The 568,092-nt window shown below is 37.6% G+C and overlaps 15 protein-coding genes across 20 annotated transcripts; 11 read left to right on the top strand and 4 right to left on the bottom strand.

Moving 5' to 3' along the window:
- The first annotated feature begins 7,281 nt into the window (after nucleotides 1–7,281).
- pcsk5b (proprotein convertase subtilisin/kexin type 5b) lies at nucleotides 7,282–82,030 on the top strand. Of its 4 annotated transcripts, none has more exons than XM_079897138.1 (37): nucleotides 7,282–7,813; nucleotides 9,513–9,617; nucleotides 11,008–11,151; nucleotides 14,133–14,276; nucleotides 14,949–15,025; nucleotides 22,283–22,371; nucleotides 25,549–25,721; nucleotides 26,686–26,898; nucleotides 28,394–28,494; nucleotides 30,511–30,614; nucleotides 30,840–30,957; nucleotides 31,056–31,244; nucleotides 32,108–32,244; nucleotides 37,814–37,939; nucleotides 38,032–38,134; nucleotides 39,826–40,019; nucleotides 40,126–40,210; nucleotides 41,723–41,826; nucleotides 45,523–45,661; nucleotides 45,744–45,859; nucleotides 52,595–52,697; nucleotides 52,816–52,952; nucleotides 53,038–53,238; nucleotides 56,990–57,058; nucleotides 58,878–58,920; nucleotides 59,007–59,155; nucleotides 60,422–60,622; nucleotides 60,829–60,912; nucleotides 66,954–67,146; nucleotides 68,311–68,525; nucleotides 68,861–69,106; nucleotides 72,472–72,705; nucleotides 72,992–73,169; nucleotides 77,500–77,711; nucleotides 78,602–78,702; nucleotides 78,962–79,151; nucleotides 80,327–82,030. In XM_079897138.1, exons 1-37 carry the CDS (start codon nucleotides 7,643–7,645, stop codon nucleotides 80,743–80,745), a joined length of 5,607 nt encoding a protein of 1,868 aa, XP_079753264.1. In that variant the 5' UTR covers nucleotides 7,282–7,642; the 3' UTR covers nucleotides 80,746–82,030. The 4 variants fall into 4 exon arrangements, with proteins under 4 accessions (XP_079753264.1, XP_079753263.1, XP_079753266.1 ...); XM_079897137.1 differs by having other exon boundaries at nucleotides 78,599–78,702; XM_079897140.1 differs by lacking the exons at nucleotides 52,595–52,697; nucleotides 52,816–52,952; nucleotides 53,038–53,238; ... (12 more) ...; nucleotides 78,962–79,151; nucleotides 80,327–82,030 and adding an exon at nucleotides 47,593–50,210.
- rfk (riboflavin kinase) lies at nucleotides 81,924–85,253 on the bottom strand. The gene is made up of 4 exons (XM_079897141.1): nucleotides 84,883–85,253; nucleotides 83,820–83,971; nucleotides 83,561–83,663; nucleotides 81,924–83,434 (listed from the first exon to the last, which is right to left on the bottom strand). Exons 1-4 carry the CDS (start codon nucleotides 84,962–84,964, stop codon nucleotides 83,286–83,288), a joined length of 486 nt encoding a protein of 161 aa, XP_079753267.1. The 5' UTR covers nucleotides 84,965–85,253; the 3' UTR covers nucleotides 81,924–83,285.
- A 22,848-nt stretch (nucleotides 85,254–108,101) lies between these two features.
- foxb2 (forkhead box B2) lies at nucleotides 108,102–109,049 on the top strand (the record flags this gene model as incomplete). The annotated part of the gene is made up of 1 exon (XM_079898091.1): nucleotides 108,102–109,049. The coding sequence occupies one exon, from the start codon at nucleotides 108,102–108,104 to the stop codon at nucleotides 109,047–109,049; it is 948 nt and encodes a 315-aa protein (XP_079754217.1).
- Nucleotides 109,050–120,283: 11,234 nt separating this feature from the next.
- LOC307174208 (C2 calcium-dependent domain-containing protein 4C) lies at nucleotides 120,284–123,938 on the bottom strand. The gene is made up of 2 exons (XM_079897930.1): nucleotides 123,854–123,938; nucleotides 120,284–121,647 (listed from the first exon to the last, which is right to left on the bottom strand). The coding sequence occupies exon 2, from the start codon at nucleotides 121,631–121,633 to the stop codon at nucleotides 120,467–120,469; it is 1,167 nt and encodes a 388-aa protein (XP_079754056.1). The 5' UTR covers nucleotides 121,634–121,647; nucleotides 123,854–123,938; the 3' UTR covers nucleotides 120,284–120,466.
- A 3,544-nt stretch (nucleotides 123,939–127,482) lies between these two features.
- LOC307173148 (glycerol-3-phosphate acyltransferase 4-like) lies at nucleotides 127,483–185,889 on the top strand. Of its 2 annotated transcripts, XM_079896016.1 has the most exons (16): nucleotides 127,483–127,811; nucleotides 128,021–128,046; nucleotides 129,639–130,145; nucleotides 138,011–138,083; nucleotides 139,523–139,856; nucleotides 142,827–142,901; nucleotides 143,081–143,170; nucleotides 146,836–146,929; nucleotides 147,012–147,127; nucleotides 150,472–150,527; nucleotides 152,097–152,182; nucleotides 158,498–158,626; nucleotides 159,912–159,991; nucleotides 161,773–161,900; nucleotides 184,944–184,985; nucleotides 185,796–185,889. In XM_079896016.1, exons 3-14 carry the CDS (start codon nucleotides 129,978–129,980, stop codon nucleotides 161,879–161,881), a joined length of 1,410 nt encoding a protein of 469 aa, XP_079752142.1. In that variant the 5' UTR covers nucleotides 127,483–127,811; nucleotides 128,021–128,046; nucleotides 129,639–129,977; the 3' UTR covers nucleotides 161,882–161,900; nucleotides 184,944–184,985; nucleotides 185,796–185,889. The 2 variants fall into 2 exon arrangements, with proteins under 2 accessions (XP_079752142.1, XP_079752141.1); XM_079896015.1 differs by lacking the exon at nucleotides 128,021–128,046.
- On the top strand, nucleotides 170,792–202,682 carry inpp5l (inositol polyphosphate-5-phosphatase L). The gene is made up of 16 exons (XM_079896019.1): nucleotides 170,792–171,321; nucleotides 184,944–184,985; nucleotides 185,796–185,896; nucleotides 186,206–186,293; nucleotides 189,369–189,432; nucleotides 190,567–190,670; nucleotides 191,177–191,229; nucleotides 191,548–191,667; nucleotides 193,704–193,788; nucleotides 193,882–193,977; nucleotides 195,005–195,079; nucleotides 195,157–195,230; nucleotides 197,055–197,166; nucleotides 197,350–197,418; nucleotides 197,527–197,586; nucleotides 199,740–202,682. The coding sequence occupies exons 1-15, from the start codon at nucleotides 171,262–171,264 to the stop codon at nucleotides 197,566–197,568; spliced, it is 1,185 nt and encodes a 394-aa protein (XP_079752145.1). The 5' UTR covers nucleotides 170,792–171,261; the 3' UTR covers nucleotides 197,569–197,586; nucleotides 199,740–202,682.
- A 2,573-nt stretch (nucleotides 202,683–205,255) lies between these two features.
- On the bottom strand, nucleotides 205,256–208,167 carry nkx6.3 (NK6 homeobox 3; the record flags this gene model as incomplete). Its single annotated transcript, XM_079898002.1, has 3 exons — nucleotides 205,256–205,819; nucleotides 206,571–206,740; nucleotides 207,750–208,167. 3 exons carry the CDS (start codon nucleotides 208,165–208,167, stop codon nucleotides 205,589–205,591), a joined length of 819 nt encoding a protein of 272 aa, XP_079754128.1. The 3' UTR covers nucleotides 205,256–205,588.
- Nucleotides 208,168–212,833: 4,666 nt separating this feature from the next.
- On the top strand, nucleotides 212,834–219,588 carry LOC307174244 (uncharacterized protein). The gene is made up of 11 exons (XM_079897977.1): nucleotides 212,834–213,096; nucleotides 213,184–213,681; nucleotides 213,764–213,883; nucleotides 214,003–214,125; nucleotides 214,531–214,781; nucleotides 214,960–215,103; nucleotides 215,203–215,417; nucleotides 215,559–215,826; nucleotides 215,902–216,062; nucleotides 218,031–218,269; nucleotides 218,367–219,588. The coding sequence occupies exons 1-11, from the start codon at nucleotides 213,093–213,095 to the stop codon at nucleotides 218,624–218,626; spliced, it is 2,283 nt and encodes a 760-aa protein (XP_079754103.1). The 5' UTR covers nucleotides 212,834–213,092; the 3' UTR covers nucleotides 218,627–219,588.
- Nucleotides 219,589–226,968: 7,380 nt separating this feature from the next.
- Nucleotides 226,969–230,313, top strand: LOC307174111 (E3 ubiquitin-protein ligase NEURL3-like). Its single transcript, XM_079897805.1, has 4 exons — nucleotides 226,969–227,084; nucleotides 228,102–228,611; nucleotides 228,883–229,038; nucleotides 229,125–230,313. Exons 1-4 carry the CDS (start codon nucleotides 227,066–227,068, stop codon nucleotides 229,298–229,300), a joined length of 861 nt encoding a protein of 286 aa, XP_079753931.1. The 5' UTR covers nucleotides 226,969–227,065; the 3' UTR covers nucleotides 229,301–230,313.
- A 13,579-nt stretch (nucleotides 230,314–243,892) lies between these two features.
- LOC307173335 (E3 ubiquitin-protein ligase NEURL3) lies at nucleotides 243,893–246,465 on the top strand. Its single transcript, XM_079896363.1, has 4 exons — nucleotides 243,893–244,001; nucleotides 244,961–245,470; nucleotides 245,752–245,907; nucleotides 245,994–246,465. The coding sequence occupies exons 1-4, from the start codon at nucleotides 243,983–243,985 to the stop codon at nucleotides 246,167–246,169; spliced, it is 861 nt and encodes a 286-aa protein (XP_079752489.1). The 5' UTR covers nucleotides 243,893–243,982; the 3' UTR covers nucleotides 246,170–246,465.
- A 166-nt stretch (nucleotides 246,466–246,631) lies between these two features.
- Nucleotides 246,632–313,732, top strand: sorbs3 (sorbin and SH3 domain containing 3). Its single transcript, XM_079897903.1, has 22 exons — nucleotides 246,632–246,717; nucleotides 249,639–249,810; nucleotides 276,083–276,145; nucleotides 279,721–279,918; nucleotides 281,005–281,077; nucleotides 281,321–281,460; nucleotides 282,951–283,014; nucleotides 284,816–284,839; nucleotides 285,082–285,181; nucleotides 285,295–285,388; nucleotides 288,105–288,179; nucleotides 288,658–288,765; nucleotides 290,755–290,810; nucleotides 292,941–293,005; nucleotides 293,665–293,714; nucleotides 293,810–293,856; nucleotides 294,090–294,204; nucleotides 294,594–294,719; nucleotides 296,569–297,081; nucleotides 302,078–302,172; nucleotides 302,284–302,390; nucleotides 312,354–313,732. The coding sequence occupies exons 2-22, from the start codon at nucleotides 249,766–249,768 to the stop codon at nucleotides 312,413–312,415; spliced, it is 2,220 nt and encodes a 739-aa protein (XP_079754029.1). The 5' UTR covers nucleotides 246,632–246,717; nucleotides 249,639–249,765; the 3' UTR covers nucleotides 312,416–313,732.
- Nucleotides 313,733–315,853: 2,121 nt separating this feature from the next.
- Nucleotides 315,854–386,627, top strand: pdlim2 (PDZ and LIM domain 2 (mystique)). The gene is made up of 10 exons (XM_079896407.1): nucleotides 315,854–316,194; nucleotides 334,211–334,342; nucleotides 340,557–340,708; nucleotides 345,234–345,297; nucleotides 348,975–349,123; nucleotides 352,378–352,450; nucleotides 378,633–378,751; nucleotides 383,596–383,735; nucleotides 384,117–384,228; nucleotides 385,441–386,627. The coding sequence occupies exons 2-10, from the start codon at nucleotides 334,247–334,249 to the stop codon at nucleotides 385,631–385,633; spliced, it is 1,098 nt and encodes a 365-aa protein (XP_079752533.1). The 5' UTR covers nucleotides 315,854–316,194; nucleotides 334,211–334,246; the 3' UTR covers nucleotides 385,634–386,627.
- Nucleotides 386,628–406,038: 19,411 nt separating this feature from the next.
- On the top strand, nucleotides 406,039–490,418 carry adgra2 (adhesion G protein-coupled receptor A2). Its single transcript, XM_079897900.1, has 19 exons — nucleotides 406,039–406,894; nucleotides 442,768–442,839; nucleotides 468,294–468,365; nucleotides 469,545–469,616; nucleotides 469,817–469,888; nucleotides 470,484–470,647; nucleotides 472,748–472,961; nucleotides 473,874–474,038; nucleotides 474,121–474,319; nucleotides 475,414–475,563; nucleotides 475,647–475,808; nucleotides 476,886–477,086; nucleotides 478,680–478,869; nucleotides 479,069–479,277; nucleotides 481,138–481,265; nucleotides 481,450–481,573; nucleotides 482,766–482,914; nucleotides 486,373–486,462; nucleotides 487,132–490,418. Exons 1-19 carry the CDS (start codon nucleotides 406,665–406,667, stop codon nucleotides 488,567–488,569), a joined length of 4,101 nt encoding a protein of 1,366 aa, XP_079754026.1. The 5' UTR covers nucleotides 406,039–406,664; the 3' UTR covers nucleotides 488,570–490,418.
- Nucleotides 490,419–492,718: 2,300 nt separating this feature from the next.
- rab11fip1a (RAB11 family interacting protein 1 (class I) a) lies at nucleotides 492,719–515,884 on the top strand. Of its 2 annotated transcripts, XM_079897901.1 has the most exons (6): nucleotides 492,719–493,174; nucleotides 504,618–505,036; nucleotides 505,719–506,604; nucleotides 509,650–511,350; nucleotides 512,626–512,737; nucleotides 514,646–515,884. In XM_079897901.1, the coding sequence occupies exons 1-6, from the start codon at nucleotides 492,831–492,833 to the stop codon at nucleotides 514,832–514,834; spliced, it is 3,651 nt and encodes a 1,216-aa protein (XP_079754027.1). In that variant the 5' UTR covers nucleotides 492,719–492,830; the 3' UTR covers nucleotides 514,835–515,884. The 2 variants fall into 2 exon arrangements, with proteins under 2 accessions (XP_079754027.1, XP_079754028.1); XM_079897902.1 differs by lacking the exon at nucleotides 509,650–511,350.
- A 5,311-nt stretch (nucleotides 515,885–521,195) lies between these two features.
- prlhr2a (prolactin releasing hormone receptor 2a) lies at nucleotides 521,196–552,041 on the bottom strand. The gene is made up of 3 exons (XM_079896172.1): nucleotides 551,948–552,041; nucleotides 532,635–533,127; nucleotides 521,196–522,680 (listed from the first exon to the last, which is right to left on the bottom strand). Exons 2-3 carry the CDS (start codon nucleotides 533,102–533,104, stop codon nucleotides 522,038–522,040), a joined length of 1,113 nt encoding a protein of 370 aa, XP_079752298.1. The 5' UTR covers nucleotides 533,105–533,127; nucleotides 551,948–552,041; the 3' UTR covers nucleotides 521,196–522,037.
- Between the last annotated feature and the right edge of the window lie 16,051 nt (nucleotides 552,042–568,092).

Here is a 568,092-nt window from a genome sequence, read left to right as displayed (position 1 = left end):
TACAGTACAGATTTTTTTTCAAAGCAGCTTTACAGTGATAAACAGGAAAATGATGCAAACAGAGTTCAAGTAAAGCAGCTCTAAAAAGACGATAGTAAACTCATTATTCAGCTGAAATCGGTTCAGTTTTGATTCAGTTCGGTTCAATAACTGATTCAATAAAGTCCATCAATTATGGAATAAGTTCAATTCAGCTATCAAGCATCTCTGGAGAAAACAGTGATGTCATATAGGCTAGTGTCAGTGCAGCCAAATCAATAATATCGCAGAATATTAAGTGTCCCCAATGTAGCAAGCCAAAATACAACCGTGGCAAGGAACCCAAACTCTTATCAGGTGGCATAAATTGAAAAAAAAAGGAAAAACTTGGTTCAGTCAGTCATGCAAATGAATGCATATACGTGATTTGTCTTCCCATCAAGGTTAAAGTGAATTAGCACATCTCCTAAATAGATTAAGGCAAAGGCTACAGACTAGTAGCTTATAGGTGCTTTATCTCGTCTAAGCTGGTTCTGTAAACAACACTTATGCTCCATTGCATCTGCGCTGGAGACCATTTGCAACATAGACCAAAATCATTCAGTGTAACTACAGAATATGGTACGTCCAGAATATGGACGTCCCTCTATTGTCAAATACCATATTCATAGACACCTATATTGGCTAGAGATTTCCTCTGGTGTTTCTGCTGTAATTATGACTACTCTGCTTCTTGATATAGTAATTTAAATTGTTAAATTTTATTATCCTAAGATTCAAGATTCTAATTCTGCATGTTTTTCAATATATACAAAAATATAGGCTACACACACATAGTGGATCAAACCCTTTCATCAAAGTTAGACATGAATTTTGAATACCCGTTCTTTTCTTAAGGCCAACTTTGATGAACTTTTTTGATCCACTTCAAATATTGACTACTGTATTTGTTTAGTCCCTCAGCGCTTAGCGTGTGGTTAATAACACTAGAGGGCGCCAGCATCAGTGTTAGTGTTATGATGGGATGCTGGAAACTCTAACCTAGTTTTTAAATGTGCTTAAATGACACTTTCAGAGTGGGAGAAAGTAACACAGTATGGTTCACAACTATGTAAATACTATATATGTTTAAAACTTCTGTGAGGATATAGTTGAGCATATGCTATATTGCTATGGGTTATAGCCTACCTTGTGCTACAGTAATGGCTAAAGGTTGTTAGGCACAATGTGCAGCGGACTGACTACATTCACAATTAATTCTCAAATGCCTTATTGCTTTAAAAAAAAAAAAACCTTTTGCTGCAAAATATAAATATTAAGGACATGTTAATTTATGTTTTTTTGTAAAAATGTTAATTTAAACATCATTGTTAAGCAAATTTAGAAGATACAGTCCCTTACGCAACAGAACGTTACTAAGGAATACAAATAATAACAGTGATGTCATAGCATTTTATTGTGGAATATATCATGACTGGAAAGTATTGACCAATGAGAAACCAGGATTGGAACTATTCTATAGCATCCTCCATTTCATTTTGCATTATTATTGAAATTAGGTCATTATTTTTCAAGGTGATTTGTATTGTAAAATAAAATGTATGTGCTGTCAAATCGATTTAGATTTTTTTGTATAATATATGTGTATAAAAGCTTATATAAAAGTTTGTGTTTATATATGTGTGTATATATATATACATATATGTGCATTTATAGCATTAAGTTAACTGAGCTTGTCCCTTATAGCTTGTTACCTTAATAAAAATACTTTTAATAAGAAATTGTCATTGTAAGAATAAAAGACGAATAAGGAATAAAGTATTGTGTTACTTTTTTTTTACTCTATTTTTTTTTATATAAGAGAAATATATTTAATATCTTCTGTGAAACGCATACCAAAAAAAACCATAAAATAAATAAATAAATATATATATAAATTTATTGGGATCCAAACAACATTGACTTTCTTTTTATGGTCACAAAAAGGAGACATTTTTCAAAATATTTGTGTTCCACAGAGGAAAGAACGTCATACAGGTTTGGAACGTCATGTGAGCGAGTAAATGAAGACGGAATTGTAATCTTTTTCAATTTTGATGTTTCAACACCACAGGCTACAGCAATGAATTGTTGTCCTTCATCGTATCACACTGCTCCTGTGACCCTCAGATGATGATGCCGTCTTCATGGCTCACGCTATTGTGCATTTCCATCCACTTCAGCATATTTAGTGCCGGCCTGCAGGGTTAATTACTCTGATGCAGTGAGGCTTTGCATTAATTGATGCAGTGTTTGCATTCATTCATTTAATCATTTACTCTGCTATAGCATAAGAGTGTCTGTCAGCTGAATAGCTGGCTGGCTCAGATAATGTAGTCTCTGTGTGTGTGTGCATATAGAGGGAAAATGTTTCTAAGAATGAAGTTGTGTGTCATCCATGCTCTGATTTGCTGAGAATAACAATGATCTCCTGCCAGTGGGACCAGTGAGGGGCTCCCACATTGCCATCAGGGCCACAGAGCCCTTTTTGTGTTGCTGCTGTGTGTTTTCTGGCTGTCCCTCTCCCATATGCAGGTCAATGGGCCCAGCCTGTGTGATGTTTGACTACTGTCTCTTTCATTTCCATCAGCGTTTAGAACGTAAAGTCCTCCCAGCAAAAATTCAATTTAGAGAAGCCATCAAGTAATATAGTCTTGACTGCATCAACCAGTCAAATCATTTTACATGCTGCTGACCCACTTCTCTTATTGCATTTGGTGAGCAAGTGCACAAATGAATAAATGGGTTTTATGCATTAGCTACAGAACTCCTTGTTAGGTGAACTGAGGAGTTACACTGGCAGTGTAAAAATTATAATATGACATTAAATATAATTATAAATATAATTAAACAATAATTTTTGTCAGTACATTTCGGTTGAGGATTTTCTCACTCATGTTGGACAATAAAGGATATTCACTCATAATGAAAGCTCTGTCCTTGTTTACTCACGTTTTTGTTCAAAACTGCATGACATACTTATTAAAACTTACAAAACTGAATACATAATTCTAAGACCTTTTTGACAAATTCTCTCTTCTGCAGAACATAAAATAATATATTTTTCCAAATAACTTTTGTGTTCCAATAAAATAAATAAAGTCATACTGATTTGGAAGGACAAGTAAATGAAGACATCCATTCAAACATCCTAAGGGGGTGAACTTTTTGTTTAAAGTCCCCCTGTAGTCAATAATTGTATCCCTTAAAACTCACTTTGAGCATCAAAATGACATATTTAAACGTTTTTTCCTTGAAAAAAAATTCGTAATGCCTTAAAATAGTTTCAATGTACACCCTTGCCTCAGTTACTATAGGAGGTTCTCTGAATATGCAAATGAGCCCCGCCTCCACTCACTCACACCAGCTCAGCGATCCACTCGTTGACAATCACACGTTGACCTGATTGGTTACATGGTAGTTTGTGACGTCAGAAACACCGGCGATTTCAAACCGTGTTTTTCGAGACTGTATTTGGTTCAGTGCAGTTTTAAGGAGAAAATACTCAGATGGTTTGTCAAAAACATAGCCTATAAAAAAACACATATATAAACAACATTAAAAGCTTGATTTTCACCATAGGGGGACTTTTTATCTTAAATAAATCAAAAGGTTACCTAGTCACGTGACTCTGCTAAATCAGTCAACTCCAACTCAGTTAACCAACCAACCAAAAACTGCAGACTGTTTTAGACTTTCGGGAACTACCCTCAACTCGCCAGACTATATCGGGGCAAAAGTAGTGTAGTGTATTCCAGCCTTTGTAATCTAACTTTGTACAGGCCTACTGAAATGTTGATTAGGCTATTTGTAAAAATATATAAAATTAAACAGGCCTAAATACAAAAAATAATAATACATTAAACCCCTCAACTTTTGTTTTGAACGCCTTTACGAGTTCAAGCCTTAGGGGGGTCAGACCCCCCAAACCCCCATAATTCGCACCCTGGTATAATAATTATCCAGTGATTTCCGCACATTACGTTTGTTTACTCAGCTCTGAAGAGGTGATAAATAAAGGCTTAATTGCAGCAGAAGGAATGCACGCTGGTAACTGTTCTCAGAGAAAGACACTTGAAGGGGGGCGACTCGGGCTCGCAGGGTAATGGCTGTCAAGCGGAATTTGCGCCCCCCGGTAGAGAAGCGACGCGCTGAATGGGGTTGCCCGCAACCTCCGTGAGCTGGGTACTTGATTCCTCTCTAAAATCTCCGCATGTTCCCCCTTTTCTCCTCCTCCCTCGGTGCTTTAAATTGCAATCCTGCTCTCGCGCTCAATGGCGTGTTCATGGGGTGTTTTCGTCCCCCTTTCATCTCGTTTATAAGGACCGTGAGATATTCTTGTCCCTCGTCTGTTGTAGGATTTGACAGCGGCTCCATTCACGGAGAAATTGGCCGTAATTAGTGCAATTATGCTGATTCGCACTTGTACTGCAAACTGAACAGAGCGCGGAGGGATAACCAAAACAAAGATCAATCAATCATGACGTGAATGAGAGCGACGCGTAACGCTCGCCACATAATGATGCCATCAAAAGTATGTCTGGTGACGAGCGGATGCGACTGTGAGAGGAATAATTATAAGCAGCCCACCACCTTAGATCTGTAAGTCACACGTTTATGGACAGAATGTTATGGACTCGACGTAAACAACAAAGCAAACAGTGTGTTTACTCAAGAGCAAGTTGAATGCACAGAAAAACAACTTTTGACTGATGGATGATGCAGTCATATCTGACCAATAAATCAAAAATAAATATCAAACTTAATATGACTGGGCAGTGATTCAGCTGTAGGCAGTCATGCTGATATTCCGTGAATGTTGCTCTAAAATAAAATTAATAAAAGTTAAGTGGCAGTAGGCTATTTAATATTTCAGACCAAAATCTTGGCCAGTTGGTAGGCTATAATGTTTCTCCGCAAAGGAAAAGAGTCCCAAAATAAGCCAAAGCATCAAGCGTTGCGCATGTCACCAATGGCGAACGAACTGTAATAGGCCCATTTCAGAACGCTGACTGACAATAATTATTATAATCGCACTTCGGCTACGTGTCTGCAGCGCACAAGTCGGGTGGATTCTGATTGGCTGTCAATGAATTTATTGTTCATCAGCTGAAAAAAAAAGTCCAACAAAATTGTTCATTTGTGTCGTTATCGTTATTGTTGTGTTGTGAACTTCCCTATTCTTATAGAATTAGAACAATTAATAAAACTTTATAAATTGGTAATCATCTTTGGTAGGCTATCAAGAATGATAACTATAATGATTACTATTCAGATCAATAGATGATTCTATGGAAGCTTGTTTCCGCCACATAATGAAAAATAAAGAAGGTATAGGCCTAGTTGCGACTTTTAATCTCACAATTCTGACTTTTTTTCTCACAATTGCAAGTTTACATATAAAGTCGCAATTGCGAGTTATAAAGTCAGAATTGCGAGATATAAACTTGAAATTCTGACTTTTTTCCTCAGAATAGCATGTTTAGGCCTATATCGTGCAATTCTGACTTTAAAACACGCAATTATAAAGTCAGAATTCTGAGATATAATCTCGTAATTCTGAGAAAAAGTCATTTAATTGTACTTTATTACTTGCAATTGTTTTTATCTATAAAGTCAGAATTGCAAGATATAAACTCGCAATTGCATGTTAAAGTCAAAATTGTGTGATATAAAGTCGCAATTGCAAGAAAAAAAGTCGAGTTTATATCACAATTTTGACTTTATAACACAGATTGTGAGTTTATATCTTGCAATTCTTAGAAATAAAGTCAGAATTGCAAGATAAAAAGTCGCAATTATCTTTTTAAATGTTTTATTCTGTGAAGGAAACAAGCTTCCATTTGATTCTGTTGATTTAAAGTGTGCACTGTGGTTGTTTTTTGTCATTTTAAATGCTCAAGCTCTTTAAAGCAGGATAGATTCTGATTGGCTGTCAATGTTTTTATTGTTCATCAGTTGGAAAAAATCATCCTGAATGTGTTTCCAACTATATCGTTCCTCTGTCGTTATCGTTATCCACACCAACAGACGATAATATTCTGTTTATTTTATGCATGACTATTATATTGCAGAAATTATTGTCTTTGCAGAGGACCTTTGGGCCTTTCAAAATCCAAGTGCAAATGGGCCTTTCAAAATGAAGTGAAAACAAAAGCAGCAAAGCATTCTGTAATCATTCCGTGTTTTCCTACTCCAGGTTTTCTGCACAATGGCAAGAGAAATCGCTTAAATCGCTTAAAGGCTGCATCCTTCGAAGGACTCAGACTTCAAAGGCCACTTTATTCAAAGAGTATAAACTATATAACCGCATCTTAGTAAGATATAAGTCAACATTTGAACCGCTTTAAATCGCTTAAAGACTTAAATGTATTTAAGATGTTTGTACAGCAGATGCTTTCCAGATGAAGCGCTCTTTTATAGACATCTTGCAAATCCGGCCTCAAAATGCGTCCTTCGTTTCCCGTTAAATAAAGGATATACAACAGATGGATCTTTCGCAGCCTTGCCTATCCCAGAATTCATTGCGCGTCAGTGGCGACAGGATATTTTTTGAGAGAAATTGCCGAATTACACTTTTAAATGCAAGTATTGGACTAAATGTAAAAAAAAAAAAAAAAAAACTTTAAAGCGGTTCAGATGTTGTCTTATATCTTACTAAGATGCGGTTTTATAGTTTATACTCTTTATACAGAAATAAAGTGGCCTTTGAAGTCTGAGTCCTTCGAAGGATGCAGCGTTTGAATTGGGACACAGCCCAATTTTGGTTGGAAGGCGATTTCTATTCTTCGTCTGACAGGAAACGTCCTAGAGACGTATTGCAGATGAGCAAACACTCTAAAAAATAGGCTACGTCTTCCAGATGTAAACACGCACATCAATTAGACATCTCTGAGATTTACGCGCTATTTGTCGCGCCTCTGTGATGCAATTGGCCGTCAAATGTGCCCTTCGAAGGATGCAGCCTCTGAATTGGGACGCAGAATTTGTGAATCAATAGTGAAACAACCCAGTGCTGTTATATTAAATTTAAGCACCCCAGTCCATGGCCAATCAAATTTGAAGACTGGAACAAACTAATAAATGTAATACTTGTCATAAAACTACATTTCTGGCCATAATATACAGACAAACCAAAAACTGTATAATCTGTCACCATCTTCACAGAGGTCGCAGCCGGATCTGTGTTGATGGAACGCGGTGTGTCTTTAAGACCCTGCGGAGCCACGGTAACCCCACACGGCTCGTTGTCCGTACTCTCCCGACTCTCTCTGTAGTTATTTGAGGGAGGCGCTAGTACCATATCTCCACTTTACAAAAAAAAGGCAGAAGTAACGGCACTGTCTAGAGAGAACAAATCAAGCCAAAGCAGTGCAAACAGACTCTTGTCTCTCTCTCTCTCTCTCTCTCCGTGGCGTCGGAGTGTGTGCGGCCGATGCGCTGCAGGCTGAAGCGTTCGGAGGCTCGTATCCAGTTTAAATCCTGCGCTCAGCCTCTGTTGAGTATATGTGGAGCTCAAGCGACACTTCTATGAGAATCCCCACTGAACGGCGAGACGAAGTTTGGTTGTTTTCCTGAACCGGGGGTGCTGGGGAGAGTCGAGGCGAGAGAGAGAGGGCGAAAGATGGTTTTGAACAGCCTCCCGTGCGTCTTGGTTTCGCTGTGCTTGGTTTTTTTCTCGTCTTCTCCGTGCAAAGCTCGGATTTACACCAACCACTGGGCTGTTCGGATAGCCGGCGGACCTGAGCAAGCAGAGCATATCGCCAATAAATATGGGTATAGAAACCTGGGCCAGGTACGTGTGTCCTGCACAAATATGTTTTGAAGCATCTCACGTGTGTTATTTCATCGTATTTGCTGTCCAATGCTGTTTCCCATCAGTTCAAGTGTCTTGTCGCTTTGATTGAAGTTCACACGTCAAGGCTGGAAGCCTTTACACAAGTTTCACAGAGTTTTACATGTTGTGTTGTGATAGTTGAGAAAGCTGAATTTATGTTTTATAGATTTTAATCTTCATGGATGTGCATGAAGACTAGTTTTTAGCCCAATAATACCCAGTTTTCAGAGTAAAATCCAGTGAACAAACAGGTCTCTACTGACTGACTCCCAACAACAACAGGTGTTTTTGAAACTTTACTGCTTGGATTTACTATCTTGTATCTGTCTACTATTTTAAAAATCATTTTTAGGTGTACTTCTGTATTTTAAAGCAATAAGTTAGGAACTCAAGCCATGCATGACATGCAGCTTCAGCAGGATTCATGACATGTAACATTCACTGTAACATGCTGAAAATGTTACAAAGGCTGAAAGTGTTACACCTTAAACCTTTCATATGTTTTAATAAAGTGAAATACTTGGTAGTTAAATGTATACATAATGCAGTTGTTTACAGTCAGGTCTGGTTTTTAATTTGTCAAGCCAAGTTTAGTTGAAGTCAAGAACTGCATTATGTGGCATAAAATGCCTTGGCCTCAATCCAGCTTCATCTTCTTTCCGGGAAGCAAGAAAAAGTCTTCATAACAATTTAGTTTAATAATATGTTTCGTTATCCAGTTAGTACTTTGATGGTTAAAAAAAAAATGGCTGGTGCATTTAAATAAATAATAGGTTAATGCAAGTTTATGGTGGAGTCTTAAACTTTGCTCTTTACTGCAACAAGCCCGTATGCCAGATCTCAGATCTGCCATGCATCTAGAGATTTCACAGCAACCGTGTTCAATCTCTGATTTCACAATGTGCTATCTTATCGTTCATCAGCGCTTATTGTGCCAGCTAAGAGTTCCTTCCTCAACTGCGAGGTTGTCACATCCAAAGTAACTACTTATGAAAGCTTAAACACTCCTGAACTTTGCAACTCATCAGACTCATCATGCCCTCCTGTGGGAATCTGCTATAGGATCCTGGAATGTGAGTTTGCCTTTGGAGCCAGTTGTAGCCTATGTGTTTGTGAAATAAAAGAAAGTATAAGATGCTATTTATGAACTCAGAAGTTTGCCCTACATCGTTAATTTTGAAGCAATTGCTTCATAAGCCCATTTGACTGACTGTAAACTGGCAAGGCTTATCATTGGCTTCAAGACTCATTTTTTTTTTTATGGCAGACTTATGTATCCCTATGGAGTACAGTAGTCTGTGGAGAATGTGTCATGGCTGCCTGGTGTTTTCACACTTGTCAAATGAATCTGTTCAGTGGAAAGTGATACAGCCTCTTGAGTAACCAATCTTTCAGTCAATGACATTCTAAATAATTAATGACATAAGCCAGTTTCAACATGTCTGTGGTGAATATTGCTGTAGCTCTTGCCTTTTATTCATACCGATATTGTTACATATTAGATGTACCTGCCCCGATTTGCTCTTTTTAGTTACTAAGTATAGCAGCGTGTTTGGGTTCTTGCTTTGCTACCTGATATTTTGTAATTATTGTAGTTTTTATGTCATGCTTCTTTATTTGCTATGCACTAAATGGCAGTTTTGTGTTGTTCCTGTAGATTGGTGATCTGAAGGACTACTACCATTTCTTCCACAGCCGGACGATAAAAAGGTCGACGCTTTTCAGCAGAGGCTCACACAGCTTCATCTCCATGGAGCCAAAGGTCAGGCTGTCACTATGACAACCCCACACCTGTGTGTTCTATGGTCTATATGGACTCCTGATCTTCCTCATCTATGACTAGAACTCAGTGTATTCCAAACAACTGTTGCTCAACAATGCAAAGCGACTAAATGGTTCCACTCATAAACAATGCTTAGTGTATTCATCAATAATCTTGAAAAGGAGAGTTGGTTTAACACATTGCAAACCTCACGCTGTTGGTTTGTATTGCGTTTTATCCAGAAATGTAAATTGTAATTTGTTTTGAACACATTGTTGTTCAAAACACATTTGATTGTCTTTCTTTTGTGGAACACAAAAGGAGATACCTAGCTGTTTGTTCATGCTGCTCTTTTCCATACAATGAAAATGAATTGTGACCAGGGGTTCAAGAATGGACCAGTCTCCAAAAATGGCAAAAAGACAAAAAAAAAAAAAAAAAAAAAATTCTGCCTTGTAGATTTCAAATCTCATTCACATTTGTGTATTCATTGAAATATGGAGTGTCAAGACATGTCTCTTTAGGTTTGACATCACTGATTTCAACAACCATTTGTGACCCTGGACCACAAAACCAGTCACATGGGTCCATTTTTGGAAATTGAGATTTATACATCATCTGAAAGATGAAAAAATAAGCTAATTGTATATTAATAAACCTAATTGTTAGGAAAGGACAATATTTGGCTGAGATACAACCATTTGGAAATCTAGAATCTGAGGGTGCAAAAAAAAAAATCGAAATATTGAGAAAATCGCCTTTAAAATTGTCCATTTATGTTCGCAATTGTGCTGCATTCACTCACAAAAATAAAAGTTTTATATATTTACGGTAGGAAATTTACTAAATATCTTCATGGAGCATGATCTTTTAATTAATATCCTAATGATTTTTGGCAGAAAAGAGAAATCGATAATTTTGACCCATACAATGTATTTTTGGCTATTGCCACAAATATACCTGTGCTACTTGTGACTGATTTTGTGATCCAGGGTCACATTTGTGTCTCATAACTATTTGCAATAAGTTTTTTTTTTTTATTCAGCAGAGCTGAACATATTCGGTTTTGAAAAACAAAAGAAGGTCATATTTCACCTCAATATTGAAAGGAAAAATTAAGAAATGATTTTAATCCGTGAAGAATGTTGGTACTTTACATTATTAAGAATTTTTGCTTTGTGACATTTTCTTCATAAGTAAGCCTATTTGCCTAAAAAATTCTCATTACTTCAATGCAAAACAACAACAACACTGTTACTATATAGGATGTTTCTCATGATTGTATTCCAGTGTCTTTCACTGAATCAGAAGACTGTTACTGAGAGGGGATTTTGTGAAAAGATGTTGGTGTTTGTCAGTTCCTAAAGGATTTCTTCTCATTCTTTCTCAGGTGGAATGGGTGCAACAGCAGGTCGTGAAGAGGAGAATAAAGCGAGATTATAAACCCTCATATCCTGGTCCTCTACAATCCAGTATGGTCCAGTCCAACTCGATTTACTTCAATGATGCTAAATGGAGTAGTATGTGGTACATAGTGAGTATTCTCAACATGTTGTAAATCGTTCTTGTGAATTGGTTAGGTTGAAAAACACTGGCGAAGTCTTGATCATTGTCATGGTTTGTATCATTTCCCAGTCTACTGCAAAAGAATTGTTCAAGTCAAGTGCTTAACCAAGGTCTTACAGTGAATGATTCATCAAGCACATCTCATTCTGAAAGGAAAAATGTTGTTATTCATTAAAATGTATTTACTTTTTTTTTTTTTTTGCCTTAGAAACAACTTTTCTTTTCTGCTGATGTAAGAAAAGGCACAGGGACAGGGGGTTTTATTCTGTGCAATTTATTTGTGAAGCTTATTTCACAATACATATGATTCCTTCTTATAGCAGCAAGGTAAAACTCTTTGAGTTTGAAACTTTGGGATGAAGACTATTATATTATGATATCATTGTCCAGTCAAAGCATAGACTAACTTAAAATCCTGACCGATAAATTCAAGTCACGTCCTATGTTATTTGCCGCTGAATATTCTAGTCCGCAATACTGCCCATTACAGAATTCAAATGTGTTGCGAATGCTTTCATTAAAGACAATGTTGTGTTTAGTTAAGGGCCAAACCAAGCCAATCTTCTGTTGCTGAAGACGTCTTTTAGCTAAATCGTAATGGCAGGTTGTAAACCTTTGGTGTTTTTAACTAAAACTAATTTGTCAGTTTGAACGTTCAAAGGAAACGATGCCTGTCACACCAGATTAGCCGAGTTTCTACATGTGAAAACCACCCAGAGAGATACATTGAACTTTTCAGTGTAAGCTCTAACATAACTTCTAGCTGAGACAATTTCTGTGAGGTAATTGTATAAACAGGCTCTTGTTTTAAAGGGATAGTTCACCCAAAAATCATGCCGTTCCAAACACGTAAGACTTTCGTTCTTTTTTAGAACACAGATGAAGATATTTTTGATGAAATCTGAGAGCTTTCTGTCCCTTTGTTGACTGCTAAGCAACTATCATTTCGTAAAACTAGTCCATATGAATTGAGTGGTTTAGTCCAAAATTTCTGAAGAGACTCGATCGCTTTATATGATAAACCGATTGCATTTAGGCTTGTATTCACATATAAACACATCAGTTGTGGTAAATGGAAGCTTAAGCATGTTTGCTTATCGTGCGAGAACCAATGAGGTTCGTTCTCGTGTTACGCAGCACGTTTGAACTTCCGCAAGAACCAATGAGGTTCGTTCTCGTGTTACGCAGCACGTTTGAACTTCCGCAAGAACCAATGAGGTTCATTCTCGTGTTACGCAGCACGTTTGAACTTCCGCAAGAACCAATGAGGTTCATTCTGGTGTTACACAGCACGTTTGAGCTTCTTCAAGAACCAATGAGGTTCATTCTCGTGTTACGCAGCACGTTTGAGCTTCTTCAAGAACCAATGAGATTAATTTTCATGTTACACAACATATTTAAGCTTCCACAAGAGATTTGTTCTCGTCGCGTCAAGCAGATTCGGTTGAGCTTCTGTTTATGTTAGCTGATCAATGTTTAATTGTGATTAAAAGACTAATTTCAATCTGTTCATCATATAAAGCTACAGAGTCTCTTCAGAAATTTTTAACTAAAGCGACCAAAAGGTAGTTGCATAGCGGTCCATGGAGGGACAGAAAGCTCAAAAACATCTTCATTTGGGTTCCGAAGATAAACGAAAGTCTTACTGGTTTGGAACAACATGAGGGTGAGTAATTAATGACAGAATTTTTGGGTGAACTAACCCTTTATTAGCTGTCATGTTCCTCAGCTCACGAGAGTCAGTGGTTTGCACATAAACATAAACATTTTGCATGATAAACAGCCATTTAGATTTACCAGAATGTACCAAAGGTTGCACTTTGGCTGCTACCGAAACCTTGATGCGTAGCACACATTGCATCTGTTGTCATCACTTTCTGTCTACGAACGTATTTATAGCTTAGACCGAAACGGCGAGAGTGAACTAAGCGTTTGTTCTCTAATGGGTTTGTTACAGCTCTGTCAATGGTTAATATGGCTCAGATAACATTAATACTTTGACCTGAATGCATCCATTTGGCTCAGGTTTCTCTTGTTGACCCGCAAGTTGTACTTTGGGAGCAAATAAATTTGACTTTCCAGTATGGGGTCTAATTCCAACTCTAGGCCCAATGAAAGTTTACATTTGGTTCCATGTGACGCATGTAATTACAGTGTCTGAGATACGCAAGGAAAAGATGCAGTAATTTACAAAGATACGTTTTAAAAATAATGTTTGCTTTTTACCACATGCTTGGTAACCACATGCTTGATTTTCCAAAAATAGCCTGGATTTTATTCCGGCTGTGACATTGTATTTAGCATGCGTGCTTCAAACACATGGGTTTGAATCCACCCTGTGCTTTTAAAAAAAAATCTATAATAATATTGAAAAGCCTCATACTTAATTTACATTTGCAAACGCTAGCACTAAATTAAGGCAATCCTCCAAAAACACTTTCTATACTCTAATTCAAGAAGTTTGAGGTTTTAATCTTTATTCTAAATGTTCTTATGCTTACCAAGGCTGCATTTATTTGATCAAAAATACTTATCTATTTGAGTATATTTTAAAATGTAATTTATTCCTGTGATTTTCAGCATCATTACTCCAATCTTCAGTGTCACATGATCCTTCAGAAATCATTCTAATATGCTGATTTAGTGCTCAACAAACATTTTCTTATTATTATCAATATTGTAAACAGTTGTGCTGCTTAAATTTTTTTTTTTTTTGGAATCCGTGATGCATTTTTTGTCAGGATGCTTTCAAAAGAACAGCATTTACTTGATATAGAAATCTTTTGTAACATTATAAATGTCTTTACTGTTACCTTTGATGCATCCTTGCTGAATAAAAGTATTCATTTCTTACTCACCCCAAACTTTCAAACATTAGTGTAAGCATACACTATGCAACTCCTCACCTAATTAAACATTTCACGTCCTCATTTTTCTGTGTCTATGCAGCACTGTAATGATAACATCCATAACTGTCAGTCTGACATGAATATCGTGGGCGCGTGGAAGAGAGGCTACACGGGGAAGGATGTGGTGGTTACCATTCTGGATGACGGCATCGAGAGGAACCACCCAGATCTCATTCAGAACTATGTAAGTGTATCTCTGTGTATGTACGGCTGTTCTGCATGGAGTTCTTGCATATTGCATACTCTGCATACTGAATAGTGGTTGCTATTGTTTCCTAATAGTAACAGTTGAAAGTGAAAATAATACATATAAAAACATTCTAAATTGTTGTCACATGACCTCATTACATATGTGTTTAATTCAGCCAGTTAGAATATAATCTTGGAAATAAAAATTGTTTTGCTTGTAGGGATTGTTAATAGCATTTTTAAGTCAATTTTGAAAATATGTTCTGTGTGAACGCCTTGGTTACGGTTTTGACATAAACAATCCATTTTAATTTCATAGAGATATTTTTACTGATACACATTCATTTTTTTTTAAATCACATTCATTTTGTTTTATTAATGTTTCTCTCGGCTCCTCTGAACTATTGGATTTTTCCCCATTGATGGAAAACAATTGAGTCTGTTTGTATTATGACTGTTGTTTTTGTGTTTATATAAGCTCTGTCCTAGAAGCACATGTCCTCTTTACTCTATAAAGGACACACAAAAATTATGTTTTTTTTTTTTTTTTTTTTTCAATATTAGCATGTTTTGTGTGTCCTAACTGGTGCATGAACATAATGGATGGACAAATCCACATTTGAATATGTTCTCATGTGTCTTTTTGTTGCTTTTGATCTGTTTGTAGGATAATGAGGCCAGTTATGACGTGAACGGTAATGACATGGATCCCATGCCCCGATATGATGCCAGTAATGAGAACAAGTAAGAGTGAAGTTCATTACACATGCACACGCTCAATACTTTGTGCATTTCAGGTCATTAAATCCCTGGAAAGGCTTTGTTTGTACAGTCCCTCTCTGTGGTGTGTGCGAATGTGGGTATTTGGCTTCTGATCTGTGCGCTAGTAAGAGTGTTTGGCAAGTTTGTTTGGTGAATGTGGGTTTTTGGAGTTTGCTTTTTGTGTGCTTAAGGGTTTCATAGGTGTATGAGTAAATATGGCGCTTGGCTTGTGTGTGCAAGTAAGTGTGTTTGGCGAAAAGTGATTTTTGTAATTAGCATTCTTTGAGAGATTATGTGCGTGAGTGGAAATGTTGGCTCAAGATCAGTGTGTATTTTGAGGTGTTTGGTGAATGTTGATATTTGGTTTGTTGCATGTATATATGGGTGTGTTTGGTGAGTGGGTGGAGACCCCCATGTGTTTTTGTGGCTGCCACTCACTCTACCAGTGTGTGTGAGCCTGTGCCAGATGGCTCTACAGCTTTCTTGGACCGTTCAGACAGAAAGCTTGGCCTGGGCTCTAGTCCTCTGTGGTGTTGCTGTTTCTGCTTGGAGCTCCAGAGTCTGCAACTGATGATAGAATACCGTTCTGGGTGGTGCTTCCCGAATAACGACGAAACTCGCTTTATAGTACGATACATTATTAAAGAAATCAACTAGCTAGTCATGACTGTTTCCCATAACCGTATTGTTGCAAATTACTGGAGTAATAACTTCTTTTAGAACTTATACGTCTTTATGTTGATCTGTTTGAGTTTATAAAAGCTACTTAAATGTCCTAATTGAACTAAGGCCTAGTCTTGGCTTAATCTAAGCCCTGTCTGTGGAACCAGGCCAATAAGATGCAAATTAAATTTTTATATTTTAGAAATGAAAGATATAAATTGTACTGAATGTCAGCTTGCTTATTTCGCTCCAGATAAGGATTAAGTTCACATGTCATAAAAACAAGAAACTACGCTTCTAACCACAGGTCAAAAGCTTCGTTTCAACCACACAACATTGCAATACTCTTTGGGAATATTCATTGGAACTATAGTTTCGGGAAACACCAACTCTTTGAACTATGTTGATAATGACGGCACTTGCGACCATAAGTTGGCTAAACGCACCCCTAGGTAGTTCAGCCACAAGTGACAATTATTTACTCACTCATTCCTAATTTTATGCTGTTCCTTTTTTCTGGGAGCACAAAGAAGAAATTTTGAAGAATGTTCACAAAGCTCTTTTCCATAGAATGAGCTGCCTTTTCTTTTTTGTGTAAAAAGACAAAAAAGCATCATCATAATTTCTATAATTCAAAAGAAAGAAATTATGTTTTGTGCAGTGTTATTTAAGTATTATTTATTTATAGCTATATTATACAGGGTTCCCAATGGGTCCTTGAAATCCTTGAAAGTTTGTGAATCTTTTTGAAAAGAAGTTCTGAAGTTTTTGAAAATAAACATACATGGATACAGGTCCTTGAAAGTGCTTGAATTTATTTTGTGCTAGAAGTTTTCTGGAAAAAAATCTATATTTCGCCAACACTTCGTGACCTATACATACTAGCTTGCTTGAATTACGTTAGTTATGCGCATTTACGCGTTACGTTAAGTGTTTCCCACGTGAGGTCCCGGTGTTGTACGTTTCCATAAAGTTAACGTGCGGGAATAGGATGTACCGAATATTCTACAGTTTTATGCAAAACAGAAATACGACAAATAGAATATCAGATCTCTGTCAAATGGGCAAAAATAAATGCAAAAAAAAAGAAGCTTTTTTGCATAGTTGTTTGACACATGAAAACTGTAACAATGTATCTTACAAGCTAACACAATGTAACCTTGCTCTCACTTGAAATGTGTCCCCACATTATGTCCTTGAAAGGTCCTTAAATTTGAAGTTAACCAAGATGTGGGAACCCTGTTTTTATGAATATTTGATTTCATAATTTTAAATAAAATTTTAAGATTTTTTTTCTTTTCTTTTTTCTTTTAAGGTTAGATTAATTTTTAGTAATTTTGTTTTGTGCTTTTGTCATTTTAATTAGTTTTTTTATCTTATGATTTAGGTTTAAAACTTTTTTTTTTTTTTTCACTTTTAGTTTGTTCAATTTTAGTTTAGTTTTTTTATTCCAATTAATAATTGTAGTGCTTCATCTTAAAATTATATCAGCTATTTGTCAATATTAGTTTTTCATGTAATATTTCAGCTTTTGAGTTCAGGTTTTTATATTTTTAGCTAACGATAATAATCATTTTATGTGAATAAAGGACCATTTTTTTGGACCATTTTCACTTACAAACGGCACATATCCCACCAACCAATTCACGTTGCAGTAATGCAAAAATCACATTGTTATTTCTGTAATACAAAAACAGGTTTTTATGTAAATGGTAAAATATTATATCCCCAAGTCCACCCTCAATTCTCTATGTCCCTCCTCCAGTCTAAGTCTATAGGATTTCCCCCCCCCTTTATTATAGTCTTAAGAAAGCGATATCACACCTGAGGTAGAATTCATGCCCGTAACTCAAACAGTGTGAGACGAGTTATGTGCTGAAATGTAATACTTATTGCTATGTACAATAGAGTAGTGACTCTTGACTATATCAGCCACCGCTGAATGCTGTATTACAGAAATGCTCCTCAATCCCCCATCTGGAGGTCTCTGCATGTGAGTGCACGTATGCATGAGCGTTTAGCACAACTATTCCTCCTCTTAGTTTACACTTTTAGAAGCCCCATTAGAAGTATTTCCGTGGCCCGAGGAAGAGAGGAGTGTTTGAATCCGTCACTGCTGTCAGGAGGAAGTGTGTGTTGGAGACCAGAGAAGGGAGGTTTAGGTCTGCATGTATAGACACGATGTATAGAATACCATCCACCTCCTGTAGCAGCTTCTTCTGTCTCCGTGAGGATTCCAGCACAGAAAGTTCAAAAGTTCTCACCCAGACAGGAAGTATAGACAACATAACTATTTGGCAGTTAACTCCTTTGAATGAGGCATATTCTACTTTCGCAGCACGACATCTTTTCCTTAACGTCTGTTCATAGTTATTCGAGATTATTTGCAATAATCGACATTCAGTTTTATATAACTTCTTAGCGTGAATTAAAAAGGCTGTTTTTGCTACTGTAGCTTTAAAGAGTTACATATGCAACTGAACTCTTTTATGATTGGTTAACGTCTGAGTACTGCTGTAGGTCATAAGGCACATTTACACTGCCCAGACCATTAAAAAAAAAAAAAGTGTTTAAAGAATAAAAAAAAGTTTCCCCCTAATTTATTTAATAAACAATGGAATAATAAATAACAATAATATTAGTGGTAGTAGTAGTAATTAACACTAATAATAATAAGAGGTTTGTATCTAATAAAAGCTTTAAAAATATTTATTTTAATAAAAATGTGTTTTATTCTCTTATTTCTGATTTAAGATCATTAAAAATATATATATTTTTAAAACAATTTCTAATTTCTTATTGAATAATAATTGAATAAATATGATTCTTAATAATTTAATATATAAGGTAATAATAATAACAACAACAATAATTATAATAAATGTTATTATTTATTAAGTTAGAGCCTTTGAGAGCTTCCTTGCTCAAAGAAGAAATAAAATATGGGTCTCTTTTATGTTGCTGAATAATGGTTGTGACCATTTTCAAAAATATTTTTTCTTTATGCCCCCTTCTCCCTTCATACTAAAAAAAATATACTGGTCATTTAGTATTTTTGGTTTATTCAGTTCCCCTGTTGTTTGGCGTCTATCCTACACAAGCTGTTGATCTTTTATGTGCTGGAATGTTTTGTGTTGGTTCCTCCGCTGATAGTTTGTGTAATGTGAGTCTTTATTTCCCTGCGGTGGGTTTTGGCCGTGAGCTTCACCGCTGGAGGTCGTTCTGACTGATGCTGGACTTTTGAGCTCCAAACTGAGGGTGTATTGTAAATAGTGCAAGTTCATATATCTCACAGATGAAAATGGGCTTTGCACTAGACTTTCAGTGGAACTGCAGTTTATTGACCCAGTCTGACCTTTAAGCTGTATGTCAAATGTGCAGCACTTCCCTTGTGTGTGTGTGTGTGTGTGTGTGTGTGTGTGTGTGTGTGTGTGTGTGTGTGTGTGTGTGTGTGTGTGTGTGTGTGTGTGTGTGTGTGTGTGTGTGTGATTGTGTATTTTCTATATGCTTTATGGGTTTATGTATTACATATAATATGGTTAGCAGTTTTTTGTTCTTTGGTTTTGTAGGAAACGTTTCAGTGTCTTGAGCGGTTCTGAAAATGCTTGAATGCTCTGTTCAGGTGTGGTGTGTGTTTCTGGTTTTCTCATTGACATGTATTCTGCTAGCAGATGTGACTTAGTGTCACGTAGCAGGGTTTTGACAATTCGGCGTTTCACTCCTTTTTATTTAACTATTTTATCTTTAATATTAAAGATAAGAACATATTAGAGATAAGATACTTTTTTTCCGATACAGTTGATGTAATAGCATTCAAGTAAGAAAGGTGATAAACAAATGTAATAAAACAATATATAGACACTCACTGCATGAATTAAATATATTTTGATTCTTATTAAAGCTACTGAAGTTATTCTGTCGAGAGCAGCGAGTGATTTTCTCCTAGTCTTTTGTTGTTTGGCTAACATTAAGGGCACAAGCGGCAGCAGGTGTTTGAGGCTACTGTTACTTTAAGACCGTGTTCTCTAATCTAATATAGGGCCTGTTTACACCTTGTCACTTTATGCATTTTCTCTGATCGATATATAGCTATCTTATTGAGAAAAGACCAGGTCTAAATACGCTCCGAAATGCTTTTGGAGGTGGTTTGAGACTCATTCCAAATGAAACTGGATAAGTGTAAATGCATTTGGTTGTTGGAGCCACATATGTAAATTTTTAGCCTCCCAAAATGGTAAAAAAAATAAATGTGTGAGAGCGTTTTATAGGCTGTTTAACATGTTATATATAGCCAGATATGACAGGGTGATATGCAACTGAAATTTATCAAAAAGAGATCCAATAGTTGGCATAAATGGTTTCTCTTTTTGGCAGCTTTATTTTTCAGGTCAACTATTGTCTTGGCAGAGCAACAATGGCCTTGTTCCATCTACATATTGCATATTTACTATCAGGAAAAAAGCCTCCCATATGTACATATTTGATTGGATTGTGATATTTAAATTTAAATTTATTTTTAAGGAAAAACTTCTGGTTTTCAGCATGAAAACAGCCAAAGATGATGGCATGGCATTAAAAAATTAATAATCTACTTATTTTTGTGTCAATTTTGGGTTATTGAATAATGTGCTTTAAAAAAATGTATGTTTGATTGAGGTGGATGCAGTTTTTAATAAGAAGATAAGCATGTAGTAATAGAAACATTTCTAGAATAAATTCTTTGATATGCGTAAAAAAAAAAGACATATGAATGAATAATTCACTCCAATTATTAGTTAGTAAACAATCTCTTGCAAACATAAAAAGGCGCTTGTCTGCGTGCTCTAAAAAATCCTTCTAAATTTCAAATGTTTAATTGCAAATAATAATAAAAGAATCGCAGGTTTGGTAGTGGCTACGACGCTGCTTGTTCAAAAACTGTTTGAGAGAGATTTATTAATTCTGTAAATTAAATTATCTAAAACATGGCTAGTTTGAATAATCTTGTTAAGCAAGGTAGTTAAACTGTTGACATTTATAACTAGAGACCTGGCTCCCATGAGTATTGAGGCTTTTAAAGTAATGCAAGGATAGACATTATGTATGTATAACTGGCTCTATGGATGGAAACATAAAGTTGGGGTGAAATTTATTGAAGTTTTTTTTTTTTTGCCAGTAGCCTTTAGTTTACATTACAGTCATAAACCATGATTTGCTACTTCCTATTGTAAGTCACCGGCAGTTGGTATTTATAATTTAGGGGGAGAGGAAGTTTCAGTCTAGAGAACATTTTATTCAACATACATTGCTCATCCCTGCGAATTACATTTGTTTTGTATGTTAAATACTGTAGGCTAATTTTGTTAGTGTCTAGTAGTAGTGTATAGATGGTCTAAAATCCATAAAACTCCAATTTTGACATCATTGTGTTTTTTAATGTCTTTATACACTACCGTTCAAAAGTTAGGGATATGTTGTTTTTTTTTATAAACAAAGGAATTGTTTATTTTATTCAGCAAGGAAGCATTAAATTGATCAAAAGTGACAGTAGAGACATTTATAATGTTACAAAAGATTTTTGTTTCAAATAAATGCTGTTCTGAGACTGGAGTAATGATGCTAAAAATTCAGCTTTGGCATCACATGAGTAAAACAGTTACTTTAAATTGTAAAAAATATTTCACAATATTACTGTATTGTATTTTTGATCAAATTTCTACCGCCTTAATGAGCATAAGAGACGACTTTTCAAAAACGTTAGAAATCTTGCCGACCCCAAAACTTTGACTTGAAGAGAAGTGGTCATTCTTTGCGGATTTTATCACAGATTATTTCCTATTAAATGTCACATGACCTACATCAGAATTAGACAATCATTGGAATAGTTTTAGTCGGGAGTCATTGGATTGGCGTTGGGATCTGGCACACAGGCCACCTGGGAGTTCCTCTGGCCTTTTGACCTATTGACCTTGTAAATGTTTATGGTTGCGATGGTGACCGAACCCTGGTCTCATCCCAGAATCTGGTGCTGCTGTGGATCTTTACAATCTTTGTTTCTTTTTCTTTTTGTTTTCTTTTTTTAAATTGCTTAGATTGGAGACTGTGGTTACCATGGTAGCGTGAGTTTTTCAATGCAGCTGTTCACTGCTGGAGGTTCCATAGCCGAATCTCTCTCTGTCTCTCTCGCTCTCTCTCTCCATCTGTCTGTCTTTGTCTTTAGTGGATGTTTTAGTGCATTTTTTTGCTGATGATTTGTGTTAGGTTTATGTGGGTTTAGTTTGGGCCAGGAATGTATCCACGTTGCGTCTGAAGCAGAGGAACCGCTCAAATGTTTTCCTTCAATATCTCAAATATTTAGCCACTGTGTTTTAGCTTTGCTGGCTGTGGAAACACATGTTTAGTTTCAGCCCAGCTGTTTCAGTCTCTCTCTTCGGTTTCCTGTCCACTTTTTGCGTTCCTTCTGTAGTGAGTGTGTGTAATAGGTCAGCAACAGGGCCTGTGCTTGCGTAAGGGTCTCCAGTTTTAGTTTTTTTTGCAGTTAGTGAATGTGTGTATTGAGTGTGTTACTAACACTAACATCTTATGTGTTCTGTTCAGGCATGGCACGAGGTGCGCTGGCGAAGTAGCAGCGTCCGCCAACAACTCCCACTGCACGGTGGGCATTGCATACAACGCCAAGATTGGGGGTGAGTGTAGCTGGTGTCTGATTTAGACCCACTACTGTACCTGGGAATTCTGCCTTTTGTTCGTTCTCGCACAAAAACGTGTACATGCAGTACCACAGAATAGTTGAGTCACCAGAACTATGAAATTACACAAAATCAGAATGTGAATAGTTAGGGGTTAAACAGATCGTAGTTGATCTGTGATCCGCACGGACCAGGCCCCACGGTTCGGCACGCATGTGATTCGCGGATTAATTGCAAAGTTTAACTATCATAGAGTGAAAGTTGCCAGTTTACACATTCAAGTGATTTTAAACCATTCTAGCACAAGAAGAGGCGAAAGTGAATTCAATTCGGTACTCACAGCCGCACACACTGAGAGGCGTGTTTCAGATAGCTTGTGAACACAGAATTGATTCCTCTTTCACATCTCCTTGCACTTGAACGGACACGTACACAAAAAATGGTCAAAATGCCCAAGTATTCTCATAAACGCTGTCGTTAATGTGTTTTTCAGTAATAATGCGATTAAGGTGTTTACATGCCTGTTTATTTCAAATCGGCATTCATCTCATAGTTTAATGCGAATTTGGTTCTACGATTAGGAGCTTAATCGCATTAGTTTGATCGAGGTAAAGTTTAATTACAATATTGCCAAAATCCCATTACGCACTGATTGAGTAAGAAATCAGATGTGTATCATTATATTGGATCTTGCATTAGGTCTTAAAATGACAGAAGCCTATAAATACCTGCTGCTGTCTGTAATTAATAATAACTTTATTTTCTATAGCGGCTTTAAGGGAGCTTCTCAAATCGCTTTATAAGGTAAATGTACAAGGAAAATCAACAATAGTATATTGGTGTATTAAAACAAGAAGAAATCAACAATGTTACCACAATCAACAATAAGCTAACTTAAAAAAAATGTTTTCAAATATGTTTTAAAAATCTTAAGAGACTGTTCTTCCTGAATTTCAACTGGAAGTTGGTTCCACAACCTGGGAGCAGCTCTAGAAAAAGATCTGTCACCCATGGAACATAACTGTGTTTGATCGACAACCAAAAGACCATGCTAAGAAGAGAGAAGACTTTGATTTGGAATATATGGTGTGTTAAAAGCTGAGATAAATACTCCGTGGCCAGTCTGTTAAGTGCTTTGTGTGTGAGCATAAGAACTTTAAAATCAACTGGTTGCCAGTGCAATGATTTCAAAATAGGAGTAATATGATCTCTTGTGTTGGTCCTGGTTAAAATTCTAGATGCAGAATTTTGAACACACTGTAGCTAATTTAGAGTATTCTTAAAACTCTAATAAGAAGCGCATTACATTAATCAATGTGAGTAAAAACAAATATATGAATTAACTTTTCTGCAACTGAAAAGCATGGGACTCAATTTTGCAATACCTCTAAGATAAAAAAAAGAAGTTTTTACAACATTTTGTACATGAGGGTCAAATATCATCAAAGGATCAAAGATCTCTCCTAGATTCATAAATGTTTCCTGAAAGTCAAGTACAGAACCATCAATGATAAAAGGTGTTTGGCCAGCCTAGTGGAGCTGATGAGAAGAACCAATAAACATGACCTCATTTTTATCACCATTGAAACTTATTAACCTAAATTTACCACTAAAATTATTAGCCATCGATCATTTTTATCTCAGAAATACATTTAGTAAGCAATGAGACTCACTTTGTTCATGTTTACAATGAATATAGATCTGTGTGTCATTGCATAAAAGTGATACTTAATACCTAGAGTTCATAAAAGTTGGCCAAGCGGGAATAAATAAACACTAAAAAGGAAGGGTCCTAAAATTGAGCCCTGAGGCATGCCAGTTGAAACTGGTCCAAAATCAGACCTGTGTTCCACTAAATGGTGCCAAAACTACCAAAAACTGTTTCAAGGTGATGAAGTTTGATCCACAGTGTCAAATGCAGCACTAATGTCAAAGAGAATAAGAATAGTAGGAGATCCAGCATCAGAGGCCAAAAGTAAGTCAATAGTCATTTTAACCAGGGCCGTTCAGTGCTATGATATTTTCAAAAACCAGATTGAAACTGCTCAAAAAGATTACTAACAGAAAAGTGATTATGCAACTTTAAAGCAACTACACGTTCTAAAGTTTTTGCCCGGAAGGGAAGATTTGAGATAGGTCGATAGCTATTTAAATGATCCAAATCTAAGTTTCGCTTAAATTTTGGTCTGTGTCATTAATGTTAATCAAACAACAAAACACAGCTTTAACAGATATTAAACCATATTTAATTTATACAGTGAACTCTTTTGTTATTTTACTTTTAGGCCTAGTTATTACGTTTCTGTACCTGAATACTAGATTTAGACCTTACTTTGTTTCTTACTTTGTTATATTGTATTTATCTATGCTTGTAATTAGTGTTCTAATTAGTGTTATTTGTTCTTGTTTTTTTTTTACTGACTTTTCACTTGCCTTTAATAATGTTTGAATTTTATTAGTTAGGCTAGTAGTTTTTGATGTGGTATCAATGTTTTTAAAGTGTGCCTTAAGTAATAAATGGAAAGAAAAGTTATATTTGTGCCCCCATAATATTTATTTGTTTTCTTGCTGATCCGAACCCTGTTTTGTGGTTCGTTGACCACAAAATTATGTATTACATAAATGTATGTTAAATTATGTTTATATATCAATACATTTTGATATATTTAATGACAATGGAGTATCAATAGAATATTAACAATATTTGGGTTGTTGAAGTCAACTAAATTAATTTTGACCCATTTAAAAAAAATTTAAAGTTGGAACTTTAAATCAATTTTACAGCTCCATCTTTCACATTTAATCTTTAACATATTTTAACATATTTTTCAACTTTAGCATATTTTTCATCAATATTTTTTGGACATTAAGACATGTCCATTTAAAAATGTTACAGCTTTTATAAACTCACTACTGTTAAAAAGTTTGGGGTTTGTAAGATTTTTTTTTTATTAATTTTATACACAATGTGCTCACTATTTGATCAGATCTACAGGAAAAACAGTTATTATCTTCTTATTATCAGTGCTAATTAATTTTTTTCCCTTGCTTCTTTAATAAATGGAAAGTTCACAAGAACTGTAAATTTTGAGCAATTTAATGCATCATTGCTGAGAAAAAGTATTAATGATCTTCAGTGTTTTGTATAAGGTTAACTTTCGGCTTGTCCTGCAGGTGTCCGCATGTTGGACGGGGATGTGACCGACATGGTAGAGGCCAAATCACTGAGTCTACACCCTCAACACATAGATATTTACAGTGCCAGCTGGGGTCCAGATGATGATGGCAAAACCGTGGATGGGCCCGCTTCCCTCGCCAGACAGGCCTTTGAAAACGGCATCAGACTGGTAAAAACAATCACGGCATATACATAAAGTTCACGTAAAGTTCATATGAAAAGTGTGTTATGTTTTTCCTGCAAGTAAAAGTGTCTTTTTCCATATGGTGTGGAGTTCATAAATCAGGAAGTGTAATTTTCAGGTCATCAGTCACGTCTCTTCAGCAGTCTGGCCCACCTAGGGTGTTTTTCTTTCCTTGTCACACCCTACCACCTGCTATGGCAGTGAACTTTAGGACGTGATTTTAGTTTATCTTCCCCGAGCCATGAGTCACAGTCAGTAATTGGCATGTATCCTGTGCCAAAGGTGTGTTTGGAGTGGTTTAGGCGTGTTTCAGGTGTGCGAGACTCATAGACAATACTGGTGTCAATAATACTGGTCTCAGACTGGGCTGGGGGATATTAATGCCTGAAGATTATATCGTCCTGATCCCATTATCTGAATTCAATGAACATTTCAAATAAATTTTTTTAGTAGTATAACCAATATTGTTGTTGTTAACTAAAATTAAAAGTATTAAATATAATTTAAATTTAAATAAAACTTAAGTAATATATAAATATAAAAAATGATTAAAAACTTAAAAACAAATTTAGGCTTAATTTAAATTCATGCTAATTAAAATAAAAAATGACAAAAGCACATCACACAATTATTAAAACTTAGTAATATTAAAATAAAAGCATGAAAGCTGAAAATTAATAATAAACGCTTATTTGAAATAATAAGAAATGCTATAATAGTATATTATAATACAAAAAAATAACATTGAATATATATATATATATATAATTTTTTTTGTAAAATTTGATCCCCACAGCCATGCTCACCATTGTTCTCTTAAGCATAAAGCCCAGGTTGTTCCTGAAGCATGTTCCTGTAATAAGTGTACTGTAAATAATCTTTTTTTTTTTTTAAATAGCACCTATTTCACATTTAACACAACATGTTCACTTATGGTTTTTGCTCACAGGGCAGGAAGGGACGGGGCTCGATCTTTGTTTGGGCATCAGGAAATGGTGGTCGGAGTCGAGATCACTGTTCATGTGACGGCTACACCAACAGCATCTACACGATCTCCATCAGCAGCACGGCTGAGAGCGGCCGCAAGCCCTGGTATCTGGAAGAGTGTTCCTCAACCCTCACCACCACCTACAGCAGTGGAGAGAATTACGACCGTAAAATCGTAAGTTACCTAAATAATGCATAAAACTGCAACTAGATCTTATGCACTGAGTAGACCTGCTTTTTTAGAAAACAGGCCTGTTGCTGGATTAGCTTTAAAGTCACCATGTTTCTAGAATTGAACCGCATCCTAACCAGGGAGAATTATGTTGTGAAGACAAAATGATGTGTTTTAGTTGAGACTGCTCAATGATTCGTTCGAAAAAAATAAAAAATGCATATTTATTTTCACAGGCTTTTTTGTTCTTATTTAGCAAGGATGCCAATAATTCTGACGTCTAATGCATTTTGATGTATTTCTTTGGGCATGTGTTTGATCCGCTTTGTTGGTCACTTTGTCATGAGACTGTCCTGGTGTTAACTGCTGTGGTTTACACAGCCCACACACACTTATACACACTCCTCTGAGAGTTACAGACCGACAGTTCTTCCTTGTCTTTCAGCTTGTCTCAGAGTTACGTGTGAAATTCCACATTGACTTTCAAACTCCTTTCCCAATACATTTTTACTTTCTGAGGCCCAGTGTTACAGACATTAGCACTTCTCTTTGATGTCTTCTGCAGGTTTCAGGTCGTTTTAATTCACAGAATCTCAGTTTTCTCAACTTTGTCCATTTACTATAATATGCTTATGTGTAATCAGTCACTTTTCACATTTTCACAGAGGGCTTTCACTTTAAACACACCCGAGTCTAATTCATATCGTAAATCTTCCTAAGTCTTCTGATCTTAAACAAAATAAATACTAGATAAAAACTCCCCAGTTACTGACTAATTAGACAGTAAGGGTGACTTGTAAAACATCTAGCCACACTTTTTTTTTTTTGTACCTGTAACTGTTAAGAGCAGAATCAAATCTGAAATCGATCACACAGATGTCCCACAGCTGAAATTAGTCTCGTTTAGTTGATCCAAATAGCCTCAAACACAACTCTTGAATACATTTAAAAGATTTTATTACATGAATCTCACAAAATTCAAATTGATGCCGACAGAGGATCTGAGTGGATCCAGTCCATTCTGCTGAATCACAAATGTCTAAAAGTGATGGTAATTTACTGCTGAGTGTAGCACAATGGCACATTTATAGCACATTTCATTGTCAGTAAGTGCTGCAATATGTTGAAGTGCATTTAACTAATAAAAATTAAACTTTGGCAGGATTTCTTTTTTGAGGTTTTTGAGTGCATTGTGTGTCATTGAAGGAGCGGATTTGTTGGAAATGCAAGTGATATAAAAATTTACTGGCTCACTAAAGGTAACTAAACCCAAATAACAATGCAAAAAACAATGCAACAAAACTAGAACACACTTGTTGTAATCAGCAAAGCTGTCTATTGCATACTTGAAGTGTTTACCGTGTTGCTTATTGTGACAGGAGCGGTCAAGTATTGTTACTTCACATCATAAAGTGTACATGTTAACTTTTATTCACAGCTTTAACACGTGGTAACACAATACACAAGAATAATTATGTTTTTTTGTCTCCCCTGTTAGATCACGACAGATCTGAGGCAGCGCTGCACAGACAGTCACACTGGAACATCAGCATCAGCTCCGATGGCAGCAGGGATCATTGCTCTTGCTCTGGAAGCAAAGTAAGCCGCTAACTCCTCACCAAAACCTGTTGTATGCTCTCATTTCTCTAAAAGCTGTTGTTTGAAAGGGTCTGATATTCTCTCCAGGCCACGTCAGTAGAATTAGGATCTTAACCACTGTATGCTAGGTTAAAGAGATGGGTCTTTAATCTAATTGCTTCTATTGCTCTCCTTGTTTGTAAGTCCATTTGGATAAAAGCGTCTGCTAAATGATTAAATGTAAATGTAGTCACAAAGGGGTCATACTATACACTCCAGTTACCCTTATCCAGTTATCCAGTTTCACCCTTTCACTGACCTTCTGAATTTAACACTGTTTTATGTTTTTGTATCTACAGATATTTGTATGTCATTTTATGTAAATTATCTATGTTATCACCAACCACTTTACATGTAATATAAGAGGAAGCTGTTGAACAGCTTATATATCAACATGGGTGGTCATATGAATGTGAGCTCAATAAGTGATGCATAGAAATTTAGGCAACCGATAAGGTTAATGCCAAGAAAGTTTGCCAGAAAAGCATACAATAATTTTTGGTTTGGGGTGTAATGGTTTTGGATGGCCGATATCATTTACCGAAACAGGGATGGTTAATTAGCGCTTCTGACATGTTTTGAATATGTTAGTTTGTGCATTTAAGTCGTACTGAGAAGTTCATATTTACAAGTTGGGAAATTGTAATTATGATGTCAATTTAAAAAATTTTTTTTTACAATTATATATACTTACATGTACATGTATGTTACACCTTACATGTACAGTCATAACAGCAAATTCTACATAATTGCAAGCAAACCTACTCCTAACCCTAACCCTATAGTAAGTACATGTTAATTAATATTAATATTACTCCGTACTTTATTGTGTAATTACACTGCAACAAGGCCACCTAAAGTAAAGTTCAATCAAATAATTCCATGCATTTCAACAAATTTATCGTCAACTACAGACTTTGCATCCTTTGCGTCCACCATGTTTTCTGATTGACTTGCCCCAAACTCAGAAATCCAGAGTTTCCCACTCATAATTCTGAGATTTGTGGTGGCTCTCAACTATTCAACTCTTTCAAATTACTTAAACGCAACAAGTGTCTATTCTGTGCACAAAAGGTAAACATGTCAGCCATTATAATAAAAAGTTCAATTACCCAGTTTTTTAAAGTTATTTCCTCAAACTTTATTTTTGGTTTTATTTCAGTTTTCGGCTAAATTTTCAGTTTTGCAGATTAATTACGGTTAATCGTTAGTGTTCATGGCTTTGACGTCAGTACTATGACACATGGCTATATCACCAGTTTTTGCTGCTTAATTTCCGTAAAGGTTCTGGTGGACTGGTGAGAGAGCTTTGTATTTTCAATGATAAAGTATGTTTCCGTAGAACATCAATCCCTAATTTCAAAAGAGCAAGGAGCTTCCTGGCCACTTTAAAATGGTGTGATTCTGAATGCCGTGTAGCGTAAGTTTCAACTGTGTCTAATTTCACACAGGAAATTGAGGAAAACCTCGACATATGGCTGCCATGTGACTGTATATTCCTAGCACAATGGAGTTTGAATGTTTTAATAATTTGGGGGGATATTCAGGGACACATGGCATTCATCTCTCTTTGGTTTGATGTTTGATCTCACTGTGTATGGTAAATTATGGGAGCGAATGCTTCAACCAGACAGCCAAACGCTGAACTTTCTAACTGCAGCTGAAAATTGTGGCCAGTGCAAGTCTTTGGATTATAATAGAATGTTTTGAACTTTGTAGTTGTAAGGGTGCTTTCACACTATCACTTTTGGTGTTCTCCCTGGTTCACTTGACATCTAGTGAGTTTGAGTTTGGTTCTTTTGGATAATGTGAACTCTGTTTTCCGATTCAGGTGCGCACCGGTGAGCAATCGAACTCTGGTTCCGACCAAACAATGAAACCAAGTGTGAAAGCACCTTAAAAAAAAATCTAGTTTGGAGATATTCTTTAGTAATGCTTTTAATCACTTTTAATCTGATTTTTGACTCTCTGTTGCAGTCCTTACCTTTCGTGGCGAGATGTGCAACACATTATAGTGAAGACGTCTCGTGCTGGCCATCTCAGCGCTCCTGATTGGAAAACCAATGCAGCTGGTTATAATGGTAACAGGCTTTTCATTTCTTTAAGCGGGCCTGTCTTGTTTAAACCACTAAATAGGTACGATCAGTCTTGTAGGTTTTCCAGACTGTGCTGAACAATACATTTTCCCCTTTAAAACAGCAATCTGCATCATGATTGGTGGTAATTTTGGTTTTCATAACAACTCTAAATCTGTGTACATATTGTTATGTTTTTGTTGAACAGTTAAGTTGTACATATTCTTACAGTCAGTCACCTGTATGGCTTTGGGCTAATGGATGCGGAGGCCATGGTGAAAGAAGCAGAACGCTGGAAACAGGTTCCCCCACAGCACATCTGTGTGGAAAATGCTGACAAACAAATCAGGTATATTCAACAGCTCTTTAACATGAGGCATTAGGCCACATTGATAATGTTATACAAGTAATAATAAATGCTCAAACAAAACAATTTCCTTCTTGTAGAACCATCCGTCCAGAGCATGTCGTTCGTTCTGTGTACAAGGCAACAGGCTGCACGGATAATGCAAACCATCATGTTATTTATCTGGAGCATGTGGTTGTACGTATAACAATTACTCATCCGCGGCGAGGAGACCTGTCAATCAACCTAACCTCACCATCAGGGACAAAGTCACAGCTGCTTGCCAACAGGTACAGTACAGACTGCTCAGATATTGAGTACATAGGTACATTGATCAAGAATGACAGTGGAAGTGATCTAAGTTTCCACAAGGGGTGTTGAACGTCGATATTTATGTGATTAAAGTCGAGTCGACTAGTCGCTGATGACGTCATTAATAAACATATATAATCCTGAACCTCGAGCTGCGACTCGAACGCGGGTTGACTTGTGCACAGTTATGGAATATGCTCCTACATAACAGCTTATTTTTATTTTTATTCTTATTTGTCTTTGGGTCATTATAATTCTCTCAGATTTCTGCTTGGTCTAAATGCGATATAGATAAAGTAGCAAAGTAAAGATTACATTTGTATGAATTTATATGAGAGAGCGGTTGCGTATGAATTAATTCTACCTGGCAGCGTCTCTACTAATAGTGAAGCAGTGGGTTTTAGTTACTTAGAAATATATGCTAGAACTTTTCAGTTTCTAAGCTTTTTTTATTGATAAATCACAGAAGTGTTGACAATACAGTTCTGCGCTACTGAATGTTTCTGTGTGCGCGATCTGCACGTGACATGCGAGCTACTGTCTGTATGCATGTGCGTAACAATGCAGCAGCTCATTAGTTTAGAGTGCTGATTAACTTGCGTGTACAATAAGCTGTTTAATACGTGCATTTACCTGATACATTTTGAGCATTCAGATGGTATAATCAAATATATCGTGTAAAGAGTTCTCAGAGTATGTATTAATTTGTCATTTTAACTGTTGGAAACAGAGCGTAAGAGTGCTACAGGCCATGATCAGCGACTAGTCGACGTTAAGCTTGAAGTGTCATGGCAGAGTGCATTTTGTGCTGCGATGTAGCATCTATTTGTTGTTATTGCAGGCTGTTTGATCACTCAATGGAGGGCTTTAAGAACTGGGAATTCATGACAACTCACTGCTGGGGTGAGAAAGCTGCTGGAGACTGGGTACTAGAGATCTATGACTCTCCATCCCAACTCAGGAGCCAGAAGGCACCAGGTATTTTCTCGATACAAAACACACTACCCGTTACTTGAACCATTCTTTCACCCTTGAAAACACCATTTGGTCTTACACGGTGAGGATACAATAGATAAAAAATGTTTTATCACGATTAATCGCACCTTTTTGTGCGATTAATCGCGTACTTATTGTGAAATTAGACATGCTTGATTTATCTTGTTTAACATGTTTTTTTTGTTTGTTTTTTTTTTGTTATCATTTGCTATATCCAGCAAAGTAAACTATCCAATTGAAGGGTGATTCTCACAAAACTGTAGTTTCTGTAGTGTTGCATGATATTGAAGAAAAATGCGATATGCGTTAACATGTTAAATAATGCGATATGCAATACGATAATGCTTTGTGTAAAATAGAGCTTGAGTGATTGAATGGAATTCAGGCGTAGTTCACACTTGGCACAATGCAGTCAGTCAACTACCGTTCTACCATTCAGGCGTAGATCGCCAGCTGACGCTCAGCTGATTTGTTACTCCGCCTACTCTAATCAACTTTAGTATTTAAGCTCATTCAACGAATGCTCCGCAGTCTGTCACACAGACATTTACACCCACCTCCACCCCTTCACCTCCTAGCATCTTCATAATAGAGCAGTGGATTCTGTATAGAAACTCTATGTACGTAATCATTGTATCTCCTTCTGTAAACATATGCTAAGAAACATTTGGTTATTAAAAGGCTTGGGGATTTGTGTCTCAAGGATGTATTCTCAACTTAAGCTGTCTAGTATGGCAGCTCAAGCACCTTAGAGCCTAAGCCTGTCGCCAAATCCAAAGATTGTCAATAAATTTCATTCTCAAAGTGGTCCTGTCTGAAATAAATGTAAATTTTAATTAAATTATATTTAAAAACTAAAAATGATATAACCAACATGAATGTTTCACATTCTTTTTGTGAGAAGAAAGCATCCCTACAACGTTCAGTAGTGTTTTACAAGTGTCATTTTAACGTTAGGTTTATTTAACAGCAGAAATTGAATAATCAAATGTGAGCAATTTTCTCTTTGTCTATTGTTGTTTGATTGACATTACGCATACAGAAGGAAGCAGGTTTATTAGGCTGCTGTCATTTAAGAACTGCACGGATCCAATATATTGTTACATGCGCGCTTTCTGTTTACTCCACTCACTCACCAAGATTGCCATTTTGACATAAATTTGTGTGTATTTGGCAATATAAGCTGCGGAAGAGAAATTAAATCAGGATTCGAGAATTCGAGAATCCGAGAGGCAGCTTCCTCTGTGCGTGAGTACTTTGCTTATTGCGCCTAATAACATTAAGCATGTCACATGTATGTAACAGTCATGTCCAGACTATTCTATGCTGTCTGCGTCGACATAAAACTTCGTAAAAGCCACTTCGTAAACTTTTGAAGTATTAAAATCATTCAGTTATCGTAAGCCATTGCGATATTTTGAACATTTTGTTATATTGTGCAGCCCTAATTTTCCGCAAACTTAAATGTAGGTGTCTTTTCAAAAAAGGACACTTGAAGACTCCAAAAGGACACCTAATAGCCAAATGATATAAGGAGTCTATATAATTAATACATTTATGCACATTTATCCATTCAGAATTACTAAACACAGCAACATACACATGACAGATAAAAACATTATCTTGCATGTGTGTGGAAAACAACGTGACTGTACTGAAATGTGTCGGTGCATAAATACAGTGCAATCAGTGTGTCGAAAGCGCACATATGGTTTGTTTGCACATCAACATAACAGACTCACGTGTGCTTACTTGTGCTAGTCATTGCAATCGTCTATACCTTCATTATAATCCGCATCCATCAAAACTTTACTTGCGAGACGCTGCTTTGCTTTATTCAGCCGAGAAACGTAGTTTGCATATTATCTGGACATGCAGCGATGGGAAGTTTAGCGGTGATTGACCACTTAACGCGTTAATATTTACAGCCCTAATATATATATATGATTGTTGTTGACTTATGTGCCCTCCAGAAGCTTGCGTTCTGCAAGTGAACGGCGCCTTGTGGTGCCATCTCAAAGAGGCACAAAATCTCTTTCACGGACCTTTACCTTGACTGTTCCAAGCTGATGGAATGACCTGCCTAACTCAACCCGAGCTGCTGAGTCTTTAGCTATTTTCAAGAAACGGCTAAAGATGCACTTTGATCCATTTTTACTAACCATTAACCATTAATACTAACCTTACTATTCTATTCTATTTTATTTATTTATTAAAAAAAAAAAACGTTTGGGATAATAGCATATGCTAAATGATATACTGTGTGTGTGCATATATATTAAACACTATATTACCAAAAGTATTGGGACACCCCTCCAAATCATTGAATTCAGGTGTTCCAATCACTTCCATGGCCACAGTTGTGTAAAATCAAGCACGAGGGCATGCAGACTGCTTCTACAAACATTTGTGAAATAATGGGTCGCTTTCAGGAGCTCAGTGAATTCAAGCGATAGGTTACCACCTGTGCAATAAGTCCATTCGTGAAATTTACTCACTACAAAATATTCTACAGTCAACCGTTAGTGGTATTATAACAAAGTGGAAGCAATTGGGAACAACAGCAACTCAGCCACGTAAAATCACAGAGCGGGGTCAGCGCATGCTGAGGTGCACAGTGTGCTGAAGTCACCAATCTTCTGCAGAGTCAATTGCTACAGACCTCCAAACTTCTTGTGGCCTTCAGATTATCTCAAGAACTGTGCATAGAGCATACCATTTGGGTACCAAAATACGAGAGACCGGGGGGGGGGGGGGGGTCATTTTTGTATGATTTTGTCATCGCCAAATCATAAAAAAATTCAGTTAAGACAGTTGTATTCATCTTAACAAATCAATATACAGAAAAACAGATTTCTAAAATAAGGTATAGGCCACAAAGGCGATGTTGTGTAATATTCAGTTACTGTAAGAAACTGTTCCAGCGGGAACAAGTTTACTGGTAGGCTACTGGATATTACACATCTGAATATTAGCCTACTCCATTAACTGGAACAGATTTTCACTGGAACTGAATATTACATCCAAATATTGTTATGTAATCAATCAGCATATTGTTGTGTAACTTCACCTATTGGAACAGTATTTCACAATTTTTAACAGGAACTGAATAATACAAACAACTATTGCGAAAGGACGATTTACAAAACAACGATTGCGAAAGCGTGCACGGATTATGAATTTGTTCACCGTTACCGTTGTACATAGTTTTTTTTTTTCTGTATAGTTCTATTTTGTTAATAAATTTTGCATTCTATTTTGGCTTTCTCGTGTGTCCCTATTTTTGTTGTGTCCCTTTTGAGCCACGGGGCGAAACGGGTACGGATTGAAAAACCAAAGCAACTGTACGGTTTACAAATCTGAGCACAGCTGACACTTTTTCTCTGGTATAGCCTACTTTTGGCGTAGGATATTTATTTCCGTCAAGGTCAGGCTGCGATGTCAAATGTATTCCCAGGAGTGAGTGATGCGCTTTCCGCTTTTAAAGTTTTATAAAATAAGTAGCCTATATGGCTTGAATGGTTTAAAAGCATTAGCAAGAATAAAAGCGCATCATATAATGTAACGCCATGCAGCCAAAGGATGACAGAAAAAAACGGATGCTGTGTTAATTGCGTTAAATATTTACTAAGCACGGAGTCTTTTCCCATTTCTACCAGTAATGCTTATTCAACTTCCCGCGTCTACTACCTGCGCAGATATCGACGGCACAACTGGGTTGTAGGTTGCCAGGTTGAGCTCACAAATGGGTTGAAATTTGTATGATGTGTTGATTGCGTGAGTAGGATGGGTTTCATACAAGTTCTGGACAACTGGACAACCTTGGAATAATATATTGATGTAATTATTCATATAACAACGTTTGGGCCATACAAATAACGGGAGTTTCACGGGAGAAATAACAAAACGGGAGGGGGGCGGGAGATGGGTGTGAAATACGGGAGACTCCCGGGGAAAACGGGAGTGTTGACAGGTATGGCGTAGAGAGCTTCATAGAATGGGTTTCCATGGCCGAGCAGCTGCATCCAAGCTTTACATCACGCCGTAAAGCAGATGTAAAGCGCGCCGCCACTGGACTCTAGAGCAGTGGGGACATGTTCTCTGGTGTGACGGATCACGCTTCTCTGTCTGGCAATCCGATGGATGAGTCTGGGTTTGGTGGTTGCCAGGAGAACGGTAGTTGACTGACTGCATTGTGCCAAGTGTAAAGTTTGTTGGAGGGGGGATTATGGTGTGGGGTTGTTTTTCGGGGGTTGGGCTTGGCCCCTTAGTTCCAGTGAAAGGAACTCTTAATGCTTCAGCATACCAAGACATTTTGGACAATTTTGGGGATGGCCCCTTCCTGTTCCAACATGACTGTGCACTAGTGCACAAAGCAAGGTCCATAAAGACATGGATGAGCGAGTTTGGTGTGGAGGAACTTGACTGGTCTGCACAGAGTCCTGACCTCAACCCGATAAAACACCTTTGGGATAAAGTAGAGCGGAGACTGTGAGCCAGGCCTTCTCGTCCAACAGCAGTGCCTGACCTCACAAATGCGCTTCTAGAAGAATGGTCAAAAATTCCCATAAAAACACTCCTAAACCTTGTGGAAAACCTTCCCAGAAGAGTTGAAGCTGTTATAGCTGCAAAGGGTGGGCCAACTCCATATTAAACCCTACGGATTAAGAATGGGATGTCATTAAAGTTAATGTGCATGTAAAGGCAGACGTCCCAAAACTTTTGCCAATATAGTGTGTGTGTGTGTGTGTGTATGTGTATATATATATGTAAATGTAATGTAATGTAAATGTAAATTTCAGTAGTGAGACCTGAGACATAAAAGTTAATTAAGTTCAAGGATTAGTTCACTTTAAAATGAAAATTACTATATAATTTATTCACCCTCAAGCCATCCTAGGTGTATATAACTTTCTTCTTTCAGACGAATACAATTGGAGTTATATCAAAAAATGTCCTGGCTCTTCCAAGCTTGATAATGGCAGTGGATTGCAACCAACAGATTGAAGCTCAAAAAAGTGCATCCATCCATCATAAACAAACTCCAAATGTCTCCGGTGGGTTAATAAAGGCCTTCTGAAGCAAAGCGATGGACATTTATTAATATAACTCCAATTGTATTCGTCTGAAAGAAGAATGTCATATACACCTAGGATGGCTTGAGGGTGAGTCAATTATATGGTAATTTTCATTTTAAAGTGAACTAATCCTTTAATTCATGTTTGTAATGCATTTACCTATAGATCTAATGTTTAACGAAAGTTATATTACAGTTATTCTTTCCATAGCCAAATTTTATTACAACAGATTTAGTGCATTTTTGTTATAAATTGCCTATAGCTTACAACTCTCCACTGTTTCTTTAAAAAAAATTTTTTTTTAAACTATGAATGTATATTATATATATTATCACAGGGCGCTCTCTCTCTCTCTCTCTTTCTCTCTCACACACACAGAGACAAAGACACAGATGGTAGATATTAATTTAATAATAATATTAATGATAGATGATAGCTTAACTTCATTGCACACGGACTGTAATTTGTTCCAGGCAAGCTGAAAGAGTGGTCTCTGGTACTTTATGGTACCTCCGTGCATCCGTACTCATTCCGCAGTGACAAGCCTCGCTCAGTGGCGGAGACACAGTCTGATGACGAGTACAGTGAGGAGTATGTGGGTAAGTGCTTTTTTCTAATTATATTGTGCATCACTGAGTATCTGTGGAAGTTCTCAGAGCTCAACTGATCAGTTTGTGTTTTCTTACATAAGGCTCCTGCCACCCTGAGTGTGGTGACAATGGCTGTGAAGGGCCAGGCCCTCAGCAGTGCATCACCTGCCTCCACTACTTCCTCAAGTTCAAGAACAACACCAGGTATATTGCTTTTCACTACATTATTACACCTTAAAAACTATACTTGGTTGGTGTGTTGACATTGTTTGTTTTTGTCATTTAAACTCATTTTTACAACCAGTGTTGCTTGGGTCAGTGACATGACGTCCATAGTTTTTTTCCGGATACATTATATATAGAAACAAATTATTAAAATGCTTCTTGTGTGGTATAACCAACATGCAAACAAATGTGATCTTTTTATGACATGGCAAGATTAGTTTTGGTTGAACCTGATATTTATGAATTAATAATTCATGGTATTTGAAAAAAAAAATACTTTTTAACTTAAATGTTATTTTGAAAACAGTAGTATATTTACTTAATACATCTTGATCATGAAAATAAATGTTAAGACCTATTTAGAGTGAAAATATAAGTTGTTTTTAAACCACTACTATTCAAAAGTTGAGGGTCAGTACGATAAATAAATTAATACTTTTTTTCAGAAAGGGTGTATTAAATTGATCAAAAGTTACAACTTTTTAAATGTTCCAGGATATATATTCAAATAAATGCTGTTCTTTTGAAATTTCTATTAATACAAGAATCCAGATTTTTTTATTTTTTTATTATAGTTTCCACAAAAATATTAAGCAGCACAACTGTTATTAGCATTGATAATACTGTTTCTTGAGCACCAAATCAGCATATTAGAATGATTTCTGAATCAAGTAATGCTGAAGACTGAATAATAGATGCTGAATATTCTGGAATAAATTACATTTGAAACTATATTAAAATAGAAAACAGTTGTCGGCAGCGACAGCCTCATGGTCATGGCCGACATATATCGCCGTTGCGCTTCGGGGGACCCGAGTTCGAATCCCGGCTCGTGGACCTTTCCCGATCCCGTCCCCCGTCTCTCTCCCGCCTCGCTTCCTGTCCACTCTATACTATCCTATCACAATAAAGGCAAAAATATATATATAAAAAAAAAAAAAATATTAAACAGTTGAAATTATAATAATATTTTACAATATTACTGTTTTTGCTCTGTATTTCATCAAATAAATGCAGCGTTGGTGAGCCTATGAGAATCTTACCGACCTCAAACTTTTGAATGCTAGTGTATGAAATGTACATGAATACACATTTCTATACACATTACAGATATTAAGCACATTTCTAAGAACTTGGTACATATATTTTGAACTAGATTTTCCCTTTTCTCTTGTACACTCTTGTGTGTTATTGACCCATTTGGCAAAATTATTTTTCTGTTACCAATGCTGCTTTTTTAAAATTATTATTTAAACTGAAGTAAGTTTGGTGTGAAATAAGACCACAATGTGAAGCTTATATAACTAAAGAATTGGGAGTTTTTAACATGTTTTCTGAAAGGTTGTTTTACTGAAAATATTCCTTTTATTAGTGAAAAGATTAATTAACTCCTATAACACCATGCTGACAACAGCTGTGCGTCTGCTTCTATCTACGTGTGTGCACGTGTCTTGATTACATTTATAGATATTGTTATCTCCGGCATCCCGAGTTACACAAGCCGTGCTCACATCTGGAGCTGATGGCTTTCTCAGACCCTGACTTTTGCCTTTGTTTCCTGGTGAAAGTCTTTCCTCACGACTGCCAGATGTTGATTTTTCTGGTCTCATGTGGCTCTTCCTGTCTGTGTCTGTCTTTCCCTTTCCACCTCCGCCTCGTGTGTCTCTCAGGACGTGTGTTCCCGAGTGTCCGTCTGGGTTTTTCCGGGACGATAAGAAGCGCTGTAAGAAGTGCTCTCCGCTGTGCGAGTCTTGCGTCGGCAGTCGCAGCGATCAGTGTTCCACCTGTCGCCCGGGTCTGTACCTGGTGGAGGGAGCCAACAACTGCATCAGCTCCTGTCTCGACGGCTTCTACCTGGACCTTGGCAAGTCCATTCACACGCCATCTCACTCCAGAAAACATACTGTACATGCTGATTGGCTGAAGATGAATTGTTGAATTTGAGACCTTATGTGACTGTTCTCCCGCAGACTCCACCATGTGCCGGAAATGCAGCGACAACTGCAAGAAATGCACCTCGGCGAACATCTGCACAGAATGCCAAATTGGTCTCAGGTAATTCCCCACATTCAGCCTGTTGCAAATACAATATTCCACCTCGTAGGGATACATTTTTTTTTTACTAAGATTTGGACTGAAATATAGTCGGAATCTTGGACTCCCATATTTTCCTAGTTCTACGTTGAGAGCTGTCAAGGTAAAGCCGCGCTGGCTAGACACTAAATTATCACTGGAAACATCCTGTTACCGATGTCAAGCTCTTGAGTTCAGATGTATGTTGAAATACTGTCTCTAGTGAGCGATTTTTACTTGGGCTTTTCCTACTCCACTCTAGCGTTAGATAAAGAGAGAGAGAGAGAGAGAGAGAGAGAGAGAGATGTGGAAAATGGAGAGAGAAAAGAAAAAGGGGTCATGGCAGAAAATCTGGCGTAATACGCAGCAGCTGTTCTGTGAATTGTTTTGAAGTGTTCTGTGAATATACGTAAAGGTTTTTCACCCACTCATTTGGACTTTAATCCGTTGTTGTTGATCTATTCAGACTTGTTTAGGCTATAGTACGTATGAAACAGGATTGTAGAGCTGGAGCCCAGATGAGATACATTTTTCTGGCCTCGGTTTCTCAGTTTAAGGTTGCAATTACAGTCTTTGTAATTATTCATATGGCTAGTCATTCATTTTTTTTGTAGTCTACTATAATCTCACGCACGCACACACACACACACACACTTACTTTAAAAAAAATATTAAGAGTAAATGTAAAGAATAAAACCTTTGTTCTTCAATGCTGCATGCTGACCATTTTGAGAGATATTTCCTCACATATTACAGGTGCTGTTTTAGCAACATAATTTATATTTAAAATGTTAAAACTTAGGTGTGTTCATTAAGTGTGATTAATTAAAAAACATTATAAATGATTAAAAATGTTACTCACATGGAAATTCCATTAGTGATTTTTATTTTATTTTTATAATTTATTAAAAGTATTATAAATAATTCAAAAAATGTAATTACATAATTCCAGACATTTTAGTAGCTTCATGTTATTTAGGGTTTATTTACATAAATGTATGTGCATGACTTCTCTAGTTATTTGTGATTTAACAGTTTTTTTTTATTTATTTTTATTTTTACTCACAAATAGCAATTTCTATCCAATAACATATTTTAGAGGTTTTTTTCCTGGTCTAGAAATATTACATAATATTATTTTTCATGAATATTATATTTAGTTTATATATCATTATTTATACATTTGTATTATTGTTTATATTTTTATTATATTATATTATATTATATTATATTATATTATATTATATTATATTATATTATATTATATTATATTATATTATATTATATTATATTATATTATATTATATTATATTATATTATTGATTTTACTTGTAAATGTATTATCCTTCTCCTCTGATATGCTCTGGCGCCCCCTATGGAGATTTACTCCCTCAATAATTTTTATACAGTGACGTAAAGTGTAAGAAATAATTTGTGGCTCAGCCTCAGCGTTGAACCCCTTTTGAGTAATTCTCTCTTTCTTTCTGTCTACAGCCTACAGGGGAATAAGTGCCAACTGAGCTGTGAACCTGGCACCTATTATAATGGGCACCGACGGGCATGTGAAAAGTGCCACACGACTTGTGCCACCTGTGCAGGTAAACATTGCACATTTATGTAAAGGACTTTATTTTCCATTTAGATTTACAATAGAATTTGATTACAGCCTTTCACTTAAATGTAATTTATAAAATATTACTTTACAGTAGTCTTTGTTTTCCATAAACTGTGGGAGAGAACACTGATTGGCTATAATATGTTTTGTAATGCATATATGCCCCTTTAGGCGCTATTCATCGTGATGCACAGTATGATGTAATTTTGAAGTTCTAGACTTAACAAGACTGTGCCTTCTGAGACCATTATGTCTGTGCTGTTAACTCCAGTGTTCAGAAACGGCAGCTAATTACTAAGGCTTTGCAGAACAACCAGTGCTTAGCTTCTGAATATAGTTCATCCAGCACAATTACTGTTGTTAGCTCTTATTCTGCACCAGATTTTAAAAACAGTGCATATATATATATATATATATATATATATATATATATATATATATATGTGTATATGTGTATATGTGTATGTGTATATGTATATGTGTGTGTACAGTTATGATGCTCATCACGTTTCAAATTATCTTTAAGTATCTTTAAGAACATCGTCTTCATGGACCTTTTAGAGTCGAGACTATGAAGCCTATTTCTGCCACATAAGAAAAAAATATCATGCTTTGACAAATCATAAAAATGACAGTAATAATTATACTACAAAAAGTGTTACGATTTCCTGATTGATCTAGGGGAGGAAAGCAACAGCAAAAATGGATGGTGGTGAAATGAATGTGCAACAGCATGAAGCCACCCCGTCTCCAGACCCAGAGTTGTTTCACAATAACCACATAATTATCTCATGAAAGAAAAGTAGTTTTTATTTACAAATTAGGCAAAAGAAAAAGAGGGGTATCAGATTCAGAAGGGGGTATTGCCAAAACAACAAACATAATCAGTCGAACTCCTTATTAACCAAACTACTTAAACTAAAAGAAAAGAAAACAAGAGTACAGCAAAATAAGCTAACTCCCTTACTAACATAAACAGGAGAAAAATTCAAATCCAAAATAAATGGCACCCTCCTCCCTACTAACCCCACAAATAAAGAAATAAATGATTAACTAGCAAATTTCAAATAAACTAAGAGAAAAACAGATTAATTAACCATGAAATAAACAATCATTAAAGTTAACTCACTTCTGCATTTTAAGTCTCAATCATAGTGTGATCGAAAAGAGACTAATGAGAAAAAACTACTTCAATAAGTTGAACACAACATGAGGTAGAGATACACTATCAACTACTGGCTTCAACAGAACATCAGGTCTGGGGTTGAAGATGAGTCCTCAAAGCTGCTGCACACAGTCAAGCCACCACCAATCAAAATTATGAGATCAATTGAAATTGACAGTCATAAATGAGATAAAAGGTGAGATTAAAAGTTAAAATTGATATAAATTGGGATTCTGACATAATTTAGACTTAGGTTCTAATAATTTCATAATTGAGTTTTCATGTCAGTTTTGGCTTTTTAATTAGTATGTCAAAAAATTATGAAATTATGACAAAAACGTATAATTATGTCGTATATCACGGTTTTTCACGGCACCAAAATTTCATTACTCAGTATCAACACCAGTAACATTTAGCAATTCTCTGTACCAATTTCGGTACTATAGCAAAAACTGCAGAATTAAGTATTTTAAAAAATGTTGTCCAGTTTTGTCTCATCCATTGGTTTTCACTGTCAATCATCGCAGTTTCCGATTCAATCTCACATTTAAATACGGTTGTCAATCCAGAAACTTTGCAGTGTATTTAGCAGCATGAAAAACTAAACTTGTATTCAGAATGTGAATGAGTAATAAACAGAAAGCAAGAGAAAGAGCCTCCCTTTATAATCACTAAGGCTGTCGTTTTCTAAAGCGCAAGCTCACTGAATTCTGCACTCTCGTGAAAGCTTTATTTTATTATAACAGGAGTTATCTTAATTGTACAATGAAAATCGTATGTACATTGCGTTTACAATTTGTCGGTTATAATGAAAGGAATCCCAAGCCACACAAACAAAATTAAACCGTGTTTTTTCAGCGGATTTTGACTAACTTACTGATTAGCACCTCTGATAGTCTAAGTTGATTTGATTGTGATTGGCTAAAATGCTTAACGCTTGTAAAAACACACTGTAAAGAGAAACCTTTGACTCTCAGGCCCTGGAGGGGTGCATTTCCCAAAAGCATCGTTGGCCAACTATGTTCGCAAGTTCCATCGTTATCAGCATAGTTCAACAAGTCCGTGTTTCCCGAAGCCATCGTTCCAGCGAACATTCGCAAACAGCATCGCAAAGTTGTGTGGTTGGAACGACAGCAGTCTCGACCTGTGGTTAGAAGCATTCTAGTTTGCATGACGTGGACTTTGCTTCCTTATCTTGAGCAAAATAAGCAAGCTGACATGCAGTACAACCTGTGTCTTTAATTTAGAATACATAAAAATGTAATTTATGTCTTTTAGTTTGTCAAGAGATTTAAAGCACTGTTTTTGAAGAGTGCGCATGTGTGAACGTGCTCGACTATGTATGACTATGATTGAATCTAGAAATAAAGAAAAATGAGAAATAGTCCTCAAATGCCATGTCTGTAATTTATATCAAAACATCTAGCGTTAATTCGAACTCAAACAGTTTCATTAAAAGAAGGTAATTACTTATCCAACGTGGTTGAACGACCAATTTGCGACAATATGGTTTCGGGAAACAGTCGTGACTAGCTAGTTGATTTCTTCAACGATGCATCGCACTACGGTAGTTAAGCAGCGAGTTACGTCGTTGTTCGGGAAATGCAACCCTGATCACAAGTGGACGACACTAAATGTGGGTGTAAATGGGGTGTAAAACGTTTTGAGCTTGTCCACTTTTGACCACTTCCAGAGGTAGTCAAAAACCCATTCAACCAGATTGCTTTCGTAGTGTAAACGCTCATGTGGTCGAATGCGTAAACATTACAGGAAGCGCACTAGCCAGACAGGATTTAAACTTTGTCGGCTGAAGACCCAAGTTTGGTTTGAAGAAGAAAAACGTACCAAGCACAATGTTCTCTCACCATTCCTGATTTCCCACATGCAGCTATCAGAGCAGAAACGAAAGCTAACTCTGAATCAGCATGCATCAATGCTAAAGTTTCCTACATATCCTAAACATTAAATGTTAAATGTTAACAACATGTATTATTTACCTCAATGAGCTCATTGTTTCTGCCTTAAATTAATACATTGTTAAATGAATACATTTTTCGCTAACTGTGTGATTTGTATATGTACATTTCTGAAATGCATAACTTGGACACAGTCACCTCTAATAACAGATCACTCTAAAGTGTAATACATGCATTTTCTGTAAAGCTGCTTTGCTTTTTTAAATGTATTGTTAAAAGCACTATCAAAAAAAAAAAGTGAATTGAATTGAATTGGTGCTCTCCGTATATTTTTCCATTGTCTCCGGGCGCGTTCATATGTAAATTGCACGAGTTTATTTTGTCCACGCCTCTAAATCAGCGAATTAATTCTTTCTGAGATTAGCTTCCATCCTTAATGATATGTGAAGTCACAAGTTATTTGTGTTTTTGTAACTAATACACTATGGCCAATGGCCTTCTGAGCATTCTCAGAAGAAACCCTTTCAGGTTGTTTATTCCACATTATTTGCAGTCTGCTTTTTGTGGAACATGATGTTATTTCGTCCCATGTTCTCAGGAACTGGTATGGAAGCGTGTAATGAGTGCGCTCCGGGCTATTACTTCGAGGAGTGGCGTTGCGTCTCCAGCTGCAGCGTGGGATATTACTTGGCGGAACAAACGACAGACAACGGAGACGTCCAAAAGTCCTGTCAAAAGTCAGTAGTTCACTGAGAAAGTCTTTCGATTGAAAGCGGAAATGATGCGTTTGACACGTGGCGGGTGTGATTGTGCTTCCAGGTGTGATCCTACATGCTACGCCTGCACAGGCCCGGGGGAGAGGAACTGCAGCACTTGCGTCAACGGATATAACCTGGAAAATGGCGTGTGTGTCGTCAGCACCATCTGCAAAGATGGTGAGTACCGTAGATTCATCCGTGTTAGCTTTCGGCCAGCTTCTTCATTTTGTGTTTTCTTTCCTCTGAATCTTTTGTACAGCAAAATATTTGAGTTTTTGCATGGGGATTAATCATGGTTTGTTGATTTTTGTCTTTCTGATATTGCCTTTTTGGAAAAACTTGTCCAGGTCACATTTCACCCCAAAATAAAAATACAATTCTATTTCGCAAACAATGAATAGAACATTCAAAAGAACAGCATATATATCCATTTTTAATGTAAAAGTGTTTCCTTGCTGAGTGCATTAAGGATTAATTTCTTTCAAAAAATCTTACTGACCCCAAACTTTTGAAAAGTACTGTTATTTCCCATGATTCTCAATATTGATTCTCATTTTTGTAATGGGTTTTTAAATTTATATTCGCAGTACAACAAATATGATGCATAAATACTTTACAATAAAATAAAATTAATTCATATAAATTACTTAATTATAGATTTAAAATAGTTATAAGGCTAATTTAATGCAAAATATAATTTTTAACATCCTTTCTCCTGATTTTGAGGTGAAATATGTCTGGTTTCATGAGATGTGCCCAATATTTCAGGCCAATTTATTCTCAAATTTTTCTTGATGGGTAACAATTTACAATAAGGTTTCATTAGTTAACTACTTTAAAGTCTCTCTGTAGTCAATAGTTGTATCGCTTAAAACTCATCTTTGATCACCAAAGCGTGCCTTAAAATAGCTTGAATGTAACTCTACACCCTTGTCTCATTTATTATACGTGGTTCTATGAATATGCAAATTAGCCCCGCCTCCACTCACTCACACCAGCTCAGAGATCCACTCGTTGACGATCACATGTTGACATGATTGGTTACAGGGTAGTTTGTGACGTCAGAAACACCAGCGATTTCAAACTGCGTTGTTTAGACTGTCTTTGGTTCACTGCAGTTTTAAGGAGGAAATACTCAGCAATGGTGTTGACTTATGAATTTGCACACGGTTTGCCTTAAAGCATATTAAAAACACACCATTAAAAACTTGACTTTCACCACGGGGGACTTTAACATGAACTAAGAACGAACAATACTTCTACAGCATTTTTTAAATCTTAGTTAATATTTCAACATTTACTAATACATTATGGAAATCAGAATTTGTTTTTGTTAACATTAGTTAATGCACTATGAACTAACATGAACAAACAATGAACAGCTGGATTGTTATTAATTAACATGAACAAAGATAGTAATAAATACTGTAACAAATGTATTGCTCATTGTCAGTTCGTGTTAGTTAATATATTAACTGATGTTAACAAAAGAGACCTTATTGTAAAGTGTTACCTCTTGATGACCCAAGTGCATTTTGGGAACCTTGAGTTCAACATGGACTTCATTTTTACAGTGGAGCATAATGTGTGCTTTTTCTAGCAAAGGAAAATAAAGTTACTCTGTCAACCTGTGACACTGTAAAAATGATCACTTTCTAAATGTTTGTTCTCCTTTTCTTCCCGATGATCTTTCCTTCAAATCTTTTCATCCTGGATTCCAATCACACCCGGATATCCTCCGTCCGTCGAACAATCAACTGGATAAAAAACAAAACAAAAAAACCCCCAACAAAACAACATTTGCCTGTCATCTATCACCTTGCTACGATCTGCATCGCTTCCTCTCCGCTGCCCGATCGCGCGCTGTTTCTGCTCCTCTCCTCTTCCTGCTCTCTGGAAAGCAAATGAAGAATCGTGGGCTGAGGGAAGTTTCTGTGTGCTTGTGAAAAAGAACAATCTGTGCCAGAGGAAGGTTCTGCAGCAGCTGTGCTGTAGAACATGTTCTCTAAAGGGCTGAAGGAACTTTTCCGGCCCCACTTGCCGCTCACGTTCCGCTAATTTATATTCCAGTCGGGAACCTCGAATATGGGACTACATTGTGAGGTTTCTCGATGCCAGAACTACAACAAACCTACCTTTATCTGTGTGTGTGTGTGTGCACGCGTGTGTGTGCGTGCGTGTGTGTGTGTGTGTGCGCGTGCGTATCGACAGAAGCTGTCAGGGTGGTGCGACTGGGATCAGTAATAAACAGCAAATCATACATGTCGGTATTTTGTGACCAAAGCATGGATGCCAAAATTTTTGTACCTTTTTCTTCCCTTTGGGTCCAGAGAAGAATTTGGAGCGACATGCTGAGCGTTGAAGAGGCGGTTCTTTATTTTTCCGCTAGTTTCACACATTATGACAGCAGTGATCAAAGCCAGTTTGTGCATATTCTGAATAAAGCACACTCAGAGAACCTCTACAAGTTTCAGCAAGACCTCTGTGAGCAAAGGAACGACATAAACCATAGCGCAGGTTCATCCACTGATCTTCACGACCGCAGTAAAATCAATACAAGATACAATAAGAAGTACTTTCCTGAAGGGATGAGTATTGTACTAACACTAATGACCCGTTTAGCCAAGCATGAGCATCAAGATGAGACGAATGCCGTCATGTCAGGTGGTCTCACTGTTCAGAAATTCTTCACCTCAGGCTCAGATCTCTTACTTGTTTTTGTGTGTGTATGTGTGTGCGCGTGCGTGTTCGTGTGTTTCATTATCATTTCATAAGTGGAAAAATAGGTTTCGGGAAACCTAAGCGTAACCACAACCGGTTTTAGTGTAGCCATGAAGAAACATTGACTGGGCTGAAGTGCAGGTTTTAGACGTGTTAGCTGAAATGAGGTTTGAAACACTTTTAATTAACTATACCTTACCAGGCCATTCGTGATATGCCTTTAAAAAATGAAATAAATCCCTATACATGCATTTTTTTTGTATCTTGCCATTTCATCAAACAGCTCCACAATATTAATCCTAAATAATTCATGTGAAATGAATAGTGTGTCCGGGTAGATCAGGGTCAGCTATTTATATTTGATTGATTTATCATGCAAATGAAAAGTTAAACCGCTCCATTTTAATCAACTTTGAAATGGCCACTTAAAATAGTTCATTATTCTGTCTTTATGGGAGTAATAAGTCTTTTATTCACATAACTGGTGCTATTGACATAATGGAGTTGTTAGAGAGAGCTTTTTGAATTCACATTTGTGTCTTGGATTCATTGCGTCCAACAAATATTTGTGAATTCAAATTGATTTTTAGTTTAGATGTTTATTTACTGGCCATTTTTACTGTATGTCATTGCAGTATCCTGGGAAACGAAAAGAAAAATACTTGAGAGGAGTGCATTACATTTTAATAAAGGTCAGAAACGAGGTGAAATGTTTAGTTATACTAATAGTACTACACAACACAAATTAGACTTCTACATTCATTAAGGACATGTTCGACCAATCCACTTTTGCTCAATGTTAAGGGGATTTCTGTCTTTTATTTATGAATGCTGTGGTTTAAGATGACGTAGCCTTTTATTTATGAAAAAGATTTATAAATGGTCATAGTTCAAATGAGTTGTGTTTTGTGGATGGCGTTGCAGCCACTTAATGCTAATTGAGTATTCATGACGCAAAAAAAGTTGTAGTATGATGTACGTTTTCTGCGAACTCAATACATGCAACGTTACATACAGTAACTAATGTTATATAGAGAATCAGTCTATGTTCAAATGTGTTGCATTTACTCTGTTCTGGCAACGTTTTTTCTTAATGTATATATGTATTTTTATCTCTATTAACCTTAAAATATATTTTGCACCCACGTTCAATTGAAATAAGGGGGAAACGGATGATGAGTTTTCTAAAATTATTTTATAATTCTGTTTTTAGCCGGCTGCCATGAACAGTTAGTCTAGATGAAGATGTGTTTGTAGTCAGGGCCAAGAAAAAAAATGTTTTATCATGTAGAGAAGACTGGACGAAACAAATGGTTTACTGATCTTTTTATTAATGAACTTTAAAATAAAAACAAGACTCAGAGAGATTAAATGAGACTACTTTTGTTTGCTCATTTAAATGACATACTTGCTCAAATTACTGGTGCTCTTCGATAATTTTTGACCGTAAACGTTTTCGTTTTTTAGAATTTTTAACTTAATCGGAATGGTACGAAACTTTGTAAAAGGAAAAAACAAATCATGTACATGATTCGAAAAGGTTAAATGGCCCTGAAAAAAAAAAAAAAAAAAGTTCACTTGTAACCCTCACGGTCAAAAATGACCACATTGGAAACGAAATTCATCTAGTGGAAACTTTTGGTACTGCGTCCAACAAAATCTCACTGGTAATTTTTTAAAGATATATATACCGCAAATTTGGAACACAACTTGTTTAGATTTATGGTTTGGATTTTCTTGCAGTTTTAGAGTAATATTTTGAAACATGTTTTGAAAACTATATATTTCAAATAAAAATTGAAAATAGTATTTTTGTGCATTTTCCTCACAATAAACTTAAACTTCTACAACTTTGTTCACTTTTACTTTTCTCACTTAAGAAATAATCTGCCACGTGTCTTCTTTAAAAAGAGACCAATCTTACGGATGTGCTCTGAAGCATTCAAGATTAATGACAATTTTCATTGTTCAAATTTCATTTTAAGGTCTATGCTCAGGTCTACTTCATAATTTAATTGAAACTTCATTCATTTAATTGAAAAACATTTTTTGTCCGCCACGCAATCAGAGGGACAATCCGACTGAAATTTTTCATTTGGCTGTAAATGGGCGAAAACAAATCCATAGACTTGCATAGAAGTGACCCAAGCCATATATAGAGTTCAGAATGTCATTGAGACTTTTGACTTGGATCCATAAAAAACTACCCAGAACACAACGATATAGCAACACGGGAAGGCCCACTCAGAAAACCACATATACCGTAGTGTTTTGCTGTCAAGTTTTATTTTTATATCTGAAAAATCTAGTGTTCTTTGACTTCAAGAAATATTGTTTGGAGTTAAATTCTTGTGGTGAACTGGTGTGAGAATGATTCGACTTCTCCTTGTTTCCTCACAAAAGGCTCTTTTTTTTGAAGAGAACAATTCGGCATTTGACAGAGAGAAATTGAACTCAAATGTGCACTGGTCACAATGACTTTAACAGAGACAATGTATGCACAGCCCCTTGTTTTGACCTGTGGCCGTTTCCTTTAGAAGGAACATTTTTTAAATATTTGCAGCTCCCACTCAGCCATTGTCACTGGTGAATAAAATGATATAACCATTACTATTAACACTTTAGCTGTTTCAAATGTTAGAATCCTGTGTCGAATATCAAAGTAATTCTTAAGCATTTTAATATAAGCCGTTCTGAGTGAGAAAACTCCTTTAACTCAGGGATGACATTGGCTTTGGACCGTTTCTTTAAGTCCAGTGATTGACAACTCATTTACGGTCATGTGGGGTCGTGAGCGTTTGCATCAGGATTGTCAGATTTGAGTGAATAGAGTGTATCAGAGCGTAAGCTGAGGTCATCAGGAGGGTCAGTCGGCCATAGATGTCCCGCTCTCTCTAAAGGAAATCTCACAGATAGATTGCTCGGCCTGGGGGTTAAAGGTTAACTCAATGTCTTTAGCTTTCTTCAGTCCCATGACATCACTTTAGGATAGTTTTGTATCCATTCTGGCACCTTGAGAGTTATAAAATTGCATTATTTTTTAATCTGTAAGATTAATCTGTTGCCTTTATGACTTGACTTTGAGTTACTGTCATCTTTATTAATATAATCTTTTCTTGGATTTCTGAAAAATATTTTTTTTGTTTATGCTAACAAAGATATTGGGTGTAGTTCAATTGATTGATTGATCTTTTTACGCGGTCATTTATTGCAACTCACAAAATCACCTTTTTCGAAATATTCCGATTTTCACATTGTATGTGTGCGTCCTGCATGAGCTTGCTTTCTTCTTTTGAGAGTGTTCTGATTTATGAATCCTGCATTTGCATGGCCTTTTGAATTGTCTGAAATCAGCTGGTCAATCCTTCAACCAGAAGTCCTTTTCATTAATTAATACTAAATCCCAGAACAGGTAAGCACTCAGTTTTTCTCTTTTTGTATATATGCAAGTATGCTTATTTGATATTTGGTTTTGTTTGCTTGTTTGTATTTTCGTTTTATTGCTTGGTTTTGTTTGTTTTCGTCATTTGATTTGTTAATTTGTTTATTTATCATCTGGTTTTGTTTATTTGGTTTTGGTTGCTTTTATTTATCACTTGGTTTTGTTTGCTTGTTTTGTTTATTTTTCATTTGGTTTTGTTTATTTGTCATTTGCTTTAGTTTTTTGTTTGCTTATTTGTATTTGACTTTTTTTATGTATCATTTGGTTTGTTGTTTCTTTTTGTTTGTTTGTTTTTCATTTAATTTTGTTTATTTGTTTTCTTATTTGTCATTTGGGTTTTTGCTTGCTTGTTTGATTTTGTTTTTTTGTTTTGTTTATTTGTATTTTTCCATTTTGTTTTATGTGTAATTTTGTTTTTGTTTGTTTTATTTCTCATTTAATTTTGTTTGTTTTATTTGTTATTTGGGTTTTTACTTGCTTGTTTGATTTTGTTTTTGTTTGTTTTTTTCTATTTTTCGTATTGTGCCTTCCAGAAAAAAGTATCTCAAAAGTTATTTGTGATGCTACATAAATATACAAATATTATAATATAACAAGCATCATTTAAAGTTGGATTATTCACCAGCAAAGCATGGAGCAACTGCTAAATTAAATTCCCACTAGATAAAGTATAGGATGTTCTAGTTGGCTCATGCCATTATATAATGGATCTATATGTAGTTTATGTGTTGTCTGTATTTTATTTTCAGGGGAGTATTTTAACGAACATAAAAAATGTAAACTGTGTGACTCAACCTGCTACAAGTGCACTGGACCTGAGAGTAAAGACTGCATCAGCTGCTTGTCCACTCGGTGAGGCGTGAACAAGTCACTTGTTTCTTACAGCACGTCAGCATATCCAAACACAGCTGTAGTGAGACAGAATGTGCAGTGTGTGGGGAAAAGATTTCACTTTTGTATTCTTTGGCAGGTTGTTTGATAATGGGCAATGTGTGCTCGGCTGTGATCCTGGGAAGCACGAGAGGGATGGACAGTGTCATCTTTGCCACCACACATGCCTGGAATGTTCAGACGAGGGGCCTGATAAATGTACTCGTTGTGGAAAAGGTAAACTGAGTCATGACCGCCTCGCTTGGCAGAGAAAAATACAGGCTCTTAACATTGTTTCTATTCTGTTTCTGTTTTCACACAGATAAGTTCGGAGTGGAGCGGTACCTCTTTGAACGGGAGTGTCGTGAAAGCTGTCCAGGGGGTTATTTCCATTCTCCCAAGGGAACTTGTGATCCCTGCCCTCCAAATTGCACCGTGTGTACGTCCACAGGCCACTGTCTCCACTGCACCTCCTCCTACTACCCCAAAGACGGGATGTGTGCCAGACTGCTGTGTGGAGTGGGTCAGTTGCATCATAACTTTTCTAGAATGTTCCTAATGGCTTGCTTGACTTTTTCCTTTGTTTCTTTTTTTTGTGATTATTAAGGTTCTTGTTACTTCATTTTGGTGTGAGGGAGTTTATTATTAAAATTATTCAGAAAATCTAATTATCGGATGAACTGTAGGCCCAGTGTAAAAATAACTATGTTTTTGCTTTTTTGCCAGTATTTTTCTCTACAAAGTTTCCAAAATTTCTTGTTTTCATTTCCTTAATGCAAAAAGATCTCATTCTCCTTACTGTAATGTGAAAAATAATAATGTACAAAGTAAATTGCTACACTACTGTTCATTTTTTTGAATATATATATTTTAAAATGTAATTGGTAACACTATAATAACTTTGATTAATAAATCATTAACAAACATTATACAATGCTTAAAGGTACAATATGTAAGATTTTTGTAATAAAATATCCAAAAATCACTTGCACAGTGTGATATATTTCCTGCAGTTGTGTACTTACAATATCCCAAAAGTTCCCAAAAAAATTTTATTTGAGAAATTCCAATTTTAAATAATGGCTCGTCCCTGGTCATTGTCGCCTGTCAGTGACGTAATATCCGTGTTCTCCCTGGTTTCCGCTTGTACTGCCATAGTAACCATGGCGACAGACGTGGACAACTGCGTTACTTCAAGCGGCACATTCACGCTGTTGTTGTTTCGTTCAAACATTATGTACCATGGCAAGCAGACTTTGGAACAAAAGAAGAAACAAAACGAGGATCAATATCGACTTTGCGTTTTCGAGATGCCGAGAGCTTCACGTCCGCGACTAACTTCGACTTGACGAGACACCACTCTTGCATGTACTTAATTAGACAGGTGAGCAAATGTACATAAAACTAATCAATGTTATATAGCTCAACATGATGAAATGTTAGAATATGATCAGTATGTTATTCTTATGTTGATCTAGCTTACTGATAGTCTCATACAGCAAACAAACTAACACATAGAATAACATTATAACTTTCAACACACTCAAATGCAGTTTAGTGTGATAATGTAATGTTAGACCAAGTGAAACAGCACTACTTTACCTCACAAGTTTAATTCGTCAAATAAACTGACCTATGTGAGTAGTAATTCAGCACACTTTTATTTAGTCATTCTTTTCAGCGTGTAGTTCCGTAGAATGAAATGTCCTTATTCCTTTATATTCGCGGGACTCGCGTGTGGCGCTGATATCTGTCTCTCGTTAGCAATCTATCCATAATCATTATTAGATCCATTAGCATGACGACAAGTTCCATAATTCCGCTTATGCGTAATCAACCTACGCCTTTGTTATATTGTAAGAGGTTAGCGACCCCTAGCGGCGAAAAAAAATTACATATTGTAGCTTTAACGGAGTTCATATATATTCAAATAGCAGGAAATATGTGATAATGTTTACTAATGATGAACTTATTAAACATTACATAACAATTAACGGATCATTATTTAATGTAAATTAAAATGCTTATAAATTTCATTAAACTTTCATTAATATGATCAAGAACTTCTTGTAAATCTACAAATGTCATTAAACTTCAGTTTATTTATTACCTAACTTTTTTACATTTACAAATGTAGAAATGCAAAAAGGTGTTTGGTAGTTATGAGTGATCCGGATGCTCAACTGAAAAATGAACTATCACAATGACTGGTCCCACTTTATATTAGATGTCTTTAACTATGTACTTATGTTAAAAAAAAAAAAAAAATCCATTGTTGGGTATAATGCTCTTACTGTGTTGATGTTCTATTGCAAAACACTTTTGCTGCTATTGAGGTGTGATACGGGTAAGATTAGGGACAGGTTTGGTGGTACGGGTAGGTTTAAGGATTGGTTAAGGGTTCAACAGTGTACAGGGGTCAATTTCATTACTATAAGGGAACACTGTTCAAACTTTATATTACATTGTTTTGATAAATGAACAAGTATTTTCTCCTGTTGATTGTATGATTCAAGGAATATCCTGTTTAAGGATATAGTGTAGTGTTGAAGCAATAAAAGCGTGTTTTGCAGCTAAATTATAATGACAAAAACAATGTGTTGTTATGTCTTTAGCAAGCATTTAGTTAAACTTAACTACATTTATACAAACGTTATTACAGTAGCAAAATGTCCATTGCCCATAAAGGTGCTAAATGACTAGTAGTAAACATTTATAAACATTTACAAATGATAAATAGATTGGGTACTGCAAAAAGTTGTGTAAAAAGGGTGAATTCAGGTCATTTGGGACACTTTTTCATCGAGATGACTGCACATAAAGGCACTAAATGATTAGTAAACGTTTAGAAACATTTACAGATAATGAATAGTTTCAACTTTAGATTAGGTACTGCAGAAACATGAACAAATAATTAATAAGTGATTTGTAAATAGTAGAAGTCTGCATACACACCAGCAAAATCGAAAATCAAATTTATGACCTCTACAGACTGTTGTTTCAGTTAATGAACATGTTCAAATGAATAGTGTTTAAAATTACTAATTAAACCAATTTTTTTTACAACATTTGTAAATGTAAAAAAGTGCATTAGGCAATATATGCATTTAAGTTTAATGACATTTGTTAGCATTTTATTACATTATATAAGGATCTGTTAATCATTGTGTAATGTTTAAAAAGTCGATTTAAACATTAACACGCATATTATCTCATAGCTGTTTGAATATATATTAACTAATGATCCGTTAAGCATTATATAATGTTTGTTAATGATTTATGAATGATTCTTTTAATCATTGTAAACCATCTGTCAAAATCATTTGTAGATTTTCAAGAAGTGCATGATTGAAAAGTGTAATGACATTTGTTTTGTAAGCATTTCAATTTACATAAAATAATGATCAGTAAAGCATTATGTAATGTTTAAGTTCATTAGTAAACATTAACAAGCAATGATCTCATATTTCTAGCTTTGTGAATATAATTATCTTTTAAGCATTATATAATGTTTGTTAATAATTTATTAATGAAAGTTATTATAAAGTGTTACCATGTAAGGTATTCACATGTAAGGTGTCGCATGATCCTTCTGAATCATTCTAATATGCTGATTTGGCGCTTAATAAACATATTATTATCAGTGTTGAAAGCAGTTGTGCTTCACAAGATCACAAAATCTTAATGGCTCTAAAAATGTACTTTTTTATTTTTCGATTTTGCAGTACAATGTGACTAGGACATGTATTTGTTTGATTCTCCCCACTAGACAGAAGTTATTCTCTCTTATTTTGTGTGCTGTGCTGGATCACTTTAGCCTGCATATATCTGTAAATCTAACTCGCTGGATGTTGTTTGGCTTCTCACGACACCCACTGCTGTTTATCTAATCTTCTTCACAAATTTGTTATCACGGGCAAAGATGTGCTGAGCATGAGGGAAGAACTTGTCTGCAGAAGTCAGACTGAAATAGCAGCACAAATGAGAGAGTGGGGAAACAAAAATTCTTATCATTAGTGGCAGACATGTAAAAACGGGTCCTGCGTTATAGCCTCCAGGGCTACCACACACACACACACACACAGTCTCGTCTGCTTTTTCCTGTCTTTTCAAACTCAAACACACTCTTTAACTCTCTTTGTATACATGATAATACAGACACATGATCTAGTTTGATGTACATCTGTAACATGCATTTTTCTTTTTCCATGTTCTCAATACTACTTCTGAATATGAAAGTGCTGACTCTTGGTGTGATGCTTGTTCTTGTACAGGTGAAGAAGCCGATCCAGATCATGAAGACTGTGTGACCTGTGAGGAGGGCTGTCAGCATTGCCTCACTGGTCAGTATATCATTATTTGGATGGAAGTGTGAACAAGGTGCATCACATCTTCAGCAAAAAACAGGACCTCTTTAGTCAGCATTAAGTCTTGAAAACATCTGATTTATTATTCTGTTTATCATTCAGCAGGGAATAAAAATGTGAGACCAGCTTTAGTATTTCACATATTATTATTTTTTGCACTATTTCATCATTCTTATGTTATTAACCCTATAAAGTTTAATGTATCATATTTGATATGCAAAATTCTACGGCCTCTAAATCATCAGCATGATCAAAACTGTTATCATCTACTACATGCCTTCTGTCGTCTGATTTATAGTTTTATTTAATAAATGGCGTTTTAGTATTATTGTAAAAACATCTCCCTTTCAGGTTATATCACGTCTTTTTTGGTACGAAATCTTTAATGATTTTTATAAACTAAACATAATACATTTTTATATTGTTAGTAATATGAAATATTTTTGGAAAAGTCATGTTAAAATGTGTATATCAAATATAAAACATCAGGATTATGAGAAACAAATCTCTCATGATCTCTCAATCGTCATTACATATATTTTGCCCCCACAATAAAAATCACAGAGCTTTGATCATAAATGTATTATTGGGAGATATAAAGTGACTACTGATATTTATATAGTAGTAGATATTTATAGATATTTAAGTAGTCTGTTATAGTGCTATAAAGATCTCATTAATTTATATTTCAAGCTGTCAGAATGCCTTCTTATATTTTGGCCATATAAATATCAGCAACTGCACCAAATTGCGTTTTCGGCCTCTGAATTTTTTTTTTTTTTTAGCTTTTTCCTCCTCGAGTTTGAGCTACATATTCTCACTATATCATACTGTATGAGCCATAAAAGCCTGATGTGTCGAATACGATACTCAATAAATATGTATATATATACATATACATTGAAAAAAAATTATTCTAAATTAGAAAATAATACAAAATAGAAGCATTTTCACTAGGGGTCTCAGACTTTTGGACCCCTTTTGCTGTAGATGCACCATGTCACTTACTAGATGCGTGTGTAGTGCACAAATGATAGGGGTTGTGCCTGTCTCACAGCTTCCCGTATCTCTTTTCATCTGTTGAAGTTGTTAAACTTATGAGTTTGTCTGGTCTGTGTCTCCACGTGCCTCCTGCATAGTCTACACTTCAAGGTCTAGGTCAGTCTGCTCACCAGGTTGTGAGACATAGCATGTCAGTGTGTCAGAAGATCAAGGTGGTAAAAACACAGATAAGCATCTAACATCAGCTTTTCGGCTCATTTAAATTGGATGAAACGATAAGGTAGGAGAGATACTTAACATCTTTCTTTCCAAAAAAAAAAAAAAAAAAAGATGTGGTATACCGCCTGACACTAGAAACCCAAAAACCTCACGCTGGGAGTAGTTTAGTAAAATACCATTCAGCGTCAAGCCACGATCTGCCCCCCTCTGCTGGTCTGCTGGTATTATTTCAAGAATAATGTTTTTTTGGAACTGAGAAGCACTAAAAGACATGTTTGAACTAAAAGATGTTCATTTCTTTTTCTGCAGCAGCTCAGTTAGATAAACAATGTTTTGGCGCACCTCCTATACGGTTTTATAGCTCATCTTACCCAGGGCTGAAACATTTCGAAACACTGTTCTGTATAAATTATTAAGACAATGAACATGTCGCAGTATTACGTTCTTGCATCGTGAACTGAATTGCATTTCCAGTCAAAGCTCTTAAATCACCTTGTCATTTCAGTAATCGCTGTCTTTGAAATATATTCCCGTTTCCGTGAAGAGTGCATTAACAGTATGACTTTTCCCTCAGTGGATCCACAGCATTGCATGTCTTGTTTACCGGACTATTACCAGTAAGTTTGCCTCTTACTTTTTGACTTCTTGAGTGTTTTGGTGTGTTAATATTTTAGAGAGTAAAAACAATTGTGTTTTTCTGCAGGTTGAGATCGAGCTGTCTCAAAACCTGCCCTGAGAGGACGTTTGAGAACAAGGAAGGGGATTCGAGGAAGTGTGCTCGATGTGATGATCACTGTCTGACCTGTGATGCGTCTGAATGTTTCCTGTGTGAGGAAGGAATCTTCCTGTCAGGTCTGTGTTGGTGTTCAGGTTTCATGTCTGTACTGTATGTGAGCGACATGTGTTTGAAAGAGAACTTACCAGTCATGATGAAAAAGGACACCCAGAGATGAAAATGTATTTTTATTTTCAATTTAATTTAGGTTAGGTTAGTTTTCACTGCGTTATTGTTAGTTTTAATCTAGCCCCCAAACCTCCAGTTTTCTAATTTAATTCATTTAGGGGTTTTCCCCCCCATTTTTTTTTTTTTTTATTTATTTTTTTTTTATTTTGAGTTTTTATTATTTATAATGAGCAAACATTTTTATAATATACCATCAAATAAAAAATAAAAAAAGTATTTTAGAGCAATGAAAATGTATTTGTTTCAGTTTTTTCAGTTAGTTTGTTTTTGTTTTCTTCTTGTTTTCTTTTCCTTTCTCACTTTTTGTTATTTTGTTTTGTCTTGTATCCTTTCTGTTTGTTTTATTTTTTATTTTTTTTCAACTTTCAGTTAGATTGTTTTTTTGTTTGTTTTTGGCTGCCAAAGTTAATCAGCAAGCAGATATCGTTTAAAAATGTTTAACTGCATTAAATGTCATTGTTATTGCTGTCTAAGTGGCATTTTAAGAGCATTTACTAAATTATATTTATGGAATAATTATGATCCATTTATTACCTGTTTTTGAGCATGGGCCTGAAAATGAAATTTCCAACTTAAACTGTCGTAAATCTTGAATGCTTTTGAGCACAGACTTGAGTTTGGTCTCTTTTTAAAGAAGATACTAAACAGATTATTGTTGAAGTGAGAAAAGTGAAGAAAAAGAAGTTATGTAAGTTTAATCTTAATACTATTTTTAAATTTTTAATCAAATATATAATTTTCAAAACATGTTTTACTCTAAAAGCCATACATCTAAACAAGTTTTGTTCCAAATTTGAGGTTGATAGCTAAAAAAAAAGAGCTTTCAGTAAGACTTTGTTGGGCGCAGTACCAAACGTTTCCACTAGATGAAATTTGCTTCCCATTTGTTTCCAATGTGGTGATTTTTGACCGTGAAAAGTACGAGTTTGACTGTTTTTTTAGGACAATTTAACCTTTTCGAATCATATCCATGATGGGTTGTGTGTGTGTGTGTGTGTTCACATTACAAGTTTCGTACCATTCTGATGAAGTAAAAAATTCTAAAAGAACAAAACTGAAAAGGTTTCTGTCAAAAATGACCAAACAGCACAAGAGGGTTAAGCCTTCATCTGCCCAAATACTTGTGTGTTCACTGAAATTCTGTCTGCCTGCAGATGGCACGTGCGTAGCAACATGTAAGGAGGGTTTCTATGGTGACGAGAAACAGGAGTGCGAGCCGTGTCACCACATGTGTCGGACGTGCGGTGGTCCGGAATATGACGACTGTGATTCCTGTGAAGATGACATGTTTCTGGAAAAGGGTCAATGCATCAACAAGAGCAAGATCAAGTGTCCTGACGGAAGATTCATAAACAGTATGAAAGCAGTTCATTCTAAAAATTAATTTAAAGTATTCATTATTTAAATAAAAGTAAACTTATATTATATTATATTAATTTCATTATAAATCTTTTAAAATAAGCATGAGTCTTTATTATGTATTTTAATTTATTGTGTGTGTGTGTGTGTGTGTGTGTGTGTGTGTGTGTGTGTGTGTGTGTGTGTGTGTGTGTGTGTGCAGGTCAGGGTGAGTGTGAGCAATGTGATTCCTCCTGTAGGACGTGTTCAGGGCACGGCAAAGAGCAATGTGATTCCTGTGAGAAAGGTGAGCGAAACAATAATGTGCTATAAAATCTTCTTCTCCTGGTGCTCTTTGGATAAGAGATAATTTATTCCATGAAAAAAAAAACAAAAAAAACATTTAAAGCCAAGGCATTCAGGTTTAAGATTGCACTGAGAGTTCATTTATAATATGATAAATGTGTGTTATGTGACATGATCACCTGATTTCTAAACATCACAATATATTTAAATAGAACAAAATACAGTTTGGCCAAAATAGACAACAATTCAAGAAACAATCAAGTCAATTAGAAAAAAATCGAATTCTCCATTTAAAGTGATAGCTCACCTAAACATGAAAATTTTGTCATCATTTACTCACCCTCATGTCCCGTAAGAAAAGTTCATAAAAATCGTAAAACTAATCCATATGAATTGAGCGGTTTAGTCTAAATTTTCTGAAGAGCCTCGATCGCTTTATATGATGAACAGGTTTAATTTAGGCTTTTATTTACATATAATCATCAACTCACACATTAATTGTGGTTGGTCAAGCATGTTTGCTTGACGTGCGAGAACCAATGAGGTTCATTCTTGTGTGTGACACAGCACGTTTGAGCTTTAGCAAGAACCAATGAGGTTCATTCTTGTGTTAGGCAGCACGTTTGAGCTTCCGCAAGAACCAGTGAGGTTCATTCTCGTGTTACGCAGCACATTTGAGCTTCCGCAAGAACCAATGAGGTTCATTCTTGTTACGCAGCTTGTTTGAGCTTCCACAAGAACCAATGAGGTTCATTCTCATGTTACGCAGCACGTTTGAGCTTCCACAAGAACCAATGAGGTTCATTCTCATGTTACGCAGCACGTTTGAGCTTCCACAAGAACCAATGAGGTTCATTCTCGTGTTACGCAGCACGTTTGAGCTTCAGCAAGAACCAATGAGGTTCATTCTCATGTTACGCAGCACGTTTGAGCTTCCACAAGAACCAATGAGGTTCATTCTCATGTTACGCAGCACGTTTGAGCTTCCACAAGAACCAATGAGGTTCATTCTCGTGTTACGCAGCACGTTTGAGCTTCAGCAAGAACCAATGAGGTTCATTCTCATGTTACGCAGCACGTTTGAGCTTCAGCAAGAACCAATGAGGTTCATTCTCATGTTACGCAGCACGTTTGAGCTTCAGTAAGAACCAATGAGGTTCATTCTCATGTTACGCAGCACGTTTGAGCTTCAGCAAGAACCAATGAGGTTCATTCTCGTGTTACGCAGCACGTTTGAGCTTCCGCAAGAGCCAATGAGGTTCATTCTCGTGTTACGCAGCACGTTTGAGCTTCAGTAAGAACCAATGAGGTTCATTCTCATGTTACACAGCACGTTTGAGCTTCAGTAAGAACCAATGAGGTTCATTCTCATGTTACGCAGCATGTTTGAGCTTCAGTAAGAACCAATGAGGTTCATTCTCGTGTTACACAGCACTATGGAAGCCCGTTTCCGCCACGTTGAGTAAAAAAAAAAAGATTCTTTAAGTCATAATAATGAGAAACTTTCTCATAATAATGACTTAACATCTCATAATAATGAGAAACTTTCTCATAATAATGAGAAACTTTCTCGTAATAATGACTTAACATCTCATAATAATGAGAAACTTTCTCGTAATTATGACTTAAACATCTCGTAATAATGAGAAACTTTCTCATAATAATGACTTAACATCTCGTAATAATGAGAAACTTTCTCATAATAATGAGAAACTTTCTCGTAATAATGACTTAACATCTCGTAATAATGAGAAACTTTCTCGTAATAATGAGAAACTTTCTCGTAATAATGACTTAACATCTCGTAATAATGAGAAACTTTCTCATAATAATGACTTAACATCTCGTAATAATGAGAAACTTTCTCGAAATAATGACTTAACATCTCGTAATAATGAGAAACTTTCTCGTAATAATGACTTAACATCTCGTAATAATGAGAAACTTTCTCGAAATAATGACTTAACATCTCGTAATAATGAGAAACTTTCTCGTAATAATGACTTAACATCTCGTAATAATGAGAAACTTTCTCGTAATAATGACTTAACATCTCATAATAATGAGAAACTTTCTCGTAATAATGACTTATTTTCTCGCACTTCTACGCATGCGCAAAGCAGCGGAGCAGAAGGGCGTGCCACACTAGCGACATCCGCTGGTCAAAGCCGTGTAAATGCATCACAGCAAACTTGGCACGCTCTGCAAAACAGTTGTTTTCATTAAAGTCAGTTTGATCTACTAAGTGCAATCTGTAGTATCATTAAATAACATCATCAGTAGGCCTATCTTCCATACTTTTCCATGCGCACGATAAGGTGTAAAAGTGGAATGCAGAAGCAGGACGGTTACCATGGTAACGAAGGACGCCTGCTTGTGCACACCGATGGAAATTGTAAACATGAATTTACAAAACTATCAGATTAAAGTTGGAATATTACATTTATTCGTCAAGTTTAAGTGTAACACATATGTGTGTTAATATAACACGTATTTTGCAGATGCTTCTAGGATATTTGATGTGCAGGTTCATCTGGAAGATATCAATACAGAAATCACCTTTAAGATGTTTATGACTTTGGGGACATTTAAACATAAGTGGGCAGTGGAATGGGGGAAAACGCAAGGTCGAGACGTGTTTTTAAAAGCTGAACTTCTTTTCAATTTAGAACGCCGTGTCATGCGCAAGATTGCTGCAGAAGAGCGAGCGCAACGTCCGTCTAGTGCGCGTTTGCCTAGAAAAGCAATGAAAAAGCGCGTTCTGTATGAACGGACCCTTACACAGATTTCCAGATGAAGTGTTCTTAAACAGATTTGGAAAGGCGTGCTGTCATCCCTCCGTCTATTTGAAATCCATGGATCACCCTTGTATTGCTGCTTGTTCATACACAAAAATACAAATGAATATTACAAATGAATAAAAGACTATCTAGTATGGAAGCCTGTCTCATATACTGATCATTTATCTTTAATGTTATTCACTGCAGAGCGTGCCAAGTTTGCTGTGATGCATTTACACGGCTTTGACCAGCGGATGTCGCTAGTGTGGCACGCCCTTCTGCTCCGCTGCTTTGCGCATGCGTAGAAGTGCGAGAAAATAAGTCATTATTATGAGAAAGTTTCTCATTATTACGAGAAAGTTTCTCATTATTACGAGATGTTAAGTCATTATTATGAGAAAGTTTCTCATTATTACGAGATGTTAAGTCATTATTACGAGAAAGTTTCTCATTATTACGAGAAAGTTTCTCATTATTACGAGATGTTAAGTCATTATTACGAGAAAGTTTCTCATTATTACGAGAAAGTTTCTCATTATTACGAGATGTTAAGTCATTATTACGAGAAAGTTTCTCATTATTATGAGAAAGTTTCTCATTATTACGAGATGTTAAGTCATTATTACGAGAAAGTTTCTCATTATTACGAGAAAGTTTCTCATTATTACGAGATGTTAAGTCATTATTACGAGATGTTAAGTCATTATTACGAGAAAGTTTCTCATTATTACGAGATGTTAAGTCATTATTACGAGAAAGTTTCTCATTATTATGAGAAAGTTTCTCATTATTACGAGATGTTAAGTCATTATTACGAGAAAGTTTCTCATTATTACGAGAAAATTTCTCATTATTACGAGATGTTAAGTCATAATTATGAGAAAGTTTCTCATTATTATGACTTAAAGAATCTTTATTTTTTTACTCAATGTGGCGGAAACGGGCTTCCATACGTTTGAGCTTCAGCAAGAACCAATGAGGTTCATTCTCATGTTACACAGCACGTTTGAGCTTCAGTAAAAACCAATGAGGTTCATTCTCGTGTTACGCAGCACGTTTGAGCTTCAGCAAGAACCAATGAGGTTCATTCTCATGTTACACAGCACGTTTGAGCTTCAGTAAGAACCAATGAGGTTCATTCTCATGTTACGCAGCATGTTTGAGCTTCAGCAAGAACCAATGAGGTTCATTCTCATGTTACACAGCATGTTTGAGCTTCAGTAAGAACCAATGAGGTTCATTCTCGTGTTACGCAGCATGTTTGAGCTTCAGTAAGAACCAATGAGGTTCATTCTCATGTTACGCAGCATGTTTGAGCTTCAGTAAGAACCAATGAGGTTCATTCTCATGTTACGCAGCACGTTTGAGCTTCAGTAAGAACCAATGAGGTTCATTCTCGTGTTACGCAGCATGTTTGAGCTTCAGTAAGAACCAATGAGGTTCATTCTCATGTTACGCAGCATGTTTGAGCTTCAGTAAGAACCAATGAGGTTCATTCTCGTGTTACGCAGCACGTTTGAGCTTCAGCAAGAACCAATGAGGTTCATTCTCATGTTACGCAGCACGTTTGAGCTTCAGTAAGAACCAATGAGGTTCATTCTCGTGTTACGCAGCATGTTTGAGCTTCCGCAAGAACCAATGAGGTTCATTCTCATGTTACGCAGCATGTTTGAGCTTCAGTAAGAACCAATGAGGTTCATTCTCATGTTACGCAGCATGTTTGAGCTTCCACAAGAACCAATGAGGTTCATTCTCGTGTTACGCAGCACGTTTGAGCTTCAGTAAGAACCAATGAGGTTCATTCTCATGTTACGCAGCATGTTTGAGCTTCAGTAAGAACCAATGAGGTTCATTCTCATGTTACGCAGCATGTTTGAGCTTCCACAAGAACCAATGAGGTTCATTCTCGTGTTACGCAGCACGTTTGAGCTTCAGTAAGAACCAATGAGGTTCATTCTTGTGTTACGCAGCATGTTTGAGCTTCAGTAAGAACCAATGAGGTTCATTCTTGTGTTACGCAGCACGTTTGAGCTTCAGTAAGAACCAATGAGGTTCATTCTTGTGTTACGCAGCATGTTTGAGCTTCCGCAAGAACCAATGAGGTTCATTCTCGTGTTACGCAGCATGTTTGAGCTTCAGTAAGAACCAATGAGGTTCATTCTTGTGTTACGCAGCATGTTTGAGCTTCCACAAGAACCAATGAGGTTCATTCTCGTGTTACGCAGCACGTTTGAGCTTCAGTAAGAACCAATGAGGTTCATTCTCATGTTACGCAGCATGTTTGAGCTTCAGTAAGAACCAATGAGGTTCATTCTCATGTTACGCAGCATGTTTGAGCTTCCGCAAGAACCAATGAGGTTCATTCTCGTGTTACGCAGCATGTTTGAGCTTCAGTAAGAACCAATGAGGTTCATTCTCATGTTACGCAGCATGTTTGAGCTTCCGCAAGAACCAGTGAGGTTCATTCTCATGTTACGCAGCACGTTTGAGCTTCAGTAAGAACCAATGAGGTTCATTCTCATGTTACGCAGCATGTTTGAGCTTCCGCAAGAACCAATGAGGTTCATTCTCGTGTTACGCAGCACGTTTGAGCTTCCGCAAGAACCAATGAGGTTCATTCTCATGTTACGCAGCTTGTTTGAGCTTCAGTAAGAACCAATGAGGTTCATTCTTGTTACGCAGCTTGTTTGAGCTTCCACAAGAACCAATGAGGTTCATTCTCGTGTTACGCAGCACATTTGAGCTTCCACAAGAACCAATGAGGTTCATTCTTGTGTTACGCAGCATGTTTGAGCTTCAGTAAGAACCAATGAGGTTCATTCTCGTGTTACGCACAGCACGTTTGAGCTTCCACAAGAACCAATGAGGTTTGTTCTCACGCGTCAAGCAGGTTCGGTTGAGCTTCTGTTCATGTTCGCTGATCAATGTTTAAATGTGAATAAAAGCCTAAATGTAATCTGTTCATCAAATAAAGTGATTGAGTCTCTTCAGAAAATTTTGACTAAACCGCTCAATTCATATGGATTAGTTTTACGATCTCTTTATGAATCTTCGTGGCTGAAGATGAATTAGTCTTACGGATTTGGAACGACATGAGGGTGAATAAATTATGACAATTTTTTAATTTTTTGGGTGAACTAACCCTTTAAACTTCAATAGCTCCTCCAGTGTACATATTTATCAGTATGGATGTGCAGAAAAACATTATGGATATACTAGTAATCTATATGTCATCTACATGGGTGTTTGTCTGTCTCTACAGGCATGTTTCTTACCAACAGCCAGATGTGCGTGTCCGTTTGTCCACTTGAGACTCATGGGAACCAGACGAGTGGGCGCTGTGAAGATTGTTCAGCAGGCTGTTTGACGTGTCAGGACGCCCATAAGTGTTTGAAATGCAAAGGTGTTCCTCCGCTCTATCTGCAGGATGGAAAATGTGTCCCTGAATGTAAAAGGTAAAAACGTTCCTTCAAAACTCATAAAATGCTACATATTCACACACATAGTCTCATGCACAAACAGTTTGCACTTTTCTGTCGTGAATAGTATGCAAGTACATTGCGATAAATCCTAAAGAAGTATTTTTTATATTATTTTTAGTCTTTCAACCATTTTTTTAGTTGTAGAGAAAACAGTTTTATTTTATTCAGTTGTAGAGAAAATTCAGTTATATTTATTTTTATTTCTTTTAAACTTTAAACCTTGTTAATTGTAAAAAAAAATGTAAAAATTATTGAATGACATTTATTGTTACTCCCATTCCCTTTAAAAACCAGTTGCGCTTGCGCCGTGTGCGGATTGCTACTTAAATGATGAAATTTGCAAGTGGAAAGAGGAAACGGATCTGCTCGTGCACAAGGTTAAAGTGCGCAAGCAGATCATCTACGGGACAAGCCGGATTCCACCATGTTTTATGTACACAATAATAATCTTTTACATTGTAATCCTTTTATTTTTAATATTTGGCTAGTTTGTGTGCTGCTGCGCGTCCCTGTGTGTGTAATAAGCAATGTGTACGCACGTTGTGCACCCGCCTATAGGCGAATAGCCTATTACTAATGTGCCCTTTAAATAACAAAAAAATAATAATAATTCTGCTCCATTGACTTTAGACCGGGTTTGTGTTGGTCAATGGCGCAATCTATTTCAGTTGCCTCAAAATAGCAACGCGCCAACAATGCGCCTGAACACACCTCTTTTTTAGACCAGCATCCACATGGGCGCACAAATGGGTGCAAATGCATTTGCTATTTAAACAGCGTGGTGCAGGAAGTGAAAATGATAACTGCGTCAGGCTGAAACTAGCAAAAAACACTTAGGTCGCGCCTACCACTGCATTGCACCGGGTGTATGAAAGGGCCCTTAAAGTAGTGCATTTAGCTAATAGTACATGACAAATGGTTTTGCGAATCAAGATTCAATTTTATTGTCTAGTACTATTACTACTATTATTACTGTACTACCTGTGCAGCATCTTACTTCATATTCAAAAGTATGTACAGTACCATACGTTCCCATTACCGGCGAGGTGTATGTTGAAGTATGTGAACTGGAACACAGCCACACATTAACATACTTTTTCAATCACTGGTCATATAATATCTGTGGCTTCCTCGCAGAGGTTACCCAGAGTCTGATGAATGTCACAGCTGTGCTGCGGGATGTGCTACATGTCACGGGGAAGCCAGTTATTGTCTGAGCTGTGAGGAAGACTACCTGCGTCTCAAACACACCTGTGTGCGTCACTGCCCTTCCAGGCACTTTGTAAAGGATGGAGTATGTGAGCTCTGCCCGAACAGTTGTGCCGAGTGTGACCAAACGGGCAAATGCAGTGGTGAGGTTCTCAACATTATTTATCAAAGATTGATTTATTTGATTTTATAATAATAACCACTGAACTGTAGAGTTTACTGTTGTCCAAGGCAAGTCATTTCCTACACAGCTACACTACTTGTCAACAGTTTGGAATTACGATTTTTAAAAGAAGTTTCTTTTTATGATTGATACATAATGTTACTGTTTTACTATATTATTGATTAAAAAAAATGCAGCCGTGGTGAGCATAAGAGACTATATATTCTAGACGTTCCTTTTTCTTCTCTTTTTCAAACAATGAAGTGTGGCACTACCTCTCTCAAACTTAGTTCTTTATCTTTCTCTTGCTTTCAGGGTGTGAAGAGTTCTTCTTCCTGCATGAGGATCAGTGTATTGTTGACTGTCCTAAGGGGTACTTTACAGATGTAGAGCAGAAGAAGTGTAAGTCTTGTCACAGTGATTGTGCAACATGTGACGGGCCTGATGATGATGACTGCATCTCCTGCGAGGCTGGGTATGTGACGACTTATGTACGTTACAACGGAAAGTGCCTGTTCCGCTGCCCATCAGAAACATACCTGGAAGGAGCAGAGTGTCGAGGTATAATACTTATTCTCCTTTATTTATGGGTTTATTGCCTCAAATTGATAAGATAGTGTTGGCCAGGAAGGAGATGCATGTGCCATGCTGTGAAACCAGTTTCGAAATGGTCTTAAAAGGTATAAGGTCTAAAGAAAATTTAATTGTTGTTATATTTTGACTCAACTTCAACTGATCAACTTGTGATCAGTTGATCTTTTGTGTGTGTAAGAAGAGAACATTGAAAAATGTTATGTAATTATGTGATGCAATAGTGTATGTAATTTAATAATATAGAAAATGCATAACAAAAATATAAAATAAATATAAAAAATTATACAAAATTATATTATATAACAATATCTCTGGTCCTTAAAATAGCATTCATGCAAAAAAAAAAAAAATTGTATTTTGAGTGTGTGAGTTGTCGAGGGCGGGCGATTGTGAGCGAGGGCGGGCGATTGTGAGCGAGGGCGGGCGATTGTGAGCGAGGGCGGGCGAGGGTGGGTAAATGAGTGAGTGAGTGAGGGAGTGAGTGAGGGCGTGAGTGAGTGAGTGAGTGAGGGCGTGAGTGAGTGAGGGCGTGAGTGAGTGAGGGCGTGAGTGAGTGAGGGTGTGAGTGAGTGAGGGCGTGAGTGAGTGAGAGCGATTATGGGCGAGAGTGAGTGATTGTAGGCGAGAGAGAGATTGTGAGTGAGTGAGCGACAGTGAGTGCGACAGTGAGTGTGAGGGTGAGTGATTGTGTGAGTGAGTGTGACTGTGGGCGAGAGTGAGTAAGAGCGACTGTGGGCGAGAGTGAGTGAGAGCGACTGGGTGAGAGTGAGTGAGAGCGATTGTGGGCGAGAATGAGTGATTGTAGGCGAGAGAGAGATTGTGAGTCAGTGAGTGCGACAGTGAGTGCGACAGTGAGTGCGACAGTGAGTGCGACAGTGAGTGCGACAGTGAGTGCGACAGTGAGTGCGACAGTGAGTGATTGTGTGAGTGAGTGTGACTGTGGGCGAGAGTGAGTAAGAGCGACTGTGGGCGAGAGTGAGTGAGAGCGATTGTGGGTGAGAGTGAGTGATTGTAGGCGAGAGAGAGATTGTGCGACAGTGAGTGCGACAGTGAGTGCGACAGTGAGTGCGACAGTGAGTGCGACAGTGAGTGTGGGTGAGTGATTGTGTGAGTGAGTGTGTGAGTGAGTGTGACTGTGGGCGAGAGTGAGTGAGAGCGACTGTGGGCGAGAGTGAGTGAGAGCGATTGTGGGTGAGAGTGAGTGATTGTAGGCGAGAGAGAGATTGTGCGACAGTGAGTGCGACAGTGAGTGCGACAGTGAGTGCGACAGTGAGTGTGGGTGAGGGTGAGTGATTGTGTGAGTGAGTGTGACTGTGGGCGAGAGTGAGTAAGAGCGACTGTGGGTGAGAGTGAGTGATTGTAGGCGAGAGAGAGATTGTGAGTCAGTGAGTGCGACAGTGAGTGCGACAGTGAGTGAGGGTGAGTGATTGTGTGAGTGAGTGTGACTGTGGGCGAGAGTGAGTGAGAGCGATTGTGGGTGAGAGTGAGTGATTGTAGGCGAGAGAGAGATTGTGAGTCAGTGAGTGCGACAGTGAGTGCGACAGTGAGTGAGGGTGAGTGATTGTGTGAGTGAGTGTGACTGTGGGCGAGAGTGAGTAAGAGCGACTGTGGGCGAGAGTGAGTGAGAGCGATTGTGAGCGAGAGTGAGTGATTGTAGGCGAGAAAGAGATTGTGAGTCAGTGAGTGCGACAGTGAGTGCGACAGTGAGTGCGACAGTGAGTGCGACAGTGAGTGCGACAGTGAGTGCGACAGTGAGTGCGACAGTGAGTGCGACAGTGAGTGCGACAGTGAGTGATTGTGGGCGAGAGTGAGTGATTGTAGGCGAGAGAGAGATTGTGAGTGAGTGAGTGAGTGCGACAGTGAGTGCGACAGTGAGTGATTGTGGGCGAGAGAGAGATTGTGAGTCAGTGAGTGCGACAGTGAGTGATTGTGGGCGAGAGAGAGATTGTGAGTCAGTGAGTGCGACAGTGAGTGCGACAGTGAGTGCGACAGTGAGTGCGACAGTGAGTGCGACAGTGAGTGCGACAGTGAGTGCGACAGTGAGTGCGACAGTGAGTGCGACAGTGAGTGATTGTGGGCGAGAGAGAGATTGTGAGTGAGTGAGTGAGTGCGACAGTGAGTGCGACAGTGAGTGATTGTGGGCGAGAGAGAGATTGTGAGTCAGTGAGTGCGACAGTGAGTGCGACAGTGAGTGCGACAGTGAGTGCGACAGTGAGTGCGACAGTGAGTGCGACAGTGTGGGCGAGAGTGAGTGATTGTAGGCGAGAGAGAGATTGTGAGTGAGTGAGTGAGTGCGACAGTGAGTGCGACAGTGAGTGATTGTGGGCGAGAGAGAGATTGTGAGTCAGTGAGTGCGACAGTGAGTGCGACAGTGAGTGCGACAGTGAGTGCGACAGTGAGTGCGACAGTGAGTGCGACAGTGAGTGCGACAGTGAGTGCGACAGTGAGTGAGGGTGAGTGATTGTGTGAGTGAGTGTGACTGTGGGCGAGAGTGAGTAAGAGCGACTGTGGGTGAGAGTGAGTGATTGTAGGCGAGAGAGAGATTGTGAGTCAGTGAGTGCGACAGTGAGTGCGACAGTGAGTGAGGGTGAGTGATTGTGTGAGTGAGTGTGACTGTGGGCGAGAGTGAGTGAGAGCGATTGTGGGTGAGAGTGAGTGATTGTAGGCGAGAGAGAGATTGTGAGTCAGTGAGTGCGACAGTGAGTGCGACAGTGAGTGAGGGTGAGTGATTGTGTGAGTGAGTGTGACTGTGGGCGAGAGTGAGTAAGAGCGACTGTGGGCGAGAGTGAGTGAGAGCGATTGTGAGCGAGAGTGAGTGATTGTAGGCGAGAAAGAGATTGTGAGTCAGTGAGTGCGACAGTGAGTGCGACAGTGAGTGCGACAGTGAGTGCGACAGTGAGTGCGACAGTGAGTGCGACAGTGAGTGCGACAGTGAGTGATTGTGGGCGAGAGTGAGTGATTGTAGGCGAGAGAGAGATTGTGAGTGCGTGAGTGCAACATTGAGTGCGACAGTGAGTGATTGTGGGCGAGGGTGAGTGAGTGAGTGAGTGAGAGCGATTGTAGGCGAGAGAGATTGTGAGTGAGTGCGACAGTGAGTGCGACAATGAGTGCGACAGTGAGTGATTGTGGGCGACAGTGAGTGAGTGAGTGAGCGAGCGAGCGAGCGAGTGAGTGAGTGAGTGGGCAAGAGTGAGTGAGTGAGTGAGTGAGCGAGCGAGTGCGTGAAGGAAAGAAATGTCACCTGGACATGTTTTGGTAACATTCAATCTATCATGCTATCATGATAGTCACACCATAACTGTTTGCTGACATCAAATATGTCTGTTTTTTAGAATGTGACAAGTCCTGCCTGACGTGCTCAGGTCCTCACCCGTCCTCGTGCCTCACCTGCAGAGCGGACATGAGGATAGATGTTAACGGGCACTGTGAGTTCTTCAGCGACTGCTCTCTGAGCACATTCATGGGTGAGGACGGGCAGTGCCAGTCGTGCCACAAGAGCTGTCTCCGCTGTTCGGGCGCGAGCAAAGAGCAGTGCCTCAGCTGCAGCCCCAATACCTTCCTGCTCAGTAAGAACTCACTTAAACACCAGACTTCATTTTCCAGTGTGGGAACACAGACAATGAAATTTAAACTTCTCTAAAATAATAAATCTGAGTAACAAAAACTAAACTGAAATGTGAAATGAGTTTTAATAAAAGCCTTAAGATAAATAAGCTTTACAAATGCTGTCACTTACAAGTTCAAAATACAAGATGTCTGAAGAGCTGCACTGAGTAATATTTATAGAAATGCAAAGTTTACCATTATACATGTTCAATGAAATATGTTGTACACATTTTTGTCATTTTACAGATCAAACGTGTGTGTCCACATGTCCCAGTGGTTACTATGTAGATGAGGACAAGCAAGAGTGCGTTCAGTGCCACGTGAACTGTGCGTCATGCCGTGGACATCACAGTAATGACTGTGTAACCTGTAAACCAGACCTGCTTCTGCTCGGACACAGCTGCTTCACCTCCTGTCCTGCAAAGTATGATATCAATATTTATTGATTTTTATTTATTAAGAAAAAATCAAGCTAGGTTTTATTTAAAGTGCCACTACTATGCTATTTTAAAGGTTCCTTATTTTGTTTTGAAGGTCTCCTAAAATAGATTTACATGCATCTAAGTTAAAAAAACACTTATAATATACATTGTGTATCACCTCATTTCTTAAAGAGTCTGAAAACGGTTTGTTTGAAGATTCAGTCTCTCTAAACCCCTCCTTTCTGAGAGCCTGCTCTGCTCTGATTGGTCAGACGGTCGAGTCTGTTGTGATTGGTCTGCTGCTTACAGCATGTGTCGGAAATTAAACGCCTATTACCATATCTGAATTTCAGCTCCAAAGGCTTCCACACACAGCACTTGATACACAGTGATACAAGCAGTAACTATGTAGCTGGTTTTTCCATATCAATTCCAGCGTGAGTCCTCATCGTTTTGAAATGCGTGCAAAATGGATTCCCAGCACTGAAAACAGCTTCTTCTGGACATTTCAACAACACGAACCAAACTCTTCCAGGCCTCAGCTACAACTACAACGTGTCTGAGGGCGGGTCAAAGTAGAAGAATTAAGAGCATTGGCTGGCATTATGCAAATTTGTTACATTGTTATATAGGTATGTTACAGGAATCGAGACTGGAATTGCTGATGACTCATTTCATGCAAAAGCAACAATTGGGGTGTTCCAGGATCTGCTATCATTACAGTCCTGCACTCATGTCATTGTGCACTTGAGTAACGCAGTCTCTGTTTTGGGAGGACTGTCTCTCTAATTAGTATGCTGTATGTCACTTCGGATGAAAAGCTCAAGCTAAATGACAAGTTACTGACATTCCTTCCAATTCCTTCCTTCCTAAATGAGCCATTAGGAGTTGAAGTACTAGGCATTTATAATCTTACAAAAGATTTCTATTTCAAGTAAATGCTGTTATTTTGAGCTTTCTATTCATCAAATAATCATGAAAATATATATTACTGTTTCCACAATGTTAAGCAGCAACTGTTTTTAACAATGATAATAATATCTATATGTACGTGTATGTATGTGTATATATACATATGCATATACATCTAGTTGTTCTCAAAATTATTCCACCCCCATTGCAAATTAGTTTATTGGCAAAATTTACAGACTTTCAGTTGTTTGCAATGAACAAATCATACAAATCATCAAGTGCTTTCCCCAAATTCAACTGAAAATGCAACTTTTAATGACTTCTGATGTCTCAAAATTATTCAACCCCTTCATGGCAATCTTCTTTAGTACTTTATTACCCTTTTGCTGTTATGACCTGCTGCAAATGAGATGTATAACCAGACACCAGCTTCTGGCAGCGTTTCTGAGGAATCTTAGCCCATTCCTCATGAGTAATGGCTTCCAGTTCAGTAATATTCTTTGGTTTGTGTGCTGCAACCACCTTCAAATCCCACCAGAGATTTTCTATGGGGTTCAAGTCAGGTGACTGTGGTGGCCACTATAGAATCTTCCTGGACATCTTCTCCAACCAAGCCAGAATTTGAGGTATGCTTGGGATCAATGTCCTGTTAGAAGGTCCAATGACGCCCAAGCTTCAGCTTCATTGACGGCATGACGTTTTCTCCTAGGATTTCCTGATATACAAAATGAATCCATCTTGCCTTCCACACGCTGCAGGTTTCCAGTTCCAGAGGATGCAAAGCAGCCCCAGAGCATCACAGAGCACCACCATGCTTAACTTTAGACATTATTCTTTTCTGCAAGAGCCAACTTTTCTTGTGCTTTTGGGTCAGTAGTGGTGTACGTCTTGGAGTTCTGGCATGGAAACCGCATGTGTTTAGCATGCACCTTACTGTGCAAGCTGAAACATCAGTGCATGTTGCCACCAAGTCTCGCTGCATGTATTTCAGTCACTCAAGAGTATTTCTGAACCTGCCTTCTCAGAAATCTGGTTGCAGCCGTTGATAGCTTCCTTTTTCTGCCCCGTCCAGGTAGTGTAACCACTGTTCCTTTAACTTTGAACTTGAGAACTATGCTTTTTTAATGGTGTCTCTATGAACATTTTGTGCCTTCGCTATCTTTTTGTATCATGTTCCTTGTTTGTGAAGGGCGAAAATATGTAAGGAATAATTGACGACAGGCCGTTGAATTATTAGAAAAATAATGCACACCCGAGGTGGTAATGCGGTCACAACGCGAAGCGGAGTGGCCGTTACACCTCGGTGTGCATTATTTTTCTAATAATTCAACGGCCTGAAGTCAATTATTCCGCTTATACTACAGTTACCACACCTCGAAACATTGTTCAGATTATGTATTTCAAGACGTTTGTAAAGTTATTGTCATTAAAACGCTCTTGTATGTAGGACTAATTTCTTACGCATGTAATACCATGCCTCCGTTGCTAATTCCAAAACGTCATTTTAGAGTTAGTAACGGAGGTTTGAGCCACTGATAGCAGACTAATGCTGGGGACACACGACTAGCTGACACATTCTCTGACTGTTTTCATCGAAAGAATTTTAAACACCGACTTTGAACACAGACTGAACGCGCTGAACACGCCTTTGGGCATGATCAGTCATACATATCAAATTACATTCATAACCGGCCTTAAAGTGTGTCCCCGGCTTTATGCAGTTATTAATGCAGTTATTAGAGAGAGATGTTGCAATAATGAGACAGAAAAGCATGTGCGTCAATATTATTATTTATTTATTAATTCAATTCGTTATAATTAATTTGTTCATTCTTTTTTATATTATTGACAGATGACAGTAGACTAGCCAAATAAATGAAACACAAAGCCATTTTTAACAAGTAGGCCTATCAATAATTATTTATTTGTTATATATTATCTGCAATAAAAATCCGTGCCGCAGGACTATCCATTTATTTAGCCTATTATTCAGTTTCATTTTCTATTGATTATAGATAGGAATATACTTTATTTATTAAAATTAAACTGCATGTTTCCATTGATTGTGAAGCTAGACGTTGAAAATTGCAGATCAAGCGCATGCGGCTAAATGTTTTTTCTTGTTATGAATTGTATCCTATTTTCCGTTATTACAGTTAACTAGGTGAAGTGATATGGAACTGTAATGCGGTCAAGACCTGCCTGGAACTACTTTAGCCGTGCGTTTCCCTGAAAATAATGCACACCTTAGAACGTTCTTCAACCAATCAGATTCAAGCATTCAACAGCCCTGTAGTATAAATTCTCTTAACTTTTTGGACCATTATTTTGAGCCATATTTCTAACATGCTGTCAAACGTGACACTCAACAAACCTACCCAGTTTAGGTATTTTGGCTCAAGCACACCTGGTGCAACTAATGAAGCCCTTGATTATTTAAATCATGTGTGCTTGAGACAACACCAGATTTGCAGATTTGTGCTGTTGTAAAGGATTTTATTCAGGGGGTTGAATCATTTTGAGACTGCAGAAGTCATTAAAAGGGGTTGAACAATTTAGATTACAACGGTGTATGTGTATGTATACACTTACAGGCGCCAACATTTTTAAATGTAAATAACAAAATGACAATAGCATTAGCATAAATAAACATTTACTTCACCCACAATAGACCTTATTCACAGCAGTGCCATCTTTAATTTTTAACAGGAATGAAAGCGAGGCTCTGAGGGATAGTCATACATCTCTTCAATGGGTTGTACTGCTATTTAGTGTGTTTTTGGATTGTTCTGCTGATGAAACAATTCTGAATTTCATTCAGAAATTCAATTTTCAACTACTTAAACAATATAATAGAGAGTAGATTGTTGAAAGGCCATAAATGGACATTGTGGATCCTCTGAGGGGTTTTCCATGTGTCATAAGACTCACATTAACAGACAGTGCTGTTATCACTATCACTGCTCACCAGAGCATGTAATCCTGTTCTAGCTGGAACAAATATTTTACTATTTCAGTTTGCATCCATTTTGTGCAGCAAGATGTCCCATAACTGCCAGAGAGGTTTTTCTACTCCACCTTCTGGAGGATTTTAATAGATGCTTTTTTATTTGCAAGATGGTGACATTATCCTATTCTAATGTGCGTTGATGGGAAAAGAGAGAAACTGCAAAGTAATACTTGAAACACGAAGGTAGCAAAAGTAGATATTTTGCATAGGCAAAGGTGAAATATATAGTTTAGGATTCATTATACTGAAACTTTTGCCACATTGATCAGAATCAGTCCAAAATGCCGTGTAATAATAATGATAACCGAATTGCTTTTGATGCAACTAAAAATGTACACATTTTGTGCTTTTATTAATTCCCAAAATAAAAAAGCATTATTCTTTAACCCATATATGTATTTCCCCTGCAGTTTCTTTGTAAATGCCAGCAGAGCATGTCAGCCGTGTGACCACACATGTGAGGAATGCCTAGGAAGCAGCGGTTTCTGTCTCAGTTGTAGAGAAGGATACTCTTTGTTGAGAAAGTCCGGACAGTGTCTTCATACTTGCCCCTCGAATTATTTCGTTCACTCTTTGGACAGAGAGTGCAAAAGATGCCACTCCACCTGTAAAACATGCAAGGGTAAGACTCATCACATGACTACAACCCTCTGACACATTACCATTGTTTTTCGCAGTGTTGTTCTTATATTCATCAGTTTCAGTAAAGTGAGTACATATCAAACGATCTGAAATAGACAGAGCAATAATAACACATGGTAAAAACATTGTTACTCACACTATGGGCCCTATTATACACCCGGCGCAATGCAGCGACAGGCAAGTGTTTTTTGCTAGTTTCAGCCCGACGCAGTTATCATTTTCAGTTATCATAACATTTGTGTGCCCATGGGCGTGCTGGTCTGAAAACGAGGTGTGTTCAGGCGCATTGTTGGCGCATTGCTGTTTTGAGGCAACTGAATCACTGCACCTTTTGACCAACTGAAACCTGGTATAAAGTCAATGGCACACATTTTTTTGTTATTTAAAGAGCGCGTTATTTAAAGGGAGCTTAGTTTCAATAAAAGCTGTTTTGGACTAAAGAGGAAGTTTTGGGTTCTGAAACTTGGTCAATGACATATGCCAAAAGATCCACAGATTGATTTCTCCTTTAAAATACTCACTGTTTCAATAGTATAACCATAAAGATGTTAACAAAATGATGTTAATTTCTTTGCACTTGTTTTTAGTGTAAAACAATCACTTACTAGCATTTTCTGTGTAAAGTTTAATTAATTGTACAACTTCATTGTCATGGCAAGATAATGGCTAGCTTTACATTCTGCTTTCTACATTTAAAGCCTCCAAAAAGCCTCCCAAATTTGGCCCTATTCCAATCCATTGCAAGTCCCCAACCATAACCTTGATTTTTGCTTCTTTACAAAAAAACAAGGGACAAAATAATTGTTTGTATCATGATTTGAATACCTCGACATGATTAAACTAGTCTGTGGTGTCATGTGTGATCAGCAGGCTCTGGGGCGATCTTCTGTACATCATGTTATGACGGTTATAAAATGTTTGGAGGAATCTGCTCATCTACATGTCTAACCGGAGATTATCCCATTCCTGTGGTAAATGTTTTTTAAAATACATATTTAGCAAATCAGTCATGTACTAATCTGATTATACTGTGTGTACACTTGGCACCAACACCTTTCGAAATGTAATTTTCTCTTTGTTTGTTTATCTTTTATTCACTTCCAGAATTCTTAGTCATTAAAAAGTACACTTAATAGTTAATAGTTGAGTGTGTGGAGACACCTCATTCTCATTAATCAGAATTTATTCTAGACTAATTTTCTTTCTAACATTTCTTTGTGTTTTGCACAGAGTAACACATGTGGAACATGTGACCCATCCTGCACTGAATGTAAAGGCCCGGGACCCTACAACTGCACCTGGTGCCCTGTTCTTCAGCGCCTCTCAGAGGATGGGAGGTGTCTTCCCTGCTGTGGAGAGAAAACATTCATGGATTCCTCAAGAATCCACTCGGAATGCTGCCAGTGCCACGAACTGAATGGTACAAGCTCTAAATGAATTCATTATTGATTATATGCTTCATAGTGATTTAGTTTTTACTGACATTTATAATGTTAAAAAAATTATTATATAAATAAACGATTATTTTTGTTCATTTTTGATCATTTTGTTTATTTTTCCATTTTAATTATAGTTTAGGTTTTAGTTATTTTATGTGCTTTTGTCTTTTGTTTTTCAATATTTCTATTTAGCTTTAATTTTTATGTCAGTTTTAGTTCTTAGTTTTAGCACTTCAACTTTAGCTTATTTCATTTTGATGACAAGACAACATTCCAATTGCTATTTTATTTAAATTAACATTTGAATAGTTTTAGTTAACAATATCAACACTGATATTTAAACTGCTTTACGGAAAAGGTAATGATTTTATATTTATATTAATATTTACTGAATAACTCATGAAATTGACAACAAAAATACAAGCTCACACTTCTGCTCATAAACCCAGACACAATCAACTCATGAACTTCTATTGTAAGTGCTTTTTTTTTTTTTTTTCGAGTTTAAAAACTGAGGTGCAAATTGAAATGTAATTTCTGTGGTAATGACAGCATACCATCAGTGTTGGGTAAGTTACTAAAAAAGTCATTAATATTTACTACTTCAACAGTATAGATTACTGTACTAATTACTCTTTCTAAAAAGTAGTGCATTACTAACTACTTTCTAAATCCCATATCAACCTCGACCAGTTGAACAGTACAAGGTAGAAATGAAACTGATTCTTTCAAATAAATGATAATATAAAATTGCATAAATTATTCATCAACTGACTAAAGTATTCAAAGGGAGGAGGAGGTTACATTAAAAACATACATTTTAACATTAGACATAAAAAATCCACTATTGATTTATTAAGAATTGTTTTAGTCTACACAGTATTTACATCAGAAGTAACTGTAAATAAATTACAGAAACATTAAGAGTAATCCGTTACTTTACTTTTCATGGTAATTTGTTACTTATTAATACATTATACCCAACACTGCATGCCATTGATGAGCCATCAATATCAATCTGTACGATTCACATAATATTCTTTAGCTACTGTATCGTTTGATAGCACTACTGTAACTCAAAGTGGCAGATATCACTAAATTATGCTTGAACAATTGAATACTCCTAAATGTGACCTTTAACTTTTCTCATTCTCAGATGAATGCATTGTCGCGCTGAACTACAACCTTTTCACCAACGATCCAGCGACTTTGGGTTATCCTGGCCTTGTTGTTTTCACTTTCATATTTGTGTTGGTGAGCTTGTGGCTTGCCATTTTTCTCTTCCTGCATTTTCGGACGAGGTTCACCATAAAGCCCGTCATCAAATCAAATGGCTATGCCAAAATCCCAGACGGCCCGTTCACCTCTAAAACCCTCAAGGACAGCATACAGGCGGAGTATTGCGATCGAAACGAAGGCCAGGAGGATGAAGAGGAGGAGGACGAGGATATCGTTTACATGGGGAGGGACGGGATAGTGTATCGGAAGTTTAAATACAGCATGTTGGAGGGGGAAGAGGAGGAGGAGGAGGAGGTGGAGCTGGAATATGATGATGAGATGTATATTATCACATAAAACATCAAAAGTGTGCTTACTTTCTTTGAAATGTGCATAACAATACTTTATTTATTAATATTTTGACATGCAGAAACCCACTAAGTTTCATCAATCAACCATTACAGAAATTGTTTACACAAATATCACAATTTTGTCATTTATTCACCACGATGTTGTTCTAAAAAACACTTGTGACAATTTCTTCTGTTCTGTGGAACACAAAGGAAGATATTTGGTAGAATGTACAAGCTCTTCCTAGCTAACTCATCTACTCTTATGGAAGATAGCCACTTGGATGGTGCAAATGCAAATATAAGTTAGCCTATATTAAATATAATGTGGTGGTGTCATCAGTATATGCTCAAGTCATGCCTGTTGCTTTATGATTGTAATTAAGACCTTGTGAATGATTTATAGTGTAATGATGGCAGTCCTTTTCAAACAATAGCTGATTATTCAGCCTGTTATCTACATGATGAATTGGGCAATATGGCTCGTTGTTGTGGTTTATGTCAGTTAAGTTTGATTACTTGATTAAATTAACAGTGCTGATAACATATGTAGAACTGATCTTCAGACTGCTGTTGCAAACCAGAAAGTCTTTATATTTCACATTCATTTTTATGAATTTAGCACAGTAAACCATAAACTAACCTTTCAAACCCTTGAAATTTGTGTACATAACCATTCAAAAGTTGGGTTCAGTATAGGATTAGACGACTTCGTACTTTCGAAAAAATTCGTATTTTGAACCCTAGTGTACTTGTGACCAAGGATTAACAGTCTTTTGATTGCATGGGAAACCCTTACTGAAATGTCCGCTGATATTATAGGCATTGTGTGCAATGAACAAAATTAAATCAGAGCCAGTTCACTTAGCCTTGAGGATATCTAAAGCTGTTTTCAGAACATTGTCTTTACAGCAACCTCTCACCCTGAAAATGAACAAATATTTAGCTACAGTATGGGAAATGATGCCAGAAATCAAACTGAGTCTAATCACAGGATTGTTTGTGAAAGTTATTATATTACTTATTACCGTACTTGCGTAACCAGATGAGGAAGACTGACAAGATCATTTAAAAATAGATCTATTACCACAGAACTAGAAATGATTCAATTCTGGTTCACATTTCCCATCTCTATCATTCATGTGATCATGAAAGAGTTACATAACAGACAACAGTAAAACAACACATAAGGCATTTTTGTTTAATGCTTACAAGTAGGTATTAACATTGAAGGAATGCTTGGTTGTGCACTGTATGATAGTATGTTACATATCTAAGGCACTGCCCTGACCAAAAAAAAAAAACAAAAAAAAAAAACATGCACACAGTACCAGTTTAACATATAATGTCTAGATGAGTGCCTAAACATATTTGTGAAGATTACAGCATTCACATTCTGTGCCTATATTAAGATGTGGTCACATATGGCGAAATCAAGTCATTTCAATAGGAATCCACGTGATCTGAATTTCGCGCGAGGACGGAAAATTTCCTCAGATTTCACAACGGGTTCAAGTCGGTCACGGGGATTCCCTTGCTTGCTTTGACCAACAGAAATCTGATTGGTTTGAAAGTTGTGTGAGCTGAGCTTCATCCATTGCTACACCATTGACAATTAACACGAAATTTCACTAATGTGACCACACCTTTACAGAGGATTGCTGTAACGTTTCAAGCATGCATTATACCAGAAAACAACATGGAGAAAAGGGTAAATCAAAAAGACATTTGTAAACCTTATGATCTAACTTGACTCTTACTGTTTGTTGAGTGTCTTTACAAATGTAAATGTAAAACTCCATTAAATGTTTAACCAAAGGAAAAGAAAAAAGGCAGCCGTTATTTTATGTGAAGGTTTAGTACTAGTGCATATGTACATAGTCAAAACATATGTACTGTACAGAACTTCTGTCCACACCAATATGTAAGACCACTGGAATCATTTCAGTACTTATGTACATCCAGATAACATCTTCATTCACTGTTTGTTCTGTCTATACACTCATCGTACAACAACCTAGGCTTTAACTCTATCTCAACCTTGGACTTCCACCTCTACTCACAGTTCTCTGAGAACCATAAAAAAACATTAATTTCACCTCAAAGAGGAGGACCGCCGATTTTGACTATTGTTAAAGCGTTTTATTGATGTAAAGAGTCTTTCTTAAACAATAATGAAATTAAACTGAAGGTGGAGACAAAATGATCAAACTAAAGAGGAATATATTTTGACCCTCCCTGACTTAGTATCCACACAGTATCATTGCGAGAGGTCTGTGGTAAACATGGAATTCTGGGAAGGGCTCTGTGACGTTTAACCTGTGAACTGCATTGATAATACCTCAGTCATTCTAGTAACTGAAATCCTTCTTTTATCTATATATACACAGAAACAAAAGCTGAACAACTATATGAACATACATACACACACATATAGTGCCTACATTTGACCAAAGCATCACTTGGGGACAGACAGATATTTTTTCATAAATAACAAATTGAATATGGAATAAACAGGCTTTAAATATGCGCTCATGAAAGTGAGTGTTACAGTCGATGACCGTTCAAGATCTGATTGGCTGTTGTTGATACTGACGTCTTGAAGAAGTTATCCTCTTTCAGTTTCAAGTGCTCAGGCAGGTCCAGCTTTGTCTTCGCCTCTTCAATGTCACCATGAATTGCTGCTATCAACTCATCTGTGAGGAAGACACAGCAGTGAGTTCATTTAACCGTGTGAACAAGTTTGTTTGGGTGGGTGAACAGGGTCAAAGAGATCATGTGATGTGGGAGTGATTTCAAGAGAGCAGCTCAGTGCGTCTTACCAAGCGATGTGAATCCTCTCTCAGGGCGAATGTAGCCAACCATGGCCACACTCAATATCTGATCGTAGAAATCTTCCTTAAACGTGTGGATCACATGCGTTTCCTGTCACACAGAGCGATAAATACATGATATTTGATATCAGACTCGGGTATAATGTACTAATTATTTACGTCACTGTTAACATTTAATGAATGCAAAGATATCAACTCTTCAGCTTGTAGATGTTTGCACACTCTAGAAAGGTTTTTATGGAAGTACCATAGACTTCTTTGTGTTTTTGTAGTAAGGGTTCCAGCCGATGCTCATCACCATCTTGTGAATGTCTCCGTTATCCACACGAGCCCATCCGTAGTAGATGCCGGTGCTGATGTCAGCGGGGAGATTGTCCACAACCGACTCTGGGAAGTTTGCTGAGATCGGAATGGGAAGAAAACGTTTTATTAGGATGTGCATTTACAAAATATATGCCAAATATGCATATACACACAAGTATTTAAGAAGTATTATGACAGAGACTGTTTTTATTATGTAATTTGAGCCGCAAGTCTCTGATTGTGAAATGTTCTTTGATGAATCATGGGTAATGTAGTTTTTCCATCCCGCTGTTAAATATAATTTAAGAAAATGGTTTAAATAATGCAATCTGATGGCTTCAACATACCATCGATTAACCTCAGAGCTCACAGTAAGTCTGTAAAGGTTTATAAGGTATGATTAAACAAAAAAATCAATTTCCATTTTGAGAAAATGAATGGATTTTTTTTTTTTTTTTTTTTTACCTCTGAACCTCTGAACTGTTGCTCTATTATGCAAAAATAATTGACTGTTCAATGTGGTGGCTCATAATCAAGCATTTTACAGATTCACGTTATAGATTAATTTGGGCAGAACTTTATCTGAAAGATCACATTCATTACAACAAGTAAGTTAGCCTATTTATTAGCATAGTTTTTTTTTTACAACTGAACTGCATATCAAATTGTGGCGGTTTAATTCCGCGTGACATATCAACTTTAAGTTTTAACTCATAGCCTAAAGCGCAGACAATATCAAATGATTATAACATCTTGTGTTTAAAATACTACTTTACCAATTTTTTTCACCCAAAAATGATTTACTCGTATCGTCATTTTAAGCCGAAAGTTAGCCATTGACTTCACCACCGTACACTTTTATTGTACCTTTTCCCATTCAACAAAAGTAACACTCACTTCTGTGTCTCACGGAAGAAAGTCAGACAGGTGAGAAACGACATAAGAGTGCGGAAATTATATCAGAAGTTTTATTATTTGGATGAAATGTTTCTTTGTGTTATTCTCACCTGTTGGGATGCCCAGGTCTTTGCTTCCCCGTCCGAATCCGTGGATAACCTTCCCCCGGCAAAAATACGGCAAACTCCTCATGTCAACGCGTTTAAGTGATTCAGAGATCCAGACAGGTGTCCGCTTCGGTGAGGACAGTGACCCTTCTTCTAGACTCTTCTCTCTTATCTAATGCCCGTTTTTTTATATATATAGGAAATGTCAGTTTTAAAATGAAGAGGCTTGATGTCTCAGTCCCAGCTGTTGTGAATCTTGAGACTAAATGAAGAAGTGAATGAAGAAGAATATCCTCTGAGATACCGCAGGTCAGTAAACTGCTCCTTACATTATGTGACCGGTCGGCCAACTGTGAGTGTCGCACGTCATACTAGCAGGGTTTTTTTCCCCCAACGACCTTGCTACGTATTTCCTTTAGGATTAATTCAAAATAAAAGTCCTGTAATTTTACTTCGACAAATACTTTTTCCAATAGTTTTTTTGTGTATAAATTATTTAATTCAGTTCGTGCGACTTTAATTAATTGACTACACTATTATAATAAATAAATTATAATTTGTAGATATTTTTGTCCGTTCACAAACGATGGCAGGAATATAAAGTAGGCTACACATTATCAAACTAACCAACCTCAGAGACCTTCCCAACTCGTACTGCATGTCATCATGACACAATCTGTACAAAAGGTCTGATATCATATGATTATTCGAGACCTTTGCATTAGTCATATATATATCGTTAGATTTAATTACCTCACCGTATAAATAGCTTCAGTATGAATTTGAATTGTGAATTAATTTTATGTGAACGTTTATATATATATATATATATATATATATATATATATATATATATATATATATACACTACCGTTCAAAAGTTTGGGGTCAGTAAGATTTTTAATGTTTTTAAAAGAAGTATCTTCTGCTCACCGAGGCTGCATTTATTTGATTAAAAATACAAACAAAAACAGTAATATTGTGAAATATTATTCCAATTTAAAACAGCTGTTCTCTATGTAAATATACAGAATAGAATATACTTCTTTTAAAAACATTAAAAAAAAATCTTACTGACCCAAAACCTTTGAACGGTAGTGTATATTTATATAACAAATTACTATATATACAATTTCTCAGTAAATTGCTACTATTCGTTTGCATTTGAGTTTCCGATAGCCATGCATGTAAATTAGTTTACTTTAATCCAACCCATAGTCTCTTATTCTTACTCTTGTTCCCTAAAAGAAGTCAGTGACCAGAAGGTGTCGCCATTTATCTGGAGATGTGAGGTAGCGTGCTGTGACGTTCTCTCAATCATTCTTCCATCATTTGAGTATGTAACACAAGATTCCTCTCATACTCTTTTAAATAATAGCTTTTTCATGCATTAGCCATGTCGTTAAATTAAGATTATTAATTTATCAATTCATTTAATTTCAAATAAAAACATATACGCAATCTCATACAAAAATACATTTGCGTTCCATTTTCAAAGTCCTTAATCCACTGTTTTAACACTAATAGCCTACTGTTGCTACCAAAAAAACAAAGAAATAATGAAAAAGAAAAAATGACGAAAAAAAATTAAGGAAAGAATCTTCAAATATTAACACAATTAATATTCATCAATATTATAATATCGTCACGGGGTTATGTCAATTATTTTGGGGCAAATTAACATGTACAGATTAAAACCTAAATAAAAATATTTTTCACAACTCATTACCACGAGAGCAGTGTCATCACTAGTTTAGAAGGTCTTTAGCCCCCTAAATTTACACCCAGCCCCCCTAAAATTTGCGAATAACTAAAATGTACACTAATTGTGATCGCCTCAGTCCCCTTTAAAACTTATATGAAACTGCATCGGCTCATCCCCGTATTATGGTCTGCTTTATTCAGCGTCTTCTTCAATCCGTAGCAGCGCAGTGCCAGCAAAAGCAGAGGTGAGTGTGTGCATTTATTGATATATTGTTATGATGTCTGCATCTGTGTTGTTCTTGGTCATAAATGCAGTTTACATAATATGATGAGGGATATTACATAATATCATGAAGGTGGCAAATGAGCTACTGAGTGGTCCTCTGCAGCCATCTACTGGTTATAGTGGTCATTTTCAAAGTGGGAAACTTTTTCATATTAAAAGTGTGTTTGTTTTCCACCAGGTGACAGGAATCCTCCACTAAATATTCAGGGATTGACTTGATAGGTAGTGTAGAACTAACTGTATTGTTCTGCCTATACTAGTATGCAAATAGTATATTCAATCATTTTTTTAAGTCATATCCTCATTGGACATCCTAATATCCTAGAATCGCCCCTGCGTGGGAGATTTATCATATAATTTGTATTATGTTGGATATAACTCTTTAACTTTTAAGGTTAAATTAAATTTTATATTTTCGTACAATCTCAATCTCACAATTGGCTACATCCTGTGAATAACCATGCACACATAACAGTAATGCTCCATATGACCCTGTGCATACAACCCATACCTGAGTGCTAGTTCATCCAAAAATACACAATTCTGTCATCGTTTACTCACCCTGAAGTTGTTCCAAACCTGTATGAATTTCTTTCTTCTGCTGAACACAAAAGAAGATATTTTGAAGAATGTCGGTAACCAAACAGTTGAGGGGCCCCGTTTACTATGGAAGTCAATGGGGCCCATCAACTGTTTGGTTACCGACATTCTTCAAAATATCTTCTTTTGTGTTAGCCTATAAAGCCTGTACAGAATGTTATTGTGTGTTGGTGTGGATGCTAATATAGATATTGTTAGTTCTTGGTGTGAATGAAGCTTAACGCAGATATTTTGCTGTGAATTTTACAAGTAACAAACTACTTTACAGTCAAAACAGGCACCATTTTCCACTATAAAATCACAATGAAACAAACAGCATTTTTTTTCCAGTATTGCGATATATTGTGAATAAAATGTTCTATCTGTCATTCATTTGTTGATTCGATTTTGAAATTTCAGTTTAGCACTCAAAAAATTTAAGTTAGGGTTAGGTTTAGGCCAAACGATTGGAAAAGTCTGACATAAGTGACCATAAATCAATGTATATACGTTAATATATAATTAATATATGCAAAATCTGTCATTATTTACCCACCCTCATGCTACCTTCAACACTACACAAGTGAAACTAAAGCAAGAAAAAGCTCAGGAAAAAAAGCAAGTCCCTAAGGAGTCAGCTGGTGTGGCAGTGTATCCCGTCAGGCCCAGGTCAGTCTCTGAAAGCGATGAACTTCCACACACCCACACTCGGAGCATGAGCCTCACTAGCTGTGGTTGCAACACAGCAGTAATGAAGCAGGTAATGCATGCTTAATGAAGCATAAACGCATTTAAACACAGCTACACAGGAGAGATTAACAGCTTGTATACTCACATTATACACCCACTCCAACATTATTACAGAAGCAGTCTCTCTCTAGCTCTCTATAGTTTCCCCTCATACACACACGCACTCCTCAAACACACCTGTGAATAAACATTCAACTGCTATGATAGTCTCTTGCCATCTGTTCATCTCTGCCCCGCTCTCCTCTTTCTGCAGCTACAGCGCTCACAGACGATTGATCGGGCTGATAATAGACAGGGCAAACGTCCTCAGTAGATTTGTTTAATCTTTTCACTACTATGAGCTTTTGCCTCTTTTATTAGATAGAGATCATGGAGAGAAAGGCGAATGGGAGTGAAAACAGGTTGCAGGCTAGATTCAAACCTGCATCACTCGTGTGAGCCCCACAGCTCAACACTTCTGGCATACGCCTTGGGTTAGTTTACCCAAAAATGAAAACTATTCCAAATTTACTAAGCCATCCTTGGTGTATATGACTTTCTTCTTTCAGCTGAACACAATCGGAGTCATATTAAACAATCCCCTGCATGGCTCTTCCCAGCTTTATAATGGGAGTGAATGGTACCTTGGTTTTTGAAGCCCAAAAAAGCACACCCATCCATCATAAAAGTAATCCATACAACTCATGTGGGTTAATAAATTCCTTCTTAAGCGAAGCGATGGGTTTTTGTAAGGAAAATATCCATATTTAAAACTTTATAAACTATAATCACATGGCTGGGCACTTGTAATGACACATCAAGGATGTTAAGAGGCTAAAAGCAGGTTTAGTACTTGCCCCATTGAAGTCAACAGGGTGCAAATTTTAAAAAGAGGATAACACGGTGTAGGCAACACCGATTTTTGTAGTTGTTCTCTGTACTGACAGCACTCCAAATTTACAAAAAAATGAGCTCAATGTTAAAATTGACCGGAGTTCTCCTTTAAATGCGTTCACGAGAGAGTCGAGTTGTGAATCAAGGGTGACCTCTGACCCCGCCTAGCTCCTCTTCTTTTCTATTGAAAACCTCTGACATTTTTCTTTAAAACTTCTCGTTTTAGACTTCTAATTCATGACTGGCATTTTGTTTTGCTCTGCACTTCCGCTTTCGTCAATTCTCACCTAAGCGTGCGCTCCTCCCACGTCAAACGTCGGATCAGAGTTCTCTCTTCCGCAGGAACTCGACTCTCTTGGTAACGTGCGACGGCCGTTGCCGGAAGCCAGTGATTATAACGTTTTAAATATGGATATTTTTTCTTACAAAAACCCATCACTTCACTTCAGAAGGCATTTATTAACCCACTGGAGTACCAGAACCAGGATATTATTTAATATACACAAGTCATATACACTTAGGATGGCTTGAGGGTGTGTAAATTATGGGATAATTTTCATTTTAGGGTGTTCTATTCCTTTAATGACACTGTAGTGGAAAAAACAGCCTAGATACCTTAGGTTTAACTTGCGTTATCTGTACATCGTGAGTGCTAAATAAAAAATATATCCATTTATGAAAATATTGTGTTTTTAAAATATATTGGATGTCATCCCAAAACATAGTGAATGCTTGTCTCAGGATTAAACCTTCCAGTAATACTGAAGGTAATCAGGGTCTCATGAAAATTGCCATGGCGTCCTTTAAGCACACGTGTGAAAAAGTGCAATAAAAGTTGCCCCCACTCTGTGCAAAGTGTGCTAGATGAAAAAGTACAAGTGCCACAGCACAGAGGGGGTACAGAAAGCCAGACTTTTTGATTAATACTCCTCTAAATTAACTGTTTACTCTACAGACTCTTAACATTCCCAGATTATGATAATTTTGTGACAGGCAGAGAGATTGATGTTTGAGAGCTTGTTTTAATTAATGGTTTTGTTTGTCTCCGGAGAATGGATTTTTTTTTGTTTTGTTCTTTTCATGGTTGCTTTTGAACCCTTTTTTTTAAAGAAGCTTTACAGCGATGTAATGGGACCCCCATGTGTGTTTTGAATAGAAGTGAAAAAGTGTCTACAACGATTATTTCGTGTTTGAAGGAGAGGCTAATCACACATGCCGTCATGTTTGCTTTTTTTAACTTTAATGCTGCAGTGTTTATTGCATTTTTATGACTTTTGAAATGATCGAAAACAAAATTTGATTGTTTTTGAGTGTGTGCGTATGGCGCAATTGTTAAAATCTCTTATTTATGTGTTTATCGTCGAATGTACCATATTCCCTCAAAGTTTTAAGTAACTTTGTTTGAAATGCACTTAAAGTAACATTATTTCAAATCTTGTTTATGTTCTCATAATCATAATGACGGCTTGTTATGTCATTTCTTTATTAAAATGCACTTACATGTAGATTTCAAAATGAACAAGCATTGTTTAGTCTTTAATCTAAAAGGTACCTTTTAGAGATGACTTTTGGTTTGATCATTTTTTTAAATGATATGGGTCAAACAGGATACAAAATGCTTTCTTATTGTGACATTATCATTTCAGTTTGTTCACTTCAGATGTAGATTCTGCTGATGTTTTGTGAGGTTAAGTATTTCAGAAGCTCAATTAAACAATGAATTTTGAAAAGTGACGGCAGATTTAAAAAAATAAAAAAAATGTGAAGGACAAAGATGTTGTCACCTAAATATCTTTTTTTTTTTTTTTTGGTAATAGTTAACACATTTGAAGTTGCGTTGTGAAACATTACAAAAGTTTATTGTGTGGTGAATGACACTCAAAAATAGCACATTTCATGCTGAGAGTGAGAACCCACCAAAAAGTGCATATGTTCTCCATACACTCTGAGAGATGTTGAAGAAATAACTTTATTAAGTTGTATGTCCTTGTAGGTCATTCCACAGGAAACACTGACAGACACAGATAAATGGAGAGGTTGCGGGGAAGGCAGGGAGTGAGGAAGAGAGTAAGGGGGGAAAAGTAAAGCTGACAGGAAAACTGTGTGCAGCCATTGCATTATTACCATCTCTAGGACAGGATCGTTTTTCACCACAGATACCCTGATGAGAGCTCTGACAATATCTGGTCTTGATACCCGTCTTAGTAACACTCTTCTAAACACACGCGCACACACACTTATGTTATGTAAATCTCTCTGCCAGTTCTAGTAATGGTGATACCTAAACACAGGGCCTTTGTCAAGGAGAGTCAGTAATGATAGAACCCTGTGGTATCACCTATATATTTGGCCTGAGGGTCAAGACGACCACCCATTAAACAATATGAGTGATAAATCTTTATTATCCGACAAAAATTGATTTTTGCCAGGAACAACATTTTTATTCTGCCTTATAACCTTTCTAAATATGTAATGTTTTGTTTTGTTGCGGTTGTACATTCTCTCTCTGCGGGCCCTCCACAGGTAACGGCTGTTAAACAGTGAATTTCGGCTTCTCCGACCTGCCATCATTATGTAGAATCGCCTAAGGTCCAAACTCCTGCTCGATAACTCATGCCCCGTGCAAATTCCCATGCAAACACAGTCAATGCAAAACACATTTCCTGCTGTCAACAACATCGCTGGCGAGAATCAATCAACCGTTCATCCATTTACACTCTTTGCATACCCTTATGTCAAAGAAAAAAGCGCTCCGAGACTCCGCAGCTCTTCTGAGGCGATCGTTCCATCGTTCTGAAGAATCCATCAAGCCGCGTTTGATTGATAAGTCTGTCTGCGCGCACAGCAGTACAGCTACAGCAAATGGGGTGGCAAAGCGCGAGCTGACATAATGCAAGTCTGCGCAAGTTTGGGAGACAGACTGAGCACGTCCGTGGGGGGTAAAAGTTTGATGCGACATGCTACAAGACACACACAGCACTCGTGATGGCACACACACAAGCTTGCCCCCCTGTCCAACCCCTCCGCGAACACGGAGTTCAGCATGTCTCTGGAAAAGTATTTTAGCGCTTGACACCAATTGTGGATTTTACGTCGGGATTTATTTTCAGATTTTACAGAGTATGTTTTATCAGTTGTGGCGCAGTTGTTTTTGGAATAAACTTTTGATGCATCCAGCTGTCAAATACTTAAAACGTGGACAATTGTAAAAAAAAAAAAAAAAAAAAAAAAAAAAAAAAAAAAAAAAAGTGGTTACTGCAGTGAAAAACAAACAATAGAAAGGTCTGTTTACAGTAGGCTACACCATAGGACGACTGACATTTTAATAATCGTTCTAATTCTATGAGTGCATAAAACGGAACTAAATGTGCTTTTCACTACTCCAGTGTGATTGATCGCAGAAAAAAAATATATTGAAGATTGAGGGAGCTATAGATTTAAAAAATCTTATAAATGAGGTGGCAAGGTGGGCACACATTATTTATACAAATACTTTAAGTAAAATAATATTTACATTTTTAAAAAAAATGTTTAAGTTAGGCTAATATTTGTTCAAAACAATCACTTTAGCAAAAGTTTGTACAATTTTCTGTTTATTTTGATAAATAAAATAATTAATTGTTGTTCAATAAATATACTGTCATTAAAATATAGTAATAGAAAAATATATTTTAAAAATACAGAAACAAAATTATATAAAAAAAAGAAAGATTCTGAAAGCATTGGAGATCCCATAATAGTTTAATAGGCTATAGATTTACAGTAGCAGGCTAACAATAAATTATATTTTATTATATGATATGATTAATATCATATTTTTAAATAATGGTTTCATTATAAATATGGTGATTATCTCTAAGGTGCATCTTGAAAAGCGGATATTTTGGAAAGTTTTTGTGCAATCTAGTGGTTTAGAGGAAACTAAAATCAAAGGCGTCTTTTACCCTGGTGTCCCTTTAGCCCCCTTGTAATATGGAAACTTGTTTTCGCCACTGAATAAAAAATAAAAAAGGTAATTGCGACTTTATATCTCACAATTCTGACTTGTTTTCTCACGATTGCGAGTCACATCTTGACTTTTTTCTTATGTTATAAAGTTAGAATTGCGAGACATAAACTCGCAATTGCGAGACATAAACTCGCAATTGCGAGTTATAAAGTCAGAGTTGCAAGATATAAATTGTGAGTTTATATCACAGTTGTGAGATAAAAAGTCGCAATGACCTTTATTATTTTTTATTCAGTGGCAGAAACAAGCTTACATAGAATAATGATATCATTGAACTCACTTTCAGAATTTTTTTCAGAACAACTTATGAATGATTACGACATTGACAGCCAATCAGAGTTGAGCTTGAGCATTTAAAGTGGCAAGCGACAGAACTTCACTGTACGCATAAACACAACGTTGTACTCTGTGGGTGTGGATTAGTTATTATCGTCTTAAATTTGGCATGAAATGAATATGCATCCTATCATTCTTACATTTTAAAAATTTTAATCAAAATGTCGTAACTGGATCTTCTATAGACTTCTCTATAATGACATATGCAGGACTTCTCCAATCATTCAGACGTTAAACTCCGCCCTTAAAGCGCACATTCATGACAGACACAGATGAATGGAGAGGTTTGCTTAGTTGGGGACACACAATATTCAACAATATTATTGATTTGACTGCACTGGCTCTTTTTGATGAGAACTGAACTGAGCTGAACGATCACTGTTTTTCTGCAGAACTGCTTTATAGATGAAATTAACCAATTTGATAATTGATGATCTTTAAAACTGAACAACGGAATCAACACTAACTGACTTCAGCTGAACAATGAAAGTTTTCTTTTAGAGCTTTTAGACCTAAATGAACTCTGTTTGCATCATTGAATCATTTTCCTGTTGTCACTGTAAAGCTGCTTTGAAACAATCTTTAAATAAAGTTGACTTGACTAGACATTGATCTGCCTCCATTTTTTAATGGAACACCCATTTCTCATAGGTGAGAATTCATCAACTCCAAAGGCGACCTTTGCAATTTGGAAGCACGTTTCAAAGAAACAAAGTCATATTTCACTCTTAACAGTATATTTATATACCACTATCCACACATCACAATGTGTAATTTCGATTTTGACGTTTAGAACTTGCAAAAGCTCTGACAAGTTTATCATTATTTTCCAGAGATCTCATAACATCGTGTTCAATTGACATCTGGGCAAGTGCGGCCAGTCTTTCTTGCAACATGGTGGACCGCAGGTATGATTTTATTAGCCACAGGCATGAGATAGAAATATAGAAAAATGAAATTATGGGAAAAAGATTGTAATGAAACTAAAACTGCCAGTGGCCCAGTAAGCAAAAGTTGTAATTTCACCGTCTAGGTTGACTATAGACCCGATATAGTCCGGCTATGAGTAACCCACTTCTAGCCAAAATAACCTTGAATTTGGTTACATGTCGTTTTTGCCAAAATAACTTGCGAGATGTATGATATTCCATCATGTAGGCAAAGTAAACAGTGATTACAAGGTGTTTGGTATAATTTCTTCACTCATTTCATTTCTTTATCTAATGACTAGTCTATTCTTGGGCTATGGTTTAGACGTCTATTAAATTTTCAAATTTTGCCTTGTTTTAGCCTTGACGTCTGGGCTGGGTTGGACGGCTATTAGACGTCTTTTAAACACAAAATTGCTTGCTGGGTGGGTGCTGGCAAATCATTGTCTTACCGAGTGAGTCATTGAATCATTCAGTCAAACGATTTGTTTAAAACGGCTGATTCTTTCAGGGACAAAGCAACTAACCGCATTTATAAATGAGTGGTTGAGTCATTCATTAGACCATTGTTCAAAACCGCGGATTGATTCAGTAACGAAACAGCACTCTATATCTCTATATTTATAAATAATAAAAACAAGAACTCATACAGGAAATTTTTTTGCCCTATATATCTTGAATTTTGGGGGCATTTTTATTCATTTTGGTGCCGTTTTGGCTCTGAGCCCCCGTTCATTTTCCGACCCTGGTGTGTGTGCATAGGAGGCTGGGCTCTTTACTGTCAAAATCCAATCAACAGTTGATAGCCTAAATAAAGCCAAGTTCCCACCCTACTTTTATTTCTGTTGCTACTTCTGGTTCATCACGACTTTAATTGGAAGAATACTTGGTGTGAATGGGCCACACCTGATTACGGAAAAATAATGACTCATAAAGTTGACATTAAATGGAAGTTGCGATAGTCCTTTCTTTCCATATTGTAATGTATGAATAATTGAAACTGCTTCTCGAACAAGAAAAAATGTAGGGTAGGACTTGATTTAATCCATTGGCAATTGATTAGATCATTGTCGTTTGCTATTGCTGCGATCTCATGTGAGTGACAGGTCTCCCGCCCTCGCACCAGTAAACAGAAGAAAAGAGATGTCACTGCAAATGGAAGGGGAAGTTATTTTAATTAAAGATTATGAGGGCACATGATTTTTTTTTTTAGATAAAGCACAGTATAATAAATACTACAATATTCCATTAAAAATGGTCAATTTTGATTTTACTGTGACTGAAGAGCCTGTTATTTTTGAATTAGTCTGAAATACCACCATGTTTAATTTACAGCATTAGCAGAGAGAGAATTCATTTCTGTAAGCAGAATGGTAATTTTCAGTGAAGTACACCCAAATGAATCATAATCTGAATCTAACCAGTCTGAATTACATTGGAATCAAATTTAATCAAATCTATTCACCCTCCACAGAAGTTACTATTAAAATGTCAAATAATAAAAAATCATACAAAATTAATAATAAAACAATAACTGGCTGTCAGGTTCAGTTGCATGATTCCCCTGATTATCACCACAAGGACTTTGGATTAGATGACATTTTTTCCAGTGAATTTCACCACTTCATTTTGATTTCTATCAGCAAGACACATCTTAATGACAAAGGTCCTTAAAAACAAGGCGATCTTAAGGCCAGCGTAATGGATCTCACACTAGGGGCAAGCTGCACACAATGTTACGCCCCCTGTGTGGAGAACCGCCCCCCTGTGTAAAACACATTATTCTTCGGGGGGTATGTGGAAGCGACACGACCCATTCGCCTGTGGGACCCGAGGGAGGAATATGGGCCCCCTCTTCAATCTGAGTCCCTAGGAGGGCCACCCAGCACCTGCTAACCCAGGGCAGTACTCATCAGAAAAGCATTTAGCGCGCTTGCTAACTCCAGGCCATAATTAGGGTGGGTAATTATTTACAGGCAGCACTGGGCAGAACTGGCCTAGCATAAACAAACAGGCGGCTTGGAGACACATGACAAACATCGTTAGCTCTTCGCTCATTTTCGCCCAAACGGCAAAAACACTAGCAGCATGTAGACTCACTCCCGGGGAAAAGAATACCCAAAAACTTCTGGTCTGAAAAGCAATCGTTTCCCAAATAGCTATAGCACATTTGAGACACACAAGTAGGCTTATTGTAACATCTGTAATGTGCTACGCACACACACAAACACACAGATACACACTCAGACTCACACGCTCATGAATATGATAACGTGTGAAATGACAGATTTATTTGTGTGTGGCTCCAGGGTTTTATCTCTAGCACAGTTCATCAACTCCTCAGCACGAGGACTGCTAACCAACGCAGCGCCTGCACATGCTAATTACTGGACCATGGTTAGCTTCAAACCTCAGATCTGCTCCCATCATAATATGTGCCCTGCTTTTTGCTTTTATGAGATTTTTATCTATCTGTAAGAATGTGGGAAAAAGAGTAAAGGTTTAAAAGTTTCAATTACTGAGAGTTTCTGTAGCCTGGAGTTTATGCTAAAATGCTAATGAGCTAATCACATTGCCACCAATCTGAATTTGCTCTTTTTACACACAAACTTACACTATTATTCATGTTTAATTGCAATTACCAGATGAAAATGAATTTGAATTTTCATAAAGGTGAATGTTTATTTCATAATAATCATTAATCATTAATCTAGTGATTCAGGCTAAGGCCAATATGTTGTGAACATTTTCCTCAGACAGGAAGGATGACTGTGTACAGGAAAAAAAACAAATCGTTGGTTAATCACCCCCGTTACACACTGACGCAATAATCGTTTCAAGGACTGTATAGTTATCAATTACACAGTGTGTGCTGTGTACATAGTGATAGTTTGACTGTAACTAATCAGCTACAATGAAAGGATTTCATTGAGTGTTTTAGTAGGCCTGGTTGTTTCAAAATCGCTGGTTAATTCTATTTGAAAGTGCAACACTATTCACTAAGCTGTTTCTCTTGTGCATATTTAATTTCACATAAGATGGAGAGAAACGAGAGGGGCTGCGAGAGCTCCAGATGGCTCCAAAGCTCCGCAGAGAACTAGGCCTCATTGTTTGATTTTTTTTCTTAAGTTTTAATTAGCTGCAAGAACAAGAAAGGAAAAACTTGTATGTTTTCTATAAAGAGTGGGTGACTGACTGTTGTCAAGTAGAATTTGTGTTCTCATTACCAAGTAAAAAAGTTAATAGACGGTGAAGATTTGTCTTATGGATGCGCAATATTGGTTATGGCCGTTCAGTTTTGGTTGTTTGATACTGGATATTGTTCATGCTTATTTATCCTTTTTTTACTTTTAGATTGCTTTTATATTCATGTAATGCTAACTTAAATTTAAAGGGATAGTTCACCACAAAAAAAAAAAAAAAGTCCTCTTTTACTCACCCTCATATCATTCCAGACCCTCAAAATATTTGGGTAACACTTTATTTGGTGACATGAAGTAGTTACACATTACTACATGTACTTACTATAGTGATAACTGTAAATTATGCATAATTACAAGTAACTAACCCTAAACCAAACCCTAACCGTAACTCTAAAGGGATTTGTATTTAAAGGGTGTTCACCCAAAAATGAACATTTTGTTCTTATTTACTCACCCTAAACTGGTCCCAAACCTGTTTCTTTCTTCTGTTGAACAAAAAAGAAGATATTTTGAAGAATGTTGACCAGACAGTTGATGGTATAGCCATTGACTTCCATAGTAGAAAAAAATACTATGGAAGTCAATGAGATCAACTGTTTGGTTACCAACATTCTTCAAAATATCTTCTTTTGTGTTCAGCTGAAGAAAGAAACTCATACAGGTTTCGAACAACTTGAGGGTGATTAAATTCGTTTTTGGGTGAACAATCCCTTTAATTAATATTACTCAGTACTTATTTGAGTAAATACAATGTAACTATGTCACCTTAAAATGAAGTGTAACCTACTTTTTTTCATCTTCGAAACACAAATGAAGATATTTTTAATATTCTCTCATCATTTTATGTATTCATTCCATTGAAAATCAACAGACATCACATGCACTTTTGAGCTTCCATTTACTATATCTGATGTGCGTTGATTAATGTTTCTATATGAATAAATGCCTGCTAAATCTGTTCATCATATAAAGCGATTGGGTCTTCATATAGATTACATTTACAATATCTTTATGAAGTTTTTGAAGCTTGAAAATGTTGATTGCATGAATAGATTCAATGGATAGAGAAAAATGATGAGCGAATATCAAAAAGATCTTCATTTGTTTTTCAAAGATTAACAAAAGTTGAATGGGTTTGGAATGACATGAGGGTGCCTAAATGATGACATTTAAATTTTTTGCATGAACTAACCATTTAATCTTTACAAACACTAATAATTTGACACTGTTAAAGTGTCTTTAGCAGATCTCAATTTGATTTTCCATTTTCATAAAGATATTTTAATGTTGTGTTGCCTAAATTGACTTGTTAAGAAAGATTGATTTTATATTTGAGTTTATTTTTTTATGTATTTAGACAAAACACTATCAATAATTTATCAGTTATCAACATGAAAATATATATCAGCTTACCGGTATCAGTGAATCCTACAGTGAAAGAAACAAAATACTGTCTCAGCTTAGCGTGTTTTATGGCCTTCTAAAAGTACTGCGATCTTGAGTCAGACTTCCATGGTTATTGTCACACTTGACTGAGCAAGTATCATTCTGCACAAACACACATGGACACACACACACACATTCATGCACTAATCAAAGCAAGCTTATTTAGTCCTTTGTAAAGCATTTACGGCCTGATCCTAAATGCTGCGCTCGTGGCTTTGTTCTCTTCTCAAACACAATTAGAAGATAATATATAAATATATACATACTGCAAATGACATGCATATGACGGCTTCATTTGAAGCCCGCTCAGGTCATTAGTAACCCAACAGGGCGCTACAGAGCCGCCGGTCCCTTTCTGCCAGTCGACCAGTGGAGATTTATTTGATATTAACTCCCTAATGGCCTAGCTCCTTTTCTGGTAAAATATGCACAAAAAGTCCAACACGAACACTGCCATTCAGTTGAATGCTTATTTATTCACTAAACGAGGATCTAATGTTCAATGTTCCCTGGACGCTAAGGTAGTTCTGGGGGAGGAAGGCTTCCCCCTACAGCTATATACATCATTTATTTTACACATATCCCGGTATCACACACTGGGCAGCTTAGAGGAGAAGAACGACTTTATGAAAATCAGAACAGTGAGTGTTACGGGGGACATTAGGAGTTGGAGGGGGAGAGCTGTGAATGGAAGCGAGCGAGAACATCGTCGCTGGAGAGAGACGATGTCTCTCGCCCGCCACCCACAAGCATAGCGGGGCCGTGCTCGACACCCCTCGGATAGGAAGCGGGCTTTCGCTTACCGTCTCTCTTGAACTCTGAGGCCCTCGCAGCCCCGACAAATGGTCGTTATCGCACAGTTCTGTTTCCACATGAACTTCTTTCACGCATTAAGAAGGACGTCTATCTTTCGCGTTGTTAAACACATTGTTAATTTAGTTGTGGTGCTCGTGGTCGTGAGGCTGGGGGGAGATTGTGTTAAGTTGTCTCTGTTTTCTTGTGTTTACCCAAGTCTTGTTGGATTCAACATGTATGATCAGATACTGACCTAGTGGTGGTCACTGAAATTAAAAACTCTCATCGGCTCTCGTTTGTTTCTCACAACCTGCTAATGCAACACTTTCCATCAATGAATTGGATACAATTCATATCAAATATAGCCTCTACAAAAATAGCCTGAATTTTTTTCCTCAAACAATAACCATATCACCTATTGAAGCTCCACAAGCTTTGAATACTAGTATTACTACTGATATTCATTTTGATTATATTATCCCAGACAGCAACATAGTGTCAGCCCAGATCCGGCCCACATCTAGTACACGTGTGATGTGGGCCGGATCTGGGCCGGCACTGGATATTTAGTGTCCTTGCTACACGTTACATGTAGTTGCTACAATTACTATAAATTGTGCATAATCACATTGCAACTAACCTTAACCACAACCTACTCCTAACCCTATAGTAAGTACATTGTTAATTATTATTAATCAGTACTTAAATGTATAATTACACTGTAACATGATACCGGATAAAGTGTAACCTAATATAATATTAAATAATGCATTATTATTTTTATTAAAATAGTTTTATTTTTATTAAGGGGTTACACATTATTTTAAGGTGCCTTTGTTAATTATACATTTAAGTACTGAGTAACATTAAGTAACTACATGTACTTACCATAGGGTTAGGGTAGGATTAGGATTTGGTTGAGGGTTAGTTGCATGTAATAATTTACTGTTATTACAATGGTAAGTACATGTAACATAAGTAACAAGGACACTGTAAAATAAAATGTGACATATTAATATATTATTACTATTATTATTATTATTATCATTATTAAATATATATATATATTGATTCACTACATCACATGCAACTTATACATATACCAACATTTCTTGGTGCAAATCCTGCCAAAGACATTTTGAGCTGGAGAAGGGTCTGACAGATTTTACTTTGGGTCTGGACGCCAAAGTTTCACTACGGTGTGTTTAGCTCATAAAGAATCAAATAGATTTTTGAAGGTCTGTTGGGAATGAATTACAGCAAGTATGGAAATAGCAGGATTATGTTGATGCAGGTACGAAATAAGCATAGTTAATGAATTGTGGAAGGTAAGGAATGGATTGCTAAAGGGAAAGGGTTGTGGTAGGTAAGGGCCACTGACTGTGGGCCCCTGTGTCTCTGTGTGTGTGTGTGCGTGTGTGTGTGTGTCTGTGTGTGTGGCGGGTGAGACAGACTCTGCCAACTGCACGATTCACTAAGCTCTCACCAGGGGAGAGAGATAGATAGTTTTAATGTGTATGTGTGAGTGAGAGAGAAGCGAGCGAAAGAGAGAAAAAAATACAAATACAGAAAACCAAAATGTATATTCCATATTAAGTATGTGAATGGGTTTTATACTCAATTGTGTATGTCGGCCTGATCTGCAGGTAGGAAGATGAATGAGTTTGTCTGTTATAAATATATAGACCAGAGGCAATGGAAAGGAAGGACAATTATCTAAATCTACTTCAAGTGCGGCATCTTGAAGATATCGTGAGTTTATGGACAGATAAAGCATATTAAAACTTTGCTTTAGGGTTGATTCTTGAAATATCTCTTATAGCATTTCACATGTAACTTTTACTTTGAGAACTCGGCATATGCCCTGATGCAATTGATCTAGAATCTATCAAGTTTGAAATGCAGCACCATCTTAAAATGAAGACATTAAACAGATCACCTTAACTTATGGGAGGACTTCCTCGTCACACTTAAAGCGATCATATGTTAATCGGCATCAATAAATCATTTGGTGGCCATGAAGTCCTCTTGCTGGTGCCAAAGTCTCATTTCCCAATAGGACCACTCTAATTGATTTAAATGCTTCGTCCTTGCGGCAACGCTATATACGCTCACTTAGTAAGGGGTCTTTAACATTATTATTATTACTACCGTGATTGCGGGTTTCTCCATTTCCTATTGTACGACGAGAGTCAGAGTCTCTCGCCCAAAGCTGAAAAAATAATTATTAGCATCTTGGAACAAACAGACGAAACACCCCCTCGACCCCCCACCCTCGCCTCGCGGCCCTTAGCCGACCCCCTCCTCGCGCGCTCATCTCCCCGTCTCCGTTTTTGCCACGTTCAGCCCTTAATTTATGCAAAATTAATTGATATATCTTTTATAATTGATGTGCTGTAAAATTAATGAGTAATTTATGTAATTAGTCAATTAAGGCTAATTCCAGCATATGTTCAATATGCCCAGAAGGTGCACTTTACAAGTTGTTATTTGTCCAGGAGTTGAATGCAGCGAAAACCCGTCTAATTAATTTCTTATGCATATCAGCGTGTTGTCTACTTAACACCGCGCTTTGTGGGAGCAGGTTTAATATTGATCTAAACAACACGGTGAGGAGGAACGCGCGCGCTCCCGCTGCAGCCTCGCGCAGGGGCCTTCCGGTGCCAAGCGCTCCGCATGATTCGCGTCGTGTCAAAGGCGCGTATAAACACACGTTATTCGTCAGCGGTCCGGAGCTCAAGTTGCATTTCAAAAGACATTAAGCCTGGGGGATAATGGCGCCGGGTGTGAAATATGCATGCGCCTCGCTCGCCGGTGACCCTTTAAACTAGAGAAACACCGGAGCTCTTCAGGAACAAAATGAGAAAGATCTGTTGGCTAATTAATTGACACGGTTTTGAATATTCATCGCTAATATAACCACTACGCCTTTAATTATATTGTTGGACATCTCTCTCAGGAAGGTAAATCACTGAAGGCTTAATTAATGTAATGTATTCGCGACCCGCCGGGAACCCGAGGAAGAAGGCGCCTGGTGGGATCGTGCCGTGACACCTGGCCGCACAAGAGCGCCGGAGCTTTTGTTATTCTGTTTACCGGAGTACCTGTTCTCGGGGGTTGTGGGGAAGTGTTTATCCTTGTGAAATACGAGCAAAGAGCAAACAGCTTGACAGGTTGATTCTGACTCCGCTCAGCTTGGTGAAAAACTGGCGCGCGCTTGGCGCGTGCAAACGCGTGCGCCTTCAGCTTTTGAATGATTTGTCATAAATGTTTTACCTGAAATTACTCAAGAGAAAGGAGTTAAATAGTATATAATTATGTTAGCAACGTTTTTGTGCTGGTGTCAAGTTATGACCAGGTTAAATATTATGCAGATATGATGGATCATATTCAGGGAAGAAAAATTATGGATTGTTTTAAAAAAAAAAATATATATATTATTTTTCTGGGTAGGCCTATTTGGTTGTCTTGTTGTTTTCCCTTTCTCTCTCTGCTATCTCTCTCCTCATTTCACAGTACTGGACCAATCTTGATTGATCCTGGTTGAATTATGTTATGACAAATATTTTACTTTTTATTTTTAAAACCGTTTATTTGTAGCTTCAGGGGTGAGAAAAGGCCAGAAAAAAAAAAAAAGGAAAAAAGCTTTATTTGATAAGCTATAGCAATCAAGAGCTATAGTTATACAGAACTGTGTCAGTTGAAAGACTTTAAAAGTTGCCTGTAATATTAACAAACTAACAGTTAATGAACAAAATACTCATCTCTTTCTGAAGCTACTTATCTGTATATTAATATTATGAATTTCATAAGAATAATGTTATTTCAACTTACAATTAATATTAGGTTGCATGACCGAATTGAAATAGATTAAACTTAACAAACTGAAGTTTGTGCAATCGTAAGATATGCTGGAAAAAGTGTGTGAAGAAAAATGTAAAAAATAATAATAATAAATTAAAGCTGCAAGCAGCGATGAAAGGGCCCTCGCACCCGTGCCATCAACACTCGGTGGCTTTAGGAAGGCAGAGCATGGTTGGGAAATGTACATTTAAGGAGGTATATATAGTAAGAGTATGTCAAAGTCAGTTACAAAATGTTTTGTATAATGGTGATAATAGCATGCTTCATGACTCAGCTAAGTGTTGCTAGCATGTTCAGTCTGTTTCTAGCATGCTTAGTACACAATAATTATGTGGTTAGTACTGCATTACTGTGTTAACCATGTCAGTTTCTGTTGCCAGTAGGTGGCGTTATGACTATAACTGAATATGAGCATGGATGTGTGTTCAGGACAGAACTCTTATCAAACATGTGAAGTTTGGTGCAAATTGGACATTGCCTTCTTGAGTAACAACAAAGTCATGTTTCATTGAATTAGCATTCTTTAGAACTTAGCTAAGCATTGTTAGCATGTTTTAACATGTTGCTAGAACGGCATCAACGTGTTAAACATGTCACTTCCTGTTGCCAGTTGGTGGCGCTATTACTATAACTGAACATTCTCATGTAGATGTGTTCAGGCCATGACTCTTATCAAAAGTGTGAAGTTTGGGGCAGATTGGACATTCCATGCCTGAGTTACAGCAAATTCCTATTTAATTGCAATAATAGCATGCTTTAGCACTTGGCTAAGAGTTTGCTAGCATGTTTTAGCATGTTTCTAGTATGTTGTTAGCATGTTTAACACTTGCTGGCACTTTTTTATATGTTATTAGGAGTCCACAACAGTGTTAAACATGTCACTTCCTGTTGCCAGCAGGTGGCGCTATGACTGTAACTGAATATAAGCATGGTCATGTGTTCAGGACAGAACGCTTATCAAAAGTGTGAAGTTTGGGGCAGATTGGACATTCCATGCCTGAGTTACAGCAAATTCATATTTAATTGCAGTAATATCATTCTTTAGCACTTAGCTAAGTGTTTGCTATTATGTTTTAGCATGTCTCTAGTATGTTGGTAGGATGTTTAGCACCTACTGGCATTTTTTTATATGTTATTAGGAGTCAAGAACAGTGTTAAACGTCACTTCCTGTTGCCAGCAGGTGGCGCTATGACTATAACTAAATATGAGCATGGACATGTGTTCAAGAGATAACTCTTATCAAACGTGTGACGTTTGGGGTAGATTGTACATTGCCTTCTTGAGTAACAACAAAGTCCTGTTTCATTGAATTAGCATGCTTTAGCACTTAGCTAAGTATTGCTAGCATGTTTTAATATGTTTCTAGCATGTTTAGAACTCAATGGCATTTTTAACATGTTGCTAGAACGGCATCAACGTGTTAAACATGTCACTTCCTGTTGCCAGTAGGTGGCGCTATTACTATAACTGAATTTGAGCATAGGCATGCGTTCAGGCCATGATTCTTATCAAACATGTGAAGTTTGGGGCAGATTGGACGTTCCATGCCTGAGTTACAGCAAATTCCTATTTAATTGCAGTAATAGCATGCTTTATCACTTAGCTAAGTGTTTGCTAGCATGTTTCTAGTATGTTGCTAACCTGTTTAGCACTTGCTGGCTCTTTTATATATGTTATTAGGAGACCACAACAGTGTTAAACATGTCACTTCCTGTTGACAGCAGGTGGCGCTATTACTATAACTGAATATTCTCATGTAGATGTGTTCAGGCCATGACTCTTATCAAACGTGTGAAGTTTGGGGCAGATTGGACATTCCATGCCTGTGTTACAGCAAATTCCTATTTAATTGCAGCAATAGCATGCTTTAGCACTTAGCTAAGTGTTTGCTAGCATGTTTTAGCATGTCTCTAGTATGTTGTTAGCATGTTTAGCACTTGCTGGCACTTTTTTTATATGTTTTTATATGTCCACAACAGTGTTTAACATGTCACTTCCTGTTGCCAGCAGGTGGCACTATGACTGTAACTGAATATGAGCATGGTCATGTGTTCAGGACAGAACGTTTATTAAAAGTGTGAAGTTTGGCGCATATTGGACATTGCCTTCTTGAGTAACAACAACATCCTGTTTCATTGAATTAGCATGCTTTAGCACTTAGCTAAGTATTGCTAGCATGTTTTAACATGTTTCTAGCATGTTTAGACCTCAATGGCATTTTTAACATGTTGCTAGAATGGCATCAACGTGTTAAACATGACACTTCCTGTTGCCAGTAGGTGGCGCTATTACTATAACTGAATATTATCATGTAGATGTGTTCAGGACAGAACGCTTATCAAAAGTGTGAAGTTTGGGGCAGATTGGACATTCCATGCCTGAGTTACAGCAAATTCCTATTTAATTGCAATAATAGCATGCTTTAGCACTTAGCTAAGAGTTTGCTAGCATGTTTTAGCATGCTTCTAGTATGTTGTTAGCATGTTTCGCACTTGCTGGCACTTTTTTATATGTTATTAGGAGTCCATAACAGTGTTAAACATGTCACTTCCTGTTGCCAGCAGGTGGCGCTATGACTATAACTGAATATGAGCATGGCCATGTGTTCAGGACAGAACTCTTATCAAACGTGTGAAGTTTGGGGGAGATTGGACATTCCATGCCTGAGTTACAGCAACTTCCTGTTTCATGGCGAAACATCGAAATTTGTAAGGCCGCCGAGGACCCGCCCTTCGACGAAAACTCAAGATCTTCGCAATTTAACGTCGCAAAGGCCTTAAGATTACACTCACCAAATTTGAAGATGATCAGATTAAAACTGTAGGAGGAGTTCGTTAAAGTACGAGGCCTGAAAATGGCAAAAACTGCACAAAAATCTGAGAGGAAGTTCAAAATGGCTGACTTCCTGTTGTGTTTAGGGCTATGCTCCAAGAGACTTTTTTGTAGGTATTAGGTCATTACACGTATGTACCGAATTTCGTGCACGTACGTGGAACGTTGCAGGAGGCGCACTCCGTTGAACTTTTATAGGTGGCGCTATCGAGCCATTTTGCCCCGTCCAATTCTGAAACCTATATCAGATGTAAATTTTCGCCAGTTCTGACGCGTGTGCAAAGTTTCGTGAGTTTTCGCGCATGTTTAGGCCCTCAAAAATGCAATTCAATGCGGAGAAGAATAATAATAATAATAATAAACAGAGCAATTCCAAGAGGGTCCTCACACCATCGGTGCTCGGGCCCTAAAAATAAAAAAAATCTAAATGAGCATATTCTTCTTGTCTGGTTCATTTTTATGTTAAAACACCTTTAGAACAAATAATAATGAGAAACCCTCACTGTCAATTTTTGTCTTATCTATAACAGAAAAAAAATATTAAATGGAATTTTTGTGACTTTACATTTCATAATCCTACTGTAATAACACAGGTGGTATAATAAAAGTTTATCAGCATCTCTTCAGCAACTGTGTTGCAATGAAACAACTCACAAAAACACAGATCCCCATCAGGGTTCATATACATTAAAATAATGCTGTACAATAACCAAACAGTGTTATATGCAAAATAAAACACTTCAATGTAGGAAAAAGAAGAAACGATTTTTTTTAAAATAGTATAAATAATGTGGTTTGCACAGGAAATAGAATGTCCCTTTGTTCATAATATTTGTACTTTACACACTTTTTTACTTGTTTTTTGTACGTTGAAATTAGCTCAATATTTTAAGGTGAATTGTACATTGAAAACAGTTTGACATTGCATTGACAGCGAACAACACACGTTAAATATTAAAGGCTATTCTTGTTTAAGTAAACTTCCAAAAAGTTCCGGGACGTTTAAAACAATTCTAATAACTCTCCATAAACAGTGTATGGATATTTCACATTCACATCATTAGTCTTGCAGTGTGTGTTATCATTATCAGACTCATTAGTGCGCGCGCTGCTCTTTGCCTCTGATTGGTACAGATGAATAGGACTAAACGCATATGAAGTCAGACCCTCCCACTATTTACCCCTTATTCGTCCTAAAGTCAGTGTCATCATAATAAAACGCAACTAGCGGGGGGTCTGGACCTCTGCCATTCTTACAAAAGCGTCGCGGATCTTCTGCGAGTCAAAGCCGAGTGCGCGCATCCTCCGGGAGAACTTCTCGCGCTCTGAGAGAACGCAGGTGTCGCGCGCGCGTGTGCGGAGTATCATTTAGAGAGGTAACTTTCAAAACGGTCCCGTTTTCTTTGACATACTTTGGCTTTGCCTTAATCCTGTGGATTTTGACTTTTAAGCTGTTTCCATGACTTTCGTGTTATAAAGCAGATGTAAACGTTCAAAACAAACAGATGAAGTAAATCAAAGCAATAGCACGTTGAATGATTTTCTCTTTTAATTGAAATGGACGATATGCTGGCTTGCTTCTGAGTGTTATAGCACATCATTTTTAAAAAAAGCCATGCCTCGGCCAGGCAAAAACTCCTACAGTGACCAGAAGCCTCCGTACTCGTACATCTCTCTGACTGCCATGGCCATCCAGAGCTCCTCGGAGAAGATGCTCCCCCTCAGCGACATCTACAAATTCATCATGGACCGCTTCCCGTATTACCGTGAGAACACTCAGCGCTGGCAGAACTCACTCCGGCACAACCTTTCCTTCAACGACTGCTTCATCAAGATCCCCCGGCGCCCCGACCAACCGGGCAAGGGCAGCTTCTGGGCCTTGCACCCAGACTGTGGAGACATGTTCGAGAACGGCAGCTTCCTCCGCCGCCGCAAGCGCTTCAAGCTCCTGCGGGTGGAGCATTCGGCTTGCAAGAGTGGCCCCGTGCTGCACTCCTACCACTCTCACCATTCCCAGCACCCCTTGCATCAATCCCACCACCATTCAAGCAAGCTGGGCGTGGGACATCCGGAGTACCTGGGCACCATGGGCCGCCTCTCTCACTTCCAGAGCTACACGCTTGGCGGCGGGCAGAGCGGCGGCTTCAAGCACCCGTTCGCCATCGAGAGCCTGATTGGCAGAGACTATAAAGGAGTGATGGCCAGTGGTTTGCCCATTGCGTCGGTCATGCATCACCTCGGCTATCCCGTGCCCGTGGGCGGCATGGTCAACTCCGTGTGGCCGCACGTTGGCATGCTGTCCGAGCCGGTGTCGTCAGACTACCCACCGTTCAGTGTGGCGGTGAAGGGGCTGTACCATCACCACCCGGGAACCCAGAGCATGCCCGCCGTGCCAGTGCCCATCAAACCCACGCCGACCCTGGGCACGGTCCCCTCCTTGACTGGCATGACGCCGGGAGTAACGCAGCTGTGCCCGAGAAGCGCATCACTGATGGAGAGAGACGCAACAACTCTTGTTGAGGAGAAAAGCGGGTCTCTCCATCATGCTCTCCTGCAGTCCTGAGCCAAAAAAAAAGGAGCGGTGGGTACGTAAAGCATGCTTTTGGGGACGGCTGTGGACTGATTTGAGATGCCGAGTCTTTTCCAGAAGATCTGCCACTGTCCTTTTAAAAAGTGTTAAATAAGCTTTTATGGCTGTGTATTTCAGACTATAGTTTATGTTATGCAGAATGCAGACTCTGCGCTGTTCTGCTTTGTTGAATGATGAGGTATGTGTACATGTTTGAACTTCTTTTAAAAACTGTGTACTGTACAAAGGACTGTATAAACTGGTATAAGGAAAAACATGTAAAAATGAAGCCTTATACGACATTAAAGATACACAGACTGTAAAATGAATTTAAAAATTGTGTGTTTGCACACGACTATGGCTTGCATGCTTGAATGACACTGGTGAAACAGTGAAGAGGATTTCTGTCTGAGAGAGAGTCGTGAAAAAACCCAAAGTGAATTTTGCTAAATTATTGTATTTGTGTAAAAGAGAAAATACATTTATGTTAAAATGTTCTTATATATTACCATAAATGTTATACATGTAAATATGTGTAGAATATAATCAATTTCAGCTTTTGAATTGCACTCGTGGCATTTACTAACACGACATCTAAATATTTTATGAAAATGAAACAATCAAATGGACAATTATAGTGACCAAAAGCAGGCCTGGTTTAAGTGTGCTGTTTTAAGGTGGCATGTGAGTTTCAAAAAAACAGTATAATTGTATAAGATTTGTAAATGAAGTATTTTTAGAGTAAAATCACACTTCAATCCAGTTTCTGTGCAGTGGAATGTCTTTTTTTCTATGTGACTTTTTCTCATTTGTCAGTTCTCCAAGCTGTATTTACTCTTATATACAGTATATTTATATGTACGCTTATATATGTAAAATTATATGCGACGCATATGTGTAAGGTAGTAGCTAATAGATAACATTCTTTAAAATATACTTAAATTAATGTATCTGTAAATTCATTTTGTTTAATACAAAATAGATTTTTTTACGAATAGGATTTTTTAAAAATATTATTTAGTACAATATGCGCTTTCACAGAATATTTACAATATTGTGTTCCACTTTGTGAATTCTTTCACCAAATCCACATTTTGAACGGTGAATCCTGACAGACAGTGGCTGAACATCCACAAGCGTAAAGAGCTTAATAGTAATGGATTCGCTTCCTCGCCATTTTGGAACATTAAGACAATTGTTGCTCCAAGGCACAGAGACGAAAGAGTCTGTTTGCCAAACTACAGAAAACATGGTGCCGTCCAGCAGAGGAGCATTTTCCTCATAATCCAATCTGATGTTGAGTGTTGCTTTATACGTTTAGTCCTGTGTTCACATGTCTGATCTTCTTTTAGAGTCAATTCATTCTCTGAGATCAGTTTTTTTTAATGCAACTTTCTAATTTGGCCAGGTATATATTTTAGGAGCTCCACAATGATCAATAAGTTGTGACAACATATGTTTTAACATTGCTTTAACTCATCAAAATAATTCAACTTTTTTTTTATAAGTTATACAGTCAATTTAATATAATTTAAGTTGAAATGACTTAAACATCCAAGTTGATTGTACTTAAAAATTTAAGGCAGCAATTTTTTTACAGTAAAGAAGACCTAACCTGATATTAAAAAGTAAAGCATATGCAGAAATGTTTTTTTTTTTCCCCACTGCATAAAAATGTTCAGCGCAATATTTCCTGCACTTAAAGTATCAAACATTAATCTAAAATTAATATGTGCCGGAGATTTTAGAGAATTAAGTCAAATGAACTTTCAAGAAGCAAACATTTGTTTTGTGTACAAGCAAAATTCCATTTCAGTCTGTTCATGTAACCGTGGCCTGTTTTTTGATAGAAGATTTTGATAATATTATATATCATGAAAATAACACTGACCACGAATTGGGATGACCATAGATTTCTTTGCCGAAAGGTTATTCTATGTGTGTGTGTGTGTGTGTGTGTCTGTGCTTCACATAAAGCGCCGGAGGAGACGGCCGCACGACTTCAAAAGCAGCCGTTTGATAAAGTTGTTTTGTCCTGCTCGTCTTGACATAAATTTCACCTTTGAAGTTGAGAAGCTGGTCCTCTTCACAACACAAAAGCTGCCAGTTGGGAGGCCATTTAGAGTGTCACTGTTTAGCATGGCAAAGGCTCTTTTATACGTCTTCATCCGCGCGCTGCAACACACACTCACACCAGGAGTGAGCTGAACCTGCCCTCTGAACAAATAAGATGCACAAGTGGCAGCCTGATGTGAAAACTACACCCACATCATATCTAGTCAATGAAAATGATCCATCTCTCTTTCTTGCACTTGCTTTCCTCTCTCTTCATTACTCTCAGGATTCATTACAGTCTGACGGTTGACATCTGAATTTCTTGGCATCTTAAAAGACATCAGATTCATCTTTTACCATAAGCAGCAGTGTAAATTTCAAACAAAATGGGACATTTTGCATATGTAAGCGGCTGTTGAAAATCTAACACGCCAAGTGATTCAGTGCACAAGAAAATCCTCCCGTTTAAAGCAAATATGTGACCATTTCTTATCGCGATTATGACTGTGCTATGAGAAAGATATGCAGATTTTTTTTTTCAACTCTTGAGTCTTTAATATGGATTATATGGAAAGTATGATGAATAGGAATGAGGTCATCGTGAAGTTGCTGGTCTGCGGCTTGTTGAGGAGCAGAATTTGATATGAGGTATTATTGTTAATTACTCTGACTTCAACAGGGGTGGAGGTGACACATTCATGCCCGTCTTAATGACTGCAAAGACCTAGCCTTCATAATGAACCGTTTAATTCATGAAGCTACTCGCCACCATGAGCCCCGGCAACCGCACAGCAACTTAGTACAACTGTATAATTCTTTATAAATGATAGAATTCTGGCCACAAATCAAGTGTGGATTGATAATATTATAATTGATATATTTTCTTAATTCTTCATAACACATAATTGAACCGACAGATTCAGTGTTTAATCTGTCTGTCTCTAAATCTTTATATCAGGGGATTTTTTTTTTTTTTTACTGTTAAGTTGCTTTAGTGTGAAGGCTGTTTGTTATAGTGATGGAGAACGTACTCGCTCAACAACAGATAACACACACCATTAAATTTACACTGTTTGGAGTCAGGAAGATTAAAAATAAATCAGCAAAAAATTATCAAAAGGGACAGTAAGGACCCGTGTTGAGGGTAATGTATTACAAGTTACGTAATCAGATTACTTTTTTGAAGTAACAAGTAAAAGTAACATGTTACTTTTATGTTTTCAACAAAATATCTGAGTCACTTTTTCATATAAGTTACGCAGGATTTTTTTTCTCCCAGTTTTTTATTGACTGACAGCTCTTCTGTCCTCATGTTGAGAGAAATTGTGCAGAGGCGTTGTGTGTGTAAACATGATGGTTATTGTAGTTCTGCTAATGTGAACATGCATTTACTCTTCTCACTTGCACAAACACTGATTCAGTATTCCTCAAAATGAATAAAAGCAGTGAAATGCAAACTCAGAATATTACGCGAAGCTGCAATTTATAAATATGTTCAAAATTCAAATACACAAATATACTTTATGTATTTAATCTCACTTTATTAATAATTGTCTTTGCCGCTGACCTTCGATAATCCAATTCAACCATACTAACAAGCAAAATTATTTTTTATCTTTTTTATTGCTGTAGTCCAGCCCAGGTGAGAAAAGGTTACTCAAAAGTAACTTAATTACTTTCCATAAAAAGTAACTAAGTATTGGCATTAGTTACTTTTTCAGGGAGTAACCCAATATTGTAACGCATTACTTTTAAAAGTAACTTTCCACAACATTGGTAAAGACGTTTATAATGTTACAAAATATCTTAACTTTATTCATCAAAGAATCTTGCATCTTTCGTATAAAAATATATCATGGTTTCCACAAAAATATTAAGCGGCACAACTGTTTTCAATACATAATAAGAACTGTATCTTGCACCAAATCAGCATAAGGATCCTGTGATACTGAAGACTGGAGTAACAGGAAACGTTCTCAGAACTTTGGCTAATAAAACATTATTACGCATATAAGCATACAAGGTTCTCTCAAAGTTATGAAAATATGTTCTTCTAGTGACATTAATAGAATGTTTGTACACAGTCTTTAATAACATTATCAAAACGTTATTTATACATATTAGTTCACGACAAGTTTTGTTGCACGTTTGTCCAGCGTTTTTTACTTACTACTCGTTTTAAAAATGTCCATGCAGCATTAAAAAAGCTACGATCCCACAATGTTTGTAAAATGTTAAAATGGAACGTTCCCTTAATATTTTGTTGACCTTCGCATAAAAACGAAAAAATATTTTTAAATTAAAAAAAAGAAAGAATTTTTTTACATTCTGAGAACATTTAAAAATAATGTTTTCATTACTTAATGGAAATGTTATCATAGAACATATTTGTCATGGCTGCTAAAAATTCAATTTGATATCACATGAATACAAGACAGCAACATAGTGTCAGCCCAGATCCGGCCCACATCTGGTACACGTGGATTGCACACATAACACATGTGGACCGGATCTGGGCCGACACTATGTTGCTGTCAGGGTAAATTACTTTTTAAAATATATATTTTTTCAAATTGTAATATTTCACAATGTTACTGTTTTTACTGTTTGTTTTCATCAAATAAATGCAGCCTTGTTGAGCATAAGTGACCTTTCAAAAACATAAAAAATTCTTACCAATCCCACACTTTTGAATAGTACTTGTTTTAACATTTTTATGCATTTTCCAAGGGGGTAATTTTTGCTAAATCTTACAAACTTCAACATGTTTACTTTTATTACATTGACCGTCTTTTTACTATGCCTTCATCCTTTATTTTTGGCCATTTTCAGATATCTTTATGTATAGATTTACTTGCTTTTTTAAAATTTATTTTCATTTTTAGAATGATTATTTTTAATTTTTAAACTAAAAAACAGTGAGCGGAATAAATTGTCTTTAAAAGTATTTCTAAAAAAGATTTTAAACGAGCTGTTCATTCATAAATACGCAAGATCACTGTGAAAATACAGACTGGAAGACAAAAGACAACGAGCGCAGCGCTGAAAAGGGGAGGGGCTACATAAGATCTATAGCGTACATCAATTACCCATAGCAGGTCTATACAGGTGGAGCTGGGGAAGGTGGAGGGTTTCTGAATGCGCGCTTCACTGCTAGTGCTAAGGCAAATGCTACAGATGTATTTGAAGGTTGAGCACGTGAGCTCATTGGCTACCGATAAAGCAGGAACCAATCAGCTGTGCCCTATAGATAATGATGTGATTACGAGCATAAAGGTTAAGGACCTATTAGCCTGCGCCATCTAGAGTTTCATGACAGAACTTTGTATTTACTGTGTTTTTTCCCTCAAATTTCAACAATCCCTTAGTTTGAGACATCATTATACTGCAACCAATATTACTACTAATTTAGCTTTAAAGGGGTCATTGGATGCAAAATTCACTTTTATATGGTGTTTGCATATATATGTATCTTTGCAGTGTGTGGACACAACCACCATACAATAAAAAAAATCCATGTCTTGTCTAACATGTCCCATGGAAGAGAGGGGTGGGGTGAGCAGTTGCTCATTATCATTTAAGGAGACGGGTCACTGTGAAAAGAGCTGTTTTTGAGGAGGTAAAAAGGGTGATGTTTTACACAACCATTGAGGAATTTTAACCAAAGTATGTTACAAACTTTACATGAATACCCTAAAGAATCATACCAACTTGTGGAAAATGGGCATCCGATGACCCCTGTAACACAAGAGCTTGTATTGTCTGAAATAGTAAAAATGACAGGTATTCAGATTTAGAAACTATATTGGTAGACTGATTAAAACTGAGTTCTTCAAGTATCTGGAAGTGATCTTAAAGACATTATACAGTATAGTTTCTTGTTCTGTAGCTTTTAATTCATGGCAGCTCTCAGGTGCTGGAGCTCAATGAAATCACATTGATTTGTTCTTTCAGGGCTGAGCTTCATTACTTGGCATGTGCCTTCTGCCTTTCCCCTTCAACACACCTCGAGCCATAAGTCACCGACTCATAATAAAAAGCTCATCTGCCATGCATTAACAAAAGATGAGTAGAGGTCACCAGAGCTGTAGTGCTGATCACTAAATCTCTCTCGTTCTTAGTGATTCACGAATAAAAGACAGCCACGTTCGAACTGCCCTCTGGGCTAATTGAAATGGTTGGAGGTTGTCCTTTTAACAAGGATTGTTAGATGCAGCCAAGTCCCGTGTTAATGGTGCTCAATATAGCAGATTGTCTGGGGCTTGACTACTTCCTCTGATTACTTCCATGAATTCTGAAGCCATAGTGTCAGTGTTTTTAAGGCCTTTATGAAGTTTTGAAAGTTTTTCACAACTTTCAGGTGTCCTAAAAAACTGTATAGGGAGACAAGGACTAGTTGTCTTACTACAGTAATTAAAAAATCTTTTTTTTTTTTTTTTTACTACAGTAAATATTTTTTAAAGGGGACATATCATGAAAATCAGACTTTTTCCGTGTTTAAGTGCTATAATCGGGTCCCCGGTGCATATACCAACCCAGAAATGTGAAAAGTGTAGCAGCAGCTCATTTGCATTTAAAGGGATGCACACAAAAACGGCGCGTTTTTGCTCTCACCCAAAAAGGGGCAAATTTTACAAGCTATAATAAATGATCTGGGGGGTATTTTGAGCTGAAATTTCACAGACACATTCTGGGGACACCATGTTTTTAAATGTTTTTAAATTATTTTTTATTATTATTGCTTTTTTAATTAATTTTTAATTCAATGTTTAAGTTATTATTATTAATTCTGTATAGACACGCACAATACATATATATTCCATTAAACAACCTATAAATGGCCTTTAAACAATATATGAAAATCAGTTATGAGACACACACACACACACACACACACACACACACACACACACACACACACACACACACACACACACACACACACACACACACACACACACACACATATTTTGAACTTAATTATATTTTGAAAAATTATAAAATTAAATTATATATTATTAATAAATCATATTTTATAACATTTAAACCATCCCTGGCCTGACATTTATGAAAAATATCTTTAAGCATACAGTTCAACCTTTTAGTTAACATCTGCCTTCAATTATTCACTGACCTTTTGTCTAAATGTATCTCAGTGTGGTTTTTATTATTTTGATTTATCAACAGCTACAGCAAAAAATATGATGATATTATAAATTTGTTACCTTTTACAAAAAAAAAAAAAACTTAAGAGAGTTTTAAACTAAATGTTTGAAAGCACAAAACCACTGCTAGAAAACATGCATTTAAGAATTAATTGGACTTTTGTCTCAAAACCTCATAGTTCCTGAGATAAACCTTGTGACAACTTGCCCCATTCTCCCTTGACTGGTTGCAGTGTGATGTTCAAGTTTACCATTTGTAATAAGAAACTGTAAAAAAAAAAAAAAAAAAAAAAAACTCCTTTTGGGAAGACAACAAAGTAAATATTTGTTCTTTATTTGTGAAAGGACCATTTATTTGTTGCAGTACTTAAATATATACAGTAACTAGCTACCAGTAGAAGTCTATGTAATGTTCCCGTTTATATAAGTGAACGTGCTTATGTGTGTGTTTGAGTGTGTGTGTCCATGCGTGCAGTCTCATTTTTTAAGCCAGTGTCTGATGAGTGTTCAGAGATGCACACACTGCTCATTTAGAGTTAATTGGCTGTTGACAGCAGTTAAAGGAAAGGTCCTGTGCTGCCTCCCTGCACATTTATCTTTCTATTAGAGCAGGCACTTGGGTTTTTATTGGACTAATTAGGACTCTCTTTCTATCTGCTTAACACTGGCCCTACAACATGTGCACTCCTGCAACGTGTGTGTTTGTGTGTGAGAGAGGAAAAGAAAGTTCATACACTGTACACCTTTGTGATAATCATCTCAATTAGTCAAACACTTTGTAAAGATCGCAGTCAGAGTGCTTGAGGAAGTCAAAGCTGAGATGTGACACAGAAACTCACACTCGCCCTCTTGTGTTCAGAGATTGTATTCAGTTAATGAACAAGGGCAAATTGTCACATTGATATTGGGGCAGTTTGTCACATCTTATTTCCACATTTGTTTTACTGTGTAGTTTTACCTGAAAAGCCATGAAATAATTTTTTTTTCTCCCAGTTTACATATTAAATATATATGTTTGTCTGTAATAAAAGTCTGTAATGTAGTATTTGTCTGACAAAGTAGTACAAATAAAAAGTTATCTAGTATTTTTCTGACACTCAAATCGGTGTCAAACAGGTTCTTAGTGTGACAACATGCCCCACCAAGGTAATTTAGACTTTTCGTTTGTTATGAACTAACAATATTATCCAATAAGAGTGGAGTAGCCTATGAAAGAAATGATTGGAATCCATTCATCGGTGAGTGAATCTTTGAATGTGACAGACATCTAATGAATAAACCAGTGTTGTTATTGTTAACTAAAATGTTTACAAATCTTTAAATTATAAAAACAAAAATGAAAGTGAAAGCTGAAAATATATTTGAAAAAAGATTACGGAACAGAGACTAGACAGAGATAAAATCAAGAGTTGTTTCTTTATTTAATAAAGATGAGCTACAGGTAATGCAGGTGAGTATTTGCGGACAGATATGGTAGTTTGGTGTTGAATAATTGAAAGACAATGACAGTCTTGGTATTGCAGGTGGATTGGAGATCGTGGATGGATGAACGAGTGGATGACTGAGAACACACCTCGACGAGGTGTAAAGTCAGTAACACTGCAATAACACTGCAACGAGACCAAACAATGAGACTGTGTGGGGTGTGTGCTTAAATGCAGAGGGAGATGATGAGGGAATGTGAAGCAGGTGCGGGTGATCAGTACTCTGATAATTGTGACCTCTGTGATTGGCTGATGGTGAGCCTGACAGTCCCCCCCCCCCCCCCCCCCAACTCCTGAGAGCCATGGACCCCTACGTCTCGGTGTCCAGTCTCTTCCTCAAGATGCTGGACGATCTGGGTGAGTCTCACGGAAGGTGGTAAGGAGGGCTGGATCTAGGATGTCATCCCTGGAGACCCATGAATGTTCTTCTGGCCCCTAGCACTCCCAGTCCTCCAGATACTCTAAACGGCCACCACGGCGTCGGGAGTCCAAGATCCTATAGACTGTGTAAACTGCTCCATCCTCCAGAATCAATGGAATCCGCTGTGGAGGAAACAGACACAGGTGAGTGGTAGGGTTTCAACAGGGAGACATGAAATGAAGGGTGAATTCTGTAGTGCAAAGTTAACTTTAACTGGTAGGAGACTGGGAGGTGATCTGACAGGTGATGGTGAAAGGGCCAACGTATCTGGGACTCAATTTCTTGCAGGGCAGGTTCATTTTGATGTCACAGGTAGAGAGCCAAACCTTCTGTCCCTGTTGGAATGTTGGTGTTTCGCCTCCCCAGACTTCTGCTTAGGTCCTTTGTCTGCACACTGCTCTCTGCAGATGGTGATGTGCAGCGTCCCAGACCCTCTCACTCTCTCGGAACCAATGATCGACTGATGGGACATCAGGTGGTTCCCCGGACCATGGGAACAGTGGAGGCTGGTAGCTGAGTATGCACTTGAAGGGATTGAGTCCAGTGATGGTGGCAGGCTGACAAATAGAGTTCTGCCTGTATTAGGCCCAGCCTAGGAATTGGTTCCAAGAGTTCTGGAGGCCATGGCAAAAGGTTCTCAGGAAGTGCCCAATCTCCTGGATCTTCCTCTCATCTTGCCCGTTCAACTGAGGATGGAAACCTGACGAGAGACTTACGGTCACACCTAGGAGTTTAAAAAGGCCTTCCATACCTGGGAGATGAACTGTGGACCTCTGTCTGATACAATGTCTTCTGGGATTCGATAGTACCGGAACACATGGATAAACAAGAGTTCAGCTGTGACCTGAATTTGACGGTCATCTTGTTGAGAGCTCTGTAGTTAATACTGTAGTTAATACAAAAAGGATTTCCATCCTTTTTTGCCACAAAGAAGAAGCCTCTTCTATGTACTCCTCCATCTGTTATGGAAGTGATATAGGGAAGATTTTGCCATGGGGCACTGGCTCACCAATATAAATGTCAATGGTACAGTCCCATGGCCAGTGTGGAGGCAACAGCGATGCTTTTTTGGGACAGAATACGTCACTGAAAGGGGCATAGCAGACTGGAATATCCACAGATTGCTGTTCCACAGGGCTGTCAATGGACGTCGAGTTCCCCGGAAGTGGCTGTACTGGTCGAGGAAGTTGATGGAAACATCCTGGGACTCATTTCAGGACTGGTCCAGGATAGGTCTGGGTCGTGTTGCACTAGCCACGGGTGCCTTGATATAATACCAATGGTGGAATTCTCCAGAACCATAAAGGGGATTGACTCACTGTAAAAAAAACAAAGTTTGCAACTTTTGAGTAGCAACTTTTGCAATTTGCAACTAGAGGGGTCCAACTGTCTATCTCTACATGGGTTCTGCAGATGGGTTTTCCGGTTATCGACTGAACTTGGTAATGGGTTTCGCTGTGCCTCTTCTTGAGGTTAAGGTGGCAGCAGAGGCTCCCAGAGATGAAGTTTCCGGCTGTGTGATCATGTGTGCCTTGATAACCAATCACATTACAACCTTGACATCACTGAATTTCATTCAGAGATGTTTTACAGCCAATCACTGTTTGCGGATACCAGAAATGAATGAGAAGTGCCGTAAACTGAATCATACCTGTTAAGCAATTGTCTGTGACTTCTCTTATAAAACAGCACTTTTTTCAGTGTAAACTCTAAAAATAGATAAATCCAAAATGAATGATTAAGCGCAAACATGTTGAAGATTAGCCGATGGGCAGATGATTCATTAAATGATAAGCCGTTTCCCCCAAAAAACTATTTATTCAGCGTAGTGAAGCCTCTCCTCCATTGACATCCATTCAAAAAAAAACCCTGCAGCGTCAGCAGGCATTAGCTTTTTATGCTAACCCTGTAGGCTTGCCTTTAAGTGGCTTTGGGGACATGGTGATGTGAGGAAATGCGTTTCAATGCGTTTGTGTTCTCTCACAGAAGTCTCTTGGGTTAATGCAAACACTTAAAGCCGCTTTGGAACAATCTACATTGTTAAAAGCGCTATATATAAATGAAGATGACTTAACTAGCAAATGCAAAGTTTCTTAGGGGAACGCAACATGTTTGCGATATCAATAAACCAGATCATTTTTGATCATGATGTCAGTACATCATAGAATTTCTTAATGGCTCAAACACACTAATACTTGCTAATTTAGAACTACAAACTGGGATCTATTACAGTCAAAATGACACTTTTTTTGGGGGAAAACTGCAAATATGGAGCATGCTTGTGTCTCACAGTGGCAGTAGCTGACAGAGAGGTTTGATGACAATTCCCAGCACCACTCCTCTGCCCAATCCTGAGGCCTTATCCAGCACCTTCAGTCTGAGGGCCAGATCTCCCAGAATGCCCTGCTGCTCCTCTGGTTCCTGAAAGAAGAAGTCTTCATTGAACACAGGGTTGCGGCAGTTCCTGATGTTGGCGCTGTGTTGCCTCTGCAGCTTGCCTGGGGTGAGGCTTAGGGTCAAGCTGCAGGACAAAGGTCGAGGGTCACCAGGATCTCTTAAGCCTTCCACCGAGACTACGCGGATGCGAATTGTCATAGAGCACCTGGCCGCACTGGACCTGAAGGCGGAAATGCGCACTCGGCCTCTCTGAGGAAGAGGAAGCACGTGTTCCTGATGGAAGCGTTCCTGGCAGTGCAGCATGTCCAATGGGAACTGGATGGGCGGGGCTAGTTTGGTGCAATGGGATGTTTGAATAACTTTAGCCTGGTGATGCACTTTTGACATGGACTTTTTGTCAGGAGTGGAGTGAACTTTATTTTTCTCATTTTTAGAGGCTTGAATATCTTCCTGAACTGGATCTTCAGACAATGGCTGTTCGCTGGTGAAATCCTCTCTTCTGATTGGTGGAGGAGTGGAATAAGGGGAGGAGTCGGCAGAGGGCGTGTCACTCTCAGTGCTGGCCGCTTTCAGCACTGCTCGACAGGAAAATTTGGGTGTTTTGATCATTCGTTCTAGTGTGTAACTGGTAAGTGTCGAATGGAACAAAGACTCTTTGCGACGCGTGTTCGGACTCTCGAATAAACCGTACTCGTAGCATTTCAGCGAATATGGAATGGGTTTGAGTTTGTTCAAGGCTGCTGTAGATTTGTTTAGACTCGCTCTCAGTGGCTGGGCAGTACCAGGTCTTGACAATGATGTTTTTGCTGAGCTGAGAAGTTTTTTTTCTTCGTTCAGACATTGCACAATTTTTTCAGCGTCTGCCACGAGGCTGTGCTTGGTCAGCTTGGGCGGCAGAAAAAAGTCAGGAATTTTATCAGGTGTGAGGACGTTGCAGTGCAGTTTATTGAGGATGCTGGTCTTGGCTGAAATCTCCTCTTTATGTTTGCTGATGAGATGATTAATCTGCATCGGAAGACTTTCTGCTCCCGCCTGTACTTTCTGAAGGATCCACATTGTGATTGATAATGCTGAAAAACAGTTTTAAAAAGTTAATACACGTTTAATTCTATTTAACGTGTATTAACTAACGCACTATACACTTATACTAAGTTTATTAGGTAACACTTTGGAATACAGTTCTGTCATTAATGAATAATTACACAGGAGGAAATGAGTAACACACTATTAACATTCTTGTAACTACTATTAACTAACAAGAAACTCTGATTAATGAATTAGTAAGTAATAGCACTCAATTGAATGCGGTAGTTCACTATTACAGTAGCTAACCAATAACTACTATATCAGAGAACTACTACAGGTTCATAATTAACATCAATAATGCATAATGTAATTAATTCTAAAGTGAAGGTAATGGTTATCCTAGTAATGACTCAAGTATTACCAAATCCTTCAGAAGGAATTACTAATGATTTGGATCAGTATTCTAAAGTTAAAAGCATGATTACTCTCTAATATTGACTGAAGTCATTGAATACATTTTGAGGTTTTTGTAAGGTTTTAAATAGTAATGACTTGTGTTACTACATCTTTCAGAAGGAGCTACTAATTATTTTGATCAGTATTCTAAAGTGAAGGTCATTGTAACCCATTAATCATGGTAACCAATTCATTTTCAGACACACTACTTGCACTATTTGTACTACTAAATGGTATAAAATACAGTAGTTCATAAATACATGAATAAGGATGCACCTATTATAGAAAATATGAATCAACAATATTCTCATCACATTTTACACCAACATGACCATTTCTATAATCCTCATTTGAACAAATATATTTTATCTTGTGCAAATTATTATAACCAGCTTTACTTATAAAATTGAGTTAAGTTTTGCATTTTCCTTTATAAGTCATACACTAAAACAAATCTAAGAAACATTTATATGTGCCAACAGTAATATTAATGTATTTATATTGAGAAAGACCGGATCATTATATTGAATTTAATACAAGAAGTATTATTACAGTTGACCCCATTAAAGGAGTTGAAGGCAATTAAAAAAATTATATTAAGTCACTGTATCTCAAATAAGAAAGCCTACAATTATTGAAAAGTACTAGTGACATAATAGTTTTAATACATGCTATTTTTATGGTACCAAATGTTCTTGACTTATCAGTTGATAAATACAGTATTTATGTTACAGTATTTACAGTATTTAAGTAAAAATGTATTATTCAAATAGTGAATGCTTGCTTTAAAATTAAGCATTATTTGAATGATAGGCCTACATTTTTACTAAAATACTGTATTTATCAACTTAAAAGTCAAGAACAATCTTCAACTGGACACTTCAATAAAATAATGTTCATAACTTATTTAAAAAAATCAAAACACAATTCTTATTTCATATTATAATCATAATTTACTGTTGCAGTTCTCCTAACCTCACAGTCAAGATAAAATCTTGAACAAGTGACAGCTTGTTGTCTGTTGTTCATACATTTTCTATAAACTTTTAATCAACAACTCAGCAATAAAATGCATATTTAAGTATAGAAGTAAAAATGTAAACCTATTACAGTACTTATTAATCTACCATTCAAAAGTTTTTTAATTAATATTTTTAATATTTTACATTTTTTAAATGAATAATAAATATATTTTCAGCAAGGATTCATTAAATTGATCAAAACTGTGAGTAAAGGCGTTTATGTTACAAAAGATTTCTATTTCTAAATAAATAAATGCAGTTTCTAAACTTTCTATTCATCAAACAATACAGAAAAATGCATTGGTTTCCACAAAAAATATTAAAACAACTGTTTTCAACATTGATAATAAAAAATGTTTCTTGTCAAATCAGCATATTAGATTGATTTCTGAAGGATCATGTGACACTGAAGACTGGAGTAATGATGCTGAAAATTCAGCTTTGCCATCACAGACATAGCCTATATTACATTGTAAAATATATTTAAATAGAAAACCATTATTATAAACTGTAATGATATTTCAAATAAATGCAGCCTTGGTGACATAAGAGACTTTTTTCATAATACTATTTTTCATTGTTAATTCATGTTTGCTCATAATACATTTGTGTTAATTTATACAACAGTGTGTTACATGTAGAAATTCATATTAACCTCTATTAATAAAAGCTGTGAAAGTATTGTTGATCTCTAATGCATTAATAATAATTAATGTTAACAAATTATAGTGAACTGTTACCAAACTGTATTGTGATGATTTTTTGCCCTCACCTGTTTGGATGATCTGTGGTAGAGTTGCTCATCTGTGATTAACTGAATGTGTAAGTTTTCGGTTTGGTCTGTTCATCATTTCTTTCAATGCACAGTGGCCAATCACAGCACATTTAATGTCCTATAAGCCACCTCTCTCTCTCCTCTGTGTGTAGCGTAATAAGAATGGTTTCCTTTTGATCTAAACTCCCCACAACTGGTTTCAGACAAGCTCTCACACCCACTTACCTACCCCAAAACAGTTATATCACAGAGCTCCACCCCCCCCCCCCCCCCCCTAACATTTAAAGGTCAACAGTGGCATCATTTGTGTCACTTCAAAGATGAACCTTTCCTTAGAAAACAGTGTGGCCAGGCTCTGTTCTCCGGTTTAGCCTTCATGTAGAGGTCAGAAGTCCCGCTTCCCAGCTGACCAGTCTAGTGTCCTGATTAAAGGTTGACGTCAGGATTTGGGTGGGTGGAATTATCCACAAAATTTGCTTTCTTGTATGCCAGTCTGTCTGTAATGAAAATTTCAATACGATTTTTATTTTATTTTATTTTTTACAACCAATCAAAGTTTTAAATGAAATTAATACTTTTTTCAGCAAGGACACATCATACAGTTTCCACAAAAATATTAAGCAGCAAACTTTTTTCAACATTGATAATAATAAGAAATATTTCTAGAGTACCAAACCAGCATTTTAAAATGGTCATGTGACACTTAAGACTGAAATAATTGCAGTTGAAAATTCAACTTTGCCATCACAGGAATACATATTTTAATATTAAAATAGAAAAGTTATTTTTATATTGTAATAATATTTCACAATATTACTGTTTTTACTGTAATTTCGATCAAATAAATGCAGCATTGATGAGCATAAGAGACTTCTTTCAAAAACATTTAAAACATGGACAGTAGTGTATATTATTATTTCTGCAATACTTTTGTGCAGAAATACAAAGTTCTGTCATGAAACATGGCGCAGGCTGAGAGGTCCTTAACTCAATCCGCTGATTGGTTCCTGCTGTATCAGTACAGCCAATGAGCTCGCTGCTCAACCTTCAAACACTTAGTCAGCATTTGCTGTTGCAGTTGCATCGCACTTTCAGAAGCCCTCCACCTTCCCCAGCTCCACCTGTACAGATCTGCTACAGGTAATTAATGTATTGTAAAGCTGCATGTCTTGCTCACAGCAGTGTCTCATGTATTGGCAGTAGCAAGTCCCGTACTTGCTCTGCAGCAGCAGTAATAACCAACAGCAGCAATTAGTCACGTGAAGTCTTGCTTATAGGAGGGCAAAACAAGTTTTTCCTCTGCTGCCTGCCAGTCTTTTTTACCAGGTTTGTAGTAATGTAGTAAGACAAAATATTATATTCAATATACACCTTTTTGATGATGCATAGGCTATTTTACCCATCGAAAACCATTATAAAGAAAATGCGTTGCCTTAATTTTCCGGGCTCATCTTCTCGCCTGTATAGTATTCATCATCAAAAAGGTATAAACTGAATTTGATCTTTTAATATCACTGGACATTAAGGCACTTTAAGGGTGGGTTGCACCAATATGGTTTAAGCAGCTTAGCCTGGCATCGGTTCACCCTCCATGTATGCTGCTTGATCAGCCCTTTAAAGTCTCCCTGTGGTGAAAATCAAGATTTTAATGTTGTTTGTTTATGTGTTTTTAATATGCTTTAAGACAAACCATGTGCAAATTCATGTCAACACTATTGCTGAGTATTTTCTCCTTTAAACCGCAGTGAACCAAAAACGCAGCTTAAAATCGCTGGTGTTTCTGACGTCACAAACTACCTTGTAACCAATCAGGTCAACGTGTGATCGTCAACGAGAGGATCTCTGAGCTGGTGTGAGTGAGTGGAGGCGGGGCTAATTTGCATATTTATAGAACTGCGTATACTAAATGAGGCAAGGGTGTAGTTCTTTTTTCCAAGAACAAAACTTTTAAATATGTCATTTTGGTGTTCAAAGGTGAGATTTAAGGGATAAAATGATTGACTTCAGGGGGACTTTAATTCTAACAGCCTTTCTACGTAAATTCCATAAAAATAGGGCAAAACGATACGTTTTAGAACACTGGTTTTAGTGATTGAAATACTGCAGCCGCAGCAGTTGCTGCATGGATCACAAGTGCCCAACACTTGCATTTTGTTCACATATTTTTGTTTTTAAGATGAAAAATTGACATGCTTGTGCTGCAAGTTCTATGGCTATTTTGCCCTCCAGGACTCCACGACAGTCATGTGACTGTAAACTATGAATAACAGCAGCAGCAGATCTGTTCCAAAAATACATTAACATTGCCATATCCATTACCACACCAAACACGAGAGTTGTCATGAGTTGCCAAGAGTTGTCATGACAGAATTATGTTTATTATTAGTGTTTTTCACTGGTTCATATTATATGGCACATTGGTTTACATACCTTACACATATGTGTTTAGCTATGATAATCACATGCATTAGGCCTATTGTAGTTCATTTGGAGGTTGTTTTATTTCTATCATTGTGAAACTGGATATGATTTCACAATAAAGTGACGTCAAGTCAAAACACATACACATATGAATACAGTTTCACACAACAAACATTTGGTTTATATGATTTGAGTATTTTTTTCTTTCTTTTTACTGATGAGTTGAAACATTTTCAGTGAATCGTGGAGTGTTACCAAAAGGTATTATGTTATTTAGCTAACATTATGATTATTAGGACATAATCATGTCTGTGGGGCAATTATAATGGCAATTGTACTGCAATTGGCATCGAATACAGTCCTGCAGCACCACCAGGTGGATTTCTCAACTGAACTGTTTTCAAATAAATAATAAGACTATCTCTGGTAGGGGGTGAGGCTTGGAATTTGCCTGTAATTGGTAAGAAAATAAATAATGAATCCATTTAATTTATTCAATGTTCATTTTACATGAAATACTATTGGAGTTTCTCGGTGTCATTGTTCAGATGTGAATTAGTTTCCAACCTGTAGAGGAAGCAGCACAGAGACAGCGTGATCACATATAACCTATTACTTGTCTTTTACCAGCGCTAACACATATGTTTGTGATTAGGCTAAGTAGCAACATTTAAAAAAATCTAGGGCCATTGAGTGTTCTGAACATCGATGCCATATATGAAGAGTTCAGATGCAAAAGCCTCTGTGCCATCTGAAATTTTCTTCTAGAATGATCATTTTTATCAAGCTCGAGTAAATTCACTTAAATGGCAATGAAAATGACCTATTAATTGTCATTTAAGTGAAATTACTGAACTTAAATCATATATATATATATACACACACACACACACACACACACACACACACACACACACACACACACATAGATACCTCATTAGAGGTTGTTTTATCCGCCATATCGAAACGGCCGCTCCGTGAATACTCGAGAGCAAGTTGACTGAGCGTCTGAAAACGTAATTAGACACATCATGCATATCAGATGACTTTGCTAAATTAACAAGATGAAGACGTCAGGTAACACAACATTAAAACGTTACCATAGTAAACGTAAAACCTTAAAAAGTACCGTAGTAAAAACCTGTAATATTGAGTTAATACATATAAAACACACAAAACAACACACTCTCTCCAGTGAAAGGTTATCCCTCGGCGGTTTCACAACTTGACGACACGCTGACCGTTCCAACATGGCGGGCTCGCCGACGTGTGGTCTTGAGCGGTCGAATGTTGAAATCTACATATACATATCTATGCTTTAATCGCCCCCTGGTGGAAAGTATCCGTCTGCCGCATGTAAATCCGTTACTCCTTACTGGTGTGGTCACGGACACGCGTCAGTTTGTACGTCACTCACGACATGCGGATCTTCTGTTTTGCATCCTTTCCGTGACAGTCTGTTCTGCCGGTGTCGGGTGAGCCCGATAAAAACGCGCCTTCAGCTTGAGAACGAAGCAGCTCCTTAAAGCGCAGAGTAAGTGTTTCTATAGATACCAGCACACGTGATGCTAGGATGAGCGGCATGTCTGTGTAAAATGATAGGCAAAAAATATATATATATATATCAGACCATCCGCCTCTGTTCATCAACCAACTAGCTGAAAGCTTAGCTGGCAGAGATTAACTTACCTGATCATAAAGTCATCTAGTCAAGTGGATCAAGTATTTCTATTTTTTTAACAGCGACACAACAGATTATAACATGATGCGTAAGTACTTGTCATGAGTAATTGTACTTCATTACTAGGCTACTGCTGCTAGTCGAGTACTGTTGAAACTGATCAGTTTTACTCTACGTTTCTAAGAATTGTTTTTAACTAATGAAAATTATATTTGAGGTTTATAATATGGATAGTTTCGTCTGTCATATTTAGCTGACAAGTCAAATGAATTTCCCCCATTCATTTTTCTAAAGTTGTTTTTTTAAACAGCCAGTGAAATTGTTTTTTTGAAATTCACACACACACACACACACACACACACACATATATATATATATATATATATATATATATATATATATATATATATATATAAATAATTTCTTTTAACCTAAAGCAATGCATTTTAACATGTAATTTAATCAAATTAACAGCATGCATTTTCTAAAAAATGAAATTAAAAATAAGTCAAGACTTAAAAAAAAGTGATTACCGGTAATCAGGTTACTTTGCATAGTTTAGTAGTGCTTCAAATTTACTTCAGTGAAACTCTTCATTGTATCAGTTTTCTTCAGACAGTGTTAGTATTATTTATATACTAGTATAGTGTTTATTTTATTTATTAGTATAATATTTTAATTTATCTTTTATATTTTCGTTTGTTTAATTTTGTTATGTGCTTTTGTTGTTTTTAATATATATATTTTGAAATGTTTCTATATAGCTTTAATGAAGTTTATTCCCATTTTATTAAGTCAGTAAAGTCATTAAATTTATTTCAGTCAGTTCCCAAGGCAGCATTTCTAAGTTTTGTTCAAGTTTTAAGCAACATTTAAAACTTTTCAGTTTTTCATCTAATATTTCTTTCATCTATATATTTAATTTAATAATTTATTTCAGCTTTATTTCGATTACCAAAAATAAATAAATTGTTTTAGGGTACATTAATGTTTACACATCGATGATGTACTAAATGTGTACAAGTTTTTCCTTCACGTTTTTTTTTTTTTGCGTACAGGCGACAACTTGTCAAAAAGAACCCGATTCACACATGGATCTGCGAAAACAACTGAAAACGGTGTATGCTGTATGTCACTTTGTAAAGAAACACTACGCGTCTATAGACTGAACACGCATGCGCATGAGGTCACTGTTCACAAGTTCACGTTTTTGTAGTTTACACGGAGACAATAATAACAGTATCATTTTCAAAAACTTGCACTTTGAATCTTGTTTTCAAAAGTTTGCGATTACTTGTATATTTTTGGCTGGATACGTTCACCTATTAGAGTAAAATTTTGACATTAGTTGCATTAGTCTCTTCTCTTCTCTTCTCTTCTCTTCTCTTCTCTTCTCTTCTCTTCTCTTCTCTTCTCTTCTCTTCTCTTCTCTTCTCTGTTATGTAAGTGTGTCTCCCACCACTGTACTCGTGGGAGCTCTATGAGCTCAAATATCTCCTTGTTTGAGATCCCAGTGTAGCTTTTACTGAATGCAGGCCACTTTGTTTGGCTTTGTGATCAACCAGTTGCGTTTACTTTGGTGGGTGCGTCACTATCTGTTTGATATAGGTATTTGAATAAGGTTGTACTTGAGTGAACTGTAATCCTTTACCTGTATGTGTTTTCTTTCACACTCTCCAGGTTTCTTCATTTCGGAGCTCTGAGGGAAGAGCTGTCATGTTCTGTGAGTCTACAGGGATCTGAAGTTGCAAAGTTGCCAATGTATAATTCATTAAAAGCGAAGTAAATCGCCTCTGGGCAGTGCCACACATCGAAAGATGTGTTTGCGTCATCCAGTTGTACACCAATGGATATAAAAGACTTTATAATGTCACCAGTCTTCTTTACGGACTCATTCCACATCATGCTCTGGAGACTTTGACCCTAAAAGTGCTTGAGAAAGTTGGCTTGTGCGAAGTCCACTTCCCTTTCCCAATTTATTTATTTTCTTCCTGAAAGAAACTTAAAAAAAAAAAAAAAATGGGCCCTTTTATTTCTCCTTTTAGTAATCTGCTATGCATGCTCTTGGGCATTTCTTTCACTTTGTGGGTCACACTGCTTTTGGTCTTCATCATTGTTCCTGCCATCTTTGGTCTGTCTTTTGGCATCCGTGGACTCTACATGAAGACACTGCTCAAGGTTTTTAAGGTGAGTTGGAAGATCATCTTGTTCCATTTCAGGATGGTTAAAGGGATAGTTCACCCAAAAATGACAAGTCTGTCATTAATTACATTGACAGCTCCGCAACTACCACTTTGACGCTTCAAAAAGTTCATAAAGAGATTGTAAAAATAATCCATATAAATTGAGTGGTTTAGCCCACATTTTCTGAAGAGACTCTATTGCTGATATGATGAACAGATTTAATTTAGCCTTCTATTCACATATAAACATTGATCAGCAAACATAAACTGAAGCCAAACCGAACATGCTTGACGCACTAGAACAAACCTCATTGGTTCTTACAGAAGCTGAAACGTGATGCGTAACACGAGAATGAACCTCATTGGTTCTTACAGAAGCTCAAATATGATGCGTAACACGAGAATGAACCTCATTGGTTCTTATAAAGCTCAAACGTGATGCGTAACACAAGAATGAACCTCATTGGTTCTTATAAAGCTCAAACGTGATGCGTAACACAAGAATTAACCTCATTAGTTCTCGCACATCAAGCGAACATACTTGAGCTTCCGTTTAACACTACTGATTTGTGAGCTGATTAATGTTTATGTGAATAAAAGCCTAAATTCAATCTGTTTATCATATAAAGTGATCAAGTCTCTTTAGAAAAATTGGAATAAACCGCTTATTTCACATGGATCAGCTCTACAATCTCTTTATGAACTTTTTGAAGTGTCAAAGTGGTAATTGCATAGCTGTCAATAGAGGAACATAAAGCTCTCAGATTTCATCAAAAGATCTTCATTTGTGTTCCGAAGATGAGAGTAATAGGTTTGGAGTGACATGAGGGTGAGTAATTAATGACTCACTCAATGAATCAATGAAATTTCATTGTTGGGTGAACTATCCCTTTAAGAAAATTGTTCTTCAGACTGATTTATTTGTGTTTTTTTGTTTTGCATTTGTTTACCGGATACTATAGAGTTGACAGTAAAGTTGGGGTGAGAGATCTTTTGTGATATTTGCTAAAGATTACATATAACAGTGTTATTAAATTATGCAAGTTTTTAAATATCAACTTTCGTCTGATAACCGATATGATATTACACCTCAATTTGATATATACACTGCGAAATTATCCCGCTTATGCTACTTATGGCTACTTGCCACATAAGTAAATAATTGAACACAAAGTATTAATTTGACATATTTTATTACCTCAAGATGACTCTCAGTACCTGCTTGAGCGCACTGCTATCAGTTGTAGCGGTTTTTCTCATGCAAAAACAGACCACAAAATTGAGTATTGCAGAGAATTGTGTAATAATATAAATGAATGATGAAGGGTTCCAAAGCATGGGCAAGTTTGTTAAAAAGGACTGCCAGTGCCAAGTAGACGTAAGCAGACGATGAATCTACTTCACAACTACTGAAACAACTTGTCTACACCCGACTCGAGTGGCGGGACCCGAAAAAAGCAAATAGAACCCATTATAATCAGTGATGCGGTCTACACTGGATGCGGCAAATCCAAGTTGGTGGGGGGGCTTGAAAATATTTTACTCTACAAAAGGGGGGCTTGGCAGAAAAAGTTTGGGAACCACTGCTCTAAGGTATATAAAATATAAGGTATATAAAATAATATTATTATGGTACTACCATCATACATGCCCAAAAACTGTGGTACTAACATGATCTTTTTTGAAACTCTTTTATTTATGGAGTGCATTTGGTAGTGTGAACTTCTCATGTGCTTCCAGAACACAATGATATTTATATTTAGTCATTTAGCAGACGCATTTATCCACAGTGGCTTACAAATGAGGAGAGCAATATAAGCAATCAAACTAACAATAGGGCTGCAATATGCAAATGCTGTGACCAGTCCCAGTTAGTCTAGCACAATACACGCAAGGTTTGTGTATGTTTTTTTTTTGTTTTTTTTAAATAGATATACTGTAGAATAGTAAGTGTTAGTATTAATGGGTCAAGTGTTGATGAAAGAGATGTCTTCAGCAGTTTCTTGAAAATGGCTAAAGACTCAGCAGGATGGTTTGAGTTAGGCATTCCACCAGCTTGGAACAGTCCAGGTAAATGTCCGTGAAAGTGATTTTGTGCCTCTTTGAGATGGCACCACAAGGCACCGTTCACTTGCAGAACGCAAGCTTCAGGAGGGAACATAGGTCTGAAGTAGTGAGTTTAAGTATAGGGGTGCAGAGCCAGTGGTTGTTTTGTAGGTAAACATCAGTGCCTTGAATTTGATGCGAACAGCAATTGGCAACCAGTGCAAGTTTATGAGGTGAGGTGTGACATGGGCTCTCTTCGGCTCATTAAAGACCACTCTTGCTGCAGCATTCTGGATAAGTTGCAGAGGTTTAACAGTGCATGCTGGAAGTCCTGCAAAGAGAGCATTACAATAGTCCAGTCTGGATAGTACAAGAGCTTGGACAAGGAGTTGTGTAGCATGCTCTGATAGGAAGGACCTGCTTCTCTTAATGTTGTATAGGGCAAATCTGCAGGACCAGGCAAGTTCAAGCAATGTAGTCTGTGAAGTTCAACTGATCATCAGTCACAACTCCAACGTTCCTGGCTGTCCTGGATGGAGTTATGGTTGACGAACTGAATGGAGAAGTTGTGATGTAGAGTTGGGTTGGCCGGGACCACAAGCAGCTCTGTCTTTGCAGGGTTTAGTTGAAGGTGGTTGTCCTTCATCCAGCAAGAAATGTATTTCAGGCAGGCTGAGATGCGAGCAGCTAACGTCGGATACTGTGTCATCAGCATAGCAGGGATAGAAAAGAATATGTTTCTGAATGACAGATCCTAGTGATGACATGTAAATGGAGAAGAGAAGTGGTCCAAGCACTGAGCCCTGAGGCACCCCAGTAGCTAGATGTTGCGACTTAGACAACTCACTTCTCCACGACACCCTGAAGGACCTACATGAGAGGTAAGACTTGAACCATTAGGGTGCGGTTCCTGAGATGCCCTTTGTCTTGAGGCTTGACAGGAGGATCTGGTGGTTAATTGTGTCAAAAGAAGTAGACAGATCCAGCAAGTTGATTACTGAGGATTTGGAAGCTGCTTTTGCCAGTCTCAGAGCTTTAATAACTGAGAGCAGGGCAGTCTCAGTTGAGTGTTCGCTTTTGAAACCAGACTGGTTGTTGTCCAGGAGGTTGTTCTGTGCAAGAACGGTAGAGACTTGGTTGAAGTGTTTTAGCAATGAATGGAGGAAGGGATATCAGACTGTAATTTAAAGGGATACTTCACCTCTGGAAAGATGAATGTGTATTTAAAATTGGTCATTTATGTAGAAGAAATGTGAAATTATTTTTGAATTTGGAGCTTTCTAGACTGAGAAAAGCCAGAAAATGTATTTTTGGCTTATGTGGATGAAAGACAACAACTCCCAGAATGCACTTGCTTCGCTGCCCTAGGAGGCCACTCCCAAGCCATGCCTACCGGTAAGAGAGCGCAGTTTAAAATAACAAGGCTAGGCTACTAGTGAGTCTCCGCGATGAGTCTGATTTCGAGATTGCCCAAAATGTCCGGGATTAGGCTTTTGCGTTCTACAGTCGCCATTCATTATGTTTAATAATGGCCGGTGCCGTGATTACTGAGACGCACCGGTCTCGTATCTCTCACGGAGGAGCGGGAATTTTCTTAGCAATGTTAAAACGCACATCAACCGATCACTTGTTTAGCGTTCATGTAAACACTACATTCAGATTCACCAATCGGAATGAATTCAGTTAGATTGAAACAAAAGGTGTGCATGTAAACAATGAATGGCGACTGCAGAAAGCAAAAGCCGAATCCCGGACATTTTGGACGATCTCGACGGCCGGACATGTCCGGGAAAAAGAGGATGGTAACTCCTACTACTCAGCTTTCTCCACAGAACAAGAGCCTGCTAGCTTAGCTTCCAAAAAATTCTGTGAGTGAGATCCCACCCTCTATGGGCGGGTTGAAAACATGCGGGACAGCCCCTACTACTGGCTGTAGTCTTTAGCCTCTGGCCAAAAAATCATCCGATGATGCAAAATGACGATTTTTGCGTCATCGGAGGATTTTTTCCAGACAAAAAATACATAAATCTCTCATCTCAGGGGGATGTGAGTGTGGAAAGCACGGTAATTCGAAAATACTACAGGTTTTCTACTAATACAAAGCTTAATGCTAAATCCTGAAGTATCCCTTTAATAGATGTGCTGGATTTAGAGTGGGTTTAGTTGAGGTAGTAAGTCTTTTTAGCAGTAGGGACATTAGCAGAGAAGGAAGAGAGGAGGAATTTATATGTTTTGCATATTCATAGTCTTATTCTATTCTGGCTATCTTGATGTAAATGGAGTTGGGAGTTCACTGAATTTTTTTTTATTGGTCCTGAACCTACAGGAAGTATGAACACCATTTCTGTGTAAGTTAGAGGCCAGGTACAAGAAATGAGATCTGGATGATGAGGACATGTTGCTCAAGTACACATCTGGTTAATGTTTCTAAAAAATGCCTGATTTGTTTTTCTTTTGCTGACACTTACTATATATCATACTCATAAAGAAGTTTAGAGACAGGCGTGGAGTGAAGTGAAGAGCTGAGGGGCTGCTTCACTCCAGCTGTGGTTGATTTATTTCAACATTACCTCACATCCGTCTGAAGCTGTTATGTAACTGGTGTGCAATCTCACTGCGTGTGGCTTCCTTTTTTCTGCCTGCCACTATGGCTCTTCTGCAAACGAGTGACTTCCCACAATCCTTCAGTAAACGGGTTCAGTGACGCAGAGATATTCTTGAAAGGGCACCTATTATGCCCCTTTTCACAAGATGTAAAATAAATCTCTGATGTCCCCAGAGTGTGTATGTGAAGTTGTAGCTCAAAATACCCCAAATCATTTTTTACAGCATGTTTAAATTGTCACTTTTTGAGGCTTAGAAAAACGCACCGTTTTAGTATGTATCCCTTTAAATGCAAATGAGCTGCTGCTGCCGGCACAGGGGGCGGAGCCTCACGAGCTCGTGCTCAGTGTCAGGACAATCTCATCTCAAGCAATGATAATATCAAAACAGAAACTCCCAGTAGCGGTGTTCATTTCGACCCGGAGTCGGACAATAATGCCCACAGAGAATAAATGTTGTATGGAGATAGAACAGGTATAGTTTAGTTTAATTACGGTTATAACTTATTTTTCATCTTGCTTTTATCCACTATAAGTACAAGCCTGTTGTAGCGGACCGCGTCCGAATGATGGTCAAAAATGTACTGATGATTTTTATGAAGTTTATTGTACATCACACATAAGATGAAGCGTCAGTTTTACTCCAGAAAATCACTGCAAGGGCTGAATAAACACAGTATAAGAAGTGCTCATTAAAGTCTTATCCATAAACTCTCTCTCTCCCTTTCATTATCATCAACATACACAGCGAATTAAACAGAAACACTTGTTACAACTAACAGTAAACAAATATATACACAGCTTTTCAGTGGGCGCTTAATAAACTGGTAAACTTTATATCCGTAAAACGACTCAGATGAACTGTAATAAAGTGTGCACTCTCCATTCCATTACTGCCGTGTCCAGTAACGTTAGGCCTATCGCTCCGGATATGTTATGCTATGTTCATTCTTACATCCAACAACAAAACACCTCAATCGCATAGGAGACATTCTTGACTACAGCTGCTCCAGCATCGAAACAATGGCGGCCTAGCCTATGTGTGTACGTACTCAGGGCGGGTCTATGCTAAAACTGCAGTGTCAGTCAACAGTCGTGGGAGGGGCTTGTGCAAAAGTACGTCACACTGCCCTGAACTTTCATTTAAAAAAAAAAAAAGCACTGGGTGGATTTTTATCATTATAGGGTGGTTGTGTACACACACTGCGAACACACAATTATGTTCAAACGTGTACAAGTGAATTTTGCATAATAGGTGCCCTTTAAACAGCATTCAGCTATTAAAAGCTATTAAATTTGTCACATTTACATATCAGTGATGCAACTTGGCCAACCTAGTAACGGTGAAGTACGATAGATACTATTGTTGGACGCCAGATACAAATTAATAATAATTAAGCGTAGCGTCAGTTCTGCCAGGTCACATTAGACAAGCTCGCATCAGCTGACTCTCAGCTGATACACGTCTACTTAAAGGAATACAACGCCTATCACCTATGTTCCCTCTAATTTTTTTTCTTGCTGAGCAAAACTTTTGGGCGGATGTTTTTTGCCCCCTGAGCAAAAATATTCTTTATACCTGACCTGTACAGCATAAGTAGAAGCACAATGGTTTCAACATGCAGTTGTAACTTTTAACTTGAATGTGCCATTTCTATGTTATTTGATCCTTGATGTAACTTAATGGTATTAAATCAGATTTTTGAAAAACAATCAGTTAATTAAGAAGTCACTAAATGAAGCACATTTTAAGTTACCTGAGAATTTTTACATCACACATAAGATGAAGCGTTAATTTTACTCCAGAAAATCACTGTATAATTACACTGCAATTATTTCTCACTTAAACTACAATCAAATGGATTTCCCCACACATTTCTTATCCATGCTAGGCTGCATGGATGCGCAGGGAGTTCTTGCCCAGAACAGAACCATACCACCAATCCTAACTGTATGCTAATTGTCAATCGTATTTGACGATAGTGGTCCTGACAGAAAGAGTCATATTTAATTTGAATGCTTAAAAAGTGCTATTCCTTGCTGTGTGTACTGTGTAGCACCTACGGCTCTGCAGGATCTGAAGCATCCCAGCTTTAGAAACAAACATCTAAACAGTTTGAGCTGCACATTTAGGGGCCGTTTACACAACACCATTTTCAACTTAAAACTTTGGATGCATTTTGGCCGTTCATTTACAGGGGGTTTGAAAATGCAAACTTTTGAAAAGGGGTTTCAAAGTGCAAGTTTTTGAAATTGATACCGTTATCGTCTCTGTATAAACTACAAAAACGTGTATAACATGTGTATAACTATTCAGTCTATAGGCGCGTGTTTCTTTACAAAGTGACATCGCCAACTACTGGCCTGGCATGCATAAAGCGTTTTTAGTCATTTTCGCGGATCTGTGTGATCGGGGATCGTTTTGACAATATTGTCGTCTGTATGCAAAAAAACACTAAAGAAAAACGTTTCCGTTTTTAGTACATCATTGTTGTTGAAACAAACGTACCCTTAGGATTGCAAAGTTTTACTGTCCCTTGAGCACCAGGAACAACATTATGACAATTGTGACGTGTACATTCTGTCCTTAACCTCAAAGTATTACATATTAGAAGAATATGACATTGAAGCATTGAAGTTCAAGCAAAACCTGTGGTAAATTTGGCAAGATATCAATACCAGCCCCTCAGTGTTTACTGATTCACAGTGCAAGTCAGTTGTGTGTATTGTGTGCTCCACATGCCTGAATTAACATGCTGACATTATTCCTCCTCCCACAGCTTTTCAATAAAGTGCTTGTTGTTCCTTGGGGGAACATTCAGTGTGTATTTGTGTGTGTCTGTGCTGCAGTCCACCTCAATGTGTTTTCAAATCACGAAATAGGCAGTTTTATTTTAAGGGCCATTATGATGTAATCCACAGAGGAAGTATAACTGATTTATTTTTGCGGTTTATTATTTATTAATAACTGGCTGACTGCACATTATCTGCTATATTACATACTAGATATTTTCCCCCATAATTAGATTTTTCATGCATGATCAAAGAGTTAAATATGAATATAAATATTTTAAATAATAGCTGTATTTGTATACAATTAAATATTTAGATCACCCCTAATTCTTTACTAATTCTTAACTAATTAAGATAATTCTTAACTAAATAGTATGTTGCAGTGCTAACATTAAATTGAGCTTGTTTCTCTTTCTTTGTTTTCCAGTGGGCCACAGTGAGGATGGAAAGAGGAGCCAAGGAGAAAAACCATCTTCTGTACAAGCCTTACAGTCTTAATAGTAAGTATGTCAGTGTCTGTGTAAGCACTGTGTACAATTACACCTATGGGAAAATGATCTATTGCTCCTGTGTGCTCATCTGCTTATTAATGTGAGTGACATTGCTTGTTTTGGTGTGTCTCCTGTGCTTGGTTGATCTCACAGGACTTGTACCGTGGTTGTTTTTGTCAGTTGACCTATCCACAGAAAGATCAGACAACAATTAATTGCGGTCACACTACATTTGTGTCCCATTTGCTTGTGTTTGCATTTGCTTGAGTTGTTGCATGTCATTATATAATGGTTTAACTTTTTTTCTTTTCTTTTTTGATTCAAAGAATTTATTCATTTACAAATTGTTCAGGAATTTACAGTTAAAGACCCAAGGACCAGATATGATTAATTAAGACCAGGAGTTAGAAATGCAGTCAGATTTATAATAAATGAAAGAAAAAGTTTGACTGAAGATAGTTTGCAGTTTCATCAGGTAGAAGTCAGCTTCAAGACTTACAAGGAGTTCATAGACTGCCCTGTTACAGTTACTAAGATCAGAGCAATTATACCCTTCACCAAGGTCTAAGCTACGTCATTGCTTCAGTTTGAATGATTCTGATTGGCTAAGAAACAGATCAACATAGTAAATTTCCACACATGGACTGATAGGAAGTAGCACATCTCCATAGTCTGTACGGCTGCCACCAGGACCCTATGTTAGGTATGAATGGCCCTCCGAGGTCACAAGACTGTGTCTAGGCGTCAACATGTCGAAGAAAACAAGTCAGTCAATATCCAATAATGCCACTTGTTCCTTGGCCTGTAACCAAGAATACTAACACACACATAGACACACAGCTTCTTCAAGGTTGGATTTGGTCGTGCTCTAACTATAAACAGGAGACTCTTCCCAAAACATCAAGAAAACGTGTTCTTTCTCTCAATGAGAGGACACTTTAATATAGAACAGGAAAGTAAATGCTAAGAAACGGTCACTTAAACTATTGGTTCCAATGACCCTTGTGACCTATAGTCGTCATGGTGAGCTAGAAGAACAGATATATGTTTTAACACATGTTGAAGACCTTTCTCAAACAAAACGAATCCATATTTCATTTCTGGAAGCTGGGCTAAATGAGCGAACACTGTTACTGCGTTCCTGGCATGGGCTCAGATATTTAATACAGACATTAAAGAATACATGAAAAGAACATTTCAGTAAAATCTCATAAGCTTAGAGAAGTCATTCAACTCATTTGATATTTAGAAGGAAAAATATTGATTAATACCTTGATTATAATCACACATTAGATATACATCGAAGCAGCAGTGGATTCCAGAATCCACTCTTTTCAAAATTGACTTAATTACACCCTAGACTGTGATATTATGTGCTCTGTTATATCATTTTCTGAATTTTGCTCTTCGTAAAGACACTGTATGTTTGCATTATCATTTTATCTCAGGCATTATCGCTAAAGAACCCACGTCACTGGAAGATGAGCTCAAAGAGATTCGGCGAAACGGGAGCAGTCGAGAGTTGGATGGCTCCGCCTCCGCCGCCACAGGCCCCTCCCCTTCCTCATCAGAGTTTGAAATGTCAGACACCTTCTACTTTTGCCGCCGCGGCATTGAAAGCATCGTAGATGACGAGGTTACCAAATGTTTCTCGGCAGAAGAACTTGAGTCGTGGAACCTGTTGACCAGGAGCAACTATAACTTCCAGCACATTAGCACCAGACTGACCGTGCTGTGGGGTTTTGGCGTCATCATCCGTTATGGGTTCCTGTTGCCCCTCAGGTGAGCAAGAAGAAAAATGGGGCTCGATAAAAGTCAGAGATATTAAAATTCAGGCTAAAGCGTTTTATTAATTTCGTTTTATGGCCAATAACCCATAAATGGCTGATATTATAATTTTATGGTGTTTTGTCTAACTAAATTAAAAATAAAATACTAAAGTTAAAGTAATCACTAATTTTTGCATCACTTCATTTTAATGTACAGTAAGAAAAATGGATTTTCATTTTGAGGCTTACCAAAGATTACATTTGATAATGTTATGAAATTACATTTAGTGAGTCCAATCTCTCATTTTGATGATAATAATGGATGTGATACCAATATATTGTGCATCCCTTTTAAAATAATACAAATAAACCCTTATTTATGGAATAATCAAATGTGAATATTAGCGAGAAGAATTCTAAAATAATAAAAATGAGGCCAATGCTAACAACAAGTGGTATTACCATTGTTTTTTGACACGTGTACCATGCTAATATTATGTATTTCTGTACATGTACCATGGTAGTGCCTTGGTTATCTTTGAAGTACCTTGGCGTGCAAAGTAACACCATGGTATGCAACAAATTATTATGTTATTGCCCTGACTGAGCGCTAACTGCCACAGTATGTTTACACAGTATGAATACCAAAAAAAAGTATTCAAATTAGAAACGGCTGCTTCATGAAGAAAGGAGCAGAGGGCACTGCTGTTACTCTCATTTACATGTCTATGGAAAATACATAAAAGATATGGTATTGTTGGGTACATTAACTATTTTTGAGATCCACTGTATGTAATATAGCAAAAAAGAAAAGAAAAAAATTCTGCAGCACTTGTAAACTGTTAATGGCTTTGTAAAGTGCTGTCAGAATAAATATTAAATATTAGTTTTGATTGGCTGATGTTATAATTTGACATCATTCTAATTGGTCCATTCTGAGACGTTTGCTCTGCTTTGGCACACAAGTCTGAATTTAGTGTCTTAAAATACAGGCTAATTCTGCTGCCCCTCAGGGCCATATGGAGCTTCTGTAGGATTAATGTCAGTCAGGGCAATGGCCTTAACCCACATCCCTTAATAGAAACACTTCACCATCCTGTGCGCACATTTGAGATGAGGAAGAGTGCCTGATATCTGAGCTCTGTTTAATCAGATGTGCCCACCCGGGTACTGTGCGATTAATTGCACAACTGCATCCATTAGGTCAAAGTTATGGTGGAGTGGGTAGTGCATGTGCTCCTGGAGTTATGATCATATAACTAATGTAGGATGTAGGTTTGAATTCGACCTGTGACAAATTCCAGAAGGGATGGGTATTGTTTGAAAATTAATCAATTCCGATTCTACTTATCAATTCCAATTTTAATACCGGTAGACGCGATTAACTGGTTGAAATTTGTCAACCGGTAGAGATTTTGGAGTATCACCTCTATCGCGGTTACGGTCATGTGGTGTTGCCTTCACAAAAATGTATCATATGAATGTGTTTTTAAGCCTTGCGGTTTTAAAACAAGTAGTAATGAAACCGTTTAAGCGCAGTAAGCAGCAAAAGAGGAATGTTTGCTATCGGTATATGCGCGGGCTTGTCTGAACACACACCTGAAACACGCGCACATGAAGCCCCTGCTCATACAGCGCTGAGTACTGAACTCTTTGGGCTTAAACGGTCCAATACACACACACACTAATGTTTCAAAATGCTCCTGTTTGCAAGTGTCCTCATAAACACAGTCTTTATGCATTAAGTGAACAATTGCGAAAGAATGCGCATATCAGTATATTAGATCTGCGCATTCGGTCTTAAAGTGGCAGTGCCGTTAATGTTAATCAAAAAATCTCATTACTCGGGTCTTTACTGAATTACTTTTGTTACTTTAATAAGAATATATAATATGATGTATTTATGCCTTTTTCTATAGTCCTATCTAGTGCTTGTAGTTTTTCAGGTTGGTCTATTTAATTTGTGTCTGTTCTATTGTAGCTTTTTTGTCCTATTGCTTGTAATTAGTTTCTTTGTTCCTATTTTATCACTGATTGTTTACCTATCTTCAGTAAGCATGAGTTTTATTTTTTTATGTTGGTTTGGCTAGTATTAGTTTTTTTGTGAAATTGAAATTAGTGATGAGATTTATGAAATTTCAGTGGCATCAAAAAGTGTGATATAACTTTATTTAAAGCAAAAATAATTATATTGTGATATTTATCATTATCGTGAAATAAAATGACACATATTGTGATATAAGATTTTGGTTATATCGCCCACCCCTAATTCCCAGTTTCGACTAAAAACATTGAATCAAACATTTATATATCAAACATATTTATTCTATCTTTTGGCATAACATTTTGTTGCAGCTGATTACCCTGAATAAAAATCAGCAGCCTAAAGAACACCAGCACTTTTTTATGGTTTAAACGAAAATACCAGAGAAAAACTAATATAAATTTCCAACATTATTAAAAATTAGTAAACAGTAATAAAATAAGAACTAAGAAACAAATTAGCAATAGCACAACTGGTACTGAAATTGTAATCAAATGTAAAATTACACTACATACTTTTCTTTTTTTAAATAAAATATAGATGAATCCTTATTAAAGTTACAAAAGTTATTCATTCATTGTTTTGTTCTATAATTAACGTTAATGACAGCTTGCAGCAGGTATATTAGGCTGCTGTCACTTTAAGACCTCATGCTGGATCCAATACTCTGACGCACATGCGTTTTCTTTCTCAAGTGTTTACATTTACTGAAGACAACCTGCTGTGTTTACGATAATATTTGGCATTATTTTGTGTGTACGAGAACTCAATTCAGTATTGCGCACTATACAAGAGGCTTTTTTTATTCTACATGGAGCATGTCATACCTTCTTACATTTCACAAATCCAGAGAAATGCAAACAAAAAGGTTTAAAGGGTACATTTTGTAATGATTGTTCCAATGTTTGAGTTGAAATGTCTTGTTTTTTGGTTTATCAGGCTAACATTAGCAATCACAGGAATAAGCCTATTGGTTGTCTTCACCACCATTATTGGTCTTCTGCCCAATGGGAGGTAAGAAACTTGATTTTATATTAAAAAAAGCCTTTTTTGTCATTTGTTTTGCTTTCTTATACTAGTGCTGGACCAGTCTGTGAGACCAATAAATTGTCAGATATTTTGAAGTTAGTTATAAGTTTGTTCAGGAGTGTGATTTAATATGGATGTTAACGTGTCCCTGTGTGTGTTTGCAGGTTGAAAAACTTTCTCAGTGAAACAGTGCACCTGATGTGTTACCGTATCTGTGTGAGAGCGCTGACTGCTATCATCACATACCATCACAGGTAAAACGCCACAGATCATTCACATGCTTTCTGGAAATCAACCATCAGGAGCCTTGGCATTATGGGTCAATGTGCAATCTGACAGTCACATGTTTGCAATCACACACAATCATGTACAATCAAACAAACACTCACAAACATGCACAATAACACACCCACAATCACTCTCGCAATCAGACACTAACTATAGTTATATACAGTATATACATATAGTTATGTTAACTATAGCTTTTCCACCATCAGGCCAAACCGTTCGCGTTGCTTAACCGTTCCACTCCGTGCCAACCCAGCACAGATATGTTTTCATTTTTCACTGTGGGGCTGATAACAGCGCTCTTTTGGAATGTACTGTAATACAAATGCGTCAGTCACTGCCTTGGTAATGCAAAAGTTTACAGACGTATATGTAAATAGCAACTGCGTTATGGAGGATGATCAGATATTTCACAAAAATATAACACACACACACACACACACACACACACACACACACTCACACACACACAATTAACCCTTTCAGAACTTCTTTCTCAAATACACACATGCTCACAATTAATCTTGCAATCAGACACTATCAATCAGCCTATAAGACACACATACACACACACACACACACACACACACACACACACACACACACACACACACACACACAATTAACCCTTTCAGAACTTCTTTCTCAAATACACACATGTTCACAATTACTCTTGCAATCAGACACTATCAATCAGCCTATAAGACACACACACATATATACACACACACACACACACACACACACACACACACACACACACACACACACACACACCCACACACACACACAATTAACCCTTTCAGAACTTCTTTCTCAAATACACACAAATACATACTCTCTCCATTGCATAGCATCTGTCAATCACACACACATGCTCACAATCAGACACCCATAATCAAACACTCTCATACATCACACTCATACTATCACAATCACATAGAAGCTCGCAAACACTCAGAGGGTCGCAATAAGGGGCTGTTTACATGACACCGTTTCAAATAAAAACTTTTTATCCGTTTTGGGTGCCTGAAAATGCTAACTTTTGAAAACGTGTTTCAAAGTGCAAGTTTTTGAAAACAGTCTCCATGTAAATAACAAAAACGCGAATCTCTGAGGGCGATGACGTCATGCACGTGCGTATTACGTTTTCAGTCTATAGTGTTTCATCGCCATCTAATGGCCTGGCAGCAGAATAGAGCATTTTGAAGCGTTTTTTGAAGATACGTGTGAATGGGCATTGTTTTGACAATGGTGTCGTCTGTATGCGGAAAACTCAAAGGAAAAACTTCTCTGTTTTAAGCATATCGTTGTCGTGTCAACGTGCCCTGAAACACACAGAAAATACACATTCCCAATCTCACAAATACTCAAAATCACATGCTCACAATTATTCTTGCAGTCAGACACTATCAATCAGCCCATAACACACACACACACACACACACACACACATACACAATTAACCCTTTCAGAACTTCTATCTCAAATACACAAAAATACACACATTCACCATTGCATAGCGTCCGTCAATCACACACACATCTTCAAAATCAGTAAACTTGCATTCAAACACATACTTGCACAAACACACACACACACACACACACACACACACACACACACACACACACACACACACACACACACAATTAACCCTTTCAGAACTTCTTTCTCAAATACACACAAATACAAACTCTCTCCATTGCATAGCATCTGTCAATCACACTCATACTATCACAATCACATAGACGCTCGCAAACACTCAGAGGGTCGCAATAAGGGGATTTTTACATGACACCGTTTCAAATAAAAACTTTTTATCCGTTTTGGGTGCCTGAAAATGCAAACTTTTGAAACCGTGTTTCAAAGTGCAAGTTTTTGAAAACAGTCTCCATGTAAATAACAAAAACGCGAATCTCTGAAGGCGATGACGTCATGCACGTGCGTATTATGTTTTCAGTCTATAGTGTTTCATCGCCATCTAATGGCCTGGCAGCAGAATAGAGCATTTTGAAGCGTTTTTTGAAGATACGTGTGAATGGGCATTGTTTTGACAATGCTGTCGTCTGTATGCGGAAAACTCAAAGGAAAAACTTCTCTGTTTTAAGCATATCGTTGTCGTGTCAACGTGCCCTGAAACACACAGAAAATACACATTCCCAATCTCACAAATACTCAAAATCACATGCTCACAATTATTCTTGCAGTCAGACACTATCAATCAGCCCATAGCAGACACACACACACACACACACACACACACACACACACACACACACAGACACAATTAACCCTTTCAGAACTTCTATCTCAAATACACACAAATACACACATTCACCATTGCATAGCGTCCGTCAATCACACACACATCTTCAAAATCAGTAAACTTGCATTCAAACACATACTTGCACACACACACACACACACACACACACACACACACACACACACACACACACACACACACACACACACACACACACACACACACACACACTCACTCACTCACTCACACACACACACACACACACACACACACACACACACACACACACACACACACACACACACACACACACACACACACACACACTCTCTCTCTCAAAAGCACATTTTCATTATCACTCTCACAATCAGATATTCACAATCAAACACTCAATAAATGCGCACACACACTCACAATCAGAGGCTCACCATCACACACACATACACTTACAATCACATGCTAACAATCATTCTCACTATCAGGCATTAACAATCAATCAAATACACCCATATTCACAATCACACAAATGCTCGCAATCACACAGATGCACACTCGAAATCAAATGCTCACAATCAGACGCTCACAAACACTCACACACACTGTCACAATCAAACACTCAAAATCACTTCCACAGTCAGACACATGCATCCCACTTATACTCTCTCAACCAGGCACTCACAATTACACAAACACATACAGTATATGCTCACAATCATTCACTCTAACAGTCACTCAATCACACGTTTACAATGCTACAACACCCTCACAATCATGCACTCAAATGACACTCCCAATTGCACACCCAGTCATGCATTCTAAATAACACGCTCACAGTTATCTCTGTTCTTCAAACCTGTCTGACTATCCTACTTGGGACACAAAAGGAAACATTTTGGAGGATGTCCTATTCACTCTTTTCCATGCAATTACAGCAAATGAGAACTGGTTCTTGAGAATGTTAACTCCTCTAGCATGTTCTGTATAGATGGTTCAGATTTTGATGTTATCTGACACACAAACAGCGTGGGGTCAGAGTTCATGACACCGGAAGGTAACAGTGAGTTAACAGGGGCTTTGTGTCTTAGTTACAGGTCAGGTAAACTTGATTCATTAGATTTTGAACTTCTCCAGTGCTCTCTTTGTCATTATCTCAGCCTGTCATTCCTGTCATGCTTTCTCTCAGGACCTCTCCCTTGACCAGTCAAACTGGTTCCTTTAATATGAAGATGCTACTAAACTATTGGTTGCCAATACAAACTCTTAACCTGTTTACCTTACCATAAAAATTGCTCTCCATGTTTCTCCTGTAACTATTTACACTCTCTGCCCACAATCTCCTATCTGTGTCTTTCTCTGGAACAGTGAAAATAAACCCAAGAATGGAGGCATCTGTGTTGCCAACCACACTTCACCCATTGATGTCATTATACTGGCCAGTGATGGATGCTATGCAATGGTGAGTGTGTGTGTATTCATGTGTATTTGAGAAAGAAGGTCAGAGGAAAAATAAATTGTGTCTATGTGTGTGTGTGTTAAAGGTGGGCCAGATCCATGGGGGGCTGATGGGGCTCATTCAGAGGTCTATGGTGAAAGCTTGTCCACACATTTGGTTTGAGCGATTAGAAGTCAAAGATCGCCATCTAGTGGCTAAAAGGTAACTCAGCATCAACACTGGTCTCATTTCTTTCTCTGGATTTTAAACAAAAGTGCTGTGGCCAGTTGCATAAACTGCTAAGACAAGTCTTATTTTTTTCTTCAAGGCCGGTCATAACTTTTTAGAGTCAGTTACATAAAAAGGTAGATCAGTATCATTTGAATTGGAAAAGTAAGACTGATTTAACCCCTTGGTTAAAGGGGAAATCAAATTTACTTTAATCTTTTGACAAATCTTTTGAAAAATGGTCATTGTACTATACAAATATCCTGTAAGTTTCTGAACACAAAACTTCCTTGTTAGTCCAAAAGCAGCTTTTATTGAAGCCAAGCTCAGAAAACGACTCGTTTCGTATTTTGTCACATTATTACGCCATAGTGCAACGAAAGACCGCCTATGTAGAAGAAGATCTACATCACTGCCTCTTTAGCCCCCCCCACTGAGAGACGCAAACACAGGATTACTCCAGCTACAATACGATAGAGATCCCTGTGAGGATTACAAGACGTTTTAAAGCAACACCAAAGATTCTTTTGTACCTTAAAATAATGTTTCCAAAATTGTTTCAGTGGTTCATCAACTCGTAACAGGGTGAACGGCACTTCTGCATTCGCTTTGCGACCCTATATCGGCTATAACCGCACTAAGTTTGCCAGATTGGGTAGCGGATCTATAGTTCGAATGAGACATAAGAAACTACACATTTGACTTGCTTTACGGCAAGCGTTACAATAGCCGATAGGTGGAGCAAGGCTCTGGGTGGAGCGTACTCGACAGGTAGCCTACATATAAATGGAAGATACCTAGCTATAAAAGTCTGCAAATAAAAGGAAGGGTATGATGTCGGAGGAGGCGAAGAAAAGAAAACGGGAGCATGATAGAGAAAGAGCTCGAACTAGAGTGAACATTGAACTAAAACGGTGTCACCTGTCTCTGCAACTTTTTTCCAATAAAATGCTCAAGATTTTCACAGCAATGCAAATGGCTATCACATGCTAAACTGTTAGGCAATAAGTTTTTCTTTTTCGTCCTTGTGAAAACCTATCTTGCTATTGCTAGACCGTTTCAAATGTACCATTTCACACAATTAAAAAAAAAATAGCAAGCAATGTCATTTAGTTTTTCTTCGTTTCTGATGTCGCAATACATCATACTTTCATAAAATCATGCAACATACTCTACCTTGTCTGTGGACATCGTTATTTCCAAAGCCGGTGCTGGATAAACAAATAGTGTGCGTGCGACGGTAGGCTAAATTATTTACGACAGCGGTAATGGACAATTCTGCTTCCAACTTGTAGGGCGACCGCAGAGGAAAAGTGCTTTGGTGTTGCTTTAATGCTTTAATGTGCCAAGTTATGGAAAAACACCATCTTGTAATCCTAACAAAAAGGAAAGCTTGGATGAACTTTATTTCTTTATTGAACTTTATTATAATTATTTTTTTTGAGTTCCAGCCAGATTGCGTCAGTAAGACACTGTTCGTTTATTCACTTCATTTTACTACAGATTCCTTTTTAAACAAGACACGGTTATACGCAGGCTTTTCAGAGAGATTGAAATTAAAAGATGATGCAGTGACGACTACATTGGATATGACTGTAATGTTGCAATACTCAAGTGTAACAGTGTTTTCACCATGTGTCACTATTGCTTTGTCTGATACAGATCGTTTGATGTATCGAGTATTTATACTGTAGCGCCGCAGTCAGACTGAACAGTTGTGATTCGCTGTTCTTTCCTTTGCTATGGCATTTATGAGGTTAGTGCGTTGGTTTATAGGACACGGAAGAAAGCACGTTAGAGAACTCTTTTGTTATTGTTCTGATCTAAGCCATTCACTGTAATTATGAATAAAAGTGACGGTGAGCAACATTTGTTTTGTCATCAGTAAGACATTACAACACGGTTCATTTTTATGTATCAACGGTACATTCATTCATAATTCTATTTACCCGAAACACAGAAAGTCATCCTTTTAATTCCAAATACTTATGCTTTATAAGTCTTGGTTGTGGCAAATAAAGTTTATGTCATAATATGCATAAATGTTTCACATGGTTGGCAGATGTTTCAACTATGTAACAGTATATTTTTCAAAATCTGAAGTTTTCAAAACAATTCCACATATGTAATGACAGGGACGTTTAAAATATTTTAATATGCAAAACTGCTACCCAATCATAGCAGTGAGTGTTTACTTCCAAGTCTTGAATGCGGCACGCCTATCACAACTGAGTGCTTGAAAGAGAGGGTCGAAACAGGATAGAAAAAAACTTATTACTACTAAATTAGGATGTTTTTTGATGACCTCTTTAAATGACCCAGAGTCTAAAAAATTACACGACTTTTTTTTTCTTTCAAAAATCATATATCAGTCTATTATGATAAAATGTTATCTTTAAATGTATGCTTTTTCTATTTACAAATGTTTTGGTGATTATTTTATCTAGATTCTCTAGATCCTCTAGAATCAATAATCCTCTAGAATCAAGAATCCTCTAGAATCAAGAATCAAGAATCCTCTAGATTCTTGAATTGTACTATTTTAATTGAAAATAAGCATTTTTTTTTTACATTGTTTCACAATAAATACCTCATTCCAGTCCAGTTCTAGTGAAAACATCAATAATAAATCATGCATTCATTCATTGAGTGTATCGCGGACCTCTTGTGGAAAAAAATTACATTAATGTGCATTTTATGAATACTGCCGCTAGAGGAGAGGGGCCTAAAGTTTCTCTTTGGATATTTTATATAAAGCAAATACACTGGAATATGGGAACAAAACTCCAATTTGAAACTTAAATTAGCTTTTTATGCATTCATAGATATATTTAGACATTTAAAAATAAATCTTTTGTAAAAAATATATATATACATATTTTATTATGTATTTTTTATATGTGAGTGGTTTACATCTGTGTGTTTGTGTTTTTGAGTGTGTTCTGCATTGGGGATATTCTATAGTCTCATCCCTTTATTTGAGCGTGTGTGTGGTGGGGGTATGGGGGTCAAATTGACCCATGAGGGAAGGATATGTTACTATTTTCATTACAACCACAAAAACTCTTAGAATCCAGTCAATTGTTTTTGTGTATTCCCATTTCAAATCTGAAAGTTTAAAGCAAACTCTTAGACCACTTAGATCGTCTAAAAATCGTCAAAAGATCGGAGAGGAGTAGGGTTAATATAGTGGTTAAGTTTCTGCAACTGGTCCCTCGATTCTTCTTCTAAAAAATGCAAATTAACATTAGTAGTTCATATATCACACTGAAACTGGTTCTTTTATAACACTCTCACAGTTATCGTTGTTGTCATTAATCAAATGCGTTTTATTTCAGGTTGAGTGATCATGTAAAAGACAAAAGCAAACTGCCTATCCTCATATTCCCTGAAGGTAAGCTGAACTCATTCTCAGAAAGGATTATTGATGTGAAAGGGAAACTAGGGGAGACTACACTTTTTTTTTTTTTTACATACACACACTACCATTCAAAACTTTTAGGGTTGGTAAGATCTTATGCTTAAGATGTATCTTATTCTGCATTTATTTGAAAAAAAAAATACTGTAAGATAGTTATTATATCATCTATAATATATAATATTATAGCAATTCAAAATAATATTTTTTTTTTGTTTGAATATATGTAAAAAAAAAAAATATATATTTTTAAAATACATATTTGTTTAACTTTACTAACCCCAAACTTTTGAATGGTTGTGTATATAATGTAAAAAAAAGGCGTCATAACTTGACGGCAAGAAACAAATACTGGACATCCAAACATCCAAAACTCAAAATTATTGTTTGTTGAACATTTCTTACAAAGTGAACTGGGGCCAGTTGCATAAACACAGCCACTATGTTGAGACTGTGTCTTAAGAACTAGTTGGACCAACTAGAAATTAGTTAGGGCTAATCAGTCTACCTTTTTTTGTAAGACATTTATGCAACCGACATTGATCACTCTTGATTGATCAGAGAAAGAATGTAATGGAAAAACATTACAATTGCCCCGTTACAGTTTCTCTTCTAATAAGTGTTTTACATTATGTAAGCTTATAGTGACTGCCATCACAAGTGACTTGGGTAGGGTTGCACCAGCCGTTCGCAAGTTCTTTCTTAAATTGGAACGTAAAGTCCACACTAGAGGCTTAGTAACTACTAGCTAGTTTGTAACTAACTCTGTACTTTATTCCATTGCACCATTTGTTCATAAGGCAGAACGTTGCTAGTAGGTCGTAAGCTCTCCGTAAAGTAATGCATAGTCGCATATCATGGCGTTTAGCCTCGATGATCCAATAGCAGCCTTCAAATACGTGAGCAGAAGTTGTGTTGAAAATCCCGTGAATTTTAGTTTATCCTTAATTCTAACTTCTTTTGCCTCACGTTACAATGGTAAAAATAAGTTTCCATTAAATACGATAGCCTACGTGATCATGACATAAGTGTTTTTATATGTAAATAACATTCAGAAACTGTATTTGAGGATCAATAAATAAAAATTGATACAAAACACATAAGAAATTACGTTTATTGATTATGTCTGATATTTGACATGCACAACATGGACCGATGCACACAGCGGTGCGCTGTTTAGGACGGGTTTGTGTTGAAGTAATCTTTTCACATAATGTTCGCTCTCTTAAAATGTAAGCGAGGGTAAATGTCAGCATTATCATATGTCTAAAGAATTGAAGTCTGTCAGATGAAAGATGAGCTAATTGATGCAGTTCAGTCTGTCTGCTATTTTATTCCAACTGTTACTCCTGATCGGAGACTGCCGTAAATATTTAGTTTATACGTAGAGTTACGCTTCAACTAAGTTTAATGGTGCAACGCAAAAATATTTAGAAGCGTCCATTTACGTCAAAACTAGGCTAAGTTGTAACTTAAGCACAGCTGGTGCAACCAGACCCTGATCTTCTGTTTGTTTCATGTGTTCATCATATAATTTGTGTCCAGGTACCTGCATTAATAACACATCAGTAATGATGTTCAAGAAAGGAAGCTTTGAAATTGGCTCGACTGTCTACCCCGTCGCCATAAAGGTCAGAAAATATCACTTCACTAATGAAGATTTCGGGTTAGAGATGTGAACAGACCTTGATCCTTAAATATTAAACTTTGGTGCATAGCTCGTCCTGTGTTTGTGCAGGGTTTTACTGCATTGATAGTATTTTGGCGGCCGCCAAAATGAAACTTTGTTTTGCCAAAAATGTATTTGATAATTTAATGTGAAGATGATTTAAACTGCTCCCCTGAGTGTTTGTGTAAGCACTGTGTGAAAGGTTTCTATTTACTAGGAGTGGGAATCACAGGGTACTTCATGATACGATACAATACGATACACGATACATGTCTCACGATACCGATAATATCACGGTACAGCAATTCTGCGATAATCGATGTATTCCTAGACAATCATATACATATACATCACAATATCTGTCTAACCATGAAAACAAAATGCCCGTGAAAAGGTTAAGTGCAGGTTTTCTCTCTTTATTCAAGTCCAAACTGTTAGAAAACAGCACAAAACGTTTTTCAGTCTGTAAATTAAATTGAACATTTCAAAGTAAATTAAACATTTTATGCTTATACTTTTTTAAAAGCTTAAACTGTTCTTTGTGTAAACTGACACATTTACCTACTTATCAACTTATTTTATAAACATGGTACATTTCAAATTTCACAAGTTTTCTCTTCCTTAAAATAAACTTGTGAATAGTGTTGTCAAAGGTACCGACTTGGGTATTTTAAAATGTAGAAAATGTGACGATACCAGCATTTCCGCCTAGCATTTTGAGTGCTGTTGAACGGATTCTTAAACACTTCTGATTGGCCGTTGTGTTCTGGCTCGCAACATATATGTCTGTGATTGGCTTCAATGATCAACGCTTCCAAAACATGTTGTAAATAGGCATAGACATACAAAGTACCCATGTGAACTGAGAGTGTTGATGACCCTGTTCATCCACCACCACTGAAAACCATTTTTGACCCAGGAAAAACCCTTTTGTGCAATGATCATAAACGATATCTGAATTATACACACGGTAGTCTGAGACCACTAATAGATAGATAGATAGAGAGGTACTTTATTAATCTTTCTCAGGAAATTAGTTACAATAGCAGCAACCACATTCAGTCCTCGCACACAAACAACATCAATCTATCTACTTAACTACATTCATAAAACAAAACTTTCACTAAAGCATTCTATACCCTATAATATATTAAAGGAGTCATAACCTGCAATTTTCACTTTTCCACGAGAATCAATGTATGTTATGATTGCCTAACGATTATACACTGGCCGGGAAGCCGATATTTAAAAGTGAAGCGTTTGTTTACCTCAGGGTAAATAAACCAGCGTGCGTGCACGCGCACTCAAATACGAGATTTTGATTTCAGCCCCGTCTTGACGTCATGACGGGGCAGGATATACCATATATGGACACCGCAAACCTATGCCGCGGGAAGCCCGCCCCTCTCCCCCTCATATTCAGTTCAGTCGAGAAAGATGGAGAAACGAGTACACACCTGAGTTGCTCTGTGGTTGACTGCCACAAACAACATGTAAATGTGTTTTCTCTACCAAAAACGGACCAAACTATCAGGGACCAGTGGATGAAATTCATTTTTAATGACGCTGTCCCAACAACCCTTTCAACTGGCTTATCGTTAGGAGTCTGCGCTAAACATTTCACACAGGAATCATACACAAATTTGGGGCAATATCAGGCGAAGTTGGCCTCGAAGCTCTGTTTGGAAAAAGGTGCAATTCCAACCATCAGAGACTTGCCTGAAATTGAAACCGTAAGACTGAGTTTTTATTGCTCTACTGTGTGTAACAAACAGCAGCTAACTGCTAATGCGGCTAACGTTACTTTGCAAACAACAAATGACTGAGATCATCATGAATTCGGCTATTGTATATTGCCGGTCGCGGCCAGGGGTGCGTTTCCCGAAAGCATCGTTGGCCAACTATGGTCGCAAGTTCATCGCAATGTCCATTGAACTCTATTGGTAACGACGGAACTTGCGACCATAGTTGGCCAACGATGCTTTCGGGAAACGCACCCCTGGTCGGGTTCATTCATAACTTGCGCCATGATGTCATTTTGGAATGATATGCTAAAGCGTTACCTGCGTTGTCAACCCCCCTCCTTCCTGCCACCAATCAACGCGCCCCTCATTTGCATTATTAAAATGACCGTCCACGACAGCCAAAATATCGCATCAGATCTCGCGAGACAATAATGCCTTCAGAAATAAGGGTCTGAGGAGCTCTGTGTTTATTTTTTTCCACTTTTCTTTTTTAGAAGGGCCTGAAAGACTATAATACAGCAGTAGGTATCCAAGGTAATACTAGGTTATGACTCCTTTAACTAAAACATGCTATACCCGATACTGATAATACTAAAAACAAATACGCAAACAAAATGAACTAAATCATACAAGCCCTATTTTAATAATACCAAGAACTTAAAATATTACAAACAAATGAATAAATATAAATTAGACATCAGACTCAGTTATTAGTTATTTTTCATGCCACATTAGTTAGTTAAATTAGTTAACAGTTTGACAAGTTTAACAAGTTGAACTGAAAAATGACCACAAGTTTTTGATAGCAGCAGTCAAGCTGCATGAATTCCACAAGTTTGTGTGAAACTGATGATCATGTATTACAGTTTTTCTCGATTGCTTAAACACATTTCTTGAAACTATGCCTCATATTCTCAAAACTACAAACACAAATCCATAACGTCTCACCCAATTCCCCAAACATCCTATTTTCAGGTCAAAATGAAGCTCTACACTCAAAACCATTCACTCTTGCTGAAAAACCAAACTTTGCCCTCAAACAGGACACACAAGCCCTCAAAATCACACACACTACAACATAGTCTAAAGCCGCTTGTCCACCAGCGTCTCGATTTCTGACGCGACGCCAAAGCCCATTCATTTCCTATGGAACTACGTCAGGCAGCAAAAACGCCCCCGCAAAGCATGATGGGTCGCGTCGCGTCGATTTGGTCAACAGCGGCGCTGCAAAAAAGTATCTCGGTGGATACTTTATGCAAATGAGAGCGTCAAAACGCGGGGCAGCAGCCAATGGAAACTCGGCGGCGAAAATTTGTGTATGGGCGTTGCTATGGTTTCATATTTAAAGTACGTGTCGGGACAAAAATTGATCGGACGCTGGTGGACAAGCGGCTGAGACACTGGTGCAATAAATTCAAAACAACATTTCCAAAACTGGTAAGTTATGTTGCTTGTGGTTCCCCCATCACAAACCTTTTCACATGATGAACACAAAAGACACAACCAGTGGATACATTGGCAACATTTTTTGTGTTGCACACACACACAAAACAAAACTTTTTTTTTTTTTTTCCTGTTTTACTCTTTTTTTTGTTTTTTTTACTCTCCTCTAATTTTTTTTTATATTTATTTACAGTAAGATGTGTGACCAACATATTACAGTAAAAGAGCACACACAAACCATATTCTAATATGGAATTCGAATTGTATTGGAATGGTAAAGAGTGTTGGGACGTAACAGGAGGGCCTCCACTCAAGGATACAATATGATGGACACGTCTAAGAATGTTCCACATATGGTTGAAATACCATCATTTGCCTAGAAAGATAACATTCTGGGAGTCAAGACTATAAAGGAGAAAGGATGCCCTCCCTTCACTGTCACACTCTGCAGCCACTCTGTGTGACTGTACGACTGCTGGCCTTTTCTTGCAAGAAAATAAACCTCATCAAAGACTATTGGAAATGTTTGTCTCTTATTCAGTGATAGAATTTTGTTTGCCACCACACCTCCCTGAAGGCTCTAGAGGCGACGGTAAAGCGACTCAAATTTGGCCTTACTCGTAGCCCAGCCTCCCTCATAGTCATACCATTGACTAAGACATGGGCAACTAGAGTGGCTTGAATTTCATCTGAGACTGCTTGTCTTCTTGTCCTTGCCCTTCCTCCTCCTCATTCTTATCCCTCTTCCTTCATGTCTTTCTGGATCCATTGTTCCAAAACGCAATAAATTGATTTGGGCCCTTTTATATATCTATTGAAGTTTCTGATTGATGTGTGTTAAATTTTGACTCTTAGTGTTTCCACTTGGGTAATTGTGTGCTAACTGAGCTGAAGCTGTGCTGACTTGAGTGAACAATATTGAATGCTAGTGCTTTCTAAATGACAACATGGTCTAAGCAAAGAGAAATGAAGGGATTTGTGTGTAGAGTTTTGCAGTGACAGTTCAACAAATCTGACTCATGTGTCAAAACAGGGAATAGTGTTTATAGTTTAGTGAAATGGGTGTGCTTTTTGATAAATGGCGTTATGGTTTTGAAATTGTAGTTCAAAAGCCTGGTTATAGTATTTAAGCAATCGAGAAAAACTGTAAAAATGAACCAAAGAACATCTTGTGGAAATGTGACCTTTTGAATAAAGGAGTTCACATGATTCATGTCACTAATTTGCTTATCAAATCTGTGACCTAGAAATACAGCATAATCTTTTTTCTGCTCAAAATCTTTAAAAGAAGAAATATTCATTGTTGTGGAGTTTTAAGGCACGTTTTTGAATTTACATTTTTTCTTTCACTGATCATTTACATAAGCAAATGTGCCCAATGCCCATTCATGTGCCTTTTACACTTGAAGCATAATGGATATATTTATTAATCCAAACTTAAAGATTTTTTTCAACTAGGGGTAATGTTCTAGAGAAATGCCTGAACTGACCAGAATGAATGAATTTGTGTTTTTAATGCTGCAGCTGGTAGACTGTAAGATTTCACTCTCATGTTTTGATCTGTGAAGCTACTTTCAAAGGTTCCTCCTCGTTTACATCCTCTCGTACTTTATGAGCTTTTATGGTAAGAAAAATTATGAAGTGGGATGTTGATGTCCTAATCAGTATTTGTTAATAATAACTTTACTAAACCAAGATAACCCTAACCATAACCCCAAAAGAGGGTTTGGATGGAGCAAGCTGTAAATCTGGCTCTAAGACATGTTTTCAGAGAAAAGATTTTATTTTTTTTAATGTGTGTGTGTGTGTGTTTTATTGTTTTACCTTATTGGTGTTTTTTAAGCAGAAACATCACTTAATTTCCCCATTAAAACAGTTTAAAAGTTCCCGTGGCCAGTTAGTAGAGCATGGCACTAGCAACAGCAAGGAGTTTGATTTGTATACAAATGTATATGAAATATTGTATATAAAAATAATTTTTATACTATGGGGCTGTTGAATTCTTGAATCGGATTGGTTGACAAATGTTCTAAGGTGTGCAATTATTTTCAGGGAAACGCACGGCTAAAGTAGTTCCAGGCAGATCTTGAACGCATTACATGTCCATATCACTTTGCCAAATGATTTCAGTTATTTTAAAGTTATATTTGCAGCCTACAACAGCAAAAGAACCAAAACCCACAACGACACAGACCAAGCAAATAAATATAGTAAACGATAGGATAAAAACATCAAATTATTTCCGTGTTTTTTGCCACAAAATTACGTTTTATTATGTACGGAAACACATACAGTCTTTCTCCCGCACTCTCTCCACTTATACGCACACACACATTCAGTACGGACACACACACAGAAATGTGTTGTCAACGTTGCTCTGACGATTGTATCAATAAAATGGTTTAGCAACTTAAAAGCTACATGAGATTTCTCTCTAACGAGGTAATAAAAATGCTGTTCTTGAAGCAGATATACTTACAGTTTCACTATTTGTAGAGACGCTGCTGCCGAACACTGTTGAGAGATGCACAGACTCATGTAACTGTATTAGTTCGCTATCAATGGCTTAAGCCTTTGTTACTAGCTCTAAAATTACATCTTGGAATTAGCAACGGAGGCATGGGATGAGATGCGCAAGAAATTAGTCCACACTAGAACGTTTTTAGTACAAAAACCTGACAAATGTCTTGAAATACATCATTTGAACAATGTCTTGGGGTGTGGTAACCATAGTATAAGCAGAATAATTGACTCCGATCTGTTGAATTATTAGAAAATAATGCACACCCGAGGTGTAACGGCCACACATAATTATTCCGAACGGCCCTTCGTCAATTATTCCTTACATAAAACATATATTTGTAACTAGCGAAAACAATTCACAACGAAAGCAAAACTTTATTCAGGAAATATAATGTGAAAACAAGTGCTATTGTCTACAGTTTGTTGTCTTGTATGGATTTTATCTTGTTTTAAGCATGTTTAGATATGTTTGGCAAAAAAATCATTAGGAAATTATGTTTTTATCTTTCATCAGCATTGTGATGGGGATTGCACTGTATTTTATTTGTGTCTTTGTGCTTCTGCAGTATGACCCTCGGTTTGGGGACGCCTTCTGGAACAGCAGTAAGTTTGGGATGGTGAATTATCTGCTCAGAATGATGAGTAGCTGGGCCATCGTCTGCAGTGTGTGGTACCTGCCTCCGATGAGCCGCCAGGTAAGGCCCGGCATGCACGCAAACTCACCATCTCTTTGAATGCAGTAAAATCTCTGTGGTATGAATGACCTATTTTTGCGTTGGTCCATTTAATACACAAATCAAACACAAATGAGCCTGAGTGGGTTTGGACAGCCTGTCTGAAGTTTTGTCCGCCCACCACAGATTGGAAATAGACATCTGTTTTTGCATGTGGGCATGCAAATAAACAAATAGACCATTGTTTTTGATGCATGTGTAAGCTCTCGGCTCTCCAAAAAAACGGAAATGGTCACCATAGGTAAATCATTGTGCTAATGTGTTCCGCCCCACCTTGAATGTTACAGAAGTTCTCTGGAAAATCACTGGAATAATTTTGAAGCCCTTCCTTGGTATATTTATTGCTTGTTTTAAAGTGCTCCTATAATGCGTTTTCGAATATTACTTTTCATGCAGTGTGTAATATATAGCTGTTTGCAAATGCAAAAGGTCTGCACGTCCCCCTGTAGTCATTAATTTGATCCCTTAGTCTCATCTTTCATCACCAAAATGACATATTTAATTTTTTTTTTCCTTGAAAAAACCTTGCCCTCATTTAGTATACGCGGTTCTAAGAATATGCAAATTAGCCCCGCCTCCAGTCACTCACACCAGCTCAGAGATCCACTCGTTGACGATCACACGTTGACCTGATTGGTTAGTTTGTGACGTCAGAAACACCAGTGATTTTTGAGACTGTCTTTGGTTCACTGCAGTTTTAAGGAGAAAATACTCAGCAATGGTGTTGACTTATGAATTTGTACATGGTTTGTCTTAAAGCATTTCTGACACGTGCTGTAAGCGGCAGACCAATCAGAACAGACTGGACCGTTTGACCAATCAGAGCAGAGATTAGAGAGACTGAATCTTTACACAAACTGTTTTCAGACTCTTTAAGAAATATGGTTATGTGTCATGTGTATTAAGTGTGTTTTGACCTTGGATGTATGTAAACCTATCGTAAGAGACTTTAATATTTAAGCAACATTACTGTTGCTTTAGATAAACCTGCTATTAAAGGGATAGTTCCCCAAATATGAAAATTTACAACGCACTTACATACATTTTTTGTTTGTGTCTGTTTGTTTATGAAAGTCATACACATCAGGGATGACATGAGGGTGAGTAAATGATGAGAGAATTTTGGGTGAACTATCCCTTTAATAGAATGTGCTGAAAATAATTGTAACAAGTATGAAAAAATCAATTTCAAACTCTTAAAGCACAAGATCAAGGTTTTTGTCAAGGTCTGTTTTGTCTCCCTCAGGAAGATGAGGATGCCGTGCAGTTTGCTAACAGAGTAAAGGCAGCCATTGCCAGACAGGGTGGTCTGGTGGACCTGCTGTGGTAAGTCGGACTTAGCTATGTTAAGGCCAAAGAGAAGTAATACAAATACTAATATAAGCCGTAGATGGAGAGATATGTGACAGCTGGCTGTCTTAAACCAGAAAATGTCTGGTCTTGGCTGGTTTAAGCTGGTCTCGTAGCCTGACAAATCCCTTCTACAGACTAAAGCACAAAGTACACTTCTTCTGTCCATGTGAGGTGTTGTGGCAAAAACAATAATTAAACAGTCATCATCACTGCATAAGAGACACCAAGAATCAAATTGTTATTTAAAAGATATTCATTCTCTTGCAAGAGGCTTAGTCACAAAATCACAGCAGCTACCCCGTGACGTGAGCAAGACCTGACACCCAGCCCAGGAAATTCCCTTCTTATACTCCTCCTTCAAGGTCTTTCCTCTGTAGTTTTCCACTCACCCAGCATGGCCACATCCAGCTGATTTAGAATAGAATGACCCCTCTAACCCCCCCTTGGCTAAATTATCTTCCATACCTAAAGAGTTAAAGGTTCTTAACCATTTGTCTTACTGTGTGTGTCTTGCTTACGCCAGGTGCACAAACATACATAAATTCCAGAAGAGAAACGAATGCTTAAAACCACACAATGTCTAAGAAAGTTAATGAAAAAAAAGTAAAATATAAATTTTTCTACAACAGAGGTGATTTTTGGGTGATTTTTCCATCACTTTTCGTCATCAGAAGCATCCGCAGACGTCCACGCCAAAGTCCCTTTAATACAAGTCATTTCACTCGGCGGCCATCTTTGAAATGCCTCTCGGGCATGCGAGTGCAGCTCCTATCTCTTTAAATGGGGAAACATAAAATTCTCCCAAAATGTTCGCCAAGCTTACGATTAAATTTCATATGTGAAATCACCAATGAAATCTGACAACAACTGTCTCATAAATTTTGTTTCTAACCGCTCGAATCATGACAGAAAATGACATATTTCAGGCTGGATCAAGCTAATGCGCACGCGTCTGACTTTCTATAGGAGCCAGAGATTCTAACTGCCGCTGCAGTGACCTGATGACTTTACCAATCAGCGATTGGCTCTTATTTAGAAGGCGGGACTTATTCCGCCATATTGAGCATTGCAATTTTCCCCATTCAAAATAATACGGGTGACTCATCTTGTGTTATTCTATAGTCTTTGTCCACACACACCGTCCGCATGCAGCCCAATTTTTGTGTCCACACGGACAACAGCACATGTGCGAGTGACTGCGTGATAACAAAGTCATCTAGATAAATCCACTAGATCAGAGGTCTTCAATCCTGCTCCTGGAGGGCCACTGTCCTGCAGAGTTTAGTTCCAACCTGCTTCAGCACACCTGCCTTTGAATATTCAAGCGATTCTGAAGAGTTTGATGAGCTGATTCAGGTGTGTTTGATTAGGGTTGGAACTAAACTCTGCAGGACAGTGGCCCTCCAGGAGCAGGATTGAAGACCTCTGCACTAGATAGTGCACATGCGCCGAACGTGTCTTTCCACGCTTGAGGCCAAAGGAGTATACTTTGAAAGGCTCGCACTCTCAACTTTGCACGAGACAAAGTGGAACGCGGAAAATAAAGTAAACCCGGGGCTTGAGAGACCAGAAAACCAGCTTGGCCATATTCAATTCAATTCAATTCACATTTGTATAACGTTTTTCACAAAACACATTGTTCGCACATCGAAAAATGTAGCATTGGTGCATGTTGATTCGGACATTAGATATTAAAGCTGGTTTTCTCAGATAAATGTCCTTTTCGTTGAAACTGGGTTTGTGTTTTTCTTTAGGGATGGTGGTTTGAAACGAGGGAAAGTGAAAGACGCTTTTAAAGAGGAGCAACAAAAAATCTACAGCAAGATTTTGGTTGGAACGCAAGCGGACCGCAGTCGTTCTTGAGGAGAGGATGATGATTCAGGTGAGGACCTGGAGGGCAAGAGACGGTTCACAGACCCGGACAACGGCGTTATGGATTTGTTTCACTTCAAATCACAAGAGCTGTCCTTGTTTAATTATTCCTCTTTGTGAAAAGGATCAAAGCTTGTCGAGTGTTAGGTCAGGTCGTGATCAAAACAGTCCACGAGATGCGTTTTGATGCGTAATGTTCCTTTGACCGAAGCCAGTGTAGCGTGTGAGTCAGTCAATAGTGGCCGGGTGGCTCACGAGGAGTCACAAGGATGCAATGTGATAGTTTAATGGTTTCTTTCTCTTTTTTTGTTTATTACTTGGTTCATTTTTCTTTCTTTTTTTTATTAACTTTTTTTTTTCTTTCTTTCTTTTTCTCTTATTATCATTTACTCTTAACGTATCATTAGGATGCAATAAACTATTAAATCTGATGGCCATGAATGGTTCAAGGAAACGCCTCATCAGGCTGCACGTAGGTGTCCGAGAGTTTTCCGTTATGCACTTCCATCTCTCTGCTATACTTCTGCTGCGCAAGTCACTTTAATCCTGGATTTTAACTGGAGAAAACTGCAGAAATATGCATGGCAAACCTGCAATTTAATTTGAAGATGACCTTTGCAGACATGTAATCTGCATTGACCTTTCAAAATACGTCCATGAAAACAATCAAGCCTGTGTGAAGGGTTTGAGAAGAATTGGTTATATATTGTTCGATTTTTTTTCTTTCTCGTCCTTGTGTGCCAGATCCGGAAGTCTTTGCCATTTCCATTCACATATGGAAGTCAAACCTTAAGAGTCTTAATGATATTGGCCAAGTTACAGCCAATTGAAAACTCAATGAACTTTTCATGTTCTTCAGGTACTGCATAAATTCAGATTAAAAACATTATTTGTGATGTTTAAACAACACTATGCTGCATGTACTGTATACATGTTTCCTAAAGGATTTATTTTTATTTTCAGATCAACCAACCGTAAAATTGGGACAACTTGTTAAGCAATAGCAAGACTATTTTAACATACTTTTTTTTATTAAAGGGATAGTTCACTTTGAAATAAAATTTTGGTATGTTTTAGCTTACCTCAAGGGCATCCAAGATGTAGGTGTCTTTGTTTCCGCAGTAGTTTCAATTTTGATATTTTTAGGTCAAACCGTTCTTGTCTGTCAGTCATATAATGCAGGTCTATGGTCACCACCTTAAAGAGCATGCACAGAGAAGTCCAAATTAAACAATTCCCCATCGTAAGTACACACTGATGGCCTAAAACACGAAACGAGCGGTTTGTGTGAGAAAACGAACAGTATTTATATCGTTTTTACCTCTACACAACCACGTCCAAGTGATCTGAGGGCGCGCGCGCTTCCTGGTGTGTGACGTGTGCGCGCGTTCTGGCTTAGTTTGCGCAAGCGCCGGAAAGTGTACAAGAGGTAAAAACGATATAAATACTGTTCGTTTTCTCACACAAACCGCTCGTTTCGTGTTTTAGGCCATCAATGTGTACTTACGATGGGGAATTGTTTTAATTTCGACTCTGTGCATGCTCTTTGAGGTGGTGACCATAGACCTGCATTAAATGACTGACAGACAAGAACGGTTTGACCTAAAAATATCAAAATTGAAACTACTGCGGAAACAAAGACACTTACATCTTGGATGCCCTTGAGGTAAGCTAAAACATACCAAAATTTTATTTCAAAGTGAACTATCCCTTTAAAATACATTTTAGCACAACAAAACTCAGAAACTCTGTTGCAAGATTGGATCTATTACATTGCTTTTAAAAAGTGCACACAACACAGTTATTGGATCTCTTCTCATTTTAAATAATCTGATCTGGTTCAGTAAGTTATCTGACTGATTCAGACGATAACTGATGACTCATTGATGACTGTTTGTCGGTAACTAAAAACAATGTTACACTATTGACCACAATTTTATCAGATTTTCGTGTGATTATTTTTTTTCGTTTTCTGTTTAGACCAATGTGTAAAAAAGGCAGACAGGCTGAATGAACATGTAAAGTGATGGAAGGAACAGTATTTACATGTTTTCACCAAATACAAGTGTTCAGAGACGAGACCTATGCTGCATCCCAATTTGCCTACGTATACTACGCCCTAAAAGTATGTACTCTTTTTGTGAAGAGAAAGTTCATACTTTTGACTGTGTCGCAGAAGAGTAGACACGCTTTGGGATATACTATCACCTCATTAAATTGCGTCTTTTAACAATGTCAATGTCACTTTATTCATAAAGCACTATTTAAAACAACAACTGTTGACCAATATGATGTACATAGCATAAACATTAATACACAATGAAATAAAACGGATAACATGACACTTTATCATCAATTAAAAGCTATTTCAAACAAATAAGTTTAACAGTCACTTTGTCGCATAGTTACGCGCATCTTATCACTGCAAACTGGCCTGCCAATCATCTTGTCACAGTTAACACATTTCATTTCATTTCCTTCTGTATTGGAGAGAAAAGAAGTAGCACGTTGATCTGTGGGTCTTTCATGTGGAGAAACTAATATTTTTGCACAATGATGCATTTAAAAGTTATTAGCCAAATGGATCTTTATAAAAGTTTAGTGTGGTTGGAGTTGAAAGATAACACGGATACCATTAAATCATATTTTTTATCAGGTTAAATGTTTATTAGTCTCTCAAACCCCTTCATCTAAACCTCTCTGCTTAACCATCGGTTGCGCACATCCACCATATTTGTGGTTTTTAACACTTTATTTGTGTTTGTAGTTCTGAACTGAATTCTCCTCCAAAGCACAATGGATTGTGGGTAATATTGGCCGTTAAGAGTGTGCGCGGATCCACACTTCGAAAATATACCAGAAATAGTAGACCATCTGGGGATTTGTGGCGTACTCTTTTCAATAGACTATGCTTTGGTACACACTTATTCTAGTTAGGATTGATTTGGGAGGCAGAGCCACTTCCGGTTTCCTCTTCGGTCTCTTAGCAAAACAATCTTTTTGTGAACGTCACCAAGTCATAGTTTTATGTAACAGCAGCGGCTTTGGGCATGTGACCAAAGATGCAAATCTTATTGGTTGGCCAATTATATTTTCAGTGTGATGGAGATTAGAGATTAGAAAAGTGTTGGATTTACGGCATGCTAATGTTTGTGGTGTTCAAATTTAAATATTTATCGTGCCGAATTTTCGCACAGAACATTAAGGCCTTAACTCAGCTAAGAAATTGCCATGTCGTTACAAAAAAACATTGGCATAACAGCTAAATACTGTGCTGGAGAAAACACTGTATGCAACTACTATCTAGCTCTAAAACTAAAGCACTTAAGGGCTCGTAATGAACGCTAGCAGTTTCACAACGTGAACCCTTTTTACTCTCTAAAAAGAAAATGTACCACAGGTCTTGTTTCAGGACTATGTTTGGTTACAACCACTAACAAACAAGATGTTGCTTGTTTAGCTTATCGTGTTAAAGCTTGAGTGGCATGAGCCACATGTGTAAAGCGGTTTCTCAGACACTTTTTGGCTTCTAGTGAATATGATTAGTTTGTATTGAATGATATCTCATTCTAAAAAAAATCACTCAAGCTGTGAAGTTCTGAATATTAACCTTCATATGTGTGTGTGCAGCCATCTTGCACCAACCTAGATGGTTATTATTAGGATTTCTCATTCAACCATCATCATAATCATGTCATTAGTCGTTTGTAAGAGCAGCGTGTCTCACAGAGCCTGGATATTAGCTCAAGGAGGCATGTACAGTACAATGGAGTTTTGATTCAAGAAAGTGTGACAAGTATTTAAATATAATTATCCCTCATCTACAAGCTTGAAAGTGGAATTGAATTGGCCCCATGTTGTGTTACTCCACAAAATTACATCTTTAAAGACAAGTCTGCCTGTAATAAAGTTTGATTGAGTAATTAAAGCTTTAGATCTCTACTGTGATCTGAAATGGTACGACCGCATACCAGCGTGTGAAGCAATTCGGCTGCTGGGCTCAATATGTGGGAATGACTCTTTTCTCTACGCTTTTAAACCAGTTACTGAGCGCATATAAATGGCTCTGTCAGTGGAAACGTCGTGAGTTTGTATAAACATGTCAAGGATTGTACCATATACAGCTGCTCATGTTTTCAAGTACTCTGGTTCTCAGCTTTACGTGGAGGTTCAACTGGAGATTTCACTGAAGCTCAGCGTTGTGGGAGCCATTGATAATATAGGACTTATTCCAATTCACTGACATTGTGCTTTTTTTCTCATATATGTTTAGCAATTCATCAGTTCAGTATCCTTCTGGGATCCAGCAATTCAGTCTTCTCTTTAAAACTTAAAATTAACAGGCTTTTCCGAGATACAAAATTGAATGACAACTTCCTTTTGTTGTTTTTAGAAATTTCTGACATTTATAAAAACATCTGCTTCTGCAAAACAATGATTGTATTGAAATATTACTGTATTTCAAAAAACTTTATTGAAAAAGCAGCAGTTGTACTATTTTATTTTGTAATTCACTAGCATTCAAAGGTTTTTGAAACAAGTCTGTTATGCCACATTTATTATTATATATAAACATACAGTAAAACAGTAATATTGTGAAATATAATATATTTTTAGGTAACTATCCTATTTTATTGTATTTTAAAGTTATTTTTTAGCAGCCATTACTCCAGTGTCCAGAGTCACATGATCGTTAAGATATGTTTCTTGAGCAACAAATCAGCATATTACAATGATTTTTGATTATTATAAATGTTGAAAACAGTTGTGCTGCTTAATATATTTGTGAAAACCATGATCCATGATGATGATTTTGTAACATTATAAATGTCTTTACTTTTAGGTTTAATCAATTGAATGCATCCTCATATCATCCTTGAGTGATAAGTGTATTATTATTTATAGTTTAGTGATTTATTAATTTTGGAAGTTGTCAAAACCTGTAGGGAGACATTACAGGTCAATAGGGTAAAAAAACAAACACATTCTCATTGGTTTAGACATTCTCACAGCTTTTTTTGTATTAAAAGTTCTAAAACATTTGTTAATATAAACTTGCCTTTATTTTTTAATAAATAGATCCTGATGTCCAGTATGGAAGAACAATAATGTTTTATGTTTCAAACATGTCATTGTAGGATTTAAAACATGACCATTTTTGATGCAAACAAACACACCCACAAACTCGTTTTGCTGGCTCTCATGAGGATTTGTATCATTTACTGTGTCTTTGACATTTTCTTTGATATTGTATTAAACAATGCTACTTTTATGCACAGTAGACACTACAAAAAATCGTAATATCCTTTAAATTAGTCCATCCTACAAGAAGAAAGTGTGAGATTTGTACATTGTCATTAAATTGGATTAATGTCACCATCCACATTAGGTGAGTGGGTGTTGCCAGTGATTTGACTGCTGCCACGCTCTAAACCAGCACCTGCCAATCATCCACCTGTTTGTCACTGTTCGTTAAAAATGTTCTAATGTGATACAGTCATGTACAACTATAAATAATATGTCATACAAGAAAATAAAAGAACTTCAACACAACATTCTGTCAGTTTCAAGTTTATGACGAGAAGCGTTTCTAGTATCCTTTGCTTTTGTGGCTCACCCATAAAAAGCCTGTCCCTGAGTAGGGATCAATCATGAACGATTCGTTCATTTTGAACATGTCTCGGGAACAACGAGTTTTCTCTCTGATTTGTTCATTTTGCGAACATCCCAAAGGTTCTGTACAGGAAACAGAAATGATTCGTTCATCATCGATCATTCGTTCTTTGTGACAGCCGAATTGGATTTGGAAATTAGTTAATAATTCCCAACCTTCCTTACAAGTAAGCGCGTAGTTATTTTTTTTTTTACTCTTACAGTTACGTGATGCGTCTCTGGTCTCAAATTTCTTACACTTTATAATTTTTTGAATTTCTGTCATGATGGTTCTTTTCCATAACTCATGATAAAACGAAGGACTCGGACCTAAAGATTCGAGAGGTGTACTAATCATTTCTGTTTCCTGTACAGACTGCAAAGCTTCAGACTATGGGACTGCGACGTGACAAAAGAACGAATGACGTGGATAGGGAGGTGAGGTGAACTAACAAGACTGCATAGCCTGAAGAATGAATCATTTTCTTTTCCTAAGTAAAGAATGAATCATTGCTGTTTCTCATCATTTGGCTATGGCTGCATAATAGTTCTTTACAGTAAGTAAGTTAATGTGTTAGGGGATTTGGCTATAACCATGTGTCATTTAAATTATATTCTGCTGAAATGAACAAAATGACTTCAAAAAAAAGATTCATTAATTTTTCTGAACGAGACTCAAAGATCCGAGTCAGTAAAATTATCCGAACGTCCCATCGCTACTGCGGAGGTGGAGCAGGCTGTAAAAACAAACGGAGAACTTGACATTGGTTTTAGGCTCTATATTGACGTATTTCTGGAGAACTGTGTCAAACATTGAACCAAAGGGACAAGTTGTTCTGCCAGAGTCCTTTCACTTAACATGAATTATAAACATCCATTCAGCCTGCTGTTGCTGGGCTGGAGTCTGACCTGAGAAACAGAGAATTTCCTTCATGGTGACATTTCACTTGAAGAGTGCCAACTCTTAGGTAACACCCTGTAGACCAAGAGGGGATACAATGACTTCACCCAGCCAAAGAGCTGATGGATAGATCACAACACACACACAAAAAAAAAAACTGCAGTAAATCGCATACTTATTGTTTTCACATGTTCGGCACAGAGGATTAGATTTAGATGTTAACAGACCTTTAAAATAGCCAATAGTTTTCATCCGGTGAATGTCACTCTTGCATTACCATGTGATGAGTTCCAGATCTCCAAATCAGTTTTGATGGAACATTCAAAATGACAAACTGACTCCAATTAAGTGTCTGCCAGGGCACACCGAGCATGTGAACACATCTTCACAATTACCTTACCTTTACCAGCTGTGAATCCATCAAATTAACTAGATTATGAACTGATGTCTTTATCTAATTTGTTGTTCTGCAACAGCACAGATGCAGAACAGAAACTATTGACATCCGTTTTTGTTGCTAGTGGGACTTTTTACATAATATAAATGCCATGATGCAATAAATATTGCATGAGATGTTATAAATACCATGAATATTGCATATGGCATCGTTATTAAACAATAACACATATTGTAGTATTGAACAGAAACTATTGAACATATTGAACAGAAACTATTGACATCCGTTTTTGTTGCTAGTGGGACTTTTTACATAATATAAATGCCATGATGCAATAAATATTGCATGATATGCTATAAATACCATGAATATCGCATATGGCATCGTTATTAAACAATAACACATATTGTAGTTTAAGCTGAGACGCAGAAATTTGCTTTCAAATGCTTTCTGTTGTTTGCACTCCACATAAGTTTTTGTAAAACCTGATTATCATGTTCTCCAGCCTGATGCGAGAACGATCCAAATAGCAATATTTTGCTTCAATGGAAGGAAATCTGACCTTTTGAACAAAAGAGTTCACATGATTCATGTTACAAAATTACTTATTGGATTAGTGACCTAAAATCTCCAAACTCCAAAAACAGATTTAAATGTGGTTGCAGACATTTTACTTTAATGCTCTTACTCTCCCTCTCTCTCGAAATGTATATATATATATATGTAAATATGTATATATATTTATTTATCAGGGGTGTTTCCTCCGAGGAGGCAAGGAAGGCAGTGCCTCTTCAAAAAATTGTATGAGAATATAATCCATATTTGAAAAATAAAACAATGCGAATATTACAAAATGTGATATTAAAAAGTGTATAAATCATGATATTAAAAAGTGTATAAATCACTTTTTTTTTTTTTTTAAGTAACACTGCGACACCCGCAAATAAAGTTACAGTGGGAGTCTGTGTCTGTCTTACCTCCCCAGAGCCCATTGACTTTTAACAGACCCCCTAAAGCATGCGCTGGGTTTTATGGGGGGTAATTGAGAATGAATGGGGAAAATCGCATGAGACCCATTGCGCTATGATTGATTATGGTTAAATATGATTGGTTTGTGCGATAAATCCCACCCATTGTTTTCATGTGCTTTCGTGAATCGGTCTGAATGAACAAAATGATGCCATTTAATGGGAAGACTAATTAAAAACTAATTAAACAACTCAGCCATTTAAATATCATCGTTTTGTCATGTCATAATCTAATTTGAAATGGACTAAAAACATGATGACTGTATGGATTTTTTAGTGAGCAATGGTGAGATTAAAGGTACATCTTCGTCTGTGATCAGTGTTTCCGAGCTTGATAACTGATGAAAATAAGTTGACTATTAAAAAGAACAGCTGAACATCAGTTCACAAATAAAATATATTGTTTAAATTTGTTCCTTTAGTTATTATTTTGGAATAAATGTAAAAATGCCTTAAAAAAAAACTAACTTGATGGGATTTATACTTGGTTTTAATGAATTAATTACATAGTTAATGTAAAAATACAAAATATAATTGTATTTGGTTTCTCTTATATATATTTATATTATGGGGTTATTATACATTATGGGGACAGAATGTATGTTATACTTTATGGGGACAAAATGTCCACACAAAGATGGCAATATCTGAAATCCTTGTCCTTGTGGGGGAACAAGGAAAACAGCTTATAAAAGGTGTATTTTTATTTATTAAAAAACCTAAGTTTTTTGAAAATGTAAAAATGCAGAAAGTTTTCTGTGATGGGTAGGTTTACAGTATACAAATCATTGTCTGTGGAAAGTCCCCAGAAAACATAACGTGTGTGTGTGCATTTGTGTATAATACAAATTATATGCAACACTTTTGTGTGTGTACGTGACCTGACATGAATTCAGTAAGTACAGAAGGCCTAGATACCTCACTTCAGTCAGGTCTGAATGACAAACGGAAACTTTGACGCTTCTCATTTGTACAGTAGCTCTCAGTACTACATGTGTAGGGCGGAGCTTCGCCTGCAACATAACATTGACAGCGCAACTAGTTTGGTTAAGTCTGAAACGGCAGGAACTCCGAGGCTACAGATGCTTCGACGCTGGGTTAATTCAGCTTAAAATAAGAACCTAGTCCGATTACCATGAAGACAGGAGGAGAAATCCCTCCGTGTCAACCGCTGAGCAACTGAAGAAGAGAAACGCCGTGAATGTGAATGTTTCCTCATGACAGCAGGAGTAACGTTAGAGATGCGAGCGTTGCTCTCTTGGGCTCTGTCTTCAGGGCGAGATTGCTAGACTTTTATAATCTTATCTTTAAGCCGTTTGTTATTCCTCGAATAAAGACCTGAGAGTGGGATTTCCGTCGTAAGATTAGACTTGTCTCCAGCTTGCTTCTTATCATGGAGATGTACACGGACGTCTTACTAGTCACTGCAAACGTTGGATCACTGTTTGACAATGTAAGTCGCCTCTGTTTACATTCCTTATTATTTTCCAGGTGGAATATTGCTCAACATCATAAATGAGTTACGCAACAAATTATGTTTTACTTTTGTTATTTAAACTGGTCCCTTTGCAGCTGCACGCATTTGACTAGTAACCTGCTGTTCAACGCTATCTGCGTTTGCTTAGGTAACGTTAATCTTAAAAACAGTCGTTATATAAATATAGGTAGGCCAAATCACCCTCCTAGATAGCTGCGTTTTAAACGGCTCTGAAATGCGCTATATTTAAGTCTGTATAATTTTATAACTCAACCGTTGTAATATTAAGGGGCCGTTCACAAGGGACACCGCCATGCGTCATTCTGCGCTGTTAATTTTTTTTTTAATGTAAACACTTTGTAAACACTGCATCTTTGACCGTTTCATTTTCAGCTTTGTGCGTCTCGTTTTAAGTCGCCGTATCTAGTTAAAAGAAGTTGAACTTTTAAAACGCTTCTCGAGACGCCAGCGTTTTGTAGCGCTGCGTCTCGCTGTGTTTGAACGCAAGAACGCGTCCTGCGCGAGTGGCTCCGACGCCTCTCTCTCATCAGTGATCAGTGGACGTTCTCATGCGGCTCCTCCATAACGCAGGGACTGCTGTGAACCCACTTCAGGTTTCCTTCGCTCCACTGGGCCTTTAGCGCACGAGTCCCCAGTCTAGAGTGATATCCTCTCCCATTCACTGTGTGCTGTCTGACAGCACCTCCCCACAGGTCTAACGACCTATCACACACCGCGCGACCGGCCTTGTGTGTATTCAAATAAAACAGGAAACTGACAGCGAGTTGTGAGAATTCAAAGCGCTACCGCGAAACTGGGGAGTTGAGCAGTTGCAACACTACTACAAACTCTGGCCTGCAGTTATGAACTAGAATAAGACGGGATAATGTCAGTCTATACTGAAGAAAAAAATAATATAGAGAAGAGAAGAGATTTCTTTGGAAGTTACTTTGAATAAAGTCCCACTTTAGTCAATAATGTTATGTTGGCATTACTGCGTGTGATGCAGTAATGCAGTAGTTTATTGCAAGTTTTTTTTTTTCACATTTCTTAAAAAAAAATGGCAGACCATTTTTATTATTAGTTTTACTAGTACTTGTTTTCAGTTTCACTAGTACTTGTTTACTAGTCCTTATTCGAGTGATTTGTATGTGATGATTTAAAGTCACCATGGAATCAAAATTTGCAAATCTTTTTTGTGCTTGTGTGTGGAATGTTGCAGTATTTATTATAAATGATTGATCCGTGCACATCGTATTTTTTTTAAGTAATGTGTTCTTGTAATATTTAAAGACCCATCGTGGTGAAAATCACATTTTTAATGTTTATATGTGGTGTTGTAATATACTTTAAGACAAACCATATGCAAATTCATCAGTCAACTATCCAAAGACAGTTTCAAAAACGCAGTTTGAAATCAAGTATAGGTCTCTGCAGGAGAGTATTAGGAGTTACCAGATCAGTAGATGAGGCCATAAACGGAGGGGCGTTTTGATTTGTCACCTGATTTGCCCACATCACAGTGAGGGTATAGGTTTAGGGGCGGGGGCGGGGTCGAGTCGGGTGAAGGGCATCATTTTCATTGGATGATTTATAAACACCAACCAGTTGGGAAACAACCACAAATTTAGAAACATGCAATTTTGTTCTGCGAAATCGCCTTGTTCTCTACGTCACAAATATGTTGTAACCAATCCTGTCAAGATGTGGCCGGGCTTTAGCATATCATTTACTATACTGTGAAGCAGGGGTTTGTCAAGAGAAGTCATGTCCTGGTACATTTTCTGTTGATATGAAACATTTGGTACGTTTGCCGATTATGTATAGGATTTATATTACAATGTTATGATGAACTATATGCCTTTCTCCACTGACGTTCTAAGTTGTCAAAGCGTCTCTAAGGATACTGATTGTTAGAAGGCAGACTGAAATGGTGAACGGGAACATGGTTTGTTTAACATTAGCAAAACATTATTAGCTGTTTGATAACATAGTCAAGCAAAAAGCTAATCATATTAATTACCATTATGTGTCCGACGTTGTAGAGAGCAATAACGCATTAGGCCTACATATGTTCAAACATATATGGCTGAATAAACCAGTATTTCCTCTTGTCATTGTGTAGCATTTATTACAGTAAAATTGACTGAGTGTTGACAGGTATTCTGGGCTTGTGTGATTGAGCGGAGGCGGGGGTAATTTGCAAATTCATGGGTCCGCATATGTTAAATGAAGCAAGGGTGTAGAGTTACATTGAAGGTATTTTAATGCATGAAGAAATTATTTTCACAGGAAAAAAAACATTTAAGTATGTCATTGTAGTGATCAAAGATGAGTTTTGAGGGATAACATTATTGACTGCAGTGGGACTTTAATCAAAGTAACTTCCAAAGAAATCGCTTCTCTTCTCTGGTGAGTTTTTTTAATGCGAGGAAGAATAACCGGTCTCTCATGAGATCAGAGCAGTAGTAAACCAGAACGATCCAATCAATTCCCGAAAGACAAAAACAAGTCCCAACCTACAGTTTTTCTTGCTCACAATGTCACAATAGTGAAGAAAAGACTATGACAACTTCCAAATCATTCCGATTTCTCTCTTCTCCCCAATCACTGTCTTGCCTAAACTGTCCTCTCTTATAAAGGCCAGAAAATGTTGCTTGATAATATTAGTATAAAACAGATTCTAGATAGTTTTAAAGAATAAAGGTTGAAGCCTGACACAGTGTGCTCAGTCGACTTTTAGGGAAACCATGATACCTTAAAACATGAAAATGTCCATACATTATGGTGGACAGTGGATATTTTGGTGAAAAACAATGGTTAAATAGACTGTATATGTTTAATTCCAGCACCAGGTGATATCATATTGTGAAACCATAGACAGTAGATTAGTCTCACATGCAACAGTAAGACACTTTTAACTCTTTCCCCAGCACCGCAGCATTTTTGATCATTTGTACAAAACTTTAATCGCCCCCATAATATTTTGTTGTACGAATATCTGAACAAAGAACAGAGCCTCTGCTCTGAAAAAAAAACAAAAACATTTTATTCTATCTATATGCATTTTTTTTTTTTAATCAACAAAAACAACATTTTAAACAAAATACTGAGAAAATCATGTTTTTGTCAAAGAACCACGTCTGGGTCAGATTCAGAACGATGGTCAAAACATAGATGGAGTAGATTGAGTCCATCAACACAGTGCTACACCTCATTTATATGCTTTTTAATGTTTTATGATTGTGTTAGCTTACATGTGCGTAAGCAATGCTTCTTTCGATTGTTTCTGCTTCTTCGCTTGTTCTTGGATCCGGAGATACTGTACTATTTCAGAAGATTTGTAATAGCATCCCCCCACCATTTAACAGTAAAAAAATGGATTGCTGTAAAATTCTGTATGGTAAGTATGGTAAAAGAGTTAAACTGGATAGAACTTTTAGCTCAATTGCTTCATCAAGTTTTTAACGTAAGTAGTTTGTCCACTGCTTGCGCTAAAGGCATGATTTATACCATGTCAAATCATGAGGCTTGATGAGGTGAATAATTATCTAAATAATTCGATAAAACTGGATAGAAAACTACACACTTACACTTAAGGAGGGCCCAAGCATTGCCTGAAAGCCAGGCAATGCCCACGGGCCGTTGGCTAAACGTCTGATGCATATGGCACACTTATCTGGAAACACTTCAGGAGTTTCAAAGTCGTCATCTGATTGGTTGAATTCTACTGGATGTCCAGGAGACGTGTGTGTTGTGTTTATTTAACGGTCCGCCTGGAAACAAATGCCGTGACGCCAAACTCCCTCGTGGAGGAAGAACGCCGTTGTGTTTACAATTGTGTCAGTGAACGCTTACCAGGATCAACTAAACACTGGATTTTCAAAAGTATGTGAAATTCGTGGCTCCATTGTTGCGGTAAATTTGCACAACGTTCTGGAATGAATAATTTATAGATGCACGCCGGCCTGTTATTGAAGGGATCACGACTTTACATTTTCACGCACCTAAACCTTTTGCGGAAGAAAACGAACTGTGATTGGTTGCGTTACGTGTCAATCAAACGTCCTCTTGGGCGGTCCTAGGCCAATGAAAACTGTGATAGAGTCCAGACCTTCTGCTGTCAGTCTGAATGTCCAACAACCCCCTATAGCATTGTTGCTTTATTTTTGTTGTTTAGAAAATGTTAAAATCTTGTTGAAGAGATAATTTTGCCTCAAACTATGTATGTTCAGCCCAGTCTTTCCGGAGTTGTGTTTTAGTTGTATTTGTTAGAGCATTGGCTTCATTGTGTGTATGGAGGACTGAGGCTACAAGTGGAAATTTGGCCCGGTACCCAGTTTCCTCCGGCCATGTTTGGCTGAGAAAAAGCACATGTCACAGCCCATTGTGACTGTAAACAGATGAATATCTTTTCCCAAAGTACTTCAACCCTTCGTCGCTTCTTTTTTGAATAGGTCAGTAGAAATGTTGCAGCAGACTTCCAAAAATGGTTAAATTTTTCTTATCCACAAGAAGGGTTTACCAGGCCTTTTAAGTTTTGCAAGATCCTTGAGTTTGATGTATTTAGCTGCGATTCATCATGTCTAATGAGGTGATAACATTTAGTGAAAGGCCGAATCTCACAGAAAATGCTTAATGTCATCATTTCCTAAAAGCATTGAGCCTACAGTAGCTACTTAGTGCTAATGGTTTCCAGGATTCACTTAGACTTACAATGCTTTTGATAAAATCAGCCCTGGTGGTTCACCTCAAAGTCTAAATAAATACGAAAATATAAAAGTAATAAGTGATTAAGATTTTCATGACAATGACCAAATTTTTTTCAGCATAAATAAAATTTTGGTCAGCAAATATCACCATGATGTCTACTAAAAATTGTACTTTATACAATATGAATTAACTACATGTACTTACTAGAGTTAGGGTTAAGGTTTGGTTTAGGGTTAGTTACTTGTAATTATGCATCATTTACAGTCATTACTATAGTAAGTACATGTTGTAATGTGTAAGTACGTCACCTTAAAATGAAGTGTTACCAAATGTTGAAATATTTACAAATTTGATCTTCATTACCGTAAAATGATAATGTCACAGTGCTAAACAAACCCTTCATGTTCCTAAAAATAAACCTCATGTCGTATATTCTCATACAGAATATAAATTCTTATTTAATACATACATTTTTTTCTTAATAATCCAAACATTTCTTAATGTTTTATTACAAAATTTGCACAAAAATAGTCTTTTAGTTGTTCCAACACTATATCAGATCTCATAACCAGTTATCACTTTTGTCAAAAATGTATCAGAAAATGTATGACCGCGAGGCACATTAAGGATTCTAGCGTGTTTTCATAAACTATCTTCTTGTATTTCTTGTGCTGTCATTGCAGAGCAACAGTTTGCAGAGAATTTTGCTAAACAAGTTAAAGGAAAAACATTTATGGCAACAATTACTTACTTGAATAACAACAATTTAGTTTTTGCATACTTGCGTGAAGTATGCTTCTGGCTGAAGACTCTTTTGTCAATGCCCTTTTGTTATGCAATGAGCGTTTCAGCAATGAGTGATCGTTTTTTGAAAACTGATGGCTTCTTTTGTAGAGTTGAACATGTACGTATATCAGATAAAATCATACAGTCATGATGGAATAACCGAACGCACAGTTGCAACTATATCTGATGAACTCTTTATCAACACTTCATCAGAGCTGTTTAAAGCTTTCTTGTCCCTCTGCTAGTGTCCCCTATAGATACTGCAGTGTTTACCTGACATTTAAAAGTACGCTAACTCAATGTAATTAGTTCTATGCTATTTTAAGTCAACTGTAAGGAGCAGGCAACAGGAAATGATGCATTGCAAATTTGGGAAATCCTCTTGAGAGTTGAAATGAAGGAAGTTTCCATTGGCCTCCCCACCCTTTCAAATTCAGTGGAGCTAAGAAAACAAAGATAGTGAACGACAGTCCATAAAAGGTCTTTATAAGATCAAAGTAACATTGTAAATTGCATCAGATGCAATTCTATTCTGAGCCCTGTCAAATTCACTACAGTCAGGGTCTGCTGTTTCCATCCATTCTTTCACGGCTGTGCAGTCAAATTCTCGTGACCTGGTTTCACTGCATGCTTGACAAGTCTGAGGAAGGGAGTGGTCTGTGTTTTCACTTTTTTTAGTGGTCATTGCGTCAAAGACACGCAAAAGCAAATGAAACTGCAAAATGTTAAGCAGACACCTGTGTTTTAGATATAGGTCTAGTAGTCCTGTACTTTACTATTCTGCGTTGAGTTAACAGGAATTTCACACTTGTGGTTATATAGCAGACCACGGGGGGCACATATCTGTGACACTGATAAAACTGGTCTGTTTTGTAGCAGCCAGTGTTATTAGGAAGTAGATACAGATATTTTTGAATATGTTGCGTATCATTCAGTCATCTGTGGCTGTGCTTTTTTTAAACTACTTATTTTACTAAATCCATGAGCAGGGGTGTGAAGTAACGAATTAACGAAATTGTACTTTTTAAGTAGAAAATGGTTCAAGCCCAAAATGGCAAAACACTAAACTTTGAATAGTCTTAACCACAAATGATTGGTCAGGAAATGAGCTAAATTTTTATGCACTTCTTAAAAAGCCATTGCTGTCTCAGGAAAACATCGAAGACAAAATGAAGTTTTTGGCTGAATATGGGAAGTTTGATTCAGAGTGGTTCTAAAGAGTTGTGTGAAGTGATGAATCGCAATGAACCTCGAGTTTATGTCGGTTTACTAACTTGGAGACATTTTTCAAAAACTCATGAACTGTTTGAAGCCATCAACATTGGGTGGAACAACACTCACTGTTCTTGTAAATAGCTGTCTGCAAGTTTACCCACATGGCTTAAACATTTAAAGAAAACAGAGGGGAAGGCACTATGTTAAGTTATTTTATCTACAGTATAGATAAATTGATAGTTACTTTATCTACAGTATTTGTGTAATTCTTGCTAATTTCCTGACTAGGGATTTTTTTATTATTAAAATGGTTAAGACCATTAAAAAACCACTAAATATTTTGCCATTTTTGGCCCATTTTGGCTTGACCCATTTGTTGTTTTAATTTTATTTTTATCCACATCTGTCTTGTGACTTCAATCGAGATCAGCTTCTTCCTCTAATTTGAAGTATCATGTTTCAGATTTCTGCTTACTAAACTAAGTATATGGCTATCCTTTTGGTGCGAGGTTTCGGGTATTCCGTAAAAGTGCCATGTTCAAAATACGGGAAATTCCTACACCCATTTATTAACTTCAGCATATCCACTTTTTTCCTATGCCCCATTATGCTTTGCGTGAATTAAGGGAGTAATGAAAGGGAGAAAAAAATATGTACATTGTACAATGAAGTGACATTATTCTACTCATCCTTCAACCATCAAACATTAAAAGGAAATTGAATTGTGTAAAAGCATTATCAAATTACTACAACACACCATGAGTAACCCCAAAAGCGTGATATTTCTGCAGCTTTGTTATGGACGTGTTAAATATCACTTTAGTAATATTTGTCTATATTATGTAACTTATGTTGCCTTAATCAAAAATGTTCATTGAGTGATAATATTTCAAAGTGTTTTCTGTCATTTTGACAGATAACAAATACTGTAGTTACCTGCTTTAGAAATGTCCTGCTAATAGGGATTAGAGGTACAAATTGGAGAGAATTACATTTTAAAGCATCTGTGTGAAAACGAACTTGGAAAGAGACGTGAGGATTTGGAGAGAAAACGAGAGATTCTTAGTGCATTCCAGTGAATCATTCATGAGCTGTATCGTACAGTAAACCAGGAGAGCAGACCACAAATGCAACGTATGTTGTCATTCTGTTACAGTGAAATACAAAGTAAAAGAGAAAATAATAATGAGGAAAAGAATGCAGAAGACTGAAAAGAGCTCTTACCACAGATATGCTTGTGATACCATCACATTTAAATACCAAGCATTACATTCTTCTGACATTTAAAATAAAATACATTTGAACTACAGATCACTTTTCTGAAGGCCAAACAAAGGGGTTTTGCTTTCACATCAAATTCAGTGTCTCCTTGACATGAAGACAACACTACAATTTACTGAAGGCTCATCTTTTATTCTTTGCATATGCCTTTGGCCGGACATTATGTTAATATATCACATAATATTTCATATCTGGACTTCAATCGAGGTGTTTTAGGCAGGTTAGGATCAGTGTTCTCTGTTAGATAGAATACATACTTTTGTGGGAGACTATGAGCTTTGTAACTTTGCCGATATTATACATGCACAAACAGATATATTATGCACTAAAGGAAAAGTAAGACATTAAAAAGCATCATATGACCCCTTTAAAACGAGTGCACTTTCATGATTGTTTCTTAACACTTAAGTAAACGTTTAAAGTTTACTTTGAAATGATGTCAAATTAAAAGTTTTACGTTAAAGTGTTTTAAACTTTTTCTTTAAATGTTTGAAAAAGAAGTTGACTTTCTTGTTGACTAAAATACTTTAGTTTAAAGTACTTGGTTATTATTTTTACTGTAGTGTGTTATTAAATATTGCATTTATAATCATATCAAATAGGTCAAAAAAGCAAGTTCAGCTAATTAGATTTCATATAAATGTAAACTATAATAAATCATTTTTCATTTACACAATTAACATGTAATTGAGTGTCCAGAAACATGACATTCCCAGTTCTTAGCAGTATTTTAAAATGTACTTCTTTTTCACAAGGGTGTGCTTGAAATGCCTGAAGTGCTTACAAATATCACACGTTTGATGTCATTGAACCTAGTTACCTCAATATCAACCTTCATAACTGAAATATCTAAGCTCCTTCCTGAAACCATTTCATGTTTTAGAGCTATATGGCTGCTGGCTTTATCAAGTCGATCCTAATTCCTTTGCCTTCTCTCAAATACAAGGCATTTCTGCTATGCATGACCTGCCGCGGCAGGTCACAGATCTTCAGATTCAAGTATATGCATATTGAATGCACTGCTTCATTCCCTAGAGACTTCCTCAAACCACTGTATAGTCTTGCATAGTTCGTGTTTTTTTTTCACTGGCAAAGTAATTTAACACATTTTATTACGAGCACGAATTTACACAGCAAAATCCCCAGAGTTAAATTAACTCTGCTCAGAGAACATTTGGTCCCTCTCTACAGAGAGTTAAAATAACTCTGAATCAGAGTTAAAGTTAAGGAGATACTTAAGTGATTAATTAAGTGATGTTTGGGCATTAATGATGAACACCTGCTGTCAACAAGCAGAATCACTGAATAAAAGAGAAACAGTAAGAACAGAGAAAAAGAGAAACACAAGAACTAAAACTGACTTCCAGCCACAGCCTTAGATGAAATCAAATGAAGATAAAGGAAGACGTTAAATCTCTCAAGATCTCAGCAGAGGAGGATTAAACAACTCCACAAACAGCATTACCAGCTTCACTTATTACTAACCAGACTGACTTTATTTCTGTCAGACGTCTTCAGAAGTTTTTATTGAGAATTAACAGAGGTTTAGATGTTGACGATTTATTGAAAATGTTTGGTTACCATTGTGGTGATCAGTGTTTCCTTTAGTTGGGCAGTTTGACACTTAACAGTTGCAGTAACAGTTTGTAACAGTTTTTACCATAACACATAATTTGTTGCAAAGAAAATGAAGAAGCAAAAATGATCAGGTGATATAGTATAGTGATATCAGGTGATATCTCTCTTGCCACAGACTTTCTGAATTTTGGTTTTTAAAAAAACATTATGGGGATTTTTTTTTTTTGTAAAAGACACAGACATCAAGAATCAGCATATGAATCTCAACAATGGTGACATGTTTCATGCTGCAATGCTTCCTGGGAACCATGAGTTTTATACTATTGTGGCTCCCAGCATGCATTGTGGCATGAAGCATGTCACCATTGTTGAGATTCATATGCTGATTCTTGATGTCTGTGTCTTTTACAAAAAAAAAATTCCCTATAATGTTTTTTAAAAACCAAAATTCAGAAAGTACGATCTGTGGCAAGAGAGAATTGTTAGTGAATATAATCTATTAACATCAAATAACCACTTTTGGACAGTGATGAGATAAGTGCCTTATTCTACTTTTTGTTGTTGAAAACTGTATCACCTGCTCATCTTTGTTTCTAGCTTTCTTTGTAACAAATTACGTGTTTTGGTAAAAAACTGTTACAAAAACCACAAACTCGCAAAAAAAGGCCAAGAGTCAAACTGCCCAACTAAATGAAACACTGATCACCATAATGGTGATCAGTGGTCAATGGTGAACATTTTCAATAAATCGTCAACATCTAAACCTCAATAAGACCTTCTGTAGACGTATGACACCAATTAAGTCAATCTGGTTAGTAATAGGTGAAGCTGGTAATGCTGTTTGTGAAATTGTTTAATCCTCCTCAGCTGAGATCTTGAGAGATTTAATGTCTTTTGTCTTCATTTGATTTCATCTAAGGCTGTGGCTGGAAGTCAGTTTTAGTTCTTGTGTTTCTCTTTTTTCTGTTCTTGTTGTTTCTCTTTCCTTCAGTGATGCTTGTTGACAGCAGGTGTTCATCATTAATGCCCAATCATCACTTAATTAATCACTTAAGTATCTCCTTAACTTTAACTCTGATTCAGAGTTATTTTAACTCTTTGTAGAGAGGGACCAAATGTTCTCTGAGCAGAGTTCATTTAGGTTATAATCCCAATTGATTATTGGTCATTTGTTTAATAGTTTAGCTACGTATTCGATTATTCTATTTAACTCTTTAACTCTATTGAAATCACAATCATTCATCCAGATTCCTATAATACTTCTCGCACCGGCCGGGTATACGACCTCATAATCACAAACTCGTCAGTATTGGTCATTAACAGAGGCGATTTACTACTACTTTTTAGATAACTGCACCATGCTTGTTAATTACCAAAAGTATATTATGTAGTCCCCATAGGTCTGTACACACTAAATTAAGGCAAGACTATATTTAACCATTACCATAGAACCAAGCTGACCAACTTAAAGGTTGTCTAAGCGATCCCGGGAGACGTTTCTTCTTGTTGACATTCGAATTATTGTCAAACAAAACGGAGGCTAGCTAGACCCTCCCTCCTCCTCATCCGCACACTAACCCCCGAACCCCACCCCCACATCATTCTTGTCGGTTATTGGCTGGAACAGTTTGTTATGTTTCGTGCTGCGGGTCGCTCTGTTTGTTGCTCAGTTTGTTTTTGTTGCAGTTTGTGGAGCCTGTGGTGTCTACAGAGACCGCGTTTTTTTACAGTGTGTTCAGGGGACAGGCAGCTAGCGGATAGTGAGGAGATACATTTTACATTTTTACATTTTATTCATTTAGCTGACGCTTTTATCCAAAGCGACTTACAATTGCTATATATGTCAGAGGTCGCACGCCTCTGGAGCAACTAGGGGTTAAGTGTCTTGCTCAGGGACACATTGGTGTCTCACAGTGGATTCGAACCCGGGTCTCTCACACCAAAGGCATGTGTCTTATCCATTGCGCCACCACCACCCCGAGATGTTTGCGGTATGTGACAAAAAATGTTTTGGCCTAAAAAACGCATGACATGACTTAGAGCACCTTTAACTTTCTCTAATGGTCCCACGTACACTTAGTTAGAATAATACTATTCAATAATCAGAGGTTGAGGCTCCTCCCTATTTAGATTGGTCTAACAACACTCTGTTGTTCTAAATGGAAAACCCCATTATTAGCCTCTACATTCTAAATATACATGACTAATGCCAATGTGTTAGTCGGAGCTCTAAAACTTCAGCTGAGCTGTATTTTAGTCCATTATTAACCTGAGTGTAGACTTGTGGTGTTATGGACTTAACGTAATCTACTTGAGTCAATCATTTCAGAGTAAGTCAGAATAAATCCAAATGTAAAAATATTTTATTAGTCAGGTAAATGTATCATGTCAATTACATAATCAATTAAAAGATAATGCTCTGGAATAATGAGTAAAAGATGCATACCTGACAAAAATAGTATACATATTGCAGAGTGTCTGAAAGACTTTTTCAGCATTTCTTTAAATACCTAAAGACAAAACAACCCCCCAATGTAGTGCATGAACTTACAACAGGAATTTGCATTGACTAGGGTTATAGACCTTGAGGGGTTTGCACCTTGTCAGGGAACAGGAGTTAGTTTGGATGAAGGACTCTGGGAAAGGGGCACACCCAACATAGTAAGCAAAGTATCTCTAAACTCTTGAAATCTTTATTACCTTTTGGTTTACTTCTATGGAGACGTGACCATTGTACCAGTCACACTGAGACATTTTAAATGATACCAAACGTGACGTTTAATTCACTTGCATTGACATAGAACATTATAATAATTGATATAATCTTTCTAAGTGAAGTGAGTGAAGAGAAGAATGTGTAAAGGGAAGGAAGTGGGGGAGAAGTAACAAATGTGAAGGGAGGATAGAAGGGAAAGAAGATTTCTCACAACTTCACTCTAAGGGGTGTGGAGACAAATGACTGTATGTGTTTGTGTTGTCCATATCTCAGGAGATTAAAGTATCTGAGGTTCTGTTTGTCTTACAAGGCCATTCATAGGTTGATTTTTCTGAAAGGTTTAACACTGTTTAACACTTATCTAAACATTTGCTCTGTTTGTTTGTGCATCTCAACCAGGTCCATATGTGTTTATAATTCAAGCTAATCTCTTGCACTTTATAATTACATGCTAAGTTTTTGTCTTAAAATTGAGCCTGCGACATATTGTTTATGATATTGAAACAGTACCTTTACTTTTCATATATTTATGTCGAAAGTATCAGACTTAACCGTATTTGAAACCTGCTTCTCAAAGCCTTCAGATAACGGTTTAACATTTTTTAAACAAAATTTTCCGCCAGTACACACACACACACTCACTTTTAAATGTCTTTTGCTTTCAGTTCTTAAATTATTCATGCAGTTTTTTTTTTATGTTAATGTTTTTCTTTGTTCAAAATTTTTGTGTTTCCTTTCTAACACACAATAGCTTCATTCTTCGAGTTTTAGATCTGTTCTGTCAGCAGCATATGCTGCATATACGATCATCTTTGTAATATTATATTTGTTATTATATGCATTTATTCTTGTCTAGTTTGGTAAAGAGGTTAGAGTAACTCGATAATCTAATGGGAGGGATGTACTGTACTTTCACCCCATGGATGGGTGACAACATTCAGACTCCTCATGATATATATCGCTTCACAGCTGCTTTATTGTTTTATTATCATTTCAAATTCAGCTGTGAAATACAAAGTAAATGTGCAAAGTGCATAACACACCTCAAGTCTATATGTCTGTCTGTCTAGAGAACTAAAATAGCACTTGTTATTACTGGACTGGTTTGATAAAGACCTTCAGTGGCACATTTACCTGTAATGACACAATCAAAGCACTCAAACTTAATATCTCTGAATGGAAATGAGATCCATTTCCCAGTAAATGTAATCCACAATGCAGTTCAAAGCTTACAGCAGTGGTTATAACCTGACCATGTTATTAGTATTATTAAAGTGCCCTAACAGGGAAATCTGGTTCTTTTTCTCAGGTGGGTGAAATTGAGGAAGACTGGCTGCGAGAGTTCTTCGCGGTGAGTTTGATGTCTTTAACGTTTCTCCCATTCAAACACTCACATCTGATGTTGCTCTATGTAGCATAGTAGAAAAACTAAAAGCTTCTTCTTCTTTTTTTTTTACATGCTCTTTACTGTTCTAATATTCACACGTACATTTCTTTGTCTAAGCTCTCCATCTGTTCAAACCTGCTGTAAACACACACCTTTGCAGAGTGAACTTTACTCGGCCATTGTAAACCTAAAGGTGTTTTTCTCATTTATACAACCTGTCTTTGGAACACCATTAAATCATGTTATATTATCTGCTGTTGTCACGTTGTGAGCAAAACTAAGTTGAATCACAGATTTAATGATTTTCCTGCTGGGAAATCTCTGCATCTAATGCATACAAAATCTGTTACCTTGTATTTGAATAGTCTGTGGTTGTCTTTTTGCCTGGTAACATTATTTGTGCAACTTTCTCAAAGATAGCAATAACGTTTTTTTGGAAGTTGCTTTTAAAATATATATATTTATATGTATTTTTCTATAAAAATGTAAAAAAAAAAAAAAAATCAGCAATTTTGACTTTCTCCAAATCTTACTCTACTAATGGTTAGTTTTTCTGGGGTTAGGAATTATATTATCCCTTCTACATCTATGTGACTGGAGAAGTTACAGTACAGTACTAGCTACAGTATGTTTGTTTATAAAAAAACAAACAAAAAAAACGTCATTATTATATTATTCTCATGATTTGATCCCTTTAATGAATTCTGTGATTCAACAGCTGATAAACACAATAGTGAATTAATTGTATGTCTAATGTAAATCTTATCATTTTAGACGGTCCACATGTACAAGCCACGCTTCATCGCCCTGCACTTTCAGGAAGTTGGTGGAAAGGACTATATGATAAACATGGGCCACGCAGAGAACTTTTTCTGGTGAGGATATGGCAGATTGTGTGATATAAATGAGTCACCTTATTAAAAAGTACTGTGGCAGTATCGTCAGAATCAGATAGTACCAGACCACTGATTACCGTGTTTATATACCATGGTATTTACATGGTATTCTGATGTATTGTTGCATGTCCAGAAATAGCCAAATAATGTGATAATAGCATTATTATTTTTCAGCCATTTTTGAATGATGTGATAGCAGTGTATTAAACAGATTACAAAGGATTTATTGTTTCTATTTTGATATATAGAATTATATAATTTTCATCCTTTCCTTTCTTCTGATTATAGGACCATAGAGTCCAGCTCTGAGATGGCAGACTTCGACAGAGTCTGTGTCTATGTAGACAGTCATTTCAAGGCTGTGGACAGTTTCACGGTGAGTGTTACAGTTGTTGCAATATCTGGTATCTTCACTTGTTTCCCTAGTGATTCAGTTCAAGGGAAACTTACTTAATGTGTTGTCTTTTGCAACATCAGTGCTGTGGTTGGTTTGTATGTCCACTAGATAGAGCCCTACAACCATTTTTAGATTGTTCTTCCAATACTCACCTTACTGTGATTCTAGTGCTATTCTTTCCTACACTTACAGCAGTGCTTCAAAGTCAAAGTGATAGTCCACTTAAAATATAAATTCTGTCATCATTTATTAATGCCATTATAAACCAATTCATATATATATATATATATATGTATATTGTATATATATATACAAGTAAATAGTGGATGTGTATCCTGGCCACTATTCACTTTAATGACAGGGGGCTTTTTTAAGGTGCAAAATAAAACAAAAACAAAAAAAAACAACATTAATAGTAATCTATCCACCTTATGTTTAATGTAACAGCAGCTTTGGCCTTTGTAAGTTGATTGTGCGAAGCTTGCATTGTCATTCGCTTCCATTATGCTGCTGGATATTGCAAGATCGTATTTGTTATCATATAATTTTTATGTATTATCGCAAACATAAAAACGCATAGTGCAAATAGTTTTACTGTTTACTGCACTTTGTTTTTCTTCTAGATATTTATCTGTAGTGGCTAATGAATTGGGAGTCTTGCACATTCACAGAAAATAGCTTACTTACGTGTTGCAAAATAATTAATAAATAGTATTCTGAAGCCATCCAATAGTTTTTCATGAAGAACAGACTGATATTTTATTTTGTTTTTAACTGATAATTGTTCAGTTTGCTGTTAGCGACTGCGACCAGATCATTGAGTCAGTAAATTGAACTCAAAAACAAGATTCATAATTTCAACACCCTTGAATTTATTGTAACTGTTCAAAGTGCTACAACAGATTTAAAAATTTTAAGTTATTCAAAATGGAACATACAGTGGGAGACCGTTTTAAAATATAAATTACAAAGACCTCTTAAGTAAATTATTGGCCAGCTACTATCTAAAAACAGTGATGGACCAAAGATAGAGCCCAGGGGCACCCCTTTCATTACTCAAAGTAACTTAGTAAAATCTGTGAATAGAGATAAGTTGCTGGTGTTTGGCAGGGTATTAACCCTCAGCCCACCCAGGTGAGAGGTGCTGTCTGTGTGTTTGTACACAATGTGTATGGTCTGTACCTTGATGGACTGGGTTAATGTGCGGGAGTGGCCAGGCAGCAGACCGAGTCAATACGTTTAACTCCAGATTAAAACTATTGATTAGGCCCCTCTCATCTGAACATGATAAATAAACTGAATGTCTACGTGTGTGAGTGAGTCAGTGAGTGAGTGAGTGAGTGTGTATTTGTTTTGTTGATGCAGGAGGGTTAGTGAGTTTTTCTGTACGTGGGCCCTTGGCCACACCTGCTTCAGTTTTTGTTCCCAAATTATAAATTTATGTCAAATATAGAAATGTCATAGATGCACACAAATCATCTCTGTCAAAAAATTGGCTCATCACATCATGAGCCTGTTTCAACGGGACCCACAGCCCCACACACACATTCACACTTAAAGAGAGATCAGCACACTTACACCTATCTTCATCAATCAGGCCAGTGCAGGGTTTAATAAAAATGTATTGACTTAAAAGTGATTTTTTTATCTAAACACCATTTGTACGATGTGTGCCAGACGCTCTCTGCATTTACACACACACTCTCTTCCCAGTCAAGCGATGATTCACAACCCTCAGAAAACTAATTACAAATCAATACAGATGATGTGAGACAAATGAGAATGAAGGTGGGTGTTAACACAGCCGATGGCTGTGTGTGTGAGTTCATGCACTGCAATGAGGACCTTCATTATAAAAAGCTGGAAAATTTTAGCAAGATTTGATTCTTTTTTGCCAACACACAATTATTTGTTTATCAAACAGACCCAAATTTTCCCCATGGCCCAGTGGTATTTCAAATACAGTCGATCCTTGTCAACAGTATTTAATGATATTGGCTTTTAGTTCTTTAGCCTTAAAGTATTAAAGAATTGAAATCTGGAAGTATGTAAGTTGAAGTCATGGCTAACAAAACAAATACACTACTGGTCAAATGTTCTGTGGTTTGTAAGATTTTTAATGTTTTCAAAAGAAGTCTCTTATAATATAGCATTCTCAACAGACAAACCCAAAAAAGGTTAATCCAGTCTGTGTCATTTCCCAGTCCAATTTCCCATCTCTCTCTCCCCAATCATTTCTGGTCCCTGCCGGAGCTGTTGTGCTTGAGTTGCACATGTGCCTGTTGTAATGTCCAGTCTCTCAAGACTGGTCATCTAGAAAGCACTATCATATTAAAAAAGTATAATTTCTCTCACAAGATTTCTTTCTTTCTCCTGGGATGGATATTTTGAAGAAAACCTGACTCTCTGTGTGTGTGTGTGTGTGTGTGTGTGTGTGTGTGTGTGTGTGTGTGTGTGTGTGTGTGTGTGTGTTTACGGTGTGGTGTGCTTCGTGTCAAAACATCCCTCAATGGCAGGTCATTTTTCTCTGCCATCCATGCGGCTCGTGTTAGGCCAACAGGAGGGCCCTGTGTTTAATCCCTGTGTGATTGTTTTAATTTTCTGTCCGTATTGATCTCTGCGGAGCTGGATTGATGTGCGCTCACCAGAGCAAGCAGCTAGTACATTAAATTCATTCAGCGTGCTGTCAGAAAACGCAGGGAGTGTGCGTGTGTGAGGTTTGTGAGTAGAGTATTGCATGGGCATATCTAGGTGTTTTTTGGGGTACCAAAACTATGGGCAAGTTTATGATTGGATAAGGAAATCGACTGCAACAGAGTCTTGAAAGTTAGGGTTTAATGATTATGATGCGAGTACATCATCAACATCATCTAAAATCAAAGCAGCTCTTCAGACATTGGAGATCTCCATTAACCCCTTATTGTGCATGGCTTTAAGCTGTCAGGTCATTAGCCCTGTATCCACTCGGGATATTATTAGGGCTTCGATTAGAAGATCACACAAAATAATGTATGATTGTTTGCTTGACTGATTGATTTATTTATTTGATTTTAGGCTCTGGGAAGCATGTATTTCATCCACAAGTCACTGAAAAATATCCAGCAATATGACTTCAATGGTAAGAGTAATATATGTACTATAAAATATTATGGTTGAATTTCACAAAACCTTTCAAGAACAAGTCCTGGTCATATTACAAAATCCCGATCACCACGTTGGGGGTTATTTTGCAATAATGACTAGCTGATTGTGCATCATCCTGCTTATTACATGGCTTTTTAGCAAATAAATCAATAAATAAAATATTTTAGCAGTTATGGAGTGGTCAGTTGGTCATACATTGTTACCTGTGGATGAGGGCGATTTATTCCGAAATATTTGACAGCATTCAGCATTCAGGAGAGCTGTATAATAGGAAATTATATTTTTCTTTTTTAGGACCATTAAGATTTTTGCATTGTGACATTATTTTCATGACAATTAAGTACATCCCAAACATTTTAATTGTTGTAATATAATATAAAAACAAATATGGTATAACATAAAGAAAAAAATATGTTTGTATCTGTATCTAAATTGTATCTATATGGTATGTATACATAATTTGAACTGGCTTTAATTTATGCTTATAAAAAAACAATGAGAATCAATCTCCATTGGAAAAAAAAACATAAAGATGCTTTCCATTAAAAAGAATTCAAAAGTTAAAAATTCAGGTGAATACATATAAAACAGTGTTGCTTCTCAGAATGTTTTAGTCAATATTAAAGATTAAGATCAAGATTAAATATTTTGTGGAAATTGTGTAATTAAGTGGGTTAAATGGTACAAGGATTTTCCCAATTCGTACAAAAAACAAAACAAAAAAAATCGTACTGGCCGAAACACAAGATATTTACTGCTATTAGCAGAGAGATGAATTTCCAACCAACACAACAGAAATAAATGTTCTCCTTTGACTCGTTTGGTTAGTGTCTCTGATAGAACAGGATTTAACCTCATAAGCTTTTTTTCTCGAGCCTTCATCTGTTCTAGTCACAGCATCTCATGAATAAGCTCTCAAGAAGAGGACTAATAGAAGAGCCATTTAGATCAGTGGACCAATGAATTTGGTGCCCTATCAAATCAGTGTCTCATAGATCCTGCTCTCACAGGCTACAGCTGCACGACAACTCCAACATTAGTATATTGATTTTGCATTTGCATGTTTTTCTTACAATATGTCTTGTTTGTTTATTCCTCCTCCTTGTAGTGAAGGAGTTTAAAGCTGTCTCAGGCCATAACAAGTACGTGGGCTCTCTGGAAGGAGTGACTACCATGCAAAAAGAGAAATTCCCCAAGAACTTTTGGCCTGATGTAAGTGTGTGTGAAGTGTTCTTCTTTTTTTTTTTTAACAATTGTAGTGAATTTCTTTGTCTACATTTTTGGGGATACACCAGGTTAATTTACTTATACTGGTTAAATGCTCTCATATAGAGCATTCGTTACATAAACCTTGAAACACAAAGAAACTGGAATCAGAACAAACTATCAACGTATAAATATTGTGGAATATTTTTACCTATCTTCCCATCATGCTGTACAAATTGTCCAAATTATGTTATTTTTTTAGTTGTCACAATTTTAATGAATGCTACATATTTTATAATGAGGGGGAAATCATGCAGTAACAAGGTTGTAGGCAAAATTCAAATGTTTGGTCATTTAAATGAAATAGTAAACATGCAGTTATTACTAAAATATACTTAATTTTTTTAATACTGTCATTGACTTGATCATTGATTACTCGAACTCTGTCTATAAAATGATATGGATGCCTCCTTAATTTTATTATGCATATGTGTGTGTGCATTTCATTACAGTTCAAGTGGTCCAGAAAAGGCTACATGAGGACACGATGGATCATTCACAACCAGTATGTTTTCACTCACACTCTTCTTCACCTTTTGAGATGTCCCCCTTAATTTTCTTTACAGTCTATTGTGTAAATGTTTTTTGGCTTCAGCTCAAAGAAAACACTTTGTGTTAGCTGTGTGTTAGTGGAATAGTATGTCATCAAAAACGCATTAATAGCAGACACATGGCAGCAGTATAATAGAGCAGTACAGGAACCTGAAGACTGAGTGATAAATGAACGGAGCCTGTGAACTCCATCCTATCAGCTAATGTCCCACATCAGTCACAGAGACCCCCATATATAATATATCTTGTGTTTATCTGTGTGTGTGTGCAGGGGTTTAGACCTGGTGAATGTTCACCTGTTTCACGACGCCTCCAACCTCATAGCCTGCAACGCTAGCCCATCAGTGTATTCCGCAAACCGCAAGAAAGCTCTCCGATATGTCATCAACAGGTTTGTGCTTCTGAATTATTTGTGTAAATACTTTCAAGTAATACAAATGTGACCCTGGATCACAAAACCAGTCATAAGTGGCACGGGTATATTTGTGGCAATAGCCAACAATACATTGTATGGGTCAAAATTTTCGATTTTTCTTTTATGCCAAAAATCATTTGGCTATTAAGTAAGGATCATGTTCCATGAAGATATTTAGTAAATTTCCTACTATAAAACATTTATTTTTGTGAGTGATTGCAGCATAATTGTGACCATAAATGGACTACTTTAAAAGGCGATTTTCTCACTGTTTTGATTTTTTTGCACCCTCAGATTCCAGATCTTCAAATAGTTGTATATTGGCCACATATTGTCCTATCCTAACAAACCATACATATATTGAAAGCTTATTTATTCAGCTTATTTATTCAGATGTATAAATCTCAATTTCATAAAATTGCTCCATGTGGCTGGTTTTGTGGTCCAGGGTCACAAATGACAGTGGATGCAAAGACAACATGAAATTAGAATTAAATAACATGCATTAGTGCACGTTATCCCTACATTCATTAAAGGGTTAGTTCACCCACAAATTTATCTCATATATTTATATAAAATATCTCATACTTTACTCACCGCCAAGCCATCCTAGGTGTATATGACTTTCTTCTTTCAGCCAAACACAATTGTCCAAAAATATCCTGGCTCTTCCCAGCTTTGTAATAAGAGAGTGAATGGTACCCTAGATTTTGAAGCCCAAAAAAGCACATTCATTCATCATAAAAGTAATCCATACGGCTCCAGGGGGTTAAAGGGATGGTTCAGAGTAATTTCAACCTAGGGTCCTTTGCACCATGACCTCGAGCCAACCCCCACCACCCCCAAAGTTTTTTTTACCTTTGTCGAACATTATTAAAGTTTATTTAGAGAAATCAGCCGAATGGCTTAGTGTAGGCGCTAACGGATCCAAGGATGTATCTCGTAAATTACCCCACTAATAATGCCCAGAATGGTACCAAACTTCTACAGTAGTACAAATAGGTTCTGTACTCATAAAACGAGGCATTGGAAAGTTTGTAAGTACATCAGGAGTTTATTTAAATAACACTTGCCTGACGGCTCATGCTACTGCTAACCCGGATGTCAAGGTCACTTCTGTAATTTGGGAAAAGCCCATAAAAGTCCTTTGCAAAACTCACAAGTGTAAGGGGAAAGTGGAAAACTTTTCCGAAGTGTTGACAACTTAGTGTTAACTAATAATTATTGCAAACTGGTGCTACCAACAAAATATTAGTGCATTCCTGTAACTGGGTGTCATTACACTACATCCTAAAGGCCCTTGCACACTGAGTCCGAAATTCGCATCCGAAATTTTCGCACGTTAAAAAATAAATACGACCTCACGTTATGTCAATCACGCTTGCACACTACCTCAGAAACTTTCGTCTGTCAAAAAAAATTCGGATCAGGTTCGATTTTCTGCATTTTTCGCATCCGTAGCAAGCATTTTGAATGGTGTTTTGACAATTTAGAGCCGCCGAATCACGAATATTCACGAATACGAAAAAATTTCGGACTCAGTGTGCAAGGACCTTTATTCATCGCTTTCTGCCAGGACTTTTACAGGGGGGTTTGGCTCGAGGTCATAGTGCAAAGGAGCCTTGGTTGAAATTACTCCAAACCATCCCTTTAATAAAGGCCTTCTGAAGTGAAGCTATGCGTAATTGTAAGAAAAATATCCATATTTATAACTTTATAAACTATAATCACTGGCTTCCGATAATAACGGCCATATGCAAGTCTAGTTCCGGTGGAAGAGTGACCTCTGAACTGACGTATAATAATATTAACCTATAATATCATAGTTCACTCATGATCAAATCAAAGCCTGGATAGAATCGAGTCCAGGTCAACATTATTTCCAGTTGAATTTTCTCCTACACACAGAAATGCATCAGTTAAATGCTGTGTTATGTTGCCTTTGAGCAGAAAAGACATTGAGTTGTAAAGTGGTTTGTGGTCCATATCAAATTCTTTCTCTTGTCTTGCAGGATGGAAGATAACAGCTACAGTTCTCTTCCCTTCTTTCTGTTTGGGGATTTCAATTTCCGCCTTGACACACTCAGTCTAGTACAGGTAAATCTGACTGATATACTCCACACACACACCAAAGAGACCATACACACATAAATTATATAACGATTAATATGTGTATTTGTTTGTGTTCAGAACCTCTCCATGTCGGCTGATATCCAGACGGTAAAAAAAGACAGTAGCAACGAGGTAGAAAAAATCATTTGTGAAGGGAAAGACAATGACCACCAGGTGATTATTTATTTTTAAAGCTGTTTTGATGAAAAGAGATATTGAATTAGGTATATTATATGCTGATTACTTAATCAAATTAACCACAAACATTTGCATGTATCAATTATTTCTGAGAAAAGCCTACAAATTAAGATCCAGTCATTCAGTAGACATTGCAAAAGTTAACCTGAGGTAAATTTACGGACTATTTACACATTCCATTAATTGTTGGTTTTTGTACATAAACAAAAACTTAGGAGTCAGTAAGATTTTTTTTTTTAATTCACCAAGGACGCATTAAATCGAGCGAAATTGACAAAAATCCTCTGTAAAAATGTTCATGTCTTTTCTGTTTCAAATAAATGCTGACACAGATCAATTAAATAAGACACTTTCACTATGCTGATGCTGAAAATTCAGTTATTTCAAATTACACTTTTTTTGATCAAATAAATTCAGCCTTCGTGAGCATATGAAAATTGTTTTGTTTTTATAAACATAAAAAAATCTTACCGACCAAAAACTTTTGAATGGTTGTGTATAATTTACTTAATATATATATATATATATATATATATATATATATATAAAATCTGAATTCACCAATATGCAGAATTACAGAGCCACCACCAAATCTGCCGAGACACTTGCTTTCCTGAGGTTTTGTAAACATAGATGTTAAAGGCTCTGACTTAGCATCCAGGAGATGATTAATTTTTTCTTTTTGTGTGCGCTCAGACATATCCAGTACACTGTCCAGCCAGATTTATGGTTCTTGGACGGTTGATATTGACTTCTTGCCAGTCCTGGAAATGCGAGCTTGCATTTAGATCACTCCTGCAGACCTGTGCTTCATTTTTTTTTTTTTTTTGCCAGCAAAGTTGGAGTTACTCTCCGTTCTTTGCTAGTTTTTTATGCCCTGCATTAACCTCTGTCCTTCTCTTTTCACCTTTGTCTTTACTCTTTGTCTTTCCTTGTGTTTATTTTTTCATTTCAATACTTCATTCTTTTTTTTTCGTCCTTCTTTTTATCACTCCATCACTAGGTTCTCCTTCATATAGAGACCAAGTTATTTGCTTACTTGAACCAGGCCGTGTTCAGAGAAAACAACGGAAAAGAGGTTTGAACTTTGAAATTAGACATTGATTATAATTGAATCAAAAGAGTGTATCACTAGAAATGAGTTCTGTCTTTCAGCTGCTGAAGTATGATAAGGAGATCTCCGAGTTTCACGACGTCATCACAGAGGAGGATATCCACTTTCCTCCTAGGTGAGCAACTTTAAAAAGTCTCATTAAACACCTGAGAATGTAAAATAGTATACAATATTAAATAGTGCACAATATTCCAACTGTAAAAATCAAAGTAATATCAGATTCTGGCGTTGCAGAAAAGAAACGTCTTTCAGAAGCAGAACAAAGTATATCATTTAAATAATATATATTATAATAATATTAGCTGTACTTTTCATGAACCAATCAAATCTGTATGGACACTGTAAAATCAGGTCCTACATCACATAATTTCCTGATTAATATTTTATCATTATTAATTTACAGAAATACATTACTTTTGAATACTATCATTCAAAAGTTTGGGCCGGCAAGGTTTTTTTTTTTTTTTTTTTTTTTTGGAAGAAATTAATACTTTTATTCAACAAGGACACATTAAATTGATCAAAAGTGGCATTTATAATGTTAGAAAATATACAAATTTCTTATTCATCAATAACTTTCTTATTCATCAAATAATCCTGAAAAAAATAATGGTTTCCACAGAAATATTAAGCAGCACAACTGTTTTCAACATTGATAAAAATAAGTAATGTTTCCTGTGAACCAAATCACCATATTATAATAATTTCTGAAGGATCATGAGACACTGAAGACCAGTATTTTGAAAAGTTAGTTTTAAACATATTGCGTTACAATATTGCGTTACTCCCTAAAAAAGTAACTAATTGCGTTACTTATTTGCTTTTTAAGGAAAATAATGCATTACATTACTTTTTCTCGCCTGGGCTGGACTAAACAACAAACTGAACAAAAGTTCTATTTTTGGCAAATGCAAAGGCCCTTTCACACCAAATGTGAGATGACCCACGAGAAGAAAGTTCAACACTCTCATTTCAGCAAAAAAAAAAAGAAAAGAAAAAGAAACACAAATGTGTTGTTTAACTAAAGTCATGTTTGCTTATTTGTATGGTTGAATTCCATCGAAAGTCAACAGCAAAGACACTGGTTGATAAAGTGAAATTAAATACATAAATAGTATATTATTCAACATTATTGCAGGTTTGCTTAATGGTTAGCATTTCACTGTTTTTATTCATTTTGAGGAATGCTGAATCAGTGTTTGTGCAAGTGAGAAGAGTAAATGCATGTTCACATTAGCAGAACTACAGTAACCATCATGTTCACACACAACGCCTCTGCACTTACTCCTGATTTCTCTCAACATGAGGAAAGGAGAGCTGTCAGTCAATAAATGTGAAAACAATGTATCTTGTGTTCCTTATTTGAAAAAGTAAGTCAGATATTTTGGTGTACATTTAAAAGTAATTTGTTACTTTACTCGTTACTTAGTAAAAGTAATCTGATTACGTAACTCATGTTACTTGTAATACATTACCCCCAACACTGCTGAAGACTGGAGTCATGGTTGCTAAAAATTCAGCTTTGACATTTCAGGAATTCATTTTTTTTATATATATATATATATATATACATTAAAATAGTTTTTTTTTTTTTTTTTATTGTAATAATATTTCACAGTATTATAGTTTGGACTGTATTTTTGATCAAATGAATGCAGCCATGGTCAACATAAGAAAAAAAAAAAATCTTTCCGGACCCAAACCTTTGAACGGTAGTGTTTCATCATGATATTACAGTAGTTAAATATGTTGTGGGTCAATTTTACCCATTCAAATTTTTGAAAATTCCGGTTAACTTATGATTTTTTTTTCTTAACATTTTGTGACTTTTTCTTAACGTGCCTGCAAAGTGAGGCGTTAAATAATGAGTTGTAATTGTCAGTCCAAAACAGTGTAATGTTCATGTCTGAGTTCTGCTTGTATCGTTTTAATGTTTCAGTTACCCATACAGTGAAGACTACACTAAACCTACACAGTACATGAACACACGATGCCCGGCATGGTGTGACCGCATCCTAATGTCCCACAGCGCGGGAGACATCATTCACCGGGTAGGTTTGCATTTAGAACGTTTATTGTGATCTTAATGAACTTTTCTTACATATTCTTTTACTAAATATGTTTATCTGTATTACACATCCATGTGTTAAATCTGGTACCAAAGGATATGCAATATGCGTGTTTGAGATGAATGAACAGCGACTTGTTGTTGATTTAGTGTTTGTTGTCTGCAGAGGGAAGAGGGTGAGAGTGGTGTTTTTTATAACACACTGGGCTCCACCATCTGCATGGGAGACCACAAGGTGATCAGATCTCTCAAACATCCCATCCAAATCAAAATGTTTCAACGAATGCTAATGGATGATTCAATCAATGACTATTTTATTGGTTATTTTTTATCTTTTCTCCAGCCTGTTTTCCTGTTTTTTCCACTGAAGACAACTGCACATTGACACTAGGAGAGTCAAAGGGTGAGGCATTTCATTTGTTTGTGTTGTGTTTGCTGCTTTTGTAGCTTGACCTGAAACAACAAAGATTTTGTTTATAAGTATAAAATCTGATTTTCAGGGTTTTTCCCCCCCAATATATTCTTAGAATATGGACAATGCCTTATACTGGTATAATGTAAAGAAATACAATAAAACTATATTGGCATTTAATTCAGTTCTATTTTTATATATATCATTTCTTGAATTACCTCAAATTGTAAAAATGTCACCAATAAAATTAATTTTATTTGTTATGTTGAAGATTAACTGCAGTGTGACACGAACTTCAACTAAAACTATATTAAATTGCATAGTTGTAATTTTGTAATAATTATGATGCATCTAATTTTATATTATGCATGTCTTTATTCATTGAGTAAACATGGAATGTTTGTACTTTTACACATATATTCGTCACACAAGTGAAATAACAAAGACAAAAAGGTGATTAAATTGGTTTTGACAGGTAACAAAAGCTACAATATTCCTAATTTAAATAATTTCCACCCAAGGCATACGCAAAAAAGGGGGGTGAGGCCTGGTTGAGTTGTGTTAGTAGTGTTTTGAACACTAACATTTAGTGGTAAGGGCGTGACATTTCCAAAACACGTTTGAAGCGGTTGACCAATCACAACACACTGGTCCAATCAGAGCACATTGTGTTTTTTAGAAGGAGGGGCTTTATAGAAACCAGAACTAAACAGAGCGTTGCTGGCAGTCTGGGAAAAGAGGTGCTGCAACAATGTAAAATATGTGAAAAAATAATGTTTTTTGTACATTCAAACATGAAATCCTACTAGACCCCAAAAACATAATCAAGACTTTGAAAAAGGGCATAACATCTTGATGTTGAAAAAAGGTTTATGTCCACGTTATTTGTCAACCACCCAAGTACACCTCTCCCATTTCCAATTTGAATCGCAGAATGTCCGTCAGTCCACTTAAGCGTTCTGTTCTGATCTTCCCCGAGGAGCCGTTAGCCGCCCCTCGGCCCTCATTTACTGTGACGCTGAGCCGAGATGATGGAAGACGGGTCCCGCTGCTCGTCTCCTGATCTATGTCTGTTGGATTCCCTGGCTCTCAAGCCTACGCAAGCAGTTCCACCGCTCTGGACCATAAACGCACCAGTGTTCATTAATTACAGATACACAGAACACAGATCTATCCTGCATTGTTGTCCCATATTGGCATTTTTAGGGCAGTGATTTTGTTTTGCTGCCAGTTTTATGTGTGTTCTATAGGTTACGCTTGTCTAGTGTTTAGATGGGTTTACTACTGAAGCTGGTAATAGCCTTAAATTATGGACATTAGTATTCTTTGGTGCTTAAATTGAGGAATTGGGGTCTAAAGTGGATTCTGCAGGTTTCATTTTTTTGTTTGTTTGTTTAATATTATGTGCAAGACAATGCAATGTACATTGTGAAACATTTCAGTCTACGAAAAACGTTAAATGGCTGGAAACAAAGATGTTGATATAAACATTTTTGTACATTCAGTACAGTACTGTACAAAAGCAATGTCAATACCAGACAATATATGTATATATTTAACAGTCATTGGTAATCCAAAGTTTTAAAAAATAAAAAAGAATTAAAAAAAAATGCAAACATTATAAAAGGCCATTTTAAATTAGAAAGATAAAAGAACAGTTTTATTTCAAATGGACAAAACTAAAATGGAATGAAATTTTCAAAAGACACAATGACACATTCCCATTTAAAACAAACTTCTCAGCAATATTATACATTTCAATATACATTTTCTGTTTTATTCTTATACATTCATAAACCCATTTCAGTCCATTCATAAACCCACTTTAATTCTTTCTATTTGCACTGTTTACATTTTTTCTACAATTACTAAAAATAACACATTTCCACTAGATGAACAAAACCATTGAATGGTTTTTATCAAGATTTCGGGTTAAAATGATTTCATATTTAATGGGAAGTGTATGTCTTAGGACAAATAACTGGTCACATGCCATTTTTTAATCACCTTTTAAAGAAATTTCATTTGAAATACCCATAAACCAAACAAATATTAATTTACAAAGTTGTCATGTGCAAGATTAATATGTTTTCATAAATACGTTTTCTTTTCAAGTTGATTAACACTCCTTCTCTCTTTATCAGGACTTCCTGTGTTGTTGACGTGTTCCTAGAGGTTATTCTGTGGTCATCTCTTCCGATCATACCAGGGCTCTACAACAAGTACACACTCACTCTCACACACCGAGACAATGAGAAAACCCCTACAGGACCCCCTGAAATCTCCTGGCAAACTCAAGTGGGCACACAATGCAAAGGACAAGAACTGTTCATTTTCTGATATGTTCTCTTAGTTTTACTTCCATCATAATGCACATTTAACAAAGACTCCAGGTATGTTCAGTCAGCGTGACTTCAGAAATTTCTGAACAGAGAAAAATAGGACAAAATCAAAAAAGGACCAAGAGAAAGAACACAAAGACTTCTCAAAGCTCTCAACTCCCGACTTTTCACAAACAACTAAGCTTAAGACTTTGCATAGAGTGGGTATTACAACTCCATTCGTTTGCTTTTTACTCATTGAATGCGAATGCAAGTACAAGTATGCTGAAAATAGCACACCGTATCCAAACGCGAGCTGCTGCGACACGCACAAGCTTTGTTTGCTGTTTCACTCCGGAATCTCTTTGCATCGACGTTCATCATTCGTGTGCATGTGCATGGAGTAAAGTGCGGCCCGACACTTTAGCTTTTACCTAGTTGCTTTTCAGTTCTTATGCATGTGTGAGTATGGATTCATAACCGTATATGTTTTTGCATTTACACTCGCCTCAGCACTTATGGCTGTCAGCGTGTTCTTCAGCTTCAGTCATTGTCTCTGCGGGGTTGTTAGTCAAGACTCTCGGATCAATAGAATATGTACAGGACACCAAGGGACAAGTTATAAAGCCATTAGCACTTGTGAATTATGGAAATCCCACCCAGAGTGCCCTGGCCTGGAAGCCCCCAGACTTTTAATTAGAGCACTAGTGCAATGTGGAATGCTAATGTGGAGCATAGCGTTCGCAGATCTGTTTGTTGTTTTATTTGCGTTGGATCTTGGGTATTTCGTATTGTTTAGTAAAGTTTAACCACTCTATATAGGTTTTCAATGGTGTTGGTCCAGCGTTAAATGTGTTTAAAGCTAGTTTTAATTACCACGTTTCATATAGTAGGATTCTTTGTGGTAAATTACCTTATGTGTTGCTTTATGTAATGACTTTAAATTGTAAATACGTAGGGCTACGTAACTGTTATTGAATCACTTTGTTAGTCACTGATGCTCAGAAATGTATTAATAATCAAACCCGACAATATGCAAGATTTAAGTTGACACACTTTTACAGTAAAATATCCCTTTAAATGTCCTCAGCAACATGTTTCTCATTTCAAAACCCAAATCAAACAAATGATCTCTACAAGGGATTATATCCAGATATGATAGGGCCGTGATTTCTTAACCAAACCGGAATTTATTGATTAAATCAATATAATCTGAACACCCCCCACGCATAATTTACGCGTGAGGGTTAAATCGTACAGCCCACCTGTCAATAATGGACTTGTTGAAGTTGATTCATGGTATGGTCAACATAATTTACTGTTCTCTGGGGCATCGCTTCAAACCGTGGTTCAATAGGAGGCCACGGAGTCGCTGTAGGAACGGCATCGATGTCGTTTAGCATTTGAGATTTTACAGATAAACACAAACACTACAGTCTCTTGAGATTTATGTGCACTGTTATTAGCATGCTAAGTTACACGTGTATGTAGCCATTCATGTTTGCACTGGTTTTGGGGAAGTATTTTACTTAGCAGTGATGTGAGCATTCATAGTTCGTAATAAAAGGGATCTTTCTTTCATAGCAATTGTGAAATCAGTCACATTGCTTATTGTATGTTAACCTTTAAGTTATTTCTACTTTCTGTGACTCTGACTTTTCTTCTTCTTTAAAAAAAAAAAAGAACTCCTGGGCGAACATATTTTGTTGATCCTGGAACAACATTTCTAACCATATCCCTACCCCTAAACCTGACCCTATCCATAAGTTATCTCTAAAATCAGAGGGAAATAATCTGTGAATAACACTGATGTAGAAACACCTAACCATGGTTGCAAGCCTAAACTTGACATACACTTGTCCCTCAAATCTTACTGGTTAGAATGTGGTTCCAGGATCAACAAAGATGTTGATCCAGGATTCAGGAACATTTTGTACTTGGTGAAATCAGGTTCTGCCATGGAGCCACCCTAGAAACATTGAAAAATATATTGTTATATAGTGTCTATCAAGAAAATGGGCAAGTGGTATTGTGAAAAGTTTAAAATAAATGGTGACTGCTGGGCCAGGAGGAAACTTGTCGATAAGATCAGAACATTTGCCATTATGAAATTATAGGTTGTTCGGAGTAAACAAAGGGAAAGTTAACCTACAAATTTGAATTCTGTCATCGTTTACTCACCCTCGAGTTGTTCTAAAATTGAATGTTTCTTTCTTCTGTAGAACACAAAAGCAGATATTGTATTTTTTTCACACTATGGAAGTCATTGGGGACCAGCAACAGTTTGGTTACCCACATTCTTCAAAATATCTTCTTGTATGTTCAACAGAACAAAAAAACTAAACTCATACCGGTTTAGAACAACTTGAGGGTGAATAAACGATGACAGAATGTTTATTTTTGGGCAAACTATCCCTTTAAACAGTCATATTCATACCTAAAAACTGCAGGAGAAAAAACTTTCTTGTGATTAAAGATGTACATGATGCTTGATAATGTGCCAAATATAGGTTTTTCCTTTTTTTTTCTCTCCATTTTATGATTTTTGACAGACCTTGTGTTTGGCAGATCGGTTGTAACAGACATAAGATGCAGTAAAACAGTAGCAGTGCATCTAGGGTATCTAATGTGCTGTCGAATGTTAGACTGGCCTGAAACGGTCTAAAGACCCTCTTACTGTACTATACCTTCTGCAGCACAAATGAATGTTTTTCTCAAATATTTTATGTCTTATTTCCTAATAAAATGTATATATTCATCAACTGATCAGTCGAATTGTGTTTTTTTTTTTTAGCCTAATAGATATATATATAACAGAATATTTTAATTGAGTAAATAGATAGATTGAAAAATGTAAATTGCTATTAAATATATGAACACATACACTAATGTTCAAAAGTTTGGGGTCGGTAAGATTTTTTTGTATTTTTGAATGAAGTCTCTAATGCTCACCGAGGCATTTATTTGTTAAAAGCTACTTAAATATCCTAATTGAACCAAGTCCTAAACCTGGCTTAATCTAAGCCTTGTCTGTGAAACCAGGACAATAAATGTTTTTCTTTTCTTTTAGAAACAAAAAAAAACCTTATTGACCGACTAGGGTCAGGAAAATTGAATGCGGGATTAGAATTGAGCCTTTTTTATTATTCAAAAACATTGATGATAATGAATCCAGCTGACTTGCCTCACTGCCTTGACTTTGTAGGCGGTGTTTGCGCATGGCAACTTGGTGACAACTAAGTGAATATTTATTTACTACAATAGGAATTTCTCGCTAGAAATCAAAAGTGCGGAAAAGTATACATTTACACACAAACTCACCAACTGCAATTTTCAGACGCCATTTTTATTTTTATCAAAGGCTGCGAAGGATACATCTAGGATACAAAAATCCATTAGATAGAGATAGAGATAGGATGTGACACGATCATTGGATCCGGTTGTGCCTTGTTAACTTCCTATGCTGCCTGCGGAGGCAGCATTGTTCAGCTTTCAGATGCAGCCGTTGAGTTTCTACGAGTTTTAAATATTGCAACTGGTGCTAAAATTAGCATCACTGAGAAGATCCATTGATGCCTGTTTGGTCAATTGTTTCACATTGACCCCATTCACATTAATTGATCAATCCAGAGTCATTATCATTATAAGACCCTTTAATTGAGGTGTGCAGTTAAGGCGTCCATAACAAGCAGATGCCAAACAAGACACACAGACACACACACACACACACACACACACACACACACACACACACACACACACACACACACACTCTCCCACCATCTGCTCTCTCATTTAGATTAAAGGATCTGAGATCTGACTAATGCTTCCCTGTAGACAACTGGTCTCAAAGGAGCCATTAGTTAAATGACATTCATCAAACTGACAATGACCACTTTATATCCAGTGCCTGCTGATTTGCTGTAGAATTATCAGAGTAAGTTTTACATTTATTGACAGTTCAAACTGCCTTTTTTCCCCAACAGGTTAAACTCAGGCATTAACTTAAAATGTAACTTAATATTCTCAAGATTTCATTCCTCATAATGTTCACTTATCTAGTATGCTGGTTTTTGATTTACCTCTTTAAAATGTTAAAAGACTAAACAGATTTTCAAAATAACAGGACAAACTCAACATTCAAAACAGCAATTTATTGTTATAATTAATAATTAATTTACAGATCATATACATTAGATTATATGCATTTTAGATGTTAAACATTTGAGTGTTATTTATGGTTTCATTTATTTATTATTGGGGGGAATATCTATCTACCCTGTCTTCAAGAGTTTTTAAAAATCAATAAATAATAGTATCTCTACAGTGCTTGAATGGCATTATTGAAAACATGCTGTCTTATTACTAAACATCCCTGTCTGAACTTGACTTGATTTATGGACTTGAGAGGGTTGCAGTCGCAGGTTAGTTCAATTTCACTGGCACAACATGAAATGCTTGTAACTTTTGGAAGAAAGGGAAGAATATACATCTACAGTCAGTGACGTAATGATATAAAGAGAGTGAGAATACAGTTCATTCGGTATTGATTTATGTATCTGATTGCATTTGACCATATCTCCTTGTTATCCCTGTTTCATGAGCATTTATAATGCATTTTATCTCTGAATAAGTTTGAGAAATATTTAATACAGAATTCAAAGACAACTGGGTACACTGTAACAAGTGATCAGTTGACAACTTAAAAAAGTGAAGAAACCCGTTGCCATAAAATTAAGTAGGTAAGCTTTATGCGTAATTGAAAAAATTAAGTTATGGGAACTTGACATTTTTTATTTCAAGCATGAAATTTAATTTTATGGCAACAGGTTTCCTCACTTTTTTTTTAAGTTAAGTCAACTGATCACTTTTTATAGTGTAACACTTTCTTTGAAGCTTTTATAATGCAACATAAATGTATTCTCAATGCCTTAAAATTGATTCCTAAGGCCTTGTAAATTTTGTCAATTGTATGTTCTCGTAAATAATTGTCTTTAGTTACAATAGCCTATAATAAATTATAACGGTTTATTCATGGCTATATATTTAGAGAATACATTGTATTATAACACAATAATCAATAACAATGGTATGTATAAAATGTTATAATGCATCATCAAATGAATAGCCATGAATAGTTAAATATTAAAATTATTAAAATAATTTGTTATACAGAGTGTTAGGCCTAGCTGTCCCGCAAGAAAGATCAATATGCCAATAACTATAGCCTAATCTTTTTATTAAAAATTCTAGTCCACAAAATGTGTTTTTTTCCATTACAATAGGCCTACATACAATGAATTAATTAGGCTACACACTTCCCAAAACATTTAGTCGTCTTTTACATTTTATTTAGACATTTCTTTAATAGTTTTATAGGCCTATATAATAATTGTTTTACTGTTTAAACTTGTACCGCTGAAAAGCCTAATAGGCTGTTTAATAGCAAGTTCCATTTTAATCACCCCATATCATTTCTGTATCTTTTTTTTTCCTTGGCAAAACAAATAGAGGTCATTTTCATAGAAAGTGTCACAGAGAACGGTTATATATTACTGTGTATTAGTATAATTTGAGACCCCTTGTTGTTGTTGTTTTTGAGTGTATGAAAATGCGTGTTTGTTTGTATGTTGGTGTAATGGTACAGCGGCCTGTTGAACGCGCGTTCGCCTTCAGAGGTGATGCGGTCCCAGGCGAAGTACTGAGAAAGCTCTGCGGTGTTTTCGCAGCAGCTGTCGGATCTTCTCGTCGTCCGTGTCGGGGTCCAGCGGTTTGTTGTACTCCTCGTCCTCCACCTCGTTCTCTGAGCAGTCTCCCCCACTCTCCACCCGCGAGGCCTGTGTGGAGCTGGGCTCCGTCGCGCTCTTCTTCCGCCATTTAGTGCGCCGGTTCTGGAACCACACCTGAGAGGAATCACATTATCGTGTCAGATTCACGTAGGTGCTGTTAAAACTACAAACTATAAAAATGTTACAAATAAATAAACTCACAACAAACCTTTAAGAATGTCAGTTAAGTTAGACAGAACCTACTTAGCTGTTTGCTTCTCAACAACTTTACCAACTTTAATCCACAAACAATTTTGGCGATTTTATATCGAATAACGCACGAATGCAGGACTATTAAACTATTATTGTAGGTTTAACTTATAAAATAACCTGGTTGTTTATTGAAATGACAAATGTGAGAATGAAGGAGATTGGTTTAATCAACAGAAACTCAAAATATGTTATCTATTCTGAACCTCATTAAAGGGATAGTTCACCCAAAAATGATAAGATTCTGTCATCATTTTCTTACCCTCATGTTGTTCCAAACCTGTATGAGTTTCTCTCTTCGGTTGAACACAAAAGAATATATTTTGAAGAATGCCGGTCACTAATGACTGTACCCATTGACTTTTATAGTAGCCTATGTTTGTCCTACTATGGAAGTCAACCATCAACTGTTTGATTACCAACATTCTTTAAAATATCTTCTTTTGTGTTCAACAGAAGAAACAAACTCATACAGGTTTGGAACAACATGAGGGTGAGTAAATGATGACAGATTTTTTTGGGTGAACTATCCCTTTAATTATCGAAGTTGATTTGACAAAAAGTTGATAACAAATCATGAAAATATTTTTTACAGTGTAGTATTATGTTATCTTACTTTAACTTGTGACTCAGTCATGCCTAGGGAGTATGCCAGTCTGGCTCTCTCTGGTCCTGCCAGGTACTTGGTCTGCTCGAAGGTTTTCTCCAGAGCGAAGATCTGGTGCCCGCTGAAAGTGGGTCTTGTGTGCTTCTTTTTCCCCGCCGTCTCAGTGTGATGCCCACCGTCTGCAGAGAAAACACAAGATTGTGTATCCCAACTAAATCTACATGTGCTGACTTAATATTTATTTTATTTAACCTCCGTGACTTCAAAGCAGGAATCGGTGAAATGAAAAAAAAAAAATTATTTTATGTTAGAAACATTCATAGTTATCTGAAACTTAAGAGATCTTGGAATGAATAGAATAACCTTAAATAAAAAAAATAAAAGAAACATCTGGTATTATAGAAGACGTTTTATATTTTATAGACAACAAATGTCTATGAAAATGTCAAATGTTTGATAGAATTATGTTATAATGTTTATTATATTGTACAAATAATTATTTTAATATAATATTAATATAATAATATTTTGATATTTTATATTTCAATTTTTTTTGTTTTACATTTCCACTTAAAAGATTAAAATAATGAACTGTTTAAAATGATTGGCCTACAGTTATTTAAAGTAAACAATTATTCTTTATATCTTGTTTACTGAAAAAAGTCATTTGAAATATTTTCCACAACCTTTCATTTAAATTGAATTTACATCATACAGTCAATATTATAAACACGGATAATATCACGCTGATTTGTTAAATCTTGTAACTTGTAATCTTAAAATAATGAACTGTTTAAGTTTAAATATTTTTCATTAAAAACTTTTTTTTATCTTGTTTACTGAAAAAAGTCATTTAAAATATTGTCCACAACCTTTCATTTAAATATAATGTACATCATATACAGTAGTCAATTTTATAAACACTGATTTGTTAAATCTTATAACATTTCCACTGAAATTTAAAAATATTAATATTAAATAATATCGCACTAACTGGACTCACATTTAACCTGATCTCATCAAGTCAAGTCCTTAAATATAGTCTAATTGGGATTTTTCTTTATTCTTCTGTATGATATCCAAACAATTTACAAAACTGTACTAAACCGTAAATAAGGTAAATTAGTATTAGTAAATGTCACATTGTTGGTCTGACATCACACATGCTACTCTTTTCAGATGACTTACTGTTGGCACACTGCTGTCTCGCTCCTCTCCACTCGTACCCTCCATCCACCCAGCAGCTGCTGCCTTTGCCCTTCATACCCGAACACTCAACGCCGGCTTTAGGGAAAGCGCTCAGTCCCGATGGGGCGTAATCCCGATTATAATACACCCCTGGACTGGGCACAGCTGTCCCAAAGCCACCCATGGTGGGGTACCCGGACAATAGCGCGGGGGTTCCCGGGCCGCCCATCAAGGATCGACTCAGGATGTCACTGATGCCATGCGGAGTGCCAGCCTGGAGCTGAGCGTTGATATTGGCGGGGCTGAGCTTGTAGAAGGAGTTGGGAATGGAGTACTGGCACACCGGGGCCTTGATGTCTGAGGAGAACTGGTTCAAGCTGTTGTTGAAGAGGAAAGACCCTGAAATATTGGACTCCATGGAAACTAGTGTGCGCTCTTCTTCTGTTTCCAATGACGAGGATGAGGATGATGATTACCAAGGTCCTGACATCCAGTACTCCGAAGGGTCTAGTCCAGTTCTAATCTGAGTTCTGATTTAATAATCTGGAGTATTTCCAGCGCTCAGTGTGGTCCTCACATCACACCAGGTTCAAAATGTCTGAAAGTTCAGGTAAGAGTCTGTTTTTATTTCCTCTTCTCAACTCTTTTAACTAGTCCATAATGGATGCTGGAACTCCAAAGTGAACACTCTCTCAGTTGCACAGACAAATGTCCCGCTGGCTCTCTGGTTGCAGGTCATAAATAAGATGCACCTTACACAGTCCAACATAATGATGGACAGAATTAGAATGCCCTGTCTTGATTGGTTAAGCGCTCAACGTGCCTGATCTCTTCATTGGTCTGTTTTCGCAGTGGGACAGCCTTTGATTGGTTGTCAACAGATTAATAGTTTTTTAAAAAGTCTGGGTGAGAATAAGTAGCTTTTTAATGGGGCGTCTGCCGTGGCTGTGGAGGAGCAGCTTGGAAGCGTAACACAAGGAAATGGGATTTTTGTCGTCTTCAATGGTCACTGGGAATATATTTGACATAGTCATTTTCTTCATAATGATTGTGGCATTGTGGAAGATGAATAAGATGTTTGGTGACTATGTCTGACAGATTTTTTTTTTCTTACTAATATCAGCTGCAAAATCTTCTTCTCTCTGCTTGCGTAATTTCTCAAAATATATGCATTTGCATCTAAATTGTATTTCTGGGATTGTAGAGCAATTTACAATTTTAATCAAAAGACTTTTGATTCATATGTAGTCAACAAATGGAAAAAGTCAAATGTTTAATGTGTTTATTCAAAGATGTAATGCAATTGCAAGATGCAATTGTTTGTAGGCAATTGTTTATATGTACACTTAAATGTAACAAGCGCACAAAGGTATAAATAACAAAAACAAAATGATGTTATATAATGAAATAAGTGTAATCTACAGCAACATACACCCATTTTCTGAGAGCAAAAGTTAAATCGTCAGTCTGACCTTTAACTAGGCATTGTCCTTGACTTTCTGGTCTTAGACTGTTTGATATTCTGTCCAGCTCAAGAAGGGTTTTACAATTACAGTTTGTACTGAGATATTGATTGTGTAAGTTCATGCATAAATTCTTAAATTTCTTGACACAAGCATTCACAAGTGGTGTAGTGTCAGTGGCAGTTTTTGAGGTATAAAAAAGGTGCGTGTGTGTGTGTATGTATATATATATATATATATATATATATACCTTAGATATAATAACAGTAATTAAAGAAAATAATTAAAGAAAGACAAGAAGGAAGGAAGAAAGCAAGAATGGAAATAAGAAAGGAGAAAGAAAGAAAGAAAATATGGAAGGAAGGAAGAAAGGAAATAAGGAAGGAGAAAGGAAGGAAAAAGAATGGACATAAGGAAGGAAGGAGAAAGAAAGAAAGAAAATATGGAAGGAAGGAAGGAAGGAAAGAACATAAGGAAGGAAAAAATAAAGAAAGGCAATAAGGATAGAAGAAATAATGGAAATGAGAGAAAGGAAGGAAGGAAGAAAGAATGGAAATAAGTAAGGAAGAAGAAAGAAAGGAAATAAGGACGAAAGGAATTAAGAAAGAAAGAAAGGAAATAAAGAAGGGAGGAAGGAAGAAAGAAAGGAAATAAGGGAGGAAGAAAGAAAGAAAATAAGAGAGGAAGAAAGAAAGAAAGGAAATAAGGAAGGAAGGAGGAAGAAAGAAAGAAAGAAAGGTAAAATCTGTTAGTTTTAATTAAAATAAACCCCTAAGACAAAAATAAACACACCAATGCTTTATGCTCACAGTTTGGTCACCATATTTTATTTTAATTTTTATTTATTTTTTTATGCGGGGATTCCCAGACATTTATTAAAAAACCTCTTTCACTGACTTTAGGTTTTATAATGAAAAATTCCCTATCTGTATTTAATTGTGTGGGCTGCTTTAACTTGTTTTCCTCTGTAGAGGGCGATAGATGTCAGACATCAACAATCTCCACATAGAGACCTTTGACAATCCCTCAGTCAGTGCATGAAGACAAGAGGAACACACACTAGTGCTGGAAGCATATAATCAACCAATCAGCACATTTATAAAGTAATGTGTCCTCATACCAACACGGCCATATATGTGCATACGTACTTTAATACTGTACTGTTTCATCACTGGGAAATACAATATATAAAGCCATCTCTAGCACAGGGTTGTCAATACTTTAAAAACAACTGGCAATCTGTGATCAGTGGGAGAATTAAGCTGATGAACTTGTCTCAACTTGAACTTGGCTTTGTATTAAGACATTTAGTACAAAGAGATTTAATAGAAAACTTTAGTTAATGCTCTGAGAACTGACATGAACAAACAATGGACGACTGTATTTTATTAACTAACTTTAACAAAGATTAATAAATACTGTAACAAATGTATTGCTCATTGTTAGTTAATTCATCAACTAATGTTAACAAATGAGACCTCATTGTAAAGTGTTTTCATTATATGATGTATTATATTAACTTTAGAGAAAAGGGATGTTTTAGGACAAACAATTACATGGAATTTTTGTTTACACGTGACACTATATCTTGTTTCATTTGATCAGGGCTTCTTCATCTGTTCATCTCGGCTCTCTAAGGGTATTTATAGGTTTGGAAAGGTCTGTTTTTTTTTTTTTTTTTTTCAACACACACTACCAAATGTTTGCAGAAAGCTCTTGCAAGTTCTTCATAATTGGAAGTAACATGCCTGTAAAATCTGGACTTGTGTGTGAAATTTTCCATTATTCTCCAGAATGGATTGAAATAAATACAGTATGTTAAACAGAGATGATAATTATACACTTTTTGACAACTGATATCATTGGCAAATTGTGGATGTGCAGTTTTCTGCAGCCAGTCACTGCGACAAGTGACTTCTGCATACAACAACAACAACAAGATGTTAAAGATTATGACTGATAAACGCGACACATCCGTCAAGCTAGAAATGGAAGGTCAGACGCTCACTGCACATGTAGTTGTGTATATATTTGAACAAATGTAGTAGGTCGTCTGTGTATTCATGTGCATTGAAGGGTCAAATCTGAAATCTAAAGTCCACAGCAAATATGTATTCATTATAAATAAACTCCTGAAGTCATTTGCTGCGTTTACAGATCTCTAACCCTCATGTCAGGCAAGTTTCATCATTATTTACTTGTTATGTTTCCGCATGTTTTTACAAACCACTGCATTGCTTCACAGAATGATGAAAGATAAAAAATGATATGATGAAAGAAAGATTAAAATGGAAACATTCTACAGAACTGGACAATTCTACTAAACATGGTTTAGTTTCACATTTCAGATTTTATTTTATTTATGAATTATTTGATTCGAGTTTTTATTGTTTCTATTTTCATTATTGTTTCTGGCGATTTATATTATTGTGTTAAAAACCAAACCCATGCCAAAACAAACAGATATTTTTAGAAGTCATGTGAGTCATACTTTTGCTTTCGTTTAATGACGGTATCTTGCCACATACATGTTTATGCAGAAAAGGAAAGTGGGATGGTCCTAATCCCTGGATTTTCCAGGTATGTTTTGATTTCAGAGAAATGTCCTGCTGTAAAAGGTTTTACCTCAATCAGTAATTGATTTTTACATGAATGTTCAAACCCATCTGAACTATTTACTGTATGATACATGAATATAATTAGGTAAGTCTTAAAAAAAAGCAAAAAAAAAAAACATATTTCGCGTTGGTAGTCTACATTAAAATTACATGCAGGGCCCTCCTCACTTTGGCGACTTCAAATAATGTGAAATCCCTGCATTAATCTCAGCATCAGATTCATATTTCTTGTTTGAAACCCTAAACATAATTAAGAATAATACAGTGTGTACGTGTTTCTTTTCTTAAAAACCTGTCATGAAACTATTCACCACGTCTTGTTTCACCAGTATTTCAAACGACAACTTAAACGTTCTAACGTAGCTTGGATTATATGTATTCAAAACAGAAATAAACTCACTGGTCAAGATTGTTGTTCTCTGGATTTTTCTTATTCACCAAAGAACTCATCTGAAATATTCCATATGTGAAAGTTTAAACCGTAACACTTTAATTTACAATAAGGTTCCATTTGTTAATATTAGTTAACTACATTAGTTAACATGAACTAACAATGAAAAATACTGGTAAAGAATTTATTAATCTTAGTGTTCATTTCAACAGTTCCTAATACATTATTAGATCAATTAGATATTACATTATTAAATCAAAAGTTGTCTCTGTGAATATTATTGAATTGACCTGAGCTGAACTAACAATGAACAGTAGATAATGTTAACAAAGATTAATAAATACTGTTACAAACATATTGCTTATTGTTAGTTTAGCTAATGCATTCAATTGATGAGAATTTATGAGATTCTCATCTATGCCATTGTTTAAATGACATGATATATACAGTATATTCAGGAGTAAAATGTGATCTCAACATGTTTTTATGAGATTCACCTTTCAGCTCCACCTAATTTCTCAAACATTTCTAAGGGAATGAAACAGACAAAATGACATACTTTATTTGAATCAGGAGTTGCCTAACAACCAATTTAAAAAGATATCTTGTGATTACAATGTAATTACAAAACCAAATTACAAACTGTAAGCTAGTAATTTCCCTCACTGTGCCTCACCTGCAAATACTGTAAGCCCGTCCCCTTCTTCTTTTCTTTTCTTTTCTTCATTCAGCCAGCGTAACTAGTAAAACAGGCTCTGTGCTCATGGGACTCACAACGACTTGGACAGTAAAAGCAGTCACAAATAGTTGTTTGATTGAGTTAACCATCTTGAACATCTGGACCTTTTCATGAGGCAAAGACAAACCAACAATGAGTGAGTATAACTGGTCAAAATACATAAAGTGATTCTAGGTTCATTGGTTTGTCAATCTGACTGTAAGATTCATCTGTATTATTTTAGGGCACGATCGCATGTGTGGAAGTCGATGTCTGGGTCCCATGACTTTCAATGTGGATCAGACAGGTCAATATGTGTCCCTCAGCCAAGGAGGGAGACTCGCATCCAGAGACGCCTCCACCTTTATGAACGGTTTGGCGTTTCTTAGCCGCACTGTAAAGGTGGACGAAAAGCTGTGTATATGTATTGAGGACTGCACTTCATCATGGGATGGAGCTCTCCGTGTGGGTTTCACCAACATCTGCCCACAAAGAAACAATATACCACCTGCCTCTATACCAGACCTCAGGGACGCACAGGGATACTGCGTTGTGCCGGTGCCAGAGGACTTGTGTAGGAGAGGTGTAGAGCTTCAGTTTTGGATGAACTATGCAAGCATAGTTATTATCCAAGAGAAAGGTGGGGGGAAATATTACCTCAAAACAAAAGGACTGAACCTGAATAATCCACTGTGGGTTTTCATTGATTTGTACGGGAGCACAAGTGCCGTCCGCCTTTTGGGTAAGTACCGAATGCAAAAAAGACTTTTCTTTGCAGTTCAGTCAGACTTGATTATAAAATCTTTTGTAATAATGTGCTGTAGGCTCAAGGAGGGGGAGTCGAACATCTTGCCCGGTTTGTCCCGTTGACGGTGGCATCGACTGGTTGACGAGACAGTTTGAGAGACAAATGTCAGAGGAAGAGCATAGTTATCATAAAACAGGTGAAAAGATTTTCTTAAGACGCCAACATCAATAATAATTAACCATTCATCAAGCATATTTTTTAGTTTTAGAACCCAGCGTACTGATTCCATTGATTTTTTTTTAAAATCCTGCTTAGACACCAGAACGGTCCAGAAAACATCATCATACTGGAAACCGAGTCTCTTCCTTGTACAGTTTGCCAACCAGACGACATCCCCAAGCCCCAAAGAACGTTCAGATCTCACAAGAGCTGGTTTAGGTACATTATATGGCTACTTTCAGCATATAGGGATAGTTCACCCAAAAATGAACATTTTGTCATTACTTACTCAACCTCAAGTTGTTCATAAACCTGTTTGAGTTTCTTTCTCCTGTTGAACTCACAAGAAGATATTTTGAAGAATGTTGGCCTCTGTCAACTGTCTGGTGGTTACCAACATTCTTTAAAATATTTTCTTTTGTGTTCCACAGAAGCAAGAAACTCATACAGGTTTGGAACAACATGAGGGTGAGTAAATGATGACAGAACTTACATTTTTGGGTGAACTATCCTTTTAAAAACATCACCAGCATCGACAGTTCTCATAGTGCGCATAACGTTTACAATTAACACCAGTTTGAAACATTAAGAATCTTACAGTATGTCCTATGTGATGCTTTCTAGGCATACCTGTCCAGAGGAGGAGTCAGGAGTCAAGAGGAGTAGATCTAAACTGGACTTGGAGAGAGCTGAATTGCTTCATTTGCTCCAGATATCCATTGGTCAATCTGGATTTGATTGGTTTCCATTTAGCAAAGGCTGATAAACGTGGAAGACTTTGCAGATTACATGCAGCCACTCTGAAGAAAATGAAAAAGGAGCTTGGTGATAGCGAACTTTATATAATTCCTGAGACGGACATAGTTTTAAATGAGGTATAGTAGGAAATTGTTATTTATTTTTTCATTTAATCAGTTCTGAAATACTGTAATAAGTGCCACAGTACTAAGGTAAATGTTTAAGCACTGGAGTTCTTTGAAGGCACTTTTTTTTGCTCCTCAACCTACTAGTTAACAATTACTTGACAATACTATACAACTACTTTTTCCACAGATGACTGCGCAAACACTATCGTCAGTCATGAATGCAGATGCTTTCTCACCATCACGCTCTCCTCCACCTGTTCCTGCACAACAGAGGAACCGGCTGACTTCTTCCAACAGTTACCTTTCAGATTCAAGCCGAAACTCATCAGTGGTAATTATCTTTATTATGACACACACACACCTTACATACACCTTTGACATTGACATTGCAGAAAGGCAGCATAAGGCAATGTTCACATCTCTTCAACAGGAGGACATGGACGTTAGCTCTTTGCTCAGAGAGTTTCAGCACATGCATCTCAGTGCCAGTGAACAAGTTTCAGTATTGGTTTCTCGTAAGAAGTTGCTGCAGAGTGCTAAAAATGCACTTTCCAACTGCAATTTCCCTTGGACCAAAATTCCCCTCATTACATTTGTTGGTGAGCAAGCACTTGACTGTGGAGGTCCACGGAGAGAGTTTTTTAGGTATGTCACTTACAATCATTTTTTTTATTCATTAAAGAGTAAAAAACTCATTCTTACACAGGAACCATGCACTAGTGAGATTACAGTTTTGTTTGACTTTGACATGAATGGCATCTCGTTTCATCTTTACCCTGGCCTCAGAATCCTGATGATGGAGGTGCAAAGCTCACTGGGGATCTTTGAGGGACCGTCTGGACACTTGTTCTTCACCTATGACCAGATGGCCTTGGAGGAACACAAGTATGAGTTGGCAGGGAAGCTGATTGCGTGGTCTGTGGCTCATGGCGGACCAGGACTCAAAGCTTTTGACCCTTGCCTGTACCAGCTGATGTGCACCCAAGAATGTCAACTGGAAGACTTTGACTGGCACCTGATACCAGATGCTGACATTCAGGACAAACTGAAAAAGGTTTCTATCCCTTTCTCCATCAATCTATTCCCTTCTTTAGCTACAAGATCTCTAACCATTTCATCTTGCGTTCAGATTTTGTCATGTAAAACAATGAAAGACCTCTATAGGCTTCAGAGAGAGCATGGCGACTGGATCTGTGACTGTGGATTCCCTGGAATATACAGACCTGGAATTTCCATCCAAGATGTACCAAAGATTTACTCCTATGCAGTTCGACATTACATATATCTTAGGTATGTATCTATTATTAAAATTTGATCACTCATATAATAAACATTTACTCTTGCTTTTATCAAATTAAAGGGCTTTTTACACTGAGTATGATTAAGTGACGCAAATGTACGTCGCGAGGACACGCTTGAATCGAAACAATAGGTCCCTATGGAACTATTCACACCTTGCGTGATCAATCGCAACGTGACAAAGCGAGATTTTTTATGGCTAGTGTGTCAACAATGAAACGAGCCGTCCAATAGATTTGAGCTTACCTGAGCCACAGCTGTTTTGAAAACCTGCGTAAACACTGAAGAAAAGTATTCCAGAAGAGAATGGAATGGATGTTGAGTTCTTGTATCATTGGTGTCTGAGAATAGATTTATTCTTACATGTTCTTTATACAGATTTGTATTCATTTTCCACTGAATTATGCGATCTGAAGAGCTTGAAAAAGCATACAAAATTCTCAGTCAGCGCCACCTATCATTCAGGCGTGAATTAGCTGAAGGCAATCAATCGTTTCACTTTCAGAAAGCTCCGTTCGTAGGCGATTTGCTTAACTTTATCACGGCACACTCAATGTGAAAGAGCCTTAACACTCATTTATACGACAGTTAGTTCCGGTCCTCTAATTTGACTAGTCGTTCCAAGAGCACTGTTTAGGATATTTATACAAATAATTATCTACTTAGTAATATTTGTGGTGTGATACTGCTTAAAGGGTCATGAAACCCCCCTCTTTCAGCTCAAGTCTAGCTCACAATCTTTTTGAAAAATGCAACTTAAATGGGCGTGGTGGCTGTGAGAAGAAGGGAGGGGAGTGGGTGTGGTACGGCAGGGGAGAGGGGAGAGGGGGAAACTGTCATCGCAATGGCCCATGCTAAAAATCAGTGGTAAAACGTGAGGAAATGCTAAAAAAAAAATGTTTTATAGCTGGCAAAGTTAAAGTCTAATGAAATACACTGATGCCTTATTTTTGTCCTTTCAAAAGTAACTGAATGCCCTGCTACATATATTTGCCTACATTAAGTATAATTGTATTTAAAACATATAACGTTTATGTATAATTATGTCATTATAAAATACATATTTGTTTATATACACACTATAAATGCATATATTTGAAAATAATACATTTTCCGCTTAAAAAAAAAAGTTCCGTACATAGCCTAGATCTACGCGCCCCCTAAACCCACATAGTAAAGATGGACAGTGACATAGAAATTTGCACGCATACGTTCCATACAATTGAGGTATTATCGAAATATCTAAATTTTAATAACGAGTGATTATTTAACACAAGGCATGAAAAACGGTCAGGGTTTAATTTTAGACACACACACGCACACACACACACACACACACACACACACACGACACACCTCTGAAGTGATAGAAAAGTCCTCGGAACCGCATCACTCGCAAGACGAAACCTGCATTGGTGTACAAGGCCGAAGTCCACCATTCTCCAGTTGAATGGTTGCTACACACACATATTTAGATGTGTCCGTGGGTGATGGCCGGAGTCCAGCTCGGGCAGCATCGCGGGGAAAGATGCACTGGAACTTTTGCACCACGAAAAACGCGCGTCCCATCATTGCCTCTCTCATCAGCTACGCGATATCACAGTTTGATATGTCTTGTCTGTCATTGTAAAGTTCCCCGTGGTGTCATGAATAAGAGAAAGTGTCTTCTCATTGGATAAGAAAACTCAGCACATGAATAATTATAAGACACCGATGAGTCATCAAAGTACTATAGTGCTCTGACACGATGAAGATTTTAAAACCGGAAGACGAAAATAGCGGAAAAAAACTAAAATTTAACCATTTTCCCCCTACTATTAAATCTAACAGATGCTAACATTGTCTTCAATGGTGTTCAACACACATACCTGTGTTAAAATCTCAGAAAATTTGGTTTAGGGTTTCATGACCCTTTAAATATAAGAACAGTCATTTAACAGTCTCTGCAAATTTTCACAGAACATCAAATATGATTCACCAGTTCACAAAGGGACTGAATGCTTATGGACAGTTCTGGGATATGGTAAGAACTCACTGGGTTGAGTTTCTGCCCATCTTTACCAACATGAATGAGCCCCTTTCCAGAAGCACATTCACAGCCCTGTTCCAAATCCACTGGAGTAAAGCAGGGACCAAGAAGAGAGCGGCTGAAGAGGACACTTTAAATTACTGGGAACTGGTGCTTCAGATGATTGAGGGTGAGTTTCCTAGTCAGAAAGTGAACTGTGAAATTGCATACTTGTGCTTGTAATTGGCAATTTGTTAAGACTTGAGCTTGTAATTTTCCCTCAACAGATAAAAAAGCTCCACAAAATGAGTTGCGTTTTGAGGAGATTTTGGCCTTCATAACTGGAGCGGATGAAGTCCCACCGCTTGGGTTCTCCCAGAAGCCCAGCATTCATTTCTACCAGCCAGAGGAGCGTGGATGCCGTCTGCCATATGCTAACACATGCATGATGGGATTGTTCCTGCCCAGGGTGGTAAAAGATGAAGTGGAACTTTACAGAATGCTTCTGAGAGCAATCCGAGACTCGGCTGAATTTGGGAGAACATAAACGTATATAGTTCAATATTCTAATGGAAACATTCACATCTTAAAGCTGCTGTCGGCAACCCTGGAAGATTGAGTGGACTTAGCCAAAATTTTGAACGTTTACAACTCTCGTGCCCCTCCCCCACTATCAACTAATACCCTCCCATCGAGTTCGTGAGGGTCAGTGCGTGTGCACCAGATTTTCTGTGAACGCGCCCGTCTCATCAGCATCGATCAACACCATGGAGTACTCATAAAGTAAATGGTTGATAAAGCACAATTACCTGTCGAGAAGAAATGTTGCAAGCTCTGACCTCCTAGCTCTTGAGGTTAACCGAGGAATTGGAATCTTTTCCGCCATCACTCTTCGTTACTGCGCGAACTTCAGGCGTGTGCATGTGATTGTAACGTGCGCGAGGGGGGGAGTGGGATCTGTGGCGTGTGCACGACCTGTGATTGACAGTCAGATCTCACACCCCCCTGTGCTGATTGGACCCGATGATCAGGGAGCAGTGGATTTTTGCAAAACAAATAATATGCTCCAGGTGGAGTTAGAAGCTCTGTTTTTTTTCCTAAAACTACCACCTTATTTATGTTGTTCTGTCGGATTATAGTGTCGATTTCACTGAATATGATCAAAAAAATGGTGCCGACGGCAGCTTTAAATATATGATTACTGTATAATAACTACTTCAAAAGAAAGCGCTTATGTACATTATTATTTTATTTGTAAATGCTGTATATTTTTGACATGTGTACATTTATTTTACAGCCCTGTTCCCCCTGTACTGTAATTACAATAACTGGGTAATAACTAGGTACTAACCCTGAACCTACCCCTAAACCTAACCTTAACCCCTGTAGTACCTTATATATTTATATATATTTATATGTATTCACTTAAGTAGGCTAAATACATATGTAAGTATATGCACTGTTAAATAAAGTGCAACTCAAATATCCGTCATGCCTCTATAAACTGTTAAAAAAGAAACAAATTGAGTGTTTATTTCTCTGGTTCGGTGGTAGGGTTGCCACCTTTGATTTGTGAAAAACCGGGACACTGATTTTTTTTTGGGGGGGGGGGGGGGGGGGTGTTTTTGCATGATTTTCCAGCGCTGTTTTTCCTTCATATTTAACTGAAATTTTTAACTGTAAAAAAAATAATAATTCTTGCAAATAAGTGTATTGTGATTGTCAAAACATTTTAGTAACTAAACTGAATTGTATTAGGTTTAGTGACAACATGTTACAATGTTTATATGGTACAATTTCTGGTAAGCTACGTTTTTTATTATTGCTTGAAACAAATATCAGGATTTCAATTCAGTTCAATTCTTGTAATTTGATTTAATTGACTGATTTGTATAAATAAAAAAACACTATAAATATTAAGGTACACAAGATAGGCATTAATTTTTCTCAAGAAAAAAACCTCACCTATAATGCTGTAAACATACAGAGAGCCCTATCAGCTGCCTGGTAGTATAATTTAAGGTTAAAAATAACTTTATTTAACAAATTAAATATAATGCGTTTTTTTATTATAATAACTTTATTTAATGATAACTAAGTAAATATAATAAATATGTAATATAGTAGCCTACACATGTTTAGCAAAATACTCTCTATAGCTCTTTTTTTCCTAGCCAACTAACGTGCTATAGTATGGTCATCAAATGGCTTTCCTCGAGGTAGCCTAAATGTTATGTGACAATTGTTCTCCAGCTGTTTTATTGACCCTTTCCGCGGTTGAAAAACACTGATTGATCGATATTATGTATGATGAATACATTTCGGTAAGTTGTACTGTTTCTTCTAACATTGTTCATTCGTGTTTATTTACTATTAGCTAGAGATGAGATGTTCACGTGCCGCTAGGGATCTTTCACGTCACATTTACAAACGCCAAAACGGTGTTTATTGTTTGAATTTCGTAATAAAATTGACAGAATCTGAGAGCTGAGATTTTTTTTTATATCATAAATATAACCTGCTCTGTCTAGTCTGTCGGTCTCCGCGTCCTCTTTGCTTCGCGAGAGCGTGTGAAAGTGTCAATTGCGTGTGGCAGCTCTGCAGTAACAGTAGAAGGAAACGGTTTAATTTGAAACCAGGAAATTCTACTTTAGAAGTACATTTTCACACAAAAAACGGGACAATTCGTGTCCCGGGAAAGAATATAAATTTTCCGGGACTGTCGCTCAAAAAAGAGAACAATCGCTGGAAAACCGGGACGGCAACGCTATTTGGTGGGGAGGAGTGTTAAACAACAGCAATTCAGCGAATCAACTGTGATTTCATATAGTGTCGACTAGGAACTATTAGGTTAAATATTTCAAAAAAATACAAATATTTCAAGTAAACAATGAATACCTGTACACATCAAAACATATTCTTCTTTAATATTTATTTTAATCTTCTATAGCTTTCTTTTAATTCACTGCATACTTATGCCGCGTTCCAGGCAACCTGTAACCCGTGTTTTTCCAACTCGTAACTGGGAGTACATCGATCTAGTTCGAGTTCACGGGTGGGAAGTCACGGGATTGACTGCCGTTCCAGTGCACTTTCACAGCAGTCACGTGATAGCCTATCTGGCGGGCAACAAACGCGGTTAGTGCATCCAATCGCACAACAACTATCTGGCATGTCGTGTACACCTCAAAACACCAACTTTTCTATATTAAAACTGGCAACGTCCTGGCAAGATCCTTGATTAGATTACTGGTTTTCGTTGCTAGAGAATGACGTTCTTGCCCGCCAGCCAGTACAACTGACGTCACTTGCAAAGTATCAATAAGGTTGGAAAAACACGGGTTACAGGTTGCCTGGAACGCGGCATTAAAGTAAACTGTTTGCAGATTGAAGAGAATAGGATCTGCCAATCATCATTCTGTAAACCAGTTTTAGATGCCAAACCTGTGTAGTAACCGTAACACTGTCTACCAGGAGTGCGTTTCACAAAAGCATCGTTACCCAACTATGGTTACAAGTTCGGTTGAATTGTGTTGATATCGATGGAACTTGCGATCATATTTGGCTTCAGGAAAAGCCCCCCATGTGGTCTTTGAGGATTCAATACGCTAAATCAGGGGCGGATACCGGGGTGGCAACTGCCTCACCCCAGAATTATTATAAAATATAAAGGTATTGTTTCCGCTTCAATGTGAGGGCTTCAAATAAGAAGAATGGCAACTGGCAAGAATAGAATTTAGGCTACAGTGTATTTTCCCCCAGTTATAGCCTAATAATCCCCATTTGATCCAAAACAACGGCAACATAGCCTACTGTAGTATCCGCGTACAGTGATTTACTGTCATAGCTATAATGTGGTTGGTTTACCAGGCACACGTGAACCAAGTTGTCAATTGCAGATTCTCCTCCTCCAGGCCACGACCACTCCAGCTCCTCAGAAGCGCCAAACCCACTGTAGCTCATGCTGTAGGAAAAATACTGGATACGTTGGATTTCCTCCCAGAGGACCGTTTCCGCTCTTTCACTCTGCTCACATGATAAAAGTCTAACAAATAAGATAACTGTCATGTGATTTCCCTGAAATGCCTAGTAGTGACATCATCTTTTGAGCTCGTTGTAAACTTGTTCCTTGGTTAAACCCATGGAAATAAAATACTTAGTGACTTGACATTATTAAGGAATTAAATGAGATTCAAACGGGCGGTTGATAATAAATAAGTAAAGTTTAATAAAAAAAATATATTGTTTAACATACTAAAACACATTCTGAAAATGTAAATATAAGAGACCCGTAATATAGAATATAGATGTAGAGGGCAACTTAAAAGAGTCAGGGACCAACTGACATGGTCAAAGCATCGTTAGCCAAATATGGTCGTTATCCGTTTAATTGTATTGGTAACGACGGAACTTGCAACCATAGTTGGTTTCAGGGAACGCACCCCTGTAGCCTACAGGTGTCCTTTAATTTTCCAACAGGATGAAACATATAGACATGAGTCATGACCATCTTCAGAACTGCATCCTGTGAAATTCCCAGAAGGTGATGAATTCTGAATCCGTTCACTTAGCCTACATGGACTCCATATAGCTACACTCTTGCATGTTTGATTATGGACAGTCCCATAATTTAAGTACAAAATCCTAGATAGGCTATTAATATTAAGATATTTTGATATTTTATTTGCAGGGTAGCCTACTTACAACTTAAGAAACCATTGCAGTTATACAGTAGGCTATGTCTAATAAAATAAGGTCATAATTCAAAGTCTATTTAAGACTTTTATAACTTGAGAAGCTTGAGAATGGTTCTCTTCAACATGTATGATATTTTATTACTGGTTGAAGTTCATTTAAAACTGTTATGACAGGAAATAAAACACATTTATTTGGAATAAACATATCACACAGCTGGAAGGATATTGGACCTATGCAGACCTCATCTACATCAAGTGGGATACAACAATAGCTTTTTTTCTGGCAACATATTTTAAACCAGAGCATTTATAACTGACCTCATGTCAGGTCCAGTTCTAGACTGTTTGAGAATAGGGTTAGTCATATTAATATGATCACTATAAAAATGAAAATATTTCAATATTTCAATACAGCACATACTCATTCTGTATGACAATTAATTTGTAAATGAAAACAATATCCTGTCCAACTGCAGAATACAACCTGACACACACACACACACACACACACACACACACACACACACACACACACACACACACACACACACACACACTTCTCTGAGCGTCTTTTAGTAGTACGCTTATTTACTTTATCTATGAAGATAAGCTTTACACCATATGAACAGCCTGTATTTATGGACAACATCATTAAATTTATTAGGTTATTTTCACAACATTGCTCCCTTCCTCTACGAAGTGAAATGAAAACATTATGGCATTGTAATGATAAACTTATCAACGCATCCATTCACACATTCACAGTAGTTTTATTGACAGCCGTACCCTTGACCTGAAAGTAAGCTCTAAGTAAGTTCAGTTCACAATGCGCTAAATCAATAATGTTTTAAGGGGAAAAGATGTGGCCAAAAGTAAAATTTTTGACATTTCCTTTAACATTTCATTTAAAAAAAACAATGGACATTAACAGTCATAAGATCATCAAGGGGTCTGATTTTGGGTGATGTCACTCAAGCATCCCAGACAGCAACATAGTGTCGGACTCAGCCCAGATCCGGGCCACATCTGGTACATGTGGATTCAACGCGTACCAGATGTGGATCGGATCTGGGCCGACACTTGCTGTCTGGTATATCAAGATGCACTCTACTTTACATGTATGTTCATGTGCATAACTCTGGACGCTTGGTTTTATGCACCTGATAGAAAAGGGCATAGCTAGAATAAGACTATGGCCATGTACTTTATCAAAGTGTGGTGGTTTAAATGTCCCTGCCTGAGGAAATTGATTCCGCAGGATGATTAGGTGCATTAACCAAGACTGAAAATGGCAATCGTAGAGATTAAAAAACACTAAAGTAGAAAGGTGTGTCATTAACCCTTAAAAGGTAGAAGTAGAGAAAGAACACGGTTGTGTATATTGGATCCGTGCATTAGCTCTTAAAGTGACAGCAGCCTAATATGTCTGCTGGAGTCAGTGTTTTTAATGATAATCAAACAACAAAAGGCAATGAAAAAAAATATTTGTAACTTTAATAAGGATTAATCTGTTAATTCATAAAGCGAAGACTATCCAGTATTATTTATTTTGTTTAAAGTAATCAAATTTGATTAGGCTACTTTATTCAGTTTCTGAAAACTATACTGTTAATTGTCTTTAATAATGTTTTAAATTTATATTAGTTAGGTTAGTTTTAGATGTGCTATTGAAATTGTGAACTTTTACTGCAGGGTTAGGTTTTGGTCATAACTGCATGTTTTTGCCAAAACACTCCTTTGAAGCAATTATAAACATACCAAATGGTGGTTATCATGAGATAACTGAATGATTGAACGAGTAAATGATATTGTAAACTTGACTCAGACACTCAAAGTGAAAGTTCAATAATTCTGTTTTCTGAATATGTTGTTGACTACTTTGCAAAGCAGAGCAACCGCTTTAAACCGACCAAAGAGCAAACACAAATGAAAGTGCCTTTGATCCAGGGCATATTCTGTTGACAAGTATTTCCCCAACCATCCCCATTACATATTAATTTTAGGTTAGACTGACAAAATGCCCACAGAAAATTTAAAATCATGTGACCCACATATACTCAAAACAGACTCAACTATGAGAATGAGAACAGTATTGGGTGAGTAATTCTTTCTCATGCCTCCTTCACTGGACTAAAGAGTATATCTTGTGGTGCACGTTGCCTGTTTAATAGCATGCTACGGTCACTGTTAATGATTACACTAGCTTAATTAATCATGCTTTTTATGAGCGTGCAGAGAATGTTCCTATCCATTCTCACCACTATATTTAGGTTTCTTTTTGACTGGTCAAGTAAGGTGTGGCTCCTTAAACATCCAACTTGCTGCATACACAATGAAGTAACACTTACACCCTTCGTGGTGTGAAACAAGACATGAAGGGAATTTTCTTTTCATTTAGTTAAGCTAAGTTTTACACACACATACAGAAAATACATTTCTAGATTTAATAAATCTCCACATTTACTCCTTTGAATTGTGCACTCTAAAAACTGCTGGGTTGTGTTGACCCAAAATTGGGTTATTTAAATTGCATAGCATTTAAATATGGACTAACCCAACGTTGGGTTAAAAAATGCAATTTTAAAATGGACAAATTGCATTTTGGACAAAATCAAAAATGGACAAAAATGCAATTTAAAAATGGACAAATTGCATTGGTTACATTTAAAATGTAAACCAACGGCTGGGTTTGTCCATTTTTAAATTGAATTTTTAACCCAACGTTGGGTTAGTCCATATTTGACCCAACATTGGGTTAACACAACCCAGCATTTTTTAGAGTGTGTATAAATAAATATTCACTTTGTGGTGTAAAACAAGACAGCAAGGGACTTTTCTTTTCTTTTAGTTAAGCTAAGTTTCACACACACACACACACACACACACACACACACACACACACACACATATATATATATACATGCTTGAAAAGAAAATACATTTAATTCATTTCCACATTTACCCCTTTCAAAGAATTATAAACTAAACAAATGATTGTTGTCATGAGATGATTTATGAGATGAAGTCATAAATATAGTACCCTTGACCCAGACACTCAAAGTGAAAGTTAAAATTATACTGTGTTTTCTGAATATGTTGTTGAAGCTGTATAATTCTTCTTCTTCTTTGACGTTTTGTGGCGGTTGGCAAACCAGCTTTCGGTCCATATTCCGCCACCTACTGGGATGGAGTGTGCAGCATTGACTTTGAGGGAAAACTACATAATAAATAAATAAATAATTAAAAAAGGAACCAACAAATTACTGTACACATACATCTTAAATCATATCCATTAACTGAGATATTTAAATAGAATATTCAACACTCTTACAGTTGTATCTTTGTTTAACAGATTCTGCAGTATAAGCTGATTAACTCTGATATCTCTGAAGTGCTTAATAAGTTGTATTCTTTCATTGCCATAACCTTTACACTTTATTAAAACATGCTCGACTCAGGAAGATCTCATCTGATAAACATCTTGCCTAGTTGATGATTTTCCACTCTTTAAACTTGAAAATGCTGCAAAAGAGTCTGAAAAATATGACCACTTCAGGTATTTTGGTCCACCCTGAAGAGCAAGTAACATTGCAAGCATTTCTGTTGTATTGACTGATATATAATTAGTTTCTCTTTTTGCTATTTTGTTCCTAAACCTTGGTACACTGCTGATGCTGTATAACATCAGGATCTTTAGATCCGTCTGTATATAACTGAATTACTGATACATATTTCTGATCCAAATATTTATGTATTGTATCTTTTAGGTATAATCTTTAAAGTTGAAAGTCAACTGCATTGGGAATAACCATAGAGGTGTCGCATGGCAATACTACAGTAGGGCAAACAGCACAGTTACTTATTCCAATATGATGAGCCTCTTTATTTGCTTTCCATCCAAAGCTATTCAGATTTATACACTCATGTTCCCTGCAAAGCTGTATAATTTAGTAAAATTATGACTAAAAAGCCAATTTATGTTATGCATTAGCCTACTATAAGACAAAATCGATAAACTACCCAAATACTTTCTTTTGCTTACCAGTTTATACGTACAAAAAACGAATAGATTACAAAATATCTAAAAGTTTCCCAACAGTTATTGCTGTCAGAGTCATTCTCAAAGGAAACTTTCCAGGGCCCCGCCCCTAGTCCCTCCATCCAATCGTACCCTCGTGTTTAGGTGCAAACCACAACACATGCATTTAAAGAGCAACAAATCCCCCTTACTTAGATATAGAAACGAATGTAGCCTGCAGAAGATACCAAGAGCTGCTTAAGAAAACAGGATGACAGAGAAAAAGAAAGGTAAGAAGATGACACTAAAGCCAAATTGTAACTTTTCAGCAATATCACTTAATGAAAAAGCAATATGTCAAGCTTAAAAATAGTTTAATTAGCAAGTTTCTAAATGTAAATTATTTATTTTTGTTTTAAGATCGTTAACCAACCAATTCATTTACAGTAATTTATACAATAAACTTGTCAATAAATAAATATATTATATTATGCGTCAATAATATGAAATTATTATTTTTCGTGCAACATTGCAGAATCTGAGTTTGATAATAATGTGCGTAACGTGATGCTTGAAACGAAACTGTCCAAAACAGTGATTTTGACAGTTGAACTGCCTCTAGTGGCTATAAAGCGCTGTTGCCATCAGTGAGTTGAACAGCTGGAACGACTAAGTTCGCGAATCGGTTCTTTTGAACCGAACAAATAACCAGTTAAATTCTTATGCAAATTATATTTATTCCGGAGTGACTTTTTTGATGCTGTACTGTAGCCTATATGTATTTCGTTTTAAGCTTCAATTAGGGTGTTTATTTTCATTTCATGTGTCCCACTTCAGGTTGTTGCATATACATGATTCATGTTAATTAGAACCTTAATATAATTTGCATTTACATTAAACAATAGGCCTACTGAATTTAAATGTAATCTCCCTGCGAAGATTAAGCCCTTATTGCAGGTGTGTGTTGTTGATAGATAAAACTGTCTCGTCGTCATTGAGATTGCCATTGAGATGACTGGGAAAAGTGTCCCAATCGACCTGAATTATTTCAAATAAATTCTCGGTTCAGTGAGAATTGACTCGAGAAACGCTCGAGTCCGATCTTTGGACGAGTCGTTCGAACCTTTTCTCAGCCGGTTGATTCTTCTCAAAAGAATTGATTCGCGAATCGGACATTCTGGGAAGTCCCGAGCAAACGCAAGTTGCAAAAATGACAGATGAATCATAACAGAATCATAACAGAAATGTCCACAACACACCGCGTGGTCACTTCATTTCTAATGACAAACCCTTTATTTCTTTTCCAGAGAAAGTGAAGTGCGTGTGTCACGCGCACGGGAGCATGAGAGCGATTTGTTTCGACTCAGAAGTGAAGGGTCCTCTGATAACGCTGAGTGACGGGGGTCGTCGCGTGACCAGGGACGGTTCGTCATTCTGCCACGGACTGACGTTCAGCGGGCGACAGGTGAAGATACAGGAGAAAGTTTGCCTGAGAGTCGAGCACTGCGTGCGGGGTTGGCACGGAGCACTGCGGGTCGGATTCACGCATGTTTTACCCGAGGAGACAACTTTACCCCCTCTGGCCATCCCAGACTTGACCCACTCTCCACTGTTCGCGGCGGCGGTGGTTCCCGTGGACATTTGTCGCCCTGCCTCAGAGATTCAGTTCTGGTTGAAGAAGAACGGCTGTCTGCGCATACGGTGTTCTGATGGCAGAACAGTGAGAACACACACAGAGCAAACCGCTCTGAACGCCAAGTGGCCCGTCTGGGCGATGGTGGACGTCTATGGACAGACCACGTCAGTGATGATGCTTGGTGAGGCTTCTGATGTATTTGTGTTCTGAGGGCATAAAAAAAAAGTGTTTTTTTTTTGGTTTGTTGTTGAAAAAAGCAACAATTATATATAATCTCATTAGTATCTTAAGTGTACGTGTTAGTTTGACCGTTCTAAACATACATTTTGTAAAATCTTTTTTCTTTCTTTAAAGATTTCACAGAACCCTTGTGGCCCTGAGGCTTAAGCAAACCAGGGACATAAATATATGCCTAGTTCTTTAACAGTGTGATCTGTGTATCCACGTTATAGGCTCCAAAAAGAGATGTTGCATCTTCACCAGGAGGTCCTGTCCTGCTCTCACACACATCAAACACACTGAAGATAAAGAAATGCTACAAATAAAGAAGGAAAAAATGAGCACGCTGGAGCAGAGAAACCTGAGAAACCCTAATCTCGTCGACACAGGTAAGAATCTCATAAGTGCATGACAGTCATTGTATGATCGAGCACATGTAGTTTCAGCATTTAATCTCTTCTCTTTTCCCCCTCAGATCATGAAACTCCTGACTGTGAGGAATGTGTAGTGTGTTACAGTGATGTGGCAAACATTCGTTTGAGCTGTGGTCATAAATGTGTTTGTACTCCGTGTGCCATGAGGGTGTTCATGACGTTTGGGACCTGTCCTCTGTGTCGTCATCCCATGGGTTCCTTACAACCATATGACTAGTTTTATCCCATTTAAACTGGTGGCCTATGGCCTGTTTGTTGAATGTATTTTGTACAATTCATTTCAGAATTGCTTTAATGTACAAATCTATCACTGCACTGTGCAAATGTGTTTTATTTTTATTCTCTCTAGTTGCACTATTTCTCATTTGTAAATAATTTTACATTCTGATTATTTATGGATATATTTGCGAAAGTATCAGATTATGTTCTTAATCTATTATGTAAATATGTATGTAATATGATTTAAATATGTATGTATTGTAAATATGTATGTATGTAATATAAAGAATGTTTTTAATTTTGTATTAAATGCATTTTATGTAAGCAGTTTGTAGGACTGACTTTTTATGCTCAGTTATTCGTCATCTCTTTTACGACGCTCATGTTCAACAATGTGACTTTCAGTGCTGCAGAAGAAGTCTACATTTAAAAGTGGGTGAGCTTTTTTCTTTAAAATACTAGTTGAAAATAGTCAGGAAGGGTGATGGCGAAGAGGAATTACGGATTTGGGCGTGAGAAATACAGTGTGTATAGGCAGAGAACGTGCTATATTTGGTTTCGTTTGTTTGCATGTTTGCTGGCTGTTAGATATTAAAGTTAAGAAAATTAAGATAAGAAATTAACACTATTGTTTTCTTTTAATTTAAAGTTAATCTTTAAATTTAAATAGATTACGTTGTCAACATTGTGATGCATGACATTTCAACCAATCAAAATATGGTAGTACGGGGGGTGGTTGACACAGGGAAGTATGCAAAAGTCTTATTCGACAAACGTGTGCTTCTATAGTTGGTTTATTGTTTTCAAACATCTAGTTCAAAATGCTCTTAAATTAGAATAATATTTGTGAATGATGTCCTACGAACTAAAATTCCAGTATCATATTTTTCTTTTAGCTGCTGGGTTAAAAGTGAACTTAATAAAACCACACTGGCCTGTGTAATACCTAAAAAATTGTTATTGTCAAAGTTAAAGATTAAAAGTGTGTTCTCAGGACAAGACTTTTCCCACAAATTAAAGGTTTATGTGTTTTAATTGCATATACAATTTTCATTCATTTGGTTAAAAGGTTTTAATAAATGTTGGTAAATTCTCAGCACTGAATGAGAGCAACCCACAAGCCTTGCCATTTTAAAGATAGCAAATAGATTGGGGTTATAAGGCTATAATGTGGTTGGTTTACCAGGCACACGTAAACCAAGTTGTCCATTGCAGACTCTCCTCCTCCAGGCTACCGCCAAACCCACTGTAGCTCATGCTGTAGGAAAAATACTGGATACGTTGCAAACTATTTCCTTCCAGAAGACCGTTTCCGCTTTTCACTCTCCTCACATGATAAAAGTCAAACAAAATAATAAGATAACTGACATGTGATTTCCTTGAAATGCTTAGTGACATCATCTTTTGAGCTCGTTGTAAACTTGTTCCTCGGTTAAACCCATAGAATAAACCAATAAAATACTTAGTGACTTGTCATTATTAAGGAATTGAATCAGATTCAAACGAGCGGTTGATAATAAATAAGTCAAGTTTAATTAAAAATATATTGTTTAACATACTAAAACACATTCTGAAACCCATAATATAGAATATAGATGTAGAGGGCAACTAAAAGAGTCAGGGACCAACTGACATGGTCAGGTGTGCGTTTCCCAAAAGCATCGTTAGCCAAATATGGTCGCAGAGTTAATCACCTGTAACATTCTGGGAATTTCACAGGATGCAGTTCAGAAGATGGTTATGTCTGCTATGTTTCATCCAGGTGGAAATTTACAAGGCTAAAGGACACCTGTACAGGGATGCGCTCCCTGAAACCAACTATGGTTGCAAGTTCCGTCGTTACCAACACAATTAAACGGAACTTGCAACCATAGTTGGTTTCAGGGAGCGCATCCCTGTACAGGTGTCCTTTAGCCTTGTAAATTTCCACCAGGATGAAACTGCATCCTGTGAAATTCCCAGAATGTTACAGGTGATTAACGCTGAATCCGTTCACCTACATGGACTAATATGGGCTTACATATAGCTACACTTTGGAGTCCCATAATTTAAGTACAAAAAGATAGTCTATTATTATTAAAATATTATGATATTTTATTTGCAGGGTAGCCTACTTACAACTTAAGAAAATGTTGCAGTTCCATATGTCTGATAAAATAAGGTCATAAATGAAACAAATTGCACAAGGCTTACAAGTCTATTTAAGACTTTTATCATTTGAGAAGATTGAGAATGGTTCTCTTCAACATGATATTTTATTCCAGGTTGAACTTCATCAAAAACTGTCATGGCAGGAAAGAAAACGCATTTAATAGGAATAAACATATCACACAGCTGGAAGGATATTGGACCTATGCAGACTTATTTACTTTAATACTTTATCTATGAAGCTTATCTTAAGATAAGCTTTACACCATGTATGAACAGCCTGTATTTATGGACAATATCAATAAATTTTGAAAACATTATCGCATTATAATAAAAAACTTATCATTAACTTAAGAACGCATCCATTCATCTACAGTAGTTTTATTGACAGCCGTACCCTTAACCTGAAGTAAGCTCTTAGTCAGTTCAGTTCAGAAATGTTTTTAGGGAAATAGATGTGGCCAAATAGCCTGGGATTCCCCATGCTGCCTTGTGCGCAGCGCGATTTTATTCACGCTGCTAGGCAGAGAAAGAGGTCTGACGTTAGCCAGGCTAGTTATCTATAGTGTGGGCCAAAACAATGACAAAATTCGCATTTAGAAGACCAAACCCAACGGTGAAAATGAAAATGAGGTTGATGTCAGAAACCAACATCAGTCGGGTTCTGACGTCAACTCGATTTTCATTTCCAACCAAAAATCCAATGTCTGTCCGACGTCGGATGCTGACGTCAAACCGACTTTCATCTCCAACCAAAATGCAACCCCTGCAACCAAAATCATCCCCTTAGTGACGTTACTACTTTCTACTCAAGGACCATGACAGAATTGTAGTGGAGTAAAAATGACGATATTTGTCTTTCAAATGTAGTGAAGATAAAGTAAAAAGTTTCCAGAAAAATGATACTCAAGTAAAGTACAGATACTCAAAAAGTGTACTTAAGTACAGTACTCAAGTAAATGTACAGTACTCATTTAATTTAAAAACAATGGATGTTAATAGGGAGCTGGTCTTCTCTTCTGCTGTTCAGCTTCTACTCTTCTGTAAGGCTGCAGAGATTTGATCCCATTCAGACACAAGAGCATCAGTGATGTCTGATTTTGGGTGATGTCCCTCAAGCATATCAAAATGCACTCTACTTTACATTTTACATGTATGTGCATACTGTACTTGGTTTTATGCACCTGTTAGAAAAGGGTGTATCTGGAATAAGGTTTTGGTATCTACACTTTTGGCCATGTAATTTATGTGTCCCTGCCTGAGGAAATTGATTCCGCAGGATGATTCCTATGTGCATTAACAAGACTGAAAATGGCAATCGTAGAGCTTAAAAAACACTAAAGTAGAAAGTGTTATGGAATATGCACATTTTTCTATTATAAATATGCCTTTTTGTGTATGAAGCAATTATGTATTGGAGTCAACCATAATGGTAACCTTATATAATGGAAGTGTTTTTATAAAGCAAGACACCAGAAGTTGTTGTTGCAAAATCATTTATTGAGAAAATTGTTTATGAAGAAAAACACTGCAATTGTTTTTGTAAAATCATTTATCGAGACAATGGTTTATAAAGAAAAACATACCACACTGAATGTTGTAAGCATTTATTAAGCATATGGCAGAGTAGAGAGAAATTGAAAATGTATTAGAAAGAGCTTTGACAAAGAAAGAAGAAAAATGCAAGCAATACCGTCTACATGTTGCGGACGATATACAGAATGCGTCGAAGAAAAGGTCCAGAAGAAGGAGGACGAAGAGGCAAAAGCTTTAATGACCAAGCCCTAGGGGGTTTTCAGGAGGGGATTAACAACGAACAAGTTTTTGGGAGTTTCCAGGAGGGAATTTCTGAAGATGTCAAAAAGTTGATGGATTTTAAAAAGAGTTGGAATGCCATGTCCAGTCAGACGCTGATTCACCAAGGATGGCCTCTCCGGTGTTAGATGCCTTGCCATTATGCCTCATAACGTTAAAAGCTTGTAAATTATTTGGTTTTGATTTACTTTTATTTTTATTTTATATATTCGTACCGTACCGGTACTATACGGTTATCCGGACCACACCTGACCACACGTGACCACAACCGCTCTTGGTTGGTCGTAACCCCAGTGACGGGTAGGTTTAGGGGCGGGGTTGGGGTAGGTCATCACATGTGGTCCGGATAACCGTATAGTACCTTTTATGTAAACTAGTTAACCTGTATTTAATAAAAAATATATATAATTGAAATTAAGAAGCTCGCCTGCCATAAGTCTCTGTTTTACAAAAGATTGAGCTGAACTAACCACGGAGATGTCTTCTGTGATCTAAATATCGTAAGTATGGAAATTCAAATGCTTATTATTTAGGACAGATTTGACTTACTTTACCTAACCTGAGAATAATTAAAATGAGGTAAAAGGTGTTTAAAATTACGCATCATAAAACAAAAGGTGTGTCATTAACCCTTAAAAAGTAGAAGAAACAGTAGAGAAAGAACACGCTTGTGTATATTGAATCGTGCATTAAGTCTTAAAGTGACAGCAGCCTAATATTTCTGCTTCAGTCTGTGTTTTTAATGTTAAAGGGGCATTCCACCCATTTGAACATTGTTTTTTATTTAAAGTGGGTCATATATGTAGTCGAAATGTAAAATAAATTTTGAATTTGGTGCCTTCGTGACCGAGGAAAGACAAAAAATAACTTCAGGACGCATTTGTATGAAAGACAACAACTCCCACAATGCACCACATTGCACAGCTCCGCAAGCCACTCCCACTAATCCAGAAAGCGCATATCTGCCTATAAGAGAAATCACTCTTCTGTCTACAAGGCTAGCTACCACCAGAGTTTGAAATTCATTTCACACAAAATGTCTAGTTAGTTGGCGAACTCATTAGTGCATTACTCCTCGTTTGTATTTCTTTTGAAAAGGTGAATTATTGCATGGTACCTGGATGTTCAGTCAGAACATATGCGGTGCGAAACTAGGATAGTTCACAACACAAACGTCCGTGTCCTCGTCTGATTCAGAGATTTTGTCCAGGAGAAATTGTCATCGTTGAAATTCTTTGCCGCAGACGGACTCTATCTCTGTGTTCGTAGCGGTTCGTAGTTGCATAGTGAGATCACCGGCGCCACCAGTCCGCCCTAACTCGAGCCAGTCGGGGCTCCTCGTCCGCGGCAGGCAGGTCTTCTGCCTCGGCTGCTCTTCGCTATAATGCGGTTTGTAAATGTAGCCACAAACACCTGACTCAAGCATCAGACTTCCGAAATCCTCTTCTTCTATATCATATTGAGCACTCTCCTCCGCTATTGTCATAACTTTACATCTGTCTCCACAGCGCCTGTTAGCTTAGCTTCAAACAAGATGGAGGATATTGCTTTCAGTTTCAGAGAGTAAAGTCCCACCCACTGATCTGTAATAGGTCTGTAGCGTGAGCGGGTCCCGCCCCCTGGGAAAGATGAGGAACTAGTGCTTGTAGTCTCAACAGAAATCCCCCCCTCTTACACTTCCTCCTACAATGACGCAAAATGACGATTTTTGCGTCATTGTAGGAGGAAGTGTAAGAGGTAAATAACGGATTTCTCCCGTCTCAGGGGAAAATGAGAGAGTGTTGCACGACCATTCAATAGTATGACTGGGTTTCTAACAATGCAAAGCTTAATGCAAATGGGTGGAGTGTCCCTTTAATCAAACAACAAAAGACAATGAAAAAAAAATCACTCACTGCTCTTGACTGAAAAAACTTTTGTAACTTTAATATGGATTGATCTGTTAATTCATACAGTGAAGACTATCCAGTATGATTTATTTTGTATTTAATTACTTTATTCAATGTCTACCTGAAAACTACTGTTAATTGTCTTTAATAATGTTTTAAATTTATATAAGTTAAGTTAGGTTCGGTTTAGATGTGCTATTGAAATTGTGAATTTTCACTGCAGTGTTAGGTTTTGGTGTCATAACCAGTGTTGGGGCTAGTTACTCAAAAAAGTAATATATTACATATTACATATTACTCTCAAAAATAGTAATGCCTTACTTTACTTTATTACTCCCTGGAGAAAGTAACTAGTTATATTATAGTTATATTACTAGTTACATTTTTTTTTCTTAATTACTCTATAATTGCCTGAGATTCATCAGATGGAGGGAGAACATACAAAGGAGGAGTGTTCTTTAGGGTCTTTATTACGCCAACAACAGACTGGCACTGTCTAGCACAAATAACTACAAACAACTGTACTTGTACTTGCCGTTGTTGACGCTTCCATTTTTCCCCATCTGTCCCAATAATATCTGTCTGCAGAGCCGCAGAGCCACAGTTTCACCCCAGCAGTTTCACCACAGCAGTTTTACCCGCTCATGCGCAGTTTCAGGTTGTAATTCAAGCCCTATAAATAGTCATTTATATGCAAAATTGTCTATAAAACACAACCGGTCTTCCGACCTTTTACTATATGCGCGAGGGAGAGAGAGCAATACAGCGCTCGTGTTGTTTGAAGGCGGTGAGAGTGAACGGGCTGCGCGCGCGCGTCCGGGGCGCTATATTTTTTTTTTCCCAGGATGGTAGGGGAAGACTCATGAATATTCATTAGGGAAGTCATCCCTGATTGGCCTTAACTGCCGCGTGTCGACCAATCGGTGATGGTAAATGATACCTCGTGCCAAACCCAGACCAATCACTGTTCCATTCACGCCCTCCTCCCCTTCCCTTCTGTTCTCTGTGTTGCGTGCCTTGTGTGATGAAGGTGCTACTGGCAAATGTAACGCAAGTAACTAGCTCGGGAAAACTGTAATAATATTACCATTTTCAGACGAGTAATGCCTTACACTACTAGTTACTGAAAAAAGTTTACAAAAAAACTTTGTAACGCGTTACACCCAACACTGGTCATAACTGCCTGTTTTTGCCAAAACAGTTTCATGGCCGGTAAAAAATATTATATATATATAATATAAAATCACCGGCCATTGGCAGGTGTGGCAAAAAGATAGTTTGAGGCCCTATATGTCACGTTTCTGTTCGGACTTTCTCTGTGTTCATTGTTCAGTTTCTAGCCACTCCTCCTTCATTAGTTTATTTGGTTCAGCTGTGTCCTGTTAGTTTCTATGGTTACTGTTGAGTTCATTTGCCCCAGCTTTTCTCTGTGTTTTAAAGCCCTCTGTTTCTCCCTGTTCCTTGTCTTGTATTATTTGAGTTCTATGTGGTTGTACCATTTCATGTTTATTTCTGGATTAAAGTCTTCCTTAGTATCCCTGTTGTTGTGCGCTTGATAGTGGTGGGCAAATCGAGGCTTCGTGAAGCAATGAAACAGTTGAACCAAATGGGCCATATTGTTTCGAGGCTTCAAATCAATCCGACACCCGTCTCAACGGTGACACCTAGTGGTCACTTGCAGGTGTTGATCTGAAAAAAAACGTGACGAGCCATTAAAAAAAATGTTTTTTTAATTTTATTATTGTATTTTTCTAATATGTGAAGCTTGTAACCTATAGGCTCCTCACTGTGCATAATGTTATTTTGGTCCTGCAAAATGAATATTAATAAAAGAAATCAAGCCACAATGTCTCACTTTTTTAGAGATTTTTATTCAAAAATATTAATTTCTCTGCTGTGGAAGGACTTACGGCTGATTCACACCGGACGCCGAAGCGACGCGGAAGCGGCGCGGAACGGAGGCCGCTTCCTTTCGGCGCCCATGTTAACCTATGGTGTCGTTCACACCAGACGCGGAGCGCCGCGGCTCGCCGTGAAGCGCCAGTTTCGGCGTCTGGTCTATTTTTTGCGCGACCGCGAGTGATCCGCGTCCATTCCGGCAGGAAGTCACACCAACAAACACGAGACATCCGGTCAATTGTCAAAATATAAGCAATTTTCAAATTAAAATACCGCGAGTGACAAATGCAATCATATTTGTGTATCTAACAGACTAGAAAGATGAAAACAAACAAAGAAAAAACACAACAAAATAGATTTAATAAATTTGAAGAGAGGATGTATATTTCAACGGTATATCTACACTACTGTCTACCATATTCTCTGTCTGCGTGTGTGTCTCGACAACGGATTAATAAAAGAAGTGTACAAACTTCTTGCTTACAGAAACATGGTGTATTCATTTTATGAGGTTATTTACTTACCCATGATGTAAAAAATAGCTCTGAATAAACAACAACTGAGCAGAAGCGCTTGTCGACCGCCACGGAGAATACGCGTCTGGTGTGAACAGGCAGGCGCCGGACCGCGCGTGATTTTCCGTTCCGCGTCGCTTCGGCGTCCGGTGTGAACCAGGCGTTAGCCTACTATGTCACTATCACCAAAAATCCGCTATCTCAAAATCAATCTCCTCTCACAAAAACCCACGAGGTAAATATGCGTTGATTTAACTTTTATACATATGTGCGATTGTGTGGTTTGTTCCCGACCGTGTCAAACGCTGATTCGGCGGACCACACCTGATGAAACACTTAGTGAAACACTTCGAGGCTTCGTTTGGCCATAGTCACGTGACATGGGTGTTTTGAATCACGCTTCGGATCAGTGTTTTGAAGCATCTGCGCTTCGGGATCTCGCAAAGCTTCGGAACGCCTGTTTCGCGTCAGCCATCCAGCGCTTGATTACAGCCACTCCAACCGTGACTACATTTGTTATTTCCACATTTACTCCTTTGAAACAATTATAAACATAACAAATGGTGGTTATCATGAGATTAGTGAATGATTGAATGAGTAAATGATATCATAAATGTAGTAAACACTCAAAATGAAAGTGAAATACAACTGTTTTCTGAATATGTTGTTGACTGCTTTGCAGAGCTCTTGAGCTTTAAACCCACCAAAGAGCAAAACACAAGTTGTCAGGTTTTGGGAAGGTGAAAGGAGTGAGGAGTGAGGAGTGAGGAGTGAGAGAGGGGGGAGGACAGGTGGGGCAAATGAATCAATAATCAGGTAACAAGATTGGTGGGGTTAGACAATGGCAGGAGAACAGATGGCACAAGGAAACATGACAAATACATGAGCACACGCAGCAAGTGAAAAACACAAGCTGCATGCAACACAACACAAGACAAAACATGACATGAAAGCACAGGAAACAAGGCACACAGACAAGACAAAACAGGAGTGTCAGGGCTCTGTTTTCCTGAAAAAAAAAATGCCCTTGATCCAGGATATAGCCCTACTTTTAGAAAAATTTGAATTACACAAATGGCTCATTGAAATGTCTGAATGGCAAAGTGAATAATAATTTATCGAGTTATACACATTGCTTGTCCAGTGTATTTGTTAATTTCTGCATTCACAGTCAAGAAATGACAAACGTTTATTGAATTACAAAAATATATGACAAGAATGAAACACAAAAGCAAACGAGTAAAAGTGAAAGTAAACTGGTGCAACAATAGTCAGCAACACATCTATCTATCTATTCCCATTTCAGTCGTATCCGACTCTTGGTCATTCAATGGCCATGCCATACGTGAGGGACTGACCATGAATGTTCTTGGCAATGATTTTTCCAGGTATTTCCCCAATCATCCCCATTACAACCCCCCACCCAGTGACCAATAATGCAATAAACTGTACAGGGGTCAAGTTATTAGCGATGCCACTGATTGTTAACTTTTTTTTTTTACCCTAATCTGGCAACGTATATCCGGGGATACAGACTATGCAGAATGTGGCACACAACAGCCTGAACAATATATAACTTCATTTTCTTTTTCAGCATCTTAAGACAATGTTCACATATTAGCAGTTGTAGCCTATTGCTTTACTTGCTTTACTAAAGAAAAGTAAGATTAATATGTAACTACTTTCCGCAAAGTCAGAATGTTCAGGTCCATGGGTGGACATGGGTCAGACTGACAAAATGCCCACAGAAAAATTTACAATTTTTAAGTCATGTGACCCAGATACTCAAAACAGACTCTCAACTATGAGAATGATAAGAGTGTTGTATGAAACATTCTTTCTCATGCCTCCTTCAAATTAAAGAGTATATATCTTGTGGTGCACGTTGCCTGTTTGCTAACGCCACTGTTAATGATTACACTATAGCCAACTAAATACAGGTAATCATGCTTTTTATAAGTGTGTAATGAATATGCTTATCTATTCTCACCACAATATTTAGGTTTCTTTTTGACTGGTCAAGTAAGGTGTGGCTCCTCCATCCATGCAATGCATTTTAGAACAAGACATGAAGGGAATTTTCTTTTCTTTTAGTTAAGCTAAGTTTTACACACACATACAGAAAATACATTTCTAGATTTAATAAATCTCCACATTTACTCCTTTGAAATAATTATACATGTAACAAATGGTTGTTATCATGAGATGAATTAATGATTTAATGAGTAGCCCAAATGACAGGCTATCATACATATAGTAACCTTGACTCAAACACTTAAAGTGAAAGTGAAATACTGCTGTGTGATAAGAATATGTTGACGACTTCTTTGCAAAGATATTTGGCCCACCAAAGAGCAAAACCCAAATTAAAGTGCCCTTGATCCAGTACATTTTAGGAAACTGCTTGAATTATACACAAATGGCTCATTGAAATGGATGAATGGCAAAGTGAATAATTTACACTAATTTATCGAGTTATACCATTTAAACATAAAATTAATAAAATGTGAGACGTGATGTGTGGAGAAAACAGACAAATAAATATCACTTTATAGAATGTATTTCCAATCGAGCTGCATAATTCTTCTTTGACGTTTTGTGGCGGTTGGCAAACCAGCTTTTGGTCAATCATCTGTTATGCACATGATTCTCAGTTTTATATTCCAGTAAGACTTGACACCACTGCTTCATTTGATGTGTTATTGGAATGTGTAGACGATATCAAGAGGTGGATGACAAATCATTTTCTGCAGTTAAATGAGGATAAAACAGAGGTTTTAATTCTGGGTTGTCCAATTCTGGAAGCCCAGTTAGGTCCTCTTTCAACAAATGTGCGCAAACAAATCAAAAACCTTGGAGTGATCTTTGACTCGTCACTATTTTTTGATAAACAAATTAGTGCTGTTATTAGAGGAAGCTTTTCCCATCTAAAGTTGAAGAACATTCTTTCAAGCAAAGATTTAGAAGTTGCGATTCATGCATTTGTAACATCACGATTAGATTATTGCAAATCTCTTTATTCTGGTCTCCCTCAATCTTCACTATCTCGATTGCAAGTTGTTCAGAATGCGGCTGCAAGACTTTTGACTGGGTCTAAAAAGAGGGATCATATTTCCCCTGTTTTAGCATCCCTTCACTGGCTTCCCATTAAATTCAGAGTTGATTGATCCTTATGTTTGTATATAAGGTGTTGTCTGGCCGTGCACCAAGGTACATGAGTGATCTTATTGTGCCATATTGTGCCACTTATCTTCCAATCACTTCCTCTTAAATGTGTCTCGGTGTCGCTACAAATCAAAGGGTGATCGGGCCTTTTCTGTGGCTGGGCCCAAGCCCTTATCATGTGAAGTCTGCTCCTTCAAAGGACATTTTTAAATGTACTCATAAAACACAGTTTTATTCTTTAGCTTTTGGAAACCTGTAATTATTGTTGTTGTTGTTGTGTTTTAGATGATATAAAAAATTGGATGACTCGTAATTTCCTATTTCTAAATTCTGAAAAAACAGAGATTCTAATTATTGGACAAAAAACTTCCTCACGTAATAATCTAGAATACTGTCTAACACTTGATGGCTCCTCTGTTAAGTCTTCGTCGTCGGTTAGGAACCTGGGTGTGCTCTTTGATACCAATCTTTCATTAGAAAGTCACGTGTCTAGTATCTGTAAAACTGCATTTTTCCATCTTAAAAATATATCTAAATTACGCCATATGCTCTCAGTGACAAATGCGGAACAGTTAGTTCATGCGTTCATGGCATCAAGGCTAGATTATTGTAATGCTCTACTGGGTGGTTGCCCTGCACGCTTAATAAACAAACTACAGCTAGTTCAAAACGCAGCAGCTCGAGTTCTTACCAGAACCAGGAAGTATGACCATATTAGCCCAGTTCTGTCAAAACTGCACTGGCTCCCTATTAAACATCGCATAAATTTTAAAATATTGCTGATCACTTATAAAGCACTAAATGGTTTAGCTCCACAGTACTTGAGCGAGCTCTTAACGCATTATAGTCCTTCACGTCTATTGCGATCTCAAAATTCCGGCCAGTTGATAATACCTAGAATATCAAAATCGACTGCTGGCGGTAGATCCTTCTCCTATTTAGCACCAAAACTTTGGAACAGTCTTCCTAACATTGTCCGGGAAGCAGACACACTCTGTCAGTTCAAAGCTTGATTAAAGACACATCTCTTTGACCTAGCATTCACATAATACATTATAGACTTCTATAATTCAGTGTTAGGCTGCATAGATTAGGTCAGCTGGAACCGGGAACACTTCCTATAAATCCTGATGTACTCGTTACATCATAAGAAAAATGGCATCTACGCTAATTTTAGTGTCTTGTTTATCCCGAGGTCTTCCCGCAGCCTGCCGGATCCAGGCTGTATCCAGATCTGACGAAGGACCTTCGCCTGGACCGATGACAACGCAGTGCTGAAGTGCCAACTAGTCTCTCCCTATGGAGGATCCCTTTACCACTCTACAGATAAAGCGTCGTCGGGAAACTCAATTCGCGTATCTACCCCGAATTGATAAGATAAAATAAAATTCTGTATAAAAAATTATAAGGAAACACCAGTACTTTGTTTAGGCTTGGTTTGTAGGGAATTACAAACCTGCGCACATATATTCAAACGCACATAACTATAGAACCAATTCTTAATGCGCATGTGAACGCCATCAGCGTTTATCACAGGTTCGCGTTTAAAGTCTGTGTAGAGAGAATGGTGTCATCTTAGCGGCCCCTAATTTAATAACAAATGATCGTTGCGACGGAAGCGAATCAATCAAAACTAACTTTAGATGGAAAATAACTTTATTAAAGAACCGCTATAAAGCCAAAACAATCTCTGTTACCTTAAATTATACGTTTATCTCTGTAAAGCTGCTTTGAAACAATCTACATTGTTAAAAGCGCTATATAAATGAAGATGACTTGACTTGACTTGACTTGACTTTTTTTTTTGTTGCTTTTTGATAGTGTAGACCTGCTTTGTACTATGTACAGCACTTTGGATCAATCTATATTGTGTTTAAATGTGCTTTATATATAAATGTTGTTGTTGTTGTTGTTTTGGTGCATATTCCGCCACCTACTGTGGTATTGACTTTGAGGGAAAACTACAAAATAAAAAAATAAAAAGAGAGAAAAAGAAAGAAAAAGGAACCAACAAACATGTACAGTACATCTTAAATCCTGTGTCTTTGAGATATTTAAATGCAATATTAAACACTACAGTTATCTTTGTTTTCCAAATTCTGCAGTGAACGCTAATTAACTTCTATATCTCTAAGTGCTTCTATAAGTTGTATTCTTTCATTGTCATAACTTTTACGCTTTATCAAAACATGCTCGACTGTTTCAGGAAGATCACGTCTGACGCAACATCCAGATTCATGTTTTCCAGTCATATAGTGACTGGTTAAGAGCAGAGTGCCCAATTTCTGAGATGTGATATTATGCTATCTTCCCTTCTATTCCCAAAACTTCTCCTCTCGTTCCCAACTTTTCTCTGAATATTATATAGATGTCGTCCTTTATTTTCACTGTCCCGTTTTCTTTGCCACATATCCTTTACAAGTCCTTTAATTAGCACTTTTATTTCCAGTTTACTCATTAGAACATTCAACTCTAAGTTTGAGTGTTTTAATGCTTGTTTTGCTTTTTGGTCCACCACTTCATTTCCTTCTACCCCTATATGAGCGGGTATTCTTACAAATAAAACAACTGTTCTTGTTTGATGTATTCTGAACAAAAGTTGTAAAATCTGATAATCTATCTCCCACTCTTTAAACTTGAAAATGCTGCAAAAGAGTCTGAACATATGACCAGGTATTTTGATCTCTTCCACCCACTGAAGAGCCAGTAATATTGCAAGCATTTCTGTTGAATAGACTGATATTAGTTGTTCTTTTTGCTATTTTGTTCCTAAACCATGGTATATACACTGCTGATACTGTATATAACTGAATTACTGATACATATTTCTGATCCAAATATCTATGTACTATTGTATCTTTAGGTTATTATTTGTTTTTAGCATTAGAAGTTGAAAGTCAACTACAGGCATTGGGTATAGCATAGCAATCTTGCATTACTATTAGACAAAAATAAATAAAATACCCAAATACTTTCTTTTGCTTACCAGTTTATACGTACAAAAAACGAATGGATTACTAAATATCTAAAATTCTCCGAGCAGTTATTGCTGTCATTTTAGTGCCAAGGAATAGTCATCCTCAAATAAAACTTTCCAGGGCCCCGCCCCTAGTCACACCTTCCAATAGTATCCTCGTGTTTAGGTGCAAACCACAACACATGCATTTAAAGAGCAACAAATCCCCCTTACTTAGATATAGAAACGAATTTAGCCTGCAGAAGATACCAAGAGCTGCTTAAGAAAACAGGATGACAGAGAAAAAGAAAGGTAAGAAGATGACACTAAAGCCAAATTGTAACTTTTCAGCAATATCACTTAATGAAAAAGCAATATGTCAAGCTTAAAAATAGTTCTGTTGGTAGGCTATTTAATTTTTTTAATTAGCAAGTTTCTAAATGTAAATTATTTTTAAGAACGTTAACCAACCAATTAGTTTACAGTAATTTATACAATAAAACTGTCAATAAATAAACAGATTATGCGTCAATGATATTAAATTATTATTTACCGTGCAACATTGTAGAATCTCAGCTCAATATTATCAATGTGCGTAACGTGATTCTTGAAACGAAACTGTTCAAAAACAGTGATTTTGACAGTTGAGCAGCGGCTGCCTCTAGTGGCTATAAAGCGCTATTGCCGTCAGTGAGTTGAACAAGCCGGAACGACTAAGTTCGCGAATCGGTTCTTTTGAACCGAACAAAGAACTAGTTAAATTATTTAGCAAATTACTGTACAGTGGCCTACATGTATTGCGTTTTTAAGCTTCAGGTTGTTGCAGACATGATTCATGTTAATTAGAACCTTAATATAATTTGCATTTACATTAAACAATAGGCCTACTGAATTTAAGTTTAATCTCTCTGCGAATATTTCATGTGTGTGTTGATTGATAAAACGGTCTCGTCGTCGTAAATATTTTGCCATTGAGATGACTGGGAAAAGTGTCCCAATCGACTTGAATTATTTCAAATAAATTCTCGGTTCATTGAGAATTGACTCGAGAAACGCTCGAGTCCGATCTTTGGACGAGTCGTTCGAACCTTTTCTCAACCGGTTGATTCTTCTCAAAATAATTGATTCGCGAATCGGACATTCTGGGAAGTCCCGAGCAAACACAAGTTGCAAAAAAGACAAATTAATCAAACACAATATTAACAGAAATATCCACAACACACCGCGTGGTCACTTCATTTCTAATGACAAACCCTTTATTTCTTTTCCAGAGAAAGTGAAGTGCGTGTGTCACGCGCACGGGAGCATGAGAGCGATTTGTTTCGACTCAGAAGTGAAGGGTCCTCTGATAACGCTGAGTGACGGGGGTCGTCGCGTGACCAGGGACGGTTCGTCATTCTGCCACGGACTGACGTTCAGCGGGCGACAGGTGAAGATACAGGAGAAAGTTTGCCTGAGAGTCGAGCACTGCGTGCGGGGTTGGCACGGAGCACTGCGGGTCGGATTCACGCATGTTTTACCCGAGGAGACAACTTTACCCCCTCTGGCCATCCCAGACTTGACCCACTCTCCACTGTTCGCGGCGGCGGTGGTTCCCGTGGACATTTGTCGCCCTGCCTCAGAGATTCAGTTCTGGTTGAAGAAGAACGGCTGTCTGCGCATACGGTGTTCTGATGGCAGAACAGTGAGAACACACACAGAGCAAACCGCTCTGAACGCCAAGTGGCCCGTCTGGGCGATGGTGGACGTCTATGGACAGACCACGTCAGTGATGATGCTTGGTGAGGCTTCTGATGTAGGCTATCATATTTGTGTTCTGAGGGCATAAAAAAAAAGTGGTTTTTTTTTGGTTTGTTGTTGAAAAAAGCAACAATTATAATCTCATTAGTATCTTAAGTGTACGTGTTAGTTTGACCGTTCTAAACATACATTTTGTAAAATCTTTTTTCTTTCTTTAAAGATTTCACAGAACCCTTGTGGCCCTGAGGCTTAAGCAAACCAGGGACATAAATATATGCCTAGTTCTTTAACAGTGTATGTGATCTGTGTATCCGCGTTATAGGCTCCAAAAAGAGATGTTGCATCTTCACCAGGAGGTCCTGTCCTGCTCTCACACACATCAAACACACTGAAGATAAAGAAATGCTACAAATAAAGAAGGAAAAAATGAGCACGCTGGAGCAGAGAAACCTGAGAAACCCTAATCTCGTCGACACAGGTAAGAATCTCATAAGTGCATGACAGTCATTGTATGGTCGAGCACATGTAGTTTCAGCATCTAATCTCTTCTCTTTTCCCCCTCAGATCATGAAACTCCTGACTGTGAGGAATGTGTAGTGTGTTACAGTGATGTGGCAAACATTCGTTTGAGCTGTGGTCATAAATGTGTTTGTACTCCGTGCGCCATGAGGGTGTTCATGACGTTTGGGACCTGTCCTCTGTGTCGTCATCCCATGGGTTCCTTACAACCATATGACTAGTTTTATCCCATTTAAACTGGTGGCCTATGGCCTGTTTGTTGAATGTATTTTGTACAATTCATTTCAGAATTGCTTTAATGTACAAATCTATCACTGCACTGTGCAAATGTGTTTTATTTTTGTTCTCTCTAGTTGCACTATTTCTCATTTGTAAATAATTTATGAATATATTTGCGAAAATAAATAAATATGTAAATATGTATGTAATATGATTTAAATATATATGTATGTATTGTAAATATGTATGTATGTAATATGAACAATGTTTTTAATTTTGTATTAAATGCATTTTATATAAACAGTTTGTAGGACTGACTTTTTATGCTCAGTTATTCGTCACCTCACAAAGTGAAATGTCTTGCACTATTGAACTATTTCCGCCAGGTGTCAGTATTGTGTAGGAAAACAAAAACTCCCAACAACACAGAAGAAAGAAACAGACAAAAGTTTGATTAGCCGTTATTCTAATCCTAATTCTTAACAACGCTCATGTTCAACATTTAATATGTAAGGCTAAGTGCAGGAGAAGTCGTCTACATATAAACTGGGTGAGCTTTTTCCTTTAAAATAGTAGTTGAAAATAGTCAGGAAGGGTGGGGAAGAGGAATTACGGATTTGGGCGTGAGAAATGCAGTGTGTGCTAATAAGAGAAAGTGCTATATTTGGTTTCGTTTGTTTGCATGTTGGCTGGCTGTTAGATATTAAAGTCTAATAGTTAACACTATAGTTTTCTTTTAAATTTACTGAATATGGAGAAATACTGAATAAATGAGGAATTTGATAATATAAATCTACATTGTCAACATTGTGATACATGACATTTCAACCTTAAAATATCAAAATACGGTAGTACCGAGGCTGGTTGACACACATGGAAGTTTAAACAAGGTCTAGGTTTTGAGTTTTTATTTGCACTATAGCAGTTGGTTTACTATTTTCAAACATCTAGTTCAAAACCCTCTTAAATTAGAATAATATTTGTGAATCATGTCCTACAAACTAAAATTCCAGTATCATATTTTTCTTTTAGCTGTTGGGTTAAAAGTGAACTTAATAAAACCACACTGACCTTCACACAACAGTCAGTTATACCTGAAATTTTTTAATTTTCAAAATTAAAGATTAAAAGTGCGTTTTCAGGGCAAGACTTTTCCCACAAATGTTTAGGCCTAGTATTAAAGGTATATGTATTTTAATTGCATATACAATTTTCATTCATCTGGTCAAATGGTTTTAATATAAACTGATAAACTGGTGCATATATTTGTCAGAAATATAACCAAATTTATAGAGTTTAACGAATTATATCTTGCTTATGTAGAACATGTTCACACTTTTTAAGTGTCCGTAAGTGTTTTAGAATCTGTATTGTTATTTTTTAAAATATTTGCATTAACAAGCAGTTGAACAGACAGCATTAAAGTGGCCGGTTATATGATGAACCAAAACATTATGACCACCTACTGTACCTAATATGCTGTTTGTGCTCCACCTGCTGCTAAAACAGCTCCGCCCCACCGAGGCATGGACTATGGACCCTGTAGGTGTCTTGTGGTATCTGGTACCAAGACCTAAGCAAGCAGAACCTTCAAGTCCTGTAGGTTGCGATGTGCAGCCGTTGTGGGTTGAACTTGTTGGTCCAGCACATCCCACAGATGCTTAATTGGATTGAGATCTGGGGAATTTGAAGGCCAGGACAATACTTTGAACTCTTCATCATGTTCCGCAAACCATTCCTGAACATTGTTTGGCGGGGTGCATTATCATACTGAAAGAGGCCACTTCCACGAGGGAACACCAGTGTCATGACGGGGTGTACCGTGTACTTGGTCTGGAAAAATGTTTAGATAGGTGGCATGTGTCAAATTTCCTTCCACATGAATGGCCAGACCCAGGGTTTCCAAGCGGAACATTGGCCAGAGCATCACACTCCCTCCATTGGCTCCACAGTGCATCCTAGTGCCATCACTTCCCCAGGTAAATGGCACGCACATACATGGCCCTCCACGTGATGTAAATGAAAATGGGACTCATTGGACCATATGACCTTCTTCCACTGCTCCAAGGTGTAGTTCTGTGTGCCCATTGTAGGCACTTTTGATGGTGGTTTGTGGTTTGTCCCTTCTCAGACCACTGTTGGTAAATTCTCAGCACTGACTGAGAGCAACCCACAAGCCTTGCCATTTCAGAGACAGTCTGACCCAGTCGCCTTGCCATAACAATTCGGCCCTTGTCAAAGTCGCCCACGTCTTTATTTCTGCCCATTTCTCCTGCATCCAACGCATTGATTTCGAGAACTAATTGTATGTTTACCATCTACCCAGACATTGACATGTGAGGAGGTGATCAACCATATTCGCTTGACCTGTGACTGGTCATAATATTTTGGCTCATCAATTGTTACCGTTTAACCATTTGTTACCTTGGAATATTTTTGTGTTTCCATTTTTACTGCGCAAGTATAGCAGAAAAAGCTTCAAAATAGGTTGTTTAATGGCCATTGTGCCATCGTGACAACTTGCATAGTGTCACAGCAACATGCCCCACAATTGGAGAATGTTTTTGCTAAATTAAAATATAAGCATATGTTCAATGAACTATGTTTCTTTACTGGGCAATAATGGCAGAAGTGTTCAATAGCTTTTTTGCAGTCAAGATTTTTTATGTCAAGAAATGCAGTTGTGACAGAAGTGTTCTACGGTTTGTCCAAGTGTTGGGTACATCAGATCATCAGAATGAATCTGAAATTCACAGAGGGTCATTAGTACAGTGGCCTTAAATGAAGCGAATTGTTTACTTAATTCTAATGGAAATCTTTTGTACGTTTTCTTGTATAGAGTGGTGCAGGCATGACGTCAGAACCTGGAAGACTAATTAATTTGCTGCTGATTCCTTTGAGATTTTCCTATTGGGTTTTATAATGTTTTTTTTTTTTTTTTTTTTTTTAATGTATGAGTAAAATAAAGCCTGTGGTAAACATAACTTGATGATACTTTTACGTTTTGTTCTACAACACTGCACACACTCACTCCCCAAGCTGTCTTATCTGGTTACTTATTAAAAAAGTATGTTTTCAAAAATGCATCAAAATTGCATTTTCACGATGGGAGTGTGTGAATTTACATTGTAGAACAAAATGTTTGTTTACCACAGGCTTTATTTTACACATAAACCGAAAAACCCCATTATGAAACCCCATAGGAAAATCTCAAAGGAGCCATTGGCGAATTAGCCTTCCGGGTTCTGATGTCATGCATGCACCCCTCTATAACTTGTTCCAGTTGGCTTGAGTGGGCATTGAGTCCAATGAGTTGGTTATCAGCATTAAATTACATTTACAGTAACACCTAATTATACGAGTGGGAAATTCATAATAAATTAGGGGGAGGAGAATGGCGTAGTGAGCAGTATGTGACCTTTGATTGTTGATCACGTTGTCTGACTGTTAAATATTTATTTTGGATGGCAGAACAGAGCTTGAGGAAGAAGAAAAGAAGTGAGGAAGGGCTTACTAAGCCATTGAGCCAAAGCCGAGTGGGGGGATAGAGAATGTCTCTGAGTGAACTGAAGATTGCTCTTAAAGGCTGCTCAGCTTGATGAAGAAAACAAACATTCCTCATCATCAGCAGACGTGCAGCACGGTAGGTGTCCTTGGCTCACTACTAAACAGTTCCTCCAGTAATTTTGGTCTGAATGTCTTACAATGGTTGATTTACCCTAAACTACCATTCAAAAGTGCAACTATATAGTTGCAGTAATTTGCCATCTTGAATGACTCTTCATTCATTTGAATGACAGTCTTTTTGTGACTCATTCAACCACTCATTACATATTGTTGTGAGATATCAGAGATATAAGGAAAGGAAGGTGGTTTAGGTAAATAGGGATGAATGATCTCATCCACGTCAAACCGCCTTTACTTGAAATAAGACTGTGATAAAGGGTTCTTCGGAAGTGTGCATTACAAAACATTACTTTTAATGAGTCACTGTGTGCAATAATTAGTTTCCAAAGAATTCTTTCCAACAAGTTCTCAGAATAAAAAGCAAAGCTGTCATTGTTTTACAGTTTATGCTCAATTTTACAGTTAACCTCAGCTCTATCCACATTTGTACAAAACTCATCAAAAGAGGCATGTTTTAACATCACCATATGCTGATTACTCATCAGTGCTGGTTTAAACAGTATTTCTAGTGGAATATTTTTACAACCTAAAAGGAATTGTTCAACAACAACAAAAAAAAATCCATCATTGTTTACCTTCATAAGTAAATGAATAACACTTAAGATCTTTACTGATAATCTTCCAACTGCGAATGCAGGTATGGATTTCTTCCATATCGCCACAGATTATTGAGTCATTGAACATTGCCACTTCAAAGAAAGCAGGCGGATGTCAAGATTTTCTCTTTATGCTACCATAGACAGTAATTTGAAATGTGTTTTTTAGGTTGATGTTAATATAGAGTGTCTCATTTTAGCCGGTCAGCCCGGTAGTTTAAGTATCCTCTAATTTAATGGACATAAGTGGTCACTAAACCTCATTGCCTGTGGAAATAGTCTGAAAGCATGTTGCGTGGCTGAACTGGAAGGACATTGTGTTGTGATGTTATTTGATTGTCTCATTTCATCCTCTAGCAGAGGGCACATCTTCAATTCAATTGACATGTTTTGCGTTATTAGTATTACTCAGGCACTGACAGTATGACTGGAATAAAGGAAGCCCCAAGGCTGTGTTCGGTTGAATGACAGAAAAGACATGAAGGCATGAGATAATTGTATGTCAGAGAGAGAGAGAGAAAGTGATGATCTGTCCTCAAGTGAACAATGAGCTGATGTATTTGCAGATCAAACATGCCGTCTGTGTGTGTGGGAAGGGAAATGCACTCATTTGTTCTTTTGATTTTAACACACAAGAGGGTGTTTCTCCTCAGCCTGCATGGGACTTTCTATTATTTCCAGCTGTGCATGTGTGTGTATATGTATGTGAGTATGGGATGGAAACTATTACGGAGCTTTGGGCTCGTTAGACACAGAGAGTTTCATGTATGATCCTGGCTTGCCCATAATAGTGTATTACACACACACACACACACACACACACATACACACACACAAAGGCTGAGTCACAGAATCGGAGTAAATTGCAAACGCCCTCCCAGCAAAAACAGAGCTGGCTGTAATCTGTTCCCTCTCTCTGCTTCTTTCTGTGCTACTCATTCCAGGGAAACATCTCCTCACGGTAAATACGCCTCTTTCAATTCTCTTCAAACTTCATGACTCTCTTTTACTCAACAGTATGCTTCTGTTCTGTTTTGGAGTAAATATTAAGGTGATCTTGAACATGAAACCCCTATAAACTTTTCTGTCACTTTCCTTCTTGCTGTAACATTTGTGGAGACGCATGCTTGACGGTTTACACCCAGGGAGTGAAATTCACACCCACCAGCCATCAAATGTTTTTACTTTGTGTGAATTGGCTGGTAATTTCGCTTAGTAGCCTGCAAGACATCTTATTCTGCTAAAGTGATTGGTACTAATGTTGACCAAAAACTGATCCACTTGAGTCAGCGACAATGTGAATGCAAAGAGAACATCCAGTTCTCTGAAGTTGTAATATTATAATTTGCTGTCCGAGGTGTTGTCCCATGAGAAGCTGTTGAGCCTGATCTGCTAGATTCCTGTCAGACTGTGTTTCCTGTCATAGGCTACGTGACAGTTTGACAACGGTCATTTATTCATAAGGTACATACAGTTGGCAAGGAGGCCTTGTCCACAATGTGGGGGAAAACAAATTTACTCATGTAAGGAAAAATGACCAGATATTTTCAATATTTCTGTTTTAAAAAACAATTTCTGTTTTTTTTTTTTGTACGTCAAAATTCAGAAATTATTTTTTGCCAAAGAATTGGATGCTAAAAGGAGAAAGTCAGTGACAGGATCTCAACATGTGCATGTCAGAAGCTGGTTTGACTTTTTTTAAAGATAAAAGTGAAAAGTAATTAAATGGGAAATAGATAATGCCAGAAAATGACTTTTTATAGCGAAACCCTTGTTACTGTTAATTAAAACTAAAACTTTTAAAAATTGTTTTCATTTAAAAATAAAATAAATATATGAATATTATAAAAAAAAATGTCATGACAACTATCAGAGTGTTTGGCATGATAATGGATATGACAATGTTGATATGTTTGGTCTTGGCGGAATAGATCTGCTATGCCGCTGCTGTTGGTTATTGCTGCTGCTGCAGAGCAAGTACGGGACTTGCTACTGCCATTAAATACACAACACACTGCTGTGAGCAAGCATGACATGCTGCTGCTGTGAAATAGCATACATGACTTACCCGTAGCAGATCTATACAGGTGGAGCTGGGGAAGGTGGGGGGCTTCTAAAAGGGCGTTGCAAACTTCTATGGGCAGTTGCTGACCAAGTACTTGAAAGTTGAGCAGCAAGCAGCTCATTGGCTACTGATACAGCAGAAACCAATCAGCGGTGCCCTACAGAGAACAATGTGGATTTCAAGTATATTGAGTTAATCACCTCTCAGCCTGCAGCATCTAGAGTTTAATGACAAAACTTTGTATAAATATTAGATACAAAACTTAAATGAAAATTCAAAATGTTGGCAACGGAGTTAAAAAATATATATTTAATTGCTCAAATTAATAAAACCAAATCTGAAATAAAATAAACCAAAGCTAAATCTTTAGCTGTAACTATTGTTAATTATTATTATTTTTTACTTTTAAATTTTTTTTTTAATGTGTTATTCTAATTATTTTTGATTTGTGTGCTTGATTTCAATTTTTTGTTGGACGTTTTTTTGTTGTTGTTGCATAAATAAAAAAAAAATAAAAAAAATAGAATTACGTATAAAAAAACTAAACTAAAAAGCACAACAAAAATATGAATTATTTGCCTAAAATTAAAATGACAACTGAAATCTGAAAGCTAATTTTAAATATTAATAAATTATAGTATACTGTACAGTGAATAATACTAAAATAACACTGAGCAGAACACCAAACATGATAATTTTGCCAGGGATGATCATCTCCTGTGGTGTCATTTTATAAACATAATTGTCAATTATCACACAATCATGTAATTATCATACATAATTCATCTGTTGAAAAAAAGTTTTTTATTTCTTTTATTTTTTAGATAGAATAGCATATACAGTATGTTGGACAGGAGGTGAAATGGGAGAGAGAGGACCATGAGCTTGGATTTGAACTGTGGTCGCCTGAGGTGCGATTATGCTACAGTACATGTCCAAAAGCTGCTGATATTTCTCTTCTTTTTCCTCATAGAAATGGGGTAACTATAACCGTGATTTGTTTTCCCTACGCTAAACCAGTCCATGTCTCCACTGAAGTCTGTGTCTATTGAAGCATCAGATGGACGTGCTATCTGGAGCATTGTCTGTTGCTGTTGTCGTTTCATAGATTTGAGGCTGCTTGAATTTGATTGGTATAGGCTGTAGTTCTTGCACTTGTTTTAGTATCTTGCACATTTTATTCACAGTAGCCACCCCTTGTTCCAGAACATTCAAATGTTGAGGTCAAAAAGCAATCAATCCATTTTAATTGAGTGTTATATTTCAGCAGTGCGGTCTGAGACTTGTCAAGAGTAAATATTTACCATTGTGGTGAACTTAGTTTCCTCTTACGCAACACTGAGTCATGCCAGTCATGCTGAAAATCAGCAGGGGTTAGCTGCCATTCACAGTATCTCTTAAGCCCTTGGTTATATTTTGTCAGTATTGGTGCAACATGTTTACTCTATAATTTAGTGTTGAAGTAGTTGACAAATCATAGCCATTTCAGAGTGTAGTTTCATTATAGAGAAGGATTTGTGCTTGTTTGGGATGTTGTTTAAAGTAGGCGCTGACAATCTTTTTTAAGCCAAGGACCCATCAGAGACATAGCAGAAGACCCCCTGTTATATTATATAAAATGTATTGTATAAGTCTGTAATAACGTGTATAGTACTATATTAATGCATTTACTTTACTGTTAAAAGATTTGTAATGTTTTTGAAAGAAGAATCTTATATTCACAAAGGGTGAGGTTATTTGATCAAAGATACAGTAAATAAAACAGTAATGTTGTGAAATATTATTACAACTTAAAATAACAGTTTTTTTATTGAAATATATATGAAAATATATTTTATTTGTGTAATGGCACAGCTGAATTTGCTCATTTGGTGCTCAAGAAACATTTTTAATGTCATTAATGTTGAAAACGGTTGTGCGGCGTAATATTTTTTGTGGAAACCATGATGCATTTTTTTCAGGATTCTTTTGATAAACAGCATTTATTTGAAATATAAATATTTTGTAATATTAAATGTCTCTGCTGGCACTTTTAATCAATTTAAAGCATCCTTGCTGAATAAAAGTATTAATAAAAAAATCGTACCGACCGCAAACTTTTGAACGGTAGCGGTAGTGTACATATAACTTTTCAGCCGTATTATCATTATTGATCTACAAAGCCATGTACTTTACTGTAATGCACATTACAGTTTAATTTTTCTTGATACATTTAAATGTAGGAGGGACTCTGAAACATTAAGCTGAACTTTAGCTGCTTAACACTGGCTTTGGTTGAAGTATTGTGCTTTTTTAATGCAAATGAAAATTTTTCACAAATGCAGTAGACCCCTGGTTTAAAGAAGGCCCTTTATGTGCTTTCTTTCTTTAAATGAGGTTTATCTGTACGTTTAGTACAGAACTGAAAAAGAATGGTAGATTGTTTATCAGGTTATGATGAGGTTTCTTTCGGTCCAGTGATCACCATACTGGCAGACAAAAATATCTGCTCGCTGCAGGAGACTGGCCATTAATAACATGCCTCTCATTTATTAAGCCCTCTCTCCTCTCCTCTATAGTTCATCACTCACTCTTCTCTGCCCTCTCAATGGTTTATTTCTCTTTCCTCAGTCTCACGCTGAACTTTCATTCCAGTATAAGACCTCTGTATTCTCCTTTCCTCTCGTCTAGTCTCACCTCATGCATTCTCCTGTTTAAACTGTCAGTTGTGAAATGTATTTTCTTCTCTCCTCTGTTTTGCAATAGTCTGGTTGGTGCACACACACACACACACACACACACACACACACACACACACACACACACACACACACACACACACACACACACACACACACACACACACACACACACACACTGTAAGACTATACCATTTAAGACTGGTTTGCCCTACTGAGCCAAACCAATGAATTATTAAGAATGAGCTGGCTTCCCAAGATCCAGTGGAAAAAAGCCAGCAATGGAAAATGCCACACATGCATAAACGAGTTCAGGTAATCAAGAATTCACTCTTTAAAATTCATAAAAAACCACACACAGAACTAAGGCAGTTGTGCCCGATAAATTTTATTATTGTTTTGTTGCTTTTTATGATGGTGGTGTGGCTTAGTGGTTAAAGACCTGATTGTAGGTTTGAACTCCACAAAGGGGGATTGAAGAACAATCACCGTTGGGCTCTTGAAACTTCAAGTTGCTCCCCTGAGACTGTATTGATCTGAAGTAGTGTTGTCAGTGACAACACTACTTCAAATCAATACGATAAATTACTACTTATGAATGATGATATGATAACGTAAAAACATCTCGTTACGACTGTAACCCTGAGAAGGGAACTCAGCACTGCATCAGTATGTTGATGCTATGGGAACACTTCTGCCTAACTACATCTGAAGCATGTGTGAAATCACTCCAATCTCATTGGCGAGACATCGTCCTGGGACGGATGATGGTGCACCGTTGAAGCTATAAAGTATTGGCTGAAGTAGATCACTCTCAGGTATGCAGGAAGTTATGGAAAAACGACACAGTTTCTCGTTCCCTTCTACAATTGTTACTGAGACGTTCCCTTTTGAGGGAAGTCAATGCTGCATCAGAATGTTGGCGCAAAGGGAATGTTCATACCCACTATGCCATACTGAACAAATGCCTGTCCAAGAGTGAATCATAATGAGCACAAACTTAAGTCACAAGAATTTGAGATCCTTCCGTGGACTCTATATCCTGGCTATAAAATCTGATGAAGGCATGTGGAGAGGACCAGCCTACTGCATCACAAACCTCTTGAAGGGAAACCCCTGATGATAATGCTGTAGAGGGAGCCATACTTCTCCTAGAGTGCGCTCTTATGACTACACACCGCACGCCTAAAAGCCAGAGAGATAGCATCTACAATCCACTTGCTTATTCTTTGCTTAGATGCCAAGGAGCCCTGTCTGGGTGAACCAAATCAGACCAACAATTGATCATATTTACATCACTGAGATGAGCAGTGGATGTAACAATTAAGTGCAAAGCAAATTGAGCTTCTCTTGGTCCTCCATCTGAAAAGGAGGAGGATAAAAAGCCTGCAAAACATAAGTGTGTTACATTTGTAGGCACTTTAGGCACATAACCCGGTCTAGGGTAAAGAAAAGCTTTTACCATGCCGGGAGCAAACTCTAGGCAGCAGGAAGCAACAGACAGGGCCTGCAGATCTCCTACCCTTTTCAGTCAAGTAATTGCAAGTAAGAACGCCATATTAAGAGGAGTCAGACATTTCTCTGAAGCTGACTCAAAAGGCTCAAATGGTGCCATAGACAAACCCTCCAATACAATGGACAAATGTCTGGTTGAAACTGACTCCACTTCAATGCATACAGTTTCCTCATGGAGGGGAGGTAGAGGGCTGTAGAGTTTAGAATGGTCTCAACAACCTTGGTTGAGAGACCAGAGTTCAAGATTTGGTCCCTTCAGGGGCAAACACACAGATGGAGATCTATATCTCCAGTCAGAGGTGATAAATGGGGTACCCCAATGGGGCACCATCAGCTTGAGACAGAAGATCCCTCCTGAGGGAAATCTCCCATGGAGAGCCATCCAGGAGAGACATCAGGTCTGAGAACAATACTTGGGCTGGCTTGACCGGGGGAATAGTAGCAGATGAACCTCGTCCTGGCAAACTCTCTCCTGAACTCCCGGGAGCAGAGCAACCGGGGGAAATGTGTACATGTTAACAAGATATTTTGGATTCAAATATCCAAAAACCACTAAAAAACTTATATATATTTGTTGTCTTGTTGTCTACATTATCCCAAATGTTTCTAACAATGTTTAAATCCAGAGAAATCAGCGATTTTAAACAGTGTAACGGACCCTGTCATTGCATCGCCTGTCAATGACGTCATATCCGTGCTACCCTTGATTTCCTTCTTCCGTAGAAACCACAGAAACACCAAAGATGCTTTAATATATTATGTATTATTAGGCAGGTGAGCAGCTGTTTGGAGACCTTTATCAACAGAATACTAAACATTGTTATATAGTTCAACACGGTTAGTCTTATTGTTTGAATCTCTTGTTTTCTTGATTTAACGCGAGTAACATGTTTGTACCATGCCTCACGACGATGCTATTTTGTCAAATGGCTTACATTGCAAAATCTAAAAAAAGCTTTATTTGTAAAAGTAAACAGAATTTTCCCCACCATATAATTGCATGCCATTTAGCAACGCAAGTCATCCAATGCGAACGCACAGAGTAACGTTATAACCACTTTCAACATACTCAAACATATTTAGTATGATTGTTTTGACCAAGTAAAACAGCGCTGCATTACCCCACAATTTTAATTTGTCAAATGAAGTGACCTGTAAGAGTAGTTCTAGACCGTGTCTGTCGTCTCAGCCCCCTAAAACTATAATCACCTATCTGAAAGATCAGGCCAGTTTTGCTTCAAGAAAGTTTATAATTTTCACATGTTTTTAAGTCTTATCAGTTTGAACATTCAAGCGATTTTAAGCCATTCATGCGTGAGATGACGTGAAAGTAACTTCATTTGGTATTCGCACGCTGTGATAAATTGTTTCTGTGCGCACATACCGAAAGCCACCTCTGAGACATGTGAGTACACACAAAATTATGTCAAAATGCCTGTCTTGAGGAGTATCCACGTAAACACAGTCGGTTATGTCTTAAGTGAACGAAAACGGTTAAGGAAATATCGGATGTGTGTCAATATAACGGATCCATGCATTAGGTCTTAAAGTGAAAGCAGCCTCATAATATAAGCTAACTACATGGGTTACGGTTAGGTTTAGGGATAGGTTCAGGGTTAGTACCTAATTATAACCCAGTTATTGTAACTGCTATATTAAGTACATAGTATGTACATGGGGAACAGGACTGTAAAATAAAGTGCTACAGTTTTCTTATATTTACTTGTGCTATTGAATTTGTTATTATTTTATTATTGTCTTTTATGTTTATTATTGTCGTTATATTAGTTAGGCTTGTGCTAGTTTTTGCTTGATCTGACCTGGCCAGAAGAAAAAAGCCTCAAAGAGTCCATATTTTTGTTTTTTAGCTAGTTAACAGAAATACTTGTTAATAATAATGATATGATGACAATCATATTCTGTAAGTCAAACCTAAACGTACCGATTTGAACTATATTGCAGAAAGATTGGTGTCATTATATCATTTATAAAGTTTTTGTATTGACTTACTGGTAGGGTACTTTTGACTTACTATAAAGTAAAATAGTAAAATCATACTTTGTACCTGTACTGTGATAATCCACAATTACCCTCAGTATCTTTTAGCACAGTTCCTAAGAAGATGACAGGACATGTCTATGTACAATGTCTAAGTCATTTGATAAGGTTAACATCTATAAAATATGTTTCTTGAGAACCATATCAGCATATTAGAATGGTTTCTGAAGGATCATGTGACAATGAAGACTGGAATAATGGCTACTAAAAAGCTTTCCCATTACAGGAATTAATTACGTTTACGTTTAATACATAATATATTAAAGTAGAAATCATTTGTTTTGAATTGTAATAATATTTCACAATATTACTGTTTTTATGTGTGCTATGGTGTGCTAAAGTACACCATAAGTGTACTCAATACATTTCAGTGTAGGCCTACTTTTTTCACAAGTTAGGTTTTCCCGTAGTTTGAGACCATTCCACTAAATCTTACACTTTCTTGACATATTGAATTGGGCATGTAAGAATTGGGCATGTTTCTCAATTCAAGCCCTCTGCCTCAGTTTATTTGTCAATTATCTGTTCAAAAATTTCTCAAGCATAAATTCACTTTTCACTTAGTCACTTCTGTCCTCCTCTGGTTGGCCATGTATGGCCAGACACACATAAGCAGTGGCTCATAGAAAAATAGTGGGGTGGGAGCACAGGAAGGACAGAACAGAGCGAAATGAGAGGAGAAACGTCAGGAGGTGGATGTGGTTTGGTCTTTGAATTCTCCAGTCTTTAACCCCGTGCTGTGAAATATCACCTTATGGCCACAAAAGGCTGACTGCCTATTCAAATGCTCGTTAGTGAAGGCAGCCAAAAGTGAGCCAGGCCTCTGCACACAGTCTGTATGTTACCATAGTAACCCTTGTCAACCAGGAAGTCCTGTAGTGGTGGAGTGAGAGAGAGAGAGAGCGAGAGAGCAAGAGATCGAGAGCATGTGTGTGTCAGTATGTGAGAGGGACTTAACAGAGGTTAAGTAGACGGGAGCAAAAACCAGTGAGGGAGAGAGAGAAAGAACTGACCTTAAAGCAGACAAAAAGAGAGAAAAAGTACAGAAAGAGCAGGCTGCTTCTACAAAGCAGACCAACCAGCACGTAGGGAATTGTGTGTGTCATCCTGGGAAATCTGTGCGTGTCACACACATACACACCCACACAAACCGGTGAGTTGATTTTTTCCATCTGACAGCCATCAGCCTGTTAGCGTGTGTATTGTAAAACACAGTAAAATGATAATGTAAACCAACTCATTAATTCATGCAGTTCTTTTTGGCCCAGTTTTGGCAGGGTTGTGTTGAACTGGTGGACCGCTTTACTTTTGAAGTTGATTCTTAACTCTCTTTGAAGGATTAAGGGTCTTTGGTGCGAGTTTTCAAAGCAGTGGAAAAGAGCATAAATGTTGTAGAAAAGCCAAAATGTGAAGTCCTGTATGGTGTTCTGTGTTTACACTGATATTTCTATGTAGCCTATATGTTGGAAATAATTTGGTTTCAAGTGGCTGGACCTTATTGAGACAGTTGTTCCTGCTTAGAGTGGTGTGATTTGATTGACATGTACAGAGTTTGTTGTATTTACGATTTAAAATGAAAAACTTTTGTAAATTTATTCTGTTTGATATCATGATTTAATGTTATTAAATCATGCAATCATTTTGGATGCACAAAATGCAATTGGTTTATGTTATCCAATATTGAAAGACTGGACGATGCGGATAAACCATTAAAAAAGGTTTTAAAATTCTATACTATTTTATATAAATTAAAAATAAAACACTGAAAACTAAAATTGTAATGAATTTAAGTGAACTTAAGCATCACAATAGCGTATTATAATGTACAGTATGAAAACTTCTCAAGATTACATTTAACAGTAGGCTATATTATAATGATCAGTGTTTTAAAGATTATTTTTAAAGTTGGCATGAAATGGAAACATATATTCACCTAAATGTTCATATCTAATAAAAAAAAAAAAAAAAAAAAAGATATAGATTATAAACAATTATAAAATGTCGATCTTCAGTGAAATGACAGACTTTTTTATTTAGTCCGCTTAAACCCTTCCCTTTCTTACAATAGACTTCAACCTCGCTTTTATATTTGTCTCCATCCAATCAAGTCCCTGCCCTAAATTTTCTTTTTCGATAACCTGTTACTTGGATGTAAATCACAATACAGAAAAAACTATACATTGTGTTACATTGCAACTTTAAGTGAGCATTAGATGACATTTTTTATAAATGTAAAAAGGGGGAAATGATAATGTGCAATATCAACTGATATTGATAAATTAAAAAACAAACAAACAAGATCTCAGATAACCAACATATTGTGGTGCAAATATATTGTGCATCCATAGTATTGGCCTTAGAGATATATAATATAAAATAATACATCAAGATATCAAGCTAATATTAAGACTGAAATAAATGTATAATTAGTATAATCAGACTGCTTTTCTCAACCTCACATATTCCCATGCTATAATTAATGCTAGTTAAAGATATTTTCCCAGAGTGCTCCTCAAGTCAGTGACTGACAGCTTAATCTCATTGAATATGTCCTGCATTTTTACACGTCTGTCTGGGTGTTTCTCACTGTTGTAAGGCAAATGAGTGCAAACTTCAGTGTCAGCTCCATTAGTGCGTGTTCCAGTGACAAAAGCATGGAGGGAAGGGTCTCCTTTCTCCCCTCTGAACCTGTCAGGTCCATGAGAACGACCTAAGCAACACACACTGATCTCTCTGAGAATATTCTCACATTGTATGTGTGTGCGTGAGTGTGTGCACGTGTGCTTTACATAAGCATGACATTCTATGGGGACCCTCATAGTATGGGGCATCTCCCAGCCTTTGATCAACAAATACATAAGGGTACAAAAAATGCCATTTTCTTTACGTAGAGACGTCTTGCTGATTTGAATCATCTTCAACAGGTCCAAACAGGGGTTTCACAGTCTCCACACTTTAGAGTGTAGTTGATTTTGGATGGTGCACAGAGTCCATGTGGAGGAGCCCATGTTGACTCATCGCTATCAAATTGTTTGTGGGATCCATCCCTCCTGAGTCGAGCGATGGACGACCATACATGGTGATCAGACGGACCTGCTGCTGATTAATGTGTGTATCATGTAATAACAGGAGATTGTAAACAGACGCACAGCAAAGCCTTGTATGGTGTCCGCTTGCATTCATCAAGAAGTCGAGAGCAACAGACCTGTAAAAGAGAAAGAGGAGAAAAGTTAGCAATGAAACATATGAGGGGGTCGTTTGCTTTGTTCTGCTGTTTTTGTTATTTTTAATTTTAGAAAGCTTTCCCTTATTTCAGCATGCAGAGACCATTTGTTGGCTGACTCCCTTGAAAAGTGTAACTTAAAGTCTTAAATAGTCAATAATTGTATCCTTTTAAAACTCATCTTTGATCACCAAAATGAATTTTTAAAAATGTTTCCGGTGAAAAAAATGCATCATGCCTTAACATAGCTTGAATGCAACTCTACACCCTTGCTTCATTTAGTATACACGGATCTATGAATATGCTAATTAGCCCAGCCTCCACCCACGCCAGCTCACAGATTCACTCGGCCAACTTACTGAGGTAAACGCTGCACAATGGTATCGCTCTTTACAACGTCGGACACATAACGGTAAATCATATGATTAGCCTTTTGCTTGACTGTGTTATCAAACAGCTAATAATGTGTTGCTAATGTTACACAAACTATGTTCCCATTCACCATTTCAGTCTGCCTTCTAACAATCATCAGAAACACTTTGAACAACTTTACAGTTTACAGTATACTGTAGTTCATCATAACATTGTGAATTAATATACATCATACACCCGCTATATTGCTAAATCCACCCGATTTTTCATATCAACAAAAAAATATACCGGGATAACCTGGCATCTCTCAAGACTCCCCTGCTAGTTCGCTGTTAATGATATGCTAAAGCCCGCCGGCACATTGACGTGATTGGTTACGTCAGAAGTTTGTGATGTCAGAAACACTAGCGATTTCAAGCCGCGTTTTTGAGACTGTCTTTTTTTCACTGCAGTTTTAAAGAGAAAAAATTCAGGAATGGTGCTGACTTTTGAATTTGCACATGGTTTGTCTTAAAGCACGTTAAAAACCACCACATAGACATATTAACAACATTAAAAACTTGATTTTCACCAGAGGGGGACTTTATCTTCTTACAATATCCCTCATCTGTGGCATGGGTTGTCTTCGTTTCATTAGGGACTGTTTGTTTGGACATTTCTGTGTTATCTAAACATTGTTTGCTTGAACATCCAAACAGCCTAGCACAGCAACAGCTTGTCCAATGAAGTGTTTGGGGTGGAGCAACCTGTTTTTTCAACCAATGGCAGAAGTGAGGAGTTTAAAAAAAAACCTGTCTGAAAACAATCATTATTTTTGCAATTATGTTATGCACTGAAATGACACTTTTCCACTTTAAGTGTGTGTCTTTAGAATTCGTCTCTGTCTGTGTTCTTGCCTTAGTTTCTAAAGCCCAAACCGTACTTAAAGGTCCCGTTTTTCGTGTGTTTTTGAAGCTTTGATTGTGTTTACAGTGTGCAGTATAACATGTGTTCTTGTTTCGCGTGCACACAATTTACTTATCTGTATACCGCTGTTTTCACTGTCCTAAGAACGGGCTGATGACTTCCTTGTTCTATGAAGTCCCTCCTTCAGAAATACGTAACGAGTTCTGATTGTGCCAGCGGTTCCTGTGTTGTGATTCGACAGCAGCTTAGCGCACGTTGCCCGGAAAGGTCACGCCTCTTACCATAACGTGGAGATGCATGCGCTCAGTGTTATTGTAAACATGTCTTTAATATTACCCTATCAATTTGAGCCGGAATCAGACCCGGAGAACATTGATGAAGAGGATCGAGTAGAACCTGTGCAAACAAGACCACGCCCCCTTTTTTTGTGTATTCCTGTGGGCGGAGGTTAGTCAAAAAACTGTTCTAGTGACGTCATTAAAGAAGGAAGTAGAGGGATGTAGTCCAAACCGGCCGTTCGATGTAGGCGACTTCTGTTAAATAAAATATCTCACTTGGCATTGAACTTTGAGCTTTATAATTTTACAGATATTATTTATACTCTAACAACTACATTACACACTAACTAAAGTTTGAAACATGGGATCACGAAGAACGGGACCTTTAAGGTTTGACAGAAATGCTAGTAAATGCTTTCAATACTTTAGTTTAATGGTGTTCACAAACACACACACTAGAAAGTTTCATCTTTGTCCAGTTTTTGTGCTATTTCTTTCCAGAAGTCATGAGCAACAAAAAATCTCTATGTACACACATTTAAACTAGAGTTGCGAGTAACTCTTAACCACTCTGCAACATGGTCATTTAATGTTGTTGCGTCTCCAGTAGTTTGTTGTTGTCGTTCGATCTCATCCGTTTCTTTTTCAACATCAACCCAAGGATTGGGGACTAAAGTTTTGCCTACGATGTGTTCAGTTTGACCTAAGTGGTTGTTGATGTCGTACAATGTGCCATTGATTTTACCCAAGATCTCACTCATATCGTCTAGTCAGATTCGATTAAGTGATATGATCTAATCATGATGTTGAATCTTTTGGCTCAATCTCACCCCATACTATGCTTTGTCTGTCTACTCTCTTTTATCTCTATAACCTTCACGCACACATAACATCTCTACAGAAAAGCTCTCTCAGACATTTACCCTCATTTGATAAACAAAGTAGCAAAAGATTGATGTGACTCATTCAGATTTTATCAGACAATGAACTATATATGAGGATTAATACAAAATACATGAATTACTTGCAATGAAATAAGTTTGTCTATATGTTGCTATAGCCTATTCTGTATAGAGTGGCCACCAAAAACTATTTGAATACTTAAGCCACAAGTAAAATGTATGAATTCCATTGTGTTGCATACAAAATATGATCTGCAAATTCTTTCAGAGCTTTCTATAGTGTTTTCTTATATAATGCAAAGACAGTGATAGATTTGTATATTCTGAGCGTCCAGATCGTTTTTGGGGTCACTGAATGTAGGATGTAGATGTGTATAGTATAAAATATTAATTAAATAATAGATGTGAATCTAGGGTAAATGTGTTCACCGAATTGAAAGGCACAGTTAATTACTCATCATGAAAGTATGCTACATACTGTATCTGCTGATATATTTATATAAACTACATGATTGAAAAGTCATTTTCCCCATTGCAACAAACAAACCCGCCTACGCTCGGGACATTTTCCAGATGCCGTTGTGAAAATAAATGGAGATGCAGGGTAGAGTTCATTTGATCACTCGCTGGGGAATGGTGTGCAAGCGCTCTTATTTGGACAGTTGGGATTCACAAAAATGGCCAAAAATGTACTGAGCTGAGAGACAGTTCTTAGTTAAACAAAATTGTAATTTCATGCTGACTATAAACTGTAGTTAAACACATGGTTCCAATGACTCACATTAATCAAGTGACTGAGTCTGTTAATGATTGAATGGACACTTTTAAAGGCTCTGAAGAAGTAATAAATGTCTGCATACTCCGTATGACCCCTTACTTTGGTACCTTTCCAATAAGAACAATAAGGTGTGGTCAGTCAGTTTAATTCTTGAATCAAAGCTATTTTTAGTCATTTTCAGTGTGCATTACCCCCACATGTAAGTCATTTCCAGTAAGGGGTTTTCTCACACCAAAGAATGAACTTGCTATTGTTATCAAGGTCAACCAGACAAATTTGACAAGTTTTTCCATAGAAACATTTTGACATAGAAACAATGAAATCTTGTCAGTACAGTTCTATCTTTGGCTTGTCTATTATGGCTTTTGATAAAAAGGTCTGTGCATAAATTAAACCTGTCCTGAAAAGCAGAATGTTTAGCCTCAAACTGACCTGTGTCTCTTGTGACCTTTGATCTTTAGACAATGATGTAAAGATCCAAACTGCTGCCAACAAGACAAATGAATCACCATTCCATTCCCTCACTGATAATAATGCTTGCATGTTCAACGTGCTTCACTGCAATATAAGCATTTTAAGTTTTAGTTTAAGTGTACATTCTTAAGTGGCCTTTAATTTAATTAATATTATATTATCTGCTGTCAGCATGATTGAGGCAGCAAAGAGGAAAATAAAGAGCTGGATCTAATTACATATTTTCTTTAATAAAACAAACTTAGGGTAACATAAAACCAAAACACAATACGATTTCAGACTAGACTAACTAAGGCCTTGTTCACACTTTCGTTTGAAAACACATCTTTTTCTCTCCGTTTTGGCCTTCAGTCCACACTGAAACAGCGTTTTTATTAACGAAAACTACGCTTTTTAAAAACGCTCTCAAACTTGAATAAATTTGTGTAGTGTGGACTGTGAAAACAGAGGTATTTGAAACCAATGCACGTTTAGTCAAGTGACACATATTGTACAGATAGATATTCATGTTTATACCAGTATTGCGCCTGTTATGTGCTATTTACTTTCACACAGTTGCTAAAATGTTACTTTACACTCTTCATATCACAGTCCTGCAAAGATGACAGAATTTACTCGCATTTGCTGTCCAGCGGTAAAACATGAAAGCAGTTGCGGTTTAGACCAAACAAGTGACTGAGTGCAACCTGGTGAATGGTGAAATATTTTTAATAATGGTGAGATCAGTGAATGGTGAAATATTTTTAATAATGGTGAGATCAGTGAATGGTGAGATATTTTTCTAAATGAAATGATCCTGCCAGAAGAATTGCGTGATAACTTGATTGTCTTGTTCTGTCTGTATCATCTCAGTGAGCTTCTCAGTGAGGGTTTAAGTATGCGCAGAATTTAGCATTTTTTGACGATTCAGTGTGAGCGAGAAACTTTTGGAAAACGCTAGTGTGGACTGAGAGCGTTTTGAAACGAAAATGGCGTTTTCAAATGTATCCAGATTAATGTAGACGTAGCCTAAGTGGCTGTTTACACGACACCATTTTCAACTAAAAACGTAAAACTTTTTATGCGTTTTGGCCATTCGTTTACACAACAGAGTTTTGGGTGCCTGAAAACGCAAGTTTTTGAAAACGGTGTAAATAACGGTCTCGGTGTAAATAACAAAAAAGCTATCTCTAAAGATGATGACGTCATGCATGTGTATTACGTGTTCAGTCTATAGTGTTTAATTGCCATTCATTCTGGCAGAAGAATATAGCGTTTTTAGTATTTTTCGCGGATCCATGTGAATGGGGATCGTTTTGAGAATGGTGTCGTCTGTACACGGAAAAATGTAAGTATTAATTTTAAGTATATCGTTGTTGTATAAACATACCCTAAAACTGAGGGAAGGTAATTAAATAAACACAGGTTTGACACATAAGGGTAAATCAAAACCATGGTAACAAATGACACAGACAAAGAAAGGAAACAGTGAAAACCAACTCAAACACAAGCCAAACATGACATCTGCAAGTTATAGTTTTTAAATATGTTTACATACATATATATATATATATACATATTTAATATATATATATATTTAATATATTTAATATACATATATATATATATAGGATTTGAAGTATAATACAATTAATCAGAATGTCACACTTTTTCACAAATGGATATTTATGTTTAGAAATATAGATAACTGGAAAACAAAATAAAAATGAATATAAAGATTTCTTTAAGGATCAGACCCTTTGTTGACCACTCAAAATTAAAGTATTATCAGATATTCTGGTTCGTTGAAACAAGTAGCTTTAAACACGTAGGCCTTGATCACTACACGAATTACAGATTGTCTTTATCTTATCAAATGCAATCATGTGTAAATGTGCTTGTGCATGCTAAAACAAACTGTCACGTCGCTGGCAGGAGCTAGCAGTCATTATCTTTGAGGAATGATGTGTCTCTTACAATATATTCAGTTTACACTCACCAAAATGTCATGCTGTCTAGAATAAATAATAGATAAATTGATAAACACTGGCCAAAAAGCATCTGTAAAAGCGTATCATACCCGGTGTAAAACATGTGACTCAGTGTTATGTAAGAGCTGTTCACATGTGTTTAAACTGTAGTGCACTCCTTCCCCACTGAAGTCAGTGGATCTGCTGAGTAGACGGGTGGAGCTCGTTCATAAATGTTCCATAGGTCACTCCCTCATATCAGAGAACTACGAATACCAGGACACTGGTGACGTTGCCTTTAAAGGATTATTCAACCAGAAATGTCATCATTTACTCATCCTCATCATGTTGTTCCAAGGTTTCTGTCTCCTGAAAAGGAAAAATGTACTTCAACATGCAGTTACAATTAAGGGGGACCAAAACCTTAAAAGCTTCAAAAAGGACCCAAAAGCTCTATAAAAGCATCATAAATGTGGTCCAGATGACTCATGCACTGGTTTCCAAGTCAAAGGTATAGTTTTGCATAATAATCTTCCATTGTGTTGTTAAATTTGAAAAGATCCAACTCAAAAGAATTTGAATCTGACGTCGCTACTTCTCCCAGAAATCATATTCCATCAGGAGACTTGATGTATAGAGCAAAAGCCATATGAACTACTTTTATGGCCATTTTGAAGCTTGACGGCCCCCATCCTCATTTACTTTTATTATATTGAAAAAAAGAATGCCTCCAGGATTTCCTTCATAAATTCACTTTTTGTGTTTCACGGAAGAAAGAAATTCATATGCTTTGGAACGACATGCGGATGAGTAAATGATGACATAACTTTTTATTTTTGTGTGAACTATCCCTATAAAGTTTCCTGTGGAAAACATGATTTCACTTTTCTACCTATTTCCTAAAAGTCTTGGATTCCCACAGAGTTTGAGCATGTGGATAGTTTTCAATGCTATTTAAAAAGATATAAAAGAAAGGCCATAAAAGAAAGATGTAATAAGATTGGGTTTTCAATTGTTTTCTCGAAAATAAAACAACCTGAAGGCCAATGTTCCAGCCATGATGTCATTGGGAGTATGTGCTCTAGAATTGACTACAGACAGGAGAATGCGAACGGATACTGTTCTGTCAGAGCTTGTCATGGGTCACTATGAACATCTTGAATTTGTTGCTTAATATAACACAGCGTAGATGAATCAATATAACATTGCATTGCAGGCCTAATGCAGGCTATGGGTTTAAGCAGACCATCTCATTGATGAAAACTAGTTAGAATGCAATTATACAATGAATGGAGTTTGTGCTTTATAAGGTTTTATTAAAAACAGTCTGACTAAAGCAACACACGCCTGCATAGAGCATCACTGAAGCTTGATTTATCATCAACATGTGCAAGTGATTTGACCGCAGTAATTAACTTACTGACCCCTGCAGTCTACCAGACATTCATTAAGCAGACTTTGTGTCCTAATCAAACTTGTTTCTCCTCACAGATGGTATGCATGTTCGCTGCTTGGAGCAAAGGGCCGTAATACTTAATAATGTTGGTGCCGGAACTCTTAGTGGATCGTAAAAAGCAGAACCCTGATTAAATGTTAATGATTTTTCATTTACGTGTCACAGATTTCCTGCATGTCTGTTCCTATAAAACAAGATGAAACGCAGATAAGAACTAAGTTCAGAGCAGAGTAACAGTGTTTTGACAGATTGAAAACACTTAAATTGCTCTTTTCCCATGAAACAGGCCAGACTTTAACCTTAGAGCAAAACTTTGGTTTATCCTTGAGTGGTCGTAGCCCAAAAGAGATATTTACTCACCTTCATGTCAAAGGTTCTTTTTTTCTGCAGAACACAAAAGAAGATATTTTGAAGAATGTTTCAGCTGTTTTTGTACATTTAATGAAAGTCAATAAGGTCCATTACAAAATTGGACCCCATTGACTTTCATTGGATGGACAAAAAAGAGACATTCATTCTTTTTTCTTTTTTTCTTTTGTGTTCCACAGAAGAAAGAAAGTCATATGGTTTTGGAATGAAATTAGGGTGAGTAAAAGATGACACAATTTAAATATTTGGGTGAACTATCCCTTTAATTGGACATTCACAGACTGTCTGATGCATATTGCACACTTCAAGCTTTTCTAAAATCAGGAACTCTATTGTAACAGGCTGGCTCATGTACAGTTTTCCTAAAAGTCAGGATGCACTGGTGTTTATGGTAAACCAGGATCCAACTGTGTATTGCAATATGACGGTCCCTTCCTGTCTAAGTGGGCGATTGTCAATTTTTTAAATCTATTTTATCTATCTAAACCATATAAAGGTTTTTAAGACTTTGAATGCCCAAACTTTGTTTAGATCATCCCTAGTAAATATCGTGCAGGTGACAAACACATGGTGCAATGTGGAGCTTCAAAGACTTTTCAGATCATTTCTCAGAGGACAGGCCAGTGGTCCCGTCTTGTGCCAGTGACCTCAAAGTTGTGGGAAGCGTGTGTGATGTCATTGCCAAGTCCTCCGCAGGGACATTCCTCATCCCACTTCTCCACATCATCCCAATACCTCCCCCCCTTTTCAGTCCGTACTGGCTGTTCCAAGCAAAACTCAGAATTGTGTGTTGTATACAATTATACATCACTGTTCAAAAGTTTGGGGTCAATATAATTTCTTAAGAAATGAATGCTTTTATTCAGCAAGTATGTATTAATTAGATCATTATCGACAGTAAAGACATTGATAATGACAAAAGATTTCTATTTCAAATAAAATAGATGCAGTTCCATTCATCAAAGAATCATGTTCATCAATTGCTGTTGTACATTTCTGATCAAAAAATCGTACCAACCCCAAAGTTTTGATCGGTAGTGTTTAGTACATGTACAAGTAGCTCTGATCTACTGAACTGATATCTAAAATCAGATTTTTTTCAATATTGATGAAGATGAATATTGTGGGAAAGCTAGTCCCTTACACAATCCAGCGCAGTGTGTCCCAGATGAAAACAAAGGATAAATCAGGCCTGTTAGTCTGCAGTCAGAAGAATGTAGCATTTATGCATTACAGATGCTTGTTTAAATTTTGTAATCTGAAAAAATTGCTTGGAGCGTAAAACAAACAACTTTAATGCTCAACGTGTTCTTAGGAGGAATCTGAACATATTTTACCAACGGATATCTGAGAGACGTGACCGTATTAGGTTGTGTTTCAGGAGTCCTCTAACTATTCCAGAGAGAATGTTGTTGGGTGCTGTGCTCTCTCTCTCTCTCTCTCTCTCTCTCTCTCTCTCTCTCTCTCTCTCTCTCTCTCTCTCTCTCTCTCTCTCTCTCTCTCTCTCTCTCTCTCTCTCTCTCTCTCTCTCTCTCTCTCTCTCTCAGAGTGCTCATTTAGGTAATAATGGTCTAAAGAGCCAACAGCATAGTTGTCCAGTATACAGTCTCTTCACTCGCATGTCAAGGTGTAAAGTAAACTGTTTTGATTTAGACTTTTTGTTTAAGAATTTCACATTTACTTACCTTTAACTTACTAGTCAGTAAGTTTACTTAACAACTATTTGACTAATGGGTCTTCAGGAAGCCCGCATAATTAGTCTGATTGTGGGTTTACCTGAACATGATCGGTTGTTTGTCTTTGGGGAAGCTTATATTAGACACGTTATTGTGTTAAGAAACAGCTAACCTTCCAAAAACGCCTCTTCCATGCATGGGGGCCCTCAATAAGTCTTAAAATAATTGAGTTGTACACTACCATCCAAAAGTTTGCGGTCTTTTTTTTGTGTGAAAGAATTCTTTTAAAAGAATACTTTTATTCAACAATGATGGATCTAATTGATCAAAAGTGATAGTAAAGACATTTATAATATTTTAATATTTATTATTCTTTTTTTAATATTTAAATGATTTATTATATACATTTTTTAAAATCTAAACGACCCCAAACTTTGAGTGTTAGTGTGTATGGCTGCAGCAAGAGGGTTTTAGAGTGCAAACTAATTAAAAACCTCTAAAAATATAAATAATAATAATAAAATCATAAAATAATAAAATATAAACTAGTCAAACTCAATAATGACCACCATGACCCATCCCTAGTTTAGTGTGGTATTTATGTGCAGGATGTAGCTCACTGACAGGTTCATACACATGTATAATTACACACACACACACCCCCACATACACAAATCTCTTTGTTTCCTCCATACATGTGGAGACATACAGTGCAATAAATCAACACTCCTTCACTCTCTGTTGTACCGTTTCTGAATTGGCTATTGAGTGTCATGATTCTTTCTTTTATCTTGACTAAATAACTCTTGATATATGACTTCCCAAAGCACGCCAGTCTGCAACAAAAGCTTTTCATATTTTTCAATGCAAAAACAGGCAATAGGTTGGGTGTCCTCATCTTTATTCTAAAACGTGCTCTATGAATGAATGGCCTTAGTGTTTAATTCAATGAACTGAAATATTTTACCCTTTTACAAACTGGATTAAATTGACTTCTGAAGAGAATGAACATGAATACTTTGTTTGTAACATTTTGACATGTCAAATACAGCTGTGATCCTTGCGTGTGTCACATGACCTCATAAAAGGAAAATAGACACACTGGCATACAGGGTATTTGGCGTCTGCTATGCTAATTTATTTGGTTTTTCAAATGTTTTTGTAATGTTTTATGTTCACCCTCACATTCCAAACCCACATTCCTTTTACTGTGCAACAAATGCATTAAGTTAAACTAAAATTGAATAAGTTCAACTTAATGCATTTTCCAGCATCAGTTGTGTGCAACCTCTTACCATAATTTTTTTTATTAAATTCAACAAACCATTTTTTTCAGTATATACAATGAAAGTGAATGTGGATGGATGCAACCAAACTCCAAAAATGCTTTAGAAAAGTCTTCTGAAGTCATATGATAGCTTTGTGTGAGAAACAGTAAAAAAAAAAAAAAAAAAAAAAAATGCCTTTGCGTTCTCTCAGAAAAGTGTTGTGTTCCCTCGCGAAAACCTTTGCGTTTCCCATAGAAACTTTGCATTCGCAAAGAATTCAAAAGGTTTGCAAGTGAACACAAAGTTTCTTGGGGGAACACAAAACATTTGAGAGAGAGCGTAAGGTTTTTTGGTTGGAACGCAGAACATTTGTGAGAGAATGCAAATTCTTTGGGGGAACGTAAAAAATTTGCAAGAGAACGCAAAGTTCCTTGGGGGAATGCAACTCATTTGCAAGAGAATGCAAAATTTCTCGGGGGAACGCAAAACATTTGTGAGAGAACGCGACTTTTTTTTGGTGGAACGCAGAACATTTATGAGAGAATGCAAAGTTTCTCGAGGAAACGCAAAACGTTTGAGAGAGAACGCAAAGTTTTTCAGGGGAACGTAATACATTTGTGAGAATGAAAAAGCAAAACATTTGCAAGAGAAGGCAAAGTTTTTTGGGGGAACGCAAACCATTTGAGATTGAACGCAATTTTTTTTGGAGAACGCAAAACATTTGTGAGAGAACGGAATTTTTTGGGGGGGAACGCAAAACATTTGAGAGAGAACGCAAAGTTTTTTGGGGGAACGCAAAACATTTGTGAGAGAAAAGCATTCCTTAGTGAAAAATAAATATACCAATATAAATATTTTATGCAATGTATACTACAAATATATTTACATATTTATGTACTTAATATAAATACACTGCAATTGTACTTTTGGCATACTAAATTAATTTACTTAAAGTCTGCATTAATATACTTAAAGTCTATTAGAACAACTAATTTTGTACTTAGCTATGCAGAAGAAGTAATGCTGAGGTCCAAAGATACTTAAGTATGGTTGTAAGGTTGACTTGTTATTTTTCCTCCCATCTCATATTTTTTTCCACCACCATGAACCTTTAGGGGCTCTGTATGATGGAAGTAAAATGAGACTGAAGGAAAACGTTATTTTAACGCAAAGTTTGTTGGGGGAATGCAAAAGTTTTGTGTGATCTTTGCGAGTGATCGCAAAGTTTCTTTGGGGAATGCAGTATTTTTGGAAGAAAATAAGTTCCTTGAGGGAACGCAAAACTTTCACGACCAAATGCAAAAGCAGTGCAATATCTTTTTCCTTTTTTTTCAATCAGATGAGGGTGAATAAATGACAATGTAATTTTTAGTGAACTCTTTCTATAAAGTTTAATGTATTTCACTTATGTCCCAGATTTCACTATCACTAACTGATACAAGACATAACTATCTGTGTTAATAAGCAAATAAACACACCCACATTGTGGGACCCTCACATACTGAGAGATCATTGTGAAGCACACATACATAAACCCACACTCAATTGTTGTTTTCTCTGTTATGTAATGGAGCTCATTCAAGACTGGTGAGTCATCTGGGCCAAGAGAACGAGAGACCAAGAGAGAGAAAGAGAATAACCCAACATATAATCCCCTGTGTGAAAAGCCCAGTGTTAGCAGTGGATACAACATTCTGGAAACTGATGGCAATCATTATGGTCTCCTGTTCATAGTTAATCATCTCACATGGAAAACACATCTCTAGGAGTGCTAGGTTTAGGGTTTTGCTCTCAGAGCGGGAAACGTTGATGTCAAATGGAAAAGTCATGTGAAATATGACAACTCACCGGTTGCTATGATGACTACATTTTTTTTGTGGTTTAGAAACACCACTTTTTGTAGAGCAGCAAATTTTCTTTTTTGAAATCATTTTGCTTGTTTTAAACATTTTTGGTTCAGTTGTTTGTGAGGATTTTTACACCAGTTATTTTGATGGGTCTTCTCGTTGTGGTTTTCACACGGTTATGGCTTGTTGGAAAGTTTGACCCCTGGTCATTGTTTAGTTATTCAATTGCCACAGCAACAGGGCAGGAATGTCCACATCGTTGGTTTCAAAGTCCTGGGGTTTTTGTAGTTGTTTCTGATTTTTCACAATTAATTATTATCAGACAAAAAATACTAAAAAAGGGTTGAAGCAGTGAAACAAAGACATCCACGCCACAGATTGAGGTCGAATGGTGGTACATTGAGCACAGAGTGTAAATATAACAAAATCATCACAAAAAGCCTCCGTCCAACCAAATGCTCAACCTCTTTAAAGCTTGGATTTATTCATCAGCTGGGAACATTTTTCTGAAAGTGATTCCCACAATATCATTTCACTGTGCCATTTTTTATGGTTATAGTTGTGGTGAAGACTCTCAGACTCTATTCTTTTATATTTAGAACGATTTGTAGAGCTATTTTAGAACTCTTTATTGTTATCGCTATAGTTCACACATCCTTGGTGTGAATGAGCCTTAAGAGTGCAAAACATGCAAACGTTATTTTCATTGAATTCATGAATGTAATCAATGTGTGTGATGAGAGAGAAACATACTGTAATGGTTTATTAATCCACTTAACTGTCCTCTGTTGCTCAAAACGATGAATAGCACATATCAAACTGCAGAGTCTCAATACAGCTGGTTTTGGTTCTGCAACTGATTATTCAGGCACATTTTATTTTATTTTCATTTTAAAATGGTCCAAATCATTACGTTTTTAATTTGTCGCTGTATTTGCACTAAAATATGTAAATTAAATAAAACACAAATTCATAAATAACATAAACATAACATAAATTCATTTAATAGTGACCCAGTCTTTTGAATATTATTTCATTGGCAAGTTTAAGTTGAGCTTCATATATAAATTCCGATCTTAATTTCTTTTTTAATAAACTTTATAACTATATGTTTTATAATAAAGAACTCTGCAATGGGGTTTGTGCTTTCTCAGGGCAACAATGTTTTAATGTGAAAATTAATTGGGCTCTGATAAAGAGCTTAATTTTTTTTTTTAATAAATTAATAAAATATCTATAAAAATTTTAGTGCTGTCAAAACGATTAATTGAATCTAACATAATATATATATATTAGGGGTGACCCCGAATAGTCGAAGATTCGATGCTTCGATATGAGGAGCCTGATTCGACTACCGATCTCATGGTCGAATCTTCACATATATATATATATGTGTGTGTGTGTGTTAATATATATTTATAAACTTTTCTGTTAGATGCAATTAATCACGATTAATTGATCTGACAGAAAGCAAATACAACACAATGACATGGCATATACTAAGTATTGCATGACGTCATCTATAGCAACTTTTCGAGCAGACTTTAGCTACTTTCCATTGAATGTAGTAAGCAATAGTGGTAGTGGTTTAATTATTTTATGTTAATAACAGGACAGTTTGAAAATTACCCCAAATATTGCTGTTGTCAATCACTGATTTAAATCAAATAGAAATAAAAAAGAAAAGTCCTCATGATTTATTATTGAATGTTTTCCCTCCCTAAACGGTGCTTCATCACTGCATTGTCTACATGATGGCTGCATTGTCAAGGAATAACAGTATTTTTAATGCATTGTGATGTACTGTGTGTTTTTTAGGCAGCAAGTCTAAGATCTGAGAGATTACTGACTAGAATCCCTGCTGATGACATGCAGTCTCAGGTAAGACAAACTTTCAAAGCATCTGTTGAAAATCAGAGCTTGTTCTCTGCATTTCTCTAACTGCTTAACATATGTTAATGTGAAGTACTTTGCACTTGTACCTACTTATGATCCTTGGCAGCTCCTGGGCCGTTCAGCATCACCTCGAAAGATGCCCAGGAAACACAGAAAGAAAGAAACGTTACAAACAACCCATTACACAATGACAGGAGGAGAGAAAGAGAGAGCTATTTATGGACTAGACTTGGATTTCCATGAAAAAGCCCCAGTCCCTGTTCCCCCAGCTCACAAAGGCATCTCCATGATTTAACAATATACAGTTTCACCATCTGTGAGAACACGGGGATCTTCCCATGACCCCTAGAGTTCAAACAGAGAACAGGAGCATTATTCAGGTCACAGAGAGAGCAGAAAGTGAGGTATGGTGGGGATTGAGTCAAGAGGGAGTGGAAAGAAGGTCAGGCAGACATTTGGGAATGCAAAATATATCCAGAAACGCTAACCTAACCTGTTATCACCACTCTGGCGACCTCTTCATGACCGTGTTGGTCTAGAATCATTCTTTAGTGAGATTGAATGAGGGACCTCACTTAAACAGGGCATTATAATGAGGTAGTAATGATTTGGTATGATAAAGGGCCCGTTTCTGTAAGAAGGTGGAACATGGTCTTAAATCTAAAATGGACTAGGATGATAATTTCATTTTGATACTTAGAAAAGGTAACAAACTGACAGGAGAGGATTTTTTTATCATTGCTAAAGTTTGGCCAAAATCTCAAAGCCCTTCTAATTGGTCACAGGAAAAAACATAATAATAAATATTACATAACACAACATAGCACAACATGCACCAATGCAAAATTTTTCTATATATCCTAATCATTTGTTAACAAACCTGTATTCATTACTTCAATGAGCTAATTGTTTCTGCCTTAAATTAATACATTGTTAAATAAATACATTATTAGCTAACCATCTGATTTGTATGTACATTTCTGAAATACATAACTAAGACAGTTACCGCTGATAACAGATCACTCTAAATTGTAATGTAGACATGCATTTTCTGCAAAGCTGCTTTGAAAAAATATGTTTTGGGGAAAGCGCTATACAAATAAATGTGAATTGAATAACATAGCATAGCATAGCATAGCATAGCATAACATCACTTAACATTTAAATAGCTGTCAATAGTAGTGATGCACAGAAATGCCGAAAACTGAAATCGAAATTAAAGTTTCACTAATTAAATTGGGGTAATTAGGTAACTTGGGTGATAAATTAAACCAGTTCTTCAGCAACAAACAACTTCAATATTCCAGTCAAACATATTTTACTATTGCTACTGTAGCATTATTTTAACAGCACAGTGAATTGCGTCCACACTGCTGACATGTTTACCTGTTGTAGCATTTCCACATTGTGTGCATAAAATAGACACTGAATGTAATGCTTTCGGACACTTAGGGTGGCTTAACACTTGTAGTTCAGTTCTCTTGGTTGGTTATTTTGATCCAGACCAAAAAAGAAAGAGATACATTTAGTCCATTTAGTTCGCTTAGCGTAAACACCGTCATTGTTAAAACCAAACTTAAAAATACAAAACAAACAAGGAAAAACAAAAGGCGTATATTTTTTACGACAGAACATCCAAAACAATGCTGTGTGCTGGGCTAAATGCCCTTGTTGTATGTGCGTACAAGTGATGATATTTTTTACAAGCTGAGAACTCATGAAGTAAAACCCAGGTATGCTTGAGCATTCTGTCCTCTTTAGGGTTGCATCATGTTTTTGGTTTGTTTAGATGTTTTTGGTCCATGCTGCATTCATATTTCAGTCGATCCGTAACATAGTTCGTTTGGAAGTGGACTGAGACCAACCTTTTCTCAGTCCGGTTGTTTTGGATGTTAGGAAGGTTTGGATGGCAGCGTTCACACTTATTAAAATGAACCGCACTAACAGAGCAATCATACCAGAGTTTGCTGTACTTGAACCAAACCTGTCAAGTCTGAACACACTCTTAATTGCATGTTAAGTACATTTAAATTTAAATGAATTATGGTTTAAATTATATTAAATGCAATTAGTTCAAGTAAAGCTTGCTTCTTTGATCCATTTAGAACAGGATTTAAGTACATAATTTCATAATTACTCCCATTGATTTTGAAACATGGTTAAAGTGTACTGCCGAATGTACTAACAAGCACTAAAATATACTTTATTGTTATTTCTTTTGAAACTTGTATGTCATGTATTTAAATATATATTTAATTGCACGTTTGTAACGATTAAGTAATTTAGTACAATTGAAATAGTTTAATTGTAATATTGAATAACATTTATAATCTATTATAATCAAGTATTTACATGTGCACTTATCAAAATAAGTGTGCTGCTTTAAAACATGACAAAGGATTATTAAAGCATAATGTTTTAAAATGTACTTTCAAAATAAAACTTTTAATTTGACATTATTACTTTTTTAAAAGTACTTAAGTGTGTTAAGAAACTAACTTAACTTAATTCTTATATTGTAATATCTGGTATAAAGTAACATATTTGAAAAATATACTTTTAAGATTTGATAAACTACATGCGCATATTAAGTGCACTTCTTTTCCACAAGTGTAGTCAACAGAGGAATAAACAATTAGCCCAGAGAGTGGTGTAGTTACAGTATCTACCAGTAACTGCTGAAGATAACCAGCTAAACCTTCACTTCATGTTTTTGACAAAAAGACTGAGGGCCCTATCTTACACCCAGCACAATGCAGTGCCAGGCACTACACAAGCGTGTTTTTCTAGTTTCAGCCCGACGCAGTTATCATTTCCACAATGCATTTGCGCCAATTTGTGCAACCATGTGCGTGCTGGTCTGAAAACGAGATGTGTTCTGGTGCATTGTTGGCACATTGCTATTTTGAGGCAACAGAAATAGACTGCGCCATTGACCAACTGAAACCTGGTATAAAGTCAATGGCGCAATATTTCTTTTGTTATTTAAAGAGCGCGTTAGTAATATGAGCCTATAGGCGGGTCCACAACGCATGTACTTATTACACACACAGGGTCACGCAGCAGCACACAAACTAGCAAAATATACAAAATATTACAATGTAAAAGATTATTATTGTGTACCGTCCCGTTGATGGTCTGCTTGCGCACTTAAACCTCGCGCACCAGCAGTTCCGTTTGCGCTCTGGAGAAGCGTTCAGTCTTTCCACTATCAAATTCCACCATGTAAATAGCGAATGCAACTGGCATTTAAAGGGAATGGGAGATGAGACTCTGATTGGTTTATTGCACGTAAAGCCCAAAACACACCCATTACTCATTAAGAGAATAGGGGCAACCCTTTTAGATCATGCGCCGGGCGCGCCAACCATTTTTCCCGTCGTTAAACTAAGCAAAAGTGGATTCGGACACGCCCTAAATGAACTTGCGCCGTGCGCTTTAGACCCTGCTCTTAGATCGTTAAAACAGGGCCCTGAATGTCTCATGCATTATTTAATTTCACGGAAATTGTGATTCTAGGTCTCTGAAAAAAATTCTAAAAATCTCTGTTTTTCTCTCAGAAAAGTGTGGAGGTATATGATCATCTAAATGGCTCGCGGATCATCTTCTCAGATGAGGCTCTTCCCAGCAGTGGATCAAGACAGCACTTCATGACTCCGGATATGAGCCAGGAAGTAGTAGTAATCTCTCCTGGTCTTCCTACACCTCCGTTAAGTCCGTTCCACAACAGTTCAGCCTCTTCGTCTTCATATCACAAGGCAAGAGCACATCCGTAACACATTACTGTTGCAGACATTATTACATATGTGTGTTTTGAACTATTCATATACACTGAGATGTATTGAAAATCTAGGATTCAAAACATTGATCATAGATTGGGTTTATAGATTTTCTTGTTTCCATCGAAGCACAAGATGCTCTTTAGAACATTCTCAAATTATTCTGGAGAACATGATCAGGTTTTACTCTAACATGTGTTCATGCAGCTTGAGAGCTGCTGTCATTAAAGCAGAAAAGAGACATACCACATAATAATACTTTCTTACACTAAACTTTTTTGTTGTTAATTGAAATAAAATATAAATACTACATGGAAAAATGTAACTTAAAAACCTTAAATGAAAATAAAAAATAATCATGTATAAATAATCAATGTAAAAAATGACAAAGCACATAGCAAAAATAAACAAAAATGAAAACTGAAATTAAATAATTTATTAAATAAATACTATAATAGTAAATAAACAATACCAAAAAATCACTGCTTTGACTGTTACACGCTGACTTGGACTGAAGGTTTTCAGGCACATCATTTGTATTGTTCTGCCCCCTTGTGGCATTAATTAAAAAAGGACTCTTAAGATACAGAATTCATCCTTTTTACAGTTTTAAAGACAAGCATTTCTTTGCACATGCCACTTGGATTGATATTTTATAATGCAATGAAATTCAGACATTTATAAGTGCAACTTAAGTTTCCAAATGTGTTATGATAACACATTAAGTGTTACTGATTTAAAGGGATACTCCACTTTTTTTGGAAATAGGCTCATTTTACAACTCCCCCAGAGTTAAACAGTTGAGTTTTACCGTTTTCGAATCCATTCAGCCGAGTTTCTGATATTTAGAAGAATATCAGTAACCGGACAGTTTCTGGTCTCATTGACTTCCATAGTATATTTTTTTTCCTACTGTTTAACTCTGGGGGAGTTGTAAAATGAGCCTATTTCCAAAAAAAGTGGAGTATCCCTTTAATGTTTCCTATTTACCTGGATTCTGTTTAATTCACTGTTAATTCACTGTAATTTTAATATATCCCTGACTGTGAACTAATGTTTCATCAGGTCTCAGATGTCAATGGAGGTGGATTCCCGTCACACAGTTTCGGATCCTACTATGGAACGGCTCAGACAAATGGTAAATAATCTACTTGATTACAAGACTCAATCTGTCATGTTAAGTGCATCAAAACATCTGATTAGTGTTGGTGTTACTTGACTGAATTTAAATAATTATTATGTGCATCTTATCTGTGGTGATAAGTAAATATAAGAATAGGTTTCTGTCCTACAATCAGAGTTGTAAAATTAGAATTTAGAAATAAAATAGGTACAATGCAATTCCATACGTGTTTAATTCATCATCTCTCGTCCCTTTCAGTTGGATTGTCCAATGGTGGAATACAGAGTGGAGGTTCTGTCACATTGCCCAGGACTTCTGCTACCCGAGAGGAGCGCTTAATAAAGTTCTCTGGAATCGGTCCTGTAGATGAGACGGGCATGCCAATCGCATCCCGATCTGTGAGTCTCACCCAACATACTCTCTCTGAACCACTGCAATCCCAGAATGCATTCATGCTTCACACCTTCAGTGACCTGACAATCACAATGAAACACATGGCCATTTTATCCTGTTGTACTCTATGGCTGTATAAACCAGCCATGCATGCATGCATACTAGTTATCACATCCTTAAACCAAGACTAATGTACTTGAGAAGCATAACTGTGTAAGATAATCTAAGGTAATCTTTATCTGTAGGTGTAGATATTAAGAACATCTCTTGTATATTGTTTATTTTTCTTAACCCAGTAGCAAATTGTTTGTCTTGTTTTAAATAGAAATCTTACTGACAAGACATATTTAAGATATAAAATATTATACAGAAAAATATAGTATTCTGAAGATGAATGGTAATATTTTATGCAGTTTTGCTTCTTAAAGAGGCTATATGTAGAATTCAGAAGGCTTTGTTATTAGCGACACCGGTGGCCGTTAAGTGAACTGCAGACAGCAAATAATTGCTCGTGCACGTGTACAAGAGACTGAACATGATTCAGTGTCACGATATACTCACAGCGACGTTCCTTTTCATTCTTTGCTGAAGTAAAAAGAATTTGGAAATACATTTGCAGCGTTATACTGTTAACAAACATCCAGACGCCATCCATGCTGCTGAGAGCGACGTTTCAGATGAATAAGTAACGTAAATGTGACCCTGGACCACAAAACCAGTCACATGGGTTAATTTTTGAGATCTATACATCATCCGGAAGCTGAATAATGTATGATGTATTGGTTTGTTAGGATTGGACAATATTTGTCCGAGATACAACTATTTGAAAATCTGGAATCTGCATGCAAAAAAATCGAAACATTGAGAAAATCGCCTTTAAATTTGTCCGTTTATGTTCGCGATTGTGCTGCATCCACTCACAAAAATAAATGTTTTATACAGACCATAGACTATATAGATCTGGCTGTGTGAGATTGAATCCCTTTACTTTGCATGACACATTGATATTAGCCTAAGCCTACAGTACAGAAGGTATCTTTCGGTATTATCCTGAACATTGACAGTAAGCATTAGTTTCATGTGTCAGAACGAAAGTGAGAGCGTGCGTAATCATGTCCTTATGATTTTTCCGGCAAAAATGTCCCGAGTTCTTCACATGAAAATCAGTCTACAGGCATTTATAGACAACCTAAGAAATCGGGGAAGGTCTCTTTTCTTGTGATTAATACATTAAAATTCTTACATATGGGCCCTTTAAATGAATTAATTTTGTTTTAAAAACAATAGAACATTGTTAAAAGAACATTGTCTTTATTTTAATACTCAAGTATTTGTATATTAGAATGCATTGTTGAGCTTTTTTTAATTCTGTTGAGACATTTGACTTGTAAACAATACAAAAATGTTAATCACAAATATTTTGTACAGAGTTTGTCATTTATATGTTATATTTTGAACAATGCATTTTTTTTGTCTTTCCCATCTCTTTCACCAGAGTGTAAACAAGCCTAAGGACTGGTATAAGAGCATGTTCAAACAAATCCACAAGAAACCAGAGGGTATGTGCTCTCACTCTCGCTCTCTCAGAAACAATGAGGAAATTCCTCTCTGTTATTGTCTGTCACATTTTACATGGTCCAGAAAGAATAAAGCCAAACTCTGGCTTAGAAATGTTAGACCTCATTTCTCGAACATTGTTAAACCTTTCACCACATGTGGAACTCAATGAGAAAGTGCACAATCGACCCCTTTGAAAGTGGAACCAGATAGGCTTTACTGAGCATGATGGGATTTAGGATATACCACACTGTGCCTTTCCTTCATCAGTGAACATTCTGAGTTAGAAGATACCGATTTCAAACTCTTAAAAATGTAAAGAGCACAAACTATAATTGTAAATAACAAATAAAACAGGACAACAGCAAAAGAACAGCATCAGAAATGTGGAGTGTTGCTGTAACACAAACTCCAGCTGAAATTTATACTGTGCTTTACCACTAATTACTGTTACAAAACTTCACAAAAACCCTCTAGGATATTTGGCCAGAGTCCTGAGCTTGATTAATGTTCAGAGGTTTGCTGTTGCAGTTTAATAACTGGAAAAGCACCTGATGTAGTTGAGTAATTATGAACGGCATAATGCAGTGTAACACAGCTTTCTCAATGTATTTCCAAAGACACGTTGTTTGACTCAGACTTATTGAGCTTATAGAGAGAAAGAGGTTAAGAGCTGGCTGTCATATGATAAGCTTATGGTATCTGGTCTTTAAATAGTACAGTAAGTAGTTCATTGAAATGTCACTTTTATCCAAAGAGACTTACACTACAATGATTACACAGACAATCTGCCTTGTTGTGATAGTGGAAATAAATCATGGATTGCTCTGTGCTAACCAGTAACCTATTGCTTAAAGCTTATTTCACTACACCACATCTAACCTTAGATATTGATATTATTTTAGCTAATAACTATAAAGATGCAGCCAAATTTTATTTTAATTTTATTTGATATAATGCATTTATTTTATAATGCTGCATTTATTTAATCACATTTAGTTAAATATTATTTGATTAAAATTGTTTTCTATTTTATAGTTTTCTATTTATAACTTTTATATTTAAAAATATAAATGATTCCTGTGATGGCAAAGCTGAATTTTCAGCATCATTACTCTTCAGTGTGATCCTTTAGAAATCATTTTAATATGCTGATTTGGTGCTCAAAAACATTTCTTATTATTATCAGTGTTGCAAGCAGTTGTGCTACTTAATATTTCATATATTTGTAATTGTTTTCAGGATTCTTTGATGAATAGGAAGTTAAAAAGAACAGCATTTATTTGAATTTTATAAATTATAAATACTCAGTTTTGATAGATTTTCAGTGTCCCTTTTATACATGTTGCATGTACTAACTATAGTAATAACAGTAAATTATGCATAATTAAATACAACTAACCCAACTACAACTAACTAAATTAAACCAAACCCATAGTAAGACCAAGTTGTTAATTAATATTATTACTTAATTATATACCAGCTTAAATAGAGGTTAACCCAAAAATTCCCAATGTTTTTAACAGTAGTGTATACAATTCTATACTATTTTGTCTAAATAAATGTAAAATAAGTTTAAAGCTAAATATTGATATTAATTCATTAGTGTTTTGTATAGATTAACTTTGAGTGTTAAAAGACAGCAACGCTAACTTAAATGTAGAAATAGGAAAAATTAGCCTTTACTATTTAATATCAAATTTAATACAATATAATACTACTACATTTTAAAAATTCAAATATCTGCTCATAACCATAGTGTCATTTCTTCTAATTTCATTTTGTATGTTTTTACTCCTGTAGAGCCTGAGCTTGACTGGAGAGAAAGTAAGTAGCAAAATAGTTATATTTTATATGAAAACATTATCCTTATTTCCTGGGCTCTGTATTCTGTAACTCAGCCAGACCGAAGCCTGAATTGTGCTGCAGTGTTTTACAGTTATTTGTGTCTAATGAAAATGTTAAAGCGTTCTGTTTGATGTATTCGGATAAAGACAGTATTCTCAAATTGAATAAAAGTGTGAAACATCTATAAGCTCTCATTGATATGCAATTTTTAATGCCTGCAGGGAAACTGTCATCATCATCATCGCCTCCCCCAGATTCTGCCCAGCAGGACAGGCGCTCAGACCCCTTCACTCTCACCCCTCACGGAGCCCTGCCTGACTGGTGAGAGAGAGATAGAGAGAGAGATAGAGAAGTTACAGAGACACTGGGCAGGTTAGAATCTGTTGCTGCAAGAACCAACAATGATTGTGTGTGTGTATGGGGTTTTGTTACAGGGCTGATCTGGGTGATACAGGGAAGCATCCAGAACCAAAGAGTATTTTTGACTTTGAGCCTGGAAAGGGAGAAGCGGTAGAAGATCGTAACAAGGTAAGAGACAGCTGTCATCCACCATCACTTGAGCATTAATGCAGTTTAACAAGAAATATTGTCATTTAAACGTGCAAAAAGACTGGTGGGGTCTGTGTATTATAATGATTTCTTGGAAAAAGTATCCTGATTTTTTTAGTTTGCCAGTTCGTCCAAAGCATTATTGTGTCTGTTGAATGCCTTTTTGTCACTGTCCATTGGTATTTGTGAGTGGGTTTGACTGAACACTAGAAGTGGGAAAAAGGGCGAGAAGGTGCTGGGGAAAGTACAGTAGTTGTGACTGTTTTGCTGGGCAGAATCTGGATGACAGCTTCCCCATAGGCATTAAAAAAGACAAACTGTACCAATTGCCCCTTTCAAGAAGCAATCCTGGTATATTACCGTAAAAATGACCAGAATTACTTTCCCGGTAAATACACGCGCTGTTCACACAAGCCTTCCGTCTTGTTACAGGTAAGAGTCCATTCACACATCAGTGCCAAAATACCAGTGTTGTGGGTGATAAAGTAACCCCGAAGCATTGTTAGAGTTAGTTAGGTACTTGATGATTGTTTGATTATTGAAGACACCTGATGATAATGAGCAGAATCACACAATTAAAGTTGCCAATTTATTGCACTTTCTATAACAGTGCTATCCATGTGTTCCCCTTGCACAAAAATATATAGATTTGTTGTATATGTTGTATATCAAAATGCATAAACACAATAAATGAAATCAAGTCAAGTCACCTTTATTTATATAGCGCTTTATAAAATACGGATTGTTTCAAAGCAGCTTTACAGTGACAACAGGAAAATGATTAAATGATGCAAACAGAGTTCATTTCGGTCTAAAAGAAAATAGTGTCATTGTTCAGCTGAAGTCAGTTCGTGTTGATTCCTTTCTGTTGTAAATATCATCAATTATTAAATTAGTTCATTTAATCTATTGTAAAGGATCCACTGGAGGCAAGTGTAAATGAGAACCCAAGTGCAGTTTATTATAACTAAAACAAAACATGAAACAAAAACATGGCATGAAATCAAAAACCAAAACATGAACTTACACTACAGCAGACTACAGGAAACAATACTTGACAAAGACACATGGCAAACATGAGGGCTTAAATACACAGACTAATGACAAGACAAGGGACACCTGTGAACAATGATCAGGCAATTAACCAATGACAAGACACATGGCAGGATCACATGACAAACAGGGAATCACATGACTGACATGGAACCATGACGAGACACAGAAACATGACAAGAACAAACCCAAAATTGTGACAGAATCCCCCCCTCTAAGGGCTTCTCCCGACGCCCAACAAAATCAAAACACAACATAATACCAGGAGGGTGGTGGAGCAGAGGAGGTCTTGGGGGAGGGATGGTGGGCCATGGCAAGGTGTGGGCGGACCTGGGCCGTGGCATGGCGTGGGCGGACCTGGGCCGTGGCAAGGTGTGGGCGGACCTGGGCCGTGGCATGGCGTGGGCGGACCTGGGCCGTGGCAAGGTGTGGGCGGACCTGGGCCGTGGCAAGGTGTGGGCGGACCTGGGCCGTGGCATGGCGTGGGCGGACCTGGGCCGTGGCAAGGTGTGGGCGGACCTGGGTCATGGCATGGCGTGGGCGGTCAAATATTTAATTTGAATGCTAGTTATAAATGTACAATGTATAACTCCTTTTTAATGTCAGGATAATATAACACTATAGCCGGTTACAAAGTAATTTGTTACTGTAAACAAATGACCTTTTTAGTAGTGTATTGTAGTAGTGTACATTTTAAATATCTGGAGACTTCAGTCTTGATTACATTCACTCTAAAGACTTCTCACTGAGGTCTATAAAGTGGTGTCATTCAGGGGCCATGAGAGAATTGGGATTATTAAATTCTCCAGAAATTCTCAGATTAAGATGTTTGTCAGGACTCCTGATTGTTTATGACTGACTTTATGTCTGGCTTTGTGTGAATAAGAGAATGAAAGAATCTATTGTTTCATCTCCAGTTGTGGAGCTGTGTGAAGGAGGGCTGTCTTGTGATTCGTATTAAACCTGTTAACCGCTTGTGTGATTTAAAAGCACCAAGTGCTGTTTCTTCTTTTCATTTTCCCTCATTTGCCTTAATGTGACAGCTATCATCTCATTTACTAAAGACAGCTTTGCTTTGTGAAAGTCCCCCTGTGTTGAAAATCCAACCATGTTTAAATGTCTATGTTGTGTTTTTAATATGCTTTAAGACAAACCATGTGCAATTCATAAGTCAACTCCATTGCTGAGTATTTTCTCCTTAAAACTGCAGTGAACCAAAGACAGCCTCAAAAACGCGGTTTGAAATCGCTGGTGTTTCTGATGTCACAAACTACCTTGTAACCAATCATGTCAAGGTGTTATGTGAGTGAGTGGAGGCAGGGCTAATTTGCATATCCATTGAACCACATATACTAAATGAGGCAAGGGTGTAGAGTTACATTCAAGCTATTTTCAAGGATTTTTTTTTTTTTTTAATAAGTCATTTTGGTGATCAAATATTTGTTTTAAGGGGGACTTTAACATATTTGAAAGATGCATTACTTATCATGTCTTACGGTGTTCTGGATGCCTGACTTGGCTTTAGTAAGGTTGTTAGCTGCCATTCAATTCTGCTCTTTAGGTAACAATTAAATGTGTCTAAATGTGGCTTAATTACATTGTAAGATGTTGTAGTCTCAGTTGGTATTTGATTTGTTTTTAGTCTCTGAGGTCTGTGTCACAACTGCCTTTATATCACACCCCGGTTAAACCTCAACCCAGATCTCCATCTATAGAGGTGAGTGTCTGCACTTCTACATCAGACATCAATCTGAACACATCTCGCTTTCTGTTATTATTATATTAATAATGAATCTATTACAAATAAATGTAATACTGTTAATATGGTCATTTTTAGAGGTACATTTGTTACAATATACAAACATGCCCATCATTTTCTGATTAAAGGTCCATGATCTGGTTAAGTCTTTATTCTGAAGAAAATATTTTCATGCTGTTGGACTATTCCTCTGTACTCAGCATAATCTGAATAAATGAAGGCTATTCTTTTTCTTATCTCTTTTCTTTATCGCCAAATACCTTGTGATTTTTACACTGTCAAAAGTTCAATTACCATGAAATCACATGAAGTCCCAGATTACATTTAGATTTGTGTGTTACACCAATAGTTTTACATAAAATATAAATACCACACCAATAGTTTTACATAAAAATGCATATGTTGTGTGTGAACTGGTTGTCATGCTGTTGTCTAGGCGACACTGGTGTCGGAGCTGAACCGCTTTGAGGCCGAGCTGGACTCAGACATTCGTGGTCTGGAGAGGAAACTGTCACAGAAGCAGCAGCGGCGAGGCAGGGGTGAGGTACTGACTCTCCATTCTACGCATTTATATATATATACACTTCAAAAAAGTACAGCCAAACAATTTTCCTGTCATTCCAATTTAAATTTCAGTTCAACTTCTTGTGGTTTGTGGCCTGTTCATTTCAATACAAAACAAATACTTTTCTCAAAGGTTTAGAGAGTGAGCGTCAAAGGAAAACAGACACTGCTGTTAGATAAGACACGGAAATCATTTGAGAAGTTGTATTTGGCGTGCTGTATCAATCGCTCTAAATGGTTTTTAAATCTTTTGGACTTCTAGTCAGACTTTAGTCATCCATTATGACCTCACCGATTTCTTAAAAATTCCTCCACCCTTCAGACAAGGTATTAGTCTTAAGCTTGTACTTGTTGTGCCAAAAAACCCACAAAAAAGTCAAAGGCTTTTTCTGTGTTTCTGGCCACTGCTGTTACGTTCCTGCCAGCGTGCTTCAGGTCGCTGGATCGGCCCTACTCTGACAGCTGTGCATGCTGATCCTCTCTATCACTTCCTGTCATGTTGAACAGACAAAGTCTGCAGCCGCCCACCGCTGATCTTGCCTTTGAATCACGCCAGCCTGCACAATGTCTGCTCTTTAAATCCCAGCCGTGTTTATTTGATCCTTTTCTTGCCATGACTCTCTTTCTGTGATTCTTAAAGAGACAGTGCACCCAAAAAGGAAAATTCTGTCATCAGCTGTCCTTCATTTCTTTCCACACACACACACCTATAAATAATATAAAAATTAGTGCTGGGCAACGATTAATCGCATCCAAAATAAAAGTTTGTGTTTACATAATATATGTGTGTGTACTGTGTATTACTGTGTACTTTGTATATATAAAATACACACACATGCATGTATATATTTCAGAAAAATGTGTTATTTATATATAAAATATTTATATTTACATATAATATACATTATGTATAAATATATATACAGTATATATTTCTTAAATATATACATGCATATGTGTGTATTTATATGTTCAAAATAATTATACACAGCGCTCACACACACATATATTATGTAAACACTAACTTTTATTTTGGATGCGATTAATCGTTGCCCAGCACTAATAAAAAACTAACAAAGACACATATTAGACAATATTAATAGACATAAGTTCTCTATATCATACAATAAAAATTAAACAACAGTGAATCAGTTACAGCTTCAAAAATAACAATATATAAATCCATAGATTTTATGTGAAGACATGCTGATATTTAAATTGCTATTCGCTAAAATTTGAACAATTCCTTTAATCTAAAAGGATCTTTTGGCTCAACAAATTCTGCATCTTTAATTGTTTAAGGCTTTATGATTCCCCATGTGCTTGTGAATTACAACGTGTGGAAACTTAGCTGATGACCTCACATCACCAGTTCCATCTGATTCAGATTTACAATAGAGGTCTGCACGGGCTTTAAACTGAAACTCGAATCCGGCCCTTGGCCGAGAGCGTTTATCCCCACCCGACCGGACCGGTACGGTTACATTTTGAGCTTGAAACCGAAGTCCGTTTCTCACAGCAAATACCTTTTTATAATATGCTGTATTTTAGGATTGCATGCAACGATTAGTAAACAAATACATGTAAACAAACACAGTTTCATTAAGACACAGTGGCCCCCTCAGCAGTCAGCACACACAAATAAATACAGGTATATGTATTTATCTATATACACACACACATATATAAATTGATAGATAGAAAGACAGATAGATAAAGTTTTTCTTTAGTCACAAACCCGAACCCGAAGCTATTTATGAAATATTAACCCGAACCCAGACCTCTAATTTACAATTGCAGCCTAAATATATGGAGTATAGGACCCAGGGGAGCAGTGCAGCTCTCTGTTCAGGAATGGTCACCGCCTCTTGAGATTGCTTTCGAGCTACTCCCAAATACTCCTGTTGAACTGTCTTTAGGAGAGTTCATGTGTTTTAGAGGTGAATGAAATAGTGATTTCTATTTTCAGGGAGCTAAAGCCAACACAGCAGCCACAAGAACAGAAGAGAACAGACAAGAAAACAGGTAAGTCTCTGAGTTTACTTAATTATACTTTGGGGAAAATCTGGTCCGAAAAGTCAACAAAATGTAAGAAAACCTCATAAATAAACTTTTTTTAAAAATTGTTTTTAATAGAAAATTCACTCTTAGGAGATAGGGTCAGTCTTAATCTATAGTAATAGTATAGTTTTATATATGTTATATAGCCATAAATGGCTTTTAAGTCATGGAAATACAAGTAATGTTTGAAGTTTTAATATAATATAATATAATATAATATAATATAATATAATATAATATAATATAATATAATATAACATAATTTTCCTGCATCATAATTTCTCTGTATCTGTCTTGTATATTATATTACAATATTATGTGAACAGGTGGAATGAAGTAGTTTAATCTTTTGACGAGGCCAGAGTTACAAGTTTCGTCTTTGGAATGTTTTGTAGAAATAATATCTGATAATGTGTCTGTCTAATTAATTATAATACAGTGTGACAAATGCAGCAGATTTCCCTGTTGTTTTCACTCTCTTATTAAGGTCATATGACATGCCCGGCCTGTCTCCTCGTCTGATTGGTTAATTGTTGACTCTTTGGCCGTCGGCCCACATACCCGACCCCATGCTGAGCTCTTTGTGTGCCTGTTCATGTGTTTGTGTATTTGTGAGAGTGTCTAAGTGTGTGTGGCATTACATTGAGGATGTCTCAGAATTCACTCACATGCTTGACCTTGTTCATCCTGTTAATAAAGTGGTACAGTATTGGTTCTTAAACTGTATTAGACAGTTTTTCTGCCCGCATCGTTGCTCCACAAGCAGTTATCCCCCTCTTTATGTGCTTTGACACAGCAGAGCTATAAAAGGCAAAGTTAGCTCCCTCCAGGCCTATACTTCAGATGTTCATGCCCATTCTGACACCTTAAGGTTCAGTATTTGCTCGCCAGGGGCCCATATCTCACTGGATCTGACACATTCTTGAGTTCTCCCTCTGTTTTTCTGTGGCATGTTGATGTTTTCTGCCCCCTTCAGCCCCCTGCTGACTACCCCCCCCCCCCCACCCTCAAAATGCCATAAATGCTACAAAACGGATACAGAGTGAGGACAGTTTTACAGCTTCCCTCTTTCTGGAATGATTATCAACCCTGGGGCTGAAAACCTGTTAACTGGTTGTTGGGTTCAAAAATTTGTTATGCTGCCATTCATCAACATCATTTTTTTTATAGACCGCATTATACAGACATTGTCAAACATTCATCCCCACAAGAGAAAAACAAATCATCAGTAATATGTAGAAATATTGTTAAAAAGGCACATTTACTTGAGGAAAAGTATGATGTTTATGCTTAAAATGAGTAAAACTATTTGGGATACATGGGATAAAAACTACTTAATTTAAGAGATATTTTATATATACAGTGATATCTTGCACCGTATTATATTTTAAAGATGTTTAGAGCAGCAGAAACCTCTACCATTAGTTAAATCTCTCAGGTCTGTCACATATTCATAAATATTCCCATAATTCTGGGTCCTCATAGCTGAGACAGACCATCTGTTGTGTTTTATGGAATTCTTCCTGTCTTCCTTGAGTCTTCTATGTAACTCAGAGGAAGGTTTTTTTTCAAAGCTCAGGAGACTTAGATCTGTGTTGTTCATTTGTGTATCAGTGTACCCATTTAAAATAGGAATAAATATGAAATTGTTGAATATAGTGCTGTAAAATGAGCATGAATAGCTTAAATTGTTTGGTCTTGAGAGTTTTGATGACAAATGTTGGAGTTCATGTTCATTGCAGATTTAGGTGTCTTGCATGACAAATTTGTTGCACATTTTGAGACATTGTTGAGATTTCATTTGAAGTCACACCTGAGATTATTGGTTTGTTTCTTTGGGGGAAAAACATGAGGAAACTCTAGAAAAGTCTCTAATTAATCTCCATTGAATCTCTGCTGTCCAGGCAAAACATCTGAGACGTGAAATAGATCTTGTTATTTTTCTTACAGTACATATTAATAACTAATAATTGTAAAAAAAGGAATGATGTCAGTGTATTAGATGTGAACTTTCACCTCACTGTTTTTGACTTCAGTGTTCTTCATTTATATGATATAGATGTGTCACATGATAATTTTGTTTTTCTTTTCCAGCTATCCCATAATCCCCTGCTCAGCTGTAAAGCAGGGCACAACAGCAAGCTTCATGCATGCTGATGGTAAGATACAGTCATCTTCCTATCCCCTCCTGTCCTCTATTTCCTATTTCCTTGAACTTCTCGCCAATCTTCTCCTCTCCTCTCATTCCCCAAGGCACAATTTGCACAATTAATACAAAGTAAACACGTTTCTGTGAAATGAGGAAAACAAATGAAGTCAATCACTATTCATCAGGACAGGAAATGTGTAACAAGGAGCAGGATGGAGGTCTTGATTGCAGATTAGATTTTTCCAGTTGTTTTTCCTGGAGATTAATGCAGAAAGAGTCTGCCACTCTAAACACATTAACGTGTGCAGAGCTGGAGGCCCACTGAAATGGTCCTGAGCAAAAAAAAAAAGTTCATTTTGATTAAAAAGAAGGCCCTGTCCCAAATGGAACCCTAAGCCCTCATGATCTTCCTCTGAGTCCGCACTTTCGTGATGTAATTGCGCTTTGACTGTTAGTTAAGTCTGTTGTGGAGCTCAAAAGTGCTCATCCAGGGCGCTTATCAGCCGCAAATACTTCACATGATCACTACATTCTTCACCCTGGGATGTAAAAGTGCTTAAAGTTGAAGAAGCAACCGATAATTGAAAACAAACATGGACAATAGAGACAATTCTGCTATTGATTTTGGTATATGATGGGCTGATATCTGTTCTTCTCTTCCCTCTACAGGTCGCACGTCCTCAGACATGGATTTCCCACCTAAGAAAGAAGAGAGAAAGGTACAGCATTTGATCTTTTTCCTTGAAATTTGGATGGAAAGTACATATTTGACACAGACTTTGAGAAAGAACGGCTGTTTTTTTTTTCTACACAGATGAAAGCAGCCCGAGCCAAATTTAGTTTCCAAGCACAGTCACCAAAGTAAGTAGAAACAAAAGACACAACACAGATTTCATTATTCAAAATTTTCAGAACTGGATAGAGTAGAAGGTTACGGGGAAGACGTAAAAAAAAAAAAAAAAAAAAAAAAAAGGCAAATGCTAAATTTGTTATTCAGTATTATTAATTTAATAAATTTTTACCACATTTACAGTATAATCACACACCCTATCTTCCCTAATCCATTATTATTGTCTCTGACCTGTCATCCATAGGGAGCTGACCATACAAAAAGGTGATGTTGTGTACATTCACCGACAGGTGGATGCCAACTGGTATGAAGGAGAGCATCATGGGAGAGTGGGAATCTTTCCCACCAGCTATGTGGAGGTTTGTCAAGTCAAGTCACCTTTATTTATATAGTGCTTTATACAGTAAAGATTCTTTCAAACCAGCTTTACATGGGATAAACAGGAAAATAATGATCAATGATGTAAAGCAGCTCAAAAAAGACAATAGTGTCATTTTTCAGATGAAGTCAGTTCAGTATTGATTAAGTTCAGTTCAATAACTGTGTAAACTTCATCACTAATGAAATGAGTTCAATTCAGCTATAAAGCAGCTCTGTAGAAAACAGTGATGTCATCCAGCTCGATTCAGTTCAAGCTTCACTTTCGGTAGTGTCAGTGCAGTCAAATCAATGTCCATGAGTATGCAAATGAAACACTGCGTCTCGTCGTCTTTTGTCATTAACATCCCTTCCTATCTTTTCTTTCCAGATTATTCCTCCAACGGAGAAGCCCACTCCAATAAAGTCTCCTACCATCCAGGTGTTGGAGTATGGAGAGGCTGTTGCCCTGTTCAACTTCAATGCCGACCTGCCTGTGGAACTGTCCTTCAGAAAGGTGCCATACATATCACACACTCTACCATACACTACAACTAATTTATCATGTACAGTTCATTATCATAAAATATTTTACTACAGACTAATTTTCTCGGTTCTTAAATGAGCCGTGGAAGCCTTATTAATACCATTTGCAGCTGGTTTGAAATGTATAAACAGTTTGTGACCTTTCATTGCCTTTAATCATGCTCTTGTGTTCACTTACTTCACAAGTTGTGTGTAGTTTGTAGCTACCATCCATTTATGGTATTTCAATCATGAACAAATCTGTATTTAAAACATATGTAATCAACTTGAATCACTGTAATGAATCAAAATCACCATTGCTAGATGTTAAAGGGATAGTTCGCCCTGCCCGTACAGGGTTGGAGACATGAGGGTGAGTAAATGGTGACAATTTTCATTACAGTGAATATCCCTTTAAGGCAGTGTTTCTTAACCCTCTGGTGCTCTTCACATGTCAGTCAAAAATGACAGAATTTTTTTTTTTTTTTCAATGAAATTAATCTACTATATTTTAGTTCGATAATATTTTGTATTTTAATATTTTGTATTTTTGGGGGATTTTGTGGTACTAAATTATATTTACGCTGTATTTATAATCTATTTATTCGCTTTTTGAGCATAGTCCTGAAAATTTTATTTCCAACTTAAATTGTCGTAAATCTTGAACGCTTTAGAGCACAGACTCGAGTTTGATCTCTTTTTAAAGACGACACTTGACAAATTATTGCTGGTGAAAAAAGTTTAATAACGTGAACTTAAGAAAAGTTCGAATTTTATGTTTATTATAAAAATATAAAAATGCACAAAAATACTATTTTCAATTTTTATATGAAATATAATATACTGTATATGAATATAATATGAATATATATTTTCAAAAACACATTTCACTCTAAATCTGCACTGAAAATAAAAGCCATAAATCTAAACAAGTTGTGTTCCAAATTTTGAAGTTGATATCTCAAAAAAATTTGCTTTCAGTAAGATTTTGTTGGGCGCAGTACCAAAAGTTTTCACTAGATGAAATTCATATCCCATTCTTTTCCAATGCGGTCATTTTTGACTGTAAGGAGTAGGTGTGACTATTTTTTTTCAGGACCATTTAACCTTTTTGAATCATGTCCATGATTTTTTTGTGTGTTCACATAGCAAGTGCCAAAACCTACAGTATACAAAGTTTCATACCATTCTGATGAAGTAAAAAAATAATAATAATTTGGTCAAAAATGACCGAAAAGAGTCACAAACAGTGGTCCGAGGCCCACTAGGGGTCTCAGCAACATTCGAAGGTGACCTCAAGATGACAAAATGAACATTAAAAAAATTAAATATTTCTTTCTCAACCAGTGTTTTTTCTTTGAAGAACCAGGATTCCCACTGTCTTGAAAAACTGAATATATGAAATAGCCTGATTATTAGCCTAATACATATAAAACATCAATCAAATTTAAATATTAAAATCCCTTTCCAGTAAATCATGAACCGCTTGGGGAGCCTTGGAGTCAAGAAGGCTGAGAACCACTGCTTTAAGGCTTAAGTTTGGTAACTGGGGTAATGAATCTTAATCATGTCATGTTCAGACATGTAAATGAAGTCTTTGTGATCGACTTCCAGCAGTAACTAGCACAGCTATGTAGAGAAAATGGTTGCTTGGAACAATTATAGTCAATTATAGTAAATTATACAGTTTCACCATTATACACAAATATCCAACCACAGAACCCTGCAAATGACCAATCAGAGTCAAGAATTCCAAAGAACCGTGTATTAAGCGATGATATTTCACATCCAAACAGCTTCAACAGCTTTCTTCTCTCTTCTGTTCGGTGTCTCTGTCTCAGGGCGAGATTATCTCAATCGTCAGGCGTGTTGATGATCACTGGCTGGAGGGTCGTATCGCCGGAACCACCCGAAGTGGAATCTTCCCCATCAGCTACGTCCAGGTCAACAAAATGCCCCGCACTAAAAGCAGTGATGACTTTCCATCTTCTCCCACTCCTACCCCAGAGCCTCTCAGTCCCGGCCGGCCACAGCACTCCCCCCTGTCTCCCCTGTCACGCTCCCCCGAACCCCAGCTTTCACCTCACAAACACTCCAGCCAATCACGCTCTCCTCTGTCACATGCACAGCCCATCTCTCCAAAACCATCAAACCACTTTTTGTTCTCGCCTGGCCCCACTTCATCCACCCCACCCAGCAACAACTGGACGGGATCGCTGCACCCTCACAACCCACTGGAAAAGGACACCAGATCTCCTGTGTCACCCTCCAATCATGTGCTGACATCTCCGCAGGGCCCGGGACTGCCAGCGAACACCGGCGCAATGCCAGCGCACCCTTCGTACATCACACAGGTTTGTGCAGAGAAACAATACTATACTGTATATTTACATGTATGAACTTCTGTATCAGCCAGGCAGATGTTTTGGTAACAGTTTACAATAAGGTTCATTAGTTAACAGTAGTTAACTACCTTAGTTAACATGAACTAAGAATGAACAATACTTCTACAGCATTTATTAATTTAAGTTAATATTAATTTCAACATTTACTATTACATTATTACAATCAAATGTTGTATTTGTTAACATTAGTTAATGCACTGTGAACTAACATGAACAAACAATGAACAGCTGGATTTTTATTAACTAAGAAGATTATCTAATACAGTAACATTATTCATTGTTAGTTCATGTTAGTGAATACATAATGTTAACTAATTAACCTTATTGTGAAGTGTTACTGATGTTTTTTTAGTAAATACTTTGTATTGTGGTAAATAATGTGGCCAATATACAATACATTGGTATACAACCGTTCAAAGGTTTGGGGTCAATACGATTTTTTAAGAAATTAATATTTTATTCAGCAAGTATGCATGAAATTGATCAAAAGCGTCAGTAAAGACACTTATGTTACATCAAAAAATGTAATGTAAAACCTAAAAAAAAGTTATTAATCCAATAAAAAATATTAAAGGTGCAGTAAGCGTTTTCTGAGAAACACTGTTGATATATGAAACTGACACCCAAACAAACCCCTCTCTTCATTTCTCCACGCCCAAAATAAGAAACACACCATGCAACAACAGCAGACTAACATCAGACATCTCACGCAAATATGCTGTGATTCAAGAACAACAAAAGCATAACTTGGTTCTGTGAAACAGCTAAATAACCAATAGCTGTTTCTCAATTCCAAGAAAGCAAAAAATGGACTTGTGTTAACCTTGAAAGAACGAACTCGGGAGGACGCGAGGACACAGAACGCATCTTTGTGAGAATTGAGATGTGCTGCGATCTTGCTGCTCAACTGACCGTCCCAGCTAATGCACAATAAATACAACATAACATCACAAACAAGCATCATAACCTAATAAAACATTTTTTTCATATTACTATAGACATTGTTTGCATATAATTGTATATCTTTTTTTATTTTACCACGTGTATTTATGAAAATAAGTAGTCTACCTATGCTTCGTCAGATTCTTTTTTTATACTGCAGGCTTTCTAATGGTTTGATTCTCTCAAGTCTGTGTTCGATGCATCCTCGATATCAAGAACACATCTGGGCACTTTCATGCATCCTCTGTACTTGCGTTCTTGAGAACTGGAATTGAACTTCGACGGTTGTTGATGACATAGTATGAGAACGCATAATTAGAAACAGCCAATGTTACTCTAGTATCGAGCAGAAACAAGCAACCTTTCTGCTCTCTAATGTCGCTCCAGCGCTGGAAAGCTTTTCCAATATCGTAACCCTTCCTTTCCCAATTATATTCCTCTCACATTGTCTTCTCATCTCAGCCATCTCTCTTTCCACAAATATCCCGCTCTCTCACTTTCTCTCCATCATGAGCAGATAGGCGCCTTATATATTTTTTTCAGCACACACAGAACAGACATCTAGCAAATAGTCACAAAATGGTTTGTTTGGGTGTTGATTTACAGTGTTTCTCAGCAATCACTCACTGCTTTGCTCTAGAATGTCAAAATATGATGTCTTTTTAGCAAAATATGATGTGCATTTCATATCATTTTTGCTTTCGACAACAGTTTGTAAGGTGAAGGACTCTTGTATTATCCCTTAATTACAAAAACATGATTCCTGTCTTCCACTGAGACAGGTCACATCTGTTTGTTCAATTCTCAGCCGATTTTCACATTTAGGCTATGACATTATTTTATGCCTAATCCTGATCTCAAGGTTTAGAATTATGGCCATTGACAGAATAAAACGCAATCATGTCCCAGAAATGTTCTGCTACATCTCTGGGTATTTTACTACATCCAAACAGTAACAGAAAAAAAAATCTTATTTATAAACTTGGGTTTATGTAAAGTTCTTTGCCATTAAATGGGTATTTGAGCTTATTTTTCCCTTTAAGTCCCTCTGTAGTCAATAATTGTACCTCTTAAAATTCATCTTTGATCACCAAAATGACACATTTAAGGTTTTTTTCCTTGAAAAAAAAAATTATTCATGCCTTAAAATAGCTTAACCCTCTGGGGTCTGAGCTGTTTTCTGGGCCCTGGAGGTGTTCTGACATGCTCTGACATTTGTGCTTATTTCTGTTATTTGTGACATTTTCATGGCTAAAGTCTAATTACACTGTATTCAGCACAAACTCTGCTACAATAATATATCAGCAGCATGTGTGTAAAAGTTTGTAGTTTTGAGATAATGACATTTATGCGTGGTTTGTGAAAATACAAAAAAAAATTCTCACTGAAATAAGGTCATGAAACCCATACTGATTATTTCTTCACAAGACTTTTGAAAATTGTATGACGTAGCCTAGAATATTTGCTCTAAAACTATGTGAAAATCACCAATATATTGATTTAAAAATTTTACGACGTGTTTTGTGCCACAAAGCTTTATGTATCATTAATATGTAAGCTTTTCACACCTGAGAAAGACAAAGACCCTCCCCTAACGGCCCTATTAGGAGCTATCAGGCCCTGTCATTCTGAGCAACCTTGCACAAAGAATGAGGAGATTTTAAAAAGAATGGGTTTTAGATTGTTTGATTTATTTACAACTCAACATAATCCAAAGATACACAACAAATGACAAAAAAGCACTCATTGAAACCAATGATCCAAAGACCGAGACCTTTGTGCCATTCCTAAAAACATTGTACATACCTTTCATTTCCAAGGTGTTTGATTTTCACTTTACCATGTTCATGTACAGAGACTCATGTGAATGTTGAAGTCAGCAGGACTCAGTGGCATCTGGTCCCTGAAAAAAAAAAAAAGTGAACATACTGATATCAAGAGAAAGGCCTGCACGATTTTTGGAATACATTTTAGATTTTTCTGGTTAAAATTGCTTTTAAAAATTCACAGAATACACACACACACACACACACACAAATGTTTCCAACAATATATAATATAATGAAAACCAGGTTTGTTGTGCCTTGTAGGCATAGGCTATGCGCAGTGCTGCATAAAATAATAATAACAATAACCATAGCAGCCTATAAATCTTCCAAAATATTTCAGTAACAACTAAGCTAGAGAAAAATATATTGATTATCATGTTACTTCAAATGTTTCCATTCGTTATGAGGATATGAAATGAGATAATAGTAAAAACATGAAGCCGTTTGCAAACGCGATCACGATCCAAAATATGATACATTCAAACGCGATCGCACTCAAATATAAAACATTATGGTTACCATATACATATCTACGTTTGAGCAGATATCCACAAACACAGTAACAGTAAACACGGGTCTAAATATTATAATATTCACCATATATCTAGCAACAGTTCAACTGCAATGTGAAATTTATGCAACAATAACAAACTAATATGTAAGAATTTCTTACCTTACATCTTTCTTGTCTTCAAATCGCGTTCTTCTTCTTCTGAGGTAGCCTAAATCCAATGTAAGCTCACGGTGCGCCTTTCAAACTCGACGAAAAGCAGAGACTTGTGAAGTGTTTTGGTGTTTTGTTGTTGAGGTAACGAGCGAGTTCGCGTTCCATGTGGAGATTTGCATGTGAATATCTTTTGCGCGAGTGGGCGTGTTCAAATTAAAAATAATTAGGAAGCGTTTGAGAAGCTGGACATCTTGTTGGTTTTATACAAATTACTTAAACAGATAATATTTGTTTTCAGTTTGAATCCGATCATTTAAAAGTACACACTTAAATGTTTATAAAGGTATATGGCTCATAAATGTGTGACAAGTATTCGCTGAGTTTTGTTTCAGTTTATAGACGTGCTCAAGAAAAAAAAGTTCACTGCGACGGAGAGGCAGAACGCACACCCTGTTTATTTTCTTTATTTTACAAAAGCACAGTGTTTTGATTTGATTGTAAGTGGACATACAAAAGTAGAAATATCACAGATTCTTTTTTTATATTTCTTTTTTCTGTATGACCATAAATGACGGAGTAATTTAAGTTTATAGTTCTACAATGTGAAGAAAATCCAGCAAAACGCGCGGGCGCGTTTGCCGACCTCAGAGGGTTAAATGTAACTCTACACCCTTGCCTCATTATATGAATATGCAAATTAGCCCCGCCTCCACTCACTCACACCAGCTCAGAGATCCACTTGTTGACGATCACACGTTGACATGATTGGTTACAAGGTCGTTTGTGACGTCAGAAACACCAGCGATTTCAAACGGCGTTTTTGAGACTGTCTTTGGTTCTGAGGAGAAAATATTCAGCAATGGTGTTGACTTATGAATTTGCTCATGGTTTGTCTTAAAGCATATTAAAAACACCACATAGACATATAAACAACATTAAAAGCTTGATTTTCACCACATACACACTTAAAAACATTTTGGATAGCCTACTTTTTGTCATGAAACTTTTTAAACTTTGTCACGGTTTGGATTTTTTTATTCTGTTTTTAGTTTCTGTTTCTCTGCTCCATTCAGTTTATTGATTATCTCCTCGTTTGTTTCTATGATTATGTATAATTATCACCTTTCAGTTATTGTTCGTCTTGTATGTAAGCCCCCTGTTTTGTTCAGTCCCTTGTCGGTTCTCGTTTCAGTTTATGTTGTTTGTGTTTTTACCTGTGTTTCTCTGGATATCTCCTGCGTATTTATTACTTGGAATAAAGACTTTGTTTGTTAACTCGGCGTTATCGCTGTGCGTGCTGCATAACATTACCAATTACAGGCTGTATAATAAGAAGAAATGTTTCTTAAGCACCAAATCAGCATATTAGAAGGAAGGATCATGTGACACTGAAGAGTTGAAAATTCAGCTTTTCTATCAGAGGAATCAATATGTTTTCAGAATATATTAAAATAGAAAACAGATATTTTATAGTAAAACAAAACTAAATTTTAACAATCATTTTTAGGATGGGACCAGAACACAATATTCACAGCCCAACGCACAGGTTAAGATTCCCTCCACATCACGATCTCCTGTGAACAAGGGTCATTCACAACAACTGTGAGTACATTATTCACTACTTCTGACCTAATTCAAAGGCATCTGTACACAAATCCAGCTATATTGTACTGATATCATTCTTTTTCATTCACTCTTTCTCTTTGCATTCAGGTATAAAGCGGTTTACAACTATAACCCCCAGAATAAAGATGAGCTGGAGTTGAGAGAAGGAGACCTGGTTCAGGTCATAGAGAAGTGTGATGACGGCTGGTTTGTAGGTAATCGTCCTTTAAGAAAACTCTACTTGCACTATTAGCATAAAGTCTGCTCCACTTTACAGCTTATTCTGGCTACTGTTTTACAGGTAAAGAGACTAATCATAGTTTCTAGGGATGCATGATACATTTGTATCATATCAACTATCGCTTGTATTATAGATCAATTATATTTGATAGTTATATATTGATTATGTAAGGGTTAATGCCCGACGAGGTGTCCATTGTCAGGTATTAATGGACGACGGCGAGGCGTGAACCGTCCGACGCGCAGCGGAGTCTATAATTGCCTCCGCCGAAGTCCATTAATACCTGACAATGGACACCTCGAAGGGCATTAAATAACACATTTTTAAAACATTAGTTTATATTTTAATTAGTTTTACAATCGAAATCTAAAGTTTTTACAAACAATAACTTGGTTTCCCTGGTTATGCCTGACGGTTTGTCCTCTATCACTTTTTAATGGACACCCTGCAGCCAATCAGAATCGAGTTTTCACCCAGACCATGGTATCAGATTTTGCAATGCGATGCCTAAATTGAGTTCTAGCATTTTAAACTATTGATATTATTTTTGTGTAGTAGAAGATAATTGTAGGTGCTTTTTAATTTGAAATTGCCAATAATAGAATATTATACAGTATTATAGAATTTTATTATGAAGAATATAAATATAAATATGTGTCAGAATTTACAGTCCAGAATTATTACAAACACTACCGTTCAAAAGTTTGGGGTCAGTAAGATTTTGTAATGTTTTCGCTGACTCTCTTATGCTCACTAAGGCAGCTTTTATTTGATTAAAAGCCACATGATCTTCTGAAATCATTCTAATATGCTGATTTGGTGCATTTCTTATAATTATCAATGCTGAGCAGTTGTGCTGCTTAATATGCTCATGGAACCGTGATACAATTTTTCAGGATTCTTTGATGAATAGAAATTTCAAAAGAACAGCATTTATTTTAAATATGTATTTTTTGTAACATTATGGGCCCTATCACACACCTGGTGCAATGCAGCGTCAAGCGTGACGCAAGTGTTTTTTGCTAGTTTCAGCCCGACGCAGTTATCATTTTCACGTCCTGTGCCACATTGTTTAAATAGCAAATGCATTTGCGCCCATGGGCGTGCTGGTCTGAAAACCAGGTGTGTTCAGGCGCATTGTTGGTGCGTTGCTATTTTGCGGCAACTGAAATAGACTGCACCATTGACCAACACAGACCTGGTCTTAAGTCAATGGTGCAATATTTTCTTTTATTTAAAGAGCACGTTAGTAATAAGCGCCTATATAGGTGGGTCCACAACGTGCATAGTACTGCGTACACTCTTGTCGTAGATTTTTCCCTAAACCTAACTAAGTCCTATCTCATCTGACCTAAGTCTACCTGGGCCTATAATATTTATACTCTAGCGCGTCTACACTTCGACGTCGGCTGAGTCTAATCCTATACTCTAGCGCGTCTACACATAGACGTCGACTGAGTCTAATCCTATACTCTAGCGCGTCTACACATCGACTAATCCTATACTCTAGCGCGTCTACACATCGACGTCGACTGAGTCTAATCCTATACTCTAGCGCGTCTACACATCGACGTCGGCTGAGTCTAATCCTATACCCTAGCGCGTCTACACATCGACGTCGGCTGAGTCTAATCCTATACCCTAGCGCGTCTACACATCGACGTCGGCTGAGTCTAATCCTATACTCTAGTGCGTCTACACATCGACGTCGGCTGAGTCTAATCCTATACTCTAGTGCGTCTACACATCGACGTCGGCTGAGTCTAATCCTATACTCTAGCGCGTCTACACATCGACGTCGGCTGAGTCTAATCCTATACTCTAGTGCGTCTACACTTCGACGTCGGCTGAGTCTAATCCTATACTCTAGCGCGTCTACACATCGACGTCGACTGAGTCTAATCCTATACTCTAGCGCGTCTACACTTCGACGTCGGCTGAGTCTAATCCTATACTCTAGTGCGTCTACACTTCGACGTCGGCTGAGTCTAATCCTATACTCTAGCGCGTCTACACTTCGACGTCGGCTGAGTCTAATCCTATACTCTAGCGCGTCTACACATCGACGTCGACTGAGTCTAATCCTATACTCTAGCGCGTCTACACATCGACGTCGGCTGAGTCTAATCCTATACTCTAGCGCGTCTACACTTCGACGTCGGCTGAGTCTAATCCTATACTCTAGCGCGTCTACACTTCGACGTCGGCTGAGTCTAATCCTATACTCTAGCGCGTCTACACATCGACGTCGGCTGAGTCTAATCCTATACTCTAGCGCGTCTACACATCGACGTCGACTGAGTCTAATCCTATACTCTAGCGCGTCTACACTTCGACGTCGGCTGAGTCTAATCCTATACTCTAGTGCGTCTACACTTCGACGTCGGCTGAGTCTAATCCTATACTCTAGCGCGTCTACACATCGACGTCGGCTGAGTCTAATCCTATACTCTAGCGCGTCTACACTTCGACGTCGGCTGAGTCTAATCCTATACTCTAGCGCGTCTACACATCGACGTCGACTGAGTCTAATCCTATACTCTAGCGCGTCTACACATCGACGTCGGCTGAGTCTAATCCTATACTCTAGCGCGTCTACACTTCGACGTCGGCTGAGTCTAATCCTATACTCTAGCGCGTCTACACTTCGACGTCGGCTGAGTCTAATCCTATACTCTAGCGCGTCTACACATCGACGTCGGCTGAGTCTAATCCTATACTCTAGCGCGTCTACACATCGACGTCGACTGAGTCTAATCCTATACTCTAGCGCGTCTACACATCGACGTCGGCGGAGTCTAATCCTATACTCTAGCGCGTCTACACATCGACGTCGGCTGAGTCTAATCCTATACTCTAGCGCGTCTACACTTCGACGTCGGCTGAGTCTAATCCTATACTCTAGCGCGTCTACACATCGACGTCGACTGAGTCTAATCCTATACTCTAGCGCGTCTACACATCGACGTCGGCGGAGTCTAATCCTATACTCTAGTGCGTCTACACATCGACGTCGGCGGAGTCTAATCCTATACTCTAGCGCGTCTACACATCGACGTCGGCGGAGTCTAATCCTATACTCTAGCGCGTCTACACATCGACGTCGGCGGAGTCTAATCCTATACTCTAGCGCGTCTACACATCGACGTCGGCGGAGTCTAATCCTATACTCTAGCGCGTCTACACATCGACGTCGGCTGAGTCTAATCCTATACTCTAGCGCGTCTACACATTGACGTCGGCTGAGTCTAATCCTATACTCTAGCGCGTCTACACATCGACGTCGACTGAGTCTAATCCTATACTCTAGCGCGTCTACACATCGACGTCGGCGGAGTCTAATCCTATACTCTAGCGCGTCTACACATCGACGTCGGCGGAGTCTAATCCTATACTCTAGCGCGTCTACACATCGACGTCGGCTGAGTCTAATCCTATACTCTAGCGCGTCTACACATCGACGTCGGCTGAGTCTAATCCTATACTCTAGCGCGTCTACACATTGACGTCGGCTGAGTCTAATCCTATACTCTAGCGCGTCTACACATCGACGTCGACTGAGTCTAATCCTATACTCTAGCGCGTCTACACATCGACGTCGGCTGAGTCTAATCCTATACTCTAGCGCGTCTACACATCGACGTCGGCGGAGTCTAATCCTATACTCTAGCGCGTCTACACTTCGACGTCGGCTGAGTCTAATCCTATACTCTAGCGCGTCTACACATCGACGTCGGCGGAGTCTAATCCTATACTCTAGCGCGTCTACACATCGACGTCGGCTGAGTCTAATCCTATACTCTAGCGCGTCTACACATCGACGTCGACTGAGTCTAATCCTATACTCTAGCGCGTCTACACTTCGACGTCGGCTGAGTCTAATCCTATACTCTAGCGCGTCTACACATCGACGTCGGCTGAGTCTAATCCTATACTCTAGCGCGTCTACACATCGACGTCGACTGAGTCTAATCCTATACTCTAGCGCGTCTACACATCGACGTCGGCGGAGTCTAATCCTATACTCTAGCGCGTCTACACTTCGACGTCGACTGAGTCTAATCCTATACTCTAGCGCGTCTACACTTCGACGTCGGCTGAGTCTAATCCTATACTCTAGCGCGTCTACACTTCGACGTCGGCTGAGTCTAATCCTATACTCTAGCGCGTCTACACATCGACGTCGACTGAGTCTAATCCTATACTCTAGCGCGTCTACACATCGACGTCGGCTGAGTCTAATCCTATACTCTAGCGCGTCTACACATCGACGTCGGCTAGGTGCTAATCCTATACTCTAGCGCGTCTACACATCGACGTCGGCTGAGTCTAATCCTATACTCTAGCGCGTCTACACATCGACGTCGGCTGAGTCTAATCCTATACTCTAGCGCGTCTACACATCGACGTCGGCTGAGTACAACCCTATACCCTAGCGCGTCTACACATCGACGTCGGCTGAGTCTAATCCTATACCCTAGCGCGTCTACACATCGACGTCGACTGAGTCTAATCCTATACTCTAGCGCGTCTACACATCGACGTCGGCTGAGTCTAATCCTATACTCTAGCGCGTCTACACATCGACGTCGGCTAGGTGCTAATCCTATACTCTAGCGCGTCTACACATCGACGTCGGCTGAGTCTAATCCTATACCCTAGCGCGTCTACACATCGACGTCGGCTGAGTCTAATCCTATACTCTAGCGCGTCTACACATCGACGTCGGCTGAGTCTAATCCTATACTCTAGCGTGTCTACACTTTGACGTCGGCTGAGTACAACCCTATACCCTAGCGCGTCTACACATCGACGTCGGCTGAGTCTAATCCTATACCCTAGCGCGTCTACACATCGACGTCGGCTGAGTCTAATCCTATACTCTAGCGCGTCTACACTTCGACGTCGGCTGAGTCTAATCCTATACTCTAGCGCGTCTACACATCGACGTCGACTGAGTCTAATCCTATACTCTAGCGCGTCTACACATCGACGTCGGCTGAGTCTAATCCTATACTCTAGCGCGTCTTCACACCGACGTCGGCTGAGTCTAATCCTATACTCTAGCGCGTCTACACATCGATGTCGGCTGAGTCTAATCCTATACTCTAGCGCGTCTACACATCGACGTCGGCTGAGTCTAATCCTATACTCTAGCGCGTCTTCACATCGACGTCGGCTGAGTCTAATCCTATACTCTAGCGCGTCTACACATCGACGTCGGCTGAGTCTAATCCTATACTCTAGCGCGTCTACACATCGACGTCGGCTGAGTCTAATCCTATACTCTAGCGCGTCTACACATCGACTAATCCTATACTCTAGCGCGTCTACACTTCGACGTCGGCTGAGTCTAATCCTATACTCTAGCGCGTCTACACATCGACGTCGGCTGAGTCTAATCCTATACTCTAGCGCGTCTACACATCGACGTCGGCTGAGTCTAATCCTATACTCTAGCGCGTCTACACATCGACTAATCCTATACTCTAGCGCGTCTACACATCGATGTCGGCTGAGTCTAATCCTATACTCTAGCGCGTCTACACATCGACGTCGGCTGAGTCTAATCCTATACTCTAGTCCGTCTACACATCGACGTCGGCTGAGTCTAATCCTATACCCTAGCGCGTCTACACATCGACGTCGGCTGAGTCTAATCCTATACTCTAGCGCGTCTACACATCGACGTCGGCTGAGTCTAATCCTATACTCTAGCGCGTCTACACATCGACGTCGGCTGAGTCTAATCCTATACTCTAGCGCGTCTACACATCGACGTCGACTGAGTCTAATCCTATACTCTAGCGCGTCTTCACATCGACGTCGGCTGAGTCTAATCCTATACTCTAGCGCGTCTACACTTCGACGTCGGCTGAGTCTAATCCTATACTCTAGCGCGTCTACACATCGACGTCGGCTGAGTCTAATCCTATACTCTAGCGCGTCTACACATCGACGTCGGCTGAGTCTAATCCTATACTCTAGCGCGTCTACACATCGACGTCGGCTGAGTCTAATCCTATACTCTAGCGCGTCTACACATCGACGTCGGCTGAGTCTAATCCTATACTCTAGCGCGTCTACACTTCGACGTCGGCTGAGTCTAATCCTATACTCTAGTGCGTCTACACATCGACGTCGGCTGAGTCTAATCCTATACCCTAGCGCGTCTACACATCGACGTCGGCTGAGTCTAATCCTATACTCTAGCGCGTCTACATATCGACGTCGGCGGAGTCTAATCCTATACCCTAGCGCGTCTACACATCGACGTCGGCTGAGTCTAATCCTATACTCTAGCGCGTCTACACATCGACGTCGGCTGAGTCTAATCCTATACTCTAGCGCGTCTACACATCGATGTCGGCTGAGTCTAATCCTATACCCTAGCGCGTCTACACATCGACGTCGGCTGAGTCTAATCCTATACTCTAGCGCGTCTACACTTCGACGCCGGCTGAGTCTAATCCTATACTCTAGCGCGTCTACACTTCGACGTCGGCTGAGTCTAATCCTATACTCTAGCGCGTCTTCACATCGACGTCGGCTGAGTCTAATCCTATACTCTAGCGCGTTGATGTGTAGACGTCGGCTGAGTCTAATCCTATACTCTAGCGCGTCTACACATCGACGTCGGCTGAGTCTAATCCTATACTCTAGCGCGTCTACACATCGACGTCGGCTGAATCTAATCCTACACATCGATGTCGGCTGAGTCTAATCCTATACTCTAGCGCATCTACACATCAACGTCGGCTGAGTCTAATCCTATACTCTAGCGCGTCTACACATCGACGTCGGCTGAGTCTAATCCTATACTCTAGCGCGTCTACACTTCGACGTCGGCTGAGTCTAATCCTATACTCTAGCGCGTCTACACATCGACGCCGGCTGAGTCTAATCCTATACTCTAGCGCGTCTACACATCGACGTCGACTGAGTCTAATCCTATACTCTAGCGCGTCTACACATCGACGTCGACTGAGTCTAATCCTATACTCTAGCGCGTCTACACATCGACGTCGGCTGAGTCTAATCCTATACTCTAGCGCGTCTACACTTCGACGTCGGCTGAGTCTAATCCTATACTCTAGCGCGTCTACACTTCGACGTCGGCTGAGTCTAATCCTATACTCTAGCGCGTCTACACATCGACGTCGACTGAGTCTAATCCTATACTCTAGCGCGTCTACACTTCGACGTCGGCTGAGTCTAATCCTATACTCTAGCGCGTCTACACATCGACGTCGACTGAGTCTAATCCTATACTCTAGCGCGTCTACACATCGACGTCGGCTAGGTGCTAATCCTATACTCTAGCGCGTCTACACATCGACGTCGACTGAGTCTAATCCTATACTCTAGCGCGTCTACACATCGACGTCGGCTGAGTCTAATCCTATACTCTAGCGCGTCTACACTTCGACGTCGGCTGAGTCTAATCCTATACTCTAGCGCGTCTACACTTCGACGTCGGCTGAGTCTAATCCTATACTCTAGCGCGTCTACACATCGACGCCGGCTGAGTCTAATCCTATACCCTAGCGCGTCTACACATCGACGTCGACTGAGTCTAATCCTATACTCTAGCGCGTCTACACATCGACGTCGACTGAGTCTAATCCTATACTCTAGCGCGTCTACACATCGACGTCGGCTGAGTCTAATCCTATACTCTAGCGCGTCTACACATCGACGTCGGCTGAGTCTAATCCTATACTCTAGCGCGTCTACACTTCGACGTCGGCTGAGTCTAATCCTATACTCTAGCGCGTCTACACATCGACGTCGACTGAGTCTAATCCTATACTCTAGCGCGTCTACACATCGACGTCGGCTGAGTCTAATCCTATACTCTAGTGCGTCTACACTTCGACGTCGGCTGAGTCTAATCCTATACTCTAGCGCGTCTACACTTCGACGTCGGCTGAGTCTAATCCTATACTCTAGCGCGTCTACACATCGACGTCGACTGAGTCTAATCCTATACTCTAGCGCGTCTACACATCGACGTCGGCTGAGTCTAATCCTATACTCTAGCGCGTCTACACATCGACGTCGGCTGAGTCTAATCCTATACTCTAGCGCGTCTACACTTCGACGTCGGCTGAGTCTAATCCTATACTCTAGCGCGTCTACACATCGACGTCGGCTGAGTCTAATCCTATACTCTAGCGCGTCTACACTTCGACGTCGGCTGAGTCTAATCCTATACTCTAGCGCGTCTACACATCGACGTCGGCTGAGTCTAATCCTATACTCTAGCGCGTCTACATATCGACGTCGGCTAGGTGCTAATCCTATACTCTAGCGCGTCTACACATCGACATCGGCGGAGTCTAATCCTATACTCTAGCGCGTCTACATATCGACATCGGCTGGGTGCTAATCCTATACTCTAGCGCGTCTACACATCAACATCGGCTGAGTCTAATCCTATACTCTAGTCTAGCGCGTGAGTCTAATTCTGTACCCTAGCGCGTCTACACATCGACGTCGGCTGGGTGCTAATACCTGTTCCCATAACTAGCTTACTTCCTGCGCAGGAATAATCAACAAACAGACCTCAGCAAATGTCCTTTAAATGCTTTAATCACGGCCGGAGGATCTCTCGAGCAGTTCTCAGAGAATCTCCCCCAAGAAGAAGTAAGGCCGGAGGATCTCTTAACAAATTCCATTGAGAATCCCACCAGTTAACTTGAATACAACAGTTTTTATAGAATAGGGAGGTATGGCAAAATTATACTGTATGAATTTGACTGGTTCTTCACATGCAAACCCTTCTGTTACTAGGTAAAGCAAACTTTGTTTTAATGATTACTTCATTGTTAATCACAAGGTTCAAATTTAGTCATCTGTCTAGCTTCAATTTCCAAATTATTTATACACTCACACAACCAAAGTAAAAGGGGTATGGCAACACAACATACAGCATTCAAAAACACAGGACAGAACGTTTTAGTACAGTTTTAGTTTCAAAGTGTTATCATGTTAGGCCTGAAAAAGGAAGTAAGGTTAGATGTTAGAGACATGGTTAGTTTGATATACAGTTTACTATTTTATCTATTAAAAATCCACCACACTCTGCTTATTACAGACACAGGGCACGCAGCAGCACACAAACTAGCAAAATATTAAAAATAAAAGGATTACAATGTAAAAGATTATTATTGTGTACATAAAGATATGGTGGAATCCGGCTTGTCCCGTAGATGGTCTGCTTGCACTTTAACCTCGCGCACGAGCAGATCCGTTTGCGCTCTGGAGACCCGTTCGGTCTTTCCACTATCAAATTCCGCCATGTAAATAGCGAATCTGCCATGGCGCCAGCGCAACTGGCATTTAAAGGGAATGGGAGATGAGACTCTGATTGGTTTATTGCACGTAAAGCCCAAAACACACCCATTACTCATTAAGAGAATAGGGACAACCCTTTTAGATCATGCGCCGGGCGCGCCGACCATTTTTCCCGTCGTTAAACTAGCAAAAGTGGATTCAGACACGCCCTAAATGAACTTGTACCGTACGCTTTAGACAATGCGCTTAGATCATTAAAATAGAGCCCTATAAATGTCTTTACTGTCACTTTTGTTTAATATACCGCTTCCTTGATAAATAAAAGTTTTAATTTCTTTCAACAACAAAAAATCTGAACCCAAACGTTTGAATTGTAGTGTATATAAATTGTTGCAGATAATAACACAGCGGAATATACAGTTCTGCTCATAAACAGCATGTAACAAAACTGAAATATGTATCTTTTAAAGACTTTCCCTGTACTGCCCTCTATTGGCCGATTGTGACGTTACAGTAACTTCCACCATCGGTGCATCTCATAATCAACAGAAAATTTTTTGTATGTATTAGCAGAGCGGTAGTTATTTGTGCCATCTGTTTTCTTGCTTAAATGACATTTATTTTCTCTTCCTGTCAGGTACGTCTGGAAGGACCAAAGCTTTTGGAACATTCCCTGGCAACTATGTGGCACCAGTTTAAGAGCTTCCACCAATTCTTCCTGGCAGATTCTATTTCACTGACACTACAGGCTCAACCACTAATCAATGCAATATACATTCTGTCTGTACTGTCACTGTACACTATTTACAAAACTACTGCCCCTCTTCACACACAAATATATACTTACAAATTCTTCCTTCACATCATCCACCAAGCATGTGCACTCCTCACCTTATTACTATGGTGCCCATGTTTCCCATAGTAACTACTCTTACAGATGTTGGACACAGATGGGTTTGTCACAGTATGATCACTCACATGTGTGTATTTGTGATGAATCCACCAACACTATTGACGTTATCTTAGCTTACTTACCCAATGTCTTTGTAAAGTTTACCTCCATTTTGGTTTCAGATTTGCTATGAACACTACATATCCTGAGGATCTGGATCTAAGACATGGTTAAAAAAACATCAATGTTTTTTTTTTTTTTTTTAAACGATCATCACAGTTGTCATTTACCTGCTGGCTTAGCTGACCACCACATCATATTATAAACACCGCCGCAGCCTTTGCAATCATTATCAAGTGTATGTAAACGCTTAATGCAATTGCCTCCAAATGTTTAAACTGGTTCACGTTTATTGTGTAACAAACCCAGCATGCAACATTATCTTAATCTTTAGGACAGGGTGAAAGTGTTGAGTCAGTGCTGTTTCAAACTCTTTTGTATGGATAAGTCTCCTGCTCAGTGAAAAATCAGTGGTGGGTTCCACCCAAACTAGATTAAACATGGTTTCTGACTATATAAACTATTTTAATCCATAGGCCTATCTAAAACCATATTCAATTGAACATACATTAATGCAATTGAGGGCAATTCACACCAATGACGAAAACTATAAAGGCCCGTTCACACCAAGGATGAAAACTGTAAAGATAACGATAAAGATAGTTCTGTCACTTTAAATGCTCGAGCTTGTTACAGCAGGATGGATTCTGATTGGCTGTCAGTGTTTTTATCGTTTATCAGCTGGATAAAATCGTTCTGAAAGTGATTCCAACCTTTTCTCTGCTGCTATCATTATAGCGTTGGTGTGAACTCTGCTATTCTTTAATACTGAGAACGATTTTTAGAACTATATCGTCATCTTTATGGTTATCGTCCTTGGTGTTAACAGGCCTTAACGATAGAGATACAGTTAGTTATAAAAATCGTTATAAATATAAAAGAATAGCAGAGTCCACAATCCACATCACAACAAAAATGGTGACGGGACGGCACAGTGAAACGATATTGTTGGGATCACTTTTTGAATTTCTTTTCCAGCTGATGAACGATAAAAACATTGACATCCAATCAGAATCCATCCGGCTTTAAAGCAACACTAAGGAAAATTTTTTACCTTAAAATAATGTTTCCAAAATCGTATCAGCGGTTCATCAAGTCGTACCAGGGTGAAAGGCACTTCTGGATTTGCTTTGCAGCCCTATATCTACTATAACCACACTATGCAAGTTTGCCAAACCGGGTCGCGTTTGTGTAGTTCGAATGAGACATAAGAAAACTACAAATTTGACTTGCTTTACGTCAAGCGTTACAATAGTCATTATTTAGTTTTCCTTCGTTTCTGATGTCGCAATACATCATACTTTCATGAAATCATGCAACATACTCTACCTTGTCTGTGGACATTGTTCATTCCAAAGCCGGTGCTAGATAAACAGCGACTGTGCGTGCGACAGTAGGCTGTGGGCGGCGAAATTATTTACGACAGTGGTAATGGACAATTCCGCTTCCAACCTGTAGGGCGACCGGAGAGGAAAAGTTCGGTCATTTAAAGTGTTTAAAAGCATTTAAAGTGACAGACGACAGAACTGCAGTGCGCGCATAGAATAAACAGACCGCTATCGTTTGCTGGCGTGGACGCTAATAAAGTTATCATTGTCGTTATCTTTATAGTTATCGTTCTTAGTGTGAACGGGACTTTAAGTCTTGATCAAACAAACATCATGATTTGCAGTTAGTCATTCACAGTGCAAAAAAAAAACGATGTTCATTCTATTCATTTGAATTCCATCATTAACTCCTTTTGTCTTCTGTTTTAATTTTTCTGGGAACTGAAGTAGCTGATTGCATTTTGTTGTACAGATTGTTGAATCGTTATCGCACAGTTATCGAATAATGGGAAAAAAAGATAATATATTTTTATTGACACACAATGTATTGTAGTATGTAAGGTACTCACAGATTTTGATAATGATCAAATAAATAATGAAAAAACCTTGGTTGCTTGTTCCTTTCATTAAGAGTCTAATTCGAATCATTGCAATTATTTACACTGTCCAATCTGAATACATTTCAGTGCCTGGTCTACAGTAAATGGTTCTGCTGTAATTCATAAGCTGTCTTTCATTAGTCAACACACCTACGGAACAAATGAAATCATTAGCCTTGAGAACAAGATGACATGATCTTTCAGCGAAAGGCAATTGTCATTTTCCAAAACACATACGTAGATGAAAAAGTGTGTTTTGAGATTGTACTGATTGATTTAGACTGATTTTGTGAGATCTGTAATGCTGAATGACACATAAAGCCTGTTTATGTTACAAAACAGACAAATAATAATAGATCTTTTAAAAACTTGGTAGATTTGTGACGCTGCACTGATAAAAGCTTTATACTCAGCCCTTTTTATGATGCCATAACCAACTAATTCTAGACTTGTGAAAAAGTTATATAAATGTATATGAAACAGGTTTTAGTACCTTAGATTTTTATAAATAATTATCAAATTTTTTTAATTAAATTACTAACATATAGTATATATTATATATCATCAAGACTGCATTTATTTGATTAAAAATACAGAAAAAAATTATCTAATTATAATTAATTGATTAATGATTATCTATCTGTCTGTCTGTCTGTCTGTCTGTCTGTCTATCTATCTATCTATCTATCTATCTATCTATCTATCTATCTATCTATCTATCTATCTATCTATCTATCTATCTATCTATCTATCTATCTATCTATCTATCTATCTATCTATCTATCTATCTATCTATCTATCAAAATTAAGAAATAAATGTTTTTCTCCAAAACACATTTTTTATAACCTGTGATACTTTTTTTTAATTCTTTGATGAATAAAAAGTTAGAAAAAGAATAGCATGTATTTAAAATATAGATATTTTTTAATATATATATATATATATATATATATATATATATATATATTCTGCATATAGTATAACTATAAGGAGACTTTATAATCTTAATTCTAAATGTTTATAAGAGATTAAATCATTGTATTTTAAACAGAGAATAAAGCACATTTCCCTTTAGTTACCATCGTCAGCAGGTGGCGCACTAGCACTGAGTCTCATAATAATTTCTTTTAAAATCATATTTCTGTTTCATCCCACCTACTCGACTCGACCCGCCCCGCGTGCCACCCTCGCGTGCCCACCCCCAGCCTTTATTTTGACAGCAACACGTGGCATGTGAGTGAGGACCGCGCGCATGATGCTTCATCATCTCTACAGCGGAAACATTCTTGGGAAAAGTTTGAAAAAAACCTGGGCGGTGTGGGAATTTGGTCACATGGAGTGCACAGCCTAAAAACTGACGCGCTGAAAGTGTCTCAATCAGTTCTGCATTAGGAAACTGACAGAGTGAGACTGTGCAAGAAGAGCGGCGATTCTCCGCGCTCACACAGAACGCGTGCGTGTTTTTGACGTCATCCGCGCACAGGTGTCAAACCCAGCGTTGTGATTACACTCTTCACCGCGCGCCAACTCTTTACCAGGTAAGCGCATTTTCCCCTTAGGTTCTACAAGTTTATGAGACATATACCGGTATTATGTTGTATTTTTAATATTTAGAAGTGCTACCTATGTTCATACTGTGCATTTGCGTACTTCAGGTGAGAGAAACATGGCATCAGTTCAGCATCCTTTAGTCTTTCACTGTTACCACTGCAGCAACGCAACTGTTAATGCATCCGGAGTTTTTTTCTTGACAAGTCTAACTATCCTACGCAGAAACTGTCGAAAAACTGAGTGTTTCAGCTTGTTTAAGTGATGAATTGCGTCTAATGTGCCATGTAAATCGACACAACAGCTGTAACACTGCAGCTTGATTCAGAGGAGTATGAGCATGTAGTTCTCCATCACTCAAAAGCCCAGTTTTCAATGGGATTCTTTACGGTTTGTATACATTTTTTAAAGCAGATTTTTAAAAACTTCAAAATTAGACCAAACTACTGTAGCCTACATTTAATGAGATAAAACTAGATAAATATATAAATTCATAAACAGATACAAATAGTAAATGGTTCAAAGGTTTCTTTTGTTTTGCACACTATGCTCTCACAAAGACCAAAGAGAACAAATGAGACTATGTGGATTTTAAACTAGCTGATGGAGGTGGAGGTCCTAATGGATTGTGAAAAACCTTGGGACACCCTTACACTTTGAACATGACTAAGGAGTTGAGTTTAGAATATAACCAGATGTTACTCCATCTAAAGCTTTAAAACGTGTGGCGTTATAATGGACTCGGATTTTGAAACAGTAGTAAAGAGAGACAATATATATACTTTTTTTTTTTTTTTTTTTGGCGTGATAAACATTGAGATTCTGTATGTCAGTGTGCACTGCATTTGCTAAGAACATTTCATTTGTTCTGCCTATGATGCCCCAAAAATGTTGTCAGGCAGCTCATTTGGTTTTGAGACATACAGTAATTTCTTCAATTGACAGCGATGGGAAAGTGTATACACACAGTTGTATTTACTTTTTGAGGGTATGGAATTTCTTGTATTCTGGTTGAGGTTTTACCCCAGGACAGACTGGAATAATTTGGATTCAGTTATGCAGAATAATGTGAAGGGTTACAGCTTAACACGTCAGGCATCAACACTATCCAAAGGCGTATGGTAGCCTCAGAAATGAATAGATGTCTGGCTTATCGGAGGTTGTATTAAAAAAAAATCACCAGTTTCTACCAGCTGCTGCTGTATTGTTGCTATAACACAGCTCTCTGTAGGTTTAAAGTGAGCAGAAAGCAGTTTTGAGGCTGGGCACTGAATGCGAATGATGACTGAGCAGTGCTTTTGAATGGATGGGGGGGAAAAGCCAGACATGTTTCTGTATTCACATGACCAAACCCATTGGAAGTGCTTTTGTACCTCTCTATTGTCTCCACCTGTGCAATTCTTCTCTGTCATCCCTCGATTTTACCTTCTCTGTTACTCTACCCAATTTCCATCACCTCAAAACACACATTCTTCTTATTCATTTGTTTTGTTTACGTTTCAATTCAGTGTACTTTTTTTGGCGTGGCAATTAATTGGCACTGCAAACAATAGAGTAAATTTCAGTCTCAGGATTATCGTTAACTACTACATTTTTCTTAAAGTAAAAATCTGGGTATTTTTTGCCTTCTCTTTTATGAGTACTGTGAATTCGGACATACTACTTTTGTCACATACTGTTTTCCCTCTACTATACAGTAGATTTCGGATGCAGCCCATGTCTCTAAACCCCTCCCTTTCGTGAACCTACTCTGCTCTGATTGGTCAGACGGTCCAGTTAGTTGTGATTGGTCTACCACTTACAGCGCATATCAGAAACGAAACATCCATTACCAAACCTGAATTTCTGCTCCGGAGGCTTTCATAGTGAATGAAACACAGTGATATGAACAGGAACAATGGCGTTGTTTTTTTTCCGTATCAATTCCAGCGTCGATCTTTATCCTTTTAAAATGCGTGGAAAGTGGATTCGCAGCGCTGAAAACAGCGATTTCTTGACATTTCGACAACATGAAACCAAACTCTTTCAGGCCTCAGCTACAACTAGTGCATTAGGGTGGGTCAAAGTAAACGTTCACCAGCAGCCAATGAAGAGCCATTGGCTGGCATTATGCAAATTTGTCACATTGTTACGTAGGTATGTAACAGGAACTAAGACTGGAACTTTCGACAGTTCAGAATCGGTTCTTTCTTTTAGGAGACAATAACTTTATGTTGTGTTCTTTGGTCTTTAAAACTTTGCTGACCCTTTATATTCATAAACCGCTATATGCTGCATGAAAGGTAATAATTGGGCCAAAAACCATAATTGGGCACTTTAAAAGTAACAAATTAAAACAAATAAAAATGATGAACTAAAAAATAAACTAAAGAATGTAAAATATAAAAATACTAGCTAATTCAAAATATCAATACAACTGGTGATGCATAAATGCTAAACTAGCTCAGTCAGTAGTGCTAAAATAAAATGAAAAGTAACCATACAGAGTAAACTTAAAATAGCAACTGGCATATTTCTACCAATACGACTTCATTAGAGGTAATATAAATAATATTTCTTATACATTTCATCTGGTGGGTCAGACCTAGACTTGGGACTCGATTCCCACCCAGTGAGCTTGTTTTTCTTTGAGAATGATGCCTCCTGGCTCTTGCTCTCTATGCAGATATACTCAGTGCTAACAGGCTGTGGAAGACATAACATCCACAAACATGTCTTATAATTGCACTCAGCCTCTGCGCTAAAACCCTGTCAGCTGTACAATAAATCAGCCGTGTACAGAGACCACTAAGGCAAGTATACAGTACCGCTTATGGTTTTGATAGTCAAATGGACCACAAAATAGCATCCCATGCAAAACAACAATTCCCATACAGTTCCATATTCAGATGGTTATTTCATAGTGGGCAGCAAACGGAGCGTTTTTTCTTCGAAAACGGCGGTTCTTGGATGTTTTCAGCATGCAGTATGCAAAATTTCGTGTCTCTCTTTGGTTTAGCAAGAATTTGCACCATGTGTTCAAATAGAAAGGAAATTGCACACTGACACTGATATGATCCGTTATCTGCTGTTGATGATGAAAAACCTTTTTCAATTCATAATCGTCTTTTCTTTTATGTGCAGACTCAGAAAAGTTTCTCACACAAGGAGGTGCACAGGCACAAATTTGTCTTTAAACCTTGTTCTAAAGGTGAATAATCCAGATTATACAAAGGTGCGTTCACACGTAGGCCTATGCTTTGAGCAAATGAAGGGATATTTTGTAATAAATCACAAATAATAAATTACAAATGTGAACATATACCATCTACTTTCCCTTTAATCAAACAGGGTAAATGTTTGAGATTTAGATTCTCATTGACTAAACATCATCTTGCTGTGTGAATTTGCAAGTCGCAATTGCAACATACTTTGGAAGACGAGACACTTCTTTGCATGCCTTGCATTTCCTCTTAACTGTGAAGTTAAGTACGAGTGACTGCATCTTTAATGAGGGTGCACAGTTATTAGCATAATATACGCCCAAACAATCTCCGTACAAGGGCAAAAAAAAGATGCACTCTCACCGAAAATCACACTCTGCATGATGGAGAGCAGTTGTTTCTCGTTTCTAGTACTTTCAGTTGTTTGTGCGCACAATGTGGTATCTTGTTGCTGGTTGTCTGTGTCTCTTACCACATTTCCTGTGTGATGTGTCTCTGTTTTGTAGCAGTTAAAAGGCTGTCTATGTTCTTATTTAAAGTCTGTGAACAGGATAATATGGTAGTCGTAATGATGGCGTGTCTGTCTGCACCACCACAGTTTCTCTCTTCAGGGAAAAATCTACCCTGTGTTTTCTGTAATTGAACTTGTGCTCTATTCCAGCCATACTTTACCAAAAACTTCTCCTCTTACCACTTCCTCTGCAAAAAGAGTCACGACAGTTTAACCACTGCCTATCATTGCTATTGAGACCGTTCGGATGATCTGAACTCATGACTGTGTCTGCATATATAAATCATTGCAATCCCCAATCTTAAAGGAGAATCCTGCACACTGCATCTGGATTGAGATTTGATCTATATTGTGGTGAGCTCAGTAGTCACTATTGTTTTAAGTTTTAACTTCTAACCCTCGGTATTCAACTTTAAATGTAACTTAATTTGAATTAAATTGAACTTTTAATGTAGTTTAATTTGATTTAAATTAGTACAATTACCGTTTTAGTCATTATACAGTAGCATTTTTATATATATATATATATATATATGAAATGTTGTAACAAGAAGTGTGCAATTTAACTGTAGTATTGGTATAATATTTAGGCTACTTGTTGGTATATAGGTTTTGGTATAAACTACTGAAACTTTGCTGTCGTGACAGTCTTACATTATGCTATGTCTTGTAAAGCAAAGGACCACCATTGTAGCCTATTAACTAATTTTCTTTTCTTTTTTTAAAGCTTTTTGTGACTTTGTGGCCTGTGGGGAAGAATGTATCATACTTGTCAGAACGTAGAGCTTGTGAATACCTCCTGCTCTTGAGTCATGTTCATAATATCTTTCTTGTTCTGTTTCTATGACAGTCACAGCCAAACAAAACATAACAGCCGAGGAGTGAATCCTTTAAGCAACCAAAAATCGAAAACTCACGGTAATTAGCCGCTACTGGAATGTGGAATTGTAATGATTCATTAGGTGAAATTTTCAAATACCAACACACAGTCCATTATTCAGACTTAGGTCATGGCTTCTATTGTTCGTCCCCACCCAACGCCCTTTGCGTTCTTTTCTTGTCTACGGTGTTGTTTGATGTTTCTACATTAAGATGCAAGGTAGCAGAGTTGACTCACTGACATTGAATGTGATAAGAATGTGAGGAATGTTTTATTTTGGCTTTTTTTTAACCAGAATGGGGAGGTGTTGATGTTGCTGTGGCATTAGTGCGCTGCTGTACTGACTGGGTGTGTGTTGGGCAGGTGTGACTGTTAAGCTCACTCATGGGAGTGGATCATGTGAGATAAAGCACAGTATGTTCAGTAGGTTTGGTGTGTGCTGCAAGACTAGAATCACTGTATGGATTTGCTACTGTACTGCTCATTCTTTAAATCTTTTTAATTGTAATACTAAATATGTCGTACGTCTGTAGAGTAATTTCAAACTCAGAACACACCCTGGTCACATTGTTTAAAGGTGCCAGCAATGCAAGGTCATGAACTTGAATGCAGTGTACAGTATGTTGCTCTGGATAAAAGCATTTGCCAAATGTTTAAATGCATTTAGCTGACACACTTTGAAAAGTCACAAATTAGTCTGTGGTGATGGGAGGGGAGTGTGTAGTTTCACACTATTTCACAATTCTTGATACCAGTTTCACATCAATAGCAAGAGCTAATAGTATTAAGTTAAATATTAATAAATAATGGCTTGTACTTGTAACATCTAATAATTCAAGCTATAGAACAAATCCTCTATTATCACAAAAACATAGTTTTTCAACATAGCAAATCAACATTTAGGAATTGAAAGATTTAATCAAATGCAAAATAAAACTACTTATTGACGTAGTCTCCATTCCCCATTGCATGACTGTCAAATGTAATAAATTACAGAACGTTGTTGAAGTTGGAGTGAGAAGCAGGTCTGGAACTAAAATAATTTGTAAAGTAATTTTTCTTAATTGAATTTAATGCTAAACTTTGTGTTCATGTTCAGTTGTAAGGGACTTATTAAAGTCTTTGAAGTTTTTCTGCTAACAGCAATGTTTTTAATATTGTTAAAATAAAAACTGTCCACTTCCTGAGATGGTCTGAATATGATTTCTTCTAAAGTTAATTTAAAAGCCAAAATGTATGCAAACTGCTCTCAGTCCCAGTGAAATGAACCAAATTAATAGTGATATCAGTTTGAGTCAAGTGTAAACGAAAAATCCTGGCTATTTTAGAGCTGTTGGAGGACTTTGAGTTGTGAGACAGACAGACAGACAGACAGACAGACAGACAGACAGACAGACAGACAGACAGACAGACAGACAGACAGACAGACAGACAGACAGACAGACAGACAGACAGACAGACAGACAGACAGACAGACAGACAGACAGACAGACAGACAGACAGACAGACAGACACTATATGCTAATACACCATGCCATATCTAATTTTGATCATCTCATGTGGTATTGTTATACTGGAATTCTTTCACATCTTCCACCAGAGTTGTTTAATTGTAATCCAAAACAACTCCAGTCAAATGAGGGCAAAGTTTAGGAATAGTGCTTTGCACAGGCACTCAAGCACCCACTGAAGACATTCACTTCATTGAATCAAAACTGTTATATAACTGCTTCCGATTTAATAACTTTCCCACAGATCCGAATACTGAAATTGGCATCTTTTCCCGTTACTCTTGGAGAACAGCTTTTTAGCCCATGATGAGTCACTCAAGGTGTTTACTGTGTGAAAATAAAATAATAATTATGCTTTATTTACCATGTCACAACTTTTTTTTTTTTTTGTGATTAAATGCCAGAGATGTACCTCAGGGTAAATGTGTGCAAATTGCAATGCACAACAATTGCCTTGGCTGAGCTCAACACTAATTTAACTTGTTTTAACAGGATGCTATGCTTTGATTTGGGAGAGCATTATGATGATAACATGAGGTGAAAAACACTTTTTGCAAAAGTATCTTGGATAGTTTCTGATGACTTTAGGCCATAAAGAAGTTTCAGTTGGAGCGGTTGCAGGAGCAGTAATTACTGCAGAACTAGGCGTTCAGACTTAAAGGGCACCTATTATGCCCCTTTTCACAAGATGTAAAATAAGTCTCTGTCCCCAGAGTGTGTATGTGAAGTTGTAGCTCAAAATACCCCAAATCATTTTTTTTACTGCATGTTTAAAGTGTCACTTTTTGGGGCTCAGAAAAACGCACTGTTTTAGTGTGTATGCCTTTAAATGCAAATGAGCTGCTGCTGCCGGCACAGGGGGCGGAGCCTCACAAGACCCCGCTAAGTGTCAGGACAATCTCATCTCACGCAATGATAATATTAAAACATAAATTCCGGGTGTTCATTTCGACCCGGATCGGACAATAATGCCCACAGAGCCAGAGAATAAATGCTGTATGGAGATAGAACAGGTATAGTTTAGTTTAATTACGGTTATAACTTCCAAATGATGGCCAAAAATATACTGTTCAATGAAGTGCATTGTACATCTCTCAAAAGATGAAGCGTCAGTTTTACTCCAGAAAATCACTGCAAGTGCTGAATAAACACAGTATAAGAAGTGCTCATTAAAGTCTTATCCATAAACTCTCTCTCTCCCTTTCATTATCATCAACATACACAGCGAATTAAACAGAAACACTCATTTATATCCGTAAAACGACTCGATGAACTGTAATAAACTGCGCGCTCTCCATTCCAATACTGCCGTGTCCAGTAACGTTAGGCCTATCGCTCCGGAGACTGTAAGCTGGATCACGAACAGTTGGTACAGATCCATCCTCGATTAACAATGAGAGTAAATGAAGGCTGCCATGTTCATTCTTACATCTTATAACAAAACACCTTAATCGCTTAGGAAGCATTCTTGTCTACAGCTGCTCCAGCATCGAAACAATGGCGGACTGTGTGTGTACTTACTCAGGGCGGGTCTATGCTAAACCTGCAGTGTCAGTCAACAGTCGTGGGAGGGGCTTGTGCAAAAGTACGTCACACTGCCCAGAATCTGAGAATGGGTTGTTCTGAGACAGTGCTTTTGATTTATTGGGATTTTAAAAAAAGTACTGGGTGGATTTTTATCATTATAGGGTGGTTGTGTACACACACACTCCCAACACACATTCATGTTCAAACGCCATGTAAAAGTGAATTTTGCATAATAGGTGCCCTTTAAAGCACTAGATATGATACAGTGAATATATATATATATATATATATATATATATATATATATATATATATATATATATATATATATATATATATATATATATATATATATATATATATATATATATATATATATATATATATTAGTTCATTTCAGTTTCAGCCTTATTTGTTTCTTTTTAGAGTCTTGAGAGCTTCCTGGCTGACCTTACTGTCTGGTCACTTAGTTTTTACTGTAAATGAAGCAGAGTAGGATTTCTATAAGCATTTCTGAGCAGCATCTGAGAAGACTGATTTGCACCAGGGTGGGAAAGAATTAAAGCTTGACAAGGTTTTAATTTAGAACTAAATGACAAAAAACAGTAGATGGGGAAATCAAGATAATCTGGATTAATTTCACAGAATTTGTATTTTCAAAAAATTATATTTTGCTTAAAGAAAAGATTATTATGCATGGTACCATTACTTTCATGACAGTTATGTAAAATTAGCAACATTTCCTATCCAAATCTCATTTAATTCATGCAAAATAGCATTTGAGTTTTTTCGTTCCTTCTCACAGTTGCCTTTGGCTTGCATGCTAGTGGACAATAGAAGTTACTGTTACTGAACGATGCACAGTGTTTTTATTATAATTATGCCATGGCAATAAATAATCTCCTCAGTTACTTAGAGGGTTGTGATATTATTGAAATTTTAACCATATCATTTATATGCATTATTTAACCATGGTAGTGATATAAACAAATAGCAATTAGGCTTGTCACTACACCAGAAAAAAACTTCCAAGTTTCATAACCCTCAACATTACCACATAACAAACTAATACTTCCAACCTACCACTATAAGCAGATAACTTTACCAGTATACATACTGTACTGTATCACAAAGCGATATAATGTACTTTACAGAATATCTCAGCTGCTTGATTGTGAACCATATAATTGCAGTTGTAATCTGCTAAATGCGACTAACCATTGTTCTAACCAGACGCAACACGACAAAGCAACACATGATAAGTTATCTTTTCCATGTCAATCAGATTTTTAGTCCTAAACAGCCGTGACTGCGATATGCAAAAATAGGCCTATTCTGCAATGTTGTGGGAACAACACGCAAAGTATGACATTGATAATACTAGGTACTGTTTATGTGATTTATTTCATGTTAAAACCGTCTAATGTGAGTTTAAATATCATTTTGTGTGACCTTTATGGTGGAAGCAACAACGGAAATTCCACCTCATATCTTGAAAATAAATGGAAGGAAAGAAGAACGTTCAATCTGTAAACCTAGTGTGAACAAACAAGTCTATTCTATGACAGATTGTTTGTCACTTAGTATTTATTTTAGTCTATTTGTTCTGAGAATTTCACAATGCAAAACATCATTAGTACTAAAATAGGCTTAAGTTTATTTTATTCTTTTGCTTTTGGGGTGAAATATGACTCCTTAAGAACCTTGACAGGTTTTGTGAGATTCTACCCTTTCTCCATCCTCAATCTAACTTATGATAGGTGCTAAAAACTAACGTTTGCTATATAATGTTTCACTAGCTCTTTAGCCTTTCCTCAGAAATCCTCTGACCTTCTCAAGTTTAAACTGAGTGCCAACGTACCATACAAAAAAGGCAGCTTTATGGGTTCCAACACCCCCTCACTTGGATGTGAAAGGGTTGTAACTACGCAAATGTTTTTGACTTATGTCCTGTAAGATTCAAACTTTCAGCCTTGGCCAGTTCCTGCTCAGAATGTTTTCTTTCTTCATGGTGTAGTTCAGAATACAGACCTCCAGGCTCTGGTTGATACTTAGAGCTTGATGATGATTTTGATTTAGGGATGCACTGAAATTTCAGCTATTGTAATTTAGGTTTAAAAAAATGCCTTAACTCTCTACTTTGAGTTTTTAAATTGGATTACAAAAAAGGTTGAAAATATGAGCAGAAAAATACTCTGTAACAGAAACTTTGAGTTTGAGGAGACGGTGTCTATTCTATTCTAGATGTCTATTCCTCACTATTTCTTTACTTGGGTCTGACATACCGTACTACCTTAACATGGTGTAAGATAAATATTTTTTGTAAACTTGAACTTTTGTTTAAATTTTTTTTTATCAGAGCTGTCAACCCTCACGCATTCACTGTGAGACTCACGCAATTGACACTTTTCACACGCTCTCACACCACACATCCATTTGAAATTCAAACAATAAATACCGTTTTGGCGCTTGTAAATGTTACGTGACAGAACTCTAGCGGCACGTGACCCGATCATCTCTACTAGCTAGGCCTAATAGTAAATAAACACGAATGAACACTGTTGAAAGATACAGTACAACTTACCGAAATGTATATTCCTCATACATACTATCGACCAATCAATCAAACAAAGGGGTCAATAAAACAGCTGGAGAACAATCATGTCACATAACATTTACCTCAGGAAAGCCATTTAATGACCATAATAGGCTATAGCACATTAGTTGGCTAGAAAAAAAGAGATATGGAGAGTATTTTGCTAAATATGTGTACTATATTACATATTTATTATATTTTTACTTAAATCATTAAATAAAGGTGTTATATAAAAAAAACGCATTATATTTAATTTCAATTATTTTTAACCTTTAATAATACTGCCAGCTGATAGGGCTCTCTGTATGTTTACAGCATTAGGTGAGTTGTTTTTTTCTTGAGAAAAATGAACGCCTATCTTGTGTACCTAATATTTATCCAAATGAGTCAATATTAAATCAAATCACAATAATTGAATTGAATTGAAATAATAAAAAAGCGCATCTTACCAGAAATTGTACCATGTAAACATGTTGTCACTAAACCTAATAAAATTCAGTTTAGTTACTAAAATGTTAGTGACAATCACAATACACTTATTGTGATGCAATTTTTTTTTACATATGACAATCATAGCTTGCTTATAGGCTTGTTATACTACCAGTTGTAAGGGAAAATAGCCTGATGATATACAATGTTATACCAATTTAAAGGGGAACCATTGTGAATGAAACTTACTTTACAACAACAGCCATGTGTACAGGTGTTTTTCATACACTTTCAAACCTGGATGCGCTAACGGTGGTAACGAACAACAATACCTTGATGTACCTTGACTGACTAACTTTTATTTGAGGCATCCTGTTCATAATAAGCTATTAAGTTTTGTATTAATTTGTCCTGCATTGATTCAGTTGATTTTAGTTGACCAAGTGAACACTTAAGTTTAATGTATAATAATCATAATGCAAGGAAACATAATGCCAATGAAAAATATATGTTGACTGTTTGATTTCATAGATTAAGTAGACCAATTCAAATGGATTGCATATTTTAGTTTTGATGTTCATTTTAAGAATTAAATTTATAGACTGAAAATGGAATTTATTTCAGAGCATCATTTGAAATTGTCAAAATATCGCATATATATATATATATATATATATATATATATATATATATATATATATATATATATATATATATATATATATATATATATATATATATATATATATATATATATATATATATATAATTTAATTCTTATAGTAAAAACTAAGCAGTGTTTTATTTTTACATTTGATTATTCAATGTTTCTGTTGTTAAATAAACCTAATGTAGGCCTACCTGAAACCCTAAACCCTGTGGTTTTACACTGATGTTAAAATAACACTTCTTATGCTACAGTAAAACAGTGCAGCAAAAATAATGTGAAACATGTAGGTTATGTCATTTTAAATATATTTGAAAGATCATTTATTTTACATTATCATATCGCATATTGAATTTCGCATTATTTAATGAGATATCACACTTTTCTTCAATATCGTGCAACCCTTGTTCAACAACGTTCTAAAGCCGTGATTCATCCACATCACCATTCCATTCTGATCCTCTCACTAGCTTTTTAAATGGAAACAAATACCTGCTAATAGTTTATAAACATACTTGATGTAGTTCTGAGGTATTTTGATTTATCCCTGTATTACCATAGCATTATGCCTCACTAATAAAAATGTCATAACACTGGCCACTGTGAGTAGTCTGTGAAAACATGAAAGATGTGGGAAAGTTGGTGGTGTCATTTGGCCAGTTTGAACCAGTAATACCAGTCTCTGATGGCCCTAACCTGTGATCTTTTGTTTGTGTTGGAATGTGTCGTATTGTCTGCTAGTTTACATGGGCTCATGCTGACATGAGCAAAATCAGACGTGTTGTTAGGAAACAGCTACTCAATACTCAAAAATTTGCCCCAAGATGACACAATTTCCTTTCACAGTTAAAGAATAAGAACAGCAAGAGGATCATCTTAAATCCAATGTGCCGTTACTATGTATTTAAATGGCACAACTGCACATTACAGGTTCGTTTGCCAGTTTTCCGTGCTCACATCTCCTTAAATTTCCTCCCGCTGAAAAGCCAAAGAAACTTAAACTAATGGACTTTCGGCAAATGCCAAAAGGGAAAAATGGAAACATGGACTCCCGTAAACTTGCCATTTATTTTTGAGATGCAATTGCTTTCACTTTCCCTGTCAGCTGAACAATGTCTATTTTTATCTTGCATAGTTACTCTCCCTCCCTGCCTTTCCTTCCCTTTGTGATTGAAAATGACTGATTTGAAAAATGTAACAGAAAAAAAGTTCAAAACCAGGTACAAAATCATGGTTGTTGTGGATCCCCCCCCCCCCCCCCCCCCCCCCCCTAAAAGTGCTAAAATCCATTTGGCAACAGCTGTCAGACTAACTTTTGTGCATTTCTTTGTTTACATACCATTTTAATGCATAGAACATACTGATTATTCATATGTGGGAAAATTTCTAATGGTCGGCTCAAATGTACAACCACTCGTGTCAGGTTGGTAAGATTTTGTAATGTTTTTTACATAAATGCATAAGTATTTTATGTATTTTAAGACTGTTTGATTAAAAATAATAGTTTATTAATGTAAATATTATTAATTTAAAACTGATGCCTTTCTACTTAATTGCCATTCTCAGATCAGTCCAGAAGAATTTGTCTTCTACATTCAGTGCAAAAAACACAACAACATAAGTGCACTGAACATGATAAAAGAGCATCTAGTAATGTTCTGTTCTGTTCCGCTGGTGCTAATGAGCAGCCGAGGATCCACACTAACATGTTGGATTAATTGAGGTTCTGAAGGGAGGGAAATGTGGCTGCTGCCTCCTCTGTGATTACATAAAAACTCAATAGCTACGCAGAGCAGCCCAAGTCTCTGGAGCCCACAGTAATTAAGAGAGATCCTCCCGAACAGAGGCCTCGTTAAGGCTGCTAATTGCCTGGAGAGCTAATGATGGGGTAGATTTGCATTCCCTCAGACCAAACTCTCCAAGAATGCAGCGACATCCGTAGCCTCAACTGGGTCATCATGGTGGTAGGGGAGACTGCACTTGGTGTGGGTTTATGTTTGTCCCGTGAATGGAGCCAATTTCAAGCTTTCACACACTTTCTCCTGTTGATATTAAATTCAGGACAGTGTGACACAGACGGTGACCTATCTACGGTGTTTACATGTCCAAATTCTTTAAATTCCTCCTTTTAATTACATCATTATAAGGGTTGAATGAACCATGTGGTCCTTTCAAAACCCAGTAAATGCAATAAGGTCTGGTTGTATGACACCATATGCCGTGTAACTTTACAAAGGTGTCAGCTGGTAGAGATTATGCTTATATTACAGCTGAATATACTGGATTTGCTGTATGCTATTAGTAGTCATCATAACTACTTTACACGTAAGAGTTAGTAAAAACAATACAAAGGTGTGTTTCAAATGTTTTAGAGTAGTTATATTGTCTCTTAGTTTGTAACCATTCTTTTTAAAGTATTACATTCAGGGATGCGCTGATATTTAAAGGGTCATGATATGTATATATATATTTTTTTACTTTTTTTTTTTTTCTTACTAAGAGTTTTTTAAAACTCTTTAAATTATTTTGACATGTTCTTTGAGGTTCACTTATAATGTTATTTTTTTTCACAAAATATATGAAACATATACATGTGGAAAATATCTTTATGAAATATATATTTATTTCACTTTTGGTTTTAAATTCACAATCACACGTACTCTGTGTATATATAGGCCTATATTTTGCGGGCATCAGGGAGCCGCTCTCAGTATGAGTGGTATTAAAATGCGTGCTCACTTTTTACTTAATTTTTTTCCGAATTTGCGAACAAGTGTCAGCTTCTTTGTGTGTAGGCTGAAACAACAACAACACATGCTAATGTAATGTGAAACATTTGCTGTGGAATTTCCAGATAATTATGATGTATAAGATAAAAGTGCTCAAATATTTGTCATAGCTCTCCTAATGTACAATATCAGATGAAACAATATCAGATCAGAACAAATGGCCGGTTTAAAATATGACTTTGTAGTGCATACAAGAGTATGATGGACCGGCCCTTTAATGACTGGAGACTTTTGAGACTTTTTCGGAGTTGCATAAGAATATCAAAACTATCAAAGGTCAAATCAGGGTGAGTAAGCGGACAAACAGGGAGAGATAAAGGCTGTAAACCTTAGTTAAGTATCAAAGAAACAATCTGCCCACCCCTTAAAACAGTAGTTTTACAGCGTATTCCTAATCTGAGATATTTACAATAGCTAACTACCTTATTTTGCAACACAGAAGATATTTTCTCTGCTGCACTTCTGAGTCATTAGCTGCTATAGGTAAGTAACTAGAGGAATAACAAAGTGCAGTACAAGTTATTTGCAATACAAACCAGTACGTTTTATAATTATAACAAGACATTAAACCTGAAGCCTCGCACATTTAAGTTACAAATGGCTGCATCTGCTATTGCATTAAAAACAAGGTTGATAAAACGATTATAGATAACATTTCAGAGCCAATGTGCAAATAACAAATCCGATTCTCATACAGTACGTCACTTGTCTTGGTTTTTGAAGCGTCCAGGCATGTTTTAGCTGTAAGGTAAATAGTTCAACACCTTGGTGAGATCTTGTACAAGGCTGCTGCAGGCCAGTGCTTCACTAAGTCTTCAGTATTCTTTAAGGGATCATACAAAATTCTTAGAATATTTCTTAAAACAGTGTTTTTCTAATGTGGGCCCTGGGTCCCTAGTGCCAGGATTGAAAACCATTGCCTTAAACATCATTTAATTCTGTATTAAAGCTACAATGCACTCGACATTAAGCCTTATGTGCTTTTTATTTGGTGTAAAAAAATTAAGCAATATTCTTATCAGTAATCTCTATCAGCTCTTACTTGCCCCCTTGAATTGATTTCCAAAGCATCTTTAATCTTTTAAAGGAGGGCTTTTTCCCTAAATGTTATCATTCATGTCAAATTCTTAAATTTTATTATTAAATTCAATTAGAATAAGATGACACTATTGGGCTGTTTCCAATGAAATCAGTACTGAAATCAGCATCTTTCTACTTTAGAGGAAACAGAAGCTGCATTTGAAGCGGCGTTTAGATGCATTTAGATAGACTGTTTAATGAAGCTCAAGAGACTCCATAATGTTTTGAGATTTAATGTTTTATATATTTATTTTCAGAATACACAAATATGAAATATTGGAAAAAATGCAATGATACTTTTAAATGAAGTTCTCGTCACAAAGCTCAGTGCAAGTAGTCCATTGCATATTGAAGAGCGACCGGACGCAGTCTTGGCCGATCATGGAATTTAATTGATCCTTTTATGTTCTATGGAAGAAGGAAAGTTTTGTGGTTTTGGAACGACATGAGGCTGTGTAAATGAAAAGAATATGCTTTGGTCCCAATGGCATTCAAGTGGGAACTATGAACCATCATGTCTCCAAAGAGCTCATCGTTGAATGTTCAAGAATGTTCAAAGATGTTCAAGATCAACACTAGAGCTGGCTGAATTTTTTATATGAATGTTTGCTTTAGCTGCAATATTATTTTGTTGATATAACATTGCCAACATTGCGAAGAGTATGGTTTAATGCTCTTTTATTTTGCCATGAAGTTTTCTTGATTGTGTAGCTTTGTAGACATTCATGTCTGTGAATAAGTAAATTTAAAACGGATTTCATCTATTTACCTGTTTAAAACAAACTCTAAAATGAATTTATTTTAACATTTTAAATCTACTTTGAGCTGTGTCAGACTACTTGATGATGATGGCTCATCAGTGGAAAAAAGGCTAATAAATTAATTAATACACATTTTAACACTCAATTGATCGGTTTATTTGCGTTTGATCCTTGATGCCACTTAAACTGAGGCGCTGATCTGTCACACCATATTAAAGATCGCCAAAAAGACATTTGTTTGAATTTCATAAAATCGTCAATTTTAATTGACTACTTTCAATCGACTACTTATTGGATGGCAGGCTCGCTACAAATGTTTAGTGAAGTTTTGTTCACGCATCAACAGAAAACAGAACAGACTAAAAGGTTTTCGATATAAGAAACCATATCATTACAGATTAAAATCAAGAAATTAATATTGTCATATTGACTTTGATCTTTTTGTGAGTGGCAAAATGAGACAAAGCGTGGATATAATGGTTTAATAAACGAAACTACGGTAGGCTACACACACAACTAAACTAAGCAAAGATTGTATACAGAATCAAGAAGTAAAGAAAAGTGAAGAAATAGAGAGAGAAGAAAAGAGAATGGCAAGATTACAATCAGTTAACCACAACCTACAAGAAACATCAAAGAATCAGGGTCACCTTAAAGGGGCACAATAACTTAGAAACGCATCTAAAGGCTGCGAACGGGTACTTGCATTGTCTTCGGTTGCTGAACAAGTCCAGATGCAGGAGGTTCTTGAGATCCTTAATGATTTTGCCAGGAGTGCGCTGAAGCGTTCGTTTGGGTTCTTGGGGTGGTCCACGTTGAATCCAAAGAAGTTAACTTGAAGTTGCCGGAAGGAGACAATGTTGTCTCAAAGAGATTGAGCAAAGATCTGAACTAATCGGACACTATTAAAAGTCCAATCAGTTCACACCCATTTGGTGAGGTGACCAATCAAAGATGACTGGGAGAAAGTTCCAGTTCCTTTGGAGTCTTTGGAGAATCTGTGCAGTCTTTACACAAACGTATGGTAAAAATACACATTATATTATGAAATGTATCATAACACATTGTACACCAATGATTATAAAATCAAAAGAGGATTCTTTTCATACCAAGAAAGAGGGGAGTTAAAGACATTAAAGCAGTGATTCATCATTTTTGGATATCAACATTTGAAGTTACCCTAACATAACTAAAGAACCATAACTAGGCTATAAAACGGGGACATGCATAAAACACAGGAGAAATACTATAAACATTTGGGAAAGTTTGTGGGTAAGAATGGAGTAAATATCCTTGTTGTGTGTTGGAAGGTTATCTCAATGGCTAGTGCCGTCTGGTCTCCTGTGCTGTCTTTGTGGGTTGCAGACACAGTCTCTTGCTGAGATCGTTCAGGGAAGCAGAGGTAATAATGGTCTTTGAAGAGAACTGGTTTGAGGGCCGATGACAACGGAAGAGGGGAAGGTTAATGATGTCTAGAGCATTTTGATTAAGTCCATTCATTACACAGCTGACTGTTGAAGCTTATCCATGAACAGTCAAAATATGCCATCGGAGAAGCGCTAATTAAACATCCGTTTCGGTCATTGATTTTGGCAATCAAACCATTTCAGTTGGCCGAAATTTCAGTGTATCCCTAGTTAAAATGACTTTTTTTAATTTTTTATCATTAATAATGAAGACAATATTACATTTTTGGGTTAAACGCAAACTGAATCTAGAGTGCTTTCACATTCTCCTTATGGGTGCTACATCTTTAACAACACACTCCAGGAATGTCAGTCATGTGGCACCTTTCTATGATTCTTGGTTGCTACAGTGTCGGTGGATTTGAGCTGCAGTCATGTGGAATGGGATGAAAGGTGTTCTGAAGAACAGGTGAAAGCAGTTTACCTTTCAACAGCAGCCAGTTGCTCAGAGTTGTGGAAACTATGAGACACATCTGTGGCATTTCAGCTTGATGTCAAATTAAACTTGACTGAGTCTGCATCTGTTGGTTTTTTCCACCTTTTTTTTTGCCCCTCTTCTCACACTCATTTTTTTATCATCCCACAGCACTCCTGAGAGCATTGGGTAGCAGCCTGTCATCACATGATGCCATTTACAGTGAATTTGATTGGCCCGTCTCCCTGGGGATTCAGAATATCCGGAGGGCGAGACTTCAAGAAGGCCATAACTGTTTCCAAGGTAATTTTCATCCCTGTTTACCAAAGTTAACCAGTCAAGAACATGGTTCATCTCCTGTTTTTTTTTGTTGCTTTAGTGATCAAGGCAATAAACCTTCATACCTAAATGCTTAATATAACATCTTACTTTGAGTTATTAACTGGTGTCTTACTGTTTTGCATTCTGTCTCCTTGACTGCTTCAACCAAACAAGAACTGGATAATTAAAGAGGAAGTTCCTGGTTATTGTATTACATTGCGGATGGTCAAGCTATTGTTTTCCCCTTCTTTTTCCTTGCCGGTATTCTCCATTCTCTTTTTAGAATAATAGAAAATATTTTGAACTTAAGCTACAGTTAGGTTTAGCCACAGTATGAATCATTAGGTTCACACTTTTACGTAAATCTGAGTCTCTCACAATTGGTTTATCAATCCACTTTTTTGCGTTCAAGCTTTTAAGACTCTGGCATTTTTGAAAGACTGTTTTTCATTTGAGAAGTTTAGAATCTGCTATACTTCTGCCACCTAGTCTGGAACCCATTTATTTTTGTTTTTCATGGGCTTTGGGACAGTTTTCCAATTAAATTAAAACAGTTCCTCTCAACTAAATTTTTTTTCTCTCAGTTTTTACAAAACTAATTCCATGTTGTGATCCAAAAATACACCACAGTGTTTCTAATTTAAGGCAGCTAATGGAACCTTTCATTTCATATCCTGGTCACATCTGCACTGTAATCCAGAATACGATTGGATTTAAACTTAAACCACTTAAAACATTGAGACTTTAAAATTTTTTGCCTCTTCAAGTCATCATAAAAGGTCTTCTGGAGAGACATGATCGCTCCAGAAAGGTCTTCTGGAGAGACATGATCGCTTTAAATGATGTACAGATTTAATTTAGACTTATATTCACACATAAACATTGATCAATGCACATCTCTCTCTCTCTCTCTCTCTCTCTCTCTCTCTCTCTCTCTCTCTCTCTCTCTCTCTCTCTCTCTCTCTCTCTCTCTCTCTCTCTCTCTCTCTCTCTCTCTCTCTCTCTCTCTCTCTCTCTCTCTCTCTCTCTCTCTCTCTCTCTCTCTCTCTCTCTCTCTCTCCCTAATCACATGATGCTTGCTTGATGCAATTTTCCCTTTTAGGTGAACTATCCCAAGTCAGAGTGTAGTGGCAGGAGTTTGGCATGGGCACAAATATTGTGCTCCCCTCCTTGCATTGTTTTTGTCTGAACTAACCCTTCCTGACCCTTCCTGATTCCTCAAGTTTTTCACGCTTTAACACTGTTGTGATTTGGGTTGCGTGAGACAAACCTCAGAAACTGCCTCCTGAAAACTACCAATTGACTTATATTCCTATAAAAAAATACTTGACACCACTGACAGTCATTGCATAGTTAAGTATGAGGGTAATCTGTTTCTCAGGTCATTTTTACCATCATACACTGAGGGTAAGTATATTCCAGAGGTATAGAGTACCTGAAAACCATACTTGAGTAAAAGTACAGATACAGCGAAAATGACAAGTCACTAATTCCAGTAATTCAAGTATGACAGTATGACATTAGGAATTATCGGGAGGAGCAAGATGGCAGCTGGCAAGTTTGGTGTGCTTGTGATGTTTTTAGTTTACATAATTATAAGAAATGTTTTAGACAATGGCCCTAGAAATGGCATGGATGAGTGCTTACAAAGCAACTGTGTCCACCCAAACAATTTTTTAGTTACTAAGCAGTTGGACTATGGAAAGAAAACTCTGTTGGAAATGTTCCTGTATCCCGGCTGGTACTCAGCCAGGCGTAAATCAAATGCTGGAGTTAAGCGGCAAATTAACGGCGGGGCTTTAATCATCTGTATGTGCCTGATATTGTCTGGGGATATACACCAATGTCCCGGTCCGATGCCCGACTTTGGACCTAGGAATACGATGGAAAGTGCAACAGGTGTGATGGTATGTAGGCCTTCCAGTCGACGCAGTGATGGTGATTTGTCCATGAGTGTAGCTGAACTGGGTGGAGGAGTGCATGGAGTCATTGAGATAACAGAGCTGGGCTTGGGAAACACAACGGTATCCCTTGATGAGTGCAAACAACCCAGGAATTCAGACCCACAGCTCCGTTCAGTTCAGTCACCCTATGTGGTTTTGGAGGATGCCTGCAAGGTTAAGCCAAATGTGGATTCATTCCTTTCAATGAGGAGACTTCACTTGCTTCATCTTAACATCAGAAGCCTTCTCTCTAAAATCACTGAGATACGTTTCCTCAGTAACCGCAATAAGGTGTTTTACCGAGACATGGCTGGACGACACCATTAAGGACGCCGAAATTGAAATAGAGAACTATTTTTTAATCAGGAGAGACCGAAACCGTAAAGGTGGAGGTGTGTGTCTATGTGAGAAGGTGGAGGTGTGTGTCTATGTGAGATCGGACATTGGTTTTAATCAGAGAACAGACTTGAATAATGACCAAATTGAAGCGGTCTGGTTAAACATTCTGTTGCCGAAGAGCAAGCCTATCTTAGTTGGAGAATGCTACAGGCCACCCAACCAGACAATGTTTTATGAAATTCTAGAAGAAGTCTGCTCAAAGTGTGTGGACTTTGTCAAATCGGAAGTTATCATGATAGGAGATTGATACTCGAAAGACTGACCTTTCCGGCTATAAGGCGTTAATTAATTTTTGTCTCTCATTTAGTTTACAATAGCTGACCAAGGAACCAACGCGTGTCTGTTCTTCCACTCAAACTATTATTGACCTTGTTCTAGTGTCAGAAAAGTCTAGGATAGCAGAAAGTGGGGTAATTAATTATGGACTGAGTGATCATTTTATTGTTTTCTGCTCTCGAAAAATAAAGCAGTGCTTAATTGTCAAAGCTCTATAAGAATCAGGTTGCTGAAAAGGTTTAGCAAAGAAGCACTTGATGACTGCTTGAATTTAATAAACTGGTCTGCTGTGTTGCAATGTAAGGATGTTGATAAAGCATTGTGCTCTTTTAAATGTATGTTTTAGACATTGTAGACAAATTAGCCCCATTTAAAGTAGTAAGAGTTAAACAGAGGACAGAACCCTGATATTCTCGAGGCAATTAGGATGAGAAATAAGAAGTATGACACATTCAAGAGAAACAAGGATGATCAGAATTGGGCAGAGTACAAAAAGGTGAGAAATGAAGTGAGCAGATTAGTAGTCAATGCTAAAAAGGCCTATTTTAATTAGAAAATTGTGGAATATAGAAATGATTCAAGTAAGTTATGGAAGTCCCTCAAGCATCTTGGCCACAGTAACAGGTTGAAAACAAAAACTAGTAACATAACTCTTGATTTGGGGAATAATGTCACAGCAGAAAAGGTGACAGTGGCAGATAGTTTTAACAACTACTTTTCATCAGTTGCTAGTAAACTGGTGGAAAAACTACCTGACCGGTCAGGGCAGTACGGTGAAAGTCACACCTTTGACTTTTATTCTCAGCAAGAGGTCAAAGCCAGATAGCTTCTCTTTTGAAAAGGTGTAAGAGGCAGTTGTACTTGAGAAGCTTAAAAACCTAAATAGCTCCAAAGCCACTGGTTTTGACAATATCCAATCTAGATTCATAAGAGATGCTGCTGAGGTTATCACCCACATCATAAACATGTCTATTGAGCAAGGGCATTTCCCCAATGATTTCAAGCTTGCCAGAGTAATTCCACTTTACAAGAAAGGGAGTAAATTAGACCATGGAAACTACAGACCTGTTTCTATTCTGTGTAGTCTGTCAAATATAATTGAAAAGATTAGGCTATTTTTTAACAGATTGACAAATATTTAGCATCACACAATCTACTCTGAGTTCCTGTCTGGCTTTCGTAAATCACATTCCACTGACACCTGTTTATTGTATCTAACTGACCACATTTGAAGGGAGGTAGATAAAGGTCATTTTTGTGATATGGTCATGTTAGACCTACAGAAAGCCTTTGATACCGTTGACCATGGTATTTTGGTACGCAAATTAAAAGCCATTGGTTTTAATGACTTAGCAGTCAGATGGGTGAGTTCTTATCTGAAGGATAGGAAGCAGGTGGTGGATATTGGAGGAACAATGTCTCAGCCACAATGTATAGAATGTGGGGTCCCTCAAGGGAGTGTCTTGGGTCCACTTTTTTTCTTTCTATATATAAATGACCTTAAGTCTGTATGTTCATGTGAACTTTTTTTATATGCAGATGATTCTGCGTTATTGGTTTCACATAAAGATAAGAACATAGTTGAAAGGACTCTCAGTGTAGAACTATCGAATGTCAGCAGGTGGATGTCAGACAATAGGCTATCTCTTCACTTAGGGAAAACGGAAGCCATAATGTTTGGGTCAAAATATATATATATATATATATATATATATATATATATATATATATATATATATATATATATATATATATATATATATATATATATATATATATATATATATATATATATATATATATATATATATATATATATATATATATATATATATATATATGGATGTGATGATTGATACTTGATTTGCTGCCACTTGCTCTGTATATTCTTCAAAAAGTTCTCTTCAATTTAGCAGATTAAAAATAAAATAATGTTTAGTCAAATTAAATAATTAAAGCCTACATTACTGGAAGGTTTAGCCTCATTTGTCCTCATCTCGTATATAAGGGTGCTTTCACACTTGCTTTAATTCCCCCATTGGATTGTGTTCACATTATATTATTTGGGTCCGAACCGCAGTTCATTTGCGTCATCAAAGCAGCAGCTTTTTACCCCTGTTGCTTGGTAACGACAAGGCAGAAGGCGGCAAAATGCATAGCGTTGCTCATCACTTTTATATTTAGTTTTTTTAATCTTTGGTTTTGTTTTCAAAGCATCAGTGCTGTCTCTATCTGCCTTGAATGTACTGCAAATAGTCTTAAGAATGTGGGAGTCTATTTCTGATAAGGGCAAGCATAAATGAGATATACATTCTCTCTGTTTGTAGTGCATCAGTCACGCTCCTAAGGAAAGTGAGATGCACACAAACACACAAGGAATAATTTTTTTTTTTTTTTTTTTTTTGACCGTAGGTGGACTGAGAAGTAAACTTCACAGAGTATTCCGAAATACTAAAGTGAGATTAAATACTTAAGTGAGATTCCAATCTGAAGGGAGCGAACATGTTCAGTTCGGAAGGCATAGGGAATTAGGGAACATCGATGCATCACTTCACAGGAAGTGGAGAGTGAAAATCAATCAACTGTTTTTGCTCCATTGTTAGTGTTTGTTCAGACTGGTGACGCGAGCTGTTGAAACTGATGAGCAAGGGCAAACTGCACAAGATAGAGTATCAAAGAGTTCTGTTTTGCGCAAAAAGGTGCCATGCAAAATGTAACGAGTAATTGCACTACTCATCACAAATGTATTGAAGTAAAGAGTGTATTTATACTCATTCAAAAATGTAGTCCAGTAGAGAGTAAGTTGATAATATCTTTGATTCTCAGTAAAACAAAGTAGCCAAAAAGATTCTCAAGTACAGTAACTAATTACATCTGCTCAAATACTTTACACCACTGGTATATTGACGCTCTGCGTGAAGCGAGGCGTACTCTGATTACATAAGGCGTGCTCTGTGCGTCTCTGTAGCAACAGTTAATTGGCACTCAAGCAGGTCCTCAGACATGGCACCTCTGCCCTACTGCTTTCAGCTAACATCAACAGCTGACTGGCAGTCCTCAAGAACTCTGTGCCATGCTGTTTGAGTGTTTTGAGTCAGGCTGCTTTCCTTTTCTGCTACTAATGAGGTTGTGGCCCTATTGACTGAGTCTTGAGGGAATTCTAAGCTTTGCTCAACTGACAGCAGTCCTTGTAGAGTTGTTTTTAAGATTATGCCAACTACTGTATAACACCACTATAAGTAAGCCCATTGGTAGGTTGATATTGTAAAAGTAAAAAGTCTGTGGCGCTAAAACTAAATTTGCACACTGTAAAACAATTTTTTACATATTTATAATTTTTATAAATATGCACAATAAAAAACATTACTAATAATTCAACCCACGTGTTGGTAAGTTACATATTGTTACCTTAGTATAAGCAGAATTGGCAAAAATAATTGCATATATTATGGATACCTTATTGACACTATTTCAATAGCTTTCTTCTTGGGCCACATACTTTGAAGGTCTGTTAGCTATTTAGACTAAAGAGTCTGAGTTCTAATTGGTTGAATGTTTTTTTTTTTTTTTGTCCCAAGGTGAACGCTGGCAGTAAGGCAGAGATGGCCTGTCTTCAGCCCAGTGACATCATCATGGAGATTAATGGAGTCAATACTGGCGAGATGCTGAATGTAGAGGCACAAAACAAAATCAAGAGCTGCACGACACAACTGCAACTGCTCGTAGAAAGGTAAGGGTCCCTTTTTTCTTTATTTCCATTGCTTTATTTACATTACTTTTCTTTCAATACTTTCTCAGGTGGTCAGTAATGTGTATAAGTGCATTAGTACTGGACTGAAATGACAGCGATGGTTGTATTTTGAAATATCAAAATCAAAATCTTTTCATTCAAAAGTGACTTCAGTACATTCAGTGGTCATATTGTCAATTCCTCCAGGCAGCTCTTTTGGACATGCAAAACTCCTCTATACTTGTATTGTGGAATACTGAAGTCTCAAAAATGGCTTGCCAAACTCGCATTTAAACAATGTTTTAATTAACTAATCGCACATTTTTCATGTGTGATTAATCGTACAACGGTTCAAAGCGCACTTGATTTGACCCTTGTAAACAGTGCTTTAAGATACTCTAACAGGTAGATATACAGAAATTGAATAATCAAACATTGCACAGTCTTTACTGCACAAATTCTAAATTGAGTATAGATTAATCCTTATTAAAGCAAGAGCAGTGAGCTATTTTCTGTCTTTTGTTCTTTGATCAATATATGACTGACAGCAGCAGGTTTATTTGGCTGCTGTCACTTTAACACCCAAGCGCACATCTTAGGATACTGACTTTTCGATTGGCAACCAGAGCTTCTAATAGCAGCTGCAGTGCTGTTAAGACTTTAACAATTGGCTCTTTTATTTAGGAGGCAAGACTTATTCTGCTGTATTGCACTTTCTTCCATTTATAGTAATCCGTCTTGGTATATACTGTCTTTGTCAAAATTCAGTAAAAACTGTTTGAAGGAGCTAGAAATTTGTTCCATATGATTAAACTGCTCCTAAACACCAGTCCATAAACACCCCCTAAAACACATTGGGGTCAGATGAACCCAAAGCCAGTCTTATTATGCAGGACTTTCTTAAGATCAATTAGCCGACTAGTTTTTCAGTAATCTTACTGACTTACGGTAGTTGAAGTCTGCAATTTTGCTCAACTTTAGATGCCAGCACCAGTAAACAAAGTTCTGGCCTCAATTGTACCTTTGCTCTCTTACACACATGCACTTTGTCCATGTGAGTACATTTTTCCCTTCTGACCTCATGTCTCTGACCAGGCCAGAAACAACACTGGGCCGACAATGGCACTCTAGCTGTGTGTGTGTGTGTGTGTGTGTGTGTATCTCCTGTAGCCCACAGTATTGGAGGAAGAGGGTGTGTGTCTGCCCTCTAAGTTCAAATTAGTATACTTGGATACAGAGTTATGGAAGTTTCCTGCTCTACTTGTTCCTTTAGTTTTCTGAAAAATCCATCCTACCAAAAAACTTGCCTACATTATGTAATAGTGGAGGGACATTGACTCGTGTCTTGAATTCAGTTTGAAGAATTTGAAGAATTGTTGGCATGAATGAGAGTTTCCTTAAGCTGTTTTTAGAGTTTCCTCTTGCATATCAGACTGCAACAAATCAGTTAATAGCACACCTACTGAAACTCGCACAAAACATTGGCCTGAACACCATTAAACCTTTTACTGCAAAAGCTACTGTACACTGTTTTGAAAGTATCTGAGCTACTTTCACACTACTGAAAAAACGTAGTTGGTATTGCTGTTAGAGTTGGTTTGTTACTCCCAACACTGGTCAGGTCTTCATCTCTTTATTGTCACGAATAACTCTTGGCTTTGGGTTACAGAGTCTAGTATTAATGGCTCCTGTGCTAACTCTCCTGCTGGTGAAGACCCTTTGATGTCTGTGTCATGTGGTTTTACAGGTTTTTTTTCTTTCCTTTTCTTATTTTATCTTACATTTTTCTGTGACATTCTTATGTAGATTCTATGTAATGATTTCATTTCTAGTGAGTTGACAGTATGACCAGAATGCTGCAGTACATGTAGCACATTAAGACGCTCTGATGCAACGCTTTCCAAAGAATAAATGTCTAGCAAGAAGTTGCTTCAGAAACCATGTTGCAATATGGAAGAATTTGCTAAGAATTTTTCTGGGAATTTATGCATGATTTCAGCCATGCTGCTGCATTTGTCTTTCAAAGTGTAGATCTTTGCACAGGAGCATCAGAAGACAAACTGTTTTAGTCCTCTTCAGCAATATCATGCTAAACTTTAGTCTGAGGCTCATATGTTGACACTCAATCCTTGCTGAGGACTGAACAAGGCACACAAGTGAATGTTGTCAGTGTAAAAATGCCTTGCTGTTCCAACAGCGTTTTCTCAAATTCTTTGAGTGAGGTGTTGAGAATCGACCAGAGTGAAAGCAGTTGGAACAGGATTGTTGTTTTCTGATTTGTTCTTATGTCAGCTCAACAGTATTGAGCTTTCACAGAATTATAGGGCTGGTATCGCTGTATGTATCTGTACAGTGTTGATTAGGGGTGTAATGTTTCAAATTACTCATGGTTCGGTTTTTATCACGGTTTTAGGGTCACAGTTTCAGTACTGTTAGGTTTGTGCCATGTCAAATAAAAATAATGAAAATAAAAACAAGTAATCAAACTACAAGTACAAACAGCACAAATAAATACAATAAAGCAAAAAGATATAAATAAAATAGTGCTTTTCAGCTTTTTTTAAGGTATCTAATAGTAGTTTTCAGGTGCAGAAATTGAATAAAGTAATCAAATGTAAAATAACATTGCGTATAATCTTCACTATAAATTAAAGATTAATTTAAGTTACAAAAGCTATTCAGTCAAGAACAGTGTGTGATTTTCTTGTCTTTTGTTGTTTGATTAACATTAAAACACAAGGAATATTAGGCTGCGGTCACATTAAGACATAATGCATGGATCCAGTACACTGATACTGAACACAAGCGCTGCCTTTCTCGACTGTTTGCGTTCACTTAAGAACGTGTTTTTTCGCATACTCTCCAAGATGGGCATGTTGAGAGAATTTCAGTTAATTTTTCCGTTCAAGTGCAACGGTCTCTTCTCAGAATATCTCTTCTCCTGTCTCTGAAAATGTCTTTTTAATGAGGACATATTATGCAAAATTCACTTTTACATGGTGTTTGAACACAAATGTGTGTCAGTAGTGTGATTTTTAACAAATCAGAAACCATGGACAATAGTGTAGATTAGATAGACTGTGCTGTTATAATAGAAACCATTTAGTTTTGTAGTTTGATGTGCAGTCATGCGAAGAAAGATTTGTGTGCATCAGCACAGTTCAGTATTTTACAAGAGCTTCAGTCATGTTTATAATGTTTTCCCGTACTGTTTTGAGTCTCTTTTTAAAAAATACCTCCACACGGATCAACACTATTTCTGCATTTAGATGCTTCCAAAGCTCAGCTACAGACCACCTCAGCTTTGAGCCATAGACAGAAGAAACTGTGAAAGGGGAAAACGGAATATCCAATAGGAGGAAAGAATAAATCAAAGGGAGTATGACATTAGGGTGAAATGGAGTGAGACAAAGTAAGAGAGATAAAGCAATTGGAAGTAGAAGCAGCAAAAGGTAGAGGCTGAGTCAAATGTATGTGTCCGCCAGGGCTGTTCACGTCTTGTTTTTGCTGGCATCACTAGGAGGATGTTCTCCCTTAGCCTCGCAGTAAAACATCTCATTAACAGGAATGGAAACATTCCATTTCTTTAGTTCAGGATTAAATCTGACTGTTTAAAGCACTCTTAATGAAGTGTGGTTTTCAGGAGTGTCAAGCATCTTCATTTGACCAAAGCTTTTAGTTTAGTTTGAAGCGGAAATAGTTAACAAATAAACCAGATTTGTGGCCTGAGGGAGTCCATTTTCTTAATTGATGAACTTAACTGGCGGAGTGAAGGAATACAAGTGCAGTGGGTGTTTATATAGCAGAATTTTCAAGAAATAAAATGATACTTTCCCAAAACAGATCTTGGCTTCATGAGAAATAAAGCCTTCCTGGGTTTGACTGGTTTCTGAAGATGCAGAGCACCAGCTCTGAATCAGGCCCTTGTGGCATTCCTTGCTCATGAAGCTATAAAGAGCTTTCTGTAGCGAACATATGCCAGGGATTAATTTTAAGATAAATAAACGTTTTCAGACATGTGCTGCTTCCTGGTCACGAGTTCTGCTAATGTATTTAAACAAGTCTGTCTTTTCTCTGTTGAATTTCATCAACTTGTATTCACGCTCATTATCATTCTGCATTTTGTTAAATATACCAGTATCTGCACTTCCAGATGAGAAGGAAAATGTCACTACCTTTAGTTCCTGAAGAAAGGCAGTGGGGATTCCAATGTGGTTCTTTCTGTCAGTCTGTGTCAGATTTACTTGGTAGCCGAATAAGTCTCAGGATAACATGAGATTTTCTTTCCTTTTGAAGGAAGTTTTAAGTTTATCCAGCTACTTTATCACAGGATCGTACTGTTTCTGACTTATAAAATATGATTGCTGGTTGTCAAATTTGTCCAGAAATGTAATCATAAAACTATGTTTAGAAAGTGACCCAGATTAACCGTGCACTAAAGTTACAGATTTTGGTTTTAAACACACTGATCTTTTTAATACTAAAATAAAATGCCTTGTATTAATGTTTGAATCTTTCCACACAGACCTGCTCCTCCTACTCCTGGTCAGACAAATGGAATCACAGAACAACTGGTTGGCCGCTTCCAGGTCAGTAAAAAAGCAAATATCAAAGGGTTTGTTTACCCAAAAATGTGAATTTTAAGAGGTGTGTGTGTGTGTGTGTCCATACAATGGAAGTCGAAGGGGACCAAAAAAATTCAAATGGTTACCAACATTCTTCAGAAAAAAGTCAGCAGAAGGAAGTCATACAAGTTTGAAACAACATGATTATGAGTAAATGACAGAATCATTTACATTGGTCCTTTTTGGGTGAACTATACCTTTTTAATTGTTGATATTTGACTCATGCAAAGGGGCTGTGCTTATGATCAGAGGTTATAAGAAGGAGAGGAGTGGCTAAAATAATAAATTGTATTATTATTATTTAAATGTAGTTGTTCTTCAGTCACAGATTTGGTGTTCGCTCTTTGTAGTTTTTAAATTTTTTAATTTGTTCAAGTTAATCTTGAATATTTGTTTATGCCCTTGTGTCTGTATAATTATATGCTGGATTTAATATTTTAAATGGCACGAAACACTGTTACTCTTCATCACCCACTGTTGTACTGGTGAATCAGAGGGTGATATCCTGCGTTATATGTTCTTGTCTTGAGGCCGTCTACACTAGACACAACAAAGCGAACGTTCCAAATCCATTTGTGCTTTGTCCTGTCAGAAGTTGTGCGAGTGCTTGGAGTTCATCAGAATTGGAACGGGGGGCATCAGTTTACTGTCGGAAATTTGTCATGTCACCTCGCGCTGCATCCAGTAGACGTGCAGGGTTTTATCTGCTTTGGTTGCATCGTACCGCTCAATTCTGATGTTTTTTTGGTAGTTGTGACGTTTGGAGTAGTTTCATTGTCTGCTTTGTTTACCTGGCATTGACATTCCTTTTACAAAATTGTTCATGCATCGTTCAAAAGCGTGCCGCACAAGGCCTGAAAAGTGAAGCCAAAATGTCTCGATCGCCCCCCGGTGACTGGTCTTAGTATAGGTCATAAGCCCCGCCTCCCCGTGTTATTCATCGGGACGTGAGACCAACTAAACAATTAAATTACACTTCAAATATCTTTTTTCCAAAGGTGGTTTCTTTCATTTCATTTGCTGTCGTTTTTATCACGCTGATGTAAGTTCAAGTGTCTGTTTCAAAAATAAGTTGGTTTTTAGTTAGTTACGTGATGCGGTGGTGTAACGTCATGATGGACAGCTGTGATTGACAGGTTCTCTGAGCGAAGTAGTCACTGAAGCACCAACGGACATTTTTTCGGGATCTTCGGAGGACTGAGTGTATTTACTTTATTTTAACAAGCCTCTTGTCGTACTGCAATCAATTTTTAAAAAAGTGTGCAGAATCCACTCTCCCTGAGTGCATTCTGCGAGAGTGAGGGCGGAGCGTTGATTTCGCGGCTTTACTTCCTGCTCTCTACTGCGCAGGTCTGGTCCCGAGATCGCTACTGCGCAGACTCAAGTTCCAAGATGTTAGCGCCATATCGGGACCAAGCCCCCAATGTTTCGGAAAACATTGAAGCTTCCACGGGCGCCGCCATTGATTAGCAGACCATCACCTGCTGTTAGCATTCCATTGACTCCCATTCATTTTGGCGTCACTTTGACAGCGAATAACTTTACATCTGAGGCGTTTAAAGACTCCATTTGTCCATTATTTATTTCTAAAGAAACACGAAAATGTATAAAAGGCTCCATTACCTTGTATCTTACGTTATGGCCCCGTAGAAGCCGTAGGCTAACGATTGCGTCATAACCACGCGACTCTCTGTCGCACAGTAGAGAGATTACCGTATGGACAGGAGGGGAAGCTCACGGGCAATCGGGTGGATGTGGAGGCAAAATGACAAAATTATTAATCAGAATACTTAGCAAAAGTTTCTCCTGCTCCTAGCTCATGGACAGCTCCTACTCACGCTCTCCGTCTCTGCAAGTTTCGGAAGGGAAGGATTCAGATTTCTCTTGGCACAGCTACTAGAAGACAGACAGGTTGCTCACTCACATCTACGTCGTCAAGCTCAGTTTGAGTCTGCGCAGTACGCTCAGCCATCAGGAAGTGAGTGCTTCTAATTGACTTCACTTTTCTCCGTTGAATCCAATGGGGTCGCTGTGTCCATTTCTTTTACTGTCTATGATCGGGACACTGGCGGCTTCAGTTCTCATCAATGGAAGAGAGCGAAGGGGCGTCGTCCATCTTTTTTTACAGTCTATGATCGTGCAGAACCATGCATCGGTCTTTGGTGTTTTATGCCCCCAACGTCGCCTTCCAGGCAGCGAGGGGATGGGTAGGTTTAAGGTTGAGGGTAGGGTTAGCTGCCTCTAAGGAGCCATTGGGGGCATAAAACACCATCGAGCCCATGCATCATTCATTTATATTCTGATTCCTCTATCACGCCATCTAGTGGTCCATTCCATGACAACCAGCAATACAACTGATAATAAACTGCTCAAGCTGGTACTACGAGTCATCTTGAGATAATAAAATGTCAAGATGATGTAAAATGTCAAATTTTGTGCCACATAAGCAGCATAATTTCGCAGTGGGCTCTTAAGTTTCTTTTCTATAGCAATCTGGTGACTGTACACCATCCCTTAGCCTTGTCACGCCCCCCTTTTTATAACTCTGCATGCACCGCATAGTTTGGAACCACTGATTTATACAATATTTTACAGTTCAAAAGGTTGGGGTCCATATGATGTATTTTTTTAAGGAAACTTATAAATTAAATGTATCAAGTTGCAGTAAAAAACATTTATAATATTGCACAAAAATTCAATTTAAACCAAATGCTGTTCTTTTGAACTTTCTATTAATCAAAGAATCCTGAAAAACATTATTACGGTTTCCACAGGAATATTAAGCAGCACAAATGTTTTCAACATTGCTAAAAATAAAATAATATGTTAGAGTGATTTGTGAAGGATCACTAAAGATTGGATTAATGTCTGCTAAAAATTTCAGCTTTGCCATCACAGGAATAAATTATGTAAAAAACAAAAAAATGTAGCTTTGGTGAGAACGGTAGTGTATACTATATTGAAGTAGCATATCCTTTTCTTTTTTCAAAATGTTGCTTTGAGTGCAAGAAGCAACAAAACAACAGTCCATCGCTGCCACAGTCCTGTCGTGAGTGTGCCACTCTACTAAACCACTGACACAAGGCTTAGTGTTTGGATCTCTCAGATTTGAAGCATGCCTGGTATCTATTAAGAGAAGGTGGACCACTATCTGCTTATCAAAGATTTATAGTTTGTCAGGTTGAGCTCAAATAAGACACTTTTTCTTTCATTTTTTTTCTAGAATAATTTTTCTTTTTTGTACGGCAATAATTCTGCATGTCTGCATCTGTGACGTGAGAAAGGAACTTGGGAATGTTATAAATCAGACAGAGTTCCTGTCTTTTAAATGCTAAAGGGGCTGCTGACGGGTCTCGGTTGTAACAGATACTATGATCGGAAGGATTGGGAGCCCCATAAGTCTCGTAGTCCTTCCGTACGATCATGAGAACTTGTGAAGAAAGAACATTGTGAAGGCACACATGAGGGTTTAACAATAAGCAAGACCTGAAGGCCCAGGGCTAGAGATGGAATGGTCATAATAGTCGTCACCACATCATGTTCACATTTGATCAACATATCCCGTGTTTACCAGTCAGAACTATGTGATTCAAAGAGGAGGATCTGTTACTGATCTGTGTTTTTTCCCTTTGGATGTGCAGGAGGCTGTGCAGGTGAGTCGAGATGAGAACCAGAACTACAGAGAGTACACCATCTCCAGCCCAGCGTCTCTGTCTCCTGGCCCATATTCACCTGAGCCTCCATCCAGCCCCGACCGCAAAGGGGGAAGGATCACACCCACCAATAAGAGGTACAATTGAACAACTTTAGTAGAGTGCTGAGGTTTGCTACTATAGTAGTAACACAATAAGATGGATTTACGTTTATACAGGATTGCTTGCTGGCAGTGCTTTTAGATTCAGAGTTTTAGTATTGTACCTTGACCCACTAATGGACATTTAAATAAGCATGCTTTTTTTCTCTTTGTGGTCCTTCAGTATTATTGATAATGTAATGGACAGCACTGTAGAAGCATGCGTAATGCAGTAATGAAATGCGTAATGAAACTCCATTAGGATTAATGTTCCATGAAGATTCTAGGGAATCATGTTCTAGCACTCGGCTGATGTTTTCATGACTGATGCTTTATACCGTGCTTTTAATTACTTAATTACATCGAATGTTCAGCTGTACAAACAGAGAGAGTATTTCTGTAACAGAAATGTTTGCTAAGAGAATACAATCCATTAATTAAGAGTAGATTGGATGACTGAAATTAGTTGATATTAAGACTTTCAGCAAATGTTTTTTTTTTCTTCTGTTGAAAACAGAGATATTTAGAAGAATGTATAAGGTGCTTTATTACATGCATTGGAAGTGGATTGTAACTACGGCTTTCAAGCTCCAGGAACACTAGAAAAGTGTGCCAAATGACTCGTGTGCTGTATTCCAAGTCTTCTGAAGGTATATGTTAAATTTGAGTGAGGGATTGACTAGAGGTCTGCACGGGCTTTAAAATGAAGCCTGAACTCAGCCCGTACCTGAGATTGGTTAATCTGACTTGACCAGTACAGTTACATTTAAAGCCTGACACAAACCCGAAGTCCGTTTCTCACAGCAAATATCTTTTTGCAATAAGCTGTATTTTAGGATTGCATGCACCGATCAGTAAACAAACACATCAAGTTTCATCAAGACACAGTCAGCACACTGCAAAAGAGCAACTGCAAAAGAGAAAAAGCACATACTTACCAATTATGAAACTTTGATGGATAAACAGGTGTAAAAGTGACATAAATTCCTCTCGAACTCACTTCAAAATGAATTTTGTTGACAGCAACGGTAAAACAGCAGTTGTTTTTCCACCAACCCATACGATATTTTCTCTTTAGTTACAGACCCGAAGCTATTTATGAAACATTAAACTGAAAATGGAACTAATCTAGAATAGACTGAAATTTAAGTCATTATTGACTAAAGGCCCCAGTATACTTAGAATCAAAGAACAAACTGGTCTGATGTCATTTTGAACAAAATCAGTCCAAAACAGTTTGTTTGTAGTTTTTCTAGAGTTCGAAACTGCCTGCCAAAGCACACTTTCCAGAAAAGTTCACTATCGCTGGTAAACACCTTCAAACTACCATTGGTCTGTGATTACGTAACGGGGCTCCTCATTTGATGTGGAAACCTTCTCTGGTTTAATTCTCCTGTTCAGTCCATCAAGGTCAGATGTGATTAAAAACATGAACACACTGGAGAGCTGCTTTATAGTTGTAAATCTACTTGACAGCGACACTGGTACTGTTTTTTTTTCATGTTTAATACTGTAAAGCTGCTTGCTATAAAGCAATCGGTTGTATAAAGTGCTATCGTGGTAACAATAACATCACGTGACTTGACTGGATAGTGCCGAATTGCAGAGCTGGTGCAAACATATCGCTATGATCAGATGCTTTCTTAACAGTTGTTTTCTCACTGCTGTGATTTTTTTTTTTTTTTTTTTTTTTACTGAGAGGAAAGTGCGCCGCACATATTTACTTATCTAAATGTTGCTCCGCAGCATCGGGATATTTGCTAACAGTGTACCGCTGCTCGGTTATTTTTTTAGCCCAAAGAGAAGAGAGAAAAATAACTTTGTAGTGAGTATAGTGGGATTTAATAATATTGCCTTTGACAACCTCTTTCATCATTCTCTTCCATTGTATGGAAAAGAGCAGCTTGGACATTCTCAGTCATATGGGTTTGGAATGGTATGAGGGCATGCAATTTGCTATTTTCACTTTTGGGTGAACAAAATAGATGCAGTTTTAGACAGTGCAGTTTTAAATTCAACTGACAAAGGGAACTTTATGATTAGAGTGTAAAGTTATTCTACAGTAGACATGTTAAGACTCTGCTTCCTCAAGAGGTTCATTGTGGAGATTTTCTTTTTTTGTACCAGGTTTCCAGTAGTCGGCACATGGTTGATGAATGGGTCATAGCTCAGTGCTTGACTGCAGGTGAAATGTTCGCTTGTCTGTTTCCTGATGGTCCCACCCCCCACCCCCACCCCCCACACACACACACGCTGACAGACTGCAGCACATTCCACATGTCACTGCTGATGAAGCTCATTTAATTAGATTTAGCGACGGATTATGAACTAGATTAATGAATTTTGGATTAAGCAGGCAAATGCATTATAGCACAGCATGGTGTTGAGACAGTAACATGTTGCTTTTGATATCGCCCAGCCAATAAGATCATTGTTGTACATTACAATTAACGCTGTATGATTTTTTAAATTTTTTTATTCTATCATTTCAAGGCTAAAGGGATAGTCACCCATTCTGTCATTTGCTCACCCTCGTGATGCTTTTTTAAGTGTGTATTACTTATTTTCTTCTGTGTAACACAAAAGGTACATTTTACTTAATGTACTTAATTTGCAAGTGCACTGGTACTAGAGCAGGCTCCAAAATGAGAAAAAAAAAACCCCAGTAAAAGTATGACTAAAGTAATATTTATGACAAATGAGCTTGATGATCTCATACTCTTATTATTATCAATGTTGAAAATGGTTGTGCCTGCATTTTTTTTTTAAAGAATTCTCTAATAGAAATAAAATAAAATGCACACATTTGAAATAGAAATATTTTATAACATTATTTGTCACTTTTGGTCAGTTTAATACATTGCTGAATAGAATATAATTTTAAATGAAAATATTTTTAGAATTATTATTATTATTATAAAAAAAAAAATTTGACCTCAAACTTTTGAATGGTTGTGTATATTATACAATAATTATGGTAGAGGTAAGTGGGGTAGAGGTAACTCATGATTTTTCTCTAACACGTCTGTGTAGTTTCACATTATTGTTTACTTCTCTTGAGTTTCTTGGTCCAGTTTCTGCCTTCTGAATTGTTTAAAAAACTTAAACTATATGGCTCAAGTTCATGTAACTGCAACCCATTTCATGTCAACTGTAGTTTGCTTCAAAGTGTTCTTGGATACAATACCAGTTCAGAAATGCCCCATGTTCTTTGTAGGGTGTACTTTTGCTAAATTCTGTTTGTTTTTCAGCCTGCAGCTCTATTCCTGGTCCTCAGAAGAGAAGAACGTACAGAGTCACAGACTGTCCCGACCCCTCTCTCAGGTACAATCACTCTCTGAACTCTTTTATATAAACCCCAAGAACAAATGACAGATGAACTGACAAATTAACCAATAATGTTTCCATGAAATGGTTTGACAAGTATTCTTTTGTGTTGATGTATGTGCTATTGAAACAGAAAGTCAGGGCAGGACATTCTGAAGGGCTTGTTCTTTTTTTAAATAGCCGGTAGCCTTCACACAAGTGAGGAGAGATCTGGAGCACTGATTGCAGGATGTCTTAGGTTGTGAAAAACTGAGGGTTCTGCTTGTACCAGTTTCAATCAGACGTGAAAAAGACAACAACACAGTGACCTAAACAAACACAAACACAACACATATACATTTAGGAGGATGTGACATTCTCATTTAGAAGACTATTTTATTGAATAAAATGTGCATATATACACTTATGAACAAGATGAGTCATCAATATATCAATATACATCAATATAATTCATTTATATTACTACTCGTGAATCAGTACATATAAGTTGTCAGAATCGAGCAAGTGAAGTTGGTAAGATGAGGTCTGATTAGTCTCAATGTTGATGGGATCTGCGGCGGAAAATTGATGTTAGTTCTGCCTAATGCTTCTGAGGGGCTTCCATGTGTGTTCATGTTCGTAGTACATGGTACATTGAGTCTTCTCACGGAATGGAATTGCTTTGCTCTGCTCCTGAAATGTGGCCCATAAATCCCTTTAGTCGCTGCCTATATATGACTTCATGGGAAAAGCAGGGTTTCAGTGGTACAATTTAACTGGGATGCCTCTTCACAACAAGCTCCAGGATCGCACACTCAGGAAATGAGATTACGATTTCCATCCGTAAAAAACGTTTGCAATAAAAGGGTTAGCATTTCCAATATTTTCATAGGGGGCGGTGAGTACATAAACTCAAAAAGGTCACCTCACTATGCTGATGTTCATGGGAGCGCAACCTGGAAATGGTTAATCTAGAACATCATTGAAACAATGTGGTTGACCTTTCTTGTAGCTTCTTTTAACCTCAGGTTTATTAGCATCATAAGTAGTGCAGTGCCCATGAGATCTTTATTGAACTTATTAGTGCTGCTCCACTATTCTCTGCTACACTGATTCTGCAGCATCTTGCGGGATATATAAAAAATGGGATGGGAGAACGGGCAATAATCTGAAGGGAAAGCGTTCCAGAGCCTGTCCCAAAAACTGAAATTGAGTAAATAAAGTTTGTGGGAAAGTTATTGCGAGATATGTCAGCTATTTAGTAAAAGGCTCAGTCCCACAGATGTTTCTACAAGGCAGATGTCAGAGCAGGAAAAAACAGCCAGGACCTTTGATGGTTGAAGACATTCCAGTCATTTTATCATTGCTGTAGATGTTAAATAAACACACATTCATGACACAGCTTATTAAACTCAAAAACATCCCAATTCCCCTGTCAGAAATGTTTGGTCCTTCTAAAGATGACCGTTTGAATGCTTCTAAACGAAACTCATGGGAGGTCTGGGAGAAGCCAGCATGATGATAGTGACACTGAGCACTGGCCTTTGTCAACAAAACGTCTCAATATAGATGCGTTATGCTGTGAAAATATCCGTGCAAAACTAGTCAGGGAGAAAGAATGAGAATTAAAGGAATAGTTTGTCCAAAAATGATAAAGCTGTAACTTACCTGTTCTCATGTAGTTCAGAGGGGATTGCCATCTCATTTGGATTTATACAGTCCTGCATGCGTGTGTTGCCAAGATGTCTAATCTATTCATCTGGACTCAAGACACTGAACAGATTTAGCAGTGTAGACATAACATGGAGACACCATTGCAATGGAAGTGGACCAAAAAAGATTTGTTCATTTTAAGGTCCAGGTACATGTGAACAGTGAGTCCAAGATCATATTTTTGTATGACTAGTCAATACATCTAATTCGAGTCTGAGTCCAGGACGATGCTCCTGAAAATATGGTCTTGGACTCAGACTTGAGATGGACTTAAGTCTGACGATGCTTCCCAAATGGCATATCCACCATGTTGTCATTGTAACCTACTGCGTCAGTTGTGTCGCTTTACCGCCATTCACAAATCCACTCCTGTGACCTAATGGGATATTTAAGTGTCCATTGAAAGCGCACTTCAGAATCTGAAGCCATCCAGGTACTTTTCGCCTACTGTTTTCTAACTGTATTTGGACATCTACTCTGTAGTTGTCTTGTCTGAACTTGTGTACTACAACACTGAATGCAAGGAGAACTGGTAGCCTATGTCTTGATGTGGTAGGCGTGAACACCTGTAAAGAGTAACTTTTTTTTTTGTTGTTGATTTTGAAAAAAGGCATTTCTTTTTTTTTATTTAGGTTTTGCACATCTTATTTCAATTTAGGTTTTTTTTTTTTATTCTATTTTTCCAGGATTTTTAGACATCAGCAATATGAGAGGTTTATCATATTGCAATTCAAGCCACATTATATGACAAAATAATTGCAATAGGATTTTTGTTGGCACAATAGCGCAGCCCTAATCATACATTCTCTCACAGACATCCCACCAGTGGACATGTGCTTACTGGGAGAGTGTGGTGTAGACGGAGCCTTAACCATCATGTTCAAGACACCCTACTTGCATGCCACTGTTGAAGTATGAAATATCTCAGCTATTATTTTGACCCACAGACATCCAAACTTTGGGCCTCCCGATAAATCTAAGCCAGCCATCCAGTTAACCCTACTAATTTACTGCCGAAACAAATCCAGTCCAAATTAGGGTCATCACCTTCTGCTCATAGCCCTCAATCTCTCTCTGCACAATCAAAACATTTTTCTCATTCTTCTTTCTCATGCTCTCTCATAACATGTATGATACAGGGTACAGCAGCATCTGTTGTTTAGATTGTTTTGCTATAGAGCAGGCAGTTTTAGTGGAGGGATGAAAGGCTAGAGTTAGCCATGCCAAACAATGGATTAGATGTGGGAAATTCTGTATTAAATGATGCTGAAAAGCAGGAACAAGGAAGCAGCCAATGAGGTGTAGCAGCAGGGTTGATTTGCTGCCACGTCTGTGGTCAGATACACTGGACACACAAACATGCACATAAACAGTCGGCTTGCTCTTTACTATCAGTGGGCTCAGAGTCTTTTATGTTCGTCTGTCATGAAGGTCTGTTGTGGGGGACTCTAGTATAATTGTGGTATTTGTTAGATCCCAAAAGGCACTTTGATGCCAGAGAGGGTTAGGATCTTTGCCTCACATATTTCTACTGGAATTTTAAGATCGGTTCAAGCTCTCTCCTCGTTTTTCATCCTCAGACTGGAACCCCTTCAGTCCTACTCCTTCCTCTCTTCTTCTTCAGGGAAAACTTGCATTCTTCTAGTCTTGGGTTGCTCCAGCATTTAACACTGAGAGTCTTGGCATAATGTCTGTGTAAGGATGTGCTTTGAGTGTGTGGGTGTGTGTGGTGATCTTTTCGACATCTTACACACATTATTTTGAAAATGTGTGGCATGATTGGTGCAGAGAGTTCCTTCGTTTTGTGTGGTTTGGCTGTAGAAATGAATGGAAAGCACATTGTGCACCAAATGAGTTTTCTTTCTCTGTACTTACAAGTACATGTTTTTAGCAGCATAGGAGGCGTTTCCTCCAAGGAGGCAAAAAAATTGGATGAGAAAATACATATGGCAAAATTAAAACACAATTATTACAAAATGTGATATTAAAAAGTGTATAAATCACATTTCATTTTAGGAGATCATTTTATTGGCAACAATCTATAGTGTTCTGATTGATTGAGTTAATTAAATGAATACTATAATTTAATTATAAAACAACATGGATATATTAAATAAGGAAATTCTAAAAATTGCCCCTGCAAATCAAATATTGCCCCTTGATGGAAAAGTTCATTTCTGACCTTGCCACCATCTATCGGTCACTTAGTTAATCTTTAAAAAACAAATGTTTTCTGTACTTTTTTTGTATTTTAATGTGATGCCTAAATTCACTTTGAAAAACATTGTTTTTAGTTTTTAAACAACTTAAATACTGTCACGCTACTGAAATACTTGGTAGCGTCTCCACTTTTAGTTACTCCACAACACTGTCTGTTACATTCATACTCATGTATACACACATCTGTACACCAGTTGTGCCTGGCGCAGGGGGTCTTTTTCCTCTAATGGTCCTTTGTGATCTTTAAGTGTGGTTCAGGTAGAGGTATAATCTCCAGAGAGTGAGCTAAGGGAGGAAAAGATAGCAGGAATATCCATTAGTCCTGCTTCGGGGGGTGTAGGGTATCCTGGGAAAAGTGGCGTGTACAATAAGGGCTCTGATGCAGATCGTTCGAGGTGTGTGGTGTTGGTTTTCTCGCCCTTCTGAGGCACAGGCTTGTCCTTGTCCGGCTGAGCCTGGTGGAGATGGGCTGAGGAGGCCTTATTCATCCCGTCTGCTTGCTGTCTCTCATTTTCACTTTCTCTCTCTCTCTCTCTCTCTCTCTCTCTCTCCCTCTCTCCCGCCTTTCGACACTGCTCGTTTTGGTCAGACCCTCCGCTCCTCCCTCCTCTCCTCACGTTCAGGCGGCTGTACAGGCACAGAGGCGGCCATTGTACCACTCTCCTCTTTTCCACATCTCTCTCTGTTGCTCCCTTTTCGTCCTCCATCATTCTGTGAGAGTGATAGACGATGAGACATGAGTGAGACTAGAAGGGTTGTAAGGAAGGAGGAAGACTGATCATGTTTCTGTTGAAAGACTGCACAAAGTGCCTTTGAATCTACTTCCTGTTCTAGCAGAAAAAAAAAGTTTTCCAGAAGCTTGAACATAATGGCTACATCACTCTTAGGCCTGTTTTGTGTATTTATTCTGGCAACCATATTACCAGGTTACAGTATTCATGCTACCCGTATGAGCAGAGCGGCGCTGCGTAGCTGGAGCATGTTTCAGCTGACTATTGAAAATTATTAACCTATTTTATTAACAATCTTTTGCAGCTTAAGCTTTTAAAAAGCATCTAAAAATTCTGGAGTGAACTACTCATTGTTTAGAAAAGATGTCTGTCGGGTGCAATACAAGTGACAGCCACACAAACATAAGTTTCTGTTCAATAAATCTGACGGAACGAAATAAACTGCTTTAATTATTTGGATTCAATGTAAATTAAAAGTTACTTTCTTCATGAAAATTTGGTTTTATAATGATCAACTTTGTAACAATTCTTAGTGGCAAACGGATAATTATTTTATCCTTTATGGCTTTATAATAATTATAGTAGTAACCTATAGAAATCACTTATTCATCTTTTTATATTTATCCAGAGCTCTGTTATGCCTCATAAATGTGTAGCTATGTTTACATAAAACCAAATAGCAACTGGACTGATGACTCAATCTGACTTCATATCCTTCATGTACACGTGATCTGTCTGAGCTCAATCCAGATAACATTTTGATAGTATCGGAAGGGGTGGTGTAGACCTGACCTGAAGCAAATGTGATCAATAGGGGAAAAAAACATGTAAACACTGGAATCCAACTATTTTTTAAAACAGATGCACACATGCACAGTGCATATAGCACTGCAAAAACACATGCATAGCACATTTCATACACAACGGTAATTAAAATAGTCATAAAATATTCACAACAGATGCATAAGACATAAAAATATCAAAAGCAGAGAATCCTGAATCACTAAATTCCTGGTGCCCGTCTGAATGAAAGAGTCCGAGAGTTTCGGTTTACAATGCATCAAAAAATATCCTAATTTAAAGTAATAAGCTAAATAAGAAGTAATTTTCTTTTTTTTGTGCAAACATTTTAATGGGCGTGACGCATTCAAGACGTGGTTAGTAAACACCCATATGATTGTGTAATAGTTTAAAAAAAAAAAGTACTTAAAAAAAAAAAAAAAGTACCCGTTATAATTGACCAAGATGTCTTACGGTGTTTAATGTAAACAGATTTATGACCATTGTTGTTCTTTTAGGCTATTTATTGTTCATCCTTTTTGATTAAGTGAAAAAAGTATACATTATCATTTGCTGTCATGTTTTAAATTAAAATTAAGTGTTGTAATGTCTTACTGCTGACAAAACAGATGTTGCTCACTGAATCTTTTATTCAGGATAACAGCAAATGGCTTAGATCAGAACAACAAAAGCAGAATTCTCTACATGCTTTTTATTCAGTATCTGATAATCCAATGCATTAACCCCATAAATGGCGAAACAAAGGAAAGAACAGCGAAGTTTGACTGTGGCGCTACAGTATAAATACTCAGTACATCAAATTATCTGTATCAGACAAAGCAATAGTGTTAAACTACACATGGTAAAAACAGTTACACTTGAGTATTACGACATTACTGTCTGATCCAATTTAGTCGTCACTGCATCTTTTATTTTCAGTCTCTCTGTAAAGCCTGTATCGAACTGTCTTGTTTAAAAAAACGAATCCACACTAAAATGTAGTAAATAAACGGACAATGCCTTAATGTAATCTGACTGGGAACTTCGTTAAAAATAAAGTTCTGTTTTGCAAAGAACTTTTTTCCACACTTAGCACTTCAAAAGGTCTTGTAATCCTCACAGGCATCTCTATGGTTTTGTTGCTCGAGCAATCCTGTGTACTTGCATCTCTTTAGTATTTACTACTACATGTGTGAATCAGTGTGCGGGGCTAAAGAGGCAGTGATGAAGTAGGCATTGATCTTCTGCAGAGGCAGTTTTTCATCGCACGTTTCAATAAAAAGCTGTTTTGGACTAACAAGAAAGTTTTGAGTTCTGAAGCTAACGGGTTATTTTATAGTACAATGACCTTTTATATGTCAAAAGATCAACGATTCTCAATTCATGACCCCTATAATTGAAACATACCTACTGTGAAAGCCTATGTCGAGCCTGCTGTTGTAGAAATGCTTTTACTTTGTAACTGTGAGAAAAAAGCTTTCACCATTTGCAAGGTAGCATGACCGTTCACTCGGTTTTGGAACATAGCTAAAGTTTGCTCAACTTTGCTGATTATTTTGGCTGAGATTGTCTTTTTATGTAACATCTTGTGGAAAAATTAGACATGCACTTACTGAGAACAAGCAAAGCATATAGTTGCGCTTAAGGATGTCTGGTTCAATTTCTACTGTAGAAATGAACCTAGAGTCAATGAAACTTGTAAACTTTGTCAAATCTAGGAACACATTTTTCTTTTTTCTTTTTGGAAATGACCAAACTGATGATTTCAACCAGCTCTTGCCATATTTATGAATCATACGGTCAATAAACTGTTTGCTGATATGTCGAGTACTTTCCATCTACCATCTCTCCTCAGCCTTCCACTCATCCTTCCGAGGGCTGTCATTTGGGAATATTCCTGTTTACAGCACACTCACCTTGAGGAGGAAAACAGTGGGTGGAGAGAAGTGTTCAGTCCATCAGGATATGCCCATGCTGATTATGGTACTCTTGGGAGGGAGATGTGCAGCCAAACCTAGAGTGGCTTTGGCAACGGATCACTCCCTGTTCCATTGCTATTAGTGCCCGATCACCCAGCTGGGTTGCCTGCGGTGACTGTTTTGTGGTTGCTGTGGGTTGCCATAGTGGCAGGCCTCATCCTGTGAAAGGGCTTAAGGGTTCAGATAAAAATAAGCAATGCACCAAGCTGGTTTAGGCTGGGCATGCACTGTGCGATTTTCGTCCGATTTGGAGCCAAATTCTGACTTGTGCAACTCGTGGTTTTTTTTTTTTTTGAGTCAGGCCGATTTTGACGTTTGTCGTGCAGTGTACAGGGGGAAGCGAGAGGCAATTAACCTCTGCCAACCAGCAATCGGATGGTCAGATGAATTTCTGGCATGTCCAGAATAAATTTTGGTCTCCCTTCATGAGGGTATCGCACAGTTGAAGCAGAGCTGCGAAACTGTGTTTTTCCCTCACTGCACCTGCGAGAAAACGGAAGTTACACCATTTCATCTTTAATGCAGCAAGAAAGAAAATTTAAAAGAGGGAGATCTATAAACTAGCTATCAAACTAGCTGCAATTTACCTCCGGTTCATGTTGCAAAATAGACAAACCATTACCCACGTCTTCCAAGTCAACTGCGTGTACACTGGCGCCTTTTTTATTCATTTACTTGATCAGTAATTTACTTGTTTAACCTTCAATTTTATTTACTTTATTTAATTTTATTATCACTGGAAATGTGAACTGTTGTTTATCATTTTGCAATTGGTGATAAAGAAAAATGCTATGTGGCAATAATGGAAATTGTTCCATTTAAGCCATGAAGGCGAGTCAGTGGATATCACACAAGCAATGTGCAAACTTTGCGCGAGAGTTATCCTGGTGAAGAAGTCTCTAACCCCAGTCAATTATTCACTACAGAAAGTGAAAGTAAAAACTGATGAGCTTTCGGCGCATATTCTCTCATAGACAACGAGAGAGATAAATCCTACTTCAACATATGCTGATAATGGTATATAACTGTCTTAATTTATTTTCTTAATATTTCTCTTGTGGCCCATATAGGCCTACGTAGTGAAAAAAATTTAGAAGATTATTTTGTTTAACAAGTTGTTTTTGAAATAAAGCTGCTCTTAATTCTCATTGATGATTGATTATTGCAGTGTTCGGACATATTATAGACTGATAATAATTTTGATTATTGGCCTATTCATTGTATAACCAATCTAAATGTTTTTAAATCATTTTTAAAGAGGAGTAATCTAATCCATCTAAACTTTTATCATCCTTGCAGCACGTCGGTTATGTGCTATGAATTATTGCGGGGCAAATTAATTGTAATAGCAATTTAATAATAATAATAATAATAATAATAATAATAATAATTCATAAATTGGAATTGCTAAATCCTCTTGATATCGATAGCTGATGCTTTTGACGATATCTCTGGACACTCAATATCATGGTCTATCAGTGCAACCGGTCACGGTTATCGCACATATTTCACACATTATAGTGTGAGCAGCTCGACGATCGGGCTCTATAGTTGTGAGCACATAAATCGTGAGGTTTGGCTTTACATCGTATGTGATCTACTTGTACAGTGTGAGATGGTAACCTTAGAGTTTATGCCTGCTTTCACCCAAAGTAAAAACTGTGCACGGACAGTGTTGACAAAGGTCTGAAACTGCTTTCAAAAGTTGTTAGCTAAATTAATGTAGTTAAAAATAGATACAATAGTCATGTTCAAAGATAGCTGCAATATAAGCTACTGTTTAAAGAAAGGCATTGTACTGTACACCATTGAAGTCATCTAACCATAATATATTTTTAAGTATATATGCACTTACAATCTAAGCAGTTTCTACAGAGCAGTATTTATCTGGAAAGAGAACATTTAAGGTGACAGCACTACACAAACTGAGAACATCATACTAAATACAACTGATACAACTAACATTCATTCTTAAACACTGTCGTCACCTCCTTTCGACGCCTGTTAATGATTGTTTAACTAAATATTTTGCACAAAAATACAATCTTAAAGCTCACTTGGTGACCATATTGCCTGCATATATACTATATGTACGCTTCGTCTGAAATCAAATACTTCCCTACTATATAGAATGCGAAAAACAGTACGCCAGAAAAGTAGCATGTCCAAATACATAGTATTCGAAAAACAGTAGGCGAAAAGTCCCCGGGTGACCAACTACTTCTGCCGAGATTCTGAAGTGCACATTCGATGGACACTTTACTATCCCATGAGGCCACGGGAGAGGATTTATGAATGGAAGTGAACTGATGCTGGTAGGTCACATGACCGTAACAGCATAGCGGATATAGTTTGTCCAGATTATATGCATACTACCGATATTCAGACTATAACGTACGTTTTTAGCGGTCACAGAGTAAATATCAAATGTAGGACCTACTCAGATAGCACGTGATTTCGGACACAGATGCGATTTTGAGCCGGTGCCAATTATTTTACAGAAAATCCGGTACTTACAATCCATCACGGGTGCAAACGCTCTTAGCTCCAGTCGCTCTTAGCCATATATAATAAAAATATCAGAAGTATCATATGCAAATGTGATATTTATATTCTCTTTACCAAAGTTCCTCTCTTAAATATTTTTCTCTCATTTATGTCCATTCAGTGTGGCAGAATACTGGCATGCTGTATCTCCTCTCTCAATCAGTTCAGCTGGGTGAAGTGGCCCTACTCTTATAAAGATATTTTGTGTTTGATGGCAGACCATCCAGTGTGTGTGTGTGTGTGTGTGTATGCGTGTTTGTGCATGCTGGAGCACACTCATTCGGGGGGTGTGGCTCACTGGAGCGCTCGCTTGCGGTCTCTGCCTCAGAACACAAATAAAGGCTTGGCCCACAGCAGACGGTCGATCAGTTGCTGTCCCAGCCTCAAAACAAGTCTCTTACCCGTCAGCTTCCTTTCTTCCTTAGACTGTTTCTCTGGGAAGATTTAATAAGATTTGCGCTTCCAGGGTACAGACTAAAATCATTTTTGGCTTGGTCTGTCTTCCTCCTCCCACCTCTCTTCCTTTTTCTCGCTTCCTGAGATGGGACAAAGTACTATTTCAGGTTGGACTTGAAAACATGGGGGCTCTGTGTTGAACTATGCAAGTGTGTTAGACACTAATAGTATGCTGTTGATAAATCTAGAGGTTTCTTACCATATCAGTGTCACCATACCGTCCCATGGCAACTGATCTGAAAGACCTAAACCTGCTGGGGTTTATGGGGCAGTTTTTGCTCGTGCAGTTTTACTGAATAGACCTGGATGGACTGGCAACATTCCATACATTGTCGAGGTAACCAAGAATCTTTCTCTTGCTCTGCAACATCAGGCTCCAAATATTGTTCCAAAAATTACACTTTAAAGAGAAATCATAAAAAAGAATTAAACATGCAGATTTGAAACAACATGAGTTTGATATTTTTAATTTATAATTGTCATACCCTCTCTATGATGTTGTTTCAAACCTGTAAGACTCTTGTTTTTCCAATAACACACAAAAAAAAACTTAGTCATTTCTAAAGCCGTATATCAGTATATGATAGTATTTCTTATACTGTTCAAGATATAAGTATATTTCTCTTGTCTGCATTCTGCTTCTGCTCAAATTTTCATCATAAGAGCAGTACAAAATTTTGGCGCGCACCGTGCATATGCAGCTTACTTTTTGAAAACAACGGACCAGGTTCAGGGCCTAAAGAAAAGTATTTGTGACGTTAACCCCTAAAGCCTGCATGACAACATCCTTAGAAACAGTTACTATGACTGACTTTCTGTAGTAAAGAGGTGGAGAGACACAAACAGCAAATTAAACAGAAGGCAGACAGACAAAGTGATACTGAGACCAGTAGCAGAGAAGGAGACACGGTTCATCCAGGTGGCTCCTATCAAGCAGTGGTTTATAAAGCTCACTAATTACTCCATAAACTCCATCAACTGTCAGGCATGGTTTAGATGGAGATCATTATCTCTATTAGCATGAGTGATGCAGAGCCGCCGGGCCAGACTTTAAGCTTTAATTCAATAACTTGTTGTTTTTCTTTTGTCGTCTCTTTCCTGTTCATTCTTCATACTGTAGACCGTACAACAGATCATGCCTGTGTTTGGACGCATACCCTCTTTTCATTGGAATAAAAGCATGGTTACGGTGAATTACTATTTGTATCGCTTAAAATGTGTATTATTTCAACCTTTAGAACCGTTTAATGGTACATAGATTCTGAATGTACACACTTTGATGTCACGACTTGATCTGACATTTAACGTGGTTCAAGCTCGACTTACTATGATTTAGCTATGACTTACATGTGAAGCATTTCATTTATGAAAGAGTCCTAAAAACAGGAAAAATGGATGGAAAAAAAGATTAACTACCTTCCATTTAAGGACAATCAGACATGGTAACTAGTGGTGACAGAGTCTGTCTCTGTCTCTGTTTTTGTCACTCAGTTTTCCCCTTTCTGGGGTTAGATTCAATTCAGTGTGGAAAGGAGGTTGGGGGCCATAATAATCTTCATGAAGTCCACAGCTTTAACAAGGTCCTAATGATTACCAGATGCCTAATGAGTTTGATTCTCGGCTACAGTTGGACCACTTTCACATTTCTTCATTAGAAAAGAAGTGTGTGCTGGTATTGTCCAGCATGCTATGCACTCTGAGGCTGTTATAGTAGCACTGTTTTCGACCACCGTGTGCACACTGAAATCCTTGTGGCGTACTTTGAAAATATGTCCTTGGCATTGTTCTTCTGTTAACTTTTTGTGTATCACAGTTTCTGGCCACACAAATGCAAATGTCCCAGTTCACCTTGTTTACAACATGATGTTTTAGTCTTCTGGCAGTATTTATTTCTGAATGTGAGACTGTAAAACATGATTCACATAAATGGAAAAACTGCAATCCAGTTGGACACCAATAGTCATTATGCATCAACCACCAAACCATTGTAGGTGTACCACCAGCGGCTCTGAGCGCCATTTGACATTCTTTCCTTTTTTTCTTTAAAGAGGTCTACTTTTGAGTATTTTGAACCCTTCACTTAATTCAGCACTTAATTTTGAACATGGGATCAACAAGAGAAGTTCTGCCACATTTTACACTGGGTAAAATGGGTTCTTACACAGATCTGCACTGGGTCACTTTGCTTGTAACAACATCCTATAGTCTAAGACAGCATTTGAAGGCCCTCAAATATATTTCTGGTACTTCTGTGTGTTCCAGGAGTGTTATATTATAATATGCAATATTTTTTTTATTAAATGGAATATTTTCAAATAATTAAATTCCATAATAAATTCCAGAAGTTTCAATAACTGAATGTTTAACCTTTTTATTACCAATGAATTTGATGACTTTTCTAGCAGTTCGTGATTATTATTTTTTATTATTTAAAGAATTTTTACTGTCAAAACAATCACACAAAATGAGCCATAATTGGAGCTCAGTTAAATAAATGATAATTTTTCACATGACTCATCGCGGGATGAGTGAGATGAGATGTGAGACTGACAAAGTCTGACTGACAAAGACTGTTGAGGATTTGATGCACACAACCTTGCACTTCTCTCCCACAACAAACTGCAGATGCAAGAGAAAATGGATGTAGTGTCAACTATATAATCTCAGATTGGCCTCAACATTAACAGTGAATAAGACAAAGATCCAGTCACGCTGAATGGAAGTGCCCTGGAAGATGTCCAGTCCTTCACCTACCTGGGCAGAATCATTGACCAACAGTGTGGTACAGATGCAGATGTCAATGGAAGGATTGGAAAAGTGGTCTACATACAGCTCAACAACATCTGGAACTCCAGAGACCTGTCCTTGGCAACAAAGATCTGCCTATTTAACTTAGCCGTTGGGAAAGGACTCACCAACTCCCTGCTGAGGAAGAAATCAGGAAAAGATGGGGATGGATAGGGCACACTCTTCGTAAAACATCAACCAACATCAACAGGCATTGAAGTGGAACCTCCAAGGAAAGCGGAGAAGAGGCCGTCCAAGAAACACCTTGCGACGTGACCTTGAGGCTGACATCACCAAGATGGGCTACACCTGGAACCAGCTGGAAAGAATGGCCAAAGACAGGAATCTAGAGATCTGTGGTTGGCAGCCCATACCTTGGCAAGGGAAACAGGCATAAGTAGTAAATCCACCCTCCGCCCCCGATGTCGCAAGTCTATTTGCCGATGTGAAAATTCCCCCAGCGTGACATGACTCCTTTTAAGAAAAAAAAAGATGTCAAGAAAATAGTTTTCTTAACTTCGTTCTTGAAGATTGTTATAAAGGGCACAAATAAAAAATAAGAAATACACTGTCATTTTTATCCGTTTAGCTTATTTTAAAGCTTGGTAAGCCATCCCTTGGAAGTGTGCTTCCCTTGGTCTTGGCCCACTGGTTGAGAAACCCTAGTCTATGCGAGTCATTCTTGCCCAGAGGAAGTCTCACTCTGTAAGTCAATACACCTTTGTCACCTTTATGTCTTGAATGAGTCTTGTCAATTTCCCATCTGCCTGTAAAACGGTCACTCTTTGGATGTTTTTGAGGTTACTGCATCGTTGTTTTTAAACTGTAGAGACCGTAGTGTATAAAAGTCTCTGGAGGTCAGCCGTGTGTGCCCCACAGAAACCGGCACAGCTGGCGTCAACTACCATCACAGATTCAACTAAACATCTTAACCATGTCCGCATGTGTTCGTTGCAGCTGTATGATGCATATCCTTTGGTTATTTGTTGAAATTGTATTTTAATTTTGACTTGCTATAGCTGTCATGCATAGTTGCTGCATAGTATTCCTCACATAAACATAATAACATTGTTGTGACACTATTGGGTCAGGACTGTGTCACGCTGTCTGGAGTAGCAACATGCAAACACATGCTTAGAATTTCTCTTTCATTGTCTCTGTGTTTCTCTACACATGCTGAACGTCTGCGTTTGATGTACTTTTAGTAAACATGCGTGTCCTTACACCACACTCACACACAAATCAAAAGCATCTGAATGAGTTCAAAGTCACATGTATCTGCCCAATGAAGATTGTCTGAATTAGTTTAAGGAGATAAGAAGGGCATGTGTTATGTACACAAACATCTACGTGAATCTAGGTTTAATTTACGTTTTTTATTATAAATTACGGATCCTTTAACATTCCTGGATCATATGGTCAAATGATATCCTATTTCTGTCTTGATCAATTTCCACTGTTTTCTTTAAAAAAAATGCTTTTCTAACATTTCTAACAGACCAAAACGGTGACACAATCCCTTTTGAATCTCGACAGATGTTTTCGCTTGTTACTCAGATTCCTACAGCATACATGAATCAGATGGTCACGTGGGTTTTCATTTTGGAATTTTGTTAATTTCGTTTTTTCATACAGGGCCATTGGTCCAATTATTACAGCGTTTGGCATGTATCATTTAGAGCAGTGGTTCTCAAACTTTTTGACTCAAATCGGCGGGTCCAAAAAAAAAAAAAAAACATTTCAAAAATTGTGGGTGGGTCACGGGTGGGTGAGAAATAAATCATTTAATGTGTTGATATTTAATAAAGACACAGACCTCTCATTTTACGGTAAACCACAACAAACGCAAACAAGCTGTATGTTTTGCTTTGAGTAAATGTTAATTTAAAAGCATCCTTCAGCATAATATGTTACCATATCATTGCGCTTAACACTTAGAATTTGAATAAGAAGTCTAAGAATTGCATTAAAAAAATTAGGTTTCCTCATATAAAGTTCAAATAAAGTTATCTTAATTTAAGTCATCTTGAGGTCCCTTTTGAGGTTTTCTGACACCTGGTTAAGAGCTACTGATCTAGAGACTCTCTTGTTTTTTCTACTAAACGATTTTCTAATACGTTTGTAAAACTTCTAAAGACTGTGGTGGTCATGGCCAAGAACAGGCAGGACCGGTAGTGAACGGATAAGATTTATTTCTTCCAACCAAAAGGACCAAAAACTAATATACGGGGCAGACATCGAAAGTCATTTTCAAACAAAGTCCACACAAAAAGATGGAAGTTAACTGAAACGAACAAAAATAAATGAACACATTTTACAAACTTAATGAAACACAAGCAAATTTAATTAATTTCCAGAAAAAAAGTTGGAAGAAGAAAATAACCAGGAAATCATCATTACTACTCTTTTCCCATCTGTTTCTCCATTAGTCTTGTGATGATCTTCCCTTGAGGTAGATGAATGTTAGCCGGTGATGATGTCATGCTCTGGGGGCATATGGACAATCTGAAACACCAGAACTAGTTTTCCTCATTTCCGCGTTTTTCATATCACTGTGATGCAGCTTAAAAGGGTTTTAAGATCTAGGTGGGTAACCCTAAAGCTGTACTTACGGTTCTTTTGATAAGCACCCACAATTCATTGCTCCAATCAGACCAAACCATTCAGTGTTTCAAAATGAAACATGCTGACTACAGCATCTGTAAATCCTGATCTGCAGCGAGAGATCTTAACTTCTAATAAACTCTACATCTCCATGAAGCTCTGCTGAAGACTTGGCTACATGCAGCGAGTGTGCTAAACCCCAGTGCCTAATCTCAAAGTGAACAGAGTTTATTTTTCCCCCTGCATGTGCTGCACTGTGTCCTCTGATACATATTCATGCCATATGTACCACACAAAATTAATCATGCGGCAGGAAGCCCCAAACAGAGATGTTATGGCTCGTGTGTCGAAGGGAGTTGCCGTGCACAAGTGTGCCGCAAGGGTGCTAAATCAAAATCATACGTGTGGTTTTTACATTATTATCTTAAACAAACCCGTGGCACGTCACTATAAAAATACTCACAGTGATAGCTTTGGAAATTGAAACCATTATAAAAAGCAGGCTAAATCTAGTCGCATGCAATTGTGTGCACATTTTTGTACAGAAAAAGCAGAGACTGAGTAAGGAGGGGCAGAATAACTGCTCGTAGAAATGAATGAGAGAAATTGTAAAGCTCAATATAATGCATGTAAGGCAGTCTTGCCTTTCAGTTAAAAAGAGCCAATTACTTTTTTGATTCTTTCCCAGTTTTTCATTGTGTTAAACTGTGTCTATATTGAAGCCCTGCATCTCCCATGATGCACTGCTGACCGCAGGACAAATCTGAAATCTAAAGTGTTTGTTGAAACTCAGAAAATGAATGCCCTAATGCAAGAAGAGGAGATAAACATCACTGTGCTGCAAGTGTAATCTTGTGCACAAGCACAGTTTTATCAGAAAGAGGATATATGACATATTAGTTGCCTTCGCCTACACGTTATTTAGATTACAAAAAAACTGTTATGGTAACCATAGTTTATCAAAATACTATAGTTACAAGAGATATTTTTGGTTATATGGCTATTTTTCTACAATAAAGACATTGGTTACTGTGGTAACATGGTATTTAAAAAAATAAATGAAACAAACTGACATGTTCTTAACATTGTTTGAAAGAGATCTGATATATATTAACATCCTTTTTAACTATTGTATTTTTGTGGACACTGGTTACCATGGTGAATTATTGTAAGTGTCCTTACCATACACACCCCATTGTAATTGTCTGCATTTGTTTTTTGGGAATGTTCTCATTTTAATATTAGTTCATAATCTAATTAATATTTATGAGCTCATTCCTCACCATTTTGAGTAATCAGAAGCACTTTTTAAACCGAAGTGCCACCGATGGTCTGGTGTGTGTTAATGTTTGTGTATGTGCAGTGCTTTCCTGGGGATGTTTAGAGATCCTGATTACGGTACGGATGAAAGCTAATCAAGCACACTGACCTGTGCCAGCCAGAAGATAGACTTGAGTGTGTGTGTGTGTGTTTGGTCTTTGAGGAAAAGCCTGTGATTGCACATGGACTTCCTTTCCTTTCCTTCTCATAACCTCAGTCCAACACAAACACAGCTTACATCCTCACAGACACAGGGCACGAAGGGAATGCACCCCTTCCCCAGTAAAACAACACTTCACCAACACTATAAATGGTCAAGCACAAATCCGATTGACCTGTTTGGATTTACTTTGCGTTTCATTGGTCACTGAACAGCCAAGGTCAATTTCAAGTCAATTAATGGAATGGCAAAGGCACTTTACCTTCTCTTCCTTCCGCCTCGATGTCTGAGTCTGTTTGTTTCTCCCATTCTGATCATGTTTGGGTTTGACTGCATTCCTGGCAAGCTTGTCTAGATCTTAACTGTGTGCTGTTGATGGGCACCGTACCGCATCTATAAGCAGGCGAGAGCAGTGCCAGCTCAGTGAGTTACAGCTGCAAGCCCTCAGCGGCCCATTTGTGTCTAACACTGTTTTGGGGGTTGTAATCTTGTCATACCTAAGGCCTAGAAAATTCCTCCTCTTTTCACCAGATCCATGTTATGTCCAGCTGTCAAGTCTCCCCTCACTGAATTTTAAGTGTGTTCCTCACAGACTATTGTTTGAACCATTTTGCAGTATAGCTGTTTTAGGGTGCTTTCACACTTGGTTCGATTTCTTGGTCCAAAATAATTGCTCCCTCTCCCCCCAGTGTTTCCCACAGGATTTTGTGAGACTATGGGCAAGTGAACCTCAGTCCATCTTATACATTGTTATGGCGTCATTTTTTAGTCAAATGTCATGAGCGTGTAAGACATGCTCACGAGCACATTGTTATTTCACGCGCGCAAAAATGAACCTTCAGCTGGCATGATAAAAGTACTCGCGCAAAAATTCAACAACCGAGAGGTGTACAGGTAGCTGCGAGCGAGCGCCTGGCATACTCTCATAGGTTAACTCTGCTTGTACAGTGGAATCCTGCTCGCGCGCAGCGGGCTTCTGCTCGCGGAGTGCTGTTTTGCTCGCGCAGTGGATTTCTGCTCGCTCAGCTGATTTCTGCTCGCTCCAGTCTACATGACTTTTGACAATTTGGGGGCGGAAACCAAGGAGGGCACTGACCCTCTTATGATTGGTCACTTTCATCATGGAAAATCTTGGGAAATCCTAACCCCGCCCACCTTCAGACGCAGCGCGAGTCACTCAGCTCGCTCTGCTACTCCGGCTATCTCTGTATATTTTAGACAACGAAATATGTGATAAAACACCTTACTAACTATTTTCGTTTTCATTTAAAGAAATCTTAAACATGATAGCCACACAAATGTGGTTCATGCAACGCGTATTGATTATATTCACTGCACATAACGTTTGCCTATTAAAAACAAAACAAAATATAAAACACAAACCTGCCTCTTTTCGTTTTAAATATAATATAAAAACATTAAACATTTTAATATGGTACAGGCAATATGTGCATTTGTACTAAACAACAGATTTTGCAGTAAACAACATTACAGTTTTTAAATTTTTAAATACAATTATTACAATTTAAAATGACAAAACTCAACCCAGTCTCTTTTTGTTAAATTTCAGTTTTATCAATATTAGCCATTATAAAAGTATAAGTAAAAGGTATAAGAAGCTATACAAATAAAGCAAACAATTCAGTCAAACACACAAAGTCAGCGCTCTAGTAAAACCATACAACGGTAATAGCTTATAAAGTTATGAAACTTCCCCTCAGCCAAAACGATTGGCCACAATGGCCAGGGAATAAATTATAGATTCACGAGACCAAAAATCGCCCGTTAGATATACACAAGACGAATTATATCTCATGTTTAACCACTACAGAGACCCCAGCGAAAGCGGCGAACGTCAGAAAGACTATAACCGAGGAAAGGCTGTTCCAGGCGGGGTACATGAGTGCGGAGCGCCCGGTCATCGTTGTATGGTTAGACTCGCGCTGACTTTGTATGTTTGACTGAATTGTTTGCTTTATTTGTAGCTTATAGCTTCTTATACCTTTTACTTATACTTTTATTATGGCTAATATTGATCAAACTGAAATTTAACAAAAAGAGACTGGGTTGAGTTTTGTCATTTTAAATTGTAATAATTGTATTTAAAAATTTAAAAACTGTAATGTTGTTTACTGCAAAATCTGTTGTTTAGTACAAATGCACATATTGCCTGGAACATATTAAAATGTTTAATATTTTTATATTATATTTAAAACGAAAAGAGGCAGGTTTGTGTTTTATATTTAGTTTTTTTTTAATAGGCAAACGTTATGTGCAGTGAATATAATCAATACGCGTTGCATGAACCACATTTGTGTGGCTATCATGTTTAAGATTTCTTTAAATGAAAACGAAAATAGTTAGTAAGGTGTTTTATCACATATTTCGTTGTCTAAAATATACAGAGATAGCCGGAGTAGCAGAGCGAGCTGAGTGACGCGCGCTGCGTCAGACGGTGGGCGGGGTTAGGATTTCCCAAGATTTTCCATAATGAAAGTGACCAATCATAAGAGGGTCAGTGCCCTCCTTGGTTTCCGCCCCCAAATTGTCAAAAGTCATGTAGACTGGAGCGAGCAGAAATCAGCTGAGCGAGCAGAAATCCACTGCGCGAGCAAAACAGCACTCCGCGAGCAGAAATCCACTGCGCGCGAGCAGGATTCCACTGTACAAGCAGAGTTAACCTATGAGAGTATGCCAGGCGCTCGCTCGCAGCTACCTGTACACCTCTCGGTTGTTGAATTTGTGCGCGAGTACTTTTATCATGCCAGCTGAAGGTTCATTTTTGCGCGCGTGAAATAACATAATGTGCTCGTGAGCATGTCTTACACGCTCATGACATTTGACTAAAAAATGACGCCATACATTGTTGTTTAAGTTGTGCTTTGAAAGTTCAAAATTGAGTGACCAAATTGACCAGAGAAAAAAAGTATTTGCATTGACTTCTACCTGGACTTTAAAGGCACACTATACAGAAATTGTGTTTTTGTCAAACAGCGACCCCTAGAGTCGCTGTGGAATACTTGCACTGTCGTAAATACCCACCCCCTCGCTGTACGCCGGTACCTGTTCGGTAGGATAGAAGCGTCGGGCATAGAACAGGCACAGATAGACTCCGAAGGTATTGACCAGGTAATGTTTCACGATTTCATACAAATATTAGGCTACTGCATAGTCTACTGAACTACTGATGATGGTAATAGGATAATAAGTTTATGTCAAGTGTTAGACTACTTTATAATAATAAAGTAGCCTACCGCGTTTGCTGGCTTATAACGTTTTTACATGATTGCAGCTAAATCACAAGTAAATAGCCTATAGTCTAGGCCTACTGTATAATTTCATTTGTGTTTTTTGATTGTAATGTAAACATTACAAAATGCCAGATGACATCAATAAAGTTAAATGTACGTCGCATTATGTCATAACATTGGCCGTTATGATGTCATTAGACATGATTATTGCAATTTATCATAATAGTTTGTAAATTGTGCTCGTTTACACTATTTACAACCTCTAGGCTTATTTATGTCCTGATAATTGTGTGAGATATTGGCAACTGTTCTCGTGATAATCGCAGGAATCAACGTCAACAGCATCGTTTACAAATAAGAGATTTACTTACTAGTCCATCAACAAGATCGCCAGGTCAGCATCGCTGTTGCATCCAGTGCTGCTTTTTAGCTCGCGCCAACGAGTGAAAGCCTGACCGAGTGGGACTCTTGTCCGGTTCCTCACACGGTCAGATTCTCTCTTCCTTTTTCTACACTCTTCCGCGCTTTCTTTGTTTTTTCCATCGTCGAGTCTTCCAAGAATCACGTCTGAAATGCACGCAAGTGTCTTCGTGCTTCATGTTGTTGTTGATGTGTGTGACGTCGTTGCCGTAAAGCAAGTCGTGATTCTCGAGATTTGTCGGGGGCGCCCCTCTCAAACTTGCATTGCTGGTTTTTCCAGCGGCGTCCCCCCCCCCAAGCTTTATTACTACCAGGATGATTCACCCTACTATGTGTTTGTTTACCACCGAAATGACTTTGAAGCTGTTATATAAAGGTACAATTCTTGCATAGTGTGCCTTTTAAGTGGACTCAAACCTCTTTTTAGTTGTGATAGTGTCTGTCCATGTTATATTTTTGAATAATAATAATAATATTCTCCCTAAGACAATAATATATTACTGTTGTAATACAACTGCACTGTGAAATGTAAACGAAAAATGTATATTTCATAATCAGTATATTACTTATTTTACTGTACAGTAGTAAAATTACAATGTCTTAATTTCTTCGCTTTCATGCATTAAACTTGAGCTTTTATTTTGGCGGAAAACAGGTTTACAAACACGTCTAATTACAAATCTATGATATGCTGTAATACAATAACAAAGTGCAACAGTACATACAGCGTAACTGGCCCAGTGGCGTACGTTATGTTCCCAACTCGCTTTGCTCTGAAACATGCTGTGCACAGACTTTAGTTTAGACTCATTTATAGTTAAATTGCAGACTTTTGCAATTTGGTAAGGGCACTGCTCTGAGCATCACCCACTTTAATTTTCTTCATTTTCAAACTCTATTCTGTTGCATTATTTCTCCATTACCTCATGGCAACCCTGCATCAATGCTCTGGACTAGTTTACTCCCGGTCTGTGTCGGTTTGTGACAGAAGTCCTTGGCACGGTCTATTTCCAGAGATTTGTTGCCTGGGTGTGTGTGTGAGGGTAAACTCGCTCTCTGCCAATCTTGACAGATTGTGTTAAGAAACGGCAACATTGATCTGCTTGATTTTTAATTTAGGTTGACTCGTTTGTTTTAGGGTAGAACTAACCGATTGCTAACCGATGACAGGTGACAGCTTTATATTACATAACGGGGAAGGAACAAAGGGATAGGGTTGATGGATGAAAATATTGAAAACTAGAAAAAATGTGACTGGTGCCAGAGTATTTTTAGTGGTTGCACTTGATGCGAGTTTGAAAACTTAGAAAATACCACACGTGTGCTTTATGTGATTCGCATTGATTATTGGACCAGTTAAGACCTATGAATATGCACTGAAATTAATAGTCACATACTTATTGTGAATAAAAATGTGAGAATGATGAGAGAGAGTGGGGGTGGGGGGAGAAAAGAAGAAAGCAACACAGTGAGAAAGGAGTTCCCAAACTATGGACATACAAAAGCAAATACTTTTCCATGAAGTTTGTTTGAATGCCTGGATGCCATTGCTGCCATCCAGAAGAAGTTTAGACTACAGGAAACTTTTGTTTGGATCAAGGGAAAATGGGCACTTTCCTTCTTACAACTTACCCAAATAAACTAATCCATTTTTTGACTCAGAGACATGTTGTTAGCAATGGGTTACTCATAAAAACCATAACAATGCTTAAGGAAAAATTATTGGAAGCTGACTGCGTCCTCCTTCATAAGATTGATATTTAACTTGTATATGACTCCCCCTAGTGGTCGGATTCTTAATTTGCACCTCTCTGCAGTAATTTACAACCCTCTCCTCCTGCCATCTGGGGCAAGATATGTCAGTAGGTTTACCCCCAAAATGTATACATCTAGTCTCCCAATTAATCTATTAACAATTTTATGTATAAAACTATATAGGAATCTAATGTATAAACCTTTTTTTTTAATATAATACATTTATTAAGAGTTAGTAAAAGAAGCAATTCTATATAGATATAAAAAAGTTTACATTTAAATATTTTTTTCACCTTATTGAAATATGAAATATATTTTTTCTGGCTGCATATGAAAATAATATGCCGCCAATAAGACTTTGGAATGGGGTTGTGCATTAGTTCATTGTTTTCCCCATTCATTTTTATTTGAAATGTACATTTTTCCCACGACTTCACAGAAAGTAACACCGTTTACCTAATTTTTCTTACTTGCTAAATGTGTTTAAAGAATTTTTGAATGCAAATCTGTTCTCAGTTGAGTTTGCTTTAGTGTTTACCGCCAAAACTTTCCAGCAGTGTAACTGATCGTCACAGCAGCTGATAATTGCTTCAAGTGGGCGGAAATGCTCTTGGCTGCACTTTTGTGAAACTTGATGGATGGAGCCAATAAGCCCCAGGTGGAAGTTGTCATTTTGGAGCTGGCCTGGGAACAGACTCCTCCATTTAGTACAGCTGGTGTCAAAAGAGCTGCCCAGGACAACATCAATCAGCATTAGGGCCAAACATCTGTTAGCATGCCTTCTCCATCACTCTCATCTCTTTCCCAACAGTTCCGGTAGATATGCACGGCCATCAGGAACTCACAAGACCGGCACGAAAAACTTTCCACACAGCTGCTCCTCTTGTGAATGTGAAATCGATTGTACTCAGTCTCTGTGGCCAAGAATCCTGCTAAGATCACAGTCAAAGATTATCTGGACACTAAGACCAGCTGAAATGTTGACAGATCTGCATACTTCCAGCTTTAAGAATTAGGAATACATTTTTCATCCTTTGTCCTGATGTGTGAGGAAAGCCATGAGGTGTTGGAAGTGTGTCTCGTGGTCTAAGGAAGGGGTGTTACACAGCATTTTCAACTAAAAACAGAAAACTTTTTATGCGTTTGACCATTCGCATACACGACAACAGTGTTTTGGGGGCCTGCAAATGGGATTCAAAGCGCAAGTTTTTCAAAACAATACCTTTATCGTTTCTGTGTAAACTACTAAAAAAGTGAATTTGTGAAAACAGTGACATCATGCTGAAGAATAACAAATTTTAAGAATCTATTTCAAATATGCTTCCATACATAACATCACGGTAAAGAATATTGTATTTAGCTTTTAAGGTTCTGCTCAGCAAAGTTGCAATTCCTGTTTTCTCCTTGTTGTCTTTAATGGCTCTTGGAGTCCCAGTTTCACTCAGACTGATGGGAATAGCACAAGAATGATTCACTGAGAATCTCACCTTTTGTTCTGCAAATGGCTTTCGGAGCCCATATGGCTCTTGGAGCCAAAGTCCCAGCTCCAGACGTTGAATCGTTAGGCTGATTGGATTAGCAATGCAATAGACTGTTATGCTGATTGAATTTGGATTGGCCAGACCCTCAGTCTAGGGTGTTACCTAAACCTGTTACATGCTTTGTTTGAATTTGTCTCCACCTTCAAAAGTCCCTCCTCCTAAAATGCCTATAAGACACCATGTAAAGTTATGTTACTTTAGATTTTGTTGGATGACTGCAGCAACGTACAGTGAAGTTCTCAATAAAGAATAACTTCTGTTTGAACGTGATCCCAACATCTCCTGGTCTTGCTTCGATGAAGGAAAAGAAGTTTCCAACAATGCGCATGCATGTTCAGTCTATAGGCACGTAGTGTTTCTTTATTAAGTGACATCTCCAAAAACTGACCTGACATGAATAGAGCTTTGTAGTCGTTTTCCTGGATCCGCGTGAAAGGGAATGGTTTTGACAACATTGTCGGCTGTCAAACTTTTCTGGTTTTACATTGTTGTCATGTAACCATACTCAGGTCAGGTGTGCAAAACTCAGTTCCTGGAGGGGCCACAGTTCTGCAGGATTTAGCTTCAACCCTAATTAAAAGCACCTGATCCAGTTAATCAAGTCCTTCACGCTTATTTGAAAACTACAGGTTATGAGTGTTGAAGCATGGTTGGAACTAAACTCTGCAGGGCTGTGGCTCTCCAGGAACGGAGTTTTGCACCCCTGGTGAACAGTTTCTCCCACCTGCTCTGTTTTATTATCTTTGTCCCCCTGTTTGTGTTCTGTCTCCACATTAATTATTCTTCTAAACAGTCTCCAGAGTTTATCAAATCATGTTTCACAAGGAAACTCTTAGGAATTTGCCTGTACAAAATCTGACTCACAGATCTGAATGCATTTCTGTCCTTTTTGACCTTTTGCATTTTTTTTTCTTATCAGCTAATGGAGCATTTTCCCCCCCAGTATATTCTAGAACAACTAAAACATTATTCATTTTCACATGTGTGGGATCCAATCTGGAACACTTATTGATCTGGAATAGGGATCTTATCTTGGTATAGTGTGATTTTTGGTGTGGATTTTTTGTATTGTGTGTGTATGAAGGTAACGTAAAGGTAATTTCGTAACTCGACCTTTTGTTGAAACTACAGACTTCTCTCTGGTGACGGATGCAGGACTTCTCAAATCACATTGTCCGTTTAATGCCCTTCCCTTTCTTAAAGTCACTGCAGATGTGCCTTCATCCAATCCACAACTAAGTCCACGCTACTTATATTTCATCTGGATTTTGAAATACATTTCTAATGTTCAAACTGTCACTCTGTTCTAACTGTTCTGGTGTGAGCTGGAATGTGATTTTCAATGCAATATAGATCTGGGTTGATTGCTGGCTACTTGAAGGAAGAGCAGTATTTCACCCTACACACATATAGTGTAAAATCATTTAACACTGTGTCATTGTACAGAAAACCCTTCAAATTTACCAAATCAGATTGCAAAACTTCATAAACAGCACTGTATCTGTTTAAAATATTATGATACACATAAATAAGGCCTTTTTTTATTTTTTCCCAGAATCCTGTCTTTGAAAGTCTGTAGTCACTTTTTTTTCTTTCTTTTTTTTTCTTTTAACCATTTTGAAAAGTACTTTCTGATGCTGGTTACATTTGCACTTAAATATCTTGGTACTCCCTGGATTTTATCATTTATTAAGGAAAAAACAAGGGTGGCAGTATTTCTGGCCTTTGGACTGAGCTTACACACACACACAAGGTTGCTCAACCCCAGACGTCTCTAAGCAACTGCAGGTGCCTCAGCATGGGGTATGAGACCGAAGGAAGATCCTGGGATTTTTCCGACATCTGCTGAGCATACACGCACACAATCTTAGGGATGTACAACTAACACTGCAAAGTGCGTTATTCTGACCTGTCCTATGTTCTGTGTATTCTGTAGGAGATCTCTTCCGTGGATTTCCGCAGTAACTCCGTATCAAGTCGGACTCCAACTCCCCCTGGACGATACTCTCCACACAGCCCCATTGAACGAGAGCCTCCAGTTTCCCCTCGACGCAGGTACATACAGTAAATGCACATTTGCCTTGTTTCACCTCTCAGGTCACCAGAAGAACATTTTAATCTACATTACTAATAAAATTATGATTAAAATGATAATTTTACAAATTAATATGTAATATGGAAATAAATTGCAAACAGTATTTTGATTATTTAAGATAATTTCTTTCAAATGAGAAGAAAGTTAGGTCTGGTTCAATTGCATAGTTTTTATTGCATCAATTTAACAGTTGTCAGAACAGATTTATTTTGGCTCCTTCTGTCAGATGGCTAAATGACTCGCACTACATGGCTAATGTCCCAAAAATGCCTTTACTTTCTCACTGTCTTGCTTTCTAGAAATGGATTATATTATTTCTGCCCCTAATTTCCCCCCCACCCTTCTCCCTTTTCTACATACAATGACCCCACCCCCTTTTGCTCAACCAATAAAAAAAAGGCGAAAACTATTAACTACACCCCTTTTCTGCTGTCAACCAATACTAGGCAGCCTAAAGTCACACCTTTCAGACTGAAACTCTCAACTTTCTTACATCTCGTCAAGACTCGACAGAGAGGGGTGTGTGTGTGTGCGTGTTTGCTGGAGTTTTAGATGTGTGTGTGTGTGTGTGTGCAGTTGTCACCGTAGGCTCTGTTGTTGTTCTAACAAGAGTTGAACTAGTTGGATAGGAATTTGTCTTTGTTTGCTTTTGAGGTAAGTCCAAACTATTCAGACATCTTCCTCGAACTTACATGGCAAATGACAGGCTAGTCTGTAGGGGAAGATGAAATATCGTAATGTGAGACCAGCGCTCCGCTCTGTTCTCTGCACTGTAATGTAATGATGCTGTGTCTACTGTTTTCACTTTTCAATCTGAAGCCTGTTTAGCAAGATTGTAATCATATTTCAGCTGTGGGGGGTTGCAGATGGATGGAATGTTCTTTCTATGCATATGTCGTCTTTACTTCAGTAAATGGTGCCGTTTAAATATTCAGAATGAGAAACTTGAATATTTCCCCACTGCAGCACTTATTTATGTCAGGGGATTATGAATGCAACACGAGGGGGACAACCGGTTCCTTTGACCCCCTATTCTATAACCTACTCTTTGGTCCCAGACAGTTGAGGTGGCGCACCCATAAAAATGTTGTCCTGTACCCCATGAATTTAGCCGTCGACCCTGTGAGGAACTGAGAGGTGCTGGGAGAGTTTTCAGCGGAAACTCAAACTCACTGTCTGGTTTCAATTTGAAGCATGTCTGCATGAAGATAGTGAACATGCCATTTATTTGGAGATTTACAGTGTCTTCAGATGCTTTTTCCTCAGTAATGACTATTCCAAATGCTCGTTTCTTTAAATTTTCGGTCATTTCTTGGACATGCTACTTTTTGTCCAGTACCATATGGTAGCACACATTCCAACACGCAAACAGTCATGTCAGTTATGAGATGCTGTCATGCAGGTTTCTTGTGACAACCACACCCAGAAACTCAATAAAACCCTCATGACGGACACTTTAAATCTTTAAATTTGACTCTGATTTCGTAATTTTTCCGCCTCTGTTTGACATTACGGTAATAAGCATTCACTCTTTGTCAGGGCAAGAGTCCCGTTGGATTGTTTTGGCTACTGGTTAATCATTTCTCACCCCATATCATGGCCTTTGCACAAAACAGAAATCCTGATAACATTTGTTTTGACAACTAACTCATTAGCAAACTATCACAAGGCCAATCCTGTCAATCCTGTTGTGTGCTTGCTCAAAAAAAAGGAACAAAAGTAGGAGATACAGCAAACATTTATTCAAACAAACATAATATTAAATCCAGGTGAAACTGAAAAATACAGACATGCAGGGTTTGAAATGAACTTTTTTACCCACCGGCCAATTTGGCTTCTAAATTAAGTTACCGGCCATTCAGATCTTCTTCTAGCCAAAGAAAACAAAAAAGAAAAAAAAGAAATGAAAATGATTAACTACATCGCAGCTTATATGTGTATATATGTGTGTGTATGTATGCATGTATCAGTGGGGATTTCTTTAAGACTGCAAGGGAAGCTCGGCTTCCCCTATAATGTCAAAAAATTTATGGTCAAATATGTACTATTGTGTTAACATTTTATTGACTAAAAATGCGTTAGAAAACGTTCATCTCAAAGACGAGTTCGTTCAGAATCAGTTACATATAGCAGATCGGCTGACTGGATTTCCTTCTCATACATTCCCGAAGCATCACAGTGCAATTCCCTGTTGAAGCCCAGCGTCCATTGACTTCAATGGGGCTGCTTTGAACAGTTTTTTTCAGTGCTTCGAAACTAGACGCTCATTGGATAAATGCTGCGATTATGTCCCGCCCACGGACGCTCAGCGTCTCTGGGGTGAGTGGAGGAGTGGGCTGGCCTGGACTCCGGCTTCTGCGTGATGATTGGAGGGTCTGTCGAAAGACTGCATCTCCTTTTGATTGACAGCGATTTCATTTTCACTGAAGCTATTCGAGCTCGATCAGTTCCATCGCGGATTTTGCAAGTGTAGTCAAAAGACAAACTGCTGCAACCTATTTCATGGTATTTGCTTGTCGAAATTGCTAGCCGATTTTCTTAATACATTTCACAAAATTATACATTTATACCTTTATTATATTATTACTTATTATATTTTTTATATTATTATTAGTAATTAGTAAAAAAAAATATTAGTAGTAGTAGTATACTTTATTATATTATTATTTATACCTTTATTATATTATTGCATTTATACAATTATACCTAACTCTGCTGGCCATTGAGAGGACACTGGTCAAGTCACTGGAAAAGACGCCTAGTTGGTACGACAGGGTCACAGAGCATTTTCTTGAAAAGGAACGTAGAATTTACGTATAAATAAATAAAGACAGTTTTTATGATGTAGGCCAAAAATGAGCTTCCCCTCTTTGAAAGACCAGCAGCACTAATATATATATATATATATATATATATATATAATATAATATAATATAATATATATATATATATATATATATATATATATATATATATATATATATATATATATATATATATATATATATATATATCCAGCAAAGTGAGTAAACATAATAACACGCCAAATTTGGCGGGTTGGCAGGTGTTCATTTCAAACCCTGCAGACATGGACAAGGAATGCAAACAAAACCGACAAGCACACATGCAACATCCATAGAAGGACAACACCAGACAAAGAACATGAGAAAATATTGGGTATTTATACATAAAGGGGGTATTTATACATAAGGGGTGATTGGCAAACAAGACATACCTAGGAACAATCAGGAGGTAATCAGGGTAGGGTAACAAACAAAGCAGGCTAGACAACATTGGAAACAGAACACAGGAGTGAACACAAACAATTGGGAACATAGAATAGACTTCAACATAAGTCCTTTACAAGACTGGGGAACACAGGCTGGGATCATGAGACGGACTCTCACTCTGCAGCCCAGTCTTTACTCGATAAAAAATGCAGTGCTACCAAATGCGCCCCATTTCTCTTATACATCCACTGATGTGCAGTAACAGTCTTCCCTGGCTTATTAAATGTTGCAAGAGCAGTTTTTGAATGTGTTAGAATCATACCACTTATCAAACACACCATATAAACTTGGGTGATATTACTTGTCATTTGGTGTATGTGAAGTCTTTTAATACTTCCCAAGATTGCATTTATTTAATTTAAAAATAAAGTAAAAACAGTAATTTGTTAAATATTTCAATTCAAAAAGTTCTGTTTTACTATATTTTAAAATTTACTTTATTCATTTGATGGCAGAAGCTGAATTTTCAGCAGCCATTTCTCCTTTCAGTTGGTTTAATGATTTTGTTGCTTAAGAAAAAAATCTTATCAATGTTTAAGTTTTTGCTATTCATTTCGTTAAAAAAAGAAAAAAATGACTTCTCAAATTTTTGAACAGTTGTGCATGTTTGTGGGTAAAGTGTTTATTTTCATGCGTGTATGTTTTCCACTAGGCTGTATAGTTTGTCTGTATGGCAAAGGCCCAATATGTGTAAAGCTGTTATAGGATGCCCATGTGTACAAGAAAGCTCTGTTTATGACTGCATAAAAATGCAGTCATAAACCTCCCACTGGACGGCTACTGTAACTGCACTCTAATCAGCCCATTAACCCTGTCATCATAAAACACACACCATTTCTCAAAGCCCCACTCATATTCTTCCCCAATCTTTTTACTTCCCAAGTACAGTCTGCTGATTGCTGCATTCAGAGAGATTAGGGTCGACCACAGGAGTGAGCGAAGAACAATGGAGAGAACAAAAGTCTTATACTTTGATGAACATCATGTGTTGAGATTTACCAGGCAGGAATGACTCAAATCCACATGAGTTTAGTTAATACAGAGATCTCTGCTACCAAGTAATGTGGAAAAACTCATTTTTATCTGTTTTTCCATAATGTAAAATACCTAATTATCTAACACACCGTAGCTTATAGGAAAATTGATTTTGTAGTCTTTGAAAAGATTGGTTTCTTGTCAAGACTGTGAGTTATAATATGTTCAAAATAGCACAGCAGACATTATACACTATCCATAGACTCAGAATCACTTATGAAGTTGCCATGAAAGCATAAGCACTTTTGCCTTAACAAAGGCATCTGTAATCATATCTGTTCTGTAGTACAAAACCAGGACTGATCCCTCCATAATGTTAATATGGGTATATTTTGATGGAGATGGAAGATTACTGATGCCCTTCATTCTTACTACAGATATACACATCACTGTTGGATTGTGTCTTGCTGGTTGGTTGTGTTTTTAAGGTGGTGTCAAGTTTAACTTTTAGATGAATAAACTCTCTTTCTCTCTTTCAGCTCAGACTTTGCCATGCAGAGGTTTGACAGAGAATCAGAGGTGTACAAGATGATTCAAGAGAACAAAGAATCGCGTGCGGCTCCTCGCCAATCCAACACCTTCAAGATGCTGCAGGAGGTGCTGGAAGCTGATGAGAAAGGTTTGTAAGACAGTATAAAAAGAGTGCTTTGGGAAATTAATGTCACAGGCTTAGACATTCAATGAACGTCGAACAAAGTCTAGTTCACACTTTTCACTATTGTTCAGAAATTATTGAAACAATAATAATAGACCAACTTGGGTGTTGATTATAAAAAAACAATCGAAAAAGAAAATCATCAGAAAGTGTTATGTTTTATTTCGGTTGTCAGAAGACACCATGGAGTAAAAGCTTTTAGCGCATGCTTAATGTTTTAAAGGACATTAAGCATAAATTGAAACCTGCTAAGTGAAGGTGAGCTTTGGACAAAGTCAATGTGGGTGGAGGTAAAAGGAAAATGATGTTCCTCCAGGCGCTGTAATTTTATTTTTGTATTCACAGAGGGCGCCATCCTTTTTCCAAGCAAGTTGTCGCCAAGCCCTTCCAAGGTCACGTCCTCTGTTTCTGGAGTGCAGAAACACCACACCTGTGAAAAATGTGGCACCAGTATTGTGTAAGATAAAACTCCTGAATCCCTGTTTCTGCACACACTCCATTGTACTATATGTCCTTTGCACAGGCATGCTGGGATTGCTTGAGAAGTTAATGAGCCAGTAACTTGATGAGGGTTGTGTGATGTTTAGCCTTTAGGGAAGAATCGTTCTCATCATCTTTTCATGCTTATTAAAGTTGATGATTGAGTACGACTGAGACAAAACCATCTCAGTGGTTATTCGTCCGTATATTTCAACACCTTCATAAAGTGAGATAAACACTTTTCAAAACCTAGACATTTTAAGGCACCTTAGGTGCGTCCTCAATAAGAACATTGTTCCAAAAGGTACCACCTTTTGACAACAATCTAATTTACTTCAGTGCTGTTTAAAAGGCATCACATAAAGCACCTTATGAACTTGGTTCACACACTACCAGACTTTCAAGTTATTCAGAACACAATAAATTAATACAGAAACATGTGCTTTATTGCTAGGAGATGCCTGTAAAATGAAAACAATGTGTTCTAAAAATCAATTCAAAATATCAAACATGTTGGATATCCTCCAACTGGATGGAATCAGTTTGAAGCTAAAGAAATGGGTGTCTGTGCCCATCATACACTAAATCTGTCAACTCTGACTGCTCAAAATCTGTAGACTGGCTCTGATTTTCGGCAACTAGCATCAACCAGACTATAAATCACTATAAATCAGTACAGAGAACAACGACAAAAATCGGTGTTGCCTACACCGTGTTATCCTCTTTTTAAAATTTGCACCGTTGACTTCAATGGGGCAAGTTTTAAACCTGCTTTTAGCCTCTTAACACCCTTGATGTGTCATTACAAGTGCCCAGCCAATGTGAGTGATTCCTTCAGAGTGAACGCGGGTGAATCTGACTGCAGTAGATGTGCAAGATATGAATAAAAATGATGTTATTTCAGCCAGCGCACATACCTGTATTTACATCCTGTTTTCGCTTGAAGTCCACAGTAGTCGATTGTCGAGTTCATGCGCATAGGTTTAGTACGTACGATCATGCGCCCGAACTTGACAATCGACTACTTTGGACTTCGACCGAAAACAATTTTAATCAATGTTAAAATTGACCGGAGTTCTCCTTTAATGAGATAATGAGCTCTTCTCTGACTACTAAGTTGGCAGCTAAGTTATAGAACAGACCTTGTGTTTAGTGACTTTAAAAGTTAAATTTCTCCTTCCCCTTTCAGCACTCAGGCTGTGAGGATCACAGATGACTGTTTCCGTCATCCAGAGTGCTACACCTGTACAGAATGTGGACTCAACCTAAAGATGCGCGGTCACTTTTGGGTGGAGGACAACATGTTCTGTGAGAAACATGCCAGGGAAAGATACCTGGCTCCCGGCGGTAGCCCTCGCTCTGTTGTGTCCCCACACCACTGAGACGCCCAATCAGCCGCCCTCCTGACACCACCTCCAACTCCTCTAGTTGGCTAGGAGCATAGGGAGGAGAAGAGAATTTCATTGTTACGTTGTCCAATGTTAGCCAAATAAGAGTGGTTTGGCAAAATGTCACTTGAAGCTTTGGGACCTGGCACAGTTGAGTCTTCTCCTCCAGGTATTGTTACACCCCACAACTAGAGACTATTGGATTTGGAAGGGGGCGTCTGCATTAGAGTGTGTGCTATTTCTATAACAGTCAGCATATTACAGTTGAATTTCTACATTGCCTGCCACTTCCACATGTTGTATTATGCTTAGAAAACAGCTTGTTTCGATAGACATTTAATTTGGGTTTATCTTAAATAGTTTGTATTTTTGGCTGAAATTTGTAGAGCTTTTCCATAAACCGTGACTCAAATGGTTAGATGCTACAAGTGGGCATCAGCAGCGCTAATGCATACAGGACTGGTTTCCTTAGTGTGTTTGTGTGTGTGAATAGTTGCAAACGGTTTCATATATTTCAGTTTGCACCTGTTTGAAGGGTTTGATGATTACTTGGAAGTGATTCTTAGTTTGATGTATATTTCTCCCTTCATAAAAAGAAACCATCATCCACAACAAATCCTCCATCCACACGCATTTAGTTTATTTGCCATTTGCTTTGTATTAAATAAGGGAAATCTAAGAAATTATAATAAATGTGTAAATATGTTTATTTTTCACTTTGAACTGTATTTGGACTGAGCGAAGGGTTTTGCACGCACTTGTTTGTGTTCAGGGTTGCATGTTTCATTTTGACTGTATTGTGTATTTTTGGGTGAGAGAGGTTTGATCATGCTCCGATACACAGCTGTGACCTTTGAATGCAGGAGAAAAGAGTATCAGAGTGAAAACATCAAGTCAAGGTCAGATGAATCGTGAATCCTCACATTGTGTTTGTAGGGTTGCCTCTCTTTACCTTTTCCGTTTCAAATAAAAACTTTGATTATCAGCGGATGAATTGTGTTTTGTCTATTTTGCTTCATTAGGTTATTTTGGTTAAATTCCATATTCATTTGCCCATTTTGTTTAACTATAAGATGCTTCAGTAAGAATCAAAGTGAACTGATATTTTTCCATTAAAAAGTTTGATAATTAGTAGTAATAAAAGAACTAAACAGAACTTAAAGTATTACCGGAAATTTTAATTCTGAAGTGATCTAATCCTTTATTTCGATAGTCCACTTCAGACATTCTACTAACTATAAGTAACTTTGCAGCTACATTCTACTAACCCGAACCCTAACACTTAACCATAACCTAGCAGTCTACTGAAAGTTTACTACAGTTTACTAATCCTCTAATGTGAGTTAGTTGACATGTAGTTGTAAAGTTACTTATAGTTAGTAGAATGTCTAAAGTGGACTATCGAAATAAAGTATTACCGGAAATTTTAATTCTGAAGAGAACTAATCCTTTAAGTTCAGTAGTTTAGTAATAGTAGTATGTCTAAAGTGGACTATCAAAACCAAATTTCCTGATAATTTACTCACCAAAGATCAAGTCATTAAAGGAGCATTTCACCCATGGGAACATTAATCTTTATTGAAAGTGGGTCATAATATATGTATTCGAAATGTAACATACTGTACACTACCGTTCACAAGTTTGGGGTCAGTAAGATTTTTTTTTTTTTTTTTTTGGAAAGAAGTTAAAGAAATCAATACTTTTATTCATCAAGGACACATTAAATTGATCAAAAGTGACAGTAAAGACATTTATAATGTTACAAAAGATTCTATTTCAAATAAATGTTGTTCTTTTGAACTTTCTATTCATCAAAGAATCCTGAGAAATAAAATGTATGACGGTTTCCACAGAAATCTGAACTGTTTTCAACTGATAATAATCAGAAATGTTTCTTGATCATCAAATCATCATATTAGAATGATTTCTGAAGGATCATGTGACACTGAAGACTGGAGTAATGATGCTGAAAATTCAGCTTTGATCACAGGAATAAATTACACATTACTATATATTCACATAGAAAACAGCTGATTTACACTGGAATAATATTTCACAATTTTTACTGTATTTTTAATCAAATAAACACCACTTTGGTGAGCAGAAGAGACTCTTTTAAAAACATTAAAAATCTTAGCGACCCCAAACTTGTGAACGGCAGTGTACATTTCGAATTTGGTGCCGCCTTGACTGAGGAAAGACAGAAAGTAACTTAAGGGCGCATTTGTATGGAAGACAACAACTCCCACAATGCACTACATTTCACAGCTCTGCAAGCCACTCCCACTAATCCAGAAACTAGGATTGTTCACAACACAAACGTCCGTGTCCTCATCTGATTCAGGAGAAATTGGCATTGTTAAAATTCTTTGCAGCAGACGGACTCTCTCTGTGTCTGACTGTCCATAGGCGCACAGTGAGAGCACAGGCACCAACAGTCCGTCCCAGCTCGAGCTAGTCCGGGCTCCTCGTCTGCGACAGGCAGGTCTTCTGCCCATGGACAGTAAAAGAAATGGACACAGCGACCCCACTGGATTCAATGGAGAAAAGTGAAGTCAATTAGAAGCACTCACTTCCTGATGGCTGAGCGTATTGCGCAGACTCAAACTGAGCTTGACGACGTAGATGTGACGTGAGCAACCTGTCTGTCTTCTAGTAGCTGTACCAAGAGAAATCTGAATCATTCCCTTCCGAAACTTGCAGAGACGGAGAGCGTGAGTAGGAGGTGTCCATGAGCTAGGACAGTGGTTCCCAATCCTGGTCCTGGGGACCCACAGCTCTGCACATTTTATATGTCTCCTTTATCTGACACTCCCAGTTCAGTTCATAGAGCTCTTTCCTAATGAGATGATGATCTGAATCAGGTGTGTTAAATGAGGGAGACATACAAACTGTGCAGAGCTGTGGGTCCCCAGGACCAGGATTGGGAACCACTGAGCTAGGAGCAGGAGCAACTTTTGCTAAGTATTCTGATTAATTATTTTGTCATTTTGCCTCCACGTCCCCCCGATTGCCCGCGAGCTTCTCCTCCTGTCCATACGGTAATTTCTCTACTGTGCAACAGAGAGTCACGTGGTTATGACGCAATCATTAGCCTATTTTTACAAAAACGGCTTCTACGGGGCCATAACGTAAGATACAAGGTAATGGAGCCTTTTATACATTTTCGTGTTTCTTTAGAAAAAAATAATGGACAAATGGAGTCTTTGAACGCCCCAGATGTAAAGTTATTCGCTGTCAAAGTGACACCAAAATGAATGGGAGTCAATGGAATTCTAACAGCAGGTGATGGTCTGCTAATCAATGGCGGTGCCCGGGGAAGCTTCAATGTTTTCTGAAACATTGGCCCCTGCTTCTGCCTCGGCTGCAGAAGCCGCCTCCTGTTCCTCCATCAGCCTCAGCTGCTCTTCGCTATATTGCAGCTCGTAAAGGTAGCCACGAACATCTGATTCGAGCATCAGACTTTCAAAATCATCTTCTTCCATATCATATTGAGTACCTTCTGCCATTGTCGTAGCTTCACATCTGGCTCCACAGCACCTCTTAGCTTAGCTTCCAAACAAGATGGTGGATATTGTTTTCAGTTTCTGCAAGAGAAGTCCCACCCACTGATCTGTAATAGGTCTGTAGCGTGAGTGGGTCCCACCCCCTGGAAAAATGAGGAATGAGTGTTTGTCTCAACCCCTCTACAAAGATATGGGACTTCCTGCTTAGAATGACGCTAAATGACGATTTTTACATCATTATAAGCAGGAACTGCAACACTGAAATCCGTATTTCTCCCGTCTCAAGGGAAAATGAGGGAATAATGCACGACCATTCAAAAATATGACTGGGTTTCTAACGATACAAAGCTTAATGCAAATGGGTGAAGTGTTCCTTTAAGACAAGTCATAAAGATTTAGTCGTCCAAGATGGTCATGTCTGTCTTCAGTCGAAAAGAAATTAAGGTTTTTGAGGAAAACTTTCCAGGATTATTCCTCCATATAGTGGACTTCAATGCATGGTTTTCAAGGACCAAATTGCAGTTTCAATGCAGCTTCAAAGGGCTTGCGATACCAGCCGAGGAATAAGGGTCTTATCTAGCGAAAAGATCGGTTATTTTCTAAAAAAAATAAACAAACATTTATGTACTTTAACCACAAATGCTGGTCCTGCTCTAGCTCTGCGATGCGTCACACATTATGTAATCATGCTGAAAGGTCACGCGTGACAGGTGGAAGTACCGACCTAGTGTTTACAAAGCGAACGTGCAAAGACTAAATCAAACAGCATTTACAAAAAAAATATGAATAAATAAAAGGTAAACCGACGATTTTGAAGTTTTTCGCCCTACACTACCTTTTTTGAACTGGAACACGAGTGACTTTCAACGTGATTACTTTGTAATTCTGTTAATACCGAAGCCCTGTTTGAATGCACTGGGGACGTTCCCATGTGCTTGAAAGTCATTTGCCTATATTGAAAGGTGGAGATTCTCATGTTGTTAGTAAATACAGACCTATTAGTATTTTACATATAGTCTCAAAGATTGCAGAGAAATTGATGGCTGTGCAAATCACTGATTATCTAAATACTAGTTAATTTGCTATGCATCCAATGCAATTTGGCTTCAGAGCAAAATAAAATGATATTTGTCCAGTCGCACACAGTATGTCTGAGTTCAGAATTATAAATAAGCTTCCTTAAGTATATCCACAGGTGTTCCCCAAGGATCTATTCTGGGTCCATTGCTATTTACGGTTTATATCAATGATCTTCTATCCGTTTGTCCCAAACACTAACATCCAAATGTATGCGAATGACACCGTTATTATGCACGTGAGCAGTGTGTCACAAGTCGGAAATAAACCTACACAATCCCTGGTTAATGTCACAGCTTGAGGGGACTATATTATTCCTTTCAGAAAAAGTTAATTTAGTCAGTCTGTATTTTCTTTCAAAGCCACAAAGGAATGGAACTCACCCACCAATAATTAGAAAACTGATACATATGGTTCTTTTAAGTTTCATCTCAAAAAATGGTTACTTACTACTCAGCACTGTCAACATTAGTATCTTAATATTCTGATTTTGGCTTCTTTGTAGTAGTTGCTCTTAGTTATTTGCTTTCCCCTGTCGCTATTTTTCTTACAGTACCTCCTATATGTAGCACAATATATGTTTAGACAAATGTTCTGTTAGTGTATTTTAGCCCTCTCTCTTTATTCTTTCTCTTTTGTGTGTGTATTAATATAAGATGTTTTGTTTTTAGGGTGACTTTAACATTCGATCAAGGGTCTACAGATGAAAAATAGCCTTTTTGGCAAATTCTTTGGCCTTTGCCTTTTCACTTCAAACTGACAAAAAATAACCGTATACGAGTTTGAAACAACAAGAAGTTGAGTAAGTAATGATGATATCAATTTAAGTGATAGAATTTGTTTTTGGGTTACTATTCCTTCAATTTTAAAGATTTGAGACCTGAGTCTTTCTGATAATACAATAAAGGAAATGAAAACAGAGGCCGACTTGTTCCACATGCACAATTATTATTATTATTTTTTTTTTTAACAACCATGGCGAGGGCTATCACGCACCTAGTTCCCTTTCGATAGGGAGAGAGAACATGCCTAGAGAACACGTCGTCTTTTCGTCTGAAGGGACTGTTTTGTCTGATTTGCAATCACCTGGAAAAGGTAAAGAAAACAATTATGGCAAGTGATAAGAAGTGTGTGGATCCGTGTCTCAGGTATCTGACACCAGATGACACACACAACTTGTGCGTTTACTGTCTGGGCGAAGAGCACGCACGATCAGCTCTTGAGAGACCTGATTGTGCAGATTGTGAGTTTTCCTCTAAGAAAACTCCACTCTCGTCTGTCCCTGTAGAGCTGTTGGGTGTTATGGAGTGTTCTTCAGCGAGGCTTCAGCTGCCGTGGGAGCGCGTGAGGGATGGAGCCATTCGCAGCAGGCTTGATGGAACTGTTCTTTTCTGGCCATAATTCCCCAGCTCCCGTGAGCTACACACTGAGATCAAGAAGGCATGAAAGAACCCCTATCCAACAGGCATCCATCACCATCAGCGAGCAAACTATGCTGGTGTTGAGGGGATGCATGAACACGGCTATGTGCCGGTGCCCCCAATCGACGAGATGTTTGATGTCAGCCGACCTGCTGAAGGATTTGGACCAGGGTTTTTCCCTTGACGCAGTGGACGAGCTGCGCCGCACCACAGATCTGGCTCCTCGGGCCACCAAACAAACCGCTGCCTCAATTGGAAGGTCGATGGTGGCGATGGTGGCCACGGAGAGACATCTGTGGCTGAACCTGGCTGACATCGGGGTGAAAGAAAGGGGTTTAAAGCTTTTCTTTCTCCTCGATGTGCCGGTTTTGCCATCTGAACTTTTCGGCGCCTCCATTGAGATAGTGGTGGAAAAGTTCAGAGAGGCATTAAAATGCATTTAAATCATGCATTCCGCTGCTGTACGAATCCACGCCCAGGCAGCCAGGGACTCCTGGCCCATCCCGGTTCAAGGACCGGAGACAGGGCCAGAGGTTCAGCGTCGCCTCTCGCACCCCTCCTCCTCCGAAGAGTAGGTCGCAGAGAAGGCGCGATTCGAGGAAGGATCTGAGGGAGGTGATCCAGCACAGGCTCCCTCAGCGTCAGTGAAGGATCCCCTTCCTCTGAGGGTGAACCCTCTCCTCCCTTCTTTTCTCTCCCCCCTCTTCTTCACCCCAGGCGCTTCTTACATCAGGCTAAATAGCCAATGTTAAATATATAAAATATAAATAAAGGGGAGGAAAAAAACAGCAAAATATATAGATGTAATGACATAGTAGTGTAAAATCACACTACTAGACAAAAAATGGTTTTAAAACAAAGCAAATATAATCAATAATAATACATTATTTATATAGCACCTTTCAGACATAAAATGTTGTTCAAAGTGCTTTACATGATCAAAATTGCACAGATGATCAGCTTTCGTTTCTTGTTCTAAGTTGGGGAGGTAAACCTGCATTGGACAATATTAAAGTTCTTGATGGAATATAATTAATGAGAGAGCTAGTAAATAGTTAGGTCCTTGTCCATTTCAAACTTTGAACGTGATGAGTAGAACTTTAAAATCTATCCAAAATTGTATAGGAAGCCAGTGCAGTGCAGCCAAAACTGGTGTTATATGTTCTTTCTTTTTTTGGTTCTAGTTATTAACCGAGCTGAAGAGTTTTGGATAAGATGGAGTCTGTTAACTGATTTTTGTGGGAGGCCAGTAAAAAGTGCATTACAATAATAAAAGCCTGAGATAAAAGCTTGAATTAATTTTTCTGCATTTTCTGGTTTAAAAAAGGACAAATTTTAGCTATGTTTCCTTAGAGAAATAAAGAAGATTTTGTTGCCTTATTAATGTGCGAGTTAAAACAAATCTGAGTCTAAAATAATGCCCCAAGACTAGTAACCTCTGGTCGTACCCGAGGAGTGAATTTAACTAGATTCTTAAACAACAGTTCTCTTTTAGTTTTTGGGCCAAGTAATAAAATGTCAGTCCTCATTTAATTTTTGAAAATTGGTACTCATCCATTTATTTAGTGATCGAATTAATAGCCTCAGTGTCAATTGGATTCACAGAAATGTACAGTTGTGTGTCATCGGCGTAACTATGGAAACATTATCTTCTCTGGTAATGTCACCAAGTGGCAGCATGTACAATGAAAACAATAAAGGACCAAGGCAGCTTCCTTGTGGGACTCCAAAGTGGGTTTCATGTTTCTCAGATACATGCTGTCTGATTTTAACATAAAACTGTCTCCCTTTATTATACGTTTTAAACCAATTTAACACAGAATCAAAAAGACCTACTAGTTTTTCTAAACGATTGATTAAAATGCCATGATCGATCGTATCAAACGCTGCACTTAAGTCTAAAAGAACTAGAATTGAGACCTTATTTTTATCAGAGTTTATTCTGGGGTCACTAATTATTTTTGTAAGGGCAGTTTTAGTACTGTGATAAGCTCTAAAGCCAGACTGAAATTCCTCCATAATGTGATTTTCTTTAAATAACTGCTAACCCACCACCCTTCCTGTTTTGTCTAACAGCCTGCTAAAAACAAGTTAACTTAACAACTTAACAAGTTTAAGATTGTGTACACGTGTTGATTTATAATTGTTACAGTTTGTTCGACCATGCCACCTTCTATTTGAAGTCACTGGTATATTTGTGGAAATGGCATTGAATCGGTCTCATATGTGAATAATGATGTCTCTGACAATCAGATTGACTAGACTTCTGCGTTGTGGCTACGGCTACCTCTATAGTTGGTGAACATGGATAAATAGGAGAAGGATGGGAATATGGTTGTGATGACTTGATGACTTCTTTCCAGTCTTGCAGTCTCTCATGCTCACTGTCTCTGAGCTCTCTAGTGTGGCGGCTTGAGTTCCCTGTCAGGTTGGGGTTGGATTTCGGGCTTCGGGTCACGTCACGAGCTCAAGCCCTCCAGCAAGGACTGCAAGTATGTTATTTCCTTTCCGATAAAAAATTATATGAACATGTCAACTCATAAATGTTTTTTAGAGTTGCTTTACAGCAGAATTGAATTCTGTTTCCATCAATGATTCTGTTATTTTCCTGTTTGTTATCATGAAGCTGCTTTGAAACAATCTGTATTGTATAAAGCGCTATATAAATGAAGCTGACACTGACAAGAACATTAAAATCAACTCTGTTCACTACACAAATTTGAATCTCAATACAAAAAATCCAGAACTGAAGATAAATTATGATAATCCTACTCTGTCTGTTACACTTCCTCACACCTGAAATCACTGATCGAGTGAATCTCCTGAACTTCTCCAATCTACAAGATCATTTCTAATCCATTTACATTGGAACATATGCTCTAACGTCAGCCGTTTAGTTGGATCCTTTGTTAGGCACTGGCTAATCAGATCACTGCATTCTGTACAAATTTGAATAAGGAGAGAGCCGGTTAGTCATGACCATGTGACTTGGCATCTAAACATGATTTTTGTAAGGTAAAATGTTCTTTATCTTTACTTTAAAGGTGAAGTATGCAGTTTCTGCAAAAAAAGAGAGCATATTTTCACGCAACTCTTATTGGTTCAAAAAAAATCTTACATACAGTACTTCACCTTTAACTGTTTACAGAGCCTTTGCTTTATGTGTGCGTTTATCAACGATATCAATATTATTCTCTCACCTTTGGATAAGTTGGAGTTCTCAAATGTAACATTGGCTTGTGTGATTTCCATTCTATTGCCAAAAGGAGAACATGCGTTCACCATCTCATATAACAAGACTCCTAGAGTCCAGACATTTGCTGGGATGGCATCCTGTTAAGACTTCAGGTGGGCAGTAATCCTGTAAGCAAGGCATTGTTGAGCTTTTTATTTAAAGTGTCAAATAATCAGTAAGTCACTACATTTAGGTTTCCACACTCCCAAAATGCTCACCACGGTATATTCTGCTCTCGTAACCATCACTACTAAGTAGCTGACTGCAGCCAAAGTCTATCAGCTTGAGCTCTAAAGTGTTTTTCTTCAACAGGAAGTTCTCCGCATGAACGTCATTATGAAAAACATGATGACCCGCGCCGTTGTTTCATCCAGTTTAGGGTTACGAATGATGAAGTCCAGCAAGCTCTCGCAAGGTTCGGGGTACTCCATGACGAGAGTGAAATTTCGAGGGTGTTCAAACCACTCGTATAGCTGTATGACTTAGGGGCTTCTGGGTTCTTGCTTCATCATTAGCAGCAGCACCACTTCTGTAACCAGAGGTTCGGGATGCCCAGGCTAGAGAAAAGTAGCAGACAGAAGGTTAGCTGGGAACAAATCTGAAGAAAACATGTCATTGTTAAAATGTACTTTTCTTTTATCTCTGTAGATACAGAGCCTTTTCAGATCAAAGTTATTTGGTGCTTCTAGGCTTATTTACAGCTAATGCTTCCTACAGGTGTATTAACTACAGTAATCAGCACTTAAACAACTAAATGCACATTCAGGTTTTGGCCAACTTACAATATCAAGATAATGATTGTTGTCAACCTTGCTCATCTGCTTGATGGCAACCTGCAAAAAAAAAAAAAAAAAGTTTCAATAACAGTCACAGTATTCAGGCACCTGACCTTGCACTAGGAATTAAACCATCTGCAAATTGTTTTAAATCTGTTTTGATGCATGCAAGAGCAAAATGTTTGTACAGTTCGGTAATATTATACCTTTTTGCCATCAAATTTCTGTGTTCCCTCCTACACTCTGCCAAATCCTCCGGATCCAATCATCTCTCCTATGTTGAAGAGAGACTCAAAGGACTCTGAAAAACTAACAGAAAAAATGATAAGTATATGAGCTTGCTAGATCCTTTGAATTAATAATATAAGGTTATACTTTATTTTAAGGTGACGTACTTACATTGTACTTCCTCAAATACGTAATTTGAATCAACTATATGTACTTACTAGCCTATAGCGTTACTCTTAGGGTTAGGGTTTGGTTTAGGGTTAGTTACTTGTAATTATGCATAATTTACTGTTATTACTATAGTAAGTAGATGTAGTAAAGTGTAACTACGTCACCTTTAAATGAAGTGTTACTGGTAGCACTTTATTTTAGTCCTGTTTCCTATGTACATACTATGTACTTATTACAGTAATTACAATAACTGTAATAACCCTGAAACTACACCTAAACCTAACCTTAACCTCTTGTAGTAACCTAACATTATATTAATACAGAGAAAATAATATTAATATTCTCGTTAAACAAGCCTTAAGATATTTGTAGTGGAAAACAAGACGACAATGACGTATTTGCATGCTGATGATTAATGACTTTTAATTAATTAAAGCCTGACACAGTTGATTTCCTATAATACTAATACTTTATATTTTATTCTATATCTATTAAAAAAAAATTATAAATTAAAAAGTGCATGTACTTCATAGATTAAACGGAAAAGGGTCATAGCACTTGCATGTTGTTGTCCTATTGTTAGTTTAAGTGCTTCTATTTTTCTCATTTGTAAGTCGCTTTGGATAAAAGCGTCTGCTAAATGAATAAATGTAATGTAAATGTATATTATTTAATAAATAATAATAATAATAAATAGCCTAAATGCAACCTTTTATCTCACAAGTCTGACTTTTTCCCCACAAATTGCGAGTTTACATCTCGTAATTCTGACTTTTTTTTCCTCAGCATTGCATGATAAACTGGCAATTATGACGACTTTTTTTCACGCAATTGCGAGTTTATATTTCGCAATTCTGACTTTATAAATAAACGGATATAAACTCGCAATTTGAAGCTTTTTTTTTTTCGCCCTGGAATAAAACAATTTAAAAGATAAACTTTTATCTCACAATTCTACCTTTTTAAAAAATAAATAAATAAATAATCTGAATTGTGAGATAAGTCGCAATTATTATTATTATTTTATTTTAATTCTTCATCAGAAGTTAATCAGAAAAAAAAAAACTGAAATATAAAGCTGAAAAAAAGTATTATATAATTTAGGAAAGACATTTGCATACATTTTTGTAAGTTCAAAAGGAGTAAGGGTCACAAATATATATATATATATATATATTTTTTTTTTTTTTCAGATTTGCAGCAGCTTAACAGCAACTAAAGCCATCTCACAAAGGCATTGTGAAGAAAAGGAAAACATATATTTGTGTTGGTTTTCTGTTTGACCACTAGGGGACAGCAATGATGTTTTCTTTGCATCACAGTGGTTGGCTGGTTCCCTGTCAATCAGCACCAGCTATCTCCAAACAATTAGGAGGCCATTATAAAGACATCTAAATCACGTGATGACATGTTTAAAGTGTTGATGCCAGTTTAGTCTGTTACTCTGACACTGTTTACGATATGTGTATGACATCCATGTAGTGCAGTGCAGGTCACACATGCATTGAGGGCAGCCTCTTTTAACCCAGCCTTATGAATCAGTTCAGTTACAGTAATGGGGATTTTCAGTTCATTTAAGACTTACTCTCTCATAAAAATAACCTGTGCCGGAGCAATTTTCATTGTTTGGCGGAGATGAATGACCTGCCTGCGCTGTTTGATATTTTTGGACATGGGTTTCTCCCAGCAATCAGTGAAGGTCATGGGTTGTTATCTCTGGTGTTTTGTTCACGTGTGTGAGGTCATGCTTGTTTCCAGACATCGCTGTAATCAATCTTTCCCCGAAAGCCCATTAAACAGAATCAGCGCTTAACACTAAAGACAGGAACTGTGCCCTGGTGAACAGGGAAATGGGAGCAATCAGACATTTGTTAGACTGATTTCCTAATGGGACACGCTGACGGAATGGCTGATGTACATTCAAATGGTCCACACTTAACTGCCGCTCTCTAACCTCATTGTCGAGGCCCAAATTTTTATGGGGTGTGTCAAATATTGGCTCACTTGCACATACTTGGACTTGACACTGTTTTAAGTCGTTGTAGAAATATATCCTTTATCCAAACACAAAATCATTTGTGATTCAAGTTTAGATTGAAGTCATTCTATTATCTATAGGTGTTCTGCAACCTTTTTCACTTATGAACCAGGGGTTTATTTTATTAAAACTAACAGATTTCAGCCTTTTACATTATTGTGAAATGAAGTTTACAGAAATGTTTTAGCAACTTTTTTTAAAATCTATTTTTAATCTGTTTTGGGTTTATTTATTTGCCTTCAATTATTTTTGTTGTCTTTTGTACAGATTTTATTGTTTTACTTTCAAGACTTTCAATCCTACTTTTCAAGTCCATCATAACAAAAATGAATTAATACATGTTTCTAAATTATAATAATACACTCACCTAAAGGATTATTAGGAACACCTGTTCAATTTCTCATTAATGCAATTATCTAATCAACCAATCACATGGCAGTTGCTTCAATGCATTTAGGAGTGTGGTCCTGGTCAAGACAATCTCTTGAACTCCAAACTGAATGTCAGAATGGGAAAGAAAGGTGATTTAAGCAATTTTGAGCGTGGCATGGTTGTTGGTGCCAGACGGGCCGGTCTGAGTATTTCACAATCTGCTCAGTTACTGGGATTTTCACGCACAACCATTTCTAGGGTTTACAAAGAATGGTGTGAAAAGGGAAAAACATCCAGTATGCGGCAGTCCTGTGGGCGAAATTGCCTTGTTGATGCTAGAGGTCAGAGGAGAATGGGCCGACTGATTCAAGCTGATAGAAGAGCAACTTTGACTGAAATTACCACTCGTTACAACCGAGGTATGCAGCAAAGCATTTGTGAAGCCACAACACGCACAACCTTGAGGCGGATGGGCTACAACAGCAGAAGACCCCACCGGGTACCACTCATCTCCACTACAAATAGGAAAAAGAGGCTACAATTTGCACGAGCTCACCAAAATTGGACAGTTGAAGACTGGAAAAATGTTGCCTGGTCTGATGAGTCTCGATTTCTGTTGAGACATTCAGATGGTAGAGTCAGAATTTGGCGTAAACAGAATGAGAACATGGATCCATCATGCCTTGTTACCACTGTGCAGGCTGGTGGTGGTGGTGGTGTAATGGTGTGGGGGATGTTTTCTTGGCACACTTTATGCCCCTTAGTGCCAATTGGGCATCGTTTAAATGCCACGGCCTACCTGAGCATTGTTTCTGACCATGTCCATCCCTTTATGACCACCATGTACCCATCCTCTGATGGCTACTTCCAGCAGGATAATGCACCATGTCACAAAGCTCGAATCATTTCAAATTGGTTTCTTGAACATGACAATGAGTTCACTGTACTAAAATGGCCCCCACAGTCACCAGATCTCAACCCAATAGAGCATCTTTGGGATGTGGTGGAACGGGAGCTTCGTGCCCTGGATGTGCATCCCACAAATCTCCATCAACTGCAAGATGCTATCCTACCAATATGGGCCAACATTTCTAAAGAATGCTTTCAGCACCTTGTTGAATCAATGACACGTAGAATTAAGGCAGTTCTGAAGGCGAAAGGGGGTCAAACACAGTATTAGTATGGTGTTCCTAATAATCCTTTAGGTGAGTGTAGTAGCCTAATCTAAATTAAACATGAACGTGATGTGTATTGTGTGAAAATGATTCATACCAAAATTGAACTTTGCGACTGTCTCTCAATTATGACAATTTCCAACAAATTTGCGACTTATGAAGATATTGTACTCATTTACCAAGGAGACTGTGTCTGAAGATCTTCAGATGAAATATGATGCATGTAATAAATTGAAAAATGCATTCCCAAGATCACCTAAAAAAAAAAAAAAAATCACTTGTGAACATAATATTTTTGTGGCATTTCCAACAAAGCTACAATTTTGTCAAATTAATAAAAATAGGTTAAATAAATATCTGTATTTATTTTAATATTTATAAAATGCTATCTATTTGACTTAGCCAGACAAAGGAGTACCGTATGTCATTTTATTTAAATAAAAATAAAAATTCCATGCTGTTAAACACAATACATCATATCTAGTGGAAGTGACATTTGGTGGAAATGGTAAAAGAAAAAAGATGATGAATGAAAAAAACATTTCTACTGTGTTGTATCTATATACCCCATTGCATATTGATCGTGCCTATAGTTGAAGAAAAGTGATAGAGATGCTCACCCCTGAAACGTATACCATATTGCTAGGCACAGATCACTGGAATAGCAAGAACAGACAGACACCACAAGGTGGCGCTATACATAAACACCAGCCTGCTGAAAACATTCATATCTTAGTCACTTGACTTCAGATCAAGTAGATATCCTTTTATCACAGGCCAACACTGCTTTGAAATGAACTCACAAAGTGTTCTTTATATATTTGTTGGCTGCCTTTTTGTTTTTGAAACTTTCATACATTTGGTTGTGTTTTTCAACCAGTATTAAATCTCCCTGTGGATTGGAGGCAGATAGTGACCTCATCAGAGCGATAGAGCAACGGGAAATAACATCACTCACCAGGGGTCATTACCTTCATCCCTGGGAGGAACTGTCTAATATGTGTAGTGTCTAAAAGTAAAGTCAGTAGTATTGCAGTAGCTGTCTTTGATATCACACGACCGAAAACCAAAAACACTGAACAATTATATTTAAAAAAAATACAATAAAATATAATTAAATTATATATAGCACTTACAAGTTTTTATTTAAAAAGTGTGTGTGTGTGTGTCTATATATACATATTAGTCTGTTATTGATCACAAATTACATGACACAAATTTTTTATTCGTAACGTAATCTGGATTACTCATTTTAGGTAATGTATTCTAACTACTTTTTGATTGCTTTTAGATTACTTTTCACCTAACTCATTTATCACTTAGATTTGAATGGGATTATTGTATACCATTCTTGATTTTTCCTGATATTTTCCATTATTTGTTATCAACAACATAAAAAGCATTAAGCATTATTATGACAGGGTTTCCCAATCTGGGTTAATTAAAGAACTGCAGTGGGATTCTGAGTTGATGAAAAGCTAATTAAATCATAAAAAATGTCAAATGAAAATGAATCATTTTGTTTTAGAAAGGACCATTTAAAAGAGTAAATTGAAGAATTAGTTAGAATCAATAAATTATGAATAATATACTACCATTGTGTGAATAATATGTAATCATGTAATCCATAAAAAAGTAACTGAAACGTGATTTTGAGCATTTTAAAACGTAATATAATCTAATTACAATTTGGAATCTGATTACGTAATCCCAATTACATTTACTCCGCTACAACCCTATATACAGTATATATATATATACATTCAACATTCAGATAAAATTCAAATTAATTTTTTTTTTTTGCACGGATGCATTAAATTGATCAAAAGTGTCAGTAGAGACATTTTCTTACATTAATGTTACAAAAGATTTCCATTTGAAATAAATGCTGTTCCTTTGAACTTTCTATTCATTAAAGAATCCCAATTTTTTTTATGACGGTTTCCACAAGCATATTCTGCAGCACAACTGTTTTCTACATTGCTAATAATAAGAAATGTTCCTTGAGCACCAAATCATATTAGACCGATTTCAAGTTTTACTGACTTGTCTTTTTGGGGCTGCGTGTCCTGTATAAAAATGATACAGTGTCTGTCTCTTTCTAAAGCCTAATAACTCTGTGTCATTTCCTCCTTGTATTTGTCCATTGTATAACTTTCACTCTCGCAGCAGACTGAGGCCCACTTCTCCATTTATATTCCCTCTTCTTTATTCCACCTGGAATGGACTCCAGATGTTGCTGAGGGAGAGGGAGATACTGCTTGCTCGGCGATACGAGCTAGAAAAGAAAAGCAATGGGGGAATAGGAGGGAGTAAGCGAAAGTGAGCACGAGAATGTTGGAAGGACATAAAAGTTTGTCTGGATGCCATTAAGTACAATTTGATGTAATGTGCTTTTTGGGACGTGACATTTTAAATGGAAACTGCGTACCAGATGAGGAGGGTTCGGAGGTCTTGAAGGTGCGGAGAGAACGTGTTCGAAACGTTATTTAAAGTGCAGGATAAACAGACCTCGGTTAGAGGCACTGTGGTGCGCGTTTGCACGTTTCCGGAAGCAATCGGAATCGTCTTTCCCGCAGGCCCTCATTCCGTACAGGAATAACAAACGCGGGTTTGCACGATTTTAGCTGGAGTACAGTGTCCCTTTGTGCGAGTGGGCAGCTCTCACACGTCTGAACCTGTGGCACCGAGACACCAACGTCAAGCTCAATTGAAAACCTCTATCCGTTTTCTCCGCAGTATTTTCAAAACGTGGCCTGGGTCTGTTTTTTTAAAGCCCGAGCTACGGTTTCCTATTTCCCCGCTTCTTGTATATCAAAAGGGGTCGGTTTTAAAATGAGAAGTTGCCGTTTTAAAATAAGACAACACTGTGGATTTCAACTCTGCTGGAAACAAAAGTTGATTTACAGTATGAGTATCAAAGACCTGAGGAAATTAAGTCTCGTGTGTGTTGGGAATTTTACAGCATGGCCCATAAACATCTCAGCGGTCCATATCTGGTTCCCCTTTCCTCTTTTCCCTAGTTACAACAGCTCTTTTTGAAACATTGAAAAATTTATGCTGATGGGAGCATTTTTCCCTCCATAGCAAATGCCTGATAAGAGGATTTTAGTAGCAGCAGAACAGACACACATTGTTTTTATAATGATGACAAACAGAAATTGGAAGAACGTTATGCCCTTAAATAATCCTTCTGATTCTGTCTCTGTGGTTTTCTTTTGGTTCGTCTGAAGGTTAACCTCAACCAGCCTGTGTATACTGCATGACACATGGTGATCATCCACACATTTCTATCCGAGCGTTGAAATATAATTGCCTGGCGCTCACTTTTTGGCTCGGTTTTGGAGTCCACAGTTTGTTAAACAACACTTCATTGGAGCGTTTTAAATCTATTTTTATCAATTCATAATCCAGCATTAGTGTAAACCGTAATTAGTCAGTTAGGGAAAATATAGTTTTGAAGAAAAAGCTTATAACTTTGACAACAATGATTCCAAAAGGGGAACATTAGTTTGTGCATGTGTGTGGTTCATTGTTATTACGTGTTTACAATACTGTAATAACACAGTAATAGGTTACTTGCAATGTTCTGCTATAGTGTGGTTTTCATTTCCTCAGCTGTGCATTTATGAAGTGTTGACACAGCTGTAAGGATAAGTCAAATACTGGTTTCATTGTAGAAATTCTTATGTGTACATTGTGAAACCATCCTACAACTGCTTACTTAAATCAACAAATTCTGTTGAATTTGTTCTGTCAGAACCATGAGAAACAAACTAAGAGGCAACTGTATATCTATCATTCTTGATGATCTGTTTCCTGGATGTATTAAATTTCTCCTCTTTGGTTCTCAGACCCCATGTGCTCTGTGCACATCGCAGCCAAAGCTTCATTCAGGCTCCTATGGTCCAGTCGCACGCGAAGATCCAAGGAGGCCCTGACAAGCCCCATGGACTGACCAACTGGGTCATAGTGCCTGATATGTAGTCAGCATTAATTACAAGTCAAAGGCTAAGCCCAAACATACATCTATTAGTTCTATTAAGAGAGCTAGAGAGACAGAAGGATCAAGTTTTTGTAGTTATTGATGAATAATCCCAAATGCTGCCGTTCCCCAGGGGGTTCTCAGTCATTCCTCATGTGTTGGTCATGTAATTAAAACCTTTTCAAAAATTCTTTAGTTTTACTGTGGATGTGGCTGTTTTCATCTATCAATGACACCTTTGTGAGATTACCATTAAAATTAGGCAAAAATTCACATTTAAACGGATAGTTCACCCAAAAATGAAAATTATGTCATTAATTACTCACCCTCATGTCGAAAGACTTTTCTTCATCTTCAGAACACAAAGATGTTTTTGATGAAATCTGAGAGCTTTCTGTCTTATAGACCGCTATGCAACTACAAGTTTGACGCTTCAAAAAACTTCATAAAGAGATTGTAAAACTAACCCATATGAATTGAGCGGTTTAGTCCAAATTTTCAAAAGAGACTCGATCGCTGTATATTATGAACCTCATTGGTTCTTGCGGAAGCTCAAACGTGCTGCGTAACACGAGAATGAACCTCATTGGTTCTTGCAGAAGCTCAAATATGCTGCGTAACACGAGAATGAACCTCATTGGTTCTTGCTAAAGCTCAAACGTGCTGCGTAACACAAGAATGAACCACATTGGTTCTTGCTAAAGCTCAAACGTGCTGCGTAACACAAGAATGAACCTCATTGGTCTAGCTGAAGCTCAAACGTGCTGCGTAACACAAGAATGAACCTCATTGGTTCTTACTGAAGCTCAAACATGCTGCGTAACACACAAGAATGAACCTCATTGGTTCTCACAAGTTAAGCGAACATGCTTGAGCTTCCGTTTACCAGATCAGATGTGTGCACTGATGAATGTTTATTTGTGAATAAAAGCCTAAATTTAATCTGTTCATCATATAAAGCGATCATGTTTCTTCAGAAAATTTGGACTAAACCACTCAATTCATATGGGTTAATTTTACGATTTCTTTATGAACTTTAAGCGTCAAAGTGCTAGTTGTGTAGCTGTCAATTGGGACGACATCAGGGTGAGTAGTTAATGACAGAATTTTTGATCCCTTTAAAAGGGAATGACCTCTTTCACTTGATAAACCAGATACATAGGGGAGCGCGGGGCACAACCTAACGCGGGGTTAGTTGTAACACGCTTGTTTTAAATACTTCCGCACATGCTTGGATGACGAAACTTTGTGTATTTACTATTTGCCATATCAACACTATATAGAAAAAAAAAATCCGCCAAAATAAATTTTTTTTTGGAAGATATCCATAGACATTTATTAAACCATAGCAAAAGTAAATTTCTTACTTAAGTTAATTTTTCATCTCTATTTTTTGTGTTTTTTTAAAATAAGACAAATCTGATATTATTTTAATCTCCAAGATGTTATTTAACAGTTGAGATAGTTCTTTAATGCTTCGCTAACTAGCAGAAGACACTAGCAGGGTTTAAATCCCAGTTGTGCAGGCGGGGGCATGTTGTAACTGCGTTACAATGTACCCCTATTAGAAATATGCTATTATATTCTATACTTTTATTAATTTTATTGAGAAAACGTGAGAAAAAGGTGAATAAAGACTGAGTGTCAATGTTCAGAAATGACTAATTATTTATTTGTTTTGAACTATGTTGTATAGCTGTGTTTTCATGTGTTCGTAGTCAAAACTCAAAAATGAGTTTATATTTAATTATTAAAAATTGCCATTATTTTATATGAAAAAGTTTTTTAATTGTATTTTATTTAGAAAATATTTTAGTTTGTTTTGTATATTTTTTTTATTAGATCAGATAACATTTTAAGCAGCCATATGTTATGTTACAATGTGCCCCACACATGTTACAATGTACCCCACCTATGGGGCATGTTGTCACATTTCACTTCCATTCTTTCGGGGTATATCAAGAAAAAAGTATATACTGTATTAATAAAACAAAAACACATAATTGTACTAGACATGTGGGAAATTAATGTGGGAAAAAATAAATACTCTGAACCATAAGTAGATTTACACAAACTGAGAAAGTCCAAAAGCGTTAGGTTGTGCCCCGCTCTCCCCTACATCTAAATCATAAAATATTGAATTGAAATTGTTTTAAGATAAGCCTATTGTGATATTGTATTTACAGTACAATTACAGTATGTAATATAATTGCACTTTTTTTTTAACATTCACTTGCCCATTCTCCAGTCTCTAGTAGTCGTAAATGTAAATACATAGTACATTTTATTACCTTAATAATGATTTAGAGTAACATAATCTGGAGACTGTAATGTAATAACTAGATTTATGGGAGACATGAAATTAGCTGCGCTAGGACCGCGCGGCTCAGGGAGAGGAATGTGCGCACTGTGGCTGGAGCTGAATGTGAGTGTGACAGGATGGCAGAGGAAAAGCGCCAGAGTCCTGGAATTAGGATCTGCACCGTTATTCAAAGTCAGATTGCGATTTACACCACACGGACCCCGGAGCGCACCGGAGGAGTCCGTCATGTTTGCTGATACGCGTCCGGAACTTTATAACAAATCAAATCGCATTTTTCTGTGAAATACTGCTTGGAAAAAGTATGGACAACAGCTGCTTTGAGGACTCGTAATTGCGCTGCGCTCAAAAGCACAAGAGTAACAGCTTCACTTTCCTTTAGAAAGGCGACAGAGTGACATTTCTGCGCGCCGCCCGTTTGCGCGTCACATTCGTAAAGTACTACAAAATTATTCCGTTTCATTTGGGACATGGAGGAAAGAAAGTGCATGATGGAATTATGACATGATGGATATAATTTATTGCTTCAGTGACAGGAGTGCTGTCATTTTTTAACAGAAGTGAGTTTTGCAGTATACCGTGGTGATCTATCCATTCATACTTAGAAAGGAGTAACTTGTCTCTGTCAGCATTGATACTTTAAGTTATTATCACCCAGAAAAGATTGTGCCCTGATGTCATGGGCTGACCTGGGACCGCACAGTTGATAGTGTGGGGGACAATGTCGGGACCCTGCGTCCGCATCCCGTTTTGGGTTCGTGTGTTTCTCCTGCTGCTGCTTCACAGAGTCTCTGCCGGCTGTCCGGAGCTCCTCTCCAGCGGCTGCAGCTGCGCGGACGACCGCGGTAAAGCTCACCCTGCGCCCGGAGCGCGGAGGAAAGTCAGCTGCGGTGGGAAGGAGCTGACCGAAACGCCAGAAGTCAGTCTGCTCCCCAACAGGACCGTCTCTCTGTGAGTATTTTGTTCATTTTCACTATTTAGCAACGCTTTATCAATGTTATATAGTCTGCATATTTCATTAAAACACAATTCATTGACTCAAGTACAAAGTGTAAAGTAGCTACAATCAACTTCTCGATGTAATTATATATTAAGCTGATGGTTTGTGCAGTAAATTATACCTGAGTTTGTAGGAGGATGTGGGGTGTTGTTTGAGAATACCATTCAGCTTAATTCTCTGAAGCGTAAATTTCAAACGAACATTTGAAGATGCAGAACTTCAGCAAATGAGACTGCATGAATGATTGATGGCACAGGGGTTGTCTTAAGATACAGAAACATGCATCATTGAACATGGCTTTTATTAGACAATGTATGTCTATAGCATCTCATAAAATCAGTAATTGTGACAGCAACAGTCTGGAAGATGTAAACTGGTATTACAACAGTGCTAAAGACAAAGGTCGGACACTTCTTGGTGACTACTGTACAAGATCTTAATAGACAGCAGCTTTGAGCAGCTGTCAAAATTGAACTCTATAGGGGAGTCCAGGGGCAACTGTAATAATTTTTCCATTTTACACTACATTTTTTTTCACAACTCACTTATTACTACAAATATATGTGCCATCTTTTGGTATAAGGAAAATGTACAGTGACATTAATAGACTTGCAATGAGAAAGACTCAGTTGTTTAGATTGTGGTTATCATTTATTGGAGAATTATTAGCCTTTGTTCAAGTAAATTAACATTAAAAATAGATATTAACTACTATCTCAAACAAGAGATAGTTTTTAGTAGTCAGTATTCAATCTTTGATGCAATAATTTTAAAGGTTACATTTTTCAATTTATTCATATTCATTCATAACTAGTTTTGTTAACAGTTGTCCTACTTCACAGCCATAAAACATTATTATATGGTAAATACTGTACCGAGTATACAGAGATTCTGTCATTATGTGCTGTTACAACTTTTGACTAACATTCTTTGACCAACAATCATTTTTGTTTTGGCTTGAACGTTTCACAAAGTGAAACCATCAAACTCTACAGAGTGTGACGCTACCAGCTCATTGTTTCGGCTCATATTTTCATTCAGATGTGAGATGTGGTGAGAATTATGAGCAGAGTGAAGCATTGAAGAGGAGTTTGTTGCAGAACTCAAAACTGATGTGTTGTCATTTTACACATGCCTTCCATCTGACAGCAAAGGAAACCGGTCCTCTGTCCTCAAAAAACACATATGCACACAGGTCCTCTAGTCTTCAGCTGACTTGGCCATGCTAAAGGAGAATAAAAAGTGCACTTTAATAGCCATCCGTCTCCTTCCTTTCCCTGTGCTGTAATATCCCAGTCTGTTCACCATATTCATATTGTCTGCACAGGAAGGAAGTTAAACCTCCAAAGTGTGGCTGTAGCTAGTTATGACCTATTGTGATATTACCTGTTAATCTGGGTGACTATTCTAGTACTTCAGATACTTTCGGCGCCTGTACAAAATACTTGTCGGACAAAGTATGCACTTAATCCCTGTGTGAGACAAGGGAGATCATTTTAAAGCTATGTGTATTTGTTTTGGTGAGGAGAGTGCTATTTTTCGTCTGTTTCTTGACATGGACACCCGTGCAGCCGTCCAACATCTTTGGTTGTATCCGCCCTTAAAATTGGTGTGGAAAAGCAGGAATAAAACACTCGTCGTTTCAGAACCCTGCCTTCCCATGATGCCCTTCTGCTCCCCTTCCCAGCAGGAGCAGAATTCGCCTGCACATGGCTGTCGTAAAAACATAAACATTAAAAGCACTCGAAACGCCGCGAACAAGCCCAGGAGAGGAGTATGCAGCCCGAGGATTGGTCCCCTCGGAGGAGGAGGCCCGGGGTAGCCAGGACTCCATTTAAAGAGGCTAGTGGTTCTGCTTAATAACTGCTCACATCTGCTCAACACATTGCCTTTGCGAAACCGGAGGAAATGGACTTAAAAAAAAAAAAAAAAAGATAGGAAGGGGGCAAAAGTAGGCTGGGTGGCAGACGACAGAGGCGGTCGGAGACAAGCTCTCATGAGCCTTTTGCACCTCTTAACATCGTTTATTTGTTTTCCGAGCATGTGGAAAGCGCACCGTGAGGCAGTTTTATGAGGCTTTGTGTGTTAGAAGTATTCACAGTCTCCTGCCCCCTGAAGGGAAAATGAGCAATGGTTAATCAAAATGCTGCACTCAGCACTAGTTTAGTTGGGTGTTTTTCAAGGTAGTTGATCCAACGCTTTCTCAGGATTGGCTTTTGTCTGGTTAGATGCGATGTTTGAAATTGTGTCTCTGCTGTTGTTTTCGTGGACATGCTTTGTGATTGTTCAGACAGCAGATGCATTCTGGGAATCATCACCTGTCTCTTTCTTGCTCATCTCTTTCAGCCGCTCTCTAATTCGCCAGGAGAAAATGTGGAATGTCTGTATAAAAATAGTTCTTGTTGAGGTGAATGATACCAAAACCCCTTTAAGGCAAGTCAGTCCACTCAGTGGCCATTTTGGCTCACACCTGCTTGAATGGGACCAAAATCTTCAAAGCTGCTTGTCAATATTTGCCAGTCACCAAAAAAAGGTTGATTGGCTCTTTTATTTGAAACATGGGACTTCTATTCCTACGGTGTGCTAACATGAGCTGTGTTCCACTTTGTTTTTTTAATGCCCTTCTCTCGCTAGCTTCCCTCCGGTGCATTGACTCAGATGTACGTCATTGCTTACAGTATTAGCAGGGGTGCCCACTACTGGCGGAACCCATGCAATGGGTTCAATTTGAATGTCCTAAATCCTTAATCACTTGGAATCTGCTATGAAGCTAATGTATTATTTTAGTTTTTTTTTTTTTTTTCCTTTTGTTGAATTTGTTTGATTGACCTTTTATATGGACTGTTGGAGAAAATATGTAAAATTACACAAACAAGTGAAATATCCCCCAACACTGCACATTTTGGATCTCTTAAGGCACTCACACACTACAAGATAATCTGGCCCAATTCTCTCATTCCGACAATCCTATGTAAAGTCCTGATTATCTTGATGGTTCTACAGATTATTCTATCAGATCTACCTGTGATGTGATGTGTGTTAAGAGTGACTGAATCTGCTCAGAATAATGCACAGATCTCAAATTGTAAATATCCAACATGTTGAATATTTACGATAACAAATCCTGTTGTGCGGGAGGAACCCCGATGACAAACCCGCACGCACTCTGCAGTTTGTCACGTGGAATGAAACAATACCAAATTAGAAAGCGAGCTGACAGAAGATGGAAGAATAACAGCACTTTATCTAAACCTTTTTCTTTTATTTCTGCAAATTTTCTATAAAAAGCAGTCCACACACTCTTATCACCATTTATTCTTGCCCATCGTCCGCCATGTTTGTTTCTCGCTCTCCAATATAAACCGCCCTGTCAAGTTCTCCTTTGTTGCGCAGGAAAATGCTGAAATCTTTGGACATACCATTTGAACACCGTATGAATACTTCCCGCATTTCCACCACCAGTTTTGCCGTTATCGTTATGTGTTGCATTAAGTGTGATGCAAAAGACAATTAAGAAATCCGTTTTGAGCAGCCAGAGCATCCAGACTGAGACGCATCTCTAAAAATCTGATTGGAATCGCATTTCAAACCACCTCCATATGTGTGGTTTGAAAAAATCCAATTTCATGTGTTTTTTTGTTGTCCAGACTTTCAAAAATGCATCTAGATAAAATCTGGATATGCAAAAAAAATCTTATTTTTGCTTTCAGTCTGAACATGGCCATTCAGACGGGATGTCTCGTTAACCAAAATTTTCCGGAAATGTTTTTAGCAGTAACGAAAAAATCTAAAGGCAGTCCATCATTTTGATAGATTACACTGAGGGGGATCTTTTGTAACTTGTAACTGTAATTCCCAGTTGGTGGCGAGTGCGCAGAGTGCGAGTTCAGTCTCTGAGGAATAAAATGAAAACGATGTGTTTGATTACACACAGCAGGCGAGGACCCGGTTTAAGTCCATTTTATAATAATAATGTTATAATACTTATACTTACATAATTAAGTGTCTAATCTAGTTTGCTTTGTTTTAAATGGTGGCCGTCATAAAAACTTGACAGATTCATTCAAACATACATTAAATATTAAAGAACAGTAAACAACAAAAAAGGATTATGTGATATGTGACCCTGGACCACAAAACCAGTCACATGGGTAAATTTTTTGAAATTGAGATTTATACATCATCTGAAATTTGAATAAATAAGCTGTCCATTGATGTATGGTTTGTTAGGATAGGACAATATTTGGCCGAGATACAACTATTTGAAAATCTGGAATCTGAGGGTGCAAAAAAATCTAAACATTGAGAAAATCGCCTTTAAAGTTGTCCATTTATGTTTGCGATTGTGCTGCATGGTATGGTAGGAAATTTACAAAATATCTTCATGGAATATGATCTTTACTTAATATCCTAATGATTTTTGGCATAAAAGAAAAATCAATAATTTTGCCCCATACAATGTATTGTTGGCTATTGCCACAAATATACCCGTGCTACTTGTGACTGGTTTTGTGATCCAGGGTCACATACAGTATGGTACATATATTTACCAAAATGCTCCTCTTATTACTTAGTTTGTTATTTTTCTTGCTGTCTATCAAGTTTATGGTCAACAAATGGCTTTTCTGAGGTATAATGTTACGTGACATTGTTTGCAACACTGATTTAGTGATTACATGACACATGATACGGATTTCGGTTAGTTGTACTGTATCTTTCAACATATTTTCTTTTGGAGACATGTTTTGAAACCGATGGAGATGACAGCACGGAATAAAGCCACGCATGCAGCCTCCTTGAAGGGATGGTTTGGAGCAAAATCAACCTAGGGTCCTTTGCACCATGACCTCGAGCCAAACACCCCCCCCCCCCCACCCGCCTTTTTTCCCGTGGTTGAACATTATTAAAGTTAGAGCTTATTTAGAGAAATCAGCCGGCTTAGTGCAGCCGCTAATGGATCCAAGGATGTATCTCGTAAATTACCCCACTAATAATGCCCTGAATGGTACCAAACTTCTACAGTAGTACAAATAGGTTCTGTACTCATAAAATGAGGCATTGGAAAGTTTGTAAGTACATCAGGAGTTTATTTAAATAACACTTGCCTGACGGCTCATGCTACTGCTAACCCGGACTTAAATAAGCTCTAACTTTATTAATGTTCAACCAAGGGAAAAAAGGCTTCTGAGGGCGGGGGGGGGGGGGTGGGGGGGGGGTGGGGGGTGGGGGGGGGTAGGGTGTTTGGCTCGAGGTCATGGTGCAAAGGACCCTAGGTTGATTTTACTCCGAACCATCCCTTTAAGTTTCTGCCACGTCCTTTAAAATTGTTCTTCAGTCATTTTGTCGCTTTAAAATGCCTCTTGCATAGCATACTAGTTTAGTCTGTCACTTAATCATGTAATCACAGTAGTCCTTACACTGTTTCATCAGGCATTACAAACATCCTTTGGTCCAACACTTTAAAAAAATAAAGCGTCCAAAAGGGGTTTTGAAGCCATATAAAATAACCATCTTGGGTTCCCCAAATAAGCTTTCAGTGAACAGTTCTTAACAGAACAATTATGTTCTTTGTGTGAAGAACATTTTAACAGTCTGAAGAACCTTTTTTTCCACTATAAAGAACCTTTTGTGCAATGGAAAATTTCCATGGATGTTAAAGGTTCATCAATGCCAATAAAGAACCTTCATATTTGAGAGTAAAGACAGGCTTGATTAAACGGGTGGACTGAATTGTTCATGACTCTGCCAAATCCAAATCTATCTCATTCATTTTCCTATGAGTAGTCAGTATCTTCCCCCTTATACAGTCTCTGTCGGTGTGTCAGGCAGAGAAAAAGGGAATTATGGGTAGTGCGGTACATTTTTTTTTTGTGGTTTTAGAAGTCTCAGAATATCCACTGATACTGTATCTGAGTACTGTATGTTAGTTCATTTTCATTTCAGTTTCAGAGTAATGTGAGAAAAACAGTTTAACAATCGGTTTTAGCTCTAACCGCAAATAAGTGATTGTTGTATCTGACCAACTCTAAACAGACAGGCCTCAAGAGGTCAGAATGTGATTTCTGGGGTCAGTCATTTTGGTAAAGGTTATCTGTTGGACCAGCTGCAGGCCTGCAACACAACATCTGGCATTCCTCAGCTGATTAGGTTAGATAAGCAGATGGCATCCCTTAATCTGATTGGTGGAGAGGGAAACTGTGGAGGAGTGACCTCAGTAATTACCCAAAACCGTATTCTCCATCCTTATTGTTCATCCATAGACCATAACCTGAATGAATAAGGGAATAGTGATAGTAGAGATTGCACATTAAAGCAAAAATCATTTTTTTCAATTCATTTTTCTTTGTCTCTGCTCAACTTCTGATTTCTTTTTTTTTTACATTACTCCCGCCCGAGCCCCACATCTCAATGTGTCGGAGAACGTGCGCTAACCTCTCAGCCACTTCTCCGACTGCTTCTTCTGTTTCCTTACTCCCCACATTTCGCCTCTGCCCTTCTTTCAAATATATTTAAAACTGTAAATCACCCAAAGCACTCGGTTAGGAGCAGGAGAGATGCGGTTTGTTCAGTGAGAGCCTTTCATTGGCTGCTTCTCGTTGTTTGTCAAGCAGCTCGGCAGAGGATTTGTGGCTACACCTCCATATTAGAGTTTAACTGCTTTGACCTCTGTGGGTAACTGATCACTTTTTGTGCGTGCGTGTGTGCTGTTTGATGCCGTTCCACACGTCAGCCTTCTCCAGGTTTCCATTACATCCTAAATTACTCATAAATCCTCTCCACATTAGTGTATACCGTTGGCATATACAAGTCATTTGGTGCTACTTTGTGGTATAAAGCCCAATATATTTACCATAAACGGCCATTTTTCCACTTTCTCCCCCTCTCCGCGCAAACGCGCCCTCTCTTTCCTTTTGCTCCACCCCTCTATCATGAGTTCATCCATACACAGTGAGTCTGAACCTAAATATTTAGCTGTCCTGGTAGGAAACTGCCATGCCTAAACTCTTTCCAGATGTGGGGGAGAGCAGTGCGCTGTTTAGAGCTAATTATGTGCGGCTGCACAGTGACTGAGTTGATAGAGGGGGAGGGAGACCGAGAGAGAGAGAAAGAAGGGAGAGAGAGGAGGTAAAGAAGTGGAAAGTGTGAAATAGAGGTAGAGATCAAGGAGAGGACAGAAGATGAGAGAATGAGATGATGTGGAGGGGGTGAAGGAGAGCAATTTTAGTTGAATGTTTGTTTATCTGTTGAGCGAGAATGAAATGGGGAAACGGTGAGAGAGTGTAATGAGAGTTGAGTCTGGGTTTTTGCTTCATGAGAGTGTTTGTGAGTGTATGTATACACAGTATATATGTACTGTATGTATGTATACATACTGTATACACCATATATACAGTATATATAGCCGATACATAAATATGTAGGCTATATAAATAGAATAATGAAAAATAAAACTTGTGCAGAGATTTGTTTTCTTTGCGCGTGAGAGTTCATTAACATGCAGTGATAATGGCGAATGCACAAAGTTCAATATTACGCTTTTTCAAGAAATCACGGAAAGATGAGTGAGAAGGAGAAAAGGTGCCATCTAGATCTGAGCCCACTTCACCTTTCCACTGGGAGACAGTGAGTGAAGCGACACCTGAGGATTCCCTTTTCCAGGGCACGCATATTTCATCACTGGACTGTAGTGAGACTTCCATGTCACAAATCGGCACAATGCCGAATGATTTTATCTCAGTATAACAGCGAAAACTATTTAAAATACTCAGTCATTTATGGCATAAATTATGGTCATACAGGTGAGACATTATTTGAAACTGTAAAGAGTCTATTTTTATTTGTGTACACTCACAATAAAAACAAAACAATCAGGAAGCCGCTTTCTGCCATCTCTGATTTCTTTCCGTGAAGTTAGTGGAGCACATCACAAAAATGAATCGAAATTCAGCATATAGGCTAGCAAGTTTTTGCTTGCCATCTGAACTCTTAATTTGAGTTGGTGCGTAGATCGTCTCTTTTTCTTCTGCTCTTTTTTCCCCCTGTTGTGGTGGTTAGCAAACAGCGTTCTGGATTGGTGAATTGTGTGTGTTTGTGCATGTGTTCTTGATGTAACGTCCCCAGACATCACTTTTGGCAAGTTAGTGATTGTCTGATTGGCTGACTTCTGCCGGATGTCCGGGACTCTAGGATGTCGCTGTCTTTAACGGTCCACCAGGAAACAATGAACGCATCACATTGTGTTCACTTGAGCATTTAGTTGCTCATGTGAAGCGCTCATTGTTTCCTTCTCAAACATTTTGAAATCCACCATTTAGTTGCTCATGTTAAACAGGTTGGAAACGTTAAAAAACACTTAGTTGAATGTAAAAGTGATATTATTGCATGTTTGCATGATATGGAAAAAATATTATTTTTCAAGCTTTGCCAACCCTTTCCAACATATGAAAGGATACCAGAGTGATCTCATTTTATTAGATGCATGTCTTCTCACTTCTGTAATGGAAGATCAGGGTCTGGCTGCACCAGCTTTGCGCAAGTTACAACTTAGCCTAGTTTTGATGTAAATGAGCACTAAGTTACTTAACTTACGCACTACTAAATATTTTTTCGTTGCACCATTAAACTTAGTTGAAGCTTGACTCCATATACAAACTAAATATTTACGGAAGTCTCCGATCAGGAGTAACGGTCGGAATAAAATAGCAGACAGACTGAAGTGCATCAATTAGCCCTTCTTTCACCTGACAGACTTCAGTTCTTTTGACATATGATAATGCTGACATTTATACTCGCCCACATTTTAAGAGAGTGAACATTATGTGAATGATTACTTTGTCAACGGCTCATCAACACGAACCCGTCCTAACAGCACGCTGCTGTGTGCATCTGTCCCAACAGTGTTGTGCATGTCAAATAAAATCAGTCATAATCAATAAATGTCATTTCTTATGTTTTTTTTTTTTGTATCAGTACTTATTTATTCATCCCTATTCATTTAATTTCAAATATACAGTTTCTGAATGTTATTTATATATAAAAAACGTATTATGTTACATATAAAAAAATGTGTTAATAAAAAATTATGTTATTCATAATTAAGTATCGTATTTAATGGAAACGTATTTTTACTGTACGCGAGGAAAAAGAAGTTAGAATGAAGGATAAACTGAATTTCACGCACTTCAACACAACTTCTGCTCACATATTTGAAGGCTGCTATATTGGATCATTGAGGGTAAACGTCATATTATGCAACTACACATTTCTTAGCAGAGCTGACGACCTACTTGCTATGTTCTGCCTTACGAACAAATGGGGCATAAAGTACAGAGTTAGTTACAAAATAGCTATACTAGTGTGGACTTTACTTTCCCCGAACGGCTGGTGCAACCCTGCAGGTGATAGATCAAGCGATTTTTCAATACCTCGCTGAAAAGGTAATATATGCAGTATGAAAGTACAGAAGCTGACATCGCAGCCATTCATTATAATATCTGAATCACCGTAATTACTCGTGGGCACTACAATGTGGAGACATGCTCCAAACAGACATGATTGTTGATGAAGTACACACCAGTTTTAGAAGTTATTTTACAGCTATCCAAGTTCAGAACATGATTCTTGAGTGTTTTAGCTTTCAAATGATGCATAGTTTATGATAGTCAGTTGAATATTTGTTATAAAACAAAGGTTAAAAAAAAGTATAGACACGCCCCCACGGCCCACCCAAGGGCCGATGCTAGTTAACAGGTTAATCTTGTGTTTTAATGCAGATTGTGTCGTTATTTGCTTTAAATTTCATGTCGATATTGAATTAATGACATAGTTGCACGCGGATGTGTTAAAAGTACTTTTTTTGATCAAATAACAGCCTTATAAAACCACGATAGACTTTGCTATTGCTAATTGTGGTATTAAGAGGTAGGGCATCCTAATTCTAAAGTGCATTTAATTGGACCAAATTAAGCACACACCCCTGCGAGCAAGATTAGTCATGGATATTTTTGGTCTGTTTTCCCAGAAGAAAAGTACATTTGAAACGTTTATCTACTTAAGGATCATTGCAGTAGACTAGCTTATAGGAGACCTCAATGCTAATGCTTTTGGTTTCTTTTAAAATTTATAGTAATATAATAAGTGTTTATTCCACAGATCATTGTTGGTTCAACGATAAAGGACATCTTTTTTCAGCAACAATGGGCGTGAGTGTTATTGACACAGTGGTATTTTGCTGGCGGTTCTGTGTGCCCATTTCTTTAAATTTAGCTGACGCTAATCTCCCCCACACAGCCAAAGAGTACACATTGTGTTGATCTCCATCTTTAAGCATAAAACTGTGATAATGTTTTGACAGTTACGCACCATATAGAGATTTCTTGACTCAGTGTTGATCCACTGACTCAACAGTCGTAAAATCAATGTTTGTTCAACGTTGTATCAGCATTATCCTGCTCCAGATTGTGCGTGTTTGTGTGTTTTCAATGGCTGTAAGAATGTGGGTGTGAGCTGAACTGGCTGTTGTACATGTGTGTGAGTGTTTATAAAGCTGTTTTGAGATACCAACGATTCCAACTTCATTGGTGACCTTGAACCGAAGCCCCCCTCAGACAGCTGCAGCGAGTTTGTGTGCATCTGTCCGTCAGTGTCCGACTATGTCTATTTTTCCAGAACTGACATGATGAACTTTGGAAAACTGGAGCTTTATTGTGTTGTGCGATCATAACTCAGCATCTGTATGGATATATATGCGCGTGGTTCTCCCTGAGGTCAGAGTGTGACGAGAGGGGAGTGTGTTTTGAGAAACCTTCCTGACAGACATCCGGGGAATTGTGTGGAGGGGCGTCCTCGGAACGCCGGCATTCCAGGAGGGTTTATTTTTGTGGGAAAAGGCGACAAGAGTAGAGGAGGGGAAGGGAGGGGAAAAGTGCACGTGTTTCTGAGAAGGGGCGGCGGTCCGCAATAAATCAAAAAAGCAAACAAAGACACAGACACTGGATACCGTGAGCCTAACCCATCACACCTGCCCCTGCCACACACACTTTGACCTCTGACCTCCATCCCCAACATCTATGTAACATTCAGCGCACTTTCTGAGGAAAAACTTTCTCTGTGGAATCATTAAGCAGTTATGTGTGCTGTGTTTATTTGTGTGACTGCTTCGGATGGGAATTTGTGGATGAAAAATCCCCCAGCAGTGTCTTGTTCGAGAGAGAGAGAGAGAGAGAGAGAGAGAGAGAGAGAGAGAGAGAGAGAGAGATGCTCCTCCCGGTGCACAGCGGGAATCTCTGTTTGGATAGTTTTTCCTTTCACTCTACTTGTCTTAACTGACTCCAAGTATTGTTGAACTAACTCTCTTTCTGTATCTCTCTCTTCCTCCTTCCCTGTCGACAGACTCTCATTCTGATCTCATTTCTTTCTTTAGTCCTCTGTACAGTATATCTCTGTCTTCAGCTGTCCCCCTCTCGTTCACCATAGTGCCTCTGGTGGCTTATATCTCACGGATGTGTCTTATTGTGCTGGCCATCTCAGTGACTTGAATCTTTTGAGTCCATTCATCAAAAAGATTGGTTCAGAATCAGATTCATTCACTGATTCATGCAATGTCCTTTTTTTTTTTGCAGGTTACATTGTTATTCCAGTAGAAAGTATTATTATGTTTCTGGAATGTTATATGTTTGGCAACAGTTCTTCTAACTGTAATTGATGAAGTGTGTAGCTTTTCATTTCTTAAACAACCATGTAGGAAGAAACATCATGGACCTTTTTCCATGTTGACAATGTCAAGATTCATCAGGCTCAAACTGTGAAAGAATGGTTGGGATGGAGCATGAAGAATCATTTTCACCTCTGAGTCCAGACCTTAAATTCATTGAAAGTCTTTGGGATGTACTGGAGGAGACTTTACAGAGTGCTGGACTCTTGCATTGTCAATCTTTACCAAAAAATGAATGCACCTCTTGCATGTCATATATTTAACAGTTTAGAATATTGTTCCAAAACCTTACAAAAACCTGAAAAACTTACACAAAACTTATAATGAGTCAATATTAAGGACTTATTATGCTTTTCACTTCAGAATATTGATCCAAATAATTTGTAATTCCTTCTGAAGGACTTGGTAATACTTGAGTCATTACTAGTGGGTTACAGTGATCTTCACACTAGAATTAATTATACATTATGCATTATTCATGTTACCGTAATTATCAACCCATAGTAGTTCTTAATAGTCCTCTGGAGGTATGAAAAAAAAACCAGTAGTTATTGATTAGCTAATAGTGAACTATAACACATTTTACACTATAACTGTTATAAGCACTATTACTTACTAATTCGTTAATCAGAGTTTCTTGTTAGTTAATGTTATGTTATTCATTTGTTCCTGTGTAGTTATTTATTAATGACATAACTGTATTCTAATAATACATTTATAGTTTATAGGTACTTTTAATATTTGTCAACACTTTAAAATAAGTGTACTTCTTTACATCATGACCAAAGATTATTAAAACATAACTTAGTTGTGATTATTTGTTGTGATAACACGTTTAAAAAGTGCACTTTGTTAAGAAACATAATGAAAATGTACTCTTTAAGTACAATTAAGTTTATTTCATTAATATTATATTATAAAAGTTCACATTAATTTTATAGTAATAAAAGGGCACATTAATTAAAAAAAATATATTTTTGACTAGGTAACTAATCCTTTTTACTCTCGTTATAAAAATAATATTCTGGATTATTAACACAACGTTAACTAGGCAATCCATATGTCTGTCCTCAATGAATGTGAAACTACTGTGTGGCGTCACACAATCAGAAAATGTGCAGATGATGTGCAGTTATGAGGACTTTCACTTTGGACCAATGAGACTTCATTGTGATCGGGCCGGAAACAGAAAACAAGTGTCATCAAAATGTCCTGACTCTCTTTTGGCTGTTTGCCTAGTTTACGTTGTATTTAACCAAACATATTTCTTCAGTACAGACTTTTTCCTCTTACATTGCTTGTTCACTCTAAATAAAAATGACACACAACAGAGCAACAATTGTTTGTTTGTCCTCCACTTGACCAGTGGCCTGTACATAATCATAAGCAAAAGTCCTGGTCCTTCATGTTTACAATGAGCTCTTCCAGCATCCAAACCAACCTCGTCTTGTTATCTGGGTCAAACCATGAACACACACTAAAACACAGACCAGTTCCCAGGAGAACAGCTCTTTTTCTTCTGCAATATGACTGTGATGGTGGCCTTGCGTGGTTAACATTGTTTAGAAACGTTTGCGCATTCCAAAGACAGCAATTAACATTCACTAAGATACCGTAGTAGCATTTCAGAAAGTCTGTCATTCAACAGATCCACACACGTTGCTCTATTTACAAAAGCACGCTGTCTTTTTATGGTGACTTGTTGTTATATTTTCTATTCTGCGGTGGCTTGTATAGACTGTATTTATGCACATATGTATTTTTTGTTATAGTGAGTGTGTGTCTGTGTGTACGAGAAGGGCGTTCATGGCCACAGTTCCCCAAAATAGTGCATCATCTCCTTCTCCATAATTAGAGAGCGTTTATAAAACCCAGATTTTAATTTTAGGCTATGGAAAAGCCCAACATATGCACACAAACAGACACACACACACACACACACACATGCACCCGCTCTCTCTCTCTCTCTCTCTCTCTCTCTCTCTCTCTCTCTCTCTCTCTCTCTCTCTCTCTAACACACACACACACACACACACACACACACACACACACACACACACACACACACACACACACACACACACACACACACGTGTCCAAAACACAGTCTGTAATTTTGAAATAAGCTGCAGCTTGAGGACTGCCTGGTTTTCTGGCCTTCAAGGTCACTTTTTATCACACAAACAGATATTTAATGTCTTAGTTCTGTCTGCGATTCCCAGCAGCATTGAAAGTGAAGATCGTTCTCCTTGTTTTACAGTATGCTTATTATTCATTTGACAATACACTTTATGGATATTCATTTAAAAATAGCTTATTATGCTTGATACAGTAAAATGGAAGCTTGGTGAAATTTTTGTTTGTGGGGAACCACACACCTGTGTGTGTGTGTGTGTATGTATATATATGTATGTGTATATAAACAGTCAGTTTTATTATGAAATTCAAACTATAAATATCATTATATCATTATATCATTTAATATGGTGTGACAGATCACTGTAGCGTCTCAGTTCAAGCGAAGTGTGAAGCGCATTTGAACTAGTTATAGCACGAAATAAACACAAATGAACATCAGAAGGTATGTGAGATACAGTACAACTCACCGAAATACGTATCACTTCACATGTAATCACTTTATCAAAGTTTCAGCTGCTGGAATAAGTCGATAACACAGCTTGTAAACAATGCCATGTTACATTTATCCCAGAAATGCAATTCAAATCTTGTTAATCAGCTAGAAACGTCTAGAGAAGCATTTAGCTAATACAGTATATAAACTATGTAGCTTATTCATTGTATTTTTACTTAACCAGTTCAATGTACAGTTTCAACTGGGGTTCCCTGTATAGTTTACAGCATTAGTTGAGAAACATTTTTTTCCTTGAGAAAATTTTCCATGTACTGTACCTGATAGATGGCACAGCAAGAAGGTCCTCGGCTCGAGTCCCAACTGAGTCAAGAGGCCTCTCTGTGTGGAGTTTGCATGTTCTGCCTGTGTCATGGGTTTCCTCCAGGTGTTCCGGTTTCCCCCACAATCCAAAAAACATGCAATATAGGTGAATTGGGGATGCTAATGCTGTGTGAGTGAGTCCTAAGCTATGTAATGGGGAGGGTTAGGAAAACACCTGGTAACCTACCCCTGAAAAATCATTGCCAAATTCATGGACAGTCTCTTGTGTATGGCAAGAGATGACCCATATATTCACCAATCGCCTGATACGAGTAAAATGATTAATGAATGACTGTTTGACCTGATAAGCCCCAATTAATCAATACTGAATTGAATCACAAGCTTGTGAATCAAAATCGAATCGAATAATGAAATATATATATATATATATATATATATATATATATATATATATATATATATATATATATATATATATATATATATAAAAACAATAAATATATAAACACATAACTTGTAACAAAGCACAAATCGCTTTCACACTACAGGATACAAATGTACTTAGATTTTATGATTAATTGGTATTTACAGTTAATTTCTAGTGTTGTAAAGTTGTACTGAAGGAAAAGCTATTATATTTTAAGCTATTTTTTATGTTGAATGATTTATATTCATGGCTGGATCTACAGCATCTGATGTGGTGTCTGCACAGAGATCAGGACAGTAACATGCTTTCTGTGTCCATATCTGTAATCGTCTTATGATTCTGGATAACTCGATCAACAAACAGTTGCTGTACAATTACATGCATCCACTTCACCGCTGACAGACTTAGAGATGGATGGGGTGGACTTGGCAAAATCTGTGTCTTTCTCTGTCTTTGTCTATTTCTCTCTCTCTTCCTGCAGGCTTACTGCACAAAGACATGCATTCACATCTCAAGATGCATTTAGGCACTAAGTGCTCATTGTGCTCAAGGCTTTCGGACAAACCGTGTGTGTGAGACAGGGTTATTATCATACTAAAACTAAGATGAAAACCTTTTTTATGTGTATTTATTTGTGTGTTATTATTGGGTTCAGCAATTTATGTGGATGACACTCATAGCGAGAATACGTGTGTAAAAGACAGAGGTAGATTTGTAATCTTTACTCGCCTCTCTCACTCTAAAACACAGAATGTACTTAAGTAAGATTGTCGAAGATGCAGATTCTGGTATAATGTTCATATAGTATGTTTTTCTGCTTAAAAACCTTGCTGAACCTTCTTGGTTTTGACAATCATCAAGTAGCCGATGAGATTATAAGTGGTTTTAATTGTCTCTATTGAAGCCTGAAGCTTATTATTTTTATTTTTTTGTGTGATATTTGTAACTCTGGCAATGTTATGTTGATTCCGATTGCAATGACGTTATCTCCCACTTTGATTTTGGTTGGTTGTTGTGTACTGCTGACACAAATTGAGATTTTGGTGTAAAATCCCTGTCGCATAATTGATACATATGGATAGTTTGTCAAGATTAAATATGAATTACAATAGTAATAACTTACAATGAATGTAAACAACACAAATCACAGGGTCAGCTTTATAGCTATAACTATAATAAAAGTAAGACTAAAACTAAACTGCAATTAAAAGTAGGCTACACTGAAAATAGTATTAAAATAAAAATGAATTTGAAAATGTAGAACTACATTCTACATACTTCACAACTGTAAAAATGTTTTTATTTTTTTTTATTTTTTTTTTTTACAGAAAATACTGTAAAAATGCTAAAGTAAAAATTGGTTAACTCTAAGTTAGTGTTTCTCAACGGCAACGGAAATCAATATTTTTGAAAGGGGGGCATTTGTTTAAAGGGATAGTTCACCCAAAAATGAAAATGACCCATGATTTACTCACTCATGATTTACCCTCAAGCCATCCTAGGTGTAAATGACATTCTTCCTTCAGACGAATACAACCGGAATTATATTAATAAATGTCCTGGCTAATCCAAGCTTTATAATGGGAGTGAATGGGAGCCCAAAAAAGTGCATCCATCCATGATAATGGTCGGGATAATTATTAACGGGGTGTTAATAATGGCCTTCTGAAGCGAAGCGATGCGTTTGTGTAAGAAAAATATCCATATTTAAAACTTTATCAACTAAAATAACTCCGCTTTTGAGGACCATCAGGACAATTTATAATATAACTCTGATTGTGTAAATGTAAAAACACAAAACTACTCACTCATTTCAGTTGCATTCTCTGGGCCTTTCTTTCAGCAAATTCTTCAACGATGTCCTTGGTGTTTAATTCACAGCTTCGGGCATTCTCAATGGAAAGAATTGCCAGTTCTGATAGTCTATTCTGCGATATGATGCTCCGCAAATAATTTTTTATTAGCTTCAGTTTTGAAAATAAGCACTCCGCTGAAGCAACAGTAACAGGGATGGTACGACAGAGAACTAAAACGGTGCAGATGTCGCTGAAGCTAGATGGAATAGAGTTGTTCTCAACAATCAAAAAACTGGCCAGATCCTGAACTTTTGTCATCCCAGAGATTTGTCTTTTGAAGGCTGCGCGGAATGTGATTAATTGTTGTGGAAGGGCTGGAGTGTTGTATCTCTCCACGAACCTCTGTGCGAATATTGCGTTCTTCTCCTCAGTTGGAAGTATGAGTGGCTGGACCACTCTGAACAAATCGGCAACTAATCGCAAAGCTGAAAATCGTAGGAAAATGATGATGTCCAGGCAAGCGTTAAAAACATTTACCCTGAAGTTACTTTCAGCATCATGCAGCCAAACGCTCATCCTGACAGAATTCATCTAAATGGTGCTTTGCCCTTCTTTTCAAAGTTTTTTTTTCACTTCCCACTTCTCAGCCATGAATTGTGAGGTTGCTTTTGCCTCCTCTAAATTTTCCCTGAACCTTGTCAACTCCAAGATGTAACCTCGCAAGTAATTCTGTTGCTTTATGAAGGTCAGCATCCTTCGCCTGTAGCATTTTTGAAATGACATTGATCTGTTCCAAGACTTCACTTTGAAGGACTATAATAAAAACAAAGTCAAATCTTTCAATCGGCCTTATCAAAGCAATGGCCTCGTTGTGCTCATCTGCCTTTTTACGGGTAAGTGAAATTTTGGCCAGGGCCTTCAACACTTCAACATATCTGTAGATTGCAGTCACGGGATCATTGCGCGATGCTCACTAGTAGCGCACAGTTTTTTCAGCGTGACACCCGGAGTGTGTTTTTCAGTCATCTCAACCAATACATTCCACCTCTTTATACTGTGCACAAAAAACACTGTGCGTAAGACTTTCTCAGCTCTGTTATTGACTTAAGTGAATCATTGAGGACCAGATTTAAAGCGCAGTGTACATATGTGGCATTTGGATGTCTCTCCTGTATCCTTGCCTGAACTCCAGTGTATATACCACTCATGTTCACAGCTCCATGAAATCCTTGGCTACGGCATTTTTAAATATCGAGACCTTTTTCCTCAACTAAACGTATAATTTTATTAGCTGTTGTGCCAGCAGACGAGCCAGGTATTTGCAGAAATCCCAGAAAAGACTCTTTTCTTTCGGGACAGACTCAGAGAGTATAATTAGTTCATTTTGGATTTCTGGGCTGAGACACTTAACAGAACTAGCAGGGCGACTGAGCAGCTCCTTCAAATATTTATCATATTTGGCTAGTAGGTCGATGATGGAGAGAAAAAGACCTTTGCTGACACTTTCATTGTTATCAAAGTGTCCCCGAAATGCTAGGTTGTTTGATGCCAGAGTTAAAGTGACATTAATGATTCGGTCAAGAACCTGCCTCCAAAAATGAACTTGTTGATGGATTTGCAGTTCTGACGCCTCATCGATAGTGCCATGAAGATGCCACTGATCATAAACACTGCAAGCTGCTACATGGCACTCTGCGCCTTCATGCTTGGACATTTTATTCGACAGGGTCTTCCATGTTCTTATTCCTTGTGTCCATGCCATGTTGTAGCTTTTGTGACTGCGGTCTGCAAATATGCAGCATCAAGCTTCAATCAAAATCAATCAAAATTTACAGTCTTCAGTAACTTCGGTGCATGATTATAAATGTGAAGCTTTGCCTGATGTAGGTTGTGTATTAGAGTTGTGCTTTTAGTGGATGTTGTTGGATACTTTTTTCCACAATGTCATTATTATTGTAAATTGTACATTGACTTGAGCATTCATACGTACACAGACACATACGTTTGACATTGCTTGTTGAGGACATATATACAGAGCTCTCAGACACGCATCGCTACTTTTCTTGAATGGCTTCTTGCTTCAAAGTGCTTCTCCAGACAGCCACCCTCCAGCGGCACTCAAGCCCCAACACGGGTGAGGGGATCCTGGCTGGACGCTGGAGCGGGATGGGGGTATAGGCTGGAGCTTCGGAAGCAGTGAACTGTCAGACAGCAGCCGTGGTACTTGAAGAACTCCGGAGAGAATAGCTACCCTTTAACAAAGAGCAGAGCGGCACAGCTTCTGTTCACACACACGCACACACACACACACACACACACACACACACACATGCAACGGGACTTTACAAACACGCAAGAATAAGTAAAAGACATGTCCGTGAATAAGCAGACACAAATCACACCAAAAACGTATTCATCTAAACAAATTCATACACACAAAAAGGCATGTATACACACACACTGACAAAAGCGTCTACACACACACACACACATGCTCTCTCTCTCTTGGCTGCTCCTGCTGTTAAGGCTGTGTAATTGGGCTCTTAGGCTTCATTAGTGGCAAAGCTGAAGGGAACTCTCTCTCTCTTTTTCTCTCTTTCTCTGTGTGTCTCTCATATATGGATTTTGCTTGTCTTGGCTGGTATCCCCTCTTTCTCTTTTCTCACCTCATGTTTTATATGCCATCTGAAATTTGAGGTTGGTGCTCAGTTTGTCTGTAAATGTACATTTTTGACCAACGCTTCCCACTTCTGATGTCATTTCTATCTATCGCAAACACTGCCTATATCATTGCCTGATAAGGCAGCGAGGCAACAAGTCAGCTGCCTAAGTTTTCGGACGCAGCCAGCATCTTTTATGTGTTTGAAAAATCCTTTTTGGTTTTAAAAGGGCCGCATTCTTCACTTTTCGTAACTTTCGGATTGGATGAAAAATCGGATTATATGAGGTGCATTTGAAATCATTGTAAAAGAGCACATCACATCAGACAACACATCAGAATAGTTTAACTGTGGTTAACAATAAATATAGCTTTTTATTGATCATTGGTCTGATTTGCTGTTTATAACCACAATTACCATTCTTTAGACACTCTTATTGATTTAATAATTAATGTAAAAATAATCTGTTATGCTTTTGATAGTTCTGAGTTCTAATAGTAACACTGAGCTGTTGATTACAAGGTTCGTATATGATGTCCCCGGTCCCTGACAGTTTCTAAATAAGCCGGTTTTGATCTGAGAGCATTACAGCAGGAGGACGAGGGGGAGACAGAAGGTCCTTTGAGGTTAAGGGTATTTCAACATGCCACATTTGCTAGACAGAGTACTTTCTTTTTCTGATAACCTCCACTTCAGTGTGAGGCCTGTGATAGGACACACACACACACACACACACACACACACACACACACACACACACACACACACACACACACACACACACACACACACACACACACATTGTGTAGTGCTAGACTAGTGGCCCCACTTGAGCTTAGAAACCCACAGTCAGACAACAGAGATACGGGTTCCCTATGATCTCCCTCAACTCTCTCTATATGTATTCATCATGCACCGCTTTATCACTCCTTACCTCCTCATCCCTCCTCTTCCCTTCCTTCTGATATGGCATAATGTCTTATAATTCTAACATGTATGTTTTGGAGTTTGCTGTCATTATTGTCATCAGAAGCATTAAAAAAAAAAGAAAGTACAAGTAGATTAGAAACAATCCAATAAGTAAATTAGAAACAATCAACGGTACAACAAGAAAAATGGATTTTCGTCAATCCGATCACAAGTGGACGACGCTAAATACAGGTGTAAATGGGGTCTAAAACTTCTAAGCTTGTCCACTTTCGACCACCCCCAGAGGTAGTTGAAAACGCATTCGACCGGATTGCGTAGATGATGTGCCGTAGTGTAGATGCTAATGTGCTTGAACAGCCACAAAATGCCGCCTTCTCTCCACCTACTGAACTAATGCGTAAACATTAAGGGTAGCGCGCTCGCCAGATGGGATTTCAACTTTGTCGGCTGAAGACGAAAGTTTGGTTTGAAGACAAAAACGTACCAAGCATGATGTTCTCTCACCATTCCTGATTTCTCACACTCACTCAGTGTTCTACATTGTCTTGTGGCTATCAGAGCAGAAACGATAGCTGCTGCTCTCCATATGTTTTTCCATTGTCTCCGGTTGCATTCATAAAGTTTGTAAATTGCGCAAGCTTATTTTGTCCATTAGATCGAAAGATCTGAAAAATCACATAGATTTACCCAGCCATAGACCCTCCCCTTGAAGAAATCAGGACAGAAGTGGTCAAAAGTGGACAAAAGAGAAGGATTAAAACACCAGGTGTAAACGGGAATGTGTCTCCCTCGTCTACTTGTGATCCGATCGACCAATATGCATCTAATACCAGGTGTAAACGGCCCTAGAGGCTGCCACTAATGGACCATCAAACAAAACTGAAACCTGAATTTAAAGATTTTTTTTGGCAATTTGCTGTTTGGTTACATCAAAGTCCCTTTCAAGGAAAGTCAGTTTACTCTCTGGCCTTATTTGCAACATTTCCGGGCAGCTATTTTAGGCTTTAAAGGCTACGTTCACACTGCAGGCAAAAGTGTGTCAAATCTGAAATATTATTTTTTTGCTCTGTGATCAAATTTGTTTTTTTTTTATAGTGTGAACAGCACAAGCCACACTGAATCTGATCTTTTTGATTCTGATTTGGGCCACTTCCATATGTGGTCCTGAATCATACAGGTCTGATATTTTGCAGTCATATCATATCGGAGTTCATCACGTCACTCTAGATCGACATTCGCCACAATTCCGTGCTGATGGCAGTCACTCCAAAGATTTTACATACTGGTAGTTCTTTGGACACTCCGTGAATGTGGAAGACAGATGTGAAGGTATCAGTGGAAGAGACAGTGAGGTGTTTGTACTCATAAGTATTACGGTGACAGCTCTATACAAGCAAAACTTTAGGGGTCGTTTTGTAATTGTAAAAAAAAAAAAAAAAAAGTCATTCTACTCATCCTTCTCTGTGTCCTCTTAATTAATATTATACTCAGTACCTAAATGTAGAATTACACTGTAATAAGGACAACTTAAAATAAAGTGTAACCAAAAAAAATCCAACATTTGTGTCAAATTAAACATGGCGTCTCCTCTAAGGTCAATAAGCAGTAGTTAATAATGTGCCGTAGGCGTCTCGGGCAAAGTGGAGGTCTTTAATGGGAGCTTGTTGGCTAAACTCTGCGCAGTATTATTACATTTAAATCCCACTGTGTGATTCCCATCCAGTCTGCGGTTCTTCTGTTTGGCTCCAGAGGTATAGAGAAAATGAAGTCATATTATGAGACGACTCTGAATGACGCTGAAGTACCGTTAGACAGCTATTGTACTGAGAATCACATGTAATGCACACGTAAACTAATAAAGGCATGACGAATGTTGGGTTTGCTGCTAATCTCCTTAATTGTTTTCCATTGGGGAAGAATCTTGGTAAATGTAATATGTTGGTATCTTTTCATAAGGAAGAAAGAGAGGAGATTCTGGGTCCCTTGTAAAAATCAAATGCACTGAAATGTATTGAATGTGCACTTGTAGTGTACCTCGAATATTGAAAAGTATATTTTTTATAAAACTATACTTTCAGATAATATAATATTAGTAACATAAAGGGCCACTAATGTGTACTTAAAGAGTGTAAACTTTCATGACTGTTTCTTAACACACTTACGTGCAGTTTAAAACAATTCAATTTGTAATCATGTCAAATTAAAAGTTTTATTTTAAAAATAAAAGTAATTAATATCTTACAATTTTACTTTATTTCTTGTTTTAATGTATTTAAAAAATAAAGTTTTAATAAAATGTAAAGTACTTTATTATAATTTGAACTGTAATGTATTATTTATACATTGAAAGTTAATATATTTAAAATATACTACTAAAATGGCAACTTCATCTTTACAAATGTGTAAGTACAAATATATGTAATAGATGATATACAAGTTTCAAAATAATGAAATGGCAATAAAGTGTACTTATTTTATACTTAGTTTATAAACTATAAACTAGTTTACCATAAATGCTTGTCAGTACATTCAGCAGTGCACTTTAACCATATTTCAAAAGCAATAGAAGTCATTTTTAAATATGTAATTATCATAGATTATGTCCAACTTATGTGGGTCAAAAAAGCACTCATAAATTCAACTAATTGCATTTAATATTAATTAATACATTTGTACAACGAGTGTCTAAAACATGACAGCACTTAAAGGGATAGTTCGGCCAAAAATGATATTTAACCCATGATTTACTCACCCTCAAGCCGTTCGAGATGCATATGTCAATCATTTTTCAGACGAACACATTTTCAGTTATTTTAGAAAATGTCTTAGATCTTTCAGTGGTTATAATGTGAAGCTATGGGGTCCACCTCCTTCAAGTCCCAAAATGTGCATGCATCCTTCACAAAAGTAATCCATCCGGCTCCAGGGGGATAAACGAAGGCCTTCTGAGGGTAATCCGTGCGGTTTTGTCGTAAAAATATACATATTTAAAACTTTATAAATGAAAATATCTTGCTTCCGGCAACGGTCGACGCGCGTTCACGGGAGATGGATGCCGGCATATGACATAGGACATAGCGTAGGAAGCGTCGTGACGTAGAACGTAGAACTCATTATCCTCTTCTCTAATATCAAAATCCTCCGACATTTTCTTTTAAATACACGTTTTTTAAATCGCGGAAATCCTGAGTGGAGTTTTGTTTTGCTCTGCTCTGCTCTCTGGCTGCGCTGTCGCGTTCGTTCTACGTCACGACGCTTCCTACGCTACGTCCTACGTCATACGCCGGCATCCATCTCCCGTGAACGTGCGTCGACCGTTGCCGGAAGCCAGATATTTTCATTTATAAAGTTTTAAATATGTATATTTTTACGACAAAACCGCACAGATTACCCTCAGAAGGCCTTCGTTTATCCCCCTGGAGCCGGATGGATTACTTTTGTGAAGGATGCATGCACATTTTGGGACTTGAAGGAGGTGGACCCCATAGCTTCACATTATAACCACTGAAAGATCTAAGACATTTTCTAAAATAACTGAAAATGTGTTCGTCTGAAAAATGATTGACACATGCATCTCGAACGGCTTGAGGGTGAGTAAATCATGGGTTTAATATCATTTTTGGCCGAACTATCCCTTTAAGTATATTCTTTTAAAGTAAATTATTTCTGTAATAATACTCCTTTTAAAAGTATGTTAAAGTGTACTTCTTTTCTCAAGAGGTAACATTGTGCCAATTGACCTTGTGTGTGTTGCACACGTGCTTGTGTGTGTTTGTCTTGTTGGACAAAATTGTCTTATAGAACGTCTGACATTGTTCAGGATGTCTTAGAATAAGTTGTTCTAAAGTTTCAGGTCTCCTAAGCACAAGGCCATTTAGCTGTCCGAGGGACAAACTGACATGGACCGTTGTTTGGTCTCGGAGGCCTTGCGGTCTGAGGAGACAAATTGAGCCAAACCACTCCAGCGAGTGGCAAAGAACGGGGAGGAACTGAAAACCGCGGCAGTCACAGAGGAAACACTCGTCCTTGACAGACTGCATCACATTGTGCTCCACACCTCAGCAGGATGGTGTAATCTTGAGTTATTCTACTGTAGCAGTTTTGTGATACAATATATTTGAGCATGTCTTTCAAAAACCCATCAGGCTAATGCACGATATTTGACATGGCTCACATGGCCTCTACTAATGTATGAAGGGACGCATGAAGACGCATTTGTCCCTGATGTAATTATAATTATTATAGATTATATACACGCTGAGTGGTATCAGAGCTCAGATGACTGATGGTGTATGTCTTATATGTCACTGCTGATTTTGTTTTTAAGCTTGACAATTCAATTAAGGAGCTTTAGACTTTGGTCTGGTTTATGTAGGTTTGCTGCTTTCCTGAGGTCTGCTGTTCGAAGGACAGAGCCACTACTAGTAAGAAGGACCAGTTAATGTTTGTCTGTTTTTTGTCACAATTCTTTCCCCCAGTTCACTTACTTTAATGATTCCTTTCTTTCTTTATGCAGTATTTTATACACTACCAGTCAAAAGGTTTGGATCGGTAAGATTTTTAATGTTTTTAAAAGATGTCTCTTCTCACCAAGGCTGCATTTATTTGATTAAAAATACAATAAGAAATATTATTACAATTTAAAACATGTGAATATTGTAAAATGTAATTTATTCCTGTGATCAAAGCTGAATTTTCAGCATCATTACTCCAGTCACATGATCCTTCAGAAATCATTCTAATCTGATGATTTGATGCTAAAAAAACATTCATTATTATTATCAATGTTGAAATAAGTTGTGTAATTTTTTTATAGAATAGAAAGTTCAAAAGAACAGCATTTATCTGAAATAGAATCTTTTGTAACATTATAAATGTCTTTACTGTAATTTTTGATGAATTATCCTTGATGAATAAAAGTATTGATTTCTTTTATTTCCCCCCAAAAATATGTTTTTGATTAACATTTTTAATGTTACAAAAGCTTTCTATTTCAGATAAATGCTGTTCTTTTGAACTTTATCCCTCAAAGAATCCTGAATTAAAAATGTAAATAACTGTTTTTAACATTGATAATAATGAGAAATGTTTCTTGAGCATCAAATCAGCATATTAGATTGATTTCTGATGGATCATGTGACACTGAAGACTGGAGTAATGATGCTGAAAATTCAGCTTTGATCACAGGAATAAATGACACTTTACTGTATATTCACATAGTAAAGCTGTTTTAAATTGTAATAATATTTCACATTACTGTTTTTTTTTTTTTTTTTTCAAATAAATGCAGCCTTGGTGAGCTGAAGAGACTTCTTTTAAAAACATTAAAAATCTTACCGATCCAAACCTTTTGACTGCTACTGTTTATTTCTATTTTCAAAAGTAGCTACATACTCTTTTTACTGGCTCCTACTTAACATATGCCGTTCAATTCTGCGTTTCCAGCTTGTAATTACGATATTTTAACATGACATTAAACTAAACCATGTCCATATTGATTTCAAGTAGCAAGACTAATGTCCCACCTTCATTTCTCTCTTTTTTTTTTTTTTTTTTTGCTCTCTTTATATATAATTCTCATCCTCTAACTGGATTCCTGTCCTGTTTTCCTCTCTTCCTAACTTTTATCTGTCTCTTGTCATATCATTCTTATCTCTTCCCCTCATTCTGCTGTCCACCTGCTCTCGCTCTCTGCCCTGTCCATCACACAGCAGAGCAGGAAGCGCTCTGGGGTTGACCTCTGACCTCAGTCAGCCAAGCTCTGTATAAACAGCTCATTTTCTCCACTTCCTGTTTAGCTGAACAGGAGCACCGCCTGTTTCAGTTTGTTTACAGAGCGGACCGCTTCAAGTTCTTGTGTCCGTGTGTGTACGCAGCATGTTTTTCGGTGTGTGTATTTTCGTATGCGGGTGTCAGTGTGTGCGGATCCCTGCCTGCTGTTCTATTGAGAACAATGCAGTTTGTTTCCTTATATAAGATCCTATGCAAGTCTGTTTCCACCTCAAAGTAAAAAAAAAAAACATTTCTCACATCTAATATTTCTCACAATTAAGGCTTTTTTTCTCATGAATTTATATCTCACAATTGTGAGGTTATGTCTCTCAATCGCACCATTATAACTCGCATTATGAATGAAATGTGTAGTAACTGCATTTCGTCTTTGCACAGTATAGTGAGTTTATACATTGCATATCTGCTTTTTTTCTAAAGTTGCTTATTTGCATTCAAGGTAGGCCTACACATTTATTTTTTGTTCATGCATTCATTCCCTGCTTTCTCATGACTTTATCTCACAATTGTGACGTAACTCACAGTATGACTTCATATTTCACAATTACGAATTTATAGCTCACAACTGCGGCTTTATAACTTACAGTTGTGACTATAATATACATTATGGCTTTATAATTCAATTTCATACCTCACAATTGCGACTATAACTCAGTTTGACTTCATATTCCAACTTTTTTATCTCACAATGTGATATGTCTCACAAGTGGGACTTTATATCGCACTATATTTTGCATTTTGACTTGATTTTGATTTGACTTTATTTCTTGTTTTAAACTTTACCTCACAATTACCTTTTTTATTACTTTGAGACAGAAACAGCTTCTTCAAAATCCAGATTTTGGAAAAGGGATTCACATAATGAAAGTTTTGTATGACTACATGTAGAAATGTAGTCATGTACTGTATGTATCATATATAATATCAAAAATAGTATCAAAAACATCGTTGTCATGCAAATGAACGGCCAGAACGCATTAAAAGTTTTCTGTTTTCTGTTAAAACAGTGTTGTATAAGCGGCCCCTAAGTTAATAACTAATGATCTTTGCAACAGAAGTGAATCAATCAAAAACTAACTTTAGCTGGACAATAACTTAATTCTAGAGCTTCTGTAAAGCCAAAACAATCTCTGTTACTGTAATTTCCTATGTCACTGTAAAGCTGCTTTGAAACAATCTATATTGTTTAAAGCGCTATATAAATGAATATGACTTAATGAATATACACAGACATACTCACGCAAGCCACTTACAGCAACCCGAGACCTTACGTGACACACAACCTCCACACGCTCGCTTTCTAAACGGTTTCTGACTCATTACTATCTATAGCTCTATAGTCTCTGGGTCCAATTAACCGTTTGTGTTTTTGCCAGTGATATCTCTCAGTCTCTCTCTGTATTAAATTATGCAGTAGATCAGTCTGGTTTTCAGCTTTTATCTCGTGTCTGGCTTCAGTTAGTTGACGGTTGGTGTGCCCAACCAGAGCATCAGGCGGGGTAGATCAGGGTCAAAGAGCTATTTGAAGATCTGTTCGGCTGGCCGTGTCCCAGTACTGTGTGTCCTGACCCTCCCTACATCCTGCAACAGTAGGATGACTGCAGTCGGTTAGTGGTTTGGAGTAGTCACCCTTAGTAATGACCTGACAAAGGCAAGATGTCATTTTCATTCACTTTGAGCCAAAACACAGAGACTCGCTTTCGGGGCACTTGTGTTGGTTCTGAAATGTCCCCTTTAATTTACTTTAATTAGATGGCAGGATGTAGTTTAGCTGTGTGTTTGTCCACACATGTGCACATATGCGGGAAGTCATTAGCGCGGTTGCTAGCGTTAGCATTAGTCATACAAAAAACAGCTGTAAAAATCTGTTGATAGGTTTTAGGTAATAGCACAATGTTAAGTAGTTGTGCTTTTTTGTGAACAAAGCACAATCTGGACTGCACTACAAATGTAAAAAGCGACAAATGTAATAACTACTCCAACACTGAGTAATGGCAAGATTGAGTTGAGATCAGTTTTTACACTCAGTTTTATCTAAGCATAGTTCAGCCAAATCATATGTCACAGAAGAGCAGATTTTGTAGTTCTGACAAAACATGTAGTAACTGCATTTTGTCTTTGTACAGTATAGTGAGTTTGTTTACATTACACACATGGCAGATGCTTTTATCTAAAGTGACCTATTTGTATTCAAGGTATACATTTTTTATTCCCTACTAATCAAACCCATGACCTTCGCATTGCTAATGGAATGGAGGCCAGCTAGTAAGAGCTGTGCGAGTAAACCTCACACCCTTGGCCTAGCGACTAATGCTTTAGCGCCCTATAGTTAACGCTCCCGCTTTCCAGTTCGAATCCCGCTCAGAGCGGTGCAAGTAGAACCAGAGGGGTTACATTGGAGCTGTTACCCGGATTGGAGTGAGGTTTAGGGGTTGAGTGTAACGGAGGCAAGCTAGTGCAAGTAAATCTTACTCTCCTGGCCTCAAGAGGTGCTCTAGTGACTAATGTTTGAGGCTGTGGTCTATAGGTTCCTTGTTAACATGCCCGCCTCCCATGCAGGAAACATCGGTTCGAATCCCGCTTGGATCAGTGCAAGTAGAACCAGAGGGGTTATACTAATGCCATTCTATACTAGATTTTACATAAAAGGTGTGTTTGCACAAAAAAAGTGGCTGCCTCGAATGCTTTTTTGGTTAAATCTGCTCATTAACTTTTGTGACAAGGCAGGAAATAAGATGAACCAGCTGCTGGTTTGCAAATGGAAGCAGACACACACACTTTCTCAACGTATACACACACTCATACTGCAAACACATTCTTAAGTCCTGATTGGTAATACACTTCCTGATGATAAGAGAATATAGAGCCAGTTATGGTCTATTAGGTTGTGATACATTGAGGACCGACGAAAGAGGAACATGAGTCACTAATGCGCACTTTAGAAAGTTCCAGGATTTATATGCAATTATACAATGGATAATTACAACTCTAAAATCTGATTGGATAAAGCCAGGTGTACACTATGCATGTTTCAAGTCCTTTACGATTGTCAGATTATATGATAATACCCCAATGACATCTTGGGTAAAAGTCAAATCAGCATCAACTGTCTTTTAGACTGTAAGATATGCATATGTGATTTTGGTCATGTTTACTGTCTTTCACTGTGTTTATTGTTGTCACTCTTTGACAAGCACAAGCCTGACAAGCCTGACGTGTCTGAAGTGTGATGTGGGCGAGTAAAAGATTTTCTTTATGCTTTATGCAACATATCATGTAGACAGACATACAAGTGTGTATGTTGCAACCCAGGCTCATTGGAAAAGCATGCCAGTGGCAACATTTCTGCAAAATGAAATGACATTGCTTCTTGCACATTTCGCGTTACTTTCAAAGTGAAATGTCTAATTAGTGGAGTTAAAAGCGCGTTCTGTTTTAATGTGTGTTTACGTTGGTTGTTGTACGTTACGCAGCAGTTCTGAACTGAAATGTGAGGTGAGTGGTGCTAAAAGATTAAAGCTCTATCGCGCTTGAAAATAACGTACCACCTACACTAAACCCTAAACATACCCGATAGTTTTAACAAAAGCAAACGTGTCCCACATTTGTTGAAGCAACTATGTCATTTTAGCTGCTTCTATTAGTCTTTAAGCTATTTTGTCGAAACTCGTGTTTCACTGGACTCGTACTCGAGCGCTTCTCTGAGCAAGTCTGCTACACAAGGACAAGCCACATCGAGCTGCATGAGATGCAAACGGCAAAATGTATTAGATACAAATGATGCACTATCGTAAAAATTATTTGAGGCCATACAAATGTATTGTGCAAGGAACCGCCACATCAAAATAAGCCTTTTTAATAATCAATAATATGTGTTCATAATGTTGTGTGAATAATCTGCAGTGATTTGTAAATTTATATCTTTTTTTTTTTTTTTTTTTTTTTTTTAGCAAAAATGTATGTGGAGTAACGTTTTTCCAATGAGACTGTTGGTGTGTTGACTATGTTAAATATTCAAATTGTTGTATTATTTTGCATCAATAAACGGTTGGGCTAATGAACACTGCAGGGCCAACAAAATTTACTTCAGAAAAGTTGATCTATATTGATCTAACGTGAAATTAAATGACCCTATTTACATTTTTAAAGTCAGCATTAAATAATTCACCCCATCTATTTTTTGTTTGTTTGTTCTAGATCTTATTGTGAATAATTAATCTATTCATGTTTCATTTTTTAAAGATGTTTTGACCTCGTAATGTTTAATCAAAACACTGGACCTTCTCTCTAGTGACATTTGAAGGACTTAAAGTTCACTTAAACCTCACTCCTGCTGATCTGTCACTACTTACATTTCATTGCAACTTTAACTTACATTCCTTGTCCAGTCCATGCTGCTCCAAAAATAAATAAATGTTTGCCTTTGCAATCTTTGATCAAAACATAAAAGCCTGATTTCCTGTGAAATTATTTTCCTTTTCCGCTGACGTCTCTTTGGCCTATTTTTTTCATGTCGACTTGAAAATAAATTATGGTCCCTTTTATCAGGTCACTTTATGGTTTAACAGACAGGGCTTAGATTAAGCCAGCATTAGGCCTTAGTTCAATTCGGACATTTAAAGGGATAGTTCACTTTGAAATTAAATTTTGGTATGTTTTAGCTTACCTCAAGGGCATCCAAGATGTAGGTGTCTTTTTTTCCGCAGTAGTTTTAATTTTGATATTTTTAGGTCAAACCGTTCTTGTCTGTCAGTCATTTAATGCAGGTCTGTGGTCACCACCTCAAAGAGCATGCACAGAGTCGAAATTAAAACAATTCCCCATCGTCCAAATTAAACAATTCCCCATCGTAAGTACACATTGATGCCCTAAGACACGAAACGAGCGGTTTGTGTGAGAAAACGAACAGTATTTATATCGTTTTTACCTCTTGTAACACAGCCACGTCCAAGTGATCTGTATGCAGACTGGTGCATAGATATATACACTAGATGTCGCCTTGGCTATGGCATTCGTTAGCCAAGGCGACATCTAGTGTATATATCTGCCGTAGCCAAGGCGACATCTAGTGTATATATCTATGCACCAGTCTGCATACAGATCACTTGGACGTGGCTGTGTTACAAGAGGTAAAAACGATATAAATACTGTTCGTTATAAGTACTTACGATGGGGAATTGTTTAATTTGGACGATGGGGAATTGTTTTAATTTCGACTCTGTGCATGCTCTTTGAGGTGGTGACCATCGACCTGCATGAAATAACTGACAGACAAGAACGGTTTGACCTAAAAATATCAAAATTGAAACTACTGCGGAAAAAAAGACACCTACATCTTGGATGCCCTTGAGGTAAGCTAAAACATACCAAAATTTAATTTCAAAGTGAACTATCCCTTTAAGTAGCTTTTATAAACGTGCCTTAGAAAAAAACATTACTGGTGTGCATCTTGAGACAAAACATGGTACTGACATGATACTGTATGTCAGTACAAGTTGCTTTCAGTTAAAACAGTTTTAACACATTTAAGTCTGGGACTAGCTTAAGCCTTGACTGTGAAACCGGGGGTATATTTATTATTTAAATTAATCTTGCTGATATTTGAATCCCGGTTTTACAAAGTCTTAGACTTTTGGACCCAATTTGATCTTGAAAAAGTGAATTTTCGCATGTTATTTGTCACCTGATAAATTATTGAACGTTACTATTTTTATCATGTTGCAGTGGCTGCTGTATAAAAACTTTGTCATGCCTAAAACGACCCGTAAACTGTGGGAAAATAACTGTAATGTGTATGGCCTCTTTGATGTATTGCTTCCATATATGATTTAAGGACAGACAGAAATAGATCTGACATATAACACGCACAACGGCGGGATCAGTTTACTTGCATTTGTTTGTTTTTGTTTGTCCATGTCAGCCACAAACCTAATCCAAACCGGTTTTACGCGTGAGCTTTATCCATACCAGCATCCAAACGTCTCTCTCTCCTCCTCTTCTCTTTCCTCTCTTCCTTCTGATAAGACTCTCTCTGGTCTCAGGCCCATTAGCCAATGGCGAAAGGGATAATTGTCATGGAAAAGAGCTGGGCGCGCGTTTGATGTGGACCTCGACTTCCTTTTGATGTAAAAATGTATCCACTGTGATTATCAAGATTATGGCTTCCTCCCCCTCCTCTTCCTCATTCCCTCGCCCTTTCCATCCCTCCATTAAGCCGTGAAGATTAATTGGAAACAGCCCGGTCTGATGGCTGAAGTTGATGCCGTTGTCTTCATAGCTGTCGGGTCGCTTAAATCGTGTTTGGGCTGCATCCTTTCCCAGACGCTCTTCCTCTCTGTTGGAAACACTGTCTTTATATACAGAGTACATATTACATATTATTATAGCAGTGTTTCTTCAACAATGGGCACTTTTCCTTTGTGCACCTATGAAATAAACTCTCTTAAAAACACAATCTGATTTATACTACTATTTAAGGGTTTGGGGTCAGTCCGATTTTTTTGTTAAAGAAATGAAAACTTCAGCAAGGATGCATTAAATTGATCAAAAGTGTAAAAAAATTGATCAAAATATATCCATTTCAAATAAATGCTGTTCTTTTGAATTTTCTATTAATAAAAGAGTCCTGACAAAATGGGTTATGATTTGGTATATGTACTGTATGGATCTACATATACCTAATGTAGTCTGGCTTGTATTTTCTTTTTCGAGAATGAGGGGATTTCGCAAAGATTCGGTCAACGAACCTTCCTCTGGCTTGCAAAACACGCAAAAGTATCAGCAAATTTAATAGTTTATTAAGAGCATTTACAGCTGAAAATAATGACAAAGGCCACACTTCCAAGTACGCAGCCAATTTAGAATTCAAAATGAGAAAAAGAAAAAGTAAAAAGAAAACAGGAACATAATTCTACACCCAAGTGAACAATACTAATATAAATCTACAGTTTAAACAAAAATATAAATAGATCTACATTACAAAAAAAAAAAAAAAAAAACATTAAAGGAGTCATGAACTGCATTTTTAAAAATTGTATAATATTCTCTGAGGTCCACTTATAATGTTATCTAGACTCAGTTTTGATAGTCGTGTTGTGTTGTAATGTCTTACAGCTGATAAAACAGATGCCGCTCACTGAATCTTCAATTCAGGATAACAGCGAATAACTTGGATCAGAACAACAAAAGCAGCTTCAGTATCTGATAAAACCCCATAAATGCCGAAACAAAAGCTAATTGCAACTATCACAACTATTCAGTCTGACTGCGGCGCTACAGTATAAATACTCAGTACATATCAAATGATCTGTATCAGACAAAGCAATAGTGACACATGGTAAAAACACTGTTACACTTTTGTGTTGTGACATTACTGTCGGATCCAATGTAGTTGGCGCTGCATCATCTTTTATTTTCAGTCTCTCTGAAAAGCCTGCATCTAACTGTGTCTTGTTTAAAAACCGCAGTAAAATGAATCGAACAAATGAACGGACGCGATCTTGACTAGAACTTCAGTAAATATAAAGTTCATCCACGCTTTCTTAATGCTAGGATCACAAAAATGGCAATGCAAAGGCTGTGTTTTTCCTCAACTTGGCACTGCAAAACGTCTTGTAATCCACAGTGGCATCTCTATAATTTTGTTGCTTTAGTAATCCTGTGTACTTGGATCTCTTTCGTATTTACTACTACATGACATGTGTGAATCAGTGGGCGGGGCTTAAGAGACAATGATGTAGAAGTAGGCATTGATCTTCTTCTGCTTAAAGGAATAGTTAACTTTAAAATGAAAATTCTGTCATCATATACTCACCCTCATGTTGTTTCAAACCTGTATGAATGTCTTTCTTCTGCTGAACAGAAAGGAAGATATTTAGAAGAATGTCAGTAACCAGACAGTTTCTGGGTCCCATTGACTTCCATAGTAGGAAAAAAATATACTATGGAAGAAGAAGAAGAAAGACATTCATACAGGTTTGAAACAACATGAGGGTGAGTATATGATGACAGAATTTTCATTTTAAAGTGAACTATTCCTTTAAGCGGTGTTTCGTCTCACTATGACGTAATAATGTGACAAAATACGAAATGAGACATTTTCTGAGCCTTGGCATCAATAAAAGCTGCTTTTGGACGAACTAGGAAGTTTTGAGATCTGAAACTTATTATTATATGTGACCCTGGACCACAAAACCAGTCACATGGGTACATTTTTTGAAATTGAGATTTATTGATCATCTGAAAGCTGAATAAATAAGCTTTCAATTCAAGTATGGTTTGTTAGGATAGGACAATATTTGGCCGAGATACAACTATTTGAAAATCTGGACTCTGAGGGTGCAAAAAAATCTAAACATTGAGAAAATCGCCTTTAAAGTTGTCCATTTATGTTCGCGATTGTGCTGCATCCACTCACAAAAATATTTTTTATATATATTTATGGTAGGAAATTTGCAAAATATCTTCATGGAACATGATCTTTACTTAATATCCTAATGATAATTTTGACCCATACAATGTATTGTTGGCTATTGGCACAAATATACCCGTACGACTTATGACTGGTTTTGTGATCCAGGGTCACATATAGTACAATGACCTTTTATATGTCAAAAGATCAAGGATATGTTTATTTCTCAATTCATGACCTCTATAAATCAATAATAGTAAAAAAGAAAAGAAGAAGAGCAAGAAAAATAGTTTTTCAGGATATCTCCCCTTATTTCTTACATGTTTGTTTCTGTTTGATGGAAATTAAAGTGTAACATTGAAACACAGCTTAGTTTTACAGTCTCACCATTTCTTTGTGTATATACCAGAATCGAATGCTGACGTCATGGGGTTTGAAGCAAACAAAGAATATATGTGTGAAAGTCGTTGAGAATATTTGTCTGAAGTGTAAAGCATAAACAGATCCACATTACAAATAATATATACCAAGTTCTGTCATGAAACGCAAACTGGTGAAAATTACATTAACTACATGCACAAGCTGATTGGTTCCTGTTGCATCTGCGGCCAATGAGCTGCTCCTCAACATTTCAATAGTTGGTCAGTGTTTGCTTCAGCAGTTTGCGGCACACTTTCAGAGTTCCTTTGAAGCCCTCCACCTTCCCCAGCTCCACCTGTATAAATTTCATACAGTATATGCTATTTGTGCAGCAGCAGTAGGTCTTACAGTACATGCTCACAGCAGTGTGTCTGTGTATGTACTGGCAGTAGCAAGTCTGTACTTCTACATTCTTTCTTAGGTGTATATAAATACCAGAATCTAAAGCTGCAGTCGCCGGGTTTGAAGGCAGCAAATGAAGAATATTTGTGAGAGTTGGTGAGCGTATTTGTCTGAGGTGCCTAGCCATATAAGCACGTTTGTGTCAGGGTGTTTACAGTTATGCGTGTTTGTGTTGGACATGCGCTTGTGTGTTTTGGTTCTGCATGCGTGTTGGCAAGGGGTGTGTATGACAGTGTGTGAGTGAGGCCTGTTTTCATTGGATGCATGGATGGATTCTATTTTACATCGCTGTCTGTGAATGTGTGATTAGTGACTGTCATCACAATGACTCATTTCATCTCTGCTTTTGCATTTCTTCACAGAAATCTGAGCAACAATCGTATCCGTGTCCTGAAAAATGGCTCCTTCGCCGGCTTGTACTCCCTCGAGAAGCTGTAAGTAAATCTCTTTCTCGCCATCATCTTCATCACCATTGCGTGGCTTAGTGGTGTTTTTGATGTGTGCCGTCTATCTAGGGAAGGGCATTTTGAGTCATTTTAGAGCCAAGTGCTAAAACATTTAAATGAGTAGCCAGTTACTCAACAAGCATTGACCGGCAGCATTTTTGGTCATTTTCACAAAAGTTTCATGGCCCCCAGAATTTTTTGTGTTATGGATAGTATTTGAATATGCAATATATCAAAAGAAAGAACAGACACTCTGCTTTTAAAGGCAATTTTGATTGAACATGTTCATCTGCTTACATATGCTATCACTTGTTTCTGATTATTTTCGTCTGTGTTTTGATCAGGAGATTTAGTAGTCTTTCAGAAGATGCGTAATAGCGCCCCCTATACGTATAACATTGAAAACAATGTCAATGGCGGGGAAGCGTAGTCTCACAAATAACAGACATTTTCATCAATGGTGGGGAAAGAGTTAAATTCAATGAACAACAAGTCCAAATTATTATGATAACAGCAGTTTACTTTAATTTGAACCAGAATGTTCCTTTAATTTTCATACTGAATATTGAAGTCAACGCTGCCAGAGATCTGTTTGCTGCTATCTGTGAGTGTGATGATACAGTAGGGAGGAACGGTCAGTACGCGTGATTATCACAGAACTCTAGAGGAAAGAGTCTCATTACACCTCCATGTATCACTCTGTGAAAAACTGCTCAGTCTGGAGAGATAATAGAGGAGGAGGAGAGGAGGCTGCCAGGGATTGAAGGAGGATGAAATATGTTCTGTTGCTGACTGACCTGAAGTATTGTTGCATGATACTGACAGCCAGGCTATATTATTTTCGAATAAAATGGTCTTGTAGCTCTTTATGGGCCGGTTCACACGGAACGCATTTTTGCTGTCAGTGGAATGATTAAAAAAAAAAGCACACGGTCTAGAGACACGTTTTTTTAGAAGTTTAACTTCGGTTTTAGAAAGACGCTAAGGCAAACATGTAAAGAGGTCAGTGTAGCTCATGACATTGAAAACAATGGAAAAGTAGCGCAGTGGAATGAAACAAGTAATAAAAACTCAGTGAGTGTTTTAGCGCAATTTTCTGACGTCATGGGATCACAACACTAAGAGATAGTAAATCTTTTTATGTTTTTTTTTTTTTTTTTTTTTTTTTTTTTTTGTGTGCGTTCCCGAGATTAGACCTTCCTTAACATAATGCCGAAAACCCGAAGTCTCTAGGTGGTCTGGTTGAGGAGGAGATAGAAGTGCAAGATTGGTGCGCACAGACAGAACAGAAATCCTGAGTTAACAATCGCAATTTTGTCCGTAGGAAAATTGCGCTAAAAATGCATTCTGTGTGAAGCCTGCATATATAAAAATGGTGACAATGGCTAAAACAACAATACTATAATATTATTTTTAGTGGACTAAAACATGTTATATAATTCAAAAAAAAAATTTTTTTGTTTTTTGTGAATGTGTGTATGAGGTCATTTGTGTGTGCACGTGCGTGTGCTGGTGTTCATGTGTGCACGTGTGCAGTGATTAGCCATGTGTGTGTAAGACAGGGCTGCTCTCTGTATGTAGGTGTTTTGTTTGGGGTAAAATGATCTGATTTGCTTGTTTTTGCAAGTGCAGACAAGACCCCCTGGGAGCTGCGGAGGTCAAAGGTCAGAGAAACTGGAGCCGTGCCCGCAAACAGGCACTCGTACCTGGGATTGTAGTTAAACTGGGTTAGGATGGGGGTAGGGGTGTTTTAGTAAAACTACGGATGTTATACCTCTATTAGTAAAACATAATTTCCTTTCGCTTTAAATAGGACATCTTCAAAGAAACCAATTGTATTCTGCATTTTTGGAGCCACATTTTTTGGAGTCTTTCCTTGTTTCCCATGCTGATATACATAATATAATGCAGTTTTATTAAAGCTCCTCTAATACATCAGGATTTTTGCTGCATCGTTGGTTAGATAATTAGATGTTATCATTAGATGTGGATTATTAAACCCAATGCTTTGTTCAGTCTACACAATATTTTTGTCTTTTACGATAGTCACTGTCAGATATGCGATTTTGACTCCTAAACTCATGTCGTAGACAAGAAACATGTCAGACTACACGTTGCTTCCTGGTCATCGCTTGCCGTCTTTAACGACGTGCGTGATGTCATCGAAGAAGACTTCTGGAAAAAAGAGCATAAACAAATAATGGCTACCACAGTGGCATACTATTGTCTCAATGTGATGTTTGAAAGATTATGTATAGAAGAGCTTCTGTGCTCCTTTTGGTCAACTCCACAAATGTGACGGAGCCCGACACGGAGGACCAAAAAAACTGAAACATGCTAGTCTTTCTGTCAGTTGTCGGTCATTATGACACTATACAAGATAAAGCGATTGATTATCTGTCACGAAGCCAACTGTCATTTACGAATCCCCGAGACTTGGCTTAACAGTTTTTCTGAGGATTAAAATTATTAAGATTATATTAACCATATGACAATTCTGTGCCATTACAGTAAACTGTAAATTGCTGCCTTAAATTTTCAAGTGCAATCAACTTGGATATTTAAGTAATTTCAACTTAAATCACATTAAACTGACTTAAAACTTGAGTTGAATCTTGTATACCATAAAAAAGTTGCGTAACTTATTTTGATGAATTAAAGCAATGTAAAAACATATGTAATCATAACTTACTGATCATATAATTTTTAAGTGTAATGCAATTTCCTCACTGGCAATTTTAGTTATATTATTAATTTATTTGGAAATATTTATTCTAGTATACAATAATACAATATAGTATGCTAATATACTGTTTAATATACTATATTTATGTGCAAATGCACACCATGTTCTTTGGAAAAGGCAAGAAAAGGAGTTTGAAAAGGCTCAAAGTCAGGATGAAATAGGATTTTATGAACAATTATTAAATGATAAATTATGATGATTCACTTATTTCGAGTTTTTAAGTAGGAATTTAAGGATGCTTTTAAAAATAAAACAGTTACACTTTATTTTAAGGTGTCCTTGTTACAGTATAATTATACATTTAAGTACTGAGTAATATTTATTAACAACATGTACTTACTATAGGGTTAGAATAGGGTTTGATTTAGTTGCATGTAATTATAAATAATTAACTGTTACATTAAGTACATGTAACATATGTAACAAGGACACTGTAAAATAAAATGTGACCAAAAGTACTTGGCATACTATAGAGTAAGTGAGAAGGGAATAGACATATGCATACCATGTACTTATACTATTTGTATCCGCAAAACTGGAAACACATTTCTTATGCAGTTGGTCTGTAATAAAAACATCACAAAAATAGTATGGCATGGTACGTTAAGAAAACGATGTTGCTTTACAGCTCTTTGGGGCTTCTTTTTTAGGAAGCCCAATTATATATCCTTGGCTACTACAATTCTAATGCTGCAGTCCATTCAAAGTCATATGTGAGATGCTTTCCTAGTAGATATCACAAGCTTCCTTTTATAAAGACATCCCATTGCCAGACATTCTTAAGATGTTGTATAAAGAAACAAATTGCAATGCGAGCATTTGCTTTGCAGGTGCTTGATCGTCAACAAAGATGTCTCCTAGCAACCAAATTGCAGAGTACAAATGATGGTATGCAGTACTAGCATTTGTTCTGCAGATGTATGACTATGAACAGAATAGTTCATTAACTGGGTTTTACACACCTGTGACTTGTCTCAGCAAACAGACTTTATCATCATGTAATCTATACGTTATCCCATGTTTGTGTGACATCATACATCTACATCCACATCCTCATTTCTGAATGAGAAAACTGAACTGGTTTCAAATCTGATTTCCAGACAGAAAGTTCTGACTTTTAGAGTTGATTGAAATGCAGCATGACAACCAAGTAACAAAAGATAACTAAAATAAATATACTATATCATGTCATACAATCACTTGTGAAAAAGAAGAGCATTTAGTAGAATTGAATGTGCACTTGTAGTGTTCTTAAAATCTTAAAAGTATATTTTTAAGAAAAGAATGTGCAGATAAGATAATACTAATGAAATAAAAGGCCACTTAAGTATACTTAAAGAGTACACTTTCATGACTGTTTCTTAACTGTAAGACACTTTGTAATAATGTCAAATTAAAAGTTTTACTTTAAAGTGCATTTTAAATTATTTTGTTTCAAAAAAGTACACTTATTTTGATGTGTTGGCTAACATACTAAAGCACATGTAAAGTACTCAATTATATTTTTAAGTGTAGAGTGGTATTGTATATTACATTTAATATATTTTGAATGTACTGAATTACATCTTCATTATTACAAATGTGTAATTACAAATACATGGCAAACAAGTTTCAATAGAAATTATATTAAAATATATTTTAGGTTACCATAAATGTTTGTCAGTACATTCGTCAGTACACGTTAACCACAATTTTAAAATCACACTTAAATATGTACTTGAATCCCACTTAAGTTGTCCAAAAAAGCACTTTAAAGTGCAGCTAATTGCATTTAACTCAAATCAAATAAGTTTTCATTTAATTGCAATTATCTGGCAATTAAGTGTCTGAAAACATTACATTCTAGCAGAGTTACTTTAAAAATGTGCTCAAATTACAAATTACTTCATAAAAAATTATTCAGTAACGTTATACAAGCACCACAATGTGAAAGCAATGTAATCTGATTACTTTTGGATTCCTTCAAGGGCACATATGTAAATAATAAAGTCAAGTAAAAAGCAATATGTAGGAGAATAATTGCGCGTGCACCAGAGGTGTCTCACGTTATGACTGGCAATAGAATTTGAGATGTGATTGAATGTCAAACATGTTAATTTTTCCATCATTATGTTGGTAAACCTTATTATCAGAATAATTTCTGTTAAGCTTGTGTATATTTTTAGAAAGATATTAAGATATTAAGCAATAATGTAATTTTTTTTCCCCTTGTTGTTTTATATAATGACCATTACGTGGCCATGATTGGTTTTCCCTGAAGAGAAATACCTTGTTGTCGTAAATAAAAGTAAAAGAGTGGCACGTTCGTTGTGTTTTACCGTGAAATGAGAGTTCCATGACTATTTTAAAATCAACAGATTTGACTTATCTCTCATCGACCCGCAACCCACCCGCATTTAATTGGAATGTTATTTTTTTATTACTTGGCCCACCCAACCCGCAATTTATCCATAGTCTCCATGGATATAACCACGATCCGCACATCAGTACTATCAATAGCGTTATGTCAAAATAATTGATTTAGTTTTAAGTGAAACGATTCTAATCCTGATAGTATTCCCATTTTTAAAAAAAATGTAACTGTAATCTGATTACTTTTTTTAATTTATGTAGCTGTAACGGATTACAGTTACCAGATTTTTGTATCCTGATTACGTAATGCCGTTACATGTATTCCTTTACTCCCCAACCCTGGCCCACACATATATTTTCTAAATGTATAATCTTTTTGTAAGAAGTTTTTTTTAAATTATGCTAAAGTATACTTCTTTTTCACAAGGTAAATGTTAAAACACTGATAAATCAGTTTTAATAAATCAGATAAATTTAGTTTTCTCATGAGAACATGATTACAGTTGATTGTAGGCTATACTTCGTAACAAAAAAAAAAAGTTTTCCTGCCCTGGGCCTCAACTTCCTGAGTAGTGACAGGTCTGCTGGATATGTTCTCATCCCATTGTTACGCAGTTTATTCTTGTTTTAATACAACGGCTTGGTGTGTGTGTGCGTGTGTGTGTGTGCGCACACGTATATCTCTGTTCATTGTTTCCAGCTTGTACTGCATGTGTGTAGTGTAACATGCTGCCGGGAGCTTCTCTTATCTGTGCGGTCTGTAGACCAGTCATCCCAGGACAGGATGATCTTACTGCTCTCTCTACTACCCAAAAACTGCTGATATCATATTCATGTTTAGGAGTGTTGTTATATTAAATATCAATGACAGATCTGACTACTGACACATTCACTGCAACTTTTCACTTTTTCCTCTCTCTCAATTCAAAGGGTGTGTTTATCAGCAAAGCTGTATTTCACTGAAGTGATGTCAAAGCATTCTTTATCATGACACATATGTTATCAATATGACGCGAAAAAAACTGCAGCACTTTGTCTTTTTGTCTGGCTGTGTTTTCCTCAACCCATGTGTTGTGTGCTATGCATCCTATTATGGAAATTTCTCTCAAACTGTTCTGGCATTGCTTCAAGGCTCTAAATATTCTCTAAACAGCCATCTCTACCTCTGTCTTTTTCTTTCTCTTTGTATACTATATATATATATATATATATATGTGTGTGTGTGTATGTATGTATGTATGTATGTACAGTATGTATACTCTTAAGACATGTGTTTCTGTAAAATCATACATAACAGAGAGAAATATGGGAAAAGAATCCAGATTGTTTAATTTAATTCAGTGTCAAACTCATTTTAGGTCACAGGCCAGATTTTATTTGCTAAAGGAGAACTCCGGTCAATTTTAACATTGAGCTAATTTTTAGCGTAATTTTCCACCGGACAAATTGCGATTGTTAACTCATGATTTCTGTTCTGTGCGTCTGTGCGCACCAATCTTGCACTTCTATCTACTCCTCAACCAGACCACCTAGAGACTTCGGGTTTTCGGCATTATGTTAAGGAAGGTCTAATCTCGGGAACGCACAAAAAAAAATCCAGGAAAAGATTTACTATCTCTTAGTGTTGTGATACCATGAGGTGAGAAAATTGCGCTAAAACACTCACTGAGTTTTTATTACTTGTTTTGTAAATTTGGAGTGCTGTCAATACAGAGAATAACGACAAAAATCGGTGTTGCCTACACCGTGTTATCCTCTTTTTAAAATTTTCACCCTGTTGACTTCAATGGGGCAAGTTTTAAACCTGCTTTTAGCCTCTTAACATCCTTGATGTGTCATTACAAGTGCCCAGCCAATGTGAGTGATTCCTTCAGAGTGAACACGGGTGAATCTGACTGCAGTAGATGTGAAAGATATGAATAAAAGTGATGTTATTTCAGCCAGCGCACATACCTGTATTTACATCCTGTTTTCGGTCGAAGTCCACAGTAGTCCATTGTCGAGTTCACGCACATAGGTTTAGTACCTATGATCACGCGAGTGAACTCGACAATCACTCACATTGGCTCGTTATTAGTAAAAATGTGCAACACAAGCATTATTATCATTTTCTATACAGTGAAAATGCATCCTTCTAACTGATTATTACGTTTATTTTACTTCTGAAACCATGATACATTTTTTTTTTCAGGATTGTTTAAACAAAGTTTAAAAGAATAGCATTTATATGAAATGGACAGCTTTTGTAAATGTTTTTGTGTATTTTTATGTTGTTGTCACTGTTGCCATGAGTGAATTATTTATTATATTATGTCTGTCACTTTAACTTAGTCCCCCTGTTGTCAATAATCTTATTCCTTAAAACTCATCCTTGATCACCAAAATTACATATTTAAATGTTTTTTCCTTGAAAAAAAAATCCTCCATGCCTTAAAATAGCTTAAATGTAACTCTACACTCTACGAATACATTTAGTATTCGCGGTTCTATGAATATGCAAATTAGCCCTGCCTCCACTCACTCACACCAGCTCAGATATCCACTTTGTTACGATCGCACATTGACCTGATTGGTTACAAGGTAGTTTGTGACGTCAGAAACACCAGCGATTTCAAACTGCGTTTTTTAGACTCTTTGGTTCACTGCAGTTTTAAGGAGAAAATACTCAGTAATGGTGTTGATTTATGATTTTTCACATGGTTTGTCTTAAAGCATATTAAAAACCACCACATATAAACAACATTAAAAGATTTTCTGATTTATACTTTTACTAAGAGAATATACATCAGCTCTTCTGAAATGCAGACATCTAATATAAGATATAAAAGAATACATAGTGTTATATACACTAACAATCACAATGCAAAGCTCCTCCCAAGTCTAACCATGACCATAAAGTAAACTGCAAAAACAGGTCATGTGGAACATGTCACAGTTATGACATGCTAGCACAAGACCGACCATGCTTATATATCAGTGCCACACCTTATAAGTGAACTTGAGGGAAAATAAATATAATGACAGATTTATTGTTGTTGAATCTCCTTTATCAAAATATACCTACTTGACATTCAATCACACATTTCTCAGGTGTGATAGGATTGACGTTCTCTTTGAAGTTATCTCATTCTTAGATATTGTGAAATGAATTTTCTTCAGTATATGCCTCTATAAGGACCGCAGTGTGGTAGTATTACAGTAATGCCAGAGGGCAGAAGGAGAGGCCGGTGTTGGTTCTCTGGTAGCTCCTCACACAGTCCTCCCTTTCATTAAAGCAGACCTCCTCAAAGAAAAGAAGTCCTTCATAGCTCGCCAAACCACCCAATGAGAGCGATGTTTAGCCATGTTTGTTTTATACCCTTATAGAACACAGCGGGCTGCTGTAGGATGTCGTGAAGGCCACATGTTAGCGTGCATGTGTGTAAGTGTGTCTTTGTGTTGCCTTGGCTTTCATTCACATACTCACAAGCACGTTATATGAAAAGAGCAATTTTCACCTGAACCCAGCCAAACCCACGTTTTTTCCCTTGATCTACTAAATTAAATTTTCCACCCAGCGCCGTCCCTTAAAACGGCACACAGCCACGTACACACACACATCCTGTAATGAGGCCGGCCCCTGCTAACGAGCGGCGACCCTAACGACTGTGTGAAAAGATCACAGCGGCCTGTCCAGCACTGATTTGAGCAGAGCTAATGAGAATAATGAGAGAGAGAGAATGAAGATTTACAGGCTGATGGAGTGAACAGGATGACAAAAAGTAGAAGCAAAGTGTGGTTTCATATAGAGAATGAGATAAAGACATAGAGATAGACTTTGACCCTGTCACAATGTGAAAGGCTAGAGAGATGGATTAATATATACAGTATATGATAAATGGATGGATAAATATGATGGATGGATGGAAGGATGGATGGATATAATAAATGGGTGGAAGATGGCTTCGCGGCTGTAATTGACAGTGGCCGCTTCGGATCCAAAACACTGCTTATCTTTGTTTTGTAGCCCGATTTACACGGAATATGGACATAGAAGCAACAGATGATCATGTGTACCATTGCCAGACACTACTGAGATATAGAAATCATCCGGAAATCAACAAATAGGATGACTTGCTACGGGGACCAGGCCTCCAGTCCTCTGTGTCATTGATGCTGTTGGCCGGGGAAGGGAAAATCAAAAGCAATGCGTGAGAAAGCGGAAGAGTGGCAAGCGGGCAGGAGCCTGTGCTAGGCTAAAAACAAACCCTAGCTGGCCGGCACTCCCGTCCATCCAGTTGGAGGATGTTCTTACGACATCTTCAACATCTCTCTGAGCAGGGCCGTTGTTCCAACGTGCTTCAAGGCTACCGCTATTATCCCTGTGCCAAAGAAGTCTTCCTTGTCATGCCTCAATGACTACCGTCCTGTGGCACTCACACCCATCGTCATGAAGTGCTTAGAGCAGCTCGTCATGAAGCATATCTAGACCCTGCTGCCCCCCTCACTGGACCCGTCTAAAACACTCCACTGATGATGCCATCTCCACCACACTCCATCTGACCCTCATTCACCTGGACATTAAGGACACCTACATTCAAATGGTGTTCAAAGACTTCAACTCAGCATCATCTACTGGATCTTGGACTTTTTGATTGGGAGACCTCAGTCAGTCCAGATCGGGAACAGCACCACCCCACTGAGCACTGGGGCCCCTCAGGGTTGTGTGCTCAGTCCTCTGCGGTTTACCCTGCTGACTCACAACTGTGCAGCAATGTATAGCACCAGCCACATCATTAAGTTCGGCAATGACACGACCGTGGTGGGTCTCATCAGCAAGAACTATGAGTCAGCATAGGAAGTGCAGAGGCTAAAGGACTGGTGTAAAGCAGACAACCTGCTTCTGAATGTAGACAATGCAAAAGAGATGGTTGTTGACCACTCTACACTGTACATCAACGATAGTCAAGAACAACAAATTCCTCTGTGTCCACCTTGTGGAGAACCTCACCTGGTCCCTCAACACCAGCTCCTTAACAAAGAAAGCAGCGCCTCTACTTTCTGAGAAAGCTGAGAAGGCCAAGCTCCCACCACCATATCCAGAGCATCCTGAGCAGCTGCATCACTATCTGGTTTGGAAAATGCACCGTCTTGGATCGTAAGACCCTACAACGGATAGTGAAGACTGCAGAGAAGATCATTGGGGTCTCTCTTCTGTCCGTAATAGACATTTACACCACATGCTGCATCCAAGAAGCCACCAACATCGTGGCTGACCACATCCACTCTTCACCCTCCTACCATCTGGAAAAAGGTACCGAAGCATTCAGGCCCTCACATCCAGACTGTGTAACAGTTTATTCCCACAAGCCATTCAACACCTCAATAGAAAAGGTCTGGACTGACACACACTTAATGACCACCCACAGTGAAACTTTTTACACAAACCACTTTGCTGAAAAACAACAATGTTTACATGTAGTGGATTTATTATTAAATGGACAATTAATTTGCACAAAAATACTTGTCTACTGTCTAAAATTACTCTACTTGTCAGCACTGCACTGTTACTGTTCGTAATAGCGTGTGTTGTTTGCACTAAATTTTGTTTGCACATGTTAGCACACGCACTTTATGTAGTGTCCATAGTTAGTTTTGTATTTCGCGTCATATCGTGTTTGTCGTTTAATGTAGCACTTTGGTCCCAGAGGAACGTTGTTTTATTTCACTGTGAACTGCACTGTATATTACTGAAATGAAAATAAAAGCCACTTGACTTGACACGAAGAAATTAGATAGATGGATTGATTGATCGATGGATGGATGGATCCAATCCTATGTATTTTCTGTGGAACACAAAATATATGTTTTGCTCACCACTGACTTCCATTGTATGGATACAAACAATATGATGCTGTGAACTATTCCTTTAAAATTTTGTCTATAGAAAGTCACTGTAACCTTAATGAGAATAGATTTCTTTCCAGCAGTACCTGCCACCCAAACTTAAGAAAACATACTCTTTTATTGAGAGTGTCTGAACAGGATCAGAATGAAAAGTTTGCCCCAACTCCCTAATTTAACATGGGTTCATTATGCTGTGTTTGGAATTAAGATTAACCCTCTATTGCACGCATTATAGACCTATAGAACAAAATATCTGACTCTTTTTCTTCTCTTAGAATGGCTTAACTTGAAGTGCTGTAAAAAAAAAAATGGAAAAAAAAAAATTTGGAAAAAATATTGTTTTAAGGTACTTTATGATATGTTGCCATATGGCAACAACATACAATAGTGGACATTTTTTTGAAAAATTTTGCCATTTAAATTAGATTTTTTCAAATCTTTTTTGAAGAGGAGTGGACCAACATTCCACCGGCCACAATCAAAATCGTATAGATCAACTCTATACGAAGGAGATGTGTTGCACTGCGTGAGGAAAATGGTGGTCACACCAGATACTGACTGGTTTTCGGACCTCTAAACCCCCCCCCCCCCCCCCCCCCCAATACAGTAAAATGGCACATTTTAGAGTGGCCTTTTATTGTGGCCAGCCTAAGGCACACCTGTGCAATAATCATACTATCTAATCAGCATCTTGATATGCCACACCTGTAAGGTGGATGGATTATCTCGGCAAAGGAGAAGTGCTCAATAACACAGATTTAGACAGATTTGTGAACAATATTTGAGAGAAATAGGCCTTTTGTGTACATAGAAAAAAGTCTTAGAACTTTGAGTTCAGTTAATGAAAAATGGGGGCAAAAACAAAAGTGCTGTATTTATAATTTTGTTCAGTGTAGCTAGCTAAACTATAGCAACAATGTCATTCCACTATTGCAAAGTTTTTTTACGTTTTAGTTTGCTTTCAGCAGCTACCGACAAGAGGCCGCAGTCGGTCAAAAATCACGCCACAGAAAAAAACTGCATGTCATGTGACTTCACCAAAGCACATCATTGGCTAAACTAAGGTCTTCTCATTCCAACAAAAAACACTAGAATGTTTTCTTAAAGAGACAGTGGCAAGGAAATGAACACAAAATGTATGTTGCCATTTAGCAACACTATGCGGTAGAGGGTTAACATTGTTTCCAATGTAGGTAAGGATATGGCATTATCCAGAGTGGGACTGCAGTGTGTGTATGTGTGCTGGTCACTGCTAAACTTCTCATTAAATCTGAAGGGCAGTGGCAGGGAATTTAACCATCTTTCCCCTAATAAACAAAGCTAGAGAAAGACAGATGTGGATTCAATCAGCTTCTTTTGATTAAAAGTTCAACAATCAAGCATTGATTGACCAGAGTATAATACTTTAAACAAAAAATAATAGACCTCAGTGAGACAAAAATAAATCCAATGCCAAAAAATATGTTCATCTCTATGTTGGAGATATTAAAGTCAAACACTTTTAACAACCCATTTTTCTCCTATAATCTGACATACCCTTGTGAAAAAGAAGTGTGCTTAATTGTACTGTATGTGCACTTGTGGTGTGCTTCAAATCTTAAAAGTATGTTTTGACTGTTTCTTAACACACGTAAGTACACTTTTATTACTCTTAACTTTGAAAAAAAATGCACTTTGGCATATCGATAAATTAAATGTTTTACTTTAGCTATACACTTTATATCATTGTTTTTATAATATTTTATTATACTTTAAAGTAGACTTATTTTGATGTCAACTAACCTTTTAAAGTACATGTAAAGTAATAATTTTAACTGTAGTTTATTTGATATATCACACGTAAAGTTAATATATTTTACAAAAATGTACTATACATTTAATATATGTAGTAATATGTAATTTTAACTGTAGTGTGTTATTTGATATTATATGTAATGTAATACTAAATGAAATAAAAATTTGAATAGAAATTACATTACAATAAATGTTTGCCAGCACAATCGGCAGTACACTAATTTATTTCAAAGACAATAGAAGCAATTATATTATTACATGTAAAGATGTACTGGTAACGCTTTAGATTACAGCCCGGAAAGTATTGCACAATTAAGACAAATTTGCAGCGTAACTTTCAGTAATTATAGTGTACCTATAAAGTATTTGCATCTATAAGTATAAGGGAACAATATGTAAAGTTTGGGGAATAAAGGGGGAACAACCAGGATAATTAAAAATGATTTATACTGTAAGCATTACTAAGAGGTACTTATTATACTATTATGATACAACAATCTTTCATTTGGGAGCAATTTAGGTACCTTTTTGAAATAATAGTGTACCAATGCATACTGTATAGGCTTTTTAAATTTTACATATCTATGCATTTATACATATTATTTTTATTATTATTATTATTATTATTTAAAAAAAAAATTATTTTTTGATAGCAAAAGTGCAGATGTTTAAGTTTGGGCTAAAACTATTGCAATTTTTTTTTTAAATACTGGGAAATATACTCTTATTCCATGTAGTTACAGGGCAAGTGGTGCTTGTTACCCTCTTGTTCCATGTAATTACAGGGTAAGTACAATACAAATACATACACAATCTAATATCACTGTCTCTGAAAACTTTATTTGACAAACAACTTAATACAGTTGGTCTAAAGCGATAGTCTGCAGTTTAAAAAGTTTAAAAAATTGTAATTTTTCTTACGAACACCTATCATTTCACTTCAGAAGACATTGATCCATCCATTGGGGTAGCATGGATTACTGCACTTATTGTATATGCTGTTTGATGCCCCAACTTTTAGGAACACATGAGCTTGCATTATATGTATTCCCAGAGATTTATTTTTTATTTTTCTAAAAACCTTCATTTGTGTTAATCTGAAGAAGGAAAGTCGTATACAAAATGTGCTACTAACTGTCAAGACTTAAGCATTTGAAAAGAATTGTTGATTAAAAAGAGCACTTTTAAATGAAAAATATGTTGTAAATCTGTTTTGAATTAAATTGTTTTTCAAATAACTTAGTTATAAACAGCTTACAGTATAAATAATTTAATTCTCCTGGTTGTTCACCAAACTATTACATATTGTTCCCTTATACTTACATGTAAGTACTTTAGTACGAAAGTTACACTTTAAAATCGTTTTAATTACGCAGTACTTTCTGGGCTGTGATCTAAAGCGTTACCGATGTACTTAATCCTAAATAAGTGGGTCAATAAACAATCTTAACTTAAACTAATTGTATTAAATATAAATTTAAACCATTTACATTTTAATTTAATTGCAATTAACGGTAACACTTTATTTTACAGTGCGTAATTACAATCAACAAACCCTCAGCCAAACTAGTCCTACCTTCACCCTATAGTAAGTACAAGTAGTTAATTAATATTACTTGGTACTTAAATGTATAATTACACTGTAACAATGTCACCTTAAAATAAAGGGTTGCACTTTATTTTAAGGTGTCATTGTTACAGTGTAATTATACATTTAAGTACCAAGTAATATTAAGTAACTACTTGTACTTACTATAGGGTTTGGGTAGGATTAAGATTTGGTTGAGGGTTAGTTGCATGTAATTATACATAATTTACTGTTATTACTATGGTAAGTACATGTAACATATGTAACAAGGACACTGTAAAATAAAGTGTTACCAAATAAAGTGGAACCCAATTAATATGCAGTTAAGTGACTTTACATTCAGTTCACACTTAATTTTATTCTTTAAAGTATACATTTGTTTAAAGTACGTTTAAAAGTATGCTAAAGGTCTTTTTGAGTTAAAAAGATACTCAGTGAGAAAAAAGGACAGTTGGGTAGACTTGATTTAATCCATCAGTAATTGATTGAATTGTAATTGTTCATTTAAGAATGTTTCTTAAAAGTGAAAAAAAAAACACATTTCAGTTGTAATATCATAACTGAAAAATGAAAAGAAGAAAGTTTCTTAAAAGTGAAAAAAATACACATATCAGTTGTAAGAAATATCATAACTGAAATTTGACAGTAGTTTCACTAGCCTTGATTTGACTGGACTTGATTTACTAGGCCTCGCTGTTTACTCAACAACTCCTCCACTGCACAACAACAGTCCAAGTTCTTCTTCCAGAGTTCATTTCAAGTTCTTGTTGAGATGTTGAGCCAATGAACACGCCTAACAGCAGGGACTGAATATTCAGTTATCTCAGGCTTCATGTCCAGTAGCGACACGGTGAAGAAAGTGTTAAAAGTGCGGGACAGAGCAGGAACAGAGGAGTGTGTGAGGAAGAAGAAGGGGGGCAGACCGCTGGGGTTGATAGACTCCAGATGTGACTATTAGATAAACTCAAGGCAAGGGGTGTGTTTGTGAGTGTGTATATGTGTGCTAGTGTGGGTGTGTTTATGTTGCTAGCGGGACCTGATAGCGTCTGGGCTTTACACGAAATGCAAAAGCAGGATGGAGTGACAGAACGTACGTTTGTCCGGTGAAAAGTCGGTGAAAGAGCAGACGAGAGTTTTGGGGAGGGCATTTTCACTGTGTCTGTGAAATGCACAGCTGAGCTGAATTAACAACTTGAGTTTTTTTTTTTTTTTTTTTTTTTGCATTTGCTCTCTGTTTCCTTCTTTCACATCTACAAGAAATCCTTTTCATTTTGCCCTCCTAAAACCCAGACTGACTCGATCTCGAAGTCCACCCACATGCAGCAGTGTTCACACATAGCTGGTCATTGTCCTTCATCCATTCACTCATATTGTGCTCTGTTGCTGTCAGACAGCTGTTTCTTTGTACTCACACTGGCCTAGACAGCGCTTCAGTGCTATAATCTTAAAATACTGAGTGGCGGCCCAACATGCAGAACTTTCGATTGATAATTGCATCTTTTCCAATATATTGATAGAGTTGGACTTATGGAAAATGCAGCAAAATGTATTATTATAGAGTTCAACCGTCAGGTTCTGGAAGTAAAAACCCATTCATTTTCCCCATAGGGGATTTTTAATGATAACTTGTAAACCTTCAAAGATAAACCTACTGTGAGCTACGAGATTGTTAATAATGACGCATGCTTATGGTGAAGCCATCATTGTGCATTACTTTAACTTTTCTTTTTAAAAAATTGTGCTTAACAGCAAAATTCCGGGTAAAAATCTGAATTACCAAATAAAATCACCGATTGTGCCGAAAGATAACTCATTCAGTGCCCGCTCACTCCCATTAAGCACTGCAAATTATGTAATAGAGTCAATCTATTACGTCAATAATAAGGGTCATTAATAAGGGTCACATTTAATAAGGTCATTCGTACAAATTCATACGAATTGGGCAACTCGTAAAATATGTACGAATTAGCAAAAATCGTATGAATTCATACGAGTGAAGTCATATGAATTCGTACGAATTAGCCACCTCGTAAAATACATACGAATTGCTGTGAGATCGGGTTGGTTTTGCATACAGTGCTGTGCAAAAGTCTTAGGCATGTTAATATCCCCACCCCAAAAATGGTTGTAAGTCAGTTATTTATATCTTTTGCTGTAGTGTGTCAGTAGGAAATATCAGTTTACATTTCCAAACATTCTTTTTGCCATTAATTGTAATAATCCAGTGAGATTTGTGTATGCACAAGGAGTCTGACAACAGCCGGTATGATCTGATCTCACCATCAGCGAGTCCGTCTGTGATTACATGAAGAAATGGAAGAAACTGAGACAGACTAAATCCAGAAGAACTGCGGGAACGTCTCCGAGATGCTTGAAGAAACCTTCCTGCAAAGCTACAGTACTGTGAAAAGTACTGCCACTTGTGTTAAAATGCTGTAAAGTGAGAATGCTGTCAAAAATAAAATCACAAATTGAATTTATTTATGATTTAACTTCTATTAACTAATTCAAATCAATATATAGTGTAACGACCCTTTGCGTTTAAAACGGCTTTTGTCCAGGTACACTTGCGCATAGTTTTTCAGGGAGCTTTGCAGGAAGGTTTCTTCAAGCGTCTCGGAGACGTTCCCACAGTTCTTCTGGATTTAGTCTGTCTCAGTTTTCTTCTGTTTCTTCATGTAATCACAGACGGACTCGATGATGGTGAGATCAGATCATACCGGCTGTTGTCAGACTCCTTGTGCATACACAAATCTCGCTGGATTATTACAATTAATGGCAAAAAGAATGTTTGGAAATGTAAACTGATATTTCCTACTGACACACTACAGCAAAAGATATATAATTACTGACTTAAAACCATTTTTGGGGACATTTTTGGGGTGGGGATATTAACATGCCTAAGACTTTTGCACAGTACTGTATATACGCATGTTTTGAAATTATCTTATAATATGTTGTTTCTATACCCTTGTGGGAAAAAAGTATACGTAATTGTATTGAATGTGCCCTTGTAGTAGGCCTATAATTCAAATCTTATGTATATTAAAGGTGCAGTAAGCAATTTCTGGGAAACGCTGTTGAAAGTGGGTCGGACAGATAACTACAACAGCACCAATCAGCAGTAGGGGGCGTGTCCACACATGATGGGGGAGGAGAGAGAGAGAGAGAGAGTGAGCAAGAGGGAGATTGTTGAAGAAAGGCTGCGTTCCAGTCCACTTTTAGACACGCACTTGCAAACTTCCCTAAGCACTTCCCCCTCGGGGGAATCCTTGCCGCCGTTTTGAAGTGCGTTCCACTTCGTGAAGTGGACGAGGGAAGTTTATATGGACAGACCCTCGCTCCCTCGATCTTGACCGAGTCTACTTCATATGTACACTTCAGGCATCTCCATATACCACAATGCAACACGATTGTGATGTCTACGCATATTGCGTTTAATTACCCCACCACAAACAACTCTTATTTTTTTTATTAAACAACTCAAACACACCTATATACATATAGAATGCTGCATTAAACAATTTCGTAAGGGGAAAAAAAATTCAATAAATCAACCCCATAGTGGATTCTAAGTGATCAAGGGCTTAGCACGTTCCAATTCAGCTTATTGCAAAGGTTCCGCCAGTAGTGGGCACTCATGCAACGTGAGCAATGACGTACATCCGAGTTAACGAGATGGAGGGAAGTTAGCGAGTGAAGGGCATGACAATGGAATTTTGGACCAATTTTGGAATTTTGGATCAAAGACTGTTAGAGATGGCTGAGAGACATAGCAAAAGAGAAACATTCAGAGGGATATCACTGTAAAAGGAAGGGTTATTATCAGGCTTTAGGACCCCTGTTAATATTGGAAGTTTTCCAGCACTGGAGATACAAGGCCTGAAAATGGACGCAGAGGTTGCATTGTTTCTGCTCTATGAGTAACATTGGTTTTGCTGTTTCACAGAACTAAGACATGCTGTTGTTGTAATGTTAGCTTAACAGTTTTTGAGTGTCATTGTTTGTCTGGAGCTGGTGTGCTGCTTGCAAAAAAAACTTAACTTAAAAAAAAAAACTACTTGCAGATAATATTTCTGAAATAAAAGGCCACTCAAGGGCAGAGTGTATTGCATGCATTTCTTATTTAAGTACACTACTTTTTATTTAATCTCAAAGTAAAGTGTCATCGCATGTGTTTTAACTATTTTTTAATTGCTTTAAAAAGTTTATTTTATTACATTTTGTATGTGACTGGAAGTGATGATGTCTCAGTGGGTGAGTTGTTTATTTTGCAATTAGTTTGCCAGATTGTTGTCATTTATAGGCATCCGTTGACTGCATTGACTGGACCATAGATTGATGACTTTTCCTCTTCTCATGTTCCTTTTGTATCTGTATCTGGCAATTCTTTGCCTTATTTAGTTTTTTATCTTTCTACTATCACTTATTTTTATTTTCTTATATATTTTGCTTGTTGTATTCCTCATTTGTAAGATGCTTTGGATAAAAGCATCTGCTAAATAAGTAGATGTAAATATACACTGTTCTTGTTAGTCTTTGGCTAATAGAGAACATACACATGCTCAGATTGTTTGAAAATGATATGAAGTAAAACTGGGTTTTGGCATTAGTTCTCTTTTACTTTTGAGTCTCTTCAAATGATTTGACAGTAAACCTCCCTGCAGATGATACAGAGTTCAGCTGAAGCAATATACTAAAAGCATAAATGGTATTTTTTTTAATCCATGTGCCTAATTTATTTCTGGTAGCGTACATGCTCCAAGCACAGGGCCAAGCAATTTTCCACAATTCCGGTCCCAACGTTTATCTTGGCGTAGTACCTTCCTTCTGCCATTGAACAAATATATAATCAACATAAACCACAGAAATGCAACTCTTCAAAAGTGCACTTTGTCTTTATAAGTTTAGTGAAAATCTTGGTCAGGAAACGGTCTGGACTTCACATTACATGTGTATTTATTTCAAGCTCTTGAAATATGCTGAATATTTCAGTCTAAAGGGCCAGTCCAGAACTAGGTATGGATATTGGTTCAATTCATCTGGATATTAAAATTATGACAGACATTGTAGATATTCTCAGTTTTTTTGTGGGTTTGGGTGATAAGCTGCAATCATTTCAATACAAATGCAACAGAAAGTTAAATGCTGTTGCCTTTGACTCAGGATGGACTGGATAGAGGAAAACTATTCCAATAATCTGAGGAAGGAGAGGAAAAGCAGGAAATGACTTGGAAAAATAAGAAGCAGGCAGATCCAGATTTCCTGTTTAGGTAGGAGTGGGTCGATGTAAATTTCAAGGCAGCGTTATAAGGACCCCATTGTGTGGCCATTACATGGGGTCAGTTCTGCTCCCCCCCCCCCCCACTCAGGACTCCGGCGATATGGGAAAAACAGTGTTTAAAAAAAATTGAGAGAAAGGAAACCGTAAAAATAAACGAGAAACAACCTCTGTGCAGGGACAGGAAAAGACATGCGGCACCAAAATGGCTTCCACTATTTGCACCTACATCTACAAAGCAACACACCTCACCATATCTTTCTCACCGAATGTGCCAAATGCACTATGTTTTCTGTAAACAAGCCTACATAAACTAAGGAACTATATAACTTGTCAGAACAAATGTTGATTCTGAAGACTTATATTAAAACTCTGCTCTGAACATGTACCTGTCCCAGTCATTATTGTTTCATTCTTTTGTTTTCAATATTATTAATTTGGTGGCTTAATATGAGGAATATTTGACACGTACATTTAATTTATTATTGTATTTTTGTATCAGTGAGGTCAGACTATCAATCTAGCAATTTGATTAAAGCCATGTGTTATGTTGCAGTTTCTTTTTAAATTTACTGTTTTACTTTTACTCGCCAATTCAAAAATCTAGATAGTGCACATAGAGCAAAACAGTCTGGTTCCAAAATGAAATATCCCATTTATTTTCCTTGAAGGGATAGTTCACCCAAAAATGTAAATTATGTCATAATTTATTCACCTTCAAGTTGTTTCAAACCTTTATGAATTTCTTTCTTCTGCTGAACACAAAAGAAGATATTTTGAAGAATGTTGGTTGATGGAAAACAGTTTTTTCCCCTTCTTTTTCCTCATACTATGGGAAGTCAAAAGGACCCATCAACTGTTTGATTACTGACATTCTTCAAAATATTTTCTTTTGTGTTCAGCAGAAGAAAGAAACTCATTTAGGATTGGAAGAACTTGAGAGTGAAGAAATGATGACAGAATTTTCTTGTGTGGGTGAACTATCACTTTATGTGAAACAGATTTTTTAACAACAATCAAGACAGACTGAACTTGAGCTCTGAGCTTGTTAAAGGATGAGATATTGTTGTGGGGAAGCCACAAATTAGAGTGATTTCAACTTTAAATAAATCATTATATAAATCAACTTTTAATTAAATGACTCACTCCTGAATAGACATCCAGTAATCAGACAATTCACTGTTACCATGAAAATGAAACCAACTTATATTTAGGATAATGTGTGTCTAAATGTTTTGAAATTTGTTATACTCACAAGAAGAAGATAATCAATAAATCATATAATAGACTATTGTACCATTGTTTTTAATTTGATTATATCATTTGCAATGCTTAATGGAACAGTATGACTAATTTTTCTGATTTTCATATACTTTTTTGCTTTAAATCAAAGTTTTTTTTCCACTGTGATTAATTACCTAGCTGACTGGTTTAGTTTATGGGCTGTGATGTTGTCGCTTTGTTCAGAATTTAACTTTCAGTCAATCGCAGCAATGTGTCATAGCTTTCTCGTCTAAACATCTGCATGTTTGAAGACCTATCATCATGTTCTTACATAAGGTCTTTCTAAACCACGTGCTAGCAGAAATTATTCACCAGACTTTGGCCTGGTTTGAAAGTGATTTAAAGACCCATGTGAAATCGCTTGATGGGGTGCTGTTTTCTGTCTTGTGTTGACTCATTTCCGATTGAAACAGGAAGTTGGGCTGGGACGCAGCAATCAAAATGTGCCCCTTTTTTGAACAAACCTTTAGTTTACATCAACGCCATGAACATGTTTTGCTATTTGCTGTGAAAAAAGAACACTTTAGCACACTTTTAAAAAGAGTACTCATCATGGAAATGATATACTTTACTTAAGTATGAATTGAATGTAATGTTTTCAGACACTTGAAATAAAAAATTTACATATAGTTTCAATTTATATTTAGATGCAATAGAGCGCAATAGTGCCTTCCCAGTTTTTTTACGACGCTGGTTCCAGAAGTATTTTTCCCATTCATTTGTCCCATAGGGATTTCAAAAATATGTTTGTTAAAGTGTTATAATGGTGCGGTTATGTCTTCCATGGAAGTTCGTATTTATGAGGTGGGAAGTCGTGTTTATGACGTCGGGTGCTTTCAAGGCACTTTCGTGGGAGCAAGATAGCGGTTTTAATTAACTAAAAACAGCAAGGTTTTTAACTTTTAGCTTCTAGAAAATGAAGAACAAAGAATGTGCTTCAGGTGTGTTTTGCCTTTTTATGCTTTTAATTAGTTTATGAAGCCACTGTAAATTGTATTGTTACATATTATATTGTTATATTACAATTTGTGTTGTCTTACTTTGTTGTAAATGTCAATGTCACTGCTAAATACCTTTAAGTATTGTGATATTCCACCATGTTTCTCACTGACACTCCCCCAACTCGTAAGGATCGGAGAAAATCCTGAGCTTCCCACTCGCATTTGTGTCATTGTCATGGCTTTCATGTGCGTTCGACTCCTAAATGCGATCTTTCCGACATGACTTGAACGCACCATAAGCCATGAACCAAGCCAACCAGCTACGAGGTGAATCATAACATTACAAACTTTGATTTGAAGCAAAAAAGTATTTGAAAATCAGACAAAAACACAAAGGTACAAGACTGTGTACTGATGGAAAGAACTATAATCCCAAGAAGCATTGCGAACAGCATATTTGAATTAAAAACGATAGAGAAATATAAAACTACTCATTTAAAAATATTTTTTTAAAATAAGATTATAGATTATTTAAATAGTTATATATTTAATTACATTTATTAAAAGATTATATATTTATAAACAATATATTTTAAGGTGCAAAATATGCACATATATTCAAATATTTAACTATTTTGAGAGCGTATGGAGTTTAGGACTCTATTACGTCCTTTACAGTGTTTCATGGGAGTGGGCGGAGCCAAATAGCTATTTTGGTGCGTTTCACTTGTTTTGACTCTGATTGGTGGAATTTTCTGTGCAGCATCATGGATAATGTATTTTATTATTATTCTTTTTTTTTACCATGCATCCGCTGTTAAACATGATTATATTAAAACGAAGTTGAAATACTGTGGCCAACAGCTTCAATAGAAGCAAATATGATGGATAATGGAACAACCTCGTGTCTCAAAGTAGGTCTGTCTTTAAAGGTTTATAAGTTATCGTTTAAAATCCATTTTTTACTTCCAGAACCCAACTGTGGCACACTTGAACTTAAAATGTAATTTCATAATTGCTCCCATTGTCTGTGAAATATGGTTAAAGTGTACTGCTTGATGTACTGATAGCCTAAGCTTTTATGGTAAATATTTTAATGTCACTTCTATTGAAACTTGTATGTCATGCATTTTAAATATATTTGTATTTACACATTTGTAATGCTGGAATTGCAATTTAAAACATTTAAAATATATGAATATATATTCAAGTTCTTTGCATGTGCTTTATGTAAGTCAACACATCAAAATAAATGTACTTCTGAGTCATCAATATTGTGATCTAGAAAAGAAAGACTGTTCATTTAAAATATGTAAATGTACTAAAATATTGTTTTGTCAACGCACACGTATTCAAAGCCACAAAACTCATGATTTCATGAGGCTTTTAATCAATCCAGCCATGCTGACATTGTGGTTCTGCATTTTTTGTGTGTGTGTGTGTGTGTGTGTGTGTGTGTGTGTGTGTGCGCGCGCTCCAGACTTTAGGAAGAGAACTCTCCCTGTTCCACATTCCCCATCTCAGCGATAAGAGAGTGTCTGTGAGCCGTTGTGTTGATCTTCACACACAGAGAGCACACTTTGCTCTGACCTTTACTCTAGCGGTGTGTGTGTGAGGAAACAGTGGGTAGAGTCTCCCTTTTCATCACAGTGCTAATGAGGGTTAGGACACGCTAGCCAGGAAACAGCTATTGTTCCCTGTCCAAGAGCACTGCTACTGGCACACACACGCATTTGTGAGCAGGTTCATTCAGCAGTTCACATTCATAGACCGGAATACTCTACAATATATCCAATTTACCCCGACATCGCACTCTTCGTAGTCATAGGAATTCAAACACGTGTACCTAATAGTGCATAACTTTCTCCTGTGGTCACTTTCTCACCTTGTACCCCTCCGCTTGTCTCGCATATTCACTCTGATAACTATTAATGTGTCAATCATGTAGCTCTCACTAGGCCATACAGATGTGACAGACTAGCACTTTACTGCATTCTATCATGCCGGTGTAAATGTCTTGGTTCCCTGCAATAATATACAGCATATCTGTTATCAAGCTGTTGTAATGTTCATGTTTATATTCAGCACATGATATCATGCTGCAGTGTTGTTTGCTATACCAGCACTGACAGAGATTTATGCTTGGAAAAACTATACATTAGGACAGAGGAAGCTTGCTTTATTATTGAGGTTTAGTGATTGCTTGTTCAATTTTAGGAAATATTAGCCACATAATTCAGTTCTACAACATATTATATAATACATATAAAAATATTATATAATTTGTGGTAATGTTAATATTAGAAATTGTATTCATTTATAATAATGTTTACGTAATTATTCATTTAAAACGTAGCATATTATATAAAGCATACAATGGCACACACCATACTTTATAATATATTTGAAATTACATTTATTTCAGGCATATATATGTGTGTGTGTGTATATATGTATGTATGCTGATAATATTTATAGCAATATTTATTTAGATTATAGACTGCTTATTTATAATAACATATTAATAACATTTTAATTTAGAAGTAAGCATACTATATAAAGTATACTTGTATATACAACATACTTTATAATACGTTTATGTGAAATTCCATTTATATATCACGCCGAAGCCATTCGGAGTTTTCAAAGTAACACATTAAGTTTTAATATTTTTTTATTTAAAGTTAGCATGAAATCCTATTTGCTTCCTTGATGCAACAAGCTTAATGATGTACAAATTAACCTCTGAAATGTATTTTTATTAACTGGCCAGCAGGGAATTATGGGGATGATAAAGGTCAACTCGTGTCTCATAATGGCTCAACCAGCAAGTTCAACAGAAGTGAACATAATTCTTTTTTAGAGGTTACACCATCTTTAAAAGTTTTATTAAGTGTGTGAATCCATATTTTGATGGGCGAATATGCTGATAAGTGGTTAAACACATGGACATAAGCAAACATCTGGGCCAGGACAGAGGTGGCCTGAAGCATTACCTTCAAAGCTTGTATTGGAAATGAATATTTACAGTTTGACTCCTGAAGGTGTAACTTTACTGTGGGAAGATTCACTTGGTGTCCATGGTTTAAATAGGGCATCTCCAGTTTCTCCTGCTCCTGAATCCCTCTGATGTTTGTCTGTTTTCTCTGCTCGGGGATCTGCCTTGATTTTGAGCCTCAGGATCAGGTGTGGTTTGAGGTATGGTTTAAAAAATGCAGGGATTTTCTTCCCATCTCAAACAGAGGCAGGACAAAGAAAACGTTAAAGGCAGGGCAAGGGTCATGTGGTCAATGGCATATAAAAGTGTTTGATATTTTATTTCATGTTATTTTATGCTGCTATGACCTGCTTGTTTTTTTGTACTTCAATAATGTTCGACCTATACAAACATGTAACTTCCTTTTCTTTCAAAGCACATGTATATCTGTTCATCTTATCTATCTTTTTTTTAATATATTAAGTTCAAGAATTAAAGGCAAATGAAAAGGGTTTGATATCAGTATAATCCATGGGAAATCTATTTAAACATAACTTGTAAGTTGATCCGCTCTGTATTTGTCTCTTCCTCAGGGATCTCAGGAATAACTTAATCAGCACCATCATACCTGGAGCCTTTCTGGGTCTCACAGCTCTTCGAAAACTGTAAGTCATGATCCGTTTTCATAAGACATCAGTTACACACTTTTACCAATAATTTTCACTAACAAAACTACTTAAACCTTGATACGCAAGAAAATTAATTTTCTTGATACTTTTAAATATGGAACTAAAACGCCAGTACTGTAGGTGGCGGCAAATCACTTTATGAGCGAGTCACTGAATCATTTATTTAACCGATTTGTTCGAAGCATGCTGATTCATTCAGTAAAGAAACACTGTTGTGTGTTGCCCGGAAATTCACAACAGTTCTTCTATGGATTTGTCTGGAACTATTTTCGCTGCCGAAATGGATTGTCTATAATTGTCTATAAAACAATTGTCTCAAATGTTAACTTATTGCTTATTGAACATTGCATAATATCAATAATATGTTTGCAATCATGCTCACTTGTAAAAATAGCTCTCTTGATCTTGTGATATTGCTTAATTATATCATATGTTATAATATTGAAAACAAGACCTCATACAAGTGCTTTTTTGCAATCATATCTTGAATTTTGTGGGCATTTGTATTCATTTTTATGACATTTTTGACACAATCCCTCGTTTTTTGATTCGAAGTTGAATGCAAATTGATTGCATTTGAAGCAGGAAGTTTTACATCCAGTCAAATGAATGATTATAGCAAATAAGTCGGACAATGCACTGGCAATTTAGTGATATCCCCACAGTTGTGATCTAGACCGGTCTTCAGATAAAAAACTAAGATTTCTCTTAGTCTGGGACCAAGACATGACTGAGTACAAATGTGGGTGAGACTAAGACAAAAAATGGTTTTGAGACCAAGACCGGACTCGAGTGCTACAACACTAGTACAAACACACTTATCAAGGAAAAAGAAGTGTATTAGGTTTCACATAATAGTTTAAATAAAGACAAGTATTGGTAATGGAGCACATTATAGTACCTGTTCCAACTCTGTTTGGAACTTGCTTCGTACATCCAATATCATACATCAAAATCACTTTGAGAAATTGCTTGACTGCAGTTGTACAAATGAGCTTATAGTTTAAAAAGCTATAGTTTCAAAGTTGCACCATTGCTCATTGTATAATGACCGCTGAATAATGATGTGTTTTTAATTTTCTAAAGCACAGATCTATGCCTGCTAGAACTGGAACACAAAATAACAGTGCATCTCATTTACTGTAATCTGTACAGTGACCTATCCAGTAACCGAATTGGCTGCCTGACTTCAGAAATGTTCCAGGGACTTACCAACCTCACTAAATTGTAAGTCATTATTTCTGAAACAAATATTTATTGGAAGGCTAAAACACACAAAGCGCTCTTTACAGGATAACCAATGTCTGACAGTTTTAGTTTTTAAGATGATATTATCCACTACATACTGCAAAGAATGCATTTTATAATGTTATGATGTCATATTTAGACAATGAATGAAATGTTTCATTTGTGTTCTTTTATTATAGAAACATCTCTGGAAACATCTTTTCCTCTCTGGACCCAAATGTGTTCATGGAGTTGCACTCTCTAAAGCTGGTGTGAGTTCAAGTGAATGCTTCTGTGGTGCATATGCTCATAAATCATCTTTTTTTTTAGATTGAGGTATTCCTGAGAGATCATGCATATCCACTGTCAGTGATGTTGATCTTTTTTTAAAGTGCCCCTATTGTGCTTTTTCAAATATTACCTTTCATGCAGAGTGTAATTGCTGTTTGTGAATCTAAAAGGGCTGGAAAGTTTTAGAGACCAAACGCAACTACAGCCGAACTAAGAATCAACATTGAACTGAATTAAAGTGAATATCTCTTGCCTTCTGCAGAGCTGCTGTATAGCTGAATTGAACTCATTTCATAGTTGATAATAACTTTATTATTCAACTGAGCTAAATCAACACTAAATTGACTTCAGCTGAATAATGAATGCCGCTATTATTAACCATTTTTAAGAGCTCCATTACAGCAGAATTTATATAAATAAAATGTGACTTCTATGGACTATTAACAGTGGTGTTATCATAAAACTGAAACTCTCCTTTACTCGGTTAATTCCTTTTAAGATCTAGGAGATAGAGAAGTGTCTAAGACTGAACAACAAGCTTTATCTAAATCTTACCTCCAATTGTGTGCTTATTAGAAACTTTCATTCCGAGTTCCTGTCATGTGACTGCGGTCTGCGCTGGGTCCCAGGCTTTCTCCACAGCAGTTCCGCTCGGCTTGGGGATGAAACACTCTGTGCGTATCCCAGAAGGCTTCAGAACAAACCCTTACGTCTCCTTAGGGAGAGTGACTTCAGCTGTGGTGAGCAAAATGAATATCAATCTTATACAATATCATATTCAATTATGTAAATACAGTATGCACGTCTGCATGGAATTTACAAATATATTTACTTAATAAATTTTATATATATATATATATATATATATATATATATATAGAGAGAGAGAGAGAGAGAGAGAGAGAGAGAGAGAGAGAGAGAGAGAGAGAGATATTTATTATTATTCTTAATAATAATAATAATAATAATAATTATTATTATATATATATATTTTTTTTTTCATATTATAAAAATTTCCAATTTTCAAAGTAATTCAGTCTTTGACCAGCCTTGGTATTTTGTCTAAATTGCAATGTTGCTCAATCCATGTGTCTTAGCCAGCTAAGATCAAGCATATTTGTTTAAAAATTCCCTATTTCTCTGACTTTTGCCACTTGGGTCTTATTATATTTCTCAGTGACTTTCTGTTAAACCTCATCTGATCTTTTTTGTTAGACATGTGCTGCATTTTTCCGAGTCTTGGGCCTCAAACCGGGGCTCCTGTTACTGTTTTAATATCAGCTCATTTCGCCATCTCTTCCTCCACTGCCCTTAAACATATTTATGTTGGCCAGAAGCTCATAGCTGTGACCGACTAGGAAAGATCCCTCTGTGGGTTTGCTGTTGTGAATACACATCCTCATCCCTCGACAAGAGTCTGATTCACCCAGGCTGTTTCACAAGTAAAGCTGATTTCAAATGATTACATGGCAACAAAACACCCAAATAACTTTCTTACACCTCCTGCTATTTGTGAATGAGAAATAATACGTTTGAACTTGCTTCAGGTATTAACAGATGTCCAACAGTGCAGTCTATTAGGATTAAAGATGGAAACGGATGAAAACACAGAAATAATTTCTGATCCATAGAGAACCGAAGGCCTAATCTCCCTACACATAATGTCCACAACAAAAAGGGGCAGAACTAGAATAACAGGAGGCCATGTGAGAATGGCCACTTCACATTTGATTACATAGACATATATTGTCAGATTTTAACACAAATTTTTCAAATAATGCATAACGCACTGCCTTTAAAAAGTTTGGGGTTGGAAAAAGAACTCTCTTATACTCACCATGGCTGCATTTATTTGATGAAAAATACAGTAAAACAGTAATATTGTGAAATACTATTACAATTTAAAAGATCTTTTCTGTTTGAATACAAGGTTCTCTCGTGAAACTCTAAATGGCGCAGGCTGAGAAGTCCTTAACTCAATCTGCTTGAAATCACATTGTTCTCAATAGGGCACAGCTGATTGGTTACTGCTGTTTCGTTATCCAATGAGCTCGCTGCTCAAATTTAACTACGTGGTCAGCATCTGCTGCTGCAGATTGCAGTGTGCTTTCATTAAACCCTCACTTCCCCAGCTCCACCTGTATATCTGCTATGGGTAATTCATGTGTGCTTTGTACAGCAGTAGTACTTGTGTTGTCGAACTGTTGTATAAACTGCTTTACACCGCCCCCTATAGTTTCGGAGGGGTGGCACAGCTGCAGACAATACTGCTTTGTACAGCCGCATCATGTCTTACTTGCTCACAGCAATGTATTGTGTATGTATTGGCAGTAGCAAGTCCCGTACTTACTGTATAATAACCAACAAGCAACAATCAACAGCAGCAGCAGAGTAGCAGATCCATTCCGCCAAGACCAAACATATTAACATTGTCATATCCATAATCATGCCAAACATTCTGAGAGTTGTAATTTTGAAATGTATTTTATTCCCGTGAAGCTGAATTTTCAGCAGCCATACTCCAGTCCTCAGTCTCACATGATCCTTCAGAAATCATTCTTATGATTTGATGCTCAAGAAACATTTCTTATCATTATTAATGTTGAAACCAGTTCTGCTTCTTAATATGTTTGTTGATCTTTTTTTAGGGTCCTTTGAAGAACAGAATTTCTTTGAAATAGAAATCTATTGTAACGTTATATCACTTTTGATCAATGTAATGCGTCCTTGTTGAATAAAAGTACTGATTTTATGATCTCAATATATCTTTATTTTATTACTGAATATTATTTTTCTCTGTGAATCTTAATGTTTATCTTTGAATGAATTTTGCTCTTCAGAGGGTCCGTTGGAGCTGCACACGCTGTCTCTGTTACCCTCGCTGCGGCAGGTCGTGTTTAAGGGGGACAGGCTGCCTTTTCATTGCACTGCTTCCCTGGTTGACAAAGTCACTACCCTTCACTGGCGACACAACAGTCAGCCTGTATCCAGTGACCCTACGAATGGGGTTCATTTAGAAGAGAGTGTACAACATGACTGCACATTCATCACCAGGTAAAACATACAGCGATTAACCGGTTTGGTTGGGTGTGTTCAGACTTGGCATGTTTGGTTCGATTAAAACGAACTCTGGTGCGATTGCTCTGTTAGTGAAATATACTTAATTAAAGCCGACAAATCAGGTTGTGAAGATATCCCTATGCCTTTAAGTTTGGTGTCTTTTGGTTCAGTGTTAAAATGCCAATGTGAACGCACATTTTTTTTTTGGTCTGGACCAAACGAACCAAGCGAACCGAACTACAAGTGTGAACACACCCATATTTACATTCGATTAAAAAAACGATTTTTTTTTTGAAAGAAGTCTCTTATGCTGAACAAAGCTGCATTTATATGATCAAAATACACTAAAAATAGTAATATTGTAAAATAGTTTTACAATTTAAAAGAACTAATTTCTACTTTAACATACAGTATTTTAAAATATCATTATTCCTGTGATTGCAAAGCTTAATTTTCAGCATCATTATTTCAGTCTTCAGTGTTACATAATCCTTCAGAAATCATTTGAATATGGTGATTTGATGCTTAAGAAACATCTCTTATTATTATCAGTATTGAAAACATTGTTGCGCTGCCTAATATGTTTGTGCGAAATGGGATGAAAAGATGTTGAAGTGTAAAGGGAATGAGCAAAAATTCAGTAAGGGTGAATGTGCAGGTGAAGAGAAGACTCTGACTAAAAGAAACGGAATGGACTAAGAGATCTAAAAGGAATATAAAGTGAACAGAATATGTTAACAAAAGAAAATTGGAATGAAATGGGAAAAAAAGAGAATAATTACAACAATAGTACTGAATGCCATTGAACTGAAGAGGATAGAGGATTACATTAGGTTCATGAGTCAAAAAACAAATCTCATATACAGTACACTTAAGTAACAGCAGATCATTATGTTGATCTTTTAGTGAGCTGATCCTGTCAAATGTCCACGTTGAAGCGAGTGGTGAGTGGGAGTGTGTGGTGTCCACGGGCCGTGGGAACACCTCACGCAGTGTGGAGATAGTGGTGCTGGAGAACAGCGCCTCCTTCTGTCCGGAGCAGAGAGTGACCAACAACCGAGGGGAGTTCAGGTGAGGGAGGTGTCCTACAGCTTTACCTGTGGCTTAATAACGCTCAGTGGCAAAATGTCAACTGTCCCCTTTTTGGCTTCAGGTGGCCTAGAACTCTAGCTGGCATCACCTCCTATCAGTACTGTCTGCATCTGCGCTACCCCTCCTTAACTATAGGGGGCGGTGTGGAGCAGAAGAAGGCTTCACGAAACTGTGACCGCTCTGGACGCTGGGAGGAGGGAGACTACTCTCAGTGCCTCTATACTAATGACATCACACGGGTCCTACATACTTTCATACTGGTTAGTGCAGAGTCTTGTATTTTAAAAGAAATATTTATTCAAATGTTAGACAAATTACTAATATGAAAATCCATTAAAAATTCCCCTTGCGAAAAAGTACACTAGCATACTTTTAAAAAGAGTATTTACGACATAAACAATATAATTTACAGGAATGTCCATAAAAGCAAACTGTTTTCAAAAATGTTTTAAGAATGCATTATTGTTAAAATTTATACTAAATGCAGTCAGTTAAACTTTAGAGTGCTTTTTGACCACTTAAGTAGGAAGTAACAAAAGTATGTTTTCATAATTAATTTCATAATTATTTCTGTTGTTAAACTAAAATATACTTTTATGTCATTACTATTGAAACTTGTATGTCTTGAATTAAAATGTATTTGTAATTACACATTTGTAATGATGAAATTGCAATTTATTACATTTATAATATAGTAGTTTTAAATGTAATATTGAATGACGCGCTACAGTTACAATTATAATCAAGGAGTCAAGGACTGTTCATGTGCTTTAGTATGTTAGTCAACACTTCAGAATAAGTGTACTTTAGCATGACAAAAGATTATTAAAACATGATGATTTAAAATTACTTTAATGTAAAACTTTTAATTTGACATTATTAAGTGTACTTTTTAAATGTAGTTAAGTCTTAAGAAATGTACTGTAGCAGACATAAGTGACCTTTTATTTCATTTATATTATATTATCTGCAACTACAGTGTTTTAAAGTGTATACTTATAAGATTTGAAGTACACTACAAGTGCCAGTTATGTCCCAGTAGTACTGTGAAACAAGTTTCAGTTTAGCTATTCTAAATCAATCAATTTTATATATAACATTTTAAATTCTATTGTCAGCAGAACAAGTTGAGTGAACAGTTGAAATATAGTTTTGAGACTGGCTCAGTATTTGATTTATCTCCCGTTTGCTTTAATGAAAGCAGCACTCAAGCTCCATAAGCTTGTGTGGTTTTAGTGATCATGAGCACTATTTAAGAATTAATGTGTCCCCAGTAATAGACATAACCATACAATGATTATCTGCTGTCAAATAATGAAATGCGTTTCTTGTTAATTCTCTCCTTGTCACTCAGATGCCCATCAACTCCTCCAACGCTGTGACTCTGGCGCACCAGGTGCGATCATACACTCTGGAGGCCGCCGGTTTTACTGACACTGTGGATGTTCTTTATGTGGCTCAGATGATGCACAAATTCACGGACTATGTAACAGAACTGCGTGAGGTTAGTAGAAGATGGTATTCAGCAGTGTATATATTGCACCGTGTGTTTGTGTCCTTACATACACATGTGCTCCTTCGTCCCAGCTGTCTGATGTGCTGGTTGATATGGGCAGTAACCTGATGCAGGTAGATGACCAGATCCTGGCTCGGGCCCAGAGAGAGGAAAGAGCCTGTAGTTCAGTCGTCCACACACTGGAGACCCTCGCCTGGCCTCAGCTGCACTCGCACGCACAGGACCTTTCCAAAGTATGTCAGCTTCATATTATTACTATTTCAACTAAGATTGTTTTTTTGAGCTTTCTATTCATCAAAGAATCCTGAAAAAAATGCATCATGGTTTCCAAAAATATATATTAAGCAATACAACTGTTTTCAAAATTGATAATATTAAAGGGATAGTTCACCCAAAAATGAAAATTACCCCATTATTTACTCACCCTCAAGCCCTAGGTGTATATGACATTCTTCAGACGAATACAATCGGAGTTATATAAAAAAATGTCCTGGTTCTTCCAAGCTTTATAATGGCCGGTTTCTGTTTTGAAGTCCATAAAAGTGCATCCATTCATCATAAAAGTGCTCCACATAGCTCCGGGGGGTTAATAATGGCCTTCTGAGGCAAAGCGATTAGTTTGTGTAAGAAAAATATCCATATTTAAAACTTTATCGACCAAAATAACTAGCTTCCGGCAGACGCACATTGATTTACAGTGAAAGAGTGACCTCTGACCTGACGCATGATGCATTGATGAACGCAGAAGCGCAGAGGATGGAGCAAAACAAAACACCAGTCATGAATTAGAAGTCTAAAATGAGAATTTTTAAAGAGCAATGTCAGAGGAGCTTGAGTTTGTTGCCCAGCCCTGTTTGTTTGAACCGCGAGAGGCGTCAAACTACTACTATTTCTACATCCTACGTCATACATCGTCAAGTGTTACTCTTTTGGCGTAAGTCGACTTGCGTAGGCCATCTTCCGGAAGCTAGTTATTTTAGTCCATAAAGTTTTAAATATGGATATTTTTCTTACACGAACGCATCGCTTAACTTCAGAAGGCCTTTATTAACCCCTGGAGCCGTGTGGAACACTTTTATCATGGATGGATGCGCTTTGATGGACTTCTAAACAGAAACAGGCCATTCACTCCCATTATAAAGCTTGGAAGAGCCATGACATTTTTTAATTTAACTCATCTGAAAGAAGAATGTCATATACACCTAGGGTGGCTTGAGGGTGAGTAAATCATGAGGTTATTTTCATTTTTGGGTGAACTATCCCTTTAAGAAAGTATTCTTGAGCACCAAAGCATATTTCTACTTTCTTAGAATTCTCGTAACATTGTGATGGAGGCTCACATGATTCGCCCTGCTCATTTTACTGGCATGAGCTGCACGGTCTATCAGAGACGAGAGGGGGCAGGAGGGAGCCAGGTGCATGATGGGAATGAATTTTCCCTTGAGCAGCAACTGCGATTTCGCTGCACCACAGGAACACATAACACCTCGCTGAACGCTTTCCATCTCAAGGTTTGTCACTTTTGCACGTCTGTTTTGAGTTTTGTGTGTAGACCTATTTATCCAGTATGTCTGTGGAATATACTTACTTTATGCACTATTTGAGCTGACAGACTTATTATACCCTTGTGAAAAAGAAGTGTGCTTAATTGTATTGTAGTGTTCTTCAAATCTGTACTTTCAGATAATATATATATATATATAATAAATAAAAGGCCACTTAAGTGTACTTAAAGAGAGTACACTTTCATGAGCATGTTACTAAAGACACTTAAAAGATGTTCTTTAAAGGACATATTTTAATCATTATGGTTTTTAAATAATCTTTAGTCATGCTTTACAGAAGCACACTTATATTTATGTGTTGACTAACATACTAAACCTATGTAAAGCACTTGATTATACATTTACCTGTATTATACATGTAACTATATAACATGTAAATTAATATATTTTAAATGTACTAAATTGCAACTTCATCATTACAAATGTGCAGTTACAAACATTTAAGGGTAATTATGAAATTACATATAAACCTACTTAAGTGGTTCAGAAAAGCCCTCTTAAAGGGATAGTTCACTTTGAAATTAAATTTTGGTATGTTTTAGCTTACCTCAAGGGCATCCAAGATGTAGGTGTCTTTGTTTCCGCAGTAGTTTAAATTTTGATATTTTTAGGTCAAACCGTTCTTGTCTGTCAGTCCTATAATGCAGGTCTGTGGTCACCACCTCAAAGAGCATGCACAGAGAAGTCCAAATTAAACAATTCCCCATCGTAAGTACACATTGATGGCCTAAGACACGAAACGAGCGGTTTGTGTGAGAAAACGAACAGTATTTATATCGTTTTTACCTCTTGTACACTTTCCGGCGCTTGCGCAGACTAAGCCAGAACGCGCGCACACGTCACACACCAGGAAGCGCGCGCGCCCTCAGATCACTTGGACGTGGTTGTGTAGAGGTAAAATCGATATAAATACTGTTCGTTTTCTCACACAAACCGCTCGTTTCGTGTCTTAGGCCATCAGTGTGTACTTACGATGGGGAATTTGGACTTCTCTGTGCATGCTCTTTAAGGTGGTGACCATAGACCTGCATTATATGACTGACAGACAAGAACGGTTTGACTTAAAAATATCAAAATTGAAACTACTGCGGAAACAAAGACACCTACATCTTGGATGCCCTTGAGGTAAGCTAAAACATACCAAAATTTAATTTCAAAGTGAACTATCCCTTTAAGTTCAATTGCATATATAAATAGAAATTCAATTTCATGTAATGGCAAATAACATGCAATTTAGCTTCCAAAAAAACACATTTAAGTATATTCTTATAAAGTGTATTATATCCAAGTACCCTTTTTAAAAGTTTGCTAAAGTGTGTTTTTTTATTTTAATTTTTTTACAAAGGGGAGCGTAAGAATTGTTTTTTGTCATAATCATTGTTGTCTATCATACTGCTACTGCTGCTGTTTTATAAATCTAAAAGTAAGTCACTTAACCATGGTAAAATGACTGAAACGCAATGCCTCAAGTGCCTTTTTGCTTTAATAAACACCTCTGCCTTGCCCTCACATTGTATTTTTTTCTCTCTCTCTTTCTAGAATGCAGTGGCTCTTGCTTCAGTGTCACTCCCTGCCTCTCTTTTTCCGCCGAATGCTCCCCCTGACTGTAAGTTGCAGTTTGTGGCATTCCGCAATGGAAGATTCTTCCCATATACCAGCAATTTTACCGGACCTTCGGACCTTGCCCGCAGACGTGGAGTCAACACGCCAGTTATCTATGTTGGCCTTGGTGCGTTGCCTTCACCTCAAACATTCAAGGGATTCGAAACATTCATAAAATGTTTACAATGTTCTGAGTATTTGGTTGTATACTGATGTAGTACAGGCATTTTGGGAGAAGACTAACATAATTCATCCTTGGACTTAAAAATATACAATTCAGTTTAGTAAATCCATGCATCTCAGAAACAACTTTCCCTTCCTTTCAGATGGATGCAGCATGTGGAATCAGTCCGATCCTATTATTGTGTCTCTACGACACACTTCACCTGGAAATTACCCTGTTGCTGCCCATTGGAGATTGCAGGCGCTGGAGCATCATGGGAGTTGGAGTCTAGATGGCTGTCAGCTGGCCCATAGTGATGCGTCCACCTCTACACTGCGCTGCTCTGTGCTGAGCAATTATGCTGTACTACAGGTAACATTGGGACACCTTTATAAAATACTGATATTCCTAGGATGTTCCAAATAAAATATATAGCGTATATATGTAGTAGTAGTATAGGGTGCACCAAAGAGTAGGCACTGTAATTTTTCTGCCTCTTAAGAGACCTTGTTTTGGGCCAGGATCTCTTATCCTTCTTGGAGGATCCCAGAATGTATTTCAGAATGCAGTTCTGTAAAAATAATTCCAAGATATCCAACAAAGCAAAATAAATGACAATGGACCCTTTTCACAGAATGTGATGACGCGTTTCCACAGTTAATTTTTAGAAATTGTATATAAATGTATAATGCTTTGCATTATCTTATCTTGGCAGTAAATTACAGAGAAAGAAAAAAGACGAATTAACACTGCCTCGAGGGATAATTCTCTTCTTCCTGCTGTAATCAATCTCTCTATATATTTTTTTCTTTTGCCATTGGAGCAAATGGGAATACAAAAATTATATTTCCTGTCGTCTCCCATTCACCACTATAGAAGTTTACCCAACTGTGATGGCTTTTGCTTCTGAGAACTCTGGAAATATGAAAAGGGCCCATTTTACACTTGATATTTCATTCAGTACTGAAAAGTATCAATAAAATTGTTCAGTCAAATTTAAAACGGATTATATTAACCAATATTTGTGTTTTCCATATATGTTTCTAACTTAAGCTAACACCAAACTCAACTGTTATCAGTCTTCCATTCAAAGCACTGAATGACTGATACATTGGGTTGTTTGCTTTTTATGTAGAGCATTTCAAATCACTCAACTATGAGGTTTGATAACAGTTATGATGTTGCATAGAAATGTAGGAAGTAGACAGCGAGGCAGCTTGAAACAGAGACACTAATACAATGAAATGAAAAATCTGAAATATGTCAATTTTATTATTACTCTGTTGTGTAAATAGTAACCAAGTGCGAAGTATGTCAGCTTATTGATTAATAGCCCTGTTGTAGAAAGTCTTATAAAGCTAATGAGCTCCTCTAACTTGCCTACCCTTAGTAGAGATATAGACAATTCTTTACTTAGGAAGGACAGATCTCCCATTACAAACTGATACTTTACACTACATTTCGTTAGCACTATTTTACAGTCCTGTTCCCTATGTACATTCTATGTACTTATTATAGTAATTGCAATAACTGGGTAATAAGTAGGTACTAACCCTGAACCTACCCCTAAACCTACTGTGACCTTAACCCATGTAGTTACCTTACATAACTGAGTATTTTCTTAGGTAAGTACACTGTAAGTACCCATAAGTACACGTACTGTAAACATGTGCAACCTACATTTCTTCATCCTGCGTCAAAGGATTTTAATGTTCAGCTAAGTCCTTTTGGGTGTTATTGAGAAAACGGTATGAATAATATTTGATAGATCGGTTTGCTTGGCACTGAAGAACCCATGATTCACAGGACTGACAGCAGGGCAATTTCTCTTTTTTATGATGATTGTAAGGTGTTCTTGTTATAGTGTAATTATACATTTAAGTATGAGTTATATTAATTAGTTATATTACTTTAGGGTTAGGTTTAGTATTAGGGTTTGGTTTAGAGTTAGTTGCATGTAATTATGCATACTTTATAGTTATTAGTAACTACATCTACATGTATAAAAATGTTACAGAAAAAATGCTGTATTTAAATGGCTATAACCAATTGTATCCCTATAAATCGATGGATGGATGGGTGGATGGATAGACAGACAGATAATGTGGAATTTCTCACACTTTTTTGAGAGTCCTTGAGGTGTAGATACACAAAGTTAAAGGGTTGAATGTTTCAAAATATTCTCATCATTTCCTCAATATTTATCCATATCAATATTGGTCAATATTTCAGGAGATGCCAGATTTCCCAGGTTCACCTTCAGTTCCAGTGGAAGTGCTCCATCCAGTGATCTACACCTGCACTGCAGTGCTACTCCTGTGTCTCTTCACCATCATCATCACCTATATATTGCATCACAGGTATTTCTCTCACCTTGTTAAAAATGAACACACCCAAAAACTAAAAGAAAAAGGTCTTGCAAACTGTTTCCACACGGTAGAAAGCACACAATTCTCTATAATGTTGCTATCTGATTTGTTATTACTGGAATAGCCAAACCTGTTCATTAAAAGCGGACATAACAGATGCTTTCTTTGCCATCAGCTCTATCAGAATCACGAGGAAGAGTTGGCACACCCTCCTGAACACTAGTTTCCACATCGCAATGACGTCTGCAGTATTTGCTGGAGGCATCACTCTGACCGGCTACCCAATTGTATGCCAGGCAGTAAGTTTCCATTTCTCTTACATAATAACGTTTTATTTTATTAGGCGACTTTTCCTACAGCTTTTTCAAGGTCACTTCACAAGCACATAAGAAGTGAACAAGCTTTTGAGTCACAAATGCAACTGACAAACAAGAGATTGAGGTGATACTGTGGAGATTCAGTGCGAGTGATTTACAGTTTTACAGTGCAAAAATGCACAAAACAGTAAAGAAAAATGACTTTTAAAATAGTAAGCATTATATACAGTAAAAAGGAACATAAACATTCAAAAACAAAATGATTAGCTTTTATGTGGCATTGTACACTCTTAGAAAAAAAGGAGTTTCTATATAGAACTTTCTTGGGTTCTTGACCCTATATGAGAAGAAATGTCTTAAAAGATTGCATATTGCTTTAATGTTAACAGGCTATTTACATTTTTAATTTTTTTTTTATTATTAAGTAAGTTTATGAGCTTAACGTTAAAAATGCATTAAAACAGAATTAATTAAAGCTAAATCAATAAAATTATCCCATGGTGGGAACCCCTAAAATGTTCTATATATGAAGCGCCTGGCAGAACCCTTTAAGGTTCTATATAGAACCTTTTCTTCTAAAGGCCCTGACACACCAAGCCGCCGGGCTGTCATTGAACGTTGGTCGGCCCAGGTTTTGTGGCGTGTTCCACACCGTCTGCCCTAGTTGGAAATCATTGCGGGTATTTTGGCCGATTGGGCATGTTGAATCGGTGAGAGAGAGAACTCTGATTGGCTGTTTAGCTTAGCGAATCAGAATAAAAGCTAAAGTGATGAAAGCGAACAAAGAAGTCAAGACGGCACAGACATCTTACCCTACCATTCCAATGCACGAATATTTTCATTACAGCATGAGTGCCTAGAATGAAGAAACTGATCAGCATGATTGATATTCAAAATGGTAATGGTATATCTGCAGTCCTAGTTTCAGTTACCCTTTTTGAATGACAAATATGAACTATTGGTACTTGCTGATATAGACGGTTATTTCCTTACACCAGGCGCAGAAGGCACATGCTAGTTGACAGTTGATTGTAGTCGTTTTGGTGTGTTCAAGCACAGCCTTAAGTGTGTCATGGCCTTAGTAATATATCATCTCAAAAATGTATATTTTTTCTATGCGCTAACATCTTGCTACTTTACTTGTGTTACTCATGTATGTGTATGTTTGTGTCAGGTGGGGATTGTTCTTCACTACTCTTCTCTGTCCACTTTGTTATGGATCGGTGTTAGCGCCAGGGTAATATATAAAGAAGCTTTATTGAGGACTCCACAACAAGTAGAAGGCGAGACTGCTGTACAACCAACCCAGCGGCCCATGCTCAGGTCAGTGAAGTCATCATGGAGGGTTGGGAGCATTTGATGAATAATAACCGGCTTGTTTTCCATAAATTATCTTTTACAAGCACACTCAAACTCACAGATATCTGTTTTTTTTTTTCCTCTATAATCTGGCCTCAGTGCTCATAAAACCCACGTTGAACAAAAATTCTTTGTAAACCAATCAATAGGCCCACATGGACTGTAATTGTTTTACATGAGGGGAATTTTGGCATTTAAAGGTGCAAATTGGACTTTTTATTGCTATTCAAATCGGAAATGTCAGTGTTTTTGTCCAACCACCCATGAGATCATTCTAGGCTGAATTAGCTCCTTTAACAAACACAACTGGTGTCAGAATCAACATTCTTAAAGGGATAGTTCACCATAAATTGAAAATTACCCCATGATTTACTCACCCTGAAGCCATCCTAGGTGTATGACATTCTTCTTTCAGACGAATACAATCGGAGTTATATAAAACACAATGTAATGACGAACGCGGATGACCAGTCCTGTTTGTTTGAACCGCGAGAGGCGTCAATTGCCGTCATTACGTTTTGGACTCCGATTGTATTCGTCTGAAAGAAGAATGTCATATACACCTAGGATGGCTTCATGGCTGCATTGTTTTGATCAAAAACAGTAATATTGTAAAATATATTTACAATTTAAAATAACTATTAAATACATTTTAAAGTTTCATTTATAACTGTGATGCCAACACTGAATTTTCAAAGTCTTCAGTGTTACATGATCCTTTAGAAATCATCCTAATATGATGATTTTAGCGTTCAAGAAACATTTCTTATTATTATCAATGTGAAAAACTGCTCAAAATTTTTCTAGAAACCGTGATGCATTTTAATTTTCAGGATTTGTATGATAGAAAGTTCAAAAGAAAAGCATTCATTTGAAATATTAATCTTTTAAATTGACAAATTTAACATTAGAAATGCCATTACGGTCATGGTAGTGTATGTTTATTAATGTTTTTCCATTACATATCACATTATATTACTAAAGCTAAAAATGGTCAAATGAAACATTTCCCTTTCTTTGTGTTTTCAGTTAATCCTCGATTAGCAAGGTAACAGCTTAGAATACTAGTTTAGCATAGTTATAAGTGGTTAAAGCTCTTTTCATTAGATATACATCCTAATAACACACTACGGGCCAGATTTACTAAACAGGGGGAATTAGAGTGCGAGAGCAATCCCATAAAAAAAGCACAGATGGGAGTGGAAAGACACTCTGGTTTAAGACACTTAACTAACAAGGCACTTTTAAGTTAATAATAAAAGTAAAAAAAATATTTTTTTTGATTTTTTTTTTTCAGTAAGCTTCCGGGATGCTGTAGATAGTTCCATAGATATCATATAATAAAGGATTATATATGGATATATGGATATCTATGGATAGTTCTACAAGACGGGCTTTGGTTCTACTAGCGATTTGATTGGAGACCAACAGCCAATCACAATTGACCTTTAATTTTCCGATTGGTTGATTTTGTGGCACACTTGTAACGCTGTTGCAAGTTGAGCGAGCGTGTGTGTCAAGAGTTGAGCGCGCACAGAATTAAGAGGTTGAGAGAGAGAGATAGAGGGACTTGAAAGGAGGGCAGAGAATAAGTTTGTGAGAGAGCAACTGAGTAAACTGCGTGAGAGGGGTTATTATTGCACGTTAATATGGATAATAGCAAATAAGCAAATACATTTATTGAGCACGGAATCGTTTTTTCTTTGCTCAAATGAATTTTTTTTTTTTGCGATTGTTAATTTCTGTTCAAAATATAATGCAATGTGCTTGCAAAATATAGTTCTCTGTGCTCAAAACTTACAATTACTCGCTCAGGATTGAGGCACACATATAACGCCATAAAATACCAGTAAATAGACTAGCGCAAACCTTACTAAATCACCTTGCATGAATCAATATAACTACTCTCCTCCCATGAATTTTGTGTCTGAAAGGGAAACTCATACCAATGCATATGCAATTAGTAAATCATGACAGTGTATTTTTAACGCTAAAAGAGGGTTTGCGCTGGAGCAAGCTGTTAGTAAATCTGGCCCTATGTTTTGATCAGGTATTGAGGAAAGTGGGTAGGATTCAGCGGAGGGATGGGATCTTGACACATAACAGAATCCCTTGTACCTGCTGTCTAAATGCTTGAGTTTTATACAACAGACAAGCCCTGCAAATATCTCTTTTATATTCAACGTTCATCCTAAGAAACAATTACTGTTCAAAAGCCTCTTGAATAACTGCTGTTGTACATAAGATGATAACATTAAAAGTTCCTTCCTGTCATCATCATCAAAGGAAATGTATGGGTTCCATCGGAGCTCTTGCAGTATTCAGAGTAATTGTCATATCTCAAATTGGTCATAAAACAATGGCAGTTTTATGTGCAAACGTCATAATGAATGAGCACTTCCTGAGAAGAAACTATTGATAAGCATGTACAGGAGGAAAATGGGCATTTGAGAGCAACTGAATGGACCACCATGATGTAAAAAAAACTGCCTAATCAAAGACCATCATTGTCCAGATAAAAGCTGATTCCCATCTGCTGTTCTGGAGAGTCAGACAGAGGAAGGAGAGCACAAATGGGGGGAATGGGAAAAGATTAAAGTGGACAGAGTTGTAAATCAAATGAGCGGAAGGACTAGTTAAGGCTAATGTTCACATGTCCTCAAAGACATGCATGCAAATATATTAATTCTCTCTAGTCTGTGTTCTCTGTTTTTACCCCAGACCTCCATGCTCTCCACATCCCCTAGGGAGGTCTGGCCAGATCCCACGCCTGCCTCCTGGGACAAATCTTGTTATTTTTCCTCTCCCTCCTTCACTGTCTGGAGCCCAGACTCAGCTCTTCATTGACAGACAGTGTCACAGAACTAACCTAATGTATAGACCACACAAATGTATTTTACGGCAAGCAAAGGGAACATCTGTAGCAAATATAACAGACAGCAGTGTTACTGTATGTCCATTGTGTAATTTTTTACATTAACATTCTGATTATTAAAGGGATAGTTCACCCAAAAATGACAGTTCTGTCATTATTTACTCAGCCTCAAGTTCTTTCAAACCTGTATGTACTTACTATAGTAATAACAGTAAATTATGCATAATTACAAGTAACTAGAAAGAAAGAAATTCATTCAGGTTTGGAACAACTTGAGGGTGAGTAAATGATGACAGAATTGTATTTTTGGGTGACAAAATCACCTGGGATTTGAACCCAGGTCTTCATGCTCATTGACTTACACTTATAAAGAGCTATATTATATATAGTATTATATGTGCATGATGCTTTGAAAAGAGAACAGGAAAAGAAAGATAGGCTGTCTCTCATTTCATTTTTTATTTATGATTAGTTATTTTACCATGGTTAGCATTTGCAAAATGGCCCCTAACAGTCTTCTTTTCTTTATCTCTGTTTCTCTTGGCAGGTTTTATTTGATAGCTGGCGGTGTCCCACTCATCATATGTGGTATTACTGCAGCTGTAAACATCAATAACTATGGAGACAACATTCCTTAGTGAGTACCGTGTTTATAAACATTAGGAAAATGTGTTTGCTCACGTCTAGTTCTAGATGTTTATATCATAAACAGCCTACCTAGTGCTAAGATTAATACACTGATTCTTGAGATATATGACAAAACACATCTATATATAATTTTAAATATAAATGAAATAGTCATGTTTAAAAATAATAAAATAAAAGTGGAATGCTTACACTAAATATTTGCTATTTCAGTACAGTGTTTTGCCATGCATTCTGTCAGTGTTGAGTGCCAATAATCAAGAATCTTTACAGCAGCACAACTCAAGCATTGTATCCAGTACTGGATCTAGCTGCACTGAAATTAAAATTATTTCATTTTATTTTCACAATGTGATATTTTTATTACAGGTTTTATGGTGTTTTTGTCACATCGCAGTCTTACAGATAGACTGGTGACACTTAATATAATAATAAAATGAAATCGACTGAGGTCATTCTCTGAGTTTTTTTATTAGCTTCTGTTCTTTCTCTAACTGTCTGATACTTGTTGCAGATTTATTACTCATGCTGGGCCGCTCCTTTACAGGCTCTTTAAAAAGTGTCTGTTTTTGTACAGAGCTTGCTTTGTGTTTTTGTTATTTGACTGATTACCGCCTCTGCCCCTCTCTGACCTTTTTCTCTGCTCTTGACCTTTCTGCAGCTGCTGGTTGGTATGGCAACCCAGTTTCGGGGCTTTCTACATTCCAGCTGGATTGATCATTCTGGTGACCTGGATCTACTTCCTGTGCACTGTTTTCTGCCTGAGGCACCGAAACTCCCAGGAGTCCAAAGATCCTCCATGTTCCGCCTCCGACCCCTCAACCTTGCCAGAGAGTCAACCAGCGCTCAGTGGCAGCACCAGTCTTCTCTCGACGGACTCTGTCGGCCCAGTGCATGCTGGGACGATAGTGGAGGACCAGTACTCTTTGAAGGTCCAATGTTTGGCGCTGGTGGCGACACAGTTTGTGTTTTTGGGGCTGTGGTGCTGTGGCGCTATGGCCGTTTGGCACGTGGATAGAGAGCGGAAACTCTTCAGCTGCCTGTATGGAGGAACGGCTACCGGATTAGGGATCTTCTTGGTGCTCCATCACTGTTTCAAGCGTTTGGATGTCCAGGCAGCGTGGCTAGGGTGTTGCCCTGGGTACCGTCGCTCCCATCCCATGCCAGCCTATTCCCATCCCTGCACTGCCACTGTAGGCGTCCAGAGTGCCTCAGAAAGGGGCTCCCAAATTTTTGTAGGATGCCACCCACCGACAGACCCCAACAATTACTCTTCTTCTGCCAGGTCGTCATCTACTCAAAGTGGAACGACGAGCATTGCCGCTGGGCCTTGCAAACTCACCAACCTCCTTCAAGTGACGCAAGACAACGTGAACAACGCCGTCCGGGCACCGACGGGAACTAATACCAACACGAGCACAAACACGGAGAACAACAAACCGGCCAACAACCTGCTGCCCACTCTACTGCCCGTCCAGCAGCCTCAAAGGAGGAAGGCTTGTAGTAGAACCAAGGGTGGCAATACCCAGTACCATCACAGAGGGGACGCTAGAGGGCACTACCGCCTCAAAGCTCTCAGAGCGGGTGGAGGAGGTAGCATGGGTGCTTTGGGACCCTCTGGGACAGAGCAATCAAACATCCACCTCCTACACAAACATGCTTCCAGCGAGAATGGAAGTCTACGGAATAGTCATTCAGAGAGCCAGAACGGCCTTCTGACCAATGGACGGCACAGAGGGGAGGGACTAGTGACAAGCCCTTCGGAAGGAAGTGATGGAGGTAGTAGCGGAAGTAGAAAACCTTTTCCACTGTTGCCTTCTGTAGCAAGTAGGGCCGCCATGCAGCAGAACGCTCAACGCCGTAGCGCTAGCAAAGACAATCTTAAAATGGCTGCCGCAGCTGAGAAAGAGTCGAAGCGGAGCTCGTTCCCACTAAACGTGACATCAAATGTCACTGCGACGCCCTCATTGTCGACAGTTTCAGCACCAAATGGAACACTAAAGGGATCCGTGCTGGAACTGGACACTAGCGGAACTGACCAATCACAGGGTTCGGTTGGTATGAAGAGCAGGGTATGGAAGAGCGAGACAACTGTATAATAATGAGCTGCGGTTAGAGTTGAAAGACTTTTGAAGGTTTCTTGAAGGTGTGACCTGTATGCTAAGAGCCAAAGCATGGATTTCTTTCTCCACAACCCTGCTGAATAAACTAGCTTAAAACGGTTTGCTGGTCTTAGTTGGTCTGTTGGCTGGTTTTAAGGGAATTTTGGACACTTTTTCCTCCCAACTAAACACCAGCTTAGCCAGGCTAAACCAACTAACACCAGTAAACCAGCTTAGTAGTGTTGTAGAACTTAAGACTGGATGAGTCTGCCTCCATATTTTCATATGTTCTTGACTCGGACACCAAAGCTGATCTCGAGTACTACAACACTTCGACAAATCTGACATATCTGCTGTGTCTGGACTCCGGTCCTTGTGACACTGATCCAGGCTTCATTCACCCTAAAGAAAAGCATATACTGTTTGAAATGTTCAGACCTTCTCCAGGTCTCTGTCTTGATCCGGTCTTGTCCAGTCACGAGTACCACAACACTGCAGCTTAAGCTGGTTCAAATTAGGGTTTTTTATTAGCAGGGTAGAGAACCATTTGGCTCCTTTATTGATAAATCGCCTATATTTGTAAGTTTCTAAAGTGTTCTGTGGTCTTGGAACCGTCCAACATGCAAAAAGCTAATGCTTAGCATGCTAATAAGGAGAGGTTATATGAAGAGTTATATATGAAGAAAGAGATGGGGTGTGTATGCAAAACCTGACTCCTCTAAAAAGAGATTGGTGGAGGAGTTGGTGTACCAAAATATGCAAAATCATTTGGTGTGCTTTTGTTTGCTTGTAATACCACTTAATCTAACAAACTGTTTGAATGCAATGAATATTTTAATATCGAAAATGCCAAGGGATATGAACCTAAAGTTCAGCTGTTTTGATCTTTATGTTTCTGACTATGCATATCGATAAGGATGGAGGACCGTGTGCTTGTTCCCATAATTTGTTCCCTTTGTGTCTTTGTCTGTTGTTGTTTTTATATACGTTTTATTTTTTTCATGCTATTTCATTTACATGTCTGTAAGAATGTACATTAAGTGTTATGTTTGTATTGTTTGACTATTTCAGTGTTAATTCAACTCTCTGGCACTAATAAGCAGCTCTTGGCATCAGTCCGACACAAATATAGAAAACAAACACTTGCCACAGATGAGCATCCATCCCTAATAATTCCTTCCATGTTAATTGGAGCTGGGAATGTCGTTCTTGTTCTTCTGATGTTGTTCAGCAGAACATGATCTATTGTATTTAGTTTTTTTTTTTTTAGAGAATAGGAACCATTTGGAAACCGTTGCTTCATAGTGCCCTCTATTGGGTCATTCCTGCCATTGATCAAATGCACTGATAATGAATGTTGATGGACAAATTATATAAAAAAGTGACAGCTTCTTTAGATGCCACTCCAGAGTTACTAAGGGATTTGATAAGGAAGGGCAAGTGTTTGTTCATACATGTTCTGTTGTAGTACCATGTGTAACATGGGCTTTTTAGCACTTGGTTCAGGTTATGGAAATAGCATTTGACATATTTTTTTTTATTATAAATAATAACATATTTATATTATACATATCAGTATTAATTTTTTGATGTAATTGTTGTTGTCATTATGCAATTTTGCGGTATCAGTATTTTACAGAGGATTGATGGCCTAATCGGTTTTATAAACTCTGTTTTTAGTCTAAAAGCACATCACGTTCAACACACTTTTTTTAAAAAACACTTTTGCTTCCAATCATTGTTCATCCTACAAATGTTTAGCAACAAGAATCATTGATCTCCCAGGAATTGTTAGTACTCCTTCTAAAGCATATGCAACGTTTTGTTGTCGGATAGCAAGGAGTTTGCAATAAAAATAATTATTTAAATAGGTATTTTGTTTTTCAGAAGTGTTCAAATGACTTTTTCTCATGAGAGCAAATAATGGACACTCCCAACCAAAAGCCAAAGGCAAATTCAGATCTTCGCACTGACTGTCCCCCCCCAAGGCCCATAAACTACCAGAATCTGACTGTAGTGCCACTATTTTTAGATTTCCCTCACATGATGACACAAGCAACACATAATATTATCCGTCTTTAGCTTACATTTAAAATGGATAACTTTAAAATTGTATTCAGGGATGTTTGTATGCCAAAGAAGCTCACAGTTTAACCTTTAAAGATGATCTTATTTGATATTGTGTAGCCTCCTGTTTGTCTTTTCAAGCCAGAAATCTCCCTTAAATACCACATATTGCTAAAGAACAAGTCCTCCCTTTTCCCAAAATCACAAAGCATTTAACGTCATGATGACCCTTTTGTGATTAATGTAGGTTAAATGTTGATTATGAAGCCTGATATAAAGTGATCACCATCGTGTCATTATTACAGATTTTATGTGCTATGATTTCAGAAGTTTTGGGTGTCATTTGAAACTACAACAACAAAAAACCTAGTCAAATAATAAATGAAATTTGTGGCCTACACAAGTTGGCCATGTGTATGTAGCCTAATATGTGTTTTCTCTTAAAAACAAAGGAAATTTGGCTTGTTTGTGCATAATGGTTTCATGTGACATTGTGATATTTGCATGAACAATTTTCTTTGCCTCTGGGTAGGCCTAGCTTCTGATGGTCAGTATAAATTCAGTGTTATCCTAATTGTTATTGTTATTATTAAAATCTCCCTTTCAATGTTCGAGATTACAATGGAAGAATGATTGTTTTGACTATCAACTTGAAGTATAAAAGGGAGATTTTAAAAATAACACAAGTATTTATATTTTTCTAACTCACTTCAATATGAAAATGATAACATTTTTGTATCGATTTCAGTAATATATTTCCTATAGATGTTAAGATTGTGCCTTTTCAATGACCTGATGCAAAATAAAGGTTTGGGGAAAAAATGCCATAAGATCAAAATTATTTTACTTTTTTTTTTTTTTTATGTTTCTGTATCATATGTGATCTAAGTGAGAAAAGTCCCAAGTTACCCGTAGTTTTCATTTCTCAATTACGTAACTTCAGTTTCTTTGTAATATGTAAATCGGCATCCTCCACAAGAAATAAAGCCAATCAAAAGTGAGCCTTTTTTTATTGACACAAGGATTATCCTATCAGAGTGTGGTACTTTAGAGATTGGGCGGGACAAACACTGAGACGCTCAATGAGAACAGAGAAAGAATATAATGCCAATAATACTGAGTAGCCTACTGACAAGACTGGCCTCGGCAGAAGGTTTAAAGTCGGTCTGGAGCCAAGTGTGCTAATCTGAAAGATGACTAATTGGCTTTAAAATTTTTTACTCACTGTTGTTTTCTATTTGTGAAAAATTATTAATCACTACTCGCCCTCAAGTTGATCCGAACCTGCATGAGTTTGTTTCTTCTGTTGAACACAAAAGAAGATATTTTAAAGAATGTTGGTAGTCAAACAGTTGATGGTAGCCATTGACTTCCATGGTAGGAAAAGAATGGCCTACTATGGAAGTCAATGGGTGCCGTCAATTGTCTAGTTATCAACATTTCTTAAAATATCTTATTTTGTGTTCAGCAGAAGAAATAAACTCATGCAGGTTTGAAACAACACTATAGGGTGAGTAAAAAAACGACATATTTATTTTTTTATTTTTGGGTGAACTATCCCTTTAAGCTTTTATCTGAGCTTTAGGCCTACAGTGATTCATCTCTAGACATAGTCTGAGGAAGTAAATTGAGGAAACGCTAATAAGGAAATTCTTCAACAGTTTCTAAAATCTCTATTAAGGTAAACTGAACTCAGACGTGAAGGGATTTGTGACTGTACACGTGCAATAATATTTAATGAGGTAATCGGCAAGGCAGTTTCTGATTGGTTGTCTGTTGCTAAACAACTCGCTGATACTGTAGGCAAACCCGCATCGTTTACTGTACACCTTTGGCGTCGCACTTTGAGGTTAAAATTGTTGAAAAAGTCATGACCAAATATTAAAAGTGGTGCAACGTTGTTAAAAGGCCGGGATTTAAAATAAATAAATAATATTTTCACAGGGCTGAGTGTTCAATCAAAAGCTCTTCATTAATAGTTAAATGATGTGAAGAATGATGTGATACCTGCATCACCTGAACTCTGGGTTGACAGTGACGTCATGCGCGAGGGGCGGGACTTATATAATATCTCCCAAACAGTTACACGCAGGACAGCCAGAGCGACGCCGGATACTAGACAAACACCAAGCGGGATCCAACGAACAAAGCGCAACTTTACGTCCCGCTTGAACCTGGACTTTAACTGAGAATGTCTTTGGGTGACCAGCAGTGGTATCCCACCAGCGTTCAGGTAACAGTGCTCAAAGCGCGAAACCTGCGGATCAAGGGCAAAAATGGAACGAACGACGCATATGCCATCATGCAGGTGGGCAAGGACAAGTTTTCCACGTCCGTAGCGGAGAAATGCGTATCGCCCGAATGGAAGGAAGAAGCGACGTTCGATCTGCCGCTCTTCCATCAGGGGAACGCGGAGCGATGCACGCTTTACATCATCGCGATGCACCGAGCCCTGGTGGGACTGGACAAGTTTTTGGGACAGGCTGTCATCAACTTAGTGGACCTCCACGCCAACAGATCACGCAAAAAGACCGAGTGAGTGTCATTCTGTCCTATGGGGGAATAACATTGTATCTTTGCGTCATAAAAGCATCCCATATGACTCAAAGATTTTTAAAGTTCAAAGCGATAAGCTTTCAAACAGTTCATCAAAGTATGTTTTGGTCTCCTCTTTTGTATGGGCAGGATTCAGTACTCCACCCTTTTAAAACAAATGTTCGTCAAGTAAAAGTACATTTCGTCTCCTGGGTGTTTGTGTTTTCATGACCATTATACAGTAGTATTTAATCCCTTACTGTATACGTGTGATGGATACATCGAAATGTTGTGATGAGGCAGAAACGATTCAGCTACGTCACATCACTGATTTGTGTCTATTTAGTCAAAACTTAAAAAAAAAAAAAAACCTATAGAACTGTACTAACTATAGAAATTATTTTTAATCAACCTGTTCCTCATATTCATAGTTATGTTTGGGTACATTCACGAAATGTTTTCCTCCTCTCCACTCGGTATGAGTCAACATAATAGGCTATTCAAAATTAATTTGTCAAATAGGCTGTGGGTTGCAAATAATGACAAATCTACCATGATTCACTTCAAAGAATGAATTAACTACAAGATAGTTCCAAACATATTGAATTGTTAACACTGCAACACAGGGCCATAACCACCATATATTTTGATGGAAATGATAGATAATAGGAAAGGCCAAATTTTTGCCCCCATATTTTGATGCTGGCTGCACTTCATTACGCACCCGCTTTGTTTGTTCGTAGCATGACACAAAGTTTTACGTTTTTATGCTGGTTTGCCTAAGCAGTATAACAGCGCTCGTCGATGTCGAAATGTTTGAGGCAGCCAAACAAATCAAACAAGGTTTGTAGTTTTTAAATGTTTTTAGGTATCGACCTGCCACCAGGATGTTGTTATAAGGTTGCTAAGGTGTTCTGAATGTTGCTGTGTGGTTGCTAGGGTGTTGCTAGGTGTTTGTTTAAAAAGAGTTAGAAATAGACCCAAATATTTCCAATTTTTCACCCCCCCCCCCCCCCCCTACATTTTGTCCATTATGCGAAAATTTTAACTATTATCACAAAAAACTCCCAGAATATCTCAAAAAGCCACATAATTTGAGCTGTCATTCATATAGGTTAGTGAAAATAAGGGACAACTTACTTTCCATCTATATGTATGTGTATGTGTGTATATATAGGCCCTAACCCTGAATATGAGTAAAAGTCATGCTTGCCTCAATGCTAGGAACTGAATTGTCAATTTTTGACAATAAATAACAAGAACTAGTTCAACAGAAAATATAAATAGCTTAGGCACCACAGAAACAGAACACAAACTTTGTTCTTTTTTTTTTTTTTTTTTTAAGTTTAGTTTCAATGTAGTCCTTGCTTAAGCTTGATTTTTCTCCAGCTTTTCATTTTCACCTTTGGAAATGAGGGCTGCTCGTATTCAAAAACCGAAGGCATGCGAGTTTCCCTTTATTTGCATATTAGGTTGGCTTGCTGATTTGTCCAGTCGACTTCCTATTCTGGCCTTTGAGAGAGAGAACGGGAAGTGACCTGTCTTTTTGCCCGGTGGCCTTCAGCATTTGAGGTCCTGTGCCGTTTGTTCTTGTTGTGTGCCGTTTGCGCTGCAGATTGTCAGACCCGTTTGATTCATTGCTCCATCGGGGTCTGCTTGTTTGAGCCAGTGGATCTCACACATGATCTGTTCCATGATCTTGACCATGACCATGTTTGTTTTTGGTTTGCTTGTTTAGTATACCTTTCGAGCACAGAAAAAGTGCAATATAAAATAAACATTATTATTATTATTATTGATGATGTTGTTACTACTAGTGACTTGGCCCATTGAATCCATTGTCATGTAATCTCAAAATGTCAGCATTTATGAGGGTGAGCTCAGCTCCATGTAGAATTACTTGACTCAATTTTAACAGGAAAGCTTTTTTCACTCTGACTTTTTTTTTTTTTTCAGTCAAGATGATTCCTACTAATTAGGCTAAGATAAAAATATGTGTGCCATAAACCCTTTTTAAGTCTTTGTAATGTTACTTATAACAGCTGTAGAACAATTATTAATATCAGGAGTAACTGGTGGCAACTTCATTAGCGGATCTGCTAATTTTCTTGGGTCAGGTGTTTTTTTTTTTTTCTCTGATGTATGCTTTTGAAAAGTCATAGTTTATTATTCCAAGCAAGCAAGTAGGCTAAATATGATTAATAGAGTAAAACAGTCCATCATAATCTTGCACAACCAGTCTAACTGTATTACAAATAATGTCGTTTTTACATTCCTCTCCACCCTTCCCAGCCCATTGCAACAAAACTTCACTAGTCATTAACTGACAAGCATGAGTGACACCCTAGGTTGGGATAATGGTGTATATTAACATACATTGGTGTGTACTTTCCACCACCTTTTAGAATAGTGCGTGTGCGTGTGTGTGCGTGCAGGTGTGCGTGTGAACACGGTGTTCTTTTCCTTTCAGATCTGGTTCATGCAGTTTAGTAATTTAAATACTAATCCAACCTAAAGACACTAGAGGTACATCATTTATATTAAAAATGTAGGCATATTATGGCCTTCTGTTTAGAAAATTAGGTTTTAAAAGGTCTGCTTGCAATCCGTAAGAGTGACTAAATTATAATAGAATATTATGATTGCATGAAAAATCCAATGTTCAATAGAACAATGTGTAACTTTTATATTATAGTTGTAATAATAATAATAATAATAATAATAATAATAATAATAATAATAATAATTATTATTATTATTATTATTATTATTATTATTCACTTTCTCAGAACAATTGGTAGAATAGAAAAAACTAAATATAACAACTTACCAAATATTAAAAAATAAAATAAAAAATAAATAAATAATTATATTATTATTATTTTTTATTTTTATTTTTTTAAACAATTTTCAGAGTTTGTTCTTTTTTAATGTGGGCTGCTCTTTATTCAAATACAGAGGATCTTTTATTTGCCTATTGGTTTGACTTCCTAAAACAGAGAGTGAAGTGGACGTGTGAGATCTGTCTATTTGCCTTGGGTTTGCCCCAGTTCACATGGTTGCCATTTAAAGCAGGTGTGTACTGTACCTGAGACTATATGTAATGGTGAAGTATGTTAATAGTTGTGACGTGAATGTTTGGGTGTATCCATGTAGGCTTCCGATGTAAAATAGGAATGCAAAGCTCCTTATGACGTAATGAGAGAAACACTTAAAATGTGTGATTTATTTCAAGCAGGTGTGTTTTGAAGGAGGTCTTGGCTTAAGTTTCACTGAATCACTTTATTGTGTCTCCCATAATAAACTCAGCTCTGATAAGTATTGTGCATGTCATACTTTCTGTAATCTATTAGCACTGAAGGTCATAGGCTTTGTTTATTCTCTTCATTTTTTCTGTCTTTGACTTTGATCCAAAATAGATTAATTTATCGAATATGAGTACTAAGAATGAAACATAATGTAACTATTTGCTCTTTTATTTTCATTAAAGTCCATAACTTTCATGGCAGTATGTGGAAACCGTTATAATAAACCATGTTCTAATTCTGTTTTATGAGGGGAAAAAAATTGTTGTAGAGGCTTAATAAAATGCCTTAGTATATGGAGGACCAAACCTGCAGAAATGAATAGATAGATGGATGGATGGATGGATGGATACACTGAACAAAATTATAAACGCAACACGTTTGTTTTTGCAAACTTTTTTTGCTTTTTTTAAAAACTGCACATTTTAGAGTGGCCTTTTATTGTGGCTAGCCTAAGGCACACCTGTGCAATAATCATGCTGTCTAATCAGCATATTGATATGCCACACCTGTGATCTGGATGGATTATCTCGGCAAAGGAGAAGTGCTCACTAACACAGATTTAGACAGATTTGTGAACAATATTTGAGAGAAATAGGCCTTTTGTGTACATAGAAAAAGTCTTCGATCTTTGAGTTCAGCTCATGAAAAATGGGGGCAAAAACAAAAGTGTTGCGTTTATAGTTTTGTTCAGTATAGATGGATGGATGGATGTAATAACAGGAAAATAAATAAAGGAATAACTGATTTGATAACAAATATAATTAATTTTTAATTAAATTTAACCTTGAATTTGTTTTTTTGTATTACTTTTTTATATAACTTTTTTTATTTAATTTATTTATTCTTTCGTTTATTTATTTATTACTTACATTTATTTATACATTTATTTATTTTTACTTTTCAGTGTGCAACATGTAAAATAGGGAGGATCATCATTGGTTGAGAGCTCACATATAGAAGCATCAGATCTAACCAAGCAATAGAGATCGGAGTATAGATGACCGATCAACTGGAGAGTTGAGTTATTTTCCCTGATTTGCATTGTCAAATAATTTCATAGTGACCATGATTTTCCAGATATAAAAACAAAGCTGGATCCAGCTTCTTACGTGATCTTCCTCTCAGCATCATCATCAAGTCCAGAACCATCGAGGTTTCTAGTCTAATTTATTTTGTAATCAAAAAGTCCTCCATATTAATTTATTATCAGATAGTATTGACAGTCTGGGAAAGCTGTAAATGTTGGCACTGGCACTTCATTATAGTATTGTGCACTGCAAGCACTGCTCATAAAACACAAGCCATCTCTCTTTCTTTCTCGTTCTTTCTCCCTCTCATTACGAACACACAAGGGATTGAATTTTGCCTTCTCTTTTTCTTAGAGCTTGCTGGTGTCGTGTTACTGTCCTACTTCAGGGTAATGTTGATATGGCAGCTTTGACATTGAGGTGTGGGTCAGCTGAGCATTGTCGCTTATAAGAATATCCAAATATAAGACAAAAATCCTATATTATTGCAGTTTTAATTAAATAGTAATAAAATTAGTAGTTAGACAGTTCTTATCTAAATTTAATATGGCAATTTTCCCCCTTCCAAGGCATTTTAAAGTCCCAGGCCTGTCACGTTTTAGCGCCTTTCCATCTTTTGAGTCTCCAGTCCAGTGTAAGTATCTGTACGTAGTCTTCAGTCCAGGCTTATTTAGACTAAGGTGTGGTTAATTCTTAAACTCAGTGGATCATTTTTCAAATGATTTTGCTATACCTTTATCCAGGCCAACTATTCCCATGTCATATGACCTCTCAAACTCTTTATGAAATCATTTGTTATCCCATAAATAAAAGAGCAGATGAAACTTGCTGCACCCGTTTGTTTTGCAGTCTCGCAGTGGCTGTGCCCTTGGTTTAAAGTTTCTCTGCAAACATGGTTTTGTGTACCTGAAACAAATAAAGGGAATCGGTGTGAACTCATGGTTCCTGTTAACCCTTATCTGCCCCATTCACAGCAAGGTTAGACGAGTTTAATTCAAATTGAAATTAAATTATTATTTTAAATTAGTATTATGTTTATTTTCATTTGGTTTCTTTTTTTAGAGGAACAGTTTGTTTTAATTTTAATTTATTTCAGTGAGGATTATATACTCTGCATAGCCCAGTGTTTTTTAACAGCAGTGCTATTTTTATTAAGAGGAAGTCCTCTAAGAGCATTTAATAGTTTTATTTTTGACATATGCTATTTTCGACTTCTGAATGTGCCATACTGGACTGCCGTTTTGCTCAACTGTGTGGGGATTTTTGGGCTGGCGTGACAACGTTGAGTAATTTTAAAGGTGACATCAGATGCCCCTTTTTACAAGATGGAAAATAAGTCTCTGATGTCCCCAGAGTGTGTATTTGAAGTTTTAGCTCAAAATACCCCACAGATAATTTTTATAACATGTTAAAATTGCCACTTTTTGGGGGTGAGCAAAAACGGGCAGTTTTTATGCGTGTCCCTTTAAATGCAAATGAGCTGCTGCTTCCAGACACATTTCAAGAAGAGGGCGGAGCTTCAAGAGCTCATATCAGCAACAAAACGGGACAATCCCACGCACTGAAAATGTCAGAAACTGTCAGTAGCGGTGTTCAGTTTGAAGCGGAGTCGGACAATAATGCCTACAGAGCCAGAGAATAAATGCTCTATGGAGATAGAACAGGTATAGTTTAGTTTAATTACTTATAACTTATGTTGTCATCTTGATTTTATCCACTATTAGTACAAGCCTGTTGTAGCGGACATTGTTTAAATGATGGCCAAAACTTTACTGATGAGTTTTATCACACAAAAGATGAGATGTCAGTTTTACTCCAGAAAATCACTGTATAAGAAGTGCGCATTAAATCTTTATCCATAAACTCTCTCTCTCTTGTATTGTCATCAACATACACAGCAAATTACACAAACATATTTGTCACAATTAACAGTAAACAAATGTAAACAAATCTTATGTCTTCTCGAGGGGTGCTTAATAAACTGGAAACTTTATATTCGTAAAACAACTCATGAACTTTGAACCCTTTTTATTACTGCCGTGGCCAGTATCGCTCCGGAGACTATAAGCTGGACCACGAACAGTTGGTTCTGACCCATTCTTGAGTAACAACTTTTTAGCAAAACCTGTGTTTTGTATTGACCCTCGTTCACAAAGCAGTCTGGTGTAAAATGATTTGCGCAGACATAAACTAAATTAGGTAGGGGGCGCAGTCCCTTCGAAAATAAATATACAACTAATACCCTGCGTCTTCAGTGGCTCTGATGTCGGGAGTACGTGAGGCCTGTCATGTTCACACTTACATCCAACACCGGAGTTGCTTACGAAACATTCTTTTTGCTAGAACCCCAGTAACCTTGCTGACAGCATCTTTTAGTCCCTCAAAAAGAGTGTAACTAATAGATGAAGGCTCGTCCTTTACGTGCATGAACTGATCACTTAAAGGTCCCGTTCTTCGTGATCCCATGTTTCAAACTTTAGTTAGTGTGTAATGTTGTTGTTAGAGTATAAATAATATCTGTAAAATTATAAAGCTCAAAGTTCAATGCCAAGCGAGATATTTTATTTAACAGAAGTCGCCTACATCGAACGGCCCGTTTGGACTACATCCCTCTACTTCCTGCTTTAATGACGTCACTAGAACCGTTTCTTGACTAACCTCCGCCCACAGGAATGCTCCCTCAACTCTACCGAAATTCGTTTATGTACTTGCGCACTTCTAATACCTTACTGTGTTTACTCAGCTCTTACGGTGATTTTCTGAAGTAAAACTGACGCTTCATCTTTTGTGTGATGTACAATAAACTTTATTAAACTCATCAGTATATGTTTGATCATCATTCAGACAGCAGACTTGTAGGCTATTAATAAATAATGGATACATACAAGCAGATGACAAATACGTTATAATAACCGTAATTAAACTACTAAACCATACCTGTATCATCTCTATACAGCACTCTGACTCTGTAGGAATTATTGTCCGACTCGAAATGAACACCGTTACTGAGAGTTTCTGATTATCATCATTCCGTGAGATGAAATTGTCCAGAGAGACTGTGCGCGAGCTCGTGAGGCTCCGCCCCCTGTGTCGTCCAGCAGCAGCTTATTTGCATTTAAAGGGCACACACTAAAACAGCGTGTTTTTCTGAGCCCCAAAAAATGACAATTTAAACATGCTGTAAAAAATGATCTGTTGGGTATTTTGAGCTGAAACTTCACATACACACTCTGGGGACATCAGAGACTTATTTTACATCTTGTGAAAAGGGGCATAATACGGGACCTTTAAACCAGACTCCTTTCATTGTCATAATGTGAATCTGGATGAAATCGTGCAGTAGATCTACTTCCTTGATTTTTGTATAAATGTGACTTGTTTATCTCTGAAAATGATAAAAGGCTTTTCCTGGTAAGAGCACAGCGTAGTTCACTGTGCCCTTCTCAGACAGAGTTAATGATTGCAGCTGAAGTTAGATTAGGAACCGCAACTGTTTGTTTGAGTTACTTTTTCCCAGTATAAAGAGATAAACCGGTGTGTGTGTGTGTGTTAGATTAGCTGCGAGGGATGTGTTGGATGTTCACATGAAGTCCATTCGTCAAATTTTTCGAATGTTGTCTCAGATAACAAAGATCTTTCAGGCATGACCATATGGATCGATTCCTGAGAGCTGCGAGAGAATGGTGTGTTGAAGATTAATGCTTATGAAAGAGACTAAAAATGGGTTTGACTGCAAGGTGATCTATTAAAAGGGAAAAGGTTCGATGTGATATTCTGTGCTGCGTTTGTCAAGCATCTGTTGTTCACCTCCCCTTTGGTCCAAACAAACTTTAGAGAAGAAGATAATGTAAATAGGCTTGGATTATCTTGAAAGAACTCTCCTTATCACATTCTAAACAGTGACCTCATGAAGAACATTCCTTGAGCTTCGATTGCTGATAGGCATGATTTCCCTTAAGTCTTTCCCCACCCCGAAACTCCAGATTTGAGTTTCCTGCTGTGGTCCGACTGTATACGGTCCACTAACGGACTGATAGTCTGTGTTTCCTGGTCTTGGGCTTCTTTAGTTTTTCCCATTTGGATGTGATTCCAAGCATAGATGAGAGCATTTTGATCTATAGTATTATTCTTTGAAAAAAGAAAAAAACATAAAGGTGAAGTGTTTCTGCACAACAAAACTCTGAAAAATTTACATGCATTCAGGGCTTAATGAAAAGGAAATATATTTATATGTGACACTGGATCACAAAACCAGTCATAAGTCGTACGGGTATATTTGTGCCAATAGCCAACAATACATTGTATGGGTCAAAATGATCAATTTTTTTTTTCTTTTATGCCAAAAATCATTAGGCTATTAAGTAATGATCATGTTCCATGAAGATATTTTGTAAATTTCCTGCCATAAATATATATAAAAAATATTTTTGTGAGTGGATGCAGCACAATCGCGAACATACATGGAGAACTTTAAAGGCGATTTTCTCAATGTTTAGATTTTTTTGCACCCTCAGATTCCAGATTTTCAAATAGTTGTATCTCGGCCAAATATTGTCCTATCCTAACAAACCATACTTGAATTGAAAGCTTATTTATTCAGCTTTCAGATGATCAATAAATCTCAATTTCAAAAAATTGACCCATGTGACTGGTTTTGTGGTCCAGGGTCACATACAGTATGTTATATAAAGGGTTTGAATTTATGATGCATGATTTTTCATTATCATTATTGGACACCTTTGAAGTGAGAACGGTTTGGCTTTTTTAGTGTATGTCAATAGAAAATAGACTTAGTAAATAGAAAATAGTGGATTTAACATCAAATTAACGTCAAGCATAATTTATACAATTTTATTTTGATTATTTTAAGGAATTACAACTGCAGTTTCATGTATTGTATTGTATTGTTCAACTGATTGATGCTGATATGGGATTTGGAAAGTAAATAGTAATAAGTAATGCAATACTTTTTAGAAAAAGTAATTAGTACAGTCATTTAATTACACTATTGCATATGTAATTAGTAGCTAGAGATTAATTACTAGAGTAACTTACCAAACACTGGTAATTAATTATACATTAAAGTACTGAATAATAATGAACTATATGCACTTACTATAGGGTTAGGGTTAGAGTTGAGTGAAACAGTTTTCAAACCCAAATTATATAAATGTATATTATTATTTCATTATGTACATTTTTCCTAAATACAAATATAAAATTTCAACAACAAAACAATGATTGCATATGATTTGATGTCTTGCTGAATCTCTCTCACAGTGGGTCATTCTTATTGTTGAGCCCTGAAATCGCTTTTACGTGTTATTCTAAAAGGGAAAAATGTTCATGATGTTTTTTTTTTTTCTTAAAATTGTAGTAGCAGTCTGTCCAAAACTCTTGTCCTGTGGGGGTCCAAACCTAAATGCTTGGAATTCTGCTGCAGCTGCTTCCTCTGAACACATGCCACGTTTAATCCGATTCATCCGTGGGAGCTGCTGTTTGGTGTCAGTGTGACTGTAGACGCCCCATGATCCCAGTGTTCAGGAGTCTATTATGACAACAGCGTGGGCGGATAATGGCTTGTTCATGATTACAGATACTGAACTCCAGAACTCTCCTACCTGCTGCTCTGCTGAAAAAATTGCCGAGCAGAAATGTGTGGATAAGCGTGGGCTAAACAAAGACATTTTTCCCTTTATTTCATCAGTAGGAGGGCTTCTCTGACCTGCATCATTTACTGGCACAGGGCTCAACTCCCATGTGAAAATCTGGCCTCTCTATTTGTATACAGTAATTTAGTTTTGATCCCACCACCATTTAAATCAATGAATTTAGCTTATATAATAAAAAAAGGGTATCATAGCCCGGATCTTAACCACTTAATCATGTGTGCTCATAGGGTTATGATAAAATCATGTTCGACTCTCTAAATGATTTAGTTCTGATTGGTCAGGTGCAGGAATTTTTTTTTTATTTTTATTTTTTTTTGTATAATGAATGCTAATGATCACTCTGTGGCCTTGTTATTCTCACATAATAAAATAATAACAATAATAATAATGAACAACCAGCTGGAGATTACAGGGTTTTTCTATAGTTCTTTCCCCACACAAACAAATCTATTTTTTTATCTTTAAAAAATATATTTTACAAAAGTCAAGAAAATTTGCAGTGTTTCCAAAATGACACTTAAATCATAAATTACTTGCGTAACATGCAGTGTTATTTTAGCATTATTTAGTATTTGTTAATATTTAGTAATTGTATGTGCCTTTTTATTACTATTTAACTTTTTATTTTTTTTTTATTTTTTTTTAACGTATTTATTTTTTGGAAATTTTAATACTTCAACTTTTATTTTAGTTATTTACCAAGACAATTTTTTTTTAAGTTTTCTTTTTCTAATATTTATATTTTATTTTAGCTTTATTTTAATGAGCACAAATTATTTCTAATAGTTTTATTTACTTTAATGTGATTTTAAAAATAAGACTTTAAATAAGCTGAAATAATTCAAATAAATGACCATTGTTAAAAGGGATCTATTATGCCCTTTTTTTGAAGTCTTGATTTTGTTTTTGGAGTCTACTAGGATAGGGTTTCATATTTGAATGTTCAAAAAATTATAATTTTTCACATATTTTACATTATTGCAACACCTATTTTCCCAGTCTGTCAGTAACGCTCTGTTTAGTTCCTGTCTCTATGAAGCCCCTCCTTCTGAAAACTGCAATGTGCTCTGATTGGTCGACTGTACCGCGAGTTTCAACACACTACTAATGCAACTCAACCAGGCCTCGGTTTTATTTATTTATTTATTTATTTTTTCGCGTATGCCTTTGGCGGGAATTATTTAAATGAGGAATATCGTGATGTGTACATTACCGGAAGAAAACTCAACACTAAAATGGAGGTGTTGCACTCCCTTTGGATTGGCTTTGTGCTTTGTAACTTTGCAGACCTTATTTTTCATGCTCAAACAGCAACATTATACACTAAAGAAAGTTGAAAATGTCAAAAAGCATAATAGGACCCCTTTAACAAGGAAAAAAAAGAGCACAACTGTCATGCAATCTAATGAAGACCTTGTTTGATTCTCTTTTGCAGTTGGTACAAGCTGGTGGATAAGAATGGGAAACAAGAGAAGGACAGAGGGGAAGTTCATTTGGACATTCAGTTCATGAGGAATAACATGTCAGCCAGCATGTTTGACCTCTCCATGACAGACAAGCCTCGCTCTGGCATCTCCAAGCTCAAGGATAAAATTCGTGGGAAGAAGAAAGACGGCCTGTCGGATTCCGCCTCTGCGATCGTGCCCTCCTCAGTGGGAACCGACAGTGAAGGAGAAGGAGAGGGTGGTTCAGACGCTCCTAAGAAGAAATCAAAACTGAAATCCTTTTTTGGACCAAAGACAAACCTCCAAAGGAATGTGTCCCAGTCCATGTCAACCCTGGGCACCCTGCCTGAGAAGAACAGTTCACTCAGCAGCAGCAGATCGTCCGGACTTAATGTGGACTCTCCTGATGGTAAGGTCAAAGTTTATGCATCTAGTCCAAATATATGTATCCACCCTTTTTCATTTTTCCCCCTTTAGATTAAGCTTTTAAAAGCATAATTATAAGTATCATATTAAAAGTAGTCAGACATGGATCACATTTTATTCATAGTGTTTTTAGTGCACTAATTTGTACACAGTCCCAAAATTTGAGTAATTGAGTTTTTTTTTCTTATGTTTTAGAAAGAAGTCTCTTATGCTCAAGCCTACATTTATTTAATGAAGAACACTGTAAACCAGTAACAATGTGAAATGTTATCACAATTTAAAATAACTTTTATTTTATCATATATTTTTAAATGTAATTTATTCCTAGTGTAAGTAGGTAAATATTTCTGTTTATTACTGTGTATCGTTACAAAAATGAAAATTATTACATATTTTTTCTTGTATTAAAATAGAAAAACAGTGAGATAAAACGCCTTAATTTGAAGTGCATTAAAATCACTACTTGTACTTTTTCAGTGTGTGTGTGTATATATATATAATTTGATATGTAGCGCATACATCTACTAAAATTCACCTTGACACCAGTTACAAATCAAAAAGTTTAACATTTTTAAGTGTGGCTTAAGTTTCTGACATTATCCAAATACATTTTGGACCTTGTGGACATTGGTGTTTTAATACAAATTGTCTATTTTCTCTTGCAGTGAAAAAAAGGTTTAAAATTCTGGGACACAAGCGCACTGACAGCTCAGATAGCAAAGCATCTCTTGGCCCCTTTTCTCTTCTGAGCCGCTCTAAACAAAACATCCCGGAGCAGAATAACCTGTGTATCAACGGCAACCATGTTTATGCTGAGGAGCAAGAACCGAAAGCTGCTTTTGGCTCCACGCTCAGTCTGAACAGCTCAGGAAAGGGTTCAGTAGAGGATGTTCATAAACACCATCAAAGAAATGCTTCCGACATGTCCATCGACTCATTTAAAGGCCTGAGCATCCCCTCATACAAGCCTGAAGTGTTAGACAAAACTCCTCTTGCCTCACAGAGCCCTCTAGAGGACAGGAGCCTCAGTCAAGTAGAGGCGGTGGAGAAGGAGAAGGAGAAGGCTCAGAAACCTGGAGGAAGAAGCCTTCAAGAGATGCTGGACCGACAGGAAGAAAAAGAGTCGAGGAAGCAGCAAGAACTAGAGAAAAAACAAGAGGAAGAGAGGAAAAGCAGACTTGAAGAGCAGGAGAAGAAGCGCAAGGAAGAGGAAGAGCTGCAGAAGAAGGGCAGCGAGGAGGAGATGCAGCGGGCCGAGGAGCAGCGGCACCATGAGGAGTCCAGAGTAACCGAACGTCTTTCCTCTCTCTTTGGCATCGGTAGGAAGAAGGAGGAGAAGAGAGAGGAAGCGATGAATGAACCCAAACGTCTGGACGCGCCCTCCTCCATAAACCCGTTTGAAGAAATTCCCCTCAGCCCGGATAACCCAGCCTCTTTCCCAGAAGAGAGATCCACAGACCCACGGAGGGGCGCTAGGACCACCCTCACCCCAACGCCAACAGCTATTGCTTTACCCAGTCGCACAGCGAAAGTGTCTGCCGTCAAGCCGAGGTGAGTGCGCGTATTGATGAACCTCCTCTTGATTTATGGCTGGGTGAATATTCACTAATTAGCAATGCATTTAATAGTGATATAATATTAAGCAATGTTGTGATGGTTTTAATGCACAATTGATTGACCATTAAGTTTCCTGTAGTACTTGTTACACTAGTTAGCCAGAGTCTTGCATGGGTCCTGTTTGGTGACCGCCCCGCACCTGCTTTACGTACCAGAACACCCGACACGTTAATCAACAACAGCAACATTCATTTAACTCCGTACCCAACCGGTTTAACACCAAGACTGTGATCCAAACCATATCTGCATAAACATTTATATCAGGGAGGGAGTTTTGGAGGGGTTCTGTGCAGCGTAGATATTATGTGCATCATAATCACAGATAGAGGTGACTTAATTAATGTGAAATTCATAAAAGGTGTAGGCCTACATATAATAATTTGAACAATTAACTTTTTAAACATATTTGACATTTAAAAATGCTTTTGTTATTTAACCCGCAGTATATCCGTGTCTGTTGATTCAGACAGGTGTTTTAATAGTAAGTTCAAAAGCAAAAAAAAGGCTTTAGTAAGTTTAATCTCATTAAAATGTTTTAGAAAAAATTTTAACTTGATACATATTTCTGTTAATTTCTGTACATTGTTATATTGTTGCTTAATATTGTATTATTAATGCTTCCTTGTATTCAATTATTGAAAAACAATGCCTTAATTGTATTTAACTACTTTTTACTGCTTTAGATCTTACATTATACACTACTATTCAAAAGTCTTGGGTTATTGAGATTTAAAAAAAAACAAAAAAAAACTTTTATTTAGCAATAATCCATTTAATTTGATTAAAAGTGACAGTAAAGAAATTTATAATGTTACAAAATATTTATATTTTAAATAATTGCTGTTCTTTTGAACTTTCTATTCCTCAAAGAAGATATATATTTTGTTTCCACAAAAAAATATTGAACAACTGTTACCAACATTAATACAAATAAGAAATGTTTCTTAAGCACCAAATCAGCATATTAGAATGATTTCTGAAGAATCATGTGACACTGAAGACTGGCGTAATGATGTTGAAAATTCTGCTTTGCCATCAAGGAAATGCATTACATTTTAAGATATATTAAAATACAAAACCGTTGTTTTAAATTGTAATTTTTCATAATATTACCGTTTTTACTGTATTTTTGATCAAATAAAACATTAAAAATATTACTGACACCAAAATTTGGAACTGTCATGTACATTACGAAAGTTATATCTATAAAGAACATATATTTATTATTATTATTTTTTTTTTTATAGCACATTTAATAAAGAATTTGTTTTAAGCAAAACACTTACATTTGGACTCTTTTTATCTTTTAAAACAAAGGGTTTGTGGTGGAAACATGATGTATTATTATTATTATTATTATTATATAGATGAGACTTTCCATGTGCATAAACGAACTATCATTAATATCAGCCAGCTCTAAATCAACCCCAGGGAACTATCTGAGCATTGTTCTACCTTTGAGCTCCATGTTCGTTGCTTTTCTTTTAAACACCCACATTTATTAGCATTCTTATAAGATCTAAAAAGAAACTAAAAATGTAGAGGTCTGTATTATATTCAGCCGACCTCATGCTGAGGCTGCATGCTGAATGATGCGTCAGGCTGTCTTGTAATGCAGTTAGTATCTTGCCATCTGAGAGCTGAGGGAAACCCAGGCTGAAACTCGACTCCTCTCACCTCTGTCTACTCTACTGCTCTTAAAGAAGAACTCCTTCATTTAGACATGCGAAAATTGCTTTAACAGATGATTAATAACAGAAGATCTGAAGTTGCGCTCCATAACAGGTCAAGAGAGTAAGTGCACAAGTAGTTTTAGTGAAACGGCTCAAATTGCTACACACTGGGGTTGTTACTGAAAGTGTGTCTCATTCAAAGACCTCCATTAGCTTTTAGCATTTTTGTTTTTGTCTCTCAGCACAGCTGTATCCCATTGTGGAAGTGTTTGCGTATGGGTGTGGGTTTTCTGTAAGGATGGGATGAAATCATTGTTTCTCAACTGCAGTAGGTGTGGTGGTTCAGGTATGACTGAGTTTCATACCCTTGGGTGAAAGTGGAATATGTTGTATCAGTGATTTACTCAAATAAAAAGCTCTTCATTCAATCTTCTGTTGAGTGCTGTATCTGTAATACTTTAGGCCATACTAAATATAGCCTAATATGTTATTTATGGCACTTATTGTTTCATTTATCTGACCACAAACACAAAGTGTACTCAGAATAGGTTATATTGTATTAAATTATTTGCATTTTGGCCCTTTGTAACTAACTTAACCTGTTTTGCCGAAGGCATTTGATTGGTTAGTGGAGGAAGGAATGTGTCTGGTAAATCTTCTGGTATGGAGCTAAACAAGTTGTGAAAGATGATGATCTTATGCTCTTACAGACAGTGACTAAGAGTCTGTAAGAGTTCCCTATGTCTTAGGGAAAACTGTATTTGTACTGGGAGTTCTTGGGATTTTACGAACTTCTGTTTTGTGGTGATTAACTGTTATGGTGAGTAACTAATTTTCCAAAAGCTGAGAATAGAAAGAGACAGGAATATGTTTTGTTGTCTTTGTTTTTGTGGACCTTTTAGATTTGGAAGTGCAGGGTACATTTCCTCGTGTCTATCTGGGGTTTATGTTTAAAAACTAGAATATAAGTAAAATATTAATATTTACATTTAATAATAGTAAATGTATTTTTGTGTAGTAAAATTCGTTTTTTTTTATTAAAAAAGATTTGTGTGTTTAAGTCATTTAATATTAAGAAGACATTGTTTCTATTGTTTTGAATGTTCAGTTGTTCATGTAAAGTGTAGTTGTCCGGTATTGAGTTGTGATATAATAGATTTTAGACAGGAGGGTCCTGTGCTGTACATATTAAATGGATTGAACTTAGTGTTTTCAGTTGCAGTAGTAATGCCCAGCAGAAACATATTGGATTGTAAGCACTGGTATAGCTGTAAGTTGACCATTTTATGTTTTTACTCTTTGGCAGATTGGCTCTGAGTGTACTGCCTGAAACCGATAATAGCCATTCCCAATCCCCTTCAGACTCTGTAGACACCCAGAGCACTATCCACGCTTCTCCATTTTCCCCATCCCTCTCTACTGATTCATTTGAGTCTTTTGGCATGTTTTCCGATCTACATTCATCTTTGGCACCTCCTAAACCTCAGAGGAGTTTCATTGAATCAAGTGAGTCCATGGAAAACCTCTCAGCTCCCAAATCTGATAAGAAGCGAAAGGCTCCTCTACCCCCTGGTAATCATGGGGGCTCATCCAAGACTGAAAGCCATCCTGATAATGGGCGACAAGTGCATACCCAGAATGCCAAAGATAGACCGTCTCTTCCTCTTCCAGACTATGAAACCCTCTTTCCCAAGAAGAGGCATGGGGTGATGAGTCAGACACGTTGGGACCATATTATCGCAGAGGTAAACCAGAGGAACTGGGATTTCTCTGAAGAGATGAATGTAGATGGACCAGCGAAGCCGATGACAAATAAGAATGCGGTCTTAAAGGACAGAACCTCAGCAAACCTTAACCAGCACCAAAGGAATAATGATGTACCTCCCCCTGCCCCTGCTAGGCACAAAGAAGCACTCATTCCACCCAAAGCTCCTGCAACACCAGAACCATCAGTTGAGCCTAATGACCAACATGGTCATATCAGAGAGCCTTTATATGCTACGGTCAATAAGCCTAAAAACTCCAATAACATGGAAAATAAGTCACCTCCCGCTGTCCAAAGTCGACATATACCTCAGGAGAAGGAAAAGAAGACTCTGACTCCTGATGCCATTAACCATCAACTCTCCCAGCCAAAAGAGAAGCCTACGCCAGCTGCCAGAGCCATTCAAAATGTTAATTCAAAGACTGATGATGTGGCTAAAGAGGTGCCTTCAGTCAAACCCAGACAACAGTCATTAGTTAAGAACCCAGTCAGACAAGTCCAACCAGACAAGCAAGTAACAGCTCAACCCATGATGTTAGAAAACAACAAAGTTGAGAATCCACACAAGGGCCAGACGGAAAACATTTCTACAAATGTGTTTGTTGAAGCAAATCACCTTAAAACTGCTGAAATTCAAGAAGAACTTCATTTGGGGAAACTGACTAATGAACCTGATGGGAAGGGAATGATTGACCCATTCCCAAGTGATAACTTCATATCTAAAGATCCCTGGGCTTTACCACAGCAGACCACAAATGAAGATGGCCTGTTCACAAGGGGCACAAAGAAAATGGGAAATCCTGAAGATCAGGCATCAACCATTGATAAAAAAGAGAACAAATTTGCAAACAAAAGAACAAGTGATCTATTCACAAATCTTTCTGAAAACGGCACTGCATCAAAATTAGAACGCGGAAAACAATCACCAAGCTTTACTGAACAAGCCAGAGCGTCATTTCATAGAAATTTTTCACTTAGAAAGAAACATTCATCTCGCCCGATAACAACTACTGGGAAAGCTGATACAGAGAATAGTAGTCTGGATAGATCCGTTTCTCAGTCTTCACAAGATGCTGAAGATGTTGAGCTGACTGTAACTAGTGTTGCTCCAGCAAGCAGAACTGAACCCACCCTAGTAACATCAGAATCGCTTATTGGGGGCAGGAATACACTTCGTGCTTGGGTCTCGCCATCAGAGGCTCAGCCAGTTAGTAGTGGAAGTGCTGTTTCTAATTCAAGAAGGTGAGAAAAGTTCTCCCGACCGACCCCTACTAACAACTCACTGAACTCCTCTAACACTCTGTGCTAAACCCATCAGCTTTCAAATCAGCAGCTTTTATTTGACCTCAATCAATCTCTGGCCTTTGGCATTTGTTCAGTTGGTGGCTTAGTGGTTGGTTACTACTTCCTGGGATCTTGAGGGTTGGGATTGTGGGCTTGGGATTTTGCTATTGATTGTTGCTATTTGTGGTTAAAAATGTCATGGTCTTTTTAGACTTGTGTAAATAGAACCGAGGCAGTGTCAAATAATACAGGGCTTTCTCCGTTCTGTTTTGTTATTGAAGGCCATATTAGATTGATTATCTTGACAATGTGTACGTTTTATGAAACTGGATCCATATGAAAGGCTGTAGATGTTAGATTTACATAACATACATACACATTGAAGCTTACATAAAAAGTGATGCATACAAGACTGAGGTCACATGTTTATATACTGAAATTAACTGGTGAGCATGAGTGTTGGGGCACAATTTGTTTTGAAGATTGTGATGTTTTGCATGGTTCTTAATTGCTTTACCACAAAGGTGCTTACACTTGAGTTTTACATTTCTCTGCTGATCTTTTGATTTTGTTGGGAATTATACATTGGGTGAGTTTGGAATGGTTTACTAACACATGCCAAGAACTGCTTTCTGCTTACGAGACAGTATGTACTTTATACCGCAGTTAGTGTGTGAAAAACATAGTATGCAACAAAAAATTTTAAATGTAATATGCAACATTGTAACATGACACATGTATTATATCACTACATTGCATGTTTACGTCAGCAAGAGGTGTCTAGTTATCATCTGAGAAAGGTTATTTGAGATTTTTAATTTGACTTTTTGCCAGTCATTCATTTCTCTTGAAATGGTCAAACACGAATTGCGGTATGCAGTATCCTATGTAGTGTGCTTTGGTTGTAAATGCACATTTTCGCAAATCTAAGGGAATCTGTGCATACAGAAAATTTGCAACACTAAAGTGCTAAATTATTAGCATGAGATTAGCAAAACATATCCACGCCCTTCCAAACATATCCATGGCTCCTTAATCGAATGCTAAAATGAAGTGGGTGCTTCTTCAAGGGTCCTTGTTTACTTTTATTTACATTTTTCTAAGGGTTTGTTTTATTCTTAAAAGTGTACATCTTCCTCTTGGATGAATGAAAATTCTCTAGTTATTTGCCATTGTTTGCAGTAAAGTTTTCATGTTCATTTCGATAATATGTCTATATCTCTCCTTTCTTAGGCCTCACCCAGTGAAACCCATGAACACCACAGAGAGCCAGTCTTCCAGTGTTCTGGCTGTGGGGAAAGACCCAAAGACTTTCACCATCAAGGAAATGGCTGAGAAGTCAAAGGTACAGTAATTGACCTAGTTTCTGTCTCCTTGCTGTTTAGCACAGGGGTCGGCAACCTTTTGTCATGAAGTGCCATTTTTAAGTTTCCTAGTTAATCACTGTGCCATTTCTGAAGCAATTTTCCAAATTTTTGTTTTATTTGTCAAGTTACTGTTTCCATGTTTAAATTAGACTTTGAATAACTTGATTTCTAATGTGACCCTACTGAACCCCACTGCGTATACAGAGTTTGCACATCACCATCATTGTGATGTGTGTGGAATATTAAAAAGGAGTCTGTGTACTTATCTCCTATCTCCGATATTTATAGCATTAACTTTTTTTCTTTCTCAAAGCTAAGCACAACAAATGCAGCAGAACAAACTGTAAGCTGTCAGTCAAACAGACTTAACTTTTGTGATACATCTGCTGTCTTAATCTGTGTTGTGCTTTCAGCAGCTCGTTTAATAGTATTTATAGCTCCTAACTTAATAAAACAAGTTGTCTTACTGTGAGGAATGATTACCTCAAAATGTAGATCTGTATGCAGGTGTGAGGTACTTTATCAAAGTGAAATCCATATACCTGTCACTGTGATTTTGCCAAATACGACATGTTCCTGGATCAACATAATTTCTGTAACCATTCCTGTCTGAAAATTGAGAACTAACCCTACCCATAACTTATCCCTAAAATCAGAGGTAAATGATTAGAAGCACCTAACCCTGGCTGTAAGCCTAAACTTGACATAAACTGTAAACTTGTCCCTCATATCTGATTAGTTGATTGGAATGTTGTTGACAAAGATGTTGATCCAGGAACACGTTGTACTTGGTGAAATCACGTTCACCTACATATAGTACAGCTCTCTCGCTTTTGTTCACATGCCAATGTTGGCGCATGTGCCACAGGTTGCCGACCCCTGATTTAGCACATTGAGGAATAAGTTGTTAAATAACACAAATTAACATATGTGACCCTGGATCACAAAACCAGTCACAAGTAGCACGGGTATATTTGTGGCAATAGCCAACAATACATTTTATGGGTCAAAAATATAGATTTTTCTTTTATGCCAAAAATCATTAGGATATTAAGTAAAGATCATGTTCCATGAAGATATTGTGTAAATTTCCTACTGTAAATATATAAAACTTTTTTGTGATTGAATGCAACACAATCGCGAACATAAATGGACAACTTTAAAGGTGATTTTCTCAATGTTTCAATTTTTTTTTTGCACCCTCAGATTCCAGATCTTCAAATAGTTGTATCTCGGCCAAATATTGTCCTTTCCTAACAAAACATACACCAATGGGAATCTTATTTATTCAGCTTTTATATGATGTATACATCTCAATTTTTAAAAAAATTACCCATGTGACTGGTTTTGTGGTCCAGGGTCACATATGGGAATAAAAAATGTGTGAAGAAAAACATATGCAGGCACAATTTGTTTAAGTCTGCTTTCATTTTGAATTTGATTCTAGTTTTTAAACGCGAGTATCGGCTGATTAGGGGTATTTAAGTGTGCATGGTCATTTCTCGTATTTTATGTTCACTCACCTACAGTTAATTTTTAAAAATGTCAATCTATTATTAACACTGAAAAGTGGAAATTAATTTAGATTACATTTAATATACTGTGCACTATAATGTTGTGACCCTACTTTTGCTTGTAGCATTTAAAACAATTTTAGTTCTTTTTTTTTTTTCTTTTTTTTTTTTTTTTTTAGACAAAATATTACAGAATTTTGATATTGGCCAATAACATGTAAATAATTATCATTATCAGCCAAAATTTCAATATCAGTCCATCCATAGGTTTTAGAATAATGAAAAACATCAATCACATGTATCCAAAGATTTGTACTGTATAACTTATACTTTCTTTTTTTCCTGTGTTCCTTCATTTCACTGCGCATCCAGATTGGAGAGAGCGGTCCGTTCACCCAGCTCACACAGGAGGAACTGATCACACTGGTGGTAAAGCAACAGGATGAACTATCCAAAAAAGATGCCAGGATCGTGGAGTTAGAGGAATACATCGATAACCTGCTAGTTCGCGTCATGGAGGAACAACCGGCCATCCTGCTTTCACTTAATTCCAAGTGTTAGGGTTTGATCAGAACATTTGCCCTGATCATAACACTCAGACACTTTAATATTGTGGGATTTGCCTGGTATTGCACAGAAGGATTTTGGATGTCAGGCAGAATGTAATTTTAAATCTCATAATCAGTTTATTTGCTTTAATATTTAATGCACGACTTCACATTCTGATTACAAATAACTTCTTTTTATATGTGGATGTTTGACAGTATATCAGGTCCAACTATTCCAGAATTCTGCAGTATGAATGCTGGGGTATTGTTATTGTTTGGTGGTTTTTTTCCTGTTTGGATCATGGTACGATCTCCCTCCAAAAAAGCTACCCAACAACAAACACATCCTATGTATTGAGCATCTCATTATCTTTCTGTGCACCTTTCCATTTAGGCAAAGAGATGGCTTCTTAATGCATTATTTATTGCAGTCTTAAGTTTGTATTTGAAGATTTTCCTTCTCTCTGAAGTGCTTTGTTTCGATCTTGACTACTGCGTTCATTACTTCCTTAATTCAACGCTTCATTGCTGTTGATGAGGCCTTATGTCTGTTGGGGCTCAAATCAAGGGCGGACATTTACACTATACGCACTTTTTTCCTGAACGGGGTGTTTCATTAATGAAGGATAGTGTTTTTATATTAAGTAGTTATCTGAAATACCCTATAGAATTACCTCTGTAGAAATGCCTTAATGAAGACATATATTTTTCTGTATGTATACTTCTGCTTATGAAAGGCTTTTGTTCTAACACTGGATATATAGTTCATTTTCAGTGCCCTGGTCAATATTGACTACTTATTTGTTCTTTTCTTTTTGTTCGATTTTATTTTATTTTTTTTATATTTTATTTTAATTGATCTGAATTGGCTGTTAAATGAATCAAAATCTGATTGTTTTATGCTACATGTTTGTTTTTATATTGTAGTCGACCAGATGTTGACCAGGCATTATTTAAAGAAAGCTTGATATCAACCTTTTGAGCACATGTACATACTTGTGACATCCTGCGATTGATAATAATGAAGCAATAACTGTTTGGAGAATTTTGTTTCCTGAATTCCAGGTAATGTGATACTTTCCTCAAACCGGGATCTTTTGCGTTGTCATGTAGCCTGTTGACATCACAAAAGAGTTGAAAGATTGTCTGTTGTGAAACCAAAGATCTTTGTTTTAAAACTGAAGTCTTACCGTATGGTACCGATTGCAAATCTGCTCCCCACTACATGTTATATTCTTATTATTAATATTAATGTTTTTAACCAATGAGTAAACATTTACTTGTTTTTAATCTACCTTGTCCACTTGTGTAACTATGAGGAAGCAATTATCTCTCTTAACGAGGATGGAGGAAATAACCATATGTTGTTTATTTATTTGTTTGCCATTAGGGCAAAATTAGATGTTTTCTGTGTTGCAGTTATATAAATTCAGTTATGAGAATATTCATAATCAAGAGCTTCTGCTGAGCTCATTCAAGTGTTGCCAATCACTTTGAGTGAGTTCACTAAACTATTCACAGCATTTCCACTGTTACCTGGTTCTGCACACTCCAAAAAATGATTTTATATCTGAATTTGAATGAGAAGCCTTATTAATTATTCCAGATGCTATGCATATATTTTGTAGACCTGTGCCTTCTCTTTTTATTCAAGATCCCATGTCATTAAGACATTCATATATTGGTTTGTTTCTTATCTTCAATAACTGTGGAACTGTAGTATTGATTATGCTTCAATTCATTGAATAAAACTTAGCTGAACTCACATAGCCTGTGTTTTATATAAATCATTTATGGATTTTGTTCATTGATATGGTGTTTAACAGTAGTTTGTAAACATTCAAATGCAAAAGTATACAAGTCAGTATATTTTAATGTGCATTAATGAACTGTTGAAGTGAGGATTTGCCCAACAAAAATTCTGTCATTTACTCACCCTCATGTCGTTCCAAACGTATGACTTTCTTTCATCTGTGAAACATTAAATATACAAGATATTTAGAAAAATGTTTTGACAGTCTTTGTCCATTTAATGAAAGTAAAAAACAACATCGGACCATCATTGTTTGGACAAAGAAAGACATTTTTGTCTTTATCCTTTTTAAAATGTTTATGAAAACACCTTCCGGATAAAGTTCCGGTTAGGAATGACATGTGGGTGAGTAAATGATGATTTTTTTTGGCGAACCATCCCTGCAGCCAGTGTGCAATGACTGTTTTTGTTAATGTTAGTAATGAAAATTTTGCCTGGAATATGACGTACAATAGTCAGAATATGGAACAATTTTGTTAAACTGTTATTTTAAAATAAAATAAAAAAAGACCAAAAAGAAAGATGAAATTCTGATAGCATTAATGTAAATCAAAGAGATATTTTGTAACAGTTTAACAAACTACTTGCATAAAATGCATATACCTGTAAATATCAGATGTTACTCTACTGTATATATCCCAATAAAATACGACAAAAAATCAATTAGTTTTATGATCAAAGCTCTGTAGTTTTTATTGTATAATGCAATGCAATACAATCATGATTAAGAGATGTACAAAAAAAATCCCTGATGTATCATAATGATGTAATGTATGGATGATCAAGTAAACATAAGTTGCTTTAATACAGTAAGTCTTGAAATATTACTAACAATATAAAAGTAATTTGTGTTTACTTCATAACATTTTTTAAAGAGATGTGTACCATGACTTGAAGGAGGACATTCATACTAAAAGTATAAACTATTAATCAGATGTCAGAAGCTTTATGGGGTTAATAGCTATAACGATTGAATACTCTTAAATAACATGATAGTATACAACAACAAAGCTTAGAGCAGCAGACTGTTGAGTACAGTTTTGTTCACCAGATGGCAGTAGAATGCAGCACACTGTATTGTCTACTACTTGCCGGGCTCCTCAAGAGGATGGCACGCCTTCATCATTATGTGCAATGTCTTAAAATGATTCTTGGCTGCTATTATAATTGACTTTTACATGCAAAGAGTGGGGGCCTGGTGCCACTCACCACACAACTATCCAAATATCTGAAACTAATTGCATTGCCTTACTCAATGCTTAAAGGTTATGCAGTTGACAGTATCTACAGTTGGCTAATTAGCAGCTAGAAATGAGATAATTGTCAGAAAGGCTGATATTGTCTGATTTGTATTAACAAAATTCAGTCAAAGTGGAGTGTAAAATGGATGCATGCATATAGCTTGCATTATTGAATGTCAGAAAACATGGATTTAGTGATTTTCCCAGTTCCATCCAGACACATTTAATGTCATTATGTGCAGATATATTGATGTGCAATTTATGTGTGCAGTGCCATTATGTTCTGGGTTTAATACAGTGAGAGTGTGGAATATCAAGGGATAGAAAAACAAAAAACAGAACCTTTAGGCTGAAATATGTGATTAGTTCTTTTTGCTCAAAATAGTTGTATCTGACTTCAGAAAATGCTGATTGTCAGCATTAATGAGGTCAATATACATATGATACGGGAAGGTTTGTTTTCCATTATGAAGAGGGTTTATAAAAGGCTTTCAAGATTGGCAAACAATTTAGCAAATTTTAGGTCAAAAATAAAATCTCCAAGTAACAGGTCTTTGCAGACTTATCATCATCTTATCTCTTGGGTATCTTAATTGTAAGGTATCTTTTTTTTTCTTTTTTTTTTTGTAACAGGGCTTCATTCAAAATGCATTTCTGTGTATATTGTTCACAAAATCATTCTTGTAGAATAATTTACACCAAAACATGGAATGTTTAAGAAGCTGAATATTTTACATTTGTCCTTATTTATGATCCATTGCTGTGATTTGGCTTTAATATGCAATCATTTCTTCATGAAGTAACTTCCTGTACTGTAGATTTTAGTTTTCAAGCACAGTACGGCTCCGAGGATAATAACACATTATGAGGAGGAATATGAGAGTGGCAACAAAGAGAAAATAACTGCTTTCTGTCTGTGCTGTTTTCAAAAATCAGGAATATTCTGTTTGAAAAATCCTGTATTGTCTACCGCCATTCACAGGTTTTCAGTCAACAATTGCTTAAAAATATTTTCCCTTCAGTTGAATTCCTTCATAGATCCATTGATGTTTTTTTATTTTTTAATTTTGCATAAGATGAAAAAGTCTTCAACAGGAGGTCCACAGTGGAACTGCTGGGAGTCCAACAATTATTGTTTATCAAATGCAGATACAAATATGTGTTGAAAAAACACCAGACAACGCTCAAGTTTAAGAAGTGAAATGTTTTAGTTAAAAGTTTGTAGTCCCTCCCTCATTAAAAGTGAATGTGAAATTATTCTAGACATTGCAAGTTCAGCAATATCATACAAGCAAGAGTGCTGCATCATTTTGATGTTTTTGTTTTATAGTTTAATAAAAAAAATAATAATATTGAGCAACTTACATTTTATGCACGTCTATTTTTGCTCATATTATTTTTTTTCCCTAACAAACCAGAACCAGCATTTGCGCAGATATGAATAACATAATTTATATATAACATAATTTCCTGAATAAAACGGTTGAGTGAATGATTCAATTAATGACTCATAAAGAGAGTCTTTTGTTTTATTCCTGAATAAAACCAACATACACTCTCAAGGCAATTCACAACTATTTTACAGTTTGGCAAATTGGTGGCTAATTCATTGCATTCATGCATTCACATTTTGACAGCTAGATTTAAGGGTGGTGTTGTAAAATAGCTTTTCTAGTGAGATTGGGTTGAATAAAACGAACAAATCAGTTGAATGAATGATTAGGTGACTCACTTTTTGCTACCTACTGACATAATGATGTAACCTGTAGAAAAAGTTACTGAAAAATCCCCAGCACTAATGCAAAGACAAGTGAAGTGATACAAATAGTGTGATGACCCAATACTGTTTCTCCATTTCTCCATTTCTGGCCTGGGGAACCTTAGCATTAGAAACAAAAGATCTGTGCGATTCATTTCCGATAGATGTAAATCCGCCACTGCAGTGTGTCTGAGCAATGAGCAGCATATTCTTTTGTGTTTGTACAATATATCTGAAACCTGGGAGCTTAATTTGGTCTGGAAACCAGCAGCCTGAGAGATGAAGGGCTGTAGGTGTCTTAGTTACTCATTTGCAGTGTGCAGCTTGTTTGTCTTTCACATTTTCTGCCATCCTCCTTGTGAATCACTGGTCTTATTATCAAAGCCTTGCTTGTGTAGTCTTTGATGTGCTGGGATGTGCAGACCATTGAAAAGGTACAATAGAAAAACTCAAACTGCTTTCCTTTTATTGGTTTATCTTTTATTGCTGCACATCATTTTCATTTTCGGCTGTTGGTGAGGATATTATCATGCCCAGAGTGTTTCTGCAGTCTCTTTCTTTTCACAGTTTATCTCTGCACTGTACGCAACAGTTTTTGTACTGAAGGATCCTTTAGCTCTTTGAATTAAAGTTAGAACTAACGTTAACATGATAATGTTTTATTAGTATTACTAAAATTCACTGCTAATGTGTTTGCTAGGGATACTAAGGTGTCTTGAGTGATTTTAGGAAAATGCTAAACGGTGACAATAAGGTGCCCTTGTGAAAAAAAGTGCACTTAATTCTATTGAATGTACATACTCTACTTGCAGTTAATATAATATTACTGAAACAAGCCACTTAGGTGTACTTGAAGAGAGAGTACACTTACATGACTGTTTCTTAACACATTTTTAATAAGTGAACTGTAATAATGTCAAATGAAATGCTATACCATTTTAAACCATTAATAATCTTTTGTCATTCTTTAAAGAAGTACATTTATTTTTGTGTTGACTAAAGCACATGTAAAGTACTTTATTATCATTTTAACTGTAGCCATGTAAAAGTGCATCAAAATTTGCATCACTACTAATTGCATTTAAAATAAATTGAAACAAATATATTTTTATTTCATTGTAAATTACATTCAGCTTTTAAAGTGTATTATTTATGTAATAAGTAGTACTTTTTAAAACCCTTTTTTAGAAGGGTGTTCTGGGTTGTCGTAAGGGTTTTGCTATGGTGTTGGACAAAAAAATTGTCTCTGTGACCTATAGATTTGGATAGGCTCCTACAATGTAATTCTATGGGATTTTTTTTATCATGTATTAATCATTTACCATTTGAAAACCTCTCATCCACCAACTGCATGCTTTGAGGCATCATTCATGTCTTTAGCACAAAATGTAATGTTTGGAGGTTTGTTCAAATCATTAAACGTATAAGTGTGAGCTATAGAAATGCTTGGTGATGATTTGTTTTTTCTTGAAAATATAAATGTTCCTATCTCCATCAATTTGAGTGATCATGCTGAGAAGTCTCAGTATAAAACAAAGCTCCAGTCCAGACATTGTTTATTGATGCAACATTGCACATAACATGAATTTATTCAAAAGTGTACAGTTAAAATCACAAGTGAGACTGGCCTGATACATTTTGGCACATTCCTCTCTGAACTTTTAGTTTTGTTCCATGTTTGCTTCTGGACAGTGAAGATACTGGATTCTTTTAATTACATTACAACATCAATAGAGTCATATTATTTTCCTGCAAAATTAAAATAACTTTTTCTTTGCCCAGACCAAGTTTGCTTTGCATACAAAGACAATAAGTGTATTTTTGCATACTTTATAAGCACAAAAAAACATAAAAGGCTCAAAAGTTAGGAAAACAATTAATTAGTAAAGAGTTTAAATATTGAATACCTCTCTAGTCCATGTGTCCTTTTTAAATATTTTATCTGTGGCTGAAAAACAAAACAAAAAAATATATCCTATATCCTTATATATCCTATAAACATATGCAGTGACATTATTCCAAACACTGAAAGGCGTTACTTCATAATCTGTACTTCATTCACTTTTTTTAAATTGGGTGTCAGAAGTTCAATGTTTCTGTTGCAGATTTTTAGAAACCATTCTCTGTGATGAGACCAACATCCAAAGCCTGTTTCCTTTTAGGTTATCCATATCCAAATCACAGACAGTATGGTGAAATCTTGTGGCTTAATCCAACAGCTTTCTTACCACCAGACATGGTATGTACTTCCAAGAATGACCATCTGTGTCCATCTTGAACATGATGCACATGGAGGAACTTGGCAGAGGATGATGTGAACACTTTCTCCATTCCAGAAGCTTGCAGCCCAGTGTTTTGCTAGCCTTGCTGGTCTTTGAACTAACTCAACCTGCTAATTTTCTGTCAGAGAACCACACTAGCAATGGCACAGTTGTTCGCAGGAATCCCGATGCCTATCCGTCTATGACAGGTAAACATCTTCCGCAATTCCGCCCTGAAACGGTCATGCAGCCATGCGTATAAAAACGGGTTACAGCAAGATGAACTCATTCCACACAAGTGACACAACAGCTGGATCAACAGGAAGTATCGCTTGTCGATCAAGTCTATATCAATATCCCGAAGAACATTGAAGACGCTTATTGGCAGCCAGCAGATCCCAAAAGCAGCGACGACCAAGGACACCAGGCGAAACGTCTTGCGCTTCCGAGCCTGCTGGGCTTCCGCTTGGCTCTGGGTACGATGACCCGGCACCACACAATTGCGAAGCTTCACCGAAATGCACAAGTAGGAGATGCAAAGAGCGGACAGTGGAAGAACGTAGGTGATGAAGAGCGTGCTGTAAGCGTAGGCTAGTCGCTCTCTCTCCTGACCCATCCAGAACTCCTCGCAGATGGTGAAACCTTCATCCTTGAACTCCACATGGTATGTGTGGGCCACAGCAGGAGCTACCAGACCACATGACAGAATCCAGATCCCAGAGAGAAGGTACGTGCAGGCCAGAACTGATATGCGCTTCTTCAGTGGATGAACTGTAGCGTAGTATCTGGAAGTTAAATTGACAGTTAAAGGCAATGAGTTATGGCAGTGTTCTCATATCTGTATCTCACACAATAGTTCAACACCTCTTATATCATGAGCACATTTTTTAATTTTGGATTCCACCCGAATTCTCTCATCACTCACCCTCATGCCGTCCCAGATGTGGATAAACTACAGACCTGCGCAGAACTGACTTTTCAGTTACGTGTCGCCTAGCATAATGTCATCCCAGCATAAACGCTTTTGATAATTTATTTGTAATTAAAGCATCTACATTCACAAACCACTGTTAATTTTAAAGGGATAGTTCACTTTGAAATAAAATTTTGGTATGTTTTAGCTTACCTCAAGGGCATCCAAGATGTAGGTGTCTTTTTTTTCGCAGTAGTTTAAATTTTGATATTTTTAGGTCAAACCGTTCTTGTCTGTCAGTCATTTAATGCAGGTCTGTGGTCACTGTCTCAAAGAGCATGCACAGAGTCCAAATTAAACAATTCCCCATCGTCCAAATTAAACAATTCCCCATCGTAAGTACACATTGATGGCCTAAGACACGAAACGAGCGGTTTGTGTGAGAAAACGAACAGTATTTATACCGTTTTTACCTCTTATACACAGCCACGTCCAAGTGATCTGAGGGCGCGCGCGCATCCTGGTGTGTGACGTGTACGCAGACTGGTGCATAGATATATACACTAGATGTCGCCTTAAAGACATTCGTTCCAATGAACTGCCGTAGACAAGGCGACATCTAGTGTATATATCTATGCACCAGTCTGCGACAATTAAAGTCTTGTGACACTCATGCCAGGCGTTATTGTTGTTGTTGTCGAGTTTCCGCGCGCCGATTGCTTTGGGCCGGGCCTAGTCAAAGTCCAGGGCCGTTTTTTAGTCCCAGTCCGTCCCTGCTGCAGACCTTGACTGTGTGTCAAAATTCAAGGTTATCTGATATTGCAATGCCTTTTACAATATCAGATAATTTTAACTTTTTATGAAAAGGCATGTTTATTTCAGGCAATATGGTATGACATAGAGCACATTAGAGCTGAGAATCTATTCCTTAAATCGGGCGCGTTGGGAATCGAGTCCTAAAAAGGGTCGGACTCCAAAATGCCAATGATGACATCTATCACCCAACACAGCGGAATGACTAAAAACGCAGCATTGTATGGATCTTTTAAAAGTTACATTTTGTTTAACTTGACATGGCATTTTAAAAATGTGACGATCATGCGCGAGCGCTGAAAAAGACTTTCAAACAAGACGTCTGTCTACTGGTGCATGTTTACATCAAACACAAGTGCCATAGAAAGACGCTAGCCTACTGTGTGTGAACCAGCCCTTTACATGGCAAGTCAGTTTAGTATTGAGTATTTGATTAGTTAGGATTGTATCATATGTATTGCCTTGTTGAAAATGAAAATGAATTATACTTTACATATATTTTTGTATTTTCCACAATTCAACTATTTATTGTCAATTCAAGCTTTAGTAGCCTATTGACACTACTCCGCAACACTGTTAAAAACACAGTTTTTGCTGTAAGAATCAGAAATGTAAATTCTTAGAATCATTCTTAATGATATTTGCATTTTAGAGGTTTGTGATAAGATATAAAGACAACGTAACAAGCTGAACCAAATGAGAGATTTAGCATGTTGATTTTGTAGAGACATTCAGTGGGCTGTAAGAAACTTGATCAAAACAAGACCTCTAAATTCAGTGGGCTGTTAGAAACTGGATAAAAACAAGACCTCTAAAATGAACTCTTTATTTGCTTCAAGGTGAGCATGGACCTGTTCCATGTCTTGCTTAAGAAGACATGCTGCAATGTATTAGCTCTTCAATGGACAGACATTTCCTTGCCCCCAGCCAATCCAGCCTGGTTTAATGGGTCTGCATCTAAACCCGACGATAAATCAAGGGCTTTCAAAGACAGTATTCGTGTGGGTTTCAATACGTGTAAAAGCACAGAAGATGAACCACCAGACCACGTACAGGAGGTGACAGCCTTGTCTGCGCAAAAAGCCTTCACTGTAAGGTAAATGGATTCTTAATGCACCTATTATACTACAATCAACCAATTTTTCATGTGCTGTGGCTAATGTGCAGTACCATCATCCATCACTGACTACGCAGGAAGGTTAAGGGCTTTACGAAGTCACAAAGTTAAAATGAGAAGATCCTCTATATATTTTCAGAAATGGGGAAAATAAGTTCTGGTTTATCTTAGGTGTCCTTGGTATTTCACATTTGGCAAGACTTTGATATTACTTTAGCCTTCTAGCTTTCTATGTATTTGCAGAATATGTCACTATAGGCCTTTATCACACTTCAAATAGCATAAAAACTTCCGCTGCACCCTGTATCAATGTATGTGCCCATAGCACAGGATTGTTGTTGTTTATTTATGTGAAATTCAGCATAGATACTTCTAAAGACACCAAACTCAGTTTAAAATTGGGTTAATTGGGTATTGTGAAACAAAGAAAAAAGGTGTCATAATATTTCGTGATTTAAAGGGGAGCGTGCAAGCCATACTGTATGTGTATGCGCAGTACTTCAGAGTCTGATCACCTTATTTTATTGCAGATCTGCAAGAATAAAATACAAACAACATATCACATTAAAGAGCATTAGAATTTGAAAAATCTTAAAATCTTAATTACAACTAAAGTCTATTTTTGGGGGGATTAAATGAAAGGTTTGGGTGAAACAACGTTATGTCAGTGACGACGAAATGGGGTTTCGCATAGAAAGCCTATCACCTTCGAGATTTAAATGGTAAATGGTAAATGGACTGCATTTATATAGCGCTTTCACAGACCTATGGCCACCAAAGCGCTTTACATATAGCCTCACATTCACCCATTCACTCACTCATTCATACACCGACGGCGGTGTCAGCCATGCAAGGCGCCATCCAGCTCGTCGGGAGCAGCTGGGGTTAGGTGTCTTGCTCATGGACACCTCGACACTTGGTCAGGTGGAACCGGGGATTGAACCTACAACCTCAACCACAACCTACATGAACCACTGAGCCACTGCCGCCCCATTTAGAAAATGAGCCAATGGCAATGGAAATGCCTTGGGTCTGCGGATTTTGCATGTGTAACTCCGCCCCACCTCGTGGGTATATAAGGAAGTACGCTGGCATAGCGCAGTATGTTTTCTCGCTGAGGAGCCGAGACTGAACTTTCTAGCGGTACAGTAACTGAGACGTTCCCTTTCGTGCTCACTACAAGTTACGTCAGTGACGAAATGGGTTCCCAGTCTAATCACGCCACCTCTCGGCTGTCTTCCAGTGCCCTGCGTAAGTCTGAGCTCCCTGTCGTGAGACTGGCACGGACGAAAGACTCCTACTTATCACAGGAATACCAAGGTACACTGGGAAGCATATCTCAGTGGAAACATGCAATTATTGCCTGCTCGAAGGGGAGGACTTAGGGAATACACATATGACCTGGAGGGGGATGCATATGGAACACTGGGGTGTCCAGCCGCAGATGGAATATTTCAACCCCAGGGCTGGCAAGGTGGCTTGCTAAGGGAAAGACACATGCTCAGAGAGGCTTACAGTGGAAATACACATGTGGGGGTCACCCAGAGGGGGAACAATGCACATGGAGGCACCTAGCCAAGCACGAAAGCTGCCGGTGACATAACTCTGGTGCTGACGTCAACAGTGCTGGAGGAACTCAGGGCTTATCAGGCTCACTTGAGGAGAATATCGCACGTATCCCGTCCGTGGAGAGGAATGGCGAGCAAGCAGAGACACCTGAGCAGAATCTAGTACCGGCTGGTTGAAGCGAGTACATGAGTAGAAACTGGCTACACTCGGAGATTGTAGAATCTCGCGAATGTGTTGGGTGTCGCCCAGCCTGCAGCTCTGCAGATGTCTGTTAGCGAGGCACCATGCGCTAGAGCCCAAGAGGAGGCCACACTCTGGGTGGAGTGGACCATCACTCCAAGGGGGCATGGTCGACCTAGCTGCTGATATGCCAAGGCAATGGCGTCCACTATCCAGTGAGACAACCTTTACTTGGAGAGAGCCTTTCCCTTCAGCTTCCCACCATAACAGACAAAGAGCTGGTCAGAGGTCATGAAACACTGCGTTCTGTCTACGTAAGCACGGAGGGTGCGTACTGGACAGAGCAGTGCCAAGGCTGGGTCTGCCTCCTCCAAGGGCAGCACTTGCAGGTTCACCACCTGGTCTCGAAAGGGTGTGGTGGGAACCTTGGGCACATATCCAGGCCGGGGTCTCAGGATCACGTGAGAATTAGCCGGCCCAAATTCCAGGCATGCTTCGTCAACGGAGAATGCCTGCAGGTCCCCTACCCTCTTAATGGAGGCCAATTAAACCAGGAGCGCTGTCTTCATTGACAGGAACTTAAGCTCCACTGATTGCAGAGGCTCAAAGGGAGCACTCTGCAGGGCAGTTAGCACCACTGAGAGGTCCCAAGAGGGAACGAGAGGAGGGCGAGGAGGATTTAGTCTCCTTGCTCCTCCCAGGAACCTGATGATCAGGTTGTGCTTTGCAACGGACTTACCATCGACTGCGTTGTGATGTGCGGCGACAGCCTTCGATCCAACCCATCTTGCAGGAAGGAAAACACGACACTGATCGGGCATCTCCGGGGGTCTTCTCGGTGAGAAGAACACCAGTTGACGAAGAGGTTTCACTTCAATGCATAGGCATGTCTCGTGGACGATGCTCTAGCGGAAGTGATGTTTCTGTCCAGGAGTCACACGTGGAGGTTCCAGAGATCGGGTCGAGGGTGCCATAGGGAGCCCTGTCCCTGAGAAAGAAGGTCCTTCCTCAGGGGAATTGGCCAGGGAGGTGCTGTCGCGAGGAGTACAAGTTCGGAGAACCAGGTCGGGGTGGGCCAGTGTGGTGCAACCAAAATGACCTGCTCCTCGTCCTCCCTGATCTTGCACAGGGTCTGTGTAAGAAGGCTCACTGGGGGAAACGCATACTTGCGTAGGCCCCGTGGCCAGCTGTGCGCCAGTGCATCCGTGCCGAACGTGCCCTGGGTCAGGGAATAGAACAGGTCGCAGTGGGTAAGTCATGGGAGGCAAACAGGTCTACCTGCGCGTCCCCGAACTGATCCCAAATCAGCTGAACCGAGCGGGGATGGAGTCTCCGGGAAGAGGCCGAAGCCGTGAGAGCTCGTCGGCTGAACAGTTCAGGTCTCCCAGAATTAGGGCTGTGCCGGTAAACTTGACAACCGCACCACCGCGGTTGTAAAGCGCCACCGCGGTGGCTGAGTAGTACCGGCGGTGCTTCGCCTAAAATTTTTTTTTGTATATGAATGCTGTTTTACATTAATATTATGACACACAAAGCTTTGTTTACAAAAGAAATAATAGGTTAGCAATTAAATGTTATATCGCAGCCATGGAAAAGTTTGAATTCATGACGAATGAGAGAGTTGTACGTGAGCCCATAAACTTAAGCTTTGTCGGCTTTGAATTCTGGTCTGCGATCTGGTCACCCGATTATCAGCGAATTTAAAAATATTCCATTAGTTATTCCTTATAGAAAGCTTGAATTGTCTACTTTTAAACAAAACAATTCAAAACGGAAAATAAACCGGCTAGCATGCTTCTATTCCGTATGAAGTGTGCATTTCTCTCTAGGCGCGTTCACTGCGAAGAGTGAGCATCCTCAACTTCATCTTTGCAGCCCGACACTGACACACACACACACACACACAAAAACACTTTATTAATAAACAATTCAAATGTCTCCTTGCTATATTTGACACGTTCATAATCATTACTTTTGCCGGTTCTTTGTGACAGCTGTTATGTGCGTTATTGGCAGCGTCACCCTCCGGTTACATGAACGCGTCAGCGCCGCATCAGCACCAGAACATGGAGATTTTATTTTAGAGAATGATCGCACAACAGACATTAGAACATTAGATATTCTATAATTAAATCAACTAATCGAATATTCAAAAATCGTGACTCATCCCTGCATGGAATCTCTTTTTTCTTTTCCCATATCTTCACTCGCGTCTCACCCAAAGACGCGTTATAAACGTTTCTTCCTTTCTTCGCTTTTAGGTCGATTGTTTTCGTATTCTTTACTGTGGTAAAGTAGCCTAGAAAAACGCTGTAGGTCAGATAGCCTACATTTTTACTTGTACGTCAAATTCTTTTTAACACAGTTTGTGCTTGTTATTAGACATATGGTAATTGGTAAGGCGCGTCAAGTTCATTTTGTAAAGCGCGTTTCACACGCGCGGGGGATTTTAGCTTTGCTTTCTCTGGCAGCGCGCAAACAGCCTAAATGCATTGCCCTTGTAGAAGATAAATTCGCTCTTCATACCTTTTACAAGTAGAAAACATGAAGATATCAGAAAAGAGATCGATGGTCTCTTTCCTGCTCGTGTCCCACATCCCTCTCAAAGCGCAGAGCGGTAGGCTTTATCACGCGCCTTTGTGTGGAAATATTAAACGAATTTTTTTTCAACTTTATTATATTATGTAAGTAACCAATATTTACTGATATTTATTTCAATGCTTTACAGGGTTTAGTGTGTTGTTTCTTTGTTTTTTATTTATTTATTTATTTATTTCAAAACAACCCCCCCCCCCCCAACCACCGCAACACCGCCGGTATTTGGGTCCATTACTACCGTGGTGGTAAAAAACTGCCACTGTCACAGCCCTACCCAGAATATAAATGGCTCGAAGCAACCTCAGATGCTTCTGACTCCATAGGAGGAGGTGGCAGGCGAGTTGCGACATACGACGGGAGCGTAGACCACCTTGTCGGTTGATGTACGCTACTGTCGCGGTATTGTCTGATCGGACAAGTACGTGCTGACCCTTGAGCAACGCATGGAAGCGGCCAGCAACTCGAGGCAATTGACATGCCAAAGGCGCTAGGGTCCTGTCCAGGAGCCCGCGGCAGCATATCCATTGCACATGGCGCCCCAGCCCGTAGTGGAGGCATCTGTCAATACAACAATATGCCTAGAAACTCGTTCTAAGGGCACTCCGGCCCATAGAAAGCTGAGGTTCGTCCACGGGGTGAAGGTCTGACGGCAGGCCGGAGTCACTGGTACTCGGAGCGTGCCGTGTTGCCATGCCCACCTCGGGACTCGATCGCAAAGCCAGTGCTGAAGTGGTGCCATATGAAGCAATCCGAGCCGCGTTGCTGCGGCTTCTGCTGCAATTCTGTGCCGACGGCTGGGTGGAGGCAGCAGTGGGCCGTCGGGGAAGAATGTATTTGATAGCCTCAGTCTGCTTCTGAGCTGTTGAGAATTGTTGGGCGAAGTCCTCAACCGAGCCACCGAAGAGGCCGGCCTGGGATATGGGGGTGTCAAGGAACCGCATCTGCTCGGCATCCCGCATATCGGCCAGGCTCAGCCACAGATGTCTCTCCTGGACCACATTGGTGGCCATCACCTGGCCCAGGGAGCATACAGTCACTTTCGTCGCCCGGAGAACGAGGTCAGTGGCGGCACGCAGCTCATCGAAGAGCCCTGGGTCAATCCTGCCCTCATGCATATCCTTGAGCATCTGGGCCTGGTAGACCTGCAGAGTGGCCATGGCATGCAGTGAGGCGGCTGCCTGTCCCGCGGCTCTGTAGGACTTTGCCACCAGAGTAGACGAAAACCTACAGGCTTTGGATGGGTGCTTAGGGTCGCCCCGAGAAGAAGCGCTCTGAGGACACAGTTGCATCGCAACAGAACGTTCAACCGGGGGAACCCCAGTGTACCCCTTGGCAGCGGCCCTGTCGAGGGGAGGAAAGGCGGAGAAGGCCGTCGAGCGATCGTGGGAAGACAGTGGTGCCTTCCAGGACCTCGAGACCTCCTCATGCACATCCGGGAAGAAAGGTAGTGGGGTTGGACGCTGACGTTGATCAGCGGCCCCACCCAAAAACCAATCATCCAACCACGAGCGCTGAGGACAGGGTGGAGGGTTCCAGTCTAACCCAATGCTCGCAGCGGATCGGGAAAGCATGGCCGTCAGCTCAGGATCTGACTTGGGCAATGCTGGCGCGCCCGAAGGCGGCAGCACAGCCGAATCATCACTTCCCGAGGACTCCTGCCCACCTTGTGATGCTGCGATGGACATGGCATCATCATCTGGAGCGCGTTCGAAAGAGATGCGAGGCGCCTCCGAGGAGGGACCACCATGCTCACCATGCCGACAGGGGTGGGTGTTGTGAGGTTTTCGCATGCAGCCGTCATAGGCAGCCATGCACGAGCGCAAAACTTCACAACACCCACCCCTGTCGGTGATTGGTTGGAATACTATTTATTTTGGTTTTGAGTGGTGGTGAAACCAACTGTTTTTGTGTGCAGATCTCAGAGCCTAGGCTGCCTACAGAGACGCGTTTTTTTGACGACCTGCTTATGGGGCGGGCAGCTAGCGGATCGTTAGGAAAGATTAGATGAATGTGATCATTTATGTTTGGGCCTGAAATCGCTGATACAACCTTTAATTTTCTTCTCAAAACTGTGGCACCTGCCTTACTCTCCACAACACTGATTCTGTTATGAGTGAGATTTCTTTTGTAACTTTGTCTAACCCAGTCAGACAATACAATGGTTAGTGGAGTTAGTATAAATGTGACCCTGGATCACAAAACCAAGTAGCACGGGTATATTTGTGGCAATAGCCAACAATACATTGTACGGGTCAAAATTATCGATTTTTCTTTTATGCCAAAAATCATTAGGATATTAAGTAAAGATCATGTTCCATGAAGATATTTTGTAAGTTTCCTACCGTAAATATATAAAAAATGTATTATTGTGAGTGGATGCAGCACAATCGCGAACATAAATGGACAACTTTAAAGGTGATTTTCTCAATGTTTCAATTTTTTTGCACCCTCAGATTCCAGATTTTCAAATAGTTGTATCTCGACCAAATATTGTCCTATCCTAACAAACCATACATCAATGGAAAGCTTATTTATACAGCTTTCATATGATGTATACATCTTATTTACCTATGTGACTGGTTTTGTGGTCCAGGGTCACAAATGGCCTCTGCCAACAACAACAAGGCAGGCTATTTGCACTTAGTGTAAATAGACACTCTGTCTGCATCCAAAATCGCAAACTTCCCTACTATATAGTAGGCGAAAAACGATATGTGACAAAAGATGTCACAGTACTCATTAAAGAGTAGTCAAAAAGTACTCAGATGACCTACTATTTCTGGTGAGATTCTGAAGTGTGCATACGATGGACACTACGATCCCATAAAGTCACGGGAGAGGATTTGTGAATACCAGTGAAAGCAATGCAACTGATGATGATAGGTTACATGATAATGACAACATGGCATATCATGATAATGATAACAAGGGCGTAGCCATTATTTCAGAAGTGAGTGTAATAATTTTTTTCTGACTTTTGATTAATTGACATGTTTTATTTTTTCTTGTCTCTTGCTTTTAACTGACTAAGAAATCAAATACATTGCTGAATAATAACCAATAATTTGTGTTCTATAAGTATAATTAATAATTAATTATAATATTTCCTATATTTTCCTAATGACAATTTTATGATTAGTTTATGTACTACAAACACTTGTATGTTAAGTCATCATGGATTTTATATACTGTAAAAAAAAAAAAAACACTTCATGAGGCATATTATCACAGAATAGTAATGGCTGTTGGAAATTCAGCTTCCTTCACAAGGAAAAATTGCATTTTAAATATTATTTTTTAAATTGTAATATTTCACAATATTTGTGTACTGTATTTTGCCTAAGTAAATGCGGAATTATAAGATACATTTTTTAAAACATTAAAAATGTTTTGAGCTTTGAACAGTATAGCTTATGCAATTAATCAGCCGAATCAGTCAGTCAGTTACATAAACATGCACTAAAAAATCCCCAGAATGCTAGTTGACATTGATGCAATAATGAATTAGTCACACTGTCAAGAGACACAACACTCAGATGCAATGCTCACCTATCCACTCCAATGGCTGTCAATGTGAATACTGACACATACACCGTCACAGGCTGAATGAGGAACACCAGGTAGCACATGAATCTTCCAAAAACCCACCCGCGAGGATTAAAAGCATATGCCAGGGTAAAGGGCACACAGGTGGCACACATCAGCATGTCGGAAAATGCCAGGTTACCGATGAAGAAGTTGGTCACGTTGTGCATTTTTTTGGTGTGGCAGATGACGTAAAGCAGCAGATAGTTCCCGAAAACTCCCACCAGGACCACAAGAGCATAGCATGGGATGATGAGAGGTTTAAAAGACTGAAGGAGCTCCACGCCAACAAACTGCGGATTGCGCTTGGTCGTGTTCGTCGACTGCAGCATGACTTCATAGATTTGACCCACGCTGGAATTTTCCATTGTGACGTTTTCCAAGCAAGACGAGGGCACGGGAGTGCTGAGCCATTCACCACCACTGCCATCCATCCTGGAATACTGCTTTCAGAGACCTGAAGGGTGGGAGTTTTGGAATATTAATAAGGAAAGAGATACATTTTGGTTAGCTTTCTTCATAAATCAACTCTTGAGCTAAAATTCAAACCAGTAACAGATGGGCTGAAATGGCCGTGAAGAGGAAGTGAGCCACTTGAGTAGGCCTATGTCCTGTGGGGGCGTGTGGTGCCAAACATATAGGTGCTAGTTTGTCATGAAAGTTTAGTTGGCTCATATAATGAAGTGTTATAAAGTTTTTCAAACTTTAATGAGCACTGAAAGTTCCTGTTCTCAATACCGAACCATTTTCTGAATAGAAAGAGATGTAGAAAGCCCTTCAACAGAACCTTGACTTTCTTCGGAAGTCAGGTTACTCATACAAATTAAATAAACTCATACAGGTTACTCATACAGCAGTAAATAGAAACTCCTAAAGGCACTAATGAAAGCCAGCATGATTTGACTTAAATGTGTCTCGGCTGCAAACACACGTGGGCCTTGCCATTTCAATGGGTGCTTGCCATTGAAATGCAAATAAACCTCATTCACTATCACCCTCTAATTAAATGAGTAAATGGTTCACTGATTAAGCATAAATGCTCGTTGGTCTTTCCTGTAACAAGCTACTGCAAAGCAATGACTGTGTTTTCTGTTTTTTTTTCTCTCTTTACCAATCATTCAATTGTTACAAGAGCAGAAGATACTGCCTAATTCATTACTGGCTTAAATGCGTATCTTGTCATTGTTGTCTTCAATCAGGGCTTTTTGCAGAAGGATTTTTTAAATTTGACACGTATTCAGAAATACCCATTTGACAGTGATCAATTTCAGCAAGTAATTTTAAACAGAATGACGAGCTAAATGTCTGAGACAACTTATTTAATTAGCTTACACCTTCACATTCAAGGATAAGATGGAATACATAAGTCAAGGGTGTCGACTGGTAGAGTTAGATGAAGAAATAAATGAACAAGCCCTCACTGGATGATATATTGAATTTTTAGAATGCTTTTGCAGTTATTTGAAATCAAGTGACATAACATGAATATCTCAGTAATCTCAGCCCCGGTTTAGACAAAGCCAGTTTGAGGCCTTAGTTTAATTAGGATATAGCTTATATCCACCTTATTCCTGACAAGCTTACTGTGTTTTGAATTATGGGTGGCACTTCCGGTTTGGGGAACATCCATTCAAAAAGACTGAAACGAATCATTTCAAATCATAAGGTTGCCCTACAAATAAAGCTTGTCCGTCAGTTTGACTCAATAAGCTATCAGTTTTCTTTCATGTTTTATTTAAGAATGACATGAGAATAAAGTAACACTTGGTATTTTAACGTGACGTCATAACAAGTATATCTATGGTAAGAGCTCTTTTCAGTCACTGCATTCTTTTCCTCATGATTATTTTCTTTTTTCCTTTTGCATTTCGCTGTAATAGAGTCGCTGTGGAGTACTTGTATTTAATGTTACTGTCGTAAATACCACTCACGCAGAGCTGTCTCTGCACTCACGGCCTGATCCCCTCCCCCCTGTATAACGGTACCTGTTCAGTAGGATGGAAGCGTCGGACATTGAACAGGCACAGATAGACTCCGAAGATGTTTACTGACCAGGTAACGTTTCACGATTTCATAAAAATATTAGGCTACTGCATAAATTGTATATGTTGTGCTATTGAAGATGAACTACCGATGATGGTAATAGGATAATAATAAGTTGTATTTTTTTCAGTTTATCGTTTTCTTTTCCTTGACTCTTCTGACCGCACTTTCTTCGTTTTCTTCGTCGACTCTGCCATGATTCACGTCTGAAATGCGCGCAAATGTCTTCCATAGAGGCTGCTTCATATGCTGTTGATGTATGTGATGTCGTGCCGTAAAGCAAGTCGTGATTCTCGCGAGATTTGGTGGGGCGCCACCTCTCAAACCTGCATTGCTGGTTTTGCCAGCGGCGTACCCCCATGCTTTGCTAGTGGGATGATTCGCCCTACTATGAGTTAGTTTACCATCAAAATTACTTCAAAGCTGTTATATTAAGGTACAAATCTTGCATAGTGTGCCTTTAAGTCTACTGATTAAAACAAATAAAGAACCAATGTAGGAGAATAGTTATTATTCTCAAACAGCAGGAAACGTTTCGGTTACTCACGTAACCTTTGTTCTCTCTAGAAGAGGGAACGAGTATTGCGTAGTTGCTACGCTACGGGAAAGCCTTTCTTTCTCGAGATACTGAAGCCAAAAATTATCCTTAATTTTTATAATCTTGTCAACGCAGTGCGGCAGCCTGCAGACCTAGGGCGAGCTACTAGCGTGCCCATTGGCTGCCCTGCGGCAACTGCAGCAGCCTACCGCTGAGCCCTTGGCGTGACGTCACGACCAATGAGCGCGCTTGGCGCGCTTAATACGTCACAGCCCGCGAAAAGGGGTGTGGCTTAGCGTATATAAACAGGGCTCGGAGGCTGCTTCTCTGGTTTCTGTCGCATGAAGTGAAATGAGCTCGTGGCGCGAGCACGGCGGGCTACGCAATACTCGTTCCCTCTTCTAGAGAGAACAGAGGTTACGTGAGTAACCGAAACGTTCTCTTACGAGAGGTTCTCTCGTATTGCGTAGTTGCTACGCTACGGGAAAGCCCTTGTCAACGCCGTGCGCGCCCAGCATCCACTGAATGAGTCCCAGGGAGAGCCCGGGGAACGTGATAGCGGAGAGCCGGGCGGCCCAAAGAGGGCTAGCGCCGTACATAAGCACACACTAGGGGGTTAGGAGCGGCACGGCCGGTCCGAACTGACAATTCCCTGCATAGTGCAGCTCAACCAGTAGAGCTAAATCACACACCGTAGCCCGCGCACAGATAGTGGGCCGGCATACGCGAGACTTAGACTGATAACACTTTCGCCTGCAAGGCGGGAACATCCAGGTTGTAAAACCTAACAAATGTGGAGGGGGAGGCCCAGCCTGCCGCTGCACAAATGTCATGAATGGGAATCCCGCTGGACCACGCCCACGACGAGGCCATGCCTCTGGTGGAGTGAGCTCGAATGCCCAATGGGCACTGCAGGTCTTTAGACGCATAAGCCACAGCAATAGCGTCCACTATCCATCTGGACAGGCTGTGTTTCGAGGCGGCGAGACCCTTGGTGCTCCCACCAAACGAAACAAAGAGCTGATCCGAGCGCCTGAAAGCGGCGGACCGTGAAATGTAGTTTCTCAACGCCCTGACCGGGCAGAGGAGATTACTATCGGCCTCGCTGCCGTGCGTTGGCAGGGCTGAGAGGGAAATGACCTGTGCTCTGAAGGGAGTGCCCAAAATTTTGGGAACGTACCCATGCCTCGGTCTGAGAATGACTTTGGAGTCATTAGGTCCGAACTCGAGGCACGCGGCGTTAATAGATAACGCGTGAAGGTCTCCCACTCGTTTGACTGAAGACAGTGCTATCAGAAAAACGGTTTTGAGCGTGAGGTATTTCATATCCACAGTTTCCAAGGGTTCGAAGGGATGCGCTCTCAGGGCCTCCAAGACCAGAGAAAGATCCCACATAGGAACCGCGGGGGGTCGCGGGGGGTTCATCCTCCTGGCTCCCCTAAGGAAGCGGATGACGAACTCGTTCCTTCCTAATGCGCGGCCCCGCTCTGAAACAGAGAGCGCTGAAATGGCCGCAACATAGACTTTGAGCGTGGAGGGGGACCTGCCCGCGTCCAGTAGCTCTTGAAGGAAACACAGTATTCGCGATACCCCACATGTCTGTGGATCGAGCCCCTTAGCAGTGCACCATCTGTTAAACACTGACCATTTCGACATGTAGAGCCGCCTCGTAGAGGGGGCTCTAGATTGTATGATCGTGTTCATGACCCCGTCTGGCAGATCAGCGTGTAATCGTTGAGGCTCCACGCATGCAGAGACCAGCGCTCTGGATGGGGATGCCATATCGAGCCGCGGGCTTGAGAGAGAAGGTCTCTCTTCACCGGTATCGGCCAGGGGGCTGAGTCTGCCAGCTGTATTAGATCCGGGAACCAAGCTTGGTTCTCCCAGCATGGGGCTATGAGGAGCACTGAGTGGCGCGCTTCCCTGATTCTCTCGATGACCTGAGGCAGCAGAGAGACCGGGGGAAAAGCGTACAACGGGCCGCTGGGCCAGGTCTGGGCCAGCGCGTCCTCGTTCTTCGAGAAGAACTCTGGGCAATGAGCGTTGTCTTTTGACGCAAAAAGGTCGACTTTCGCTTTGCCGAAACGGCGCCACAGTGACTGGACTGTTTGGGGGTGTAGAGACCACTCCCCAGGGGGAACGTTGTCCCTGGACAGTCTGTCGGGACCCTCGTTCAGGTGGCCAGGCACATGCGCGGCTCTCAGCGAGCGCAGAGGGTGCTGAGCCCACACGAGGAGGCGTTCCGCCAGGGTGCAGAGCGTCTTTGATCTGACACCGCCCTGGCGATTCACATAGGCCACTACCGATGTATTGTCCGTGCGGACTAGAACATGGTGACCGTGGAGGAATGGGAGGAAGTGTTTGAGCGCTTTCTCGACCGCGAGCATCTCTAGACAGTTTATGTGTAGGAGATTCTCCTGGTCTGACCAGCGGCCATAGACCGGTCTGCCTTCGAAGAGCGCTCCCCAACCTAGGTTGGAAGCGTCTGTCGAGACAACTTTCCGGTGTGAAATCACTCCCATAGTCACTCCCGTGAGATACCATTCGGCTGCCAGCCAGGGCTGCAGGGCTGAAATGCAGCCCTGATTCACTCTGACTCGCAATCCGCCGGCCGCCCAGGCTCGGTGGGGCACGCGCGCTTTCAGCCAGCGTTGAAGCGGGCGCATGCGCAGTAAGCCCAGCTGGAGCGCTGCTGCAGCTGAGGCCATATGCCCCAAGATACGCTGGAATGTCCTCAGCGGAACCCGGCTGCCTATTTGGAGGGATGCGGCGAGGAGGCGGATGCGGCGCGCGCGCTGCTCCGACAGTCTGGCCGTCATAGCCACCGAGTCCAGTTCTATTCCAAGAAAGGAAATTGACTGACGGGGCGATAGCGAGCTCTTGGTCCAGTTGACCGAGAGACCCAGCTCCTCCAGATGGCTGAGAAGCGCTGTTCTGTGAGACACAAGTTCCGTCTCTGACTGCGCTAGAATAAGCCAATCGTCCAGATAATTCAGTATTCGCATTCCCTGTTTTCTCAGGGGAGCGAGGGCCGTGTCCATGCATTTCGTAAATGTACGGGGTGCCAAAGACAGGCCGAAGGGCAGGACTGTGTACTGATATACTCGACCGTTGAAGGCGAATCTCAAGAATGGCCTGTGACGGGGAGTTATCTGGATCTGAAAGTATGCGTCTTTTAGATCGAGAGAGATAAACCAGTCTCCTGGGCGAATCTGCGCGAGGATTTTTCTGGTTGTGATCATTTTGAACGGCCGTCTCATGAGGGCCTTGTTCAGATGTCTCAGATCTAAAATAGGTCTTAACGCTCCGTCCTTCTTGGGTACGAGGAAGTAGCGGCTGTAAAAGCCCGACTCGCTCAGAGAAGGATGAACCTGTTCTATAGCCCCTTTGCGCAGCAGCTTCGCTATTTCTGCTTGAAGCAGGTGCGCAGCTTCTGAACTCACTCTCGTCTCCGTCTGTGCTGTAAAGCGCGGAGGGCGACGAGCGAATTGAAGCGAATAGCCGTGTTTTATAGTATTCAGCACCCATTCTGACGCGCCCTGAATCGCTTCCCATGCTTTCGCATGCATAGCTAGGGGTCGAATGGTCTCTGGGTTCAGATCGCCGCGCTGCGCGGGATGGGGAACCTGTATCAGAGAGGATGGAGCGGCGTGCGCGCCGCTGGTGCTCGAACACGGGGGCTGGTAAACAGTATTGGCCGACTGAACAGCATTCAGTAGCTCGGTCCCATCGGATGGAGCGTGATTTGCTGTCAAACATCCCAGGCGCGAGAGTGGCGTGGGGATTATAATGTCTAAAAGTGAGTGCGCGTGCTCGTGAGCGGGCGCAGAGTTTACACTTATGACATGGCCAGTGTTTGGGAGCTTTAGAGGGTCTGTGACCCAAGGTAACTGACTGGCAGAGCGAACAGCGGGTAGGTGTGAGCACAAGGTTGTGGGCACATTTTCTACACTTAATACTCGAGCGGCTTGCGTCCGCTTCATGAGAGAGCGCTCTGTGCGCGTTACCATGGGGACCCTGTTTGTGTGAAGCAGTGAGCACATGGGAGTGGGCACATTTTCTACACTTATAATACTCTCGGCCTGAGCCGTTGTTGCCCGGGGTAACCGAGTGGCAGAGCGAGTTACGGGTAGATGTGAGCACAGAGTTGTGGGCACATTTACTACACTTAGTACTCGAGCGGTGTGTGACCGCTTTATGAGAGAGCGCTCTGAACGCGTTACCATGGGGACCGTGTTTGTGTGAAGCAGTGAGCACGTGGGAGTGGGCACATTTTCTACACTTACAACACCTTCGGCCGGAGCCGGAAAACCCGAATTTACACTCTTTCTGAGATTTATTTGGGCCGCCGTAAAAACGGCGTTTGTGTGCAGGCGAGCGAGTGGTGTTACTGGCTCGTTGGCTGCGGTGTAAGCTGCTGCAGTAGCCTGTACTGAGGGGACTGACAGAGCTGGGCGTTTTGATGGCGGTCCGGCCGCAGCGGGACTCAGCCATCTTTTCCTCCCTGCGGGTGCTAGGAGGACTTCGCGGGCTCAGACTTCAGCGTTATCTTGGGACGCGGACCCCGGGGGGGCGGCGGTCTGTGACGGCTGGTTGAGCGCGACCTAGGGCGGCCGCCCTGGCGTCGCTGCGAAGCAGTTGGTGGCCGAGACGAGCGCTGTGTGGAGCTGCGCGCAGGAGGCTGAGCTTGAGAGCGGCCTGCGGCTGGGCTCGAGCGGCGGGGCAGGAAGAGATTCATAGCCTGCGACGCCTTCTGTACTTCAGAGAAGCGGTCCACAATCCCGCTGACCGCAGGGCCGAAGAGGCCAGTGGGCGAGAGCGGGGCGTTGAGGAAAACAGCGCGTTCTGACTCACTCATATCCGCCAGCGTCAACCATAAGTGTCTGTCGATGACGGTGAGCGCGGCCATAGATCTGCCGATGGCTTGTGCAGCGGTCTTGGTAGCGCGGAGCGAAAGGTCCGTCGCGCTGCGCAGATCTGTTAAGGCTGTGTGATCCGAGCCCTTCTCGTCCAATTCGCGGAGGAGGTCGGCTTGCAGGATCTGGAGAACAGCCATCGAGTGCAGGGCAGAAGCAGCTTGGCCGGAGGCGGCGAATGCGCGGCCGGCGAGAGCTGATGTGGTCCTGCAGGCTTTGGACGGCAGGGCAGACTTTGAGCGCCATCTAGCAGACGGCGGGCAAAGGTGCGTTGCCACCGCTTCCTCAACGGAAGGGATGCCGGTATATCCTTTCTCGGCGGCCCCGTCCACCTGGGAGAGGGCCGAGGAGACAGATGAGCGGAGTCTAGCGGAGAAGGGCGCGTTCCACGACTTCGATAGCTCCGCGTGGAGCTCGGGCAGGAAGGGTGCTGACCTAGAGGTTGGCGCTTGGCGGCGGCTAGGCAGAAAACACCCGTCGAGTCGGTTCGGCGCGGGCTCCTTGGGTGGGGACCAGTCTAATCCCAGTCGGTCGACCGCTTTGGTGAGGAGGCGGATAAGCTCCGCGTCAACACTGGAGCGGGACCTGCCAGACTCTGGAGTCGAGGAGGCGGAGCGGTGAGAGCCCGACCACTCCTCGCTGTCCGAAGCAAGCAGAGAGCAGCTGTCAGCAGCGTCATCTGCTTCATCCCCTAAGGCGACGGCAGTGCAGGCAGTGGCCGGCCGCTGCGCGTCGGTGAAGGGCGGGGGAGAAGGAGAGAGCGAGGCTCGCGGGAGGGGCTCCGGCGAGCGCTCAGCTATAACCACCGGCTCGGGAGGCCTTTGAGAGCGGCGTTTCTTCTTTCGCGGCCCTGAAGAGGCAGCCGGGGAAGGTGGAGGATCATCAAACATGGCGAGTCGAGCCCGCAGGGTCGACATCGGCAAGTCCTCACACTGTTCGCAGCCGCCCGTGGAGAGGGCGCGGGCTGCGTGGTCGAGGCCCAGGCAGAGAGCGCAGACCACGTGGCGGTCTCCGTCGCTGAGCGAGGCTCTGCACGAGCCACAGGATGAGCGAGGCATTTGCAACAACGCCTCGCGCTCTTTTAGATGCAAAGTGTGTCGCGGGGCGAACACACACACACATACAACACAGAGCAGTAAAAGGATATATTCGCCGGATAGCGAAGCAGGCAGGGAAAGCTGAAGGCGGCGAAGGCGGCCGGCGTCCTCAGGCTGAGATCCTCGGCGTGCTGGTCGCTTGATTCAACGGCGGCTTCCTCAGAGAGCAGCGATGCGAAGAGCTTCGCTGAAAAGACAGAAATCAGAGAAGCAGCCTCCGAGCCCTGTTTATATACGCTAAGCCACACCCCTTTTCGCGGGCTGTGACGTATTAAGCTCGCCAAGCGCGCTCATTGGTCGTGACGTCACGCCAAGGGCTCAGCGGTAGGCTGCTGCAGTTGCCGCAGGGCAGCCAATGGGCACGCTAGTAGCTCGCCCTAGGTCTGCAGGCTGCCGCACTGCGTTGACAAGATTATAAAAATTAAGGATAATTTTTGGCTTCAGTATCTCGAGAAAGAAAGGCTTTCCCGTAGCGTAGCAACTACGCAATACGAGAGAACCTCTCGTAAGAGAACTCTGTATATTCGTGCAGTGTGCGCATGTCAAATAATCTATTCCGATTTGAAGCTTGTGAAGCACATCAACCAGGGGCCCGTTCTTCGTACGTTGCTTAAAACATCTGAGCTCAAATGAGACATCCAAGATGATATCATCGGCCTAATCATGATCTGGCTAATTAGGTTCTTCAAACACACCTGCCAGTTATGATTAGTATAGCTGGATTGAGTTATCTGAGATAATTGCGCGTTCATGCGCTGGTTTAAAAGGGGATATGTATCGATAGTAGAAACACTGATCAGCAACGCTGCTATTGGCTGCTCACCATGGCCAAAGAGCGCGCACAATTTTTCTCCGCAGCAGAGCATGAGTTATTGCTTGAAGTTTTATGCAGAATATGAAAACTTAATTAAAACGCCAGGGAACACCTCAAAGTGTGCAAAAGCCAGGAGAGAGGGCTGGCAAAAATTTACATCCTGTTTTCGGTCGAAGGCCATAGTAATCGATTGTCGAGTTCACGCGCGTGATCATAGGTAACTAAATATATGCGCGTGAACTCGACAATCGATTACTATGGCCTTCGACCGAAAACAGGATGTAAATACAGGTATGAGCGCTGGCTGAAATAACATCATTTTTTATCCATATCTTTCACATCTACTGCAGTCAGATTCACCCGCGTTCACTCTGATGGAATCACTCACATGGCTGTGCACTTGTAATGACACATCAAGGATGTTAAGAGGCTAAAAGCAGGTTTAAAACTTGCCCCATTGAAGTCAACAGGGTGCAAATTTTAAAAAGAGGATAACACGGTGTAGGCAACACCGATTTTTGTCGTTGTTCTCTGTATTGACAGCACTCCAAATTTACAAAAAAATGAGCTCAATGTTAAAATTGACCGGAGTTCTCCTTTAATAAGTAGCCTAGATTGTCACGCTGCGCTAAAGGATCCTGTCTATCTCGCAAAAAGCGATTAATTCAAAAAAGCTCTTCGAATTATTCTGGCACCTTCAGCAACAGGTTCTTGTCGTAAAAACGGACAAGACATGGCTGCGAAAGACTTCCCATATCACCTCCGCTTATAAAGCCGGGATCTAATTCTGTTAACATGAAATAAGCCTGCTCCCCAGCAGGTTTAAGCTTGCGCACCTGTTGCTATGACAGCAAGTCCAGGATGAGCGTCGAAGAACCAAACAATCCAAGATCATGACAAATCGCCAACAATCGAATCCAGCTAACTGAGTTAGCGACAAAGAACGGGCCCCAGATCACATGTTTACAGCGTTCATGTAAACACAACGTTCGGATTCATCAATCAGAATGAATTCAGTCCGATTGAAACAAAAGTTGTGCATGTAAACGTAGCCAATGTCTGTGATTGAATTGGCAGTAGCAAGTCTCTGTACTTGCTCTGCAGCAGCAGCGTAGCAGATCTATTCCGACAAGACCAAATTAACATTGCCATATTCATTACCATGCCAATCTCAATTACCATACCAATCTACAGAGATTTGTCATGATATAACTCCATTAATAAGAGTGGCATATTTAATCTAAATGTGTATATCAAAAATGAAAACAGAGTTTAAAATCATTCTGTTTTCTTAAAGTATTTGAATAAAATAAAAGAGTGCATTCGCATGGAGTGTCCGTATGGTGTGCACATACTTACACCTAGTTTCTTTTTAATAAACCCTAATATGTGCGTGGAAATTTGTGTACGAACATTTCTATGCCCATTTTTTATACATCAGGCCCCTGGTGTAAAAAGGCCCTTATCCCTTTCTAATCCTGAAGACCTTGATTAATTTGTTTAGGTGTGTTTGATTAGGGTTGGACTCAGCAGGAAAGTGGAGCTCAAGGGCTAGAGTTGAGAACCCCTGCTATAAACTATATTATTGCTCTAATCTGCTAAATGTGACTATAAGGCATAAAGATATTATGATTATAAACATTAACATTGTGATTCTCGGTAAAGCTGCTTTAAACTTGTATTGTGAAAAACACCAAATAAATTTGACTTGACATTTTTTTATAAGTGAAAACAAGCTTACATATACTATTTTGTCCAAATTGTTTCTCTGAATGAAAAACACACACCCTCTACAGCAGTGGTCTCAAACTCAATTCCTGAAGGGACACAGTTTTGCTCCAACCATAATCAAGCACACCTGATCAAGCTGATCAAGGTCTTCAGGATTACTAGAAACTTCCAGAGTTGGAGCTGGTTGGAGCTAAACTGTGCAGAGCTGTGGCCCTCCAGGAAAGCTATTTTAGACCTATCAAGATACGTATTGATTTTTTTTTATTTATTTTTTTAAGCTATATATCCCAGGTCTAATTATAACACATTGACCAGAAACTTGCAATAATGTTTGCTTGAATTGCACACTACCTAAAACAGCTCTTGATATCTATGTTATGATTAAATAGGCAGGCATGTGAGGTGTGTGTTATTCTCAGCCTCCAGCATCCCCCCCCCTCCCCCCCAAAAAAGAAAACATTAAAACATAACTGTGGCGAGCAATGCAGCACAAAACATTTCCTCTAAAACATTACTATCATTATGTTCCAAATTATGCCGACAGAAAATGTCAAAACTCCAGTAAATTCTGTCCAAGAAGCTGTTCTCTTCAAGGTTGTGAAACAAGAAATCCAAGGTCCTATTAAAATCTTTATTAAAATAGGGATATAACATTAAAATGTTATAAAATCTCACTACTGAGAGCTTCCCATCAGGGTGTGATGCCTACATTTTCTAGTGGCAGTGGGTCATTGTGACTTTTATTGTTATAGCCCCATCCTATTATAGAATATAGATTATAGATCCTATTATATTATTTCTATGAAGCCCCTCCTTCCGAATATACGAAATGTGCTGTGATTGGTTAGCTGGTCCAGTGTGTTGTGATTGGCAGCACGTGTTTGGGAAATGTCCTGCCCCTCCATAACTGCAAGTTCTTCTCAAGTGTAAATATTAAGAATGTTGTCAATTTCAAACCAATTCAAGCCCGATTCAGACCCTGACAATGTTAATAAATTTGAACCGCTCTAAATTCGTCAGCCTTAGGAAGGTCAAACAAATACGTTTTGAAAACATTGTGGAATAAACAGCATCTCTTTCACTTAGCAACACCACTGTCTTCTCTAATGCAGCTTAACCAGGCCTCGTCTATGGGATCAAATTCCCGCCAAATATATAGCGGTCACGTATCAAAAAATAATAAACGTGAATCAAAAATTTAAAAACACATGTAAAAATATATTGCACAAACTGAAAAAAATAATGCAAAATGATCAGATTAGCAAACAACGTGGTCACGGATCAAAATATGATAAGCGTGAATCAAGAAATAACAAGCATGAATAAAAACTTTAAACGTATTAAAAGTTATTTTGCACAAAACTTAAACTCATGGTCATGCTTTCTTGAAAAGTATTTTTCCTTCGTTATATTACTCTGTACTTTGTGCTCTCTTGCATTTTGGTCTGGTTTGGTCAGACAAAATTAAAAAAATGGTCTAGCATCTAGCACATCTAGAATAGCCTCTAAAGTTTCCATTTGCAAGAAAATGTCATTTACACAATGCATTACACTGCAGTTATAATGCTATGTTTTTCATTATTGGACATATGAAATTATTTTTAAAGGACATTATCCTTTAAATATGAAACTAAAACCACCAGTAGGTGGCGGCAAGTGACAGGCTTAATGAATCATTAGTCATTCAAACAATTTGTTAAAATGGCTGATTAAAGCGTGTGTTGCTTTGTTTATTGACAAATTGTAATTCACAATATTAAATTCTTGTTTAATGATCTGTATAAAATTAATACCACATGTGCAAAAAACAGCACTCTTGCTTGTATGCTTAACTATACCATATTATATAACACAAAAGTTCATGCAGGGGCATTGCCCCTAGGCCAGGGGTGCCCAATCCTGCTCCTGCCGATCGACTGTCCTGCACAGTTCATCTCCAACCCTAATCAAACATACCTGACTTTAATTTTCAAGTGATCCTGAAGACATTAATTGGTTGCTTCAGGTGTGTTTGATTAGGGTTGGAGATGAACTGTGCAAGACAGTCGATCGGCAGGAACAGGATTGGGCACCCCTGCCCTAGGCTATATCTGTCATTTTAGGGGCATTGTAACTGCATTCTAATAGTGTTTTTGGCTCCCGGAAATAGGTTCCAAGGTGCAAACGATTATCAGTTATCTCTGCGCAAACCTTCCAACCTCTGCGCAAACACAGACGTCGCGCACATGCGCATCACATGTTCAGTCCATAGGTATGCGCGTTATATATATATATATATATATGTGCGCAGGCGTGTAGTCCTTTTTTACAAATCAACCCTCAACAAACTACTTGTCTGGCCTTAAAAATGTATAATACAGAATTATTTATTGCATCCGCGTAGCCACGTGGTGACTGTAGTCAGATGTAAGGGAAGGAGGCCTTCACAGGGGAGAGCCTAGTTGACACTTCAGGACTCAGATCTGATCTGGATACAGCCTGAATCCGGCGGACTGCGGTAAACCTCGGGATAAACAGAGAGACTAATATTAGCGTAGACGCCACCCTTCTTATGATGTAACAAGTACATCAGGATTTATGGAAAGTGTTCCCAGTTCTGGCTGACCTAAACTATGCAGCCTAACATTGAATTATAGAAGTCTATAATGTATTATGTGAATGCTAGGTCAAAGAGATGTGTCTTTAATCTGGCTTTGAACTGACAGAGTGTGTCTGCTTCCCGGAAAAGGTTAGGAAGACTGTTCCAAAGTTTTGGTGCTAAATAGGAAAAGGATCTACCGCCTGCAGTCGATTTTGATATTCTAGGTATTATCAACTGGCTGGAATTTTGAGATCGCAATAGACGTGAAGGACTATAATGCGTTAAGAGCTCGCTCAAGTACTGAGGAGCTAAACCATTTAGTGCTTTGTAAGTAATCAGCAATATTTTAAAATTTATACGATGTGTAATAGGGAGCCAATGCAGTGTTGACAGAACTGGGCTTATATGGTCATACTTCCTGGTTCTTGTAAGAACTCGAGCTGCTGCGTTTTGGACCAGCTGTAGTTTGTTTATTAACCATGCAGGGCAACCACCCATAATAGCATTACAATAATCTAGCCTTGAGGTTATGAGTGCATGAACTAATTGTTCCGCATTTGTCATTGAGAGCATATGACGTAATTTATATATATTTTTAAGATGGAAAAATGCAGTTTTACAGATACTAGACACGTGACTTTCAAATGAAAGATTGGTATCAAAGAGCAGCACACCCAAGTTCCTAAACGACAACGAAGACTTGACAGAGCACCCATCAAGTGTTAGACAGTATTCTAGGTTATTACGTGAGGAAGTTTTTTGTCCAATAATTAGAATCTCTGTTTTTTTCAGAATTAAGTAGTAGGAAATTACTAGTCATCCAGTTTTTTTTTTTGTATCAGCTATGCATTCCGTTAATTTTTTGAATTGGTAAGTTTCGTCAGGGCGTGAAGAAATATAGAGCTTAGTATCATCGGCATAACAGTGAAAACTAATGCCATGCTTCCTAATGATATCTCCTAATGGTAGCATGTACAGAGTGAACAGCAGCAGTCCTAGTACTGAGCCTTGTGGTACGCCATACTGAACTTGTGATCGAAGACATCTCTTCATTTACTGCTACAAACTGACAACGGTCAGATAAGTATGATTTAAACCATGCTAATGCAATTCCACTAATGCCAACATCATTTTCGAGTCTATTTAAAAGAATGTTGTGGTCGATAGTATCAAATGCAGCACTAAGATCGAGTAACACTAATAGAGAGATACAACCATGATCGGATGATAAGAGCAAATCATTTGTAACTCTAATGAGAGCAGTCTCAGTACTATGATATGGTCTAAATCCTGACTGGAAATCCTCGCAGATACCATTTCTTTCTAAAAAGGAACACAGTTGTGAAGATACTGCCTTTTCTAGTATTTTAGATAGAGAGATCGGCCTGTAATTGACTAATTCTTTAGGATCAAGTTTCGTCTTTTTTTTAAACAAGTGGTTTAATCATAGCCAGCTTAAAATTTTTTGATAATAAGAAGAGGATCTATGACCTCTGGAAGCATCTCTTTCAATAGCTTATTCGGTACAGGGTCTAACATACATGTTGTCGATTTAGATCATTTAACGAGTTTAGACAATTCTTCCTCTCCTTTAGCAATGAATGAATTGAATTTTTCCTCAAGGAGACTACAATGCACTGCCTGATGCGATACTGCAGTAGACGGTTGCATAGTTATAATTTTCTCCCTGATATTATCAATCTTGTAAGTAAAGAAGTTCATAAAGTCATTACTTCTGTGCTGCTTGGAAACATCTGGGCTTTAAGCTTTACTTTTCGTTAGTTTACCCACTGTTTCAAATATAATTTTCAAAAATATACATAGAAGTTTACATAAATATTTATGTAAACTTTTAACTTTACATAAATATTTTAAAAAACTATAATTTCTTTATTTTACTAACCCAACTAATTACTCATCCAACTAAATCCACCACCCCAACCAACCGGATTTTCTGCCTTTCATACTACTCGCTACCGTAGTCGCTCTTAATGCTACGGAATCGTGCTGACCATCACGAAAAACACAACAACAGATAAACGTGTCCATGTACACGAATCAATAGATTAAATTACGTGACCATTTCACGAACTGCCATGAGACTGGTCTGGTCTGACAGGTTGGGGGGCGTGGCATCACGATAGTGGCTCACACCTGTGCAATAACCATGCAGTCTAATCAGCATCTTGATATGCCACACCTGTGAGGTGGATGGATTATTTTGGCAAAGGAGAAGTGCTCACTAACACAGATTTTTCTCAGATTTGAGAAATAGGCATATTGTGTACATAGAAAAAGTCTTAGATCTTTGAGTTCAGCTCATGAAAAATGGGGGCAAAAACAAAAGTGTTGCGTTTATAATTTTGTTCAGTGTATGTAAAATAAGATACAGTAAAACAAATAGAAGGTGATATGGTCTGAAATTATGTGAGAGTAAAGGATTTTGACAGATTTTCCATTTTTATGTGAACCATCCATTTAAAGGGTTAATTCACCCCAAAATGAAAATTCTGTCAGTAATTACTCACCCTCATGTTGTTCCAACCCCATAAGACTTTCGTTCATCCTCAAAAATATCTTAATTTGTGTTCCGAAGATGAACGAAAGTCTTATGGGGTTGGAACAACATGAGGGTGAGTAATTACTGACAGAATTTTTGGGTGAACTAACCCTTTAAAGTCCCCGTGAACCGGAAGTTGCAAACGACTTTTCTCCAGTGTTATGACGTATTTCCAAGTGAAACGGAATATTGAACAGAGGGCAGGGTTTTACTTAGCGCTCCTCCTCTCAATCTCTCGCTCATAGCAGACTAACGGTTTGAGGGGAGTGGTTAAGCGTTTTCAAACCAAGCCGTCAAACCTACGTCATCAGAAAAAGACGCCATTCCAGACCGGAAGTAACTTTTCAGATTTTGATTAAAGATTACCATGGTAAATGATTTTTTTTTTTATATATATTTACTTGCACAGATTAATTGTTCACCACAAGACTAGTAATATGCGCTAACAAAGTATAGGGTCGATTTTGATTTCATGGGGACTTTAAGCTCTATAGACACAGCCCTGATGAAGTCTTTCATAAGTGACTCCTTTTCCTTCCGACATAGCAAATGAAAGGCATGAGTGAGCAATGATCAAATATATGACAGCATGCATTGTTCATGCAACAATTCCCCTCCTCAAAACAACATTCTTTTTGTTTTAAATGCAAATTAAATCGATCAATTGATCTAGTGTCAGAAAAGACCTTCTCAAAGCCTCTGAAATCTTTTGTCTAGCTTAACACATTCAGTTCCATTTCAACAGTATTCGTTGTGAATCAGTCTCACAGAATTGCCTGAGAAGGAGGGAGATTAAAATCAATCAGTTATTTTGTTAACCAAAGCAGTGAAGTAAATCATAGATTTTACAATATGTTCACTTTTCTGAACAAAAAATACATGTTTAGATGGGTATTTATCAGATTTACAAAATCAAAATACAATTTAATGCCATTATTTACTGACACAAAAAGTATAAATCATGTTCTTAAGATTATGCAGTCTGTGATGTCCAGAGTTGTACAGTATTTGCTATACTAGTAACGCATTACAGTAATAATTTTACATTCCCCAGTAACGAGTAGTATAACAAATCAACAAATATTACAGTTGCCATCCATAAAAGGGCTCGATAAAACCTTTTGTCGTCTTAACCCCTACCGATTTGAAGACCACCAATCCAATCATCCCTAGATTAATTTTCGTAATCTTTATGACTCATGCACATGAACATTATTGTCAAATGTAAATTGTAGCATATTCTTTATTCTGACATTACATGGCTTGCCTGTATACATCCGTTTGATCCTGATATATTATACCCAACTTATTCTTACATGGGATTTTTTTGTCATCCAGGGAAGACATAATGTCAATAATCAAATGCATACCATTTATTTACCAGTAACCAAGTATCTGAGTAATGTATCTGCAGAAAATCATTGTTCACTGAGTCAGAACAGCGATCACAGAAGTGAAAACACTGAGGAGCCACTAATGTTCATCAGAATCACATAATTTAGTGGAAAAAGAATAGAAATGATAATTACTGTCTTTATACCCTGTAACCCTGTAAAAAACTATAATTATACCCTGACATTCACAAAGAGGAGAAAAGAGAAAGGACGCAATTACTGATTTTGTGGGGTGTAACAGAAAAGTATTATAACAAGTTACTGTTGGCAGGGAGTAATAAGTTAAGTAACAATATTACTTTTGAAAAAAAGTAACGAGTAATGATTTAGACTAACAAGCTCATCAACATGGTGATGTCTACATGCAGGCATGCCTTAAAATAGATTGCTTATATCCTAGAGAAGAAGGAATAAAAACAGAAAAGATTGATCTCTCTACAAGTCCCTTAATTCAGCTGTCGATTTTCTAGCATTTTGCTTGATCACTTCAACTTCCCTTAGATCCAGCTGCCCTCAAAAAGCTTTCATCCAGGTCGTAAATCCGCAATATCTGCCTCGCCAGGTGTGAAGCTCACAACTTTGGTTGTGAAGGAATTTCATTTAGCAGTTTATTATCTCACTCAAGCATACCTGCCCTCTCTTCACACACCCACACACGCTTGAGTTACAGTGATGTAGACTACTGAATGAATTGTTCTTTTTCGTTGATTTTTTGTTTGTTTTGCTGTTGTTGTTGAACCAGTTCGCAAATACAGTCTAAACTAAATGTGTTATGCGTACTGAATCTGCCCATTGGAGAACAGATAACCATCTTTCTCATATTTGTTTCAGTATTTTTCTATTAGTAGCCTACTTCCAATACATCCCAAAACGTTAGTGGAGCTGGTAATATGTTAAAAGTAATAAACAGTAATAATAATGTTCTACATATTGCTTTATTGGAACGTTTAGGATGTTTAATAATATGCCACGTGAAAAAAAATAACCACCGAATCGATGATTTTAACCGGTTCTTTGAAATTAGCTGTTCAATTAAAGAACCGAATTGCAGAAACTTCCCCTCATCTTGCTGGTTCACATTCACAAAAGGTTAATCAAAACAACGAGGAGATTCATGAACGGAGGAGTTAACAGACCAACAATAAATGCATGTTCTATTCCATTAGCTGTATATTGCAGAATAAATGACCAAAATGTGCGTGAGCCATAGCTAATACTCGTCAGAAAAGCAATGAATCAATTTAATTTCTAACTTGAACTATCCGTTAATTCATTCTGTTAAAATCTTGTCATTACTTAATACGATGTCATGTGATGAGACTGCAATAGGCTACTTGACTTCTGGAATACATGACATAGGCTAATTATTATTAATAGGCTATACTGATAGCCTATTATATTCATAAATTAATGTTTTATATTTTAATAGGCTACGTCTAGTTAAATTATTACTTTTTTATGCTTTGGTTTTGTGCGTCCTCAAATGTTGACTATTTTAACCTTTTTACCACTTAATTAGCCTTAATTTAACGCAGTATATCCAGGGTACAGGCTCTTGACAAATGCATGAAGAATCTGAAAGACGATAAAAAAGACGCCTCACCTATTGCAAGAGAGATGCGGTTTAGTTGTTTTCCTCGTGGATGCAGATTCTCAAAGTGCGGACTCGCGCGCGCTCGTTTATCATCAGATGCGCTACTGGACCCGAGTGAGAGCGTGAGAGTTGTGTTTCCCGCTGGAGAGGCGGGGTCGTGTGTGCGTGTGTGTGTGTTTCAAGCGCCCTTTGAGTCCAATTATAATATGGTTAATTCTAGAGAGATTTTATTCTTCCACTTTTCAATTCTGCACGTGTCTCACTCATTTATATCTCAGTCAGTATGGGGCTGGCTAACATTTATTCTCCAGCTTTAACTCGCTCCGGCCAGTCAGACTCACTTTCTAAATGACAGAAACCCGAGGTGAACAACAGATGAAAATGTTTTTCAACACAGAAAAGGATAATTGAAGAGAAAAATATTTAAGATTCTAAGACCATGGTTTGCAGTACTCCACTGATTATGATCTATCATTAGATGGATAAAAAGATGCATAATTTCATAATGTATTTTGTGAAGTCAGAGTATGTTGTACATGTGTGCTGAACAGTGAGCTGGGAGAGCTATTTGCTTAGAGGTATGTGTGCAATGTAACGTTCACTGAGCAGAGATGATCACTAATGATGATACTTCAGTTGGCATGTTCTTTAGAAGGAAAGGAATGTTTTTCAACTGATGCAAATGTACCACAAATGTATACACTGAGAAATAGGCATGAGGGGGTGAGGAAGGAGAAACATAGAGAAAGTGAGGGGATAGAGAAATGGGGAACAGAGAAATCTGGAATGAAGACCTCTTCACCTAAAGCCTTATTCTGCTGCCTGATTCTCTCTGTCTGATGTATATAATAATACAATTTTATTTTTGGCAAAAGTAACTGTAGCTTCCAAGATTCAACCATAACGGGGGAACGCATGATATATAGTGAATGATTCATTTAGTTGAATTAAAATATGATATTATTTATACACTGTCAAATTTTATGGAGCATATCCAGTTATAATGCATCATATGTTATAAAAAATTCAGTAATTTTTAAACATCAAAGTTATTGTAATAGTGGAGCGGCTAAGTGATATAATCGTTCAGTTTATGATACAAGCGTGAAAATTGGCATGAGCAGTCTCCATGGGTCACTTGACAAGAAAATTGTCCGAGCCACTTGAAATTTCAAGATTTTTCATTTTTCAAGATGGCCGACACCTTAGTGGAGCAGTTAAGTGATATAGTGGTTTATTTGGTGATACAAGCATGAAAATTGGCATGAGCAGTCTCTGATGGTCACTAGACAATAAGCCACCCACAGCTACTTGAAATTTCAAGATGGCAGCCATTTTTCAAGATGGCCACCACCTTAGTGGAGCAATTAGGTTCATGGCAATTTTCATGCTTGTATCACCAAATAAACCACTATATCACTTAACTGCTCCACTAAGGTGTCGGCCATCTTGAAAAATTGCCGCCATCTTGAAATTTCAAGTGGCTCGGACAATTTTCTTGTCAAGTGACCCATGGAGACTGCTCATGCCAATTTTCACACTTGTATCATAAACTGAACGATTCTGCCAAACATAAGCACTTAGCCGCTCCACTATAACATGTATGGTCTGTTTTGTTGCGTTTCTGAGTTCCGTCATGCCTGCGTTCCCTTTGCTTAGTCTCCAAGCATGGTTCTAAATTAGTTAACACCTGTTTCTGTTCCTATTGTGAATTACCCTGTTGTTGTATCTAAGCTCTGTTTTCCTTTGTCCGGTACTGTTTGCGTTTGTGTTGGAAGTTGTTGTGTTTGATTTCTCCTGCGATCACCTGATTGTTCATTTTAGATTTCTTACGTACTGTGTTTTGTTCCTACTCCTTCGTCATGTGTCCCAGTATAGCTGCACAACGTTATGTAAATAGTATAAAAGCACATATTTTCTGTACATATGCAGCAATGGCCAAGCAAATGTTATTGTGAGCAGTTACTAGCCTATCTAAGTTTTGGATGTTCTGTGCTACTGGTCCCATGTAGTGAGGGTTAAGTATGTTTATATGATAGATTTTTGGATCCAAACCCACGCAGTGCTCTACCCTTCGACCAAATCTCCCCCAAGCTGAGCATCAGTTGAAGAAAGACTGAGAGGTGTGCTGAACTCAGTGGTTGAAAGATCAATTTAGATGAATGCAGTATGTTTTCTTTGATCTTCACACTTGAGCTCTTGTACCTTTACTGCTATATCTGATTCTGACAGTTCCACCGATATCTTTGTTAGAAGTTCATAAGATCAAAACATAATCACTGAGACTAAAAAGAAAAAAAAAGAAAAAAATGGGAAAAAATGTTCTTTATTTTCATGCTCTGAATTACTTTTCTCTGTTGATCAGTGTTGCCAGACTGATTGTTGAGGGGGCAAATTTTGGCTCAAGTATGCTAAAGCATATCTACAGGTAGACCTTCCTGGAGTTTGTGATCAGTGTTTGAAGGCCTTGGGATTGGAACACAAAGCCACTTTCACTTCACATTAAATACAGATGTGCTCCAGACCTTCGCCATGCTAAATGTGGGAGGAAAGCAATCATTCACAGCATACAAACAACCTCCAATTTTAGTGATGGCTGCTGACTGAATTATTTTTACACTACAAACTCACAGCCTGCAAACCGTTTGGAAGCAATCGGTTGCTTGGCATGCAAGGTGAGAATGGCTATTGATTTGAGTTTACGACTTTTGTGATTTACACAAAAGATGGATGGACACAGACCTTGATGTGGAGAATGGTAACCGTGGTGACAGGCATATTCTGGTTTGCATGAGAGATCGTGCTATTAAACTGTTCAGTTGCGTAGTGTTAAGTAATATATAAGCAGAACAAGGGATGTGCTTTGCTGTTACATGAACATGTGCTACACAAAGACGTATACCAATACACTCTCATGGCAATTTGTAACTATTTCAAGTTGGCGAATTGGTATCTCGTTCGTAGATTTCCGTATAATCTGCTTATTATTTAGGTGACCTTGATGTTTTTTTTTTTATCGTTACATACATTAACTGAAACAAATAAAAACCTATTTTATTTCAGCAACATTCCTACATTTTTGTTAAGTTTTAACTTAAAGTATTAAAATAACTAACACCAAAACTGAAATAAGAATTAATAAAAAAAATGTATAGACATATATTTAAAAAACAAAAAATAATGAAAAAGACAAACTCAAAATTACTAAAACTTTAAATTACTAAATTAAAACAAATTAAAATGAAAACGTAAATGATAAAATTCAAAACTAATTCAAAACATTAATGAAAACTAAATAATCCTAAAACCCCTTGAATAACACTGTCAGATAGTCGTAAAATACTTTAATTTAGGCTGTAAATAGGTTTTAAGTGTGTAAACACCCAGAACACAAACGCATAAAAACTCCACACATTCAGAGATAATACAGTCTCTTGGGCAACATGCTGTGTGAGTACAAATAACATTTTAATTGTGATCATATTGTTATTAATTATACCCATGGGAAAATATAATACACAGCCCATAAATTAATATATTATTCTACTCAGTGGGGTTAATTATTTCATATAAATACAGAAAATAAAACGCAGACACATACTGATGTGTAAGTGCAGAGACAGCTGTGAATAAATATTCATGCACTTTCCACTTAATCCTGACTCAACAAAGAGTCAGAGCTCACTGTTTTATGCCCTCTGTTAATATTCATGGACGTCAGCAGTAGTAGGAGTTCACAGATTTTCTCACTGTGCCTCACTCACTAAGCTGAGCTGCTGAATGAGTCGAATAATGTCAGACTCTTACAAACTGAATGGATGTATTGATATACAGTGTGTCTCTTATAAAAAAATAAGGTCTGTCTTAATCTCCAAATCATTCCAGTGCACTGAAACGTTCCCTCCCCATAAAGTCCCGCAGTGCAACGTGAAAACTAGGGAGCATGCTCACTATGTTTCCTTAATGGAACTTGAAACATACATCACGCGAGAGATACACATTATGACACGCCATATATGTTTTGAAAAACAAAACGTTATTTAATTATATTTCTGCATAAGCATACATAGACAGGTACCGAACATGATCTAGCTAACATTTATAATTAATTTACGGCTGAAATGTTGCAGGTATATGTAACAATCAAAGTATTTATCAGAATGTAACATAAAATAAATGTCAGAAAAATATCAGTTCTGCTGTTGTTCATAACCAGTGTTTGGGAAAGTAAAAGTAATGCGTTACAATATTGCAAAAAAAACTAATTGTATTATTTAATTACTTTTTATGGAAAGTAATGTGTTATGTTACTTTTGCTTTACATTTTTACTCACCTGGGCTGGGCTTGCTTGTTTGTATTTTAATAGCAATTTCTTTTCTTTTTTTTGACAAATGTAAAGCCCCTTTCACATCAAAAGTGAAGTGAATAAGCCTCAGGTTGAAGGAAATGCAAATTCATGCCTGTAAAGTTCAACACTCTTGCTTCAGCAATACAAAAAAAAAAAACAACAACAACAAAAAAATTTAACACACCAATGTGGTTTATTTAAATATTCTGAGTTTGCATTTCACTGTGTTTATACATTTTGAAGAAGAATCTGTTTTTGTGCAAGTGAAAAGAGTAAATGCCTGCTCACCTTTAGTCTAGAACTACAATAATCATCATGTTCACACAACGCCTCTGCACCTCACTCCTGATTTCTCTCGGCATGGGGTCAGGTGTCACTCAATAAATGGGAAAGCGAAGTTACTTATATAAGTTTTAAAATTTTAAAAGTAATGTGTTACTTTACTTTGAAAAAGTCATCTGATTACGTAACTCATGTTACTTATGCGTTATCCTCAACACTGTTCATAAATACCATGTCACCATCAGTGTTCCAATGTGTAGTGAGCCAGGGTTCTCCGAATTTGTGTACACAATGATTCAAGACGTAGAGACCTAGAGAGCTTGAGACACCCACTGTTACCAAGGCTTTTCACACTTACATGTAGCTGTGATTAATTACTGCATTGGCTTTTGCTATGTGTTAGAGGTTAAAATATCTCAGATACAGAGGGAGTAAAATAGAGGGAGGGAGCATCTATTAACTTTCTTCATGTTAATCTCTGAAAAAAATGATATTAGCTACAATTTTATACTGTTATCCCTAGCAAATGACTAGTTTCACCAGTATGTTAATGGTGTTCAGCATAATATTGTATATCAGGGTTCACCAATCTCGGTCCTGGAGGGCCGCTGTCCTGCAGAGTTTAGCTCCAACCCCAATTAAACACACCTGAACCAGCTAATCAAGGTCTCACTAGGCATACTAGAAACTTTCAAACAGGTGTGTTGGAGCTGGTTGGAGCTGGTTGGAGCTAAACTCTGCAGGGACAGCGGCCCTCCAGGACCGAGATTGGTGAACCCTGTTGTATATGGTGCATTTATTTGATCAAAAATACAGAAAAACTACTAACTATAGGGATGTGCACAAGTGTAGTACTCGGAAGTGACAGTGACGATCGATCATGAAAACGATGATTGCTGTGACTTTAAAAAATATATAAACATTTTTTGATCATGAAAATAAAGTTAAGTGCAAGATGTGCAGCGCCAACCTGCCATAGCCATAACATTAAAATGAGAACACTATTGAAATAGAATGTTGTCAATTCTTTGTGCTTTAGTTGCCCTTGTTTCAGCGTTGTTGTTACAGGAAGAGCACATCCACAATGGGAGTTACACATTCAGACAAGCATGGTCAAGTTCACGTGCGCATTCGAGTCCTTTTGTGCAGAAGTTGTAATTTTACTTTTATGTTGTATATATATCAGATTAATCTCATATAGGATGCGTTTGGTTGAGTTTATTTACACGCTAGCAAAGCGCTTCAGGTTACCAGTGTTCATCCACGCTTCAGCGACTGCTCAAACGGCAATGCACGACATGATTGACTATGACTAGGTTATTTGAGATTATATTCCTTTTAGATGTTTCTTTTTCAAAAACATTGATGATATTATTAATAATCTAGCAGTGTTCTCGTCATATTTTTTTCAACGGTAGGCCTAGGTGCCTCACGCGGGCATATATGCTCCGAGAGCGGACACTGACCGGCATGATGACTAGATGGAACTGGATAAATATTCTGAATGTTCTGATCCAATCTGACTTCTGACCTGTAATGCTGCCTGAATCATAATCATACACTGTTCACTCGTTGGCCAGAGGACAACTGGCTGACTGAGCCTGGTTTCCCCCAAAGTTTTTCTCTCTATTCTGTCACCTGATGGAGTTTTGGTTCCTTGCCACTGTTGCCTTGGCTTTTGGCTTGCTTAGTTTGGGAGATTAAATATTCAACAATATTATTGATCTGCTTTACTTAAGGTGGACGATGACACCATTTTCGTCTTGAAACGAACTCTGTTGTATCATTTTCATGTTATCACTGTGAAGCTGCTTTGAAACAATCTTTTTTGTAAAAAGCGCTATATAAATAAAGGTGACTTGACTTGACTTGATACAAAACACACTGTTAAGAGCAATACTTTTAATAAGGTAGCCTAACATTTTTCTGACAAACAAATCATTCCCAAATCAGAAATTAGCAGCACAATAATTAGCTTACTGACACAGTAAACGGTAGGCTATTTAAAAAAAAAAACTGAACAAAACTGTAATAAATAAAGAACATGGAAGCATACTTTCAATAACAGCATCACACATTTTAATGAACAAACTGTTTAAATAAAATTAAATGAATTAATAAAATAAACTGTAATAGGCTAAATAGAACAAGGTAACGTACGTTAGGCTGGCTAGCGCAATTAGCGCAGCTCACATTTCAGTAAACAAACTATTTCTTTACAAAGTCAAACTTTCAATTAAATCACAATCAGGTTGCAAGCTACCTACTTAGTCTACCTACACTCTCTTCATGTTGTGTGCGAGGAAGATGAGTTTGTCCACATTTTCAGGTAAAAGGGAACTTCGGGTCTTATGAACGACGTAGCCAGCATTTTAGAAAATGAACCGGAACGCAAAGGAGGTGTTTGGCTGCAAATGCCAGTTTAGGGTAACGGTCACTGTTTCGCCTGACTGCACTTTAGTTGTGTCTCACAAATATTTCTCCATCTCTTTCTTTGCGCTGTGTCCGTGTTCTTCTTCCTCTTCGTCATCGGACTCAGACTCCATCAGCATTGAAATCTCCTGCTGTTTTCTTTTCTTTTGGTGGTGGCGCAGCAGTCTCCTCTTCTCCAAGTATAACGAGGTTGGGTTCCTTCAACTGTCCATCCTATTAAAAACGGCTAGGCTATATAAGATAATTGTTAAAAAGAGTATTGTATTTCACCAGATCTTATAGTGTAAACATATTCAAGTGCAAATGACAACCGTTTTGAGGGGAATCCCAGGTGTGCGAGAAAACAATATTCAAATCCCAAAATTGAAAACTGAATATCAACCCACCGAACGAATATTCGAATATTTGGGTCCAGCCCTAGAAAATACAGTTAAGTGGAGGTTGTGCAACGCCATAACATTACAATGAGAACGCTATAGAATGTTGTGAATTCTTTATGCTTTAGTTGCCCGTGTTCCAGCGTGTTGTTCAACGCTATCTCACGACCAATTCGTACGAATTTGTACGAGTGATAAAAAAGTGGCTAATTCGTATGAATTCGTACGACCTCACTCGTACGAATTTGTACGATTTGTCTAAACCCACGTGATGGGTAGGTTTAGGGGCGGGGTCAGGGGTAGGTCATTCTATGAATTCATACGAATTGGGCAATTCGTAAAATATGTACGATTTAGCAAAAATCGTACGAATTCGTACGAGTGAGGTCGTATGAATTCGTACGAATTAGCCACCTCGTAGAATTCGTACGAATTGCCGTGAGATCAGGCTGTGTTGTTATGGGAAGAGCGCATCCACAACGGGAGTAAGTTAGCACTTAACTTAGTTCAAGTTCACTTGCATTTGGGTCATTTTGTGCAGATACAAGTTGTAATGTTACGTTTATGTTGTGTATCTGATATCTGATTCATCTCATATAGGATGTGTCATATAGAAACAGCTTCAGTTTACTGGTGTTCATTCACTCTTCAGCTTCACCTCATGCAGCTATTCCTTTTAAATGTTTCTTTTTCAAAAACATTGATGCATTATTGATAATCTAGCAGTGTTTTTTTCTAGTCCTATTTTCAAATTTGGATAGACATTATAGACAAATTTTTATTTGTCAACATTAATTTTCATAATAGTGTTTTAATTAAAATATTTGAATAATCGCCATGACGGACAGGCCCTGCCCCCACTCAAGTCCCTCCCATGTGTACTCAAGTACTCGTTTTAAGATCTATCAGTCATCTATCAGGACCTAATGTCTGGACTTCATGCAAGGATTGAAAACAATCAAGTCCTGCCCCCTTATGCCCTTCCTGTGCCTGCTTCTCCTGTGCCAATCTTTCAGTGCACTGTTTCAACTGAGTTTGGATGTGCTAAAAACTTTATACACCGCATAAAGCTGGATGACACCTGGGCAGCAAAAACTTTGTCGTCTAACACTCTCTGTTCATAGTGCTGTGTCAGAGGAATTAAGTTGCTTGGAAGGAGCTGGGGAACGCACAATGTCACAATGGTGACTGCATGGGTGTCACCAATTGTTTTTACTTAGAAAAAGTACGATAAAATTAAAATGTGAGTTGACCTCAGAGAGCCAAATAAAGCAGTGATCGTGGACTCTTTTCCATTGCCACACACGGATTAACTACTCCCTGCTCTATAGAGGGTTCTACTTTTTTCACTACCATCAACCCGATTAATGCTTACTACCAAGGTCTCACGATGGACTGTTCCATTTTTGTCGTGTCCCTTACAGATTTGCTTCAGTGCCTGCGACGTTTCAGAAGATGACGACCATCATCCTGGCTGGCTTGTCAGGAGTTGAAAATTCAATTCAATTCAATTTACATTTATTTGTATAGCGCTTTTCACAATACACATCGTTTCAAAGCAGCTTCACAGAAAGTGCATGAGTCTATATTGCAATTTAGAGTGATTTGTAACTGTCTAAGTTATGTATTTCAGAAAAGTACATATACAAAATCACAATTAGTTAAAAGTGTATTATTATAAATAATGTAATAATTTAATGCAGAAACAATGAGCTCATTGAAGTAATGAATACTTGTTAACAAATAATTATGACATTTAGAAAAATGTAGCATTGGTGCATGTTGATTCAGAGTTTGCGACATCTGAAGTCTTCGCAGGAGTTGGTGCCATCTCTTCATGTGTGTTGGGCATCTGAAGTCTTCATAATAGGCTGGATCCAAACTGGAGCTGACATACTCTCTAGTTACCTCAGGATGGGCATCCCAAGATAAAACAGAGAAGCAAATAGAGCAAGAATAATCATGTGCATTTGATCTGATATAACTGTATAAGGTTAGAAGATGCATTATATGAATGCTAGGCTAAAGAGATGCGTCTTTAATCTAGATTTAAACTGGTAAAGTGAGTCTGAGCCCCGAACATTATCAGAAAGTCTATTCCAGAGTTTAGGAGCCAAATGTGAAAACGTTCTCCCTCATTTAGTGGACTTAGATATTCTAGGTAATATTACCAGAAGCCCAGAGTTTTGTGACCTAAAGAGCGTGATGAATTGTAAGGCGATTAGTTAAATACACAGGAGCTAAACCATTTTGGGCCTTATAGGTCAGTAGCAATACTTTGTAAATGATACGAAACTTATGGAAAAAGGCTGTTTTTGTAACATGAAATATGACTTTCGAAAGATAAGTTGCTGTCTAATATAACGCCCAGGTGTTTAAATGTACAGGATGAAGTTACAGTATCCTTCCAAATGCAAATTATTTTACCAAGTGGCAGCATATAAATTGAAAATAGCAGAGGTCCTAACACAGATCCTTGCGGCACTCCATAACTTACTAACATTTTCTTCGTACATTATCTTATGTATTTTATTTTATGATCTATTCTATAGTATTGAACGCAGCACAAGGAAAACTAGTATAGAGATATAGCCATGGCCAGACGCTAGAAGTAAGTCATTTTTAATTTTAACGCGCGCAGTGTCTGTGCTATGATGGGGCCTAAATCCAGACTGAAGGTTTTCATACAGTACATATCATTATTTTGCAAAAAAAGAGCCTAATTGAGCAGACACAACTTTTTCCTAGTATTTTAGACATAAATGGAAGATTCGAAATGGGTCTGTAATTTGCTAATTCATTTGGATCTAATTGTGATTTCTTTATGAGAGGCTTAATAACTGCCAGCTTGTACAATCTTGGAACATAACCTAGAGATAAAGACGAGTTAATAATAACATTGAGAAGAGGCTCTTCTGCTACAGGTACTCTTTCAGTAATTTAGTGGGTAATGGATCTAATAAACATGTTGTTGGTTTAGATGCAAAGTAAAAAATTACCTGGACGACATGACAAAGCACTTCAAGTCTTACAATGACGAGAAACTGCTGGTTGCAGCTCAGCCTGCTGTTCTTCATACTGTTTCAGTGGAGGGTGTTCTGATGAATCATGTGTAGAGGTGATTCAAAATGATTTTCCTAATTATCTGTCACGTTTTCCCTTACCTGCTTTTCCTGCAGATAACGCTGTTGCTCCAGCTCCTGTTGATAAGGAGTTTGTTGCTTTTCTATCTGCTGCCTGTAATTCTCTGTCTGCTGCTGATGTTGATGCTGTACGCGTCTTGTCCTGCTCTAACCGAACTTCGTACACAGATGTCCAATGGTTGGTGTCCTTCACCCAAGGGACTGAATGTTGAGTTGTCGCCATACTATAAACTGCGACTGGAACAGGACAACTTTGTCTTCCGAGGCTCACTGCTGAATGTACCTGCTGCTCTTCGATCTGTGCTGGTCTCCATAGCGCACAATGGACATCATGGAGAGGTGAGAGGTGAGAACCAAACAACGCCTTTGCGATCTCCATTGGTGGTCAGGGATGGATGCTCAGGTTTATGATGCTGTCTGTTCCTGCTCCTCTCCAGCCAGTGTCGCTGCTAGATGGACCATGGCAAAAAGTAGTTGTGGATATAGTCGGGCCATTTGACACGGCTGCTTCCGACTACAGGTTTGCTATAAAATTAACTGACTATACAGCAAATGGCCTGAGGTCTCCTTTACTCACACTGTTACTACGGATTCTGTGGTTTCATTGTGTCATCTTCAGCCGCCATGACAATCCATATATTGTTACTAATAACGGTGTCCAGTTTACGTCTGTTAAAAGACTGGGAGTGGGTACATACGTTCTTAGTGATGGAAAGCTATGGAATGCATCAAATGCATTTCCATACACAGCAACAACTCAACTCACTACACACACTCATACCACTACACAGCAAATTTTAAAGTGTTAAACCCACACTCATAAGCCCCTTTCACACAGCGCTTTGAACCCGGGAAATTGCCGGCAAATTGCCAGAGTGCCTTCTGTGTGGAAGCAAACATGACCCGGGATTGATGCCGGGATCGATGCTGGGTTGGGGACCTAGTAACATTGCCATGTTCAGTCCCGGAACGCGCGCTGTGTGAACAAAAGCCGTAATAATGCCATGTCGTAGTGATGACGCTGAAGCGCGGGATCGTTCGCCAGCTGTGAAACGGTACGTAATGCGCAAGTTTATGATCGAATCAGAGAACAAAATGCACAAGCGTGGTTTCTCGAGAGAGAAATCACAGCTCATAAGCAAACTTAAGACGCTGCTGAGACATTACAAGTCACATCGATGTCACGTGTCTTTAAGGGATTTTTACGGGTTGTGTGTGAACGCACTCTCTGATTCCGGAAAATAACTGGCAGTGTGAATGAACCAAAATCAAACGAACCCGGGTCAAATCCCGGGTCACTTTATCCGTGTATTTTCCGGAATATCTGTGTGAAAGGGGCTATAGTGTGAAAATTAACACTGTATTTATATAGGTCCACACTAAATCTCTTCACTTTAAATACATGATGCTCTGGAAAATGTTCTGTCAAAAGTTTGATAAGATAAAATACACAGTCCTGTTAATGAAAACTAATTTAATTCTCAATTTCGTTGCATATAATTCTCAGGTCTATATTCTGTCCCATTTATTTAAAATTAGACAAAAAAAAAAAAAAAAAAAAAAAAAAACTGAAATTGTGCTGAAAACTGCATGATTATTAAATTAGATTTCAAAGAGTGACTGTTTGCATGCAAACTTTGACAACAGAAACACTTTAAATTTTAACCAAGTTTAAAAGCTTTGCATGCAAGTCCTTTACTCTGGGAGACTCACTGGTCAAACCAACATCGATGTTGTAGATTGTAGTCTGCAGGAATGTAAAGATGTTGACAAGTACTTCATCATACATAGTGGACTTTGAAGAGTTCATTGATAGCACTCATGGAGCTGGTTCCTGCAAAAGGGATGAGGTCTTTGTCCACAACCACGTAGAATTTGATCCTTCCCAATGCCAGTAGCTATGGCTGATGGCCCCATCCTCTCACTGAAATGGCCTTTAATACTGGTGCAGGACTGAAAAATAAAACCAGCAAAAACAAAAACAAAAATTAAATTAAACAAACTAAAATAAAAATAAATCACAACATGCAATGATGAATGCATGAAACCTGGTACTGGTAACTTATTCACAGTCTTTGATAAAACATGTGCTTTAAAGGGATAGTTCATCCAAAAATGATAAAGTTGCCATAATTTACTTACCCCTGTGTCCTTCCAAACCCGTATGACTTTTATTCATCTTCAAAACACAAATGAAGAGATTTTTAATAAAACCTGTGAGATTTATGAGAAGAAATCTTATTGGTTCTTGCAGAAGCTCAAATGTGCTGCGTAACACGAGAATGAACCTCATTGGTTCTTGCTAAAGCTCAAACGTGCTGCGGAACACGAGAATGAACCTGTCTGACAATCTGGCTCAGCGTGGCTTCAACAGGAACACGATGAAGACGAAATAAGAATAAACAGGCTTTAATAGCAGAATGCATACATAACCAAACTTAGCTAGTGCGTTAACGAGAACTGACAGGAAACAGAGAACAACGAGGAACTAAATACACAGCGCTAACGAACATGATGAATGGCATCTGGTGAGATGGACGTCCATGGTAATTGATGATGGCGGGAAACTCAGACATGGGAAAACAGGAAATAAAGAATACAAACTAAAAGTCCATGAAAACAAACCTAAAAGAACATGACTGTTACAGAACCTCAATTGTTACAGGTTCTCGCATGTCAAACGAACATGTTTGAGCTTCCGTTTACCACAACTGATATGCACGTTGATCAATGTTTATATATGAATAAAGGCATAAATTAAATCTGTTCATATCATATCGATCTTGTCTCTTCAGAAAATATGGACTAAACCATTCAATAAATATGGATTCGTTTTACGATCTCTTTATGAACTTTATAAAGCGTCAAAGTGGTAGTTGCATAGCTCTCAGATTTCACCAAATTGAAAGCTCTCAGTTCATCAAAAGAGTTCCTTATTTAACACAACTGATCTGTGTCAAACTGACACAGATCATCGCTTGCAGAGAGCTCAGTGAACAGAACTGAGAGTGTCAGGTAAGAAAGACAAGCAAAATGTGCAGAGCGGTGGGTTCCAAGGACTAGGACTGATAACTGCATTATAGTATTTACAAGCATAATCATCATTTTAAAATTCACAATGACATTGCAACTGTATTATGAGTTTTACCTTTTGGAAATGCACAAGTCTGTCAACAGCCTCTGTTGGACTGATAGTCTTCTTCCTCACCTCCAGATTGTTTTTCCAGGGCATTTTGATCTTGATTGAAATCTGATTAAATATGACAACAATGCAGGTGACAACATAACGACTAGTAAAATGATGAAAGGAAATTATTTCATGGACTAATTAATTGAATTAATTTAATACCTGTTTTGCCTAATCATCTGAAGAGAGTGAAAGGGTATTGGTGCATGTGCTGGGGTTGAGGATCTTGTGAGAGACACTAAGGGCCCTATTTTAACGATCTAAGCGCATGGTCTAAAGCGCACGGCGCAAGTTCACTTAGGGCGTATCCAAATCCACTTTTGCTAGTTTAACGACGGGAAAAATGGTCGTCACGTCGCATAGTCTAAAAGGGTTGTCTCTATTCTTATAATGAGTAATGGGTGTGTTTTGGGATTTATGTGAGTTAAACCAATCAGAGTCTCATCTCCCATTCCCTTTAAATGCCAGTTATGCTCGCATCATGGCAGATTTGCTATTTACATGACAGAATTTGATAGTGGAAAGACCAAATGCGTCTCCAGAGTGCAAACGGAACTGCTCGTGCGTGAGGTAAAATTGTGCAAGCAGACCATCTATGGGATAAGCCGGATTCCACCATATCTTTATGTACACAATAATAATCTTTTACATTGTAATCCTTTCATTTTAAATATTTGCCATGTTTGCCTTAATTTAAAAAATTAGGAAAAATCCAACCTTTAAGGACACCAATTTTCTTTGTGAATGAATAATGTATCGTAAATAAATAAATGTTCTTCCTTAAAATACATGGTGCATAAGTGAGTACACCCCTATGTTAAATTCCCATAGAGGCAGGCAGATTTTTATTTTTAAGTATTTTTATTTTTTATTTTTTTTTAGGATACTATGCATCCTGATAAAGTTCCCTTGGCCTTTGGAATTAAAATAGCCCCACATCATCACATAGCCTTCACCATCCCTAGAGATTGGCATGGTTTTATTTCAGTTAGCCTAAAAGCTAGTTTGATTTGCATTGAGAGATGATCTTATAGAAAGTACCCCATGCCAATCTCTAGGTATGGTGAAGGCTATGTGATGATGTGGGGCTATTTTAATTCCAAAGGCCAAGGGAACTTTATCAGGATGCATAGTATCCTAAAAATTTTTTTTTAAAAATACTTAAAAATAAAAATCTGCCTGCCTCTATGGGAATTTAACATAGGGGTGTACTCACTTATGCACCATGTATTTTAAGGAAGAACATTTATTTATTTACGATACATTAATCATTCACAAAGAAAATTGGTGTCCTTAAAGGTTGGATTTTTCCTAATTTTTTAAATTAAGGCATTAAGTTCAATTTCCAAAATATGATTTTTTATTCCTCTTTTTAGTCAACTTTAGCATGGGTGTATTCACTTATGCATTGCACTGTATATATATATATATATATATATATATATATATATATATATATTGCGCCATTGACTTTAGACCAAGTTTCAGTTGGTCAATGGCGCAGTCTATTTCTGTTGCCTCAAAATAGCAACGCGCCAACAATGCGCCAGAACACACCTCGTTTTAAGACCAGCATGCCCATGGGCGCACAAATGGGCGCAAATGCATTTGCTATTTAAACAACGTGGCACAGGACGTGAAAATGATAACTGCGTCTGACTGAAACTAGCAAAAAACACTTGTGTCGTGCTTGGCACTGCATTACGCCGGGTGTAAGATAGGGCCCTGAGAGAGAAAAGCAAAACATTAATTTCATGCTTCATGTCTGTAAAAGCATTATTCCAAACACTGATAAGCCATATACAATGTCAATTGAAAGTATGGAGGCCTTTAAATAATGTCTGAATTGTTATACAGTAAGTGTATATGCAAGTGTTATATTTACCCTCAGGCATGCCAGCAGAAATAATTTCTTCTGGACATCTTACAATTAAGCATAAATGTGGACTGCCATCAATTCGTGGAAAATGTCCTCTTCTACATTGGTAGAACTTGTGTCTCATCAAAGACTTGAAGAGCAGCAGTTCTCGCAAACACAAATTTGCGTTTAACTGAAAAGTCATTTTAACAACAGCATGAATATAGACATTTCACGAGTGTAAATAGCATCTAACAACTTCCGCTGCCATAAAATTATTTCTAAAAGTCTTTCTAAAAACAAAACAAAAAACAATCTTACTAACCCCAAACACTTTTGAGTGGTAGTGTATTTTGAATGGCTTCACAATTATTTTATGAGTCAAAGGCTTTTAAGACATTTAAAAGTGGTTATTTCCGTTGGATGCTTCAAGTTATTATTTCACCTTTGGGAAATGCATGGTACATTTGAGGGGCCATTAACATGCCAGAATTATAGTCTGTGTGTAATTGGGTACACTTAAAT

Source organism: Squalius cephalus (genome assembly GCF_949319135.1).
Source record: "Squalius cephalus genome assembly, chromosome: 16".
Lineage (NCBI taxonomy): Eukaryota > Metazoa > Chordata > Actinopteri > Cypriniformes > Leuciscidae > Squalius > Squalius cephalus.
This window is presented reverse-complemented; position numbering and strand designations above follow the sequence as displayed.

Excerpts from the sequence above, each read along its gene's own strand:
- pcsk5b (XM_079897137.1), top strand. The coding sequence starts at position 7,643 with ATGGTTTTGAACAGCCTCCCGTGCGTCTTGGTTTCGCTGTGCTTGGTT. Across the intron at positions 9,618-11,007 it reads TCATCTCCATGGAGCCAAAG|GTGGAATGGGTGCAACAGCA; the intron begins GTCAGGCTGTCA and ends ATTCTTTCTCAG. Across the intron at positions 53,239-56,989 it reads CAGACTGCTGTGTGGAGTGG|GTGAAGAAGCCGATCCAGAT; the intron begins GTCAGTTGCATC and ends GTTCTTGTACAG.
- rfk (XM_079897141.1), bottom strand. The coding sequence starts at position 84,964 with ATGAGGAGTTTGCCGTATTTTTGCCGGGGGAAGGTTATCCACGGATTC. Across the intron at positions 83,664-83,819 it reads AAAACACAAAGAAGTCTATG|GAAACGCATGTGATCCACAC; the intron begins GTACTTCCATAA and ends TCTGTGTGACAG. Across the intron at positions 83,435-83,560 it reads GAGAGGATTCACATCGCTTG|ATGAGTTGATAGCAGCAATT; the intron begins GTAAGACGCACT and ends TCTTCCTCACAG.
- LOC307174208 (XM_079897930.1), bottom strand. The coding sequence starts at position 121,633 with ATGTGGATCCTTCAGAAAGTACAGGCGGGAGCAGAAAGTCTTCCGATG.
- LOC307173148 (XM_079896015.1), top strand. The coding sequence starts at position 129,978 with ATGGGCCCTTTTATTTCTCCTTTTAGTAATCTGCTATGCATGCTCTTG. Across the intron at positions 138,084-139,522 it reads CAAGCCTTACAGTCTTAATA|GCATTATCGCTAAAGAACCC; the intron begins GTAAGTATGTCA and ends ATTTTATCTCAG. Across the intron at positions 143,171-146,835 it reads ATCATCACATACCATCACAG|TGAAAATAAACCCAAGAATG; the intron begins GTAAAACGCCAC and ends TCTCTGGAACAG.
- inpp5l (XM_079896019.1), top strand. The coding sequence starts at position 171,262 with ATGGAGATGTACACGGACGTCTTACTAGTCACTGCAAACGTTGGATCA. Across the intron at positions 191,668-193,703 it reads CTCCGATATGTCATCAACAG|GATGGAAGATAACAGCTACA; the intron begins GTTTGTGCTTCT and ends CTTGTCTTGCAG. Across the intron at positions 193,789-193,881 it reads ACACACTCAGTCTAGTACAG|AACCTCTCCATGTCGGCTGA; the intron begins GTAAATCTGACT and ends GTTTGTGTTCAG.
- LOC307174244 (XM_079897977.1), top strand. Across the intron at positions 214,126-214,530 it reads TCTCACAAGAGCTGGTTTAG|GCATACCTGTCCAGAGGAGG; the intron begins GTACATTATATG and ends GATGCTTTCTAG. Across the intron at positions 215,827-215,901 it reads TTCAGGACAAACTGAAAAAG|ATTTTGTCATGTAAAACAAT; the intron begins GTTTCTATCCCT and ends TCTTGCGTTCAG.
- LOC307174111 (XM_079897805.1), top strand. Across the intron at positions 228,612-228,882 it reads CACGTCAGTGATGATGCTTG|GCTCCAAAAAGAGATGTTGC; the intron begins GTGAGGCTTCTG and ends TCCACGTTATAG. Across the intron at positions 229,039-229,124 it reads CCCTAATCTCGTCGACACAG|ATCATGAAACTCCTGACTGT; the intron begins GTAAGAATCTCA and ends TTTCCCCCTCAG.
- LOC307173335 (XM_079896363.1), top strand. Across the intron at positions 245,471-245,751 it reads CACGTCAGTGATGATGCTTG|GCTCCAAAAAGAGATGTTGC; the intron begins GTGAGGCTTCTG and ends TCCGCGTTATAG. Across the intron at positions 245,908-245,993 it reads CCCTAATCTCGTCGACACAG|ATCATGAAACTCCTGACTGT; the intron begins GTAAGAATCTCA and ends TTTCCCCCTCAG.
- sorbs3 (XM_079897903.1), top strand. The coding sequence starts at position 249,766 with ATGAAGAAAACAAACATTCCTCATCATCAGCAGACGTGCAGCACG. Across the intron at positions 284,840-285,081 it reads TGAGCTTGACTGGAGAGAAA|GGAAACTGTCATCATCATCA; the intron begins GTAAGTAGCAAA and ends TAATGCCTGCAG. Across the intron at positions 293,857-294,089 it reads TTCCAAGCACAGTCACCAAA|GGAGCTGACCATACAAAAAG; the intron begins GTAAGTAGAAAC and ends TGTCATCCATAG.
- pdlim2 (XM_079896407.1), top strand. The coding sequence starts at position 334,247 with ATGATGCCATTTACAGTGAATTTGATTGGCCCGTCTCCCTGGGGATTC. Across the intron at positions 352,451-378,632 it reads TGTCCCGACCCCTCTCTCAG|GAGATCTCTTCCGTGGATTT; the intron begins GTACAATCACTC and ends TGTATTCTGTAG. Across the intron at positions 383,736-384,116 it reads GCTGGAAGCTGATGAGAAAG|AGGGCGCCATCCTTTTTCCA; the intron begins GTTTGTAAGACA and ends TTGTATTCACAG.
- adgra2 (XM_079897900.1), top strand. The coding sequence starts at position 406,665 with ATGTCGGGACCCTGCGTCCGCATCCCGTTTTGGGTTCGTGTGTTTCTC. Across the intron at positions 468,366-469,544 it reads CTCACAGCTCTTCGAAAACT|TGACCTATCCAGTAACCGAA; the intron begins GTAAGTCATGAT and ends TAATCTGTACAG. Across the intron at positions 482,915-486,372 it reads ACCCAGCGGCCCATGCTCAG|GTTTTATTTGATAGCTGGCG; the intron begins GTCAGTGAAGTC and ends TTCTCTTGGCAG.
- rab11fip1a (XM_079897901.1), top strand. The coding sequence starts at position 492,831 with ATGTCTTTGGGTGACCAGCAGTGGTATCCCACCAGCGTTCAGGTAACA. Across the intron at positions 493,175-504,617 it reads AGATCACGCAAAAAGACCGA|TTGGTACAAGCTGGTGGATA; the intron begins GTGAGTGTCATT and ends TCTCTTTTGCAG. Across the intron at positions 511,351-512,625 it reads GCTGTTTCTAATTCAAGAAG|GCCTCACCCAGTGAAACCCA; the intron begins GTGAGAAAAGTT and ends CTCCTTTCTTAG.
- prlhr2a (XM_079896172.1), bottom strand. The coding sequence starts at position 533,104 with ATGGATGGCAGTGGTGGTGAATGGCTCAGCACTCCCGTGCCCTCGTCT. Across the intron at positions 522,681-532,634 it reads ACAGCCATTGGAGTGGATAG|ATACTACGCTACAGTTCATC; the intron begins GTGAGCATTGCA and ends TTTAACTTCCAG.